Source organism: Trachurus japonicus, chromosome 14 (assembly GCF_045865225.1).
Source record: "Trachurus japonicus isolate A0001 chromosome 14, Traja_1.0".
Classification (NCBI taxonomy): Eukaryota; Metazoa; Chordata; class Actinopteri; order Carangiformes; family Carangidae; genus Trachurus; species Trachurus japonicus.
This window is the reverse complement of record NC_140920.1, coordinates 12,589,629-13,166,344: the sequence shown is the minus strand read 5'-3', so window position 1 is coordinate 13,166,344 and position 576,716 is coordinate 12,589,629. Positions and strand designations below refer to the sequence as shown.

At 40.9% G+C, this 576,716-nt stretch overlaps 14 protein-coding genes, 1 long non-coding RNA gene and 2 pseudogenes across 66 annotated transcripts; 7 read left to right on the top strand and 10 right to left on the bottom strand.

The window, feature by feature from the left end:
- Window positions 1–411: 411 nt before the first annotated feature.
- Window positions 412–1,614, top strand: LOC146974372 (N-acetyllactosaminide beta-1,3-N-acetylglucosaminyltransferase 3 pseudogene; annotated as a pseudogene).
- Window positions 1,615–7,514: 5,900 nt separating this feature from the next.
- On the bottom strand, window positions 7,515–24,389 carry msna (moesin a). The gene is made up of 13 exons (XM_085797632.1): window positions 24,101–24,389; window positions 15,778–15,861; window positions 14,905–15,000; window positions 14,519–14,793; window positions 14,342–14,425; window positions 13,790–13,936; window positions 13,604–13,700; window positions 13,345–13,508; window positions 12,887–13,017; window positions 12,613–12,773; window positions 12,383–12,475; window positions 10,772–11,002; window positions 7,515–10,155 (listed from the first exon to the last, which is right to left on the bottom strand). The coding sequence occupies exons 1-13, from the start codon at window positions 24,110–24,112 to the stop codon at window positions 9,991–9,993; spliced, it is 1,740 nt and encodes a 579-aa protein (XP_085653758.1). The 5' UTR covers window positions 24,113–24,389; the 3' UTR covers window positions 7,515–9,990.
- Window positions 24,390–28,197: 3,808 nt separating this feature from the next.
- On the bottom strand, window positions 28,198–42,418 carry zc3h12b (zinc finger CCCH-type containing 12B). Of its 3 annotated transcripts, none has more exons than XM_085797629.1 (6): window positions 42,196–42,418; window positions 37,405–38,199; window positions 37,121–37,260; window positions 36,638–36,872; window positions 36,329–36,435; window positions 28,198–36,208 (listed from the first exon to the last, which is right to left on the bottom strand). In XM_085797629.1, exons 2-6 carry the CDS (start codon window positions 38,034–38,036, stop codon window positions 34,788–34,790), a joined length of 2,535 nt encoding a protein of 844 aa, XP_085653755.1. In that variant the 5' UTR covers window positions 38,037–38,199; window positions 42,196–42,418; the 3' UTR covers window positions 28,198–34,787. The 3 variants fall into 3 exon arrangements, with proteins under 3 accessions (XP_085653755.1, XP_085653757.1, XP_085653756.1); XM_085797631.1 differs by having other exon boundaries at window positions 42,139–42,196; XM_085797630.1 differs by lacking the exon at window positions 42,196–42,418 and adding an exon at window positions 41,667–41,866.
- A 466-nt stretch (window positions 42,419–42,884) lies between these two features.
- amer1 (APC membrane recruitment protein 1) lies at window positions 42,885–48,899 on the bottom strand. The gene is given in 3 exon segments (XM_085797628.1): window positions 42,885–44,530; window positions 44,532–47,660; window positions 48,433–48,899. Coding segments are annotated over 2 exon segments (3,114 nt in total). The 5' UTR covers window positions 47,559–47,660; window positions 48,433–48,899; the 3' UTR covers window positions 42,885–44,443.
- A 774-nt stretch (window positions 48,900–49,673) lies between these two features.
- On the bottom strand, window positions 49,674–59,220 carry gab3 (GRB2 associated binding protein 3). 2 transcript variants are annotated; one of them, XM_085797607.1, is made up of 10 exons: window positions 58,971–59,219; window positions 56,405–56,705; window positions 53,399–53,555; window positions 52,844–53,301; window positions 52,647–52,696; window positions 52,157–52,403; window positions 51,858–51,948; window positions 51,361–51,433; window positions 50,596–50,715; window positions 49,674–50,208 (listed from the first exon to the last, which is right to left on the bottom strand). In XM_085797607.1, exons 1-10 carry the CDS (start codon window positions 59,145–59,147, stop codon window positions 50,092–50,094), a joined length of 1,791 nt encoding a protein of 596 aa, XP_085653733.1. In that variant the 5' UTR covers window positions 59,148–59,219; the 3' UTR covers window positions 49,674–50,091. The 2 variants fall into 2 exon arrangements, with proteins under 2 accessions (XP_085653733.1, XP_085653732.1); XM_085797606.1 differs by having other exon boundaries at window positions 49,826–50,211; window positions 58,971–59,220.
- A 1,976-nt stretch (window positions 59,221–61,196) lies between these two features.
- On the top strand, window positions 61,197–71,847 carry aifm1 (apoptosis inducing factor mitochondrion associated 1). 9 transcript variants are annotated; one of them, XM_085797598.1, is made up of 24 exons: window positions 61,197–61,442; window positions 63,262–63,389; window positions 63,652–63,754; window positions 64,289–64,372; window positions 65,664–65,735; window positions 65,858–65,929; window positions 66,023–66,088; window positions 66,194–66,262; window positions 66,366–66,425; window positions 66,530–66,589; window positions 66,697–66,780; window positions 67,172–67,293; window positions 67,385–67,515; window positions 67,952–68,042; window positions 68,197–68,281; window positions 68,357–68,433; window positions 68,578–68,686; window positions 68,802–68,909; window positions 69,058–69,146; window positions 69,237–69,377; window positions 70,061–70,203; window positions 71,157–71,281; window positions 71,382–71,572; window positions 71,666–71,847. In XM_085797598.1, exons 1-24 carry the CDS (start codon window positions 61,355–61,357, stop codon window positions 71,735–71,737), a joined length of 2,370 nt encoding a protein of 789 aa, XP_085653724.1. In that variant the 5' UTR covers window positions 61,197–61,354; the 3' UTR covers window positions 71,738–71,847. The 9 variants fall into 9 exon arrangements, with proteins under 9 accessions (XP_085653724.1, XP_085653723.1, XP_085653725.1 ...); XM_085797597.1 differs by having other exon boundaries at window positions 66,530–66,592; XM_085797599.1 differs by lacking the exon at window positions 66,530–66,589 and having other exon boundaries at window positions 66,706–66,780.
- A 2,626-nt stretch (window positions 71,848–74,473) lies between these two features.
- On the top strand, window positions 74,474–81,071 carry LOC146974366 (glycine receptor subunit alpha-4-like). Its single transcript, XM_085798942.1, has 9 exons — window positions 74,474–74,582; window positions 75,368–75,435; window positions 76,410–76,633; window positions 77,780–77,862; window positions 77,967–78,104; window positions 78,215–78,429; window positions 79,177–79,335; window positions 79,939–80,034; window positions 80,603–81,071. The coding sequence occupies exons 1-9, from the start codon at window positions 74,474–74,476 to the stop codon at window positions 80,870–80,872; spliced, it is 1,362 nt and encodes a 453-aa protein (XP_085655068.1). The 3' UTR covers window positions 80,873–81,071.
- Window positions 81,072–84,153: 3,082 nt separating this feature from the next.
- On the top strand, window positions 84,154–94,862 carry nufip2 (nuclear FMR1 interacting protein 2). Of its 2 annotated transcripts, XM_085797596.1 has the most exons (5): window positions 84,154–84,271; window positions 84,311–84,410; window positions 86,461–88,146; window positions 89,004–89,036; window positions 90,191–94,862. In XM_085797596.1, the coding sequence occupies exons 1-5, from the start codon at window positions 84,221–84,223 to the stop codon at window positions 90,241–90,243; spliced, it is 1,923 nt and encodes a 640-aa protein (XP_085653722.1). In that variant the 5' UTR covers window positions 84,154–84,220; the 3' UTR covers window positions 90,244–94,862. The 2 variants fall into 2 exon arrangements, with proteins under 2 accessions (XP_085653722.1, XP_085653721.1); XM_085797595.1 differs by having other exon boundaries at window positions 84,154–84,410.
- A 12,681-nt stretch (window positions 94,863–107,543) lies between these two features.
- On the bottom strand, window positions 107,544–333,557 carry LOC146974363 (RNA-binding protein Musashi homolog 2). 18 transcript variants are annotated; one of them, XM_085797610.1, is made up of 15 exons: window positions 333,460–333,557; window positions 333,095–333,135; window positions 332,712–332,793; window positions 332,065–332,149; window positions 322,414–322,455; window positions 260,567–260,659; window positions 203,823–203,871; window positions 167,669–167,751; window positions 157,329–157,443; window positions 150,762–150,836; window positions 130,173–130,292; window positions 119,623–119,802; window positions 115,490–115,644; window positions 111,855–111,925; window positions 107,544–110,743 (listed from the first exon to the last, which is right to left on the bottom strand). In XM_085797610.1, the coding sequence occupies exons 1-14, from the start codon at window positions 333,519–333,521 to the stop codon at window positions 111,884–111,886; spliced, it is 1,224 nt and encodes a 407-aa protein (XP_085653736.1). In that variant the 5' UTR covers window positions 333,522–333,557; the 3' UTR covers window positions 107,544–110,743; window positions 111,855–111,883. The 18 variants fall into 18 exon arrangements, with proteins under 18 accessions (XP_085653736.1, XP_085653740.1, XP_085653747.1 ...); XM_085797614.1 differs by having other exon boundaries at window positions 130,230–130,292; XM_085797611.1 differs by having other exon boundaries at window positions 109,355–110,740.
- On the bottom strand, window positions 299,636–309,710 carry LOC146974364 (uncharacterized). The gene is made up of 2 exons (XR_015037601.1): window positions 309,264–309,710; window positions 299,636–309,229 (listed from the first exon to the last, which is right to left on the bottom strand). It is a non-coding gene; the product is annotated as an uncharacterized LOC146974364 (long non-coding RNA).
- A 6,058-nt stretch (window positions 333,558–339,615) lies between the features above and the next one.
- LOC146974362 (oligodendrocyte-myelin glycoprotein-like) lies at window positions 339,616–345,350 on the bottom strand. Its single transcript, XM_085797593.1, has 2 exons — window positions 345,025–345,350; window positions 339,616–344,211 (listed from the first exon to the last, which is right to left on the bottom strand). The coding sequence occupies exons 1-2, from the start codon at window positions 345,030–345,032 to the stop codon at window positions 342,834–342,836; spliced, it is 1,386 nt and encodes a 461-aa protein (XP_085653719.1). The 5' UTR covers window positions 345,033–345,350; the 3' UTR covers window positions 339,616–342,833.
- Window positions 345,351–346,596: 1,246 nt separating this feature from the next.
- On the bottom strand, window positions 346,597–348,574 carry LOC146974361 (uncharacterized). Its single transcript, XM_085796809.1, has 2 exons — window positions 348,447–348,574; window positions 346,597–347,675 (listed from the first exon to the last, which is right to left on the bottom strand). The coding sequence occupies exon 2, from the start codon at window positions 347,665–347,667 to the stop codon at window positions 346,783–346,785; it is 885 nt and encodes a 294-aa protein (XP_085652935.1). The 5' UTR covers window positions 347,668–347,675; window positions 348,447–348,574; the 3' UTR covers window positions 346,597–346,782.
- Window positions 348,575–352,609: 4,035 nt separating this feature from the next.
- On the bottom strand, window positions 352,610–377,214 carry ksr1a (kinase suppressor of ras 1a). Of its 2 annotated transcripts, XM_085797591.1 has the most exons (21): window positions 376,640–377,214; window positions 367,879–368,019; window positions 364,157–364,304; window positions 362,958–363,447; window positions 361,152–361,333; window positions 360,746–360,815; window positions 360,529–360,612; window positions 360,239–360,300; window positions 360,029–360,138; window positions 359,511–359,679; window positions 359,167–359,208; window positions 358,804–358,852; window positions 358,635–358,698; window positions 357,407–357,700; window positions 357,119–357,315; window positions 356,903–356,999; window positions 356,385–356,518; window positions 355,852–355,983; window positions 355,616–355,751; window positions 355,258–355,391; window positions 352,610–353,903 (listed from the first exon to the last, which is right to left on the bottom strand). In XM_085797591.1, exons 1-21 carry the CDS (start codon window positions 376,868–376,870, stop codon window positions 353,897–353,899), a joined length of 2,973 nt encoding a protein of 990 aa, XP_085653717.1. In that variant the 5' UTR covers window positions 376,871–377,214; the 3' UTR covers window positions 352,610–353,896. The 2 variants fall into 2 exon arrangements, with proteins under 2 accessions (XP_085653717.1, XP_085653718.1); XM_085797592.1 differs by lacking the exon at window positions 359,167–359,208 and having other exon boundaries at window positions 353,678–353,903.
- A 7,510-nt stretch (window positions 377,215–384,724) lies between these two features.
- On the bottom strand, window positions 384,725–398,401 carry LOC146974359 (vascular endothelial zinc finger 1-like). Of its 2 annotated transcripts, none has more exons than XM_085797589.1 (5): window positions 398,253–398,401; window positions 390,698–391,449; window positions 387,584–387,653; window positions 387,293–387,459; window positions 384,725–387,155 (listed from the first exon to the last, which is right to left on the bottom strand). In XM_085797589.1, exons 1-5 carry the CDS (start codon window positions 398,283–398,285, stop codon window positions 386,792–386,794), a joined length of 1,386 nt encoding a protein of 461 aa, XP_085653715.1. In that variant the 5' UTR covers window positions 398,286–398,401; the 3' UTR covers window positions 384,725–386,791. The 2 variants fall into 2 exon arrangements, with proteins under 2 accessions (XP_085653715.1, XP_085653716.1); XM_085797590.1 differs by having other exon boundaries at window positions 384,725–387,129; window positions 387,297–387,459; window positions 398,253–398,400.
- Window positions 398,402–400,406: 2,005 nt separating this feature from the next.
- LOC146974358 (gap junction delta-2 protein pseudogene) lies at window positions 400,407–402,420 on the top strand (annotated as a pseudogene). Its single transcript, XR_015037546.1, has 2 exons — window positions 400,407–400,759; window positions 401,321–402,420. The product of XR_015037546.1 is annotated as a gap junction delta-2 protein pseudogene (transcript).
- A 1,335-nt stretch (window positions 402,421–403,755) lies between these two features.
- Window positions 403,756–465,046, top strand: LOC146974357 (unconventional myosin-XVIIIa-like). 19 transcript variants are annotated; one of them, XM_085797570.1, is made up of 49 exons: window positions 413,802–413,924; window positions 414,534–414,790; window positions 414,940–414,975; window positions 415,815–416,599; window positions 418,757–418,846; window positions 419,043–419,114; window positions 419,906–419,932; window positions 420,942–421,001; window positions 421,686–421,773; window positions 422,151–422,257; window positions 422,346–422,522; window positions 422,661–422,871; window positions 422,984–423,126; window positions 423,311–423,411; window positions 423,587–423,650; window positions 424,038–424,182; window positions 427,166–427,336; window positions 428,206–428,296; window positions 428,691–428,883; window positions 430,663–430,749; window positions 432,991–433,129; window positions 434,076–434,235; window positions 434,350–434,536; window positions 435,866–436,091; window positions 436,250–436,359; window positions 437,572–437,637; window positions 439,163–439,291; window positions 443,028–443,171; window positions 443,373–443,462; window positions 443,632–443,751; window positions 443,856–443,976; window positions 445,205–445,332; window positions 445,481–445,635; window positions 446,499–446,622; window positions 446,761–446,961; window positions 447,177–447,287; window positions 447,882–447,986; window positions 448,145–448,291; window positions 448,503–448,616; window positions 449,523–449,639; window positions 450,230–450,313; window positions 452,400–452,537; window positions 453,256–453,441; window positions 453,537–453,676; window positions 454,330–454,374; window positions 458,941–459,063; window positions 459,598–461,052; window positions 461,464–461,484; window positions 462,891–463,126. In XM_085797570.1, exons 2-47 carry the CDS (start codon window positions 414,751–414,753, stop codon window positions 461,036–461,038), a joined length of 7,539 nt encoding a protein of 2,512 aa, XP_085653696.1. In that variant the 5' UTR covers window positions 413,802–413,924; window positions 414,534–414,750; the 3' UTR covers window positions 461,039–461,052; window positions 461,464–461,484; window positions 462,891–463,126. The 19 variants fall into 19 exon arrangements, with proteins under 19 accessions (XP_085653713.1, XP_085653714.1, XP_085653705.1 ...); XM_085797571.1 differs by lacking the exon at window positions 461,464–461,484 and having other exon boundaries at window positions 414,940–414,962; window positions 415,805–416,599; window positions 462,891–465,046; XM_085797572.1 differs by lacking the exon at window positions 461,464–461,484 and having other exon boundaries at window positions 445,208–445,332; window positions 462,891–465,046.
- A 25,019-nt stretch (window positions 465,047–490,065) lies between these two features.
- On the top strand, window positions 490,066–575,277 carry LOC146974356 (seizure protein 6 homolog). Of its 2 annotated transcripts, XM_085797568.1 has the most exons (18): window positions 490,066–490,496; window positions 539,020–539,793; window positions 540,248–540,369; window positions 550,326–550,518; window positions 558,600–558,785; window positions 559,495–559,663; window positions 560,221–560,387; window positions 560,466–560,660; window positions 561,490–561,628; window positions 568,699–568,895; window positions 570,073–570,267; window positions 571,093–571,284; window positions 571,748–571,942; window positions 572,097–572,138; window positions 572,236–572,344; window positions 572,426–572,522; window positions 573,253–573,322; window positions 574,069–575,277. In XM_085797568.1, exons 1-17 carry the CDS (start codon window positions 490,412–490,414, stop codon window positions 573,277–573,279), a joined length of 3,084 nt encoding a protein of 1,027 aa, XP_085653694.1. In that variant the 5' UTR covers window positions 490,066–490,411; the 3' UTR covers window positions 573,280–573,322; window positions 574,069–575,277. The 2 variants fall into 2 exon arrangements, with proteins under 2 accessions (XP_085653694.1, XP_085653693.1); XM_085797567.1 differs by lacking the exons at window positions 573,253–573,322; window positions 574,069–575,277 and having other exon boundaries at window positions 490,397–490,496; window positions 572,426–572,724.
- Window positions 575,278–576,716: the final 1,439 nt, after the last annotated feature.

Below are 576,716 nucleotides of genomic sequence, written 5' to 3'. Positions count from 1 at the left end.
AGTATTGCTAAATAGTCTAATCACCTTCAGTACTGCAGTGCCAAACTAAACTTTATTTGAATGTCTTACATGTCAGTTTTAGACATCAAGGTGCTCACTGTCACAGTAATGTTAAGTTTTGACATGTTCTATATATTTTATAGCAGTTCATGTCGGCCAGCTGTTGACATAATTCACTCAAAAACTAAGCTTTGAACCTCACAATGGTACTGCAGAGTCCAAAGTTGCGTGCATCTTCAATAATTATTCAAACAATCTAATCATTTTCGGTTCAAACATGTAAAACAACCTGTGATTGGCTACATCTAGAAGTAGATAGCACCAGCAGATCAAAACTGACATGAGATAAACCTTGGAAATGTTGAGATGGACTGATAAAACTCTTTGTGTGTCACTGTGTTAAGGGGGACAATGATAGGTGTGGGATTGTTCTTGCTGGTGGTCACCACTATCATGGTCTTTTACCTCTGGGAAGATCCTCCTCCTTCGACTCCTCGTTTTACTAAAATCATCGACGTCCCAGCCACAACGACAAAGGATGCCAGTTACAAAAATACCCTTCCGCCCTCCAACTGGCCAAAATGTCAGCAAAACATGTCTGCTGCTAACATCAAAGATTTCACCTCACTTCCTGGTCATGTTCAAGATTTTCTCTACTATCGTCATTGTCGACAGTTTCCGATACTATTGAACGCTCCTGACAAATGTGGTGGAGCTGAGAGATCCTCTGAGGTCTTCCTCTTACTGGTTATTAAGAGCTCCCCTGCCAACTATGACCGCAGAGAGGCGCTGCGCAAAACCTGGGCTGAAGAGAGGTTACACAATGGCGTGCAGATCCGAAGACTCTTCATCTCTGGAACAATGGATACTGGCTTTGAGAAAGAGAGGCTGAACAAGCTCCTTGAATTTGAGCAACACGATTCATAACGATATTCTCCAGTGGGACTTCAGAGACACATTCTACAACCTCACCTTGAAGCAGATCCTCTTCCTAGAGTGGATGGAAACAAACTGTCCCCATGTTCGTTTCCTGCTAAACGGTGATGATGACATCTTTGCCCACACAGACAACATGGTTCACTACCTCCAAAGCCTTAAAGACAATAATGGGAGCAAGCACCTCTTTACTGGTGATCTGATTGTGAATGCTGCACCCTTTAGAGACCCACAGAGCAAATATTACATTCCTGTTCAGGTGCAGGAGTCAAACAGCTATCCTTCCTACTGTGGTGGTGGAGGCTTCCTCCTGTCTGGCTACACGGCCTCGGTCATATACAACATGTCCAAGTCAATCGCCATTCATCCCATTGATGATGTTTACATGGGCATGTGCCTGGCTAAAGCCGGTCTCAGTCCTGAAAGTCATGCTGGTGTGAAGACAGCAGGGTTGAATATCCCCCCAAAAGTTGATCAATACAGCCCGTGTTTTTATAGAGAAGTTCTAATCGTTCACAGATTCCTGCCAGCTAACATGTTTCTCATGTGGAACAGAATAAACGACCCTACAGTGAAATGTGGTGGTGAAAGGAGTTGATGCTGAGTCATCACAAAGCTATGTCAGAGAGATGGTCAATAAGATTAATTGTTTAGTCTATGAACGTCAAAGAGGTGATATCGAGATACAGAGATACATGACAGAAGAAAATTATATTATTTGAGAAATGGAGAAATTGGATAAATGACTGAAACAAATCAATTTAAGACAGTTGCTGATCCTTTTTATGATTATTGACTTTGGGATTAATTGACTGACTGTACATTATTGCTGAAGGGGAACAAAACATTAGCCTAAGCCTGGTATGTACGCTGATCATAAGATGTTGTTTAAAGTGGTTACATGGATACTATTCAAATGATGGCCAAATCATTATAACTTAGTGTTTTCATCGTGTTTCCTGGTTTGTCTGTTATTTAAGCCAGGAACATATGTTTTTATTACATCTCCTTTTCATTTTCATTAGATTATGATTTAGATTCTGCCTCATTAACAACTTCTGAAGAAACAAAATACATATAGACATTTGAAAACACAAACACAAACCAAAAGTGCTTTGAAAATTAGTTCAATCAGACAACTCTGGAATGAGAAAAAATCATTTATTGAGCGTAAGCATAGCAAGCTGAAGCACAGCATGGATAGCATATTCTTGAGCATGGCTGCAGCAGGTTTGGCATCAGGCCCTGTCTCATATTCGTTCCCTGAATGATCTGCTTTGCCAGACATTACCCTCATAGAGCCCACAGGTGGATGCTGGGGAGGAGGTGGGTTTGCAAAACCTCATGGGTAGCAAAGCAGCAGCAGCAGTAGCGAAGGCAGAGCAGCAGCAGAGTAGCAGCAGAAGCATAGCCAGGGATGAGCAGGTAAATTGGGGATTTAAATAACCCGCGCTATTTGGGCGAGGAGAGCATGTGACTGATCAGCTGGTCAGGATGGGCGCGGCTTGAGTCGTCTGCCTGAACTCGCTTTGCAGGCTTCGCATCATACATTAATAAGGATACATCATTCACATCCCTTGATAGAGAGTTGGGTGTGCACATATTTGATGCAGATGGAAACATCAGCAGCAGTGTAAAAAAATCATCATCATTAATAATAGTTAATAATAGGCATGAACATAGTGATGGATAGTAGCAGTAGATGCAAGTGATGCCCACTGACATCATGCAGTTTTTAACTTCTAGGTTAAAAACCCTCACGACAATGAAGCCTCACTCTGTGTCAGTGAGTTAGTGAGAGTGTAACTGTACTATTAATTGGTATTCAAATGTCAAACAGGCTCAAACACATATAGGGAATGCAGCCTGTCCCGACAGGAACAGGAAGTGCAAGACAGACTGATATGTGTCGTCAGTCAGATAATAAGGCTCTGGATGCAGCTCTGCTACAGGCTTCAGAATGTAAATAAAGGTACTTTATTTGTCACATATACAGCTAGTACAGTGAAATTCTTTAAATATAACACTTGAGATCGGCTTGTAAAAACTGTACTTTGCAAAATTGGGTTTTCGTGCAATCACATGTTAATTTTGTCAGAGACACATGAGGGTCACCGCCTCCTCCTGCACACTCATCAAGTCTGATTATCATGTGTTAAATTGAGACACGTGGTGCCACGTTGGTAGAGGACTTTTTTTTTTAATTAAGGCTGACAGTAGAATTTACCCAAAAAAATACTGAATGAATACAAAATCTAAACAGACAAAAGACAGTATTCTTGACAGGTAATTATCACTTTAGGATTACAAAATATATATATATATATATATATATATATATATATATATATATATATTAACAGCACACGTATTTGCTTGAACACAAAAGAAAGATTGTCAACACGTTCATTTTTTTTATTGCTGCTCATTTGCATCTCTCAGTTTGCGACTGTATGTGACACTCAGTCATTCATAAAGTATTGTAACCTCTGTATGCACATCATGTGATAGAAATCTCAAAATAATGACATGTCAAGTTTGTATGCATGAGATTTTTGTTGAAAGCCTTGAAACAAAGATGCCAAGAAAAAACAGCAGTGGATTTAAGTCAATAAAACAACTGTATTAGCATGAAAACTTCTACATGAAAACTTTGTCGATTCACAAATAAATATATAGATTTTTGTGGAATAAACTTGCCTGATCATCGTAAGTAAATTAAATCGTGAGAGTTATTTGATCAGGATAAATTAAATCTTGTAGAGATAATACAGACAAAACTTTTTGTCTATCTTCACCATTTTTAGCTGTGAACTCTGTTCCTCATTCATATCTTCATTACAATTACATTTTAAGCCTCTTGCCTTGGAGCTTTCAGTTTCCTTAGCGCGCACATGATCCTGTGGAGTTGGCCGGTCAGTCTGTGGAGTAACCCAGGGTGACCTTGAGTTGTAGACAAGTGACACCTCACTTGGGGTATTTGACAAACTGACACTCACTGAAACAGAGTGTCCAACTCAGCTTGTCAAATACACTAAGTGGGGGGCCTGATCTCCATGCACCATCTGCAGAATGAAAAAGAAAAAAACAACACACATTGAAATAAAAAAGATCTTGTGAGTCATGTAAGAAATCAGAAGCCGATGTGTTACCTGTTGGAGTTGAAGCCCACGGCCGGAGTCGGAGCGCAGAGCTGCTCTTCGTTCCTCTGACAGGAGTTCACAATGATGACACTGTGCACAAGACAATTCGTTTGACCACTGAGCGTCAACGCTGAAAAGAGGAAGCCAAAACAAGGAAGATAACTGCAAAGCTAGCTCTCAGGAAATATGTGGAAATAAAGTGTCAACATGTCACGGTTGTGAAATGCTGCTGAAGGCTTTCGTGGCTCATAGTATTTGAGATAATGGTTTTGCTGAGACATATTTGTCAGTTTTGTCGGTCTTTGGTGGCAAAACTTGTGCTCATGTGCTTATGGAAATCTATACTGGGTCGCAGTAGTTCTTGGGTGCATTGCAATGAAAATGGAAGGAAGTAATAATGTGAGATGTGGTTTTTTACCCTTCAAGGTTAAGGTTGCATGTATGAGTAGTCTTAATGCTGTAGCATGAGATTTTGGTGGCTGTTTGTATGTGATTATGATCTGGATTCACTATCTGCATCAATGATGGTGTCAGCAGCATTTCTCTCTAATTTTAGAACATGCTTCCTTCTGCTCTCTTTCTGTCACTTTTTCCTGCTCCAAGGACAGGCCTCAGTGTTTAGTCTGCACTGCTGATTGGTAGTCCATCTGTCAGTTTACCACCCCACCCGAAAGCAAAGAACTACCACCTTTTCTTCTCTCCGCAAAAGCCTCTCGTCAGACGTGGAGCGTCGCTTTACTTTGACACCAATGTCCTGTCAGCCTACGTAAGCAGCCCACCCAGTGCTCAGCCCCCTGGGGTGGTTTCATAATGTCTCTACTTCTCATGGAAGATGCTGTTTAAGTTATTATCATCACATTTCATTGCCGTGTCATTTCATATTAAACCAAAACTCAGAATGCACTCTGCACCATACTGTGTAACTTCCTCATGTCACTTTGGACCGATGCACCATGAATGACTCACTTGACTTCCCCCTACAGCTTCAACTGTACTCCACTTAAATGCACAAAGGGGGGACTGGACATTGAATGTAGCCTGTATCTGTTCAGTGTGGGCTGTTGGTGGTCTTATCTGTGTCAGTGTAAGCCAAATTCAAAATGTTCTGCCAATCAGTGTGTTCTTTGCAGCAGGAGACATCAAGGCCGAGGGGCCACAGGAAAGAAACAAGAGCGGCCGTGATGAGCCCAGACAGCTAAGGCCAGGCCAGATGGGGGGTAAAGGCTTAAACTGAGCTTGATACTAAATAACAACTCCCACCAACGCTGTGAGTGCAGTATATGAAGCCACTACAATGCATCATCAGCCTCTTCCTCATAACATTAATATATAACACTGTACCCAACACATACAGGATCATGCATATGGCTCTGTGCTGAGGTCTAAAATGTGCAACATCCTGTCTTGCATGCAGTAGATGTGCAAATGTACAAAGAATGAGCCGTTTGCCTCAGTAAAGTACCTAAAGACTATACTGCAAGAGGATGCATTAGTCTCGCAGATGATTTGTCTGATACTTTTATATTAATTGTCAGTGAATGTAAAGCCAAACAGTGTTGTGTCATAATGCACCACATATTAACCCTCTACCTCACATAACTGATGTAGCAGCTCAGAAAGCCTCCTTTAAATTTGTTATGGGAGGGAACGATGCTGTATGTATGTATGTTGCTGAGAGCTAGATGAGAAGACAGATAACACTCTAGTATCTGTGTGATAAATATGAGGTGACAGCCGGCAGTGGGTTATCTTTGCTTAGAAGACAAGGTCAAAAGTTTGTGTGTCAAAGTAACAAAATTCACTTACCAGTGTCTCTTAAGCTGCCAATGTAACATACTGACTTATAGTGAGTGTCAGAGGTACTGGTAGGCGAATAATTTCAGCTTGATTTATATTGAGCAGAGCACACAGAAATGAAAGTGCATGCATTAAACTATTGAATTGTTTCTTTAACATGCTGATTATTTTTTATTGGAGATTGAAAACTGCAAACAAAATGTCTGCAGCAGTCTCACCCCAGAACCAGTGTACAGTACTGCTAGTTAAGAAATCACACCATTAGACAAATTCTTAAGTTGATTTTAGCTACGACAAGATATTTGATCATTTGAGAATAAGGTAGCTGATAACTTCAAGGCATGGGAAACTGTTTACTGAGGCATTCGGTGTGAAATGCTGAAGTTTCTGCTGTGACTTTTTGTTCATATGCTAAGTGTTATGGCAGCTTATCTTTAAGTAACAGCTCTGAGTGTGACTCATTTCAACACCATTTTCAGGCCACCAATACCACACACATAGGGGAAGTTTGAGATGAAAAAACATGACATCCCTTTGGTGTTGGGAAAGAGATGGTTGATTTTCATCAAGTAGTTAAACAAGAATTAACAGAATTTCCTATTGCAGAAACAGCTAAAGTCTTACACCTGAACTTAGCTACTTGGTGAAATATACCACAAGGAGAAGAGGGAAGTGGCGTTCACATGCTGCGGGGAATTATTTTCAGTTTTTTTTTTCTTTCATTTAACATAATAATGATATAATGTTATGATAAATTGAGTTGGTTAACTTTGAGCTGGAAGCAGTATGTGGTTGTGGAAATGTGCTCTCATTTGGCTAGAGGAGGCACATGCTGTCAGCACTCTGCACCCACAGTCATGGGTTTACAGATCAGAGAGGAGATGTAGGAGTATCTGTTTGTCAGTCACTGAGTCTATATATATATATATATATGTAGAGAAGCTGATTTATTAAGAACATATACAGTATATATATATATATGTGTGTGTGTGTGTGTGTGTGAATACTATATATATACCTGAAAGTGGGATATCAAAAATGTAACACAATGGTGCATTTTTGTCTCTTTTCCAAAGTCAACCCTGCAAATCATTTTAAGATGTTTGCAGAACAATAATTAGCAGAGAATGTTTCTTTCCAATTTTGCTTGTATTGTTTTTCAGAGGATCCCTACAGCTGTATTTTCAAGATTGTGATGGGTTGGTTGTTTTTCAGTTTGCTGCAGTGAACTAGAAAATAAATCAATAAACTGAATACTGCATTTCTTCAAATCTGTAAACATGCTGTGTGCAGATATGTTCACTGATTATTGAATACCTTTTCTATTTCTGACAAGTCATTCACTAAATTGTTGTCAAGGATCTGACTCAATTTCAGTTTTTCATGTCACCCTGGTTGGAGACTGAGTGTAAACTGCCACCATGTGGCTCATTGTAAAACTGCACCTAGAGGCTTGTTATGGAGCACGAGGCTAAAGGCAGATGTGATGGGTGTGATCACTGCAATACAGAAACAGTAACGTAAAGATATAAATACATTGCATGTGTGTCATTATATATCTAAATAAATATGGATTATGATGATAATATAATAATAAGAGACATAGGAGTAAAGTCAGCAGTCAAATGCAGGAGAAGAGGAGTTTAATCTGATTTTTATTCATTTGTGAAAGGAAGACTTCAAGCAGCAAGATCTGATGAATAACCCGGGCAAGGCACTGTCTGTCAATTACAATATTAATTATGCGTCAGTCCTTTTTGATTCAAGACAAGATATTGAGTAGCATCTTTTAATACATTTCTTTTTCACACATGATGACTTGAGTTCAAATTACACTTGATTCATAAAGGAAGGCTGTCGATACATGGTGCTTCAGGTAGAACATTCAGTGCAGCATAATAAAAGTTACTGTCAAAGGCATGGAAAGGTATCCAAAAAAGCAACAACTGCATTTGTATGATTCATGGCAGAAACAAGAACTGCACGCAACAATGGGCAAAAACACTGAATATCAAAACGCATCTTGGTACAAGAGACAAATGTTCATTCAAAAACAGATGTAAAAATAAAATAAGAAGAAATATTTATCACTAAAATACATTTGCTTTGAACTTGCAAAATAGTGTAAATAAATCTTTCAAATGCTAGTTTCTAAAAAAAAGTCTATGAACAAGCAAAACCCTCTGCATGTCTGAATGCAAAAATGTAATGGCACAATGAAGTATGTTACATTCATTTTTATGCAAAATGATTTGGCCTGGTTCAGTTTCCTTTCACGGCATATTGCCTTGTTTTTGTAATACACCATTAACAGGAATTCCTGGAGCTTGTAGCTTTTCATTAGTCCTATCGCAGGCTTTTGAGTGGTGCTTGTTCTCTCGGCTCACAACAACCACAGTGAGCTGTTCACTTAGTTTACAACGAAATACTATTTTCAAAATGCACTTCATTTCGAACAAAAACTGTTCTTTGACACATACAAATACAAAAATATCCTCGGAGGTGTCCTTTCTTTGCACCTCGCATCGTATCTGAAAAATCCCAATTACAAAATACACACATGTGATTAAATACATACAGTATATCAATAATCAATAATGCATGCATTGGAAATAGTGCCTTTCGAGGCCACTATGTATGCTGTGACTCTTTTTTTTTTTTTTCAAAAGCAAACTTTCCAGTGCATGTTTAATGAAATTATTTTGTGCATCAAATTCTAGGATTTGTGAAGTTCTCTTCACTTCATGGTCACATGGTTTAGATTAAAAATCAAACGTCACTGGTGAATTTATTGACATTTGTTGTCCCACAAAAGCCAATTTGACATTAAATAGCCTAACAATGACATTTCTTAAACTGTACTGGTTATACGGATGCAATGTGTTTTGATTATCAAACGTCTTCACTGATGAGCAGAGTTGAGAATTAAATCAAAAGGCATAAATCTAGGAAGTACAGTAAGATCAACTTCAAATGTTTTTTACACTGAATGCTGGATTGAACTGATGATGAAGCAGATTTACACTCAATTTTAAGAGAAGTCACCGGTGATAGTTCCCACATGTGTGGATTGTGTAAATATAGAAAAAGCATTTTATTCATTTGATTTTACAGGTTAAACTTCAGTCTCAGTTCTTCAGTGTGAAGCCTGACAACTAAATCACATGATCTGCAGAGAGAGTTTGATTGTGGATGATTCAATTTAAAACATTCTACACAACAACAAACACATGAGATATAAAGTTTAGGACTCCGAGTCTTTTTTTATGCTATTTTCAGTTACTTGTGTGTTCAGAGTTTCCCGTGCAGATTTGTAAAATAAATGAGAAATTCACTTGCTTGAGCTTTAGCAGTAAAAAATTACACTGAAGCCTTGTAGTTACAAAATGACATGAACATGTTCGGAAATGTAAAAACAGAACAAAATTGATCTTTAATGTCACATTGTGAGTGGGGTGTAAATACTGCAATACTAGTAACAGCTGGCAGATTCGGAAAACAGTCAATAGTAAATAAAATGCAAATTATAAAATAATACTGCTCAATGAATGCTCCACCCAGACAGGGTCATATCATATACTTACTTGCTTGTACAGATTACAGCGCATTTGGTCTAAAAACTAAGGGCAATGTGTCATGGGAGAAATTTTATTGTCTGAAAATGTAGGTTGCTGTGATGAACCGTTGCATGTGTACAGCAGAAATATATTTAAGCAGAAATTTGGATTTGGTCTCTGAGTCTTTTAATTTGAAAGCATGATATAAAAATGTGACAGAAATATATAAAGGAAATTCAAAATGCTAACTCAATGTGTCATGAAATGAGGCGCGAGCCCATTACTAAAATGCTACATAAACCCCTTGTCAGGAATGTACTAATAAAATACAGTATGTCCCTTTTCAACCAGTGACTTGCCTAAATTCAAAGTTAGGAACAAAAACAAATGGAATTTTTCCAGATCCATATTTGTACATTGTGCTGTGCTCGTGCAGCCATGTCATGTTGTGGATCTGATTTATTTGCGTACAGAGAAAAACAGCTTGAGTGAGGCAGGACTGCAGTCCAGGCAGAAAGGCCCAGCTGTTTGGGCTTTTGCATGGGTGAATGCCTACATCACATGCATTCAAACTCATCAATGCGCTGTTTGGTGTTTCCTGACCGGATCTGTCTGAGGGTCTTGTACTTGTCTCGTCCAGCTTTCATGTTCTCTGCATGGATCATGTCATTCACCGTTTTCTTGGTCTCGTCCCGAGCGTTGGCCAGCTCTGAGCTCAAAGCCTGGAAATGCATTGATCACAGTATTAATACACCACAAACACTATCTTATTGAAAAGATATGAGTACGGTACATATAAAACTCATTCCTATCTCTAAATGTGCAAAAAACATTTTTAATCATTTACACTAACCACATTTTACTTGTCAGATTTTAAAATGCCTTTATTTCCATTAGTGTCCTCTCACCTTTCAACATCAAAAGTGAAATTTGAGATCAGAGAGATGAGGGCTTTTACCTGTTGCACCAAATCTTTTAGTGCATTCCCATTATTTATTTTTATTTTTATTTTTTAAGTATATTTTTGGCTGTTTTGCCTTTATTCGATAGCACAGTGAGAGATAGACAGGAAAGGGGGAGGCAGAGAGAGGGGGAATGACATGCAGGAAAGGTCTGCCCGACACGGGACTCGAACCGGGGACGGCTGCGTTGAGGACTCATTTGACAACCTAGTGTGCAATTTATTTATTTGTTTTATTAAGATCTTTGCAGAACTTTGTAGAATTTCAATAGGACACACGGATACCGGTACTTGAAATGAAATAAAATGACAAATAGCCCTTTGGTTTTATCAATCCAAAAGTCTAATGACAGATGAACTGATTGTTGTAAACTTACAAGTAGATGCTTCTGCAGGCGTTCATTCTTCTCGGCCTCGGTCATGCGCTCCTCTTCGCTGCGGTCCTTGTACGTGGCGGCGGATGTGAACTCTGCGCTGGCCTCGGCGCTGCTCTCGTCATTCTCGTCGTGCTCGTTCTCTGCGTTGAGCGGCTCCTGAACGTGAGCGGACATCACTTTGTTTTTAAGCTCTTCTTTGGTCTTCTCCAGGTCGTCCTGCACCATGGTAGCCTGAGGGAACGCAGAGTAAAGAGGCGATTATGAATTATGTTTGTTATATACTGTAACAACTGCAACCACATAGATAAAATAAGTAGACAGAGATTCAGTGACTCCCCTCAACACAAAAGAAAAGAGCTAAATTCTTCAAGCCAATAACAAAGTTGGGCTAAATCCAGAAATTACATTTGAATTTACTGTTGTGTGTAATATTCTGACTTTATATATATATATATCCTGCTGTAAGAAGATGTAGCATGTGTACAGTGCTTAATGCACATAATGACATTGCTAGTATGCTTCTAATACTTGATATTATATGTTGATCTTTAACACGTTCACTGTTGTTATTTTAGCATGTTCGCGGCGTGAATCAATCAGCTGCAGATGAATTAACTAATCGTTTCAGCTCTGGAGACTGCACAGTTTCAGAGTTTAAACAATCAATCAAATACACTAACAATCTATCTCAGCCAACAGCAATTTGTATTAAAAAAGAGAACAGGAATTTAAAAAGGGAAATAGAGAAATAACGCTGTAAATAGTGTCACATTTACACCTGTTCTGCCTTGTTTGCCTGTTTTATTTTCTTCAGTTCTTCTTTAGCTAATTCGTGTAATTTATTTACTTTTTTGATACTTTCAACTATCAAAATAAATACAGGAAACAAAGTATAAATCAGAGCGTTTGTGCTAGACTTTGCTGGAAAATTAGAGGCAATTATGAGTAAGACTGGAATGTCGACCGAGTGCCAAAATGGAAACCACCACTTAGCCCTGCATTCTTTTATGGGCCAGAATGTTATAATGGGGTAAAAGAGTTAAACAGGATTTCCCTCACACAAAGAAAGCCGTCACCACCGCAAACAGTGTGAGTCACACTGACCAGAGAGCATGAAGGGGCTGGGCAGGCACTCACGCTTTTTACCAAAAAAGACATGAGGCGAGCTGGGAGCTTTCACCCCACCCCCCAAAAAACACACAACAACAGGACCCCAGGAATGTGTGTCCTCACTCTGTCACAAAGGAGTGGGCTACGTGATCAGCAGAATAGCACACAGATGCCATTTCATTTGTACCTATGTTGGATAAATTCACAACAATTTCATTATAATGAGTTGGGTTTTCATAAATCGTTACTAAATACATGTATTTTATATATACATATATATATATATATATAAAAAATATTATTTCATCATGTCTTTCTTAATATTGAGCTTTTTGGGTCCACACTATGGATACAAGTCATTTTTCAGATGTAAAAATCCTTTCAAAACAACATACTTGTGAATCCTTGATAAATAACATAGAGAAAGAAAGAAACTTGTCACTGCAATCAATGGAAAATGACTATTGGTTATTATAAAGACAGTAGTAACTCAGACCACACCTTCTGTTGCCACTGTTCTGCCTCATCTTCCTTCTTCTTCTTGGCATCCTCCAGGAGGGAAATCTTGGAGGTCAAATCAGCCAGCTCTGTGGCCTGAAAGAGCAACATTTTCTGTTAACTAGTTTTCTTGATATTGATATTTGGATGATCAGCGAACAAAGGTTGACAAATTGTTTCTTTTTAGGTTCAAACCCATCCCATGGTGAAAGAAATATTTTGTGAAAACTGACCAGGTGCTCCTGGTTCTTCATCTGGTTCTCCGACTGCTGCAGCAGCGTCGTCTTGGCTTCTTCAGCAGTTCTCAGATCAGACTCCAGGCGCTCAGCCTCCTCCTGCGCTCGCTTCCTCTCCAGCTCCAACTCCAGAGCCTTCTGTGTTTGCTCCTCCAGCTCTGTGCACACACACATTCACACACATACACAATACAGGTAAGTATATGTTGAAAAAAACAAACAAAAAAAACACTGCCAGGAAACTTTCCTTGAATACCGACAAGTCACCCACCTTGCTGGGCTTTTTTTGTCTGCTCCTCGATCTGCTTTAATCTCTCCATTAACTCCTCCTTTTCCTTTTCAATCTTTTCCTTTTCCTTTTCTGCAACTTCTCTTTTCCTCTTTTCGTTTTCCAGCAGAGCTCTAATGAAAACAGAGACAAAACACACAATACACAGTGTATTAGGTGGTGATACAAACAGGAGGATCTGTAAAAGTAGAAGTGGAAACAGATAATCACAATGACAATCATTTCACACAATGGGTATTAAAAAATACACTTGTTTACACATCTCATAACCATAATACCGTTAATGTATCACAGGGCTTCAGGGTTAAAATGGACGTTTCTGTAGCATGACATATTTTAAAAGCAGGTCAGTCTGCTGCTTTATAAACCAACAGACTGCGGTTTAAACATTAGTGTAAAAGGTTATTTCCTGAATTTTCTTAAATGATCGTGACTCTTACCTCTCCATCTTCTTGTGATTCTTCTCCTCCCGGGCCTGAGCCTTCATCTGCTGCACTTCGATGGTGTCAGGTTTGCGGCGGCGCATATACAGCTCATGGTTGCCCATGCACAGAGCCAGGATGCGCTTGTTGATGCGCAGTCTCGGAGCGTAGAATACAAAGTCCTAAAGCAACAGCAACATTAAAGGTTTTTAATCAGACTTTGTAAACACAGACCAGTTCATCGTGACACGTTGCCTGTTACTAAGTGTTTACGTACCGGTGCTTTTTTGTCAATAGGTTTGATGACAAACTTCTTGTCATTGAAGGAAATGTTTCTTATTTCACTCCAAGGGAATCCAATTTTGGGTGTCATCCTGTTAGCAAATGGAAAAACACTCTGGGTCAGCTGCATTATATTTGCATAGGGATTAGTAATATTACTGCACGTATGGTCATTTCTCACTTGTCATTCTGTTCGTATATGTTGAGGCCCAATGCATCCACTCCCAAAAACAGCTCTGTTCCTTTCTTGTTCTTGATGTTGAAGTAGTTGACTCCATACATCTCAAGGTCTTGAGCGATCTTCAGATACTCCATCATGGATTCCTCTCTGTGGACGAATACAGAATGATGACATGATGATGTGCTGTGTTTAACTAGCGCTCGTTCACCCTGGCCACTGCACAGATCGTATCAGACAACACAGAGCTCCAGGAGGCAGAGATGTGTGAGATGCACAGCAACCAGGCTGAAAATAAGCTTCGACAAGAACGGTGAAGTGGAAAGTTCAGGGTCTGAGGTCGTAGTGTTTACTGAAATCTCCGATGACTGAAACACTAAAGACAGACTGAATCAGCTGCAATATTCCCCTTAACACACTTCTGTCAGGATTTTGGGGGAAATACAGTAGTGTGAATGATTGCTGTTATTGAAAGAGAAAGGGAACAAAGATGGTTCTCTCCTTTGTTTGTTTGTGTGTGTGAGTTCAGACATAGACAAGTGAACATGTGGTCACCTCATCATGCCCTTGTGCTCTTCGTGCCACACTTGAATCCTCTCCTCCCACTGGTCCTTGTTGAGTTTGTGCTGGTCCAGAACTCTGTGAGAAAGAGGCATCTGAGTGTCAGAGGTCATTCAGCTATCAGACGCCTATCTGAGTGAGATAGGGAAGAAGAAAACGTGTGTGTGTTACCTCTGAGGGAGCAGCTGTTCACTGGACAGATAACCCGGCGTGTGGACTTCCTTGTTGTAGTCACCATACTTGGCCTGGACTGCGTAGGAGGCCAGGAGGACTGCCGTCTCTGGAGGGCAGTAAATATCGTCATTTAAGATTCCCTCCTTCACCTGCAGGAAGAACAGCCGCTGCGTGGCGTCCTGGATTAACTCCTCCGACACATCCTCGGGGTAGAATTTGGCACGGAACTTGAACAGCAGCGGGCTTTCCTTCCTCACGTCCTGGGCTGTCACCTAAAATAAAACGTTACATGGGTGAGGGCCAGAGCTTCCACAGACAACGAGTCCAGTCTAGACAAAGGGGGGAAGAAGAGAGTTGTCAAAGCTAAATATCGAAGAGCTCACCTTCTTATTGAGCTTGAGCCATGTGGAGAAACCCTTTGTGTCCTGGTACTGGAGCCCAAAGTACCAAACCTCCCGCAGCCCGATGGTCTTAACCACCTTAAAACAGAGAAGAAGAACCGTTATCAATGGAACGACACACTCCACTCTTCACAAACATAATAAAAATAATAAATAACAAATAATTATTTATATATGTGACTGAATATCCATTGAGTATTTGAATTTTACTTTTTTTCTTTCCAAAATATCAAACATTTCATGGTTGTGGCTTTTTAGATCTAAAATGTGATGCTTTTTCCTGCGTTACATCACAGTAAATTGAATATTTCTGGGTTTTGGTTATCAAAAACAAAATAAACAAACAAGACATCTCTTTAAATGTTCCACTTTAGGCTCACAGATATATTTTTCCACTATTTTCTGATGTTTGATATTCCAAAACGATCAATAGTTTACCTAAAACAATTGATTATAATTGCAGCTTTCGTTGACACTTGCACACATCTAACACAGACACTACAAATACATTATTATTATATTATAATGTAATATATTATATTATTTTAAGACCTGAAGAAAATTAGTTTGTTAGAAATAATAACCTCTAAACAAATGTAATTTCATCTTAATGAAAAATGAATTGTCTGATACATACACAAAAAAATCAATTTCATATCCACAGCTATTCCAGTTAATATGGTAATTTTACTATAGTAAGAAATACACACAACTTTTGTTCCATGCAAAAAGTGGGGGGTTTAAATACACAGCATAACAAAAACAAACTATTATACTATACTATTATAATGATGATGATGATATCTGCTTCTGTATAACAGTGGTTAGAAGTGAGTAAGTACAAGCTCCTCATACCTGGTCAAAGAGCTGCTTCCCTGTTGTATTGGGCTGAATGGCGAACTCCAGTTCAGCATCCATTGTGGTGACTCTTACGCTAATCTGAGGAAGAGAGGAAATTGGAAGAATGAGCCATTTTTAGATGCAGACATCATTTTGGGCACAGGAAGTTAAAACATCTCACATGACGTCATTATATCACTGAGCTAAATTCAGCTTAATTCCTTCATCATTACTGTACCCTCGGCGTCATTATCAGGAAATCACTGACTCCCGTGTGTCAAAGAAATTGATCCGTGCTGACGTCTTCGATTTGTTTTATCATTTCAGCAATCACTCCTTTTTTCAAAATTGTTTGACTATTAATCATTTGATGCTTGAACTGAAAAGAAGGATTTTAATTTAAAAGCCGCCATAGATAGATAGATAGATAGATAGATAGATAGATAGATAGATAGATAGATAGATAGATGGAGGCAGGTTTAAATAATCTGAATAACCCTCACTACACACATGCAAGGCCAACAGCCCAATCACATCAAATTAATCATCATGTGATGAGAAATGATATGATGATCAACACTTGTGTCTCTTGTCTCTGTAATGTGTTCAACAAATGTACCAATCTGCCTGTAGTTGTCTGTATCTGCCTTAGTATAGAGTTTATCTGCAGGAAGTAACCACATCCTCTGGTGGTTGGGCCTTGTGAGGCACCGCTGCTAAACACCGAGCCCTCATGAGAGTCGTCTACATCCTGCCATGTATCAAGCAACCTGTCAGCTTTCTGCTAAGCTATCTGCTGTGGCAGGGTTGAACAAGAACCGACTGTGAATAACTCATTTTGTTAAAGCTGGTTATTAAGCTGGTGCTGCACTTCTTATTTGAAACATTCGGGGATTGTGCAATCATGTGTCAAAAACTGAATAGATTTATTTAACCTCAGGAATTCCCTGAATAAGTAGAATAACTTTATTTCTGTATGACTATGGAAACTTTCCATGTCTCCTAGAGATGACGGGAACAGCAGTGTGCATGTCTATGGGGAAATAACTGCACAGTCTGAGGCCCACGCCTGCCCTGAACAACAATGGTATGCATTATTTTCCAGTTGCAGGGCTGATTAGAGTTGCGTTCTTTCCCATTCATGTCAGCAGGACCCCATTTACTGCTCAGGACACTTGCCACTCTGTCACTTCCTGTCATCACCAGCAGTGAGTTGGAGTGTAACCTTCAATCTGGGCCTACACACACACAGCAGCAGCAGCACAGATGTTCAGAGTTGTCTAGACGTACGACTCTTTAAATGTGCAGCTCTGAACTTCGATGAACGTTTCTTTTTCCATTCATGCAGATAAGAGCAGAGTTCACGGCCGCCCCTTGCTTTAAGGTCTAAGCACTTTCATTTCCTGAGTGCGAATGGTTAATCTTGCATGAAAAAGGAACTACGCTTATAAATTTTCTGCCTGGTTAGGGTGTGTCTCTCATGGCCAGAACTCAAAAACACTTAACACACTATTATTAGCACATGCTCAAAAAACCCTCTCAGGCCCACGTGTCATGTTTCCATGACTTACTGCTAACTGCTTTTTCTCACACCAAAACTATATAAGGCAAATAATTCCCCCAGTTTTTGGCAGCAAAATCTGACAGAATTAACTAATATGTGACAGGGATTTAATAACTAGCTTTACGACAAACTTGTCAAAATTGACTTCTTGAGCATTTTGTTTTTGGTCATAAACCAAAACAACAATTTGATTTTAACCTGAAGATGGAACCAGATGAAAGTGAAAGAGGAAATTAAAGCATTAACTGATTTGCAGAAAGTTGACGTGTTTGTCATTGGCTTGTCACAATACCAGAATTTCAGTAAGTAGTTGGTACCAATATGGGTGAATTTCCACGGTTCTCGATACTTGTTCGACACCATGATAAAAAAAAAATCAAAAACCAAACCCATGTACTTCTAAATTCACTGCTTTATTTACAAAATTTCAAATAATTACTTTCACTGTGCTTCAACAACTTCTCAAGTTGCACAGAAGTTAAAGTGCAGGCAGCAACATGAAGTTAAGATGTTTAAATGGTAAATATGGCTCAACACAAACAGAAAGCCATGCTGTCATCCTTCAAGTATTAAACAAGACAACTATTGCTCTCAATAATTCGCATTACTTTTTGCAAGTTCATAATTACTTGGCTTCCATCTGCTTCATATGCAAAGTATCTCCACACACGACTATCACTACCTGACTTTGTGTTGCCTTGTAGAAGACTTTTTTTTTGTAGCTGGCTTCCTCAGCGCAGACTCACGTGCACACCGCCCTGTCAGATCTGACTGTATTTTGTTTTTTGCGTGTTGGCATCGACTTGGTACCAAAGTATCGGTTCTCATGACAAGTTGACAATCCTAGTTTAGATTTCGACTGAAATGTTAACCTAAAAGTGAACCCCAGGAAACACCTCAGGTTACCTTGTCAGAAAAAGGAACCGAAACTGCTGAAACTCAGCAACAGACTGGGGCGGAAACACTGATGTAAGGATTGTTAAGCTTTTTTTAATTTTTTTTTTTTATAGCTTTGTCCAGTGAATTGAACTTTGATTCAACATCACACATGTGGGTACATACATAATCTTTACATTCAGGAACTACATTACTGTGTGTTACACAAACCATTTGGCACGCCCATAAATACTCAGAGAGCTCCTGGTATTGAGTCACCGCCCTCACACTGCCACACCAGTGTGTTATCTCTGTGTGTTGTTCAGCTGTTCAATCCCCTCATACCAGCGCCGAGGCAACATGTAAGATACCAACAAGTTGTTCTGGGATGGTCCCCAACGCTGGTTCATTTTACATTCCCAGGCCTGGTCCAGTGTAACGGTGCATTGTGTGTCTGTGTGTGTGTGTGGTGGACTGAACACAGCAGCATATCTCTCTCTCACACTCTCACACACACTCTCTCTCTCACACACACACACACACACACACTCTTATATACACTTATATCTTAAAACAATAAAGAGATTCAGACTGACAATACACATGACAGCTGATAAACCTGACTCAGACTTCTGAATCATGCCATCCATAACAGTTACACAAGGTCAGCAAATAAGGTCAACAAGTCCTGACAATGGATCCGCCCTGGTAACCACGGCAACCACGCCGAAAAGCTACCCACTACCTGATTCACAGCTGAACTGAAAAGACAAAAAACTGTGTGGAGTCAGTGGACACCACAGCACAGCACAGCACAGCAGCAAGCAAAGCACAAAAGATAAACAGTCGTTTAGAGACGGAAACTAGGAGTCTGATTAAATTAGCTCGTGTTGAACAGCTACAATGTGCAGAGGACGGCCGCTCTCCTCTGTCGATGCCAACAGCGTGTAGTTAACACACCGCTGAATATTAAGTGTGAAAATGTGGGGAAATGTGATAGTGATGACCCATCCTGTGTGAAGCACCGCATAACAGCCTCGTTATGAAATCGCTCAAAGCTAATCATCATACAGGGGAAATCATGTGAAAAAACCTGTGAGCAAGACGACAAGCATTTTCAAAACCAATACACAAGTATTACCATTATCTACTTCAGAGTAGCTACCGCAAAAACCGGTTTACTTCCTATGTAAAAGTGAAGGGAACGTAGGATTTGGAGGGAATGTATGCAGACAGGAAGAGGAAGGATGACAAGAGGATAAGGTTTCCCTCTATGTGGGGGGGGGGGGGGGCAGTTCATGCAAAGGAGAGGGGTCTTCAAGAGCCGTTTCCCACGACCACTGTTTCCTAAATTGTTGTTTTTGAGAAAACAACCATGATCATCGTCATACATCCCATAATCTACATTGCGTTGACTTGCGTTATCTCGAATTTAGTGCATCTGACTATTTTATCTACAAGATGCTGCTACTTCTTGCCAAGTGGACTATAAATTAGCTACCTCAGTTTTTATTCTAATGACATATTGTCTTGAATTTTGTGTTAGATTATCACAGGTTGTTTTGAGGAGAGTGGGCTTATTTAACAATACCTGTGTTCCCAATTTGTGTTTGATTATAAAACTTTTTATGACCAAACATAAATTTTACAGCTTTATTTGATTCTGATACCTTCTCAGTCTGTTTTGTGTAGTAATGATTTGTCCTCCTTGAGCCTGCCATAATAATACTTAACCATAATACTCCAGATCCAGAGCAGGACACAACATTTACCACACAAACACAAGCTCTAGACAGTGATGTAGTATCATACCGGGCCGGCTACCGCTTTAATGCTCTAGTGCTCTGCTTATTTAATTGTTTTATTGTGTACACACAATTTGAACTTTGCTGGCTTGAGAGTTACTGTATACTAGACAGTTTATTTTACTGAGAGTCAGATGAATGATCATCTATTCATCTGTCATGTCATTGTAACATCTAATGATTGTGATGTTTTAGCATCTACAGCCATAGGTTAGGTTATGTGCTGTACAAATGATTAGATTATTCAAACTTTAAGTGTTTTGATTCTAGCAGCAACTGCATAAATCATCAAGAAATCAGAATATGCCTTGAGAAATAGATAAGGAATCAATAATACTTACATTCAGAAGTTAGATTTTTTTTTTCACAACCTCCAAACAGAAAACATTCAACTAGCTGCGTGCGTACCCCTGAAGTTTTTGACTGTAGTTTGTCCACCTCCTGTACACACTGTTAATCTGCTCTGCTATGTACTCTAGACCCCTCTAATCCCCTGCTGGCATACCGCTGGCTCTTTCCATTTCCCATTTCTCCATAGACACACTTGTTAAAGCTCTGGGTCGTCCTGACAAGAAAACAGCACCTGTCATAACTTCTACACAGTGGGACAAAATGGGTGAGTTGTGTTCCAGTTTTGTGCGATGATAATAACAATACTTCCCTCTGTGTCTTGTGTACTTGTGGATAGAAAAGTGTTAAGTGTTAAGATGATTAATTTATTCACGGTTTGTGAATAATGAAATAACAGGTTTAAAAACAGGCAGGTCGTCGCCTGTACTAAAGTAGGAAAATAACACAACAACAAACTATTACTTTAAAATCCATTTAGTAATATACAACAGTGAGCTGTTACAGGGTCAGAGTTTAACAATAAGGCTGAATCAGGATATTATGTTTGTGTTTGTTTAGTGCTTTGGAAAAATTATCTCATTGGAATGTAATTTCATGTAAACTGCTTCCTTTACAAAGCAGACAATAATCCACAGCTACAGATCACAGCAAGACCTAAACAATATACATGTGAGACTGCTTTAGTTTCACTATAGGATGGATAATAACACTTTGAGGGCTGATAAATACAAACCTACAGCAAGTCTTGAACTGGTTGCACTGCTGTAGTGCAATCTAAAGTGGAGCATGGCATCTGAAGACCACGCAAGGGGAAGCAGGGAGGAGACCAGCTAGACCATGATGTGAAAGTCCTTATAAGGCTGCAGGCGAGGAAATTACCAGAAAGGAACTGATGTAAGTGCAGAAACCTTGAGTCACAACATGACTTCCTTGGGAAACTGAAGCACTGCCAAGAGGAGTCCAGCAAAGGCAGAGTTTCTCAATAATTACAGCTTCTATGAAACATTGAGGATTTCATATTTAACTAAAACACTGATTAAACAAACTGTCTGAAAAACCAGGACACACCAAATGGAAAAACTATTTTTAAGCCATCAGTCTTTTATATGCTATGAGTCAGCTTCTTGTGGCTGTGATTAGTGATTGGGAACAACTTTCTCTGCCTGCGCACTGAGTTTTGGACTATTTGCTGAATCAGTGTGTTAGCTTCCTTCTTTCATGCTCCTTGTCTGTTGCATATTCACTTGGCGCAGCAGCTAGGTTTACTAAAGGAAACAGATCACAGAGTGTGGCAATAACAGAGCTGTATCTAAACCACTTCATCGTTCATCAGGCGCAGTGATCTCAGGAAGAGATAACTTGTTGCAATGCAACACCTGTATTTCACCATCTGCACGGAGGAAATGAAACATCTTCTTTGTTGCTCCCCATTTTATATGTTTTTATATTGGTAGCAAATCATCACACGTTGCTAATTGATTCCCATAAGCATTAATGTCTAACATATCTCATAATCCTATTCTGTGATTTTTCATGCCCCTGTTTATTTGAATACATCTCCTATTCTTTTACTACCATCTATCGGTTTCACTATACTTTTCAAACTCTGTTTCATATCCTCTACAGCAGCGACGCTCTGAACCTCAACTAGTGAACTGTGCTTGTGAGCTCTAGCCAAACAGCTTCTTTTGAGGTCTCTGAGGTTGCTAGCTGTCTACTGCACTATATGGGCTGCTACTTGGGTGTTGCTGAGCATCACCGCTGCACTCTTGAGAGATTTGGCACAAAGACAGGATACTAAGCGAGGGACTACAATGGAAGGCCAAAGATGACCAGAAAATATAAATAAAGTGAGTGTATAACAGCTTTGCAGTGGTGCAAAACATCCGAGAGCCCATTTAACTGCAGATAGTTCACCTCCGTATCTTCTTCTCCTCCTGCTACTACAAACAGGATATTAACCTCTTATGATCAATAATGTATCACTGCTCAAATGTTGATTGACTATAAAAGTTTTATTAACTCCATTGCAGTCCTTTTTTTTCCTTACTAAACACATCCCTTCCTTAAAAGGTCCCTGAAATTGTCTGAAATGCTGCTATGAGTGAAGGAATTCCTCTAGGAAAGTCTGGGCTAGTAAAGGCTATAAATGCCAGGATGCCATAACTTTTTTTCTTCTGGTTGACAGCCGGGAAAAATATTGAGGAAGTACTAGCAGAAACAATACTGCAGGAAAGGACCAGGTACAACCCTCAGTACCATTTTTTCTTTGTGCCATTTGGAAGTGCAGGAGTTCACAGGATACTTACGTATATGACATGCACATGTGCACTAATTTGAAGTATTTTCCATTACATTTTGACATTTAATTAGTGAAAGCTCTAAAAAGTAAGACCTAGTATCACACTGGTTAAAGCTACAGGGTGCTCAGTATATAATGATTATACTTTGGGGTGAAGTATGGGCCTAAAAAAGCTACTCTGGGAAGAAATCAGATCTAATCTAATACCGCTCCTTTAAAAGATACATATTTAATCAATACATTGTTTCTTAGCTTTTTCTGTATAGATAACATTCATCTCATGGGTCATAAGTTTGTAGAATAATGTTTCTTTTATTGTCAGTGTGCATGTGGGTATCACAGCTCAGACCGTGGCAAACTGTAGATAAGGAGGTTGACCACACAGATTCCACAATATCGGTCCTCTTATTATAACAAAAACCTGCTATTATGCTGAGTCAAGGCCCAACTCGTGCTAAGCAGGGACAAACATGGGTTAGTGAGATCACTTTCACTCCTGTTTGCCACCAATGAAAGCACAAGTTGCACCGCTGGCTGGGGTTTGGCGAATCACAATATTGCTGGAATAAAAGACAAAGAGTGAAGTCTGTGTGTGCCGAGCTTTCCTCTTGTCTTTGTTCAGGCTCCTACCACCACCACCACCACCACCCACATTAATCTACTGAGCCCTGTGTGTGTGTGTGTGTGTGTGTGTGTGTGTGTGTGTGTGTGTGTGTGTGTGTGTGTGTGCTTCAATTGATAACACAGCTCAGAGCAAAAGAATCTCATCCCTCTTTTCTTATCAGTGGGAACATGCCATCAAATCTGAGTGCCTCCTTACATGCTACCCCCCTAACTTTAAATTTGCCTCCATTTGCTCCAGATTTGTGCTCACAGCTGGCCCCAGTGACAGTCCACAGCTACCTCCTCGTTAGCCCGGGGAGAGAGAGACAGAGGAAGAGAGGGAGAGAAGGAGGGAGGGAGGGAGAAGGAGGGAGGCCCGGCCCTAGGAGGACTAGCTCGCCCGCTACAACAGGCCACACAGCGGCTTCAGCTGGAAAACAGCCCCCTTGCCTTAAAAATGTGACTGCGGGCTCTTCCGTTGTGGACAAAAGCTGAGCATAATGCAGCAGGCCTGGGGCCCTGAATGAACAGCTCTGATTAAAAGGCGCTAATTTCAATGAGCACACAGGCGGGAGCGCGCACGCGCACACAACTAACGGAAAGTACCCCAGTAATCCTCGTGTGAGTTTGAAAGGATGTAACAGATTTTAAACATAGGCCCTATCCACTAATTTGTAGCAGGGGTGTGATATACGTTGCTTTTAATGTTAGTATTTAACACCAGACACATATTCAGCCCCAGGAAGAAAAGAAAAAAACCCACAAAACCAAACACAGTGTAGACACAAAGATAGACACAGTTCACGCATGATAACGGTAACGGAGGTCCAGTCTTACCGTTTTCGGCATCTTTCCTCTCTTTTACGTCCGGTTCAGGTTCAATTTGTAGAAAGTTATTAAATCTGACGAGCAGTTAGCGAGACCGACAAAAAACTTTTTCCCATCAGAACAACGGCGCCAAACAAACGCCCTCCGCTCGCGAGGGGACAAACGTCACTTTTAGCTTGAGCACGATGAGCTTCCTTCAACCGCACGCTGGTCAAAATATATTTTTCTTTGTTTCGCCTTAAAGTGAAATGGACTGGAGCTTGATTTCCTGCTAACGGTACCCTGACTGCAAAACCACACCCAGGCCAGATGACAGGACAGCAGCCAGCCAGACTGAAAGGGAGGCTTCAGAGCAGCAGACTCCGCCCGCAGCGCCGCATCACCACCACCATCATCATCATCATCATGGCTGCAGCTCAGTCAGAGCTACACGTAGGAGAGCAGCTAGACACAAAGTTGAGCTGAGCTGCAGCCTCTCTCAAAAATAAAAACCCCTCATTATACCTCAGAAACACAACCAGGAGAGCTTTTAAAGCCGAGTAGGGGCAGAAATGTGGATGAATCCAACAGATACACGTCAAACCTATAGGGCCTTTACATTTTCATTTACACTTCATTTCACAACTCAAACACTAGAGGTCCAGGCTCTGATAGGAACTAACAAAAATGAGTAGCCTAACAATGAAATATAAAATTGTATTTAACCTACCATACAGCTTGACTAAAATATATTTATTTCATTAGCTTAAACTGAACTTAATTTCAATTTATTTCAGTTTAATATTCAGTCAATGGGCCTACACTGTAGACTCATATTTCATTTTGAAATATGTTATCTCTCAGACTGCCATGTTTGTGCACATCTCTGACACTGGATTTGAGACCCAGTATCCTTCAGTAGGGGAGAGTGGGGCAATGTGAGACACCGGGTAATGTGAGACACCCCCTATATCTAGAAAACGGAACACATTTTTGGTCATCTGACCATTATGTTTTCAAGCCCCTTCCATTTCCCCATGGTCATGAAGAAGAGGACCTCATGATGCTGTGGAAAGCATGTTTTTTTCACAAAAATGTTATTTTTGCATGTAAAAGTAAATTTTCTTGGTGTCAACTTAATCGACTGTTGTGCCAAAGCAAATTGATTCAGGTAGAAAAACTTATATGATACATGATGATGAACTACCAACACATACAACCATGTGATGATGCTGGCTGAAAATTAGCCTGAATTTCTAAGAGAGGTTGTTTTTTCTAAAATGGGGGTGTTGGGGTAAAGTGAGACAAATGCTGCGGGGTAAAGTGAGACCATGGATGCATTATAATAAATCCATGAGTGAGACATGTGAGCACACCACACACAAAGATTTACACTAGAATCTCGCCGCCCAAGCCAGAAATCTTGCGTGATCAATGATCTGTAGCCACACTGCTTTGTTATGCTAGGTGCTCTCAGTCAGCTCGCTTATTCATTGGTTAATTAACTCAATTTGAGTCACATTCCACTTTGTCGGCTCCCTCCACACACAAGAGGACTTTTGATCAAAATGGTCACATTGTCGGGGCCTACAATCTGACCCCCAGACTATCTAACTGGTTCTATCTGTCATTTGAATGTTAATTAAAACATTTTGTGTTGTATTTGATTTTGGTCTTGAGTCACTTTGTGTTGAGAAAACAAAAGTGCTTAATTGACCAATCCCCATGATTCTGTTACTAGTCCGTCATTAGTTTTGGGAAGTGTGGTTGTCAAGCTAGCTGTCAGGATTCTAACTGTGTTGCATGTGTTGTTATGGTAGTTTCAGAGTGGAAAAAGTAAGTGGATCAGTTTACCCCATTGATTTTTCTGGTTTGTCTCAGTTTACCCCTGAGCTGGGGTAAAGTGAGACACAAGACCACTTTTTTTTAAAACAATCATATTTTCACTGCCCTTCGTCCTAAATACATTCTGATCACTTCCATTGCTAGGCAACGTCCTGAATTAATGGGAAATGTGTAAATTTTACTGATAAATCATTTTAGCTCGCTTAGAGGGGAGCAAATGTAAAAAGTGTCTCACTTTACCCCACTCTCCCCTACTGTATCATGACAACAAAAGGTCTTGCATGTTGCCTGTGAGGTTAAATTGTGGTGCCTGGAGATCTGCAGAAATCCGTCTACTTATTGTAAAGCATAAATGTGGTGAAGACACTAGTGATAACTGAAGTTTTAGATGAGCACTGCAACATTCATCTCAGAGCGTTTTGCATCTGGATTTTAACTTTGGATAGTGAGCGGCTACAGCTCAGTGGTCTTGTGAATGAGTCAAAGTGAAAGCCTCTGCGCACTAAGGTGGTTTCATGTCAGGGTGAAACGTGTAAAGCACAGACAAACTGAAACAGCAGTTTGGCGTAGAAACTAACCAACAAGTTGTGCTGCTAACTAGTAGCCTATTCAGTTTTTATAACCAAAGGTGAAGCAGAAGTGATAACCTTCTTCTTCTTTTTCATTATTATTATTATGTTGTGATAAATTCCTGTTCCTACACAGGTTACCATTGTTATAATGGTAGTGGTTGCAAAAAATAAAATAAATCAGACATTGCACCAGAAAATTCCAGCTGGGCCATGTGGTGACCAGGGTGGCGTAGTATGGTGTGAGACTGAAGTTGTTTTCATGGTTATCCAACCATTGTGTGATGGCTCGTGCCCTGTGGAGGGATAAATATTGTCCTGGAAAGTCGGCTTCCATCAGGACAGAAATACCACTCAGAATATCTTTGTGCTTTCTAAAATATTATGCTGCTCTGTCAGAGGTTCAGTGGGCCGAAAGTGTGTCAAATAACATCTCCCTCGCCTTAACAGAGAGTTTGTAGGTACTGCTAAATCAGGAGCGAAAGGGCCTTCAGGTCTTTTAACTTGTCTTTTTGCACCAGATGGAGTACGATGATTCAGTGAACCATACGTTTCCCCCAGTGCTTAGTAAACCAAAATGTTTCTTCGTCTTTGTAGGTGCAGTAAATGCTCAACGCTGTTTAAGTCCTTAAACATCTGTCTCAGGCTCCTCTGGATTAAACTTCATGCTTGCTTACACCAGAGAATCTGTGGTCAACACTGTCAAGCTGAGTTGCCTGCCTTCTCTTCCCCCACAGCTATTTATTTGGATATTCAAATTCCCTTTTAAGTACTGTGCTGTAAAATTGAGTAAAAAAGAAAAAGATCTATATTCTGGTTCAAGCATGATGGGACTTCCTGGTAAAAAATAAGGGAAGAACAAAAATAAAGACTACATTTTGGAGACCTTGGGCACCAGCTGATGCTTTAATACTCCCAGAGTGAGCACAGCACAGAGATGTCACTGTGTTGTATGTTGACCCTGCACTCCCAGGGCAGGATGACCCACCACAGCCTCAACCTCAACCAATGAGCTTCTTACGACTGCTGCATCATCTTGAGTCAAAAACTAGTTATCCACTTATCACATGTTTTTGCCTGAGAGTTACGTGATATCTCTGTGATGTTTAAAACAGAGTAAGAGGTCATCTTCTTTTCACTGTTACCCCAGGGCACTCTCATTAAATAGAACATATTAATACTTTTAGGACTTAGACTTCAGAGCCGAATTTTCTCTCTTTTTTTTCTCCAGGCTGGATATAGTTGAATGCTCTGTTCATTTCACCTTTATTCTTTGCAGACCTGATAGAAATGGGAAAATATATCTTCAAAGTTTTACATGTCTCCATATATTTTATTATTAGTCATAGAGGGGACATTTTTCTTTTAGCAATTGTAGGTTTAGTGTCTGCTCATTTCATGCAAGTCTGAACACATGTGCTGAGCTATTGCACCATTTAACCAGCAGATAGTGCACATGTGGTGTGTAATCTGCTGCACAACTACAGCAGCTGAACCAAGGAAGACAAGTTTAAGATATTAGATGGCAACTATTAACTTTTTTTATGAGTTATATATATATATATATATATATATTTTTTTTACTTTTCTTCACTTCAGACAAAAACTTGACATGACAAGACACAAACTTTTGTGTTTCTGCAATCTTGTCTTATTTTATTTATTTCATTATTTTATTCACAAAAAAAGAAGGAAAAAAGGATAAAAACACAGTTTGAAGAGAATTTTGCTTTATTTACGGAGAGAAACACATTTTGTCATTAAGACTTACATTTTGTTTGAGTCCACAGACCCAAATAGTCTATTTTTGTATATTTTGGTCTATAAAAGCAACGCTTTCCATTCAGTGTGGTTTACAATACTGCAGATCATCACAACACAAAAAACTTGCTTTAAATTTCCCTTTTTACATTGCAGACACAATGGTCTACTCAAACAGGAGACCTACACTACTTCAGAAAGGTGAGCACTGCATTGTTCAATAGAAAACAACCAAGTATGTGATTTAAAATGTTTGTGGTTTAACCTGAGTTTTACACTGTATATATGTACAGTCAGTGTTAAAATTCATGTGCCTCTTGTCGTAGCATTTTGTGCATCAAAAAATTCAAATTTTAAATTCTACCTTAGCGCAAACTGCAAGACGCCAAGAGGCTCACAATTATCTGACCATAACCGTTTGTGTATGTGTGTCTGAACCAAGTATCCTAACAGGTACGCAATGTGTGCACATCGAAAATCACTTTGGTCTTGATCTTAGCCATTAACAACCAATCCTGACCTCAAGTTACTATCATACTCACAACATCAGTCTTAACATCTTGAAAATAGCACTAGTCTAATGCAAACTGGCCTCAGATACCAAAATTTTTTTTCATTACAATTGGTGAATATTTCAATAATAAAAGAAATCACAATTCAACACACCTCGGCTTTGTCATCATACAGGGTTAGTCATTAAATCAACAGCCAAACACTTCAATAAATCCCAGTTTTTAAAAGGATCTTAATCTTCAAAGAGCCTTTAACACCGAACACAAATCTGAAGAGAAGCCGACACTGAATTTACCATTCAGCATCAGGGCGCTACTGATAATCATCTGCGTCTTGTTGATCAGTTGAAGGGCGTGGGGTGACATCATCTGGCACCCAAACCTCAGCCAGTTACAGATTATAGTTTCTGTATAATTATTTTGACCGTTTGTCACACTAAACACAGATTTGCGTTTGGTGTTAAGTTCCTCTTTGTTTACAGTGCATGGAAAATAAATCCTTTATCTTCTCAAATATAGAATTCATTGCATGACAACCCATGTGTTGAAATATAAGAAATTACATTTGACAAAGCCACCCAAGAATAACTTTGGCATATTTTATTAGGCAAAATGTATTCAAAAATATTGAAATTCCCATTAAAATAGCATAAAGCAGACATGTCAGCTTAGAGGAAATAGATGCACTTAACGAAGGTGCACAGTTTACGACACAGAAATCATCTAATTATTTGAACAACTGAAGTAACTGTTACATTTACAGATCGCTTTCTATATATATATATATTTACACACACACGTGTGACTGTACAAAGAGGACATGATGCTTACTGCTGTACACAGGGAATCTGTGCACTTCTAGGTAGCAGGTAAATGTCCCTGTAAATTAACTACTGTACCCAGTAAGAATTAGTACATACCAATGGGCTACTCCCAGTGACACACAGTGTCACAAACATTATGGCATTGATTGTTTTCCCCTTTATTTAAATAAAACTATTTTCATATTATACATTTCATATTTTGTTACATTCAAGGTATAGATACAATTTGTATCAACAAGCAAAAGTCAATTCTAGACATTTGTGGCTTATTTGTTTGCGGCACTTAGAAAAGGGAGGGTGGGGACAATGAACCACCATCTGGCCTTTAGTGTGTAACCGTTTGGCAAAGCAGTAAAATACTGGATTGGTGAGTCGAGAGCCTTTTGCTTTGATAGCAAGGGTTTTCTTTTTCCTCAGATGCAATCTATGGCCCAGTGAAAACAGAGTGTCTTTTTAGAGGTAGTTTTAGCAACAACTGAAAAATCTGAAATGAGCATGTTCCTACATTTCTGTTTCTTTTTTCTTGATGTAGGTAAAATGTCCACATGGATTTTTTTTTAAAACAGCCTTTGAGGATAGAGCATCTACCATCAGTGCTCTTTCAGCATCACGGGCACACAGTTAATGGCCAAAGGGCTTTGAATGTGAGTTTTCTCTAAAACTTGTTAAGCCCACATTGTCCATGAGTGCATTTTATCTCATAACAGAGAAGTGCATGCAACATGGCACTGTGCCATAATTAGTGACACATAAGGTTGTGAGCAAAATGAGTATTTAAAATAAAAATGTGTGCACATCTTTTTGGGACAATATGGCGAGATCAATCCAAGCTTAATATGATTTGACATTTTCTTTTGTTTGGCACAGGTGCTTGTGAACATCACCTAATTCAAGTGTTTTGATTTGATTTTTTTTTATATGACCTATTACTGTTACTAATTAAACAGACTAAATAATTGTACTCTGAATTCATCAGGGCAATCGGCTATTCCTGTGTTGGGATCACTAAAGAACCATATCATGGTCTCTAAATAAGCAACTAAGCTGACATTTTGACTTTCATCAGTGACACCATACGTTATTCTTTGTGCACTGAGAATTTGTTTTTGAATCTATGAAAATTCACCAATCTCAAGGTGAAAGGATGGCGCGCAAACTTTTAGCCAAATGCCAGAAACAACCTTGACAGCAGCCTTGCAATCTGATTGTTTCACATGAAGAAACATTTAGGCAGTTTGTTTCACCTTCTCATGAACAGACAGTCGGCCTCAAATGGCCTTGTCTTTTTCATGAAAAAACAAAGTCAGCAAAGCCCAAAACTCATTTGGGCAAAACACATTCAAATATTTTTTTTTTCTTTATGTCTGTTCATATACCACGGTTGTACCTAAACATTATAAAGAAATATATATTTTTGAAGCACCACCAATGAGACAGTCAGGCTCACATAATTAGCCCTGTTAAAGAGTAATACCACTCAGTTTAAAAATTCTCATACCTTTTTTCTTCAAAATCATGAACATTTTCCTACATCAAAAGGATAAATTTACAGGTATGCGATGCCATTTAAACACGACCTGAAGCTGTCTGGGAGCCAAACCTACTGGAATTTTTATTAATTAAGTTAGTAAAACATCAAAACACTAAACTGCCCCCACTGTATTAGTTTGTCATGTGACTCACATTGGAGTATTTACTTACAAATCTGACACTGAACATTAGGGGTGTGGGGACTATACAGTAAATTTGTAATACGCAGTAATTTAATCCAGTAGCAGGCCTCGGGTTACTGTGCTGAAATTAAGTGGCATTTCCCTTTAAATACACTCAAATCATGATCTAGCTAGGTTGTCTTTACATGTTACAACTTCTCTGCAGTTGAAGGCTAAATGTTTCATGCACCACTTTGTCCTGAGGGTAAGGCTAGAGAAAATACAATAGATCTTGAAAATCAAGGGAATTAATCCTCTTGGGAGTGTGGATGTGTTTAGCTAAAATTATGTTGACGTGCCCCACTCATTAAGATTTATTGTGAATGAGTGGTAGGTTTAATCTGGTGAGCTAGTGGCCATACCAAACTTGACCAGCATCCAACATTATCATATCCAAGTCCACATTATTTATTTATTTATAAATTTTAGGGTCTATCATAATCACTGGTTCAGCAACTACAAGGCAACAATCATACTATAAAATGTGAGCAAATCAAATAGTCTTTGAGAAGTTTCTTTTTTTAAAGCCATAATCATCATTGGCTGCATGGGAACTGAGCACCCTTAAGGGCGCCTACATTACTTCATTTGACTGAAGCTGTATCACGTAAAGCCACCCTATTAGCCCTGCTTTCTAGATCTCAAGGTGCATAACGTGAATATACACAACATAGTACAAAGTTTTGCAATACCATCTCCACGTTTAAACTATACATGACAGACTTTTTAACTTTAAGGTACTACATGTTACATGTAGGATTTCCACAAAATATATCACTACTTGATCAGAGTAAAGTCTTGCCTGCAACCACTGGGTTTTGGCAGGAAAAGACCAAAAATGTGAAAACTGAAAGCATCCTGAGAGCAATGTGCTGCAAGGCACAGCCAAACCCTTCCATGATCCTTGGAGACTGGTTGCATGTATGCATACTGTACTTCTGTATCTGAGCAAAATAGCTCCCTGATCCAAACCCCCTACGCCACCCAAATAACAAAATGTATTTTCCAACATGCTTTCTAGCATTCACTTCATTTTTGAATACAATTATTGAGATGTCATACTCTACAAGATATCACAAAATGAGTCCAATAGTTAACTCACCTCAATCCTAACTGATATTTTTTTCTTCATTTTATCTGACAAATGTAACATCAGGTAAATATTCAGTCTGTTGCGAAATTCCTTGTGCAAACATCTAAACTTTGATGTTAAATGCTGTTTTCTTCTATAATTTGAAATTTCTTTAACTTGTCCCTAATCTAAGTCATATCACAGCCCAGTGGAATGATTTTGCAAAGTTTCACTACATTTACATGCACTTAAGAAACCAGGGAACTGTCAGACATAAGGTTAAGGCATGAAACTAGGCAACTTCTTCAGATGCACCGCAAATTGGATGTTTAAAATCCTTTTCAAAAGTTTTTTTTAAAATCACAAAGCAGTTATGCCTTATCCCTCCTTCACACATTGAACCAAGTTTGCAATATCTTATGTGCATCTAATATGTTAAAGGACAAATGTGTAGGATTCAGTGGCATCTAGTGGTGAAGTTGCAGAATGCAAATAAATACCCTCCACCTTTTCTTTTTTTCTTAAGTGTGATGGAGAACCTAGGGTGGCCTTCAAATGACAAAAAAGCCAGTGTTTGATTGGCCTGTTCTGGGCTACTGCAGAAATGTGGCAGTGAAACAATGCAGGCTCTGTGAAATAGTAATAATACCTAACTTTATTTACTGAAAGGCGTGTTTAGTGATTGGACATGGGCACATTGACTTTGGGACTGATGAATAAATATTTCCAAACTTTAGATTTCATCATAGATGGCCATAAGCAATGGCTACAGTATATAAATTGTGATATGTCATGTATCTAACGTCTTACTCTGATAAATGGCACTGGGTTTCTCATGTATGTGTCAGAAATCAGGTCAGTGACAAAAGCTGGAGAAGATCAGATTACTTAATTGCATGTAAAAGTAGACTTTTAACCAATGAAGACACACCGCTCCACTGACAACTTTAAGGAGTCAATTATAGCTACTGTTTGACAAAGATACTTTGAATATTGTCACATTGAAATCAGCGCAACAAGTTGGACAAAGATATAAATAGGAAAATTCTGGATACAGCATCTAATAAAATCTGAAGGGTAACTATACACCATAGGAAATGATCCAAACACAGATGTTAGTTAATGCTATAATCTAATCAGATCTGTGAACCAAGTTTATACTATATTTCAATCAATCCTGTGCACCAAAATGTAAAGTTATGTAGAATACTGACACTATATAATTCTATCTTTTTTTGGCATTATTTAGCAGCTTATAAATGACTTTGAAATAATGGCTTTTGTGTGATTATATATACATAAATATGTGCACATGCATACAAGTCAAATCTCTTTTTTGGCTTGCTTTGTGCACTGTCAAAATCTACCAAAATAGTAGCTTTGTTAAGTGAGGCTGAGAAAATATATCTCTTTAGATACTGAGATAGTGCTTTTACATTTGAAAGTATAGGAGGCTTCAATGACTAAGACTTTCATTGAAACTAATCAGACAATGACTAAAGCGTGAGGTCATTCAGATATAAGGCCATTAAATGTCATAGTTCATGCTGTGAGGTATGTACCTACCTCCCTCTTAATTATCTTCAAAATAAATGCACAAAATAAAGACACAAGAATTATTTACAGCAGAGGCAGACCCAAGCTCGGTTATTTATAGCTCCACTGCACCAGAAACACTTTAGATTCCTTTCATAACACATTCACAGGCCCTGAACAAGATCTTCAAAAAAAGTACATGGTGTACAAATGTTGACATACTTTTATGTCAGATTCAATAAGGCAAATGTGGGAGATGTTGCTGAGTTATTACTTTCTATTTCATCTGTGCTGCAATGTAGCTAACTTGTTTACTCATCCACTTAGTTCACTGACTCAGAAAAGGACAAAGGTCAGTATTACACTAGCAAGCTACTATTTTATTTCATTATTTTTTATTTATTCAATAATGAACACATCTAAATGATTTACTATAACATGTAATCAAATAAAGATAAATTGATATTAGGGACATTTAACAGTCCTGTCTAATGTTGAACAACTCTGTATATTGATTATGGACATGGTGCAAAGCTGCTATGTAGCTCCTGCTCAGGTTGTATGAATGTGTTATGATGAACCATACTTCTAGTAAGGTATTACCTTATTTCTACTTCAGCACACTTTATATAAAAATGTAGGATTCATTAAGTGAAACATCTCACAATTCAACTACTAGACAAACTTCCTCTATGCTGATTATGTCTGTCTTCTTAGCGCTGTAAATTGTGATCTCCCATGTAACTTCCGATCATTTAAAAAAATGAATAACTCCTGAGGGCAGATGTTGCACATGCAGCAACATTGAACAAGTGCCTACCTTTGCAATCTGAATCCTTTCTCTTCCTTACCACGTCACTTCATTTGTTTCCTCACGGTTAACTGCTCAGTGGCATGACCTCAGTTTTGTAACAATAACAGCGGCAAGTTGTTGTGGATCTGTCAAATGAGGGTTCTTCTCCATTACCGAGTGGACTACGTAAGCGGGAAAGATGTTACAAAGGTTCCGATATGTTTGATACTGGTGGTCTGGGATGACATACCGCTCTTGGTGTTCAGCTGCAGACGGGGTCTCCCATGGTGAGTTCCAGATTTGTTCCATTTTTTCTGGCATACTGCGGACCATCACCCGCTCGCAACACGGCATCAGGCTGTTGCTCAGTGGATATGAATGATATCCATAGGACTCATTACCGCAAGGGAGAGGGTCCCAGCTCGCATGCTGCTCTCGGCACAGTGGAGGTCGCCTCTGCCTCATCGGGTTGCTATCGTATAACCTTGAATCAGATATGCTGTCCATACGAGTCATACCAAGGGACCGTGTGGGCTGTGAGGACAAAGGTGGTAGGACGTTCTGAGTTAAGGGATAGTCTCCGGGGCAGCTGGACCTGGCTCCCACTGCAGCATGCTGGATATGTGGCGCTAGGTGAGACTGCTTCCGGGGGCCCTGCTTGGGCTCCTCTGGTCCGTAACTCTGTACCCTAGACAACGCTTCGTGACGAAACCCATGGGAGAAAGTTTGCATTCTACCTTGTGCAGGAGACTGCTGCTGCCCCTTCATGCTCTCCTCTAAACTACTGTCCACAGAGCTTGGGTACAGGTCCCCGTAAGAGGAGAATGAGTCACTGTTTGAATGGCTGAGGCAGGATTCAGGGCAGTGGCTGGGATTTCTCTGATACACACCATGCTCGTGCTCCATGCTACAGAAACTATCGACATTATGCATGCTGCTCATGCTCATGTTTGAAAAATCACTGTGCAGTGAATAATATCCATGGTCGCTAACTGAGTCATACTTTGGGAACTGTTCACTGTATGTAACAGAGGCGCCATGACTATTGGTAACTAAAATAGGTGGGTACTGTACACTGGACATGTGCTCCAGAGAGCTGTGCGAGAACTGCAAAGAACCTGGCACTGGGCTGCTGGCTGATCGTGTGTTCAAGGCTCCAGCTGCGTGGCTCTTGACAGGCTGCATGGTGGGCACGCTGAGAGCAGACACGAGGGAAGGCACTGAATTTGTCTCAGACTTCCGAATGACCGACAGTGCCTCTGGAGGTTCGCAGGCCACCGAACGAATGCTGGGGTCAGATTGACGTTTGGGCGCCACGCGTTTGGCCTCAGAGTTGCTGTCTCCCTTTGCAGTTGCTGGACCAGTACCGCATTTAGCTAAAGCCCCCTCACTCATCGTCTTCACCGCAGACAGTTTGGCAAAGGCTCGTAGTTCATCAGCAACTGACCGCTGTGGCTGGTTCACACGCTCTGGGTGATAGTACTTGCACTTATGTCCGTATGTGCACTTTTTCCCTTGTTTAAAAAAAAAAAAAAAGCATAGATCAAGTCAAGAAAACGAAACACTTCAAATGTACTGGCCAAAATGCAACGTGGATTCAGACACTGCTTTGAAAAGACATCTGGGAAACTCACCATAGGGGCAGGGTTGTTTTTTGTGCTCTGGAACAACAGGGCGCTTGCGGAGGAAATTTTCTAGGCTTGGACCATGTCTTCCTAATGGATCATCTGGTGGCATAAACCTATCAAAAACATGCCATTATTAACTGTCACCTCAGCACAGAACGTTCCAATAAGCAAAACTCATACACCAATGACTAAATAAGGTTGTCACAGATAGTCACTAGAGGTTTAAATTATTAAATATTTGTATTACTAATGAATTTTTATATGACAACATTTTGTATTGTATTGTAGTAAACAAGATATATCATGATCTCTTACTTGTCATTGACAAATGAGTACATCAGAAGACGCTCTTCTATGAACTTCTTCCACTCGGGCTTCTCATTTTGTAAGTCCCTGTAGTTGTCGTTTGACACAATAATTCCTTCAGAATCATAAGCCAGCTTCACTATGAAGCGATCATCATAGCACACCACCCTCCTGCCTTGAACTCTCCGAGATGGGGTGAAAACCAAGATCTTCTCCTTTTCCAGCTTCCGTAATATTTCTTGATCTGAAAGACACATTTCAAGTCGATCAATATCTTATTAAGAAACACTGAAAACCTTCTGTATGTCATAATATATATTGGATGGCAATGCACGCAGCCATATCTTGCTAACCTTACAAGTTCACGTTTCAGTCACAATGAAAAAATGCTAAGATAAGACTCTCTAACAGGAAGGGTGGCTGCCTACAGACCTGTCCTGCGGTAAATAGTCATACAGATATTATCACCTACAACTGAAATACTTTTACTACCTGTGATGAGGGCGTCAGGCCTCGACTGTTCCTTCCTCCAGGCTGGGACAAACACAGTGATGTCTTTGTGTCCTTTTTCCCGGAACCACTCAACAGCAAGTTGGATACCACGACAAGAGAATACCTCTTTGTTTCCATGGCTTCAAAACAAAACAATTTGGTAAAATGTCTTACATCGTGCACACAAAATTGCCATCAATAATTGGAAAATGCTTCAGAAGATAATGCAATCAAGCATAAACCAATTTTTTTTAAAAAGAGGTGAATGATTGGCCATGTCTTACCTCATTGCCACATTTGAGCCATCGATGACGATGGGCCTGAGGTTATCGAAGGTATCCACAGATTCTTCTTCCACCGACACTTCTGGACTAGCGATCTCTTTCACACAGGGGGACCGTGAAATTAATGTGGCCGTGCTGCTGCAAGGCTGAATTTCAGGCTCTACTTTGTTTCCAAGCCTCACTAACTCAGCGAGAACATCGTTAATTAAAGCAGCTGCCCCTAACTTATTGAGCACAGTCTCCACCTGCTCTCCTGAATAGCCCAACTTCAAAGCAAATTCCATCTTGGTCTGGTACTCCCTTTCACTGGCGGGCTTGATCCCTGGTCCCGAGCTGGTCTCATCTTCGCGGAAATCTTGCACAGTGCTACTCTGGGAAAAACTGGGCCGATCGAGGCACGGAGAGCGACAGAGCTGTCGATGGGGTTTCGTGACGGCCAACGGCTCCCGCTTCTTACAGCTGCTGTTGTTCACCTGGACCCTCTGGTGCTGCTGCTCTTCCGACTCGCTCTCTGAGCTGCTCCCATCCTCAGACTCGTCAGTGGCGTGCTGGGCCTCGCTTGAGTCAATGTTCTCCTCCCTGCAAGGGCGTTTTTCCATTTTGAGCTTCTCCACCATGGACCATGCTGTCATCACGTTTGTCTCGACACCTCGGATTTCCACCCCATGCTTCCTCACCTCCACTGCCACCAGGGAATCATACTCAATGTTGGACTTCAGCACTACAGGCGGTTTGTGTAGGGCCAAAGTAGCACACTCTCGCCTATGTGAGCAGGCTAAATCAAACTATGTAAACCTGAAAGAAGCACAAAAATGACAAGGTAAGTTAGTAATATGCATGTTAACCTTCAACCACTAAATCATTTTGCAGAAAAAAAAAACTGCCCCACTTGTGGTAGACCAATACATTCTCACCTATGGGAAACACTTCTCTTGAGCTAACCCTAACCCAATTATTCAGACAAATGGAACATGTTAGTCACTCCCACATATAAACAAGTACCGTAACCAAAAAGAGAAACCACAGAGATGCAGGAATTGATGTGATGTGTTAGTGTGGACGCCCTCTTTGTCTAACTGTGTTTTGGTATTTGTGGTTCACACATATAAGTAATTAGGCCTACAGTATTATTCTGTTTAGTATGCATTTCTGCAATGTCTGCCAAGACTGCAGGCTATACTTTTTGTATGACTGTCACTCCTTATCTGAGTCACACCAGCCAAACAAATTTCCAACTAGTGATGTAATAGAACGTGTAAGCTGTAACTAATTGCAACCCCGATCAGAGCGTCGACAACCGTGTAGTTGTAAACTTGTTTCCGCTGGTTGCTGTTGGTGTGCACTAAGAAAGCTACTGATGAAACAGGTAATTGAAATGTGAATCTTTGCTCGAGTTAGGCGGAAATAGCACCACCAATTCTCAGTAATATCAAACGAATGACAGTGTCCTCCACCACGACTTAAATGCAGTCTCAGATATTTGCATGCCACTTAAACTGAATTTGCTGTTTTGTGTTGCCAATATTCACTGGTGTTTTTGTTTACAATAAAACAATTAAAACAAAACATCTCTGTCTTTGATCTTCCATGTAGGTGCTACAATTGCAAAAGCCAAAGTCTTCATTGACCTTCCTGTCTCTCAAGCTTATTTTTTAGAAAATAAAAACTGGTCTCTCTGTATAAAACATGTTTATGCCCTTTACTGTAGAACAAGCTCTATTAGCACAAACAGCTTACCGGCTCAGAAAACAAGATTCACACCAGCCAGACACATGGGGTAAATGCACGAGTTAACACAACCTGAGACAGAGTGTGGGCTGAACAGTTTATCCCTGTGCCTGCAGCCCTCTGACAATCTGAATTCAACAAAATTACTTAGGGAACAAAGCAGTTTTATGGTAAAGCAGAGTGGGACTTCAAAAGGGTGGGTGTCGGGGGCTGCAGCACAAACCATGTAACAATATCAGCAGCTTTGAATGTACGTTTTTTTTTTACCCAGGGATATTGAAAATCAAAATAATGTTAATAATTAGTGCATCCGTGAACAGAAACACTAGACTACTTTCCCCCTGTCTTGCAGAGGGTAGAATACAGCCAGCTTCGAGCTTCAAGAGGCGCAGCCCATGATGTGCGTTGCCTAGCAACACAGCCTTGTCATCAGCTAACTCCTTTTTACCAGTCACGACTAACACAAACACAGCACATCATCTCTCTTCAGGCAGCCGGTAAATGCAGAACACTTACAGCTACCCTAAAACACTCCACTGTAACTCTTGAGGCAGCATATTTTGCAATAAAAGATTACATTACTTAGACAGATATCAGTGCTGACCATTGAAAAAAAAGAAAACTCGCTGTATAAAACAATTGTGGACCTTCTTTCAGTGTCGGTTCATGTAATAAGATAGCATGGGACATCCTTAAGGCTGAGGGTCAATCTAAGGCTAAAAAATGTCAGAGGCTGTGTCAGCTTACAGCATGTACTGCTGCACTACTGATCATATCTAGTATGAAAGGGTAGACAACAAACTGAGGCTTAAACATAAAAAAGGAGGACAATTGTGCAACTTCTTGAATTAGTAACAGTCACAGAATAAAAGCTGACAGAGCCCACCGCCATCTAAGACATTTTATCAGTACGTCAATGTATGGTTATGGGAACAGAGCTCTTCCACTCCTTTCCCTTCCACCTCCAGATTCACAGGCTTAGACTCAGCAAGGCCTCCAGACCATCTCTGCACATGCACAGGCTCGTGCATTTCTGTTTCATAGCAACAAGTGAAGCGGGTCCCTGAAGCCATCTTTTACATTGGTGGTGACCCTACACAACAGTATAAAGCAGAGATAAAATGCACTATGGTAAGTTATTGTTGTATTTCTTGCTTTAGTAGTAAGATATCAAGAAATCACTGCTGATAAAATTAGAGATACTATAGGCTGACCACTATTGTATGAAAATGATGCCACGGTTACATAGAAGGCCATGTAGTTGTTCCTGTGGTATCAGCACTAGAAGCACTGCTACCTTTCACAGAAGAAAAGTCATAAATAATTAAATGGATGGGTCAACACTGACATACACTTCCACATCTCCACTACACTTACCCACCACTAAAAAGATCCATCACTTCCAAACTATCCAACTGAGATACCCCTGAACAGTGGCTCAACCACCACTTGGTAAAGACGTCAAGATTATTTGGATGTAGAAATAACTCACCAATTCCAATAACCAGAGGAAATACAGAGTAAGTATATGATTTGTCCCAGGATGTCAAAATAACACTTTACCAAGAAGGACAGATGTGTCAAAGTTAACACAAACTCCTTAAGCCGACGTTTTGCATGCGATTAGTCCATCGTCAGATTTACAACAGGAATCCCTTATTACTTCCTACAGAAACATATTGAAAAAGTCAAGCTGGAAGGATAGTAACATTTGTGAGTCTTTAGTGTCACTTTTACAAATGTACCCATCTGAGTTCTAGCCTGTTATGATGTTTGCTATTCAGATGTGTGGGGTACATGTACAAGCCAGCCTCTCCAAAAAAGAAAAAAGAAAAAAAATCAGTATCACCTCCTCACTGCTTAAACAGAAAATAAAGTTAAATGTAACTTCTATATATAGATCTACCTATTCTTTAAATTTATATAAACATATTTAACAAATGCACAGGCCACATATACCACAACATACAAACAACAACTTGGTCTGGACTTCTCGTTATGGTCATTTTAAATCAAAAACATCCCACCAAGCTATACTGACCAACTTTACTCTACAGACGTAAGCATCTACTTCACCAGATTCAAGTTTCTCCTCTCATTTGGACATTTTTTCAACTTTACCTGACTTATCCAATTATCTATGTGTTTAAACAAAGTGAAAACTCTTTCAAGATAAGAACTGAGGAATGATCTCTCAGGCAGGGTGATATATTATCAGCAGCCAAAACGTGAGAGAGAAAAAAGTGAAAACCGAACTGATCTCCTATTGAGTCAGGTTTTCCTTTTACTTAACAGGAAACTGCATGAACGTGAAACCAAATCCAAACACTGAACTTAACGCAACGACAATGAGCATACAACAGGAAACCTTAAAACTGTTGCATTAACGTACTATGTTGCATTCATCAGCTACCCAGTTGACACGTCAATAGAAAAAAACCTGAGGTGCTTAATATCATTAGCATCATGAGTTGAGAGGTATGGAATGGAGAAAGGTTAAAACAGTGTGACAGTACAAGAAATCTCATACTTACAATTCTCCACATCGAATAACGTTGTAACATCACTACTAAAGCACGACGTCACCTTTAAAGTTCAATTTGTGTTAGTGTTAACTGGTTTTGATACCCCGTAGGCCCCGAGCTACGGTTAGCACCACGCTAACAAGCTAATCTAACGTTCTATGCCAGTTGGAGAGTCACAACAGTTTAGCGACGAACCAGACAAACTAGTCGACTTGTTATTAGTTGGTCAACGGCTGGAGAACGTTAACAGCATTCCAAGCAAGAGGGTAACGTTAGCAACGCTAGGTAAGCTGACATACAGGGATAGCCAACTCAGTCAGATTGCTAACGTTGGTTAGCTTTAGCTGCCTGTGCGTGCGTGTGCTAACAATTTTTTTTCTTTTTTTGCCGGAATACAACAGTAACTTGAGATAAAAGTTGACGATGATTTAACATTACAGACGGAGGTGAAACCAACAGCGGAGCAACATGACTGTCTTACATAATCTGCACGTAAACCACTGTCGTCGTTCACTTCAAACGGTGCTGCTCATCTCACCTTGTTGCTGTCATCCTCCTCGCCTGTAACACTTATGTTTTGCTGCCATTGGCGCTGTCGCAGTTTGGTCGGGGTTGCCAGATAGCGTGAGGGAAATAAGTAACCGAAGCTGCAAAAAAAGAAACCGAGGTCACAACACCCTTACAAAATACATTTTAGCCCCAAACTGCCTACTTTATCAGACATCGTGCTAACGCAGGGCTATAATGGAGCCGACTCTTTGTGGCTTGTAGAACTAGTTTGAGAAGAACTGTGATTAACCTGTGTGAATGCTGCCCTCTGAAATTGAGGGACATCTAACCAGAGCACTGAGCCTGAAACCTGTTATTGATTCCTACTAGGGATACTGTAATAGTAATAACCTTTAATTTATTTAAGCCCATAGTAATTGAAACTACTTAAACATCTAGCTACAAACATGACATTTAAAAAAAAAAATGTTTTTAATTAAATTATGTCTCATGTTCATGCATACATGCCATCATTGGGAGCTTTGTGTCAACTCCCAAAAGTCAAACACACAGTGAGTTTTGATTGTATGCTATAATTTTTGTGTAAGCAATACAACTAATTACTACCCTGTCTTGATTTCCCCTGCCATTGGCCCCACTGATGCTGGGGAAAAAAACTATATTACCCACTGATACTGGAATAGGAACAAATTAACAGAAAATGAAAACACAAGGAGATTATGTCTTGTCATGTTTATTATAGTGTAAGGCAGTGTTCTACTGACAAAACTGTAACAGACTTTCAAGAGGAATCTCGTAGTGTAACATGGGTGTGATGTGACTTTCAGACAATAAAAAAAAATCCAAAAATAAAAAAGAGAACTTGAAACAGATATTGCCAATTTGCAATAGCCATTCTACATACAATGTAACAGTGTACAAATAGCTGATAATATAAATACATGTTTTGACATTTTGTTCAATATTACGCCATAAAAAACTACATCATCTGACAGGTTGACCTCTGACCAATCAAATATTAAATTCACAACAAAATGAGAGAGGGTGAAAATACCGGTTTATTCTTCTGTTTTGTTTTTTTTAACACATAATTTTCACCCCTAAAACAAAATCAAACCGATTTTTTTATTCCATAACATTTCAGTAACACAACAATGGAGCGCATCATTTCTGTAAGAATTTTGCACTTCACAGGTTGGTTGAACTGTTGGAAAAAAGGGACCAAAGAAAAACAACAGCAACAGTAAGGCCACATTGGCTTGTCTGAAAATACAATAATTATTAGGTTTCATCATCTTTTTTCTCTGTTGTTTGTTTTCCATTTTATATATATTTGATTCTGGCAGTTTCTTAAATGTCTTATGTAAAGCACTTTCATACACAGTGTAACCGTGTGTGAAACGTGGCAAAGTCTTGCAAAGCTGCCTATAATGTGTAAACAGAATGGCAGTCCATCTGTACATTTCCTGTTAAAGGTTTTGAGATTAAGCCAAATACAGTAACAGCTTCATTCATTTCAAATATAATCCACGTAGCTATAAAGAGACATGTTCTCTATACTGAACGGATCTGTTTTGCTCTGAGATACTCGTCATCTTTTTGTCTCCTAAACCCAATCTGCTCTGAAGTGAGGTAAATCAAGAATACAGCTAGAAACACTCAATTTGAGCATCATGACAGGCCAACATAAACCTTACTGGAGCAAACACAGGCTGTGAAAAGGCAGTAAACACAAACATAAGCTGGCACTTAAAAAGCATAAGCATACATGTGTTTAGAGGCAACTGGCAAAGTAAGCATGACTTGACTAGCACTGTTTGACTGTGCCATGGAAACCAGGCTAATGATAATCTAGGTGTGGCATTACTATTGAGACCTGGATACTGAGGCTACATGAGTTAACACATTCTAGTAATATTCAACAGCTTAATGAGATGAATCTGTGAGTTATTCAGTTGCAAATGAAACAAATATTTCCCTAAATATCTTCAGTGAATTGACATGTGAGAAACAAGCAACTGTTACTGTGCAAATGCAGGGAATCCCTTTTGACTTACACAGCACTGTAGATGACGAACGATGGCACAAGCTCTGCACTTCAGAATCGTTTTGAATTTCAATCTGTATCCTGTCTGTCACAGTGTACAACCGTTTCTCAAAGGAACCAGTTGTGCAAGTAAAAATAAGCAAAGGGTACTCCTTTGGATTTACCATAAAAAGCACTCATTGGCAAATACACGTGTGACCTTAAAGCCAACTCTGTGATTAAGAGCCTTTCAATTAAAGGAGGTCTCGGGGTGTTTGTTGCAGGCTACAGGGCACGCTACATCCCTGGGCACTCTTGTTTCACTGAGGACGGACATTTTCATCCTTTGACACGCCTGTGTTTAAAGGACTCCCAGTATGAGACATTCCTTCCCTATTGGACACTGGTCTGCTTTTACCACACTGGTTGTACGGCTGCAAATTAGTAGCAGCTTCACAAAAAACGTCATCGTCTATATCATCCTCCGCCGTTCCAGGACAAACAAAGGTGCTATGAGGCAAACGAGAATCTGACTGTAAAGGAGGGTGACACTGTCTGTTGTAGAGCTCTGCATTCGGAGACATTAAATCACAGGACGCTCTGTCTGACACATTAGAGCAAAGACGTTGCGATTTACTTTCGGAAAAATCACTGCCAGATGAAGCAGAAAATATTTTGTGTTTTACTTGGGCTTGACTAACACTCTGTACTTTTTCAGTGATTTCCCCATCTGCCAGTGGAAGGCTTAAAGCCATTTCTGACCTTGTTTGCCATGATAAGGCCATAATGCCGCTACTGTCTTTAACGTCCGATGCAGACACGAGTACATTCTTTTTGTAATATGGTGAAGAGTCTCTTTCAGTGTCCTTCTCAGCTTGAGCACAAGAAGCGATAGCAGCCCTCTCCTCTCTGTATGTGTCAGGCATCTTCAACTCAAGGCCCTCTGTGTCTAGAGACCTACTTCTCCTGTCTAGGGACAACGGATTAGGCGTGGACTGGCTGACTCTTGTAAGGCCAAGGTGCCGTGGGAGACTAGCGATTGCCCATGTGTTACTGATCAGGTTCTGCTCGTACAGGTCTAACATTTGATAGTCAAATTCAGCGAATGCGTCTTTCTGTAGGTAGCTTTCTTCAAATTCCTGATAGGGTGATGAAATGTCCTCCTCCAGTTCCATGTGAATCTGCTCGTCATATTCACCCTCATTATGCATATCCACTACATCAAATGTGACTATCGTGGGTAAGGCCTCCATATTCGGAGTGAAGGCAGAATTTGTCTCCAAACCATCCACGGTGTTGTGCAATTTACTCAGCATCTGCGAGTGTTTGGTGTAGTCCACAAGTGCTTGCGAGAAACACACAGTTTGCCCATCATCTAAATCAGTGTTGGAATCTGGAGACTGAGAATTGATATTTCGATATGGTAGAGCCACTGGCTTGTTTTCCTCAATATGTTGCTCTTTGGGTTCACAAAATGTTTCAAAATCTGGGTCAGATGTGCTTCCAAAAGATATGCTGCTATGCCTTTTCTCACAGTCAGCATTAATGGATTTTGTTCTTTTTTCTGTGGAAGCAAGCATATTTCCCTTTTCATCAAATACATCCGCTTCTATATTATTCTTGTTGCCTGATGCTTGTGGTTTAGCATTCAAATTACAGTTTTTAGTTATGCTTATTTCTTGCCGAACAAACACATTTTCTGCTAACTCTGGAGATTTACCGTTCTCTCGAAAATCGTGAACTTTATACACTTCACCACTGATTTGCAATCGATTCATTTCTGGAACAAAGGCTGAATCTGACACATCAACTGGCTGACTAAGATACTCACACTGGTTTGAACCAGGCAGTTTGGATTTATTTTCATAATGTGGACTGATGAGACTCTCATCTGGTGCAAAAAGTTCGTAGAGGGCGTCGCCGCTGTAACTGTCCCTGGGCAATCTGTCTGTCCTTATTCTGTCATTTTTTTCTTGACCTTCATCTGGCCCTGGGGTGGTTGAATCATAGTAGCCCTCGTCGCTATTGGGAACTGATTCTTGATGCTCGCTCTGAGGGGTTAACACATCTGCAATTGAAGATGTGTCCATGCCACTGGCTTGCTGGACACTGTTGCTGTTCAGTAAGTCCATGTTGTGAGAGCTTGTCAGCTCAGTGGTCATGTCCGTGTGGTCTTGGTTGCAAGCGCAGCACATTTCTTCTGAAGCATTATTTTCCCAAAATTCTTGAAGACACTCTTCATCCAAATTATCAGGCGAGGCCATTTCTTCACCGCCGCCCTGATACGTCAGATAACAAGAGGCTCTCTTTCCTCCATTTCGGCTCCTTTCCCCAGAAACCGTGCTCTCTGTGATGCTGTCATCTTCTTGATCTGCAATAATGTCCCCACAGCCGGTGAGTGAATCAAAGCTCTTTAAGGATGCAACATCTCCAAAAATCATGTTCAGCTGATCCGATGAGCCGGCAGGTGTTTCAGACTTCAATATGGGCTCAGACATCATCTGAAGTTTGAGGCAAGGCTCGCTGTGCCCTCGAGGAGGCTCCTCCTCACCATCGCTGGAAACTACAGCCAGCAAATTCAACTCCTCCATTTGATCATCGCCTATCTGATCATCAAGCTCAGACTTTGGGCTTTCTTGCTCCGCACTCTCCACCGACACCACTGCATCACCATCACTACATTCAGGACCAATGGAAATATCACATATGACATCTGCAAAATCAGGCACATCAGGTTCAGATCCCAGGCACACGGTGACATACTGCTTGGTGTTGTCCTGGACAACAGGCACCTCCTTCCTGCAGTGAGGGGTTGACATTGCAATCATCTCGGTCTTATCCGATCCTACATTTCTATGATTCCTGTGATTCTTAAAACTGTGAAAAAGACCCCTCAAACCCTTTTTCTGCCGGCCGAGCGACAGCGATTTCTGTTCAGCAGCTGGGTGACTACATTCATTGCGGCAGCTACCGCGGAGCTCTCCAGAAGAGTCCCTCTGGCTGTGGTATTCAGAGTCTCCAGCTGAGGTGTACCGGCCCCTCAGACTGTCATCATGACTAACCTTACTCAGCCCATCGTGTGTTCTGCTCTTGGTGATTCCTTTCTTAGAAGACCACTTGCTCGGATTTTTATTCCTTCCACTAAAAAAATTTGGTAAAATGCAGATACTCTTACGAACTCCAAAAAACGTCAGGGCAGTCCTCCTAAATTTTCCAGATTTTGGAGGTTTCACCGTGGCGCTCGGTGTGTCCGGCTGAGTCTCTTCCGTGATGTCATCAGGGCCACATCGGGAAATTTGTTCAGAGACTGTAGTTAAATCCCTGGTGGCACCGTCTCGTAGCTCGTCTACCTTACGAGAAGCCATGGCTACCACTTTTACAAAAGCAGGCCAGCAGAAGGCATAGTCGCTGAATTTCCCAAAAAAAGCAGCTGGTAGGATGATGGCAGTGAAGTTGTCCTCCGTCCACTGTGAGCCCTGTATTGAGACAGTGGGGACCAAAATCAGTGAATAATTAAAATGAGCCAAAGTACTCTGTTTTACTTTACTTACTTTACTACTGCATTTATGTCATTTATTTTAACACAAAAACATATTCAGTGTCTTAGTGTCTTTTATGTCATGAATGTTTGTATTATGTGTGTTTAGATGTACAAGGACTGAGTGCATTAATGAGTTAAAAGCCATATGCTGGTACAAAAAAAACTGCACACCTGTGATATCAGCTTAAACTCTTTTGCTTTCTTTTACACAACATTTCCTTTACACAGCCTGAGCAAGTGCAATAAAATAAACTTCTTTTTTTCCATTTTATGTTTTCTTTTGTTTTAAGTTTTCTCTTTGCATACACACACCCCATCCTCATTATTTGTTTCTAATGCAGTTTTTTCAAATGCACTATTGTTTAAACACCAATAGAAACAATAGCACAGTGGCGTAGCCTTTGTCTTAACTTGAGTGCATGCAAGTAAGACAAAAACTAGACTAAGATATGACTATCTCAAGTGTAAAGCTGACTTTTATTTTGACAGAGAGATGTGACTGTGCTACATCCGTGTTGCTCTTGAATCAAATTGCCTCATTGAAGAAGACGGCTAACGTAACATTTAAGTCCACTTAAACAGCCTTCACAGACTCAGTGTGAGATGTGTTCAGTCTTGTATGTCTGACTGAGACTAAAAAGCCACATTAGCACAAGGCACCGACGCCTGCTTAGCTAACTGACTCACACAAAGTAAACAAACTCACCAAATCCCGGTCAAAATCCTGCAGCACGGAGCCGCTGTTTGTTCCTCCACCTGACGACCAAATCACCTCTTAGTGCATAGTTTCTGACTTTAACTTTTGGGTTCATGCACAGCGGCTTGTCGTCGACTCGGGCCCCGGAGCAGCTCAGCCCAGACACGGTTTCATTTGTTAGCTATAGCTGCTGTGCTGCTGCTGCTGCTGCTGCTGCTGCTGGCGGCTAACAGCGTTAAATCCCCTCTTCTCTCACCAGTCTGTTGTCGTGCAGCCCGTGTCCGTGGCGTGGTGTGTGAGTCTGGCTGTTGTTGCCAGCTGCACGGGGACCGGAGCAGTGTGTCTAGTTTAGTCACACATGCCGATTGCACTTGAGATGTTCACAAAAAAACAAAAACAAAAGCCCAGCGTTTAAATGCTGGAGGCTGACTTCTTCATGTCCACACTTCTCAGGTAATCTCCCTCTGAGAGTCTCGTCTCGGCGCACACTAGTGACGCAACATGTGTGTAACGTGTCTTAACGTAATAATAATTTGGGGCATATATTTTATTTTTATTCACAGATTCCAATTTGCAAAACACAACAGAGAAATCTGAGGTTATTCTGTACGTGATGATTTTTATATATCTATAGCTATCTATATAAGATGTACACGGATATAACCAAAATAGGCCTAATTGATGTGAGGACAGTGCTTTTTGTTTTGTTTTTTGTTTCAGGTGTAATGTCTTTCTATTTTGATTTTGGTTTCACAAGACGCCACTGGAATTTCTTTTTTCAATGTGTCATACTTGGGATTATTTTCTCCAAAATGTATGAAATTATACCTTAAAATGCATGTGTTTTCAACACAGTAAGACACTTATGTGTAAATGTGGTTCTGTACTCTCACAAACAGGACTAATAATTTGACTATTATTCAAAATACATAAATGACTGAAGAGCTAGTGGCAAGAATGTGTAAGTAGCCTATGTTTAGTGAGTATTAAAGTCCTTCACTTATACTGTCAATAATTTACTGGTCTTAATGCCTTGAATGTTAAATCGATTATTGTTTCAGTAAAAAAACACTCACAGCAAACATGATTGCAGGTTTGAACTGTGGAAAAAGGAAATAAATTGTAATTTAAAGCCTTTTATGAAATTTAAACCTGCAGATCTGAGAGTGTTTTAGGAGAACAGGAGAAAGCTCAAGACGGGTCATTTTGGTTTCTGATACATAATGAGAGAGAGAAAGGCTTAAAAAAAACATTTTATCATTAAAATATTTTCTGTCTTTACAGTCACAATTATTATACATACATTTACAGCAAGATTTGTTTTTTTACAATGAGGCAATGTGATAGCATTTTAAAATTTGGTCAAACCTTATGCTACAGTAACATTATTCGGAACAGTAGATGATCAGGCAGTATTTACAGTACAGATCTACTGAGAATTAACTTAATTTTTTACAGTGCAATTGTGTGTTTCCTTTATACAAACAATAGTCTGACTGCTTATTATTTGATCTTGTACATTTTAATGTCAATGCTGTTTTTCAAAGTGCTTTTAAAATGTTTTTGGTCCCCTTCAATAATGTCCTCTTTGCTGGTGTTATTGCTAATCTTATTGAAACCAAGTGTTCACGCCTTTTTTTCTCCATGATGTATTTTCCATTTATGTCTTTGACTGGCGCACATCTTTCCACTCCATTTTGGTGTTTTGTAGTGCCTGAGTCTTCTTCTCGTCCACCTGTACGTAATCCACTTTATGGTCATCCGACAGATAGGGCTTCTGCTGGACACACAGGAGGGGGAGATGAAAGGAGATCTTGATTTACAAAATCATAGGTCATGTATTTCTCATTGTAAGTGGAATTGTGCAAAACATTAAATTATTCAGTGTCATGATAGTAGCATTCTTGCACAAACTCCTCCAACAAAATTTTATATGTGGTGCAAGGAGTGTGCATTTTATAGAAGACACGTTTTTAGTTTAGTCAATTACCCTTGGAGTAAGCATTGATTTGGTAATCTCTCCATTGAGTGATTTATTTGTTTCCAATCATGTCTGCAACAACTGATGCTGGCAGTATTTTGGTGGTGTGAGTTAACTTGTCCTCCATTTGTACAATACTGCAAAACACAGTTCAATGTTGTCTTTTATCTGATTGGAACATACCTTCTGCACAGGAGAGGGAGATGCAGAATTGAAATCCAGGGACAAATAGTCAAGGTTTAATTTTATTGGCCAGTGCTGAACAGCTCCATCAGAGGTGTGGTAGAACTGTTGCCTTGAGTCCTGACAGAGAAAGAAAGCAGATCAGTACATAAATACCTCGTATGAATATGAGCTGAAACAAAGTTTTCAGATTGAGTTTGAGAACCTCAACAACTTCAACTCGAACAAATGCTACAGATAAATCCTTCACAGCCTGGAAGGTCTTCAGTGTGATTTTAGATACATGAAGTCACTTTCCACACCCACAGTCTTCATGATGCTCTGAGCAATTATTTCCTTTCCAATTCGAAAAATGACACATTTTGTTCTCGTTTTGTGTTAATAACATAGTTTTGATAATAAACTTGTTACATATACAAATGCCCAAACACTGCAGTATAATCAGACTTGGATCCACATTCCGGTGGATACTGTGCTCGTTATAGTAAAAGTAAATGATTCCTCTACGCAGTGAGAGTACATTATCATCGTAGCTGCTGGGCGTAGGAGAAGGAAGATGAATTTCAGTTTCTCTTCACGTCATGATATTCTGATCTGGTGGTATTGCACAATATGTTTTTGATGCGTTGAGTGAACCACAGGAAAATTTCTCAGAAAAATGCCTCTTTCACTGTCCAATAGAGAGAAGGAGGTGACAACATTCTTCATCATATACGTCATGTTAGTGTGAGAATGTGTTTGCAGGAGTGTGAATAGACATTTTACCATTGTATCTTCATCTCTCAGAATGTTTCCATTATCAGCATTTCTCTCGAGAAGTACACAGTTCATAGAAAAGCTGCAATTACACAAAAAAACAGCAAGAATTAAAGACGGAAAAGCAAACAGTTGACGTTTTACAGAAAGTAAGAAACAGGATATTGTCACCGACATGATATAGTATAGTTATTTATCACCAATGATAGTTTACTTGTCATAATGCAAAGATGAAATCCTGACAGGACCTTGCTATTATTCCCAACTGAACATTTCTACAGGTAGGTATTTTAATGAAGGAACGATATGTGGACAACATCTAATTATCATGTTATTTATGTTTTCTGATGCTGTCAGTGTTTATTGATGTTAAAAGCTGTAAAAAGGTCTGCATTTTAATTGTGATCAGATAAACAACGCTATTGTCCAAACAAAAAAAAGCAATTGGGCGTTAACTGCAATTTTAACATGTTTGTTAAGATAGTATCTATGTTGAGGAATCTCACCATGATTCAGTCATTGCTCTGCTCCAAGGAAGGTGAGTGGGACACTCTGTGATCGTAGAAAGGCCTCGCAAGTCCAGAGGTGGAGGTCGAGCTGTGAACGAAGAAAGGTCACAGCTATCAGATTGGTTATAGTTCTCGAGTATGCCACAGAAGTGTCAGTTACCAAAATCATCATGAGGAAAAAATGTCTGTATGAATCATCGACTGCTGTTTCTCATAAAAACGGAAAAGATTAAATAAAAGCTCAGTTCACCACTAATTTTTTAACATGAGCTACTGAGGCATGTTATGACCCTCACCTCTCCTCAAGCGAGGCTTTAGGTGCCGGTGAATTGGAGGTGGCGCAATATCTCCAGACGGACACATTAGCGGGCTGCGGGATGTGGGCGAGTCAACGCTCCAGTTCGGGTTGAGGAAACTGAATGTCCTGGGGCTCATGGGGATGTAGCCATCACTTTCAATAGTGGCAACAGAGGGAGAGGGGGAAGCCATGGGGACATACGACTCATCCTGGTAGCTTTGGACTTGTGTGGTATTTAAAGACTGCTGAAAGACAAAGGGTTATGAGATCAGACAAGTGGACAGTGTTGTTGTCTTGTTACAGTTGGAGTAAAATTAAATTACAAATGGCATTATCCCTTTTTGCGTGCGTAAGATGTACATTTTTTAGGTCCTACAGTAGCTTTTCATATTTTGGGAAATGCACTTGCAAAGACTTAGATACCATTATGTGTCTTTTGTTGATCTTTTATATTTTTGGGGTATTATTGCTGTTGATTACTTTCTTACCAGATTTAGACTCTGCCTTCTGTTCCTCATCAACCTGCTCTCAGCATCTCCTGAAGAAAGGCATGTATATATTAGTGAAAAATGACACGAAAGCTCACTTTCTCAACCATTAACATCAGATATGAAAGACTAATCCATGTGCAGCCCTATCACGATAGCACCAGGATTATTTTCAATTCTGCACTGTTAGGATTTACCCATTCTGAAATGGTCCAGGCCCGACAAAGACGTCCTCCGGGGAAATAGTGCATGGTGGTTTGAGAAGTGCCGGACACTCACAGCCCTTGGCTTGCGAGCTGCTTCATCACTTAGCTGCTCTGACAGGTGATTGGGCTTGGGTGGCAGCGGCGGAGGCGTTTGTATGTCACTCGTTGCCTCAAACGACGGCGAAGGATAAGGTTTGTCAAACTGGAAGACACTGGCGGCAGAGTGACGTAGTGGAGAGGAAGAGGACGACGGTAAGGCCATGGAGGTGCACGGGGCGCTAAAGGGAGAGTTAGTCAGCCTTCCATGGGGGAAAAGCGATGGGCTGGGGCTGGCGTGAGAGTTGGACGGAGAGGAATTGGTGTAAGGAGGCGAGGGGACGATGTCCTTGGCGGCTTCGTCTGAGGACTTCTGCTCCAGAGAGATGTCAGAGTTTGAAAAACTGCCATGTCTACAGATACGGAAGAAATGAAAACATAGCATTTGTCAGACGTGAACTTTTGCCGTCATTTCATCTTGTGTCAAGGGGTTTCACAGATTGTACATACCTACTAATGCTCGCAGTCCCCGTCTCACACTGCGACAGGAAGAGGTAGTCCAGAGGATAACTGGAATCTGGTTGGCTTGATACAGATGCTCGGTCAGAGCTGTCAGGCGACATCTGAAGAGAGGTGGGGGTGTGAGGAAAGCCTTCTTCTGAGCTTTCTGTAGAGAGGGGCAGAGAGCAGATCGTTTCTGAGAACAAGATAAGAAAACTGCCATTGTGTTGACACCAAAGACAGTCATGCACGCACACATCAAACACCAAGTCTGTGCTGTAAATGGAGCAGGTGAATTAGAAAAGAGGAATGGTATTTTTTTTGCAGCAGGCACGTTGAAAGTAGACACATGAGCCCCTGTTCCCTCTTTTGTTTATATAGTCTCCAATCCTTCTCATACGTTGGCCCTCGTTCAGAAATTTGTTTCATTCCATTTCACCCAAGGTCACCGAGTCAAGGCTATCCCCTCAGAACCAGGAGGGGTGGGGGGGGTGGGATATAAAAGATTTTGCATGTTCTCATGAAACATTTGCTCTCCTTCATGGATGTTTGTGTTCTCTGGTGGCTGCAGAACAACTTTTATATTCCTTTGCAAAAATTATGAGCTGGCGTCTCCCAGAGTTCTTTCCAGATCCAGGTGGACTCCGCCGCTGCTGTCCTACTTTCTCTGACAACTATTAATTTAAGGAAACATAACTTTAGACAATCTAGCTTTGTAGCCGACGACTTGTGTGGGTGTTTCTTCCTAGTGTGTAAAGTGATTTATGGTAACATGCAGGGCAGCAGCATATCAGCAACTTTCTGCCGTTGCTCTATCTCCTTCACACAGATGATAATGTTCTAACAGAAAGTCTCTGCACTAAATATCACTGTGATTATGCATTTTGGATGACGGCGAAGTAAAGGTCATAACAGCATCTTCCTAAGAATAGAGTCTAATGTGATCAGTTAGTAAATATAGTGATACAAGTGATATCGGGGGGGGGGGGGGTCTATCTAATAAAGCCCCGGAGCACGTTCTCAGGAAAAAAAAAATCTAATTATTTATCTGTTCGTTTTAGGGTGACCTCAGCTCTCTGTTGATCTGCTGTTATCTCCTCAAGTACAGCTGCAACGTTAAGCTGCATGACAGGCAAGCGACAACTACAACACTTTAACTGTAGGAAACATCTCGAAGCGTTTTCTTTACTCATATCGGAGGTCACCTTTCAATTACCAGTCATTAAACTGTGTATTGCGCTCGATGGGAGCAGTTTTATTAGAGTTTTATTCATGTACATTCCAGAGGAGTTGTATGGAAAACTGTAGTTAAAATATTAACGTATTTCCAATGTTAAAATACATGTTGTTGTTGTTGTTGTTGTTGTTGTTGCTGTAAAAAGAGCAGTAGATATGATTTGTATCAGATGTTATTAACCACCATGTGAAGATGTCTGATAGGGCTCAGTTACAGAGAAATGTATCTGTCTGTTTGACTGACAAAACAGCAACCTGTCTATGTTTTATTTTCATTTTTCAGATGATGTGAGGGGGAATCTTCTACTTAGTATCATTCAGACTGAATATAATTTACTTCTTTAAGTCTTGACAGCCACCCCCTCCCTCTCTGGTGTTTTTTAATTTAAAAAAAGAAAACATTGTGAAAAGAAAATGCATAAGAACATGGCAATTCCCAGAGATAAAGGGAGTTTGTGTGTATCAGACAATTTGCACAAGCTTGTAATTGTAAGTAATAAGTTCACTTCTCTGTCTGTCACTGTGGCTGTTTCCCTTTCCTCCAACAAAACTCAATGAGAATTTTATAAAATTTCCATGTGATATTGTCAAAGGAGTTGAAAAACTCTTTTGATAATATCCCCTTTAAGTGAGTCCTCTGACAAGTCAGGTAACAGCATCAAATATTTACTATTTCCCAAATGATGGAGCAGTAAAATAAATGAGGTAAAAGACAATAGATTTTCTATAATAGACACTGTTGAGATTGATACAATTTTCAGAGCCACCGCCTCAACGTTGTATTAACTTCTGACCCCTTTTTATTTAAGATCTCAGGCCCGTCACAATGGAAACACAATTCTGGGAAATCACTCAGACCGATGAGTGGGAAAAAGTTAAGAAAGAGTCACTATTATCTAAGTCAATGAGACTGAGAACTAATAAAGTGAAAATAGCTTTGGTTTTTTTGGTTGGGAAAGGGATGATTATATCAAATTGGAAAGTGTGAAAACCAAACTGATTTGCAATGGAAAACTCAATTGAGGATTTATTTTGCGTTCAACTCCTTCGGGCCAGTTTAAACCTGATTCTTTAGGTCAAAGGGTGAAGTCATTTCATTTGTGAAAATGTAATGTGCTCCTAAACCTGCTGTTATTATTTCTTTATTTTCCTCAATACACAGCAATTGTGAAGGTATTAAATACACAGCGGCAAAAGCTAAATATTTATGTTTAGTTCAATTATACATTGTATATTTTCACCATATGATCACGTTGTGATATACATTACTTTAAAATGGTCTCTTTTTTATGTTCTATAAACATCCATCTCCTTTGTCCCTGTCTGTTTTTGCTTTTTTATTATAGATAATATAGATTATGGTGATTGACACACCTATGGACACAACAAATATACACTGATCCTCGGTCAAAGCAGGATGTTGAGAGATCCCAGTTGCTCCTACTTTAAAAAATTAAAAAAGTTAGAAATCTGACTTGTCCTCTGACTCAATGTTGAACGTGATGAGAAAGAAGCGTCCTTGTGTTTGAAACCTGTCTGGTCTGTGATAGTCTTCACCAAAACCACACAGCACAAAAGGAACAATTTGTTTTGACCTAAATTTAAAGTTCTGACTTTCACTCCGCAGCTTCCTGTGTGGGGACAGGTGACATCAATTTCTTTTGTACCAGAGGAGTAGATGTGCAGAAAACACTGTGATTTTCAACGGGATACATGTAGGTACAGGTGGGTAGATCCAGGAGTGTGTAAAAGTGCAACTTCAACCCTCTGTGTATTTACCTGCATCTTCCAGGCTGCTAAAATGACAGATCTGACTGATGCTGCTGATCCAGCTGTTCATCTCCTCCTCTGTTTTGGCCACCAGGTAAAAGATGCGAGACGAGGTCTTCACCACAAAGAGGTGTTTCCCATGGAAGTCCCGCTTTATCCTGAGTTGCCCGTTGAGCATTTCCACCTCGCACTCTCTCAGGTCAATGGTGCGGATTGGCTTTTTGGAGTTCTTGCTTTGATAGTACTCCAGCACATCAGGATTACCACTCATGCGTCCCCTGCGAAGCACAAACCAGCGTTTCCTCCATGCCTGGGGGAGACAGGAGCAAACGGTTTATCAGGGAGGACCTCTTAACTTATACTCAATAACATTATTCCCTTTAAACACAGCGCTTCATGATTCAAGCAGCGATGCCTCCCCTGATGACTACAATTAGTCATGACCAGTCATGGGAATTAGATCACAGCTCACAACAGCTAACCTAGCATCTTTAAACTCCGTTTTTTTGCTTTTGATATGGTCAGTAAGCGGAACTTCAACTCTAATTTCCCAGAAGTACAGAGAAGAGGAAGTTCACTGTATTTAACTGAAAATGTCTAACACGAACGAAAGAGGTATTTATACAACATGGTCACTGCTTTATTCTGACAACTTACTGAAAACTAAATACTGAAACTGTAAACCGGTATCTATAGCTCCACAGATCTGGCTCAACCCAGCCCTGATAGGGTCAAATTTAGTCAAATTAAAAATAGTAATTGAAGAAAAACTAAAACTCATAGCAGATGTGTGATGTACACCCGTGAGTATCATTTTCACACATGGTTTTGTGGCTTTTGCAAACAATATATGGGTGGAGGATCTTCTGATTTGTGTGGAGTGAAACTTAACGTATTACATGGGAGGGTGATCTGCTCCTGCACAAGTCAGTTGGTAATTTATGTGTTCATACCAGGAAATGGTTAGACACACCACACTTACAGCCAAAAACACGACCAAGTTTAAGAGGAAACCGTAACTAGACAGATGGCAATTTGAAGTGACGTTTCGAATAAGGCAAACTGTGCTCTCTGAGAAAGATGCCAGTGTGTATGAACAGGTGCCTTTAATACAAATATTTAGTTAACATTGATAAATAACTGTCTGGTGTTTTTCATGTTGTGCTGTTTAAAATGATGCCAATATCAATCCTGGCTGACTTTAAACTTATAGAATCAGCTATGTTGAATACAGTATAACAACAGAGGGTGATGATAAAGACATATTCCCACAAAGGTAGGAATGAAATAAATAAACAGCTAAGAAACGAATAGTAAATTTATTTTTTTTAAACAGTCAGAATAAAATTACAAACTAAAATATGTGTACTATCTCCCAGCAACTTTGCTCTATCTATATTGAGATATTTCTAGAGAAAAATACAAGCACTTGTGAGTCAAGGCCAACTTCACCACCCACTGTAGTGGACTGGACTCTGGAGTTTAAAGCGTTAAACACACATTTGCCACGACAGTGAGTGGAAATGCAATGCTGGCACAAAATAAGACAACAGATGTTGATCCACGTCGGACGGGACTGTGGTTTCAAGTGTGTTGAAGAGACACTTTTGTCTCTGAGAGAGGTGCCAAAGGAAAAGTAAAGAGCTGGAGCCAAAGTCAGCAAACCCAATCAAACATCTATTTTGCATATAGCCTTAATTACTGCGAGGAGATGTTTGGTGTTCTTTTGACAACACATGACATGGTAAATGTTACCACAATTATTGAAATTTGCATAATGGCATGCGCCTGGACCTGATATTTGAATAATCAGGCAGATAACGCTCCTGCTCTAACAACAGTATGAAAAACATGTATCAGCTCCATGCTCTGTCATCAACAAGATTTGCATGACGGGCTAAAATAAGTTTCTATTTCCCTGCCCCTGAAAAACCCCCAAACCCCATCATCATCAACGCTGACACCTCTCCCCACCCTCTTCCCTGCACTGGTGTTGATAAATGACCCTCCTCCACCTCTATTCGCACAGGGGAAGTGCAAACAGCCATCACAGAGCTGGACTATTTCTGCTTGTCGCTTAAGTCTGAAGTGTCTGACTGCTGCTGACACTGCTTTCCATGTTTCACAATACACACGGTCATCACACAAACACATACACACAGAGCAGAGCGAGTGGCCAACATTATCACATGACCCCAACAACCACAAAACAGTGCAGGCTCTATACCGTCCATGTAAGCAATTATGTATATGTACATGCTGTGAGTCTGTATGAAGTACATCTGCAGCTTGTGACATTTTGTTTTTATCATAACACTGCACACACAGTGTTGTGTTAACCATGAAGTGGCTCCACCAACCAAAAACACAACAGTGAGGTGTTATTATTAAAACGAGGAAGATGATATAAAGGAGCTCAGCTTGACAGAAGCAGATAAGCATTCGGTATGTTTCCAAATCCTCATTCCACATCGCAACACACAGATACACACACACACACATACAAGGCACAACAGCACAACCTGGCATTCCAACAGAGGACATAAACAAGTGTCCAGTGTGTACTCCTACTCACAAATCTCTTCAGTTTCTTCTCCGGGGGGGATTTAATGAGCCAGCCGGTGCAGACCACATCCCCAGCACTCATCTTGACTGCAGAGCGTGTTGTCCTCACGGTGGCTGCCGCTGCTGCCGCTCCTGCTGCTGCTGCTGCTGCTTCTGCTGCTGTGAAACTGAGAGCACTGTGAAGCATATCCTGTGTTCTGGTATTCAGCCCAGCCACTCCAAAGGAGGAAGTCAAGAAACTGATCACACTGACAAAGAGAGACAGAGAAGGGGAGAGAGAGAGAGAGAGAGAAAGAGAGAATTATGTGTTTATTTTCTCTAGTGCTCGGGGCAAGTGGATGGAGCTGTTGGGCTGTAGGGAAGAAAAACAAATAGTGAGGTTTGACAGGTTTCAGGGCTAAGTTTGTATTGACCTACTGTACAACACGGAGACGCTGAGTCACATGTCGTTTAAAGATCTTATCTCCAGATTCACGTTTAATATGGTAAATGTGTTATTGATTTCACGTTGCTGTAGTAATGTTGTTTGTTTGTTGATGTGGTTTGTGAACTCTGCAAGAAACAAGAAGTGGTTTTAACTGGGAGAAACAGATCAAAATGTGAACCTTGAGGTGGTTTCTCTCGCAGTTTCTGGCTCAGTGACTCAGGGTGCGTCTATGAAGGATTGTAAACCCTTTTCCTCTGGGTGTGGGATCAATGTGAGGAGCTCATAATGAATCATGCTAATTTCATTGGCTCATGTTTTATGATGTTGTGCACTTTGTTTGTACAGTATGTATCTTGTTGAGTTGTGGGTATTCATATGCAGGCATGTCTAGGGATAGGGATGCTTAATGGTAGATGGTATAGGCCCATAATATACATTGAAAATTAGTAATATTAGAAGAAGAAAAAACACAATAGTACTTAGTAACAGTAGTTTTGTTTATTGTAATATTATTAGCAGTAAGAGGGAGGGTAGTTGCATAAAGATTAGGCAAGTCCTCATTTCTTCATAAATGTTCTGACATCATATCAGTCACTTGATCAAATACACTGTAAACATGTGACATACGTGGTGACTATAGACAACAAAACCACACAATGGCTTGTGTTCTATCAAACTATCTTTCACTCAACGAGAGAAGTTCACTTTTCACTTCTCTTCACAATACAAGGAAAGGCATCCCACTTATAAGTCACATCTCATCATCGCCATTTTAAATGTCTTCACTGAAGGGAAGTTCATACATCCTCATAGTCAGAATGAAAACTCTTTCCTATCATGGGTTCCTATCATCAGAAGTTTTCAAAAGGTAAAAACAGACCATCAGCATTTTACAGTTGAATAAATACTGTAAAGAGTCAATGTCACCTTCTCTGTTCAGGTTTCAGATCACCCAGCAGAGGGCGACATAATGACCTAGATTATCACATTATCACTGGGTAAATTTCATATTCATACATTATGACTCAGTGAAAACCCGATGAAGATTTGAATGCATGACTTACATTACACCCACATGGCCCACATTTACTTGGTATTACAGTGCATAACATTTAAATGTTTTCATTTGGTTAAAACACAAATCCATGGACATAAACACATGCATGATGCTAAAAAAACCCCTCCTATTTATCTACTTTACCTCGTGTATTACCAGAAAATATACTGTTATTCACCCAAATTATATTTCCACGTGTTTTTGTGTCAATAATACAATCACACTGAGTCATACCATGTATGTGTTATTCTCCTCTGTTACCTCCTCCTGAGGCCGCAGTCTCTGATTAAAACTCCCTGGAAAACTTCTGCTGTCCAGACTGCAATACATCACGCAGGCTGTGGGGGCAGCAGAGCCCCGAGGCCACAGTTAAACCGTAGAAAAGTCGAGAAAAAGAAACCGGTCTACGACAGTCACCAAAGAGCCTAGAAAACAGAGAGAAACAAGTTATTCCACTCGGTGTTACGCCATTTGAAACGGATTTGTGTGTCATTTTTTGTAAATAAATTAACATGAATTGACTCTGCTGGTGATTTGGGGAAAGTGAAATAACTGAATTCACAACGGCAACAAAATAACAACAAAAAACACCGTCCAACCGTTTAGAACTACACGGAAGTCACGTACATACGCAGCCGCCGCCATCTTTCCTCTGTCGTCGTTACTCTACTTAACGTTTACTAACGGCGACCAATCCTACGTCTCAACAGAGACGTTAAAATTACCCATGACTCCCTTCAAACGTATGACCTGTCTCTGGCCTTGGCGTGTAGGTAGCGCGGTGCTGCTAGTTGTCACTGAGTGAGCGCGGTTTGTAGGACTTGGTCAACGTTACCAAGCTGCTAGTAGTCCCAAACCAGCAAGCAGTCCGCCACTGAACTGGGAACCGTCACCGCGGAGCTGAGCCACGATGCTGAAATGTAGAACAGTTTGGAAAAAGCTTGCACCTCTAGCTAGAGACTCGTCAACTCTGTGCCGGCAGAATGTGAAAAGAGCAGGTCAGTAACTAGTTAGTAACTTGTGGGTCTCCTCTCCTTGCTAGCTGGCCTCAAGTCAAGCACACGCTGAGTGGTATTAAATAATAAGACAGACAGACAGACAGGTTTATGGCCGCCTGCTTGGTTTGGGTGACCAAGTAGATAATTGACACATAGTAGCATACAAGGGCATGTCAATAATTATCTAATTTCAACCACATATTGATCTTTAAATACAATGATAGTGGATGATACATCTTTGAGTTTTTAAACCAGTTCTGGTTTGTGTGTCAAGTATATAATCTGTGTCCTGTGTGGTTTAGCCATGCTGATTTGGTTGGGGTCATGCATGAGGTTGTTTGGGTTGTATAAGCCCCTTGAGACCCTGATAGGATAAACTCAACAGGCACATGTCTGTGGCTTGCTGGAGTGTATAATTATGAAGGCAGGTAATAAACGGGGCATATTAGTTACGAGAAAGGGTTGATTCAAGTCAATGATTCTCATGCAAACTTGGCACCAAGTTTGAGTGAGCCCATTTTTATTTTTGGTGTGAAGTTCAGAGCTTATGCTGAAACATTGAGACTTCATATTTCACTTTATATCATCTTAATGTGATTTATATAATTAATCTTATTATTTAACAATATTTAAAAACCCTATCTGTATGACACATTTCCTAACAATATTACAACAACATTACAGAAGAAGTGAAACAACAACATCATGAGGTCAAATAAACTGACTGGAGGAATTAATGTAAATGATAACTTTCACAGAGGGAAAAGTTTTAAGAAGGGGTTTAAAAGAAGCTAAATAACTGGCTTGTCATGCTAGGATTTCAATAGGTGGAGGTTTCATAGAAAGCTCCGTCACCCTCTTGTCACAAGCTGCGACCTGGTAGTAAATAGAAAGCATCCCAAAGCAGATCTCAGTGGTTAAAAGGGCACATACCAGGTAAAATAAATCACATTGGTATTTAGGAGAAGGACATTCATGTTGTTTAAGTTGAGAAGTCAATTCTGAACTAATCTACCAGGAGTGAGCCTTTTGTAATGTATGTAATGTAAAGGGGCAAGTACAGAGGTGATCAGAGGTGACCATGCCTTTTGTCCTGGTAATTAAGCCAAGCAGCAGCAGCAGCAGCAGCAGCAGCAGCAGCAGTTTGAACCAGCAGGAGATGTTTAAGAGATTCCTGTGCGAGTAAACATCCATCACAGTAGTCTAGGTGGGAAGAGATAAAATGTTTTCACAACATCCATGGGCACATTTTACAGGTGTATCATACAGCCAGCGGCATTCAACATTTGGCAATTGCTTGTCTGCATGTATCACATTGTCACCCAGACTAGCTACTCCTTTGCTTTCATTAACCACAAATGAAGCACCTTTTCACACCCTTGTATAAAACATAGGAAAGAAGGCTGAACAGTAGTGCCATGCTTGTTGCATCTTGCGTCATCATTGCAATTTGTCCAGACACGTAGCAAAGACAGATGCTATTGACAGAAGCAGTGAATATATACTTAATTTAAGTAGTCAGACAGTGAAAACCTGATAATCCTGATCAACGTAACAAAACCAACACCTCTTCAGTCACGGTTAATGCAGCTGTTTGTCATTTTACCATCCTCCACCATTCAAAAAGTTATATTTTAATCATCAGACATGACAGATTTCATCTATAAATCCAAGTGCACTGCATTAGTCAGTGTCATTATTAGTGTGTATGAGATGTGGCTTGGAGATATATCATGATTTTGATAGATCTCATTATTTTTTGTGGGACAGTAGTTGATACAGTTTTGTCCAATTAATTTGTTGTCTTTATTGTTTTCAGGTTTGAACAATGCCAGTGCAGTACGTGTGCCAGCAGCCCACATGTCCAGTGGGGCTGCTGGGGGAGGAGGGGAAAATAAGGTGTACTTCCTCCTAGTAGGAGCAGCCTGCCTTGGAGGGGGGATATATGTGAGTGTTTATATGTGAGAATATATGATATGCTTAATCAAAAATGATTGTGGTTTATTTATGTGACATTTCAGACAAAGATTAGGTCCATAGAGGTTTATTTGAATGTGAGCATTTTTGCTGTTTGTTCCCACTCTGCCTGTTCAGATGTTGACTGGCAGTTGAACCTGGATCTTATTGGCAGATTTAGGCTATTTCCTACAGTAGTAGTACAATAGTTAAACTAGTTGAGTAAATAAAATACTTTTTTTTTTTTTTACAGACCTACCGAACTGTAACTGGTGACCAGCAAAGATACCTGGATCGTATGACACGTAAATCAGATGCACAAATATCAGCCGCACCCTCCCAGTCAGAGCCTCCTGGTGAGTAATTTCACAAACAGGTTCAAAGATAATCTAATCAAAGCTGCAGCATTTTAATGTGATATTTCTTTTATGTATATACAATTAAGAATTTTACATTTTTAGTTATTTTTGCTTTGTTTCGGCTGCAGAAGACACCGAGACAGCAGGTGAATTACTTTTCTATCATACCTGAGCATAAACTGTGCCTTAGCTATAAACATCTGATATGATATGATATGTATATTGTATATTATATGAAAATCTTTTAAAGGAAAGCTTTGTGGTGTTAAACTGTAGTTAGGGTTAAGGTTATTTGCTTCAGAATTAGCTGACTCTGCAGCGTGCACCATAGCTTCCTCTTTATTACCATGTAAACAGCAAGACAAACTGTATTTAAATCTGTGTTCAGATGACCTTTATGACCAATTGGCTTCTTAGTTTTAACTCTGGTGTATAAATTAATTGTTTGATTGTCAAATGATATGCTATATATCAGTCCAAGTTGATCACTTCATAGCTGCTGTTTGATGAATCTGTTCATTCCTCTCTCAGCCGTCCCTGAGCCAAAGCCTGAAGCAGCACCTTCACCAGAAACTGAAGCAGCGGCCCCCAGTGAAACAACTGAACCATCCCCAGGTAGTCTGCATTCTGCTCTATACACCTGAATGCATGCATAAAGAGTGCCTCTTGTATAAGTCTGTTTAAAACTAAAGTAAGAGAATAACAAGTTGTACTTTGCATGTATTTAAATGTACTTTTGATGAAGGCTCATGTTAGAATTAGCGACACCAACTGGTAAAGTCGGATTGGTGCAACATAAGTGGGCTAAACACACCTGTCTTTTCACTCTTCTTTATACCCTGCTCATAATTGTCACTTCTGTGATGTGTTAAAAATACACTTTTATGATGGTGACAGGATTTATACATGGGGCCCTGTGTTTATGTCTTAACCTGTGTGAGTCGTGTCTATGTCCATGAACCATAACTTCTTGTTGCATGTTTTCATTTCCTTGTGTGTCTCTCATGTATTTAGTGATGCATGTGTCATTCTTACTTTGTTTTGTTTGATTCATTTATGTCCTCACATTGTATATTAACCCTTGTTACAGTTTCATTTTACGAACACTCACATACTCACATTTTCCATTCTGATGTGTATTTCTGTTTTTTGTGAGACACAGTGTTGGGAGTATTTTCTACAAATATGTTTGGCTCCTTCTGAACTTTGCTATCATATTTGTGATTTCATTGGAAACCTCTCCTGCCTGGCATTTTCCCCGTGAATGTGTCATACTTTGTGAACCTTTTTTTCCCTGGGACTTTCCTCAAAATATTATTTTTAATGTCAACTGTAATGTGGTAATATTGGTCATTATTGGAAGCTTCCCTTTTAAAGTGGATATATTTCTTCCTCCGGTCTATTTTGTGCTGCGCTTCGGATGCAGATCGTCTTCACACTAGTTTCTAATCCAAACAGGAAGTCTTAAAACAGAATTACAAAAGTCCCTGGTACTTGTGAAAAACATTGTGGTAACATGACGCCTGATGAGACATTTGACCTCGTTAATATTTCTGTCAAATATAACTCTGGTTATGGTTGTCACAGATAATAATAGAGAATAAATAAATAGGTTCTTACCAAAAAACTTCCTAAACCTGCAGAATATTTGCATCTGGATGACTTCAGCACACACAAGGCTAACAAGCTTTTAACACAAAAACCACTGATATGCTGTGGTATTTGTACATTTCTATAGAATTGAACCACAAACTGGGCAGCTTCCAATTGATACTGTAATAGTTTGCATGCTCTGCGGACTTTTCCTAAGGTTAAAGCTGGAGAAATGCATGGATACCAAAAGTCTTCCCCTTCAATGATCTCTAAAGAGTTTAGTCTAAACCCGTACTATGAATTGCCTCAACAGCAGATGAGCCGGTGGCAGAAGCATCTCCAGAGGAAGCAGCAAAGCCACCTGCTGCCCCTGTAGTTGAGGAGGGTAAGATTTGAATAGCTAAGATATTAGTCCCTGCAGTAGTACAGGCAATTTTTACAGATTTAACATATAAGGTGTAGTGACCATTAGAGGCAATTATGTAACTTTTGCAACTATACTACCAGAACCAGCACCTGCAGCTGAGTTGCCCCCGGTTGAGCTTACAGAACCGCCTCCAGCACCTGTTGAGGAGAGTGGTAAGCAGTTAGTTAGAGAAGTTAATACATTTTTTCCCACATGCGATGGTTAATTTTGTCTTAACTGGATAAATGATGCGGTTATTCGAACAGAACCTGTAGCAGCTGCAGCAGAGCCAGAGCCAGCCGAGCCTCAGCCTGACGTTGTGGCAGAGAGTGGTAAGCACTCAGTCAGAGCTGCTCATGGAGCCAGTAAAGCACTTTTGCCACATTGTGAGGGTTCATTTTGTCTTAACTGGATAAATGATGCAATTATTCGAACAGAACCTGTAGCAGCAGAAACCCCTGCAGCAGAGCCAGCCGAGCCTCAGCCTGACATTGTGGCAGAGAGTGGTAAGCACTCAGTCAGAGCTGTGCATGGAGCACATTAACACGTTTGCCACATCAGAGGGTTTACTTTATCTTAACTGGTTAAATGATGCGGTTATTCGAACAGAACCTGTAGCAGCTGCAGCAGAGCCAGCCGAGCCTCAGCCCGACGTTGTGGCAGAGAGTGGTAAGCACTCAGTCAGAGCTCTGCATGGAGCCAATGAAGCAGTTTTGCCACATCAGAAGGTTAATTTTATCTAAACTGGTTATATGATGCGGTTATTCGAACAGAACCTGCAGAAACCCCTGCAGCAGAGCCAGCCGAGCCTCAGCCCGACGTTGTGGCAGAGAGTGGTAAGCACTCAGTCAGAGCTGTGCATGGAGCCAGTGAAGCACTTTTGCCACATCTGAGGGTTTACTTTGTCTTAACTCCTTAAATGATGCGGTTGTACTAACAGAACCTACAGCAGCAGCAGCAGTAGCAGCAGAAACGCCTGCAGCAGAGCCGGCCGAGCCTCAGCCTGACGTTGTGGCAGAGAGTGGTAAGACCATTGTCCAGCTACGGTTGGAGCGGGGAGGCGGGAAAAACATGACACCGATACTTTCTCCCATTTCCATAATGTTAATGTTACTTTCACACAAGCTTTTCTTCCATTTATTGTATAACAGTTTTTTCTTATTACAGCGTTTCTTCCTTCCTGCTTATGTCTTTTTCACACTGTTTTGGGTTCTTGTAATGATAAAGGTTAATTCTACTCACATAAACCTTTATTTTCTTTTATTTACCAGGTCCAATTATTCCTTTCAGGTGTATTTTTTTTTATAGGTCATGGGTATTGATCAACATGAAAGATCATATTCTGACCTGTGTCTCTCTCCTGTTTTGGCTTATTGCTTTTCTCTCGCCCGCTCTCTTTCGCATGCAAACTGCAGTAGCGGACTCCACACCTGCCTCTCTCAAGGTCCCCTCACACGCCCCCTACCTCCTTATCGGCGGAGGCACGGCCTCTTTCGCTGCTGCCCGGTCTATTCGAGCCAGAGATCCTGGTGCCAAGGTGAGTCAGGCCTTTTGTTTTCACTTCATTATCCACTGACTCGCACCTGGGAATTCTCAGTTAAACTTTTTTTTCACATGTTTGCTACCAGGTATTAATTATTACTGATGAGCCAGACCTTCCCTACATGAGACCCCCGCTGTCCAAGGAGCTGTGGTTCTCCGATGACCCCAGTGTGACAGAAACACTACGATTTAAACAGTGGAATGGAAAGGAAAGAAGGTGTGTTAAAAAGTTTCTTCTCTGACCCATTATGTGTCAACACCCGTCTCTGTTTCTTTCCTATGATAAATGGTCATTCCACTCAAGTTCTTTAATTACAATTAAAGATTCCTTTGGTGGTGTTTTTTTTGTTTGTTTCTGTTTATGTAAACATCGCTGTTCACCTCAGCATGTAGACACTCTGATACTGCTGGCTTCTTCTTTTCTTCACACTGGTCACAACAAACACTGTAGACACAAAACAAAACTTGCACCACATCCTGTGTTGTAAATTTTTTTTCCCCACCTTAATGTCATAATACCAACTAAAACGGGCAACCTTGGTTGGTTTATGCATGAGTCTCTACCCAGTTAGTTGCAAAAAATCAACACGTTATATATAAACATGTTTTTAATGAGAAAGTGTATTAAATTGAATATCTTATTTATTTTCCAGCATCTACTTCCAACCACTTTCCTTCTACATTCAGCCAGATGAATTTAATAGTGCACAAAATGGGGGAGTGGCTGTTCTCACTGGTAAAAAGGTTGGTTTGCATTTGTTTATTTGGAATTTTAATAATTTTCTACAATTCATATTTGAGTTAATAGAAAAAACTACCATAACCGTTACAATTGTAGTCTTGGATCCTTAAAAATGGGATTTTGAACACGGTTTGAATGTGATTTAATCCGTTTTAGGTGGTTCACATGGATGTGAGGGGAAACAAAGTCAAACTGGACGATGATACTGAGATTTCATACGACAAGTGCTTAATCGCTACGGGTAAGCTTCTGTCTTTGCATTTGTCTGTGCGTGTGGCTTAGACCTGGTGGAAACTAACTGAACTTTGGTCTTTAGGCGGCGTGCCAAGAAATCTACAGGCCGTTGAAAGAGCAGGAGAGGAGGTGATGAAGAGGACAACATTGTTCCGCAAGGTCAGTGTTTAGCCACAAGGGGGCACTAGTATGTGTTAGTGATGGTACGAGGCAAAATACTGTAGAAACATGTCATATTTTGAGGTGATGGAAGTACTTACTTTGCATAAGTTAATTTGATGTAAATGTTGTTCCCCTCCACAGATCGATGACTTCAAATCACTGGACAAGGTCTCCAGAAACATCTCGTCCATCACAATCATTGGCGGTGGCTTCTTGGGCAGCGAGCTGGCCTGTGCCCTCGGCAGGAGATGTAAGGCTCTGAGACTAGATGACACAACATTAGAGAATAGAGGGTAATGCTGATGTTTAACAGAAGTGAGTTATTGCTCTGTGGTTTGATCTTCTGTGCTCTTTTCTTTTCCCAGCAACGGAATCTGGTCTGGAGGTGATACAGATGTACCCTGAGAAGGGCAACATGGGCAAAGTGCTGCCAGAGTATCTGAGCAACTGGACGACAGAAAAAGTCAAGAAAGGTTAACGTTCATTTTACTTGATGGCTTGTCTTAACCTCATTTCATACAACTAGCTGTAAGGTCAAAGGAAAGAGACAGCTGTTATTTATTTATCTTTTTTTTTTGTTCTCTTTATTAATACATGAGTGTTCCTGCTTTGGTTTTCTAGAGGGTGTGAAAATAATCTCAGAAGCTCTGGTGAAGTCTGTGACCTACAAAGAAGATAAACTAGAAATCAAGCTGAAGGATGGCAGACTGGTGGGTCATTTTATTCTGTCCATATGCAGCATAATTCAAGAAATGAAGAGACTTATTAGTTAATAATTATTTTGTGTGTTGCTCTCGTAGGTGAAAACGGATCACATTGTTGCAGCTGTTGGCTTGGAGCCCAACGTTGACCTTGCCAAGTCGGCAGGTCTGGAGGTGGACTCTGACTTTGGTGGCTTTCGGGTCAATGCAGAGCTGCAAGCCAGGTCCAATATTTGGGTGGTAAGTTAAGTGGTAAGGTAGGAGCTCACTCCTGCCACAACAGGCAACAACATCATGAAGAGCTGCGTAGGAGAGATAACGATGCATTATTCATCTCAAAATCTGTTAGTCCACACACATTGTCCTTCCACCAGTATTGTAACAGTTATGACCTCTGCAATGGTTCATGTGTTCTGTCCATCTATGTAAAAATAGAAAAATGCTTGAGCTCATAATGTGTAGCATGAGTTAATAATAGATTAGTTATCGGTCAGACATATTTACTGTATATCAGCATGGAAACATTGACCACCTACTTTTGGAGGAAATCGGTCTAAAGTGATAAATGAGTGACAGAGTTTAAATAAATGATTGAAAGATAAAAGCTACTGTAGTAGATTTGTAAGGTTTGATATTATTTACTTAGTAGATCGAGGTAAGCTGCATACACACTTTTCATGAGCTGCTGTGCTCTTTTTTTATTTTTGCCAAACCTTTTCAGTCTTTTCTTTGATTATACCGCCCTCTACAGGCTAACTCAAGTCATAGTCCAGACAAAACAGAGACGCGTCCTCCATGTCCATCTCTGTCTTTAAATGTAGCTTTTTGTCTTCAAATTAAGATTTATCAATACCTTTTAATGTGGGATAAATAATTACTAATTTGTAATCCATGCACTATGCTCTCAAATCTCCTCATTCCAGGCTGGAGATGCTGCTTGTTTCTACGACATCAGACTGGGCCGCAGACGAGTGGAGCACCACGATCACGCTGTTGTGAGTGGTAGACTAGCTGGAGAGAACATGACAGGAGCCAGCAAACCCTACTGGCATCAGTCTATGTTCTGGTGGGTATTAGACCACTTCCTGTTTCCTGAGTTGCAAATTTTTTAAAACCGTAACCAATGAAACCAGCTTGAAGTTGAAATGATGTTTTTAGAGAGCGAGGACCAGTCTGAATTGCTGATTGCACTTGTCCGCATTCATAGGTTATATTTATATAAGTGGGCACTGGGGCAGCATGTACAATGACTCAGATTTAATCCTTTTAGAAGTCAGATGAACATGCTTGATTGCTTTGAAGTCTTAAATACCATTATGTCCTGAAATATTTAAAACGCCTTTAAAGGACATTAAGGGAGGAGTTGGCCGCAGAGGAGCTGCATTACTCAGGCAGACTTTTTTCAAACCCGTCATAAAAATACCAACAAAAAATTGTTCAGTGAGTAATTTCCCCCTTCTTCACAGTTGACCGCTGTGTTTTGTTTTTAGGAGCTTGTGAAATGTAACACTGCTTGACTGTGGTAAATGTAGACAAGAAAAAATGAAAACAAAGCACAGGGCCGTGAGACAAACTATCATGACTTAAGATGGAGTCAGATTGACATTCCTGTCACTGACGTGTAATGTGTCATCAGGCTTCTGTGGCGCCTCCTCTGATAAGTGAATGGGACACACAGCACTTATGATTATTTAGCAGCACTGGCCAGTTAGCGCATTTAAATATCTTCAAGTTGGTTTGTTTTTATGTATTTCTTCCAGACAAATGAAGTTCACAGCTAAATGTGCGCTCTCGGCTCTGTTGCATGTGTCTACTCTAGAAAAGCAGAGATATGTGAGGCAGACACATACAGTGTTTGAGAAAGTAAAGTATAAAAGCTAGAAATTGCTGTGCTTCACATTGGAGGATGCATGTTAGAAAAATCTTTCAGCAGAAATATGCAGAGTGTTTTGTGTTTGCTCGGACAATGTACCTATTATTCCTTCAACATGTTTTCCATTTCCATGTGGTTTCTCACAGGAGTGACCTGGGTCCGGATGTAGGCTACGAAGCCATCGGGATTGTCGACAGCAGCCTGCCCACAGTGGGAGTGTTTGCCAAAGCCACTGCCAAGGACACGCCTAAAGCTGCCACAGAGAAGTCAGGTAGGAACGTTTATTGTCTTGTGGAAAAAATCTTAATTCTGACAAACAGACTCTTGAGACAGAGGATCTGATTGTGCGTTTTTCATCGAACGTGCCGCAGGAACTGGGATCCGCTCGGAGAGTGAAACAGAGGACACAGCTGTCAGCCCAGTGGCCTCTTCAACACCTGCCCCTGCTTTGGCGCCGCAAAAAGACAACTACGGCAAAGGAGTCATCTTCTACCTGCGAGACAAGGTCGTAGTGGGCATTATCCTGTGGAACGTTTTCAACAGGATGCCCATCGCAAGAAAGGTACGCACCATCCCTTTTTTAAGGAAACTTTGTTGTATCGTAGTGTAGATTAACTATGTGGTTAATGTGAATTGTCCATTGTTTTATTTGTAGATAATCAAGGATGGAGAGGAACATGCAGATCTGAATGAAGTGGCAAAGCTGTTCAACATTCATGAGGATTAAGACGGTGGAGGCTGGCACTCATTACTGGAGGGAATTATGCTTCATGGGAAGACTGAACTTTGGCAGTCATTGCCACACTCTTTAAAACACAAGTGATCACGCATACAAAACTGGACGTTCAGTGTAAATTATGTCATGTGGCTGAAATATTTTCATATTTGAAATTTGTATCTTCTGCACCGTTTGTTTGTTTATTTAATTTTTTGTTATTTTCTTTTTTTTATCCAGGAGAAATCACTGTCTCATCTTCCTGCTATATGCCCAAACCTGTGTGATTGTATGTCTGCTTTCCCCATCAGGCTGAACATGTTAAATATGGATAATCATTTCCCTCTGTGTGATCAGAGCAGCTTGTCGTGAGAGAAGCTGCAATAAAAGCTATTTTTAAATTGGAGTGATCCTTTTATTTTCAATTTTCTTGATATTAACACTGACAGAAATGTTGACCTGCATTAATCGGAGCTGTGACTGACGGTTGTTAAATTGGTTGATGGTTGAGCTCATCTGTCATGAGACATTTAAATCGGTGTGTGTGTGTGTACTGCTTGGCAGATTGACTGTGGATGAACTGTGATTGGACCTTGTTGAAGTGTAGTCTCAGCCAAAAACACTTATTAGTGTTATTATATAGAAAGACTTTTAATAAGGGAACTTGATGATACATTTTACAGTGTGTGGAATTATGATCTACACAAGTAGATCCAATGTCCTCCGACAAAAACATTGAAATGAAGCTTGGCCTACTTATCTTCTCCGGAGGTAAAAATGCTCAAGCATGCAGAAACAGTGTTTTTTTTCCTCATAACTGTGGGCTTCTTGTTATTAGGATTCATGTTTCATATTTTCACATATTTCTTATCCTACTTGACACTGTGGGCTTCAGAGCGAAGTGTGGAATGGCCTTTCAAGTGTGAGGCAAACACGTGCAGCCATAACGTCCCATCGCTTTTTTTGACATTAATTTTACATGAGTAAATGGCTGAACCGCCTCCCCCTCTGTATGGGAGAATAAACATGAGCTTCCACATTTATATCTGAATTTGACTGGCGATTTGAAGATGAAATAATTAGACCAGAAACTTGGGGCAGCTCTGCTTAAGATAAATATCCCCTGGATATGTACTTCCGCTTAAAGAGATGTGTTATACTTGAATTAATTGGAACTTGATGCCTTCATCCATTTACTCTTTTGAATGCAAATACAATCTTGTTAACTGCGTAACCCCTGTCTATGACTCCTCATGGTCTTTTAATTAACAACATTGATTTTATTAATTGACCTAAATGATTTCTGTAGTTGATCTAAATTAAATTTTAGCTCAAAGATCTGTACATGTATTTACACTAAAGGATGTTATATACTGATAATGCTGGGGTTTTCTTTTTCCACACTCTGCAAATATCGTTACAATATGAAAAACACCTCAGACACTGAACATGGAAGATGTCTGGGTCACTTAAATTATGGTTGTCAACTGAGAGACAAGTTTTAATTTGCTGTAGCAGAGTTCTAGAAATATTTTATATGGTCATTTAGAGTTTTATATAAAAACTCAGCAATATTTAAACAACATCAAATAAACGGTTCCTCGTAGTTTCATTATTTTTCATCTCTGATTTGACTTCTAGATGTTTCTGCTAATCTGATGCTGTCATGATGATGATGATGAGCAATGTGATGCCACTCTGCTACGAAAATGGCCCTGTCTCTTTAAATGTTCTTGCAGTAGTTTCTTCGGCATGCATATGGCCATGAAAAAGAGATAAAGCTTGAAGTCATCCACACAAACACAGGCAGAAGAAGAAAAAAAAAACCCACCCTTGGAGTTTGAATTATACAGCAGCCGCTTCCTGTATTTTACACCTGCAGAAGGAGGAGGCAGCTCAGCTGAGCCCAGACCACAGAGTCTGACTGAAGAGCAAACAACAAGTTCCCTGCATTCGAGTTTTTTCTTTTCCTATTTTTCCCTACTTCACTCAAACCATTTGTTTTGTTATTGGCAGCTAAGGATGTTATTGCACATCTTGTGTATGGCATGGGCTTCATCTTTCATTTTTCTACAAGGCAGGTAAGACACTATTTAAGGTTTAAGTATGCCTACTTGACCTATAATGTTAATTGTATTTTAATTCTGCTGGTTGATTGGTTAATATTTTTATATTTTTTATAAACTGTATATTATTTTTGCAGTGTTTTTACTGTGTTTAATATGATGTGACAGTGACGGCAGACAGTAAAGAAGTACGGATAATAAGGCAGGAGAGGAGCCGTGTGCTTCTTTGACCCAGAGGCATATTAACACTGCAGTTATCATCAAGTGAGAAGAATCGTGCATGAAATATTTTACAATCAATAATTAAGAGACAACGGGTCTATTAATTGAAAATGTTCATTAATGTAAGATGCAGTATTACAGTACATTACAAATTACATTAAAAATAAGAAATTTCACTGCTGAATTTGACTAAACTAGGTCTTTTAAAGATATTTGAAATAGTTTGATCCGATCTGAGCACTGTTCAAGGAACGACACTTGATTAATTGCAATAAATTAATATAATATAACATCAAAATCTGTGATTCTTCCAGCTGAAGTGTTTGATATTGAACATCTGTAAATTAATTTTAAGGGTATTATGTATTAATAGCCAAAGTCAAGGAAAAGAAAGAGGGAAATATCAGTAGGTCCAGAGTTAGTTGTCCTGTCACTCGGCAGGTCTGTGCTCTGTAAGGAGATGAAGTTGCCCAGCAGAGCGGCCAAGCCCCCCTCTCCATCTGACTTTCTGGATAAACTGATGGGACGTACATCTGGTTATGATGCCCGTATCAGGCCGAACTTCAAAGGTAATGCAGTGTGGCGGGCAGGGACCTCCTCTGTCAGTACAGGTGTGAGAAAGTACGCTGCTCAATTTGCAGAACAATCTGGGCAGTGAGGCAGCACAAATCACTCACAGATGGGTCAGAAGTGAGAGATACTGCAGGCTACGACTCCTTTTTTTTTTCTCTTTTGGTCATGTGTTGTCACTCTGCGCTGACCCACAGCCTTGGGTTGTGATATTTTTACACACATTTCTCCTCCTTCTGATCTCTCCCTTGTCATAAACGTGCAGTTGCCGCTTTACATTACACCACAGGCTTCTTTCAGGCGGTCTTGATCACTCATGAGTGAGGCCAGCAGATTCTCTCTGACATACTTCCTCCTCAGCCTCTGGGGTCGCATTTCATATATATTTCATACTTGCTCCACATCCTCGTCAGTGCATGCTGGGTAAATCCCGACCGATTATCTATAAATACACTAATGTAACTAAAGGACAATCAATAAATTATTGCCTCTTAGGAAATGAGTCGCTGAAATATTTAAAGTTTCAGTGGTCGACAGATGGACCAAACTAATGGGAGCATAGTGGAAATGACAACACAATTTCATGCTGGTTATGTTGGATAAGTCTATTTATCAGGACAGAGCGTGGCACATTATAAAAGGAACAAGCTGATGTTATTTTGCGGGAACACTGTGCGCTTTACCAGTCTTAATACTTCATGTGGTCTCTTCAGAAAACCTCTCTGGTGTTGTCTTAGAAACTAGTGTAACTGTGGTGTGTGTGATGACAATCTGCCTCTGTCAGGTCCCCCTGTCAACGTCACCTGCAACATCTTCATCAACAGCTTTGGCTCCATCACTGAAACAACTATGGTGAGAAATGGATCTATACAATGGTCCCACTTTATTTGGTCTGAAATTCATGCATTGTTTTTTCACTCAAGTATTGTACTTGAATAAGAACTGGATGTATTTTAAGACAAGCCTATTACTTTACACTTGAAACTGGTTAACAAAAAAAACAAAACAAAACAAAAAAGTCTAATTTTAACTACTGCGATTCGTATTTTTGAATTAAAATGTCCAAATCTGAGGCCAAAATTTTAAGGCTATGTTACAACATCAGTCATCACAATGCAGAATATTGAAACACTGCCAATACTAGGATTTCAGTCACTGTAGTTTGGACTACAGAGCTGGATAATGCTCATTTATCAGACACATCAAACTCTTTGATGTTCATTCATTTGAAGAATTTCTAGCTCTTTGCTCTCTTTCTTTGGATAGGCCTAGTTTCACGCTCCCTAAAGATAGTACTGTACTACTAGCATTAGATTATGACTAATTAGTGACTGTAAACATCATCTTGTTAATTCCTTACATAACATTTGCTATGATTTGATTTTCTTGTATCTCTGCGTCTTTCAAATCAGGGGCTATTATTTATTTATGAGGACTATTGAGAGTGTTTGGGGATTGGCTTACATTTTTTTATTTATTCAAGTTAGGAGTTGGAGACTCCTCTAGGGAGAGCCATCAAAATTTAATTGATGAAATTGTAAGTGAGGTTTGCTGTCATTTAGTTATGAGTATCCCAGTCTGTTAGTCAGCATTATGCTGCGTCTTTCCCCCCTACAGTTATTTGGCATTGGCACAGCGCACCTCACCTGCTGAGAGATGCTGCAGGTTTATTTGTTTTTTAGATGGCATATGCAAAATAGCCAAATGTTACTGAATTAGACTGCTTCTACAATGGCATGAATTACCATTTCCTGCTGTATATGTATACTGTATGTTGTTTTAATCATTTATACCTATATTAATTATGACTTAACTCACTACTGTAGGACTACCGCCTCAATGTTTTTCTGAGACAACAGTGGAATGACCCTCGGCTGGCCTATAAGGAGTATCCAGACGACTCTCTGGACCTGGACCCTTCAATGTTGGACTCCATTTGGAAACCCGACCTGTTCTTCGCAAATGAAAAGGGAGCAAACTTCCACGAGGTTACGACGGACAACAAACTGCTTAGGATATTTCAGAACGGGAACGTCCTCTACAGCATCAGGTGATCCTGACTTTAGATGGTCAATCAGGCCGATTGATGCAACAGGATGTGTCTCTGGCAGACATTAACAATCCAAGCCCACGGTTTGTTAAGATGCTAAATGAATATTAACTTCTGCCTCTGCGAGTTGCAGTCTAAACCTCTATGTGGTGCAATGACATGTTTGCTTCACTTCAGTTCAGCTCAATTGTAATTGTACTGTCCAGCCCACACTGTAACTGCAGGCTAAAGCGGGATTAGGTCAGCAACGTGGCAGTAAAGCAGTGGTGAACTGTAGCATGATGGTACAGAGTTATAATTAGAAAACACTGTACAAAAAGAAGACGGTGGCCATGTTTAAAGCTCTATAAGTGATTCTGTTACCAACACCAACCAAGAACCAAGAACCAACGTCAGCCAATCAACATTCAGTTAGAATCTGTTGTACAGCTGACCACCATCTCTCTGGATGAGACTGGAGCACCAGCACCAGTCACTTTCCCCCTCACTGCAATATTACTCATCTTCACTCTGTCCTTACTGTAATAAAGGGAGCCCAGTGCTAAAATAGGGAGTGAAGGACATTATGACTCAACACAAAGCTGTGTCAGCTACAGAAACAGATAATTCAGAAATGTATTATCAGTAAGGTCCTGGCCAACATCCCTTGTTAAGAGATGTTCTTTTTTAAAATATATATCTTTATCTCTATATACTGTGTACTGTGAGGAGGTGGGTGGTGTTAGTGATGGAGAGGTGGAGGGGCGGTCATTCTACTTTTTCTTTTTTCCACTGATGGTGGTGTGGTGCTCTCAGCCCATTTTACGTCAGGCCTTTTCAAAAGGGGATGACAGTTGTCTGTCAGCACCTGCCGGTCCTTTGTGGTTTGTGTGGGGTCCAGCCGAATAGAAAGATGAAGAGGAGGACATTTGTCAGAAAGGTTAGAGCTGCTTGAGGTGTCCCTTAATGTAGGGTGAGTGTGCAAAAAGGGTTTGAGTGACTTCTGAGCAGGAAATAGCTGGTGCTGTGGGATTTAAGACGCGTTGGTAAGCTGGGTATCAGCTCTTTTTTTTTTTGTCCAGGCATGGATTAGAGTGTGAGGGTATCACCTTTTCATTGTGCACACCTTTCTGCTACCATTAAGGAGCTGCTGCCTCTGTTTTCCAGGCTGACGCTCACGCTTTCCTGCCCCATGGATCTGAAAAACTTCCCCATGGACAGCCAGACGTGTATCATGCAGCTTGAAAGCTGTAAGTTCGATTTGCATGGCAGAGATGATGTTGCACACAGATCCTGCCATAAACTAACTAATTACATATCATATATCTCCTCTCTGTCTCTGTCTCTGTTCTAGTCGGCTACACCATGAATGATCTTATTTTTGAATGGCTGGACGTGGGGGCGGTGCAGGTAGCCGATGATCTGACGCTGCCTCAGTTTGTGCTGAAAGATGAACAAGGCCTCGGCTACTGCACCAAACACTACAACACAGGTACATATGACGTAGATATGACCACATGCAGCCCAATCTGCCCGATAGGTGCTGTCCATCAACTTCTAATAAGACTGTCAGTTTGCACCTGTATTTCCTCCTGTCGTTAGGTAAATTCACCTGCATCGAGGTCAAATTCTACTTGGAGCGTCAGATGGGCTACTATCTGATCCAGATGTACATACCGAGCCTGCTCACCGTCATCCTGTCCTGGGTGTCCTTCTGGATCAACATGGACGCCGCTCCGGCCAGAGTGGGACTGGGCATCACCACAGTGCTCACCATGACGACGCAGAGCTCCGGCTCCAGGGCCTCCCTGCCAAAGGTCAGATATTTTGGTTTGTGAGTGGAAAATACAAGATAATTATTGTTTCTCATGGACCTTCAGGAAAAAGATTACCACTAGATTGACTGTGTGCTTTTAATTGTTCAAATTTTAATGTAATTACTGCAAAACATCCTTATGTCATTTTCATCTGTTTATTAATGTTGTGAACAAGATATGGTAATAATCTTAAGAAAGCTAAAGTAAAGCTGCAGAAATTAACCTCAAAGCGGAGGCTCAGGAGTCTAATAACATGTACAAGACCTAAATCTGGATCTAAGTCCTGCTCTTCAGTATAGTCTTGTGATATTGACTTGAGTATCTTAAATTCAAGCTACTTTATACTCACTTTCACACTGCTCAGAGGCAAATATTGATATTAATTACTTCTCAGATACAATTTTACTTGAGGTAAAAGGTACAATTTTACCAGATAAATAAATTATGAACACCGTAATAGTTTAAACTACACAGTAGAACAGTTACAATACACTCCAACTTGACCTATTAAAATACTTTTGTACTATTACTTGACTGACCTTTACCCACTGTATAATTGAAAGTTATAATGTACCTATAACACATTTATTTACTGTACATAACAGTTACACTACACTGTTTAATAATAATGAAGATACAGTGTAATTAATTAATTTCATCATCTTTCTTTAATGTTGCTGCCTCACACGACACGAACACTAATGTAACACGGAGCGATTCCGTCATTTCATTTTCATGGTTTTACAGGTTTCTTATGTGAAAGCAATAGACATCTGGATGGCAGTTTGTCTTCTTTTCGTGTTTGCTGCACTACTGGAGTATGCAGCCGTTAATTTTGTTTCACGCCAGCACAAGGAGTTCTTCAGACTGAGGAGAAAGCTCAAAGAGCAACAGCGGCAGAGAACTGTGAGTGCAACCCACCCACTCAGCCCCTCAGGCGGCTGTCACCTGCTATTCTCTGTGCCCAGCTATGCACGAACTGCACAACTCAGCTGCATGTTGCGCCCCGGCCGGGAGATGCAGACAGCATTGACCTGTAATTAATTTAAACCATTACCTTACCCTACTGTTGGCTGAATATTCTCAATGTCTTGCTCCCTCACTTTGCATTACATATGAAGAAAAAATAAGAGAGACAACGGGCTGAAGCACCTTTAAAAGTAAAATATTTCTCAAGTGTAGCAGCATGACAGCAGCTGCAGGACTGATTTATCTCTTTTAAAATTTATACCACATCACACAAACCATCTGTTTGAATCCTTTGTATTTATTCGCTTGTCTGGATCATGCAATGCCACTGAAATGCGCCCTGACGACACCTTCAAGCTGCCTCATTTCACATTAATGTCAGACTTGTATTCACTTTGTAAGTAACAGACGATGTTTACTTGTTAATGTTCAAGATTTGAAACATATATGCAGCACAGTGTTGTATCATGGTTGAGTTGCATGCCGGATGCCTTGATGATTAAATTCATTGTTTCATTTAATGCTTGTTGTCCCCATCAGCAGGGAAGTGGTGACAGTAAGGTGAAGGGAAACAACACATCAGGCAACAGTGCAGCTCATGGGAGTGTGGCCCAGCAGTGCAGTGCCTGTGCCAGGGTATGTAGCTACAGTCACCTGGTTTAACTTTAAAGGAGACATATTATGCCGCTTTTCCACAAATTAAAATAGTTCCCAGATGTCTTAAAGACATGTCTATGACATACTTTGGTCAAAATACCCCAAAGATCAAACATCACAGCTCTTTTCGTCCACTCAAAATATAGCCGTTCTGAGCAGCTGGTTTCAGTGCCTGTCCCTTTAAATGCAAATGAACCGCTGCTCGCCCCGCCCCACCACGCCCCTTCTACCGGTACAGGTAGGAGTGTTATTATGCAAATTCAAAAAAACTAATGACATCATTGTCAGACAACCTAGGGAACAGCTCATAAAACCACATTGATTTCAACCTAGTGAGCCTGCCAATTTTTTTGTCAATTCTCACATTTTGGGGGCGGGAAGGCAAGACAAACACCCAAATAGGCTATATGTTAAAGAGCCTTCAAAAAGTTATATTTAATAGGTCCCCTTTAACACAAGTTGAGAGAAACCAGACATCTGTTAAGGTTCATGATTCTCAATGAGAGCTGATAGTTATATTGTGTTGTGTTGTGTGTTTTTCTTCCAGGAGGAAGAGCTGGCACAGCAAGGTTTACTCTTCCAGAGTTTCGGACTTCTGTCAGCAGGAACTGCACCGGAAATGGATGCAACACCGGTCTTCGCTGATTTACCTCCAGGTTTAGGTTTCTATGATATACGGAGGCGCTTTGTGGATCGGGCTAAAAGGATTGACACCATCTCCAGAGCCGTTTTCCCCATGAGTTTCCTCATGTTTAATGTTCTGTACTGGCTCACCTATAAAGTTCTACGACATGAAGATCTTCTAGCCGCATTGTGACAACACAATAACTAAGGACCATAAAGACACTGGATACCTTTAATTCTGCTCTTTTCACTAAAACATTTACAGGCTGAGAGGCCTCAGCTAAGCCCTGAGAGATGCGTTGTGACTGCATGTCCAGTGTCATTGGGAAACTCAGTGACATGGAAGATTTCTTCAGTTTCTTTAAATGTTTAATTCTTCCAAAGAAATGCACTTTTTTCGGCACTGATGATTTATACAGTATATATTATTACATGTCAGTGTAGAGTTGGCATCTTAACGATATCACCTCACACTTTTTGGAGACATTTCTGTGTGGTGTGAACACATGTGTTAAGACTGCTTTGTTTTTGTTTTTATTGTGCACTATGCTCACTGTCCTGAGCCATAGGTTTCATTATCATAAACATCAATTGCATTTATAATAAGCAGGGACTACATTTGAATTAATTTCATCGTGTTTCTCACAAAAATATAAATATTTTTGTTTCATTGTAAGCTACAGGCTTATAGGACTGAATACTATTTTTCATGGCATGATCATTTTTATCTAAGTACATGTTTAACTACACAACAGGAAGTATATCTGTAACAACCTACAGGCAAATCTGTTGTTTTAATGTGTTTCAAATTTAAATCAAAGCACTTAATGCCTGAAGAAGTACATACACTGTCCAGAGATGTTTAGATATCACTGTATGCTGACATATTGGCATGGCCAATTCACACAGCCAAGGTCTAATAACAAGTTAAGTAAATTAATTAAATCGAGCCATTATCAGATGATCTGAAGAGTTGTGGTGCTGTATTATAATTTATTTCTCTTCACATTACAATCAGTAGAAATCTTCAAATCAAATGTAGCCTATCATTTCAGCAATGAGGGGTTTGAATTCAGGTTATCTGAGATTGGTTGGTTTTGTGTAGGGAATAGTTAATTGACGTGCATAAGAATAGTTATCAAAACACTTTGTTTCACAAATTCTTCACAGCACAGCATTGTGAGCATTTAATTGATGTTTTACAAAGCCTAACTATGTGTTGGGCAACTATATGTTTTCTATGTGTATTTTATTATAAGAAACAGACAATCTCTGAATCTCCTTGGTCTTTTGGTCAATATGGTGTAAAGAAATGTTTTTATTTGAAATACTGACTGCAATCTAGTGTATCTGTTCAATTTTATCCCTTATACAGTATATGATATGTGATTAAATTGAAACCAAAGGATTCCTCTGATGTGCTTACTACTGTACTCTGAGGCCAGAAGCATCCAATCAGCACTGAACTATAGCGTTCACTACATTTCCTTCTAATACTTTTCTCAGTCAAGGTTATTCTCAACCCTTACTCTATTTTCTGATGGTTAATGTATAAAATGTTGCTACAACAACTCTTGAGTCGTGTCTCTTGAGTTGGTCTCCTGACTGAAGCTCAGTACAGTACATTACATAGGATTTTAACATATTGCTGGATTAGCAACATCTGTATGCACATGGCTGAAGGCCAGGTCCATCTCAAGGGATCTTATCATTTTAAAAATAAATCTTGTCATAAAATGAGCCTGTCATATGAATATTTCATTTAAATGGTAGCTGTCACATGCATATATACATAGGTAGAACAAGGCTGCATACATGCAAGTCTGAGATGAGCCCTCCATATTGCAGTAAAGGGATTTTTATGTTGTGTGCTTGATTTCTCCTTAGAATTGTTAAAATTTGGTGAATTATTATAAATGAGTAAGGAAATAGTCCCATGTAATAAATGTACGGTATCTTAAGAAATATATATATTTTTTTTATCTTTATCTTAAACAGTTGCTCTTGTAGCTACATTAAGCCTGTCTTCCATAATCACACAACTGGAGATGACAAACAAGAATCAATCCAAGAATTTAATACAGTTTTCTTAAATCTACACAACAGAGCCACAACTGATCTGCTCTACAGTAAAAGTCTGTATCTCTCGCCACAAGAGGGAGCAGTTGGTTCTTTTATGTCCCATGTGGGCAACGTTGCAGTTTATCATACCTCCCCACACAGTCCAGATTTTATACAGGACTGTATGAGAGTTTCCTTTGCATCCAGTCTGATATGCCAGTTTTTGTGGTTAATACACATACAATGATTAAATAACATTTTAATTTGGTATTCATATTTATGGTGTGTAATACTTTCCCTAAAAATTATTATTGATTACTTGCACAAGATTTAAATGTCAAATATGCAATATAATAACTGCTCTTGCTTATTCATTCATTCTGAGTGAGGCTTTGATTTGCTATGTGCTCAGCAAATGTCACCCAACACTGTTTGTCACCCAAAGTGAGTTGATGCTCAAATCCAACCCAGCATCTAATAGCAAGCAACCTGTTTACCATTTGTTTGACCTGACAAACACAAGCAATTAGGCAGGGATCAAAATGTTATATAACGGGGTGATGTATCAAAGGACAGAAAATGACTCTGCCTGCTCGTCACTGAGGATAAGTGCTAAAATCTTGACACATTAGATACATTCACTGTCTATTTATGTTTTGTGATGGTGGAATACTTTCCAAGTGACACTCTCCATGTTGTTTGGATGCAGGAGGAGATGGATCAGGAACCGGAGGAACTTCTTGATATTGATTAAGAAATGTGCACAGCAAATATTATCTATTGTACAATACAGGAATATAACTATATAAGTATGCAAAATCATCATGCATATTGTGTTATGCATACTACTTTTTAATTGCACATCCTAACTGCTGACTTTTTTTTTTACCAACCTTAGCACCAACGAAAAAAATCTTTTTTTGTTCGAGATATTGCAATATACTTGGGAATGTATGACATTTTGCATTAAGTTGGTTTTCCGTTTTGGGAGTGTGGGGCTGGTCTCCCCCCTGGACCACTCAAACAAAGTGTCCACCGGCTGGAGACGTGGCAGAGCCTCCGGTCATATGATTTTTACTTCGCACATGAACCCCACCCCGTTACTGCCTGCCCAACCCCTGGATATAAGATTTCTTATTCATACAGCGTGTCCCGTTATTCCGGCTATAATGCCCGTTTAAAAAAAAAAGCAAAACAAACACTCATCTGCTCCTAAGTGTTTTTTGTTTTTTTGTTTTTTTTAAAGTCCTGCCTGCACAACAACATCCATTCCCTGCATGTCTCGGGTGTAAAAGACTGGACCTGGATTTAGTGGCGGTGACCACCCAAAACAGTGCCATTTTTAGACGTTTACTGCTGACGTTTACAGAGGCTTCAAATAGCTTCCGTTTTACACTGGTAGTGATTGGGCTGCTGCTCTCTACTTACCCACTGAGCTAACACAGTGGCTGAGCAAGTCCGACCGACACTCTACACTTCAATGGAGGAACAGCCCAAAGATCGGGCACAAGACAGACAATATCACCACCACCACCACCAACAACAACAGCAACACCACCACCACCACCACGGAGAGGACAGAAACTCTATCCAACATACAACTTGTCTAAAAAAAAATGATCAGAGCCACTTCCAGCGCCAGCATCAGGAAACGCAGACGAAGAAAACAGGTTGGGCCATCCGGGGGAAAAAGTTAGCTAACCGCTCTGCTAGCCTTACTCAGCTAATGTCAACGAGCAGCACACCAGCTAGCTTCTTTTTTCTTTTCTTTTTTTGCTAACTAATATGAGCACAATGGTGATTTCTATAGGGGAGTGGGGGGCATAGCCTGTTAATTCATTACTATGCGTTGTCTTGTTGGCCGTGATAGATTTAGAAGAAACGTTACAACTGGTTTATAATCATGATAAAGCTTAGTGGTCACTGTCGGACGAAGAGAAACCAACCGTCAAGTTAGCTCGGTTAGCTCGTCGGCTAGCTGACGTTGCGTGACAGTTGTCGCTGCTGCTCCTGCTGCTGCTGCTGCTGCTGCTGCTAGTGGAGGTGGTTTGACATATCGGGGATTGACCTTGTCTGCCGGTTTCACCACCACCCTTTTTTCTTTCTTTTTTTTTTTGCAAACGTAACTACATCGTTTGAAAAAAAAAATCCCGCTGGGGCTCCGTGTGTGTGTGTGTGTGTTGTTGTAAAACGTATTACCTGTTTTTAATGCACATGGTGCACATTGGTCTCCAGCAGCAGCAGCAGCAGCAGTCAAAGCTTTCTCTTGGTCATTATTACAGCATTGCCTGCCTGCCTGTGTCCAGTTTAGGAAATCGAGCCGGCTCCACTGGAATGTTCCGAGCTGCCATTTCCTGTCGGCCATGTTAGAATATCACTTCTAGCTAATGCTATTATCTGCTACTGGCTTGTAAGGGTTTGTTTTTTTAAATGTCAAACCATGGTGCTTTGGTGTGCTGCTGGCGTGTCATGGTTGTAGCATGTCGTCCTCGCTGGGTTCGTGTCGGCTATCTCGTGTCATAACTTAGTACTGGCACTAGTAGGGCGTGATAATGCAGAGCGAGCCGAGCCGGGCCAGGCCGAGCCGCTGGGTAGTTGACATTAGCTTACCGTTAGCTATCTCTATCTCTGACAGCAGGCCTGTTGCATGTTGACCAGTAAACGTGAAGCCACGCAGCGCCTTAATTTTGACCACTTTGCACAGGCATGGTTTTTTTTCCTGCTGCTCAACACACGTTATATCGTTTTTGCTCGCAAGCGTTACAACATATTTGTGCTGCTAACAAGCGAGAAACTACCTCTGCTCTGTGTATTAAAACGAGGCTGCATGCAGAGGCTTGTGTGTGTGTGAGCTGTGGCCCACAGACATGAGGGGCAGCAACACTAAATGGGAAAATCCCACGTTGACACAGCAGTTCCCATGACTGTGTGCAATGCACAGATCTATTTATGGTTCACTGTCAGTCAAAATGTATTTATAAATGCGGCTCTGAGGTCTCTTTTTTCACACCTGGCAACAACTGGTCTTTGATGTCATATCAGGTATTCTCAAGAAAGCTAATCAACTAACCGCCCTCTTTACAGTTGGCAGTTATTATAATAAAATACAGCACATCTCCATGACTTGCTCTTCCTAACTCATACCTTCATAACTTTGAGTTACATCGGTACATTTTATGGCAACATTTTATGCATTAGCTGACAATGGAGTATTTTATTCTCTTGTCTGACAGTGAAAATATCCTTGTCTCTCTCTCACATGTGATTGTTTCTGAACCACACTGATAACTTTAAAGTCCTCAGGGGAAAAAAACCTAACTGTGACCAATGATTGAAATTATATCAATCTTAGACTGCATGTTTCTGGTTTGCGTAATGACTAGTTATTGTAAAAAGTGAAAAACATGTGAATAATTAACACTTACTTGATTACTTTTTTGATATGACTTGCACATGTGCTAGGCATCAAACATTCCTCAGGTCTTGTGACTCCTAGGTCCTTTACGGCTCATTATTGCATTATAACTATTTAATCAGACGGTGGGTGCAGTACAGTACAAAGTAATTTAATAAAAATCCTTCCATACATTTTAGTTAAGTGGGAAAATTATAGTGGGGAAATTATAGCTTTTTTTGGTGAATTCAAGCAGTTTTAAGTTTAAAAGAAAGGTTGAAATGTTCTGTCATGTAAGTATACACTAATTTTGTTTCCCATTGCAGGCAATAAAAAAGTAAGCATCAGTGACGAGGAGGGGGAGAAGAATACACATCTGTCTGATACTGTTGGTATGTCGCATCCCCCCAACAGCAATGGTAACCGACACACAAGCAACACAAATGTGAAGCAGAAGTCAACACAAAAGCTGTACCCAACTGTTCCAAAAGTGAGCAGCAAAGGATTGGACCATAAGAAGAATATGGACCTTAAGAATGACAAGGAAAAGGCCCTGGATTTGAATCATCATGAGGGCCAACCTATGGATAAGAAAGACTCTGTGTTGCTTCAAAATGGCGTTGTAAACTGTGGCTTAATTACAAATGGCTATTCTAGCAAGGACAATGATGGAAGCGGTTCTGAAGGTGGATATACTACTCCGAAGAAACGCAAAGCCAGATGTAACAATGCCAAGAACGCTGATAATGTGATGAGAGACAAGGAGAAAGACATGCAGCAGGGTAACACTACACAGGAGCCTGGGGCTTTTAATCTTGAGGCAACTGAAAAGGGGGTGACTTCCAGACTCGATGGCTTTAGAGCCACCCATAAAGTAGAAGCTCAGTCAGCAGCTAGACGGGCTGTTGCGTCAGAGGCTACAATGGGTGAATCTCAGAGGAAAAGCTCTGATGGCAAAACAGTTGGCACCTTTGGTAAAAAGACTGAGGAAAGGCACAAAGCCAAGCTTTCCTCACCTTCAAAAGAGGACTCCTGGACTTTATTCAAGCCCCCTCCAGTATTTCCTGTGGACAATAGCAGTGCTAAAATTGTTCCCAAGATCAGTTATGCAAGTAAAGTAAAAGAGAACCTCAACAAAGTAGCTCAAGGTGGAGGAGAGGCACTGCCTCCTCCTGTTAGACTGTCACAGGTCCCTATGTCTGCTATGAAAACTATCACCTCAGCTAGCTTTACTAATGGTCCTGTTTCTGGAAATGGAAACGGCTGCCCATCAGTGGGTACCTTCTTTGCTCCTGCTGCTAGTAATATTCCACCAGCCCCATCTATCCCAAGTGGCGAGAATGTAGCATCTCCTTTGGAAAGTAACTGTAGCTCTACAACCAGTCCTGTAGATGGAGAAGCATATGAGCTTAGGAAGTGTACTCTCTTAATTTACCCTTTAAATATGCAACCTGTGCTCCCTAGTGCTCGTCACCTTGACCCACCGGCTGCTCAGACAAATCAGAAAGCCTTGGGAGACATCTTCCAGAATCAGTGGGGGCTTTCCTTCATCAATGAGCCCAACTTGGGGCCGGACGGAGGAAGTGGGCAGGTGCCTGCAGAGGACAAAACTACTGTGGTCACACCTCAAAGCAAGTGTCAGGATGCTGCGGCCAAGGCTGCCCAGCCCTGCTTTGATGTTAGCCCGTCATTCTTAGAGCCTGGCACTTTGGCTCAAGACCCTGAGAAAAGGACTTGTGCCCCTTGTAATGTGTCTAATGCTTGTTCTCCTGCTTGTGTGATGAGTGAGGAGGAGAACAAGCTGCAGCCATGTGGCCAGGAAAAGACAAAAGTTGAGGCCAAGGCTGCAGGTTCTGCTTCGCCGGCCCCCAGTAAAGACAACGGTGCTAAGCCTGCACAGGGCCAGCTAACCACTTTGCTGTTTGGCTCATCTAAAGACTCGAAAGACATTGGCAGAAGGTGTAGCTGGGGGTCCTTTGACATTAAAGCTGCTGTCACTTATCACACTAAAGGTAACTTTAACTTTGTTTATCTAATTAATTTGTCTTACTATTAAAAGTTGTAATCCTTGTGTTTCATTCATACTGTCACATTTGTTGGTGGTAATGGGAAGGAACATGTAGTCAGAAATGCAACAGATGAACAACCTTTTAGTGACGAGGTTAGTCAATCATTACAGCTGCAGTCTGTCAGTCATGCTGAGCAAAGCACAAGTTGGTTTGTCACATGCCAGCAGGACTGTGACAGGAGTTGGTTACCTTTGAGGGTGTGAAGTCTGTTACTCAAACAGTTCATTGTGACAGTCTCCTTTTATTGTTGTGGTTTTTTTGGTCATTATTCAGTATTTAGTAATTTTTCTCAAGCAGTCACAGTTCATCAACATAACACAGGAACAGCCAATTGCTCCCACCCCCAACCTGAACATGACCCATGAACAGTCATGCATTAGTGTTAACCTTGATGATAAATATATTACACTTTTTGTGAGTGCTCCACAATAACAGCCACCCAGTATTTCAGCAGCTGACTGCTTTTAATGTGAAACATTAGGAATGCATTAGCACAAGCTATTAGTATTTACAGCTCTGATTTGACAGTTGGACAGTAAAAAGGATTTCACCATTAATGTAAATACATTAAATATTGCAGAAAAATGTAGCAGTATCAAAAAGGTTTATTTTTACATGGAAATCTTATGGACTATAACTTTAACCCCCTATGGCTCAGTTGATTTACAGAAAAGAGTACATTCAGAAATTACGTGAAAATACAGTGTTTCCCATTTGGGATGGATCAGTATCGGGAAATGATTGTTTGTGACCAATTAATGCAGATGTTGAAATAACGTGCCTTTTGTTTTTCTTCACAGAAATGGAATACATTTTCAACTTACAAAAACAAGGTAATAAAACTTGTTTTTACTTTTCTTTTCATCCATCTTTTTAGAAATGTCAACAGCTAATTTTTGTCAACAAAAACTTAATCCAGATGTGGCCTATCATTATTTAAAATTGAACACTTTTTCTAGCATTAAGGTGGAGGTCACTAAAAACCGCTATGTTATGCTTAGTCATAAAGGTTGTATGCAGGTCGACAGCCTGGTAACCCCGTGCCTATTGCAGAATCATACTGTTTTATGTGGTTACAATTGAATTAGCATCTGTGTTTACTGTATAAATGATTGACTTAAGTTCATTAACATTGGTAACCCGTTTAAAGACAACCTGAACATCTTGTTATACACTATTAGGTACATGGACAAATTGTGTTAATGACTTTGACATGCCTCTGGAGCAGTGTGGGAAAGTGAGCCTCACCTCAGAGAACATAAAAACAGCTGTGGACAAATTTAGGTGATAAATGGGGAACGCTGGCAGATATACCAGGTCACTCCACAGAGTGTCATGCATCACTGATGTCTCTGTAACGTACAGGCAGAAAATGACAACAGCCTTGATCTGAGATTAGCAAAGACTATAGTGAAGAATATGGCCCTGCTTCTATGTGGTTGATGTGAGCGTGTACTGTAGAAGAAACATAGATTGTACTTCAATTTTTTTGCTTGCCCCAGACTCTGTCTCCTTAAAATTGATCCATTTTGTCACAGTTGAGCTGGATGTTGACAGCTTTTGTTTTTCAAGTTTTATTTTTTCTGTCCCTGCTCCTCCCCTGAAGTTCTCTAGCGCTCCTTTAAAACAGCTGCTCTCGACAACAGACAGCTGTATAAGGTTCAGTAAATCCCGGAAAGGACACATTATTTTTATTATTAGGCAGAAAATTGAAGCGACCCAGTCTGTGACACTGACATGCTGCTGAGTGTGACACGCTGCTGGTGAATGGTCCTCAAAACTATCAACACGAACACGAGTTGGATGATATTTTACATTTGGTTTGCTGAAGCCAGTGTTTTGTTTTTGTGTTGAACAGTACGTTTCTGGGATAACAAGAGAAAGCAAAAAAGTTTTCCTAAATACTAGAAAAAATGTGATGAAATGGATAAATTCACTCATTGTCACTAACCAAACCTTTTGCTTCCTGTCTTTTCTTCTCCTCTAGATCCAAAAAGAGTAGTGGTTTATGATGAAACCAAGGATGGACCTGATCAGTGAGGTAGATGGTCTACAGTACTTACCTTCTTCTCTTCTGGGTGCTGCAGTTATCTACCTTGGAAATCATAAATCCTGTTGGATAGATAAAGTGACAACTGTGAAAACATTGATAGTTTAGCATGACAGATTTTCCTTGGAGTCTCAAGTGGAATAACAGACTTCTTTGGGGGCATCAGACAAACACACAAACACACACACCCACACACACACTCTGGAGGGACGTTAAAGGAGCTGATCGGTGCCTCTCCAACATGATGAATGGACACTTTAAGCTGTTTGTCTCATGGCTCTTTGAGGATGATGTTCGGGAGTTCAACAAAGGAAGGTGTCAAGGACTGCGCCTCCCTAAGCCTTTATCCTGTTGAACTGCGGCAGCCGTCAGTCTGACTATGGGATGCCTCAGTCATCGTCGTTCTTCACGCATTCAAATGAGTTCATTGTAGATACGTTAGACGTTATACATACACATCTGTGTGCAAGCTTGAATTCATCGTGAGCGAAAAGGAGAACACACTTTGCAAAAGAATGCCTTGAAGTCGTGGAATAAAGATCTTTGGAGTCCTGTTAAACTGCAAGTTAAGTGGAAGCTCATAGGTGAGGCCCCATCCAGGAAGGGAGAACCTTGTCTTAAAATCCTTTATGGGAAATCACAGCCCAGAAATGAAATGCTTGCTTTTTCTTTTGATACTGTTTCGTCTGACCTAACATGAGTGTTATCTGCACTGCAGTGTGACCCCAGAGCACAGGTACAGAAGTGCCCAATTTGAGGGAAAGTGTTGCCCCCTTCATCATTTCATTGTCTATTGCAGGTTTTTGCTAAAGATTTCAAAATCAGGTCTCCGTTGCAAACAAAACCTTTTCATCTTTGAGCTTTTCATACATTTCATGTAGATCGTTTTCAGGTCAGTGCACACCGTTCTTGAATTCAGATTCATATACCTACTGATATATGAAGTCGGACTTTAGGGATAAACTGAGTGACAAACTGTAAAGTAAGAGACATTTCTTCCAGTAAGGTCTTCTGTGTTTTGTGCTGTTTGTTCAGCAGCAAGACTCAGGACGTCCATACAGATTATTTTGCCTGCATTTCTGTCTTGTTCTACTCCTCTTGTCAAAGGAACATGTGTTGCATTTTATGACTTAAGATTCTTTTCTTCTTTTTCTTTTTTTTCCCTCAGCGTTGTGTCCTTACTTTTCAATCTTATGGCATTGTATTTCTTGCATGTTTACTGGTGGAAATGAATGAGTCAGAGGTCACTGTTCATCGCCACACAAAGATTACAGTAACACAACAACCATTGCAATACTAATCTAGGTCCCCCGCCCCCCCCTGACTAGCCACTCTGTCAAACTATGTTGAAATGTGAAGATGAGTACTATTATGTTTTACTGTGGATAACCTTTTGCAAACCAGTGTGCAATAACACCATGTGATCCATACAAAGTGTGAAATGGGTTATATGGCACTACAAATCATCACCCAGATTCTGGTGTGGCCTGCAGTTTGTTTGTTTGTTTGTTTGTTCAAAATGTTTAAGGTGCATTTTCAGTTTGTTGCACGAGTGAATTTTTTTTCTTTCTTTCTTTTTTTTTTTTTACAAAAGAGCTCATGTTGAAAAATCTAATTAAGTCCACGGAGCCCAAATTTGCTAACTGCTAACTGGCCAGCTGTGACATCACGTTCATCACCATCTCCAAATCAGGATTAGTTTATTCAACGTAACAAAGGAACTGTCCAGGTTTCTTTGCTCTAGAAGATATGATTTGGTTAATGTGTGGATTAATAGCACTTTATGTAAACTAATTGCTTTTATCTTTTAATTACTAGAGAGATCTATATGTACTGACAAGAAATACTCCTTGAAAGAATGGCTTTGGGCTGTTACTTTTCAGAAAAAAAAAAGTTGATAAATACAGAATTATTAAATGTAACTCAGGTAGTGTTGATAAAGCCATGACTATGTTAAATATTGTTTTTGCCAAATGGCCCCTGTCATGTAATGTTCTTCAAAATTGGAAATGTTGAATTGGAGTCCTCTTATTATATAGAGTCTCATATGATGTTATGACAAAACACCAAATAATTACTTTTTTTGAGGAAAAAACGCTCATGCAAGGTGCTGTCATTGATCATCATGGGCTCTAAAAAAAAAAGTTTATTTCCCCTTCCCCAAAAAAAAAAAAGCAAAAAAACAAACATACAAAAAACACATTGCTCCATGCGCTGTTTTAAATGTATACTAGACTGTAATCTTGCAATCTTTGGTGGTTCATTTTCGTCCTCATGTGTTCATAGTGAAGCACCTCTCGATTTTATTATTGCTGAACATCAGTGGTGTTTTTATGGGGTAGCCACAATCTGGGAATAAGCTTTCAAGTACACTTCTTTCCACTGTGTCCTGATTAGGCTGCGCTCGCTGCAGCTCGTACCTGTGTGCAGAGAGAGAGGGAGTCGTCGTAACTGCGGCCGTGTGTTTTTTCTACAAGTTGACATTTAACTTCCACATCTAATCACCCTCAGCTCTCTGGTATTTAAATGCTTTGTTTTTTTGGTTCCACTGTATAACGCATGATGGATGAGTGTATTATCAGATGTTGCCCTCTGAATAAGGACAAATGTGTCAGATCTGGTTGATGAGGACGCAAGGGTATTTGAGGAGATAGTTCCCATTAGCATTTGGACTTTTATGTTTTTTCCTGTGCTTGGTGGAAATTGACATTTAATCTGGCATAAAGTTGCACAAAAGACGCAATTTAATTTCTTCTGATTACCTATAATCCATATACAAAGTGAATATAATCAGGTTTACCATACAGTTGATGCCAAATTGTTCAGGCTAAAAGCATTATCAGTGGACTGTGATGCATCTGTAGGCTTCTAAATGTAAAACAGGGTGATCAAAATGAGTCGTATGTGATGTTACTGTAGTCTTATGATGAATACCTTTTTGATTTTTAAAATAATTTTGTTGTTTTTCAAGAGGATGGTCCTGATACAGGGACATCAGAGAATCCCCCGTCCTCCCACCCCAAGGCTCCTCCTTTACAAGCACTTAAAACAGCAAAAAGGCTATATGAATATGCATTTGTAAAGATAGAACTATTAGCATTGTAGCCTGCAAACCAAAAAACAGGTTTTTGAAGCTGAGTAGATGTTTTAATCAGCGACAGGGGGAGGGGGCTGAGTGACTGACTGTTGGTGTGTGGACAAAGAAAAGCCTGGTCATGTGGAGTTTATACTCTTCACCCCCTCAGGATGTGCAATCACCTCAAGGATGCTGAAGCAGGCTTCCATGTTGAGTGGCAAGTTTGGCCTCTTTTTCTTTTTTTCTTTTTCTTTTTTGTGGGTGTGTGCATAGTGAGTTCTTCCTATTATATGCAAGTTCCTCATATATTTTGACCCCCCTGCCCCCTGCCCTCTGCCCCCAGCCCCAATCCTCCCCTCTCCTGTTGTTTCATGTTCAGGTGCCTGTGTGGAAAAGAAAAAAAAAAGAAAAGAAAAAAAAAAAAACTTTTACAGCAATTTTGATTGTTTAAAATCTGCTTCCAGCATATATCCGTGCCATTTTTTTTTCTTTTTGTAACATTTGCAATGCTGTTTAAGTTTGTCTCACAGCTAATCCTAATTTCTTCTTCTAAGTGACATGGCTGAAAGCGATGAGCGTTTTGTGTAATTTTTTTTTTTGTAGGTTTTGAAATTTTCATGGCTTGTGTTCAGAACTATGTGACCTAAAGCCAAAATCAGTTTGAATGGGACGGATGACAGCCGCTCGCTGGCCTATACTCATGCCAGTCCATTGTCAAGTTCATGTCTGAAGTAGCACATAATTAATTTGAATTGATTTAACAAATTAATGTTTTAACATATGTTTTAAAAAAAACGTTTTATTTTTGAGTTATAACCTAATTTATCCATAGATGCACAAGTAGGATGAGTCTAAAAGGAATAAATGATACAGAAAATCATGATGTCTCATTTTTGATGAGTTGTAGATGTTTAGTTATTGATTAAGGCTGATGTAGACCTATTTTTCCCCAATAGCACCAGTGTTAATATATTTGAAGTTACTCTTTTCCAGCAGATTTTATACAAATTACTTTAATGCATTTCTTCGGATAGTTGTGATGGAGTGATGAGCATTGAAATACTACACTGCATCCCAGAGTTCCTCTTAATATATTTTTTATTTGTCGTGGTGTTGTTGATCATGTTGTGAGGGGGGAGAGTGAGGTATTAACGTGCAGTTCAACAACTCTGAATCTGCTTTTCGCCAAAGGTACACTACTCAGATATTCAGCTACTGAATGGCAAACGCACAGACGGGCGGGGGTGGGGCGGGGGTGGGGGGACGTTGTTGATGATGTCATAACCAGCTTCCTGACATCGCGCTGGGTTCGGAAGAGTCTTTAGTGAAGAGAAGTCACTACTGTAGCAGCTGAATGTCACCTAGAGCGTGGTGTTATACGGTGTAAGAGAGGAGAAATCTAAAAAGATAAAAACAAATACCGAAAGTGCTGCTTCTTCATCCAGTAATCAGTCGTCTGTAATGGGAAATGCTGGACTTGGTGTTTGTGCTCGACTTAAAAAAAAAAAAAAAAAAAACTAACTAAAAAACAAACTGTCCCTCCTTTAAACTGTCATTGCCTCTTGTGGAAAACGTTTTAATTTAGGGGGCTTTTTATTTGTTGTTGTGTTCAATGACACCCGAGAGGTACAGTGTTCGTAATTCTACACACGGGGAGAAAACTTGGGCAACATGTCTTTAGAGAGAGGAGATAATGTGCCGAGTCATCTTTTTGTTTTGTTTCTGTCATCTCAAATGGCTGTTGTGAGTTTTATTTTATTTTATTTTTTAAAGTCTGCTCCTCCTTTAATCACTTTTACACCTCTTTACCCCCCCTAAAATAAGAGGCAATAGCATTTGTTTTCTCAGATGTCTTACAGGTTGACTTTTTAAGTGAGCAGTCTGATTATTTAATTTTTTTTGTTTTGAATTTAACAGAAGTGTCACATTACAATGTTCTTTTTTTTAAGCATGATAATAACCCTCAAATTCCAAACAATGTAATAGAGTCAATAAAAAAAAGAAGAAAACTCCAGTGTTCACAATTTTAGTTTCCATTAAAATGTCAAATTTTCATGAAGAACTTGTGTGTGTGTGTTTTTATTGTGTGTGTTACATCGAAAACTAACTTGGTTTGTTTACTATGACATAACATCTTGTTCTCTAGTAGGAATAAATCAGAGAACTTTAAAATAACATTTTCATTTTTACCTGGTGTTAAATGAGAATGTGACACTTTATTAATTGAAACTGAAAATATTCATACTACACAATAGTTGCATTATAACCCAGTATATTCCCTATAAAGCACTCTTAAATAGACTGTTATATTGCTGTACACCCGAGCCTGTGTGGACTTTTGGTGCTTTATTTAGCCGGAAAGACTCAGATCATATACTTGGACCATGATTTTTCCTTCACCACTGTGTTTAAGTTAGTTTAGTCTATAATTCAGAGTGAACCTCTTATTTACTGAAGCACACAAAAAATGCCCACCAGTGATGTAAAAATATCTCAACCATTTTTTCCCCAATGCAAATCAATTTGTTTCAAATACTTTATAAAGTTGAGTTTTATTTTGAAGTGTTGAGGGGGGCTGCAATGTCTCTTACTTCAAATGAAATAAGCACAAACCAGCTGAAACACAGAACATGTGGGGGGCTTTCGAGGCTCCTGGATTTCACCCCGTTTCTAATGATCCATAATAAATATAAAACTGTGAAATATGAAGGATGAAAAAATGAGCTTGTTACATATTGATTTCTCTGATGTCTTCATGTTTCTTTGGCTGGAAGATCAGTCTCTCTGGGGAAAATATGAGTAGGCCTACTCAGACTGGTGCAGGGATTCCGTTGCTTTGTTGATTCATGATAATCTAGAGTAAAATATCTGCTGTAAAATCTCAGTGACAGTAAAATGAAATCAAATTTTCCTCTATTTACTATTAGCCTATTAGTAGAAAAAAAGAAAAGAAAAAAAAATGAGATTCAGTTTTTCCAGACTGGCCTGACCTCTCGTCTCCTCTTTGTTTTTGATGGCGTACGTTGAGGATAGGAGAATGCTGCTGCTGCTGCTGCTCAGTGAGTGATGAGTTCACAGTCACTCTGCATTAGTAGAAACCATGTGGTCATGATGAGCTCAGTTTTTAACCAAAGGCCTTGAAGAGCTGCTGCATCATCAGAGAGCAGACTGTTGTCCAAAGACGCCCCCTTGTGGATGAAGCATCAGCTCACATGAGCTGAGAGTTGGTTGTTAAATCACAGCACAGCTCTGCTCCACTGCTGCAGGTGAAACGTTACAAGCCCCATAGTTCACTGTCATTTCTCCTGTTGCTTTGGAAAAGAGTAGAAATCATTTAATCTTCACCTTTAGCTTTGGCCTGCAATAAATACTTATTTGTAAATTATATCCAAATGAATCTTAAAATGATTTGCTTAGTATTTATCTTATTAGTATATTTTATTAAGGATTGTCTTGTGTTAATATTCACTAAACAATTCAAATATAATCACTGGTCATCTAAAATAACCCCACATATATATTTATATTTACACATATATTTTTGAAATATTTTCTGTGACCAGAATAAATCCTATATTGATTCTGTGATGACACTGGCTGCCATTGACACTGCAGGTGGCGTATTTACCACACATGCAGACACACGTACACACACACACACACACACACTTTTCCACTCCGTGGAATTGAACCAGTGTTTACTGCCACCCCCTCAATTTTACCTTGATTACTGTGTACTTCATGGAGGCCACATGGAGCTCGATGGTTAGTGCACTGGTGAGAGATTGTCCACTGTGATGGAAGGTCACTAAAAGGTTTGATCTTTGTATCAACAATTCATCTCTGCTGAGGTGTTTCTGAACGAGACGCCGAACTCCTTCTCACTTCGACGCTGCCGCAAAAAGGATGAGCGCTCGTTGACCCTTCTGCCAAAGACAAGACATGGTGACAAGCAAAGAAAACAAAGGAGGGGAAACGTGCTGCAGGATTAAAATGGAGAAAAGCTTAACAGTCATTAAAATACAGGCGTGTTTCAGTTCTTGACTATAAACCTAACCCTAGGTTATTAACCTGGGGTTAGTTACCCGAGGATTAGGGTTGGGGGTTAGGGTGCTTAACAATGCAGGGCATAGTTTATATTTATTTAACATAAATGATGAAAAGGTGCAAGTAATAGTTCAAGTGAGGTAAAATCTCAGTCTACTTTCGATATGAATTAAATATTTGAAGGGCAGTTTCTCTGTGTAACAGTGCATCTGGTATCAGGCCTGGTACGCGTGCTGGGCTGCTCTCCAGTCCCTGCTCTTCTCCCTCTGTTGCTTTTGGTCTGGTTTCATAAGTTCCAGTGGCACAAACGTGATATATGACATTTCTCAGTTGTGCGGGTCAAGAACAGTTTTATGGAGCAGTTTTTCTATTGAAAGCTCTCACACATTTTGATGAGTCCTTACATGATGTTCGGTCTTGACAGAAACCCAGAGCAGTGTATCATCTGAGTGCATCTCCTGCTTTCTGGGATGAATACATCAGCTCTGACCAGACAGGCCCTGACATTTAGTGATCTGTGATGATCACCATAAACCTTAAATCATCAAATGTCAGACTGAAGCACTTGCCAGAGTTTGCAACTGATCTGATGGACCGGGGGGGCTGAATAAAGTAAAGTTCATGGCTCATATATCAGCATTAATAGCGCTCTCTTTATACATTTATATTTTAGAAACATACGTTATTCCCATGACTTTATTTTGTATGCTTGAGAGTTACATCATTTAAATGACTTGGATCACACCACCAACCATTAGGGCGACCAAATCCTCTGTGGGAGAACTACACAGATAAATGAATTTTATTTTTGAACAAAGGGTAACAGTTTCCCAGAGGTGAGCTTCATGTGCAACACAGACTTGTCCCTCAGGCTGACATGTGTACTGGTTTCAAAGGTTGACGCCAACTAGGACACCACCTAGAGTATAAACACTGCCATGACCTCTCCAGGCCACTCATTTGGTGAATAGCTACCTGGAGGTTAAATGACTTATACTGCATATGTAATAAAAATAATAATAATAAAAACCTAGCCTACTGCTTAATGCTATTCTTCACTGGTGGTAATGTCTGTTTTCTGGTCAACAAATGGGTGGATTTCCAGGGAATTTGGTGCTGATATACAAATCACTTAAAGGACAAACCCTAAAAACTGATGATTGATTTAATTTGGTTCACCTGTTCATGTCTCATTCAGGACAAACTGTAATAATGACAAAAATTATACCCCCAAAGATGTTGTACTCACATGTAACAGTAGAAAAGGTAAAAAATAATCATCAGAATTGCAGCAATATTGTGCCAAATTATTTCCTTTATTCTCTTCCTGTCGAGACAGGGTGCCTACATTGCCCATAGTGCAAATGTGACTTCTGAGTGGTGTGTAGTAAATTACAGTCATCACAGGCCTCTTATCCGAAACAGAATTTCTCCATTTTCAGACATAGTGTTCAACGCAGCGCACACTGACCTCGGTATGGTGAGTGCAGATGGTGGACTTGAATTTTAACTTTTCATCCAAGGCCATCGTATGTTAAAATCTTTTTTTATTTTTATTTTTTAATATTTTGATTAATGTCCAACACCAACAACAACATCAACATAGGCCTACTGATCTTCACACAGTTTTGAACATGACACAGTTTGCCTGTGAAGGAGCTTGAGAAGACTCCTATTGTAAGATGTAAAGCAGGAGGTTGATACATTCACATCCTTATTAGGACTGTGTTGAAATCCTTTGATAATACACTGGCTGCCATCATCCATCACAGATGCTGCCAATATATTAAAGCTCAGTTGTCTCCGCATCATACACACTATGTCTGCTCATCAGTTACCCTGGCCTCTGCATGTAATCCCACAAGACATGTGCATTTCCTGTTTACTCACCAATAAGTGAGTTATAAAAGACTAGAAATCCATATGCACAGACACAGGTCTGTCCTCCGCTCTGCACCGCACCGATCCAGATTTAAATTATTGAAATCAGACATGAGAAAATCCAGCTGCAACATCATACAGAACAGGCAGATGATAGGACAGCGGGCCCAGCGGTGCATCCGCACGATCTGAACGACAGGGCGCCGCTGCTGCCTCAAGACTGTGGCCGGCGACTTCCTTTTGGTCATCAGTAATATTCTCTCAGCAAACTGATGCATATTGTTTGCTGCTAGGTGGAATTAAGCTTTGTGTGTGCTGGTGGGCTGTTATGGAGGGAGGGAAGGAGGGGGAGAGTGTGTGTGTGTGTGTGTGTGGTTGGGGGGGTTGGTGGGCATTTTGTGTGATATGGGCCATTGACTGCTTTTTCCATAGCTCAGGAACAATAATGAGATTTTTTTTTTCCAGAATATCAGTGCCGCCATTCAGTGCACTGATTGTGTTTATGAAATTGTGCATACATCTCTCAATGCTGGAGCAGGGGATGGGAAAGCTATTTTCAAAACATTAGCAAATTGTTTTCTGTTATTGTGCAGAGATTGATAAGAGTATGTGTTTTCTAAACACACACACACACACACACACACACACAAACAAACACACACACAAACACAAAAAAATAAAAAGCATGCTGTTGTGGTTTGGAGTTGCCGACTGCTCTTACAATCCATAAAATGGGGGAAAAAACCTACTTAAAAAACTATAAACCGTATTACCTTTCCTTTCATACTGCTATTAAGATGTAACCACAGTAAATCTAATTGTGTCCTTGCACAGGTTTAGCTGTACGTCTACCACAACAATAGCTTTTGTGGATAGTACAATGTAATTTACTATTACGCAGTTTATGTGCTCTGTGATTATTAGTATCATTTATTACTTCATTTACGCATACACGTCATGCATTTGATGTATTACTGCATTACCGAGCTGCTTATCAAATCTTTCTGGTGAGATGTAGAAATGACCTTGAGCGTGACCTTGCCTGGGAAATCTGCGGTGTATCTATCATGAGCAGATATTGAGACAAATTACCTGAGATTTCACACAAATCACCTTTTATCTGACAGAGGCCTCTGTGTGGCAGCGTTAACCAATGGAAAAGCTTTCTTTTCCGCCTCCTGACGCCACATCACACCTGAATTACAGCGAGACGTGATGTGGCTCTTTGTCTGGAGAGAACCTGCAGCCAATTCGTCGTGCTTTTATTTTGAAATTGACCACAAATCCTACAAATGCTGGATAAAAGCTGCTGAACTCATCTTCTCAAATAGAATTTCTTTTAATTTGTGTGTTTTTCTTTTTTTTGTACAGCTAATTAATGTCGCTCAAGTGGAGGTCTGAACCATGAAGACAAGAAAATTAATGTATTGTGATGGAAAATAATCAGCATGAAGATGTTGTGTATCAGCTTTGTATTACATTAAATGTTCTGCTGTAAAATATTATGAAAAATGTCAGAATGTGTTCCACTAAAACAATATTAGATTTACCAGGCCTCTGGACCTGTCAGTAGTAAACAGTCTTTCCACCTACACATGAACTAAATCATCTCTCGTTAATTTAATTGCTGTCATAATAGTTTTGGGATGCCTCTGCACAGGAAGGTCTGGAGATGTACTGAAACCTCACCGGGCTCATGTGTTTTTCCAAAGCAGACATTACAGGCTGTAAAGTGAGCTTTAAAGAACCAGGAATTTACAGCACCCGGCCCAGTAATCATTAATCTATCGGTAATGATGCTATCAACACCAATACTTCCCCCCTTTGGCATTTGCTTTGTGTTTCTGCTCTGTCCTCCAGTGATAATTGACACTCATACCTGCGTCTACAGTCTGTTGCTCGCTAGTTTGCTCTGAGGCAGCTATCGATTGTGGAGCATCAGATCCATGAAGACAGGGAACAGACAGCTGCATCCGCCGTGATCCAGGGCAAAACTGATGGCCTTTGTAAACATGCAATGCCTCATCTGGTGGATGATATGAGAGAGAAAAGAGGCGACGCAATATGAGAAATTTCACACAGCTCACGGCCTTGGCTGCTTCTCATGCTGGAGACCTCATGCAATTCACAAATAATAGAGATTATTATCAGTTTCATTTAAGGAAGATGTTTCTCTCTTTTTTTCTTCTTTTACACAAAAAATACAAAGTACTGCCTTTTTTTTAATTGTTTGATTGAATAATGTAAAAATGTGTAGATACTGCTCACACAAATCTAAACTTTACAGCTCATTAACTTAATCTATGATGCATCAAAAGGCTGTTTCTGATTCTAATGTCATCCAGACACGACCCCAGCCGAAGGTTACGTGAACTCAAGAATACTTTCTAAAAAAAAAAAAAAAAAGAATCTAATGAAGATTAGGATACAATAAAAGTCATTCTTGAAAGAAACTCAATAGCCTGACGCCACAGCACACTCCTGTTTGTTTCTTATCTCCACCTTCTCAAAAACAATCCAGGGACCAATTTCACATAGGAAGCTGTCTGCGTTCTTGGCTGCAGACTATTTGCCATTCCCAGAAGGTCATTTGGTTAATGCACATTTGAGTTTTCATGGACTCTTAACTAGTTTTTAATCAGCAATTATTAGTGAATTGGAAGGCTGTGCAGGCGCATGACTCTGTGCTGGCGGGAGAGTGCCCATCAATGTCACGTCAATTTCCATGCCAAGGGCTACATTAGGCCTGGAGTCTGGGAGGAAACAGCCACCTGAGTGCCTCATCTCCCCATCCACCGCAGTGTTCCCATCAACTATTGACTCTATTACACAGCTCTGTCAAAAAAATTTTCCGCTTCAAAAGAAGGGCAACCATTACATGGCTGTGCAGGGAGATAATTTAGTGATGCACATAAAATTAAGGGCATATCCATTGAACATTGCTCATTATTGCACTTGAATTCCTACAATGTCAGGCTTGTGTGAGGATCCTGGAAGCTTCCCAACCTTTCATTCCATTCCCATTTTCAAGGTATAAACACAGCTTGATTATTTAGGCTTATGAACTATATAAATAGCTGTCATTTTCATCTATATCTAACCTACCTGTAATTGGCAATTAAACATGCCAGCATCTCAGACTAGCTCTTAATTACCGTTAATAAATGCAGAGGGGCCCTGAGGTGTCCTCGCAGCCTGATGATAGAGGATGTGAGTTTCCTGCAGCACCACATCGCAGCATGAATATGCATGGCGAGCCAGGTATTCTTCAGCTCTCTCCTCGGCTTTCTCAGGCTGACGCACACGGAGGTGGCAGGAGTCCGCCTCTTGAACTACACACTTCTTCATTACACCTCCACAGCGGCCGCAAACCAGTCGTTGCCATGCTGCATCCTCGCAGTGGCATTTCCACACACTGGGACTTGTTTGTGTTTGCCAGGAGCTGTCACATTCAGCCTGTTAGCACCGGCCCATGGGAAATTTACACAGAGCCACTGGTATGAGGTGAAGCCGTCAAATGAGCCCGTGACATGTTGCTCTACGCACACATATCCTGTAAAGTTTAAGTGCATGTGTGTGTCAAAGTATGTGTGTGCACGTGTTGCCAGTCAAAAGTTAGCTGGGTTGGGATTGGCTCTGGATTTGAGATTTACAGGTCAAATGTCAAGATATTATAGAAGCAAAAATTCCTGTGAGCCTGCAGGAAATATAGACAAATGTAAGAAATCAACAGGTTTAAGTGAAGTGTTGGATATTAGTTATGGAACTGAAGCAGCTCTGATGGTTATATATGAAGATAATTTACAGGTGACACATTTTCTAGCCTGGCTCCATATTATTTCTCACACTATTTCAACTTTAAAACAAACTTTCATTCCACAGATTAATAACAGCTTCCTTTTCTCTGCTGTGATCTGACATTTAACTCCCATAATGACTGCTGATTGTCTCATGGTGTTCCACCAAAGACCTGAATCCTCGTATTTAAGGGCCAGTGAGTGCCGAGCTCTCTGATCATAATGGCACTTTTAATTAGCACTTAATTAAAGGCAGGTGGACTGGAAAGGTCAGCCAGTTAGGCCTGGAAGTTAAAAACACAGACACCGGCAGGATCAGCTGTTTGATGAATTTGTCTGCTAATTACAGTGACCAGGATCTGGACAAACCCCGGTCAGTTCTGCTGGAAACCACTCAGAATATCACAGACGTGTTTCAATCCTTTTGTTATTTGTATGTTTTTATATTCAAAGCCATCTCACAATCACTTTACACAGAGTAACTGAATAGTTTATATTTTCCAATTGTTGTGTCATTTCAAAAAAAATTTAACTTAACAAAGAATACACAATAAAACCATTTAAGTGACAGTACAAACACATTAGCTGTATTTATATCACGGCCTGTATGTGTGTGTGTGTTTGTGTGTTAAGTATGCACATACCTTATCACTGGAGCTCATTACACAAACATGGAATAGGCAAAAAAAAAACAAAAAAAAAACTCCACTGTGATGTGATCTAAACTTGTAGTGTCTCAGTTGTGAAAAACAGAGCTGGGAATAGTATCGATCTCAGTCTGCGTTATAGATCACCTTGTCTGAATGAGTGATGAAGCTGCTGGACTGTTAGTCTCACCTGACAAGCACCCGCATTAGAAACCCTGATCCCTGAATGTCAGTGTAACAGTAACATTATGTTTAACAGTCATAATCTATCACAGTTAACATGCACAAAAACACTTTGACTCATTACATATGTATAAGATTACACTTAAGTTGGTCAGGGCAAGGAACAGTCCAGGTAGAAAGCGGCAGTCGTAAACTGAAAATAGTAGCTTTTAGGCCAACAATCAGATCTTTGTTTTTTGGCACCTGAAATCAAATCCTCCATCTCCATCCATCAGGTAAAAGCAGAAATAATCACACTGTGACAAACACATCAAAGCCAGACCTTAATATTTTCTGATTGTGTCTCTCTACTTTTGTAATCCTGCCATGCAGCAGCCTGTTTGCTCATCTACTCATCACATCCTCAGCCGTTTACTCACTGAGCCTCAGCTAATATTGATGCTCTCCATGTGAAACTGCTGATGGAAAATAAAGCACTGGTGGGATACCGTGGCTTTTTTTTTTTTTTTTTTTTTGCCTGAAAGCGCTGCATCTTTCTCAGGCGCTGAGAGAGACCACTGAGGGGCAGCAGAATTACACGCCAGCGCTTGTTTGTTCACTGCATTCCCCGAATGCATCTTAGTAGTCAGACTCTATTAATCCTGCTGACTTAAGAGTGACCTCGAAGGATCCCGGGGCCGACATGCTGAGTGTGTGGTCGAGTGAAAATGTGCGATGAAAAAAAGAGTCTTGTTTGTACTAAACAGAAAATCCACACAACGGCCCTGCTCTGCACAGCCGAGTGTCCGGTTATGGGATGTCAGCAGAGATGCTATAAACAGTATGGGGAGTGAATGTCTCTTTGATGTGATGGTTCACTAAATAATCACACGTGTGATCTTGACATGTAGAGATAAATATATTAGAAAAAAGGAAAAATAAAAATACAGTGAAACACTGAAAACAAGTAATATAACAATTCAGTTTATTTTATTTATTTTCCAGACAGACACATCAATTTCTGGACCACAGTAGAGGATGGAAACCTTTCACAGACATTTTTTTGTCAATATTATTATTTGAAAATACAAATATAAAATTAGACTTTCCACATTTGATATGTGAGAGACCCCCATCCATTATTATTATTATCATTATTATTTTTTTTTTTAGTATATTTTACAACAGGGCTTAAGCAAGCCATATGATAACCTGAAAGATGCTTTCAGATGTCAGTCAAGTCTGTCTGTCTCTCGCCATAAAAAGTCGGTTAACATAAAAAAAAGGGGCAAGTGTTAGGAATGGGCAGACAGCAGTGAAGAGAGCTCTGTGCTCAGCCTGCAGAAACATGGAGGCACAGCAGAGCCTCACACTGCCGTCCATGCAGTCTGAAGAGCTTCCAGGCTCCCCTCTAGGCCATGCAGTCTGCTCCAAACTCGACAACACGCCAGGGGTGAACTCTCGTGTTGGTGAGCAAGCTAATCATGACGATTTGACTATAATGAACCTGGGTGTAGCTGTGTGAGGGATATTCTGTATACAGCTGAGGTCTCCAGTCTAATATTGTTCAAATGAGCAAAAAGAAAATTGCAAATATATATTCATCTATACACACATATATATATTGCAATTGTATGTATATATTACGTTAATGAGCATGGATGAGATGGCAATGGTTTGGACTGAGGGGAAAATTCACCCTAAAACGCAACAGTACAGTTGAACTTGTGCTATTTCTGTCACCTGGAAGAGCTCAGTCTACATTTGCGAACATGAACATGATCTTTGTCTGAACTAGAAACAAGAGAGGCGACGCTAGAAATGGTGGAGTTAGTGGGAGTCACTTTGCGGACTGGGAGACTAACTTTGTGGTCACTGTGACAGTATCCAGTATCTCTCGGAGATAAGGGCACATTGTCTGGTTCAAAAACCATTAGCACCACTATGAATAAGCCTCTTTCGGGTATAAATACTCAGTAACATTCAATGAGCCTTCAAAGTCAGTCTAATTCATTAGAAATGGAGCAGAGCCTGAAAACAGGCCTTTTCTGATGTCCCAGCTTTTGGGAGACAGTTGTTCATATTCAAAATGATAGACAGATGTGGATCCAAGACGACAGAAATCTCAGAAGTATGTGTGTGTAAGTATGTGGGTGTGTGTGTGTGTAAGTGTGTGTGTGCGTGGTTTCAGGGTGGGATTCTCCCACAGCGGATGGGATCAATTGTTTGGCCATTGCCTAGCACTTGCCTCAAGATTCAAGTTTAAATGGATACGGTAGTACACTACAAATGTCAACACCTTCCAGGTTGACTTTTTTTCTTTTTTGATTATTTTTTTTTCTTAAACCAAGACCCCTCCCCTCTCCCCAAATGGATACACTAGTCTACTAAGATGTGTAACATTCATCAGCTGTAAACTGCTGTCAGTTTGAGATAAAATGAAATTACAGCAACAGAGCCATGCTACCTTAAAGTCCAAGCTACAGGATCACAAAACAAGAGAATGGTCAATTCTTTCTACTGTTTTTTAGGGAAACTGAGCCAGTTTAAGCTACATTTTGTTTCCCAGGCCAAAGGGATTCATTAAAGGTCCAATTCCACCCACCAGGGACTGCAAGAGTGACAACAATATATTTGATACTTGTTGCACAGTTGTTTGTATTTCAGATGAAATGCCAATATAACTGGTCCTGGTGAGTGTCTATACTGGTCGAGATGGTTCCAGTTTATTTTCTATTACAAATTTCAGATATAAAAACTAAGGGACAATGCTGCAAATGAACAGGAGGAACACATTTTTTTGATCCTGTCAGATCAAAGGTTTACTAGTTAGTACATTTAAATGACTGATTACTATTGTATTTGTTGTTTTTATACTATTTTGATATAATTATTATAGATGTTTTACACCATTATCATTATTATTATTATTATTATATACTGTAATGTGCAATTAATGACAACAGAAACATTCACGTTTGAAACATGGTATCTTAAATAAATTACTTTTATCTTTTCTTTGTTTTTCTATGGTTTGGGGCATATACTGTAAAAAGATCAATATCATTTAGCTTGTGGAACATGAGGACTTTTATCATTTTAAGATGGTTCATCTTTAATAACACAGTGTCTTGTATACTTGCTGGATTCATTGGAATAATTTGTCTATTAATGTTGAAGCTAATGAAGCTGCCATTCCTGTTCTTAGTGTATGTCATTTGTCTGTATTAGATGAGAAGAGTTAATAGACACTACACTGTTATTTATTAATGTAATGTGTGTAGTATTCAATTGAAAATTTCATGCGGTGAATTAAATAACTGATATAAAACTTAAATTATGTTTAATTGAAACTGTACTCAAAAAATAACTCAACCTGCGGATGTGGAGTGTGCACACAGCTTGAGCTCCAACAAACTGAATTGGCTTTATAATTGGTTTGTTTTTGCTTGAAACACAGCGGCTTGTGTAAATCTATCAGGTCTAATTCTGAACAGAAACTTTTATATTCAAGTTTATAACTGATATTCTTCTGCTTAGTAATAAATCACAGCTTCAGGGTGCTGGTCCTGTCAGGACATGGATTTAACCACCTATTGATCAGCTTTGATAAACACCCCGTCCTTTAACACCGGCACCTTTTGAGGTTCTCTGTTTAACAGAGTCTTTTGCAGTAGGTCTTTTTCTTTTTTTAACAGTAATGCCTCTATAAAGTCAATATGTGTGAACAACATCGATAACGGATTCTAACGAAAAACTAGCTCCCAGAATCTGAGATCAAAGTAATTAGAATAGTTAATAAAGGTTTTGAGAGAAATAAGAGATCAAAAACAGTATTATCTAAAAAATAACTGTGCCAGAGGCAACTGGGATATTTCCAAAGTGTACAAACATTAAAAGATATAACAGGTCATTTAAACAGCACTATGACTGGTATCATGACTATTGTGGTAATCATTGGTATGTTTCTTAAAAAAATATGAAATATTTTTTTTTCTTTTTACATAAAATGTTTTTCCATGATTATAGCTTGTGTCCCTCTTAAAAAATAATCAAAAATAAAAGTTTTGCATATCTAGCGTTAGCATTTAAGGTAGTATGGCACACCCCTTTTAAAACATTCAAGGGTGGGGATCCAAATAATGCCTTGTGTACAATTCCATCTTACAGCAACTGTTTCTCTATTGTTCATCCATGAGAGCTTTGGTTAGCTGAAACCATGTGAGAGTGGCAAAACCAAAACCAAAAAGAAAACATACAGGGAATAAATTACAATGAACCTCTATCAAAATAACTGTCTGCAAATATCAGAATAACATGATCATTTAGAGAAAGGTCTATCTCAACTGGTCCTAAATCCACTATTCACTACAAGTATTATATTAATGAGTCCTATATAACATCTACTTTGTAATTACAGGAGATAGAAAAAGAGCGCGAGAGGGAGAGGGATAAATATGAGAGAAAGGAGAGGTAGAGCAAGGGAGAACAACAAAGAGCACTACACTGGTATCAAAGACAGCACTCTGTTTACAAGTTAACTGTGATTTCTTTACACACTAATGAAATACATGAATGATCAACAAAAGATAGTAGGATCTCTGAGGATGGGGAATGGAAAGAGAGAAAGCAATGGATGCACAGTACATTTTAATAGTATATTACAATTATTAATATATAAACCACAAAGTATCAATAAAACTCTGATTAAACTTGAAATCAGCAAAGAAGCATCTTTCATTTTTTTTTTTTTTTTTATAGTTTTGTATTTCTTATTTTCTTTTACATTTGAACATTACAAGGGTTTTTTTTTTCTCGTTACTCTTTATATTATTACTTGATCAACACCTCCATTATCATTTACTTTAGAAGTATCCAGCATATTTCTTTACCTGGTTGTTTTGAAATAAAAGAAATGAGACAGGAAGTGGGTAAAATGAAAACAACAAATACATCTGCAGCAGGTAAAGTTTTTCAGAATACACACCATTCATTCCATCAATGACGTTAAAAACTGGACTGCACTCCGGAGCATATTATTACTAAACGTTTGTCATGAGTAAAATCATTAACCACACACACTGTGTAAAACCTGGTGCAGCGACAGATAGTGAATAATTCAGTGTCATCTTTTGACCCTGTATAAATATCTTTCGATGAGGCATGGGTCTAATATATAAAGAAATCCAAGTGTACACTGCAACACATCACTTACTATTTCCCAAGCTGTTAACTCACCACAAAACTCTGAAGTGTTTGTCGCGTCAAGAGCACATTAACCCAAAAATCCTTCATACTATCCCAAAGCACAGGGCCGTTTTTAAAAAGCCAACATATACATGTGCAAATAGGAAAATGGCCTGTACTTTACTACTCACAGTGCAATGATTACTCGGTTTATTACCTTTCAGTGTTTTCGTTTGTTTTGCCACTATAGAATAAATTAAACCTGCCAATGATTCCACAATAGAACTCACAAAGGCTGAGGTATGGTATCAAAATGTTTACTTTCCTAATTCATTCAAAAAGAACTGATTCAGAGAACAAGCATTACATAAAGGCTCGAGCACCGAGCCCAGATATTGTGTTCCAAAAAATGAATCAGGAACAAGCAGGATGAAACAAACAATAACATACATCTAACAAGTTCCTCTCAAGAGTATAAAAGTGTCAGGATGCACAGAGAACTGGAAAATGCCTGGTTCAAGTTCTAATCATCACATCTAAGTACAGTGTGCTTTGGATTAAATCGTCTTTTTTTTTTCTTCTTCTGCTTCTCTCTCTCTTTGAATTGATACTGATATCTTAACAGTTAGACAAAAGATACCAATCAGGCTCTTTTTCTTTTTATTTCTTAAAACTGTGTTGACTTAACTCACCGTTTGTAAATTTGCTGGTATGACACTTGTAAAATTATTCAGCTTCAGTATTTACAGAGCAAGTGTGTTCTGTTTGTCTCTGGGGTCGTTATACCGTCTTCCAGCAGAAAAAGTAGAATAATAACTGTTTACAGCTTTTTCTTCTATTCACACGCTATAACATGTTCTTTTGACACACCATCACAAAAATATGCTATTCTCTCACTGAGTTGGTTATATGCAGTGACTGGAATAATATGTACAGCTACATTTCTTTTTCTCAAGTTTGAATTCACAATGTAGTTATATGAAATTTGTTATAGCATATATATATATTTCTAAACAACAAAAACAACACTTATAAAAAAGGACCATAAAAATATTGGAGTCCTCTTTGTATTGCCCAAAAATAGGTAATTATGGTTAACAATGAGACATCACGAGAAATAAAACAGCTACTAAGATTTATTACTTAGATACCTTCTTTAAATTTTTCCTTAAAATTGATTTTTTTTTCTCCGAGTCTTTCTCTGAGCTTCTTTTTTTGCGGAAAGACCGAATGGAACATCCCATCGTTTTTCCTTTACACTAACCCATACAAAGATGAAGACATGACTTGCAGATATTCTTGGCTATGACCCCCGCACTTCAAACAAAATCCATTTACACAAATATACTAGAAGAAGATAAAATAAAATGACATAAAATTAAGGTCAAACTAAAAAGACTCTCTAAAAACTAATCAAAAACAAAAGCTAACAGAGGAAGGAGATAGGTGAATGAGATCGACGTGAAACATCATACCAAACCAGGTTGTAAAGTTATAGGAGGTTTGGATTATAGTACAGCAGTTGTTATTTTTCTGAGATGACTAACGTTTTCTTTTCTTCTTCATATGGTTCCGACTTTCGTTCTTTTTGCCTGGGTGACACTGTAGTGCTTGAAGTTGGATTAGCATCACCTGCACACAAAGCCAATTAGAAACTTCGTCCTGTCTTTCCTGGGCCACCAGATATACTCTGCTGGATAATAAAAAAAAGGAACAGCAACAGCGTTAGAAACAGTTCAGTTAGTGAGTTTCATGAAAACTGTGCTCTGTCAGATTTGCTGTGACATTTAATGATAGAAATCTGTGGTCATTCGTATGAATATTTTGGATGCCTACTGAGATGCATGAAACAAGTGTGAAGGAGATGTTCATAAACCGCAGCAGGTCAAAACTTACTGTGGCTGCAGGCACAACACACATCCTCATAACTTTATCATATAAACAATCCTGTATGTTCACATTTTAAAAAGTCTGTACTTCTCGGTTACACCACATATTCATTTAGGAATCCTGTTCATAGATGTGCTGCAACGCTAGTTTGAAAAAGAGCTGTGAGGCTAAACTGGTTTAATTTCTGGAAATAAGCTATTATACAATAATCAAACACGTGTGCACAGGTGAATTCAACACACATCACACATCGTCTCTACAAAAAGAGCTGGAAGCAGATAAAAAGCTCAAGACATCCTGAAAAGCCTCCACAGATGACAGTGCTTCTACCACACACGAGGGATAATGTTAGTGGTGAAGATGTACTGCAGAGACAACAGAAACATCACTGAGCCAAATATAGATATAACAATAATGGTTGTGAGACATTTGGAGTTTCTATGTTTTTCTACATAATTTTGATTTTATTTTTGAGTGTGATCATAGTTTTGACCTTGGGCATTAGAGCTGAGGTCAAAAACATGATCTGGTCTGCAAAATACTATGTGACATATCGTTTTTAGACCAATTTAAAATGGAAAAATCTCCACATGTTAATAAGAAACAAGAAAAATTAACTGCAGAACTGGTAGGATGTGTGCGTGTGTGACGAACGTATCCTTTGGCAAGTCACAAAAACAAACTTACCAAGGGTAAAATTCTTGTAATGAACGATAATCTTCTCGCCTTTGTGTGTGTGTGTTTTTTTTTTTGGGGTCGTTAAGACATCAAACAAACCCTCCGTCACACTCGCACTTTACTACCAGCTCCTTAATGTTGAGGGAGGTGAATACACAATGAATAATGTGATGAACATAGGAAAGGGAGGGAGAGACAGAGACTGAGAGAAAAGCACAGTAAATAAAATGCAATACCTCTGATGAGATGGCAACCGGCCACCTGTTCAATGGTATCCATTTGTAAAAGCTGTTGCAATCAACGGGCCCTAAAAGTGTACAGTTAGTGCTTGTGTCAGTATGCATTTCAAGGAGAGAAAAGTGAGTATCATATCAACTTTATTCCAGCTAGCATGAATATGAACGTTTTGATTCAGTTGGATCACGTTGAGCAACAGAGGTGGAGACTATTTGCATTTATTTATATATTCTTGTAATGGAGAACCAGAGCCTGCAGCGATATACACAGACCTTAATTTTCTGTGACTCTCGGGTTACAAAATCCTCAGCGGAAAGTGTTTAAAATAAAAAGAAGTGAAGGAGATAATAATAACAATAATATGATAATAAAAAAAACGCAATCCCCATTCATGCTAACATACACACCTGATTTAATCTGAAAGCATGCAGAGGATAGGATCATAAACACCTCTCACAGAGATCAGTGTGGTTTTTGTTATCGTTATTACTGTGAGCTTTGCTGCAGAAATCCTTGGATTCAAAAAACATCAGAAAAAGAAGCAGCACTTTCAACAGTGATTATCTGTCTTTATCACCTCAATCAACTAATTGCTCTCTAATTGTCTGGTATAAAAAGACAGTTAAGTTCATTACTGTTTCTTCACAGTGGCTGTTTTGATATTGGCTAAAGGGATTAATAAAATCACTGGAGCGTAAGACTGAGGGACAGATCAGTGAATCAGTGAAGTCATCCATGAGGTTGTGGCGTATGATGAGCTTACATGTATTCAGTTCAACAGCATCCTCGGTAAAGAAATGAATTATTAAGCACATTTTAGTTCTGAATCATTTCCTATTTTAATGTTCTGAATTGAGAGATCATCTCGCCGAGAGCAGGAAGTCAGAGGGCTGCAGCATCACCTCTCCGCTTTGCTGCACTCTGTTTGATTCACTGGGTAAATCTGAAGTGGGATTTTAGTACACAGTGGTTTCTCAGGCACATTTCCATTCTGTAAGTGAAGCACAGTCTCTGTACTTACAGATCCTATGTGTAGGCTACGTTTGCCCTGCTGCTGAATGTAGCAGCACCGGACAGGACTAGGGCTAGCTGGTTAGCATGCTAACTCCAGGAGAAGAAAGGAAGTGACAGACACAGAAGCAGCACTTGATGAATGAAAATTGAGGTTTTCTTCTACACCTGTAACTAAAAAGCTGTTAATGCTAATGTTGGCTTTGCATTTATAGCAAGACCTTACATAGGCTATTGCACCTTTAATTATCTGGTTAAAAAACATGATGTTCCTCTGCTATCTGTTTCATTAATTAAATCTGTTTAACACTTCAAGGTAAACATAACAAAAGGTCACAATCTTCTTATGTAATTTGCTGTATTGAAAGGCTTGTTGTTACATTCCCTAACTCAGCACTAAACCTTATAAACTGGTGCAACAAATGGAAAATAATGGAAACAAATCGCCTCATTTCCATCTGTAAACTATCTGCTGGTAAATCTGCTTTGAAAATGAGCCAGACTGGTCTTTCATAACAAATATTTTGCTTCGTACACTGAGACCAACAGATTATGGCAGATAGCCAGTGGACCTAAAACAATTAATAAGAGAGGCTTTGCTTAGGAAGCAAAAAGCCAATAAAAATTTATTTTTTTCTGTTAAGCTCTGTGTTTGTTTGGATATCATAAATCAATTACACACTCTTACTAAAATTAAAGTGAGCTGTTTTGCCTTTCCATGAGCTTTTTGCTCCCAGTGACAACATCCCATATCAAGAATGCATGACAATATTGACTTAATATTTGCTTAACTGTTATTTTTCCCATAAATTCAGTGCACTGCAAAAATAAAAACATTAAATCTCTTGTATCATTTCCTCTCAGAAAACTGCAAAAATGTTATGGCAACACCCACAATGACACAACGTTATAATTTTTTCACAAAAGCACAATAAACAGTAAAATACCATGCCCAGTCAAAATAATAAACATAGCTTAGGTTTCACAAAATACCACATATAACTGTAAGAATAATTTTTCTTGTATTCCTGATTATTTTAGCAGGAAACTCAAGTTAATGATGTGGACTGTAAAGTTTGGGGAGTCTTCACCCTGTTGTCTTGCAGTGCTCATTCGCAGCACTAATGGGCTTGTCGTTATTCCACCTCAGTTAAACCATGCATTAATTAGCTTCTTTCAGAAAGCAGGTGTTATTTTCATAACCTATACTGTGTCACTCAGTTCAGTCATGTAAGACATTTACAAACATGCTTCAACAAGCCTCGCAGTGAATCCAGGAGCTTTAGCCCTGCTGCTGCTTTCTAGGAGCCATAAAATTCAGATGGTAAAGTTTAGATTAATTATCATGTGAGGTCCAGGGTGGACGAACAGACAAGCAATATAGTTTGATTGTGTCTTCCTTTGGGGGAGTTTGAGCCTCGTCCCTTCATTACACACAAGCTCCTAAACAAATTTCAGTCTTTAGGTCACTTGCTAAATCAGCCAGATTGGATTTGGTCAGATTGAGATGTTTATATCTGAAAGTCTGAGCTCTCCAGCAGAAAGTCTTGGCGGCTACTGCAACTGAGCAATACTTGAACATTTCATGCTTCTTAATTAATGCTGTTGTGCTAATGCTAATGCTATCGGCATAAAGAAGGGGCCACCTGACTTCTTCACCTGCTGCAATGCTGGAAAAGCATTCTGGGCCATCTGAGCAGCCATGTTTGATTATCCTATTGGTTTAAAAATGAATTGAATTTATTTTCTCCTCAGGACAACTTGTGGCAGATAAGACATTTTACTGGCTTTAAGATGATCTCTCAATAAAAAGCACAATACTACCTTTGGATTGAGGCCGTCAGAGTATTTTTTTTGTGTGTGTGTGTGTGTCTTCTTTGTGTGTTTCATACAGTGCGAGCAGGAAGAGGGATTCTTAGCAGACTGCTGCCTCACCACAAAAAGCAACACTGTCAGACTGAGAACACCTCTGTCCTGCTGTCACCTCCACTAGCCCTGATAGCCTTACACTTATGAGTTGACATGGCAACCGGCAGCTAACTGATCAGCAGGAGGAAAAGTGCAACAGCACCTGGCTGAGCAACTAAACAAGGACAGTGGGAGAGACGAGAGCTGCTCGTATAAGCATTGTCCTAGTGACGGATCAAACTCAAGCTCTGGGACAGCTGGGTTTCTAAAAATAAAGGAAATTCGTTCTGGGAAGGTGACACAACGTCTGAGGTGAGGTGATATGTGCAACATCTGAGGGGAATGGATATTTGCATGTGACACAGATAACTTTCAGAGCTAAGCCTGGGTTTAACCAGTGCTAATGGGACCTCTGAACTCACAGACAGTGAGAGAAATTAACCAAATTTAGACCTGGCTAAATGGTTGCTTTGGACTTTGGATACTTGCTAAGCAGCAGGTGGTGGTTATTTTGACAAATTCAGCGGCAGAGTGTAATGACCTGTAATTAGTAAGCTCAACTCTTTGTAATAAAAACTGGTGTTGGATTGTTTTACACAACGTCACAATGCATTGGCTTAGTGTCTAATTTTAGTGGTGGTATTCTGACACAGAGGAGGCAACTGAGCTCAAAAGCGCGGTCAGACATGACAGGAAGTTTGCATTGAGTACTCACTGTGATGCTGGGGCCAAACCCAGAGCCAGGCTGAGGGCTAGCAGCACTGATGTAGTTGCCCACAGCTGAATCCTGGCTGCTAGGTCCATACAGGTCAGCCACAGGCCCTGGACTGTTAGCACCGGGAAAACCTCCGGGCCTTGACGGGTTGGTGCCTGCATACAAACACAGCAAGGGAGCGGAGCTGCTGAGAAACACCCAACAATGATCGGCATTATCCTTACTCGCTATGACTCAAATGGACACATTTAAATCAAAAGAACACATTACTGGATTCATGTTTCTGTCTCAAAGGACTTTGTTGTTGTTGTTTTTTTTTATTACAGGTTAAAGCACGTATTCAATTTCATCTGCAAATTGACTGACAAAATAGTGCAGGATTTAGGTTTAACATGACTTTAAACAAAACAAAAATTAAGGGTGAATCCAGTATGATATTCTAAATATAATCTACATGCTGAGTGTATTATGCACAGGAGTAACATTCACTTTGTATAATCATGCACAACACAAAACAAGCACATTGCTAGAAATACTGTCACCATGCTAAGAAACTAGTAAGGTTGCAGCGTAAATGTTGTCATGCATAATGTGAAGGAGTATTTGTAAAACAACATTGGCTGTTGAATAAGAAGAGTAACACAGGATTATTAAGGATTTTGGATTTTCCCTTTAGCATTTTGAACCCAGACATTTGAAATACTTTATGCTACTTTTATGCTTTCCTATATGAGCTGATTCGGAGACACCAGCCGGATCTTACTGAGATCGCCTCGATACTTTTATCTTTTCAGTCTGCCAAAGTGACACTGGCATAAAGCAAAAGAGGTGAGCAAGACAAGAGGAGGCATAAGGGAGAAATATAAAAGCTTGACCCGGGGTCATCTGCAGGCCCAAACTCAGGGGAGTGGGGGTGGGGGGATAAAAAAGAAATACTGCACATGACTTACCACCTTTGCCCTGTGAGTAAGAGAAAACTCTGCCTAATAAAATGTCTTTTGAAAATCCAGATGCCAACTAAAGGCCAATAACACAGGAAAAAAACACTCGGGGAAAAAGAAAAATGCAATGATCTCTTAACAGCAATCTCCTCCGCTGTCAGCTCCACATAACCTTCCATTTCACCCTTATTCACAGACAGACTGTGAGAAAAAAAACTGTACAGCTGCATTAAAAAGAAAAATGTTTCGACTGCAGAAAATACTCGATCTTGCATGTATGAGCTCATGAACCCTACGATGCCTGAGAGGAAGCCTTTGTTGGACATGTGAAGACAATACAGTAGAATTGCAGCACATCCACACGAGCACTAAACGCATTATCGTTGTCACCGTGTTTAACATATCACTGCTCCATTTATCAACACTACACTGGACGGGGGGGAAGGTCTATGAGAAGCACCTGAAAAACATACTTTAAAATATCCATGTGTAGCACTCCAGCAAACAGAAGCCATCTCACTAAACACACATCAAGTGGAGTTGACACTGCTGTTTAACTGTAAGGACTTTAAACACTGAGCAGCTACTGCTCTTATCTTGCCTGCACAGCCCCCAGTAGGCCGGCTTATTATATAATTAAGGATCTTTTCAGTTGAAATGGCACTCCTCATTTCCTATGACTGGTGATTTTTATTAGAGTGTGGCTCGCTCCCTGTTCCTGTGAAACTGATGTTTTCTCCCTCATTTAAATCTTGGGGCTGCACTGGTCCTTCATTTAGCTTTGGGACCAAAACAATCCCAAATGCAAGTTAAGGGTCCACTGGAACACAGGCTAATGTGTTAGTATTCATTTTTAGACATTATTTAATTATTAATTCATACAGAATTTCTGTCTTTCACATGTTTAAGCTTTTTTAGTACTTGTGGTGCAAAGGAACTCAAGAGAAAATTTAAACTGCTAAAACAGACTTATATTTGTGAGAGAAAACAAAGAAAACCTGAATTAATAAATATCTTATGTCTCATTCTTTACACAATATTGTGTTCTACTACACTGCCCTGTGTCTTGCTTCACTTTAATGTGGTGCACTGTGTGCAGGAGAAGCATTAATCCATGAGATTTGCCATCACACTGCATAAGGACACTGTCCTGTTCTCCCTTTAGGGAACCATCATCTGTGGACTGAGCTTGTGTTTGTGCAGGCTCAGTTTGTGCTCACCACAGCATTTAAACAATAATGAAGTGATAAATGAAATATGGATAATCTATGACCTCCAGTTCAACATCATCATAAGACCGCTAATGTAGCCTACACCAAAATCAATTATATGTCCTCAAAATCATTCATATTTGCTTTTATCTACTTAAAGCAAAAACAAAAAAACAACATCCAAATAAGTGGTATCATTGTCTCCGAATTTGATCTCATTAGGGTCAAGGATGGCTACAAATATAAAGTCTGTTCCACAAACAACAAGCATGTAAATTGTGTTACGATGCAATCAAGCTGTGTTGACTTTGGATTTGAACGTGTCCTCTCAGGCGAGACAAACCTGCGCTCTATCAAACAAACAAAACTTAAAAGAAAAAAGCAGCCGTGCAGCGACAGAGTCCAACAGTGTGACTTACTACTGTAGCTACCGATAAAAAAAGAAAAACAGGATAAGAAAATAAAACCACCAGGGTGATTTGACTTGCGACAGAGAATCCTTTCTACTCTTATGTCAGATATAAACTCTATAAATCACCTTGAGATTCACAGACAAAGACCTTGGTGTGTGTGTGTGTGTGTGTGTGTATTCGCATTCATGGTGATGTAAATAAACAAAAAATAAAAACCTTAACAGATCCACGGGAAGAAAAGAGTGCAGTGAAATACTTTATGTTTGCAGTGTGACCACACTCACACAAATGGTCCCACAAACGTAGAAAAGAAACAGGCCTGCTTCAAAGCTCCAGACAATCTGTGTATTTGTATAGTTGATGTATTTAAACAGTCTGCCTTTGTGTGTTTTGCTGTTTGCTGAGCTAAAGTTCACAGAGTGTGTCTGTAGGAAATGCCAACATTTCTCCTGTGCGGCTGGCCAACACTTCGAACCATTAGGGGGGAGAGTTGGACCCGCACTTATCCTCTTACTTTATTTGTCCAAATTTTAGTTTCATTTTTTTTTTCCTTCAGCTTTTATTGTGAAGTGGAGATGGATAAACAAGACTAGAGGCTTAGACCCACATATTCACCTCAAACTCTCTGCTAAACTCAAGCTTTACTTAAAACTTTATAATTAACACTGGTGGAATGTCATGTCAGTCCAAATGTGGTCATGTAATATTCAAAATAATAAAGAAAAAGTATAAATTCTGTAGGATGTCACAAAAGGTTGATAATTGTGTGGCTCTCACATAAGTAGCCTGAATTTAGAACATCATATATGCACTACATGCAGTCACCGAAATGTCAGTGTAAAGTATATTTTATTTGTCAGTGGAATCTCATCCTTGGCTTTTGAAAGCTATGATTACATAAGGTAGATAAGAGAACATTAGAAAAAAAAGCACAGGAGAAGAAAATGTGCTTGTGTTGTAGAGTAATGGCTGTATTAGGCAAAAAAAAAGAAAAAAAGTTGTCTGTTAAGTGTTCAACATCGTGGAGCATTTCTACTGATTTCACACACTAGTAACGCAAGCAATCATTCTTACACTTCAAATGCTTAAAGGGCTCGACTATAAAAAGACTCTCACACTTACTCGCTGCTTTGCTGTTCAAAATCCACGTGAACCTGAGCTCTGATGGAGAGGCCAGTGTACTCTCCAGTATCATCAGTAGTTATTTTGTTCACATGCAAATGAAGGATTACATTCTGTAGTGTGTGTGTGTGTGTGTGTGTGTGTGTGTTGGCCCCCTATGTGCAAGCAGGGGCTGGAACAAAACTTCACAAAGAAACAGAAAATCTACGTTAGAAATTGAAAAAAAATGAGGAAAAACATGCAATGCTATTTTGTCAGCAAGACGTTTTTATCTTTTTTTTTTTTTTTTTTCAAAGGGGGGGATTTTTTTTCCTTAACAAAAGCAAGAGAAAATGTTAAAAAGAAAAAAAAAAGAAAAAAAGAAAAAAAATATTCTGCATGGAAAAATGTCATGAGTCAAACTGAAAAGTCCAAAACGTGGATGAGATAGATGCGCATATACAAACCTGGGTTCTTAAACTGATCCGGGCTGTGTAGGTGCTGGAGGGGGGAGTTGCAGGCGGAGGTGGCATGCTCACTGTGCAGCATCTGAGCCGCTTGGGGCCCCAGGGAGCCATAGTCAGCAAAGGAGCAGGGCCCCCCCCTCTGGTCACTGGGCGCAGAGTAAAACCCATAATCGGGGAGGCCTGGGAGATACAGTATAGGGTGGGGAGGGGGAGGGGAGGGGACTCCATCATTGTGGAAATCAACTTTTTGTCACTGTCAAAGTCAATGTCCAGATTGTTGAGCACAGCTTGGTGGTAAGTTACACCGTTTTTTTTTTTTTTTTTTAGGTTACACCCTTGGCGTTTTGTCTGCTTTAAGTGGCCCTCCCTGCCCTCCCTCCCCAGCAGCTCCTGCCATGTGGCCAGGCCCCCCTGGCATATGGTCTGTGTTTGATATGTTCATCTGTATGTTATATACACTAGCTCTGCAGTTATGGATACATATGATCTCTCCCTGAAAGCACACAATTAAATCCTCTTCAGTACACCTTTTTTTTTCTCTTGACTTGATTCAAATGGACCAAAACATCAATAGACAGTGAAATTTACATAAACATAAAAGAAAGCCACAGCTTCGATACTTTGCAGGACTGACCTGTGTGCCCCATGTTTTCTTGCCATCACTAAGGAGTGAGATAAAACTAAAGCATCATTAAAACACAGGTCAATACATTTCTCATTTCAAACGGACAATTCTCTGTCAAAATACCTGAAGGAAGCTTTTGTCATTTAAATCAAAAGAAACACAAAGCGGCACCAATCGATAATTAATTTAAAGCCTTTTTGACCAATAGCGATAGATAATAAGGTTTTTATGTGAATGAGATACAGAAACATTCATGTTTATTGATGATCGGCAGTCTGAAATCCAAGCACGTCTCAGATTGGCCTCCTCCAACGGTCCTCTCTTTGACACAGATGGTGGATTATCAACAGTTTAGAAAATGTCATTTAGCAATAAGTCGTGCTGACATTTATTGCTTGTCCTCTTAATCTGAGACAAGCTGCTCATATAAAGAGTGCAATTAAAAGAAACTGCTCCTTCTCACACCTCTTTGATAACAGAGTTAATCTACTCAGGAGGGACTGAGATTGGTGACACCGGCTTTTCCATGCTGGGTTTCCCCTGCTGTGTGTTTGTAATTTTTTTTTTCTTTATTTGGGTCCTGGAGCGAATAGCCATTCAAAGCCACTTCACCTCTACCCATTCAGAGTGAGACAGTCCACTTCTGCCAAATGGAATGTAAGCACCAGCCATGTTTCTCCTCGCCAATGCTTTTTAGCACTCTGATCTCACCACTTGTGGGCTGTCTGCCCACTCATCAAATTATAGGCTCCAAATATGGCAGGCTTCCCACGTACGTCACATAATGCCTGACACATTGAACAAAGCTCAAGAAGCAATCATTCCATTTACTTCACTTAGACAAATGTCACTGAAAATTGATTGGCCTTGCTAATGAGGAAAACTGGATCAATGGAATAATTATAATGGGGGGAAAAAACATTTGACAATAGCACAAACCGTGTTATTGGGAATTCATAAGGAAGCTATTCTAAATCTGTCACAAATATAGAACGGTGTAAAACTGGAACCATTTCAGAATATTTTGACGGTGCCTCACCGGTGAATTGCACTTCAACATATTTCAGCTTCGTACAACATAAAACTAACACAAAAACAACAGGAAATGAACCAGGTTGTCATCAGTATAATTTGAGTGAAAGTGCTGCAGCATTATTGAAGCGGTTAGACGACATGCATCAGGCATGCTGCAGTCTGAATTACATTATTACTGATATTATTACCATTATTAACACTAAATGTTGAGTATTATATGTATTCAATATAAATATTGGTAGCAGCAGATGATTTAAGTGGATGCAGCTTCAAAATAAGGGACAGGGGAGATTTCTTCTTTTGTGATCATGTATGTGTGAGCAACTGAACCATATTAAGCTGTGTTTATTTTTTTTATTGCACATTAAAAGGACCTTTCTTCTCAGCTCGAACCTACAGCTTTTATTCTCACACTTCAGGTTATCTGACCGGCCACAATGCCCAGCTAAACAGGAACATGGAACCGCTCTGATTGGTTTAATGTATTGCCAATTCTAATAAAGTTTGAACAAAGAAGACGACCACTCCCCAGCAATGTTTACCAAACGAGACAAAGGCAGCTTAACTTTGCAATTCTATTATGAAGGGAAAGAGAGAAGCCAAAGAAAAAAAAAAGAAAAGAAAAGAAAAAGGACCTGCAGATGGTTGGAAGATGCAGACAATATGGACTGTCTGCTCTGTGGCGGAGATCAGTTTCATATCACAGCTGACTACAGTCTCAGCCACGACATGTAAAATACCAGCCCATTAATATTAAAACAAACTCACTGGAGTTTGTTTTGACAGAAGCAATATGGGGAATCGGACTGTGGAACTGCTCAGACTGCAAGACAGCCGACCAAAATTTCTGACAACCAATCTCACAGAAGCACGATTCAAAAATTAGTCAGCAGCAACCAATTTGTGGTTGAAATCGGGCTGAATCCATACGGTGCCTGCCCGGATTTATGAAAAAGTTCAAGTCTCATGAAGTGACATTCAAAACAACAACCGCAAACAAAGTACCGACCTTACTCAGTTTTCCCCTTCAAATCTACATCAACTACCGAGCGGTCCCTGTCGATTCTATGTAACGTTTGGCCGAGTGATGAAACCCGAGACATTTCCAGACACCGCATGCCGCTGCATTGTCTGCAGGTGTGGCGGGCTCAGGTGAGAAAGCGCCTTTGTTTACCAGAGAGAGGCAGCTGGACGAGAGCACGACTCAGACGCTCGTGCACAAACTGCAGGCACATATTCTCAAAGCCATATATTTTCATCAGTGGCTATCTGATCTGTTATGCAGGATGAGACTGGACAGAGTGTGCCCACAGCTGCATTAGTATCACCGATCATATCACTGTGCCTCAGACCGTCCCACTATTAATATTCACACAATCTATCCAGAACAATGGGCCTTTCTTGGACTCCTTTTTTTTCCACTGGCCACTAATTGGATGTAATTACTCATCTACAAAACAAATGAGCGTGGTGAGGTTGCCTTGGAGACTAGATCAGGGGACCCAGCAGTGCGGATCGTTCGCAGGGCTTCATTTATACTGATAATTATCTCCCCTACCCCCATCCTCTTTCCCTTCTGCCCTCAGTGACCAAAGCTGGCTGTGAGGCGATGGGAGAGGGGAGTGTCTTGCAATCATCTGTTACTGACATCATCGGGGTGGCTCTCTTTAAGTGGATAAATGCTCTGCTCTCGTTCTCACTTTGCCAGGTGACTGCCTTTAAGGAGGAATCACAAACCTTGAAAGCACTGCTGCTCTTCTTCTCACCAGTCAGAAAATAAAACTAATCACGCTGATGATAAAAAGTAGCGTCATGCTCCCTGAGCCTGCTGTGACTTTGGGATGTTGAAAAATATTGTCATAAGTTTGCCAGCAGTCTGCACCAAGTTTGTCGTTACCCTTATTTATACAGTATTCGCGCGCACACACACAAAACACCTGACCTCTCTGGCACAAAAAAAAAAAAAAATGCTTTTACACTCAAACTGATTGACACGTCTTGTAATACAAAAACAAAACCTTCACTGCTGGTCACAATTTACAGACCACCCACAGTTTTTGTTGAAATCCAAGCAGTGCAGGTCCAGGGGAATAACCTTAATGCTATAAAGCTAGGTAAACTGCCTAAATACATATAAAAAAAGAAGTTAGGTCACCAAAAACTGAAAAAAAAAACATGTAAATGTCATAGAAAAGAAATTGGATAACCTACAGTTCCCCTGCAGCAATGGCAGCAGGCAAAGCCCTGAGATAGCTACAATGTAAACAGCTGCTACAGGTTTATGACTTTCAAACTGTCTTGTCGGTACAAACTGTGTTACTGCACCCTCTGATGTATTATTGGGACAAAACTGCACAACAGGAAGCAGTTCAGTATCCTTCTATCTGAATGGTGAGAAAGCAACAAAGGAAGTCAGACTAGGGGGGGGACAAAGGTTCACCCTACTGCAAAATAATGGCCAGAAACATTAAAAGAAAAGAAGCAGACGGTGGCTTCACACTATGAGGAGCAGCACAGTCTCCACACTTAAACCCAATGGAGCTGCTTTGGGATGAACTGGAGAGAAAAGCAACTTCTGCAACAGTGTTGGGAAAAAAAACTATGTTTGATTTCCACTGCAGAAAGAATGAAAAAGAGTGTGTTCAGCTGCTGAATGAGTCACAACTTTAGATTAAATTCTGTTGTTTATTTGTTTTTAATTCAACATACACTGATGTACTAGAAAGAATTCACTGTCCTGAAACCTCTGGCCAGTGGTGTAATAGTTGTATTGCTGCTAAAATCAGTAATGTCTGAAAATGTGTTGTTTAAAAAGGCCTGTGATAATCAACATGTTGGTTTTTAATCTGTACGGAAACTATTTGAATATACATGAATACACCGTGTCTTTCTACAGCCAACAAACAGGGATTCTTGGGAATTGGGGAATATAAAAATCTATTAGCAGAAGTTATTTTCATTTCTACAAGTAGCGATTTTTCATGCAGTCACTCCTCCATTCCCTCGTGGTGCCAGCGAGATTCCTTGGTGGCCATCAAACCACATCACTCTACAGAAGATGTCAATAAACCTGACATGCTGCTTCTCAAATTAGCTTTGAATTTTAGAGCTACCATAATTAGCTTTTCCATTTTCACCAATGTCATTTAAAAATAGCGTGAAAGAAACTAACAGCTCTTTTGCTGTCTAGCCTTGCTTTCACTTTCCATTTGAAATAATCTTTTCTGAATGAATGGCTGAGTAATTAACAGCACTAGACACCCTTTTCAGAGAGCACAGACATTTCATAAATAATACATATTTAATGTCTTGTCATTTTGTGTTCAGAGAAGCTTGGCTAATGAATTTTAACAGATGATTTCTTCTTGCATTTACTCACCCATACTCAGGCCTCTGTTTTATTTCATTTTTTTTACTTTTCATTTTATGCCTGCTTTTCCCTTTTCTTGCTGTTCTTTCCAGTAATGGACAAACTTAACAGAACTACTGATTTATATTTACCTTCAGCCTTGGTTGGGAAATTATTGTGGAAAGTTAGAGAGAAAGAGAGAATTTCAACACTGGCTCGTCGTGGGTAAAGCAATATTCAACAGTGAAGTGAATGGGTTCACACTAATTTGCCGCAGGGAAGCCCACACAGACCACACTAAATGATTTTAATGCAGATTTTAACCTGTGTGGGATCTGGTCAAGTTGGGACTGAGAAAGGGCACTCAGTTATCGACAGTCGGCACAGATTATCCTATCGTGAGGAGGCTCTGAGCTGACAGCCGTGGCCTTTTGGCTCAACACATTTTTTCAGACATGTCTGGTCAGGCTTATGTGGTATAAAGAAATCTAAGACTTACTATGACTGAAAACTGAGAGTGACACTGGCTACCTCTAATGGTCATTTAGATACACAGGGAAGAGGAATTACTATTTTTAATGCAGTGCTACTAAAATATCATTATGTTAATAATAATCCTCTTACATCCTACAAATGTTATTTTGAATCACAAGACTTTAACATGTCTTTTTAGGATTTAGGTTTATAGGAAGTGATGCAATCTATTATGCAATCTGTTTGTAATTACGAATAAATAAAAAAGGAATAATGTCTCCTGATTTCACCGAATTTCCAGAAGTGAAGACAGAATACCTTACTCCCCTTAAGCCTCGAGTAAGTTTTCTTTGGAGAGTGTGTTATGTATGCAGCCCCTGGAGGGCAGAGTGGTGATGTCCCTGAAGGCCTGTGGCTGTAACCTCAGAGCATCTGCTACCCACAGCTGTGAGAGCCGCCGCTTCGTGGTGGAGGCACAAAGGGACACTTTGCCCTCCCCAATGTGTCACATCTTTCCCTGGGCCTTAGACAAAAACCCAGGGAGGACGGGCTTGGCATGCCCGCTCATGTTATTTTGCACCAAATACATGTAGAGCACTTCTGGCCTCGGAGCTGAGCGCTGCAGATTAGCATCTGGGACAAATGGACCTGAGCTCATGAGGAGCCAGATTGATAAATCCAGTGCACACAGCCAGCCCTGGTCTCCTCCCAGGCACTGCAGAAGATCACAGAGCTTGTTGGGAGGATATTGATAATGATCTTAATCTGGAAATGTCAAATGAGTTTCCATCTTTTCATTGGTGAAAAAAAAAAAAAAAAAACGAGTGGGAGAAAAAGTGAGATGAGTAAAAGAGAGAACAAAACAAAGAACAACAACTAACTGTAGGGGTTGATGGGGTTTAAGAATATGAAGACCATCTTGAGTCCCAATAAACAACTCTGCAGTCCACACAGGAGTCCGGTTTCTACACAACACTGACCACAGCCAACTCTATTTCAGTTCAACACCTGAGTCAATTCAAGTATACTGTACATAGCAAGTACCCAGACCGCTAAAAGCAGCTGAATGGGGATTTGTGCACTCTCCAGGTAAAGCCGAGATCTGAGACTGACATTTGAGCTTCCCAGAAAGCTCAGAGGACTCAGGAAAACACTCAACCAGGGTAGACAGGGGCCTGTGAAGTTCCCTGGACTGTCAGAACCATCTGCATCACTTGCATTTTTCACTGTTTTTATCTGACAACGCTAGAGCACAGGAGATTTCAGATAAGTCTACTTTAAAACGGAGAAAACTGGATGATAACCAGCATTCTTTAAAAGGCCTTCTCTTTCTGTTTCCTTACCTAGACATCCATTATTTGTCATATAGAAAAATGCAGTTTGTGTATCAATAAACAAGCTGTTGGTATAAATGTTATGCATCCAGTTCACCAATAAACTACCTCAGTTAAAGTGACGACTGTGGGTTATTTGTGCACATTTATCTGTCACATCAACAGCAGAAGGGGAGCACAGTTAAACTGCTGTGGTACAATAGCACAGTGCAGAGTTGTACTTGTAGTAAAATGCAGCCCAGGTGCTGTGCACATTTGTCATCTTCAAATTAGCAATTTCCTCCTTGCTGACCCGACTGTGTATGTTCAGCCCTTTCAACTGATATTATGTGCCTGCCCTTTGCATCCTCCTGTGGCACTCGCCACGTTCAAAACTCTTGATTTCAACCTACAAAGCCGAGTATGAGTCGACACCACTTTACCTCCAGGCAAAGGTAAACTCTGTCCACTAGTCAGATCTCTCTGATCTGCTTCTTGCCTGGAGCCACAGTCTCTCAAACGTCCTCACAAACATGCATCAAGATTAGCTCTTCTTCTAGCACTGTAGAGGTGCAACAAGCTCCCTGCTTGACACCATGGAAGTGAAATACCACCTCACCGTACTTTTTATATAAGACCCACCTCTATAATATAATCTGATCCGACGTCGCCTTTGTTTCAGCTTTTACTTCATAAAACCCTGGCTGAGTAATTACCACTAACGCTTTGTTCTTCCTGTGATAATGATGCAATTTCTGCCTAAAGATAGGAATCTTATTCACTACGCTCCATTTGTTGGTATGATGAGCTCTACAGAAATAAGCCATAATCTTCTCTAGTAGCTAAAGGTAAACATTAACATATACACGCAGAATATACAGTGTCTTAGCAAACTCTGAAAGATGGTCCAGAGACTCCAACTTTTCACTATGATACAGAACTGCCGCTGCATCTGTGGCGGGGCTGTAGTTTGCCCAAAGTGCCAGGCCACAGTGAGAAGTCTAAAATACACCTTGTCATCAGCAGTGGTCTGTCATAGAGAGGGAAGTCAGCATGCTGTCATTTTGTCTGTTGAGCACTGGGAGTAGGGTGAAAGTGCCCTCTGTCAGGGCTGGAAAATGTCTTCCACATTCTCACGACACTCACTGTGTGCATCGCTGGCGATCTGCAAACAAGCGTCCCAGCTCACACAAAGGCAAAAAAAAAAGGTTTCTTATAGAGAGAGACCTTATGAATGTGGCTCAAGTGCCCAATTTGAATTTTATTTTGAGTATTCATAATGATGTTTTGTTTTTGTTTATTCTAAATTGACTTCAGTGGTTTCTGAGGTGGCTCCTTGCTTCCCTATTTCCGTCCTACAGGGTCAAAGTAGACATAGTATACAGTCTGTGGTGCTCTATGGGAACTGTAGGTGGAGTCAAAGCACAAAGAATCCACACTTACATCATACATGGAGCTTTTTCTTTTTTAACAACAAAAGCCCTCATCTGCACTAAGATTTGAGAATTTAGTACGAAAAATGAAACCACTAGACTCGCTGTCCCCGCTTTGATTTTGGGCTGCGGTTGCTGCAAATTAAACTGAGATGGGCCGGAGATGCAGCAGCATCCCCAGATGATACACAGGGAGAGGGAAGGTCACGACTAAACAGTCAATGTCCTCTGTTCTATCTGTGTCTGCACAGAGACAGGAGAGACCGCTGGACGGATTAATCCACACAGCATCTTATAAGAATCACCTCAAACGCTAAATAAATCATCAATTGATTTGTCAGCCATTTTGACTCCTTTTGTCCAAAAGCCACATAAGAAGGGCTGCACTTGTTGTATCACCCACAGGCATCTGTGCAGCTTTTCTCTAGAGAACGGAGCAGTTCATAAACGGTAACAATAAAACAGAATACAGCTGATTGAGGTAACAAGCTACAGATATTTTACGACTTCAGTCAATTCTCATTTTTCACCCAGACTTTGTTGCTGTTGTTGTGATAATGTTCTTGCTCAGCAGACAGATTTGCCCCATACTGAGGACGCATAGCTATTTCTCTGAGTGATATTTCCCTTAAAGCTGCTTCATGGCTGTTTAAGCACTCGAAAACAGGCCCATGATGTCACTGTTTACCACTCTAACCCTCCATCTCCCTCCCCTCCTCCCTTCGCCCCCCCCCCCCCCCTGTTCATAATCATTCACTTGTCTCCATTCCTTTTGCAGCTGTCAGAATTAAACTGTACATAATAGTTGCCATCATGTCTCCTGCTCCCTGGCTGCTGCTAACCACAAATCAACATTCCTGCTTCTTAGTGATGTTCATTGCAATTGTTCGGGAAATTGTTTGTTTTGAAAATGCAAAATCAAACAGACCGGTGTGAAAGAAAAGAGCATCTGACTGGCTTCCAGTGTTCCCTCTGTCGATTTGAATTAAGTTCGAATGAGGACAGGTGGGTTAATTTGTTTGTCTGTATGTGTGTGCATATGCAGGTGGTCTGCATACAAGCCACACAATGTCTCTGTGCTCCTGTGCATCTTTGGGTATCGCAGCACGTGGGCAAGTCTTTGCATTTTCTGTCTTTGAGTGGCTGCACAGACCAGACAACATCTGAATCACAATTAAAACAGATTTTCTCCAACAAGCGTCTAATAGTATGTCTGATTAGGAAAGACACACTTCCCTAAAGCCCGGAGGCTGTGTGTTCAGTCAGGGGAACTATTATTGACATATATTGAATGATCTACAGTTGTAAGCGAGGAAAAAGCAGGATGTCTAAATGAAGCCCACAAGAAAATCAATGCTGTGTTTAAGTCAGACAGAAACTTGTATCCTGTTTAAGGTTAAACTCTCTGGACAGATATTTTCCTGCATTTTAATAAAGTGTGGATTATACTTTATTGGAGTGTGTGCATTTTACGCTAATCTCTACAGACACAGATGTACTGACTTATCTTTCATTTGAAATATTATGACTACTGGTGCTGCAAATGATTAGGTATATCTTTCTACTTCATATTATTGTAAACTATTGCCGGAAAATATAAGATATCAAATCAGATGACAAAAGGAAAATGAGTTATTATATGGCAAAATAAAATATAAAATTTGGAAGAGAAATAGAGAGTAGATAATAATCATCCTCTATTTTTGAGCTCTTTTTGCCAAATTATTTGATGCAAGGACATTTTGAGTAAAAACTCATTCAACTGCTGTAACGTACTCGAGGATTCCTGCAGTACATAGCTATTTTAAGGTCAACAACACTTAAAAGCTTCAAGTACCGATGCTCTAGACCACAGATAATTTGATTAAAGTTTTGTTCAATGAATCATCCGTGAGAGAAGTCTATCTATCAGTGGCCTAATGTTGCTTTGATGCTATGAGCCCTTGTCAAGTACGCTTTCAAAAGACCATGGTCCATTGTAAGAGAAGCACTGGCATAAGAGTGGTCGTGTTGTGGCTGAGAAACATCCTGTTTGTTTGATCCAGAGGGGCTGAGATGAGTTCATGAGTGGGCCATATGTTTGGAGCCCAAAGAGCAGATTGTACCTTTAAGCAACTTCTCTTCAAATCGGTATAAGTACCATGTATACTGTATATGTTAAAGGGTCTCTCTTGTATGTGTGTGTATGTTGCTGTAAATCTAACCCTATAGTGTTGCTGGGTGTGTGCGTGGGGGTTTGGGGGACTATGTCTATGGGGGGAAGCAGAGCAGGAGAAGTTGGAGAGAGCAGCAGCCACACAGAACATGGACAGAGCGTTTACCTGGCCCTGTGCTCTGTGGGTACGCCAAGTAGCCGCCTCTTCCACGGGCCCCCCTACCTGAGCCACGCGCTGCTGCTACCGCCGCCGCCGCCACCGGTCCGTATGCTGTCGCTGGGAAGCCTGCAGGCACATACACACACACATACACACACGTACATCACTTCCTGCACATGGATGAGTACGTCCCAGAGCTACAGGAGAATGTTGATACCTGCTCTGAGCTACGGGATAAAACTATAGCTGTCAGAGACGGGGGCTCATGTCGGAGCAACATCTATCAGCAGACTCTTACAGAACCCACTGTGATATTCAAAACCCTGCAGATCCACTGATCCACACAGAAACGGAAAAGGGAGCCATGAGCAACTCACTGAACAGCAGATAGAAAAAGATGTTTAAAATAACTAAAGTGCAGCTTGGAGGTAATGTATCTCCAGAGATGTTAAATAAAGGTTAAATTAAATATAAATAAATGGTCATGTATGGAGTAAATGATTAACTACGCACACATGCATCATTTTAAATCTGCTTTGCATATGTGTTAAAACTACTACTTAATACTGGATCATACATTCTGGTATGAGAAACTCCTACAGTCCTTGACCCTAAGACAAATACATATGTGTGAATATTTATCCTCTGAAAGCCTTAATAATGATCCACCTTCCCTTTTCATTGATTACTACAGCCAATGATGGATTGTTTACAAAGATACATATGTAGATTTTGCAATTACTGTCATGAGACCAATATAAAAACGATGGTAAACAACAGCAACAAGACCATACATTCATGGTTTGAAAACTTATAAATGTGAGAATATTTAGTAGGACGTATACTACAAATTAATACCCCCCACCCACCTTTTTTCTCGTAGTAGATTTCTGTTGCGTGGAGAAGGAGCAAATTTGCATTTGTAAACTGACTTTGGGTGTGTTTGCAATTCACCAAGTCCCTGATTATATTAGTGTAAGAATTTGGCTCTGGGGGGTGTTTATGTCACATGCTTTGGATGAAAGATTATAGCCACTTCTGAGCAGCATAGACATGGGCATAATAGCACTACCTCTGGGGACCATCCCTGCATTTGTTCGGGAGTGCTCCCAATTACAGCGAGCTTCTATGGAATCAGAAACAGCCACTGTAATGCAAGAGGCAGAGTATTCCACTGGTTTTTTTTTTTGTTCGCTATTCAGCTGGAAGATATACAGTAGAAAAAAAACATCTTCCACAATCAGATGGAGACATCTGTTGGATGATTTGTCACTCAGAAGAGATTTCAATCTGTTAGTTTATATGAAGGCTGAACAAGTCTTGTTCCTTTCTTCTTATGTAAACATTTATAGTTTTCCCAGCGCTGATGAGATTTAAAGCTTCACATTTTAAAAGTATATCCACTTACACGTGTAGAAACCTCTCCACACTACCAGTTTAAGATTCACTAATAAAATAAAGACCTTAATAACATGCAAATATAAATCTACTTCTTTAGGGTCTGATTATTTCAACAAATATCAGCCTAATAATCAGTCAGTAATTAAGCCAATGCAGTATCTGTGAATTGTAATTACACTGCTGGCCTTAATGAACACACTAGTTAGAGGTGGCTGACAGAGGCTAGTCCATGCCCAGGGCCTGGGCTCTTCTCTCAGCACAGGAATGGCATGTCATTAGTGCTGGTGATGAGATTCCTCACTCTGGGCTCAACACCGTCTTTGCCTAATCAGCCTCCTAAAATTATCTCTACAGGAAATGCTTTCCTCACTAGCAAAAATGATCTCAAAATGCCCTCAACTGGAGTTTTTCTTGATTTATTCCTCTTCTTCTTTTTTTTTATCTGAATGTGTGTGCATGTGTGTGTTTCCTTTATGTTTGGAACATATTCTGAGAGACTGTGGTTTAGACATTACAAAATGGCACAGGACACCTTAGAGGATTATTTTTTGAATGCTGTGGAGGTGAGAGGAGCACCAGCGGGTGACCTATTTTCCGAGCCAGCCTTGTACTGCTATTCCACGAAGAGGGGCTCACACAAAAGACTGATTGGGGGGGGTGGAGTGTGTGTGTGTGCGCGGGGGGTTTGGGGGGGGGGGGCTTGGGTCAGATGAGCTGCAGCCACAGAGAAAAACACATAGCTTTTCATCAGCCGGCTGAGAAGGAGGTAATTCACAACTCTGTCGACACAATATGACCATGAATGTGCGTGTTGGGTGTGAGGTGCCATCACGCTGTGACGGGCAGGCAGGTGAAGAAGAGAAAGAAATACCACTTTTCCCCCAACTATCTAACAGCTCAGGAGAGAATAAGGGACTAAGGCGGCATGGTGACGGGGGAAAAAGAATGCAAAAAAAAAAAAAAAAAAACGACAACAAGAAGCCAACTGAAATCAGCCGCATTTATGCCACTGCGGCCACGGTGGACCAGGATCTGATTCCAGCAGCTCAAATGATATTCCCCGCCTCTTTTCACAAAAACACAAATCAACTCTGATACTATGCTAATGATGGCCATGCACCCCTGCATTTCCACTTAGAGTGTCCCCATGGTTGCTGAGCCGAACACTGTTTCATGCGGCATCTCTCCACCTCTTTTTCCCTCTCTCCTCTCTCCTTTCCTAAGTGCTGAATCTATCTTCCCCTCGCTGCCATTGTCATGACACCCCCAATAGACCCACTGGCTTGGAAGTTAGTTGCGGGCAAAGTTGTGGTGAGAGATTAACTTTGCAGGATTAGGTGGGTTAATTAATAGATGGCTGCTGCTCATTGTTTTGTGCTCACGCTGTAAGAAGCCACCCAAGAGAAGCGCTGCAGCATTAAATCAATTTCATGGCCCTTTTATTACTGAGGAGATAAAGCCAATATTTAGCTTTCAATTCTTCACAATTATTGGGCCCCTGCTTTGCCACTTGAGTGGCTGTGCTTGGCTGGGGACAAGGACACATCTGTTTATGAGCTGTGGAGGCCTGGGGGCCTTGGTGTCCGGACTCCGGGGAACTGTCCTCAGCTTTCTCTCCTCAAGCCGCACAACACAAAAATTCTGTCGTCTTTAGGAGTGCACACGGAGAGGAAGGAAGATTAAAACCAAAGAATGATGCAGCAAGTCACAAATTTTGACGGGCATTTCTTCCTCTCTCCGAGCAAAAAAAACACTTCACACAAAAACATCATAAAAAATGTTGGAATCATAAGAGGATTTCTACAGGAGTTTTCTCTATGTAGTAACTCTTCATACAGTACAGCCTACAAATAGCTTCAGATGACTTTATATTCTATTTCCTCACAGCTTGCTCTTGGACTGTATTTTTTTTGTTGCTAAAAATCCACTCCAGCTATTTACACTTACTGCCCACCATTCAGAAAGTGATATCTATCCTAAAATAAACTTTAAGCTGGAGTAACCTGCCAAACAGAGTGCCGTGTCCAACTCGCAGTGTTGTGAGTTGTGAGCACAGTGTGCATCCAGAGCACATGAGGTTTGCTTCTGATGACAGTGCATGGCACACGCTGGCACTTTATGCCATTAAAGTGGAGTTTTTCTTGGGTGGACACCAGTTCTTTTCTAAGAACAGACCTGTATTTTCTGGGTCTCTGTGAGCTTGATTGTACTTTAGTCGGAGGAAAGACTTAATGTGCCATTTCGATGTCAAGGGTTCCTGGGATCTGTGCGTGCCAACGACTGGGCCTGACGCGATTTGTCAAAATATCAATGACCGCTGATGTACTCCTGATACCAGCCTGCTTTACTCATCACTTCATGTTTTGTAGCCCCAGTTCAAGCACACATGATCTGCCAACTTGCACTATATCCTGTTATTTTGTTATATCATGATCTTGTCTTCACACTATGTCTAATTTTTCTCCTAATGCATTATTTCTGATACATTCCTGCAGATCTATTTTGGCGTACTGCCTTTCTACACCACAGACTCACTTTCTGATCCTATTACTCAGAAAACCTCACAATGAAAAGTTGTTGCATTATGCATCAATAAGGTCCTATTTATGTCCTACCAGTCTGACAACAGCTTGACTGATGTTAATGTAATCTGTACTGTTCTTTGGCCCAAAACTGCCAGCAGCAGCTCCCCCGTCACTGACAAAGGAGCTCCATCAGTCACAGAGCACTCCACTTATTTCTGCTATAAGAAGACTGTCAACTATCTAATGCACAGGAGGAGCCCAGGGACAGCTGATACTTCTATGGAGGCCACATGGATCAAATATGCCCACATTTTAATATCACTATGAAATTGAAAACTAATAGAGCCTGGGACTACATTAATACTTAATTATCTGTAGTCAACTGGTGTAAAGTTAGCGATGATTTATCATGCATACAAAGCTTGGACAATGTAGATAATGTAAATAATGTGCAGCATCGACATTTCTGGTTTAGCATCATCTTCATCCTGCAGCTACAGTGGATTTTTGGGGGGCAGACGGAGGGAGTGAGACAGATGAACAATAAAGAGCGGAGATGAGTGAGACAGATGAACAGAAAATGACATTAGCCACATGAGTAGAAGAGTAAGACAAAGAGAAGGAAGGACACAGCGGATGAGAAATCGAGGGAGGAAATAAGGCCAGGACACGGGCGTCCAATTCATTCTCACCAAATTCTGTAAGGTGTTTGGGACAAGAAAAATGTGTCAGGAAACAGAGCGTCTATTACACTCAGGTAAAACATAATAGCCACACCTACAATGAAGTGTTATTTTTCTACACCACTAAATCAGTGAAAGTATTATGAGGTGTTACTATCAAAAAATCTCTTCTGTGTCAACAAGGGATGAGGTGGAAAAAAATAATGTCATGTTAGATAAATAAGAAAATCTACTCCCCTAAAACTGTTGCATTAACTTGTGAATTTCACCATTAAGTGAAAGTGAAAATTAACAGGAAAATGGTAATTAAAAACAAGTCAAAGTATTTATTTTTGAGAAATGGTCTCTCTCAGAGCGTTGAATTATTGATCAGTTCTATTTTAATTTCATACAGTAACAGGCCTGGAGGAAGTGCACTGGTTTAAATCGCGCAGATGCATCAAATCCGGTAATGTACATGTACATGTTAGGTCTTACATGTCATGCAAAGTATCTAATATAGTTGTCACAGTGAAAATATGTGAAAATACTCAAGACTTGGATTTTGTTACTTGCTGACTTTGCTGCTAAAATCTGACCAAAATCTGTCACACACCATGATAACTTAATTTGAGTTAATTTCTATTTAACCTGGTTTCCATTAAAACTGGGGTAATTTTAGCAATAAGGAGATAATTGCACACCAAACGGAAATAAAATAAAAATCAGTTTGCTTTAAAAAAATAAAATAATAATTCTTCTTCCATTTTGAATTTGCATTATAAGAGTGTTTAAGAATTATTCATATAGATTTCACTACATACAGTTTTGCAAACTAGAATAGCAAACATATCAAAGCACTGATGCTCATCACCTTCAAGCTGCTCTCTCTGTGAGCTTTGAACCAGGTGGCCCCGTTCATCACATGTGGTGATTATATATAAATATTTATATATTTTAAAAAAAAAGGTTGTAACAGGGTAAATTTAATGTATACTGTATGTGTAAATGTGACAGGACAGAACAAATCACAGAGGATGTGCTTGTTTTTTCCGGTCACTGACAGAGAGAAGGACAAGCCAGCGGAAATAAGTCAGTTGATAAGTCATAGCCGAGGCAGCGAAGCTCACTGCCTCCTTCTAACAGGAGGTGGGAGGCACTCTGTCAGAGACGGAAAAGTGACTCCACTTCACATTTTGCCTCATCAATAACCCTTTATAAGATATCCAGAAACGTATAGAGACAAATAAACAAAAGAAAATATATATATCAAAGTTACAAAAGACACAGCCACCTAGCAAGACATCTTTTCATCTCCAGACTGACAAGTGTCCCATTGTTGTCATCCTTCAGCACGACTTTGTTGTTGTTGAAAGCATCTCTGGGTCGTCGTTATCAAAGGCATAAATCACCGAGCTTGAGAGCGCCAGGTGGCTTTCATATGAACTGCTGCACACATGCTCATGTCTCACCTCTCCTCTGATCAGCGGAGACCTACAGTACACACAGAGACTTCCCCTCACATAAAATACACAGACTGCTGTCTGGGAATGAGCCAGAGAGAAAGAGTATTTACATGCACACCAATAATTCAATTATAACCAGACTAATGCAATACGCATATTATTGCAACTCCCGTGTAAACACCTTAACCGGGTTATCTTACTCACATTAAGGTCCTAATCAGAGTAAGCATAACTTGATTAACTGAGCTGGGTTGCTTGTCAATCACTCAAATTAATCTCACCATGTGTAGATCTGGGTTCTCTCACTGTTTGGATTCTGTACACGCATTGCAAAGGTCACACAGAGGGACCGGATGCCAACACGTACGTTTGAAACCGTGGTTTAAATGAAAACCAAACAGGTAAATGACACACAATCCTACAACAATTCAAACATTTACACAAAGACGTTGTGCAAATCCATCCACACCAACGCTTCATTCCTTTGCTCTATCGGTCTTCATTGTGCTTTTGTACATCATCTTAACTATCGCACACTACATTTAAACTTGGGATACCGGCAAAGTGTTATTGCTTCACTTAACTACCCTATTAAAAAGGGGAAAGCCACTGATTTCAGGGGTATAAGAACAGTATTAATAATTTAACTTGGCATACTGTTATTCTGCTACTGCTATATGTCACTACACAAGCCTACTACATAATAAAGGACGATTTATCTTGTGATAATCTGACCATAGGTGCATACATGGTGAATGCTATTAGTTGTGCCTCACACAGGCTACAGCATTAGCACTTCACACACCATGACCCTCAAACCTCTGTACAGTATGATTAGACCAGTTCATTTTCTGTTGCTCAGAGGTTTCTGTATATAATGAAACCATCATCCTCTGCCATCGAGGTTTTGTGGCTTCTGATTGAGGAGAGAAAAAGTCAATTACGGAGGTGGAGTGAGCCCAGAGCTCAGAAAAGCCCGGATTTATGGTAGTAATTGCACCTGTATCTTATACTGTCCCTTTGAACAACATGATGAGGAAGGAGAAGGAGAAGGAGATTCAGCGTCGTCCAAAAGTCCGAGGCCACTTATTTCAACTGGGAAAACCTTCAGAGGGAAAAATCTACCGGAGGTTCAAGGTCCCTTTACAAGACATAATCATGGATGAAAATTAGCTTGACACATCATGTCACAACATCTTATCCACTCTAACCATTACACCTTGAAGAGGTTGGATAGATACGCATGTATAAATTACACCGCATACTGTACACTTCCATGTGCCTACAACAGGGAGCAGTGTTCTGCAAAGCCACCAAACTGCAGATTGTAAACATACGATCTGACTCTTGTGGAGAAATCCACAAGAAGGTCAGAGGTGAGTTAAGATTGAGCTACCAGGCAGCCACGGCGGAGCTGGTACGGACTGAGTGATTTGCTCAAGGATGCTTCAGAGGGGGGGATTTTTGCTGCCGAGGGGGCTCGACCCAGAGCCCTTCAGCTGAAGAGCTCCAGTCTCCATACTTGCTACATAATCTGTGAAATGTGGCGTAACGAATTGCAGATTGCCTTACCAGTTTCTATTTTAGATGAATGTATACTCCACAACTTCAATCCTGAATAAATCAATCATAAATTACAATTCATAAAAAAATATCTCACAGGTTTTTTATTACAAGGTTACAATACCCTCAACTTTGAAAGAACTCCAGCCTCTGAAAAGTGCGAACCTTGAACTGGCATCACAGAGATATTTGCTGTGTGTAAGTGACTGTGATGTTGTGATGTGGTGTGTTGAGCTCAGGAAAAGCTCAGTGTCTTTTTACTTCAGTTCTCAGTGACAAGAGCGCCAGTTCTTTGTAGCTCAAGTGCATGGCAGCATAGCATCAAAGAGGACAAACTCGACTCTTTATTGAAGTGTAGCCACACTTTTAACCTCTTCTTTGTACTCCTTCCCATGCACTTCAGTAAAAAGGAAACTACTCCCATGCCACAGTGCTGATCATATTCGGCTCCCACACACAAGCCTCAATACACCTCTCAGTCACTCACAGTCAGACAGTAGTTAAAGATAGTGAAACAGAAACAATGAGGCACAGGAATGAAAAGAAAATCTAGCAGATTAAATAGGAAACAAAACATTTTTAATAAATCTGGTAGTGTGTGAAACAGTAGCACTCGGTCTGTGGATGTGGTAGGGGCTCGGTTCACAACCTTAATACCGAGGCAGTCTATGATGGTGACTTAAATAGAGACACAGACAGGGAGGACACAGATGTCTGACCTTGCAGTGGTGCTTATGTAATGGTCTGCTTCAGTGCATTTAACTGCAGTGCTCCTTTCCAACCTGGGATCAGTAAAGGCAACATGTCTCTGCAGTCCAATCTCCTCTGACATCAGTCCTGACAGAGAGTATGAAAAGGTCCTGCGAGCTCTGAGTGAATCAGTTGTTATGGCCCTGCCTGTGTGGTCCCCATGGAGCCAATCATACTAATTAAAGTAGACTACTTAAGCCTCCTCTCATTAGTGTCCAAGTAAACAGCCTTAATTTTTTATGCATTTTAATGCCCATCTCCAGTTCTGAGGGTGGCAAGTGCAGCGGACAGATGAATGACGAATGGGGGTAATTTCAGGGTTCCTCAAATAAAAGTCAGTGCATTAGGCGTCATTTCACCATTCGTGTTAAATTGGATGTGTTTTGTGTATTCGCACCCATCAGTGTGGGAGTCGGAGTTGCCTTTGCAGATGATTAATTTACAGTAGAAATAAAATAAGATCTATTCATGTTTGTAATGATAATGATTACAAGAAGCAGCAGCTTTGTAGACACCGTTTCCTGACTGTGTTTTTAAAGCCAAGCACTTACAGCCAGCTCCATGCACTGCAGTTACACAATCTAGCACTGCTCTAGATACCAGGGGCAAGTAGGGTAAAATGTGGCATGACCCAAAAATAGCACTGCAACACTGGCTTCCACTTGATTAGTGGGGCTGTAAACAATGTTTCCACATAGAGCGGAGGTATGCACAAGGCTGTGTGCTGCGATTATGAATGTATGCATCCGTGTTTATATATATGTTTCCATGCGTCCCTGCACCGGGAAAAGAGGGGATGAGAGCAACTAGAGAGCTATTAGCACAGTCAGCAGGAGGGAGGGATGGAGGGATAAAGAGAAAGGAGGGGGGAGCTGGGTAAAGACGTAGCAACTACCCGACTATCTGAGCCTGGAGCTCTCGAACAGTGGGTGGCATCAAAACAACAGGCAGTAGACACAAGAGCATGGTCTCGCAGACACACATATTGAACTCCTCTGCCTGCGTCTGTGTCTGTGCTCCTGTTCTGTGCTGCTGCTGGTCTCCAGCAGTGTCCAAAGGTGGCAGACATGTACGAGGCAGGGCAGCTCAAGTTTCATTTCTCGACCAGCGGCTCAACCGTCGAGACATAATGAGCTTTAGCGTTGCCACTCTGCCTCTTACAGCAGCTCATCTTCCCCGCCACAGGAACCCAGACTGTGGGTCTCCATGGTCTCAGTGTTTGCCTGCTTCAGGCAAGACACTAAAGGTGAATGGGGTAAAAAAAAAAAAAAAAAAATCCACTAATAGAAATTAGCATACAGCTCCCCCCACTTCACTACTTACATCAAGATAATTATTTTTTTGTATTATAAGTTTTCAAAGATTTTACAAGCAAATATGCTAATTAGACATTTGCCAATGAAATGCATTCATTATCATTTTCATTTCTGGATACACTAGATAAGAATCAAACTCAGTTTCATTTTGTTGACATAAGAGTCAAAGGTTCTTACTAATGGATATCTTTTGTTTTATCACTCAGTACAGTAAATGCTATCAACTGAATCCATTTCACCATGTTTTTAGGCAAAGGATGTTACATAATAGACAGGCTATGAATGATATATGTACAAACCCCTCAGTAAAATGCTTCAGTATATAGACAGGAATAAATCTGGGCGGTTTGGTGTATGTAAGCGCTACTGAAATGGAGATGTCTGGCTCACAGTGTGAGAAAAAACTCATTCTGAGAAAAAAACAGCCTTTAAAGGTAGAATTGTAAAATTCCATACATTTTTATAGGGAACCGGGGTTTTTAGACAAGTGTCTGTAAAGTGGAAAAGACCATGTCTGGATGGGATGGCACTGCAGGAGAGAGAGCTTTACCATGAGACGGCACAATGTCAGTGCTGCATGTTGTGTTAGACTGTTAACATTTGGTGAATTTGGTTGGAAATCTACAGATGCAAATACAAAGTAAAAGAAACACCTAAATGTGCATTCTGTCCACTTGTCTGAGAGAAGAAGACATGTTATGGAAGAAAAATAGCCCAGAACCTCAAAACTAAGCAGCAGTTTATGCTTTTGCTTGCTGTGCCTCACCTTCAGTGCAGTGTGTGTCTGCTGTCCTGGGGTGAGTTAAGACCGGGGCAAATGAGGTGAACCTTCTCTTCCACTTTCAGGGAATAGCCAGCCTTTCAGCACTGCCTGTGTCAGAATGGGTTTGTAGAAACAGGTGCACACGCATCCACTGAGGTACATGCTCATGTGCATGTGACCTGACCTGTGTTCTTGTGAGCATGTGGACAAATCTGTAAACACTGCATCCACAACAGACCACAAAACAGCAATAAAGAAAAGCACTTTCTGTAAAGTGCTGCAGAGTTCTACCACACCTGTTGAATCTATCAGGTTCTTCCACAAACACACAAAGTGCACTGGCGCCTTATATCGTGCGCCACTGCTTTGCCATAAAGCACGTGTACATGGAGCCAATTTGAGGGTGCTTAATAGAGAACAAAACTGATCTGGGAACAGTCTAGCCCGATGACTGCACATGCAGAAGTAGACAGGGCGTGACATACTGTGGTGTCCGCTGACGTCAGAGCAGCGCACGCACTGCTGTCACCGGGAACGAAGTCATGGCCTGGGGAGGTCAGAGAGATGTGTGATGGTGCGTGCAAGTCTGTGTGATAGTGTGCGTGTGATAATGTGAGTCTGTGTGTGTGCAGTCAGCATTGCTGTGGAGACAGTGAGTCAGAGAGGCAGACAGGAAGCCGGAGAGAGGCCCCTGGTATAGTCTCCCCACCTCTTTTGCCTTCATAGGCAGCCTTGAAGAGTCTTTGATTTTGTCAGTTTTATGCCCGTGTGTGTGTGCGAGTGTCTGAGTGTGTGAGAGAAAGATGTGCTGTGCATGGTCATTCAAGTGTATGAAATCACAACGCTCCTCGTCAGGCCCTATTTTAAGGCCTGCGACTCATGGAGTGCCCTGGCCTCCGCAGACTCATTGGGCAAATGATCAGCCTTGGCAATTAAAGCCAATCTGTGAGTCAGTGTGGCATCAGGAGGGCCATCTGCTTCCAGCCCTGTAGCACTCATTCTGGCCTGTGGGACCACTTGCTGGGGTCACAGCTCACCCAGCTTATAGAGAGATGGTCACAGGATCTAAGGGACAATCTGCTGTGCAACTCCAGTTCAATAGAAACCTGTTCTACCCACAGCACTGCTGTGTACGTCTCACGGGTGCAGTAAAAACACAAACAGTGGGATCGTCTCGTGGAGGACAATGTTGCATGAACCGACGGCACAGGTAAGTTGCTCATCAGCCTCAGGCCAGTGGTTTTTTTCCCACCTGCTCCAGTCCTGCAGCCAAGAAGTGTACTGACACGGGAAATATTAAAGATCTGAATACTTGATAATGACTGTGCATGGTGTCCCGAAATACATTATCCTCCACACAGGAGGTAATGAACTATATCCAGCAAGAAGAGAGTTTCATTGGACAGAAAGTTTGAAAAGGCGTCTTCCACACTTTTAATTAGCGCTTGATTCAACGTTGATACAATGGATCTACATGAAGCTACAGTCTGCAGTCAATTATGTTGACATGAATGGAGCAGAGCTCTAATAGTTTGACGTAAATACAGCTTTAGTTTGTCTTTGATTTCAACGCTGTGATGAACTGTCACAGTCAAAGTCTTCTATGCCTGAGGGCTTTTACTATGACAAGGAGCGACTGGAGGCCACGAGTTACATTAACACCATGTTATAACAGTCATGCTCATTCATTCTTGTGATCGCTTTTACTTTTTATCTGAGATTTTATGCTCTTGTTGCTTATCAGAAGCTTTGTTTGCAATTGTTTAACTTGACTAAAAACCAAGAGAAAAAGAAAAGCAATCAAGACATTGCTCGGCTCGAGTACCCTGGACGTGATTTTCTCTATCAAAACATCAACATATCCTCTTGCATAACATTGCAAAATAAATTCTATTTTACAGAGAAATGTGACTTTGGATGAGAATTAAACACAAACCACAGGGACTACACGTCAGCCCACTGTCAACCAGGACCTGACCTGTTGTATAGTACACTGGATGCGACAGCGCAGCCACCAGAGCTTCTTTGTCCTGAGCCACCAACCCTGCAGAATCCATCTGTGTTTGAAGCTCTCTATAGTCCATGTCAACACATTTCCATCTCCCAACAGCAGACAGTTGCTAAACCCTGGAAGGCTAAACGATGGTTCAGGTCAATGCCCTGGTGTGACCTCTGGTGCATTTATCATATGCTTGGTTGGCTCTGGCCCAGTTTCTTGGGGCATGCAGCCCCCAGGAGCAGCGACTATCATACCAGTTGCACAGGTCAGCAGCTCTCTTTCTCTGCATGCCACCTGCTGAGAGGACAGCACACTTCACCTACAGTAAAAAGGGAAGGGGGTGGGGCGGCGGGGGTGTCAAAAGGTCAGCAGCCTCATTTCCACCGTTACTCACAGTTGTATAGAGCGACAGTGGTGTTTCTTTAGCCGACACAAACCGTGTTTCTGACTTTACTTTTTCAGGAACCGGCAGATCCAGACTTGTTGCTTTGCCATGTAACTGTGTTCCTTGTACAGTATATGCCTTTAAATTGTACATAAGTATACATTATGCATTTCAGCCAGATGTGCTAGCCCTTAAGTGAGCAGATGCATCAGATGCATGCTCTGGCAGAAATTGTTTTTTATATAGACAGAGAAATGAGAATGTGCAGCTCATGCATTCCCGTGACAATGGAAGTTACTGTAGTTACAGCGAAGTGAAAACACAAACAGGCCAGAAACTTAATATTGAATAAAACACACTTTATGGCCACAAAAACAACATTTTTACTATTCACAAATTGAAGTAATTGTGTATTCATACAGTATATATTCTTTTTTTTGCCAGTTAAGCTGGGCATAACATTTGGATTGAATATACTAAAGTAAACTGATGTGTGGTTTTGCCTCCTATTGAGAAAGCCTCATTTTCACAATTTGTAAAATTGTGCTTATGATCTTTCTTTTCTGGGTATGATAACTTCTGGCATTTTTATGCAATTTGATGATTAAGGGAGGGCATTCATTCATTTATGGCTAATTGTGGGAGTGGAAATAAGGCCTGTGCATATGCACCCATTTTCTTAATGAGTTGGATTTATAAAGCGGAACGGTGTCTTGGCACTGCTTTATAATGGAAGTATACACATGTATATTTGTGGTTTTAGTTTTAGTCATGAATCTACACAGAGTATCATGCATCTGGCCTCAGGAGTTAAATAACTTGAATCAAAAACAACGTCACAAGGACAGAAACGTGAGGGGATATGGCAGCCAAACTCCTCATCCTCTGCAGATAAGAGAAAAGAGAAATCTCCTCATGCCCGTTTAAGGCTTTGGAAATGTCACTTTGTTGTCACTTAGGTATGATGGAGTGTGCTGTTGTGTCTCGGGCATGCTTGGTTGGTGGAGTTGGAGATACAGAGGGACGGAGGCTACCATAGTGCCATCCCACACGTCATATCTTCCGGGGAAACGGATCTGACACAGATGAAGTGTGTGACAAGGAGAGGATTTGGCAACAAGACAAGACAAACAGTTGGAAAAACCAATCAAAACACCACGCAGACACACATACACAAACACCGGCTCTTTCTCACAGTGCGTTGTGAGAAAGCGACACAAGAAGCGAGATTTTCTTAGACACAGCCTGGATAGTTTATCTCTTTAGTGTTAAGATAACTGGTAACCTAAAATTACCCAGCCCTCTGTCCTCATTGCATCCTTGCTGCACTTACCGCTGCCCTCTCCCCTCCTTAATCATCCTTTTCCTCTGTTCTTTTACTACTTAAGAGTCTGACTCACTGGACCTGAACTGCTGTTTGTCTGTCATGACATCTGGAGTAGCTTGGATGACTGAGTGTTATGTCTTTCTCTCACTCAGTCTGTGTCTCTCCCCTGATGGGACCCCACTAACATCTTCATCCCTGGTTTTTCAGTGTAGCATAATGACCTCCTAGTAGCAGCCCTAATGGAGCCATAATGGTCATTTATGCCAGGGGAGGCTCTGAGGGCACGGCTGTGGAGGCTGCAAGTCGCACAAGAATACGGGAGAGTGGAGAGAAGCTCTCTACAGTCCCTTCATACACAGCTCCTGAATCTCAGTCTCTTTCTATGAATACAGCGTTTTCTGTGTGTGTTGTGTGTGTGCGCTCGACTGTGCATTCATGTGCGCGTAATGAAAGGAACTGATACAAGGCTGGTTAACAATGGAAAGTACAATATGAATGTATGAGGGGTGTATCCCTGCTTTTGATGTTCACTTCTGCAGCTTATTCACATGCATTATGCACACATGCATACACCATTTTCTTTTTTTAATTACATTTTTCTCATACGGACAAGCTTCTTATTCATGCATACATCATGCACACAATAGAATATACTACCATTCTTAAACCTATTCATATTTCGCCCCCCACATTTTCTGCCACCATTAGCAGAAACTATGCTGTACATAAACTACAGCGCATAAACTTGCACTTATTGCTAAAAACTATTTCCTTCCTCGCCATTTGCATTTTAATATCCACAGTAAACAAAGGAATCTTTCACTGTATACAGTCTTAGCCGGAGGTTATCTAAGACAAGTGAGACAATAGTTCAGTGCACACATAGGATACTTCTTTGAATGTGGCTTTCAGTGCCTTAATCACGTTAGGTCCTCCAGACGAGACACCTCACTCTTTGAATGTAGCACATCTTGGGATGTTCCCCTGGGCGCTACAAGTTGAATAATACAATAGCGCATTTATCAGCTAGCTAATGCTAATTAGACTGCTGCATAAAAACGAGAATAATGTACAGTAATGTTCCTTGCTCCACGTTAGCTCCTGGTCCTCACAGCTTCCTCAGCTAGCCAAACTCACGGCTGCATATTTGGGTTAAAGTAAGAAGAAAACACCAGACTCTCTAATCCATTAGGTGTCTACTTATAAAAGTGTAGAGAAAAACATGTTTTTATCCCGTGGGTTTGATCTCCTTGTGTAATGATGTACTCTGTAACCTCTACTCAGATGGAATGAAAAGAAAAACAGACACGGTACAAAATGTATGGAGGAGTGAGAAGGATGCACAGCTTCTCTCTTGGTGGCTAATATTGTGGTTAATTAAATAAATGCACCAGATGCAGCACAGCGAATGTGAGTCAGCATAGAACAGGACAGATAAACCCTTCACTCCTACTACCGCATGAGAATCTTAATTTCCACCAAACTGAAAATGTCTCTCTCCTATTGAAGCTATCTGGAAATCTGTGCTGTCTGCTAACTGCTTTTAACTGAGGTACCGAGGGAATGGTGTGCTCTTTAATGTCTGATAGAGTCAAAGCGAGGTCCTTCTGTAGCTCATTTTAATTCAAAGATCATTTCAATTTTAGTTTGCTCTTTGTAGCCTGATAAATGTTAGCTCTGAAGTCTGATCGTTTAAGACCGGCTCTGTAATGCTGCATTTTCATACTTTGATTCTTGCCTCATCTGCCGTATAGAGAACACTATTATTTCCTTCATCCGTGGGCCGAGTGATAAAGTAGGCATGCATGATTATGTATGTGATTGAAGAATGAAACTTTGTCAGTTTAAATCATATAAACAACCAGTCCCTATTGAGGCGCACTTAGATTCGACACCTGGGAGTTCATAGACAGTTGGCTGTGGATTCAATACTTGAGGATAAACTGAGGCTACATGACTGACATGACAACTACCTACCTTAGCTGAGCCTAAGTGATACTGATACCTACACTCGCAGATATGCACCACCCTGACATCACTCTAAAGCCAAGTGACAGTGTTACAGAGGATACTTGCCAATGTTATGTTCTCACTATAACAGTGTATTTATTATTGCATCCAGCTGAAAGCAGTAAAAGTGGAGAAGCTGTCAAGGTTGAAACTGCGGACAAACTGCCAATAAACATTTTTTTTCTCAAGTGGTGAATGGCTAAATTCTCTAATTACAACTTTATTTTAAGTGTATGCTGTGACAGCACACGTTTAAGAAATTTAGACCCAAATAAAACCAAAATTATCCTCATGACTAAATACCAGAAGATGTACGTTTGAAAGTGTTTCTGTGTGTCATGGTTACACAGTTGTTATTCATAATTTGGAATCGTTTTCTATCTCGGCAGTGCAGGTGTTACCTACAATGAGCCAGCCTGGGGGCGAAAGCTGTGTGAGAGAGAGGAAGAAGAGAAGCAGAGTGGACTTCCGCAGGAAAGTGCAAGTCATTTGTTGAGACCATGAAGGAGAATAAATGATAACCCTCATGTCTGAAGTATTTTTGGTTTAGTTACTGTCTGAGTCTACTTGTTGCAATAAAATAAAAAAAAATAAAAACTGAAACCAAGTGAGCTCGTGCATGGTTGTTAGCACAAGGACTGGAGCGGATATGGATGAGCAGGTTGTACACTGATGATGATAAGTGGGGAAACGGCGGGGTGCTTAGGACTGCATCCTACCTTATTTCTCCAACCAAGGTCTTATCTGGTAAAAACTTAACTATTTAATACTGAGACCCATATTTTATCAAGTTAACCTCAAGTAGGAGGATATTACAGTCAGATCAATTAGCACCTCTTTCAGAAATAGGGGTTATTAGAGCTACGGGCATTTATTTTTTTGTGGTAGTCGTCCTGGAGCATGTCCTTGGTGTTTGCAAAGGTAAAAAGCGTATTCTCAGCTTGAAGGGGGGTTAGTTCAGGGGCTGAAAAATAAACATGGAAATGCAGCTACAACTCCAGATTCAAAGTGTCAGAAATATTAGCATTATTTCCCTTTGAAGTCACGTGATGACAGCAGCACAATGTCACCAGTCTGAGGGGGGCTGGTGTTATTTGAAGGTAAAGGCAGCAACAACCACCACAGCACGCGTCTGGGGCTCTTCATCTTAAACAGCTGGGATGTTTACAGTACCTCCACACAGACACGACAACATGAAAACATATCGCATGTCACATTTGCATGCGTATGTTACCGTCCTCACGACTTTCACTCGACACTGACAATACCACTGCCTGTCATCAAAGTCATGTATGTGCATTAGCAGTCTGAGAAAATGTTCTGAGGTTGTTGTTTTTTTTTTGTTGCCGTGGGATCAGACAGGAAAGACTGCCACATGTCAGGGTGTATCAGCGTGTTACAAGCTGACAAACAAGCTGAGGAAAATATGTTATTTAAAAGAAGTAAATAATCAAGTAGTTGTAGGTATTATCACTAAGAAAAGCCCTGATTAATAGAAACAAAAACCTCCTCACAATTTGAAATTCTGAGGTAATGGTAAAAAAGGCGTCGTTTAGCTCAATGGGTTGAGCAGGCGCTATGAACCCGGTCCGATTCCCCCCGGCAGCCCTTTGCTGCATGTTGATCCCTCCTCTCTGCCTCCCCATTTCCTGTCCTTCTCTCCGACTGTCCTTGTCAATACAGGTGTAAAAGCTGCAAAAAATACTTAGAAAGAAACAACAACAAAAAAACGCTGTCCTCTTGATTGTCACCACATATGCAGGACGCAGCATCGTCTCTGAAATTCAATTAAACTGGAGTTTAAGCATAATGCAGAAACCACGCTGCAGTGAGGTAAACAGCGTGTGATTACAGCATATTAAACACAGCTCGGGATTTCAAAACAGCAAAACTCAGAGCGGGCGTCTTTATCAAGCACATCCCTGCCACAATCCTCTTTCTGTTCAGTATCAATGCGTTCTGAAAGCCTTAAAATGACTATTTAACACATGTGCAAAGATGAATTATATGCACTGGTGATAAACCAGATTTCTGTCTTTAACATGCAGCAGAAACTTTGTAGATTTAATCATTTCATAGCTGAAATAGTGGAAATAAATCAGGGAATGAAGCCAGCGACTGTGTCACTGCTCTCTGCAGTCAGTCATCATGGGTTAGCTCCCACCACTGACATAAGCAATACAACAGACTGTATGTTCGCATATATACATCTATCTGTGCCAGAGAAACATATGTTGACAGTGTTATGTGTAGTTTTATGTGACTCAGCCATTTCTGAGCAGTTGTTCTCCTCACTGCCGCAATGATTTAACAGCAACTACTAGTTCTAATAGACAATCTGAGTTTCCTCTTTGGGGCTTAGCTGTGATGATGCTCAGTTGGACGGACAAGTTTGTGACAAATAGAGGATGATTTGATTTACATCAGTACGTGAAGGTCTCTAAGTGCATTAAATTTTAACGATACCCCGTCTCTGATGGAATAATTCTGTAAGCAACTCTCGGCATTACAAATACCGACACAGAAAAATACTGCATGTGTGATCAATATCAAACACATGTTGAAATTAATTGGGAGTGCCACAAGGACCAGAGTGCTAAATTGTCAGATTCTGTTTAACAGCTGTTGAGCTGGTGTCAGCTTTGAGTCAAAGTGGCTGCACTTTTTTATTTTTTTAAACTCAGGTTCTGTGTATTTCACATCTCTCCTCAATTCTGTTTTCTACTTGAACTCTGTTTCAGCTGCGGGGATGTCAGCTCTGGTTTCTCTTTTTCTGTGTATGTCTTATTGAGTTTTTGTACTTAATTCAGTGTTTCATCACTGATCAATGCTTTATCACTGTTTTATCTTGACAATTGAGCAATTGCCTAACCACTTTTTTTCTGTTAACAGTGGACCCCTGAGGTTTACTGGGAATAAAAAAAAAAAAAGCCTTGAAATGCTGCCCACAATTTACACCTCTTGGATCCAGCCGGCCTGGTCCCAGCTCCATTTATTTATAGGAGTGTTTCAGCGAGGTTGTGTACAGTGGGAAAAAAAAGCCTTTGATCTGAAATTGAAGATGCCTTCCTCATCTTGGTAAGGAAGGACACTAGTCAATATTTGGCCTGAGGTTATTTAATTTGGACAGGGAGTTTGATTCATACATTAAAAATTCCAATTACCCTGTCAAGAGTTGAGCGAGCCCAGAGGAGACTGTTTTAATCATACAGCTTTATCAAACTCTTTAAATTGAGTTTAACATGGACAGGATCATACATTCTGCCTCGGGGAAGGTGATATCCCTTAATTTGTTGTAAATAGTAAACATTTTGAAAATCCATGTTTAACTAGAGTTACTTATACAGACAAAATACTGATAACTTCTTTTCCTCTTATCTCTTCGCTCTGTCTTTTTTTTTTTGTAGAACCAAGTTTACAAAATGTTTTCTGACACTTTGACAGAACATGAGGAATCGATGAATACTCAATCTGGTTAATTCTGAATGTCATCTCAGATGTATTCTGCACACAAAAACAAGGCTTTACATTCCCTTTCTTCTGATTCTTATTTGTATCCATCAGTAAAACAAAAACAAAAATTCCCCCAAATTTGTATGCTTTTGATGTTCACCCACATCGATGAGGTGCTATTCCCCTTTCTTCTGTCAAATAATGTTGTAGTCAAGTATAAATCTAGCATATGTCTGATCTGCAGGTGGTCACAGCTGGACCCCCTGTCTTACCATTCCTGAATCTATTTCACAAAGATATTACAGAGATCTGAGCGGCTGTCAGATATTTCCCATTCCGTCTTATCAGTGGAAGGAATGATGTCTGGCATGGCAAACAAAGTATGTGTAAAGTCCCTAAATAAAGCATGAAATTGACGGGATGCCTGTCTAAGTGAGGCCCCGTCGAAGCCACAGGCCCTCTCTCGCAGCAGACAGGTGCAGCTGCTCACCTCCAGACTGCACGCCTCCCATTTGGACTCCCATTAACGTGGCTGGCACTCTGAGTCAACACTTTTAATGCAGAAAATGACTTCATTCATTTTCCATTATAAGAACTACCATTTTAAAAATCTGCCTACACAAAGCGCTGCTTATTTTTCCGCTTCTCCACAGATGAATTTGCATACATTGGGCCACGGAAGACGGAAGAACTTTCCACATTTTAGACATGTGGTCATGGTCGTGTTCAAGTATGGGATAAAAAGGAGTAAGCAATTTACTTCCCTACGCGTCAGCTTTCAAAAGCTGGTTTAGAAATCCACACACGTAACATACTTATAACCCTGAAGATTACTTGATGACTGACGTGTATATTGATGAGCGTCTCTCTGAGTGTGTGTTGGCGGCTCGGGCATGTGTGTCTGATTGTGCTGCTTGAGGGTGCATAACAGAAATCAGCTGCAACACTGATATTTTAAGAAAGCCTTTAACTCACCAGGGAACTGGTAGCTGTAGCTTGGTGCGAATCCAGTGTATCCGCGGCCATATGTTGCCACAATATTAGGGTAACCTTTGATAGAGAAGAAAGAGATTAAAAAGAGATGAGAACGACACATTATGTATAAATAATACATACAAAAATGTGATATCAATATTGCACAAACACAACACAGGCAAACATTGAAATATATATATATATTTATATATATATATATATATATATATATATATATACAATATGTACATACTTGGAGTAGAAACATTGAAACACTAAAGCTAGAATGCTAAAACCCCTTTTTCCTCTAAAATGAATGGGTTCTTTCAAACGTGGGTAAACCTGCTAATAAAAGCGATTGACCCCTTTCAACTTCCAGTTTGTCTTTCTGTTTGGACCGACACACTTACAGAGACACACATGAGCTGGAGAGAGAGAGAGAGAGAGAGAGAGAGAGAGAGTGACCTGCTAGCTGCTGTGCAAACTGGTGAAACCGATCTCTCACATCTCATCCCATGCGTTGGTGCTCCTGTGAAAGTGTTGGGGCTCAGCTTGAGAAGCTTTGAATGGTGATTGTGTGTTTCTGAAAACTTATCCCTGCTCACTTTTTCATCCCCGTGTGCAGTGTAGCCGCAGCGTTTCTGGTTTAACGGCACCGCTGGACAGGTGACAGGCCTGTCTACCATGCCTGTGCTCTGAAAGATGTTACAGCAGGAAAAGGGTGTAAATTTGCGGGTTCGCTCGGGCATTGTGTTTACATCAATGCCGATCACAGCCAGAACCGATAAATATCCCCCCTCTACTGCAGAGTCATTTGACACGGGTGTAACTGCCAACTTAACCCTCCACTGCCCACAAAAGCCTGATGTTAGCGAGTCTAAGAGGGGTTTTTTGACCAGCGGAGAAAAGGTTTGTAATGTGGTTACATTTTGTCACGTAAAACCTAATGGTATTTAAAAGATAAAATGTCTGTAATCCAACGAAACATGAATACAGACCTTAAAATAGTTAACTAGTAACTATCACGCCCTAGATTAATACTTGCATATAAAAAGTATTGGTTGTTTTTTATGTGTAGCCTCAGCACGACATGTTTGAAAACCTACAATAAGCAAGAAGAGATGTATTTTTATGCTTCAAGTCTAATAAAAAGGTGGCATGTATTTACAGCTCATAATGTTGATGGTAGATTGTCAACTGAAAATCATTTGCGGTGTGTGCAGTTTGACAACAAACAATTACACTCAATTACAGGAGCCTCTAATCTTGATCATGCTGCTCTTGCTGCTTGTTTTAAGGGTGCTGCTGTATTGTGATATATCAGCCAATTAATTTAGTGAGTAAAATGTTCTTATAACCTACGAGAGTCAAGGCCACAACTATAAAAATTGCGCCAGAATGATAAAATAATTTCCTCTCAAGACAGGCAGACGTGGTGATTTAGTATTGTGAGTCTTGCACGGCTGCCAATATTGCACACAAACTCCATTTGAAACAAGCAATTTAAGCCACATGGATCAATAAGCTGTGTCATTATATTTAAACACATTTAAAGGATGTCAACATGAGCCTAAGAGCACTTAATTGACAGGGGTTTTACCAGTTCCATCTCCATGTATGGCTAAGCATCAAGATCTGGTAAATACTTGGAAACCAAAGCATTAGGCTCCTGAACAAATAGTAGGCTGCTGCTCGCAGTTCTTTACTGTCTAATTCATTCCCATTTTTTATGCAACCATAAGCTCTCAGGCATTTTTATAGCCCTGTGTAATAGCACTTTATAGCAGGTGCCTTGAAATGACGTTGGCGTCTGTTTATGTTCTGTGTGTCTTCGGCATAGCAGAAAGGTTCATGTGTTAATATGAATACATGCAGTTTGTTAAGAAGAAGCCACGGGCAAAGAAGTGAGAGCTGCTCCACATTTGCACCTCCAGCATTGCACTCACTCCCAGCTAGCTGTTTTTTTTCTCACTGGCTTAACAAGGTTTGACCAGTAATTAACGTGTTATCTATGGTAGTTATCTGAAGAGTAACCAGGGCAACCACTGCTTTGTGGGAACCATAGGCCTGTGCTAAATGTGTTTAAATAATCAGGCTGCACAAAGAGGAACCACCTCAGTCTGAGTGAGGACGGCAACATCAAGAGAGTTTTAAACACCTTGTTTCTACTAATCTCAGTTATTACTATTCCACTAATGTTTTATTTTGAATCATTTCATTATCATTCAAATTAATTTAGTCCATTTTTTTTTAAAATGTAAATGAATTTATTGTGTTTTTCAAAACCCCCATTTCATTATCTTTTTTTCTTTATATCTGCATGTGCACATGTTTTAGATTTCCAATAGCAGTTTTGTTGTTTGCGTTATGTAATTATTTGTCTCTTAAAAAGCCCAAATCGGTAATATTTTATAATTTTAGATTATTAAAATGAGTGGTATATTAGCATGAAGCTTTTAATGATTTTATAAATTAGATTTTTTTTGTGTGTTTTCCATAAATGAAAATATAGTATTGTTTTGCTGTTGTGTTTACACACTATCAGAGGTTTGGCCTTTAAAGTTGTGTGTATATGTATGTATACACAGACACAAACACACACACACACATATAAAATGAGTGTGTTTTTAAGGTGCTATATTCAGTACATAACCTTTAAAATCAGTTATATGAATATTTTAATGAGCCACCACACATTTCCTCATCCGAATCTGTGACATCTGTGATAAAACAGAAAACTGTGATCAGTTGGTAAAGCTTGCTTTTTTACATTTTATATTTCAAACTTGTACAAATAAGGCAAAACCACAGCCACAAAATTGTAAAACTTGCCATGGAGTGAAAATGTAATCACACTTTGTCATCTGTAAACCAAAATCAAAGTAAAAGGTTACTGCCTTGTTTAGAAAGTCTACAGTCCCCGGGAGGATGGAGAGTTGCAATGAGGCCCAGAGAGGGCCCAGTGTCATTAGAAAAATTTAAGAGTAGCAGATGTATTGTTCATCTGCTGTCATGATTCTTATTACGACCACAGACCCACCAGTTAATTAGCTGGACAGTTTTCAGACAGAAGCAGCTGTGGGCAACATATTGAGGAACGGGATGTGTGGGAGCAGGCAGATAGGAAGTGGGATACAGACAAAACAAGAAATTTGAGTAGAACGGGTGGGTGAGCGAGTGAGGCTCGGTGTAAGTCGGTGAGAATTTGAGCACCATCAGAAGGTAATATAAACATAATTAACCCTCTAATTATGGTATATGTCTCAGTCTTTATCTGTTTTCCTCAAGCTATTATCACCTTCAACCATAAGTCTGGACTAAATTACCTAATAAGAGGAAGTCCTTTAGGCCAGGAATGAATCACAGGAGCCTTGATAACTCTTTCTTCCTGGTGTGTCGAGCTACACTTCAGAAACTGACCTTGGAAACCTCTTTCAGGCTCCTGTGTCCTCGCTTCTCGTTAGCTACATACCAGCCTGATAAATTACCCCCTGAATGTCTACATTGTAAATTTGGGGCTACAAATTCCTACAGACACTGTGGACTAATAGTTTACAGCAGATGAGACATTTTATACAGAGCAACTAGAAAAATTAACAGTACGATATATATTACTGCATTGCCTTGCAGTTTTGGAGCAATTACACAGAAAGATATTTATACATTTTGTCCAGAGGTGCTATATGTGCACATGTGCGCTTGTGTCTACAGAATGAAGGTGTCAAAACATATTTTGCATGCGAGCATATTTGTGAGGGTGAGAATGTGCACGAGTGTATGTAGGCTATGTGCATGTGCGTGTGTGTGTGTGTGAGCATGTGTGTAGATGCTCTGTTCTGTATGCCTCAGAGCCTGTGCCAGCTGGAATCAGAAAGGTTGACCTTGGTCATAAATATCTAATCAGTGTTTGCTGTCCATGAAAAAGTTCAATTTATTCCTGACCCAATGGGAAAATGCCTCTCCCAGACCCTCTCCACTCTCGCAGACAAAAAGAAATGCAACTAAGATAGGCGGCGAGGGGTCTGGTCTGGATGAAGTAGGACAGAGGCTATACCAGAGAGAGAAAAAAAAAGAAATCCTCATTAGGTGCTGATGAGAAGTCATCACCAGGAAGCTACAGATGGATAGCTTTCACAAAAGCCCTCTCTGTTTGTTCGGTCTGAAAAGAACTGTGATATGATACAATGAAAAGCTATCACGCACCGAAAAATATTGGATATTATGTGTTTGAGACTGTCTTACTTTCAACCTGAATAAATACCAAAACCGAAATAGTTGGCTTAGACACAGCAGCTCCTTATACTGCCTTATTTCAACATCTTCTGAAATGGCAAAAAAACGTTTTCCTGCTCTGATGTACTGCATTACAATTGGTTATACATGGCGACTATAAATGAGGAATTTGCAGCCAGATATGTACAGCAAGTCTGTGAGGACAGAGCCATCGAGAGGAATATAAAAGTGTTGGGAAAGTGGATTAAGGTGAGTTAAGCTACTGTTTCGTGAAATCTTAGCACATCTACAAATATTTCGAAACAGGAGCGAAGGAGAAAGTAGCAGAAAGGAGAGAGAGAGAGAGAACCTGCTGTTGTTCGGAGCATTTCACTAAATAAAGCCTGCCATTGTGTCTGGCCTGGTGGTGGCCTCTTAGTGCTCTTATTTGCCTTATTAATATGCATGCTAATGTATCTATTTTATGGCTCAACAGTTCTGATTCACTTTAAAATCAATTATCCATCTGGTACACCCATACCTCGCCCCGGCTCAAATGTGTATTAATTTCAGCAAACATACATCGGGCACAACACAATAAAGATAAATGCCTCGATTAGAGGCAGTAAACAAAGGAGCTAGGGATGGCTTTAATGAGATTTGGCACAAAAGGAGCTTACACTTTCTTAAATAATGAGCCTAGGGTCCCTTTTTCCAAATGCAAATTATAGAAAGGAATGTTTCGCCGTCCTTGTTCCAATTTCATTTAGATAAGAGTGTCTCCAAACAAGTTGGCTGTTAATATTCTCACATGAGCACATCACTGCCTTCCTGGCTGCCATCTCCCAATGGAGGGGAAGAGTGCTCTCCTCTTTGCAGACACATTAGACTGTAATAAGTTCTGAAAAGTTCACTGTGCTTGTTAAATACTTCTCTACAGATGAGATGGAACCGGGAACGACTTAGATAGAGCCGACACAAGCACTTGGCCAGTCTTATCAACACTTTTACCACAAACAACTGCATAATCAGTATCATGGAAAGGTCAAGCCTGCAATAACCCTGACAGTTTATAAAACTGTATATAGAGAGATGAACAGATACATATACGCACAGACAGATATATACATAAACAGCCGCTACTGATGGATCATTTGTTGTCTGCTTGTTTCAGAATAGCTCGACATCACAATAATTGTTTTAAATCCAATGGATCTAAACTTGTTTATTTTTTTCCAAGCGAAATAACACCACTTGATACTGACTTTCAAAGCTGCTTTAAACATTACGTTAGCCCATACAGATAAAAATGCATGACTGTGGCTCTGCCCGCACCTGCTACATGGGGGAGGGGGAGGGGCCACTTGCACGGCAAAACGAGTCTCTTACAATCAGCTGCATGTCTCTTTTGCTTTTGAAGGAAAATATAAATCTTTCATGTGGGGGCAAATACATTTGGTTGGGGTCACACATATAAATTATATGCATAGCAAATGCAGATGATAGATAGATAGATAGATAGATAGATAGATAGATAGATAGATAGATAGATAGATAGATAGATAGATAGATAGATAGATAGATAGATAGATAGATAGATAGATAGATAGATAGATAGATAGATAGATAGATAGATAGATAGATAGATAGATAGATAGATAGATAGATAGATAGATAGATAGATAGATAGATAGAACGATAGAACAGAGGGCAGGTAGGGAGAGTGCAATATTGTTAAATAAAAAGGGCCATGGGCATGGGGCTGGATGGTAATGAAGGGGGGTGGGCCAGCAGCTGAGGTCCCTGTAGATGAGATCTCTCCCTGACATGTGTGTCCCCTTCATTACCCATTAAGGGGGGCACAGTGATGAATCCTTAATATGACATTACACCAATTTTCCTCTTCATTTAGTCTGCTAATGTGCTGGTCTGCTCCTATATGCCCAGGGGCTGCCTGTACCAGACTCAACCAGAAATAGACCACAGTGGCCACTGGTGGCACACCTTGAAGCAGCCTAATTAGGGGCAGCGCCCACCTAATGGGGTTATCTAGACGAGAGTTTGCATAAGTTGATTTTTTTAGCAGGTAGAAACTGATGACGGAATGGTGTGCGTGTCTGGCATACCCCTAAAAAAAAGCTGACAATTAATGTTTTCATTTGCCAGCTGGTAGAAAAATATGACTCGTTTAAAACAGAATTTAATCCCTGCTTTTTGTTTTATAGCCAAATTGTTGCTCAAGTGACGTTTTCACCATCATTCCAGATTTATGTATGACATAAAGGTGTCAAAAATTTGCTCATTTGTTTGTGTGTGTGCATGAGTGTGTGAATGTATCTTGTGTGTATGACTCACTCAGCATGCCCATCCCCAGCATGAAGGCATCCATGGTGTAGGGCAGACCCCTGGCTCGCCCCCGTGTACCTGGTGGGAACATCACCTCCTTGGGCTGGGCCTTCTTACATTCTACCTATGTAGACAGACAAACACACACATATGCACATGTACACACACACACACACACACACACACACACACACACACACACACACACACAAACAAACACACACAGAGACAAACCATTAGACTGTGTAGGTACACAACCAGACAGTTCTGACAGGCCTGTCTCAGCTCTTTAAGGTGGTTTTCTATTTGAGTTGCACAGCTAGATGTTTTCCATAGAGAAAAACAAGACTGAGTCTATCTGAGCACCTCGCATTTTAGAGGAAAGTCTCTAAGGAAAACTTACAATCATGCTCCTCCTGCATTAAAGCAAAGGTTATTACTCCAGTGAGCATGTGTCCAAAGCCTCGGGGAAATACAAGCTAAATACTTTCCAAGAGTTTGTGAGACATCAAGGTAGGAGAAGCTCTGTTCTCCAACGCCATTATCAAAGTCCTGCTGTGTGGCAGTATGTCCAGTCTCTTTGTGAAAAGCAGTTTTATTGTTCAATCTAAACACAGAATAATCTCAAAGGCAATAATCTCTCCTGACAGAATGTCTATTTGTTCAGTCTTGTTTCTTTCATTTAACTTAAGTCGTGCCAGAGCAGAGTGTTTAAAATCTGGCACAGGCAGAAAATGTGTTTCATAACTGAATATGGCTCTTTTCTTTTTCTCTTTTTATGTGTATTGTGCATTTGTGTACGTCTGCCCGTCCTAAGTCCCATTCCACCTGCAGCATTCATCTCTCTCCTGCATTTCTTTCTCTCACTCCACTTTTCACACATGCAGGTTTGTTCATTTCCCATCTTGCAAGACTGACATCTCCTCCTCCTACATAACACATATCAAATGAGGGATGTGACAGGGGCAGATGAGGAGAAGGAGGAAGATGAGAGTCCTATTTACAACATATCTATCCTATCTCGATGAATTATAGAGAAGCACAAGCGGCTGACAAGGGTGGCATGGTCTTGCGTCTGTTGGTTGTTCTTTGCTAGGCTGAGTCTGTTCACCATGCTGCACAATCTATTTGCTCCACTGCCTGCTTGGCATCAGCCTGTCCATCTGTTTGTCTGTTTGCCTCCTGGCTCTCGCCTGCTTCTCCCTACTGCCTCCACTTAAGCAGGGTTTTCTCGGCTGCTGCGATTCACATGTCATCCTGGCCTGCTGCACAAGACAGGCTACTGCTCCAGTGCTGTGTACACCTCAACCAAGGTACAACCCTGCATCCATACAAAAAGGCTCGCAACTCTGACAGGCCAGAGGTGCGTATTACTATTCACGCACAACTCAAAACACACACAAATACATAAACAGTGGCAGACACAATGTGCTACTGCGAGTTGCCAAACTGGAATAAAACTTCACATCTGCAAGAAGTCGTTGTGCTAAATGAATAGTGTAACAAGCCCCGTGTATCCAGCAGAGAGGTGGAAATGTAAAAAGGGAACACTAATGAAAAAGGTTTCTATCACAGAGGGAAAGTTGCTGCGTTGCAGAGCTGTGATTTGTTGCTGTTAGCAGCCCTTTCATTTGAAGCAGACCAACTAAAGTACACAGTTCCCTCAGCCACTTTGTAGCTGTCACAGCTACTCTGCCCTCCTCGCTCGCCTAGCATGGTTTGACATTGTACTGAAGAGACCACAGGCACTCGCGGCATTATTGTCAGAGAATGACCCCCGGCATGGAGTCAGGAACCAGGTGGGACAAATGGGTCTGTTAGAAATCTCAGCACACTGCTGGGATCTTTGCGTTCACATAGCTGGGTGACAAATACCGCCGAGCTCTGCCCACACCACAGACATGACGACGTCTGATCAGCGTCCTCCAGCAGCCCCTGCCACATCCAGCGAGTTGAATGCTCAGGTAGCCTGCTGGGAGACAGAGCCAGGTGTGAGTCATGCCTACATGCTCTCAGATGTGGGTCTTTGATATTCAGAGAGAAGGCTCTTTGTCATGGATTTAAAACCAGCCAGGAGCCAGGATCTGTGGTGGTGTGAGTGTGTGGGTGTTCACCTGCTTCAAACAACGCAGGACTGTTTGAGGGAGGGAGGCAGGAGCTTTCAAGAGTGAACTCAGTCAAAAAACAAGAAAAAGAGAGGAGAACAGAGAGGACTGCAAGACAATTCGAAGTCAGACAATGACGCGCTGCAAAGATTTTGCAGTTGCGAGTGCGGAGATTCAAAATTTCCCCATGTGGAGGGATTTCACCAACTCCACCTACTGCTGTGTGAACTGTGAGGAACAGTATATTTACAGGCTCTCGTTCAACTCCAGCTTTCTTCCTGAATTACTGCTTGTGCAACTGGTCTCGGCCTCTTGTTGCTACAAAGGCGACACAATATTGTGTTATGAAAAGTATCCTGATCCAGAATTCAGAGGTCAAGAATGGAGGGGATCGAGCACCATTGTACCTCGCTGAGAAAAGGCACACCCTATTAACCTTCTCTGCCTTCACTGCTTTGTGCAGGAATAGCAACCACTAGATCTGAGAGCCTCAAACACACACACACACACACACACATATACAGATCGCAAGACAGGTGTCTGTTGAAGTGAACCCCTGCCACACAGCATTGACAAGGTATGGTTACCTCATCCTGCGTGCTTTGAACATACACCGAGATGTTTTCCCCTCTGCTGCACGGATATACTTCAGTTGATAGCTTATCATTGAAAACTGTGTCACTCTGTAACCCAAGATAAAGTCAGGGTGGGCGGGAAACAGAGACAGCCTATATACGGTGTTAAATAAATCTTTTTAGTAACTTATTTGAAATACTGTTTGTGATTGCTACAAGGGCTAAATTGCCAGGCGGGAGATTTATTACAACAACTGGGGGCTCTTTGCTTGTGTTAGTCTGAGCGATCAGGGCAATCACTCAGACTCCAGCGTGCAACGTACAGCTGTTTTATAAAAAAGTGGGCCTTGGATCGCATCCAAGCAACCTGCAGCCCAGTTTGTCAGGAGTAAACAGTAATCCAAACCAACATCAGGAAATGACCCCAAAACGCTGTGTGCTATAAGGAGACAGATGTTGACATAAAGTAGCAAGTGCTTAGAAGGTCCAGGGCGATAAGATGAAAAAAAGAAAAAAGAGAAAAGATGTGATGTTAATAGGACACAAGCCAATTCTGTCCACATTGCATTAATGGTTTAATATGTTGTTCTGCTCATGAAATCATGATTGTCTTGTTTTCTTTTTTTAACAAGCGACTAAACCTGATGCAGATGCACACAAACACATGACAACATGCACTTGTAGGAGCTCGAAAGCGCTACTTAATCAGTGTAGCCAAACAGCTCACTGATGGAGAATAAACAAACAACTGCCTCCCTCATGTACGAGCCCTATGATACGGAGCGGTGAGACGCACCAGTTATGACCTTTCCAATATGTCTCCCATACATATTAACCTTGTAGGTATAACAGGAAGATGTGGGCGGGATGGACTGGCAATGACTGTCCTTCAGGGACGAGTGTTGTGGGTGAAGTGCGTGTGTGCGCGCCTGCAAATGTGTGTGTGTGTCGCGTGGGAGGTGTACGTCTACTATTAGCTTCACTAGTGAATGGATTCTATCCGTAGACTGACAGACTGAAGAAAAGAAACAGTGTGATTCATTTACTCCAGCTCCCACTCCCAGCTGAATAGTCAAAACACATAGACCGAAAAGTTAGGAAATGTCACGGCTCTGAATGCACAGTGTCAGGCATGGTGGGGTGGGATTATTCACTTAGGAAAAAAGGCTTCTTACCGCCATTTAACAAAGGGTTTATTAAAAGATCAGTAAAAACAAGTTAAACCAATATCTCGGAGTACTGAATAAAACCGATTCTACTATTTTCTAAACTCTATTTAAAGAAAACCTAGCTGGTAGAAAGGATGGATGGAAAAGTGGATTTTGAAACATTTTCCATTCACAGTTTGATGCTGTTAAATTTCATCCCTATTGAGATCTATTATAATGTCTGTGAATCCAAAACGTTCCTCTTCCCCAGTATTGGTCCACATGCCTATAAATGTTGCAGGCCTCTAAAGGATCAGTGTTTGATACAAACAACATAACCTTGGTTTGGAGGATGGTTCTGAGACCTCTGTGAACCATTGAAAACAAAAGCTGTATGTCATGTGTTTTATAAAGTGGGTAGTTACAGCAGACTTCCCATTCAATAAGAAGTTTTGGATAAAGCAAAACGATGCCTTCAATGGCCAGCAATCTTGCAGGCGTCATTATGTCTGATGACATCTCAGCATGGTTATATAAAAGCTAAGGAATATGAGGTCATTTTAAGGACCTGGTGTTCCCTGTGGTGCAAACACTGTTTCCTCACCCTGTGTCTACGTTACGAGATGATATTGTCACCATACCACCACACTGAGGGATACATTCAGAAGTGAGGCCATGATCATCAGGTTGACATCAAATGGCTTCCATCACTTCCTCAATCAGCAGATCTGAACATCATTAAGCTTTTATGGGACATCCTGTGGTGCAGAGTGTGGAGTGGATTTCCACCTCCTTCATCCCTCAAAGCTTTCCTTCTTCAATGAAGGGTAAACATCCAATTACTTACAGTCCAGAACTTGTAAGGCAGCACTCCACAAGGGACTGAAACTCTGCTGAAGGGTGGTCCTACACCCTTATTAGGCACTTGGTGTTCAAACAGTCTTAAAGATCTCCAGTCTTTTAGAAAATATTTTCCGAGATTTTTTCAAGAACCCACAGATTGAAGCTGCTCTCTGTAGAAATACCCTTTAAATAGTAACTACACCCTTAAATTCAGCTGGAGCTCTCCCTCGCAGCATGTCCAAAAACTACAACAGAGGAGGAACAACTGTAGGAGGTGCGGCCTCGTGGCTATGTGGTGTGTGACGTGGAGGGCCAGGGAACTGACTGCCGCTCAGTGCAGCATGGACAGAGATGTAAACTAACCAGCCATGAGAAGCTTCTGTCGGTCAATGCACACAAAAGACCTCCCAGTCTTTCCTTTTATGTCACCATTAGGGATGGGCCACAGGTTTTGCTCAGATTCAAGCACACACAGACTACCTAAGTTTGAACAGAAAGATCTGTCTGCATCAACATCATATGCCAACAACAACAGCTACATGGGCAGAAATAAGTTAATTTAGGGTCAAGTTTCTCTGTAATGTTTAGTGGCAGTGCAACTGACTGGTTTAGCAGGTTGAACATAGGACAGCAGAGCCAGCACAGGTGGCACTAACTGACTCAGCAGGTGGGTCCAATTAAAGGTAATTACGCTTAGTTAGCTGATCACAGATTACCTGCAGCTTATCACCATATAGCTAGCGCAGCAGCCTATAGCTACCACCATCATAAACCTTTACCATGGCTACATGTACGCGTTTTAGATAGGCAGGCACAGCTGCGGGGCTTTCTCAGACGTCGATGTTGTGATGATGACTGAGAAGAAATCTACTTTCAAAAGGCATGTCTCCTAGAAATGTCCGAGCTGCAGTCAAGTGATCTGATCAAGCTACAGTACGGTCGTAAGCAGGCTACAGAGCTATATTTTCAACTCCATTTCCTGTAATTTTAAATATTTAAATTCACAAAGTGAGTTTGACAGTTCTCTCCAAAAGAAATTAGACAATGGAACAAGAAAAACTTATTAAAATGATCATTATTAATATCATTTAATATTATCCCTTCAGAGAGAGAGATGAATTAACTGTTAAAAAGGAAATCAAAAACTACTAAATTATGTTCTGTGCCCCTTTTTAGAGTTCGAAGTTACACTCCATTAAAGAATAAAGTTAACAAAAAACGTCAAGGAAAATTGCATTTTCGTCCTGCTCCTTCATTAAGGGCATTACTAAAAACAAAACAAAACATGCCATACAAAATAAGGTTGCATGATACTGTTTAGGTTTTTATTTTCCTTTTTACCTATACAATGTGCAGAGTGCTGTAGATGAGTGTCCCAATATTAAAGGCTAATGTATAAACGCCTTCCTGTACTTGTCTCTTCCCTCAGTGACTGGAAGAGTCAGAGCCGATTCTCCTCGGCGCAGTAATTGGTTGGTCATGTCAAGAAGACACAGTGAGAAATTGACGACTAACAGAAAATTCCTCCCTCCTGTTGTGATCATTTGCTGCTGTTGAATATTAAAAATGACACATTAAAGAACGTTACCTTGAAGCACCAATGTGAGTCCATTTTAATGGCACATTGTTCACTCATCAGAGCCAATGCTTGATAGGTATTATTATGAATTAGCTGTGCAGGCAGAACAGTGGGATGAGGAGTGATGGGCAGTATCCTGCCTTAGAAGACGGAGCTCACCACTTTTCCTTCACTGGATTAAGCTACTGGCTTGCTAGTGTATGGAATAGATCTTATATGTACATATGAGGAAACCAGAGGGTGTGATAAACTGTTGGTAGTATTTGAAAACCATCAAACCATCTTCTGTTTATTGATTTTTACTCCACAGTATTTACTGGTTTTAATACAAGGTGCTGTGGTGAGAGGATGTTTCTGCAATCATGTGGAGTCCTGGAGAGGATAATCCATACTTTTATCACAGCCTGCGTTTGCTAAAGCAGGGCGGCCGAGAGAGGTGAAAGCTGACGTGGAAGCCAGTGCTGCTGCTGGTGGGGCAGGTTGAGAGCTTCTTGCTGAGCAGCACCCTGTTTTTAATTATATATGAGGCAGAACTCACAGTGACAGAGAGGAAGTGCTCCTGAGAGTGAGGCCTCGGTGGCACATGAACACAGGGTGACTGACCAAGTCACTAAAAGGTCCCGTCACTCACATCTGAGTGGGCACTGACCCACTACACTGCCACAGCCCTTGAGAGGACGGGCAAGGAGAAGGTGGGGTGCCCTGTACATCCACAGCCCTCCCATGTGGGGTGGAATTTCTGTCTGCATCAATTATTCAAGAACCATCTTAGATAACACTCACGGGGAGGATGGATGAGGTCTATTTCTGTATGGTACTTCATAAGGATGAAGACAGGAGGCATTTTTTATTTTGTGTGCTGGTGCTTCAGACACTGGATAACCAGTACGCTCGTCTGTGCGGAGGAGAGTAAAGGTAAAACCTGAAGTGTCTTTGAAAAATGCTCTTAACACACTCTTCATTCTTTTCTCTTTGCCGACATACTCAGATGTCAGCACTTTGTGGGAAGATCTGAGACACACTTATATCCTGCATCTTAGGAAGTTTGATAAACAGTGGGTGTTGCCAACAGGGACCTGTACAAAGGTGACAAAAGCCTCACAAAACTGGCCTTTGCTCTGTGTTTTCACACTGCGCTGCCCCCCAAATGATCCTCCTCATCTCTTTGGTTAAGGTTTCTGAGGCTCCCAGACGGGCCGCATAGTTTCCATATGTGTCATTTTCTTTTATGAGTATCTACAGCATTCCTGCAGTGGTGGTTGATGCATTCTGTGGCCACATCCTGTGAAGAACAACATGTCACAATGCACAAGAGTGCAGCACATCACAGCGGTGTGTGGTCACAAGTCTGAGAGATTTGACACTTCCAGCACACACAGGTCTCCTCTCATTTTAAACTTCATATAACCCTGCAGTAGTGAAGGTTTACTGAATGCTGATCATAATAACTGACTGTTTGATGATGTACAGTATCAGAGAGGATTAAAAACTAAAATCTAACATTTCTTCACTTTCTCTCCCACTGTTTCTACAGTTTTCCTCTCCCTAATGACAATAACTCCAGTTGCAGTCACGCAGTTATGGTGATTATGGTGTTGTTCATTTACAGCCAAAAAGACTTGCTTTTTACTTCTGGTAATATTTAGGCTTCAAATATCTAAATCGCATTCATTTTGTGAAGATAATCATGCTTTGCAAAATGTGAAAGTATCATAACATTTTGTTTACTGTGGAAATGAATCCTAAAACCTAAGAATTAGTATTAAATTTAGCACTTTTGGTTTCCTCATGGCAGTCTTTGAGATTTGTGAGTGGCTTTTAAGGTCGGTGGTTAAACAAGACATTTTCATGTTTCATTCTACGACATAAAATGCATCACTAAACACACCAGTCATGATTTCTTTAAGTGCGTATGTCTTTTAAAAACAGCCTTCAGAAGTCCTAATACGACTACAGAGGTTTTGGGGGATGTTAAACAACATCATCACATGAAATTTGATTTACTCACCAGTCAGCTTTAACAGTTCTCCTTGTGTTATTGCTTGGTTTTCTTTGCAAACTGTCACTATTTCTGCAAGAAGAAGGTCTTTTATAGGAGAGGTAAGCACGACATCTAATTAAAGGCTGAATGTTTTGTAGTGGTGATATTGAAGTCATGTGATCATGGTGTTGTTCATTTACAGCCGATAGATAAGCTTTGTACTCGTGGTGATATTTAGATTTCAAAATTTATAATAGCTGTATTCAAGTCTAAGTATCATAAAATCGTATTTGTCAAAGAGTTTCTTTTTGCAGTAACCCAAGAGCAAATGTAAAAATCCCTCTGACTTTCTGTTGAGGGAACCAGGGTGATGCTTATATCGGTGTTATCAACAAAAAATCGTCACCCGTACACGAAGAGGTGCAGTGCAAGTGTCTAATTCTAAATAATTCACAACCTGAATGTTTAATCTTTGTGTTATTGCTTCACCGTCCAGAATAGCTACTCTCAATTCATTTATGCTTCATAATGAGGTCTGTAAATCTGTAAAAATTAAATTTGGGTTTTTATTTTGAGCAAAAATTTTGAGAGAGATAACATCATTTTCATTTTTAATTCACCGTTTAAACATTTGTCATTTTTATTCTTGGTAAAACGTCTTTTAAAAGATGTGCTGTGAAAACAACGGCTATATTTGTTTGGGGGAAAAAAAATCAGTATTAATAATTTAATAATGATTACGACAATATTAAACTATCAAGCAAATTTGCATTCATAATTAGCACCACTGTTTACAATCCAATTATTATCTAATTAGAAGTTCGTACAAACCGGCTGTGAGTTGAACTTAAATGAAGACCATTTTTCTAAATGGTAAAAACTGGGGAGGCGTACTTGATAACAGATTTGCTGGTGAACGAACGTGTTATTAACTATTTTTCTAACAAAAATTGTGCAGGAATACGTTTGGTATCTGTTTGAAAGCATTGACAGCAATTGTTTTGCTATGTGTGTGTAAAAAAAAAAAAGATGCTCTGGCCTGTGCATCCAGGCTTGAGGTTGATGTGTGATTTTTTTTGTGTTCACACAGTACTATGCCTACATGTCAAAGGATCTGAGACATTTGATTGTGACAGAATATCCTCCACACGCATACACTTATTTCTGTCACACTCTGGAGTTTTTCGGTTGCAGTCCTGAGCACCAACTGTGATGCAGCGCAGAGACACGGGGGGATGTATACTGGGGTCATATGTGACCTGGGCTGGTCCCTGGTGAACATGGTTCTACTACACTGGTCCTGTCAGTCAGACGGCCAGTCGGTCAGTCAGTTTCGGGGAAAAACCGGGGGAGAGCGGAGACACGCAGCGAGAGAAGGAGCCCCACCGCAAGGCAGCAAGACAAGTATTCCCTCCAGTCAATCACAATCCACAGAAGCGCTCGAATGATGCAGGATCTTTCAACAGGCCTGCAGGGTGGAACCAGGTGAGAGAGGACCTAATGTCACACTCCATACACTAAGGTCGGTTCCTGTCAATTATCATAGGTGACATGGTGACTTAGAAAGCTGATACTGAACTCTGCAGCGCTCGGAGATGACCATATTACTGGTGTAAGTAAAACAAGCATCACTGGGACTCTGTGGAGGGTGTTAATCCCTGACTAATGAACTCTGCCTCTGCCAGTAGCTTCCCTGTTGCATCCCTGGACATCTCCACCTGTGTTTGTGTGTGTTCTTGTGTGTGGGGGGGTGGGGGGTGTGTGTGCGTGCACAAGTGTGTGTGTGTATGTGTGTGTGTGTGTGTTAGGGGATTCAGAAAGAGAGGGACAGGCTCCAGTCTCCCGTCCCTCAGCCTGACAGGCAGAACTCAGCCACACAATTTCACGGTTTGTGGGCAGTACACACCACTGCCTTCCCATCCCTGAGACCCAGAGACCCACAGAGTGTGTGTGTGTGTATGTGTATGTGTGTGTTAGCCTGTGCATATGAACATGAACACACACACACACATGCACACACACAAACCAGCTCCCCTATTAATACTAGGGGAAAGAAGAAATCAAATATTAATCCTTCAACGCCCACCTGGAATTGAAAAAAAAAATGAGTGGACTTACCATTTTGTTATTGATTTCATGAAAATGAATTTCACAGACTTTCTCTACGATGTCTTCACTCTCAAAAGTTATGAAACCAAATCCTATGCAGGGAGAAACAGAGAAGGGGGGGGGGCAAAGGAGGGAGAGAATGAGGTACAAGTTAGTGGAGAACCTTAACAAAACTTTAGTAACTAAAAAGAAAATGCACCAGATGGAATATCATCATGAGCCAGATCCAGAAACTCAAACTACATCTGTGGGGATTGGCTTGGGCATGGAAAAGAACAAGTGAACAAGACAGACATTGTCCTCTTTAAATCAAGAATATGATGAAATCTGCCACATTATTAAGGGCACTCGAGGACCTCTTCTACAAAGAGAAGATGGAAAACAGCACAAAGCTCATTTAATGAGATTCAGGGAGCTAGGGCCCAGCATCTGAATTTCATTAAATGCATTTTGTGTTCTTTTTATTGAAATCTCACTGTATAACAAGCCCTCGTTTTTATGTTAATGCAGGCCTTAGAATGAACGTGTCGTTGACAGTGGGATTTTCATGCCATATTTATAGGATAAAAGCTTAACCCCTCTTTTAATACAAAGACAGAGAAACAAGATGGTTTCAGACTTCTGAACACAAGTGGATTGCAATGCTCTCCTCTGTGTTTTGATGGTGATGCACAAAGCAATCTAGCTTCTGTATGGCTGCGGTTGAAAGGAAAACTGATATTCTATTACTTTTGCAAAAGGGGAAACTGCACAAAAGAGAAACAGTTAGTGAATAAAGCAGCAAGTGGGACTGAAAGGAGATGAGTTTCTTTTCAAAATGGCAAACACCCGTTGATGAAATAAATTCACATCAGACCCGAGCTTAAACAGCGGTCACTCGGAGCAACAAGCCATATGACCGACACACACTCCGCGGAGAGCAACCGTCAATTTGTTTCCACGGAGCGTGAGACGATACAGTACCAACAGTCACCTGCTAAATGCGGAAAGGTACTGATGTTGTCGAATATTGTCCCATTTCTACAAGTTAAGACGAGGGAGGGGAAAAAAGCATTCATTCAGCCATCAGCTTCCAGTCATCACCCACTTCACAGGACGAATCTCAAGGTCAAAGAAGCTTTTTAGAGCCTCGCCATCCTGCACATGTGCACATATTCACACACCAACACGTTCTGTGCAGCAGCTTATGGGAGAAATTTCTCAGCTCTCAGAGATTTTTCTGTCGTAATTTATCCCTTTAATATATCTGGTTGGATCGGGCAACTGCTATGTGACAAATCAATGGACAGGGCTGCTTCATGTTAGTGTTAGATTAGATTTTGTAATCAATCTGATCAAATATCTTTCTTATTTTTCATGTAAGGCATATAACTTCCAGGATAAGCCGATTCCCATCTGTTTGAATACAAACTGTGTATCATATTGATCAAATGATACTGATAAAACATTATAAAATCACACGTGTCATGTACACCTTACCATATATCTCATCCATATCATTTACCACAAATGTTATGGTGAATATTATATTATCTCCACATTCACATCCATGCAGAAGAAGCTAAATGAAGTGTACAGTATTATACATTAGTCTCTTAAGCGGCTTATTTTATTAATTCATCAGATCATCCAGAAAAATACAGATTTCTTTGTCAGTAGCAGTTTGTGCTGCTTACCAGGCAGCCTGTCACAAACAGTGACATTTATACTTCTGTTATACTGTCTTTATCTCTCACTCGCATTTTTCTTCTCTGCTCCTCCTCCAGCTCCTCCACCATAAATAACAAAACACTCGCTCTCCTCAAGCCGCTGCTGCTACTGACACAAGCCAGAACATATCAAAAACCGTCTTGTCAAGGGAAGGGTTGGAAACCTAACGTGCGAGCTAATTAAACACGGGCACACATCTAATCTAATGAGATCTTATGAGACAGAATATCAATTTCCATTGAGACGTCTCAACGCTGAGTCGTGGTGCGAGCACGTCGCACATGTGTGAGGGCTGGGCGGGGAGATGAGGGACCGGCGGTGACGACATGCAGCAACGGGAGGCGGGGGGAGGATGCACCGTCTTCTCCTGCTCACCCTACCTTCATGCCAGCGCAAGGAACACTTTTGACAACCAACAAATCAACCGCCAAGAGTAATTTGTCACAGTGGAGTGTGGGTAGAGGGAGTGGAATCTGGGGGGAATGAGGGCGTAAAAGGAAAGAGAAAAAGGTGGAGATGAAAGGAGAGGGGGGTGGAGAGAAAGACAGAAAAAGTGACAAGGAAAGAGGTTAACACACATGGCCCCTGTCGCCACACTCCTTCCTGCTGCCACAGGCAGCTCCTCCATCAACTGACAGGACATTTTCCAGTGCGCCATTATATCCACCGGGGTCAGGGCCAAGCCACACCACCGCATATACCACCAGCAGGGCCCTTCCACCCATGACTGGATCTGTTTAAATGAACAAAAAGACATTTTGCGGTAGTGTAAACTGCTGCTGGAATGTGTCTGGTACACAAACACAAAACCCTCACAACAACCAGTCCTATTTTTCTGTCTCCTTGGCTCAGCTCACTCCTCCTTGGTCAGTCCCCTGTGGGCTGACTGAACCTCTGGCCCTGCCACTGCAGTCCTTTCCACTACTATCCTATTTTACAGACCTTACAGACAATTACAGGCCACAAAATAGCACCAACAGAAGCATTTCTGTCTCCCAGCCTCCTTTTGCAGGATGTCAGCGAAGCGAGATTATCCTCATGTATCCTGGCCCTTCTCCTCCAACCATCCACACATGGCAAGAGGATGACCTCCACAAGACTATTAAATACTGACAGCACTGACAGACACAAGGAGAGAGGTGTCAACATGCTCACACTGAAGAAGCTTCCCACAGCTTGAACAATACCTCGTAAATGGAAACACACGGATGTCTGATATGAAGGCTGATAATAGGTGTTGTGTGGCCAGTGGTTGAGGCCTCGTGGCTGCACTTGCTCACACTTATTAGCCAGAGCCGGGCTTGGCCTCATCTCATCGCTCCACAGAATCGGCAGGGAGCCCAGTTTCACGGCCTTTTACCAGCTTCATCATACTCGCTCTTTATTTCACACTCATTCCAGCTTCTCTGCTTCTGTTGCTCCAGAGGAAAAAAAGCTGATTCTGCCAGCCACAGATAATCATAATCCTTTATTAATAAACTTGCAAAAAAAAAAAAAAAATCTAAACATTCTAAAATTTGTCTTATGTCCTTATGATGTATTTATTGTAGATTTATGAGGCACTTCAAAATATACCTATTAAGATTTGTTATTTCATAGCAGGTGGAGGTAGTATAGTACACCTGGTGCTGCCTTCACAGGTCAATGTTAAGTATTTTTTCTATAAAAAAAAGAAAGAAAAGATTTTTGTTGTTCACACCAATTGGATAAAACCACACACACACATACACACGGACATACAGATTCAAATCCCCCAAAATTCAACAAATAATCATAAAGAAAGATATCTTAGCATTTGGCTCAATTATGCCAGCATATGCAAAGATGAGGGAGTTTCAGTCGGTGGATGAATTGTTATTTGAATTGCTCCAGCCTCTTAGACATACAGAAGCATAACCGTGTATTTCTAATGCTTCGACAATAACAACTGCATTGCTCCTAATTAAAACTGCATCTAATGAGAGGCGCCTGCTGCTCTACCAGCTCTGTCAATACAGGATAAGGAAGTGGGGCGACCTGGAGAAAGTGTCACTTGTGTCCTCTGGTACACAGTGTGAAGGTAATGGAGCCCCCCTGCTTTGCACTGCACAGACAGATGCACACATGTACAGACATATAATACACATATACACACACATACTGTAAACACACACGCACAGACAAGCACTTATATTTATATGGGTTTGCGACGCGTCCTAGGCTGCAACTTATCCGCCTTTACAACTGCTCCTCCTATACTTCCCTTTGCTGAATTGGTTATCCTGCCCTAATTATGCATGATCAAACCTTCATCTGTCCAGTCAGGAATAAGTCTACAGAAAGTTCCTGCTCTGCATGTCTGTCTGTGTGCCCCCAGCTTCCAGGCACCAGCTTCTTATAATGCAGAGAAGCAGACAGAGGCAGTCCGAACACCCACGGCACAGTTAGAGGCCTTTGATCAGTATTTCCGTCAGCTATTACTAGAGATCCAGAGCCCTGGGCGTTAATCCCCTGTTGAATAAAGTTAACACCGGGAACTTTCAAACAGCACGGGGCACATACAGCACAGAGAAAAGACAATTGAGGGAGAGCCAAATTGAGGAAATAGCGAATAAGAAAAGGCTCAGATGGAAGAATCAGTGTTAATGTTACGAAGGTTGACTGTTGAAATCAAGAAAAGGTTTGAAAATATCTGATGTTTGATATGAAGTGTTTGTGGATGGTTGATAATGAAAGGCTCAATCAATCACTTATAGGCCCCGGCTGCCAGGGGAGCTCCCATGATGTCATGGGAGGCCATCATTATAACAGGCAGCATGATGGTGCTTTAATACAACATGATATACTCTCCTCCATTTCTCTCCTCTATCCCATTTTGTCCAAGGTTTCTTCCTCACAGGGGGACCGGCTGGGTTTCTCTCTATCGTAAGATCTTGACCTTACTTTGTAAAGTGAGAGCACAGCACATATGTTCTGATTTGGCCCCGCTTCATAAATAAAATTAAACCGAGGGCACAAGTAGGCTTGTTTTCTACATGTGCTCAACAACACTCACATCTCATGACTAAAAAGTACATATAGTGTGCACCAATGCATATTTGATCAACCTTTCCTCAGTGCAAATGCAGCCTCCCTCTGGTAACCAGATCTGACACTGAATTATCTAGAAGCAAAAACAAATACAGATTTGGTTTATTAGTGGTTAATATAGAGACAAACACAGAGAGAGAGGCAGAGAGACAGACTAGGTCCCTTAGCCATGCCCAGATTCCCTAATCACAAATCAAGACAGCAGTTGATAAAAGTCCAAAATAAATAAATGTGACTGCTGTGATGCATGTGAGTCCGAGGGGAAAAGTGAAGATGGACGACGTAAAATGAATCCCTGAAGTGTAAAGTACAGTGAGCCGTGAGCATTAAAGATAACAGACAGAAGAGTTTACTGTAGCTGCAAGTTTAAGTTCTTTCTTGAGGTATCTGTCCTTCTTGCAATGTATTGTGCTGCGAGATCCAGTTTTGAGATTTGGAGTTGCTTCCAATTGTTTTAATCAAAAAGATCATAGAATATCTCATTATTATGAGAAATGGCTTCTTCCAGGAAATGAAACCGTTTCACCCTGCTTTTTCCGACATATTTTGTTTTTGTTCCTTTTCAAATATTCTACTAAGAATCACAAACATAAAACAGATTACACCCAGAATTCGCAGAACCCAAATAAGACTCAATGATGTCAAATTACAGCCCACACTTTTTTATCAATCTGGAACATACCATTTTTGTGGAGGTGACAAGTCCAATATGAATATAACATTAAGTAATTGAAGTAGAGCCAGACTAGACTCAAGTGTTGTTTGATCAAAAACAATTCAAGAGAAATAAACAAATATGTTTTTTGTGGCTTATTAAAAATAATTAAGACGCAGCATGACACAAATTTCCATTTGAATAGTGCAGCACAGAATGCATTAAGGCCATATTCAATAATGCTGTTTATGTGTTGTGTATTCTATTTTATTTACCAGGTAGTAGCTTAAGTGTCTGACTCATCTACTGAGCTCAAAGCTTAATGTTAATCGAATGGGCCACCAGCCTTATAGTGCTGTGCTCTCACCACTGTGATGCCGTTGCAGCAGCCAGAGTGCTCATGATGATGAGGCCGTTGATGTAACAAGGACAATTACTAATGGGAAGTACAAAGGTTTAGTCTGTTGAACCGAACATATTTGATCTGGGCTCTGAGGCTCTGTTTGCAAAATGATAATGAAAGAAAACACGTGACAAATACAAGAAAACACATGATGTAGGTATGTATATATGGTAGCCAACCTTCTGCAACATGTCAACATGAAGGTGAACATTACGTATGAGCGGTATGAGCAAGTGCCAGGTGGTTGAAGAGATGGTTTAGAATTGGTCCACAGGTACCACATATGGTGTTTTGTTTGTTGAGCAGCAGCTCTAGGGCTTTTAGATGCTGGAACTTATTGGTTTAGACGGCTTCGAAAGGACATCTCATTATTGATCACTGAGAAATGTCTCACAGGATTTTTTTCATAACACAATGAAATCAAGTATTAGGCCAGAGAACAATTAGACAGAAACAGTGATTGTAAATTGATGTAATTTGATTTCAGTGTGATTGTTGTTTTCTGCATGTTTGGCCTTTTATCATTTCATGATGCCACAGTGAGTTTGTACTTCTCACGTCAGAATCACTTGACAATCTTTTCTTAAATTCGAATCAACCAATATTACTTCCAAATTATAATTATTAACTATTACCAAAGATTTCTGAAAGCTGAAGATAGAAAATGGGAGCTATACAGTAACTGGAAAATACAGCTTTTCCTTTAAATTAAAAACATACCAAGGACAACATAGTGCTCCATTTGAAGTATATACGGTGTGATATATGGGTCAATATTTTCTACTATCCCAACCAATAGAGACCCGCGAATGGATGGATGTGCTGTATATGTTTATTAAATGTTTACAGTACAACGTGCCTGCTTCCTCTGCATTTTCTGCAGAGCCACTGTGCTCAGCATGCATGCTGAGGGAACTAGTTTGTCTGTGCCTCTATGTAGGTCAGCTTTCAGAGTTGGCCATCAATTTCTACTGTCCTACTTAAAGAGACACCCCGTCTCCATACACAAACACACAAACAGGAAAACACACAATTACGGCATTTGTATATGAAGACTGTAACTCGGACTCATAACCTGGACTCGCGCAGTCATTGATTGCATTCATGCTCTAATCAAAGACATTTATTTGAGCCATAACTCCGAAACACGTTGCCCGACAAAGCTGGGCTGTCAGCTCATGTCTTGCCGAGTGTGGTCAGCGGTAACAGGCATCTCAATAAAAACACAGCGCCCGTACTTGTGAAATGAATGCTGCTCTCTCCACCTCTTTGCTGCACTTTCAAACACTCTAACTCAAGAAAGACCCTCATTACTGCTAAACAATGTACCCCTAAGTGTGAATTTCTCTCCTCCTATATGATCATAAAGGCTCCTCTAGCAACAACTGAATGGAAGCAATTATCTGCAGAGAAGGTGACTAACTACCCCTTTGCTCACTAGCACCCAGCAGTAAGCCATAGAGCTAAAAAAGAACACTTGATGATTAAGACAAAGAAACCTAGGCAATATTTGAGAATATTCTAAAATTCACAAAGACTCACTGAGACACATTTCCTCTGTGAGGAAACGGATAGCACAGTGAATGTGAAGAAGAAGTGACTGTGACTGTGAGGAGAGGAAGCCGTTCATGTTCACAAGAGCCTTTCTGTGTCAAGAGATTCAGGTTAAATCTGAGAAAGATCCTCTTTCCATTTGAGAAGCAGCTCAGGAATTCACCTGGAGAGACTGGGTGACCTCCTGAAAAGATGTCAGGATCTTTATGGAGCAGAATGAGAAATATACTGTGCCTTTATAAATATATCTTTTATAAATTCATATTATAATTACTGGAAAAGTATCAGTGCAACAAAGCGCAATAGATAGATGGTGCCACCGAACTAAAGCAGCATGTCGGCTGTGTGGAGCTTTTATAAAGTGTGTGAGACTGTCATAACTCACACCAGCCATAATGCATGCTAAAAATGATGGGTATCAGTCGTGGATCAGCCGATCTCACTCATGGATGATCTGTATCGTTGGCAGAAAAACATGATTGCTGCATCTCTATCTAACGAGCGTTGCACTCCGTGGATTTCTGGCACTTGTAACTACAATCACATTGATTCGGTGGCACTGTGTCATAATATGCACAGAGCACTGCAGAAGAAGAAAAGAGTCATAGCTTTCCTCAAGGAATTTCCTCCAGAGAGTGTCTGTTTATTTGGTTGGAGCTATACACTTGTTAAATAACAAATAAAAAAAGAGACACAAGTCAGACAAATTACACCTGGCAACCTAGACAATATGGGGCAATTTAAAACTGAGCTTCAACACTGACAATTGCTAAGTTCTAGGTCTTGAGCACATGGGCCGTGTGGACATCATGGAGCTCACCTGCTGTTTTGTTTCACATGGAGGATGTGCAGCGACGTAAAAGTGCAAAAGGGCGTTAGGGTGATGTGGAATGTAGATTGAAGAGCGAATGTGCTATACTCTCAGTCGCATCACTGATCTCATCACTGTGACACAGCTGTGCCAGTCACAGGGAAGCGTGGCAACAATAGCTCAACAAATGGAAAGATGCCTCTTCTGGAAAACACACGGACGGTGCCGAGCTGCAGACAAGACGTGGTGTTGCTTTTTACTCAATTTGTGCAATAACATTAAAATAATGATTTAAAAAAAAGTTGATGATGATTTATGTCATTACATCAGTCCCACTCTTCTTTGATTTTACATCTATTGTATCTCATCTTGCATTTGCAGCATTGTGTATTCCAATAATAAAACATGAATCACTGCTTTTGGTTATAAGTGACAATTATGTGCTGGATTAATCAGACGCTGTAAATCATTGAGTCTTGCAGAAAAACAACAGAATACTGAGATAGCACAGCCTGGCGTGTGGAGGTGTGCGGTTATTCCTTTAGCAGCCTGGTGTCATTTGCACGTGATTTAATCAAAGTAAACACGGTGGACAGCTGTGCTTAATGGCACAGTACTCTGGCACAGCACTTCTCAAATCAGACGCTGCAGATTTATCAGCATATCTGTCCTGCTGCCTTCAGACAATTGCTGCCGCAGCCATTTAATGAACTCACTGACTGCGAAGGTTTTCATATAACATCAGCTATGGATAACAGACAGTCTAAGAGTCACTCCTCTGCACTTATTGATAAATGCATGGGGACTTACACAGACGCTTCAGCTTTAACCTAGAAACGTTTCTTTTTTAATACGGATTTTGACACATCTTCTGGTGTTTGATTAATAGTTTATTTACATTTAGAATTAAACTTCCACACGTTTGCTCTGTACCGGCCACGTTTCAATTTAAAACTGTAAAAGGTGAAGCTAACACTGGTTGTTGCATGGAATGAAATTAAAGCCAAATAATTTAATGCAATTGATCATTCAAAAAAGAAAAAAACAAAAGGTCAGCTGTACGTAATGCACCTGAAAATGAGGCAAACAAGACAACTAAGTAATAATGAGGTCAAGTATACAGCCACTAGCTAGTATCAAAGTTTGGGGTGAGGTTCCAGTCTAAAATCCACATATCTGGGGTTACAAATGTATTTCAAGCCAGTTTGTTATGCACAACCATGTGAGAGCAGCAGCATCACTGGTTTATTTTAATGATTAATCACAATAGGCTATATTCTGATTCATGCTCCACTTGATCCTACTCTCCTTGCACTTTGCATTAGAGAGCCAAATGAATTGATATCTGTGTGGTTTTCACACCTATAAAAACCCACTGACGTATTCCATGTAACCAGACACATCAAGTAATAGTAGTAGTACCTGCGCTTCACGTTGTGAGCGGTGAGAGGGGCTCTAGAAACACATATTGGTAAAGCAGGGCTCAATGCTCGCACTTTACTGGGACAAATACAGTAACTATTTTTGTAGGCTGTGGCAATTAGGTCATGAAAATACTTGGGCAGTTTCCCAATAAGCTCAGTCCATTTGAGAAAGAGAAACTGCTCTCTTTGTGTTCTTAGTTCTCTTTCTCTCACCATGCGTAATATCCTTGAAACCTTCTCTTTGCAGTAAAAGTGTATGATGGCACAAAAATAACTTTTTTCAATCTGATACCCGGTAACACAGGCCATTGATATCAGTGAATGATTCAACAATCATTTGAAATAATTTATAGAATTTATACCTGTTAACTGTGAGACCTGGGTTTGATTCCCAACTATGAAGGTGTCACTGCATTTCTTTTTTCAAAGTTATTTTTTGGGGGCATTTCTGACATTTTTTTAAAAAGCGATACTGCCAGTGAGAGAAAGAGAAGCTGAGAGATATGGGGAGGCATGATCTGAAAATCAGCATTAGCTGGAGTCCAACCTGTATTGAACTTCAATGGTGTGTGCTGGACCAGGTGAGCCACTGAGGTGCTCCGCTTTTGTGTCAGGATAGCAGGGGCGCATTGAAGGTGTGCTGCATGTTGGTTGAGTGCGCACAACACCAGCAGTGGCAAATAGCACTGTAAGTGCAGGTCTGTGTGTTCACGACAACAGAACATTGTTTGCACGGACAGTTCTACTATAAAAAGGGAAAGAATCGAAACCATCATAATAATCTAATATGCCCGACACTACTACAGTATCTGCATGGATGAATGGACATTACAGCAAATCCACTGTTTTAATGGAACTACAATATCCCAAACAGACCAAGTTGGCAGGAACCAATCAACAATCAGCAGTGGTCAAAAAAAAGCAGCGAAACGGGTGCTTGTAGTAACAAAGAAAAAACTTTTTAGACTTGATGTAATTTCAACCTGGATAGTCACAGGCCATGAGGTCTCAGTTAGCAGGCACCACGTGGTTCCTTGAAGGCATCTTGCCTACAGTAGATGCTGGAAGGGCTCTATGCTCAGACATTATTAAAAAAAATAAATAAATAAAAAAAAAGTTAATGTGAGCCACAAACATAATCGATGAAGAGACCTCTATCCATGATAAGGTGATGGAAAAATTAATGTTCTCTCTTCTGGCGTAATCCAATTCTGCTGGCTAATATCCATAGCACAAATGCACATCCCCCCCCCACACACATACCGTACACACACAAATACACACTCACACACACACGTAGTGAAACAGAGGCAATAACCAAGAGAGGTCAAAACAGACATAACCACCGAGCTCCTCTGCTTGAGCCAGAGTTATCCCTCCATCTCTTCATGGTGCCACTGTATCTTGCCTGAAGACGTATTGTATTTGTGTGCAATACTATAGAGGCTCATCTCATATGCTGACACACACACTCACACACACACACAGCGTAAGCAGCTACAGATGCAGAGGCCAAAGACAAATACAAGCAAGGTTGGGTAAACACTGCTGTGGGTGAGACGAGCCAGGCAGCGAAGACAAGTGTTTCGAATATATGACTTATAAAATTGTGCAAAACTAAACCTGAACATAATTGCTCACACTGATAGAAATTCTTTAGCACAAATGGAGTATGGGTGTAATGAGATCCAAAGGTCTGAACCACAAGGGGATTCTTCATTCAAGAATGTCAGACTCTTTTGTACCGAGCAATAGGCTGAGCTTAATAGATGTCTCAATTTCTATCACATATAGTAACAACCGATGCAGGGAGGAGGCGGGGGGCGGGGGTGGGGGCTAGGAGTCCTTCCAAAAGGCTTTGAGTCACCGTGATGAATTTCTTTTGAGGGTTTTGAAGCAACGTGGGCCTGGGAATGAATGAAACAGATATGCACCTTTTGTGTTTGCTGACCTATTGATATAGATATCAATTTCATTCACGTTAATTAGCATTTCTCATTCCTGATGAAAGTGGGGAATCAGGAAGGGGAATAATGTGCGGCAGGTGAATGCAGAGAGATGGAGAGGATGATCACTTGGAAGTTTGTACATGGGGGACAGCATTTGGTGTGAACAGAATAGAAAGGCAGGATGCTGTTGATGCCAACACCTCCCACCAGAGCCTCTACAAGGGGAATTCACTCACTCAGGGACTCAAAAGCATTTAATCAAAATAATCTTCTGCAAACAACAAGGCTTTACAGGACTGAATTACGTGCAAGGAGGGTGCAAAGTAAAATTGATTTAAGTGAATTAGGCCTCTCACTGCCAGTATGGCCAGATTGTTATTAATATTTAAGCATGGGGGTATATTTAAAGGCATGACACAGTAGCAGTTCATCTGAAATGAAGAACACTGATGATGCCACTTTGCAGAGCCCCATTACCATTTAGCAGAGATTGCTTTCATTGAGTGAGCCAAATGCTTAGAGGCAGAATTGCCACTTGTGTTTACTTTACAGATGCTGTTATGGTGTTACGGTGAGGAAGAGTACTGTTCCCACAGAAAGCCTTTCTCCACATGTGCACGTTCACAAACACACACACACACACACACACACGGGTTCTCCAACCATGACATCATGGTCTCATCAAGCGATGCACAATGATGTCATTCTGATACTATTGACCCTTGCAATCAAGACAGGCTTCGCTGATTCACCAACACCCCTCTTTCATCAAATGTCTCTCTCTCTTTCTCACACACACACGCACACACCAGCACAATTTAAGAGCTGCTGGGTGCTCAAAGTCTCGCAGCATAGTTCAATTGCAGACAGAATCTGTTCACAACATCCAGGCTTCGCTTAATTGCTTACTTGCACTATAATTGGGTATATAATCAAAGGATAAACCGAACACAGTGCAGCGTCTTCGTAAATTCAGAATATCCTTTCATCAATGCCTTTGGGCAGTGATTAGTATAGATGAGAAAGCTCCACGGACAGCCGTAACTGCTGCTTATTTTATGTCTTTGTTGAAGTTATTCATCTCGTTTATTTGTGTTTGTCTTTAATGTTCGCTCCTGCAAAGGGACACCTGAAGAAGGATAAAGAGAGGTCAGAATCTCATACTAGCACTAACAGATGCCAACTAAAGGGCCGACCAGAAGACACTGTGGCACGTCTACTGTCCCACAAGACTCTTTGAGGTGTTCTACGGAAAAAAGTTAAGTGCTCAGGCCTTAAAAGAGGTTTACCACCCAGACTACAGCTGCTTCATTCTTCTACCAGATTCGGATTTAATCCTTAAAAAAACAATCAATCAATGAAACAAACTGGATTTCATCACTGTAAAAACATTTTTATTCCATATGAAGTGTTTTCAAACCAAATAACTGATGAGACAACATGTGGTCAGTGATCGTCAGAAGTCCCATGAGCCTTCAGTCAGCCACCCTCATGTTAAGTCACACTCTTGCTGCACTTACAGAACTGAAAAGACTTTGCATCTCTGTTTAGTTTCTCTTCCTCTCTCTGAATTTTAACTTTTAACTCAGCCCTATTTTGCAGAGGGGGAGCTCATTTCAATCTCAAAGCTGACATCTGTGGAGGCAATGCAAGCTCTAAATGAGTGGATTTAATCCTGTGCAACAACGCAGGAGCACAGGAAGTATTCACGCGAGAAGCTGAAAGAGAGCGAGCAAGCTGCAAAAAAAAAGATGGAGAAGAGGAAGAGTGAAAAGGTGACAAAAAAACGAGGAGATAGGATTTTTTGCAACCTCCGCTCATATCTTTCTATCTGCAGCAGCTGCACTGTTCGCTCATCCAGGAGAGGAGAGGACCTAAGAAGGAAGGGACCGACGAGCAGCTTTAACAGATATTTATTCATGCAGTGAAGCAGATGAGGTATTGGAAGGGGCTTCAAAGCAGAGGATGGCTCCACGTCCTGCATGGCCTTCTCCTCTGGCTAGGCTTTCTGTATTTGGCCTTTGAGTAAGGGGCTGATCAATCCCCCAGCATGTTGCCAGGCTCTAGACCCCCCATTACCAAGAGGCTGCTCTTTGAACAAATCCTGCCAGGGGTCACTCTCCCTACGCTTCATCATCTTAAAGGTCAGACACAACAAATGGCATGGAAGACAGTTCTGTCCCTGGCACTAAGCCCATAGCTGACCGCTAAAAGCGTCTGCAGGCAGGACAGCTTGCAAACTGGCCTGCCACTGTCAGAGCTGACTGGACGACTGGTCATTTCCACCCAAAAGTTGCATACATTTCAAACAAATTTACAAAATTTGGAAAAAGAAAATGCAAATTGGAGCATGACTCCATCAAAAAGTGTTATGCAAATATTCCCAAGAGAGCGTAAAAAGATTACCATAATACTCAAATAAAAGCTGATATTTAAATAATGTCGGCGTTTCAGATGACAGCCCGGGGTGCAGTCTGTACAAACAAATAAAGGCCAGAGGAATAAAGCACAAAAAGTCAGAAAATACTGGTATTTTTTAAAGTACTGAACAGAAATAATGGTCAGATTCATTGATCGAGTGATAAAATGTTGTATCTTGATGTTGGAAAAACTATAATTAACAAAGGTAATACTTCCTTGCTTCAGAGTAAGAGCCTTCTAGCGGAGGTACAGTAAAGGACTGTGGTCCTCCAAATGCCCGATTAAAATGGGGAAACAGTTGAATACAGCAATAATCTAACACAGCAAAGAGAGGATCAGACAACGGGGTGGCCTCTTTGAAAAATTTTGTGAAACGCACACTTATCAAGCAGCGGAAATTACAAATAAAAGCCTGTCTCCTCTAATAATAGCCTATCCTCTCTGCAGTTGAGCTAAATCAGCCACCATTTGAACATTTATGATACATAATTAAAGGAGGACCAGTCACTGCATTGGCTTTTTATTGTTGCTTCCCACCTAAAATGAAATGTTGTATAAATTAATTAGTTTCTCTGTACACACATACACACGCACACACACGTGCACACACACACGCGCACAAACACACACACACACGCACACACACACACTTTTAGCTAGTTGCCTTTTTGAAAGGAAATTTGTGTAATTTAAATGAGAAGCGGCAGATGCAAATTTCATAATGTCATTAACTATGCAAAAACAAAACAAAAACAAAAGCAACACACGACAGTTCAATCAGCCTTTTACAAGATTTTCTTTGTTGATACTCAAAGTTTTTAAAACATATTCCTTATATTTGTATTTCTAATTGCAGAACAAATTTAAAACCAAGAAGGAGAAAGGATTAAAATGTTATAAATGTAATGAAGGAGAGTGAATGCCAGCCAGGACAGACACAAAGACAGAGTAGCATGAGCAGTGATCGAATAACTGGACATTACTGACGTTACATTACATTTACCTCCGCGCAGCCACACACATCATGCACTAATAAAATAAAGGCAGCCATTTCTAAGGCAACACACAAAGAAGGCGAGCGAGGCAGCAGAGAAACAGGAAAAAATTACGAGACTCTTCATCTGGACTTGCACCTGCACCTTTTCAGTGAAGGCTGTTTGCTTAAAATGACAGCTTTTCAATTTGATGAAATGAGTGTGCACACCTGATATCTGCCACTTAACACAGAGATCAGGTGCGCACATGTAGATACTTCAGCCATGAAGTTGCTCCCTTGAAAAACAAGATGCACCAAATGGGACCTCAGTGTGGTAAAAAAAAAAAAAAAAGATAGAAAACCTGAGCCATACTCCACAGTTGATCCTTTGGGGAATAAACTGATAGTCACATCACATCAACAACATACACTACTACTATTACCCTGCACAATATACTATTGTTGTCAATACAGGTAATACAACATTATTAGAAGATACCGTATTCTAATCAATGAATAAACTCAAAATGTCACTGCAGTATATGTTGACCTGTACTGAATTAGGAGGGGTCACCAAACTACATTTAGTTAACTAAATAAAAAAAAAGTGTTAAATGTTTCAAACAGTCGAGGTGATGTCACTCAATCGCAGTGAGTATATGTCCACATTGATCAGCGGCTCAATTAAGCAAATTAGCTGAATACGGTCCTGCACGTGCACTCTCACAGGTGTTTTCAGTTCTTCTGGCTGATTAGACCTCAGATAAGAAGATACTGAAGATATGTGGAGCCGTGCTGTGAATTAAGTGAGGTCACAAACTACTTCTGCTAATTAGAAACCTAAATGTGTATGTCGCAGCAACAGGTGCAATAAAACCAGCAGGGTGGTTCAATAGCAGTCAATCACGGTCTGGTCTCGAGGTCTAATCAAGCAAAAATGCCTGAAAACCAAATGCACAGGTGGATGGTGAGTGGTTTTTTTTTTTCTCGCAGCGCACGTTTCGACTTGTCGTAGTACTGTAGGAAGGGGCACAGGTGCTGCTAATAACATTAACGATACCTTCAACTAGTGTCTCTGTGAACACACACAGCTCTGGATGGGGAACAGCTAAGTGGAATGCAGCCACTATTAATCAGTGTTATTAATTACACCTGTGCATTTTCTGCCATGACTAGTCAAAACGACTGCTGTGGAAAAAAATAATAAAAGGTTCGACCGGTGCATCGACAATAAGTGAGTGGCCAAACAAACAAGCAGGTGGACAGAGCTGATAGTGAAGGAGAAGTAGTTTAGAAAAGAAAAGGCCTTTGGAGGATTTACTGAAATACCCATGTACGCTGTAGCTTTATACCAAACAAAGACTGAAGACATACAAGCACCTGGTTTCCCCCTGTACGTTGCTGTGCTGCAATGCCATTAAGTTGCAATTACACATGGTGACACCTGGGCCAGGTGAGGAGGTGGGGGTTGGGGAAGGGGGCAGAGAAAAAGAGGGAGATAAAAGTAGCTTTAACTTGCTTTTGTTACATTTTTGTTAGCTTTTGATATAGAAAAACTTCACAGTCAAACTGGCCACTGGGTATAACAGGACAAATCCCTGTTGGGTTCAGTGTGTGTGTGTGTGTGTGTGATCGAGGACAACCCTCCATCACTTTTTCACTCCAAATGAGAAAATGAAATATTTACAGACCCAATAATGCCATTGAAATACATTTTTAAGTGCGAATCTAATGTCTATGAGAATCTAATCATCATGAAAACGTGTGTCATGTAACACGGACACTAATAATAAATGAATTTGGTCAAAGTTGTAATTCTGATAATTCAGGTGTATTGATTAATTCATAATGTCTAATGCATCGATTCACATTGCAAGAAGAGATTGAAACCATTTCATGTAGGTTATACAGAGGCCACATGCAATCATGCATAAGGAGATCCCTGAATACCTTAGCCACTGACAGAAGAAAAAAAGAAGATGCACAATTGATGAGAATATTGCCACTTCATGCGCTATATGATATCATAAGAATACATGCTTTGTGCAGTGTAAAATACCATAAAATCCTCTGTTTTTTCAGCTGCCAAGGATGAAAATCTATTGGCAGTGTGCTGCATGAGCTTTGACAAGTTTGGCCATCTAGAAGAGATGTGTGGTGATTATCTGGATGGGGCTACTCTGTCTGTCTCGCTGCCCCAATAAAGCCATGATGCCAGAATATTCGCCTTTGGCTCCCAGGTCTGAAATTGCCACTAAAACTGACTTCTGTAACTGCTGCTGCACAGTTGTGACATTAGACAACTTCTAGCGCGCTGACCATAAATTATTTAAACCATCCTCTAAAAAAGGAACCAGTCTCGGTTTTCCGTATTTTCAAACACGCAGGAAACTACAATCGTCTCGGTGTGGACGGCGGCGGCATGTGTTTGTGTTTCTTGGTGTCTGTGGGAGTGTGTGCCTGTGAAATGGGCATGCATACAAGCGAACGAGACATCTCGAGATATGTAATATGACATAATGTCTCCCCTGCTCGAACCCCCAGCTGCTCGCCCACATGCCACAGATCCTGCACCATGTCTAAACAGATGCTCTATCAATAATGCTTGCTCCAGTGCCACACACCTCCCTGGTGGCCAAATTGGGAAGAGGAGAGTGGATGAGAGCGCGGGAGTGGGAGAGAGAGAGGGAATGAGTGAATGAGTCAGTGTTTGGAGGGAGGACAAGAGGGAAGGAGAATGGGCAAGAAACCAGAAAGTAGAGTGACTACTGGGAGATGGATTGGCCACGCCAGGAGAAGCCAAAGGACCAGTGAACCTGGGGATGAAGTGTTCTCCTTGTCCCATCTGCTCCCAAGAAGGGCAGGAGAAAGAAAATTCTGCACCATTTGAGTGCGTAGACTTATTGTGACCCATTGTGAAAAGACAAATAGATAAAAAGAAAAAAAAAACATAAGCAAAGTGTGAAAGAAAAAAAAGAAGTGAGACCGTAAGTGCCACTAATTCCCATATTGTGCCCATTCCTGTGTCTCTGCCTCCAGAACTTCACAAGTTAGAGCTGTGGATTCAGATTCAGTACTTTAATACACATTCAGCCTATATACACTTAGACACACAGAACAGCAAAGACAATGTGGTGTAAGCTAAAACTGGAGACAACATGTGGTGGTCAGCAGTCTTGTGCAGCTGCTCAGTTTTCACCAAGAAAAACAAGCATTTTTTTTGTTGTTGCTTTGATATTTTCTTTGATAATATCACATGGCCTGTTTTTATATTGAGGATAAATGGAGACTGATGAAAGCCCTTTGAAAGAGTGCAATAAACCTTTTTTTTTATCAATAAACTAATTAAACTTTCACTGTTCATGTTAAATAAAATTGTATGGGAAAACAAGAAAGCAATGGAAATAATTGTTTGGATTTAGATAGGTCTGCCCAACCGATAAAGATGATGTAATGGTACACATTTGGAGAATAACAACAAGAGAGAGAGCAAAGTCTGTTTAGGGACATGGGAACTTTTGGGGCTTTTGACGACAGGGTCCTGAATGAATAATGCAGGTATGAAAAATTGCAACATTATTTTGAAAAACATTTTAACATACCCATCAGCCATCTCCATTTCTGTGTGTATTTGCACACCATCTCCAAAACTGTCCCACATTAGGTCTGTGTATTAGTTCTTGCATGAGCAACAAAACACATCAATGCTCCTTCTGCACCACCCCTGTTGTCATCATCCATCATAATCTAGCCCTGCCTTCCACTAGCTGTCAAAACTGCTCTGGACAATTCACTTAGACAGCATCAGCTGAACTGTAATATTTTACCAGCCACCATAATGAGGACTGGCCTCCAGACTCATGGTAACAAACACATGGCTCCCTGCTCACGCCCTGGTTGTTGTATCCATGACTTTGCCACAGTCATTCCAATTTTCCTCTTGCTGGAGGCGATACTACTATCCTAGTATGGTCAGCCTTTGCCAGCTGGGAACCCAACCTGTCAGCACATGCAATATTGTTCTTTGTCTGAGATCTAACATTATCTCCACTGTTACTGTGAGCTTTCCCAAGGAAAGAATAATCCTTTCGTGGTTATCTCTGGTAGCTTTCATCAGATAGGTTATAACATGGAGCCCAAGATGCCAAAGTTACAACCAAGCAGCTGAAAAATGAAGCCGGTAGGGAAGCACCAAAAACTGCAACTCTTCAAATGGCCACTTGAGGCTGGCTCCAAAAGGTCCAGAGACTCCATAGACGGACTTTACAAGAGAAATAAACATGTTTACTGCCTGCTACAAAACCTGTTTTGATCTCTATGGCTAGTTTTATCCTTCATGATGACTGTGCTGTGGATTTCTATATCATATAACTCACTTGTTTAAATTGTAAGGCTTAAAGTTCTGCATAATTGAGACAGAGTTTGAGTGACAGGCGTATTGAGTGTATGCTTGCCACAAGCCTTTACCTGCCTCTCGCTGCCCATTTCTCTATATGCATCAGGTACTGGCAGAATGGCTCACTCTGAGCTTCAGCTCTGTTTCTTAGAAACCTACTGATGACGCCATAAAAGCTGTGTCCATGTTTACTTATAGCTGATGGTAACAACCACAATAATGCAACAATGTTGCTTTTAGGCTGCAACTATAATGTTAGAAGATATAAAACCGGGAAACGCAACAAGACCTCACTATCAATCTTTCCTCACTCAAGTCATGCCTAGCCCAAATATATCTAAACCTGGAATAACATTAGACTTTATAACTGCTGTATCTGCTTGGGTAGATAAGTCCTCCCATAACCGTGTATGTGGGAGTGCTGATGTGTGTGTGTGTGTGTGTGTTTGTCAGAAAATCTGTGTCGTCGGTAAGTGCCACCATCAACAACATTATCTTGGAGGACAAAGGAGGGCACAGAGACACACTGAGCCACACACGTCAAGACAGTAACAGAAAATAGATGGAGTGGCAACACACTATTTTAATTATCCTCATGTCTAACCTGCCCTCCAATTACAAATAGGGATGTATAATAATCCATCTATTGATGCATGAAAGACAGGACAATAACAGAGCTGAACATGAGCGGGATGAGAAGTGGTTTGAAAAATGAGCTCAGAACGGCTAAAAACTGAGGTTAAGCTGACTAAAATAAATACAATATCTCTGTTCCGATTCAATGAGACACACAATCATCTCATAACAGTTTACTAGCATTTTTGATACGGACTATGATATAGTTGAGAGACAGTGTTTATCACCATCAGAGACTTGAAGATAGAATACATGATTACATTTATGATAGCGCAGTTAAACAATAAAGACACTGCAGTGTGTGCTGTATTCCGCCGAGAGAGAGGCATAATGAATATACTCTGGCTAATTTATGCCGGCTAATTTGTTTAAATTTGGTAAATCTTTTCAGGATTGATTTCTTCTCTGCAAATACAAACTCAGCTCAACATTAAGTAAACAGGAGCGAGGAGCTTTGCTTTTAGATTTCGCTACTTTAAATTCAATGTTCTGCGACAGTTCCTCTCTCCGCTCATTCCAGCCAGACTTTATGTGTGAGAATTAACAGGCTGTGCTGCAGACACCTGCCATTTGTCTTCCTCCAGCTCATGAGAACGCTAATTTAACCCGAGCAGCAGATGATTTTGTGCTTTACTAGAAGTGGCTCTATGAAAGATGTCCATATGAAGAAGAAAATATGGGAAAAATGCCACATGCTAGAAACATAGCGTGATGAAGAAGACAGAAAACTGAATAGCTGGTTTGGGAGTTTGGGGTACAGTAATCTCTGCTGGGTGTGCACAAACAAATAAACACACATCTGAGTTTTGGACCACAACACAACACTTTGTTCAGGCGCCTTGGGTATTTTTCTGTTCACATGTCATGTTGCTTACTGTATCTGTGCCAATCCTATTCTCTGTACATACAACATCATGGCCCTGACAACAGCTTACACAAAGCAAAAGTGCAGCATGAAAGCTTCCACTTAGTGCAGGAAACTGGGAGATGGAGAGCTAGCAGCATGTAATATCCACTGGTCAGCTTGGCCCCAGAGGCACTGAGGACAACTCATGTACTTCCATCCTTACACTCTTTTCTTCTCGGCTGTTAGTGGTATGTCTGCAGGTGCACCAGCTACATGTCCATATGTCCACTTAAATTATCAATAAAATCTCACTGACAGCCTCTCTGTGTGGAGACAGCTATGGATGACCCTGGGACTCTGAATATATTCTGTTCTGTTGGTCCGACGCCTGTTATACTGAGCTCACAAATGGGATCGGTATCTGCACTGATACTGACCTTATTAAGCGTATCGGGTTGCTGGCAATGACGTGACTGCCTCACATTCAATAAAGTTTCTCTGTCAATGTCATCGTAAAATTTAGGGTTTCCAATATCAGGTGCATTCGCTCAGTCATGATGACAGGTTGACAATTCAGTTTTTAGTATCACAACAATCCCCGGCCTCATGTTAATAACAGTGAAGTCGACTGAATTTAATGTAGGAGACTGAGATGTGTGGCGTTGGACCTGTAACCCTATACTCACCTGCCTTCCCTCTTTAATTCTACATTAAAAATGGTATGTATCCAGACAGCTTGACTGCAGGTATGATCCACCATAAACACTGAGTGAATATTTCTAATAATCGTCTCTGAACTGTTCTCATCCCTGCGTTGATATGCTAGGTCACACACCCACCCTTATGTGAATACAAAGAAACACAGTGAGAGGTAAATGTTTGGGACAGAAGAAGACAGCGTAGGACTTAGTGGTCATTCTCCATCCCTGCAGGCAGTAAAGCAGGCTGCATGGCAGCCCCGTCTCCCAAGACAAGTTAATAAGATGGAGCAGTCCCCGGGGGCAACAGCCGGCGAGCATTATCACTTTGAAGGCAGCCAGAAAAACTGAGACATACTAGGAGAGAACTCAGAAAAAGAAGCCATTAATTACCCCCTCTCACTAGCCACTGCTGCAGAAAAAGTTAATTTGACAATTTGGAAGACAGGGATTGTTTCGAAATAAGGGATTTTCCCTCTCACTTGGTTCAACGAATCTTCTGCAATTATTTTTTTTTTGTGCTACTCTATTCATACATACTTCTCGATTTGCATTTTTCCTCACTCTGCTTCCCGTCTCTCCTTCTCACACATGTATGACGAAGCAATGTTCTCGACTGTGAAACCACAAGGAGGTGTGGGGCAACACAGCACATATCTGCACAACTGCCCAAAGACCACTTCTACAGACATGTGGCGTGATGAATAAATCATGCGGCATAAAACCAAGGGGAAAAGAAGTTCCTCTCCTGAGGGCCCGCATTCACTTAGTGCAGCTCGACTCAAAACACAAGTATCTCCCTACCATCTAAATGAGCCACACATGGCTGTGCTAAAGCAAATAAGAGCAAAACTGTCACCTCACTGAAGAAACATTGATCATTACACAATTTGTTCCCTTTTATTACAGCCATTGTAATTAAAAATAATTGAGTAGTGGGTGGGCAGGTGGTCCTGTCAACAATTTTTTTCACCAATTAGCACTACAATAATATTGCCCTGGATATTGCAGAGGATATTATTAGCATTTTGATGGAACACAAGTGCCTGCATGCCTGCACGCCAGAGAACTGTTCTCAAGTGGAATCTTTTCGCTGAGATCCACCAGGGAAGAGTCACTTCTGGTTTGACAAAAACAGGCTGAGACACTGAAAGATGAGGCATTATATTATGGTGGTGCCTATTATCTTCTGTGGGACCATGTTTAAAATCCCCCCAAAAAGTCCTCTGTCACCGCTTGCAGAGCAAAATTAGACTGTTTTCCAATGACCACTTATGCTAAATTCTGAATCCACATCAAGTGAATCTGTGATCAAATGTTTTTTTTTCTCATTTGGTCCCAACTCACCACATTTTAACATTTACCAAACATCAAAACCAGAAACAGCATCATAATGAAGTTGTGAACCAAAAACAAAACCAAAACGAGGAAGGAAAAAAAAAAAAGTCAACCGAACATAAATAAATTTGGTCAACACAGATCTGACAAATGTATTTTAACATCAAGGCTAAGACCTGTGTGTTCTCATCTAGCCAAGCTCGTCTGTTGTCAGAGGCCTAACAAATTGGTTCTCCAACCACTTGGGAGCAAGAGTGCAGCATGTGATGGTTTACCCTGCACAGAAGAATCAGAATCAAATTTGAAGCATTGAATTTCTGTGATACATCTTACCAATTTTCTCCAAAGCATCCAAGCTAGATCTGAGCGTCTGTCTGTGACAAGGATTATCTTACAAATACCAGAGGGGAGAGATAACTGACAATTGTTCTGAGTCTGAATGACTTTTTTTCTCCCTGTGTTTGCTGGTTATGTAAAGTAGATGAGGACGCAAATTAGCGGTGGTTACCAGTGATATCAAATCCTGAACTAGTTTTCAAGTGTTAGCGATACAGTGATTTTCTTTTTCATACAGACTGTTACATCACTTCACAGTCTCACTCCGACACCGAAAAACTACTTTATCCTATTTAGACTAAAACATAAATACTACCACAGCAATGTTTATCCTATACAGACACGGATTACCTGAAGGAGATTTAAAAAATACAAAAAATAGGTGGTTATAGGCAAATGGATCAGTTGACAATACTCTCCAGTGATTATCATGCAAATTTACAGCCAAAAGTCTGATTGAACCGTAAAGATACTGTACATGGCTTGCAGACATAATGCAGTATTGACAGATATTTGGACAGACAATTACTGCATTCTCCTGATTTGTCTCATTTTGTGTTCATATTAATACTATGATTTGGCAAAAATTCCTCACCTATCATCCATGCCAATATGGCATTTCAGGATTGCGATGAAATAACTGAGCGTGTGTGAGCGAGGGATAGGGAGAGAAATGGAGCAGCGGAGTGTCAGAGACAAAGACAGAGAGACAGACATAGAGAGGGAGACTGAGACAGAGAGATCAGAGAGCTGGGGACAGAAGAACAGCGAACGATAAATGAATTCCCGAGAGAAAAGGAGGGACAGGGAGAAATTACAGAACAAAAGGAGAAGACAGAAATGACATTTCTTAAGGGACTGCTGTGTGGCATTTGTAGAGGGAAAAATGAAATGTGAGGACCAGAGAGAGATGGAAGGCGGGAGAGGGCATGGGGAGAATGGAATGAGTAAGAGCAAGAAACAAAAGAGAAAGTGTGTGAAAGGTAAGACTAATTTATGAGAAATGAGGCAGGAGTCGGTGAGGCTGGCTGCTGCTGTCTGATGGATTGGGTGGGGGTGGGACAGGGTGTTGCAGGTTGGTGGACGGAGGAGAACCTGTGATATGGATCCTTTGAGGCGACATTTCACAAAAAAAAAAAAGAGAGAGAGAGAGAGAGATAGAAGAAGTGAACTCTCCAGAAATAGAGGATGAATATAAAACAAAAAACATGACTTCTCTTTGTAGGAGAATCTCCCTAGCAGGTAGGTAGAGCAGGCAGAGGTAAAGGTGAGAAAGAGACTGGGTAGGAAACAAAGGAAGGAAAGCACAAGGGAACGAGCCAAAGGGAAAAAAAAATGTGTGAAGTGACAGAGGCGAGAAAGAGTAAGCGAGGAAAAGATGACGGAGATAAAGTGAGATGAGAGAAAGCTGCCTTTGATGCAACTGCTCCTCAAGTGTGGCAGTTGGAAAGAGGGGTGCACGTGCCGGTGTGTCTGTGCATAAATGTACGTGTGTGTGTGTGTGTAGATGCACATGCATACACTTGTGCGACACCCAAAGTGTATGCAAGTATCTGTTATAATAAAGTTCACATAAGCGTGAAAGGTGGGATTGATGATAAGGCAGCTGCTCATTTGTAGTGCGTAAGGAGTTGGTTCCCACATGCTCCAGATACACAAACACACACACACACACAGACACAATCGCTCGCACGCAGGCAGACGGAAAAGCTGCCTCTGAAGGTATCGAGAAACACTTGGGGCCTACGAAATATTCAAGGCTCTCCTCTAGACAGAATCCCCTCCCAAAGCTTGCTGACAGAGGAGCAACGTGAACCTCCTCTTTCAAACGGGGCACTGTCTTTATTCGCCCTAGTCTTACAGCATGCTCGTACTGTATCAAAGCCAGAACACGCGGCGCCGTGTGAAGTGCCATCAATGTACACGGCGACGCACACCTTCTCCTCCTCCTCACACAACGCTCGCCTTCTCTTCATGCCTCTCTGTCGCACACGCTCGCACGCACAACTTTTGAGAGAACAGAGAGGGGAGCGGAGAGAGAGAGAGAGAGAGAGGGGGGCTGGCGGCGGCGATGAAAGGCGGTGATGAAGGTGCGGCAGTAAAATACACTGTAGATGTCATCTATCTACTGATGGAGAGAACACATCACACGGAAACACGGCCTTTTAAGTTCACTCGCTTTGAGCCCAATATAGACGTGGGCCAAAAGCACACATTTTGCGCAAACACGTGGTTCACGCATACACAAACTGACACATATAAACAAACACATAGTAAAACCCCATCTCTCTTCAATTATATCGCCAATTCCATGGAGTTTCAACCCAAAGGAAGGCAACTGGACACAAGGCGTATTAATCATATCATCACCCCACAGCCATTCCTTTGTAACCTCATGAACTATCGATGTGCTGCCATGTCAAGGGTCCCTTACAGCTTTGCTATGGAAAGCTGCATCAGCCTTAACAGCAACAACAAAAAAGGCCTAATGATGTCAGATGTCGTCCCTGACCCTTGTAATTTCACAAACTTAGATTTATTGCAGATCATTATTCATTGTGCCTGTGTGCATCCGCTGAGATGTGGCGTTGCTTGTTTGTGTACAAAAAAAATCTGTGTGTGTGGTGTCTGGTCAAAGTCGTATAAAGAGGTTGGCTGGCTGAGGGTTTGTTATCTGTGGGACTCTACAATGGGGCACGGCACATAATACAGAGCATGAACCCCCTAGGCAGCCACCCATTTTATATGGCGTTGTACAACACACACTTACACACACACGCGCACACACACCGCCTTGTATAAATAAACACACACAGCACACCTACACAGAGGCGCACAGTTAAACACACAAAGACCGACTTGGAACCTGTCAAGTGCGAACAAACTGATGACAAGACGGCGACAGATGGATTCACTGAGGAGAGACGAGCTACGCATTCAACTCAATTAGCAACGTGCTGCTGCATGACGCCGATGGGATATGGAATCTTACCATGACTGGCAACCTGTCAATCGAGCAACAGAGCCGCAAAACAAGCATCATGCACGACGCAATGAATTAAATTTAATAAACCAATAAATAAATTAATTTATGAATAAATGGTATAAACCCATGGAACGGCAGCTCTGCATCAAAAAACAGGGCATAATGTGACCAGGGAGCCTAAATATCCCCAGGCGTGCACACACAAAGAAGGAAACTGGCAGCGGGGAAAGAAGAGGAGGAGGAGGAGGAGGAGGAGGAGGCAATGGAGGAGAGACAGAGAGGAGAGAAGAGAAAGAACAATGGCTGCTTCCCTCTTCCCCTCTTGCTCACACACGGTACCTGTGTGAACATTCGCAGACCCTGTTCATACATTATCCTGCCATGGTACCTAATGAGCCAGGCATCTCCACCCTGACACTTACGCTTGGCTAGGCAACCCTTATTACAGTGTGGAAGTGCACACACACACACACAGACACACACACACGCATGCACATACACACACGTGCACATACACACACAATACCCTGAACTGACCACCGCAAGTCAACGTAGAGGATGTGTGAGTGGGGAGCAGAGCAGCATCTCTTTCGCTGGTTGAGATGTAAAGCAGCTCGCCATATTCAAATGCATCTTTATTGTCTGTCAGAAGAAATCCTCGCGTAATGGTTTACGTGTGTTTGTGTGTCAGTTTCACACACGTCAAGTTCTTAGTCGCTACAAATACATGAGGCAGCGTGAAGGCTGCTGGCGAATATAAGGACAGACACCATGTGCCCCCTCTGACTCGTGGGTTATTACCGATGCTTCATTGTTCATGACGGCAGACAAAATTGCTCTTTTTGCTGCTTTTTTACAACTGCGTACTTAAAGAAGAAGAAAAAAAACTAAACAAAACACAAAAGCAAGTCTATCTTGTCTGGCAACATCCCAGTCAGTGCCAGGATGTACCCTGCAGTGCTCTGATTGTTTTGGCTGCTTCAACATTAAACGCCCCTCTATTTCAAAACAGCCTCCTACAACTGTTTAAGTGGTAAACCAGCAGGATCGTGGGAGGCCAATCAGCTGCAAGGAAGACCAACATGGTAAAAGTTGGTCGAATAAACATCAAACGTCACAACAGCTTCCCAGTATGGAGTGCAGGCGGGAGAACGGCTTTGAAATAGAGGGGTGAATGGCATGTTGGTTAAACAAATGGGATACTCAGTTTGACCCTCAAAGTTCAAAGAATAAGAACAAAAAGAAAATGTAAGAGAGAAAAGAGAGATTGTTCTTTTTTTTTTTTTTACTTTAATCTAAGATTAGATGCCTGGACTGGAGGTGATGTAATCTAATTCAGCTTGCAATCTTTCTGTGAGAAGTGATTGCTGTGGCTCAGCAGCTGATTGTGATTTTCAGCAGTGGGGGCTGGTGTATTCTGACCATCATTACACTTAAGAGGGACAGAAAAAAACACCAACTTCAAAGCAGTTGCACTGAGCACTTGATAGCCAGTCTTCTGTTGTCCTCTTTTATTGGAACTTGATAGTCTAAACTGAAATTATGCTGAAGCTCTTTTTTCTGAAAAAAAAGAGAGAAAAGAAGTATGAAGAGTGGGATGGTATTGTATTAAAATACCAAGATGTATCACTCAACGGAAAAAGCCACAACTCTGTTTTCATAAAAAAGGAGCAGGAAACATAATTGCATTTCAGTGAAACTACAGTAACGGGTTTTAAATATGATCTTTGCGATTTGAGATGATGAATAATAATGTGTCAGATTCTTGTATATTAGCAGTAGAAACAGGTGGCAAACATTGTAGAAGCTCTGTGAATATATATCCAGAAAGTGTCAGCTAACTCTCACTATTCACTTTTACACATCTGAAAAACTGATGTAATTCATCTTTTCAAAATAATTTGGGACAACGGCGGGGAGTGCAGATGCTCCTGCAGTACATCTGTGGGCGTGATGGCTATCACAAACACACCCATGAGATCAGCATGTTTAAAAATGTTACATAGACAAGAGGCAACATATTTTACTAACTCTGCACAGCAGACACTTAGCTAATTCCCTCATGTGCTGTGCTCAGCTGTAAGACGCCTGGGTAGGCACCAATCAGGCTGTAAATACAGGGGACAATGCAGAGGAAAGCTACCACTTCCCTTGTCTGTCTCTGTTACAGTCTCATGCACATGAGATGCAGTTATAATATTCCTGCAGTAATATGAACATCTTTCCGTGCCTTTTTTTTAATGTCTTGACTTTGACATTTTGTAATAGCCACACATTATCCAGATTAAGGTGAGCTTGTAGAATTCAATTTCAAAAAAACGCAAACAAACTTGTGTGTCTTCTATGTAGGGTCGGAGCGTGTGCATATTTGCCCGAGTGGATGCAAACTCAGTATTCCAGGTCACAGTCGCTGCATCTCGCAGGAGGTTTAACCTTGGTAAATCCACTATTAGGTGTTCAGAGAATGATGATGTGAGCAGTAGATCCTCCCCGATGGTTTCACTTTCTATGAGCATCCAGCAGGTCACAAATAGAGGAGCTACGGGGGTATTACAAGGTCAAAGGTTGGCTAACTCTCAATATGATGACAATTCCAAGCTGGCATTTTCATTTCCTGAAGAGACTGATTCCCCCGTGGCAGCTGAGGCCAAAGATGTTTGCTTATTTTTTGTTCAAATAAGTTTGCTTTTAAGACGGAGAATTCATACTGCAAACACACAGTGTGTGGACTCTGCTGCGCACATGAGAAACTCTTTGCATTCACTGCATACAGGAAAATTCCAATAAATAAGGCTTTCCTATGCGTACAAATGCATAAAACCAGACCGGGCCTATCTTACACAAATGTGCTTTTCTGCTCTTTTTTTTTTTGTCCCTTTAATTTTGTCCTTCAAATGTCTTCAGAGGTGCGGCCGTGCAGCCGACCAGCGGGAGTAGCTGATGTTTTTAATGGCACATGGTTTGTCTCCTGGTGGCGAGATAAACATGGGGAAGAGATTAAAACCCCAGGCTTTCTTCCACAATCTCCAGCCTTCATCCTCCTTCCCCTTGCAGTGGTCATGCAGGGCCAGCACAGCAGACGCTAATTCAAAACCAAACCCATCCGGCTTATGGTGCATACTAGAGCCTGAAAACATACGAGTACGGAAACATTGATAGGGGGGGTCAGATGACAGACAGGTGACAAGAAGAGGAGGCTTCTGTACCGTTTAATCACCAACCTGTCAAGTGCGTCTCACCGGGCTTGTTGCAGTGGGGGTGGTGTGCGCCTACTGTAATGCTGACGGTGTTGGGTCACCGATGTCAAGACACGGACAACAACAAACACCCTGAAGAGGAGGAAGCAGGGGTCGAAGGCCAGGCTTCTCCGCTTCAACGTTATGCCTCCCTAGTGAGGCTCAGCTTGGCCACAGAGCCAGCTCACCTCGGAGCTGATGAGCTGGAGCAGTTATTAAATGTGGCTAAACACATCATTTCCTTTGTCGCTGTGATTAGGCCAAGGCGAGGGGCCCTCAGGTGGAGGTAGACCCGGAGTGTATGATTAGCTCTGCCATTTAAATGACATTCACACTAATCGCTAATATCAGGTCTGTCACGGTGAGAGAATACAATGAGGAATCTGTCAGCTCATGTTGGAAGGGCTGGAGCAGCGCGGGGAAAAACGCGCAGGAATATCTGATTCCACTTGATGCGAAATGCTGTGTCAATCAGTTAAGTCAGGCACAGCGGCTGATTGTTTTACTCTGCATCGGTTGCTGCCATACAGTAGTCGCAGAGCGCCGAGGAGCTGCGATCTGTAAACACTACAACTCCCGTGGAACCAACAGGGATTCGGTTGTTTAAAAAGGGATTTGTGTGGAGGATATTAACCACCAAGAAGACTTGGCTCTTGAAAAAAACAACAACAACAAACCCCCCGCCCCCAAACCAAAAAAAAACAAGCGCTGGTAAAATGACGCGGTATTTAAGTTCTCTTCAAACAGATTTTATTTTCCTGTAAAACAGCACCAGACATTTGCTCGAAAAACTATTTGGATGAGAATTTAAAGAACTGGTTAACTTTTCTTCTCCGGCTGGAAATTCTAGTCTGAAGTCAAGCCATCTTTAAAACTCAAATGACCCTGCTCTCTCTCTCTTGCCTGAACAAAAGAAGGCATTATCAAACCTCACTCTCAGCAGTGCTAGATCCATTTGGTAAACAGCCTGTGTCCTACAGTAGTAATCAGAGGGTATTTTTGAGGGATTTGCAGGCTGGCCAGGAGGCATCCGCTGGAGTGATCTCTAATTGCTAGAAGCGGAGGCCTAGACTGCCTGGCGCTCTTTTGAAGCCATCGGCAGCAGCTTCCAGCCAGAGAAGCCAGCAGGGGGAGGCTTCCTACTGAGCCACTCTCCTTTTTCTTTATTTCCCTCTCTTTCTCTCCCTCACCATGCCTTCATTCTACTTTTCCTGCTTTTCTCGGGGCCCGGTACACCTTCTTTCCATCCCCTTGTTTTCCTTCCCATTTCTTCTCTAACTGTACTAGTTCCCTTCCCCCCCCTCCCCCGCTCCCTTTTTCCCCCTCCTCTCCTACTCAGTCAATGAGCCAGCAATCACTTTGCAGACAGACATCCTCTGCTCAGTCGGCCATGTTCAATCCCCAGCACCGGTGGCTGATGAGGCATTGTGGTGACGTCAAACACCAGGGCTTTTCAGGGAGCAAGTTAACCTGTGGAGGCGCAGCACTGCTTCCCAGGTTACAGGACTCATACTGGCAGTCTTTGTATAAAATAATGAATGTAATATGCCAAAGAGATGAAAGATAATGAGGCCAATTATTTTTTTCTTCTCACCCAATGAAGTGGGAGAGGCGAATTTATGTCAAATAGTTGGTGTATAATGGCACCTAATACCACTCAGGCCTTTGTTACTGTATAAGCTTTTGTATCATGGGGCAAAGACTGTTGTTCTCTAAAGCATAGTTTTTGAAATTGTGACAAACACACAAACACGCCACAGCGACTAAATAATCATATGATATTGTTAGACAGTTGGGCAGTGTTGCATTTTTGTAGGCTTGGGCATACGCTGGCAAAAAAGAAAAAAGAAGGGGGAAAAAAAAACCTGCATCCGCGCACACACACAGCCGCACAGAGACACAACCAGTTTTTTGGTTGTTTGGAAGGCAGCTCGCTCAGTGTGACATTGACTCCTCAGTGCCAATTCCACACTGGGAGCTGCACTTGCTAGCTTTGCTGCCAATCCAGGTAAAGAGATTACAGACACACACAATGCAGCCTTCTGTTCGTCTGCCAAGAAGAAAACCAGCCCTTTAAGCCCATAGAAAAAAAGGCCTATACACAAATTCACACAGCATTGGCCCCGACCTTGCACAAAAACCAAGAATCCCCTTCTTCTCCAGGAACATGGTTTCTAATATGTGCCTCGCTCAGTGGCTCTCTTGCACAAAAGCAGCCTTGTGACTGAAACAATTCAGCCCCCATTTCTTTATCCTGGTCCCTAACACTGTTGCACATTACTATTACTTGCATCATTCAAATAAAGAAGGAATTTGGCTTACAATCAGTCACACACAGTCTTTAAAGCTACACTAATGGGCGCTGTCTGGTTACAAACTATTATAAAACAATATGAAAGAAAGTTACACTGGGATTTCATCATCTTTCTTAATGGCGTAATTAAAAAGGTGAGAGAGGACCTGTGTATCTCCCAAAAATGGAGACAGGTGCCACCTTCAATATTGTTACTCCAATTAATTTACTAAAAACTTGTCGGAAAATAAGAGCTTGATGGAAACTGCAGGACAAACACTGGTTTTTTTTGTTTTTTTTAGGAAGTAAAGCTTTTTGCAGAGCATGAATCAAACAATCACTGTGGCGTGCAGTTTTGACCCAATTAATCAGCTAGTCATAATTGTAAAAGTGTAATTTAGCACTGCGATTGCAATGCACTAATTTGCATTGTATATACTTATCTTTTTTGGATTCATGTGGATTAGTCATGATGCTGAGAAGCTGCTTGTGAATAATCAAATCAGAGGAAGTGTACAGCTATACTACGTATCCCCCCCTTGAGAAAGGTCCTGTGCGGATTATATGCGTGGAATTATGCTACAGAGATGTTGTTGATGAAGAGAGTGGTGATGTGGAGAGAGAGGGAGGGAGGGGTGATTATGGCTGTGGAAAAAGTAGCATTTATTAAAGGAAGCATATCAGTAGCAAGACAAAGAATTCACCCATCAGCCCCGTGTACTTTTTACCCACCAACGAGACCCTGATGCTTCGGCGGGTGACGATGCATGCCACTCTTGTGCCACTCGTCAGTCTCCTTCCCTCCCTCTAAGAAATGCCATTTCCTCACCTCAGCATCACTCTCCCTGGCACTACCAATTGCGTTTGACAGTAAAATCACATTTTAGATCATAGATCATATGACAGCCTGTAGGACAGGAGTAGGCAGGGGATGACAGAATGATTTTGACTCAGGGCTATTCCAAAAGCTTTTATTTCCCAACAGTATATATCGCGCTGTCATCCGACGCTGGCACGGGAAGTCATGTTGAGGGTGTTGGGAACGACAACTGGTGGTGACTGCTGCATCCGTGGTTCTGTCCCATAACAAAGCCCCGTGTTTTGGAGCACACACATGCACACACACTGTAATCCGGACCCCCTGCACAGCTGAACGAAGCGTCCAGAATCCGAGAAGAAGAAACGGGTGATTACAAATGTACACATACCTGATTCCCTCTTTTCTGTCACAAAATGACTGTCAGGTGAAGAAAAGAACAGTGACGGGAGGCAGAGTGGTGGGGGACACTGCAGTAGAACGTGGAACAATAGGCGCCCTCTGGCATCAACCTCTGGACAGCCCAAGCTGCTCACCAAAGACACTGAACTCACCCACAATGAACTGCTGCAGTGGGAAGGGAGGCTTTAGAGAGTTCAATTTCCAACACAATTGGCCGTATTCTACTCCTTTAAATGCCAAGGAGATGGTGTGCAGCGTGTGCCTTTGTGAGGGGCTTTGCTTACAGCGAGTGTCCTCTAGCAGGAGAGACAGAGAGAAAGACGAGAGAAACGCAGGGATGGCGAAGACAGGCAGGGTGGGGAGAATGGCGTGGGACAGAAATAGTGCAACTGTGTAAAAGAAAAGGAAGAAAGAATAAGACTGAGTGACTGGGAGAGATAGAGTAAGGAAGGAAAAAAAAAAAGAAAAAGTAGGGAGAAAACGAGAAGGGTAGAGAATGTCTCCTCTGGCTGTCGTTTCGCCAGCCTCCCAGGGACCGTCTGAAGGACAATGCTGCTACTAGTGGAGTGTGACGTTTGTCCTCTATCCAATTCACCACAGGCCCAAAGAAAACACACTTACAATCAAGTGTTGATCATGCATCTCATACACAATAAAGAAACAAAATACAATGCATTATAGTAATACACAATACAGCCTCTATGTAAAAAAAGCTTAATGGGAAAAATAAAAAGGCGCTGAGATAACATTCAAATGAGGTGATATGAAGTCATAGTGTGAGCCACAGCAAGATCACCTTTAACTGCTGTGATCTGATAGCCCACTCCTTCTTTTCTGAAGGAGATTTGACTTTGTACACATTACACTGTTATTGCGTTGTCTCGTATCTATGTTGTGTTTAATTTGCTTATAGCAGAGGTATTATTTTTCTAACCTCACAAATGCTCAAGTAAATTTAATTGTGCTTCCTGACTGCAGGGGCACTTGCTTCCTACAGTATCTCTGTTTTTGCCAAGCAGCGACTGAGGCCTCGGTTCTTTTAGGGTTTTGAGTCAGACGGGATTCAGAATTAAGTTGTAAGCCAGATGTCACACCTGTACAGTACAGTTACGTCTGGGGTGCGGGTATAAGAGCATTCGCAGGAAAACAGAAAAGGTGGCATTAATTAGAAAAATACAGTCAGCAGCAGTGACGTGCAAAGAATTAGAGTCACAAAATGAACTGTTATTCTAGCGACATCCAGTTAGAGGGAGGAGGCACGGTGGTTTGAGAGGAAATGCAGGTGTAATGTCTGAATTGTTCAATAAAGAATGTGTTATTTCTATTGCAGTGCTGCAGAAAAAAATGGGAATTATTTTTTCATGAATCAATCTGTAAGATAAAAATGAACACAGGTGGGGAATTGATTTGGACTGCAGGCTGCCAGATGCCCATCACCAGATCGGTAGGGAGTGGTAAAGTGGGGGCCAGGCACTGGTTTCGCTGATAATATATTCAGTGTCCTTTCGTTTGTGGTCACAGGGCAGCTGAGCCATTAATATTACACAATCACACCAATGGCTCTGATGAATTATTCAGATTTTCTTATGGGTCCGTAATATACTATCCAATTCATCTGGAAGTCCTGTTGTGTTTTTTTTAGGGATGAAAGCAGCACATATCCACTGTTTCAAATTCCCATTGGGACCAAATCTGAAGATGCTAGTTAGAAGGAGCGGAAACTGCAGAAAGGACCGCTGCACCTGCCTCCTGCCTCCTGCCTCAGTGTCACACTCAATATAAATACGTCCGCTGTCATCAGAAAAATTGCCACAGAGGCTGTTTCTCCATCATTGTCTTCATTTGAAGGGCATTTTGCTGCCCAAAGGCAAACGCCTAACACACTCCCTGAGCGTGGCGCCCATCCCCTTTCCACAGAGGGCTGGCAGTGCAGCAGACAGGAGAGAGAGACAAGCGAGAACTAAGAGAGAGAGAGAGAGAGAGACAGACAGAGAGAGAGAGAGAGAAAGCCTCCGTCTCAAAGTAGACCTCACACTGGGTTCTGTCACTACAGATCAAAATCCCCTCAAAGCCATAGATCACTTCCACTATAGTTCACATGTTCCACACTTAGAAACTGTTTACCAGACTCAAAGAGTTCTCTGCACAGCATACACACATGCAGAGTACACACACAGATACAGCAGAAAAAGGAAGAGGCAGAGAGAGTTTGCACAAAAAAAGAAAAGATACAGCTTTCAATCCAAGCCAACTGCACTTAAACATTTATGCACATTGAGAGGATGAGTTGATCGGTGCAAAAAAAAAAGAAGAAATGTTTACATCTATATGGCAAAACAGTGCTCCGCTCTGCTCGGCTCTGCGAGATGGTGCGATGCCAGCTCTGCCTACAAGTGAGCCGAGTGGTATGACAAACAGAGAAGTGTCTGCTCCTTTTTCTTGTGGAAATACCTGTCAGTGCCTGTCGACTGCTCACGCACACAACGATACATGGACAGGGACACAGCCAGGGACAGTCTGTCTCCTAAAAAGTTCCTTTAACGCACCTATGTGAGGATTCACAGCCAATAATAGCCATCGCGCGGGGCTTGGCGGTAAGTGACAGGCCCGTACATGCTTACCGGTGGGTAAAGTCGGGCCTGTAAAAGCAGAGCGCGCGTTAGCCTTAGATACACAACACCACCGCATTGTGGTGCAGGGAGGAAACCTGTCTTTGGAAAGTCCTCTGCTTGAGAGAGAAACGTCCCCTCATCTAAGATAAGGAGCCGATGAGAGAGAGAGATAAAGTCAGTGCTTCTACTGGGTCTTATCTGATGCTGTTATCTGACTGCACAGCACCCACCATCTCACAATCTTTACACCCTTTAAGCACCTCTCTGAAACACTCACACCAGCATCATCACAGGCGCACACAGACAGACAGACCCACACACAAACACACACACACACACACACACACACACACACGGATACACACAAACACCATCTAATGCTCAAACATTCTAAACACCGTACCAGCTTATTGATTACTTTGACACGCTCCCATTGTTGAACAGATGGTACACCTAATATCATGTGAAATGGAACTGTTCTGTGTTATCTCATGGGGAAAGGACATAAAATGACTATTTTCTCACCTTTCAGAAAGACAGAGCAAAAAAAAATAAAAAAATGGAGAGAAAGGGGAACAGAAGCTGTGCACTTACCTCTATGTCTGTTAGTAGTCTTATCAAACATAAGCATGGCATCATCAACCTGGAAGACACAAGAGAAGTTCTGACGTGAGCTTAATCTTTTCAGCAAGTACTTCATGTCACCCCCCCTCTTCTCCTCCTTGAATCACATCTCTTCTCTTCTCTTCTCTGTAATTACTCTTAGAATATATATTCTCGCTGATTTTCTTTTCCAAGCACCTCTCTCCTACATAATCACTCTGCGGTCACAGGATTATTGTCAAGTTACCATTTTCATACCTGACTGTAGTTGTAATGGTGAAGGACTCTAAGCATTGGCAGTGGTTTTTGCTCATTGTCTGGATTGGATGTGGCAAAGGTGTGGATGTAAAAATTAATAATAATAATGACAGGCAGTGCTGGGTGAAAAAAATAAAAAAAATCGAGGAATGTGTGGACAGTATGTTTATTTTGATGAACTCTGATGTCCGGTCTCGGGGAGAGTGACGGATAGACACATACCACTAAGTGAGCATGAGAAAGAAAAAGGGATCCTTCCTCATCTCCCAGCCGCAGAGGCAGCAGCTTTCCCCATAGTATCATCCCTCATCATGTCCAATAAAGCCACACACAGACCGACAACATTTTTCCTCACACATCCCTTAAAAAAAACAAAAAACACACACACACACACACAAAAAAAACAGATCTCTAGATGCACTCTGCTTTCTATAACTCTGAAGAAATGTTTAAAAAACAGAGCAAGGCACGCTCATTTAGCCTGTGATTCTGTCTTGGGAGAGAAATAAAAAGGACAGAGGAGTAGAGAGCATCAGCAGACAGAAACAAAGAGGGAACACTCTGCACCATTTGCTCCCTGGTTATGGTCTCTAGGTAAGTGCAACTGTGTACCAAGAAGGCTTGATACTGTGCAGGGGTTGGTGGGGAGAGGGGGGATGTGCATGCATGCATTCGTCTGTGTTTTTCATGGGAGGGTGACAAAGCTTCGGGAGGAGATAGCAAGAGACAAGAATAGGGGGTCTCACTCAAGCCGAACTGTCTGATTGGATAAAGAGAAGTGCCTGGCAGCCAGGCAGACTAGTTCTGGCACACTGTTCATGCCACCCTCTTGCCACACATTTGGCACACAAGACACTGGCACAGCTTGTAGGACCCGGTTACTCATTGCACGGCTCACAGGCCACATGCTGCACTCAGGCACTTCATGAGCACCGCCCCAAAATATTTCCAAAGTGCCAAAAATATCTGGCAACATCCGTATGGATTTGGAGTAACCTATATAGAAAGGACACCGAGATCGAACCCATTGGAGGCACAGACTGTTATGTAAATACAGTATGTTTCACACCTCGCAAGAGCGCACACAACGCGGCGCCCGACATGGACGTGGGGGTGGGGGGAGCGAGAGAGTCGGAGCCCTACAGGTGGATCCTGGTGTGGAGGTTAAACACTCAACCTTATTGCATATACACAGAGTCACGTGTGAGTGAGCCGTGCAAATACTGTTGTCTGAGTTAGCTGCAAGGAACTGTTCCATCGACTGTCTTCAATAAACAATGGAAGCAAAGCATCCTCTCGCTAATGTCCAGACTAGAGGGTAAAGGAAAGCAGGCAGCCTGTGTGAAGTTGCAACAGTAACAATTTGAGGGCGCAACTGAAATTAATTGTGAAATGTGAAGATATACTCACTAGCCCTGCTGCTTGCACTTTTGCAAAAGCACTAACAAAGTTGTTAATTTTCCACCAAACTGTTTCCCTCTTGACACACCAGACGAACACACACACAAACACACACACACACACAAAAGTAATGAAGTTTGCTGCATCTCTGAAAAATGTCCTATCTGATGACAGTACTGTATGGTGGGAAAACATATAAAGTGCTGTACAAATAAACAGCTGCCAAGCAATATCACCCGCAGCAACAGTTTTATAAAGACACATTTATAATGTCAGGTAACCTCACCTCTCCCTCACGCCAGGCCATCTAATGAAAATCACATTAAAGTGACAGGAAGTAGGATAAATGGAATGTGTAGCGCAGGCGGTTGTGATTTCATCGCCTGGGTACGAAGAACAAAGAGAAACTTTTTTCGGGGTTGTTTTTTTTTTCGTGCAGTACAGTAACTCCACTGTCACATTCAGTACCGAGCCAGATAATTACACTGTCCTGGAGTTAAATGTGGGAAAACTTTGAATGCGGCTCGTAACAGTTCATAATGTCTCCACGGCTGACAGTGCGAAAGCGTCACTGCGGAAGAGAAGATGGAATGGCATGTTTACCGACTATGGTAAACGTTTAATTTGACAAGTGTGGCTGACAGCTCGTGATCACTTAGACAGGAGACAGAAATATATAACATCCGACCTCTATCATCTAATATAAGTAATACTGAAACAGCCAGAAGAGTCTCCATGCAGCATGCATCAGCAGAAGTGGAGACAAGACAGCCAACTGGGAATATTTTGTTTGCTTCAAGACTCGAGCAACTGTTATGACAACTCATATTGATTAGTAATGCAGTATTGTAAAAATGATACTGTACCCAGGAGCACCTGCAGGAATAGACCGTTTATGACCTCGCTGCGAGTATGAAAACATGTGTCTTTTGTGAGGTAGCTAACAATGATCACCTGTTTGTTGTTGCCGCCGCTATCAAAGTAAACAAATGACCTGACGTCCACATAAAAGCTGACTGGTTTGCATTATGGAAACAGCCCCGCAGTATCATTACCCATCAGCCGCCACGAGTGCTTCATGCAACGTGACATTCAAATATCTGCACTGGGTTATTGATAGCATTGCTACTGTAAAGCCATTTACAGCCTGACAGCAGAAAGACTGCTTCTTTGTAAAAAATGAAGTGAGGTCTATTAATGGAGGTGCATTATATAAATGTGTGAACCGTGTTGTTGTGACATTATTAGTGGAGGACCATCCTGTCAGCGAGACCCATACAACAAAGAACACAGATTCTCGGTAAAGCACTGATGGGCACTTTAACAAAGAATGTGCACATCATGTGAGGGTCACACTCCAGCAGGTCATACAATACAGTCTCCCCTCCTCTCTGTCACTCCCAGTCTCTGTCACTCCCAGTCTCTCTCTCTCTCTCTCTCTCTCTCTCTCTCTCTCTCTCTCTCTCTCTCTCCGCCACTTGCAGAGTCTATAGAACCATCTCCCGTGCTTCAGGGCTTTTCAATGTAGTTATTCAAGCAGAACACAACTGTGTGCCTCCATCTGATAGAAGGTTAAGGACCTCTTCACTGCTCACAAAAAAGCCCACCACACAGAGGTGAAGCCAGGCTCACCTCAGGGAAGAAATCTTTCTCTGTCCTCCTCCTCCTCCTTCTTTTTCACTCTTCCTTTTCTCCTGGCTTGGTGAAAAGAAAGGTTCAAAGGATAATGGCTGTCTTATCACTATGTAAAAGGGGAATGGGAACTCCAGCGAAGTGCCTGGCCTTTTGTGACAATGAAGAAAAGAGCAAAAGTCTATTTCACTGTGGTATATGCACTGGAACAGTCCATGACCACTTAAAAAGAGAAGGCTGGTAGAAGACAGTCAGGGGGCAGGAGGCCGGGCAGCTCTTTAACTAAACCTGCAGCAAACACATCTGAACCAAATAACCTGCTCCGAAAAAAAGAGGCTGACAGAAGTGCATTATGTGGGTGAATTGTTGGCTTTCGAGAAATTTTACTTTCATTCACGATTCAGAGTGAAGTGATATGACCCTTTTTTTTGTTTTAATCCCTCTATGGAAATCGCAATTTGATCTATCTGTAGCAGGTATTAGGTATAAAACTGTCAATTCATTGAATAAATGTGTGAGACTATTTGAATTGTTCCACAGGATGGAAAAAAGACATTCAAAATTACAAAAAAAATGATTAGTGTTGGACATAAAACATAACAAATGATTTTATTATTTTGAGCATTTAATAAAGCAGCACTGACCCCACATAATGGTGTCAACCCCAGTAGCAGTAGTAGCATTGACAGTGGTAGTGGTGGAATAGTTAAAACTTTAGAGTGAATGCTGTGGAAGAGTGGGAGTGTGTATGTGAAAGAACAAATAATTTGAGTTGAATAATTAAGTTTAAGAATCTTGAGTCTTTATTGTTTTTTGGGATCCAGGTGTTTCTCTTACTGTGTGTCTGTCATGAGATGTTAGCTCTGTTTCATGCCTGGCTAAATAATGTGGGAAAAAAAGTGCAGCTGTAGCGTCCAAAAGACATATGAACACATCAGTCTTTTACAGGTACAGTAGGTGCTGTAGTGTTTCTACAGGATTAAGATGATTAAAATTATACTTATCTTGCATGGTTGTCGCTATTTTAATTTGATTCATAGAGTGCTGTAGACGATGATCTACAGAGTGCTGTAGACGATGATCTACGGAGTGCATCCCCCAAGTGAATGAGTATAAATGAAAACTCTGTGTCCACAGCTGTGCTCATCTATAAGATGGTATAACCAAGGCTTTTAGCCCATCTTACAGGCCACTTTTATGCTGTAACTTCAATTATTTTCTGTAGAAGGTAAAGAATGACAGTCCTTCAGTCTGTGGTTCCAGTCCTGATTGTCCTCTTGTGCTGCCATGGCTGCTTGTACAATGCACTGTCTATAAGCTTCCTGCTGCACTGTGATTACTAACAGTGAGATAACATCAGTTATTGAACTGCATTTCAAGAAAATGTTGAATTCTTTTAAAAATAACAGACATTTTTTGATTGAAAGCAATTAAGGGGATTTATAATGGATCAACTGACATAACTGTGAGTGACTCACTGAGAACATGTAAGGATATTTGTCGTGGAACATATGACGACATTTGAGAGTAACAGTCCTGAGGGGGATATGTCACATGATTCCAGATAAACCCTGTAACACTTCATAAACACAGTCCCATGTGTGTGTGCTGCAGGCCAAATGGTACCTCATTTAGAAGTGAGAATTTGATGAAACCCATCAAAACACTTGGGGTTTACAGGTAGTGCACATTCAAGTGGAAAAAAAAATTGCTTATGATCAGTCTATGCAGGAGGTGAAGCTTTATATCACTCTGGTCTAACACACTGGGAAAAAAATGACTTCTGTTCCTGTCATATACCATGAGTCTAAACTCCACATCAGGTGCACACTCCTCTTCATATTAATCCATATGTTTGAGCAACCACCGATAATACATGATAATTCAAAAAAAAAGGGGGGACTTAGAAAAAGGACTGCTCAATGATGAATTATGTATCAAAGGACAAAGGCATCAATAAAGGCTAATGTGCTCTGTTTTTGGACAGGAAAACAGCAGAGGTGCCAGGTGACAGGGAGAGATTTAAGAGCTCTGGAAATGAATTATGACAGCGATTTAGATAGGTGTCAAATGCACATTTACATTCAGCCCATGGCTGAAGGCTAGCAGAGGAGCTTTCCTGCAATTTGGGCGTGACACTGATATAGATCATATCTGATGCCAAAGAAATGGAGACGTGAGCCACAGATAGTGACCTGGCCGGGACTGGCTGTGGCCAACCTTTGGTTGAGGCTTTGGATCCTGGTTTTGAGGCGTTTGTGTTTGGTGTACAAAGATTTCCTTCTCACCTTCCTCCATTACCCTTGCTCCTTACTTCCCTTTTACCTTAGAAGACGTGTGTGTGTGTGTGTGTGTGTGTGTGTTTATTTATCCTTAAAAGAACAGATTATTTTTGAAAAGCTTGACTTCCTAGTATAGATAGCTCAAGAATAAAAAAAACAAACACATGTTTTTAATCCCAAATGCATTGGTGTGGTATTAATTATTGTTAACATACTGTGAAACTAAGGTGACAACATCACAATGAACAGTTTCTTCATCTAGATACTGAAAAAACTGCAGCATACAGTACCTACAACATTAACTTCCATCATCGAGCCCAGAAGAGGATCACACTTGGTTAAACTAAAAATCAAGGAGCAGAATCACTCATGCCGATTAACATCTCATTAATTTCACTGTCCAGTCAATAGACTCATTAGACTTCCTCCTTCAAAATGTGTCTTCAATATGATATATAAAGGCAATAACCAGACAGATGTAAATCGTCTGGGACCGAGCCAGCAGCTGGTGCTTGGGGAAGCCTGCCAAGTGTGTCAATGGACGACGTATAGAAAACATGCAGTAGGAGGACCTCCTGTAATTTTACCCTATTTTTCAAAAAGGCAGATTACTTGTGAGATCCCACATCATTTAGAAGAGCTCTTTGCCTGTAAATAATAATAATAAAGAACCACCTCAATATTGGCAGTTGCAAAAGATGAATATTATTGTCTGTAGGCACAGCCCAAACCTCAAGAGTCACAATAAATACAGGTCCTATGAACCACTTCAATCCCAATGCACTACAAAAAAACAATCACATCTCGAGTCGAGAGACCACTGTTTAACTGGAGGATCCAGTTTTAAGCCTCCTTGTTGGCAAGCAACAGTTTTCTTTAAGTGTCTCGGAGCAAGAGACTGAATCCCTGTCTCTCCTGGGGCAGCAGTCTGGAGCTGAACCTGCACCACAGCCTCACTGTAGAGGGGGGCAAAGAGGGTAAAAAAAAAAAAATACATATATATATATATATATATATATATATATATTAAAAAAATACAAATAAATACATAAAATCCCTACAGGCCTCAATGAAAGTATCACATTATTATTATCATTACTATTATGACAGATAAGGGTCACAGTCAAGGAGAAAACTCAGCTGGCACTGCCCCTTCATCAACACTCCCTTCGCAGTGTAGAGCATCTAATATTCTATTACAATGATGGCAATTAACAGAGAAATGATAGCGACCCAGTGACAATGGACAAATTTGTGACAACCCTTTCAATTGTTCTTTTGTAGAGGAAATCTATATCATTGTCTGGGAACGTTGAGCTGCAATGTGCTGCATCCACGCTTGAGCGCTTTTACAAGTGGTGCTTTAACGAGGAGCAGAGGGCAAAATTTTAGCTCCCTATAAGCTCTTGCAATTACACAAGGTGGCGGAAAGGGACACTGTTCTTAGGCGTGAGCGTAGATGGACGAGTTGTTTCCTCAGCACCACGGCAGAAGGCCCAGCCAGCTACGTTTAATCTGGAACACAACCTCTTTCTTTCCCAAAAGGAATATTCCTTATTATAATGGATGAGTGGCAACCCTCAGCAGAACTGATGCACGGCTGTAGTGCAAATTTAACACACACACACACACACACACACACACACACACACACACACACACACACACGCACACACACAGATAGACGCATCTGAGAAAAACAGCAAAGTGATGTAGGGTGAAGAGGCGTTTGTCTGCTGTCTCCTCTGTCAACTTCATTTCTTCTTATTTTCCTTACAGTAAACGTGTCTGACTTATGGTTTCTTCAAGCACAACTCCATTCTTTATCTCATCTATAACTATTATTCTCTACTAATGACGATTTGCATACAGATTTGAAAAGCAATGTGACATTTTCTATGCTATTTTTGACAGGATGATTCAAACAGAGTGGCAAGAACAATGGGAACGCAGCTCTGCCATATGTAAAATTTCAATTAATAATAGACAATCCCATATTTGAGGAAGAATCTTATCATACTGTACAGTATATGATCATGAATGAAGCCCACTGTACGGTAACAAAGGATCTGAGCTGAGAGGGTTCATGTACACAGTTCATCTATTTTTCATACCTAATTATCAAAAACTGATAGCGACAGAAAAATGTGTTTTTCAAGTATTTTCCAGCAGTCATCTGACAGAAATTATTGTGTATGTAATTATTAATGATATACACCATGGGCTGAATGTCAACACTTATTCCAGTAACTTTCCTTCATGTTGACATTAACAAAATGGCTTGAGAGGAACACTTGAGGAAGACAATTCCTCATATCTGTCAGGATTACATATTTATGAGGTCCCCAGCTCAGCATCCAAGGAGGTCGCTATGGTGATACAAACTGATGTATATTCTAACAATGAACTTTGTGTGTCAAAGAATGCCTCAGAGCATTGTTGAAATGGTTAGTACTGATCCCACCACAGAGCTCCGTGCAGCTCTCAGATCAGCAAATACACAATTAAAAAGGCAGTCATGCTGAGGCCACTCTAATCAATGTACTGTTACAAAGAAATGTAATGAAAGGATGATGGAGTGATGCCTTCAGGAGGCTGCAGCATTGTTAGGGCAGAGCGTAACACTGTTGTGGCAAAACAATATTTTATTAGCTCATCTCTAGTGCTGGCCAAGTCAGCCTCAAAAACAAACAAACAAAAAAAAAAGCTGTAAAAAATGAATAACATTTTCTTGTAAACAAACCATATTTCTCATAAATACGATTTTATGTCTGCTGCACTCTTAAGTAATGCCAATTATGCTTTATACAAATGTAATACTGTCACTGTCTGAGTCTTGTTTACCTTAATATTTTCTTACTTCTCAGTAAGATGACAATTAAGGTAGATTCTGTCTGGTTCCGTCTCTCAAATCAACCATTGTTATTAGACAGCATATTGTATAATTTGAGAAAAAGCTTGAACCTTTCATATAGCATAAAATCCAGCTCCAGGCAGCCTCGCGACTAGGCTCAGAAGTGATATATTGCTCATTTAAAACTGCCACTTTGACCCTTTTATGTAAAACAGAGAATCATCTGTAAGCTTCTTCCTTCCTATACGAATAGGACTCCAGTATGTTGTGATGTCAGGGCTTGTGTTTGGCCTCACCGAGAAATGTCCACACAGTTGAGCTCAGTATGCTTGGGGAAGTAGGCCTTGGTCTCGTCCATCAATCCGCCTGTCTTCCTTTGCCAAGCTGCAGGGAACTACCCATTATGGAGTCATTTTATTAATAGGGCCCCTTTCCTCTCCGCCACACTCTTGCAGAGTGCCTCCTCATTCTGTCAGAATGGAGTATGCCTGCAAGCTACCTCCATGAAACTGCTGCACCAGGGCCCTCCCTCATTCTCCCATGTGAAAGCACAGGCTGGGAAATATTGTGCTTTCAAGCTAAAATAGTATTTGGAGAGGTGAGCAATCCCTAAGCCCTAGAGCAAACAGTTTAACATTGAGGACTTATTTAAAATGATGTCCTTCCTCCTGGAAAGCCAATCAGATTTCTCTTTTAGTAGACACACACACAGACACACATGCACACAGGCATGCACACACACACAGAGACAAATACACATAAAACACATTCTACACAACTGCCCCTTCTTCCTTCCTTGTTAATGTAAATATAGCTGCAAGCAGAGATGACTGGAGGCCAGAGAGAGGTCAGAGGACACGATGAACTGTTTGGGGAGACTGTGTGAAAACACGACACAGAGGGTGTGAGGCAGGGCCGGGAAGAGGTTTGTTTAAATGGGCATATGGGTTGGACATGTGAGGAGGCTGCAGAGGACTAAAAGGATTACACAGGAATAGTCCACGTGGGGTTAGACATATGTAATCTATTAGACACTTTGGCCTTTTAATATAGAATGAGTTCATTAACGTCTAATAATTCCTATATATTGTGTTGTGCTAATTCAGTACTAAAATATTCCCACAGTCAATAACTAATTTCAGCTGAGTGACACATTAAGGTGTTGCCATCATCTTCAGGAAACGCCTTACATGTCCCAATCACTCTGAAGCATAAAGCAGCCCCATTAGATTCTTTTATAAACTGTTTCTACACAGAATCAATTCTTAGTTTAATTATTCCTGCCCGTTCGCCTGCTCGCTCGCTCTGAGTATAGGCCGACTCAGTATTTATAAGCTTTCCAAATTTTAACTCTAGTCAAAATCAACATGCAGAAAATAAGCGTTGTGGGTGAGTCAGTGATATGCCTCAGTGATTCACTGAAAAACTGTCTAAGAAAGTTTTCCGCTCTCTCACAGACTCACATCCACACACCTATCCATCTTTTAGTCTTCATTTAATTGTCTGCATAGCGCGAGGTGAAAGGAATACTAATAACAATGTAACACAAGAGTGACAATGCTAAATCCACTATGTATTATTATTAATTCCTAATATGTGCAATTATATATTGCTTTGGAAATATGGATGTCACACTGTTGTTATAGGGTTTTAAATGCATTATATTAAATAACATACTTTGATGATATGGTTTTTGGAACTGATAGCTCCATCACGTCCCGTCATTTTGAGGAGACACCTGCTAATAATGCTGCGTGTACCGGGGCACCGGGGAAACTCATGCGGCTTCAGCAAACATGGAGCATTTCAGTCGCACAATCGGAGGAACGAGCAAACATGTTCAGATTCAATCAGCTTATTAATGGAACGAGAAGCCTCCGCACTGCATAGTAAAATATACACACGCATGCCGTTGTGAAATACTGGCTTAACTGAGCTTTCTCCATTTCAGAGTCAAGAAGCAACTAAGTAGAAATTAACCTAGTCTGAAAGAGCTGTGTGGAGCCATTCTCGGAGAAAAAAAAAAGTCTTTGCTCTTTTCCACATGTGAATCTAAGCGATGGCCTTGATTCAGCGAGGTCAGTATCAGCTCCTTTGTTGGTGAGGAGAATACTCAGGAATGCAAAGGGCTCCTTACTTGCACCTTTTGCGGCTGCCTGAGCTTTAACTAAATGACACAGCTAGTAATGCCTTTGAATAACCATCCAGAAAATAAAATTTAATAACAGACTTTCTGTATTCATGAATCAGTGGAAGTGCTCAATGACAGTGCGCTCTAATGTTCACAGGTTCGATGAACATAAATCTCTCTCAGGAGACAAGGTGTGTATTATGTACTTTGATATCAATAGGTGAACAAGGGGGATAAAATGAGCTGCTAGCTTGAGCTGAATAACATTCATTTCACTCACAATGGCCACCATCCCTAATACCTGCAGTGTTTTACTTAGATTAGGCTTAAGCTTTTTTAAAAGGCCATTTCAGTAATTTGACATTTCTCCCCAGAATGGGAGAGAATGAGCACCGATAAAAACTTTTTTTTTCTCCCCCTTTTCATGCAAAACACTTTCATCTGTCATTTCGTGATAGCCCGTCTCTCTTTGTCAGCATAAATACGGGAGCCCCTATTTGAATATGGTTACACATCCCTCTATTTATTAAAGCTTGGATTAACATGACAGGAAGTTTTGTCTGGGGGCTCTTTAAGATGGCTCAGAGAGGCAATCTGGTGACAGTAATAGGATCCAGCTAATATACTTGACTGATGCTCCTTTCCCAGTGTTATAAAGCAGAACAATGGGAGTGAGGTACTGGGAGTGAATACATTGTGTTTTGTAATAGTGTGTGTGTGTGTGTGTGAGAGAGAGAGAGTGAGTGAGTGAGTGCATGTGTGTGTGTGTGTGCGTGTGTGTGTGTCTGGGGGGACGAGGGTACGCTAATCAGCCAGAATACCATCACTTAGCAAATATAAGGGCTGGAGAAATAAAAATACTAAAGGTCACAGAGCAATTCCATCAGGACAACTATGCTACAATTAACTGAATAGACAAAGGCTCTGACATTACTGAGAGCTATAATCATGTTTTATTCCAGTCTCTGTGAGTTTGTAGAGATTTGTTAAAGGTTGGCTTTAAAAAAAATAAACACTAATTCTTTTCATTACTGCTCTTCTTTCACCAGTAAAGATCCTTCTCGGGGTGTTATCCCGTAGCTCTGATTGCAGGTATTAAGGGAATACTGATCTACTCAAACAGAGGCTCTCTTTTTGTTCAGGACATTTTTATATTGTCATATTTTGTATTTATATTTTTATAAACAAAACTTATAAACTACTTTTTTTCCCCAATTTTCATACAAAAAATATGTATCGGGAAATGAAATGAAAGCTGCAATAATTAATTGATTAACTGATGACTTACTGTAGGTGACAGGAAATGTATTGAGTCTCAGTTTTAAAGCCAAATGTTAACCATTTTGGTCACAGTATCTTAAATGTGTTTTTCTTTGTCTGAACATTAGAGTTATTTCAAAAGCTCTATGATTTGTACTAAAATAATAATCAAAAAAAATCTGATGTGAGTGAGAGCTGCAGGATCATTAATGACAATGATGATAATGATAATTATTCCATTTTGTAATGTTTCATAGAGCAAGCTATTTAATCAATGATCAAAAAAGATAAATTGATTATGAAAATAACTTCTTTTTCACATTTTATGCTACAAGGATAAATACATATCTTACAATCACGGCTTGTTTTGAGTTAAAATTTGAATTGATCCATATTTTTTGTTTTCCTGCAGTTAAATCTATCGCTGTCAATATCAGCATGTTGTGAGACACTTGCTCGTGGATGTTTCCATATGTCAGATAGTTGCTCTGGATGGACAGTGAATGTGTGTATGTGTGTGTGTGCGTGTGTGTAACCTGGGTTAGCAGATCAAACACACATCTGTTTGAGAGATAGAGAGGAATCTGTGTTTCTCCCCCAAACCTCTCCATACTAATTAACGATCCACTGATAGTGGCCAAATGCCAACTGTCATTAGCACCCAAAACAACACAAGCACACAGATGTAGATGCGCACACACTCAAACACAGATGCTATGCGGTCACCCACACCGGACCACCAGCAGCCATCTGTGGATTAGATACATAAACACAATGTTCTCTATTTCCACTCACCGCTCCCCAAGAACCCAGAGCAGAGGGAAAAAAAGCGGAGGTAAAAATTAACTGGTGTGAAGTAATGTGAGAAAAAAAGATTAATCATAACATACCGTCAACTAAATGGCAATCTGATCGCCACTGTATACGATCTGATAGCGAGCTTTGCCTGTTAAACAGACAGTTTGCACTTATATGCTTTGAGACATGAATGACAACCTCAATTCTCGAGTAGCTGTGGACCTTTGACTTCTTCACTGATAGTGCCATTTGCGTGCTCTCAAGCAGTATGCGGCGGTAAAAGCATCTGACAGCTATCTTTGATTTTATTTAGCAGGGATTTCAGCTATGCTTGTATCTAAAAGAGTATGCCACCCACTCCTTTCTGTCTCTTCCCGCGGTTTCCCTCTGCCTGTATCTGTCACTCTTTTCCTGGTGACAGGGTCAGATAGAAGGAGCAAAGTGGTGAGAGGTGTGACACTGTGAGCAGATGAGGGTCTCCCTGTATGAAGGCCCCCAGCATGACACCCATCACAGCTACACAGACAGACACCAGTTGGTCCGGATAATGCCACCCACGATGACTCCGGCGGGGAGGCCAGAAGCCAGTGGACCGCTGGGAAAAGATTGATATTTGAGTCCCACTATTGGCAATCAAACGGAGCTGTCGCTAACATCCATTAAGATGCCGGAACAAAATATCCAAGGATCATATAGAGAACATACCAGACTGGCAAGCAAAGCACATCTGCTTTGTGTGATATTTTTCTGTATGTTAAAGTGTGTTTAATAGCTACCTGTCCTTATAAATGACAACAGCTAAGGGGAAAACATCAAGCTAAAATTCTTCCTTGAAAACCAGAGTGCCTCATCTCTTTTCCTCTCTCTCTCTCTCCCTCTTCCTGTGCAGTCTGCCTGCCGCCATCTCACGACAGCATCTCTCCATCTCTCACAGCCCTCTGATCTCTGTGTCAACAGGCGACACCAGCAGCTCACACTAACTCAGCATGCATCAGCCCATCTGCAAGGCATAGCGTCTGCAAATGCATTTAGCATAGACTTTGGCTACGATTAATGGCACAGTTAGCGAATACTGTAAGTGCTGATGTCTTAACAGCTGACAAGGTACCACTTGAAGGGTGCCTTCCCCCTCGGCAATAAAGGCAGCACGTGAACGCCCCCTTCTCCGCAGACGTTCTCCGTGAGGCTGGGAATTTATGAGCAGCAGGTAAGGAGATCAAAGCCGTCGCTCTGCAAACACAAAGATTTATTCAACTCATCAAGAATTGTCGCAATGTTTTCGCAGCGGCCTCCTATCTCGGTGTGTGGCTGAACTGATGGGGGTTTATTAGTTGTCAGTGGGCCAGGTGGGAGGCGGCGCGGTTGTCCAGCTCAGGTCCAAACTCATACAGAGGTTGTGATGACAGGATCCGAAGCACTCTGTGGTAACTCAGTGGAATTCAAATGCCAATCCCCCTGCCCAGCACCGTCTCCCCTCTCCCTCTCTCCCTCTCTCCCTCCCCCTCTCTCTCTCTCCCGCTCTCGTTTGTCACATTTCCCTCTCTCTTCCCTCCCCTCTCCCCCAGTGTTTGTCAGGGTTGGTGATTAGCTGTCACCCTCTGCAGAAGCAGATAACACCCCACACAGCCTGTTTCCCCTCTGGGAGCATGCACACACGTAAAACAGAGAAGCGCACAAACAAATACACAAGTGTGTGCACATGCATGCAAACTAAAGACACTTAAAAATTCTGTCGAATGCAATGAAAAAGGTAGAGTTTATCGTGTTTTTGCATGCATTTACAAAGACTTCAGTCATATTCATCTGTACCAGCGCTGGAGCAACTTTGGGCATCATTTAGATTTTATCGAATCTGAATCTGACAAATATTATACATTAATTAATATTACACATAATTCCACTTCTTATCTATTTCTGGTTCCAATTCCTTCATTTTCGGCAGATAATCAACAGTTATTTGTCATGACTTGTGATGCAATTGTCATGGCTGTCTCTCTAGTGAAAAGGCAAAATAGAAACATTATCTGTCTTGCCATGCACAAGTTGAATGTCGTCTGTTTCAGGCTTGTTTTTACTCTAGTTTTAAACTGTATTAGTTGATTTTGATGCAAAATAACCAGCTACTGTAATAGTTTCAGTTTTTTTTTCTTTTTTTCTCAGCACTGTTCACTGTATTTGTTTGGAAGGTGCAGCCTCTAATGTGTTATTTCCACATCCTCATGGCTGTTTGGCACAAATCACAGTTTCACAAACTGCGTGTGAAACTGTACATGATTTTCTTTTTTTCTTTTTCTTTTTGGACCGTCCAGTGTCAGCCCTTTTTGACCGCTCTGTTAAGCTTTTGCGCTTCCCCACAATATCGTAACCACTACAGTACACACTCATATCAACAGGTCCAAACGTCCCTTATTAAGTCACTGTTACCTATTGAAGGGGGTGCTTCAATTTTTACTATAATTCCATTCATAAGTAAGACAATAACAGACTCTATGACTATTTCAGTGGTGGTTTTCAAACACCAGATCAGTGTTTTCTGACAAATGTCCACTTTCTTTAACTGAACCAGTTCCAATTGAGAATTTTTTGATACCCCACCCTACTGTAGTTTATAGTTTTACACGTCTACTGTATGTCAGTTATGCTGTGTCCAAAAAATTCTACAAAAAAAAACAAACAAAAAAAAAACGTTGTGTCAGGGAGTAAAGCTTCAAAGACAAAGTAAAACATGCCCCTCAGTGTATCCCCCTTTCATGATTGTATGCTATTTTCATTACACTCTGATCTACTTGTGTCAGAGTGTACTTTGACTAAAAGCTAAAAGCCAAGTGGCTCATTAGCAGCTCTCATGAATCCATCCAGCTAGCGGGCGATCTCTCGGTGATTTCAGACTACTTTCACAACTTCAACTCTAGACAGGTTTATCTGGATCTTCTCTACTCTTCTCTACTTATGTTATAAGTCAGTTCAGGCTTGCAGCATAAACGTCCTCTGGTGTACACCATTACCTGAAAATGCCCCATCGCTGCTCGCGTCTAATGACGAAACAACCTAGCCAGGTAATGAGGAGCTTTTCAGAGCATAAAAGGGCAACGAGCTGCATATTTGATATTAACAAGAAAGTGAAGTAAATAAAAAAATAAAAAAAACTGAAGAAAGAAGCCCGTCTTTGAATGCTTGGAGAGCATTTTTATGAACACAGCACAACCTGCCTCCTCATTCATCTCATTCCCACACATATACACACCCAAGTCATTCCAATTTTTGGAGGAATCACCAAAAGAGACGGCATAACCAGGACACACAAGAGGTGCCAAAAAAAGAGTGCTGAGTGTGACGGAGTCTTATGCATGTAGTTTACAAACGGATAGAGCTCAAATGACTAAGAGTTGCTATTTTTGAACCAAATGTGCAGACCCAGACAGTCCTCCTCCAGGTGACTTGTGCCCTTTCCATCTTGGCGACAGGTGCTGCATTAGTTGGACAGGGGGTGTGCAGCGCTGTTGTGAGTATTAAAGGCCTGTGAATCTGGCTATTTCCCATGGTACAGTAATTGTAACAAATGTGTACAGTGACATTTAAAGACGTGCTACTACAAATGGTTGTTAAACTTCCTGCCAGCTGCTAAAGTACATGTACTCATAACAATAGTTAAGGATTTACTACACCTAAAGCCAACAAGTTTGCACAACCTGTTATCCAACAACATCTAAAGCGCAGTGATGTTTGGAGCATGCTGAGGCATATGGCCATCTTCAAACTGATTTAAGCTCTGTGTGAAAAGTCCCCGATGCCCCCCCTGCTCGGGGGAGTGAGCACAGGGCTCGTCTGGTGGAAAAGTATAACCTGGCTCAACCTTCACAAAGTGTCACACCACAACATGTTGTGTTGGCCGGTCTAGTATGTGCAGATGCATTCCTGGTAGACTCCATACACAGCAGCATGAACACCGTATTTCTACTGTATATCTGGTGATTGTTGTGACAGAACATTTTTGTAAACCTATGTGAAGTGTCCGGGCATCTGATAAACCCAAACTGTGCAGGGTTTCCTCTAAACACTGCCAAGGATGATAATTAAAAGAGCTCCATGTCTAATGATGCATTTATTTAATGTAATCTAGTTACTGAATTTACAGAGTTGTCAGTTTTGTAAAAGAGCAGAAAAATGTCTACAAAGAACGAGGCCACTTTCTATGAACTAAAACTGAGATCATCTTCATGTTATGTTACGTTGCACTCTTTCTCTTTAAGGATAACATGAGTGAAAGAATAATATATTATATGGCTGTTAAATCTATACTGTCATAACAAACTAGACTAAGCAACTGAACGAAAGAATCTGTCTGTCGATGTCCAGCTGCTCTTAAATCATAGCGCAGCACCTACAACACAGCAAGAGGCTCCTGGTTTACACTCAGCTGGTTGTCTGTGTGTGTGTTTGTACGGGTCACCAGCATCGATTATATATGTGAAGCTGTGGCTGCATACATAAAATTTAATATTAATCTAACACTGCAAATATTGAAACAAATAAACCATGGTAAAACGTTTGCAAAGGCACGAGCGATCGTGATCGCTCAGATGATCGTCAATCACCAATATTGTTGTCTATCAGCACAGCCATAATATGAACATCTGCCAAAGTACTTTAAGCCACCTCGGTGGTAGTTCAGTAGAGATCTCCAGGACCATATTTTACCATGATGAGACACACACACACACACACACATACACATACAGACTCACAAGGTGAAAACAACCACAGCCACACTGTCACGGCTGGTGACTATCTCCTGTATTCTGGTTATGTTAATGCTCTGGAGCTTCAAGCTGATGCAAGCACAACTAGCAGCCAGATCCATTCAAATCCCTCCCTATGACACCTCTAGTGAACCCAGCAGTGTGCTTTTCATTATTTAATAGAAAACACCAGGACCCTGATTTAACACCAAAGCACATAGTATAATTCAACATTAGTCGTATAATATTTTGTTTGATCAAGAGGTTGGGCAGATAGTGCCTCTGCCCAGTTCACAGTAGAGCTCTCCATTACCATCCAACAAACAATACAGCAGGTTTAACTTTAAATTAATATAACAGGATAGGATCACCTTGCCTTCTTCTCCTCGTATCATCTCTGCTGCCACAATACAAAGAAGGATTGAAATGTAGCAGATAAATATACAGCCTGGCTTTATCTGCTGCCCCTAAGCAGCTTTACTCAAAGGAAAGCTCAAACAATGTTGGCTAATCATAGTATTTCAAGAGTCAATGTGTCATCTTGAAATTGTCAAGAACAAGAGGTGATTTCCTAGGAGATGACAACCCTGTTATGGATGCACAATACAAAAAGTAGGGTACGGGGGAGCAAAGGGGAGAAGCAGCCACGAAACACAGAGAGGACAGGAGAGAGAGAGACAGAAAGAGAGAGAGAGAGAGCATGGAGCACAGAGAGCACAATGAAGACAGCAAGACAAATACAGACAAAGAAAGACATATGAGATCGTGCCCCTGCCTCTGTGTACATATGGCGAAACGTGCTGGAGCAGAGAAAGACCAACACATTGAGATAAGCCCCTTTGCTCAGGCTTCCTTTTAAGGGTGATTTGGCAGCTCGGCCTCATGTCTGTTGGCAGGCGGCGACGTATGCCCCCAATCATCTGCTGATCGCTGAATTACCGCATGCCTTTTTCTTTTCTTTTTTCTTTTTTCTCTTTCCATTTAACTCCATTGGACGATTTGCCGAGGTACTTGGAACACACGCGACAGGAACAAACAACTTTACATTCATCACTGGCATAAAGCTGGCTGGCTTCGCAGAGCAGGTATTCAGCTTTATTGGCACAGCTAATCAAACTCAACTGAAACGAGCTCGACAATACGCTTCTTTTCTCATCATACAGTAGTTGTATTATGCATCGTTTTCATAGCGCACATAGCTGTGATCAGCTTGGGCTCATCCACAAATACTGTATGCCCTGAAGAGACTCGTGGGTTTGTTGCATCCCCTGGCCGTGCGGTCGGGGCGCTGCTTCCTCTCGGCATATGCGGGAGGTGATGCATTTCCCATATTAGGTAACTACGTCAATGAAATTACTTTACAGTCAGCAGGCTATATTTATAGTAGATGCATTGTATGGCAGAAGCAGCTCCGCAGGAGTGTTTCCAACAGTCTGCCAGAACAAAACAACATGTATTTTTTGGTGCCAGCTCATTTCAATTTTTAGATACACCACATAAGAGGCAGCAGAAATTAATTTTTATTATATATGTTGTATATAAATGCCTCTGAGCATGAAAGTGGCTTTATGCTTCCTGGCCATTATATACTGACAATAACTTCTGGTCTCATGCCAACTAAGGCCACCTACTATCAACGCATGTAACTAAGGAATACAGACTCCAGGGATAGGAATGAAGTGTGACTGTGACCAGACAGGAAAATAATCTACGTAATCCAGATCGAAGCCCTAAAGGCTTTTATAGATCGACGGCATAGATTTTCTCTCTGTCCCCATTTCTACCTGGCTTAGGTTTAATTCAACTCAATTAAATCAACCCATGAGCCCAGGAGTTCGCAGAGAAAGCAATCATTCATCTTTGTGGCGAGCCACTTCATCTGGGAAAAAAAAAAAAAAAAAGTCCCCTACTCTGCTCCATAGACACCATTAGGCCACTCAATATGGTTACAGCCATTCCAGCTCTGTTATAATTACTCCAGTTGACATCTAACAAACAGCTCTTTATGGATGTGCTGTCCTCACTATTACTTAAACAAATCTGGTCATTTGGTTGTAGCTGGCTGTTGTCAGCATGAATTAGGTGGTTATGTGGCTTTTCCATTTGGGAAATAAAAGTTATCTTCCAACATGTTATGTGTGGATGGGGGAAAAAAAAAAAAAAAACAGTTATCCCTGATACAGAAAACAGAGCCTGAGGTAAATCTGTTATCTACACTACACACCACAGCTTTAATGTAAGACAATCAACACAACAATCAACAGCACCATAACAGCTATAAGGGATTGTCCTTGAGTGACTGCCACAGAAATCTCTCCCTCATCATGACTACATATCAGGCAGCTACACACACACACACACACGCACACACACACACACACACACACACACACACACACACACACACACACACACACACACACGATACATATTTCATGAGCTATGGTAAACACACTTCTCTCACCAATGCCAATCTAGCATTGAATAATACATTCATAGTGGATCGGCTAATGAATTGAGAGCTTGCCCGAGTGAAAAGAAGAAAGCAAATAACCAATACTCAAAGTAGAAATAGAATTAATGAGCGGTTGTGAATGCACAAATACATGGTTTGTGGATGCTGCTCAAAAAGCTGGGCCATTTCTGTCCTCCACCTAACCTTTGTCTCTGGTCAAAGTTGTACATTAATGAATGCAGGAGAGGTTTCATGGTCTCCTCTATGGTGGTGGATTTCACAGATGTGTAAATGACGCTACGTGAGACGCTGTGAGTGAAGCTTTGATCTGCTATTCCACAAGCCAGGTTCTACAACAAAAGGCGAGGAAATCCTGAGCTCAGACAAGCCTTGTGTAATCTAGTAGAACCTCTCTCTATGTCTGATCCTCCTCCGCTCTGCTGGCTGTCTCGGCAATCAATCTAGCTGCCCACACTTAGATGTGCCCCATTGGCAAGAACATGGACCACAACTGGAACCTCCTCTTCCTGAACACACGGTTGTATGCAAAAGGTTTTGGGCACCTGTGGGCAAATTACATATTTTGTTGATTTTTTTGAAGTGAAAAGAGGTAATTACAACCCCTGCGCCAACCAGACATTAAAATTGAGCCTTCCTTCAAATGTTAATGCACTGTTACTTTTTTTGAAAATTAAAAAAATATAAAAAACGGGGAAATTAAACAGCAATTTGGGCGTGTGCAAAAGTCTGTTCACCCCATCTGAAATACTCACAGGATCTAAAAAAAGGAGGCTGATTGATGCCTACAGTACAAGTCCAGAAAGAGGAAACGGGTGGGGGGTGAGGGCTTATAAAACATAGCCAAGTGACTGTGGAAGTTAGGACAACAATGAACGTCTCCTGGTTGGAAAGGGAAAGCAAAAGGCTACCCAAACTTTTACACGTACCACAATTATTTCCATGCTCTAGATAGAAATAAAAGGTAACAGTGCATTAACATTTGAAGAACAGCTCGTTTTAAAGGCTATTTGCTACAGGGGTTGTATTTACTTCTTTTCCCTCTCTGAGATAACTGAGTGAAGTGAAAATGTCTGGAAACCCACACATTCAAACAACCTCAAATATATATATAACTCCATTGTCATACTGGGTAGTATAAAAACACATTTTCACTCTCTGGACACCTGTGCTTTGTGGTGCAGCTTGAGGGAAAATGAGCGAAGCAGAAAAAAAAGACAAATAGTGACAAAGGTGAAATAGAGCGTCTGTACTCGCAAAATAAAAATATAACAAACCCATTGATTCCGAAACTCTATTAAATAGGCCATTATGCAAATAAAGTGTCAGAACAACAGGAAAGAACGATCAATAGGGCAAACTCTGTGTTTATGGTGTTATTCAATTATTCCTCTGACTGAACCTGATGTACCTATAGGCTGTTCCATCCAACCAAATACACCAGGATGAAATTAAATGGATCCCATGGAAGAACTCCTTTTCGCAAGGTACAAACAAAGTTCAAGTACCAAAGGCACATCCTCCAGTCAACCCCTGAGTCAGACTCCCACTTTATTTTAAGTTTTGACTCAGTGCTTGGCACGTGTTTTAAACATGGGACCGCTGATGCCTGATCCCTGGGAAGTTGTCTACAACTTACACTGACAGATGTTTCACTTTCATGGTTTCAACTTGTAGTAGAAGTTCCTTCATTTTTTATATTTCTGCCTTTGTTTGATGAAATACAGTAGAGGCAGACAAGGACTATGTAGAGAATGATGAAAAGGATGACGTACAACAAAGGCCCAGATTCAGAGAGTGACATTGTAGTTAAGTGGTGCACATCTGAGATAACCAGGCCACTGTGCTGCCCTAATAAAGTCTGTTCTCTAACTAATATGCATGCAACCAATGTAGCTTTGGACCCACTGTCCTAACACAAAACACTTTCCTGAAGAGAAGTATGCTATACACTAGAAAAATGACATCTGACATCATACTCAGCTTTGTGGGCTTAGCCCGTCCTCCTAATATTTTTAAAGTTGGAAAGTTTACCCACTTAAAAGCTCCACTGCCTTTCTCTATCTGCCACACACTGTGTGCTTTCACAGAGGCATGAAAGGGACCCAGAGTTTCTGCTGCAAATGCATCTCACCTCACCTAACCACTCTGCCAGATCTTCCACACCACAGTGAGTGAGAGGGCCAAGAGAAGTATTTTGGGAAATGAACAATTTCACAGGTCTACACCTACCCTCATCAAGACTCTGTAACCCCACGGAGAGGTGCATACAGTAGAGGTGAGAGGTGGAGGCTGCATGTCCATCAGCGGCACAAACACCTTCATTAAGGTGGGAGGAAATGACACCCTACAGGTGTACACTATGTTTCCCTTGGAGAAGCCGGGGCAGCCGAGACAAAGGAAAAGAGCTCTGGTCAGTGAGCAGACCGACGGTGTCGCAAGTCTCTGTAGGTGTCTGACAAAATTAATTAGGAGAGTGAAAGGAAAATGTCTGTCAGATCACAGATCACGCTGTGAAAAATACCTCCCCCTGCTGTGATCTATTGATTGCCATTAAATGTTCCAGCTGTCACTCTATAAATATTAATATTTTAAATCCAGCAACTATATGGTGAATCTACATTTTTTTTCCAACCTAAATACCAGTTTACTTAAAGGGCATCATCACTAAGCACATAACTCAAACACATTTACAGTAAGAAAAACACAGTGCTTCATGTCGTGGACACACTTGTTCTCTTTCCATGTCTCTGCTGAAGCTCCTTCATTTTGACTCACGTTGTAGCTACCAGCGTCTGTGAGGGCTATTTCTATCACTCCAGTTCGAGAGGACACACACTCATCCCAATAGGCTTGAGGGAGAACATGAGAGAGGGGGCTGGGGTGGAGGGGGGAGTGGTGGGACTTCAGAAATCATTCACTGGTCACTAAGCATATAGTAGTATTTAGACAGCTTTAGCATAATGCCACAGCTTAATGCGTGTTGGCTAATTTGCCAACAGGCTTGATGCGAACAATCTCTCTGCATGTTCTGGTTGGGCGCATGGCCTGATGGGATGGCACACCATTAGCCCAGTCAGACTGCAGGGCCCCGCTGTTAACATTACAATGTGTATTGGAGCATAACAAAGTGAAGGAGGGCTTCATCTTGCCATATTTGTGTGCTTTCCCAGCACGTTGTGGTCAATGTGATAACACACAGATACAAGGCAATCAATATTTGAAGAAAAAAAAAAAAAAAGCCTTGCAATTAGAACTATGGTGTATTAGTATTTTCATAAAACCCTTATTATATATTCACATTCTCTATCAGGGTTGGTAATCACTTGTCTCAAACAGTTTAATTACAGCTTGACAATGACTACTTAACGTGATTAGATGTTATACCTTATTGTTGCGTGTGGCATATTACATCAATTATATTAAGAGTTATTATTTTCATGAGGGTGCAGTGCTTGCATGTGATACAGGATGCAGTGAGAGCTGAGTGACAGGGACTTCTTAAAGACTTAATTTTACAAATAAAGTAATCAATATAAGCTACTGCACATCACGTCTCACCACACAGTGAGCTGTAGGGTCTTTTGCATAATTGCAATAAAAAAGTGTATTGGCCTGACTGATTGAATTCAGTCTTGGTAATTGCAGCATAAACAATGTAGTTGACTGTCACAGCTACTGTGCCACTATGCTGTCAGCAATCCAGATATTTTTCTAGTGTCTACTAGCATATCATGCAGATCCACAGCCTGCCGTGTAATGAGTATAATTACATGGTGCGCATGTGTTACCTGTGGGGTAACACATACACACATACGCTCTCACACACATGTGGAACACAACACATATTTTTCCATCCCTATGACCTGTCACTCAAAATTATCCCCAATGGAAAAGACACCCGGCTTCTCTCTGCCTCCCTGTCTCCTCCATCCAGTCGAATATTCTTCTCTCTTCCTCCTCCAAAAATGAAAATAGAAAATAGAGAGGTGGGGGGAACAGATGCCAACATTAAACCTGCATCATTTCTAATAGCAAACTAAATCCCTGCTGATGCTGCCGTCCATCAATATGACCACCCATATTCTCAGCCCAACCCCCACCCTTTGATCGACATTGACTCCACAGCTGCCCGCCAAACACCTCCCTCCATTCGCAATCTTTCTTTCTCGCCCCAGTTACTCTTCCTCTCTACACAGGAGAAGCTCCGCACGCTTCCAGGCAAAGTCGGCGTCTATCTCCTCTCTCCCTCGTCCTATCCATATCCAGTACACCGCTCCCGTTCCTCGCTGTTGTGTCTCGTACACATCTAAGGCATATCCGAGTTGTAAATAGAGTGGAGCTTAAATGACAACAGCCGTGCTTTTGTAGGGATTTGGGGAGGAAAAAAGGAGCTGATTTGTGTGAAAGACTGCTGGCGAAGATAAAATGTTAGGCTTTGGATCTAAATTCCACATGAATGCCTTTCCCTTTAGTGTGCATTATGATGGCAATGGACCATATCATAGTATTTGTTTTGCTTTAGAGCTGTCCCCTGTGATTTATGTTCCCCGAGTGCAAATATTTCATGTCACTATACAAGCAATGTTTCTGTCATGGAGAATGCAGGGGGTATTTCGGAGACTGAATATTAGAGATTTGTGTACATGTGCGCCTGTGTGTGCATGTGTGGGTTGATGGTGAGGCACTTGTGGCAGTGCCAGTGTGTGACCGCAGGCCCCCCTGGCTAGGGAGCAGCGCCTGGAAAGGTTACCCAGCAGAGTGGCTTTTGTATGGTAATGTGACCTCCAGCTCCCTAAGGAGTCCCAACACCTGCCCAGCACCCCCTGCCATCTTCACATCCCCAACATGTTAACTGTTTTCACTGATAGGAACATAACTGCTGCTCTGTTGCTGCTTTGTAATGTTATTTATTAGACAATTATCAAGATAAACATGTTTAGCAGGAATAAAATAGTTTTTATTCCAAAAAAAAGTGTCGTGCAAATCTTTTTCTTGCTTGCAATACATGAATCTAGATGTGCATCTAAAAGTATAACAAGGGATTAGTTGAATACTTGCCACAGTTTATGTTCACAGATGCATTCATTATCATTTGGATGTATTAATTTACTGTACAAGAGCTACATCATTAATATTAACAGAGTAGTTACCAGGAATTTGAGGCTTTGTGGTGGAAAACCGTGCAGTAATGCGCTCGCAGACAGGCCGACACCCCCTCAAACCTACACACAACTGGCTGAGCATAGAGAGAGGGGCTCTAAAGCAATTATAACAAATTAAATGAATGCCCCCAAGTTAAATAGTGTTAATAGTGTTCAGGGAGACAAATTTGAGATGCAACTCACAGTGTGATGGCAAGATCCACTTGGATTCCTGAGTAGCAAACAGTAGCGTTAATTATATTCAAAGCCTTTTAACGGAGAATCAATTCATAGCGTGCTGTGACAGGTTGTTCACTTTGGAAACGGACTGAAAAAGCCATGTGCATCAGACTCATTTTTAGGTGACACTGAAGTTTGCTCGTCTAACGTTATAGCGAATAAACCTGGAGACAAATAAGTAATACCTGGGAACTGTTTTGTGTGCCAGATATAATGGAAAACAATGAAATAACTGGCAACTACAGTGACACCTTAAGAGAGCTGCTCCGTGATTCAAGATGACATTGATGAAAATGAAGAATAACATAAGCTGTCAGGCATGAGATGATAAAAAGACACCACTCTGAACATGAAACCCTGCGCACAGGTTCTGTGTCTATATATCTTTAAATGCATTCACTGAAAACTTTTGCCATATTTTGCTTCGCTGCCCACCACAGTGTTTTAAATACAAATCAGACATGCATTCAGAACACTGACTGTACCGCTCCGCACACTCGAGACACCCACTGTGGTTCATGTCCTCTCTCTAAGACCAGCAGATCCTAACAAAAGTCCACTCTATCCCTCCATCCAAGGTCTCGGAGCCTCTACCCACAGGCTGCTGCATACACTTGCCTAAGTTGCCCAACCACCAACCTCTATGCCTGGGGCGGCCCACCTACTGAACTCATTTCTCCATCTTACTCCTGCTGAGCAGCATCGCTAACCCACCCCTGTCATTCTACTCACACTAGACCTACTGTATGCATTATCTTTGCACTGGCTGTGGTGCTTCCCCCTTTAAATGCATATTGTGCTTTTGTCATTAAATATGACTTGAATCCACATCTATAAGTGCCGTGTAAAAGCCCATTGCCCTGCTACACTTTTGTCTATTTATTTATCCATTAAAGAAGTTAATTATGAATGAATGTCACCCTGAATAATGCATGTGCACCCCTGTGCGGCGAATAAATAGCTCGTACACCTTTGCTTCCTCCCCTTCAGTGTTCTGTCAACCCTTTTAGTAGCACCATGCACTACTGTAGGTTATTGGTCTTTCTCCCTCTCTGGAGGGTTCCTTGCACACTTAGTCCTTATTAAAATCCCTATGGCATATAAACACACACACAATGACACATGCACGCACGCACACATACATAGACGCGTGCTCAGGCCAAGGACCGTCTGCTGGTACAAACCATTTATTAAAGCTCCTGTGAAGGTCCTGGCAGTCAGCCAGAGGGAGACATGACTTTGGATCCCATTCATGTCCACATCAGCAGAGTAAAATGTTTCTAGGTGTTGATCCATGACAGCCATTATTGCTGCAATCCAGTTTTATCACTGTCAAATTCCACAAAAGGGAAAATAAGCCCTTTTTCTGCACTTTAACAGATTGTCAATACAGTTCAACCAATCCAAACAGCTGCTGAGGGGAGTTTATTTGCTTGTGAAGACATGTTTTGAATAGGGAGGAGAGAAACTCTCCCACTGTCATCTTATCTATATGGGGACAAAACCTCCCTCCCTGAAATTGTCCCTGAAATCCAGAATACTTGATTTTTTTTTTTTTTTTAAGGAGGCAAAGTTTTATCATTATCATTTATGTATCTAATGATGAGAGTTAAGTCATGGCTAAAACGGAAGAACTTGCTTTAGCTCAAATCTTAAGTGGATAAAGTGTTGATTTAATAGACAAAGGCAGAGAAAGAGAAAGCCAAGACAAAGTGAGAAGACAGAATATGATTTACTGATGATTTAATGTTGAAAGGAAATTCAATTTAGCACGAAATAAGTCTGTGCAATTATTAGTATTAACACTTTATCCAATATTTATTGCTATTCATCTTACAATGGCACTGTGTTGTGCCACACTATAGCATCATTTCCAAACAAATACAGTGACCTTGTTGCTATTTATTCACACTCATATCTCATGTCATATACGCAACTAAGCTATATATATACACATATTTAGATAATCTTCTCATAGGGCTAATATTTATTAACTTTTAAGTCAGTCAGTTATTTAGTTGAATTATTCATTTGAATTTAATTGAAATTGTGAACACAATCGTAGAGACAGGTTTATCTGATGTAAAGCTTGAGAATCAGAGCAGATTGTAATAGACATAATGATCTGTATGTTACATAATTTTATATCCCTAATGTATCTATGGAACTACACCATACCACTCAGTGAAAGCATGTCATGATAATATGGCATGATAACGCCTCGACAAAACGTAAGCACTGTATGGGATATAGTAATGACAGAGTAAGGGAACATTAACGCCATGGGCAAAGTTTCTTTTAATCACCATACTTTCAAAAAGATGAAAAAAATAAATAAATACTAAATGCCAGCTCAGCACATCACAACCAAACACAAAAATAACCTCAATGGGAAGTCAGCTGCCCCAAAGAGTTAAACAGCACTTAGAACCGGTCCAATCAAACTAACTACTCCAGTTCATTCAGCTCCCTGCACTCTGAAAAAAGCTGCAACCTTGCTCATTGCCCACATGCCATGCAGAAAAAGTGCAAAGTGGTCTAAAGTCTGCTGTGTCATCACCATACATTATTACCACGGGTGACATCAGGTAATACCACAATTTATTCTTCATTCACTGACAGGCATATATCGTATTTAATTCAAAATTGCAGAGAGGGAGCGATTGTGCAGCCCAGGGGTGCAGTAATCATTAAGGGGCATGAAACTATACAATCCTAATTTACAACTTCTTCTTCACCTCCATTCTGTGTAGTGGGAATGATCTACAACAAGGTGGTCTGTTTCAGCGGTCAGAGGAGGTCTAATGCATTTGGTAGAGGCTGATAACAGTGCTTCACTTTCACACCGAGCACTCAGAGGGAATTACAGGGCTGCAGAGAGGAGAATGTTTGAGTGCTTTAGTTAAAACCAGGGGTAAATGCTATCTCGTGCTTACATACTCCCTGATCCATGCACACTGAGGCGGCCTGATCGTTTCGGGAGCTCGGTCCATTTACATTTTCACTTGACACGGTCACTCATACTGTATGTTCTGCTTTACAGAAATCGATTGCGCAGCCAAAGGCCTCTCCCTTTCTACAGAGTACTGGTAACCAGCCAAGCCTTACCTGGATTGAGAGATATGAGGATGAAAGGATCGGGTGCACAGAGACCATAGCCGTGGGGGAGAGATTTTTAGTGCAGGGTTGAAGGTGTTCACGTAATGCTTTACAGAGGATGGGCTTGGACCCTCTCCGGGGAGGAGCGAGGCAGCAAATGTGTGAGTATCAATTAGCTTTTTGGTAACTGCTGCCTGTTATCTGAGAGCCCGTATGAGCCCTCAGTGACTAATCTATCAGTCCAACACGAGGGGTCTGCCACACAGCTCTTACTCGCTTGCTCTCTATTGCCCCAGCTGACACGTGTCCGATTTCTCCTCATTACGAGCACTGTCCTTTTAACATGCCTACCCAGCAAGTCCAACACCAGACGACATTTTGACCAGTCACCCTGTCACTGTCTCGCCCGGTAACCACTTCTACGCGAGGAGCGGAGAAACCCAGCCAGCAGCTTCCCTCCGTCAGTGTGGCACAGCCTCGGCCAATGCTGTTCATCACCCTCACAGTGAAGGCTAAATATGAACACACATATGAATATATGAATAACTGAACAAGTGGTTATTGTTATTCACCTGCACGCGCTCTGCCGAGCCTGCAAAGTCTTTTGTTTGGAGCCTGTAGTTCTGCTGAGCATGGGCTTTCTGACAGAACGTCTGAAGTGGGGCAGAGGGGAGTGGGAGCACAGGTGTTACTGAGTGGATCTTTTACCGAGGAAGAATGACCTGTGTCTGCAAATGCCCCCTCTGTCCATCTTCGGAGCCGCCTGACTATGCCCCTGTGCCCTCTTTCTTCAGTGGCTACCATGCTGGCATAAAGACCTGCCATTTGGGCAGATGGCGGACAGCAGGGGTCCCCCCCCACACACACACACGCGCGCGTACACACACACTTCCTATGTCAGTGAAGTGCTGCCCCCCTGAGTGTGTCTAAGATGCAGCTTTGGCCCGTATGCCCAACTGGAAAAAATGAGTAGAGCAGAGAGATGGGCATCTGTACGGCCCAAAAACAACGCAGCTCGACAGGCACAAAAAAAACCTCTTACTTTGTTGCAGCCTTCTTACTGTGGCCTTGTTATTTTATCTCTAAACTAATATCATCTCCATCAACAGTAACAGCTGATCAAAGGAACCAGGCAGCTGGTTCATCCTCAGACCATGAAAGTCTCCATTTTGCCCTATTAGCCACATCCCTCTTCACAAGCCAACCCCTCTCCACCTCCTCCTCCTTCCAGATTTGCCCATGCTGTTGCCACCGCTGCTTAACCTTGGCCTACAACACCTGTCTGTTTGGGAGGGTAGATTCATGGATTAGTGAATCTACATATGGCAACAGGTGGACTCACATTCCCATTAAATTCTTAGCACATGGTTGGGAAAGAAACTCACTGCATGAGAGTCTGATTATCTTAGCTTTGCTGCTGACTCAGCATTAAAAATACGATCATATTCAAGCAGGTTTGTACTCTTATGTCTTCTCTCCGTTATCAGTAAGGTTATGCAGCAAAAACATCTAGATGTCTATGACTCTATGAGACTGGGACTCAACATTTTGGCAAATTGGCCTATTGCCATAATCTCCAATAGTCTTCGAGGTAGGTTCATTACCTTTAATTGTTGGTGCAAGCTGTTTTTAGATAGGCAGGGCAGAGACACAAGCTGCTCAACTAACGCAATGGAGGCACACCGTACTTTCGCCTTTCCCTCATAAAACTCATCAAATACACAATCCAACAACTCCAAAACGCTCTCGTGGACAAGTTGTGACCTGCACATTCCCCATGCTATGAAATAATAATGTGACATTACCAGACAGAGTTGTTTTCGAGGCAAATGCGTAGCCGGAACTACATTCCAGACATGGCTGCTGGGTGATTTCAAAAGCACAAGTAGTTCAGAGTATTTGCTCCATGTGTCGTAATGTTACATAATTATACGTTATTATTTCATAGCGTGGTGAATGTGGAGGTCGTATCTTGTCCACAAGAGCGTTTTGGAGTTGTTGGATTGTGTATTTGAGGAGTTTGATGAGGGAAAGGCAAAAATACCGTGTGCCTCCGTTGTGTTAGCTGAGCAGCTCGTGTCTCTTCCCCGCCGATCTAAAAATAGCTTGCACTGACAATTATAGGTAATGAACCTACCCCTAAAACTATAGGAATTATGGCAATAGGCCAATTTGCCAAAATGTTGAACTATCCCTTTAACAGAAAGTCAAAATAATTCAATCGTCTTATTTTTAGAAATGTATTGATTTAAGCGTAACACAGAACCCGATGTTCACATGCTTTAGACTACATGCCATCATCGTTTTCTTTCTATAAACATTGGGCTCAGACAGTGGTGTCTACTGAGTATGTGATGAAAGCTAGGAAAAGTGGCTTTGTGCCTACTGCTACACATCAGGCTCTTCAAGTTCATAATGTCATACTGACACCAGGAGACAGGCAGTGCCAGGGGTGATGCCCAGGAGTGAAGGGAAGGTCAGCGAAGCTTCACAACCGAACTGGTGCTGATGCCACAGCATGTATGGCTCAAGTGCTTGGCAGTGCATCTTAACAACAAAATGTGACATTTTTAGAAGCTGTCAAATTGCAGTCTAAAAAGCGGTCTTGACTGGGGACTGAGCCAGAGCACTGCTGCAGGGCTTTCAATCTGCCCGTAATGGGAAAGATGGAAGAAGATAAGATTCCAATTCAGCCATTTCTGCACGGCCCAATGTGATCACATTGCAATCCGACAGGGCATTTGGGGAGTTGAGAGAATTCTTAAAAAGACAGAATATCTTCAAGTATGGCTTGATACTCACACAAATCCCATCACTGCTCCTAATTGTTCGGCTCCCTGAAAGTAAGTGATATAATCTGGTAGCATTACCAACTCTGCCCTGCGTCATAAATGATACAGCCTGGATGGCAATGGGTCTGCATGAGGAAACGCTACAGAGATGTATAGACACCAAGAGAACTAATTATATGTCGGTGAGTTGTGTTGTGATTGTGGGATGTTTTTGGTTCCTTATGCTGCTTTAATGCACCAGGATCCATATGCATTTATTCCCATTATTCAGACCTCCTTGTTATCATCCTGCGACCACACCAGTCCAATATCGATGATGTACTGTATTCACATCAATGTTGTTTCTAGAAATGGGCACTCCTGTGAAGAAACAAATGAAACTCGATGAACTCTATGTGACCAAGCAACAAACTGTGGCTCAATTTTAAACAAACAATTATTTATCCAGTGAGACCACTGAACATTGTAATGCTAATCCTATGAACACAAGCAAAGCTCTGAAGGAGCTCCAGGGTTTAGGGCGCAGCCTGTGTAGCTGTAGCCTCTGCTGTGACACTGCACACACATGGTATGGAAATTCTACTCTTTCTCCGAGGTGCATATAAATAAACATGTACGTCGACGGTGGTTGGGTAAGGTAGTTCATGTGCACTTAAGAGGAAAAGGCAAAAAGATGAATTTCTGGTTACCCTGTGCAGATGTAGAAACAAAAGCTTGGCGTGACTTGAAGCACCACTGCTGAACACAAAGAACGCAAAGATATGAGAGCAATTTCAGATTTTTAATTAGCCACTCAAAGAATAAGTAATTATGTATATTTGTTGTCTTTGTACTCTTATTAACAAAAAAAACTTTCATTGGCACTCTGCCAAACCACACCAACAGGGTATCATACTTCCCAACTCCCCACACACAAATACATGCTGTTGAAACCCTCATAAACTATTTTTAATTAATCTTCAGGTTTCTTTTTTCTCGCCCTGGTTTGTCTTTTTTTAAAACGGACACCTACAATGGGCCTCAAATACAAAGAAAGAAAAAGAGAAGGAAGAAAAAGATTTTTTTGTTTCTTTCAGCCAATCTAAATTCTCACATTTTTCTAACAAAAAGCTCACGAGCTGCTGAAACAATACCTTCTTATCTGCAGGAATTGGGTGAAATTTCCGCTCTGTCTCTCTTTTTATTAGACCATATTTAACCTGTCGCAATTCAGAAAGCAGCCTGGAAAGCTGCTTTGTGCTGCGGGGACATTCTGCTCCCAATCATTGGTAGTTTGGGATAAATTTCTTTACCTTTATCCGTCAAGTCCAATTTAGAAACAGCAACAAACAAACCATTGTTTCATCACTCACTGTGGCATACCTGTGGTGCTGCTGGATAGCATTAGCTCATGATATCCTGTGGTTTTCTGTTGCTTAAACAAAGTAAGACGGACGTTTATGAGTCAGTCATCCAGTCACCTGGCAAGTACAATACACATCTGATAGCACTGCCTAAACATTCAGCCAGGGGAGGGGAGGGGAGGGAAGAGGAAGAGGGAGAGGGAGAGGAAAGGAGAGGAGAGAGGATAAATAGCTATATGTCGTAGAAGCCTTTTGTTGACAGTCGGCATCAAAGGATTAGTGTCCATGTCCTCTTAGCCTCTGTCAAGTTCTCATCAAACCTTCTTGAAAATCAAAGAAACCTTCCATACACTTGCCGTGACATCAACTCACTCTCTTTGTCTCTCTTTCAATAGCACAGGCGCACATACACATTTCATCTTAAAAAAACCAAAAAAAAAACCTGTCTTTGGGGGGCTCTCCAAAGACATACCACTGAACAAACTGCACTGCACTCTCTTCTCTAACAGACTTTATTCTGTGTTGATGCTGTTGGGAACAGTAGCGAGGTAGCATGCTGGAAAAGAAAAAGCAGCATGACAGGAAGATGATTGTAAGAAATGATCCCAGTGATCCCATTACTGAGCTATTTAGCTTTTTTAATTTGAGGTCCTTGCATAAACCAGGACCAAGATGTCCAAGCTGACTGGGAGTAGATTATTATTTTCCTTTTTTTTTTTCTTTTTTTTTTATCTCTAATGACTGCTCCACAAGTAATGACGAGGAGGCAGAGTTTGAAATGTGAGCTCAAAGAAGGAAATGCATGTTCCTCTAATCTCTTTCAGATAGGACTGGAAAAAGCCTGCTCAATGTTGCATTTGGCTGCTTTGTGTTTTGAGTGAAGGATCAGACTAGAACTTCTGATGGCAGAAATATGCTGCCTTTTGAAGTGAAGAGTGTTTTGGAGAAAAAAAAGAAAAAGAAAAGAGAGATCAACAAGCTTAATTTTTATCTGCAAACAGATTTGTGTCTGAAAGGTTACATACCCTTATTTTGGTAAACTACTACTCCTTTTCTAACTTTTTTTTAAAAACCAGGGGGAGACTAGTGCACCCACTGGAAATACTGGGATCTTCAAACAGTGGCAAGGCTGTGTTTGATATTTTAGCGACCAGAGGTTTAAACTTCTGTGGTCAAACTGGAAACTGTTTCGGATTAAGATGAATATTGCATCAGTGGTTAACGGCACCAGCAACTCATAAAAGTCTTTGTTTACAAGTCAGAGGTATTTATTCAAATACCTTGAGAGGATTACAGAAATTGATTTTTTCTTTGCTAAGTAACTTTCCCCCTGTCCTGCTGCTATCAAATTTAATCACAACAATTACAGCCTTGACTCTGCCCTAGCACATTATACTGTATATTGTTTGTTGCAGCCACGGGCCTTTTCTCTGTTTCAATTAAAACTGCAGCAGCAGCAGGGCCTTCACACACACGGAAAAAATAAAATTGTTTATAAAAAATGAGCTGCCTCAGGTGCAATCTTTGGGAAAGAAACACTGAAAAGAACAAGATGCAAGAAACGGTTGCACCTTTGGCATCTTTGTGCGGTGGATATTGAGAGAGGAGAAGCAAGAGAGAGAAAGAACTTTTAAATGCCCTCTCGGAGCTGTGTGTGTTCGATACATCCACCATGTCCATGTCCGTGCACGGGTGGCCCTGATTTGATTGTTTAAACTTGTTACCAAGTTGTAGCCCACTGTGGAGAACAAACAATTACACAGCAAATAAGTGTGTGCTGCAAGTAACCTGGTGCTGGCTGCTGGAGAAATAACTAACCAAGCCAAAGGCAGTCTTCATATGTGCAGAGGAATTTGAAAGTGTACATGAAATAACAGATGCAGCACCTTAAAATGATCATAAACATTACTTGTACAACATACTTGACCTTGATCCTGTTAAGTACTTCGGTTTTTACCTGTTAAATCTTCTTTCCATCCTCCTGCATGCACCTATGGCTCATATTTATATATCTATACCAGGACAACGAGTCTTTAAGTGTGACTTCTGTATACCTATGGGGCATTTTAATGTGATAAATCAAAAAGAACAAATCTAATTTTAATGAAATATTCAGCCATGCTTCAAACTGCTCAAATGCCATACAGTGTGATACTGAGGAGAAAAAGAGCAACGGTGCATTCTGAGCTTAAACTCAGCAAAGTCCAGCGTTTGCTGCGCTTCATGCCTCAGCAAAGACATTTAACGCACAGGAACTATAAGCAGGACCTTTAACTTAAAGCCGTCACAAGCTTCATAGACCGTCTTCGGCGACGTCGCTTCGGCACGCTAAAGATGCCCATGTGCAGCCTGACCTTTGATGCATCCCCGTCGCATTTTGTGTGTCTGTGCGCGTTTGTGAGAGCAGCTCTAACAACCGTGGATGAAATCTGATATTTTCATCCAGGAGATGGGATGACTCGGACACTAGAAAGCATAAGTCAGGTATTCTGGGAGAGCTGTTACTGAGGTCATCAAATGTGATACACTAGCTTAAGGCAACTGCACCCACTCTTTAAAGTGAGGATGGAGAGGAGACAACATACAGTGGCTGTCTTCCAGTCTGGCAATATCTGACAGTCTTACTTTCGCAGTCTGCTTTTTTCCTCTTACGCCCTCGTACACAAGCATATAAATATACAATGGAAACTGCTACGAAACCCACACAGACGCAAACATCAGTGCACGCACTCACTCTGTCAGTCTGTTTCAGAAGTGAAATTATTCCATCTCTCAGGGGTCCTGTTAAGCTCTTACAAAGCCTCAGTGCGTACAGCAGGTAGATTGATTGTGACTTATTAACTGTGAGTGAGCCTAACAGAGTGCATTAAAACAAAAGGAAATGTGATATCCCCAACCATCAAGTGCTTGTTAGAGCTTTAATCAAAGCCCTTCCAAATCTGCATACAGAGTCCTGGTCATGAATTCCAAATGGCGTCTTTAAAAACAAGAGGAGACCACACCACAGAGCCTTGTTACACAAGAGGACCCAGAAGATATTTTACAAAGATCTGGCTCACCAGCGGTAGAATAAGAAATTGTTCTCGATAATTATGGCTCTGGCTTTCATTGTCATTGCCATCTAAATCATATTTCTCGAAGGACCATGGCACACGAAGAATCACTCAATTTCTTAACTCTCCTCCTAAATGAGCCTAACGATTATCATTATCACAAACAAAAATACCTATAACTAATTCATACTCGAGTGGCACAAAACAGCACCTGACCTCATTTGATCTTGGATACGTGCTGCTTTTCACCATTTGCTGTTAAATAGCGAGCTGCCAGCCACTGATGAGCGGCAGTATTGATGGCGCTACTTCTATTTCACCCGTGTGAATATGAGTGAGAAGTGTAAAATGCTGCCATGGTATCATAATCTGCTCTGTACAGGCACAAAGGTTTCACATGTTGGCCCTGGTGAGAAGCAGAAGAGCACAAAGTTTGAAGTGACAGTGAACAGGATGGGTCGTTTCTGAGCTGAGCTGCAGATTTAATTCAGAAAAATCTTTTTGATCACAAATTTTAACATCCAGAATGTATTAAGTACTTAGTTTTGGTATCAAATCAAGCCATCTCTATTTATGGCTTTATTAAACCGACAGGTGTTTGTTCAAGGGCACAACAACCAAATGCTCCATGTGGTGCTAACTGCATTTTCTCTAAAGAGATAAATTATTTTTTATTTCCTTGATTGCGAATGGGCTGCATTATCATTCTAAACACACGGTGAACGGTTTCCACGGGGACTATATATTTTCTAGGTGGTAGACCAGTGAAGACTGTTCACAGCGAGGTCTGTGGATTACCTGCGAGCAGCTGGGACATTCTTTCAGGTATGAGATGTTGCTGTTGAATTTTTTAAATGTAATTTTTCAGTGCTGTGAGCATCACAAAAACAATTCCATTTACCCCTATTGTACTGAGGGGGGGAATCAGACATCTTAGAGACAGATATTTCAAAACATGGGCGTATATAGAAGCAAAACTATCCGCATGGCTAGACATCACAGAGGGTGAAAATGATTTTTGTAACCTGGGTGCACAGACCCTTTACTTCCATCCAATTTTGTTGTATTATATTTATGTTATATCAAGATTTGTATAGTGAAATTACAGCAAGTGTAATATCTTGGTATCTAATGTACAGTGTGCCAGTTTCGGTCAATGTGAAATGTTCTAGCTGAATAGATAAATAGAGATAATCCTGATTATGCAAACAATTGTGATGATTCTGAGGCGAAATTTGACTTAAAGCATGTTAAAGAGTAGATGGAAGAGGCTGATAATTTCAACACAAGAAAGGGGGAAAAAATAACAGAAACAAGCACAGCTACTCACAACAAAGTTAATCAGGCTTGCCCGAAAACAACTGAAGCTTCAGTGGATGTCTAATTGGATTAAACCAAAACAGAGGATGTGTTTTGTGTGCTGTTGTTGTGATGGCTTGACCTCTAATGGCAGTCCCTTTTTTAATTTCTTCAGATCCCCAATCAGACTAAGACTAATGAGTAGTGGCACATCTGACACGCGGTGGCAGACAGTTTTCTCGAGAGCGACTTCTAAGTTATAACTGAGGGAGGAGAATTGGTCAAGGTCACTCGGAGAGGGCGAAGCAGCTCCAGCAGCGTAAAACTCACACAAATCACAGACTGTCTGGCGTGCCGCTCTCTCCTCCAGGGGACATTTAACCCACTCCTGCGATGACCTTTGCAGGCAAGAAGTGCCGTCAGTCACTTCAGAGGTTTATGTGGCGACGTACCTGCCAGGACAGTTGATGACACATTTCAAACAGAACGTGCGAGCACCTTGGTGCTGTTGAGGAGAGTTATAAGTAGAGAGAGGGGAGGACGGCTTACAGCTCCCTGAGGCTGATGCTAATCTCATCCCTACCGCTACAGAGGCCATCGCTACTGTAACCTCCTGTACTTTTCGAGACCTACTATACAGCAATCAACTGCCACACTCCATTTCACATAATAACTATTAGAGCAGTTCAACTAAAACATAAATGTACTGTACTCGTTTCAAAGCAGCTATTTGGACATCCCCTCTTGTCGGGAGCAGGTGGTGGTGATTGCCGCTTGACAGGACAGTTGGCCATTATTGTGTTTACAAGAAAGGAGATAATAATACACACTCTGAGAAGCATTACTTCAGGGTACATTGGAGACTGATCGTGATGATGAGATGGGCCGAGGTTAGCTATTCTGGTTAACAGTGAGTTAACACAGGTGTTTGGTACCACATCTGGACACAGCTCTTAGACGGAAAGAAGTTTGATGCTGAACCTGCAACGTTTCCTCCAGATAAATAACTGTCTGCACACTCTTAATACTTTTTTTTTTAACAGAGTAACATCTTATATATATTTTTTTCCCTTTGGAGGGGGCTCTTGCCTTTAATTGATAGGACAGTTGAGAGAGACAGGAAATGGGGAGGCAGAGAGAGAGGGGGAATGACCCACTCAACTCAACCCACTGCACCACACAATTCCCCACTAATGCTTGGAGGCGACATCGAGCCGCTATCAGAAGGTGATGAGACAGGGCAGGGTTAGCATGCTATGTTCAGTTGAAGAAAAGTGTTGAGTCAGCTATTGGTGAGTAACGGAAAGAAGTTTGATGCAGAACCAAGGGGGCAGTTGTCGGTCTGAGAAGTGAAGCTCACTTCCGCGTTCAAAAAACTGCAATCCCCTCGAATTCCTCTGGGGGCTGGTGTCAGAAGGGAGCATTCCCCATAGACCCCCATGTTAAAATCGCCAACTTTACATCCTCAGTAAACATGTTAAAAGCCTGGTGTCAGAACGTTTTTTCGTCTCAATCGATAGTTTCTATCCCCGCACACTCTCTGAGGGGGGTGAATTTTTTTTTAACTCTACCGTTTTACTGTTATTAGGTTAAAATTCTGGCCAATTAGGGCGCGGAAACGTTGAGTGACAGGTCCAAGCAGCTCCGTGGACAGCTGCTTCGAGGCCAGTGGGCGGGTTCTCGGCCGGCCAATCCAACATGGCGCTGTTCAGGTCGCCATATTTGAGTCACAAAAACGACTCCCCAAAACCAATGGGTGACGTCACGGACGCTACGTCCATTCTTTTTACAGTCTATGTGTAGAACCTGCAAAGTTTCCTCCAGACCAGTGAGTAAACAGTCATTGATGCTAATGCTGGCTATGCAGCACTGGAAAAAAAAAACGTACAGACAGCTCCTTTAAAGCTGAGCTGCACCAGCTGGATCATGAGCTTGTTTCTATTCAAGGTTTCTATCTGTTAAAAGGGAGTTGCTCTCTGCCACTGTCACCAGCTGCCTGCTCATATGAGTGCTGGGTCTCTGGTAAATAAATTACAAAGAGTGTGGTCTAGACCTGCTCCATATGAAGTGTGCACTGAGTTAACTTCTGTTATGATCCGCTGCTACAGTATATAAGTAAAACTGAATTAAATTGAAAACACTGAATCCTTGTAAACAAACGCTAAGGAAATATGCTGCTTCTGAGGAGTGAGGAAGACCCCCTCCTGACCCAATCAGGGACAAGCGTCTTGTTTTGTCTGAATGCCAGTCATGGTGCAGCATCAGGGCAATCACTGAATATCTTTGAAATGGTTGTGGTAAAAAAAAACAAAAAACACAACGTCTCTGTGCTGCATGAAATTAACTGAGCAAATGGACGGAGAACAATCCATAGTCCTGGGAACATGGCGTCATAACTAGTGAGGCCATGATTACTCTCTTCAAACTACTGCGTCTCTTATTTCACTATTTTTACAAACACATTACTGCCAAATTGACTGAGCTGGTTCGACCTCAGTAGAAATGCCTCTATATTTACTGTGAGTATGGCTGAGTGTTTCAGGATCAATTAAGTGTGTGTGTGTGTGTTTGTGTGTGTGTGTTTGTATCCTTCTCTCTTATGTGTGTGTCTGTGTATGTGTGTGTTTGTAGGTCAGCGTTTTCAGCAATGCCTATAATCTGAGAGGCTGTGAGCCATCAATGACTAATGTGTCAGTCTGTCACAGTCAAGGACCTACCATATGGCGCCAGTGCCCCCCTATTTAAACTAATGGGTGGGCTGGGAGAAACAGCACAGCTAACTAACCACACTTACTTAGCTGAAGTGTCCGTCGTAGGGACACAAATGCTGTGCACTTCAATCACTGGCCGTATTAGCAATTAATAATTCATTAACCAGGAGAGATTATGAGATGTACGAAATGTGTGTTTTTCCTTGATTCAAATTGTAAACTGACGTGAGATTTTTTGCGATACGACTGGAGTAAATGTGGTATATGACTCATCAGCTGTATGAGCATGATACATTTATAATATATTCCTGATTGATCAGAATTAATAACTCAATACTAGTGCATACTATGTCATATGTGGCTTGCGGTGCCAATTAGAGCAGTATCTGTGGAGGGTGGCCCTGAGGTAAAGAGGAGCTGTGGCCACCTCTCTCCCAGGAAGCCCTCCAATTACCACCCAGCAGTGCAGTGTCTGGTTGACTCATGAGGACACATGATGCACACGAGGAGGCTCTCAGATTTGAGGCTCTCTATCTGTCTCTCTGGCATCGCTTTGTGTCTCTCCCCCTCCTCTCTCTGCCTTTCTGACTTTTAATTTAATATTTTTCCATCACCTGTTTTTATCTCCCTTCCTCAATTTGTTTCTTCTAAATTGAAAGTAATTTCAAAGATATCGACTGAGAAACATTGAGGTAAAGGAGTTTTTTTTTTTTTTACTGTATTGCCTTTCACCTCAGCATCTTCTTTATATGACTCAGAGGAGGCTGATGTGACCTAACCTTGCCACCACATGGTGACTACTGTGCCAACCCTACTTGCATTCCTGCTGATGACACGCCGGCCATGACAGTCCATCAGCATCTCTCCCTGGTAGGAGGCACTCCAGTGCTCTTTTGTTTTCCCCACTTAAAAATCCCCAAAGTCACTTTCAAAGTATGTATTTAATAATCAGCTGGCAAAGAAATGTGTCACAGGTCATGCTGGCTAATGTAATGCAACTATCAGTGGCTGATTAGGTCATAATTGCCTCAAAACACATTGGCATTATATCATTATCGTTGTCTATGGAGCACATGCTAGGAGAGAAAACAGCCTATTGTCACTCAATTATAGCACAGATGAAATAGAAATGTAATTGAGTCTGAAACTATTTTTGCTAAACTGTACTACTGTTCTGTGTTATATCTTAGGACCAAGATATAGAGTAATTATGTTGTTTGTTTATGAACGTATTTGAAAAGTCACACATGCATTGATGCTGAATGTATATGTAAAATGTTCACAGACTTTTTTTCTTTTTTTGTGTAAGAAAATATCCAGTATTGCAACAAAATATCACTTTGTAGTGACAGTATTATGTAACACTTTTACCATTATGTTCAAGCACTCGCAGCCTGCAATTTCTGTTTGGCAGGAAAATAATAATAAAACTAAACAGTAAATGGGGATGAATGTCAAATCCATGACCACCACAAAAACAAATTCAAAATGAATTTCTATGTATTACATTGCTCCACTGCAACAGGTATACATTTTAGGTTGGTTACTTCTTTTGTTTTTACGTTAAAATGTCAAATAGAGAAGACAATAGAATAGTCTAGTATTGTAATTGACTTTAAAGATTTGCTGTTATATAATTTCCCTTAAGATGGACATGTCAAAATAGGATGATCCCGGCATTGCAGCGACACATTAGGGCATGAGTTATACTGTTTCAATAAATTACATCACTGTTTGGTTGTTTTGCTGCTGTGTTTTGTGGTGACACACTATTCAGCACACTAGATCCAGTAGGCGGACTAATAAATGTATAACAGACAATGCAGAGAGAAGTGCAGTAAAGGCTCACATGTTGCATTCAGGGAACAATAAACAAAATGGAAAAGACAGTTCTTAACAAATCCCCAGATGTTTTTTGTTTGGAACCGAGCCCTGCCACTGAGTCTGTCATTAGAATTTACATCAACATTTTTTCCTTTTTACCACAGTGAATTACCGCGCCCCATCTGCCTGACCTACGGTGTCTAAAAGGCGAGCAGCGACGGCAGGAGCCACGTCCAACCCACTCACCGGGGCTTCCCTCGGCCAACGGAACCTACGACTCACGAAGCTGTTCCACTGACAGAGCCTTGGCCCCGCTCAAACCTCGCAGAAGCGAGCGTGGCAGCCATGCACAATGGAGAACAGATGTGGTATATGGATAGAGTAATATAGTCTTAGGCTGCCTCTGCTGCACCTGATGATATGGAGCCAATAGAGGCATTTGTCAAATGCGATCAGGTGTGATGGAGGGAAGAGATAGAGTGGGGGTAGATGAAGGGGGAGGGAGTGGGAAAGAGAAGGGGGGGGGGGGGGACTGAACAGCTTGAGCCCTGCCAAACTCTCTTTGGAGCATCAGCTGTGCAGGGACAAAGACTAAAACATGAGCCCACCCCTACATGAGGACAGCTCTTTTCTGAAAGGAGAGTATCGCTTACAACAAATCCTAATCACGGAGGAAAGAATCTCAAAATCACTTCGCTCTGCATTTCCAGGAGAAAGGTAAAACCGGGGACCGTTCACTGTGCCCACTGTGAAACGTTTGGCTCACAAAAAAAAGGTGCAACTGAAATGCACAAATTTTCTAAAATGCCATAAGGTCAGATTTTAATCAAAGGTAAGAACCACTCAGTTCTTCATTTCTGTGTGAACTATGGAGCTATCTCCTTTCCGCTGCTCTTTTCTAAGCCTATGAAAAGGTCCACAAGGTCAGAATAAAGGCCAGTCCAGTCCCCTGAGTGGGGCACTTGAATGGAAAGTCTGAATCTGATTTACAGTTTGGCCACATGTGCAAGCTGCCAATGACTGGGCAGTCAGCCAGCCAGAGTGGGAGAGTAGAGGAGTGAGTCAGTGAGGCTGCAGGTGGCGATGAATGCCGTGCCTATCTCAGTATTCTGAGTACAAAAATTGCGTGTTTTTTTTTTGTTGTTTTTATGTGCTCTCACAATTACACAGAACATTAATACATGCCACATGTCAGTGTGAGGAAATTCATTGTTAAGAAATCAGATTTATGTTCATCTAACAACCCTCAATGAAAGCTTTTTTGTTTGGTTTGGGCAAAATCAGCCTCATCTCAGTGGAATTTTCTATGTCCGTGACATGTGTTTCATTTCTAAAACTCCATTCATAATGACGAGTTTATCTCCTTTACGTAAATGGAAGATTGCATCTCTTTTGCTTGTGTTTTTTCCTCATACCAGATGGCAATGTGGTAATTTAGTTAAATGATTCCTAATTAAAAGAGGAACACCACTGGTGGAGAATTTGTAACATGCCTTTTTTTTTCTTTACCAAAGTAAAACATTAAACCGATACACAAAAATAATTCTGATGTATGTGGCATTTGGCCCATTCAAAGCTGCGGAACCATTTAAATACCATTCACTTTGTAAAAAAAAAGTGTATTTATGTGTTTGTATTCTTCTTTAAGGGCAAATTGCCCAAAAGAAGAAAGAACATTAGCAAAGATTGAAGCAAACGGTGTGGATGGTCATAAGCCACATGTCGGAACAGACATGAATTTACGTAAACTGGCTTCATGAATTCAAGGTTAAACTACTGGTGCTGAAATCTAAATTTGATGTTTGATAGAGCCTCAAATGCTAAAAAAAAATGTGTTTGTGATTACCTGGTCAGGATCTGCTGCACAAAGTCAATATAGTGTCAGCCTATCATAGACATAGACATACATACTGGTGGTAAAATAAAGGGAAACTGAGTGTCGTAATAAGTGGCTGGGAATCCATGTGCCACCAGAACAGCTTCAATGGGCCTCAGCATTGATTCTAGTCTTGATCCTCGTCTGAACTATGGATCACTATGGCAACACTGTTTACTAGTAATCAAGGAGGTCAAATGGAATCAATATGCCAACATTAAGTGACAGCTGTATCAGAACTCAGTGTCATGTGTCCCTACATCCGTTTCTTGGTTCACCCCATTTACATCAGTGAACACAGGCTAAATAGCACAAACACCTCTGAATAATGTAATACAGCTGCACACACTACATCCTCCAAAATAATCATACGGTTGAATCAACAACCCTCTAAAACAATTTTAATAGAAATTGAACATTATAACCATCATGGAGGCGGACTTGCTGTAGTACTGTTGTATTGGACAGCATCCGTTTTAGCTAAATGAACTAGATATCTCATCTGGTTCACCTGGCAGCCTAAAAATCCTCTTTAATTGAATAGTTTTATTATATATTATTATTACCACCATATAAGATGTTTTATCCCTCCTCTTCACCCTTTTAAAGATGGAACTCAGTAATACATTTAATCAGAGACATTTTAACTGACTTACATTGTTCTTTATCTGAGAACATTTTTACACTGTAATTTTACTTCTACTTTAGTAAAATGTCTAATCTCTTTGCTCCTTCTAGCAGCTCTCACCTGTTCAGTTGTTTACATTGAGTTCAGATTAGCCAGTCTCTCTCTCTCACACACACTCTCAGATAGGCAACTGTATTAGAAAGTAGTGCATTTTTAAAATGTCATTATTATTTTTACACAAATTATAATACAAGATGATATATTGTCATCTGATAATTAAAATCTGTCAAATATAATATCAAGTATCAATATCACCTCAACCTCCAGTTCTGGGCTCTGCTGTATCGAGTAACACCTGTACACAGACACACTGTGTTAATCTACAGACAGACATTTGTCACAAGACTCTGCAAAACTGGTCACAAAGTGGGAGCATGTAAATACCACCGTAGCCTGTGTGGGTGCAGGTAATGTGGTCATCTCCAGTGTAGCGTGTTCGGGCATGTCTGCTCAAACATGGGCATTTTAGGTGAGTGCAAACACTCACTGGCATCACCACAACCTAGACTGGCACGCAGCTGGGGCTTGGTTGGCTGGATGGAGGCTGGGGCACATCAGGGCAAGCAGGGCACACTGCCACATCTGGACTATAACATGGGGGCCAGCTATTCATCTTGAAAAAATAAAAACAAATTGCTGCACGCTTTAAATGAAAAAATAAAAACCTATGGCAGTAGAGATATTGGATAAAAGCACTACATACCTACAGGAACAAATAGTGACTGCAAAATTACAACATTGCATTCACATTGTGATCATGGCCGTAGCAGGTGGCTAATTTTTCTTCCTGGAATAAATAATGAAAATAGTCGAAATGTCTTTGTTTGGTGTGTGTTCAGAGCTTCCGCACTTCCATGCGCCTATTAAGATGTATCATGGTTTTCTGAATGTCACTTCTATTTACACACCGTTTCCACATTAAACAAGGTTTGAGCCAAGGTACACACGGCACCAACAGATGGTCAAAATGACAATGAGTCTGTTTTGTCTAGAAGCGGTTTTACACCCAAATCAAATGCATGCACACACAAATAGTCCTAAAAAAAAAAAAATCTCTGTGCCAACTTAAAGGACCTCGTCTAATGATTCTGCTCACAACAGAGCTTCATATTTATGTTTTTCTTTCTTTTTCTTTTATGATTAAATTGATTATACTCATTATAGCATATGGTCACAAAGCAAAAATATTGAGGGCAGGTTTAATAAAAAGAATAAAAGAAAAACAGCTGTAAAGACAGAGCAAACAAGCAGCTCACATTTCTTATAGGCTCAGTTTTTCTCATTGAAAGAAACTTCTGTTGCATTCGACACTGTGAGTTGGCAGCTGAAAAACTCACTGGCAGATGATTTAATACAATCAACCCATCACTTGAGCATGATACTGCCTGTCCGTTTTGTGTAAACCTCATATCACATTCAAATAAAATTCTAATCAAATCAAACTCAAAGCTGTTTCTGATGTAAACAATTCCCTTTTTACTCTCCCAACAACACAGTACCACAACTAACACACACACAAACACACACACACTAAGGTTTTTACGGATGTTCTTCCAAGTTAAACAAATCGTCTCCAATTCTCTTTTGTGCTACTACGAGATGAAAAAACAAAAAAAGACAACCATGGACATCTTGCAGAAAATGTTAAGCGACACTAATTTGGTCACGCCAATTCAATGAATTCAATGAAATACAATTTATGCTGGGACAGTTGGTCCAACTGTCAGTGAGAGGGGGACATTAACATATCCCTGTCTGTAATACAACACAGCACAACAGATGCCTTGACCTGAACCACTAGAGGGAGAAATAAGCTGATTTACCGCAAAAACCAGAGTCAGGGATGTGATAGGTATGGAGAGGTCAGTTTTATTATCAGATCTGACATGTATATTCACTCTTATACTGACACACATCTTTTCAGCCTACGTCATTTTATTTTAGTGGGTAATTCATCTTTAAAATGGATGACTGCTCCTTGGTGGCTTTAACAATGTGTGTTCAGCTGGAGAGGCTGATGCTGGGCTGGCAGTGGGCTTATCAAAAACAAGTTGAGGCAACCCTCCAGGAGGCAAGATGGAGAGAAGGATAAAATCCATGCTTCTGCTCAACTAACCATCAAACCTAATTACATGTGGATAGGACTTATGGGCCACATGTTGGGTTCAAAGTTTCCTGATCAGGAAGTGGCTTGGGAGGGAGCTTTGGTGCACGTATATGTGTGTATGTGTGTGTGTGAGTGTGAGAGACAGATAGAGGGGAAAAAGAGAGAGAGCCTGGTCAATGTGTCCGTGACCGAAAGATTAGGCTGAGAGACAAGACTTGGTGCCAGATCTTGGCTCTGTGCCATTAGTTCAATCAAGCAGACTTATTTAGCTTTTAGACAATTCGACCAGAACCCTGAGATACCACTTCAGAAAATAAGCTAAAGATTATTCATGGCATGGCAGCTAAGATAGGGATCTGTTGTCACTCTCCAGCATCCTCTGCACGTCCACCAGCTCACTGCATTATTCCTTTCTAAAGGAGAGAGTGCACTGTTTAGAAAAGGCACACAGGCACAAACACAAGACGCTATAGAAATCATAGTATCTCTAACGTAGAGGTCAGCAGAGCAGAGGAGAACACAATGACGGCCAGAGCAAAAATGAGCTTCACAACTCAACCTTCAACTGCTGTTTAAAACTTATCGGCCGATATAGGGTGAAACAGAAATATCAAAGATCCTTTATAGAGAGGATTTCCTATTGTATTCAATATAGCTCTTATCAGGGACTTAAGGTTTAACATGGCTTAGTATTGCTTAAAAAAACAGCATTATCATTATTATGATCACTATCACCATTATTCCACGGTGATTTCATTTCTTATAACTACATATGTATTTGTCACCAGTGTAGACGCACAAAAGCGTTTAAAATGTTCTTATTGTGGAAGGAAGATGGACTGATTATTTCACCTCAAATGTAGATGACAAGTAACATAAATCTTGTCATTACATTGTCAAACTTTTTTTTTTCCCCTGCACTAGGGCGGTCCATGAAAGCAACCCAGGAAGTTGCTGAGTCAGGAAGAAACCCAGCTTTTGTTAATATCAGAGAGTAACTGTGCTTCTTTTTTTTCCCTCCAACCATCACAAAAGGCCTTCAGAAATAAACTGCCAGGGAGAGATAGCGCTTCTCCAATTTACTCATTCAAATTTGGCTGTTTATGGTTTGAACAGTTAATGATCCAGAATGACCACATTTCGGCTTCATCTTTTTCAGATTTTGAAAATGGTCCTGAGACTGATATATTACTTTAACAAATGTATTGCTTGATATAAATGACCACCTGCAAGTTTGAAAAAAAAAAAAAAAAAAACGGCATGAAATTATTTCCTAAACAGATCATTATACAATTGGAAAATGCCTCCAACCACAATAGGACTTTGAGTTAGAAATCTTAATTGCATTGCGAGATGTTCGAGCCGCCGTCTGTCTCTGCTTGTTTCCAGCGCCTGAAAATCAAATGAGTACTTTTATTAGCTCTATTAACTAAACACACATTCAAATAGGTGGATAAGTGGACTCATTTTAAACTCTAACCAATAATGTGAGACACACAATCAGTGGTCAATTTACATCTGTAAATGTTCTTCTCAACAGAGTGCGTGTATGTGTGTGTCCCTCAATGAGAGCTACAAGAGATGATGATGACTATGAAACATGTCAACAACTACAGTGTTCATGGTCACCAGAGGTTGAATCCTCTCATAACTTTTGTTGTCTATTGACTGATAATCCAAAACCACAATGTCATTGTTTTCAGTCTGGTTTAACAAAAGGCTTATAAAAATGTTACAACAAAAAATACCAATATTAACCAATGTGCCTTTGGTGTAACAGCCTGGATCTGAATCCTGGTTCCTGTACTTAATACACCTCTAACACTGGCCAGTGACTGTTGCCATTAATAAATGTGACGTTTCATTCATTCAAAAATAACACTGCCTCTCAGCACAATCCAGCCAGAGATGACGTTACCAACAACAACATACTCACTGCACATAACTATACAGGCTCACAGAGCTGTGCTGTGGTAGACGGCTCATTGGTTCAGAAACAGTTCAAAAACAAATTCTGACAAAATGGTTAAACTTTTTATGAAAAAAACCCCCAAAAAACTAGACTAAAAGGTGATAAAAATAAAGAATGAACGCACTCAACATATTTGAAAAAGAGCTGTATAAGACATAAGACGCTACAACAGCATGGAAATAAAGCTGGAACCTCTGTCTTCACTTATTTTTGCTGAAACTACTTTTTTTTGTTGCAATTACCCCATTTTGTTTGGCCTACTTCTGCTCCAACTAAATATTACTGGATGTAATGAGTCTGTCACTACCAATGTTGGACTTTGCAGCTGTATCAAAATGAAACCTAACAAGCAATTTCTAACAAGTGTATTTAAGATGGTGGATGACTTTAGGCCTTAAATATCTGGATAATCTAACATTTTAAACAGACCTGGGGATACCTAGACACACACGCAGACGTGCAGGAGTAAGCAGTAAGTGTTCCAGATAAGTGAAACCTTTGAGACTTCATTAGCCCTTCACATCAAACTGCAGAACATTGTGTACATTTCCATGAAAGAACATTTACCCGGTGATTTCAAGAAGTCTATGCGAATGTGTGGGAGGCACTCATGGCATGAGCTGTAGCTGCCTGTGGACCTGGTCACACTGCAGTAGGTGGCTGAAGAAGCACAGGCAGTGGGTTACATCAAGTCATTTTTTCAACACCTATACTGTAGTCACATTGTTCTATATGCATAAAAAGAAAAGACACACTGTCAGTATTGTGGGATAACAGCCAATCATAACAAACACTCACAGCATAGTGTGCGTTCTGCGGTTTCTTTTAATGTGACTGCTTTTGGTGTCTCATTTCACAAAAGTCAGGTATATCAAGAGGATATTATTAAATCTGATTGCTGCTGCACGGGAGGCCACAGAAGAAACTTATTCTGACACTGACATACCTCTATTTTTTTGCTTATACAGACTGTAAATTGGCAGTTAGGAGAAAAACTCATGTGTCTATTTATTTATTTATTTTTGACAGCTTTTTCTAGATAAGTGTATGGATTTTTTTTTTTTTTCCATTTTGAAAGATCCACTGCTGGAGACGGCAAAGACTGCCAAAATGCCCCATCTACCAGCACATTACACCGTTTTTCTTGTCGGTTCACTGTAAACCTCTAATATGTGACTAAAGCATCAGAGTTGCAGCTAAAACTCAAGCATTTCTATTGTGGCCACCTTGCTGTTTAGGCATTTGGGATAAATCCACACAGAGAGCCGTGCAAATACCTTGAGCAAATGTCTCAAGATCTTTCAAGGCTCCGCGTGCATTCGCTATGAGAGCCGTGCATCGTCATCATTCGAGTCGCACCGTGTCAACTGCCTGTTCTGCCAGGTGTTTGCTGAATCATGTTTCACTATCACTGGTTTCCTGGAGCTCGACATTCGTGGGATGAGGACCGCTGACAACCCACTGTTAAGGAAAATGTCTGATGAGCATGAAAGGGGTTATTTAGGTTGAAAAGCAGTTTTGCATCCACTTTAAAAGCCTATCAGATGAGAGCTGAAATTTGACACGGTCATCTTGTTTCTCATTTGGCTGTGGCATGCAAAGACACAAGGTCTGTCACTCAGAGGCCGCCACTGGATTCTGTGGCCCTCAACTCAAATATGCTCATCTCTGCTGGTCTTTAAACATGCACTCAAAATCAAAACTGGAAACTCACTGCCTGAATCCATCTATCCAATTGAGACAAGATAACTAATAACAGACAAATTATTGTATTGCTCTTGTCCATATGCTGAGTCTAATGGCATTAACAAAAACGAATTGGAGTGAGGAGTTATCAAAAAGTCCAATCAGTAAAACCAGGATAGAGCTACTTTGACTTAACCACTTAAATGTTCTGAGTTTGCTTTTCAAAAGAAACATCTGCTGATGTGAAGCAGGCCTCTCAACAAAAAAATAAATAAAAGAGAGAGAGATCTCAGACTGCTTAGGATCCCAAATTGTTGATGTGCATAAAGCTGGAAAGAGTTTATTTATTTTCATGTTCTCACAGAATTTCAGAACTTGCAACGTAATTGGAGCCAATTTCAAGTCAAAATCCCACAGACCCATTTAACACGTGGTTTTCCACCGGCACTAAACATGACAAACGTCATTTTCTCAAAGTATTCCCTTGGATCTCTCGTTGCATTAATGCTCTAGCAGGCTGCCGCCCCTTCAAACCCTTTTCTCCATGCCAATCCCCAGAACACATGCAGCATATATATCAATACATATTCCCCGTGCATCTGGGAAATAAAATATTCTTTGACTCTTGGAAGTGCTCTCCCACATACGATTCCCTACAGATCTGGCTGCAGTTTGTGAGGCTGAAGTGGAGACACTGAGGTGGAGGCGTCCACCTCCACACCAGTCTGATGGTGAGACTGCTGCAAATTACTCATGACACTTCCTCTGATGACATTTTTCAACTGCCTCCCCGCTGAATGGCATCTTCGCTCCTCCCTCCCCGACCATCCACCAACACCCCGACTCAACACACACATTAATTCCCCCCTTTATTCATGTCACAATAGCGCGGCAGAGATTGCCGCCTCCTGCCTTCACCTGATTGACCCCTTTGAGCAGGTGCTGGATCTGATCCAATCACAGTCAATCTTCTTTAAACATTTCATTCTTTAAGCAGAACAGGGGCTCAAAATTCCATCATTCAATGACCTGATCAGTTGCCGATAACACAATCAAGCCAATCCCGGCTTATCCCTGGGGAGCCATTTCAGGAGGACAGCTGGGAGATGAGACTACAGACCTACAGAAAGGTGTCAATCTCCGCTGATCCACGGATCTCTTTGTGAGCCGACTATACTGAGTAGCACCCAGTTGTTGGAGGAGGCCGTTTCGTAGGTATTTTTTAAGGATCAGCAACAGTCAGGGATCAATTGGATTTTTTTGTTAAAGGTCTAATCCTTTAAGTAAAAATTCAGTAACCTGCTGTAAATACAAACATTCACTCTGGCACAAAGACACACACACAGACAAAAAAAGAAAAATGATGTGAATACCATAGCTCAATTCTTCAGCGGCCATTTAAAAGGTACTCTATTGGATATGTTGCTGGGCCACTGGGCAAATAAAGGTCAAGGGGGATATGAAATAGTTTGTCTAACTGGCCCTTTCCCCCGTGTGTCCCTGCAGCACCACAGCCGTATCCACATTCATAGCCAATTCATTTATATTGCTCTGCCCTTCTCGCTGCTGGTCTCAGTCACTAACTACAAGTGACTGCAATGAGATTGAAGCCTCTGGCTAAATCTCCACTGTGAGGCACATGCTCCATCAGTGCTGCTCTGATCACTCCTTATAATCACTGGAACCAGACTATATCCTCAACTGATTGGCTAAGTCACAGCAGAGAGGAAACAATCACAGAATGTCAGCAGATGATGGACACCCAGACGTTGGAGTAGTAGTGGTCACTGTGAGCTACCATGTAAATGGCATGCAAATGTGCACCTGCACTAGCGGAAGGAGTGGAATGAAGGACTGCAGCCTTTTGATTAGGTTCTTTTCGCTCATATGAAGTTTATTTTTTTCCCCTCCGCTGTAATCATCCATGTTTTCCATTTCAGCCAATGAGCACATCACAAAGGCCTATTTGACTTTTGATTTTCTCAAACCTCCTATCACTTTTAATACAAGTCCAGAGTGCATTTGATGTCCAACTTCGCAGATCCCAGTTAGAGCTGTGTGTGTATGTGTTGTAAAAGCTTAATTGCGCTGTCACCCGAGGTGAAATTTCTATTCTGCAATCAAACAGATAACACAAGGACAATGATATGAATGTCACATCAGCGATAGTTGGTGATTTGTCCTCTCTGCAGTGATTCAGTTGCGCTTTTTAAAGAGATACTAAAAGCAGCTCTAAATAATACTAAAAGTTTCTAATGAGACAATGCAGCTTCATTACGTTAGAATAAAGAAATATACTACATCACATCACATCACAGATACCTGATGACAGAGTTTATTCTGCTCTCATTTTACAACAGTATATGCTACTTAATTTGCTAATCAGTCTCACCAGGGTTGCTTTATTTAATTGAAATACCTGTAAAGCTCCGGTGCCGTTAAAGGCCTAAGTACTCCAGCAAGTGTGCAAAATTAATTCACACAGTCTTTTAAGATGGTCACACACTGTTATTTTTATGCCATTTATAAAATCTAAGGGCATGCAAAATGTCAGCTGTGGTATTCGATTATCAAAGCCCCAGAACAAATTTCCTGCAATGACAAAGGAATCTTTTTCTGATGCTTTTTATAATTTCTTTTCTTCCCCTCATCTGCTTCCTCTCAGTCAAAGTATGAGAGAAGTATGCAGACGTTTCCCTGGCCAGAGGTGAAACGCTGCAGAAGCAGCACACAGCTCCTGGAGGCTCAGACAAGACGCTCTCACTCATCTTTTCAGTGTCCTCCAACAGGTGTCATCACTCACTCAGTCACATCCTACAACTGCTTTTTTTTTTTTGCACTGTAGGACCATTGTCACATCTTAGGATTCAGTAGTGACCTTTGTGAGTCTACCTTTATCCCTCCTGAGCCCCGTGGCAGTGAACTGGTTAAGCTCCACCTCCTCCTTCCATTCAGCTCCACCTACAGGATCTGGCTCTAGACCAGTGGAGCATGAGAACCAGGACAGCCTGGACATAAAGGGACGATTGTGGCGACCCAGCGACATGGAAGCAAGTAGCTGTGATGAAAACTAAAAGTCAGCGTCAAGCTTGCACATGCAGCACCACCCAGCCAGTGGACATGAGTGCAGAAATGGAGTCAGTGAGCAGGAGATGGTTCAGCTTAGCCAAATAAGGGCACTATGAGGTGCACTCAAAGCTGATTACAATAAACCAATGAGGAAGCATTAACCACCCCAGCTAATGATGCCTTTAATTGTGGGGGGAGAGCTCTCCTCATGCCTGGGCAGGGCTCTGCTGGTTCGTCACATCCAGCTTTAGAAAAGGTGTTATCACACATACTCCATCTTTAATCAAGTCCTGGCCTCAGTGGGACAGTTTGGGGTGGTAGGGTCTTTTGTTAACAGGTGTTTGATTTATTGGGAAATAAGAGGGTATTCTAGTCTAACATATAAGAAAGAAAGTGGAAAAAAATGGTGAAAAGCTGAAAAGTGGACCACTGAAATCTCTGCAATGAACTATTTTGCAGGTTTGTAGATCCAGTAAACACATCTGCTTCTTTGACCTTTACCCAAGCACGCAGTATATAAACATCACTGCAGCTATTAGTCAGTTCATTTATTAGTAAATTGTTTTGACTTATCTAATAATCATTGTTTTCATTTTTAAGAATAAATCATACCAAAAATAGAAATCAATATTTGCATTTTCTAGACTCTCAAATACACAGACTTGATGTGTCCTTCACAGATGATAGTAAATGTTTAGTGGTAAATGTTTGGACTGTTGGTCAAACAGTATGAGACATTTGACATCACTGTCACATGTTTAAAATTATAACAAGCATTTTCCAACATTTTATAAACAAAATGATGAATTGATTGAATAATAATCAGCAGATTAATCAATGGTGATTAGAAGCTGATTTTATGCATAATAATATAAACATTTTCTCAGTGCAGTCACCTCTGCTCTCAAGGCTGATATTTGGGAGTGTTTCTGCTTGTTGTGCAAACCACAAAGGCAAAGGCAAGGAGGTAAATGCATTAACATGCTTATAAATGACTGCGCATATTGCAAACCTAACGTCATTATCAGATAAAAATAGCAACACCATGTAAAACGAGTGGGGGCTGCATATGAGGAAAAAAAAAAAAATGGGATCTCTATAGTCCAACATTGTCTTTTCTTACAATTTGTAAGTCTGCACAATAGCACATAATAGCACAAACAGTGCACTGATTAATTTGACTTTATTGCAAGACAGAAATAGCAGCAGCCTCCAGTGAAGAGTCCTTGAATATAAAGGGAGGCCAGGCAGTGCTGATAAGATTGTCTCATCTGGCTTGCAGGGCTTAGGTGCAGTGTGCTGCCTGAGAGAGGAAGAAAAAAAAAAAAAAAAGGGAAGGCGGGATGTGGCTACTATTAGGCAGGTAATGGGATCCATCTGAGGTGCATTTGAATCAGTCAAACACAACCACACTTCAGTTCCATTCAAATGACTGTCACAATCACTTCAAATGCACACCTTAAGCGTGTACTGTAGGCGACAAAAAAAAAAAAAAAAAAAAAAGTGGCTCAGACTGTGGAGCAGCTCCTCTGAAGTTGTGCCAAGCTCGGGCATGTGCTCTGTCCTAATGGTGATGGCTGGGAGAGTGGCAGTGAGACTGATGTGCATGAGAGCTGTCAGCCTCTCCCCATAACAAATGCCACCTCTCTTCCCCTGACAGAATGGAGGCAGAGGGGGAGGGGCTGAGGCGGGAGAACGGGGAGGTGTGGAGGTTACAGACAGAACCTGTGACCCAATTGTGGCCACACCAGCTGTTTCCCCTCCACTGCCTCCCAACCATCGCCATCTCTGCAGACCACATCCTGCTAATTGGCCTATGCTGCCTCATACGCACACGTGCACACACACACGCATACATACACACATACACACAGAGAGAAGAACAGAAGAACATTTACAGGTGCCTTAAGCTGTAGTTGTGTGATGATTGATAAGTGCTTCAAAACACTACACACCACTTCCCTGAAATACACACCACTAGCTGCCCTGCCACTGTGCTGGCTAATGTCCCCCTTGACATGCACATAGGCAGACAGACGGAGAGAAATAAAGAAAGACAGACTGATGACTGACACACATACTGCCACCAAGATTCTATGGAGGGGAAACTGAATTAATTGGTTTTCCCTTCTGTGGATAAGTCCTCTGAGTGGTGTGTATGTGGCGATAATGGTAGGTTGCCCTGACAGGCAGGTTATTTAATAAATCCTGGAATGTGTAAGGCAGAAAGGAAGGACACACATGAAACAGAGAGAATGATACCTTCCTTTTTTTCCTTCTTTGCTCTGTATCTTGTCTTGCTGTAGGCCACAGTATCTGCTCTTATTCCTACTCTGATTTCTGATTTCGCTGAAGACACTCAAACCTGCTCACTCACTCTCTCTGACACACACATACACGCACATACACCCCTAATCATGCACCCACATAAATACACTTAATCGCTGACACACTCACGCATGGCGAGAGCAGTACGGCAGACACATCCAAGCATGCACAAGTAGGCTATAAAAGCACACACAGAAACATGCACAAGATCTTGCTCAATCAGTCTGATTTGTTTGTTTCCTCCTAAGCATTTGAGGATTCCTCAAGGAGGAAAAAAACTTTGTATAATCAAGTCAATTATGTCATTCAATCAAGTCGAAAATCATTTCGAGCCCTTTCTCAGATCAACTGATTGCAAAGTCGTGCTAAATATTTGCTTGCTGCGTTCTATTGTGCAAATAAGGCGTCTTCATTTGGTGTGGCAGGCCAGGCCATGGTGGGGTCTTCAAAGCCACTTCCACAGAGAAAGAGCAAAACAAAGTCCTTCACCTTGTAGGCTTGTCAAGAAAATATCACTGGATATTATAAGGGAGAGCTGGTTGCATATCGTCTCTGACCAAAAAAACCCCAAACAGTTTCTATTAATTTATAACAGCTCTTTTGTCTCCTTCAGGACATGGAACATTATGTGCCGATGAAAAATCCATCCTCAGTGAAATTGTTTAAACTCAAGGTCAAGTGCTGATGTTACAGGAACTGTATCAGCTGAAGGTGACCTTGACTGATGTGGAATATGACATGAGGGAAATGGATCTCGGCTCAGTATGGGGAAATTATCTGTGAAATGCTGCCACTGTATCAAAGCCTGTTTGTGGTGTGCACATGCCTGAGACTCTGTGTGTTTGTGTGTGTGTGTGTGTGTGTGTGTGTGTGTGTGTGTGTGTGTGTGTGTGTGTGTGTGTGTGTGTGTCTCTGTGTGTCTGTGTGAATGTGTGTGGTATGCATGTCATTGTACAGCGGGGGTGTGCATGTATGCCTCACTCATCTGGGTGTGCTGGTCATGACAACAGCAGGCAGAAACTGCTGCAGCAGACAGGAACAAACAGCTGAATATGAATGAGATGGGCGTGTTTTTCTTTCAGAACGCATTAGAATAATGTTGTCACAACATCAGAACCCCAACTTTGATTTCGACACCAACTTAGGTTTGATTTTAATGTCACACCACCACCGATAAGAGAAATCATTACTTGGTTTTCAGTCCTTTTTTTTTTTCTTCCTTTTTTTTTTGCAGATTTGTTCATGGCAGCCGGTTGTCATTGCTTGTTTGCTCTGTAAGCAAAATGCATGTTGTTGACTATGCATGGTGGGCTGTGTGAAGCCATTGCTTGTCGCAATTGAAATTTATTTGTCTTGCTGTCAGGAGAGGAGCCAAGCTGGAGCTGCTGGCTTCTTTTAAGGCTGGGGTTTTGTGAGGGCTACAGCTGGAGTGCTGGCCATGTGGGCTAGACCGCAGTGAAACTGCTGGAGTGACAGGGGGTGCTGTACACTGACTGTACACTCAGACTTTAATTAATCAAATGATCATCTTCTGTGTTCACCTTAATGATTATATGAATTCATTTATTGAAATTATCTAAGAGCACAGCATCCTATGGGATCAAAGAGCACAGAAATTCTGGTTGTTGCGACAACACTATGCAGGCGAGTAACAACAATAATAGAGACAGACTTACCTTCCCAAACTGTTCAAAATACTGCTTCACATCTTCCACTACTGTATTGGCTGACAAGCCACCCACAAATATTTTCTTTGTTCTTGTGACCATCTGGGAAGAAAAGGGCGAGAGGAGAGGATTAGTGACTAGGCTTCAAATGCATTGCACAACACCTTTAATGAGGCTTCAAACACAGAGTGAGCAGCACCTGTGTGCACCTGTGGCGAGGAAGAGGAAAAAGGAGTGAATATGAATTGTCACTAAACCGTAATAAAGAGATTCGCTCCGTAAAGTTTCAAAAACACATCAGTCTTACAGTATTAGAGTAAAAAGCAAGGTCACAAATGCTGGAGGAAAAAAAAATACTTGTGTGCGTTTATTCTGAGATTTTAAATCAAAGCGGGCTGTCGCTGCATTAAAGACTGCCATTTCATCTGTGAAAGTTTTTCGGTTATCTTTAAGAAACTTCAACAAAAAAAAAAAAAACAACAAAAATAATTTATGGACTTTGAAAGGACAATTAATGAGAGCTGTAAGATGGAATCAGAGTGCATTAAAGCCTCATTTAGTTTCAAACAGCAATAATATTAAGGATTATTACCCACAGCATCAAAAAGGGCACGAACATCTGCTGCTGAGAGTACATGCTAAATTTAGAAGGACAATTTCTCAGGGAACTACAGTAACAATCCAACACCACTGAGTGTCAGATCTGTGCGGGACTATTTCTTTTCCACGTACAAGGCTGCAGCGATTACAAACTAACCAGTGAACCTATTGAATGGTTTATTCGCACAGACACTTAACACACTACACGTAACATGTAAATCCAACTTTATATAACCATGACATTTAATCTGCGACACATTACAAGGTCTGACTCATTTATAGATATAAACAGGCAGGGAAAACATGTGAAGGAACACAGAGCAATACTGAGGCTCCATGTCTCACTGACATCTGTGTGTTACTGTGTGACCTCGTCTGACTCCACATTGAGAAGCTGCTCCAACACTGTGGAGAGAGGGACGCTGACCTCAGCCTGTTTCAGCTGACCTGTCCTTATCTACATACAAAGACGACGGGACTGCAAATGACTTAGCGTGTTTGATATAGACTGAATGTTTCTGTCTTGTTTAGTTATTGTTAAGAAATAAGGGTCAAGATATAGGAGACTGAATGACAAAAGCTCTTAACTAGTACAATGACAGTATCAACAAATGGTCCAACAGATGATGTGGTTGACTTGTTTCCCTTGCACTTCGTGGCAGATAGAGAAGAGTAAGGCAGGTTACAGAAAAACAATTTCCCTGTATGTAATCTTTATCCGTCTCCTATAAAGTACCGAAGCCACGCCACAGCTTGACAATTCACTGATATGATGTGGAATATAATGATTTTAGATGCACTGCTCTGCAAACAACAACAAAAAAGAAAGAGGGGCAAAAGAAAGAGGAGGCTGAGAAAGTCACAGCTCTGATCTCCCTTGGCTCGCCAGAATTTAACAAAAAGAAATGATGGGAGCAGGAGGAACACACTCTGGAGATGCAGAGCAAACAATCAAGAAGGTTCAAAGAGTCTACCTTGATCAAAATGCTGACCGTAACACTTTCGATCTATGAAAGAAGCTTAACACTAAGGAAAAAACAGCAACATTCAGCTAGAGCTGAAGTAACCATCTGTCAAGTGCTTTCCAGGTGCACGCAGTCTCACAGGCACATAGCCCGCACATATGTACACAGCCTCCCACACATGGGCCCTCTCTTATTACAGTTTTTTTGGCTATACTGTGATTTTCATGTTTTTTCTTTCTTTTATTATGTCGTCTTACAACCAAATTCAATTAAGCCAATATTTGTTAAAATATGAAAAGAGAGTAGAGATACATTTATCCAAATGTGCTTCTATGAATAAAACAAAAACTGTAATACATTTCAGGGGTCCACATTCATCCTCCTTTATAGCTCCAATTTAAAACTGAAAAAGAGGATGGAGCTGTGTGCACAGCATGGACTCCAGGGCTGGAGCTGCTGGTAGCTACAGGAGGAAAATGTAAGAGTTTAGCCCAGAGACCACGCACTCAACCAGTCCAAATATAATCATGGATGTTTTATTACACTCACAAGAGCAACGCATTTTATGCAGCGCATCATCAGGTTCATGATGGAATATACAAACACAGTTTGCGTGGTAATTACCAATGGCATACAGGTAAGCATAATGGGTTTGACCATCTCAGACAACCAATATAGGTACAAGAGTCATTACAGATAATGTGCAGCCATACCACAGAGCCATACACACTAGAGATAATTGAAAGGTGTTTAATATACATTTCAGTTTTGAGCCTTACAAATATAATTTGACACGCTATGTGGCTCTTAGGGCTCATCCAAATACTTAAAGTGAACCTATTATGCCTCACCTCCAGCTCTATATTTTTATTCTTTTCCACTACAGTAGCTTTGCATGATTCACAGTTTAAAAAAAAAAAAAAAAAAAAGGAAAGGAAAGAAAAACTACTCATTTATCTCTAACTGCTAGTTATGCAACCCCACGTGCCTCTGACTGAAATGGGCAATATTAGCCTTGGGCCTCCTTAAGAGGCGGCCTTTCTGATTGGTCCGATGTCTGTCACCACCTCCTCCTCTCATCAGTATGGAGGTTCTGATTTGTAATTATCCTACAGGGCATTACAGCTGTAAATCAATGACCAGATACCCATCACAATGCTAACATGCCAGCATGTACTTGTAGCACTGGTAAATTTGCTATATCATGCTAATAACCAGTGTTGGGCATGTTACTTTAAAAAAGTAAATACTTATAGTAACTAATTACTTTCCCCAAGAAGTAACTGAGTTAGTAACTGAATTACTATAAATGTAACTTATTGCCAGGAAAAGTAACTAATGGGTTAGTTTTTTTTATAAAAGGCTCAAATATGTCAAATTACTTGGACTTGTCCCCCCTAACCCTCTAACCATAGCCCTAACCTCCTGTTTATCTGGAACTAACCAACTCACTCAGTATTCTTCCGCACAAGTAGGCTCCACGACACGCTGTACAGATAGTTAGCAGGTTAGTTCCAGATTTCCGACTAGTTGATACTGTAGACTTAAATGTGAATATAACTTACACTTGAACAGGTGTATTATTTTGTGATGGGACTTCTTGAGTCAAGTAACGGCAACGGCGCATTTTATTGTCTGTAATGGTAACGGCATAATGGGAGAAACAGTAACTTTGTTTAGGCCTACTCGTTACTGAAAAAATGAGCAATGTTAGTAACAACGTTATTTTATAACGCTGCTACTCCTCTCACTGCTAATAACGATAAGCATGTTAGGATGGTAATATATACACAATAAAATCCTGACCAAGTAATATTATGTTACATGCTAATTGTTGTCCAAATGCAAACTCCAGGAGCTGAGATGCAGCGTTACCATGGTAAATAATGATTGCCTCAAAGCACCTCAGACTGAGCCAAGTCTGACAACAAACTGACTGTGAGGTGAGTGTATGGAGAACAAACTCTGGTTTTTCCTCAGGCGTCACCCTGTTTGTTTCTGCCCAGTTGTTGGAGGAGTCGGGGGGTGGAGGGGGGTATAACAATAGCAAAGTTGTGTCATCCATCCAGCAGTTTAATTTCCTGCTGTGTAATGAGCATCACAGGTTGACAGGGAAGCCTATGGCAAAAGTGTTTTTAATTTTACTGTGCATTGTTTGACTACTTGTGAACATGCAAAATATCAACTGGCGGGTTTCAGGTTATACACTGGCCAAGGCCCAGCAGCTGAACCATCCTCCAATAAACCCCCTTCCTCCTCCTCCCCCTCCCCCTCCCCCTCCTCCTCCTCCTCCCAACATCATGCCTCAGGCCTCAGAGGTTATCAGGCTTGGATGCTGCCGCCGGCAACCCCAAGCCAGACAGCTGCTGATAAACTGGCTGTGCAAGTATTTATCAACATCACTCACTTTTATCATTGCCAATCTAGGTAAAAAAAACAAACAAAAAAAAACCAAGTCAATGTTCATCTCTGCTTGCCTCTCTACATCAGCTGTTTGCCCCACTTCCCTTCTGGGCCACCCATTCCCCGGTCATTGTACGGCCTTGTTCCATCAGGCTGCAACCAGTCAAGTTTTCACCAAAGTCTTTATTCTTTGACATGTCAACCCCAAAGCTGATGGGATTGCTTGAGTCCTGCTACAACACAATTACTTTCTCTATTTCTCTCTCCATGGTGACAACCAACATTATAAGCCTTATAGCTTTATATTGTGTCCCTTATGGCTGTACCATTTGGTGGTGCCATTGTTTAAGATACTAGAAAGCCTATAAATGATTGTAACATCTTTTCAAGTGTTTTTATGCATTTTAAATAACACATTGTTTATCAGTTATTTAAAGACTACTTAAAGAAGTGCCATTATTTTTTACATGTAAATCACCAGCAAGTGCAATAACAGCAAAATAACTGGATGAAATGACTACGAAATTGCATTTGATTTGACATGGCTCATTTTACATTATAATAAATGCATTTTTAAAGCAAATCACAAACTACACAATAACAACCACTGGGGAACAGAAAATTCACTACACTGCAACATTAGTTCTGATCATCTGCATGTGGCTGTATTATTTTAAAAGTGTTTTTCAACATGTCAGTTCAAGCTGACAGATTTAAAAATGGACCACTCTTCAACCCAGTTTTTCCTTTAACCCAATTTTTCAAACATTCAGTTATTTTTGCACATCCCAAAGAGACAGTAAGGAGAGTTATGAGTGTGCATGAGCGGGTGCATGTGTGCTTGCACATGAATGTGTTTCTAATTTCTTGAGTGCATGAGGCCGTGAGTGTGAGACGCTGCAACAATTACTGCCCTAGTGCATTACCATGGTAATAAAAGGCATGCCATAGACACATAAAGACAGGGAGGGGGAAAAAATGTAGAAAGCTTCTGGTGCACTCTTCTTTACACCTGTTAGCAGTTTTTAACAGCGACAGACAGAACAAAATGACAAACGCTATTCCTCTAAGAATAGCATGACCTTTAATACGAGGGCATCAGGAAAAATCTCCTGACTCACAATGGCTGTCACTTTGGCTCTAAACCATTTTAATTTTTCCAAAAGTTAGGAAGACACAAGTTTAATTTCGTGACTTGTACATTCTGTGACTCATAAAAGCCGTAACAACATCTGCACCATCTTGATTGTAATAAAAACACAACTCAAACTGACAGCAACCATCTTTTTCATAACTTCAACTCTGCATTAAAATTGTAATTGTCAATGCATCACGTTCTTTTTTGCCAGCTAATTGAACATTCAGGCCAAAAATAGCTATTCCCCCGGCTCCGAAATCACTGCCAAACACTGTTAGTGGTCTCCGTTGTAGAGTTGGTGCTGGTATTTTAATGCTGTTGTCAGTCCACATAAAAACACCCGATTCAGGTCACATGAACACTATCCAGAGAGTGCTTAAAACTGGCTGCTTTGTCCATACACCTCAACAACAGTGTCCTCTTCCTACCCCGCAGCACACACACCAAAACACTCCTGGTTGTTGAGTAGCCAGGAAGTGGTTGTAGAGGCTAGCACATAAACATCATACAAATCACATCACATAAACATTTAGAACGCATAAATAAATCATCTCCATTTGTTGGACAAGAGTAAGTTTGGTCTATTCTTACACTGGCTGTGCTTTGTGGTGTGGTGGGAGCTTGTCTTTCTGTGTGCATGAGCGGGACACCACAGTGCACGTCGCAGCCTCATTAAGATGTTTAACTGGACGTATGTAAAGTTTAAGGTCTAAAGTTTGTGCTGAACGTTCAGATTTCTCTTTCTTGCGGTAATCTGCCTAATCATTTTAGTACAGTGAGGAGGGGGAGGTGGTGGGGAGGGAGGGAGGCTCCAAGACACAGGCCAGTCAGCCAGGCTAGTGAAAAGTGCTGATAAAAGCCAAATTACTTGAACTTGTCAATAACATGAATCACCCAGGTTCAAGTGATGCTTATCTTTTGTCAGCCATAAACATGAATCTTAAACGTTTTAGAGGTGACTTTTTGGGCAAACTTAGACAATTACACAGTTGCATGGGAACAATATCTATGCAAAACACACAGCTGCAGTTTGGCTCCTTTGACACATCCCTATGACACACAAAACAACAGAACAAACTTCTTTTTGGGCTACATGAGGCTAATAATTACATATAACCCCTGCATTAATTGTGTTACTTAAGACCAAACATTTTAACTGTAATTTGCATGCGTGTGTGTATTTTTCCTTACTAACTAGAGCAATGCACCTCATTGCAAGCCCCTCACAATACCGTGCTTCAGCTTTAAGTATGTGCTACAAACGTTGGGGCTGCTGTGAGCGGCGAGGAAGCTGAAGAAGCTGAGCCTGTAGCGGTACTGCAGCGCACAATATTATTGTTATTTGTGGAAATTTTAGGACTTTTACCTGTTGTAGAAAACTCTTTGAAATTAAATTCAAAGAGCCTCTACGTTTCACCTACAAAAAAGCTATTAGTGTTTTAACCATGCATACAGAACTGAGACCGCAAAGACAAGCCGTGAATGTCATTAACTCCCCAAGTAGGAGCATTTATTTCCTCACATGAATATGGTGTGAAACAATATGAAGCAAGTAGGAGAGAACCAGGCAGAGTGGAAGAAGAAATGTGTCACGTATTTATGCAAATGTTTGAGATTTTACACAGACACTCTCTGGTGCTGATGCTCTAACTATGTTTTCTTTTAAATTCCATTCAGAGTAAGCGTGGCTGTGATAGATAATGACAAAGACATCTAGTAGTTTTACTAGGAAAACTGTAAGCCCACACTATTTATAGTGGGAGGGGGTGAAGATGAAAATGTGTACTCTGGAATTACAGATCAGTGTCTTCACTTTCCCCCATCCTATTTTTCTAATATGAAATTTTTTATATCATTCAAGGAGAGACTCTCACCCTGCAAAGTTGGCTAAGATTTAACGAAACAAATCTGGCTGAACTGGCCATTATTCAGTCCAAAAATACCCAAACATCCCAGCTGAAAACATAAACTTGAGAATTGCAGCAGTTTCTCTAATTGACCAGGATATTTACTATCACTACAGACTGTCTACTGCAAATGAAAACAGCTGCTCTCAAAAAAATTGTGCTGCTGAACTTGAATTATTGGTTGAAAAGAAGGCAATTTTTGAGCTGAAAGCATTTGTGATTTCACAAAAAGGTGGTTTTATGTGAGGAAATATCACCGAACCAAAAAGTATCCGTTCTGAAAAATGGGAGATTTCTGGTTAAACTTTTAAACTCCTAAAAACTTTAATAAGTAGCTATTTCCGGCTGCAGTCATACCACACTGGACTGGTGTTGATGTGAGCCATTAAAAGTCAGGAGAAACACATTCAATTAGGAAGCCACAGGGAGAAACAGAGGTAAAGTCATTTGAAAAATAATAGCAGCCAGTTGCATTGCCGTTCTGTCTCTGCTGTGGAAGTGAAAGGAGAGCTCCTGTAAAGTAACTTCATAATGCATCTTTTAATTTGGATCTGGCTCTCTGGCCATCTCTCTCGCTCACTCAACTAGTCCCCTTATGTCCGCCACAGAGGATCTGCTTTTCAGACATTCAATTTAAGATGCAATCTCCTCTGTGATGGTCAGTGAATTAATTATTTCCCCCCCTTCCATATTTTGAATCTTTCTTATTAATACTTAATGCTGAGAATTCGACAAACACTAGTTAGGCCTTAAATGGAAAGTCTCACCTGAGAGCTTAGCTCCAGTGAATCCTGGCCTGAACACTGCTGATGAGATGGACTAGATGGATGGACCCAAATCTCAGAAAATGACCGCTTTCAGCAGAATAACATATACATTGTGGAAACTATACCACACGTGGTAAACTTTAATACTTGTTGAAACTCCTGTCAAAGCTTTCCAGCCTGTTGATGCCATCATGTTCAGGATTAACTGGCTGCTCCTTATTGCAAATGAGTTTATAGGGGCTCCTTCAGGCACCACCCATCATCCCCCCACTTACACACACACACACACTACATTCACGCCATTCTCTGAGCCAGTTCTCCGGCAGGTCGCTGAGATCACACATCCAGCTATGATTACAAGGTGTAAGCCTTTATCATGGCCCTCACCTCTCACACATACAGGCTCACAAACAGCTGTAAACACAGAGCCCCAGACAGGGAGGAAGCAGACAGGGGATTTCGATGTCATTTCTCATACCTAAAAATAATGGGACAGGTAGAAAAAAGCCATCACACTTTGTTGTATAAGCCACAATTGTTATCGTTCTAGCAAGGGGATATAATTACTGGCATTCAGATCCTGTCTGTGGCTTCGTTCATAAGCAACCAGAAAGCACCAGAGAGCATCTGTCAATGCAATGTAGTATGATCAAAGGCCTAGACGTCGAGCAGGCGCTGTGTGTGCGCACACTCACGTTTGTGCACAAAGAAACACACAACAATACTCACACAAACACACACACACACACACACACATACACATACACAGGGAAAGCACGGCCAGTCCAGGTAAACACTGCCTTTGCTCATTTGCATCACTAGAGCTGACTCACAAAGAGAAAACACAGCCAATAAACAACAAACAACACTACAATCACTTTTACTTTGGGGGGCGTGCTGCACAGGATGGAAAACAGAAGCGGAGCACAGGCTAGTAAAGCAGGATTAGATCATCAGTGAGAGAAAGACAGAGAGCTGAGCGATTAACAGCAGTGGTGTCTTCGTCCAGCTACAAGTTGAGGATGAGGGGGCCCTGCCTGGTCCGGTTCCACTCCCCTACACGCCCTTTCAAAAAGTGGTCCAATCTCAGCTCTAGTGTGCATAAATAGATCTGTAATTGCTTATTACAATACAATTAGGGCAAAGGAGATGAGAGAGGGAAAGATGCTTAGTGCAAATGTGTAGTGACAGGCCCAAGCACCCAGACCCAGGATTACAGTAGCCATTTGCACACAGACAGAAAATGAGAGCGATAAGAGAGAGACAAAGAAGGAGAGAGAGAGAGAGAGAGAGAGAGAGAGAGAGAGAGAGAGAGAGAGAGAGAGAGAGAGAGAGAGAGAGAGAGAGAGAGAGAGAGAGAGAGAGAGAGAGAGAGAGACACAGGAAGAAGGAGCTGGGGGTGGGGAAGGCCTGTCAAGCACAGGGCAGAAGCTAATGACAACCCTGGCTTCAACTTGCACAGACGTCTTTGAAGCCCGGCTCTGATCAGAGCTGTGATTGCCACCGCTGCAGGGCCACCACTCCTATATTAACCTACACTAACAGCTATTCGGTGAAAGTCACGGGCCTTTTCAAAACCCTGACCGCTGCTACAACTGGCCATCTGTGGAGCGGCCCTGCGAGACATTCAACATGTGAGTAAGGGACGTACATGTAAGGGACACTGTTTGCATATGGCCTTGCCATAGCAGTGACAGTCAGGCTGAACATGGGGCCAGTTAGAACTGATTAGCTCCACTTCCCTCCTCAACCCACTACAGTTATGAAGATTGATAGAAGCAGCTTAGAGCTGATTATAGGGCCCTGGAGATGCATGGGCCCATACCCAAACAGCACATTCACACTGCATTCACAATGAGCACAGCATGCGATCACTAGGCACAGGCCAGGCATTAAGCAAACGTTACAGCAATAAGAGGCAAATAAGAGAAATGGACAATGCTAGAAGTGCTCTTAAGAGCTTTTCTGGAATATGAATATTATGCTAATTAGATGCTTGCTTGTGGCCAAATCTGGGACATTTGAGCAAGCATGTTATGAACATTTAACAAATTTCCTAGACAATATATTGAGAACATGACTGGGTGCCTAAAACTCACTCCGGGGTTATGAGGCACAGCATGTGGAGGCCTATTTATCATGCAGAACACAGAAATTAATCTTGTTTTGACATGAACCACTCATGCAAAACAAAAAATAGTGAAAATCCATATAATGGTCTTTAATAACAAAAATATCTAGGTCCTGCTCGTGTCCAACAAAAGCAGAACATTTGAAGGGTGCTGCTGCTGGGAGAAGGACAGAAAATTGACCGTGTTCGAGTTTGAATGTCACGTGCAGGTGGCGCAGTGTACACTCCCGCTGCTGCCTTCATGCTGTTTCTCTTATCAACCGTGCAAACACATGGAGCAACGTCACCAAAGACAGAAAAAGAAAGCTACAGTAGCAAGTCAACATAGATGTAAACAGTGTTGGATATGAGAGGCTTTCCAAAGGGTGTATGAGGAGGGAAACACATACAGTCATTCTGCCAGAAGTATAGACACAATGTGTGTGTATGAGAAAAACTGAGTAACATAGAAGAAAAACTCAACTGTTTGTAAATCTCTATATTCACTTTAATTTCTTATTTTTCAAATGTGTTATCATATTGATCAAACACAGGGAATAGATGAGGATCTATGATGTCATTTTTTTTTTTTTTTTTTTTACACCATTGTGCCTCCTGGTCTACTTTGGGTCTCTGCTGCCCCCTCCCTGTCTCTGAACTGACTCTGAACTTAAGTTCAATTTATTTAATTTGTATAGCCCAGTGCCACATACCGTGTATCAGTAGTCTTTGTCAGTGGTCTATATAGGTATAGCTTTCAAATAACAAGGTCAGTGTCAGTGCTTTTGTATATGCTTTAATAAAAGTGAAGCTGGAACAAGGGTTCGTTTTGAGGTGAAGCAAATGTAAAGAAGATTAGTATTGTCCGCTGCATAAGGGAAGCACAGTTAGCTCAACACAGAACATTTCAGTGTTTCAGTGAAGGTCTCTGTCAAATTACAATTAAAGAATTTAGCATTGAATTTGGGCTGGCCTTTTAAACAAGACTTGGTTGAAACCGTGTGTATCACTGGACCCTGTCGTATGGCTGTTTGCCTTCTTTCTAACGTCAGCTGGTTTCTGCCCCCAGTTTGCCTCTCTCCTGCTCTCTGTGCTCGCATAAACAGTGTTTTAAGAAAAACCCAATAAAGCTGTTCTCATTTACTTCAGACAAAGAAGTCATCAGAGAGTTGTGTCTGTAGAGGTAAAGTCTGACCTCATGGTTGGGGGTGGGGGGGGGGGCAACACTGGTGACCTCTACAGAAAGTGGCAAAAATTTGTTAGGGAAACCAATAGGGAAACTCCAAATCTATAATGGTGTAACCTTATCAGCATCCAGCTGACCAATGGAATATCTTGATCACTCAGTCAGTCAGCAACAGATCCAAGGCCCTTCTGTTGTATTTTAGATGAGAGAAGAAAAAAAAAATCTGGAGTGTCAGCCAATGTTGACATTGGAACCAAATGTGAAAAGCTACAGTGCATTCAGAGAGTAATCAGGAGAATACTATATGAAGCCACTGTGTCCTCCTGGGATCTGCGGCTCAACACAGTCCTGTCTCTGAGCTCTGAAGGTGCTTCCTTCCTCCTCGCGGCTCTGATCTGCATTGTCAGCTGTGAGACCTTATAAAGAGGTGTGTGTCTTTCCAAATCATGTCCAGTGACTTGACTTTACCAGCGGTACAGGCTTCAGGATGCAGGATGCAAAGATTCATTTTTCATAAATTTGCAACAACAAAAACAAGCAATTGAGTGGCATTTTTGCAAAACTGAACTGTTATTATTTACCTGCTTCTAATGCTGAACAACCAAGAGCAGCAGAAAACACTACAAGTCTAAAATAGTTAGGGAGAAACATTTTCTGTACAGTGAATAGTCTGTCCTGCCTCTGCTGTTTGAGTAGCAGCTCTTTTGGGTGACCCTTGACACCGATACCAAATGTTAATTTCTGTAACAAGGCCCCCGTCTTAGTGGTGACAGTAAGCACTAGAGGGGAAAACAAATGGGATTTTAACTTCCAATTACAATAATGGCTTTTTGTGACAGGCCCTCCAACTACACACCTTACCCCCACCCCTGCCCGCCTTTCTCATACACACACAAACACACACACACTGTGGGAAAACAATGCAGCTAATCACCTTGGAACCTTCATCTCTCTCTGTAAATGTGGTCATGTGACTGACGTGATAACAAAAGGAGGAGGAGATAAGCAGGAGGAGGTAAGGCCGCATGCACGGTTGGCGGTTTATTCAGTGCACCCAGTTATATCAGTTAGGTTGAGGCTGAATGACACAACCTCTGCATAACGGGGCAAAGGTCAACAGCACCATAAAATGCACCATCCAAAATGATCAAACAGTTGAACTACAGTACCACCTCTCTAAAATAGTTTCAACAGAGAATGGGCATTAAAACCTTTGTGGCGGTGGGATTTGTTGCAGCACGGTCGTATTCGTTTTAGCGCCGTGTACTACAAGCAGCAATATCCCTGTTGTTCTCAGATAAAACTCTAGTTTCTCCTGTAACACACTCCTGTAGCTGTGGGTAGCGTTCATCCTCTCTGTGGTCTCACTTCCTTTTCCTTCTTTAACCCTCTCACTCTCATTAAGGCAGATTGTTTCACATGAAATATATTGCCAAAAACTTCAGATAACTTGTTTTTTAAATCAAGATTATTTGTTGAACTACACCTTAGGTCCATGTCTAAATCTCTCTCGATGCCTAGACCATCTCTGATAAACAAATATATAAATGAATAAATACAGTATTTGACATGTTGGAATTAGGGATATTTTTTATCCATAAGTACTTGTGCAATGACTTGAGTCCTTCCTTTCCTTGAAATCTTACTGCTCTATATTAGACGTGTGTGTTTTCCATCTGCAGTCAATAATAATAATAATTTGTAGGACCTTGTGTGCAGTTTTAAGCCATGTTCTAGCCCTACCTCTAACGTACAACTTGGGAGGTCATGCAACAGTGGAAGAGTATCACTGGGTACGCAGAGCAAATCCTCAGAGAGACGAGAGCAGAAACAGTGACATGTGGAGGATGTATTAGGAAAGTAAAACACACAACTCGACAAAAATCTTGCTAACTTTTCTCTCAACTATCAGTGGATTCCCTCAGGGGCTCCCTGCTTTCAGCAGCTCCACTCTGTACGCTCATCCCAAAAAAAAAAAAACACCCGGTTGCCATGGGAGCAATAAACCCAACCCTCAACTCTCTAAATAATCAAAATAAATCAGTCAGTCTTGAACACAGGATTATTTCTGGGGCCATTTAATTAATGTTATAGATGAAAGGATTACTCCATTAATCTTGTAGTTGACTGACAGAAAATTAATCTGGAACTTTTTTGATAATTGTTTAATCATTTGAGTCACTTTCCATGTTAAAGTCCAACATCTGCTGGTAGCAGCATCTTAAGTGTGAGTATTTTCTGCACATCTCTGTTTAATAGCCTCGTACACTGAATACATTTGGTCGGACAAACTAAGTGATGTTATTATGTCACCTTGAGCTCTGGGAAACCGTGAAGGACATTTCTCACAACTGTCAATCATTTCAGAGCTAAAATGATTGATCGCTTAAATAACTGGCAGATTATCTAATGATGATGACAATAATCATTACTTTCAGCACTAATTAATTATTGTAACCACATAAATGGTTTAAAGATACTTTTACTCACATTGGCGCTGGCAGCTTTGTTGTCTAAATATAAATGCAGCCACATATGACTAACTGAATGCAACCTTGTTAATCATTTATAAGTAAAACAAACTCCAGGCAACTGCCAAGATGATGGAAACACAATTCATTGTACTACAAAGTTAATTATGTGGATCATTGTGTTCCAAAAATAAACTATAAGTGTGCATCATTATGCACGGCACCAAGGTCATCAGGCATTCAGTAACTTCAGAAACATGAATTCAACTTGCCGCCAGCGGCATCATGGGTGTTATACATTTATGACTTCAACTGTTCACCTCCAGGACAAGAATGTCGGCTTTTCCCAAAGGAGGAAGCCAGTCAGGACTCTCCCTCCTATTAAAAAAGCCAGTGCACCATGGTGTGGTCTGCTCTTTGTGTCATACGCAATGCAGTGAGCTGCTGAGGCTGAGGTGACTTCATTCTGTCACGTTTTATGGGAGCTCGCTGTTAGCTTATCCTTATTTCACACATCTACTGGCCATTACAGCCATTTGTTTATATTAACCATTGGGGGGGAGGGGGGGGGGGGGTGAAAAGCATGCATTGTGTATCTTTAACAATCTGATCAATTCTCTTCCTTTTATTATTTATTTTCCAATTTAAATGGTTAAATTATCTACAAGACCGAGAACATATGCATTTAAAGAACATAAACACATTGGTAGACATACAGCATACTGTTGATATGTCAGAAAATAGAGCCAATCATAATTCTGTGAACCTCTGTTTGGGTGTTTGACTCAACTTTATTAACCTCGTAAAATAAGAGCTCATCTGTTTTAACTTAAAAAATAAAAATTGCTTCGTTGACAGTCTGGTCATCTGGCAGCTTTCTTAACCTGACTGCACCATTTCCTTGACTGTATTCCACAGTGGTGCTACGTCAATGCATTGTGTTTTCAGTCACCCCCGACAATGGTTGTGGTCCACTTAATTGATGTAATTAATGTTCATCATGGTGAGTGTTTGCTGAATGACTTCTAAACCAAGAGCCTGTCGGCTCCTCTCAGGAAGGGAATTGGGCGAGCATGAACCACTCGAGTTTTTTGTCATGCTTCACAGGAACCTAGAAATGAGTAGAATAATTCCCAGCTCTTAAGCATACTCAGAAGAGCTCAGCAGCAGGGCTCCACTAAGTTATTCTCCATAGTGTGGAGAGCTCCCAGGCAAGCCTGACCATCCAGCGTCCAGCTACGTGGACACACATCCACTCAGCCCACAATACACAGTCATTTAGTGGCAGGTGATGCATGGTAGAGCAAGCACAATGATCCTGACTAGATGTCATGTAAAAGGGGGACTGTTTACACTCTGTTGCACTGTGGCTGTCTGTGTGTGGCAATGCTGCAATGTCTTCTTGTACTGTCCTTGATGCGCCTAGGTGTCTGTCTGGAGGTGACTCGAGTAAAGCAGAGCAGGAGGAGATGTAGAGACGCTGCGAGGAGGAGAGAAGGGAGTAAAAATCTGACTTTGTGCGATAGGATATATTTTGTTCTCTCGTCTCTGGAATTATAGAAAGTGCTTGTGGCTAGGGGGAGGCCTCAGCTGCGGTGAAAATAGGCCCCAACTGCCTCTCTCCCTACGCCACATCTCCAAATCTTCCATCTCTGCCCCTGAGCAGTGGCAGAAACAAACACAAACCTCCTGCTCTCCACTCTTTGTCTGCATTTCATTTCCTCTGAGGAAGAGGACTCTTTTAAAATATTCAGCCACTTTGAAGTGGCATGTCACACTGACCAGGCTATTTTCTTTGATGAGCTCTAGTCCTAATCCTTCAATGATACATCTTCTCCCAACTCCATCACTCAAGTGAGGTACCCTACAGAATAGTTATTGGTTGAAGAATCTGTGCACAAAAAAAAAAGAAATGGTAGGTTTCCAAGTAGCTCTTACACATCAGGCGTTTAAGGGGAGCTGCGTGACACTATGGTCAAATGGATTTCTGCACGCAGTCCACACACACCCTTAACATGCTGCTGGGCAACAATCTCAGCCCCCCAGCCTTGGCTCAGCCCACCTGCACCACCTACAGTGTAATTCACTCTCCAGCCAGAGCTGGGTAGTGGGCCTGACCCCCACGGCTCTGGCCGTCAGTTACTGCTGACCTCCAGCAAGGTGCCAATGAAACAAGTCCATTGAGTGGTGAGCAGAACAAACTGCCTCACCTGACTCCTGCTGACAGCTCAGCATTTTAAAGGAGTGGTAACGGACCAACACAGGTTCCTAGCCGCACAGTCAGGCCATCTTTGCCTCTGGCCTGAGCAATGCACTGCAGCAACACTTTGCACTAAGAGAAGGAAGGGGCGAGGGGGGTTAATTTACTGTAGATACCTGAAAGATATAAACCAGCCAAAATACTGATTAACCCACAAATTCTGACCCAATTCCTTTTGAGATAACACTTTATATATAAGTGATATTTCAGCAAACTATATTAATGCAAAATAATTTAACTGGAACCCTCAGGTGGTCATGAATACTCAACTTGGAGCTGCAAATTATGCATAATCTTAATTCTAATGCATTACCATTGTTTGATTAAGCCATCTTCCAGCAAGAAAATGTAATAGGGCGCATGCATGTTTTGCTGAAGACAAGCAAACTCAACAGTCCAATGATCCTTCAGCCTTTCTATTTGTTCTGACTGGTATATTAGCTTACTGTCTCCTCGAACATCCAGCGGACACGCAGCAGCACTCACATCCCTTTGGCCTCTTTTTTCTCTATCCATCTGATGAGTTTAAGTCCAATACTGGTTCTCTCCAGCTGGCTAAACGTTTGATTTTTCTTACCAACCGCTCTCCTTTTTTTAGTGCTATGCCCTTTTCACACCAGGCAGGCATGTACCATTGTTTTGGTGTTGTCAGTCTGGAAAACCAAGTCAATGAGCTATGAAACAAGCGAAAAGCTGCATACAGCTGCTGGGATCATCTGTATTAACAGCTCTTTCACATAATACTGCAAAACAGAGCTTTAAATAGACAAAGGTGACAATTGACTGTGATAAATCATTCAAGATAAATATATCACCCAGTTCCCAAAAAATGCTGAGAGAACTGGTTGATTTATTCGTTTGGAAACATACCACCTTCCTGTGTGTGTGAATTACAAATGTTTGCGTCGACATTTGCGATAAAACGAAGCAAAGATTACAGGCTGCAGTGTTCAACATAGTTCAAAGTAATTATACTTAAAAAAAAAAATAAAAAAAATCACACTTGTGGAGGTGAAAACGGCATCTACTTTTATTGAGTCACTTCTTAAGTGTGGTTTTTAATTTTTGAAAGTAAGCACGCTAAAAGAACATGAAAACAAATATTAACAAAGTGTACATTTTAGTTCTCGCAAGAACAAGACATTTCCTCTCCTTTGAGTCTCAGTCATTAAAACAACAGCAGCCTCGGTGCGTTTTTTTTTTTCTACAGAGCTGAGATCCAAAAATATTTAAATATATGAGAATAAAGCCCCAATTTTACAGGGTCATAAAAGCTTATTAGAGCGTTAGCACAGCGTCCCTCTGATCTTTCATTCTTCCTCCGTTTACTTCTGAAATTCAGTGAGAAAAATTAGCCTTTTTGTCCTGCAAATGTTTTGACCTTTATAAAATGGAGCCTGTTCAACTTCAATTCTTCCAAATATTCAACCATTCTATTTTTTTTCCTGCACGCACCAATTCTTTGTCACCTCTCTCTCTCTCTCTCTCTCTCTCTGTCCGTGTCTGTGCTCCCTCTGCTGTGCAGTGCGACGTCATTTACATAAACGCATGTGACTGAACAACACACAGCGCGCTGAAGGACCCCAGCAGACTAATCACAGTCCAGCCTGTATCTGACAGCTCACCCTCTGTCAGGTGAAGCTCTTGCCTGTAGACTAGTGTCTGTATCCACAAAACAGCAACACCGACGTCAACAATTCAGAGTGTGAGAAATAGGAGGTGCGGGGAGAGTGTGTCAGATTAGAGTCCATTGCATGAGTCTCACGCTCACTGCGGGAGATTTGGCCTAGGGCCATGTTCCAGATTTGGGGGAGTTCCAGGTGTTACTCAGCACAGTTATCCAGCTTATCAATCCTGCTTCATGACTCAGGCCTCTCTACTCTTGCTTCCCTCACAGCCAGAAAAACAAATTTAAATACACGGTTAAAAGACACCCGAGCTCACGAGCTAAAAATGGAAACTGGCTAGTAAACTGTAATATATTAGCTTCCCAGCAGGTAGCGGGGATGGACAACACTATTCACCCACCGCTGTGGGTTTTTTTTTTTTTTTTTACCCTTTCAAATGAGTTCATGTCTCTTCCACAACTTCAAACTGGCTCATTTAGAGCATTTCATTTCCAAAGGGGTATATTTAATGAATTTAATTTCCTTGTGCATAAGAAATGTGATAATTCATTACAGATTATTACATTACTGTCAGGTAATGGTGGCAGGAGATGTATGCTACTGTGAACTCATTCATTTAGAAATTGTTTTTCCTGGTATAATTAAGACATATAATGTACCTACATTGTCCAAGGCACCTGCACTGGCTACATCATTGTCTGACCTGGTCCTCCATCAAGCAGGCTGAGGGGAGAACACTTTAATTACACTGTCTCTCAGAAATCTTTAAAACATGCATACTGTGACTTGGAGAGTAAACAGGCTTTTCTGATCTGAAGAGACGTAAAGGGGGCTTCATGCTAATGGTTAGGCTGGGCCAAAATTAAGCCTAACTAACAGGCAGTCGACCCGTGGTTACAGTACTTGTCAGTCACTTTGCTTTGCGCCAAAGCAGTCAATTCTGCCCTGAGCATGCATGTGGAAATTTGAAGAGCTTATCGTGTCAAAAGCATGTCTCAGAGCCACAACACAGTGCTCAAACCCCTATCTTCACATGTGCCTGAGCTTGAGCCTCTGTCATTTCCACTCACAGTGCTGAGTCATGACTTTGCTAGGTTGTAATTACAGAAGAGTTTAAAGCTTTACAAATTTGAAGTAGCATATGTGAAATATCTGGTAAGCTTCCAACATAACCGCCACTATCATGCTGGGAGAGGGAACCAATGCAAATTAGCAAATCGAAGGAAAGTGACACTTTGCTGTTGGCTGTGGGAAGTCATCAGTAAAATGTTGCAGCGGTGCACAGTGCAGTCAAGAAAAGTACGAAAGGGCTCTCACTCTGCTTCTCTGTGTGCATGTGTGCAAGGGCACATGTGTGCACTTCCCTCTCTGTGTGTGTATGTGTGTGTGTATGTGTGTCTCAGCCCAGGGAACTAAAGAGCAGAACAAACCAGAAGTTGCCTGACAGCACAAGACCCTACCCAATGTGAACTTTGGGGACACGGGGACAGCTGGTGGAGAGGAAAGAAAAAAAAGAAAACGCAAACGGAAAGCAGAAAAAAGAGGCTGTGACTGCAATGCATTACTCCTTCCTCCATTACTGATTCTGGAAAGAGCTTGTGTTAAAAAACCTCTACTGTATCACACACACAAGACTTTATGACATGTATTCATGTCTGTATGTACGTGCTTTTGGTATTTGTGTCAAGCTGAGAGTGGACAGACAAAATAAAGGCTAAAAAAGATGTGTGAGAGACAACACACTTAAAAGACCTGCTAAAGAACAAGCATTGACATAAATAATGTGCTACAGGCTCTGCTGAGAATGAAAATGTTACCTTCTTTGAAAATATAATATGTTGGTACATTTTTACATATAACACATATTACAGCATGCAGCACAGTTAGGCTGCGGGCACATTGCGCTCTGTCTCTATCCTATAATACATGCACTCTAAGTGCACAGGGTAGGCAGCTATATACAGTTATATACGTTACATTCTGCATTAATAGATGCAATCCCGGCCCCGTATTCCTCCGGGCTCTCTTTTGTTAATGATATTATGAAGCACACAAGGGCAGTGACATTTACTTGATATTCTGTTTCCATCTTAGCTCATATAAATACTAAAAATATATAGCGGAGAGAAATGATTGTCAGTGGCTTTCTGTTGTAGATAAAGAGAAAGAAATTGCTTTCTTAATTACGAAATTAAGAGAGCAGTTTCATCATTATCTGTGTCACTTTTGTATTTAAACCACTTGATACCATTTGTATAGAAAAGCTGTTTCCTTTTAGACAATACGATTTTGTATTTGGAGCATCCTTAGGTTTCCCTTTGTGTTGGCCCTGGGCTGAAAAATGCACCCTGTTTTTGTGAGTGTTTAAAGTGTCCTTGTAAATCATGAAGCTACAGTGCAAAGTCTAAAGGAAACCGTTTTTCTCCTCAGGAGATGGACTACAAGTAATGAATGTACAATCCTCCTACCGCTTGCTAACAAAAATGAAATTTTGTCTCTTGTCTTGTTACCTTACACATCCAGAGCAACACAGCTCCATGCTGACAGCTCCTGCCAGTTGTGAGCACATCTGGGTTGTACACATAAGGTAAACATCTTTTACGCAGTAGTAGCCAGCGGACATACAGAAAAGAAAACACACACACACACACACACAATAATAGGTTTGATGTGTCTGTCCCCATGTGCTAAGCTATCAAACAGAGCAATGTGTTTCTGCTGTAGGCCTGGCCGCAGGGTCCTGGGGACAGATATAGAAAGATACAGATCTATAACCTGCAGTATCAGGACCTAATTGATGCAGGTCTAGCATGCAGGGGAGATCGACATGACAGGCTTCAGCCACATGTGACAAGCTTTATCGGTTTGTCTGGGTCTGGCTAGGAGGAGTTACACAGAGAGTCATGTCAACACACGTGCAACACATGAAGCTCATTTATACTCTCTTTTGTCATTTCCTGGCTTAACAGTGTATGAAATTGTCGAGGACTTTCAGCTGTTCGTGGAGCCAGACGAAGGCGGAGCTTATGGAAAACAACAGTACAGATTGTGGCAGCAAAATCCCGCTTCTGAATAGCAATGCTTCTGCGGTGTGAATTTGAACTGTCTGCTTGGAATACCCCTACAGATCAGTGATGAAATGTGCTAAAATTTGCGAGAAACATCTGAAACACAGATGTCTAACGGATGTTCCCTATAACACTTCCTCCTCCTCTGACATACTGAGCTGTCCCTCTCCTAATGCTCAATCAGGCTGCCCAATCCGCAAGCGTTTCCAACCACTTTTTTTTTTTTTTTTTTTTCCAAGCAATCAATTTACCTTGGAGAGAGATAAAAGCTTAAAGAGTCACATAAGAGGCGAGCTGGAGCAAATGGTGATATGAACTGAAAAAAAAAAAAAAGACGGGAAAGAGGCAGTTGGGGAATAGCTGGATAATGTAGGTATAAACACACAAGTCTGTGCCTAGGAAGGCTCGACTGAAGCTCATTCTCATCTAAGCTGAGTTTCCCCCCACTGCAGGAGGGACTTCCAACACCTTCAGCTGCAATATAAATGTTAATAGAGTTCAGGGAAAGAAAACGAGGCGTAAACAAACAAATGTGGTATTCCATGCTTTGGGGCAGCGGGAGGGCCCTGCCATTGAGCAGTATGTCTGCGCGTGTTTGGATGTGCACGCATGTGTGTGTTTGCGTACGCATGTGCTACGGGAGTGAAGAGAGAAGAGGGAATAAAGATGGGGCTTCTCACATACTCAGTATGAGCTACGCTGTAGTGGACCTCCAGCAGTGGAGCCCCCCCCCCCCCTCCTCAACCAAACCCCTCCTAAAAACTCCAGTGAGACTCAGTCAGATCATTTTCTACATCCTAAAAAAAAAGAGAGAGAGAGAAACACAGCTTTGAGGGTGAGAGCCGCTCCAAATGGAAATCCACTGTCACTGCTGCCACCAGGAACTACACACACTGAGCATTCACTACCAAAACAAAAGTAGGTCTCATTCTAAATTGAGTGCTTTCTAAAATATCAAAGTATATCAAAGTATTTGTCTGTTTCATACGAGGCTCTCTCTCTCTCTGCACTGCTAACTTTCTGAGGTTCACCAGGCATTGTACAGTACACAAAAGCAGTGAAAAGGAGAGATGAAGGGTAGGTGGGTGGTAAACACTCGCATCCTCATTCTAAGCACACAGGCAGCCACAACTCTCCGTCCAGACTTGTTCAAAGGGTTGGCAACCTTCAGACCAATTAGACATCACAGGGTAGCCTGCACAGCACCCAGCTTTCATATAAACGGCTCTCCATGAATTTTTAATCAGCTATAATTTAAGGATTTAAATAAAGATCAAATTCTTCCGGCTGCACTGCGAAAGAGGTGTCTGGCAGTGTATGTCTGTGTGTGAGAGAGTGTGTGCGAGTATGAATGTGTGTGTCTGCATTTTTATGCAATCAAACGGAAGTGAGTTTGCATGAATGTGTTCATCTGTTCCAGTCTCTGTCGTTCTCCCATCCTTAATGTCTCCTCTTCTTTCTCTCTCTCTCTCTCTCCCCCACTCCCTCCACTCCACTCCACCCCAGTCCCACCTGCTAGTGTTATGAGCAGAAGCCCGGCAGGTTGTCTAACCCACAGCAGAAAATTTCCTGACTGACTGGTTGACTGGTTGGCTGGCTGAGTGGCAGCATGTGAAGAGCAGGAGACAGATCTGCAGGGAATCACTGACAGATGTAATTAATGAGGTCATACTTGGAGTTGGCAGTCCCCTTCATATCCAATTCCTGAAGATCACAACTGAACACACCTGCAGGTCCAACAGCAAAAAAAAAAGGAAAAAAAAAAGAAAAGAAAAAAAGATGATACCCCTTTTTACCAGACAAAAAGAAAAGATAGATATACACTGAACCAGTATTTTTTTAGGACACAGTGCTGCTTCTCGACCTCAGATAAGACCTTACATAACACAAACATTATCTAAACTGTAGTGTCACAGAGTAAAATGTATGAGCAGCTAAACTTAGATTAGATGTTATATGAACAACAACAAAGAAATATACTGTATATATAGAGAGATTTTTTTAAAGGAGGGGGGGGGGTGTTTAAATGTGTGTTTTCTTTTTACATTACATTATAATGTTTTTTAAAAAATCAGCAGTTGTAAGTAAGCTAATTGTTAGCTACTCCTCCTGAGACACCTATAAACAGACTTTTTTACCTTATAACTGGAAATGCCAAAAGCTGGTCCTCTGCATCCCATTTTTCTTAATTTTCGACTATTATATTTTTTTCCCTTTCATACTCTGAATCTGTAACGCTCAGGGGTGCTCAAGGGGCAGGCCAGGTAATTGGACAGCCTGGAGCTGTGATCTTTCTTGTGGTAATGTAATATGTTGCCCATAATTTTTTATTAAGAGGAGGCTGTATTTTTTTTCTATGTCTAATTTCCTGTTTTTGCTTTTGGAAGAATGTCTATTCATAACATGAAATAACTTTGTTGTGTGTAACGTGTCAAGAAATATCCCATGAGTTAATGAAGACAGATCCAGGAAAAATAGGAATCCGTCAAGTGCAGGTGCTACTGTCTACCATGGTGCCACAGTGGTACACATAGACAACACTAGCCACAAAGTTAATTATGCTGAATGTCAATGAGTATTCCTTCATTTCCACCTAGACCATGTTATAGCATCCCCTGGCCTGGTTTCTAACTTCATGGTGGAGAGTATTTATTACCTGTAAACAAGCTGGAAAACAGGCCTTGTCACATTTCACTGGGGCTCTCTCACTCATCACTAATATGTGAAAATATGTATTCAGGTCAAAGATTTCAGGCCTTCCCTTGAGACCCTGTCAGTCCTCAGTCTTCCTCAGTGCAAACATGCAAACAAACACATGTACTAAAGGGCACACGTCGCCTGGCAAATACTGTATACTCAGAGGAGTGCACGGAAATACACGAGCACGCAGGACATGACGCACAGGAACGGTCACGGTTTGCATGAGCATGCGTGCGCATTGACACGCACACTTAGATTTTCCCCTCTTTCAGCACACGAGGCTGACCAACCAACACAGCGTCAATGGAACACTTACTAACCCTGAAAACAAAGGAGAGCCTTGGCAATGCTCTTGTTATCCATCACCTCTTCAGTCTTGCATAAATAACTGTTAATAAATAGCATCATCTTGTCAGAGAGCTTTCAGCTGCATGCCCCCCTCCCCTCCCCTCCCCACCTCCCCCCAACCCCATCCCCTCTTCCCTCCCTCTTTTGCAGCTCCAACCAGTTTTCTCTTCGCTCTGCACTTTTATCCTTAGTTGTTTTACATTTTTGCCTCGCTAAGCATTATGGGATATGAAAGAATTTCAGGGGGGAAAAAAACAGGGTTCTAGTGGCTTTTCAAGGATGCAAGATTCAATTTCCCAGGTCGGTTTAGGCACAATCTACACCCTACTACGACAAGCTGCAGACAATTCCAAACCATTCTGACTGACCGCGTTTGCCCTATAGGGAGGCATTACAGACCTGATTAGAGTGGTTTATTTTAGGAAGGCGACAGCCTCATCTACAAGGCACAGTCAATCACTGGAGGATTCGAAATGCATGAAAACAACGTAAAGCCTTTTTCATGTCTCACTGCAAGTGAATTTTTCCCATGTATTTTTGGCTGATCTCTTAAGTTATTGCCTATAGAAAATCTTCATTATATTTCATTTAATTTCATAAATATTTTACATGGGTTTTACAATTCTGTGCATGTGTGTGTCTGCATGGCTGCATAATAAGTGAGGTTGAATCTGATGATGAGGTGGTCAGAGCAGGACAGTTCACATGTAATTGGACTTTGCTTAAATATTTCTGAGAGCTGTTTAATGTGATGGCATGGGAATAGGAGAAAAAGTGAAGTCATCATCGAAATCACAGCAGTGACTCTTAAATTAACTACCTTAACCTTGTTACATTCTCTGCTCCTCATTTCTGTCTGAATTTATTATTCTGCTTCAGTTAATGTGAATGTGTTCCGAAGTGTTAATGTATCAAAAGGCCTCAGGTGTTGAAGCTTGTTTGGGCCCTTTCTGTGTGTGGCAGAGTGCAGCGTTACAAACAAACTGGAAGCACTACATAAAGCTCTTTAGTGGAGTAATTAAGAAATAGCATTTGAATACAATTACTAATAGTTGCTAAAGGTACTGGAATTATCCTCTAAAGGCACTAAGGATGAGAGCAAGGCAGGCTGACCCATTTCAATATCTCTCACTTTGCCTCTGCTCCTTACATTTCCCTCCTTTTTTTTTGTCTTTTTGATGATGACACACTCACCGGGACAGCAACACATTTCAGGTGTTATCATTGTTTTAACAAAGCTTTGGCCTGCCATTCATGTCTCCTGCTTTTTTTTATTTTCCTTTTTCACACTCCACCTCAAAGAGCAGTGACATGTTTTATCTGACCATCTCACACAGAGCCTGGACAGCCTATCTCTTTTATCTGACCACCTCTATCTACCTCTCTTTCTCTCTGTCTTTTTTTCCCCCTTCTGCAACCAAACACAGACAAAACCCCAGCGGTGGGGTGGTGGGGTGGTGGGCAGAGGGGTGTGTATGCATCAATGGTTGTTTATGTTACAGTTATTCTTTTAGTAAAAAAAGAAAATGAGTCAAAAAGTCAAAGGCCAAGGTGCCCTTCAAGAAAAGGGTTGCCTTCAGATGTCATGGCAACAGCCTTTGGAGGAGGAAAAAAAAAATCAATCAGCACTTAGAGTAAATGAAATAGAATTAGATCAGAAAAGATTATACAAATGTGTTTAAATACCGACATGTGGCTGAAAAGGTGGAAACAACCTCGAGCAGGCTACACCTGCGTGAGCACTCAGCTCTCACCCCCTTCAAGTTTTCCCCTTTTCTCCTTCTACCCTTATATAGAGCCATTTCTTTCACTGTGAAAGACACCGGTTAAGCCCTCTTGACTATACCCAAGTTATTTATAGAGAGAGAGGTTCCACAACAGATAGCCGTTGTCCAAAGTAGGAAGCGGAAGGATGATAACCGGTCATTTAAACCCAAAGTGGCAGCACAACTTAGACTAGAATAAAACAGACTGACTTCTTGCCCCCTTGTTCATAACACCCTTTAACGTTGCAGAGTAGACAATGGGACTATATTAACAGCTCAACAATGGGTTTTCTAAAGCAAGATGAGCCCCACAGGGTGTAGTGGAGTTAAAGGCTGTTAAGGATTCTGTCCATTGGTCTGTGATGAATGATGTGGTACCGGGCGTACTTTCGCAATGATAGCTTATAGCTCCATTAGCCTGTAACTACCAAGAAAGGGTCAAAGAAAACGGTGAACTCCCTGGCTACATACGGAGCACGGGCTTACTGCAGTGGCCAGAAAGATTCATTAATCTAAGATGATGAGTCTTGGTAGGTATAATTAGGCCTCCTGACACCAAGAGCCTCACTAGAGTTGTGATTAAACCCTTTATGGCAAAAAAGAAACTTCCCTACTGTGCTGCCAGTGGCTAGCTTTGAAACAAATAGAGCAATGAATCTGTGATATCATTGTTTACAAGCATGTGTCTGTATTTTCCTTTGGTGCTGCACTGGGTCTGTGGGAGTTAATCATTCATAGGTGGCGGGTGGCTTTAAGACACAAATGCAGCTCTTGCTGGCACCAGAGCTACCAGCATCACCCACACTTTCTATATATAACTCTTTTTCCATGGCTAGGCCATTTGTGGAGCAGAGTTCACAAGGGCACTTGCCTGAGGAGATCTCTACTCTAATATTGTTCGCTAGACCTAAGAAAACATTACAGTCAACACCCTCTTTCATAAAAATAATACTGTCATCACCACTTTATACACTTCAGTGCCTAAATGACCACAGTGAGAGGAATTTGTCATAGGAACAAACAGTAAGCTCACCAATGGCTGTTTGCTAATCTAAAGCAACATGTTGTGGATTATCAGCAAGAGTCTGAGGGGAAGTTAAATCTACCAAGAAACCATGGACAGCAAATAAATTATCAAAGTGATATTTGACCACCAGGAGGCAAAATTACCCCAACAGAGGCCTAATGCATAACAGACATCCGAGTTCATGAGGCTAAGATCAAACAACTGCCCACTTAAACAGCTGTAGCAGAGAAAAATCATTCTGCCATTTTCACTAACTATTCTAGGCACTGTGTAAGTACAAGGGACGGCCCATTCTTTTTGAATTGAAATACCAGACTAGAGTCAGTGTGTTTAAGTGTGCATGTTCAGAGGCTATATGAAGGGGATGGGCTTTCTATACTGCTCTGCTGGACAAGCAGGAGGGCAATTGCTTATAATTATACCTTAAGTCCCACCGGCTGGCCCACAGTGTGATGCCCTTCATGTCAAAAGTTCACAAAAATAATGAACAAATAGCCTTTAGGGTATAATTTTAATTCACGTTCATAAGCAGGGCTGGCCAATATGCCAAAAAATAAATGTTGTGATTCTAGTAGGAATGGTTATTACTGCATTTTCCTTTCACTGGAAGAAATTAAATAGAAAAATTATGATATATTATGATTTTTGCTGGAGTCTGTACCAAACATGCATGCTCCCTTACATCTGGAGTATATGGAGCACCACAGTGTTTCATTCATGTATACTGTAAAATAATGTGTCTTCAAAACGGCAGTGGACTTGGCCATATTGTGATTCCAATATTCCCATTAATTGTTAAGTCTTTAAAAATGAACCACATTTACTGGTGTGAATCCTCTTTAGTGGGGATGGCTGATTAAATTGAAAGCATCAGTAAATACAGAACCTTGCTGATGACACTTATGTGAGAGCTGCTCTTACAGCCCTCTTAATAACCACTGCCAGCCGTGCCCTGGGTATAGCACAACAAGCCACAGCCGAGTGCACCAATCGGGGACCCATTCCTTAAAGAACAATTAACACGACCATTTAAAAAAATCATCCAGCCCACACACTCAATTAACACAACCCACTTTTGCACTTTCCCCTCCATTGTGTCCTAGAATAGCCCAGCTGAATTGGCACGATTAAGCTGTGTTGGTGATGACTGCATCACGGTGGGCCCTTGTGCTATTCCCCCAGCACCCACTCTGTTTGTCTGTAGCTTTAAAGAATACTTAACAGCTTTGGGGATCAACTATCAAATATGTGTCTTTCAGGGGTCTGAACGAGATGTAATTACTCTCTGCATCTTTTTTTTCTTCTTCCAGGACAAGACAGGCTAAATACATCTGTTTTACAAATGAAGTTGAACAGAACAGAAAGACTAGAGCTGGAAGATGAGAGAGCAGCTCTTGTGCAAATATGTATTTGAAACAGAGGAAGAAAGAACAGACTGGTTTTGTGGTGGCTTCCTCTGCCCTTGATGCCTGGTGACTGAAAAAGCTTTGAGTCAATATTTATGGTCATCAAAAAATCATCTAAAACGTCTGTGCTGACTAAGAAAATGTCGGCTGCCCTCGATATTGTTAAACATTGTGTCAGAATTGAGTGTACAGTGAGTCTACAACAGAAATGCCTCCCCAGTACTCTGTAAAATGCAAACACCACGTCCTAAAAATAACTCTTATCTTGCAGCTGTCATTATCATTGGGAACACTTCAGAAAACAGCAGCCCCAGTTGTGTGTAAATAAACAGCGAGAAGCAGAGGAAGAGGAAAAAGATAACATACAGCAAAAAATTCTATCAAGAGGCAGGGTGGGATGACTCATGAAAATAAGTGACTTTGAGTTTATGTGGGGAAGGACAATAAGGAGCTTTGAAGCTCTGAGATTACAGAGAGGTAGCTAATGGAGCAGACTAGGGAGGCTGGGTGTTACGGCAGCAATGTAGCATACACTGTGCAGCAGCTCTGGTACTCACTCTTCTGGAAATACATGTAGGGCATGGCTTCATCAACCCCCTGGAGGGATGCAGCCATTACATTAACACAGCTCACCTAGCGGGCAGAGGGACAGGCCAGTGTCTTTGTAGCAGTGCGAGTTCATCCAGGTCCCAGGCCAATACGCTCCAATCATTGGCCATTTGTCATCACGAAATGAACGGATACACTCCTCCTACCATTACATCATCAGACAAAATGAAGCCACTCTAATTGTCCTAACTTAAAATTAAAAAAAAAAAAAAAAACGTGTGGGATGCAATTAAGCACACTTCAAAAGGACATATACTTGAATTTCAAAGTGCTCATTAACCATTTACTTATATGGATACGGATGCTCAAAAGAACAGCGGAGATCACCGCATGATCTGATTATTAGTTGAGGGTTTGTAGTAGATGTATCTCATCTGCATCAAGCTGCTAATCCTCAGGAGGAAAGCGTCTGATTTACACGTACAGACCACTGTGAATGAGATTCTCTAAAAACCCTGGAGAGCGCCAACAGCTGCACAACTGCTTAAAGTCTCCTTGTGGCTTACGCGATCAAGCATATACATTAAATGAAAATAATTCAGGCCAATTCTGGTAAAGATATATACATATGGGTCATTCATATTCATTTGAGCATGGTTTTTGCAAACATCTGATACCACTTGTGCTGTATGTCGTGTCGTTCGGCTTTGGTTTTAACCCCATGAGCCTGTACAGGACAAAGTTGGATCGTTACATATTGGGTGCTAGAACAGGAAGTATGGTTGCACATTGTAATCCTAGTTCTGTGACAATAGGAGAAGCCTTCAGATGTGACTCCCTGCTGTTGCACTAGTTGTATAATGAATGAATGGCTTAAGCGCATAGATGCAAATTTTTTTACGAAACACAACAATGAGTGGATAAGCCTCCATAAAGCCTATGGAGCCATGTTGTCAGAGCATGCATGTGATCACAGAACCATGGTTACATACTGTCCCTTAGTCCCTTTGATGCTTTTTATAGTCGTGCCCAATTGGCTATTTTCTCCTACTGCTGATACATCGTGAGTGGCATTTCGCCCTGTGTCTGCATTGTATACAAATGACCACTGGCCAGTTAGAATAATTACTATACAAACTACTTAAGGAACCACAAGTATGTAAACTTCTTTTCAATGTCAAGAAATGGCAATCATTCATAAGTAATCTGTAACACAACCCACCGACCTCTAATTAGGGCACTTCAAGTCCTGTTTTAGCTACGCAATAGGAATTTCAAAGTTCACTGCAGTCAGGAACCTTTCGAAATTATCATGCGGGAGGATTGTATGTTTGCTGTAGCCTGCAAGAAGTCAACATCAATCTTATTTATATCCCACCAGCCATCAACTACAAAAACAATGTCCATACATGATTGCAATCTTTTCTGTTCGTTGGGTTTTTTTAAAATGGCAATCAGTAGTGAAGTGTTGCACCTTAAAATGACCCCTGCGATTCTGATTCTTTTGTGGGCATAGCACCCAATAAACAAGTTATGCTTTTCCTAATTCTCTGTCAAATATATAATCTTTAAAATGTTGGTGTCCTTCTTAAACATGGCTGAAATTTCATACAATGAGGTAAACATAATTATGTCAAGATGAATCCCTGTGAGACAAAAACTCAGGCATCTGTCTGCTATGAACACTAGGGGTCCTATCTTACACACAGCACAACTTAAGTTGCTACTTTCAGACCAACACAGTTATCATTTTCCATTCTGGCACCAATGTTTAGGGCATATATATAGATAGACATGGTTATATTCAGATTTTGACTCGTAGCTTAATCCACTGTTGTGCCATACAACAAGCAGTTAATGGACACGATGTTTACAGAGTACAGATGCCTCCCTGTAATCTTTGTTGCTGCAGATTTTCGTACCGTCTACTTTCATATTTCGGATCAGATTTTAAACTTGTACAGTTGCATATGACAAGCAGCCTTTTTCAAAATCATATATGTCGTTTAGCTTTAGTTACTTTAGTTTTGCATTTTGCAGAACCTCCACAACGGTAAGAGGATGAAGCAGTGCTCACAAACAAGGCGTCCGGATGTTCAGCTAATCAGGAGAAAGTGGGCTTTTAAGGCAGCATCTTAAGGAGGCCCCAGCTAATGTTGCCTGTTCAGTCAGAGGCTCAACTGAGGGGCTGCATAACCGGCAGTTTGAGATAAAGAAGGACTTTTTAAAACCATGAATCATGCAAAGCTTCTCTAGTGGAGTCCTAGAATAAAAATATAGTGCTGGAAGTCAGTATAATAGGTCCCTTTTGAGTATGGCCAATGACTCAGATAACAGTTAACATTCACACGCAGGTCCACATGCAATCACATCCGAACACATATTTAGATGAAAAAGAGGAGTCACATGTGAGATTTCGAGTGGATTCTCAAATTTAACTGTACTGAACCCCAGTGTGAGGACTGCACCAGTCAGGGTGAGCAATGAGTGCTCATGAGAAGGGCAGAAAGGGAACTCTAGATCATGGGTTCAAATAACAAACTCACACTGCAGGTGGTGTTCAGCTGCAGTGCACCCCTAGGCTCTCTACAGCATGCATGAGGGCATCTGTCATGTAAATGAATCAACTAATGAAACGGAAAGAGACTCTCGTACAGAAAAGACCAGATTGAGACGGCAGGTTGAGACCTGCTCTGTGAGAAGAGATGAGTTTAAACATCGGACGTGGGTGGAAATATCAAACAACATATCTCCATACAGACTAACAATTTTCAAGCGTTAGGTCACAAAATTATTATTGCTTAGCTGATGTTGTCTGTGTCAATAAAAATAAGTCTGAAGCAGCGAAGCAAGAAACCGAGCCATGGAGTCTGTTCTTTTTGTGGTATTACCGGGTATCATATCAACATCTGACATCACTTGGATGCTGAGATTTTACTCCATTGAACAGGAAAACAGGGGTATCTTGGGAGCTCAATAAATCAAACTTGAAAAATATAGTGCTGTGATGGCTTTTAAGCGACGGAGAGGCCGAGTCAAAGTAATGAGTTCTCCACTGATGGCACTGAAATAACGTGGTTATTTTGACACTTTAGAAACCGAATTTCACAAACAAAAAAAGGAGTGTGCTGGTGCTATAGTCAAAGAAATCTGGGCAAACTGTTAACATTTATCGTGGCTAATAAGAAGAGAGGCAACTACAACTTCTATGCAAGTACAAGACAATTTTATTATCCCTTCAGGGAAATTCTGCCCCACCATGTGTGATAAAAAAAAAACAGGACACTGCAGATAATATAATGAAAAAGCAATTTACATTCACCCTCACTCGTAGTCAAATGTCACCCAAACACTCATCACTGAATGCCCTCAGCACATATTTTGACATGCATGCAGACGAGATATGCACATACTCCTCTGTGTTGGATCCAGTAGGATACAAATTGTCACAAAGTCTTCATATATAACTATAATGAGATTGCATGAAGTAACAACACAACGAAACTAAAAACCTCCAACAGGGCAGGTGACTGTATTCATTATAACTGACCTGATAATTGATAATGACCTGTACAAGGGCCAAGTCAAGCCAGGGGTAGAAGTGTTGGACCCTGGAGATTCTCACTACAGTGCCAATTTTTATGTGAGATTTAAATGATAGGAATCAGATTGAAAATCGGTACAATGGCTCTTTAAGTACTGTTGGGTCATTCACTTCCTCATTCTACTTCCAAATTATGGTGTTAAACAGGGTTGGGACAAAAAAAATCAATATGGTGTTATATTACAAGATTACAATATTTCCTCTTCCCTAATGACATTGATGCCCTTGCACCAAGTATCAATATTTTTATTAAACTAAGAGTAGCTGTAAATGGGTTTTCTAACATAGAGCCTGCTTCTGTTTTGGCTTAGAGCGTCACCACCTCATGATTCCCTCTTGTGGTGCTTGCTCATCAGATTGATGATGGACGGGTGAAATGAAGTGTCCGGCTTGGACTAGAAACTGGGAAAATTACAAATAATAGGATAAAACTAGAAAATTTCCTCTCGGGAAATTTTGAATGGGCCGCGGGGCTACTGCCGATTTTGCCATCTCTGTCAACATGGGAATCAAACCCACGATCTTAAGGTCAAGACAGAGCTGATCAGACAGACACATGATCATCTTTCTATAAGCACTGATATGGAGGAGCTGTAACCACATTAGGTTAACTGTGTGTGTGTGTGTGTGTGTGTGTGTGTGTGTGTGTGTGTGTGTGTGTGTGACACCAACAAGGTTTAACTTTAAAACCAGATGAAATCATGGTTTAAGTTTAAATTCTGTTGCACGTTAACTGTGTTTTAATCACATGAAGGTGTGTGTGTGTGTGTGTGTGTGTGTGTGTGTGTGACTGTAATCACATGAAGCTGGCTCTAGAGTCTGTGTGTGTGTGTGTGACTGACTTGACACATAGTTAGTAGCTGCATCCTGTGTCAGTCTGATTTAGCTGTGTCTGTGTTTATAAACATTTAAACGAGCGCCAGGTGGATTGTTTATGAAGTTAACGAGCTCTGGCCTGAGGATCAAAGAGGTTACCACGGCGATAGGGGCCCCCGCAGGCTGAGACAGACAGAAACGTGGAGAAAAACAGCCATTTTCTGCCTCTAAACCGGTCTCACAATTAGGCCTAGCATGAGAAAACGGTAACTCCTATCAGAACAAAACACAGATCAACGTTGCTCTAAGGACTTACTGAAAATTTCGGTACGATTTGGTGTTTCTACAGTAAATATTTTGGCGACGCTGGCAGTTTTAAAACATCAGGCCGTTCTGCTCCTCTCAGAAAATATTTGTATTGGACTCAATGAGGAGCAGGGACAGACGTGGCCGCACTCAGAGGCTGATTCTGTAAGTTCTGTAAGTCTCTCTGATATTTTGAGCACATGACATGAGAGATAACAAGTTTGTCTTACAAATTCTGAAAAAATTATGTCTGTAGAGTGTAAATTGTGGCCGTGGTGGCAATTTATCCAGAAAAAATACAGAATGTTTCTTCACTCTCTCCCACTCTAACCGATGATGTCACGCACTCTGACACGAACATTCTGTCCAATACACACCCATTATAAACTCATAATTTCTCCAAAAATGATCATGGTCATTGATCAGGGATTGATCAAAAACTATATGACCTATCAAAACATGGAGTAATACGACAATACACAAGACTTGTGTCTACTGTTTAAAGTTTAAATGGAGTCTCTAGGTGAAAGTATGCCTGAGCAGTAGACGTTTGTTAAACTCCAATGATTGGTCTTTTTTTTCCGCCCGTCCCATTGACTTACATGCAAAAATTTTGCGCAGTAAATCGCGACTTACGTCGCGAAATATTCGTACACTGTTGAGAAAAGTAATAGCACAGCGATCCCGATCAAGCCGCACGTTTTCATATATAATATGTCCTGCAACTCTTCGAGTTGCAGGACTAGATGCGAACCGAAAGTCGGCCGGAAGTGGAAAAATAATAATAACTAGAAAATGCATTTCCTGAAGGAAATACGGGTGAATGCTGGAAGCTGGAAGCTGAATGAGCTGAATAAATTGTTGAAACTATGCTGAATTAAGTTAAGAAACTGCTGAAGAAATCTTGAAGAGATTAAACAATATATGAAGAGTATGAAATGGTTTGAAATTACTTGAATTGTTGAAGATCAGTATGAAGAAATTGAAAGTCTGAAGTCTACTCAGATTTACTTAAAACTGACAGTTTGAAAACATTTTTGAACCATTACTAATGTAGACTAAACAATATCTGAATAGTAAAAGTAGAAGATGAAAGATGGAGGATTTATGAAATGGGTGGTAATTACTTGAATTAATGAAGAATAGTATGAATGAATTGAAAAGCTTGAGTCTACTCAAAGAAGTTTAAAACTGGTGGCTTGAAAACATTATTGAACCATTACTAATATATGAAAGAATATCTGAGGAATAAAAGTAAAATAACATAGAAGTTGTTACAATCCTTTAAAGGGAAGGATAAGTTAGAATAACTACATCATATCTGAAGGCTAAAAGTCGAGCATGTAAGAGTAGAAGGGTTGAAATCTGAAATACGTGAGAAAAGATTAAAAAGTAAAACTTATAAGAAGGACGTTGAATTTGTAAGAAATGTTTGGAAAATTGCTTGAACTTTTGAAGATTGGTGTGAAAAAAATTACATTTCAGTCTACTCAAATGAATAAATATATTAACAGCTTGAAAGCATTTGTTGAACAAATATAAATAAAGATGAAGCAATACCTGAAGAGTATAACTTGTAAGCAAGAGTCTGAATGATATGGAATGGATGCATTTGTTGTTATTTAAAACAGTTAGAATTTTTTTTGAACCATTACTAATATAGATGAAACAATATCTGAAGTGTAAAAGTAGAATAATATAGAAGTAGTTACAATCCGTTAAGGGCAGAATAACTAAAAATAACTACAACATATCTGAAGGGTAAAAGTTAAACATGTTAATAAAAAGTTTGAGGAAAATGTAGAAATCCTGCATCTTTATAGTTTAACAGTTGAATGGTTGAAATCTGAAATAGGTGAGAAAAAAATTAAAAAGAAGAACTTATAAGAAGGATGTTGGAAAATTGCTTGAATTTTTGAAGATTGGTGTGGAAAAAATAGGTCTACTCAAATGAATAACTATATTAAGAGCTTGAAAGTATTTGTTGAACAAATATGTATAAAAATGAAGCAATACCTGAAGTGTATAACTTGTAAGCAAGAGACTGAATGATAGGGAATGGATCCCAGAATTGTTTAAGTGTAAAAAATTGTTTAAGTGTAAATTAATAGTGTGAAAATATAAATTTATAAATGAAAAATATGAAACTCCTTACATGGTTGAGAAATGGCCTGAATTGTTGGAATTAATGAGGAAAAAGTCCAAGTCCTTCAAAGTAAAATGTAAGGATTGAAGGTGGAAAAGTCTAAAGTCAGGACATGAAGAAGCTCCAAATCCTGAAATATCCATTATGAGAACTGGGGTATATATAGAAATGGGGTAGAAACAAGGAAACAAGGAATGAAGTAAAAAGAAAGAGAAAGGGAGTAGAAAGAAAGAAAGAAAGAGACTGAATGATGTGGAATGGATGCAAATGCCAGAATTGTTTAAGACACGTGTAAAAAAAGAGTGTGAAGATATACATTCATAAATGAAAAATGTGAAAGTCCTTAAATGGTTGAGAAATAGTCTGAATTGTTGGAATTAATGAGAAAAAGTTCAAGTCCTTCAAAGTAAAGGGTTAAAGAGGAAAGTCAGGACATGAAGAAACTCCAAATCCTGAAATCTCCATTACAAGAATAAACTGAAATGTATGTAAGAGAAATACATTAGAGATGTTTAAAAATTCCCCTCAAAGATATAAACTCATTTAGAGGGTGATTATGAGCTGTAAGCCAGTGTGTCTCTGTGTTTGTGTGTCTCTCTGTCTGTGTGTGTGTGTGTGTGTCTCTCTCTCTGTGTCTGCACCACACAGAGCAGAGCAGTGAGATTTGAGCTCTGTGCAGCTCCGAACAACAGCCTCTGAAAAGAGAACCGTACCTCTTACCAGAATGTGGTCATGACTATCGGGGCAATAAGACCTTCCTGAGCGAGCCAATGTGCATTAAATGTTTGTAGGGCAAAAACTTTTCTCACCGTCGCAAGAAATATAAGGAGGTCATTTCTGCTTTTCTCAGAAAATCTGCTCCTACTTTACAATGTGAGTCAATGAGAGGAAGAGAGGGAACTGGCTGCACTTAGAGGCTCCCAGTTTAAATTCTGTTAGCCTCTCTGCGTTTTCGAGCACACTGTGAGACACAGCACAAGTTTGTCTACCAAAGTGGGGGAAAATTATGTGTCTAGAGTGTAATTTGTGGCCGTGGTGACAGGTTAGAGAGCAAAGTGTCAGAGGATTTTTAGACTCTCTGTCACTCTAGCTGATGTCATCATCACTCTAGCTCTGAAAATTCCGTGCCATTGACTTGCATGTTAAATTTGAATTTTGTCAAAAAATGATCATGAACAGTTGAAGTGTACTGATCAATAATGGTAGAAGATATGAAAAAGTTGAATATACCGTGAATACTTGAAAGTTTTGTGAACATTTTAAAAGTTGAATGAGGTCTGTAGGTGAAAGTATGTTGAAGCAGTTGAAGTTCAAAGAAGGAGAGGATTTGAACAGTTTGAAGACCGATTCAATGTATTCCTATGGGGAAAAATTTTTCAATAAAGTTTGAATATTTTGAAAAGTATGAATGATATGAAAAAGTTGAATACATCCAATGATCTCCTGAAGAAGCCGCACGTTTTGATATATGAATTGTTTGAATATTATGAAGTATGAAGAAGTAGTTAAGGGCCAAAAAAGGGAAGATAGAATAATAATAATAAAGATTTGAATAACAATAGTGTGAATGCTTTCAGCATTCACCCTAATAAGAAGAAGAAAAAATCCACACAATAACAGTAGTGCCCGGGCTTCGCCCGGGCACTGGTCCCTGCAGCTATTTCATAGCTGTTGGGACCAGTGCCCGGTGCGATTGCCCGCGGCCCTAATAAAATAAAAAACAGTAACCAGAACATTAATCTGAATTACTCTAAAATTCATATCTCTGCATCTCTTTGAGTGTCAGTATTGGACTAGGCTTGCCTTGGCCAGTCCAATATATTAACCATATAGGTATGCACAGGCAACAACTAAATAAAGACGCTAAGTCTAACAGTCTTAAACCTGCAAGCTAAACTTTAAGCCAGGATTTTAGGCCTTGTTGTGCCATACTGATTAGATTTCAAGATCAGACTTAGGATTTGCTGGCTCAGCAGATGTGAGGGTCAGTGCCAAAAGCTGGCATTTCTTAGCGCGCAGTCTTTTGCCTCACAATTAAGTTGCAGACCAGCCAAGTCTGGAAATCTAATTTTTTGACCATTATCTATAGCTCATCTCTGGTGTGTATACAATGGAGAAAAGGGGAAATCTGTTAACGTCTGTCATACGCTATGAAAGGCTTCTCATTTTCAAAGTCTATTAAATCTAATAAACCAATAAATAAATAATAAATAAATAAAATAGCAATTTCCTGGAGTAACAGAATGTGGCTATATATTAAAAGAAAACTGATACAATCTTGACAGCCAAATTTCCTCTCCAGTAAGTCAACTGCATTCAAATTGAGGCAACTCCATGCAAAAACAAGTTGCAAAATTATTAAAGACTTTCAATCCTAGGTCGCCCCGTTTCCTTGAGATGGCTGGCTCAACGCTTCATCTTGCCAGTGTAGTCTGTCTAGTGAGATGTCGCTCAATTTGTGGTTTTTATGTGTATGAGAGATCAATATGGAGAGAAAACCAATCATGCAAGTTTGACTTCAAACTGTCATCAAACACATTTGGTTTCAACCTCAAATACATTTATCCTCCATAACCACAGTCCCCAACAATGTTTGACGTACATTACGAGTGGGCTTTATTACTATTGACAATCAACACAATAAAAAAAGAAGCAAGCATTAGCTTCATTACCTCAGACTTTGCATGAGATGGATCATCTAGATTTTGGCATTCCACTTCTCAGTGATTACTGCAATAACCATTTGAGCATACTTTCTGGAAATCAAATGCAATGCACCAACTATATGTATACTAGACACGGAGTTCTGGGTCGCCCTAACACACTGTATGCTCATGTAACTTAGCGGAAACACTCCAAGTGAGCTAATAATTTTGCTCCTGTTTATATTCAAACAATGTGAAGAGCTGCAGCCAGACAGACTGGCTCAGTAAACAAAGACAACAGCACATTTTCTCATTACCAGGATGCGTGAGGGAGGCCAAGGCATAGAAATTAGCGAGGCAAAACTGCAAGAAAAGCAAACCCACCCAGGTCATCTGCGGTGTTTGGCACCCACCGATTTTTAATTTCAATATTACCGTACAAACACCAAGAGAGGAGTGGATTATACGATAAACACACTCTTCATCCACCCCACGAGTCACAGATAGCGTTGTATGTGTAAGTGACAGGCCAGCTTACCTTTGAAAACAATTCTTTACTCTATTCTAGGTACAGTATTATTACTGGCAGAAAAATAAATCCGGAGCCTATTGTTTGCCCATTGTTAGAGGCAGGACTATACGGCGTGAGGGGCAAGGCCTCGGAAAAGAAAAACGGCAATCCCCATAGTCACACCTGCTTATCCTCACATCCCCCCCCAAGGGAAAACCACAAGCCCTTCCCTACATATTGTCAATACACTATTCAAAACCACAGTTTCAATATCTCTTTCTGTGTGGATGTGCACACGCTCCTCACACTTGTTTCTTTTCTCTAGGTTGCATTGTGTCAGCTGCAATAACCTCCCAGAGCACGGCAGCTTACGTCAGACGTTTCCAACAGTTTACACTCGACTCGACACACCGGGGCTGGCTTTCAAGTTGAACCTGTTGCGGTGTATTGCAGACATAGGTCCTGTCGTGTCGGCCCTCTGATCAACCCATCTACCATTTCACGGTGGTGCCATCTGTTTTCACTCAAAACTGTGGCTAACATGCTGCCAAGGATCCCAGCACAGCAGTGTTGTATATACACCGAGGCTACACCTGCCTGAGGATAACCGCAAAGCACAGCAGAAGGAGTATGGGGATAATATGCATTCTTTTAAGACAACTCCACCTCCCCAACCCCCCCACTATCTCAATATTGCCTCATAGATGCAGCAGTAAATAAGCCTGGCTCACTTTCCTCCATGGTGGGTAGATTTTCTTTTTTTGTAATATGACCAAACTGAGTGAAAAGATAATACAGCAACTTTCAAACAATAATTGCTTTAACTGTTGAACAATGCCGAGCAGCAGCCTCTGGTAGTGGCTGGTTTCATTTTTCACCCCAACTCGTCTGTGCGATTGTATGAATATCAAAGAAATAAATCTTGCTTCAGTGAATTTGCTTGGCATTACAAAAATAACTAAGAACAGTCTTTCACCCTGCTGAGAGACGAGAGAAACCCTAATGGCGAGTTAAAAGTAGCACATGATGAAACCTTGTTGTGCAGTTATGTACTTGTTATGAACAACATGGACAATTTTCATAATCCCCGTTTCCATTTTGTCAATGTGCCATTAACAGTTTCCCTTTGAACACATGTCAAGGAGTTTGAGAGGAGCCAGTAAAAAGTCATATCAGATCTTCTTAGATAAGCCAAGCTGACATTTATCCCCATCACACATCACACTATAAACTACAGCTGAGTGAAAGTGCGGTGTGCAGAGCACAGTGCTATTACACAGGCAGACACCCACCGCATCATTTATCCTGCCCATAAATCAGCCCTCTGCTCTACTGCACTACCTGCTTCTCTTGTCCCAGCAGATCTCACTGGCGTATCATTATATCTCATATACATCCACTAAAATAACCTCTACTGAGCCTAAGAGCCTCAGATGTGTGAAAAGGAGAGCCCGTACCTTCTCTCCATCTGTCTGCTCGGATGATGCTTTGCATTAGGGCGTCAATTAGGCCTGTGATCTACGCTTGTTGTTTTACTGCCTACTATTTTGTCTTTGTCGTATGGTTGGGATGAGTAATGTTTGGGGTTGTATAACACACAATCTCTTCATGGCAAGTCTAATCTTGGGTCTGTGATATATCACTGCAGGTGAACGTGTCTGCAAAATGAGGACATACTGTAATAATGAGGATAATTGAAGGGCTGAGCTGACACTGGGTCCTGCATCAAGCTCCAGATTGTCTTTGCTGCTTACCTTATGTGGCACTCATCCCTGAATTTGAATTACATGCTCCCACAACCCACTTAAGTCACCACTCCTCACATATATATTTAAAGCCGGACACCCTCCTCCTCTGATCCCAACCTGACTGCAATAAGTAGATTTCATCTGAAGCCCTGGAACACACATCGGGGGCAAGCCCACACAGTAAGTGTGCAGAATGTGGCATTAATGAACATCTTGGCAGTTTAAGTAGCTACACATCTCAAAGTATAATCACAAAAAAATATATCAAGATCATTTTATCTCTATAAAATATATCAAGACATGCTGTGGTTTCTATGCAACCTGTCATACAGTTTACACTCCCAAAGTATATTTGTACATTTCAGCTGAACATCTGGTGTTTGACAGGTATTTCTGAGCTTTGTGACATTTTCCTTTGCTGCCTTGTAATGTTGCAGACGTGAACAACAGAGAGGAAGAGCAACAATTTACTGCGACAAATGTAAAAGATAAGTTGAGTTTCGAGGTTTTTATGGCAGAGGAGCTGGAAAGCAAGAAAAACAAGACATCATTAAATTGGACAAAGACGAGTGAGTGCTTTATCTGCTGAATGGAGATGATAGTAAAGAACAGAAGCCTCAAGGGTTAACATCTGTAGGGATTAGAGATGCTGCTCATCAGGCAGGCAGGGTGGGGGCTGAGCAAAGCCTGGGTCCCCTATCAGCAGGGGCTGAATCAAGGCTCTGTGGAGAAAGGCAGCAAAGCAGTGCAGCACCACTCAGGCCTGCCTAGAGCAGACACACTGTGTACCCCTTCACTTAGCCAGCACTCAACTTCTGATTCAAGTGACAGTGTCACAGAGGGAGAGAGAGAGGAGAGAGAGAGGAGAGAGTAGAAAGTGTGATGAAGCAGTGGAGAAGGTAAGAGGCTGTCAGCACCAGAGTGAAAGAGACAGAAAACAGACATTTTTAGTCGAGGTGAGAGAAAAAAAAACAAGGACCAATTTATTTTCCAACTTGTGAAAGCTAAAATGAAGAAATAAAGGGCTGACGCCTACAAATATGAGGGAAAGTTTAAGAAAAACTTCACAGATTTGACTTAAATTCTGCATAAGACTAACACTTTCATTTGACTCGACTCCCGTCCGCTCCACGTATTCACTTCTCTCCCCTTGATTGCCCATGCCTCCCCCATTATTTCTTCACTCTCCCTCGCCCGCCGTCTCTTCCTGTCTCCACTTTGAAGAGCAGCCGTGTGTTTGTTTGGCTCTTGCATCACACCTGTTTGTTTAAGCTGCAAATGACGCTAGAGACAAAGCGTGCCTGTCTCTGCAGACTGCCCAGATATAGCCTGTGGTTGCCAACAACACAGGACTCCCTCTACCTCTCGCCCTTTTTCTTCATTCTCACTCGCCCTTCTCTCCGCCGGTCCCTCTCTTGCTGTCTAACAAGGGGAAACACACAACACTGAGCCTCGGTAATAATTCCTACAAGTACAGCCGAGCTACTAAATACTCCCACAGCACCACGGTTAAGTTCCATGGATAATATGAGGGTGAAAACACTAAATGCAGATGCACTCTGCCTCGTTTCACTCCGACTTATCACCCCAATAATACCAGCAGCCTATCACGAGCAGTAACAGACCAGTAGCAAATCAAGGCAATCACCTCTAAGCAGTGTATTATCATCTATAAATAAAGTATAGGCTAAAAGCCAAGGAAATCTGGATCACAGTGTATAGCAATAATCCACTGTGAAAAATCTTTACCTAGAGCCATTTACAATCACCTGCTTTCCAGTCTCTTAGTCAGCACCTTTAGATCCATACTACATACAATACGATAACCAACTGAGATGTGGAATTTATTTACCACTGCATTATCAAAGAAAATGCCGAGCACTTCTGATTTTACACTTAGAATAGGTTACGGATCAAAGCCCTGCTATCAGCAGTCAACATTATTCTCTCAAATAGGCCTGAGAGGAATCACTCCATAACCTCTGCTGTGCATGTAATTTCTTTTTTTTTTCTCCCCCTTTCCAGACGCATCATACATAAGCAAAAATTCAGAGTCAGGCAAACACATCACGCACTCATAACCAAAGCCGCAGCACATGGACACGCAGAGGGCAAAGGCTGTTTTTTTTTATTTGCCCTGCGGAACAACTGTGTGGGCAAAATGAAAGGTCAGAGGTTAAGGACATGACTGAACTGTACAAGGTTAATTCTGCTGCTTGTTTTGGCACCTAAAAAGGGGGCGGAACAGGCCGTTCATTTGTTAGAAAGCAGCAGCGGTGCCAGACAGGTATTTGCTAAGACACAGAAGTCCTGCATAACTCTGTATGACCCGACACATTTAGAGTCATTGTCGTAAATATTAAAGTAGGCTTCACTGCAGTTATCTCGCCCTGTTTTCATTAGGTTTTAAAAGCCGGTGCTTTGTGAGACGATTTGTTTACAGCTGGCTCAGGTTTGAAGAAATGGAAAGTAATTATTTGTAGAAAACCACCAAATTAAATATCTTTCCTTCTCTCTTTTTTGTTTGATTTCTTTCTTATTCTCCTCCTTTCACTTTTTTAAAACCTGTTTCTTTTTCTGTGCTTCTGTACGTGCCCCTCAGCTTTGTGTCTACCTGACAAGAGTGGAATTGAAGTCAGATGTGCAGCCCTGGGGGGGCTCTCTTTCTTCATCGCTTGGGTGAAATTTTCTCCAAATATTTTGTCATTTGCAGCCACTGATGGACAAAAATCACAGCGGAAACAAAAGCAGGTCTCTCTAGTTCTGATGTCGGTCCTCGAGTGACCTACGCTTTGTAGCGTTTTCACTTAATAATTAAAGCAGTTCAGTTTCGTTCAAATTCAGATTTGTTTTCAGCGAGGAGTTGGAAATGTGTGTGTGTGCCCATTATTTAAGGGTGCGGTATTTGCTCAGCTCACTTTAATATTCAGCTACAACATTTGCTCTTATAGTTGTAGCCAGCCCAAGTGTAAATAAATCATTTACAGCTTAAACATTTTTAACATGCAACTGCTCCCATGCTGCTTGACATTTAGTGACTCGGCAGGTCGATAGATGTAAACAGCACGTTAGGAGATCTATGTCACCTCTGGAAAAGGCACCAGCAACCAGAGTTTAATACCACACACATACAAATAGTGCATGGAAGCCATTCTTGTTGTATTGGACATTTGAGTTTTAGTAACTAGTTCCGAGGTTAAAAAGTATTCTGACAGTATATCTCAATGCACACGAATCTCTTCTCCACCATCCTTGTCGCCATTTCCACATTTGCCTTCATAAATCAGTCAAGAACTAGTCCCGGCTGCCTTCTCACTCTGCTCACGCACAGCTCTCCCATGACTTCCAGATGTGAGTCACTCCTTTCAGAAATCAACCTCCATTATCAAAGCTTGCTTTAAGTTGAGAGAAAAAAACAAACAAACCAAAAAAAGGAAAGAAATAACCTTCTGCGTTTTCTTTTCCCCCCCAACGACTCGACCTTATGAACATTACTAAATCTGGTTAATGTAAATATGACACTGATAGATTCAACCCCCTCCCCCAAAACGCTACGTGCCTTCAAGCAGGAAAAGCCACTCCAGGGAGAGTGTTGTACGTGGTTTCAATTGCTCTAACCTTGTTATCACTTCAGGCACAGGATGAAAAGACAGGTAGACGGGCAGCAGCTCTGAGCGCCACCTGCCATCCACCAGACCAGACGCCCTGACTCCCTCCCCACCTCTCTCGTCCTTCCTCTCCTCCTCATGTCACGAGTGCTCCCCCCCCTCCCCACCCCTGCCCACCTTGGAGCCCGAGGGAGAGGATACCTGCGACCAAAGGCCGGTAACATGGCAACCGAGTCAAAAGGCCTTCATGCCTGTTGCACGGCAGGGTGCTGGCATTTACTTCCCCGCCATCCGCCCCCTGTTTCATCCTCAAGGCCCCTCGCCCCACCCAGGAGTCTAAAAGAAATCCACTGTCCTTGCTTTCTCAGCTGCCTCCTCTTCCCGAGTTGGGAAAACAATATTCCACAAAAGAGAAAAAAGGGGACTTCCTGTCCTTTTTTGTGTCGCAGGCCAAAGGTGCTGTTTATTGCTGCGTGATTCCTGCCTCTCCACACACACACACACACACACACACTCGCCTTTGATGGAGAAAAAGTAAAACTGTGGAACTGAATAAGCTGTTGCCTACATTCCTCTTATTTCTCACATATGGGGTCGCAAAACTATACATGAGGGCACGTTTTAGATTTAGGTCATTGGAAATTTTCGTTTTCTCAAGGCTGTATTTTCACCAAGCACCCCGAGCAGAATCCACTGTGTCACAGCCAGTCTGCGTACAGCTGCTTGTTGCTTCACAGTATGTGGGCAAGATTTCCTCCAAGGTTTTAAATGGGTCACATTCTGACTAAAGATGTTAGAGGTTACGCTTACACAATTGGATAATCCTGACTGCTTTGTTCAATATTGTGATTATGATTTTATCTTATTTCCAGGAAACTAAATTGGTGCATCATGTTTTTGCACCTGACTCTACTGTGCTACATATCCATGCACACATTCTCCGAGCACTTTCACAGTGGAAAACTCCACGGGATGAATAAATAATACCCCAAAACAATAAGGCAAAAAAAACGAGTGCTGGTGTACATAATGCTGAATGCAATAATGTCATTCACAACTTTCTCGGTTTCCCTGCGGCGTAATCTGTCAATATTTTTGAGATTTTATCTGTACGTAGTTCAATTCATCAACCTATCTGAGTTCCGATTAACTGGGACTGTGGACTATGCAAGTGTGTCACTGAAGACATTTTCTGAATAATGAAGTAAATGAGCTAAGTGTTGTGAATTATAATTATATTGCTGTATGAAGCTGCATTTGACACAAAGACGACTGCTGCTACATAATGGTGCGCACCCTTGCAATTACTCAGCTAAATCACCCCCTCCCCTTCCTACATAACAAATCCCAATTTAACCCAGAGATTAAGACTAAATTACCTCAAAATGAAAGATAATCACAATGATTCACTGTAAGGAAGCGAAACAACTTACAATAAGACCGGGAAAAAGTCAGCACCAGGAGTTTTACACGGAGATGCCTGCAGCTTTTTTTCTGCATTGTGCGAGTTTGAAGGGGACAGCATTAACAGCATGTCAAAATCTGCATGGTTATTAAGTGAGGAGAAGACTGTGATATATCCATGTCTGTCTGTGGTTCATTACAGCTACAACAGGACGGCAAGAATGCAAATCAAAGACAACAGCAATCTTGATGCCATTAAAGAGAAACTTGGGCTTGTTGCACTAAAATCATGCATCTCTTCTAAATTTACATATTCAATGTAATCAGTGGTGGTGGTGACGCATCAGAGTCTTAGTCTGAGCACTGGTGCAGTTGTACAGAACTGTGATATAAAGTATTCCAGTGTGCACTTATTTTCACTTGGTGATGAATTTAACTTCATACCCCAGACCTAATGTCGGTTCTCCCAGTGCACCACGTGACACGGTGTCTTCAGAGAAGGAGAGGTGTCGTGTTTATAATCTTGCTTAAGGAGGTGCTAACCTCGCCATCCTGTGGAGTTCTCCCTGACAGAGAGAGAAGGACCTGCCTGGAGTGAAGGAGCCAGTGGCAAGCTCATCGATCAGAGACTGGGAAATGTCAGACTGCAAGTCCAAGGTAGAGTTTTTAACGCAAGCCTCACATCTGCTGGAGCCGCACCTCACACGGGCAATTAAAACAGTTAGAGAGCAAGTCTAGCCAGGGACTGTTGGTTACTAAACCGTGCCAACCATCATGATGCTACCAGAAATAACTTAATCTATCACTTTGAAAGAAACCGAACTTGATGTTCAGCCAGGGAGCCTCTTGGTAACGCAGCGCAGACTGGATTCAGATGTTAGCACAACTAGAAATCGACTCTCATAAAACTTAACACAAATTTAACAAGTTGCCACATTATTTGCAACAACCTCAAAAATTTACTTCAAATGCTGTTCTTTTTTATGACACTGACTTTCTTTATCTTGTGATCTCAAGGGCTGTGACATAGACCTGGAACTATTAGTTGATTGATCAGTTAGCTAAGGAGAGGTTTAATTAGTAGTATTAGATTAATTAGTGCGTGTTTTGATGAACAATAAATCATGCTTCAAACTTCAAATACTTTTGAGATTTCAAGATTATTTTACCATCTTAGTTTGTTTCTCTTGTTATGGAATAGTGTCAGTACAACGCCTTTTATTGACTATTGATTCAAGGAGCTGCCTCCGAGTGTCCAAGCTGAAATTCCAACATCAGGGAGCGTTTCTGATGATGCAGCCGAGTGGGAACTCAGAAAATCTGATTTCCCAGTTACAATGGAATGCATCAAACCAATAAACCATTGCAAAAAAATAAATAAATCAGCAGTAGGTTTTACCTATGTAAACAGCTTCTTTTTTTTCTTTTTTTTTACCATCAAACAGCTCAACAAGTACAGTAGAAAGTTTTGCAAAATTCAACAACTTGATAAAATGAATCCATAAAAGATTGCTGATAATAAATATAGCTACATTGTAATCAGTAAAGCTATTTAATGTAATCTGCTCTTTTTTTTTAAATGGCCTTTCCTTCTTAGGGACTGACACTGTTTACTTAAAGGCACCTGAAATGTCCCAGAATTCAGCAGATAATTACATTGTGCACAAAAATGGCAAACTAATTCCTCTCCCCCATCTCTGAAAAATGTACAGACCAAGTAATGGAGGGCCACTACAGGATACTGCACGCGGAGGAAATATTCCACCCTTCAGATTCAACATAAACAAGAGGCAAAGATGTGCTATAGAGGACAGGATGAAAGAGAAGTATTTCTGGCAACAGGCAGATAAGCAAGTTATAAAAGCGGCGAGGAAGAGCGAGAAAAGACAGAGGAAAATGAGAATGAGAGAGAAACAGACAGTGGGGGTAGTCTTCTGTCCAAGCTGTTACCTTGCTTCTTAAGACACTACAGTGGGAAATGTGTGTATTGTTCAGTAACTTGATCCATTCAGTATATTGTATTGTACACGGTGCAGGAACTGCATTCTAATTACTTAGGGTTTTTGCCGCACACTAATACAACTACAGGGAGGCTCCTGCATATTCCTCTGATAAATGTCCATCATTCTGTGCAAGCGTCACACTTTTCCCAGCATTCACCAGCGGAAATAAGTACATTAAAAAGTATAAATTGCAGATGAGAGCAAAAACATGAGTTTAAGAAATTCAGGAGATTGCCACATAACAGAGGGACAGTGTTTTCTGTTTAATTAATCTAAAAGCTCGCCATGAGTAGTTAAGCTGCACTGTTTAATACTTTCATCCCTATTAAATATGCAATATAAGAGCTGTTTAAAGATCTGACAGCTTATGGTCTCATATTTGGATTTCCATTCAAATGCACTTCTGGTTACAAGACAAACATCTACGGCAAAAGAAATAACAATAACTTGCTACAAGGATGTGCTGAACTCCATGTTTAACATGAATTAGAGAAGATGCAGGCCGGGCTTAATAAACACAAATATGAGAAGTTGGGCCAAATCCTCTGTTGTTGCACAGCACCTCCTCTTGCGTCCTGTCACTTCTCCTGCTCATCCCCTCGACTAAAGAAAAAAGGCTGCAGCTGCTGCTCAGTTCGGTTACACACTGTAGAACATCTGCAGAGCTCACAATGTTCTTTTAAAAGAACAATAAATAAACGTGTCTTACAGTGTGCGCGATGCCGCGTCTGTGCTCGAGTGCTTTATTGCCTCTATTTTGCTCGTGCGGCTAACAAGTCTCTCTACTACAGTGGAGGAGCTCGCGAGGTGCAGCTGAAGCTACTCCAGGGTGGACGCACATATTTTCTGTCTTCAGCGGGCGTCTGCCATATTGTAATCAAACAATGTTAGCTCTAACAAAGAATTTGAGAAATAAGGGGAGCGTAATGGAAGGCCGAACTCAATTACAGCACATTTGCAACTGTAATTTAAATGGCAAAGATATTCTATTAGAACCTCAGCAAGCCCTAATTTTATGAAGCACAACCCCACTGAGCTCAGCTGACTGATGTAATTTAAATATGCTGTCAGTTTAAATGTGGCCTTATGAGACGAGAATGTGGCCACTGACATTTGACTGGAGGACAGAGGGAGAGAGAGAAAGGAAGTTATGGTGGCAACAAAAGAGACAAAAGAGAGAGAGAGAGAAAGAGAGAGGGGGGATTTCTGTGAGGACCTCGCATTTTTCAAAGAGATAAATAAAAGATGATAAACATGGATTAGAGAGGCCATTTTGTCTGTGGTCCTCTCTCTTTCTAGTCCTGGTGACTTTGAGAAATATGTCTCTAAATTTAGCATACGATTTATCAAGCCCAGGCAATCCGGGGGAAAGAGGGACTTGGGAATAGAGAGAGCAAAAGAAAGAGACAAGGTTGAAAGGTATCTAAAAGACAGGTGCAGCAGACAAAAAGATTGAGGGTGGTGGAGGGGAGGGGTAGTGGTGATGTGGGGGGGGGGGGGGGGGGGGGGGGCATTGTCTGTGAGATCCTGTCCATCACTTGCCACTTTTCGAATGAAAATACATCTCCACTAATATCCCCTCCTCCACACACACACACACACACACACACACACACACACACACACGGGGAGACTGAGCAAGACGCGCAAGGAGAAAGAGATGTGAATTTCAATTAAGCAGGTAAGGAAATTAAACTAGTGTTACAGTTATAAAGTCAACCAAGCAGATAAAGACTCCAATACTGCAAAGAAGGTGGATAGATGAGACAGATGAAGAGAAAGACAAACCCATTCGCTCACACACGTGCAGACAAACACAAATACGAGGAAGTCTCATATATGAGAAAAAGAATGGAGGTCAAAAGAGGTCAGGGGGAAACGCTTTCTCTACTGTCTGTCTACTAACAGCTCCTGCCTCATTATGTTGTGCTGCAATATATAATCACCAATAATGTTAATGAACTCTTTGCCACTGTTTACTTTTAATGCATTCATAGTGATTTTTTACTGTCTGCTTTATGCAAATAAAAGCGCTTCAAATCGCAGTATTCTTACAAACCAACTTTTATTCTTGTAATGACTGAGCCCCAGTATTAGCTCTGCTGCTTGTCTCAGGACAAGACACCATGTTTGTGTGATTTAAAAAAAACAAAAAAAACATGGGCCAACACTATTTGGTTTACTGACTAGCTGCTGTCACTCAAATGTTAACAACAGGTCAGCTTTAGCAGCGGAGAATTGCATCAAACATAAAGTGTTTTTACTATTCTAGGTAGTCACCCCAGACTGCTCCTCATTGCTACTCCTCTATTTGCAGTGAATAGAGTCTTGTCATTTAACTCTGTTTTACTAGTGGAGGTAAACGCCTCTTCTCTTCTCTTCTCTACTCTTCTCTTCTCTTCTCTTCTCTTCTCTTCTCTTCTCTTCTCTTCTCTTCTCTTCTCTTCTCTTCTCTTCTCTTCTCTTCTCTTCTCTTCTCTTTCCTCTCCTCTCCTGGTGTCAAATTATCTCACTTAAATTGTGCCTGTTTGAACTGAAGATTTACATGGGATGCAAATTCTCCAAGGAGTAGAGCACTCCACATTAGCCCTGTAAACACCTGACTGCCAAGTCTCTGTGGCGTTCACCCACTGAATGCTCTGCTACACTGAGTCGGTGTAAATGACTCAATGTCGTGAGAATACCTGTGGACTTTAATGTTTCCAGAGTGACATTTTCTGGGTGGCGATAACTACACGTGATAGTTGTTGACGGGCATGTTCATACAAATTCAATATTCATTCAAGTGGATGAAGTCCAAATGAATACTAAACATGTGCTCAATTGAGATTCATTTGAGGTTGGTGTTTATTCATTTACCAATACACACATCTGCTCAGTATTACATGGGAGATTAACTAGTTCCATACGAAGGATTTATCTGAGTGGAGAGTCATCATGCACCTGTATTCCCTAATGACGTATGTAAGGGCTTCCCCTCTTAGTCAATTAGACAGCTAAGTGGTTGTTACAGCCTCATTCCACCAAGGTATTTTTATTTACTTTATTTTATGTTATATTTCTCTACGGTGTTTAAGTCCTTTACTCAAAAAAAATCTCTCCGGGGTCAAGAGCAAATAAAAAGATATTCATTTCACAGATTGTTTAATTGCATTTAATCAATCAAACAATTAATGTGACAGAGCGTTATCAATTCACTTGAGCCGCACCATATTTCATACAGTGAATGTATGGTTTACAATGTTGTAAATGCCCATACTCATTTGACAAAAGTTAATGAAGAAAGAAGGTGAAAATAATTTGGAGCAATATAAATGCAAAGCGAACAGAAGGTCAAAGTTGGTCTAATTAAAAGCGCTATAAAATTGTCTCGTGCTATAAAATTGCTGCATGTAGCTATCAATTAGAAATCACAAAATGGTCTTAGGTGATAGCAGCAAGGAAATGAATCTGTCAACACTTTTCATTATTGTACGATAACACAGGAGAAAATTAAGTCACAAAATAACTGTTACAAGCTGGACTTGACCTCCTTTATGCAGTACCTCTGTTTGATTATTTCACCTTCTCCACCACTTTCCAGTGGCAACAGAGGGAAATGAGGGTTTTTCTCCCTTTTTTTTCTTCGAGAGGTTGTTTTTGCATTTTCCGACCGAGTGTCACAAGGGGTCTTCTTTTAATGAATCCAGGCGAAAGCACAGGCTGTGATGCAAATTCATGCCAGTACCACATGTAGAGCGTCTAAGGTGCAGGGACACGTTTTTTGGTAATTTTTGCGACCAAAGACCGTGGCCCAGCGGGGGCATACCTGTGGTGCAGTCGCAAAAAAAGGGGCTGGATTTGAAGGAATACATTACCAGTAGATATGGTTAGAGGCCGGTCACAATCACAGTCAATTAAATTAGGTCTTCTCATTCCCTTTAAAAGCACTGACCTCCCTACCATGTGGCAAAGACAGTTTGACCATAATTGAAACAGCAAAGTGGCTCAACTAGAAAACCTTGTGGGGAAAAAAAGGAAAACTGTTGTGAGTGGCAAATACTGTAAATGTGCTGCCAAGATGCATTATATCCCATTTTAAGTCGAATTAATTGTAAATATTGAAATCTCACAATCGACACAATAAATCAAATCTGTGAAAAGCCAAGCTTGACACTGATAATAACACTGAATATTTTCTAAGAATAGATAATGTGCAGCAATTACTTCAGATGTGTGTTTCCTTCAATTAAAATAAATAGAGAGCCTTTAGGTCCTACCTGAAACAGCAGTTAACATTTCCTTTTATTAAAAAAACAGCACTCACAATTAGTGGAGGGAGTGTGGTCAAATTGAAAAAGAAAAAAACACTGCATGACAAGGTCACCGGCTGAAAAACACCGACAACTGTGTCAACAGTTGATGTAATTGTGGAGGTTATGGATTATGATGTTATTGTTTGGTATTCAGAGGGGATAATTAGCACTGCCATACATTCAGTGCAAACAGCCAGGAGGTTACTTCTATTGTTAGGAAAATGTATAAAGACATGTTGTCTGTCTATAATAACCACTGTCATTACATTAATTGAACAACCAATACACTAACTTTTTTTTTCTTTAACCATGGTGGCACTAAGTAGCTCGATGCTGTTTAATTTTTAACATAAAAAAAACTGCCACAAAAATGACAAAAAAAAAGCTTTTGCTACAAGGTTGAAGCCAAAGCACTCAAATATAAATAGTTGTATTTGTGACTTCTAAGCAGGGAGCCAGGAATATACTGTGCAAGGTGCATTTAGAAACAACATCACTCAGGAGACAGTTTCATTAAGCATGAAAAGCATTAATTTGGACTATAAAATCTGACTGTAAAAAAATGAATATTTGAAAATTGTTCATCCATATGCAATAACATCTCAAAATGCATCAAATAATCATACATAAAATTAGCGTTTTCATTATTCGGCCCTTCTCTCATTCTTTTCCCATTTGGCGAGCGATCATCACTCACATTCACTGCATACTCACATCTCACACGTTTCTACATGCGTGCACTTTATTTATTCATGTTACATATCACTCATTTAGCAGCTAACTAAACTAAACTAAGTATTTTCCCCTCTGATGCCAGACTGTGTTTACACCTGAATTATTTTCCGAGTTAAATTAAATGCAAAATCTAATCTCTAGGACAGGCACATAAACAGACAAATACAAATTATGGAGAGCCCACATGAAAACACAACACAAATTTATCCAGATGATAAAATATGATGTGGCTGACATTGCCTCCTATGAAAAATTATTGGCATAAGCCAACATGTCAGCAGTATAATCATGAATGATGTGCGGAAGAGAAAGGTCACAGCTGAGGACCGCGGCATTATGTAGAGGAACAGCTAAGCTCTTTAGCGCCCTGACTTAGATGCAGTAATTCAGTATTGAAGACTTGGTGTCTTACACATACATGCTATATTATTTTAGTCACACAATGTGACAAAGTGCAACAGATGCAGCATGTCTCTATAACTGTATACACATGTACAAAATAACACCACATTTCTACTCTAGAGCAGGTGTTAACAAAAAAAAAAGAAAAAGCTACCAGTTTTGTTCACTCTCCATTTAGGTCGAGGAATTTCATATTATCATGGAAGTGAATGACAGACCACCTACCAGAGAACGAGCAGGTGAGGGTCCCCACAATAAATGTGGAGCAGCATGCCTGGCTGACTGTACTGCTGCACATCCTTCCTGTCATGCTTTGTTATAGCTCGACCCTCAGATTCTATCTGGCTCTTTCCTACTACCAACAATACCATGCAGATTTTCTGCCACGGTGGCCGTTGGGATCTATTAAGCAGTGGCCAGGCGAAGTACGAGCAACAACAGCGGCCATTCAGTGGCTCCCGCATCAGGTGGAAATCGCAGAAGTATAGCATGACAATCAGAAAGAGCTGAATGGTGGGCGTACGAGTCTTATCACGAGCAATTTCATCTCCTGCCTCAGAACTTTGCATCTGTTGCATAGTTTTATGTTAATACTCTTGAAACCGTTATATCCTGTTGACCGCTTTATCTTTCATCAAGGCTCGTCTGCTCAAGTGACACAAATAGCCGATAATTAAGGCATATTGCAATTAAACAACAAAGAATCAATGTTCTGAATGCTTTCAGCTAATTACACAATATTTATACATCAGAGTGACAACAGACACACCACACTCACCTTCTAGTGAAGATATTTTGAGGTTAAACACAAAACACACACACATATCACGTAGCTGCTGAGGATGACAAGTAAAATAACAGTGCAAGTTCTGAAATATGTAATTACAGCATAGAATATATTTCTGTTTGCTGCTTGTTATTTCTTGCCTATCCAGTCATGTTTGGTTATTATTAGAGTGTTGCTGTATTGACTGTGGCAGAACTGTGACAAAACCAAACATTAGGTTGATTTTAAGAATAGTAAACCATGAACCTCGATATTTAGTGGGGCTAAAAGTGACACCACCACGACCACGTAAAAGGAAGTAGTGGTATGATCCAAGCAGGGGCCCAATGTATTTTTCCAATTAATTAGAGGATATAACATTGCAGCTTCTTCAAAGCCAGAGTGTGGATGCAGTGACATGTTGCAAACAAGCAGTCCAACCAAAAAGAAGGCAACAAAAGCCACCGGCCATCACTATTAATCACACCACCAACAATGGCACGACTAATAACCTGACAGGCTTGTCTTGCTGAAAGAATATCATTCTTAATCTGAGAGGCTGGTGCCCCTGGAAAAAAAAAAGAAAGGAAAAGAAAGAAAGAAAACAAATAAATAAATAAACCAGGGCAGGACATGAAAACTACAGAGCATGAACTGTCACACAAGTGAGAAAGAGCAATCTGGCCTGTGAGATTCCAATATCTTACTCTACAATGACAACTGGATCCAATCATGGCAGAACACTTCAGTGAGCCGGGCAGGCAATCCTCCAATCAGACCGACACGTCCAACACAAAATGACTTCAGCTTTACTTCCACAATTACAAATAAACTGAGAGGCACTGTATGTATCGTATGTTTAAAACCTCGACGCTGGAGTTGGCTGAGCAAAATAATCCTAATAAACAAGAGGGCGATCTACAAAATACAACGCATTTCACCAAAGTCATTCAAATGAACCAGGTGAACATATTATTTTGCGCTGGTTTGGCATATCTGTCTAAAAGTGTTAAGTATTAACATAATCATGCAGCTGTAAAGTTGCATTTTACACACAAAAGACACAAACTGGATTTTCTAAACATGTGGTATAATACTTCAAATCAGAGATGCGTGTACAGTATTTATACAGTAGCTCTGTTTGCAATAAGTACACACACCCTGACACACCTGCACCTCTCACTTTTTGTTGGACAAATCCCAGACAGGATGTTTGAAGGCAGAAACACGAGTCGGGTGGGTGAAGGTGCTGAGAAGTAATGAGAATTCAACACTGGACAGCAAGGTGATGTGTCTGACAACACAATGGAACTCATCACCCTGATTAAGCTGGCCGTCCCTTTTTAATTATTTCCAGTATTTCATTCAAATGCAATCTCAAAAAGGTCACTGTTAAAAAATTAGAAACGCATTCCTCATCTGCCTCTCGAGCTGCCACAGGCACTCCCTCAAGTGATGACTTTCAGAGTTAAGTGCCTCTCTGCTTCATTCAAAATCTTAGTTTTTCACATTGGAATGGGTGGAGTCTGTGTTCATATAATGTAAAACCAGAACAAGGCTGTCACGTAATCAAAGGTCAGACTCACTGTTGGTTTGTGCTGACCCAAGCCACTTACTTTGTCAGCGACAGAACTAAACATTTTTTAAATGTTACCAGTTTTTTTTATTTTAAACAGTAACTATGGTAACACAGACAAAATATATTGAAACATAGGCTACAATGTACTTTTACATATTTGAGGAAAAACAGAAACATATTCATTTGTGTGTGTATATATGCACATACGTATATATATACTGTTTTTTTATTTTTATTTTACAGTTTTTGGCTTCCTGTTTTTCCACCAGTGGAGCTGCAGCTGCTGCTATAACATACCATATTTCATTTTTGATCCTTTCTATAAGGTTCATGAGTAAAGCCAAACAAGGCTGATATAACACAGCCCAGTGATGCATTTGCTCTGATGTACCAAGCACACATTAAACGTGTGTGTGCTTGTGTTGCTGTTGTTTCCCGCCCCCCCTCTTCCCTGTGTGTGTACACGCGTGTGCGTACACAGAGCAGCTTTGATAAGAGGTCTTGAGAGGTATAGTGGAGGTCCATGCCCTCCTCTCCTCTGCTCTCTTCTCCTCTCTATCCTGGCTAGCAGGCTCTCCTCATTACTGTCAGTCAGCATCAGGTTTAGCAGTGCCAGGCTCCTGCACAGCCCTCTGTCCTCTCTGCCCTGCCAGCGCTAGCCTGCCTGACTGCTGCCATTGGTAAGCATTGAAAACCCCTCAATCCCCTAGAAAACCTAATTACTCTCCACCGGCAACCAAGGAGACCGGAGCAGAAAAGAGGGAGGTCAGGGAAAGAAGGAATCACACACACTGTACAGTGTATGTAAACTCCATTTATAAACATTATGGCAATTATTCAAACAAAAGAAACGTGTGTTCATGTTATTTGCAGTGGGGGGAAAAAAGAAAAGAAAAAAGAAATACCCTTGCATCTCATTTACATTTACAGATCATTTATCTTTCCATTGGAGACTAACTATTGAAGGAAAGCTTTCAAAAAAGAGAGAAAGTGTGAAAAAAAATAACATGCAAGAATCAAACTGAGCATCGCTTTGACTAGCCGTTAACTGGGTCACTCAGTTGGTGATTGTGTCTGACCACCAAACAAACAGTCATTCATATGTCTGTGCTCTGGCCCCATTTTCATCTGGAGCAGTTCCACTGAGGCCACTGAAAGCAAAGGAGCTGACGGGTCAGGGATTTAAACCCATCTCCAGCTTCAGCACAGCAGCCATTACCACAGGGGGAAAACAACTCCTTGCGACATCCTCCTTTCTAAAGAAGGCTTTACTTATGTTGGCTGCACATCTGTTTTTTTTTTCCCCAGAGGTGAGAGGACAGTGACAGCGAAGAATTCCCATCAACTTGCTTGTCACTTTTCCGTCATCCTGGTCCAAGTTTTCTTTGCTCACTATCAGGCCGGCTTGGTCTCAGTGAAATGTCAGTGTGTTAAGTGTCAGTTGTAAAAACCTATTTCAAAACTGCGTTTATTTTGAGAAATACAGTAAATATCTTTTTTGGACATCATGGTCACTCACCGGGATAAGTCCTGTGCCATATGCCCCGAAATGTGACATTGGGTTTTAGATAATAGCTTTTACAAAGTTCATCTCATTCCTCCTCTTTCCCCACTCCGTGTTTCTATCTGCCTGGCGGAAATTCCTTTAAATAAGGAAACATATAATAAGAAATAATCTTCTTTCACATTATAAATAAATACTTGGAAGGACTCAGGGTTGCAAACGGTGAAGCTGAACAAACGATATTGATATGACATTCTGCTCTACATTAAGGACTTTTGTCCTTGAATATTCTTTCAGACTCGTGCAGCTGTGCAGATCTGAGTTGGAATGGAGGGAAGCTGGTGCTTTTAATAAATTCACAGGGACATTCAAAGGGGCTGGCAGCTACGGAGGTTTCATTTTCCCAGCAGTGAGCTGTGTCATTTAAAATAAGGATCATTTTGAGAAGGGGAATATCATAATGCTAAATCTAGATCAAATAACTGAGCAAGGTGTAAGACTGGATTTACAAGGCCTTGTAATCCTGAAAGACTAAAAAGAAGCAGAGGAAAGAGCACAGAGAGAGAAAGGGAGGACGTGGGAGAACATGTACAAGTTTGTTTTGAATTTGTATATTAAACTACACAACTGTGCCTCTTTAATACGGTTTGTGAGTGAGTGCAATATCATGTCATACACAACAAAGGCGCAGGGGATGAGAATGTGTATTTTTTCATGCGGCTTTATTATTAGACTTCATTAAAACTTAAGACTTGAAATCTCAAGAACCACAATACACCTGAGAGTCTTTTCTGCAGGTAAGAACATTAAGTACACACACAGGGGCCCTGAGAGACACGTGTGGGATGCAGACAAGTGGAGGAGGTGGGGGAACCGGTCAATTTGCCATTCACATAAAGTGTGTGTGTGAGTGTGTGCGTGTGAGTGAGTGAAAAAAGAATGTAAAAGGAGAAAAACGTGACGTGGAGAGACAAAGCGTTAGACAAAAAAGAGGCCAAAAGGAAGAGAGTGCACAACACTAACAGTAGGCCACGAACAGGGAAGCCACACAGTCACAGCTGTCACAGGCTGGAGTAAAATTTGGGACAACGCTTTGATGGTATTTTTGACTGATAGCCCAGAATTACCTCAGCCAGTGTACTATCTCAGTTAGCCGTGCTCCTCGCTGACATTGATGCAAGCGGTTTAATACTAGAGAGAAGTTGCAGGAAAGAAAACTGTCATTACAAACAAAAAACTGTCATCACAAATGAATAGATGTGCGCAACACACATCTATTGGTGCACAAATCCACTCTTCTTTCTGGAGCCAGAATCCTGCCAGAATCACAGTGACAACCTGTTTCGGGATGGTTTACGAGGCAAATCCCTTTATGAGGTGCAAGGAAATGCCCATTGCTCTGTAAATGGCAACCATTCGCATGGCTCTGTAAATGCTCCTTCTTTTCATTTCCATAACAAGCTATCAGAACTCATCTCCCACTGAAGTGGCCACAGTCCCGCTGGCAATTAAAATCATGCTGGGACATGCCATGGTTGTGTGTGACTCCACTGTGGGAAACAAAAGCAGCGGCAGCAGCGGTAATGACGCCAACAGTTGAGTGGTAAATCTCGAGCAATGTCGGCAGAAACCGGTGCTTTGATTCCTCAAGGAAACTGAGAGAAGGCCTCGTTTACATTTTTCACTATGAGCCTTACTGAGAAATATCAAACAAGGAAGACGGCAAGGAGCAGCATCATCTCATCTTCATCTTCTTTACCACTTCCTATACAGTACGCAGCCACAACACTAAAAAGACATGTAGGTTTTCTCAGTACAGTAATACAAGAAATTTAGATGAGGAAAAGGAGGGTTTGGATAAATGTGATGTACATTAAAATAGTTTTCAGTCAGTATATGAACCTGTGTTGAATGTCATGTATCAAAAATACATAAAAACAAAGAACTATAGAAAATATGCTACAGCAACAGTCTCTTAAAAGCTCTTTAGACACTTGGGCTTCCCACAGGGTTTTATCAAAAGAAATGATTATGAAATTTAGTATCAGGCTTGTGAAGCTAAACTTGAAATGAGCTGTAGTGAACCATCAGGCCATGGCCTCATATTTAAAGAGCGGGGTGGTTGTTTGAAGCTGCATCGAAACACACGCTCATAGTAAGATGAGAACGCATCAGGTTCTGTCTGATTCAGCTCAAAAGGTGATTGACTGATCGATCACAACTTGTGTTGGCTTTGCAGTTATTAATGTGAGCTGCACATTGCAATGTCAGGAAAAAACACGTTTTTTTACACTTAAAGGCAGATTCCTCCCAAATTCCTTCGGGTAACACTGCCGATGTCTTGTTAAGACATAATATCAAATGGTGTTAATAATATCTGTAGTCATATCCATATTTTAGAAATAACCTCCAATAATATCAATATTCTGCATCTATCACAAGGAATGGCACCAAATAAGAGCATGTTTGTCACCAAGACAGGGAACTGAGAACTGATGTTTGTTGTGAAACTAAACGTTGAGACACCAGCACATTTAAAATCCTGGCATTTTAAAGCTACTTTTAGATGCCTATCTAATAAAGCCATGGCTAACCCCAGCCCAGCTGAATAGGCTCGAAGAAGGCAAGGCATAAATGAATGTGCATAAAGCACTTTGCATCACATCATCATTGTTTAATCCTTTTCATTCTCATCTGTCAATCATCCACAGATGCAACCTAATCCCTGAATATTTGCAGCCTAGTCTGCATTGATACCTCCAACACGACTTGTAAGCACAGCTTCTTTTTCTAATACAAAATGTTTTTTTATGTCCTAAGATAAGCTTTATCTGTTTGTTATGTGTGTGCCAGTTTGCATCTCTGTGGCATGTTTGTGTTTTTGTTTTTTTTAAACAACAGATCCTATAGTTACCTGACATTCTTTCCAAATTTCTAGTATAGAGTCACGGACAAAGAAAACACATTATCTAAATTAAACATTATCAAGATTTTCAAAGGCAGTAGGTAAAGCTGATGCTATCAGCAGCCAGTGACTGAAAAGTCATTCAAGAACATATCCATGTGTCATTATGACAGGAACCTGCAATCCAGGCACAACGCTGGCCTTCCTAAACACAAATGTTTCACACTAAAAATCCTTCAGCATTGTTGGAACCTATACAAATCTTCTTAGCAAGTCGACTTTGTCATAGATGTCACATCAGATTTAAATTATATGTTCTCCAGGCTGTCTACTTTAGTACAGCCTAATGATTAGTTGTTGCCAAACTCCGGTCTGTCTGTCTCTGACCGCCTCTTTACAGTGGAACTGCCTGTGGTTTTGGGGCAGTGTCAGTTATTGCTGCTGATACAAGTTGTTTTTCCTGTGATCCTGTCATCCCGGTGCAAACACCTTCAGTTGTTTACAGTGAAATGTCCTCTGTGTTCACCTTCACTTCCTGTCTGTTTTCAGCATTGCTCTACGTGCTGTACATACTGTATAGTTTTACCATACTGCAGCATTCAGCAGTGGTAGGTCATTGGCAGGGTTACTTGTGAGGTCATTGTTAGCCGTGAGAAAATAAACGCTGATTGGTCTCGTCACGATTTGCTCCCCGAAGCCCGTGCTACTGAGGCACCTGCCAAGCCGAGATTCTTTAAACAAGAACGAAGCCTATTCAACAGCTGCATAAGCAGCCAGGCAGACAGTGAAGGGGGAAAGAGGGACAAAAGAAAGCAAATGCAAGACAGAAAGGACTTTCTAAATGGGAACCTCAGAGTGGGACCTCTTTTAAAGGTCTTAAATCAATTGAACATAAAGTACAAACCCATGCAATGTTAATCTATCTGGCTTAATCCCATTGCTTTAAGATCCTTTATAATCCACATTCAATACAACCATTTTTCTTCTCTAACAAGCATGCCCTATAGCCATTTTATAAATCATTCGTACAAGGCTTTTGCAGTGCCACAAATTCTGTTATGGTGTCATTATTCCACTGAGTTATGAATCACGCAAGGTAGAATGATAAATATGTTTTAGACCTGTTGAACAGCTCAAAATATTGTATTTCTCTCTCTGAGTCACTCCTGAAATAAGAGTATAACGCTGTTAAAAAAAAAAAATTAACAATAACCATGACAGCAAGAAGAGTTCCTGGTTCACTTAAGAAACTGGAAGCATCATCAAACAACTTTTATGAGCAAGCCTCAGAAGAGAAGAAGTTAAAGTGATATACTCGCCATGTAAGAAAACACTGGTAGTTTCTCAACCATATGCCGATATCCTTAAGTCATGTGCTGTGGCTTTGAAAGCCTGCACTGCCAATTCCTCATTTGAAACCTGAACAACTCTTTAACAATGGCTCTCTCTGATCTGGTGGGAAGGAGAAAATCTATTATCGATTTCCACCTGGTGTAGGTGGAAAAAGCCCTGATCGCAACGCTGAATAGTGCTACACTGTACTGTGCAATAGTCTGCACATTAAATGCTGGGGGATGGTGTGAGAGGGCATGTCAACAAAGCCCTTGACTACACCACAGCACCATCTGCGCACGCTGAATATTTAATTGTCATTAGAACTGCTCAAGACCAGTAATCAAGAAAGGAAAAGATAATATGCATCATGAGGAGGTCATGCGACAGTTCCTGTGTGATTGGAGTTTGGCTCATTTTTTAAATCATCTATTGTTTTGGCGCTAATTGGGACAATCTCCGCATGCACGCGCTACAATTCGAGATATTTCGAAAATCACTTATGTCATTCAGTCCCATTCAACTGCAAATGCTACAGAAAACAACTCAACAGACTTATAATTCAGCCAGCAAATGTAATTCATCACTGTCAAGTGAGAAAAGAAGTCAGCAATCATTTCTTGCCAGTTCAGTCAAGCTAATATAGGGCTAATCACATACAAAAAGAAACCTTGCCATTTCACATTAATGTGCACCCTCAAAAATGCTGCAATAGGGTGTGAATTCTCCCGACACCAAACTTAACCAAAGTCTAACCAAAGGCCACCACTTCACCACTCGCTGTGTATTCTGCAGCATTTGACAGACAATAAAGCTTGATTTGATTTAATAGCAGACTGAAAGTGGGATCCACTGCTACAATGGAGATATACTGTGGCAATAAGACGGTTCATTTCAAGCTATTTGCCATTAAAAACAACTGTGATGAGGGATGAAGTACAAATGTAAGCATAGCAAAAACTGAAAAAATGAAGTAGATATGAAAAACTGAGGTAATACAAAAAAAACTGTAACTTCAATCATGCTGAAAATTCCCTTTAAGTGTAATATGTCCAACTTTAATTGCTTTGGCGAGGCAGCATAGACAAGGTGAGAAAGTTGGAGCCAGACGAGGTATTTCTCTACAATAACAAACAGACAACCGCTGCCTATTTGTATCTGCTGTGTGAGCACACAAAATTAGGTAAGCTAGTGACATGAGACATAATCATTTTCTTTGAGCAGGGTTAGTGACCAATTTATTCTTACCTTAGGCTGGGCGCGACGGGGAAAGGCAACCTTAGGATCAATCTGAGAATGAGAAGAGAATAGCAAAAATGTTGTTAAAGGAGAAACTGTGATATTTCAAGGGTGAAAAGCAATGAACAGGTGTTGAAAATATTTCTAAAACCTAGAAAAGAAAAAGGGGAGCCCCGAGAGTATTGTGAGCTGTTTTATTGAGCTGAGCACAAGAGACCATTCACATGGTTACATTTTAAATCCATTGTGGTCAAGAACAAAATAGTATTTCCATGATAGAAACGCATATTTGTAATTTCATGTATTAAAATGTGATACTTTTAGCTCGCCCTGATGATAATTTATCTGAGCCATTAAGATTTACAAAAGCTGCATAATCAGCCTGTGGCGATTCACACAGTCTGCCTTTGAATTTTAGAAGCTGCATTCAAGAGCTGTCGAAAATTATTGCAATTGCATATTAAGTGCACATGAATGACCCAACAAAGTGGCAATAAGTAGAGAAGAAAAAAAAGAACTGTTTGTTACACCGTGGTCTGCAACATCAGATGTGAGCTTTGAGATTTGAAATATTTTTTCAACCTTTGTCCCACAATCTGATCAGGGTTATGTTATTTTTAGAAGTTATTTATAAAGAGAGACGGGGTCATGATTACAGGTAGTGTCACGTCCCAACAATTCAGACCAAACAAAGAGCAAACAGCACTGAAATGTTCGAGTTAATACTTTTTCTAATATTAAATCAATTCACAATGACTAGTTCATTTGTAAAATACCATTAAATGCACTATGCAATAACAGACCCTCATTAGTCACTACATTAATCCCTGCTCTAAAACAGCCAATCACTCATATTTACTGCTGGCCAATTAGCTGGCTGCTTATTAATTATGATGGTGCAGATATTTGGCCCAATAACTGGTTTGACTTCAAGTTAAGTGAGTCAGGATTGTCGGCGCGAAGACCTTTAGGTTAAAAACAAAACAGCATTCATTTCAATAATTTAAATCGCAATGGCACCACAAAATTTGTTATAATGATGATTTGAAGGAAGTCGGCCAATATCACTGACCTCATTACTTACTGTAGCAAATTATCTACAATTGATGGAGCTCAATGACACATTCTAGGCACTGCATTCATTGTATCGGGCAATGCAGTGTTAGAAACCACATATCAATTACTAGTAATTACTGCCTGTGTCTCCAGACCAAAATATTGATACTACCAAATTATGTGCCGATGCTATACTGATATATATTAAGAAAGAACCAGTGCTGTTACAAAAATACTTGTTGTGCTGGAGCTGGCCTGGCCGTCGCTCTGCTGGTCATGGTTGCGGCAGAGAATCACTTTTATTTTAGGCATGAATCCCTGATTGAATATGACAGGGAGAAAATGAGAGTCTGAGGCCGGTGATGCCTCCAGATATTGCCAAATAACCAAGAGGATGCGTCAGATCAGCCTGTTTCTCCATCTTGTGCTTGTTATTTCATTAGCTTCATTTTCCTCGTTAATTTCACTTGGATGAAGGTATGCGGTGGGGGTGTCTCATCAACCTTGCACTTAGAATGAAGAGGAACTATCACAAACAGCAATGTCATCCCCAAATTGTCCTTGCCTGGATACCTATGCATTCCAAAAAGAGAGCTTCCAAAAAAAGAAACGGATCAAATTCCTCTTTTGGCAGAGTATTACTCATTTGTATTTAACAAAGAATCCTTTTCATGTGGTTCCATATTTATTTGCAGCGTGTTATACTGAAATATGTACAATCAGTATACCATTACTATTGGTTAAAGTTGCTCCTTGAGCACAGATGGATTTATTTAAGAAAATATATACATCTCTGTCTGCTGAGGAAAACAACAGAGAGAAAATGAATCAAGGAACAGGAGAAGAAAAGACACCATCTGCACAGATCAATTAAACCATTGAGCCTGACTACATTTTAATGTGTTTGAAGGGAAACCATGATGTGCAATGTCATTGTCATCTTTTCTGTCAGTCTCAGTTATTACTGTTATCGTTCTAAATCAGGTCAAAATGAGAAATGAATTCAATAACACCTGGGTATGGCAACCCTGCTTGTAATGAATTTCATTTAAAGATTTGTTTTAGCACTTAGCCCCAGGCATAACCAATTCAAACTCAATTATTTTGTGCACCCTATTTGAGCAAACACAACACGTTATGCTTTGAATACCAAAATCCTATACTTGGTAATGTATCTTACTTTTTAAGCCAATACAAAACATATCAAATCACACTTCATTACACTGCTTAAACTAATAGATTTTTTCCGTCCTGCTGAGGGGTTTCTGCTCACTGTGAAGACCCATGTTTGCACAAGAGTGCACTTTAACACAGCAACAATGGAGCTCATATAGTTTTCTGTCGGTCTGGTTTTTATAATATTAGAATTACTGCATGGGGAGAATTGCAGCCACAGAACTGTATTAAAATGAGGCTGATACCGAAGATTGTTTAAATCACACTCGGAGCAATGCAAGCAAATTAGGCAATGAGGACTTACTAACCAATCCTTCTGAGAAATGCTGTAGCTGTACCTTTTTAGGTCACAACTTATGATGAATGACTCCTTTGAGAAATTTAATTTATGAGGAGGGGAGATGTTGCAATTGTTTTTTTTCCTCTCACTTTACATATTCATGTGATTTCTATGTTGAAAGTGCCCTAATACTTAAGGCCATAAGTTAAAATAGGCATTACGCTTTGCACTGTGTAGCACTGAACCACGCATCATGTCGTCTCGGCTTCACCTGATACTTCCTTTCTGAAACCTTTTTGTTATGTAACACATACACCATCGGCTTTAGGATCACTCAATCAGACGTGGGCATTGCTCTTGTTTAAGTAATTCCACATACAGTACTTGCACATCTTATTTCACTCAAGTCTATATTCATCCATCAATGCCTTCAAAAATTTTAACACTATTTAAAAAACCATTAAGAAAAGTACTTTTGTTAATGGGCTTGAGGGGGAAAAGCACTCTCCTGTTCTTGCTGTGTGCTATTGCTTTCCCAGCAGCTGAACGCAACAAGTTTAGGCGTATTCTCTATGGCTTGTTGAAATGAATTCTGGGAACAAATCACAGGCTGATGTCGAAGTAGAGCAGGCAATTTTAGGGAACATGTGTACCAAGAAGCATATTAGAGCGCTTCAGCACAAAATAATTCCCATAACGTATTAAGTGTCATAAACTGACGACACATAACCGTAGTGTAAAATGTGAGACCTCCCATCCAGCTGTAGCCGTATCACTATCATCTAGTAGCAGTAAAAGTACTTTATTAATCTGCCTCTAGGAAATTTTTATCATGGAAGCATCACCAGCAGTGCACACAAACTAAACAGCGCATAGATATTTGGAAACCTGACTTGGAGCTGAATGAACAATCTGCTCTGAATTTGAATGTGCTCCACCTTTGAACATTAGGTTTTACTGGTTGCGAGATTAGCTGCTCAGAGCAGAGCTATTAAGCAGGTAAACACCCAGAATTTACCTTTTGTTTATTGTTTTCATACTGTGGAAAATGTGAAGGTCATAGTGATCTCAACAAGCATTCAGGGTTGATTTGACCATTGAACAACAACATAGAAAATCTACTAAATCTATGACGACGATGTCCTTTACTATGAGAAGGGTTTTTACAGCATGCAAATCAGATTTTCACGCACATCTGCATGTTCAAAGACAACAAAGGTTGCCAGACATGGACATAATAACATATAGTGATTGTCAGAATGACTGGAATTAATGGTAAAGCTGGTTAATGGTAGTCCTGTAATCAACTAGCTGATTCACAGAAAATCCATTTGCTACCATCTTGACAGTCAATTGTTTTGTTATATGTTGAATATGACCTTGTCCAATATCAACAACGTCCTGCCTTAACATTACAGAATATCAGATAATTTGGGGTTTGAACAACTGGTCAAACAAGATATTTGATGGCATCACCTTGGCTATAGGAAATTGATATAGCATTGTACTGTTTTTTTGTATTATATAGGTCAAAGCTAAATGGCAATACAATTGACACTTGCAACAAAATTTTAAATCAACATGTTTTTTTGTGAGAAAATCTTATTCTAACAGGTCGGATTAGGTTACAACACCATCATCTTTTATCTACAGCCATCTGTAGGATGTATGAGCTCCTGTCTCCCATTGATTCAATTAATGCAGCCAGTGCCTGTTATGTACATTTGTCTGGCACATCTCTGATGTGATGTCATCATCACAGGCCTCTGCAATTACTTTTGCAAAATGGCCATCTCAGGTGAATCTTTGGTGAATCTAACCACGTTCACGAGGAGCACGAGAGAACGAGGGTGACATGTTAAAGAAGTGTCTCTCACATTTGTTATACGTTTGATGATGCAACATGATCTCACACAGAACAAAAGTGTATTTCCTCAAGACATCACACAACATGATATGTCAGCGTAATAAATGAGAGCCGACCAAGAGGAATCCCTGCAACCCCTACCCCCCCAATCTTTTATCTTCCACAGCCTTTTACTACAGGGTCTCAGAGGGCTGCTTTTGCATGCGACTGTGAGAGATCAGGGCAGGGGGAACAGCATATATCTTAAGTTCACATCTTACAAAAGGATTTCATATATTAATGCGGCTCCTGGGTAAACTCTCTTCCTCTCTCTTAAGACATATCTACGTGGGCCTGATGATGTGGTGTTTAAGCTAAAAGGAAAAGCCTTATCAAAGCCCGCAGCTTCCCCCAATTTAAGTGTGTGAGCAGGTCCACAGGTGCGCGCGTGCGATACCAACGGAATAGACAAGAAATTACAACATAAATGTTTCATATCTGTGCTGTCAATCTCCACTGATTTTTGCCTTGGAATAACACCAGGAAAAAGGCAAATTTGTCCATCCGTTTTTTCCCCCTCTCTCTTAAAAATAAGCAACATCATTATGAGTATGATCCAGATTCACTGATATCTACACTGTATGTACTGACAAGAGACAGATACAGCATGAACTAATAACGCCTTCAGCTATAATTAACTGCGGAAAACGGAGCACCTGCTATACTTAAACAAGAGCGAGTCAGAGTTTAGCTCAATAATTTGACTTCACCACCAAAATCCTGCCTGATGAACAGGCTTTAGATTTGTCCAGAACAGCTGTTTGTCCAAGCCTTTTCTCCTCCTTTCCTCTTGGGTTGTTTCCTGTCTCACCTACAACATCAAAACAGCGAGCACAGGCTGACCTGGGAGTCATTCAATAAAGGCTGGAATTACGCCAGCACCACATAGAATATGTTTATCTTACAAGAAACATAGATGTCTCCGGGTCTTACAGGTTGCAGTGAATTAAGACTGAGGCCACAGAAACTGCAATGAATGGTGTGATTCATGACATGAACAAATTTATATTTTTGCGTTTAGTTGTCATAACCTTTGGTAGGCCCAACAAGCCTATTTTATCAAGTCTTATTTCAAAAAATTGGGTTCTAACTGCTTCACATTAAAAAATGAAAACAACAACCTGGATTCAATCGACCTGCCTTGTAAAGCCCTGAACTGTTACTTCTTAAATGCAAAATCATGTAATATGATCTCTCCTGTTCATACCGGCCTGCCTTGAAAACATCTTCAGGAACAGATGCCATGAGTTGCATATTTCTAAACTGAACAAAGCATCATGAAAAATGGTAAATATGTTCTGAATTACCAGCATGTGTGTTTTGAAGCCCCAGGCTGTTCTTCCCCATATGTCTCATTCACATTCATCCTAGTCTAAGTGTTTTCATAACCGGACCGAGAGCACAGCACATGATGAAAAAAAAAAAAAATGCAAAGCCAAACTGCTGATCCACACTGAAATCCATTCGAGGCATCAGTACAAGTAATAAACTAATATTTCCTAATAATAGGAGCTATAGTGTGCCTGATTAAACTCACACGTTTGACTATAACTGTGAAATAAAAATGAGCTCAACTTTGAAAAAACAAGGGCAAAAATGTAAATGAAGTATGATTTTCACTTTCCCTGTACGAACACTCATAATACCGCATGAGTCAACTTGTTCACAGTCACAGCACCTCCAGCCACTCGCTCCGTTCAAGGTTAGGAGGGACAAAAACACTGGTAAGGATTCATTCAAGCACTGCAAAAAAAAGTAGGAGGCTAATATCAAACCAACATCTGCAAGCGCATCAAGAACCATCCACATCTTGCTGGACCAGTTCATCCTTTTCATTATTGCTGAGCAACTTCATAAAGAGATATGATAGATCCCAATGCAATGCAATCTTGATAGTGTGAATGTTAAAGATATACAACAGCTCATCAGATACAGCCCAGTGACTAATGGTTAGGAAGGCAACAAAGACAGCTGCCTTGGGTTTGTAATCTTCTACTGCATACTGACAAATAAACAACAACACATTAGCAGATAGAAAATATCCATTTCTGCATGCATTTGAGTCAACAGGATCTTTGGTCTGTCAGAAATGTCCTGCAAAAAAAAAAAAAATACTCCACATGGTTTCACTGTGTTGTTAATTCAGCCATAGCCATGACTTATCTCTATTATTACAGGTCTATCAGTATTAATCCATGTTTAGGGGTATACACGCCCTTGGAAACAAAGCAAATAAATTGCACAGAAAAAAATTGTTTCATTAACACCAGACAGGAATGGAAGTCTAATTGGGCTTCATATCTTTTTAAATATAGACTGTATAGAAGTCAACATCCAAAATGATTCTGTTAATAGTCATTAAAAACAATTTATTCAGGGTAGCCTGGTGGCCTAAGGGTTTAAGACACTGACCATGTAATCACAACATCCCCTGATCAAGTCTGGCCTCTCTCTCTCTCTCTCCTAATTTCCTGTCAGCTCTCTACAGTGAGCAGTCTTCAATAGGGGGAGGAAAAAAGGCCATGAACATTTTTGAATAAAACTCCACCGCCAAAACACTTGATTTTCTTTTTTTAGGGGAAAAGAAACACCTGAGAGGTCATGTTAAAAATAATTTTTAACGTAAAGGAAATGTTTCACGACAAGCTTTGCGTGACTTCGCCTTTTTCCCTTAGCGAAGCATGTGCAACAAGTTTAGAGAACTTTGCTATGGCTGAGCACTGACGTCACTGTTCAGAGACAAAGATGAATGCATGTCAGACACTGAAATGTCAGTGCTCAGGTCATGGGGTGTGGTACTGTAGTGTCAAACCTCAAGAATATGACATAAGTCGGCCAAATGAGACCACCAGCCTATAGTAAGTGTGATACTGTCATGTTATTGTTAATGTGCCTATCTATTGCTATGCTTGTATCTTTTTATATGAATATAAAACAGAATTAGCTCACAATTGCAAAATGGTAATTTCACATTACTGACTTTGCATGCCATTTATTATGCTACAGAGGGGTGAGATAAACCTTTATTTCCAACATTCACTATAATGCCTATGTGAAAATAAATAGGCCAACAATGCTCTACACTTGATTATGACATTACATCTAAGCTGCAAGCAAAAACTATTATGCAATCAATAAATCAGCCACATCATGGAGGTAGCAGTGTTTTAAGACTGTGGTATGAGCAGGGGGGGTCAGTAAGTTAAAATCCAATGAATATCTAAATAGAATAGTTAAAAATGCACAAGGAATTTAACTATTTCCTGCTGCCTTCGGGCAAGGCATTGCTCCATTTATCTGGAATAAGCACAAAACTGGGCTTTGTAGGCCAACGCCCAGGTGTTCAGAATATTTTTTATGTGCAAACCTTCTCTCATGCACACCCCCCCCTCCCTCCGACCTTTGCTGTAAATATATATGCTGTCAAGCTGTCACAAAATTGTTCATTCAAAATGTCAAGCTTGAAGTTATCAAACTGCTCCAGATTCTGCATCAAAGTACGTTTGCATTGTTATCCCTTCAAGCAGCCCCTTAACCTGCCTCTACATATGCCCCTCTACAGATGTTCTGCGAGGTCTGCAATGCCATTAGTCTTACTTATTGGTCACTTCAATGCCAAGAACCATGTCTTCTCTCCATATTCACTCATTCAAAACTGAAGCACCATTGTATGTTTTTATCACCCCCATTACCATAATACAGCTGAAAGGGCCTGTCATTATACTTAAAATGCACACACATAGAAAGACTCAAGAACAAAGTTTGAGTGTAATGAAGAATAGCAAAGTCTGGTATGGATTTCATGGGTGAGGGAGATGAGGCCAGCTATCCTGCAACCCGAAAGTCTCAATATATTTTTGATTTAGCGCTGTCAATAATTTTGTAAAGGTGTGTGTGTCTTTTTTATAATGGTAAATAATTCATTTTTAGACCAGTAGAAATACTAAACCCATAAGCCCTTTTGGAGAAGTAAAGCTTCCATCACTGAGCTGCTCTGAAAACTGGCCAGAGAGCTCAGAGCCCCCTAATATAAAAAATAAAATTAAAAAAAGAGCAGTGACATTACTACAGACTTTATAGTTGAAAGAACCGGAAGGAATTAAAGTTAGGTCCACTGCATGACAAACAGCAAGTTGTTTCAGCTCTGTGCTAATCACACTGCAACCCAAGAATATGAATAAATGAACAACAAATGTTAAATTTACATTACTGGTCATATCCTGTAGGGATCTGGGGAGCATCCACATTATATGCTGCTACTTTAGAAAAATAACCCTCCATCTAGGATTGTCCCCAGTAGTGGTAGCACACACAGCAAGTTTCCTCAACATGCACTGTTATTCCATTTCCAAAATTATGCTGCCGTTTCTGGATAGTGACACTTACTGAGTGGAAATCGCAGACAAATATTGAGCTGAACCCTATCTAATCCATCACCACAGATATCTCTCAAAAACGACTGGCATGCTTAATTATTTATGTACTGATAATTTCAAGAGCCAAGTAAAATCCGAGTTTTTCAAAAATGAGAGTTTGGGAGTATGAGTGAGAAGCAATTGTCATTTTTAGGCAAGTAAATTCACATGGTCCTTTCAAACTTAATACACATTCACAATGTGAAATATATTGACATATTCCCAATGGATTGCTTTTTATGGTCAAATTATTCCACATATCAGTAATCAGTTATTTAGATTCATGTATTTTTGCTGTTTCAAATAAAAGCTGATTAATGGTCTTCAGTTTAGTGCACTCACAAATATGAGCTCTGTTTTATGACATAAGGGAAATGTTGTTTATTTTTATGGGAAGTGTTTTAAACCTTGTTTTCACACTTAAAGTATCAGTGCAGTAGGCGTGATCCAATATAATATCTGCTGGGTCAAACAGTAGCGAGGCAGCAATTCTGGACAGGACGCCCTTCAGTGGAACATGAGATATGTGCTCACTGCACATGTGGCTACAGAGAAGAAGGGGGCGTGTCAGCCCCATTCATCCACAGAAGTGAAAGTGAACACATAATATTCACCCTGGAGTTGTGTTTTATTGCTAGGCTTAGTGTTGATGGGACTATCATACATTTAGCCCTTATACGTGACCTTGATCCACACAGGCTGTCAACCTAAGAGGTGTTTTCCCACAAGGCCTTAGGCAGTCACACAGTCAGGACTGAAGGTCTTTGCAGTGCCAGCGCAAAACAAGAAATAAACATTTATGTAAGTGTAGATAAAAATCAACTCACCGTCTTTGAGTCTAATTCATGGTGTTGTTGAGCTAAGACTTTATCTACACTGGCAGCATCTGTAAACGTAACAAACCCAAATCCTCTGCAAAACAAAAGACACAAAGATGAAAACAACAATGTTAAAATGCATATACAGACAAAAGCCAAACATTACTATGCATTTTGCTTCCTGCAAATAGATACTTGAATACCGAAAAACATTTCCACTTGGCACAATAAGCTGCACAACAATAGGCATAATATTCATATGACCTTATTATTGTTAGAATATTTCTTGGTAATGTGATTATAATCCACATTATGGACGTCCTGTAGCAGATCTGAACCTCAAACTGAGGACACTGCTGATCATTATTTGGTATGTTACAATATGAGACGACACTACACCAACATTGTGGTGCAGTCACAAAGTCAATGTCAAATTGCATTCGGCCGCAGCTTTACAGCAGTGAGCATTTAAGCTTATCTGGCTTGCTGTGAAACCACACGCAGGCGCGCGCACACAGGGACACACACACACGACCACATGCGCGCGCGGACACAGAAACACACATACTCGCTGGATTAATACTAAACAGGGACAAAGTAAGCGATATCGCTGCATGCACTGGAGAGGAGAAGTAGAAAAAAGCTCGTGTATTTACCTTGAGCGTTTTGTCGTGGGGTCTCTCATCACCATACATTCTCTTATTTCTCCGAATTTACTAAAATAGTCTCTAAGGCTGTCTGTGGATAGAGGGAAAATATGTCGGGTCATTTGACAGAAACATATGGGCATGCATGTTGTCATTGTATTTCAAAAAAAACACCCCGCGATGCGCATAGGGGTCGAATAGAGGACTTCAGATGGACGGAGATCAAAAATAACATCGTGCGCACACACTAGTGAGATATCCCATACAGTACACTACTGCACGGTCCACATTCGCACATACACCGCCAGCAGCTCCGCCGACCGAGCACTCAGTCACAGCGACAAAACAACAAGAAATACTGGATACGGTGTAAAAGAGAATAACAGTCTCACCTGGTGAGGTTTGCCAGCTGAGGCCACCGATAAACATTTTACTGTAAGGGGAAAACACAACAGAAGTGAGTCCAGATGTCAGTTCGGCCATTTTGACGACTAACTACTTCTAAAAGCGACCTTAAAGGATAAAGGAAGACTATGAAAACACATTCGCGCTTTGTAATTGTAGACTATCTACATAAAAGGGGGAGGCTACTCTTGATACAAAGCTGAGGTCTTTAAAACTGCATCTGGAAACAGACCCGTGCACGGTTTAAGTGCGTACTGGGGGACGAATCCAGCACGGCAGTCGAAGTCCTCTCCAAGATGTTGTAACATGAAAAAAAATCGTACCTAAGGATTAAATTTAGAAAGATTCTTACCCCGGGTCATGTTGTGAATCATTTAGGCTTCCGGATGTGGCTTGACTCCCGTCTCCTTCCATATCTATTCCAAACTATAGGCTGGGACTACAGTAACAGTGACAGACACACACAGATACGGCAGGAGATATGCAAAGCCCCGCTATGAGAATATTACTGAGCCGGGAATGAAAGCGTCACACGTGGGATCAGCTCAGCCCCCTTCTCCCTCCTCCCTCTCTCAGCATGCTCTACCTTGGCCCACAGGGGGCGGAGCCTGGCTCTGTCACCTAACCAATCCAATTGACGTCAATTCAGGCAATCTGCAAACCAATCCTCCGATTTGTCATTTAATTAAGCAATAAGCCACTAGAGGTGAAAGTGGCTTATTGCTCTTCTAAATCAGTGGACACATACCGCCATAGAAATAAATAAATAAGTAAACACTGTCCAATAAATGTTATTCTTAATTAGTCATGTTTACGTGTTATCATTCAAATGAAATCCTTTTGAAAGCGCCGACGAGATATTTCCTAATTACAATTGTTTGTTATTCTTCCGCCATGCAATATAGTCCCTTAGAAAGCAGCAGAAGAAAAGTGGGGCAATCCCTTTTTGCATGTTAATATTTAAATTATCTTGTTTGTTATGGCCCACAAGTGCCTGGTGAGCATGCTCAAATTAAGGATAAAGATAGTTTAGATGTTTTTATTACTTTATATATATTATACGTATATGTATATATATATTACACACATATATTTACCTGCATGTTCAAATTAACTCATACATATCAAACAAATAACTTTGTGAAATATGTATGAGTCACCCAAAAGAAACTGAATATACAGTGAAGAACTACAAATACAATCAGTTCCTTTAAAAACTAACTTTAGCCATCTGTATTTTGATATCATAGACAACAACAACATTGCAAGGTGCAAGGTGAAAGTTAGTGTATGTACATTTGTTATGTTTTGGATTATGTTTTGGGTGCATATTTAATGCACTTCCAGCTTTAAATGTTCATACAAACAGGCCGTACTACCAACAATGTGTGTCCTATTAATTAATCATGCTGTACATAATGAATTAAAAGATGACAAATTTCAAAAACAGACCAGAACACACGGAGGATCAGATTTTAAAATGCACCAAGAGGCAGCGTGGGTTGATTATTGTAGAGAGTCTCCTGAGTCATAAAACTGTGTTCAAGCAGGTTGAGAGGCTGCAGAAGGGCCCTGAGAATCTCTGTAGTTGACCCTGAGGTCAGACCTTTAACTGCTGTATTCATTATGAAGGTAAACAAAGAATTTTCCTGTGGGGATCAATAAGATACGGTATCCATGCATACAGTGAAGTAATTATGGATCTCTTCATGTAGATGACCTATAATAAGCTGCCAGCCCTGCTCTCTGCACAATGTAGCTACAGTATCTGAAGATAAGGTGGCTCTGCCCTCTCGTGACCCTGGAGAAGAAGAAGCAGGGTAAGATATTAAGAATAATGCACAACATTCGCAGAGGAAATTAAAAGAAATCGTACGCATACATTACATGTTACTTGGTATTTAAAACATTTTGTTGTATCCATGCCAGATAGCTGTTCACAGATGTCAGAATATATGAAAACAGTTTTCATACATCTTAGCCGGAGAATGCAAGACACCCCAAACTCTGTATGAAACGTGACTGGTAATCCTATTTCATTATTCACACTCACAAGTTTTTTGAATAGGCCTGTCTGTGCTGACTGTTCATGGTGCTACCAATGGGAATTCCTTATCTGGCCAGGTATTGTGTTTTTGAAACAATGACTTAGATAAAACCCCAAACAGCAACACTTTTGACAGTTAACAGCTAAAAGTCTGTCATTAGTTAGGAGGCACTCCACGTTGCAATCGTCTGTATCCCTGAAACAAGAGTATAGAAGCAATTGGTGGCAATTCTTTGTGGCACAGAAGTGTCAAAGAAAATGGAAATATGACACCTTGTGTGAAAGACTATTACTTATTCCACCTTCATTGTGCTATTGTTCTGTCCCATGCCATTTGGTGATACATTTGCAATTACATTACTGTTGCATTTTCTGTGAGTTGTCAAATGTGTGGCAGCATCCTACAGCATATGCCTAAAATCACATCCACTTATCATAAAGTGATGTGGAATCTGGGCTCTGAGGAACAACAGGCTTTAAAGATGATCACAAGGCAACTTCTGTGGAAAAAAAAACAAAAAAAACACCGAAGGCATAAAAAGTACAGTAGGTGTGATGACTCATAATTTCTGATCATGGGCTGTGAACCCAATTTGAACTCAGAACAACTTGAAACCAAAGTAGACACTCCCTTTTCTATTGAAAATCTTTGGAACTGCTGTTACCTGGTATATCATATTTCAGCAAAAAAAAAAAAAAAAAGCTCTCGCAAGTTATGGAGTAAGACCAGTGCAGAGTCTGGATCTCAACATCTCTTTTGTACACACTGATTGAAGGAGAAACATGTATAGATTTTTAAATTGAGCGGTTCTCTCCTTTAATCCAAGCAGCCACCACCGCCTGATGAAAGTGCCTAAAATGTTTATCCCCCTTTAAACAACTTTACACACTTTGACAGCGATGCTTTCAGAGCAGTTGAGCATTTAGTTCTGAGTGGCGAGGAAGCAGAAGGGTTATATTTTACTGCAAAGTATATATGAACAAAATTCCCTGTTGCTCACACAGTAATTTCATCATGGCTCGGTAGCATGTATAAAGATGACAGCTGCTAGACATCTTGATAAATGTGTGGAAGAAGAATTTCAACAAATGGACACATCTTCTACCCCACGTGCTTTAAGCTCATCTTTGTCACATCATAACTTGCTTTTTTGCGCTAGATTTAAGGCAAATGCAAAGATTTCTGGAGTGTCAGAGTTGTGTAAACCACAGCTTGTATTCAGTGCTGAAAGATGATAACTTCCTCTCAATAGAGAGGAAACTCAGCATGCAAAAAAAAAGCTTGTAACTAACTGAGCCTTTGCATGAAAACTGGAGGATTTGGGGATTGAGAGTGAAGTAAAATTGATAGTGTGTGAAAGAGCTGAGGGGAAAAAGAAAGTGAGAGAAGCAACAGATTTGCTGACAGTGTTATGAGATGCCGTTTTGAGAAGAGGCGTCCTGTTTCCTGTTGCAGTAATCATTTTACACCCTCAGAATCTTCACTTGACCTTGGAGAAATTGTTCTTGGATCACGTATAACCCCCGTCTCTGCACAGATGTGCTGTGATCTCTGCATGAATTGCAACACTCTGTTTCATCTCCACACGTTTGGCAGCATACATACACGTCACAATAAATAACTCCTGATACTGATACTTTAAAATGAAACTGGAGGTCTATGGGGATTTTACATTTTTAAACATAATTAGCATTGCAAGTATTGCAGAGGCTCGACACATGTTTTAAGCATACTCTTGCGTGTGATGTTAAAGAATCCAATATACAGTATATTAAGCATTAAGCCAGTACTAAAATAGAGCTCAGAGTGAAAACCCCCCATCACTGAATTTGAACATGAATTTGGTGTAGATATTATTCAAACACTCTTGAGATGTTGTTATTTTTAATCCGTCAGATTTTGTGAATGATTTCATATTGATCACTGGGGACTGACTTGAGCGGGGCATTTCTCAGGGGGGGCCATTACAGTGAAATTCAGCCTCTTGAAGAAGAACGCCGTGCAGAGGGCTGCAGATGTGAACAAATTGTCTCCCTCTAGTGTCCTCTCCTTTCTGCTTCGTCTTTGCTAAGCAAAACCACCTCAGCCAGACTGCAGGGAGAGGGCCAGATTCAAACATGCATAATTGACAGTCCTATTTCAGGAATTAGCCACCCACCAAACTGCAGTCTACCTGCTCTTTCATCTTGCCAGGAAAAACTAAGCATCTTATAAAGGTCCATTTTAGTCATATACGATGATACGATGATTGTAAACTGAGGAATTGAATCTAACTCGGTTAGACTCTCATCATTGATTTGAATGTTTCCCCACGGGTGTCTGTGTAAAAAAAAAACCTTGTTGACTGATCATGATATGTGAGTATTACTGGTAATGCGTACCTTTGTTACCACACAGAGAAACTGTTTGAAGTCAGATCAGTAGGAAGGCTGTTCTGGTGATGAGTGATTTCTCTCCCCCATTATGCCTCCTGTAACTACACGGATGAGTTAATTAAGCTGTGCCAGAGGCTACGCACTAGCATTCCAGGTAGATGGGCCACTGTGATATTCAGACATCTACATTATTAAAAATGAAGCTGCAATATTGACTTCTAAAATATCTAAACCGCACGAGGCTCCTCAAAGCTTTGCAAATTATGCTTTCAAATTTCCCAAAATACAGTATTCCCATGTGCCAAACGCCCCACAGCACCTCGAGGTACCACAGTGTAGCCTGTAGTACCCCAAAGGATCACAGATCATTCCTCAGAGTATTACAAAATACCCATGGTGCCTCGGGGTATGCAAAGCAAATTCAAAAAATACTGCATGAACACAAGATGCAACACAGGTTTTCCTCTGAATTAAATGCTACATCAGTGCAATCCAAGTCATTTTATCTGCATTTTTTGACCTCAGTGACCCACAATGGCATGTGAGGTCCCTTTTAGACCAATCAGGCACCAACTCAAATGGATGATGACGACATCATTTACCTGCTCCAGTGGGCTGGGAGATAAGCTCATGCCCCCGCTGCTCCTCGGAATTTTCCTGGCTGCTGTTTGTGCGGCTCCAGAGAGAGCCGGGTGTTACAGATGACGACTGGTGGCATTAAAGCGCCGCGAGGAGCCATCCTATCACCTGTTCAGTCACCACTGGGGAGAAAGATGTGCATGTTGGCCTTTTCCAGTGCTTTTCTTGTCAAGACAGAGGAAATAGTGCACTCCTTTCTGTAAAGGAAACTGAACATTAAGTCAAGTAGGCTATATTTTGGATTGGCTTGAACATTTTTTTTTCAAATCTTTTTATATTTTACCTGTCAAAGTACATTGAAGCCCATTTAGCTGAAATACTTCACAGAGCACCTGTGCACCATGTTCTCAGAGTGTGCTTCAGATTACAGTGCACGCTCAAGATTTCCTCATCATAACAGGTGTTAAAACACACGCATGCATGCACGCAGCTGTGAGTGTTGTTGCTATTGGGAAAAGCTGACACACAGTGAGCCAGCCTATGGACTACTTGCCTGAAGAACTCATAACCACTTACTTTCTCTGAGTCTGTTTATATGAGTGCATACACCATCATCCAGAGGCTAGGAATGGTAAGCAGGCCTCTCTGGACAAGCTGGTTAAATAGTGCTGTATGGCTTCTGGCTCATTCTTTGTTTTCTACAAGCCTTTCCTCTCTCCTTTTTTCCCATTTTCTTTATTTTTTTCCCTCCCTAACTGGCTGCCATCATATATTTTCTCAGTTGCCAACCACATCCTATTCTGCAACCACTGACCTTAACACTGACCTTGCCTTGTCTGTGCCATTGAGACGAGAACAAGAGATACCGTATCCTCGGCTTCCCCCCACCAAGCTGCAGGGTTGAATTTTGCCTGTCTCATCAGTCTTCCGGCTGCTGGAGTATATGCCTTGTTATTTCTTCCAGATTCCTACACATTTCACTTTTCAGTTGATCACTGCCCGGACTGGAAAACATTGCTCTTGGCTCAAAGAGATGGCGAGCCTCGGCATATAGACCCAGGCTGTCAATACAGATTAGGTTTATCAGATAAACTTTATCTGCAGCATTTGAGTGTCCTTTGGTTGGGAACCAGCCTAATTCTGGGTTACAATTGATATTGTGACGCAGGCTCAGAGGAGGTCGAAATTGGCAGCTGCTGTTTTAGCCACAAGCAGGCTGCAGTGGCCTTTAGAAAGCATGTCACTGCGTGTATCACCATGTGTGTTAGCTTTGATGCTGAAAAACAATGGGCATTACATTAGGTTTAGATTAAGCCTGCAGGTTGTTGGTTATCTACAGTAATACCTTGTCATGTAATTGTCCTCTGGAGAAGATTTCTCCTTTTTTGTTTGAATTTGGCATTCAGGGAAAAGACAACAGACCAAAGTGGGTGCTCACAGTGTTGAGATGTATTTATTTATTTGATTTTTTATTTAAGTTATCTTTTCATCCTGTCAGTAGTTGGGTTACTGCCACTTAAGTCAAGTATTTTGCTTCATAAGCTTGAATGGAGGCAACACATAGCTTATTATATGTCATAGCTTTTTGTACATTCTGAAAAATAATGAGATGTTTATTTTCAAGACGTCCTTGAACATTGTCTTTGTCAAGGACATGCTGTGTCCTGCTGAAGAACTCAATCTCTATGCATTGTACTGGGATAAACATTCCTTTACACCACAAGAGGGCACTAAGAGCACATGCAATCAGAACAGGAAATGTCATTTGTGCTTATGTGACCTAGTCCACATCTGTATTCATGGCCATGGTTCAAAGTCTAAAATCACCCCCAGGTTTAGTAGTTATAATGTTCCCCTGACCCCTCTCTCTCTCTCTCTCTCTTTACAGAGAGACTGTCCGACTTCCACAGGCTGCAGTCAGAAGACCAGCTGAAACATTGCACTGTTTTTCTGGGATGCCTTTTGTTCTCTGTACAGTCTCAGAAAAAGTTCAATTGCAAACTAACAACAAGAATCTGTTAGCCTGGCAGTGAGCCAGCTTTGTAAATGGTACTCTTCAAAAAAAAAGACAGAAAATGGTCTTTTTCAGCAAAAAAGATATGAGGCAAAAAAAGAAAAGCAGAAACTTTTTACATTTACTCACACAAAGATTGTAATATAATTCATGTTCTGAAAGCCTTTATGTTGCCATTGTCTGTAGATGGTGATAGATTAAGATGATGGAGAATTAAGTGTATGAGAACACAAGAGGGCAGTGGGGTTGCTGGCTACAAAGAAGTAGACTGAGGGTGAGTCTTATTGAGTGCAGCTGAAAGAAGGAGGGCAGCTCACTCAAAACAAGCCCAGGTGGAGAGATGAAGAGGGGAGGCATGGCAGCAGTAAATGATGCCGGCTGTCTGCACCTTGTCAGTTATCAGCAGAAGCCAGAAGAGAAATCTGACATTACTTTGTGTTGTCCACAGAGAAAATAATTGGCTTGCAGGGCCAGCTCACCAACACATACAGTAGTTGGAAGAGATGTTTTAAAGTTCTACAGCTGAGGGGGACACACAAAGATTTTCTTTTCTTTTTTTAAGAACAATGAAAAGATCTCAATAGATATAATAAGAATTCAGAACAAGACTCTCGGTTGCACTGAATTCATCCACATTTTCTTCTCCCATGCCTCATAAATTAGACTTGCAGTAGATAAAAACTACCTCTGCTTCTGGATGATGCTGCACACTGGCAAAAAAAGTTACCCAGAAAAGAACCCTTTAAAGTAACTAGGCCTATTTAAGAAGTAAAAATCAATGAAACAAAAATACAAGTTGGAAGTCTAAACTGAGAACTAAATGAAGAAATGAAAACCATGTTAATGTTTTTTGAGAGGTGAGATGTTTATATATAACCAGCAGCACCAACCACACTAACAGTTTCAACCGCTGTTTCAAAGATAAAAATACATGAATGCCAGTGTGCAAGTAAAATGATCGGCAAGCCTCTCTGACTTTTATGATGTTGTTTTATTAAATAAATCTACAGAATGATTTCTTACTCATTGCACTGTACTATCTATCCAGTTGTATAGCGTTTTATCTTCTGTATCAGTGGCAATATTTATAAAATGGATTATATTTTTTATCATCCACTGTGTGGGTGGGGACAATGACTCCATATTGTGTTTCTAAGGCTGTACCTGGCTGAATCACAGGGTCACCTGTTCACAGGCTCTAACTCTCCTGAGTGTCAGGAGGGAGCAGAAGTTCCTCTGTCACAGATGTTCCCACATGTGATATATTCTCACTTCTCTTCCAGACATCAATAAAGGATATAGAGAGCATGCACTTACTGTTTCACAAGGTATTTCTGCACAGATCATTATTTGCAATAAAAAAACAAAACAAAACAAAAAGCCTCTTTGATATGATATTCCAGTGAGATTACTCAATGACCAGCAGATAAGACTGTGTTTGCGCTCTGGGCACTTTCCAGGTGTGATTAACTGTTACACAAGGTCTGACTGGAATAAATGTTTTTGTGCTTTTGGAGAACATTACCTTGATAAATACATATAAAACAAGTGCTAATTAAATCAGAATAAGTCACTGTTTGGTAATCTTGCTTGAAGAATGAAGCAACTCAGCACATTTTATTCAACATCATTAAAAAAGGAAATGGACTCTGTATTTTCAGCTTCCTGTGATGCATCTCTCACTATTTTGGCACCAAATGTGAATGCAATGCAAATCTGTTGGCTGGAACATCGTTCCTATATCTCTGCTTAGTGCAATCAAGATTTGAATATCTTAACATTTCCCATAAATAAAGTGAAAATGTCTACGCTTCAATGGGCTGCAGCGAATGTAGCAGTAGGTTTGCATTCCTTGAATGTTCAATCACCATGCAGATAATTTTCACGGGCGTCACTGAATCATGAAGGACACTTAAGTCTGAGATGTGATCAAAATGCAGAAGCAGCTACTCGGCACTCAGAGTTTGTTAAAGACAGAGACAGAGCATTGTCCATGCGTTTTTCCTGTGCTCCACCGAGGCTGTGTTGTTTCCTGTTGCGAATATGTCATGACTATAGTCTCTTATGCCACAATGTCCCCAGCTCCTCTGGTGAGTGATATGCTTTGTTAAATGAAACAAGCAGGCGGTCATCAAGGACGTCTACGAAAATGGGCAGAAGCATCATGAGGAGTAAAATTGAGCTTGGAGTGTCATTAAGAAATATGGCCAAGAAAACATCTGTCAAATTCAGCCAACAGCTGTAAAAACATGGACAAAAATGAAAAGACACACAGCTGTTTATGCACGGGCTATGATATGTACCAGAGCACTCCTCATTCCAAATAAATAGACAGACCGTAGTTGCAGACTACATTCAGTTATATAATAAACCGGTTACCTGAATGTATAGTGCCATCATGTGCTTAGCTATATTCATTACAATGTAATTCTTGAAATCAGTAACACTGGATTGTGGGGGATAAGCGGTATTATAAAAAGTAAAAGCATTGTTTTTTCTTTTCAAGAATAATTATAAAAGAAGCAACATACCACAGCACAGCAGGAATTGTGACACTTAATGTTAAAGCCTATATAATCTCTTCTGTTAATGGCCTGTTTTGTGCTAGAGAATGTAATGGTAATGTACAAACAGTAGTAAAACAGTCACCAGTGTAGTGTGTGTGCTGTAAACTGACACTGAGCTGTTATTGTGTTTTCCCATGTCTGCCTCAGAGGACGTGTTGAAGAAGGAAGGAAGACAGAAGGAGAGACAGTGAGGAGCAGGTAGCAGGGCCCAGGCTGCTGTCGCTGCTGATGACGGACTGATTCTGCCTCCTCACACTTCTTGTGCGAAGCGTGGTTGTTTTCTTCGTCTGGATGGAGGGGCTTTCTGTTGTGTAGAACCGGTCTGTGGCCAGCGTTATAATGTGAGTTTCAGTGATGACACTGTCTAAAAAAGAGGATGTGTCTGCGGTGTAGGGTGAGTCACTAGGTGAGTCTTTTTTCGAGGCAGAAAGGAGGTGGGTATCATTATGGAGCATGTGATCTGTGGCACCCGGGCTTCCATTTGCAGAAAGGTGATTAATAGTTAGGTGCGTGCCTGTGCTTTTGGGTGGCATGGTGGAGAGGCCGATGGGCGTGGCGGCCGTGGGGTGGTGCTGTGTGTTTGGGGTACTTAGCAGAGCAGAGTACCACCATCCAGTGACACTGGCACCAGGCGGCAAGGAGCTCACGTCCTGGGCGCTTGCAGCCAGTGGGGGTAAGTTGTAGGAGGCAAAGTGCCACCCTCCAATTCTGCCAGGCCTTGCCCCTCCACAGACCGACTGGGTGTGGCAGGGGCAGCCCAGCACCCGGGCAGGGGTGTGCTGAGACCAGGAGAGCAGGTAGGTGATGTCGTCATAAAGGTGACAAGCCCATGGGTTGTCGCCCAGAGTGATGACTCTGAGCGATGTTATCTTGTCCAGCACTCCAAAGGGCAGCGTGGAAAAGCGGTTAGCATGCAGGTAGAGGTGGCTTAACCTGGGAAGTCGGTCCAGAGAGCCCGGCAACACCCTCAAAAGCAAGTTATGAGACAGGTCAATAGCCTCCAGGTGCATTGGCATGTTGGTGGGCAAAGTCCAAAAGTGATTATGGCTTAGATTCAGGGTGCACAAGTTTATCAGCGTATTGTTGATGAAGATGGCTCTCTCCAGCTTGTTGTTGGACAGGTCGAGCACTCGTAGATTCCACTGGTAGACCGTGTCGTTCTTGTCCAGCAGCTGGAAGCGGTTGGAGGCGGCGTAGAGCTGCCAGAGGGAGCGAGGCATGCCGGCGGGCAGGTGGCTCAGCCGGTTGTGTGACAAATCAAGGACGCGGAGATGGGTGTAAGTGGTGAGAAGACCGTCCAGGTTGTGAATTCGGTTGTGGGATAAGTTGAGGGAACGCATGTTGTGCTGCAAGCCGTCGGGCAACTGCCTGAGACCTCTCCAGGAGCAGTCCACCTCCCTGTGGCTGCGGCTGCAGGAGCACATGGGGGGACACACGGCTAGGACGTGCGACCCTAGCAACAACACAAGCAGTAGTCCCAGAAGGGCCTCATTAGGGGAAAGCTTCAGGAGCACATGTCTGCTAAAAAAGAAAGACAAAGGGAGGGAGACAAGAATATTAGTGTGTTTGTCTTCCAGGGCATCCTGTGCAGGAGGCACACTGTGAAAGCAAAAGTGAAACCTGCGGTGTGCCTCAACAGTCAACACAGACAGGACATCAACATTTCCTTGAAGGAGAGGCACAGTAACCGCAGAAGGCTGTGAATAAAACTGGTTTCATTTTTTGTTATAGCTCCACCCTTGGCAAGAATCTTTTCTCTCCCTCTCTCCGTCTCCCTCTCTCTCTATTTTTCTCATCTCTTGTGTATATGCATGCTGCACACACACACACACACACACACACACAAGGGGGCTATCCAAAGTTTCCTGCACATCACTGCATTGCTCACGTGCCAGATTCTGCAGACATGCTTTAAGGGTTGCTGTAGCAGCATCCTTTCTATATCCACTATTAGTGGTGGGCTGCAGTACGCCCTTGTCTGTGACTGATAAACATTTGACCTGATCTGGTCGGGGATGATATTCTTGTCTATTTAAACATATCAGTCATCAAAGGACGGGAAATCCCTGTGGTCATTTTCCTTGGCATCAGTTTTGCTTGTTCAGTCATCAGTGGTTGTCAGTGCAGTCAGTCCCATGCTCTCAGAGGACGGGAACTAGCTCAATAGATGGGTTTTTATTATTGACTCCACAGAGAACTCATGCATCAGCTGCTCTGCACAAAACACAGCCAGGAGTGCTACACTGCTGAAACTGCAGTATACTGTATATCAGCCAGGGTGCGGCAGAATGAAAAAGAAAGAAAGAAAGACTTTAAAATGTGTCCATAACTTACCTCCTCATCTTATCATTCCAGTCACTTTTCTCTGCTGCTTTTTGCTGTCCAGCCCTTCTCCTCTCCTGCTCTCAAGCTCAGGACCAGCTGCTGCTCTGCTGAAAGTGATTTTTTTTTTCTTTCTATGCCTGAATGCCCCCCGAAAGAATTTGACCCTTGCTCACTTGTCCACTGCAGGTTTTTCTTTTTTTTTTCTTTTTTGAGGTTGCCCTCACAGTTGGTCCTTTTGTCCTCCTTGAAGAACAGAGAGTTGAAATTGTCTCTTATATGGATCCGGGTTAGCGCGATCAGGCACTGCAGACTCTGGATTTACTCTGTGCTGTAGAAGTGAGGGACGGGAGGGGTTGGGTATTGGGGTGTGTGTGTGTGAGAGAGAGAGATAGTGTGTGCGTGCATTGAATAGAGGGAGGGGGGGTTAGGTAGAGGGTAAAGAGAAATAGAGCGCATAACGGAGGCTGCTTCAGAGGAAAGCCCTCACTCCCATTTAAATCTGGCACCTTTCAAGAATTAATTCTGTGTTTCAAGTGACAGCCATTATTGCGGATTGTAGATTAATTTGCTGATTTCACTCCTGCTTGTATTCAAAACAAATCAAACTGTCACCTAAATCAATATGATTCCTCTGTAAAATATCCCTTTACAAAGCACTGCGGTGATTCCTTGTTATTTTCAAGTTAAGAGGCTGCCACTAAAAACCTTAAGATTTATTGCAGAGGACTCTCCTCCACTGCAGCTTCCTACCTGTCATCAGCAATACAGGCAACTCTCCACTGTACTGCATTGCTGTACTTACAGCACACTATATTACTTTGGGTTTTAAAGGCTGGGAAACTCTGACACAGATAACATGCAGTAAATTCAACAAAATAATGTAGTACCACTGTGGATTCCTGATTTGTGCAACCAGCGCAGCAGCTAAGAGTCCTTGTCCTTGTATTCATTTTGTCCTTGTCTTTACTTACTTGTCATGGAAGCAAAGTGGCTCTTTTGTTATACATTTGTTACTTCCTCAGCCACCTCTCTCTGCACTTTTCTTCTCTCGCCTGGGGAGAGTTTAGATGGGGGCCTAGCTCAGCAGAGGCTACGCTGCGACAAGGGGAAACTATTTGAACATTTTAATGAAAGCTGCACGTCCATCATGACGTCACAAGTAGGTAGGTGAAACAAATATCTGCACAAGACGGCGGAAACAACCCCATATTGGTTTTTTGAAAAGCTTCTTGTGCAGCTTTGTCAGTTCTGGCTGAGGTAAAAAGGGAGCATTCTTCATGAGTTGAGCAGCACTGCCCGGAAGAGGCACATTTGCTGCTTGCTAATCAAGTAGACCCCTCTCTCTATCACACACACAGACACACAAACATAAACAGACATGAACAAACTCAATATCAGTTAAAGGCAAAGAAGCCTAAAAATATACTTTCAAAAAAGAGGGGGGAATGGATTATACGGCAATAAATCAAAGACAATGGGCAATCTCTGTGATACATGCTATACATCAAGATCCTAAAAAGCCGAGGACACAAATGTACCCGCACAAAAATGTATTGAAATATCAATATATTTTAATACTCAAAAACACACAAATAACATGGTAATGCAGAATAAACCAATTGTTTACAACCAGGAATGCTCATTTATCAACACAAATGGCCTGTCAAGTAAAAGCTGCTAAAAAAAAAAGATGCTTCATTTCCAGTAAAATGAGGGTAATAGCAAAAGTGAAGGCAACTTAAGAAATTCTTTGGCACACCCATACACTTAACTCTTCTGTGCATCCTTTGGTTCCTCTGTGCTCTCAGAGGAGGAGGCAGCCCCCTCTGTGGTGGACTTGGTATCAGACGGTTCCTCTTGCGGCTTTGAGGAGGGTGAACTTTCAGCAGCAGCTGCAGGCGTCTCCTTCTTATCCTCACCCGCTGGCGCTGAAGCTTTCTCACCGCTGGCAGTGTCTCCCACCCCCTTCTTGTTTTCTTCTCCCTTTTGTCCCTCCTCATTTACCTTCTCTCCTTCTTCCTTGGTGGCACCGCCAGCCGTGCCACCCTGTGTTTGACCTAAGTCAGACATCAGCACGGTGGTCTCATTGGCTTGCACCCCTGAGTTGGTTTTGCTTTTCTTGCCAGTCCCCGTCCAGTATTGAGAGACGCTAATCAGGTCGTCATTGCTGCTCAACATCTTGATGTGTCTCTTCAACTGGCACACCTTCCATAACAACATGATAGTAGAAATCAACAGAATAACACAGGCTATGATCAGTCCACCAGCCACCATGTACAATGTGAGACATTTTTTGAAAAACAGCCCAGATGTGCTTGTGACAAGAGTAGGAGCAGTAGTAGTAGTAGTAGTAGTAGTAGGAAGAGGAGTAGTCGGATTGCTGGTTACAATCCCTGTTGAGTTCTTCAGGCCAGGCGACGATGAAGCGCTACGACTATTGGAGAATGGGAAGACTGTCTCAGTGGTCATTACACTGCTGGTTTCGAATGCGTTGCTGGTAACACCGATGAAATGAGTGGACCCCTGATCGGTCATGGTCGTAATATCTTCATCATCTTCATCATCATTGGTAGTATATTGTCCAGAAGTAATTACTGCACGGCCTTTACCCAGGATTTCTAGGCAGCACAACAGGAATAGCAGTCTGATCATGTTGGTACCTGAGAAGACACAACAGTTCAAAAAGTTGGTTTCATTTGAAAAGTACTCAGACCTACATTCTGCTGACATGTTTGCAATTTGATAGCGTCCTGTCTTTAAAAAAAAAATGGGAGTAAGTGTTACTGACAGACCTGCACAAAATGTAATTTGGACAAAAATAACACTGAGTGAAAGGTGCTTTCAGTGTGAAGCATTACCTACACTGAACTCAGGCAATTACATCTTTGCAACAGTGGATGCTGCCGGATTGTGTAGGTCGGAAACGGTCAGCAGCACTGCAGTCGTTCGAAAAAACACTGGTTATTTAACATTGATGTGAGTTTTAATCTACTGGCAGAGAAACTGCTATTGCTGATGAGGTGTTCAATCAGAGCCTTATCGTGTCTCACTTTCTGTTGTTGAAAAGAGGAACTCTTTAATTTATCATATGTAGAAGATTTCAGGTTCACTGCACTTTTTTGAAGATATGCACATAAATGCATTAATTATTTTTTATTTATTTATTTGATTAATTCTACGTTCCTGAAACTTAGATTTATCTCAAAGAATTATTAAACCCTGAACAGTGAACAGTGCCTTTAAAAAGACTAGTTTTAAAACAGTGGGTGAAAATATTTGAATACAAAAATTCAAAATTATTTCTTATAATAAGAATTTAAGACAGAGCCATAAAACAAAAAACAAACAGCCAAAAACTATAGATACAGATTCAAACAATTTATCAGCATTTACAGGTTTCCAAAATAAAAAACAAAGTTGTAATCACTTACACTCTTTGTGGTCTTGATGCAGATACAAGAAGAGGGTTGTTGTTGTTGTTGTTTTTAATGAATTAATGTGTTTGAGCTGTGTGGAAGTGTTGAATGCCGTGTGAAGGAGCTGTGAGAGAATGACAGTAGTCCAGATCAATGGCATGCTCATGTGGCTGTCTCATTCTTACTTCTCCATTTCCTATAAGGAAGTGTGTTCGTGTGTGTTGGTCACAACAACATCTGTAGGGTGTATCTATAAAAAAAGTTGTAGGTACATGCTCACTGAGAAGCTAACGGATCATGAACTATTTTATTTGATGTTGTTGCATAACATGCGTTGAAACTTGCATAGCATACATACAGTATATCTTTTTTCAGTCTCATCTGTCTATTTCTGTCCAAGCCTCAATACCCGCAGTACGTGTAGACTGTGACACATTTTTTCGCTTAGTATCACATAGGTTAAAATAAATGTGAAATGCAGTCTGTGCAGCTCAAATCCCAAAATATATAACACGCCTTGCTCAGCATCATGCCTTCACATTTACATTATAAACAAAATAAAATTGTGTAGTAAAAGTAATGCTTTTTTTAAAATTTGCCTTGATAGCAAGGTTACAATTTACAGTTCCCCTTTTACTTTCCTGTCTGATTTACTGTTATTTCCACAGTGACTCTGCACCTGCATGTGTGAATTGCACCCTTACATTGCTGAATTTGGCAAATGACCTAAATCCGTGCGGCTTGCGAGACAAGCAAGCGCAGCATTCACTCATCAACAGATTCCATGCTCCACAGGCAACTTACAAGAGGTATACTGAAACAAAAACCTCAGGATGTGTATGTGTGTGTTTTCCTCTGATGCAACACCACTCTCTCAGGGTGAAAGTGTTCACACTTGTCAGATTTTTCCAAAAAAAGATTGGACGGTGTCTTGTTTTGTTGCAGGTTTCGGTAGTGTTGCAACTGTGACTGTCTGAATGTAAAAAATCGATATAGTATACTACGCCACCTAAATTCCTATTTACACCATGCCACCATTCAAAGTCAGCTATCTTTCATCACGCGTTTGGCACATTGGCCACAGATGCTCTTTTAAATGCACTGAGTACACTGTGTTTTATATATACAGGTAAGGGGTTGTGTCTTACAGCATGTACAAGCTGAAGACGTAGACAGGGAACACGTCATCAAGTTAAAAATGTTTTAGAGGAAGTGAGAACAGAGCAATCACAGATGACTTAATCTATAAAAAACCCTTCCCTGAAGTAATGGAAAGTCCCAGTCAGCAGCAATTATAATAATCTTCATCTCTGTATTTGTCCTCACAGTAAACGTGTTTACTTGTGTGTGTGAGTCTATAAGTAACTTGGTGGAAGTGATGGTGGACAACCTCAGAAATGCCACAGAATGATGTCACATTGGCTCAACCTGCTGCTGCAGAGAATTTGAGGAAGAAATACTGCAATACTATCACTTTAGGTCAACCATTGCTTTTCTGTTTCCTTCTTGTAAACAGAGATTCTCATTGTTTGCAATAAAACACAAACAAGATAAATGCACAAAAATGAAAGATTACACCACCTCTCAAACTTCTTAGAGGCTACATTTCCATTTGGATAATCTCTGCTCACCGTGACGCCATGTTTCTTCATAAGCGTTCACACTAAATGAGAGAGGCTCATTGTCCACCAGGCTGCTGTCCCACCGAGCTACAACCATCTGAATGTGGCAGGCATGAACCTCACATTAGCTGTAAACCAAGAGGCTAAATTTAGAACAGAGCAGACCTTAACAGTGCCGCAGAAATAGATTGCAAACATAGCTCTATACTATACTATATCATTAAGACTACTAAGCATAACCTGCTTTCACCTTGTCCTTACAGATTCTCATCAAAAATACTGACAATGAATAACCTTGAAGCCTGAATGCTAGCTATACTTTCTTCTTATTCACACCTATAATACATAGGGAACATACAACAATAACCTCAACTCACATTCCATCCCTGAAATTATTACCCACATGACACTAACTGTGCCCCACAATCCCAGAGACATCGATTGATAGCTGACAGTAGTGGTAGACTCAGCAGATGTCAAAATGGCCTCCTGAAAGCTCTCTCTCTCTCTCTGGCTATCAGCTTTCACAACACAAATAAGGTCAGTATGTGCTGAATTTGAAGTCTGCTTCATTTCCATTACCTTCCAACATTAAACCTGTTTGACATGTGGTTCTGCACACATGAGTTTTTGTTCAGGACAGTTCCATTATCAGGTCCAAGATTTGGTGATGGCACATCACAAAAAAACAAAACAAAACAAAACAAAACAACCAATTGTCATACAGTATGTTTTGATTGACATTCAGGGAAGAAAGGCCATTCTGTGCCCCAGTGAAGGAAACAGTTTCCCTTCACCAAAATGCTGGGCATGTGATCCAGTACCAGTTGGAGTCAAAGAGCTTTTTAGTTGCAGTGGAGGATACAAGGTCCTTTCTTTTCTGCTGAATTGATAGTAGTATTCACAATCAATCCATCATTCTTATTAGTCAAAGCCACGCTTGATGCGACCTCACTGTTAACAGGTTTCAAGGTCTGAATGTGAACAGTATTTCTAGTATTTCTCATTTTACTGACAGCCCCCAAGGCCTCATATGATATACTCTTGATAGATTCATCACTGAAAAGCTGCCTAAGCAGAAAGGTGAAAAAGGCAAAAGGCAAAAGGCAAACACTTTTTCTGAAGCTTATAAAGCATTTATACCGGCAGTCCAAACTTTACAGCTATAGATTATAACCCCCAAGCCAGATTTGGGCAGCTAGCTGGAAGTGGAGTTACTTTAAAATGCTGTTTGGACCCAGATAACATGCTGTAATGCAGCTAAGTCCTTGGAAATGCACATTTGGTTTCCCTCACAATTCACTCTAGAGCAGCTTCAGACATTTGTAGAGATAGTGAATAATTTTCACATAAGATTATTAAATTGCTTTGGGTAGGAGAAGGAATACCAGAATTGCATACTATGTAAATTAAAAAACACACTAGGCTACAAAAAGATCTGACCAAACATAATGTAAACTGTGCACAAAGGTTGTATATAAACCAGTGGTGCCTCTCTGTTGGGTCTTTATGCCACCTAGAGGCAAAGTGGAGTTGTGATCATCATGCAGCTGCCACAAGCTTTTTACATGACCCTCTACTCAAATGAACATGAGGGTTCATTATTGATCTAAGAAAGGGTAAACTCTCTTTTTTTTCTATCTGCAGGGATTAAACCCATTCAGTGTGCTCCTCAGTCGATTGAAAGCTTACACACTCATGAGTGGTGGATTTCTATTGTCCTGGGACAACAACCAGCCTCCTTTCAGTGATTTTTCACACCACTTCCCTGATGAGCCTGCAGCAATGCCCCATTGATTGGTTGGTAAAATGTGGAATTATTGTTGTAAACATAAATATATGCTTTGGTTTCCACATATTCATATTCATGTGCCTCAAATCTTTAACTGTAATCACCACCTTAGAGTCAGAGCTCATTTCTTAGATAAAGCCAAATCAACTCAACAAAACAAATCAAACAGATTGAATTTATGACATCATATGCATTTCTGTAAAATTTAAATTCCACTTTTTTTTTTGGCACGCACACATTTCTCCTGCAGGAAAATAACTGCATCAATTCTGGTTTTACATGACAAGCCTCATTTTATTGTCTTCCATGGATGAAAACAGAAACTGCGTGTACAGAATGGTAGTCACATGCAATACAAAAATATGAATTTTTACAGTAACATAAAAAAACATGTATTGGCCCATTCTAAAAATTGTACAGCATTTATAGTATTTTATACATGAAAAAAATATAAATATATATACACATCTGTAATAGCCATAGCAGTACCTATTCAAAAATGTCGTGATGTAGTTTACATATAAAATGTTTATACAAATATTAGAAGAATCATGTTAATTTGCTATACATTAAATAATGTATGTACATTACATACCATTGGATTTTGCAACACAACATTTACTGCAATCTTTCACGAAAACCAACCCTACGTGTTCCAACACATTACGCTCACTCAGTCACACACCCACACCCACACACGCCCACACACACACACACACACACAACACATAAATACAAGCACACCAACTGAAGCCAGCAATCACAAACAGTATGCACAAGCGCGCACAAGAGGTAATGTTTTAGGAAGATATAGGACACTTTTGCGCCAGGTTCCTGATTTTCTTTTTTTTTCCTTTTCTTTTTGCGCAGAGAATGAAAATCACTCACCTTCTCGAAAGAAGGACCTTTCTTAGGAACTCATATTCTTATAAAGTGCACTTTACACTTCAATGGATGGACGCTATTATTAAAAAAGTATTTAATCATAAATAGTCAGCATTTATTCTATTCCCGTGTGGATTGTGAATGATGTAGGGAATATTTCACCTGTTTCTTTTCCTTTCAGCTGTGGTTTTAGCAAACACAAGTCTTCATCAGTGCCCTGTTTTTTCAAATGCATCCAATAAACAGTGAATTGAACAGGTTATACTCCAAAAAAGACAACATACAAGTGAGCATATCACACTGTCTGAGCCTCTGAGATCCTCAGAAGTATTAAAGAAAACACTGCAAATATGACTATTCAAAAAATCAAAACTAAACAACAACGTAAAAAGAGTTCATGATTATTTTTTTTCTCCTGTTGACAAAGTGCATATTGTGTCTAGACATGGGCAGGTGAACATCTCAGCACATGCCATCACACAACCATTAAAAAAAAAGAAAAAAAAAGAAGAAGAGAAAAAAAAAAAAAAGAACCGAGGGAGAGGAGCTGAGAGGCAGTCGGTCTGAGAACATCACTCAAGCAGCCTGTCAAACGCATGTCAAACCCCCAGGGAAAACATAGATAAATGAAGTGGTCCATTTGGTAGTAGGGTTCATTTTACGTCCAGCAGTGTGTGTTCGTGTGTGTGTGTGTTTCAGAGAGAGAAAGAGCCATGTGGTCAGGCCCCCCCAAACCTCCCCCCGGCGAGAACAACCACATCACAGCAGCACAGAGAAGGTGAGCAGGGCCGAGGACAGGGCAGCCATCAGCAGGCACAGACCACAGCACACCAGTCAGTCTCAGCACAGACACCACAAGCCAGTTATTCACAAGCCTCCGCGTCCCCAACGACATCACAGAACAAAACCAAGAAGGAAGGCAAAGAGATATTAGACGAAAGGGAGGTGGGGGGGGGGGGGTAACCTCCGCCACACCTCAGTCCACCGATCCTCTCTTCCCAACAAGAAAACAGTTAGACATGGAAGATCAGACTGTGGATTAGTGGAAGCAGTGTCTGTTTCAGGCAGAGGCAATGCTTTGATCAATCCTGTTAGAGTTAAGGATTCAGGAGCATGCAAGGCAGACCCAGGCTTTGTTTTGCATTGCTTATGTTTCAGAGTGACTGCTACAACCTAGATTAGAAAACAGAATCAGAAAAGAGAGGAAAGAGCAAAAGGAAAAACACAAACGTTAGACGGTTAGTGTAAGTGGAACGAGCTCACAGTGAAGAAAGCATCATTTGAAAAGCAGCAAGATATTACACACATGTAAGATTAGTCCAAAAAAAGACTTTCCCTTCATAAAAACAGGGCCAGACTTTGTAAGTTCAATTAACAACAAAGTCGCAGCAGCACAACCCCTTTAAGTCATTTGTGTTGTTTTCTTCTGAAGAAAACATCCCATCACTCAGTTAAACAAAACCAGCATTTAACCAATTTACAGGATCATCAGTGAAGCCTGCGATTACTGGTTTTACATTCAAAGCAAACTGTAAACAACAAGCAGAAAACAAGTGGGAAGCATCAAGTCAAAGTGAAGCTGTAATGAAGTCATGTAAATGAATGTGCGGCTGCGGAAAGTGGGAAAAGGGACGAAAGGACGAAATCCGGTCTGGTGTAGGAAGAAATAGGAGGATGAAAAACTAGTGAAGATGGAAACAAAAAGGATAAAAAGGTGAAAAAGCTTAAAGTTCATTTTCCTGAATGTTTAGGTCCAAAACGTCTAATGACCACAGCTTTTGTATTTTTATTTGGTCCTTTCACATGTTGGAGACTTAATCTTAATTTAGATTGAATTAGTTTGTGGTGACCTCAGTTTCACACATGCACGAGGACAAAAATAAATATGAATATGATTAAGTTTCTTAGTTGTGTGCATCTGTCATATAACTTTTTTGATCTATGTGACATCTCTGTGCAAGGAAGTGAAAACTGCCAAAACTATCCAATCACATTGTGCGACAATCTGGCGTTAATACTAAATATACTAGGCGGTGTCATTCGGACTTTTTGTTTTCCCTTTCACAAATGCATCGTATTTCAGTGAAACAGAGTTGTTTGATGAGGAATAAATTAATTCACATCTACATATAGAAACCACAAAGTTCACATTTCATGTAAGAGCCAGTGACAGTAGCTGGGAGGATCTACAGTGTGCCATGGAGCAGTGACACAGTGCATTTGGTCATGTGTGATGCTGAGCAGAAATGTTGAAACCTATTTATCAAAACCTGTTTATCGCATCATATGTTCATCTTATAAAATATAACAAATATGAATCTCTTTTATAAATAAGACTATGTAACTCTGAGGCTGAGAAGATTCTGCTTCAGCCTCATACTGTTTGCGTCAATGACGGATCATCACTGACAGGCCACTGTACCACAAGGAATCAAAGGATGCACAAAAAGGACTAAGGGATCTTTTGTTTCTTTCTTTCATTCTTTCTCCAGTGTCTTCAAACGGTCCTTCATTTCTGGATACCTACTCTGCAGACTTCCAGAAGTGTCCGGGGTGGGACAGCCTGCGGTTGAGTTTGGGCAGCTTCTCCAGCATGTCAGCCAGCTGGGTGAAGGTTGGCCGCTCTCTCAGGTCGTACGCCCAGCAGGCAGAGAGGATCTCCTGAGGTGACAAACCACTGTGGGTCAATGCACTTGACAAAGCAGCAGGTCACATACACACTCTCCCACACTGTGCACTATGAAAGATGATCGATCTTAAAAAAAGTTTCACAACACATTGATATCTCTGAGCGTGGTTGATTATTTGCCACTCTCATATACACGCTGAATAAAAGATGAATATTTGTGAATTGCTGACACACTTGTGCGTCTTTTTTAACTCACAGTGACCTCCTTGCCCAAGCTGATCTCCGCCAGGACCTTCTTTATGCCCTCTCCGCTGCCCACCTGCCAGATGGTAGCTTCCACATGCTGGTTGGTGATCGGCCAGTCCCTAGCCTGAAGCTCATACCAAATGGTGCTGGGAGAGGGGGAGGAAAGCAGAGGTATGATTATTCTGTGAAGTGGTACATCTCCTGAGCTCAAACTTCAGTAAACTACAGCGAGTGTGCAGAGCTTACCCGAAGGCGTACACATCTGCTGCCGTGGAGAAAGGGAGGCGGTCCTCATTGTTACCTGGGCTCATCTTTCGCACTATCTCCGGTGCGAGATAGCAAATCCAACCATGTGGAAGTTTTAGTTTATTCTCACGCCTAAGGGAATAAAGTACACATTTTTCAGTAACAAATCAAATGGAGTGGAAAATCTGAGTGGAAAGACGCATTAACCTGAGTGGAAAATGCATTAACTAGATGCACTCCTAGAACACTACTGTGTTCAAAGCAGCTATTCATGCAGCTCCACACAAAGGACGAAACCAAATTAGCAAGCAAGCGTGTTGAACATGTGTTCGGGAACAAGAGTGTGTTGGAAATGATTCAGGTTTTATAATCAGGAGACTTCTCTAAAGGGACACGCCTGCAGCACCGGAGTCACTGTGGACCTCGGCACATTATTATAAATCACTGGACCTCCCTGGGTAATATCAGTGTGGTGTGAACAGCACTTTGGCTGAGGTTGTGTTTTTAAGGCCTCTTGAGTGCCGTTTTCTCACCTCCCCTCCTGAACAACTCCAGAGATCCCGAATAGCCCGAAGTCTGTGATCACGACTTTATTGGTATCATGAAAAACGTTCTTCGACTTCAGATCTTTGTGAACGATGCCTTTAGCGTGCAGGTAGCCCATTCCCTGTGTCGGAGGACAAATGGTGACACTTAAATTAAAAGAGCAGTCAACACAGGCTCTGGTGTTCATTTAAACACAAATGTGCATGTTTAAGCTGTTCAAAGTGCATGTGGGGAATTGCATTAGCTCGACTGACTCAAAAAAGAAATGCTCTTGTTACATTAATTACACACAATTAGAAAAATGATAACATATCCTCCATAATGGAAAAACATTTTTGTTTTTGCTATAATACAGATCTCCTGTTTTTTTTATAATGAAAATATTCTACAGAGCCAGTTCCTGGACATGAAATCTGATGCTTCTAAAGGCTCAAATCACCGCCTGGATCACACATAATCCAAAACATTAAAGTGAGCTTCGAAAAGATATATGAGAATCATTTACCTTTACGATCTCCTGAGCGATTTGTCTTGTCTTATTAATGTCCAAAGTGTTTTTAGTGTCTCTAACAACTGAATACAGTGTCCTCCCTTTGCAGAAACTGTGTGGACACAGAGGATAGAATAAAGATCAGATAAAGTAGATTAAAAACAACATCATCATCATCATGTATTTGGGTTTAAATCATCTTAGGGGTGTGTTTGAGGTTTCTGATCTCACCTGGTGATGATGGCTAAGTGGGGTGGAGCCATGCAGGCGCCCATGAAGAGGACCACGTTCTCATGCCTGGTCTGCCTGTAGTTCATCACCTCCTTTTTAAAGAGCTTCAGGTGGTCCTGATTGTTCCCGTCGATCTCGAGGAGTCGGATGGCCACCTCGCCGTGCCACCGACCCTTGTGCACTTTGCCCCAGCGGCCCTGCGTGACCGAAAGAGCTGCTTCAACAAAAGCGTCTTTTCTGAATGCGATACTGTACGTGCACCGATAATATCAGTTTCAGATGTCTCACCTTCCCTATGAGCTCTCCGAGGTCCAGCTGCTCAAAAGGGATGTCCCACTCCTGCAGGTAGACGCTGGTCTGACTGGGCTTGCGGGAGATGGGGCCCTTCCACTGGTTCCCCCGAGAGCTGGGCAGATCGTCCAGCTCATCGCCCTCCATTTCCCCGTCCGAGCCCATGTTCATCCTCATCTCTTCCCCGTCGTCCTCGTCCTCTCCTTCGTCCTCATTCTCATCCTCCTCTTCCTCGTTGTCCTCCTCTGCTTCTGGGTCTTCGTCCTCAACCTCAATTTCCTCCTCCCCTTCCTACAAGAGTGTGTGTTTGTTATGCTACTACATAGAAAACGATGAGTCTATTCGGAATAAAAATGTATTTTTTCTATTCTTACCAATCAAAGAAAAACACTTCATGTTCATCTCCATATGTTATTTGTCAGGTAGTTTATAGTGTTTTAAATCCTCATTATAGCGCATCTGCAGTGTCTGGGCGTGTATTTAAACGTCGACAGAGGGTGAGCTGGTTGAAAAATGTCCCGGTGTTCTTTAATAGATTCTGTGCAATGTGAGCCAGCATTGACTTGTAATTATTGTTTCCCCCTTTGTCTCCAGCTCCGTGTTGCTGTCTCAGTGGTAAAAGTTGTAAAAATGTTCATGTCAGCAAGTCTCTCCTGGTGAAATGAGCAACATCACAACCTCAGCACAATCACAGGCAAACAGGTCAGCCTGGTTCCAATAAACAAACGTCAGAGGAGAAATGACTTTCCAGTCATACGGAAGTCGTTTACAAGAAACTCGTCATCGGGGTATTTTTAATGACATGAATAATTTGCTATAATCACACTGCGGCGCTCACCAAAATGACTTGCTGTACCTGAGTAAATATAGTAGCTCTGACGCCCTTTTAACTGCTCAATATAGAAATGAGTTTGACCTGAGCTGCTCTGCTTTGACAGCTGATATTCATAACTTGTTTTGCTGCCACAACAAACAGCCATTCAAATCGTCTAATGTGATGACAGTTTGGGTCAACGTCACCAGTTTTAGCTTTGTCTGAGGTTACAGGACTAATTTGCATTCCCGTGGCAACAGCCCAGAGCTTTACAGGCCTGTTAACAGGCATTGTTGCTCTACGATGACAGCTGACTCTTTGTGTCCTTCAACTTTACTTATTTCAGAAGTGTGACGACCTCATTACACTGACAGCAAAACCTGAACGAAGAGTAGATTCATTCCACATTACCTCTTCATCTTCATCTTCTACCAGGTCAGGATGTATGTCATCTGCTGACTGCTCGATCTCATTGCTGCGGTACAGAAAACATATATCAGAGAGGTAAAATACATGAAAGACTAAAGTATTGAAACTAAATGAACTTTGTGAATGTTATTTTTGCGTGTAAATGTCTTACACAGTGTCTTGTAGGACATCAGAGTGCAAATGAGCAGGACTGGAGACATCTGCAGAGAAACAGAAGGTGCATCAAGAAGGAGAAGAAGGAGGATTTTTCTTTCCCGGCCCCACCACATTAACATGACTGCCCGTGCAACTCCCTACTACCGCCAGCAGGTGGCGTCAAAAGGCTGCTAAAGTAAGTGTCATCATGCAATCCCAGTGCTGGCACACAGTAAACGGTAAAGCTACAGCAACTGCTACGACCCCTAAAAGCAAACATGCAGAGGACAGAGAGAGCTGCAGGGGGATCTACGGTTTGGAAGAGTGGGATGATGGGACACGAGCAATGCAGCATGACATTTCAGGACTGTCGACTCACCAGGGAAGATAAACTGCTGTCTATGCTGAAAGTAACAGGCAGCTTTTGCAAAAAAGAGAGGGGAAAGACCATCAAGCATGGCACGGAGAGAGAGGCTCTTGGTAAGAAAAGCCTTGAGTTAACAGATGTTATAAAATAAAGTGCAGTTGTTTTCCAGTGTTAATATGGAGAGAGAGGAGGAGAGATTGTGTGTCTTTGTGTGAGGTTCATATAATTACACATTATTAAGCTGGAACAGTGTTTTAGGAGCAACAATCTGTACACTGAGGAGAAATCAACTACATGCACATATGTGTCTGTGTTTTTTTCCCCCCCCGACATGTCCCTCTGTATCCGAAGCTTACCGGGGAAGTTGAAGCGACTGTCCCGATGACCTTTGGGCGAGGGGTTGGGTGGTGGCGTGGCGCTCGGGGGGTTGCTCTGCTGAAATGGCGCTGGGGAGGAAGGTGTGGATGAGGTGGTGGAGGACGGATTGCTGCTGGAGTCCAGCTGGTTCAGCACTGGAGGATGGTCCTGGTGGAGCAGGGATGGATGAACACGACATTTGTTATCAGACCTCACAGATGATGATGATGGTCGTATTATGTTTCAGATTCTACATTTAATTTTCTATTTCAGTTGCAGAGTTGGATAGCAGAAAATAACATTTGTTGTCATGGGGGAGCATCATAGATTTAATAATGTTTGGTTGTTTTTAGAGCAGATATTGAAAACACTGACAAGCCAGTGCCAGTGTAGATGAGTTCAGAGTGAAAAACAGGTTGTATCTGCAGGATAGGAATCCAGCACAGTTTAAACTGACTACATGTAGTGACGCTCTGTGCTGTAATGCAGAACTCCTGCGCCTTTTTTTTTTTTATACCTTTTTTGTAATGGCCTTTGGTAGTGTGCCAAACTGCGGTGCTTCTGGCGGCCGGTCCACAGGGTTGTTTATATCGGATGGAACAGACTCGGTCCTCCGAATTTTGGCAACTAGGAGATAAATGGGAAATGTCACAACATACGCACACAGATGTAGCCAAAATAAACCCTGTCCAGCGACTGCAGATTGAGGATTAAAGATCAATCTTACTTGGTAGAAAGGAGATTCTGCAGGATGGAGCTTCCTTTGTGCACTTGTTGTGGCACTTTAACCTGCACAGAACGATGCAGCACATGAGACCCACTAGTGATCAGCACTTACAAACACATCTCTAAAGCCCATATAAAGATCTAGTCAAGGTTCCCTAACTTGCAAACTCACATATGGCAGAAGATTAATCCCTAACAGAGCTTTCTTACACTACTATTATAAAGTCTCAAGTAATAACAAAATAACTTGATGTTGATTTAAAACTATTTAACAGATGGTGCTCAACTCACCGACAGTGTTTGCACTTAACCCCAAACATCATGTTCTTCTGACACACCTGACATGTCTGGGACAGCCAGGACTTTGTTGAAAACCTAAACAAAGAGGAGTACATTACTGGAGAGTTATTATCATTATCATTATTATAGTTATTTCAATTTAGCTGTTTTCCTTTTTTATGACATAAGCTTTGGAAAGAGAAGAATTAATAGCAGAGGAATGATGTACCTGTGTGTGACTGCTAGACCTATGTCCCTCCTCACTGCTTGTGGGGAGCTGCGATGCACTGCTACGTTATCTAGTCGGGGAGAAAGAGATAGAAGGAAGGAGAGAAACATTAAGAGGGGGATTGGCTTATGTCTCGAAAGACTACCTACTAAAGTGACACCAGTGGTTAATCACATACAAAATGGAGCATTCAAAATTAAGATTTTGTCATTGGCACAGGGTCAAACCACATTTGGAAGGTGAGCAATGCTAATTTCTCCAGAACCCATTAGGTAACCAAACTATGCTGATTTAATCCCAGAAGTCCTAGTCATTATACACAGATCCAAGTGCAGGAAAAAAAAAATCTCATTGTAGACTCATCAAATCAGCAAAAAATCTAAATTCACAGATGTAAATGACTCACTCTTAATGGTGCTGTGCTCTTCCAGTAGGGTGGGCGTCCCAGGCAGGGTGTAAGGTGCTGTGGTGGTAGCTGGGGTGACTCCGGGTGTACGCGCAGATATGTTGGGGTAGCGAGAAGGCAAGTCCTCACATCCGTTCCCGTTGACTTGCATATTTAGGAACAACTTATTCTTTCTAACACATCTGAAGAGAGGGGGAAGAAAAAAGGAAAACTGAGTACCTGTAGGTGCTACCTCTGACAGTTGCACAGACTAGATTTGATACCTCTGCAGGTGCACAGCACTGCTTACACACTGTAGTGTACGATACAGATTATGTAAGGGATAGAGAGAGACACACACACACACACACGTTGAGTTACTTAAATAGCCCTGGCATGGGATGGAGCCAGGGTGACATCCTTAACACCTAGACTGAACTCACAAGGACTGAAGCGGCAGACAGTGCCAGTTCTTTGCTTGATATCCACACATGCACAAACACACGTGAGTGATCACAATGTTCTGTTCAATCAGCTATCAGACCTGTGACCTGGATAAACTAGCAGGATTATCTGGGTGTGCGTTAGAAGCACTGAATCTATGTCAGGCATATTTACTTTGCCTTTATCAGTTTTGTTTTGTTTTTCCCCCCAGTAAAGCTTTCCATAAACAGACAGGATATTATGGATAAACATGTGGCTTGTTTGTGCGTGCGCATCCAATCACAATAGAGATACAGAGAGATGAGGGGGGGAAAAATGAGGGAAAGAGAGAGATTGTGTTTGTGTTGCCACCTCTGAGCATTAGTCCTAGGAAATACTTCCTGTTTTGACATGACTCATAATCTCTTGGAATCTATGTGAGGATTAGCTCCACTCATATACAGTGAGAGCAAAGGAGCAACAGGCAGGATGGGAAAGGATGTGGGAGAGGAAGAGGGAAAGAGAGAGAGAGAGAGAGAGAGAGAGAGAGAGAGAGAGAGAGAGAGAGAGAGAGAGAGAGAGAATGAATGTGAAGCTAAGTGACTGTTGGACTGAAGTCAGAATGAGACACTGGGCAGATGCTTTCAGAAGAAAACCGCACCAGGAGCAGTTTATTATAACTCAGTAGGTTATGGGAAGAATTAGGCTTCATAACAATAACAACAATAACCCATTTACTGTTATTCTACCATGATCATTCTCATTTAAAATGGGACACAGCACCCTCTACTGCTATTTGCAGATATTTCAGCAACATTTGCTCCCTCCATTTCCCATTGTGTGACATTTGTATACATCCAATGTCTAATTTTACACTGTTCAGGATGTATCATTATTAATCTATGTGTTACAGCGGAAATATTTTGTGAATTCTTGTATCTTGTATGTGCACCGTAATTTATCTGGTGTTCAAATAATCAGTTATGTCATCAATTAACAGCAGCAGGACTGTTTCACCATTATACATAACACTGCATGTATGAATCATATATTCTGTCAGAGTAATTGAAGAGGTTTTAGTATCAACGTCGTTAGCATCTGGATTCCTCACGCTGGTCATCAGTAAAAGAACAAGGTTCTCACAGAACAGGCAGCAAATTGGACTGTAATAATTCCTGCTTTGAACTGGAAAGACAAACCGCACAAGCAGCAGAGCAAAGTTTCCCACACTCCCCGATGCCTGTAAACCTGTGCTAACAAAGCCAACACTGGCAATCTGTTATAATAACAATGTGATCTGAAGGATTCCCATCCAGCTCTGCTCTGACCTACTTATGAAAAGCTGTGGACAAAGTGAATGTTGTAACAGTGTGTTAGTCCAGACAGTTTGATCTGAGCACCTACTTGTTGGTGGGAGGCTCTTCGATGCGGTTGCCCAGCTGGGACTCGTGGCTCTTGCTGCGCGTCAGGGTGATGTTGGGAAGCAGATGCAGCACCTTGCGGGAAGGAGGCGGAGGGGTGCAGGGGGGCTTCAGTCTGTGACGCCTCTTTGACGGCGGGGTTATGGGCGGGGTGGACGTGTGCCCGTGAAGCCGGTTCGCCCGAGCGAAGGACATGGGGAACGGGTCCGTGAGGGGGCTTTCGCCGTAGACGTGCGACGCCAGCGCCTCGGGCGTGGGCGCCGCCGAAACCGAGCCCGAGCGGGGGTGAGGGAAGGTGGCGCAGGGCGTCGACGGGGTGGACTGGATGGCCGACGGGCGGGCGAGAGGTGAGGGGCTGTGAGGCCGGAGCGGCGTTCCCAGGCCGCTCAGCTGGTCTGCAGTCAGTAGAGACCCGCTGTCCCTCCTGGTGGGCTCGGACTGCCAGGCGCTGCTGTCGTCCCTCAGCTCGCCTCCTGGACGGAAAAACATCGATTCACATAAGTATCGCCATATTTTTTTGACGATTTTAAAATTTATTTTTTATATTTTTTTAGAAATCTTTTTATTTTTTTATTTTTTATATTGTGCAATGTGCATTTGTTTGCCTTTTTTACATACAGAGAGTCCAGGTTTTGAAAAGGGTTTAAGTTCACTTTATAATGGAGTATGTTAATTTATACTGTAGGCTCGTACAGTATTTGTGTGCAGATAAATGTTAAAATGTAGCAGTTTACCTCAGTCTATATCTCATTTTGTCAGAAAGGTTTCAGAAGCCAGTTTTTTCTATACTCTTTTATTTTTTGCCTCTTTTATGCAGTTCAGGCTTTTGAAAAGAGAGTAAACATATATATTGCTGCTGAATAAATCTTAAAACCTGACTAACATGTGATGTGTATTTTTGGGGGGAAATATGGTTCCTGGAATAGTCTGTAGACAATCATAATCATTCAACTGTTTCACTGGTGTTAAAAATGCAGACTAAAAATCGAGAAAATCGGCAATATTGTAGAATTGCAATTTAAATCAAATCGGCATCCAAAAAAATCGTAGAAGAATGGAATCGGGAGAAAAGTATTATCGTCCCAGCTCTAACGGACAGTATACTAAGTTAGGACGCTCCGACTAGAACACAGTGTGATGCATTTGATCAAGGAGCTTCCCATGGAGCAAACACACACATACCTGATTCAGTGGCGCTTTTCAGACAGGAGAGGGCAGCACTGAGCCTGGCATATTCCTCTGAACTGGACCCTAGTCTTCGCATTGTGTCCCTCACCTGAGCACCTGTCATCTGCACTAAGGCATCCAGGGACAACTTGGCTTCCACCGACTGTAGGGGAGCAACACAGAGAGAGAGAGAGATGACGAGCACTCAATAAGCTGATGAACACAAGAAATACACAATGATATTTTTTATATAACATTAATATCTCAGCATTAAAGGGAGAGCATTCTTGCTACTAAATAGGTCATGTGTGAAAGTGGAGTTCACTCTTATTTCTTATTTCACAAGATAAAAGTACAAAAATGACCTTCTTCCTACTTCCCAACCAAAAGCTAAAGAGTGGAATTTAAACATATTCATATTGACATGTCTGATATACAGTATATGCAGTAGCTGCCTGAACTCATGCTTACAAGTAGTACAACTGTACCTTTACATTGCTTTTTCACTATTTTTAAAAAAAAATTTTTATTAAATGTGAGACTGGTGGTCAAGCAGAGACCTTTATTGAGGCTAAATACTCCATATTAGCATAGTTACACTTACTACCACCTCTAAAGTGTGTGACTTCTCTCTGTCTCCTCTCCTTTTCTGCTCCCTATGAGATTCTTTTTCTTAAAGCTGATCAGCAGCAGGGGATTTTCTATCTATCTATCTATCTATCTATCTATCTATCTATCTATCTATCTATCTATCTATCTATCTATCTATCTATCTATCTATCTATCTATCTATCTATCTATGTATGGATGAAGGCCTAGCAGCCTGTGGTATATGCTGTTTATTTCATGTTCACTTGCTAGGACAGGACAGGAGGCCAAATAACAGCACAAACAACAAAGACGGAAACAGGTGATAGTCCAGTGATTATACTGTGATTTTAGGATGTTTTTTTGTTTTTTTTTGACATGGGAAGTACGCAATTGCTTATCAGTCAGGTTAAATCCTTGCTCTGAGAGGGCAAACACTGATCAGAAAAACTAGGGCAAGCTCCCACAATCATGTGTACACTGTAAGCAAAAAGGAAGCGCGCACACACTCTCTCTCTCTCTCTCACACACACATACACACACAGCTACATAAACTCAAGGGTGAGTGATGTGATATTCAGAAGTGGCTGTGGGCTCTCTGCTCCCCTCCCACCTCCTCGCTCATAATAACATTACAATATTAGCACCGTGAACGACATAGCTAGCATGCATGATTGCTATACAGCACAGGGGTCTTCTTGATACTGGATTACTATGGATGGGCACAGAGCAATTAATAAAACATTGTAGTTGAATCTGTATGGGCTTTAGATAATATATTCCTAATGGTGTATTTCAAAAATAATTGTAACTGTAACAAATCTTATAATGTGAGAGTTTTTGTTTGGAGAAGTTTCTGGTCTCACCTTGGCCAGGCTCAGAGTGCTTTGGCAACAGCGTCTGGTGACCGACCCAGTGTTAATCAAGATAAGGCTACTCATTACAGCCACAGACAAACTTAATTAGTCCACACAAAGACACACATGCTCGTTTAGGAAGTTTGCCAACATGGTAGCCACATGTTTGTGGAACGTTACGCAACACCTCGCTGTCAGTCTCAGTGCATGAGCAGAGAGGGTGTCTTCCAGATTAAGGACAAATAATACACTCGTTGTAATGTTTTCTCTTTTTTTTTTTTTTTTTTTTGGACCATCCCTTACATAATCCAGCCTTCGTAGTATAGAGTGAAGTCATCTCAATCTAATAATGTTTGATCTAAATGGGTCATCTACATGCCATGATGGCTCTACATCTTTTGGGAAATCCACCAGATCTACTTTCACTACGCTATCAAAACCTCTTCTTTTCTAGCACACAGCTGAATTCTTGGAAGGGAAAAAGGTGGTGAGGTTTAGTCTGAAAAGCAAACACGCACTAAGAGGATATGAAGTCAAAGATACGTCTGAACAGAAGACGGGTAATCAGATATGGAACAATGCCGTCAAACTGAATTAAAAAAAAGCATGCACAGGATTCAGACATATTAAAGAAAAACAAGTGCGGAAACATTTAAAATAAGCAGATTGGTGTTAGGTCTCAAAATAAAGACAAACAGGACAAGATCAATACAAACATACAGTAGCTGAGGGGGGATTACAACTGTTTATAGCAGCACAGGAAGGGAAGTGGAGGGAGTGAAAATCACAAATCATGCAGGTGAATGACAGGTGCACCAAAGTTGTGACACCGGGAAATGAGTGGATTTAATGAATTTTTGACTGCTGTGTAAAAGCAGCTGGTGGAGGGAAAAGACAGAGACCTTAAAGTGCAAACACTTCTGCAGAGGTGCACGCATATTTACTGCAATGCAATGATAACTAAGAAATGAAAAAAAACAACAGCTGTTATCTCCTGAGTCAGAACAAGATAAATAAAATATTAAAAAATGACTGTGCAAAGCAAAGGCAACAGTGTCATGGTGATCTAAAATGACCTGACTGGCTCCACTGCCGTGAGAAATGTTTGATTTTTAATTTACAATCCAAAACAACTGTATTGATATAACGGAACTTTCCCTTCATGAAGTCTTTCCATTAGGACGCCCACTGCTCCAGAGAGAGGCCAGAGTCAAGTATGACTGAGCACAATACTCAGTCTCTCAACACAAAGGTTAACACAGCTGCCACCATACTTTTGGTGTCCTACATTACACTATTTTTCATAGAATGACTCTAAATGGAGCCAAAGATGAGGCTTATCGTGTTCCTTAACCTGTCACATATAGACAATGGATTGCATTTATTACTTTGCGGGTCTGCTTAACATTGCTGCACTTGTCCGCATTACATCTGCAGCGCAGTGGAGTATCAATCGTGAATCACTCCATGTAAACAAACGTTTCGCTTTTACAACATCGACTCCCAAAGCAATGATCCTCTGGAGTGTTAATGTTTAGACAAGTCCAAGTTCACCATAGAAATTTAAGGGAAACCATAAATTCACAATGACTTTTAAAGTGGCACAGTCAGTAGCTATGACTATGATTTTTATTGAAATAGTTTGTTCTTGTTTGGAGAACAGATTACTAGCAACTCAGCATTGAATTTGACTGAATTCAAAGGTTAAGAAGGGAGTAAAATTAAAACCAAAAGAGATTCCACACCAGCAAAGGCAAATATAATCTTTAAGCCTTTTTAAAAAATATATATAAATACAGACTTTCACAAAGGAGCACTCCAGCCTCACTAACATGGCATACAGATATAAATGGCAGCAGGCTGGGAACTAGATTTTAAGGAAACCAAGAGGAGTTTGTTTGTGGGAGGTGAAGCGAGTATATCCTGTCTAAGTAGTGGTGAGCAGTCTCGTTACTTTCCATATAAGTCTCGTGAAATATGTTTTTTGGATGTTGACATGAAAATACAAGGAGAAAAAAAAAATCTGAGCTGAAGTTCAGATTTGTTGCCACTCTGCAGCTGCATCATCATCATCATCATCATCATCATAAAAATGACTCAGATTCTTTTTTAGAAAGGCATTTTGCTGGTCTCTGGTCAAGCATTCCTCATGCATATGTGAGCCAGAGACTGAGTTCACATGCTGAATACAGATAAATGAGACACAAACACAGTCGCCCCGGCTTATGGAGAAGCGGAGGCGAGAAGACGCGCCGGCCGGGCGTTCACACACACAAAACAACATTGACCCACCTCGATGAGCTCCGGCCGCAGGTTGATGGTGCGTAGCCAATCTCGTAGGTGTGGGTAGCTGTCCAGGGCCTCGGGCCTCTCGGTCTCTGGCACTTTCTGCTTGCACTGCAGCTGTTTACAGATGTATTTCATCAGCTTCACCTGCAGGGAGCAACAGAGAACACAGCGCTGTGATGGGAGGGGCAGGTTAGAGGGGGAGACTCGCAGCATGCTAGGAGCTACAGCTAAGGAGCAGGCCTTCACTGAGGAGGATCTGTCACACCTCTGTGTAGCCAGTGGAGCTGTACTTTTTTTTTTATTAGTTATTCCAAGTGAGATGATACAAGAAACACCCAGCATATGAATTTCTGAATCCCATTATTACTGCAGGGTCTTTATAATATAAGATAAATAAATCTCTGGTGACTTATCGTGCCAACAAAAGTGACATTCAATCGTGCATTATCATCGCCTCATCTTATTCAAACAAACTAGATCTTGTCCATCAGCAGCTGCCTTTTCAATACAGTAAGAGGGGTAACCTGATGCAAGTGGCTGTTTTTCCATTCTGAACTCAATGCACCTGCAGTAATGACTCCAGTGTTTGTTTAACCCAATTTCCCAGTGCCCCCAGTGCACAAGACAGTTAATTAGATACAAACAGCTATTATTATACAGTGGAACAATGAGCTGGTCATCTAATGAGAGCATCTGCGGCGCTGGCACAAGGAACAAGGAAGCCAGCTCCGTTGACCTCAAAGTTCTCGGTGATGGAAGCAACTAAGTCACCGCAGATGATGGTGCGAGACTTTTCCACCGACGCTTTCCAAGCCCGTGTCAAGTGCAGTGGTCCTGTGAGTAAGTATGACAATGCAAACCGTGGTGTTGGTTTGCAGTGGCTCGCGCCGCGCGGCTCAGCGTGGCCGTATAGAGTGTCTCCTTATCTCACCGTCTATCTGTGAAGAGTCCATTACAGCCGGCAGCACCTTCAGATGAGCTGTGCAACACCAGCTACCTCTCTCGACCCGGCGCGCACCTCTCGAGTGCCTGAACAACAATGAGGAGCGTGTGTCTTTCTCTGCTCATTCACATCCACTCTCCTGAGCTCACAGAGGCTCATTCAGCCACGCTCGACTCCGAAAGAGTTGTGGCCTTGGGATGTAAAAAAAGGGCTGCTTCACGGCGGCCGACAAAAGCATCTGCACTGTAAGGCCATGGCAATGAAAGTGAGAGAAAGAGGATGGGAAGGAGGTAAATGCTCTCTCTGTGTCTGACGGCTGTTATTCTGCTCTGCTATTACTCGTCAGTTGCAGCTACTGCATGAAAACTAATGAAAGAGAACGTAAAAGAACGTACAGGCAATGTATGCATTGTAAAAGCTGCAAGTAAAACATGTCAGACATTTAACTGAGTGTGTTTATCTGACACACTGCTATCTGTAGAGTCTGAACCTCCTTTTAGTTGCATGCATTTGACCTTTGGAGGGAAGCCTTTAAGAGCAGCCCCTAACTATGGGTGGAAGGGAGAGATACAGTTTGCCCCCCCCCCCCTGACATTTTCATTTATTCAGCTTGCAAACACAATATATCATTTAGCAGCACACATGCAAACATAGGCTACTGGTGGCATGTAGCCTACACCACGTAGCTTGGAAAATGTGAAACTGTGGTATAGCTTTCATATCCATTGCACTTCAAAGCTCACAGAGCATTCAGTGTTTCCATCACCTGCCTGAATTCAGTGCGATTCAGCGAGATGTGGAGCAGCGTGGCACCACAGCACAGGGCCTGTGCTCTTTGTGGCTAATGAGCTAGCCTCCTGCTTTACCTCCCTATACACTAGTGCAGTCCTGTGACGTCAGGTTACCTAGCAACCCCTCTTCTGAGTCGTCAGCAACATTTCAGTGGGATTTTCCCATACATGTGAAACACGGAGCTCAGACACAATACACCTCACACACACACACACACAAATGTCATCGTGTATCTGTCGCAGCTTCAAAAAAACATGAGTGGTGTTTACTCATCACATGCACTAAGTGTTCGCTTTAACTTATTATCATCCTAAATAAGTGAGGTGGACAGGATTACACAAGCCCCCAGATCCCTCACTGATATCAGTAATGTGCATATTTGCGCCGGGAGCGCAGTCGGGTGCGTCGGCAAAACCGTGAGATAATGACAGGCTCCCCCCTTGCATATTATTTTTGGTGCAGAGTGGAGAAAGCAGTGTTTGACGTGTGGCCTGGAGGTGGAAGGAGGAGGAGGGGGGGAGGAGAGATGGCGTCAGAGCCCACCTGTCAGCGGAGCTAAACAACACCATGGCAACGGCCTAATGCCGCGAGGAGATGAGTGACAGCCGGTGTGTCAGCCACCAGAGAGGGGAGAGGAGTCCCAGCAGTGGCCTGCCTGACACAGCAGACCTCACCGCTCCAATTGTTTTCTCAAGGCTCATGCTGACACAACCACTTTGGTGCACCTGAAAAGGACGGCACGGGCCGATCTGAGATCTGAGCATATTCCAGAAAATGATATTTGCACAGGGAGGTCATTCAATTTGTCTGAACGAGGGGGATAGAATCAAACATAATGTATGGATTCACCATCAAACCACAGAGCAAAGCCTTAGTAATCTTTAAAGCAGTGAGACAAATGCAATCTGGGGAAAAACACATCTGTACACAATATTCTCAATATCAGCCACAAAGTCAAACAATAGCAGGTATCTTTGAGTATTTTTGGCTGCAGCCCGCAGGCTCCTCTTGTCTTTACATGCGGCAGCTGGAGCCAGTGTCACAGTCAGTCAACATGTGACAGCGACAACCGAACCACTGGAGCTGCCAGATAATGCAAATGAAACACAAATTTCAAATATTGCTTTCAAGGGCGCATTTTCATAAAAGGTATCATGCAAGCAGAGCAGACCATGGTGAGCAGACTGATGTTTTGTGGCCGGTGCACAATTTAATCTTAACGCATAAAAAAAAAAAAAGTGACAATGTCAAAAGACAAAAAACACAATGGAAGCGGGCAGGCCTGCTAATGCAGAGGTCAGGTCACATGGACTTTTCAAAAAGGCCGGTGGGGTGGATATACATGGTTGACAGTCCCAGACAATGGCCTGCTGCCCCTCCTCCATCATTGTTATCACCAGCGCGAGCTGACCCCTACACTGGGCTGGAGGGAGGGGGTGGGGGGTTGGGGGGAGTGGTGGGGTGTTAAGGTTCGTGTCTGTTCAAGCCTTGACAGCCAACACAAAGACAGTCAGGTCCTTGGCCTTGTTTAGGCTTACAGTTGGACATGTGACATTTTAAATAGAAAATTGTGCATCGTGGGCAGATGCAACATTACAAAAAAAAGTCTGTTTAAAATTAATAGTATATATTTTATTTCCCAAAAGGACATACCAGCACATTAAATATTCCTATACAGCTACAATATAGCATAATTGTACCCATTTCAATCAGAAACCCTGTGCTAACTTTCTTATGATTTGGAGTGAGCCCCCCTCCCTCTTTTTTTTTTTTTTTTACACCACAAAAGAAGTACAGCAGACCTCAAAATTACAGGATGTAATGCAACTCATCCTGAGTCAGTTTAAGAATAGATCAAGGCCTGCCTACACTGTTCAACCATCCTGATTTCAACATCATGCAGCCCATTCTTACTGACTGCACCACTCGTAAGAGGGGGGAGGAAACAGAGACAGGGTCAGCATTGCTACAGTCACTAAAGTTGTGTTTCCTCTGTACCCTCATGTGAACGACATTCTCCATTGTCTTCTGCTAGGCCTCCGAAAGACACACACACATACGTAGACAAACACACACACACACACAGAGCAGTTGTCATGTCATAAGAAGCAGCCCAGCGGATTGGCTTTGATTCTCCCCTCCCCTTTCCTCCCTGCTCTCCCCTCTTGCACAGGCTCCTTGCGCGTCATTTGATTTTCTTATTTAACAACCAACCCTGAAAACGCGTAGGAAGAAAGATGTCTAAATATAGATGCAGCCACAACAGCTCGCACCGAGAGCGCACAGCAAACTCTCTCCAACACCGAGGAGACAAAACAGAGTGACACTCTGCTGTTTGCCGATCATTACACAGAGCAATGATTTAAAAAAAAGAGAGGACGGCAAATTGCTTTTATGTAAACACTAACAGCAATGAATAAATATCTAGAAACATTTGACACCCAACACTGTTTATTGGGTGTTTTTAAGTTAATGTGTGTGGAGCGTATAAACCGATTTGGATCTGGTTTTAAAATAGACAAGCTGCTGAGGTTTTTTAAGTGGATATGATGAGGCGAGGAAAAAAAAAATTCTGGGAAACATAAAGAGCTACCGTAAAAGTAACAGAGGCAGCATGAGAGGCAGCAGAGACCAGGCTGAGTGGGATTAACATGTGAAAAGTGAAGTACCAGTTAGCACTCCATTTGAGAGGCCAGTATCATTATCCTCTCACTGGCAAGGCTGAAAAAACACACAGTTCAAGTGGAATAATAAAGCTCTCTCAATGAAAGTATAAAGTGAGTTCAAGCCTCTCTTGATTGCCCTCCAGTGCAATATGGGAGCGATACCCGTTTTACTCTGCCACGGTGACAACTGCGCTGACCTCACACCGCTTGCTCAGGTTTGTCAGGTGAATTAAAGTGGCTTAAATCTTCAGCCGTAACGACATGTATCTATCATGTCGGGATGATTTACGTGGGATTATCTAGACGCTGACAGTGGCAGAGCTTCAACACTTCTAGGTCTATTTCCCACTCCTCACATCAGGGTTCAAAGGTTAAGCATGACAAGAGGGAGGTTTTGGGGATGTCATGGCTGGAATTTTGAGTTAAAATGGTACCAGGATCTGTAGAGGGAGACAAAATCTGTGATGAACCCCCCTCCCCTCCCCAATTTGCTGACTTAAGAGATGTGAGGCATGTGAAATCTAACGGAGGGTTGAAGCAAGAAGTGAAAGTGCACACTTATGGCAACAAGAGGTTTCAAAACAGTGTGCCAGTAAAGACATAGGAAGTAAGTCTGCTGATCACAACAGCACCCAACACCCTGCCAGCTCCACTTGTTAGAGGACGAGTAGACCAGGCTCCATGAATATTTGACTCTATATATTAATGTTATGAAGATCTGGATCAGTAATCATCAGCATCAGAAAGAGATCCCACAACAGCAAACCAAAGTGGAAAAACTGGTTTAAAAAAAAGAAAAAAAAAGAGGTGCTTTGATGGATTAGTTGACTATAAGTTAAGTCCTTGACAAATAAACTGGTGTTATTCATTATTAATAAATGTTTACTGTTCTCCAGTGAGATATTCTCTTTTGTCTGGTGACCTCACAGGGAGCTCAAAGGTCAAGGACGGACAAATGGAGGCTGGCAGACTCCACCACATTTACAAAACCTCAGTTTAAAAATGTCACACCAGCTTTAAAAAGGGAGATAATGTGCACGTTGATAGGAAGCAACTGTACTTGTCACTTAACCTTAAAAGTGAATAAAAATTTGTGCCTCATTTTCAAGATTGTCCTTTCCATTGTTTTGATCTGGGTTTAAGCAATTGTGACTGCTCCTGTTGCTTGAATGACAGGAAATTATTTTCAAAGGAATAATCTACTTGGTTTGATCATTACGCATTTCCAATTGAATGAGGAGTAGGTGCTCATACTTGCTGCACTCGCCCCTGTAGCTGTGGCATTAACAAGACAAAGCAAACGATAAAGGATCACGAGACAGTAAAACATGAGAGACGTCAAAATGAATAAAAAAAAAAAATTAAAGGGAACAGCTGCAGCTACATGGTTAGACGTTGTGCAGCAAGATCTGTTTACACTCGCTCAACTGAGTGGAGATACCGCAAGAATAACAAACAGTGATATAATCAGCACATCACAAGAAAAAGAAAAGCAGTTGACACTGATAAAGACCTGACGGGGCAAATGAAAAAAATTGTGCCAAATTTTTCTTCAAATGAATCAACAACACTGTATTATCAGTTAGGGGGAAGTTTTGACAAACTGTGACCTAAGAATCTGGCAACAGTTCAATCACAGGCTGTTAAAACAAGATTCAATGAAATATGAATAACAACACAATCAATCTCATCTTGCTGCACAGCGTTCAACAGGGAAAGAGACTGAAATTTGCAAAAACTGGGCCCAGTGTTTGCACCACTGCTGACTTTTGGGGGATAACCCCCTGACAGCAGCCTCAGAGCCACAGGAAAGAGACCTCAGGGCCGTTTTCATAGCCTTCAAGAAACAAGTGCGACCAAGCAGGGCCTGTCCATTGTCATGTAGAACAATGCTGCTGCAAAAATTCATCTACGAGACGGCGCACCTCAGGAAGTACTCTGCCAGATCACGTCCTGTTCCACACAGTGACGGGGTACGCATGACAACAAATAAAGAAGAGTTACAGCGTGTAGAGGAGGGGCATGCCATGAACTTCACTTCACATTTATTTGTAAAAAACTAGTCAAGCCTATACTGTGATCAGAAGAGACATGCTTTAGCCTGTTATGGCTGGAATTTGATATAAACCGTCATTTTTGATTTAAGGAAAAGAAAACCAACAAAAAACAAAAAGGTGAGACAAAATGCTAACTTCAGCAAATGAGCTCCATTGTCACTCACTGTGCAATAGCAGTGGGGTGGGGGTTGAGGGGGGGTCGAGTGTGTAGGGGTGGGCTCAAATGGACATCCACAAACAGGCAAACTTGATCTGGTCTGGTTTCTATTTCAGTTAATACTTGGAATTTTTCATATAATACCAGGCTTCTTTACTTGAGCCTGTGAAAATGTGCTCCCACACTGTAGCCTGCCAACTCGCACCTGATGCCTGCCAGCGAGCAAAGAGAGCTAACAAATTATTTTCTAGACATTCATACAATTCAACTGGATAAAAAACTGCATCAAAAAAACAAACAAACTCAAATAACAAAAACAAAACAGGACTGCTTTGTCATCCCCACCTTGTTCTGAAGTACATCTTCTCCTGCCAGACTTTGATACAACCATAAAAAATGCAAATGCATGTTTTGAGCAGGTGAAATTGTCTCGCTGACGCAAACAGTCTGCGAGTAACAAGATTGCAAATGCGCTGTAACTTTGCAACAACACAATGTTGCTTGAGAGGACTTACTTTGTTCATCAGCCATGATTCTTGACCATTTTGAAGGTCACTTAAAAAAAAAAAGCCCATCTCAGCCAGGTTTGTGTGCCTGAAACTAAATGCTAGGAGCTTTCTGGAACATTAGTTTTTAGGGGCAACAGCACAATTGTTCGTGGGGTGTTCGGTTATACAGAAATAAAACAGACATGGATAATTGATAGCCTCTAGCCAATCAGGAGTGAATATTCCTTTTACCCACGGTATAACGCTTAAATAAACCATGAGCAAGAAAACCCATTTACCATTGTCTCTACTCTGTCAGTATGTCTGGAGCCTGTTCCAAAGTCACAGTAATCTTACCTGCTACAAGTTCACATTTGTAGCCATTAAACTTGGAATATTCCACTGCTTTTCACAACCCCCATGTCACACCAAAAATGTACTGTATCAGGCCTTGAATACCACCTCCAATCCAACCACACACACACATTAGCCCTCCACCGCAGAAGAGAGGCCTGTCCCCTCATTGCATTGTTACTATCAACACGAAACTGTACTTTCCATGACAGGATTCCTTCAGTCATCTTGCAGCTGAGAATATTACAAAAACAGTATGTGACTGTAAACATCCCATGGGTGGAAACTTGCAGGCCGGAGCTACACTGACCCTTGTGAAATGGGATTATATCTTCAATTCACATTGCAGGAATGATAAGATTCAAACAAAGCATTGATAGGGGTATTTCTACTCTGCATCAGAATTTTTTTGTAGGAATATTTTTTAATATGCATGGAAGCTGAAAGGCTAGGAACATAAAGTATCATGTGTGCATCCTCTGCTGATGCCTGCATGCTTCCCCATCGTGCTGCTTGCTGCCTACTATAGTATGATACGCTGAGGCCCCTCTAAAGCCATGGCTCTTCTTGCGCAAAGCAATGTCAAGTCATCCCAACACGACTGAGCTGAATCTGCATCCAGATGCAGGAAAAAGCAGCGCGTAGCTACACCGACCCTGCCTGCTCGCGGCTTGGGGGGTGGGAGGAGGTGGGTAACAGATAAACACATGGAACACGTCGTACATTTCGGTTTTTTTTGTTGTTTTTCTTTCTTTCCTTTTTTTTTTTTTTTGCAAATGGCCTATAGACGGTTCACACACGAAATCCCGTGCAGTGGGGGTAGAAGGAGAGAGGGGGTGAGAGAAAAGCATCACAGTCACATAAATAATAGCAGCATGAAGATTATTGAATGTGTGCCATTAGGCCAGGGCTGGATTCAGCTGCACAGCGCGGTGCCGTGAACTATCCGAGAGGCTCCTGACAAATAGGCTATTTCCACCTAGAGAAAGAAAGAGGTCGCACAAATAACCCGATCGGGGCATCACTGATATCTCGATCATTTAGGGATATTCTAAAGGAATAATGAAGCCCACCATACAAAGCAAACCATTCTGTGCAAAGACCTTATAGTAGCCTACATAGGATACATTGCAAGCGACAAAATGTGCTCAGCTCACTGACACTCAGTGATAGAGCGCCTCGCTTGCAGCCAATATTCAGCCTATATGAGGCGGACGTAGCGTTAGGGCTTCATGACTCCGCAATTTGACTAGACTGCTCTGTATGGCAGGACCGGGGCTCTGGGCACTATCTGAAAAGCTCATTACCTCTAAAGTGCGGATTTCTTGCTGTGTGAGGTCGTTGGACGCGGCGCATTTGGTCCGTAGCCCCTGTAAACTGGAGATGGAGATATCAATCATATTCTGGATGAGTTCGCATTGATGTAGTGCGGCCATCGCTGCGCCACCGCCGCCGCCACCACCACCACCACCACTATCCCTCTCCGGCTGATCATCACTCTCGACCATCTTCCCACCTTTCCCAGACACACTATCCATTCCTCAGCATTGGGCACGGCTGGAAGGGGCTGGAGTCAAAACTGTTAAGCTCAAATCAAACATATGCAGCCGTCCAGCGACGCAGCGACCTATTGTGGAAGTTAGCTGACACCAAATGTCCCCAGCTCCCAATCTGGAAAAGTCAGGATGAGAACTAAATTGTTTTTTTTTGTTTTGTTTTGTTTTGTTTAAAATCCTCTGACAAAACACGGTGGTCGACGGCAGCCCGGGTGGCGAAGCGCGCTCCAGTCCGGTAACACTCTTGTATTTTCAGTCCGTTCAGGCTACCGACCGACGAGTGGATACTCCGCCGACAGCTCTGGCAGAGGCTTTCACCGTCTGTCAGCTGTTGGGAACATCATGGGGCGCGGTGCAATCTGGGAAATGAAGTCATATAGATTACAAAAACTACACTCGACGCTACATCTCCTCGACCTCCTCCCCCACTCGCTGATTGGCGTGCTCACACACGTACAGGAACTTGCTTTTTGAATAATACAGCAATTTTATAATAACAACAGCATTAGATAATAAGCGGTTAACATTTTTTTTTCTTTTTACAAGAAAAACAAACAAAACAAGGACTGTATAGGCTACATCAAGGACAGGTGTAGTTCATTTAAAAACATTAAAAATGGCCGCATTCCATTTAGCTATAGTGCCCCTACAACGTCGACCCTTCACAATAAAGTGCAGGTCTAAATAATAAAATAACCACAGCAGAATCAATTCCATTTAGCTGCCTGGACTTCAGGGTCCTGCAGGGTGTTGTACATGCGGACTCACTTTCACACTGTCATGGTTTAATGGGACAGTTGAATATAATGGAGCCATCATTAATGTCATCAGTAGCCTAGCTATAGCACCTTTGCTTCTCCTGCCATGACTGGATAAAATGGCTCACTGGTGTGGTTTACTGGGAAGCTCAAATGGAACACAGCCATCATTATATAGGCGTATTAGCTCTCAGCTCTCCCAGCTGTAACAAGTCAAAATGACTGTCCTGAAAATAAAAAGGGGCCTATTTCGTGCCACCAAAGCAGAATGCTTTGAAGTAATACGATAGGATGTGCATTACAGGGGGTGCAGTGAGGAATTCTGGGCCCCAGAATCCTCTTTTTTTTTTCTCTCTCCCCCCACCGCACTGGAGCATCACAATTGTAAAGCAGGACTGGCAATAGCAGAGCAGCTTTGGGCCCCAAGAATAATCATCACCTTTCACCTTACTTGCAACACCACTGCAGTGCACAGTGCTGCTCAGTGCTGAGCAAAAGAGATGCACCATAAGGCCTACAGGGATTATATAAGGATTTTAGCAATATGATTAGTAGGCCATGGGAAGTCAGCACTGAGTGAGCCACATAATAATTTGGACTGTAATATTTCCATGTGGTATCATTTAATATTGGTCTAATAAATGGTTATTTTCTGTTTTCTCTTTTAGATTTTCTCTTTTCAAAGGCTCAGTCATTAAGTAGTGCAGAAGGGTGTTCCTACACATTTACTTACTATAAATAAAATGATTGCATTAAAAAAATCGTAATCTTTCTTTCGTCTTATTTCCAAACTAAAGGCAACAAGAACTGGTGAAAAAATGAGGAAATAACGGTTTGTTTGCAAATGTAGATTGTCTGTCCTCATATATCATATATCTGGGGGTTGGTGGAGTGCAGGTTTCCACAACCATTAAGCAACAGTACACATGGCTCATTGCAGCAATGAGGGTGTGATGTTCCTTCCTTTAATATACCCTGATTATACAATGGTATGTGAGTCACTTTTCATGGAGCCTTGTGTTCTTCCTCTCCATCTGTCTATCTGTGTCTTCTCTGCTGATTACAGCGGGACCTACAGTACAATGTCTTACACTGGGCAGACATTCACCAGTCCAAATTAGATGGCGTGCTTGGTGTAAAAAAATTTTGGTGCACCACTGAGCAAACCTCCAGTCAGTCAACTAGCAGGACAACTTCCTCACACTAGACTAGACAATTAAGTGTGACACTGATGTAACATAGAAATGTAGCTCCCTGTAACACTGCAACAATCCAATCACACATAAGCAAAGCCAAATATCATCCATCAACTACTTGTTGTTCTAATACTGTGAATTCAGTGCTGCTGTATTAACAGCACAGATTTGATGGTGACATGCCAGGTGGACAGCATGCCAGTTTCTGTCCATCTTTGCTTTCAAAAACCAAGTTACAAGCAGCAACAGTGAGATCAGAGTGAAAGAAGGCTTTAAAGCAATATTTTATATTGATGCCACTGAGGAGAATTACATGATGATTGCTGCAATATCATTCTTCAATCACATACAGTGCACTTAATGTAATTTTGTTCAGTGTGATGGCAGCTAATGCAGACATATGCATATAACTGTTAGAGTAACAAGTAAAACATTTTCTATTGCATAAATCTAACACAGTGAGACTATCTTTATGATTACTTTGCAACAGTTCACTTGACAGGTCACAAAACGGGTGCAATATGAGGACAAATAAGGACCACTATCCTTTCAAGGGATACAATAAAACGGCATTTCTTCAATGTTTCTATGTGCAGCCTCATGTGAGACCTGCAGCATCTCTGATGAAAAACATTTCAGTACCTCACCGGTTGTTTTCTCCTCCTTTCTATGTTGTCTCTTTTAGTTGCAGTTCTCCACAAGACTTCATTTTCCTTTTAAATGATGACCTGAGGATTATGGACCACATGTTAGTAATAAATAATGTGTATTATGGAGGTAATGACAAGAAAACATAAATAAGCATAAAAGAATGACCTGAGTAATGTTCAGATAGGCACTTGTCAGCTTGTTCACAGGACTCAGAGCTGAGGATAGCATGATCCTTTCCCTGCCTGACGGTCACTTAAGCCGTTAAACTGTCGTACTATTGGCCAGCCAAGACACCACACCTACCACAGAGCTCACAGCTTCAGATTAAATTAGACAATCTGATCCCACTGTCTTTGCTGGCCAGGATTTCCAGCAGCAAACCTTCCATGTCTGGGGGAGAGGCTGAACCCCAACAGGATCATATGAATGTGAATGCAATGTGCCATACCCTGACATTTATATTTTATTATACAGTGCAGTTTCCATATTCCCACACATGTAAATTAATATAAGAAAAACAAAAAATTGTCAAAGATTTCACAGGAAAATATAGACAAATCAGTTAAGATAATGTTTTGTCAGTAAAGCTACAATGGAAACCTCAACTACAATGTCTTTGATCACATTATATTTCAATAGATACTTCTAACGTAATTAAATGTTGCTCTGACAAAGGGTTAAGGTGGTCACTGTCACTGTGTATATTATGAAATTCATTTACCAGCATATGTAACCTTTATCAATGCCTTGTGTCTCCTGAAGGTATCCAAACAATTGTATTCATGTGTTCTTAGTATAAAAAACACATATTAAGAAAGTAATATTTCTATGTTTTTATAATTGTGAGATTTACAGTAAGTACCGCATAGTGTTAAACCAGAGAAACATAAAACACAATTTAAAATCATTCGTAGAGAAACTTTATTACCAACTAAACATGTGACATATGTGACCTCTTTAAGATTATTAATGAATAGTGTATAGTCCTAAAATTGTTGTTGTTTGTAATTGTTAAAGCCATCACTTACATAAGTCCTGCATGGTTTTTCTCCAACTGAGGGTTGTTCCCATTGTGTTACTGCTGCTAGGAGCATAGGTGCAAACACATGGCAGGCAGGAACAGTGGTGGAACTTTAACAGATAAAATTAAATCAAGCTTACAGACAGATGGGTGTCACATGCATTCATCCAGGCTGGGAGGCACAAACAACAGGTTACTACACACATGCAGATAGGCACATGGGAAGACACACATAAACAGGCAATCTGACTGGGAACTGGTGGCAACAGCTGGATTGAGTATGTGTGTGTGTATGTGGATGGGGAAGCCCAGGTGATAGGGAGTGGGCGACAGGTGAGCAGGTGATTGTGACAGTCAGGTTACTGGGATGAAAATGTGACATCTGGTGGTGGAGAGGGGTAGGAGACCAAGACCAGTAAGAGATAGTAAAAGAAGACGTTAGGTCAAATAAGACAAAGCCTAGAGACAAATCAATAATAAAACCTTGTTTATGATTATTGGCCTTTTGATGCCTACTGAAGAACCATAACTTGTGCAGGTGAAAAACTTGCAGATGTGTCCGTTTGTGGTCACAATTTAGACAGAAATGAGGCCATTAATAGAACACTATCATGGTATCACCCTGCTGATATATGTTTTGTTTCTTGTCTTCACAGCTTTGATTACTTCAAGTCTTTGTCTGTTTGATCAAAGCATGCTTCTGCTCACATCCTCAGTTAATTAATTCATTGCCCAACAGACTCCTTAGTTTATGTCAACACAAACAGAAACTCACTCCACAAGTTTTCAAAAACCAAGACACCATTGAGAGCTGCATGGCTCTTATTTGCTGTTATATTGAAATGTCTTTATTGTAGATTTATGTATGTTGCCTGTTTGATATTATTACATTAATGTGAAAACAGGAAGTAAGACAGAGCAGACCTCCTGTGAACTCCAGCTGAACTCCCCACCCCACAGAGTAGTACAGGGCACTCGTCCAACCTTTACTATTTTTACTGAATACATACAGCTGGGAAAGAGAGATGAACGCAGCATAGGAGGGACACAGAGGAGAAAGTAGTGGTGGACTTTAGCTCTTTACTAGCAGGAGTCAAGTGCTGCAGCCCTGAGCTTTTGACCACATGGGGACATACTTTATTTTAAAGTGACCAAAAACTAATGACTGCGGCCTTTTAAGTCAGTGGTACTTGTCCACCCCAATGCTTTCTAGTGTGATTGTGGTGTAGCTAAAAGTATAATGAAAGTAAAAGGTAAATTATTCTAATTCCTCAATTCAGCCGATCAACTCTTTAAAATGCCTGCAACTGGATACTATTCTCTAAACAGTTCAAACAGGATAAATTGAGTAAGATTCAAATTCACCAAGTGAGTTAGCTGGCTGCTATCATACAAAATGTATAGCTACTGTAGGAAAATGTAGATTAATTTGCTGACATTGGGGACCAGTTGGCTTATCCCTTACAGGAGGATCACAATGGTAGATAAAACTTAAATAGACTCCAATGGCAGAGAGCAGTTAAATATGCATAGACACTGCCATCTGCTGGGCAAGTGTGTATTGCAAAAACAGACAGATTAAGGCCCACCACAACTCAAGAGTCTCTGAAACTCTTTATAAAGGTTGATTTGAGTTGGAAAATCATCTAAAACCGTCGAATCAGTCAATCTAATCTAATCAATCTAAATTAGATACATAAAATTCAACAAAATATGTTTTTCTGATAACACCTGCTCCAACTGTGCTTTACTGTTTGAATGCAACATAGTAAACATGCAGACACGTTATGAGCCTCAGTGGGTCGACATAACAGTGGTCAAGATGCGTGATCTAAGAGACTCTGAATGCGCTATGATTGTTTGTGCCAGATGTGGCAGGCCCACCATCTCTGCCCTCAGGGGGATTTTCATGTGCAAGCTTGTTCCCAATTGACAAAGAATAGTTTGATTAGAGGAAGTTCAGTGGCTGAAAACAAATTGTCAGTGGGTGAGATCAGAAGAAGAATGAGTGAACTTATTCAAGCAAACAGCCGACATGAGCACAGCGCAAGAGCTGGTTTGAGTGTGTGGCCTTGGAGGCTGTTAGTTTTTTAGGCCTGAATTATTATCTCAGCCAGGCCTCACAGACAAACATCTATAAATTGAGTCTGACTTCACTAGGTCTTTCCCTCTTTAGGAACTGGACTGTTTGTCTTTCTAGATGTAAAAAAATTAAAGGATGTGCTGTGTTTTCAGCCCTATTTCTCACTCACAATAGTCAATGCTGGAAAGATACTCAAATAAAAGTAGATTAATATGTTATGTACATCATCCATTTTGCAGAGAAATGTGCCATGTGATATATTTGTTACTAATACTGCATGAATCAATGAGTAAGTAGGTTAAACTTTACGTCGTCCCATTTTCTTTGGATCAGGCACCCTCTTAAACGTCACAAGATAAATCTGAAGGAGAAAAGAGGAAAAAAGTTTTTGTTATTTTACAAAAAATGTTATCTAATCTTTTTTCCCCCCAAAGACTTCACAGAAGATGATGGTTGAGAACCACTCAACCATTTGGGTGAAGGGCCATGCACATGGCCGAGCCCCAAGGCCACGCTGTCTCTGGCTCCATTTCTTCTTCTTCTTCTTCTCCTCCCGATCATAGCAAAACACAACACTTTGTGATAATGTCACTGTACTAAATGGCCAGTCTGTTCTGTTCTTTTTTAAAACAAAAAAAACAAAAACAATCTTGAAACAATTCGAAAAAATCTTTAACTGAAATGTTCTGCTATTGATTACAGCAAATACTTTTCTTCAAATTCTTTTAATTATAAGAAAACAGAAAAGGTCAAGCCAATCGATGTGGTTTTCCACATTTCAATCACTGTTCAATGACCTTGACCTGAGTGAGTCTATTCCAGCTGCCCTTCAAGTCGATTTCAGGGGAAAAGGCAGAAGTGCTTCTTTCTTTTAGCTTGTGAGGATTTCTAAAATATTTACTCTAGAAACACCAAAAACACATCAACATGTTCAGGAAGGCCTCTGGACGCTCACGGTCTGTTTCATGTTCTGATAGGAGCTACCGTTTTGTCACAAGAAACCCAAATGTGAGACTATTGCAAAGGCAGAAAATCACCCCCTTTCTCTGTGTTTTGCCTGCCTCTGTCTATCATTGGGGTAACCGCCTTAAATTGCCGTGGCAACCTCTGAGCTTCAGGCCTGAGCCACAGCTGAGACCAATTCATTAATTAGTGACTGACTCCTCTAATATCTCTGCAGTAAATCAACTTCTGACCCCTTTTCCCCACACATTTATAAGAAGTCTCTGTGTTACACAACTAGGCAAGCACACTGACATACATGAAATAACAGTTAGGGTTATATCCTAAGTTGTAAGCCTGCGTTTGAGAGGTACATTTCAACTGATTCTCACTCAGTAAAGACTAAGCAGGTAAAATCACAAAGGCAACATTTTGTGGCTAGGCTGTCACACAGGTGTTTTAAATGAGATTATAAGGGACTTCTAGTATGTTTGTGGTGTTTATCATTTTCTTTACTGTCAAAGTTCAACACATACACACACTCACACTCACACAAATGCACACAGACAGTTCCTTCATGTCGGTGTTCAGGGACATTATGTGTCTGTCCAATGAGCTCTGTCTGTGTTTACTCAATTCTGAGAAAATTTTAAAACCCTGAACTGGTTTAAAAACACATTGTCGCTGCAATTCAATTGCTGAATTTGGAAAAAATCAATTATGTCAATGCTTAAATCCAGTAATCACATAAGAAAATACTATAAATTCTCAGCCTGGATTACAACATTAAAATATTAAAAACAAGTTTGTGTAAAAGGCTTGTCTTCATATTGCTGTAAAATGAATGGAAACCAGTTGCATGGCAGGCAACTGAAACTAAAAGCCAGCTGTGTGTTGTTGAAAAACATTTGCCAATATGCAAAGTTAGCACAATATGCAAAAATTACACAAAATCTTATATAGATGAATATACAAGCTATAAATTTAAAATGGTACAGTTTCCGTAAGTCAGCTACTTATGTTTTGATATTATAAAGAGCTAGTTTGATTTTAAGAAAATATAAAAATTAGGCCTTAAACATTGTTCAGATTCAAATACCGGTAGTTAATAAGTAAAGCAATACACTCCTAAGTATTTGTAATGGTGATACCCTAATCATTACTAAACAGTACTTAATACATAAACACATTTGATAGTTTTCTTTTATTTAGACAACCCAAATAAAAGGCACATAACATTGCGCATGTTTATGTAATAATTTGACAAACATACATTTAAAAAAAATGTAGGAATGTTTGACCTTTCTGCTAATCAGAAAGCCTAGCCTCTCATATATACAAAATTACCATTGTTAATGTTCTAATACAAAAGATTTATAAAAAAGGTTATCTTATCTTTCACATCTATTGTAACTACCATATTCTTGGAACTAAAATAGTTTTGTACAAAGATATACATTCAACTGCTTTCACAAGGGTCCTGGAATTTCCAATCATTTTTTTTCCTTAAAAATAAGAGATGTTCAATTCCACAAGAAATGTTCAGTTCATCACATTATTATTGTATCAAATTTGGCAAACAGGCTATCATAGTGTATCTACGTAAATGCATAAGAACAAAAAAAAAAAAACTACACTAATATTTTGTTTAAAACAAAAACTTGGGAAAAATGACAAACATGCATATTGCATTTTTCAGTATAAACTGAACCAACTCAAAGAGCTGCAACTCTGTTGAAATAACATGGCATTCATTAAAAAATAGTTGATGTTCAACAGCTAGTGTTTGGGGGTCATGCAACATCAATCTTGTCCCATTATTTTAATGGACACAAACTTGCATTTTTAATCAAACTCATCCAGATCTCAGCCACATAACTCGCAGTCCGAGACTGAACTAGACTTTAAAAGTAAAAAGGTACAGCATGTACTCCATTGTACAGGAAATGATAATTTAAATGGACGGCAATGCTTAAAATCAATCATTCTTGGACATATTGTCCCTCATGGAGCCTGGTCAAGTCTTTAAACACCACAATGCCGAATGATTTAAAAGAAACCAAGTTCATGAGTAATGGGCTTTTGTGTGCGTTACCTGAGTGAATGGTCCTTTGTATCATCTTGGGGCAATCACAGATAAATGATTAAAAAAAAATCTTACAGAGGAGTCAGACAAAACAAATTAATCACCATTATGATGACAGTAACAGCCTGAAAAAGCTTCACTACAAGGCCAGGCCTCTCCATTTTCAGCCACTAGATGGCCCTCAAGTGTAGGCTGACTAACCAAAACACTTAAGACTTCAATTTGATCTTTGATAATACTGCTGCTCACCTGTATGTAGGATATGCTTTCAGTGCAAGACTGATTCTATTCTGACTTCACGGAAAAAACAAAAACAAAAAAAAATAACAATACAAACAATAAAAAAACCTTTGTGTTTCCATTCAAATAGAAAACAAAGTACAAATATTTCATAACCAAGAGGACAGTTTTCGAGATATCCACTTGAATGACAGAAGCAAAAATTAAACTGCTGACGTGAAAATACATTACTATGCCAACTGTACAAGTTAGTCACTGTACCTCAAGAGCATACCTACTATCTGAGAAAAAAGAAAAAGCTATGCACTGTGAAAAAATATTCTTCCATGCAAGTGGAAGCTGCTGTCCCTTTTACTAAACTCATTTCCTATAACATTAAATAGTGATTAGCAGGCTATAGTTAAAAAAAAAACAACATACAAAGAAACACCCAGAAGCTTTGGGAGAGAACTTGTAAAACATCAAAAACAGCAATTTATAGTTATTGCTTCAGTCCATGTCTCATCTCCCTTTTACAAAAGCACAGGTGTGTTTTCCTACAGAGACCTCAAGGGTGTTTGAGGCATCCTCTCCTCTCATTTGTCTTGATACAAATCACAGTTTCATCATTCTAACTGACTACACTAAGTCTTACAGTTTGTCCTGATTTCAAGATAAATCCTACTTGATTTCTACTTAAGTGTCCTGCATCTCATGCCACTCACTTAACATTAGTTGGGACGAGGCTGTGACTTGGGGAGCTCCTACCGGCCCACACAGCTCATGTAAATATTCACTTCAAGGTCTGCCGAAGTAAACAGTGTTCATGGGGTGAGATAGAGCTGGGCTCGAGGTGCAAATTATGAGGACAGGAGTCTCTTGTTTCACTTCATTTTCCCTTTCTTTCTGGCCAGTTCAATGCTCTCCCTTCTCTTGCTCTCTTTTTTTTACCAGGGTGGAGAAGAAGGCAAGACTTGGGACAGAAAAGGCATGCTATCGACTGGCCTCATGGCGATGTTGAGTGGACCGGCTATATTCATAGGCATGGGGGTCGTTATTGCGACGGGGTGGGCGATGTTCATGGACGCCGTGGCGGGGATGTTCACAGAGGCGATGTTGACGGGCCCGGTGATGGTGACCGGGTGCTGGAGGCTGATTGGAGATGTGATGTTGACTGTGTTGGTGCTAATGTTCATTTGTGCAGCGATGGTGACAGGGTTGTTGTTGTTGGAGTTTCCCCGGTTCATCGCCGTGGTGATGGGGGCAGAGACGGTCACAGGTGTAGCTGAGGCAGAATTGCAAACTTCATTACTCTCCGTGTCAAACACAAGATATAATACTGAACTGTAACTTTACGGTAACTAAACCGCTATTCACTAGTAGTAAAAAGATAGCTATAAAAGATAGCATCTTGTAATGGGGATGTGTGCATTGCTGACAAGTGTGACGCACCTTTGTTACAGTTGTTAAAGTTGGTCTGTCCGTGAGTCTTCAAGTGGCTGGTGATGTAGGCTGCACTGAGCATCTTCCCACAGATGCTACAGGTCACCTTGCCTTCATGCCTGATCATGTGTGAACGGAGTCTGTCTTTGGTGGCGAAAGCAGAGGTACAGGCCTGCAGCGGCACAGCAGACGGGGGTCAACGGTCAGCGTAGAAAAACAACAGCGATAATAATAATAATAACAACAACAATAATGATGATGGTAATAATGTGGAAGCTGAAGCTAATGACTCTTACCGTTACTTGACATTTAAACGGTCTTTCTGAAGAGTGCACATGCTTCACATGGCAGCTCAAGTGGTCCGGCCTGGATTAAAAGGAGGAAAAAAGAAAGGTAAGAAAATACATTCACACGTTTAACCATTGAACAGTGATGCAGTGGGCTCTATGTGTTGTTGATGAGTCACATAACATAACAGAGCATTCATTTTACAGTGCTTTCCCTTCTGGAGAAACTCACTAGGAAAGGCTCATTTACCGACAATGAGCACCACATGTCAGTGCACAGGCAGGCACACATGAAAAGTTGTGTTGTAGACCCTCTCTGTGATTTTCAAGTGCTCTTTTGCTTTGATAATTAGGAGACGAGCACTGAAAACAAAAATCCCTAAAATTTCAGTCAATGGCCGTTAATTCTCCATGATCAATGGTGCGTGCATTAGTTTGACCTAGTTTCAAAAAACGCACCACACTGAAATGATTTTTTTTCCCCCCACATTGTCCACTTGTTTTCTATTAGTAAACTGACAGCTTGGCGTTATACTGCTTAACTAACCCTGAAACTAACCATAGCAGTTTGACTAAAATCCCTAAGTGAAACTGGACAGCATCTTTCTTTCAGCATTAGGGGGAGATTACATTGGCTATAATGTTCATTTAACTTCAGTAACTCCCATGGGTCAGTCCAATTATTGCGCTGCTGGAATCCTAAAACAAGCATATACAAAACATTTTGTAGTGTATTTTAGTGGTTGAGGTTAAATCAACAACAAACAAACATGGCTGACAACACATTCCAGTGTTTATCTGCTGTATAATTCCCACTGCATATCAGAAATCGCAGGAAAAAAACCAACTATTTGCCTTTTGACCTTTACAGTGAAACTCCAGCATTCACAAATTCTTCTTGGCACTGATCGTCCTCTGTCAGCTTGTTAACTCTACTGAAGCTGTGAGCTGAATCATGTTAGAAGTGCCATAATGGAATGAGTAAGAGCTACAACACTGGCAGCTGCTCCCAAACCGGAAAGTTTCATGCTGCTGGATTTTTTTTTCCTTTTTTTCGAAATACAAATGAGAAGAGTCAAGTGGAATCTTCTCAGTGGTGCCATGAACCGGAATCGAGGCTTTTTTTTGTCCCCCTGACGAGGAGAGCAGACTCCAGACAGTGCCTGCCTACAGATCTGGCTGAGTGGCAGTGACTCAGTGCCCTGTTATTCAGTCCCCATTCTCACTTTCCAGTATGCTGATGAATCCCTGCCCCACGTCACTGTGTTGGAGGCATGCCTGAAACTGCCATACACAGCACAGTGCTAGTGTTACAGCTTGGCCGGGGTGCGCTGCTGATGTTTTCGTCAAAGTTGCACTGCAACACAGACAGGGCTCTTCTGCCATTATCGTTATTCTCTGCTCACGTGATGCTGATTTACATAAACAACAAGATCGTTTGGCTCCGTTTTTAAAAAATTAAGGAAGCGCTTCTTGTGTTGATACATTTAAATATGAAGCCGCTATGAAGCCTTTTTAAACAAAACATTTATTCATTAGATAGTAAATGTGTTGACCTGAACATTACCGCATGGTTCACTGCATTCCCAGGGGAAAGAGTCTGTGACATGCTGGCGGGAACCACAAAGTGACAAGTGACGCCTCCCCCTCCCTCCATACTTTACTGGTGCTCCTCCATGTGCGACTGTTTAAACATGTGGTTGAAATGGTGTGGGGGGTCAGCACAAGTCCAACTCTAAACTGCTTGGCATGACTATAAACATTAAAGCAGAGCTACTGGGAAGCTACACAGGGAGTACGCAGGCCCATACAGTCAGTGCTCTATATGTGAAGTCACGGTATGGCCGAATAACCCAAACACTCCTGGCTTAATCATTCACATACAAGTTATGGCTTGATGCTGGCAATAGGGTCCAGTGTGCAGCCAACTTTTGGAGCAGTTGTAAATATCACTGCCACAAAAAACAAAATGAACAACTGCAAACATGAAGAGTGATAATTCTAGAGTACACAAAGTCACGGTTGTGTCTAACAAGTGTTTTTTAATATGAAACACAGCAAAAGCTAATTTGCAGGTGCCAAGCAAATAGACCAAAATGCTATGTTTGTTAGAATTTGTTTATCATCATGCTGTTTTTTAAATTCCATGCAGACAAGTAAAGACTTCTTTCTTTGACCCTGGAATGCAACCATCAGAGGGTGAAATTACTTTCTGTCTCCACTCCCATAAGAATAAATTAGATCTCAGAAGCATACTTCCTGTTTACAGTAGCTTGGTAACTTGTTGATTGAAAGCATATGAGTAAACTGGAGCAGTTGTAAAAGAAAACAAACAAACAAAAAAACTATTTTTACATGTGCTCCCATTTTTCTCACCAATGTAATATTTGCTATTGTCGCTATGCGTTGTCCTTATTGCTGCTGCTCTCCTTGCTGACCACACACCTCCTCAGATACACACACATTAAATCTACCAGCGACCTCCTCGTGCAGCTGAACACAACAGACAGAGGTTCACAGACCTAGACAACCTCAATTAAAAAAGTACATCCCAAACACACCAGCGGCTAGTGCAGCGGTGAGGACGGGACACTCGGCTGGACCTGAGGCCCACACAGTTTACGTTCTTGCCCTGTCTCGGGGAGAAAGTTCACTGACTGGATATGTCTGGTCGAAGAGGGAACAGTGCAACTTATTCCGCCACCTTAAGAGCTATATGAGGAATGTACAAAGACATTTGAAACGAGTAATGTAATCTCCCCATGAAATCTGTTGCCAGCACTTAACAGCCATCCATTCCTCGGGGTTGGCTACTCTGAATCCCTATGACAAGTCGGTCTGGTAGGTAACATAATGAAAAAGGCTGAAAATTCATTTCACAAATCGTTCCCATATTGCCGAAGCTCTTAGAGAGCTATTGAATAATTAATCTGTGGCACATTATGATGTAAAAGTTGTCATGATTATCAAACATTGTGTTCAGACTTGTTCCTATTCCAAGCATGTTCTTGTCAGCTGTGCAACTGCACACAGACAGACTGGGAGCAATTACTGTTTCCATTGAAGAAATGCCTATTTCACATATTGTCCACACATATTTAACCCTGCAAATGTGATCCTTACCTGGAAAAGCCTTTCCCACAGACAGAACAAACGTAGGGCTTGTGGACTCCTCCGTCATGAGAGCGAACGTGGTAGGTCATTCGGTCCTTCCTTTTAAAGCGTTGCTGGCAGATGGGGCACTCGAAAGGCTTCTCGTCTGAATGGGACAGCTTGTGGCGGTTCAGGTGGTAGACGTCGCGGAACGCCTTGCCGCACATCTCGCACCCGTGGTTTTTCTTGACGGGTTTGGCGGGTTTCTTGATGACGTTTTGCTGCGGCACATTGCCCATCGCAGACGATGTCATGATGCTCGCGCCTGAGGAAACGGAGGTGGTCGCCGTGGAGAGGATGCCTGCTACCGTGGAGATGTAGGAAGGGTTGCCGTTGTTCTCCCGCGGCATGGTGGAGATCATGGGTACCATGGTGGGGGCTGTTTGGGCTGTCTTCTTTGGCCGCGACACCATCTTGATACCGGTGTGGCTGGACTCATGGCGCCGCAGGTGGTAGCTGTCGCGGAAGGCCTTGTTGCAGTAGCCGCAGACGAAGGGCGTCTTGCCTTTGTGTTCCTTCTTAATCACAGGCACTGGTGGCCGGCCGCCTCCTCCGCTCGCCACATTATCTTTCAGGAGATCGGCGGCGCTGGAAGGCGGCTTCTGGTCTAGTTGGATGGGCAGGATAGGCTTCTGGTCGACTTGTTCTGCTCCTGCGTTAAGAAGCGGCAGCAGGCTGTTCTGGGCCACCTGGTGCTGGTGGTGGAGGGCTTCATTGGCCTGCTGATGACACAAACACACACACAAAACTGATAAAGTTTTGGTTTCTCACAATGATTTCCAGTCATTTTCACAAGCTACAACAGCCACATTAACACTTTGAATATAGTTATGAAACAATAGTAAATAACATTGTTTCAAGACTTTTAAAACTCTGCGTGATAACTGAAAATACAACAATGAAACAAGTGTTGACGATAGCTGTACCAGGGGTCGGCTTTGACAAGTCCATGACTACAACATGCATCAGATAGTGAACATGTTACAAAATACAAAATGCGTACTAGATCAGTCATTTGCGGCTGACACAGCATGTCCGTGGTGCTCAAGAATCCACGTTTACTCAATGAAAAATGATACCGTCATGATGATGCAGACACATCATGTGACTGTAAAGCAAGCATACCGAATTAGAGGCATAGCAGGGTCTGGTTTACCTGCCAAGAAGAGCGGGGCTGTGAGCTCAGCAGAGCTCAGTAAAGGGATATAATGTTGAAGCAACGTACTGTGAGTGAAGCACACACACACACAGACAGAAAAAACAATCACAGTGGCACAACTGCTTACTGGCCTTTTGGCCGCCTGCAAATCACTGCCCACTGCTGCCTCAACAGAGATGACATGAAATGGCTGGGTGCAATTAGCAGCAGCAGCAGCAGCGACAACAACCAGTTGTTAAGTTGGGTTTCACTCATTTAAGTAATCGCACCTCCAAACTGAGGAGGGCAGACACAATTTGCTTTGCTTCCCTGAGCTGTGACCTAAAACTAGGTGCATTTTTCCAGGAGGCACCACGAAAATAATCAGGCAGCTCCTGCTAAAAAAAATGATTCAGTGCGTTTTGTTTGGGCATGTTTTGCACTTGGGGAAGAAGGTTTATGATAGCCAACAGAGAAGCGCTCAATGAAGTTTGTTCCTAAAGCAGAGTTGCGGGGGAAACAAAGGAAAAAGAAAAGAACACAGTACAATGTTTCACAGAGATAAAATACTCCTGACAGCCATGCACCAAATGCTGATACGAAGTGGACACACAATATACAATCCATCGATCCATAACATTCTCTGCTCTGTTGCTACCTCTCCAGCAAAAATAATTATGGCTTTTATTGTAAGGCAGCTGCAAGCTATTTATACCATGAGGGGTTTGTCAGCTTAGGTTGGTTATGTTGTAACCAGGTAAAAAAACTAAATTTACATTTTAACAAGTGCAAAGCTACGGTCAGTCTTAAATGAAGCTCCCTTCATGGCTCGTCGTAGATACCTGTTGACAAGAACTATTCTGCTTACATCTACAGAAATAAACAAGGGGCAAACAACACCAGGGATGGATGGTATATCGCTGGTTTCTGTTTATCTCAGATTCCTCTGTTTAACTTTCAAGGGGGTAACTCTGCTGCCAGCAGTCTGCTGCAGACAGCGGTGTTTTCATGATACCTGAACACAAAAACTGTATCATGATTAACACTGATTCTTTCAGTAAATGGACGCATTCACAACAGTGTTGTCAACCACCAGCAAGAAAGGGCAAGGTGAAATACTTGACCTTTCCCTTTGAGGTTCAATCATCCATCGAAGAAGGCCAGCCAAGAAAGGACTTGTGAAGGAGGAGGCAGGGGACGGAAAAGAAAAATGAACCACACAATGTCCTCCTTATGTCATCTAGCCCATTGTGAAAGACACAAATCTGAGCAGTGATGCACTTGGGCCTCAGCAGGGGATCTTTGTATGCTCATCTTCATTGATTTGGCTCATCTATTCATGAGACAGGGACATTGTTTATCCACACACTACTCAGCTAAACTAGCCGTCATTCCCTCATACGCAATCGGACCTGGGAACTCGTGGAAAATGCCACCAAGCCCACCCATCCATTTGTCCGAGCACCTGCTCACACTTGCCACCTTCAAGGATTAGTCATCATCATGCCCATGCTTACCCGTCCACTGGCACAACAAGGGTGGGGTTTGGAGGGCGGGGGGTGGTGGAGGGGGGAGCTTTATGTTTGGGTGGGGGGGGGATACCAGCCGGGAACCCTCTTTGTGAAGCTTGTGAACAGCAGACATAGTCACTGCAGACGGCCTGGCCTCTATACAGAGGTGCAGGGCCTGTAAGCTGCTGTGCTTTCATGCAGCTCTGACCATTTTGACACAAATGTGCTCTGACAACTGGGACTGCTCCCTCATAAATAACATCAAAATGGAGGGAGTGTCCTGATGGCTCCACGGGCCACTGTAGGCTTCAACTGAGCTCATGGTTTGAGTCAGATTATGCACTGTCTTTCTTCAATCTTTTGTGTCACACTCTACAGCTGCTTGCCAAAATCGCAATTTACACAAAACAAACAAGCTATAACTGATAAAATAAAAGGTGGAAGAAAGGAGGGAGGGAGGGGGTATACTGCAGAAAAAAACTTCACAGTAAACATAATTTAGTGTTTCTGGTACATGCCAAATCTTCTCTTTTCACAAAGTCTATTACTTTTTATAGCCTGTTTTTCATGTGTTTACATACTGATGTCTTTGGCTGCTTCTCACTTAGCCAAGTTGACATAAATTCTTACTAATATCACTTCTGCAATGTTTGTAATTCTACTGGATTTTTTTCCCCCAGTCTGTAAAGTTATATTAATAATGCTGCGATTCAGTGCACTGCTTGTTGATGCTGTAGGTTGCAATTAAAGGTTAAAATTAAAGAGAGAGCAAAATGTTTCAGCAAGATGTTCTGATACGTTAATTCACCTGGAGTTGAACGGCATCATATAAGAGGATAAGAGTGCCGTGCTATGAACAGATACAATGTCTGACATAACACTCACAAGTTAACCTTTAGAGTGGCCCAACAATTTAAAGTGTGCCAGATGACGTAAGATACATTTGTGGTTTGCATATAAATGGTACAGACTACCTGGATATTTCTTGACATTCCGACTATGATGAAATTACTCATCTTAATGGGACTTGAGAATGACATATCCTCTTACATTACAGTGGCAGAAGCAGGACAAAATGAAAGAAAAGTACCTTTCTTCTGTACAGGAATTATGTTAAACCCAAAAGCCCAAGGCCAAAACTTGATCCCCAAACTTGAAAAGATAGGCCAAACAAATGGCTTTTTAACAGTTACCTAAAAAGTTTGCCCTTTGTCAGCATAACCACTGCAGTTACACAACACACACAGTGATGACAATATCCTGTGAGTGGTTTTTGTGACAGTGATGTAAAACACTGACCTCTAACCTTGAAGTCACCCATAATTGGAATTTGGTGTTATGAAGTAATATTCACTGACATTCAACTGGTATGGGCTTTTATTCTGAAAGGTAAAAAACGTCTTTCACACTGCACATTCAGCACGTTATTGCAGATAAAACACAGGTGAAATTGATAACAATAAAAACGACTACGTTCCATTTAGGTAATCTAGGTCTAGCATCATGGTATTGTACATGTTCACTGGAGCAAGTTTTTGAATTACTGATAGTAACGTTTGTTTCGCCTGATCTTTTCATGCCATTACAAGTCAGTCAATGACTCTGCTTCAAAAAATAAGCTGCACAATGTATGAAACCAGTTTAATATTCAAGACAGGCACTGTTCACAGCCTCAATTTAAAAGACCTTGTCTGTTAAATCTACAACATGGGGGGGAGGTACGCATTACTGACTGGCAAAAGTTTGATCCAAGAAAAGGGGTTTTCTCTGGAACTTCGACATAAAATTAAACTGAAGCAAAAGCTCTGTGAATGAATATAGTTTACTTTAACAGTAAATCAAATTACTTTCTGTAATTTTAAATAGGTCAACTGTCACAATGGACATTTCATTGTAATGTGTGTTGGTAGATAAAAAAAACAGAGCTAAAACTGTCTGTGTGGATATTGTTGTTTCACATTGTTGCTAGACATGAGTGTGGGCAATTATTTGCTGCTATTTTAGCCACAGCAACCTGCATCAACGAGTGTGAAAACTTCCTGATATCAAACCATTACTGCACAGATTGTGTACATTTTAAATCTTTTTTTTAATTTTTTTTTATTCTTTTGGCCATATGTAACATGGCTTCCAAGTGCAAAGGTGCACCACAAACAGCTTTCTTTACACCACGATCATATGTGTTGAATAGCCAATGTTGTTAGTTTACAATGAGTTTGTCTTGAATATTCATCATCTTACTATATTTACATGTTGAATAGGATTTTATTTAGACATTTGAGAACCTCTTGGGTAAATTAGTCAAATGCCTCTGGAATAAGTGGATAACGTTTTTGTAATAGAAGGAAAAATCTGTTTTGAAACAAAGCTAATACAGTTTCATGCACACTCTATTGCTGTGTATCACTGCTCATTCTGAGCCCCACTGATCTAAAAAACATGATTCTCAAGGGAACTTAACTGTAACCTGATACCGAATTTTAATGCACATTTACAAAGAACAGGAGGAGATACAGCTGCCCTATGGTAATATTCAAGCTAATTCACACAACAATGTGAATCACTCAAAACACTCCGCAAATCATTTGAATAAGAATATGTTAATCCTCATCTTGTAATTTAGAACTTTTTGTTTAAATGTATTTTGGCAAAAAGGTAACAAAGTGGAGAGCAGGGAAATCTAAACTGCTGCAAAGTTATTGATAGTAGCAGACTGAAAAACAAATCACTCCCCAAATGATAAGTGCAAACAGATTTACATGACATTGACATAGTAACAGTGTGAGATACATAATACATGCAGAGCCTCTGGCTAGATGCCAGATACTGAACAACAAGCCACAAAGTCCATCTGTTTTTTTCATCACGAAGACCTAGCGCTTGAAGCAGAGTTAGCAATCAGACTTTGACATCAGGGCAGAAATGTTACAAATGCCCCCCAAAAACATGATGCACCCCTAAAGCATTTGATATGCAGCCTAACTTTCTCGCTGCATACCAAGGTGCATTATTCATATTCTTCATACTCCAACTCTTGCTCAACACGAAGCAGTAAGATAACACTGGGCCTTTAATATTAAGTTTTATCCGCACTAATAAAAATGATCTTAAATGAAAAACATTTTAGTTCTCCAGCATGAAACTTTCAAGCCATCTAATTTTCAGCCTCCCCTCCACCTATTTCACCACTATTCTCTCTAAAACTACTTTTACACATTGACATTAACATATTTTTTTGATCAATGATTAGAACAGAACATGTTAAGAGATACAAAGTGGACACAAGTCTACCTATTCTTCAAGTCTACTATTTGTCCTGTAAAAGCTCAAGAACAAGTGCTACAACTCTGCACTTGCATCTGTTCAAACAGATAAAGTAAAGTTATATAAAGATGCATTAAATAATAAATTATGCAGCCATCAACTCCGTCGTAAACAGAGGATGTAGATTTGATAGTTTAAAGAAAAAACGAACAAAAAGAAAGCATTTGTTAAGAATACCTAAGTGCTGCAAAGTTCATTGAGCAAGTCCCCCTCCCATAAGATGTGTTTAAATCCCTCCGCTAAAACATACTGGACATAACTTCATTGATAATATGCAGAAGAATCCTCTTTACGAAAAAAACAAAACAAAAACACACTCACATGGGACTCGAGTGGCTATGTGATACAGGGGCTTCATTGAGATAAAGCAATCAAATACGCGGTAAAAACCATTTCATTTGAAATAACACCTCTCCATAAAATATTTGGGTCTTGTATTTTTCACAAGGATTAACTCTTTTATACAAAGTAAGACCATGGGAATAAAATATTTCATTCATGTCATTGAACAATAGCCTTCCATCTTTGCACACACAGAGAAAGAAAAAAAAACCGTGGCAGATATCACTCTCCACAGCAGCAGCAGCAGCAGCAGCAGCACCCGCTTTCTGGCTGGAAAGGGCTTTTTATAAATTGCGCAATGTCGTTGCTAATTTCAAATCTGCTTCTTTCGTCGCTAGTGTTAGCTGCTGCTGCTGATGATATGTGCATAGTTCAAATTCCTTTCGACCGCGGTCACCAGAATAAATAGCTCGTTAATAAAACAGAGCCGTGCTGTACTCTTGCTTGTTATCAAGTCGTGTAGCGTTAGTTTTTATGCGAGCTCATTACGCAAAGCCTCGCCCAAAAATAAAAGCTAAATTAGCTAGCCAGTTTGATGAAGGCAGTCCTAAACATCGTTAGCTAACTTGGCTAGTTACTGTCGAACCGGCTGAGGCGAGCGGAAAGTTCACCGCGGACTTGCGGATCGTTGTTTGTAAATCTCAGCGGCTCATTGCCTAAGTGTGCACTTATTGAGCATTTAATACAATGAACCACTTTACACCAATGTTATATGCGGGTTTTAAAACACGTTGGAGTGAAAAATCTTGGCCGGCGTTACATCTCATTAACACAGCGTCCGATCAAAGCCTTCAGTCAAAGGGGGGGAAAAACAGGTCTGTCTCGATTGTAACGGTGCAGTGGCGTCTCCAGCTTTAACGTTACTTCCAATGATCTCGCATGTTTTTGCTGGCTTCGACTTGGCCAACAAACTTAAAATATTGCAACCGCTGTCGAGATATCTTATATCTTTGCTCTAAATATCCGTGCGATAACACAAACAAGCCACGTTTTTCCAAACACTCGTTCAGAAGAATTGATTTTTTGTTCTAGCGTCATTCCCAAGCCTCACAGCTGGAAGCCTGGATTCATATACCATTGTTTTGCTTGGTTACTTGATCTTGGCATTCCTCGTTTAAAAACTGGTTTTAGCGCGAACATGACCGGTGGTTACGTTTTTAAAGGTTGTTTAACGAGCTACCCCAGTTTCCCTCCCAAAGAGTCAACTTACTTGAAAAAGAAACGTACTCCAGCTCGGCTCCATTTCCACACTTACTAATTCTGTAGGAAACCTGGTAGAAGCCTACAACAAAGCAACCAAACATGGCAGCTGAAACAACTTCCGGTAACCTCAAGGGCTGAACCACTTTCCATACTATTTAGGGGGGAGGGTTAAATTTAGTTTGCTAAAGAGAAAAGGTGCAACCGCAAATGCAGCCCATGGAACAAAGACAAGTAAATAGCAACTGTTAAGTTCCCTTTTTGTTTAAAATATATTTAAAATCCATTTTCTGAATCGTTGCTTTCCTTCCACAGAGCTGGTTTAGTGTAGTTTGATTTCTGAACACCCCCTTGAATGGTTTTTCGCTGATTCTGCGAGGGGCATTTGTTATAGTCGCCCACTGTCGCATGTGGAGGGGCTATGATTGTGTTTCAGTTACACTCCGTTTCTTTTTAACAAGGAAACGACGGAATTGAAAAGGGACTCATTCGGCATTACAAACATTTCATCTTTTTATTTATTTATGTTTTACAACGAGACGTGTTTTATCTCAAACGGAGCAAGAAATAATCCGCGTGCTCTGCACTTTATTTTCATTCATGGGTTGGGAATGAATGAAAACGTCAGAGCCCATACATTGAACAGCGAATAGGCTTCAGCAGACCAGAATAACACACATTCAAGCTAATCCAGTGCGATGAATACACCACTTAACATTATATAAACTAAAATCCTCTGCCCGTACAGGCCTATTTCCTGCAGATTTTCATATGTGTGCATTTAGCCCAGTAAATCTCCTGAGGTGATGAATGAGCCTCACCCCCTTGTTTGTCAGATGACAAAAGTATCCAATGGACGAATGGGTTACTTCTGATGTTGTTTGCTATATTTATTAAATCATTGCAACACTGCATTTTTGAAATATTTAGATGATTTTAACAGGTGGGATAGAAAAACACATTTCTGCTCAGCTTTAAAGTACCTAGGAAACAGGAAATGATACTTTTTCCCTGTGTCTCATCAATATACAACACATCCTCTCAGCATTCTTTCTACTCGTGGGTTTATTCATGATTCATCTCAGGACCAAATGCAGTTTTAACTCTAAGGCTATGTATTTCGTCATCAAATTGTGTAACTAATGATTATCTAACACATAGGGGTGTCAAACCTGGAAGAATGCAACTGACATGAACACTGGAAAATGCAAACAGCTGCCTCGTGATATCCTGCTGTTTGACATCTGTCCCAGAGGTGATTCATACTTAAGCCTGCAGTCATTTGTTTAAAAAAATAAGTAAGATTTGAAAAATATCAATAAAATAACCTCTGTCTCTGTAGGAGCAGGATAATACGAGTTTCCAAATAGGCTACAAACAGACAATATTAGGAATACAAGACGCTGGTCTGTGGTCAAATGACAACTTTAACCTTGTAGACAGCCGAGAAAACAGTACAAGCCTCTGGAGTTACAAGAACAGTAAGTAATGCCAGATGACCTTCATAAGCACCATGGGTGAGCTAGAAGCTCAGATAACCAAGACACATACTATTTCTTGTCATTGCAACATTTTTCATTCAAACTCCGAGAGAAATGTAGGTAGGTCTATAAAAGGTATCAATCCCTCGATGCCTTTCCTGTTAACAGTTAGTTTCCAGGCAACAACATCTTGATGTTTAAAGCTAATCACCAACCAAAGCAACAGGGCTCATATTGCTTAGCAGCACCAGACACTGGACGAAGTAGCATATCAAACAATACTTTTTTCCCCCATTATTCATCATCACCACTGTCTGGGTAGGCTATATAAACAGATCATTGTTATTCCACTAACAATACTGAATCATTTGACACCACAGCATCAAAATATATCACTGTGCCACAATTCTCACAATTCAATTAGCCTAATATCTTCAGCCATCACATGTAACATGCTCCCTTTTTCTTTATTAGTTAATTCCTTATTTTCTGTTTCATTTTTAAGGAAAAATGGACTCAGAAAAAAGGATGGGGGCAAAAAAGTAAATATTAAAATGTAATTTTTGAGAGAGGAGAGTTGATTTACAGGGCTGTGGAGATTCTTCACATTACATTGTGAGGATCAGTTAAGTGACACCATGTAAACCAATGTATTAAAATCTTCTGTGAAACCGAGACTTGTGTTTCAGCTCTAAAATTAAACTGGACACAGATCCATGCATGAGTATTGTTGCACACTCTTTCCAGTAGCTTCTTTGAACTCTCTGCTTGTTTGTGAATGGCTGTTCAGTGAAGGTGCCCCCATTGTACATTTCAATCTTTGTCCCACTGTACATTGAAGCCTTTATTCACATACAGTGCAATGAATGTTTCAGTTAGAGTTAGGGAATATGTGTGGTCAGCCCATTCGGCCCTCATCCAGCTCAAAAGATACAATAACATCCAGCAACGGGCTCCACTTGAAAATACAGTTATGCAGATTGCTTCCTCTGATATTTTTCCAGTTTTGGATAAGGACAACTCAGATTCTCCAAAGGTAAGCTCAGCCAGAACATGGAAATTGATTATGTTTTTGGCTTCTTTACGTTTTTCTCTGAGTGATTTCAAAATAAATATAAAACATTGGCTTGGGGGTTAGATTATAGTTAGAATCAGAATTAATAATATTTACTAGCCTATTGCAAATATGTTTCATTGAATGTAACCTCTGTTCCATTATACCTTTTATAGAATAGTACATACAACACACAATTTGATATTATAAGTGCAGTTGATCATTTAAATAAATTAAATTACCCTAAAATGTGTACCAGATCTGACATACGAACAAGAGGCAATGACACACTAAGAAAACTATTTTATTCTGTTCACTTACAAAGGCATAGGTCAGTATTCAAATCTAGATCTTATCTGAAAGTTACACATGTGCAAATATGCACCTGCTTTCTGGGTGAGACTTCTGGGTCATAGGGCATTTTTCTTCTTAGGAGGGCAGGGCTCATTTAGGCAACCTCATTTCATTAAAAGAAAGTTATTGATACAATTTATTTTATACCTGGTCACTGTAAACAATGTTTCTGTTGTTGTGTTTCCTCAGAAATGGGAGACTGGTCCATTCTTGGCCGCTTCCTAACAGAGGTTCAAAACCATTCCACGGTGATTGGTAAGATATGGCTGACAATGCTGCTCATCTTCCGTATCTTGCTTGTGGCCCTGGTGGGGGATGCTGTCTACAGCGATGAGCAGTCCAAGTTTACCTGCAACACCCTACAGCCTGGATGCAACAATGTGTGCTATGACACCTTCGCCCCTGTCTCACATTTGCGCTTCTGGGTCTTTCAGATTGTTCTCGTATCCACACCTTCTATTTTCTACATCGTCTATGTCTTGCAAAAAATTACCAAGAATGAAAAGGTAGAGGTCAAGAAGATTGAAGTGATACCCCGGTCCTCACCTGCACTTGAAAGGGACACACATATAGAGGGGGAAAAGGAGTTGAGCAGTTCTTATAGTACGACTTATAACAATGAGAACTGGAGCTCACAGGAAGGTGAGTGTGAGGAGAAGAGCCAGCTGGAAGAGGAAATGAGAGAGGTGGAAAAGGATCCAACCGAGCTCTCCAGCCAAGTGCTACTTATCTACATCATACATGTTATGCTGCGCTCCATTATGGAGTTAATCTTCCTCATTGGACAGTATTACCTCTTTGGATTTGAAGTCCCACACCTTTTCCGTTGTGAAACCTACCCATGTCCAAACCGAACAGACTGTTTTGTGTCCCGAGCAACAGAGAAGACCATCTTCCTCAACTTCATGTTCAGTGTCAGTCTAGGTTGCTTCATCTTGAACATTGTGGAGCTGCATTATCTGGGCTGGATTTATATTTTCAGAGTCCTGTTGTCTGCGTGTTGCACATGCTGTATCTCTAACAGAGACCGTTTGCAGGTGGAATTATATTCTGACAACAACCCACTGTTGCTTGAGCTCAAACATTCTTTACGCGGGAGGGTTGTCCTGCAGACCACGTCAACCTGTGAAAAGAGTGGCAGTGTCCCAAGCCAGGCCCCAGCCATCTCTTTTGAGACAGACTCTACACTGGAGTGCACATCGAAGCGAAATCCAGAAGAAAAGGAACGCACCAAAACCCGGCTGCACAATATGGCAAGATTTGGAAGAAGCAAAAAGTCATGGCTTTAAAACTAAACTTTTTTTTTGTTGTTCAATTTTGACTGCACTTGTGTTACTCAAAACTGACTTGAACTGAAATCTTTTCAAGAATTTAAAACTTTGAATTAGCTATGGTTCTGTAAACAGTCATACAATTTCAGGGAGAAACCATCAGATATTCTGAGTATTTGTTTCTTGCCCCAGAAGATTTCAAATGAGTAAGTGTGCATGCCTAGCATTAATAGGGAGGGATTTTTGAGTGATTTGGATATGATTTGTTCAACATTCTTGGTTTATCAGATGGAAGCACCAATGTACAAATGTAGTGCAGCATTTTATGAAAGTAAAATATAGAAAGTAACTAAATATAGAGTCAAACCAATGTACAGAGTTTGTGGTGATTCATTCATACTCATTTACTCACTCCTACACTTACACCACCATTACTGAACAAACATATAAACAGGCAAAAGATGAATTTAGATAGCTTCATACTTAATTTGACTGTTCAGAATCATTGTTGACTATGATTTGGTTGAGAAGTTGATGTCTGATTCTCGTTGTTTTGTCCTTTATTTTGCCACAAAAAGCTAAACTCAAAGTCACCATAGATTCACATTTGTGCAGCATCTGTGCCATAAAATAGCCTAATGAAAGGTTTGATTGTTTTTTTTTTTTCATACATTCTTGTTCTCCTGCGTGACAGTTACATCCTAAAATTTTTAGCTTTAAAGATGCCTGTTTGCATATTGGGAAAACAGGCCTGCAGTGCAAAAGTAAAAACGTAGAAGGCACAAACTAGGGGCAAATATCACACAAATAAAAAGAATGAAAATGCCTAACACTAGACCTGTCTAATATCTAAAAAGCAAAACTAGGCTGGCTGGGAGTCATTTACCTGTAACTGTGCTGTAAAACAACAAAGTAAAAACACCAGGAGGGGTCACTGCTGTCCAGTTTACACTGGTGCAGCATTCAATTACTGTTGGAATTACCATAATTGTTTAGGCTTTTTAAACATCGTCGACTAAATAGCTGGTAAATTGTATTTGTCTACAACAAGTGACATTTATTAAATAAGTATTGCATTTTACTGTTTGGTATCAGTTAGATATCTTAGGAATTAATTTGGCTTCAACAGTTTAAAGTCTGGTTAAAGGCTCTATAGTAGAAATATAACATATGCCTTGAAACAATTTCACGTTTTATTTTTCTTTCTAAGGACTACGTATCAAGTTATCTCTTTTATTCCAATAAAAAAACAACAACGAGGAGAAAAAACCCCGAGCTCATCCGCATGCCTATAGATCATTATTTGGTCCATGATAGGCTTATCGGAAGTCCGAGCTTACAGTAAGCATTTGAATGCACCACAAGTACATTTCCTCGCACCTACTGTCAATTCTAAGGAGGAAAATGCTGACAACTTCTAGTATGACAACAACGCTGTCACTTGCAGGCTGGCACAGGTAGGTCACTGTCCTATTATTCCACTGTATTTAGTCGCTGTTGTTTTTCATGAATGACATTTCTTCATTCTCTACTGAAACTGTTCTCCGAGGCCACCGGTGCCCGAGAATGAGGGCAAAGCAGCTTAAAGGGAGAGTATTACGGCCAAGCTGTGGACTAGTCGCGGCGACAACCTAGCTGTGCCATGTGTAAAGTCATTTCAGTTATGCTAACAAACAAATATGATTTCTCGTTTCCTGTTTAAAAAAAGTTACCTTAGTAGACACAAAGTAAATGACTGTCAATGGCCTTTGGCTATTTCATTGCCCCTCTGACCTCAGGACATGTGATTAAGAGTGGATTAAGTGCGAATTTACTGTTCATGGGTTCACAAAAACAAAGAAGGGTTGCTGCTTATGCATGTGCAGGGCATTCAGATTCAGACGGAGAAGCTTGTCCACAAATGTTGAGATGCTGTGCATCACTTTAACGCTGGTGCTGAGCATTTGACAGCAAGACAGGCGAGGTTAAAGCTCCTTCAATATGCAGGGCAACTTCAAATGTTCCGGGGGAAAAGACTTGTCTGTATATAGGACTTACTGAGGACACATTCATGTCTGTTCTTGTCATGCAGCAATAGCTAGATGTCAGCTCCAAGCTGACTCACAGTTGACAAAGTATAGGTTATACTGGTTTCAATTGATTGTTTGTTGATACAGGAAAGGTATAGCTTAAAATGAAAATAAATCACGACATGGGGTTTTCCAATACATTATTTGATAAAACAACTTAATGTTCTCCAACCATAAGATAGGATTCATGTTTTGTTCATGTACTTTTCAACAATAATGCCTAACCCTAACCCTTCCCTGTCTTGTGGGGTTGGGTACAATACATGATCAGAGCTTGATATTTAAAAAATAACATAAACATATCTGCAATAAAAACAACAATTCCACTTTAATCTCATATTTAATTGTATTACGTTTTCTTTCATCATTCCTCAATTATTTAGAATTAAGCAGATTCAGCTCAGGTCTGTGATCAGCTGTTTTGGGGCTCAATGCAAGAAATATTCTAGCTACTGAACGAGTCAACATTAATGAATATTGACCAAAACTACCTGAAATGTGAACCGGGAAGCATTGATTACTGATTGTAACACACTGAAATAACAGCTAGAACAAACTTACCCTTGCACGTGATCTTTACTTGTTCCAAATATTGATTTGATGGAGAAAGAGTTGAGGTGGGACTCTCCTGTAAATATTGTCAGCCACAGCTTTTATAAAGCCCTATAGTACTGTGAAGCTAAATGGAGGGCAATCACACGCCGACCACCATTGTTCTGTAAAATAGACTTAACAGTGTAAAAAGTATTCTACAGGACAATAATGTGATTGTAGTTGTTGCCTCAGACATCATATGGCTGATAAAAACAAAGCATATATTGAATGCTTTCTGCCCTCCAAAACAACACAGTGTGGCCAATATGATATTATTTCAACTATGTGAAGTAATAACAGTTCAAGTTTATGAATTATTAATTCAGGTACAAACTGTTAAATTATGTGTACAAATGAATAATTCAAGGACATTGATTCTCAAATCATTATCTGCACAGATTAATTCAAAAATCAGGATTTGTATAAATGAAAACTGAACTAATGAGGAGAATCTCAGTGAAGAATTGGAGGGGGGTCATGTTTGATGAATTGCTCCATGAGACAGTGGTGATATTAAGGCTGCAGGAGACCCTGCTGCATGAATATCATACACCTGAAAGAACAATGAGATGGAGAAGCAGGTGGAGAAGGCCTGTCAAACCACAGGAAGATATCCACTAAGCCTGCAATATGAGGAGAACCACTCAACTCAAAACCATTGAACATCTGTATTTGAATATGCTCTACAAAAGTCAGTATCAATATCCCTCTGACTCCAAAAACCTCAACCTCAAAACCTCAAACTTCAAACACAAACCGCTTGTGTCTGGAGGAAGAGATCAAGAAGGAGTAGGTGGATATAGAGAATCAGTAGATTGAGTAAGTGATGCTGAGCTGAACCAGCACCTGAGGAACACATGTGAGCTGTGGATGCATCAATTAGCCTTAGCTGCCTGCCATGCTGATGAAGAAGAACAGTGGAAGAAGTTTGTGAGGCGATATTTGTAAAAGACACTTACATTTATCTGAAGATTGCTCAAAAACAGACAGAGATTTCTCAACCAACAGACTCACTCGAACTCAGTCCGACTGTAGCAATAAAGCCGGAGTTAGGAATTCAGGAGATTTTAAAGTTAACAGCAAAACAGGTAGACTAAACTCTCTCCTCAGTGCCCCTCCACTGCTGCTAGATGTTTCCCGGATGCTCTCACCTAAATGTCACTATTTGTCTCTTCTCTGCAGTCCCAATCAATCCTATTCAAAACTTCACACCACTTAGAAATGACAGGAGGAGAGCCCGCCCCCTCTCCTTCCCTTGGTAATCCTAGCGCTATCTGTTAGCATATGCCAAATTCACCATCTCTCATTCCCACTGGCCTGTTTCTGGCTGTCTTTCCTCTGTTGTTGATTGTTTTCACTTACAGAGCAATGACTTTGTTGGAAGACAACAGAATTGAATAACTGTATGTGAGAAAAAAAGTTTTGGAGTAGAATCAACTACTCCACCAATTAAATTTGATTTTTGTATTATCCTCTCAGCAAATATTTTGTTAATTTTCCATTCTTTCTTGTCTTCTTTTCAGATGATATCACTGGTCCTCCTGTTCATACTCAGTGGTGCTTTTATGAAATGAAACTGTCCAATTCAAATTGGTAAAAGTTCAACCATGTTTCATCTGATTAAGAAAGATAAGGAAAAAGAGAAGGACTTGGGAAAGAAGGAAAAGAAAGACAAGAAGGAAAAGAAAGAACGTATGTCCCAGGCAGAGTTAAAGAGTCTGGAAGAGATGAGCATCCGTAGAGGCTTTTTCAACCTCAATCGAGGGAGCTCTAAGAGGGAGTCTAAGAGCAAATTGGAGATCTCTGGTCCTATCCCTATAAAGGTGGCCACCAACGCGGAGCTCAACCTAACTGAGCGCATTCCCACCCCACAGCAGGATGTGGAGCAAATAAGTACAAGTACATCTGGTGAAGATTGGAAGGGAAATGAACTGGCACATAATCGGAGCTCTGTAAAGGAGAGAGCGGCTAAGTTTGGGGAACTGGCCAAGTTGAATCCTGCAGTGGTTCAGAGGCAGGCGTCTTTTACCCAGAGGAGCAAAGAGGACGGTGCTTTTGATGCTGCAAATCTTTCTGGACAGAACTGGAGTAGGTCTTCCTTGAGGTCCCTCACCAATTCAGAAGGGACCGATATTGTTCACATTCCTGAGTTGGTGGAGAAGACGTACCCTGGTGCAGACCTTCAGCTACCTGCGCTCGTTGCTCCACCGATACCTGATCCAAGGGAACTCGAGCTACAGCGGCGTAACACTGGGGACTTTGGCTTCTCCTTGCGTAGGAGCACCATGCTGGACAGGCACGCCGATGGAGGGGTGAGGCGACATGTGGTACACTTTGCTGAACCAGGTGCTGGGACCAAGGACAGGGCTCTGGGCCTGGTGCCAGGAGACAGGCTGGTGGAAATAAATGGGATCAATGTGGAAAACAAGAGCAGGGATGAAATCGTGGAGATGATCCGTCAGTCTGGAGATTCGGTTCGACTAAAGGTGCAGCCGATTTTGGAGCTGAGTGAGTTGAACCGCAGCTGGCTGAGGACTGCCCAAGGCCCGCACAAAGATATCTTTGATGTAAGTATTACTGTTGAATCATACTGTGCCCATTTATTGAACAGGTATTGTACCAAGTTGAAGACATGAAGACATGAAGTCCACACACCTACTGATTCTACTTCTTCAATCCCATCACATATGTTTTTCATCCATGAGTGCCTATAACTCAAAATGCTGCTTTGTGATTGGCTATGATTTTTGAGTCTCATGAGACAGATGTTTCTAGATTTAAAGATTTTACAACTTTTATCACCCAAAATGGTAGTATATGCTAACATTTTGGCATATTTTGGTACCATATTGGTAATTTCTTTCGTTTAATGTGTGGTTTTCACTCGCATATCATGGATTAAAAATGCCTAAATAATTAGTGGAACTGTATTGACACTGGTAAAGTGCTTTTGTGTGTTTGTATGTATGGGGGAGTGCATGTGTGTGTTTTGAAAGAGAGAATGGGTTCTGGAGTATATATAATCCCCCCTCTCTCCCCCCAGTCCTTTGACACTAAACAATGGGATGCTGAAGGAAACAACGGTCCCAACGCCACCACAGCCCATGGCCATATGGCCGTGCTCATTCAGTTCTTTTCGCTTGGATAATCATGGGCAACAAGTAGAGGAGCATCAAGTTAAACTCTTTATTAGCCAGCAAAGCAAACAACTTTATTTTTAAGTGTTTTATTTTGTGGTTGGAGAGTTTAGAGTGAGGGTGAAATAAAAAGGGAAGTGCTGTTATTTGAAGCATATCAGTAATGTTTTCACAGCGCCTTATGTGAATGTCGGCAGTGAACATGAAGGTTTCATTCTGCAACTATAAAATTGGAACATAATAGAAAAAATCCCCAGTTTCTTATTTACACTTTTAGAGAGACTTTAAAAAATGATCTCAAACTTGTGTCACAAGTGTTCGATATCGTTGAACCATGGAAATTAAGAAAATACAGATTTATTCAGAAAATAATAGACTAAGTGTGATATGTAGTTTTTTTTGGTAATGAAGGAGATTGTATCCACTTTTTCAGAGCGCTTTAGGGTTGAGACTATAGGGTCAGTTTTAGCTCATGAAAGTTCAGCCATGTTGTGGCACCACAATTGGTTTGTTGTTGTTGTAGTACATTAATAAGATGCACTGTACAAGGCTGATGTTGAGAAACCTGAGGCCCGACTTCAGTGACAGCAGAGAGACTGGTACTGGTGTGTCAGTATCATATTGCGAGCCTCACTTGTTTTGACAACCGTCTGTCTGTTGTGAGACAATATGGTTCTCAGAAACTCACTCGTCCACTTTTGATGAGACTGACCACTTATGGACAAGTGACAATTAAGCAGTCATGCCTCTTTTTACATGCAGTGTGGGAACAAGCCACCCGGAATCAAAACATTAAGTTGAAGGAACAGAAATGCTGTATTTTAGTAGTGTGATGTTCAAATATTGTGTGTTATATTGTCTCTATTTGCATCCAATGCATATACCTATTTAACTATGATTTTGCATTACCCTGAACCGTGGGAATTAAGGTGTCCACAGCCAGAGACTCAGTTCATTAGCTCCCCTGGAGGAGACGCTTGTCTCGGTGTCTTACTCTGTCCTACATTCAACCAACCTTGATGATCATCGTAAGAGGGGCCATTTGAAAAAGCAGAAAATGTGCATGTGAGGCTGACCTAGAACCAACAGCACTATTTATAGGTGGTTATAATAAGATCTGGATTTTAGATCTGGAGCTCTGCAACACGGTTAGATACCATATGATGCAAGAACATGTTGGATGAACTTATTTAAAGGAAAAGTTTAATGTTTGTTCAAAATAATAAACTTGTTTAGTTACTGAGAGTTATATGAGAAAGTTGATGCTGTTCTCATGCCTGTTAAATGTGAAGCTGTAATCCAGGAGTTTATTTTACCATACCAAAAAGACTGATGGTGAGAGATGTTCCTGTCCTGATATCAGCATTGTAATGTCACAGATCTACAACAGAATATTGTGCTGGTATTAGCACAGATCCAATACCACATACTTTACTGATAAACGCCATAATTTCTCAATTCTTCTTCACTGCAGCAGCAAATAAGTGCGACTAATGACAACAGTGTGCAAGGCTTTAATTTCCAAGAACTGGTAGATATGTTAAGACTTACATAGGGATTTCATATGTATACAGCAGTATAGAGCAACCAGCAATGATCGAACTGCAGTCACAGTACAGTAATAAGGAGCCTATTACAAAACAAAAACTGGTGAGGATCAGTTACACGCCATTTTCCATCTGTCTGTTGGGTTTTTCTTTTATGGTTTCTGATTACAGTAATGTCAGATGGTTTGCTCTAGGCCGTTAAGTGGGCCCCTCCCCTTCACTCACACGGCTGTTTGGCTGTAATAAAAAAAAGGAATCCAATGTATAGGGTTGTGTTTTCAAAAGAAAAGCATTTAAATGTGCCATTACATTAATTGTGGTGATTATGATTATGATAATTACATGTCACATATGAGAAGTATGCACAGTTGAATACATGGAGCTTTTGCTCACTGGATGCAGCCAATTTCCACATTACACAAGAGCAGATCTGTGCTCTCAGGGGCCCCTTGGTTGGTTGGTTTTGTTACTTTTTACTGAAAATCTCAGGAAATAACATATAGAACTTGACCAGATATAATCATGCTGTTGAGATCTAGGACTTTGTTCAGTTTGGTGCAGATCCATAATTTATGTCTGACAGATGTGGAGGATTATTTTGGCCTTGACTGAGTTACGAGCACAGCCAAGTGCCATAAAGGCTTTAGAGATTTTGGTTTACTTCCTGCTCTTCATCATACTCACTTTGTCTTATAGCACTCAATACATGACTGATCTGAGGCACTGGAAGCTGGTAAATTCTCACTTTAAATAGGGGGGATGATTCAGGGACTTAAAGAAAGCAACAAACAAAACCAGTCTGGGTGGGAACTTGCGAAGGATTGCTTAATCCTGTAAGTCTCAACAAGGCGCACAAGCAGTGCTCATACTGTACCATACATCCTCACAGTTTTATATAGAAGAATCCTCTCTGTACGTGAGCAGCTGTTCCCTGAGTAATTCTCACTTAATTGTTGTTTTCCAGATATTCAGATGGGAGGGAGAGTGCTTGAGTTTTTCAAATTTCCAGTTGGTTGAGGTTAATCAATAGGTTGAAGGCAGTATGGAGCTAAGTAAGAATGCTGTTTTGCAGGGTACTCTCGACATGCCAGACACCAAAAAGGTGCTGATGATCATGTCCCCTAAACTGGATAACAACATCTGAGAACTCTTACCTGGCCGTTTGAACCTTTTGAGTTTCATATGAGAAATTTACCTCTGCCTTTGTTTACTGAACGTTGCCATTGTGTAGTTTATCATTAGTCAGTCGAGCTTTCAGCACCGCTTTTTCATTTCGAGTGGTTGAATGCTGGTGTGGCCTGTGGCATCATCTACTGTAATATCACATCACTGCATCACTTATCTCTCATCCCATACATTTCCTGTCTCTCCGCAGACCAGACACAGTTTTATTATTAGGAAATTAGCAAATGTTGTAATCCGCCTCCCCAAACCCCCCAAGCTGCCCATTTAAATGACATCATCCTCATTTCCAGTGTGGGGTTGCCACAGTAGCAGAGAGCATTAGCACAGGCGTGGATTAGAAAGAGGTGGGGCTTTGAAGGATAAAGCTGTTATGATAGAGGCAACACTTGAGATTTGTCCTTCCTGCCATTTCTTGATGTAAATTTTAATAATTTAACTCTTTATTTGACACAAGCGCATGGGCTTCACCTCTTATGTAATTTTGTCAGCTGAAGTGAGGAACTGTGAGTGTTTTGACACAGGCACTCATACTTGACATTCTTGGGTGTGTCACTCATAGCACGTCTGCCAGTGACACATAGAAACTCGTCAGATACACCCTAAAAGTGTCAGTCATGACGAAGGAATATTTTTTATTGTGCATCACTGTGAGTTTCACAAGACCAGTACTGTACTGTGACTAGTATCACGTACAGTACAAACATATAAACATTATGTTAATGGCTTTGTTATCTATACATCCAGCATCATCCCAGATATCTGTGCAGGTTTCAGTTGAAAATGGTCTTTGGCTGTTACGTGAGACCTTTTTTTAAATTTTTGCTTCCATCAAATCACAGGAACTACAGGTGAGCACACACCTGAGTGTGAATCTGCTGCTCCTCAATCATGTCCACTTGGCCTAGTTTCAGAGAGAAGTTCTGATTCTCAGGCCTATTTACTATAACTGAATTAAATCTGGGTCACATCCTGGAATTTCCAGAGGATGGCAGAGTGTGATCCCATGATTCATTCCTGCTCTCAAAGCATGGATGCTGTTCAAATGTCTGATTTCTGGCTTCTTTTCATGACAGTATGTAAAGACCGAAATCCTAATCTGAAAAAGTGAGCTTGTCGTGATGAACGCAATGATTTTGCTGCATGATTGAACAAATAAAACAAGTTCCTGACACTTTGAGATGATTGGCTGTCACAGGTCTTTATATTTTCTTTAGTTTTCAATTGGTATTTGTCTGTTGTCTTGGTTAGAGAGTTGTACAAAGAAATAGCAGGAGATGTGGAGAATCTATGAGAAAAGTCTCTGCGCCTCATAATATATATACTATTTCACATGCACATTTTAGAATATATTCTAAAATGTGCACGTGAAAATATATACAACAGTAACTTGTGTATTGAACCCCTGTTTATGTTACACAACAATTCACAACATGATACAAAAAGATTTGATATTATAGAGGATTTAACTGGGTCAATCAGATGTGTTTATGTGTGTGTATAGAGTCCTTAATCTTTGGTGTGCAATATAACCATGTGTAGACAAACAGGCAACATGATGCTGTGTCCCAGTAACTGACTCTGGGGATTAGCAGACTGTGATAGATAGACCAGCTAGGCTGTGTGTTTGGCTGCCTCTTGCTGAGGGCTCATATGTGAACTTGTGGGCTTATTGTGAGAAAATAATCACAAATACAAGATGGTGGTCTTTGTTTTTGTTTTCTTTTTTTTGGTTTGAGAATTTAATTTTGCACATTTCAATTAAAATGTCACAGTGCGTTTGATTCTGATGCTAGTGGATAAAACTGTTGGCGACATTCAGTTGTTATTACTGTCTCCCTTGAGCTGGTTGTTTGATAGATGAAACTCTTAATGAGGGAGAAGAAGATTGGATTAGCTCATCCCTTCCCTGCCAAGCCTGTTGCAACATTTCCGTGTTTGCCTTGTGCGACTACACTCCTGGGACTGTTGCGCTGAAAGCCTACCTCCAGGCAAATCACCCTACATGTGCTTTTACCAAACAGGTTTTACAGCCATGCAGATCTGACACCGGCTTCTTCCATTTTCAGCTATGTAAAGAAACGTTTTCTCAGAACTGAGAAAGAAGTATCATTTTAAGTTTCTGTGTAATTCTAAAATATTTTTCATTTACACTTCACATGAATGAAATGCATGTTATTTGTCTTATTTGACTTGCTTCCACTGCTTGGTCCTACAGACTTTTAAGTATTTAATATAAAACAATACAACATCTTGAATTGGGTCAGTAGTGTGCCCAACTAGAGGCTTGTGTGAAATAATGAGCTGAAATACTTTGTTTAATAGCTCCCTCTTGTGGTGCAAAATCGCCACAACAGACCAGCACTTCTACAAATATACTGAGGTGTGTCTTCTGATCAATGCCGATCCTACTGATACTGAAGTATTTTGATTGTCATGTGTAACTGCTAGGCACGCAGAGAAAAGCAGCCTTGTTACAGGCTCATTTCTAACATCAGTCATTGTCACCCAAAAAGTATTTGACTTGTTTTACACTGAGCGTTATTGTTTTATCGTCTCTCATTCCCTTAATAACTTGATAGATTTTGAATTCCCCTTGAATGGGAAGAGTATGTCAAACTTTATGTTTACCTGATGGAAGAGGAGGGGGCTGCATCTCTTCAATTCCCTGTCAACAAGATAAGAGAGTGAAAAGTGGCAGTGGTAATTGATGTGGTTATGCAAATCCTATTTATAGCCCCTGTGTGTATCAGCAGCTGTCCCTCTTCTTTCTGCCTGCCCAGCCCCTCTCACATTACCCTCCTCCACTTCTCAGACCACAGCTTTACCATGCTGTGCTGACTGTGACCCCGCCCCTCAAGTTGCTATCCCACTCACTCAGGACTAGTGAGTGTGTGCTCCTTGCAGACCCAAGCCCGACCCTGCCTTGGCCCTGACTGCGCTGCTCCAGTGACAGAGTGAAGATTGGAAGGTTAACCGGGCCTAGAGAGAAGGTAATGGGCTCGGGCCTCTGTTGGACTGTGTGTGTGGTGGGCAGGGGTGATCTGCTCACGGTGTACATGCTCTGCTTAGCAGTTCCATTTGGGCACTGATGGCGCCTCAGAGTGGCCTCCTTTGCTGCTGAAACTATTTATAGGAGTCAGTCTGACTGATGAAACCAGGGCCGGGGGTGGTGAAACATGTTGCTGCGCAATTTACTTTGTTTAGTGCGTAAAGACACATTTTTACCTTTAAACTGCTAATAATATAATTATGTGTATGTGTATTTGTTTGATTCTTTTCATTATTGATCGGTTATGTTGGTGGGTTTTGCTCTCTGATGTCATGTTTTAAGATTGAGCCTGTACAAATGAAAATACTGACCAGCATTGCTCGTAATTATTTTGAATGTTGATTGAAATGAAGGGCAGTTCTTCATGAAAACTTATAATGAGGGCTTGAGACCGACATGTCACCATGGTTTTGAATGAAGATTTTAAGTCCTGTTTGTTATGTAGGTCTTGTCAGAGCTTTGTGTTCATGTTTCCCTCTTGTCTTCTGCTGTGTGAGGAAGAAAACAAACTCATCTCTTTCATTATGTTGTCCATGTGTTCTGTTCTCAGTGCTGCATGGTTCCACTGCCCTGTTGGTGTGTGACCTGTTGTGTGCAGAAAACAAGTTCACAGTGTCCCACCGCTCACCCCTAAATTCCCGTTCTCCATTGCTCCGCACAGTACATCCTCCTCTTCTTCCTGGCTGTTTGTTGTTTTTTTCTTTCATCATTCCATATATTTATCATCCGCGCCGCCTGGCTTGTTCCATGACTTCTGGCCTACCACCATGGCATACAAATCACGCTTTTCATTCTGGGAGCAAAAGGGAAGTCTTGCTTTTGTTTTTTTGTTTTTTGGCCTCAGTTTATATCTGCATCTTGTTGCTTGTTAATATATAGTCCTTTATGTTGAGAGTGACAAGCTTTAGTCTGAATGTGGTTTGATTTTTTTTTTGTGTTGCTTTTTCTTGTATAGGTTAAAGTTGAGAACAAGCCAGATGTAAGTGCTGCATGTGTTTGGACAGTCTTCATATGATACAAACCATGTTGTGTGCTGAAATATCTTAACTAACTAACTCATGAACACAACCTTCTGAAGGCTAAAGTTAATTTACTTTAGAGTGGCCCCGGGGAGTTAGCATGTGAATATTGGAATAGGTGATGACAAGTACTGACAGGCTTTGAGATATAATATAAGCATAATACATGTTGTACCAGCAGCAATTTAGATTCTTTACTTTAGGTGTTTTCTTTGTAAACCAACAAAAATGATTACATTCAGCGTTTCTCATCAGATTGCATTGTGTTTAGCCTTGGGATCTCACAAATCTATCATGTGCATTTCCATAAAAGATATTCACATTGCAATTTTTAAGAAAGATTTTAGGTCGAGCACCATGTATATACGTACTCATAGTCCTCCTCTTTCATGTCTGTCACTACTAACTGATGATGAAACCACTAGCAAAGATATGCCACCTTGTGTGTCCTTGTGTGATACAAACAAAACAGAGACCCATCTCTGAAAGCATCATTAAGTTGCAATACATAACACTCAATACAAAGTTTGGGTATATGTTTCCTTTTTCCCTAACTCAGCTAATTAGGCTCAGTCCATCTCTGATCCATTCTAATGCAGTTTGCCACTAATATCAAGTGTTAAAATTCAAAGGTTGATCTGATATGCTTGAGTGATGGTTTTGAGATGCACATATAGAAATACATAAGCCATTTTTGAATTATCTTCGATGCAGAGTTTTTGTGCCCGATCTTTGACAGTTCATCTGCCTCAGCTATGGGAATAATCTGCACCCTTGTCTACCCTGCTCTGTTTGTATCCAGTCTGATGTAGATAGTCAGCCTCAGACAGTCACTACACCTGGGCTAGACACAGGAAGTGGTCCACAGTCAACTGCGTCAACAGCTGAAACGTCCAATAGTAACGCTACCATGGGGTTAGGAGGACCAGACCCTCCAGGCGAGGAGCAGAGTTCCAGTGGTAAAAAGGTGGTGAGGGTTGTTAGAAGAGTTGTCAGACGAGTGGTTCCTGCTGCTGCTGCTGCTGGGACGGAGGAGCAGAGCCAGCCTGCTGCTGCCGAGGTGGCTAAAGCTGTGCCCAGACCCGCTAAGGCGGAGAAGGATGATATCTCCATGGGCCTGGCCAGTCTGATGGGCAGAAGTCGAACCAAGGAGCACAGGCCTCGCACCCGCACCCAGGACCGCAAAGACGAAGAGGTGAAGCAGGAGGAGGAGACAGAAAAAGTGACAGAAGAGGAGGAGGAAAAAGCTACAGTGGAAAAAACAGAGGAGGCTGCGTCCACACCTGCTCCCACTACCTCGGCACCAACCCCCGTGCTGCCGAAATCTAACCCCCTCACCCCTCCAGCTGGATTCATCCCTCCACCAAAGCCCGACCCTTTGGCCCCCCCTGCTGGTTTCGTTCCTGTCTCCAGACAGAATCTTTTGAGTCCTCCACCTGGTTTCATTCCTGCTCCAAAAAAAACCAGTCCAGTGCCTCCAAAACAGAACCCCCTTGCAAGACCTCCAGGATTCATCCCCGCCCCAAAGACCGACCCCCTAGCTCCTCCTGCAGGGTTCATCCCCAAGCCTCGTACATTTGGTGTCAAGAAGCCGGAGGTATTGTGTGAAAGAAGAATTGCACGTTCACTACTTAACCTCAGGGTGGAGCATGCTGTGTGATAATAACAGAGACATTATTGTACATATCCATGAATCTCATTTTGTTTACCCTGACGGGCATCTTCAGCTAGAGTGTATTTGCTTCTAGACATAATGTGTTGCAAATTATGATGTCATCATAATTAGGCTACAGCTAATCTTTGTAATGGATAAAATAACCAAAACTCTGCAGGACAAGTTGCTGTTTATCCCTGACAAAAACTAGTCTTGATATAATGAAGCCAGCCTGAATAAGTGAAGCAAAGCAGGGCACATGCACCAGCTCATGATCAGACTTCATCAGTGGGTATAAGGGGCATGCTCATGGACCACACTCTGCTAGTCCGGTCAGTTGGAGTTGTCTATGAGCACTGAGCTGGGACTCATTACTGTCACTTTCTGCAGACAAAGCTTTGAAGCTGTACCCTGTCTGCTGTAGTGTGGACCACTGAGGCGGGGGCTTCAATGATCTTTTGGGATGCTTTTTAGAGAAAGGAAGGAATAAGGATAAGAATTCACATTCAATTTCTTACAGATTACACATATCTGTAATTGTTATAAGTTAAATATCCTTTTCTTAATAACAGTTAATCAGAAAACCATAATCCCACTTTGTCAGGTGTAGCTTAATACATACATAATTAAATTCAGCCTGAGCTTAATGTGTAGTATTGAATATTATTATTAATATTTCGATTTGTACCTCAGGCAAGATTATATTTTGTCCTGAAAATGTTGTCAACAGATGTCCATGAGATCTGGCAAACAGTTGGGTATTTGGAAATAGAGCAGAGGATTTAATTTTAGAGATATGTGCATGTTTGCTGCTTCGGGGAGAGATTCGGGTTTCAGTTATTGAAAGCAGGATCAAGATGTCAGCTGACACCAAAAGGCCAAAACCACTTTAAGTGGACCCCACAGTACATTTGTGTTTGACTAAGCATTCTTGGAGGTCTGTGCTGCCTGGATATTTTACTGATAAGATATCGCAGGACCTTCATATCAACTGAAACAAAAAGCATGTTTCTGTTGTTGACATAATAGTAGGATAGAGCACGCACATCCAAAGTATTACAGGTGCAGGACTAACAAACAAACAGACTTTAAGAAAACGGGTGAAGTCTGCACACTGTTGTAGCTCCTCAAATGTTTATTGTAGGCTATAAGATCAACGTTTCGATCACATAGATCTTTGTCATCTTCGTCTGTTCTTGACATGACACACCTCAGCCATAGCCAATAAAAACAAATGACTACCTAATCACTAGGAATATTGAGTCACATCCAGTTCCAACTTTTAGCATATAACTTTACAGAGCAAAACAGAGTGTAAAATAACCATTGCAAAGAGTGTACTTAGACTTAACATGACCAAAAAAAAGAGAAATTAATAATGTGCAGATTTTTTAAAGATGTAATTTTATCCTGATTTAAACTTTTTATCTTTACTTTTTATTTATGAAATACACTGTCGAGCTTCAATGCAAATCAGATCAAGCTATGTATTACTGATCCAAGTGCTGAAGCTGCAGACAATTACAAACCAATGATGTTGAAATTTTGATAGTTCAGTATCAAGTGCGGATGACTCCACGTGAAACCAAGATTCGGATTTGCTTCGCCACAGGAAGCACATGTTTTATTCGCCCCTTCGCTCGCATGGACTGGAAGTTAACTGGAATATTCCCCACTGTTATTTGCATGCATGTGACCACAGCCTATACTGCCAGACAAGGCGTAGAAGCACCGACAGTGTTTTTGTAATTAAGACTTAGACTTTTATTGATCCCAAAGGAAATTCAAGAATCCAGACATATAATGTAAGAAGGGCACAGAAAAGCAATATAACACAGAAAAGTAAGCAAAAATATACACTATTTACATACATGATAAAGAAAAAAGGAAAAAATGTACCAAATTATAAAGAATTCCTCTAGGGATGGACAGAAGCTATGTAGCACAGCGTTACATTTTTGGGAACAAACGCCCCTTGTAGTTGGTCGTACTTTTGGATGTGTTGAAACATTAATATCATGCTCATCGCCATCTTCCCATGTTCACTCCATCTCTGTGTGCATGTTTGTCTGTGTGAATATTTACATACACTGTGTAAAGGTAAAGGAGACATCTTGTCCCCCTGTGGCTTCCAATGGCAAACCGTCCCCTGTTGCACAGCCCCAGGCCCCGTCCACACAGAAAGAACAGGTGTGTCTTTATCTTGCTGCACAGCTTCACCTAACAGTGTGTTCAGTGTGTGAGGTTTTTTTTTTTTATGGAATGCTTCTACCTGCACATTCACTTTTTTAGTTTGTCTCAAGTGGACAATCATAGACAGTTACCTGTGGATCATTGATTTTACTTTCTGGCTACCCGTTGTGCAACTACTACTATTTGGCTATAGGTTCCACAGCTGATCCCCTCTGAGGAAGATCACAAACGTGTGAAGAGGATCTTCACCATCAATGGCAACGATGTAACATTTTTTTTTTTTTTTTTTTTACCTCAGTTTGTTTGGTTTGCACCTGTCATGCTTTACCAGCCCCTGTGACCAGCCTGTGTCAAGTGCTTGAATCCCCAGATAGAGGAAATTATCCAAGTCCCTTTCAGGTTGTCCCATGCTTTCCCCACTGCCGATAGGTTTCCTCTTACAGAGACGCCCCCCAGGAGAGTCGGCTACTTTGTGTGAAACATGACTCTTTGAGAGATAATGTCTCTGACTCACAAGTTAAGGAGATTAATTCAGTCACTTCTGGAAAAAGGCGTAATTGGAAATATAAGATGGACTTGCTGAAATGATGAGAAAAGTATTCGTGGATAATTTGGTAACTTGGTAAACCTTTATGTTGGACTCATGAACATACAGTGTGTGCATGATTGAAATTATACACTATATGAGATAATTTCTTTATTTCAGAAAAGATAACAGCATGAATTCTTTGACTCTTATGGCTGACCTGTACACTTCTGATGATGGATTTATACACCTTTACTTCTCTTGTTTCCTTCCTCCCATTAATTCTATAGTATTTATTGCTTTATTTCTACAAGATTAAGAAGAGCATCTAATGTAGGAATTTGGGGATTATTTTTTCAATGCTGGATTGCAGTCTGGTTACTTGTTGCTATTCTTTTTTCTTTTTTTTAAACTTTATCTTGCCTTCACCTCCTGTTGTCTCAAATTATGTCCCATGTCTCTTCTTTTGCTTCTCCGTGGGTCATTGGATCCTGACTTGCCGCTGTCCTCTTTGCTGTTTGCATGGCTAGCGTGCCAGAGGCCACAAATCCTCTCAGGTACAGGCTGCTCAACCGTGAGTTCGCTGTACTCTCTCGCCTGTGGAGAGCTGGAATCCATGCTTGCTCTCCTCTATTGACCCCTCTCTGCCCTACTTTGTCCGTGCCTGCCTGCCTGCCTGTCTTTTGTCCCCATGCTGCTCTCTGTGGTTCAGTTCTGGGTTCATGTTGAGGCCCTGGAATGTACTAAAGTGACATTAATCAGTGGTTAAAGGGAATTTGGAGGCTTCTCGAGAAGGATTTAGAGGCTCTTAGCAAAAGGAATGTTTAATTCTATCAATGTTGCTTTCAGTTTACAATTAACACAATGTGCAGCTGTGTAATTGTCTTGCCACATTTGCACTCCACATGCACATGTAATATGCAGCTATAAACAATTTATCAAATCTCTTGAACTTAAAAAACCTTTTCAAATGTGTGTCTATGTCTTAATTAATCCCTGAATTAACATGCTGTGACCCAGTATCTTTACATTTTATATTACATTACATCTCTGTGTTAATGCGATACAATTCCTATAGCTGAATTTACAATTACATCACATCACACTATTTCACACTTGACTGCATGGGGCCTGGCTTTTATACCTTTACTGTGTGCTACTGATCTTGTTAACTGTGACTGTTAATGTGGCAGAACATGAATTTTGTGCCCACAGACCAACACACTGTACTTTAATGCACCTTGTAATCCCTGTTCATTAATGCATTAATGCGCTAATTCTTTTATGGTGAATCTCTTGAACGGCTCATTTATTCTGCTGCCACTGCTTGACTTACTATGGCGCTGTATGACTTCTGCTGGTCTCGCTGCAGTGTTTTGTGTTTTTATTTTTTACTTTTAATAATAATTTGTGACTCGATTTGAAATCTTTCCACTGCACCCCTGATTTGCATTGTCTGGATTGTGCTCTTTGAAATCGCAAATTGAATGCAATGTTTAGCTGAATCCAGTCACTTAAAAAAAAATGCTGACGTCTCAGCTGACTTCTACTTCTTCCCTTCTTCAGTCCAAACCCGTTGAAGACCCTGTGGCCCTCCTTCAGGCAGCACACTCAGCTGCGGCTCAGGTCTGGCCATGGCTACAACTCACTGTAGCTGTGTTTGCATCCCCATCGTGTGTCAGAGTGATGTGTGTTTTGTGGTTTTCCTGTCTGATAAACTATAGTGAACGATGATGAGTGGGAGGATTGGCCAGTATTTAGTGAGGCAATCCCACCACCAAGAAAGTCCCTGTGGCTCTACCTGTTGAAGCAGATAAGAGAGGTTCCCTCCTCAGGGTCAGCTCTCAGTAGTTAACTTCCTGTCCCTACAACTCAAACACAAGGAGACAATTCAGTTTTGACGCTGTTGTGAAATCTTAAATTTGATGTTTTTAAAATAGTTTGTCATATGTCTTATGAACTTACGTATTTTTGCGTATGTGTTGTGTTGATGTTTTTGTGTATGTGATGATGAAGCCCTCCCCCCATCACCCATGATTGTGCGACATCTTTGAACACACTCACATGAGTTTGATCAATGCTTGGTCTAATTCTTGGGCATGAAATATGAAAATGAATCATCCGCAAAAAATCATACATGTCTTTCATCTGTTTTGTGTGACCTGCATGTTTAGTGTTTGTGAATATCTCATTTGTGGTATTCCATTTATGACATTTTCCATTTTGATAACTCTGTCAACTGTCATGAATGTATACAATTCAACGTTCATATAATTTCATCTCATACTGATTGTGAACCTGTTCTTACAGGGGAAGACAGAGGAGCAGATAACAGCAGAGAAAGCCTGGTATAACACAGAAAAAGTATGGCTTGTCCACAAGGATGGATTTTCCCTGGGTTAGTAAACACTTTTCTTCTTTTGTAGGCAGTGTGTGTTGAAAATATTCTAAAGTGAATTCTGAATTCAGTTTCTTGCCAGAGCTGGTATGTCTGATTGCAAAACTTTGGACCTGTGTGTTTGAAGCATAGAGAAAGCTTTTGAAATTTTAATGTTAAAAGAGGGCACCTGAATAGTCTACACACCATTTTACCTCAGGCTGCGTGTAATTAGATTAACTGTGTTTTCAACATTGGCTGCTTGTTTCATTTTAGACATTATTAAAATGGATACAGCTGCCACACATTATCAGACATGTAAGATAAGATGAAGCTTTTGCACTCAGGGTGAGATCGTATGTCATGATAAATTAACTCCACGCTTTGTGGCGATGCAGCAACTCTTTTGAAGACAGAGGCAGGCAGCCTGCCAGAGGGGAAGGTGAAAATCCGCCTGGAGAGTGATGGATCTTTATTGGAGGTGGACGAAGATGATGTAGAGAAGGTATTTAATCATCAGATCAACTCTGAACCTCATCAATTATCAATGACGCCGGTGGAGTTTGTGAGAGACCTCTGACTTTGAACTCCAGGCAAACCCGCCGATGTTTGACCGAATGGAGGACCTGGCCTCTCTGCAGTATTTGAACGAGTCGAGTGTGATGCACTCCCTTCGGCAGCGCTACAGCGGCAACCTGGTGCACACCCACGCTGGGCCGAACATGGTGGTCATTAACCCCATTAGCGCCCCCTCGATGTACTCCGAGAAGGTAGGCTGCAGCCTGTGCATATGATGACTCATCTCTTGCAGAATAATTAAAATGAGCAAACTAACAAAGTGTAATTGATATGTATGACCAGTCCTCTATGAATTTGTCCCCCTCTTCACTCGTTTGTCCTCTTCCCAGGTGATGCAAATGTTCAAGGGCTGCAGAAGGGAGGACACTGCCCCTCACATTTACAGCATGGCCCAAGCCGCTTATAGAAACCTCCTGACCACTCGCCAGGATCAGTCCGTTGTCTTGCTAGGGAAGAGTGGGAGTGGCAAGACCACCAACTGTCAACACATCATCCAGTATCTTATTACCATTGCTGGCAGCACCAACAAAACCTTTTCTAGTAGGTTTGAAAGGACCAAAACGCTACATGACAATAATAAAAATTCAGTATGAGTGTGTGTTGTTGTTTGTCCCTTAAATGACCGTACGGTCTGTGTCTTTGTGGTCTGTAGCAGAGAAATGGCAGGCGGTCTACACTGTTTTGGAGGCATTTGGAAATGCCTCTACCTGTATGAATGGGAATGCCAGTCGTTTCTCCCATATTGTTTCGTTGGACTTTGATCAGGCGGGCCAGGTGACCTCAGCCTCCATCCAGGTACAAACACACACATTCAGCTTTTTAACTCACTGGCACTTCATTACTAACTTTCCAAATACTACGATCTCACAACACAATGTCATAAACTTGTATAGACCTCCAAGCTTTGTTTTGCTTACACTGATTATAATGACTGTGATTTCCTGTCTTTCAAACATCCTGTTCTGTTGTGGCTTTGCAGACCATGCTTCTGGAGAAGGTGAGGGTGACAAGAAGACCAGAGGGAGAGTCCACTTTCAATGTCTTCTACTATCTGATGGCTGGAGTAGACAGCTCTCTCAGGTCAGTTATGCCCATTAAGTGTGCAATACACAGCTCTGCACTGGATTGATACAGTATTTAGTAATATGTTGCAATGATTCAGAAAACATGACTCATATCTTCCCTGATGGTGTAGGAAAAAAACAGACATGAGAGATGTTGATGTCTTGTTTTTGTGCTGTTCTCATTTCACCAGAACGGAGCTGCATCTCAACCACTTAGCTGAAAACAATGCGTTTGGAATCATGCCTCAGACAAAGGTAAAGACTTGCTTGTTAAGGGGAGGCTGGATTGGCCTTCTTCCACAAGCAGGAATGGAAACAAAAATATTACTTTTACCTGTTATAAAGATGAGTGTTAAACATCACAGGGATATCACTTTGATCAACATGTCTTGATCAGCTGATTAAGGAACTCTTGGCTTTTTAACATCTGCCAGAGGCATGGAATCGAAACAACATTAATTAGCCTTGTCACGGTTTACTCATAACAAACAAACAGTATAAATGAGAATAGTTGAAATTTGCTAATCTATCACAGGCCAGTCTACCTCCTAAAATGGTGCTTATATTACTTTAAGACATTGCATGACTGATAGTGTAATAAAGAATTTTAGTTTATCATTATATTTTTGCTATATCTGTCAGGCTGAGGATAAACAGCGGGCCTCCCAGCAGTTTTCCAAGCTACAAGCTGCGATGAAGGTTCTGGGGATTAGTGGTGATGAGCAAAGAGCCTTCTGGCTTGTCCTCGGGGCCATTTACCATCTCGGAGCTGCAGGAGCTACTAAGGGTGAGATTTCTGAACCCACCACTTGGTTTACCTTTTTATATCTTCGTCGCTCCTTGATGTGCTTAATGGTATTCATAATAGAACACACAGCAGTCGCAAAGATGCGAAGGATCATCCTTGACGCACACACACACACCCACAGACTCTACAGTACATGATGAAATCACTTATATTAGCCCGGAATGACCCCTGTTAGCAGAAATCTCTTTAATAACTCTTAATGTAATGTCTCAAATGTAAAGCCTGCATTATGTCACTGTAGGTAACATCCCCCGTGTGATGCAAGGCAGCTGTAATTCAGATAACTGAATTATGCATTTGCACTTTAAAAGAGTCAGTGAGCAGGTTGTTGGACTGCTCCATCACACTGATCTACAGCTCAGATTCATTCTGGGATAACTGATTGGAGATTCATTGTCACAGTTTTATCCTACAGGATCTGGGCTGTCGTCTCATATTTCGTGTTAAATTCTATATGATTCCTATGTGAATGATCATTTTGAATAAACAACCAAAAGAAAGTGAACTGAAGCTTTGTTAGGGAACAGTTTTGTAGCACAATGACATAAAAAAACACCCATCAATCTTATTCCGACATTAAGGTCTGACTTAAGTTTTATCTTAGATGATAAGAATGCATCCGACAAATACAAGTAACAGCAGCTTTCTCAAATACAAGGATTTGTTCTTGTCTTTTGAAGCTGTGTGTATGATGAAACCTAACATAAAACAGTCTGATTGTTTTTTCTTTTGTAGCTCTAAAGTCATAGATATGCCTCTCACAGAGCATTTGACTTTCATTTTAAAATTAGATATCTGCCATTTAAAGAGTCTGGAGCCATGAAAAAGAGTTTTATCAAGGCTGAGGTTAATATTGGTCATATTTTATTTCTGAATATGAAGCACCCTTCAGTTTTTCAAGGACAGAATTATTTATGGTTTTCAAATAAATGCCTGTCCAAACAGAGACAGAGATAGAGAGCAAAGTTGTTGTTTATTCACATATAATATGACATCTTAGAGAAGTAGAAGTTTTGGATTCTCTATATATTATTCATTGGAACTTCTCGCCAGTGCAGTTTGGCAAATTTAGCAAAGTCAAACTGAGGTTACATCAAAAAATATAGAAACAATATTGTGCCACTGCTGTGCAAATAATTTACCCTGATGTCTCCCTGTCTCTGTTTTGGAAACTCTTAACAAATACAGCATATTAGAATAACTTATAAGATGAAATACAGTGTAGGACTGCAGTGGCAGGAACTCTGTATTTGGTGTTGTTGATATGTCTGTTCATTTTTCACTCTCTGACTGCACTGTAATTGCCAGTCACTTATGCAGAATTGCTTGCCAAAGTATCTTCAGTGATTCCCTCCAGCTGGCTGCCAATCTTTTTGATGGCAGTGTAACACCATCCAGGAGCAGTTCTGAAAATTCCCAGCAATGAATATTGTCCTGCGTAGCATCTGCTGTTGGGAATACAGACCCTAAACAACTTTGTTCTGATCGGCAAATTAGTGAGTGACTTATGGACTTGGATTCCTATTCTCCCATTAAACACAAAGTGGTTCTTATGAAGACACAATACAGAATGGAATAGAAGTTATGACCGTAAATTGATTACCATTAGATTTTGCCTCCCAGCTGTGAAGACACTCCACACCTTCGAAGAATGCCTGTGGTGCCAGGACTTTTTTTGTGATACATTTTCCATTGTTTTTTTGTTGCAGGCAGATACATACCTACCACAAAAAACACAACAAAGACAAATAATACAAAACTAAAAAATAGAAACAAATATAAACTCAAAAAGCACTGTGGCAACCCTTTGCTCCACACACACCATAGTTTCCCATTTAGAGTACCATAATATGTGCAGGTGTAAAGGATCCAAAATTTAACAGAAGGTAGAAATGGTGATTACCGCATTTCTTAATTTTTTATCTGCCATCATTTTATACACTGCAGTTGCACCATACACTCTTGACACTTACAGGACTTTGTTTATATTTTGGCTTTCACATACAGTATAAAACGTATATAATAGATGATCTCTGGCAGCTCTGTGGTGAAACACAAGAGGGCAGCAATGATCTCTAATCCACCAGAACTAATTACAAGGACCACCGGAAACAGGCTCTTCTCTGTGTACTGTACTGTCAACACTTATGACTGATTAGTGCAGTTAGAAAAAGGCTTACTGCATTGAGATTTTTAAGAGCAAATATTGTACATGTGTATTTTTTTGTCTGGGATAGTCATAAACTTCCTTAATGTTTTATTCGGTAATATTTAATTATATTGCCAAACCCAATTTCATTTTTTGATGTTTTACCAGAATTAAAAATAGCTGTGGTGGCGAATATCTATCAAAGCTAATATTTAAATGTCTTTGCTTGTCTTCCCAACCATCCTGCTTATCATCATGAAGAGTGTGCAGGGCTTCTGCAGTGCTGATGAAACAGATAGAGCCCACTACTCTGTGTGAGAAATCCCCCAGGTTCTGTTTTATGTCTTAGAAGATACCACTTCATGGTGGATTAAAACAGAAGTTTGCGCTCATATCTGCATGTTTCCATCACTCCGCCAACAGATTAAAGAGAAACTTGTCTTTTCTGACAGAGGTCTTTATGTAAATAAATTAATTGTGTCCCCACTAATGATAAGTTTTGCTTTCATTCTCAAGATGATAAAAGGGGGCAATTATTACTTCAACTTCACAGACAGTTTTTCAACACTAAACAATAGAAACTTTTACTTATAGAGGCTTTTTCCCTCCCCATGATGTATAGAAGTCTCCAAGCCGCCAGCATTTTCAGCATGCTTTTAGTGCATGTTCTCACCAGCTGTGTCAGTGTCAGCTTGACCAGAACATAATCCTACCCTGTCACAGAGAGAATTGTCACAAAGCTCCCAGGCTATAGCCATGCGCCTGTGGTAGTTGGCAGAAGGGCTAATGGACGTTTTCATGCATGTGTCTCAGCTGGCAGGAAACAATTTGCACGTCATGAGTGGGCCCAGAAGGCAGCCTACCTGCTGGGCTGCACCCTGGAGGAGCTCTCCTCCTCCATCTTCAAGCACCAGGCCAAGGGCACCCTGCCCAGAGCTAGTACCATCCGCCAGGCTTCTGACGAAAATGGCACAGCAGATGCAGGTACTCCACAGACCGCATTTACCAACAGACTCTTTCTTCTTCATTTCTCACAGCACCCCCTACAACTCCCACCCCCTTTCTATTTCTCTTTGTCACTTTCACTCTGTTTCCACACACACACACATACACACATTTCCCTCCTCTCATCACCTGAGGGAAATTGCATGCTCTGGAAAAAGTAAAGCTTATCTTAGTAATGAATACCACAGCTTTACAATGGCTATTGACAGATAAGTGCACACACTATGTAGAGACAAGCAATTTTGGATCCACTCTTCATTCATTGTCCTTGAAATCATAATTGCCTCACATTGATTTTTCACATGTGCAGGTCTTCAGACTTCCATCAGAACTGCAACATACTTTGAAGGGCAGGAGGATACAGTTAAAACTGTTACGCAGCAGGGATGAGCAGAGTTGACCTCTGTTTCACCTTCCCTTCGTCTCCCCTCACACATGAGCATACAGTCATAGATGTCTCTGTGCATGCATGCACATACTCCCAAGCACCCTAAATTCCCTATTTTACAATGACAGTGGACCGAATTAACAGAACTTAACAGGTGGCCATCGCCTCCAGGCACAGAGGGGCTTATTCGTTGTTTGATCTGACCAATCCAGAAACACCTGAGTCCTTACATGACACTGCTTTACAGTGATAATTTCCAACTCATTTTGAATACATAATGCCTTTGGTCATAATATGTTCAAATGTAGCACATTTCTTTTAGAAGCAAATTTAGTGAATGTTGTTTTAGTCTAGATAAAAAATATAATTTCCTCTTCTGCTTCACCTGGCCTTCGTGTTTTCTATTGATGTAGATTGCTGTGAGCTGACTGTTTCTGTCTCTGCCTCCTTCTCATACCAGGATCCAAGGCGACCGCCATGGAGTGTTTGGAGGCTATAGCATCTGGGCTTTACTCTGAACTCTTCACTATCCTCATTTCTTTAATAAACCGGTCAGTATTAGTGATGGAGTGGTTTACTGTCAAACTGAGGATGTCATGGTTTAGGCTGAATCTTTATATAGTGGATACATAATGTTTTTTTTTCCTTCAGTTCATAACTTTACAAATCTCGACATTGTGAATAAAATGAATTTTGAGGGGTTTAAATTGCTCAAACTATGTTGTTTGGAATGGGTTTAATAAAGAGTGTATTCGTAATGGAGGAATTTACACGTTTAGGACAGAATTTGGAATATTTATGGTCAAGGTTACAATCAGGCATGTGGTGGAGAGAGCTAAGGTTAAAGCTAGTTATATGCAGTGAATGTAATCAATACAACATCATCTCAAAGTGCTGATATTTGTGTGTATGTGTGTCTTTGCGTGTGTGTCCTGTGTGCTTCAGGGCCTTGAAATCCAGCCAGCACTCCCTGTGCTCTCTGCTCATCGTGGACACACCAGGATTTCAGAACCCCAGGCTGACGAAGCGCGAGTGTGGTGCAACCTTTGAGGACCTCTGCCACAACTACACTCAAGAACGTCTGCAAACACTCTTCTACCATCGTACCTTTGTTCAGGAGCTGGAGAGATACAAAGAAGTAAGTATACACTGTGTGTGCATACACATGGCCTCATTCTCATTGTCTTTTCTCCTCCTGTGTCTTTGTCTCTCTCCTTTTGTCTGCTGCTTATTCACTGATACTTCTACTCCAATAGTGCATGTTCACACATCAGATACACCATCCCTCCCACCTGTCACAAGCTGTGACAAGCTAAAGTAGCTCATGTGATAGACTTTCTCATTAGTGATGCCAGTCTTCACCTCCTCTGCAGAGATCAAAGTAGAGCCACTCGTAACTGCCGTTGGGAGACACGCCCACCAGCACAGGAGTGGTGTTGCTTTATGATGAAGGAGCAGTGTTGGACTGCAATAATTGGCCACAGTCATCCCTGATAATTTAAGATATATATATATATTTTTTTTAACGTAAAAATATATTGTCGGTCACTGCTGTCCCAACTGTCTCAACTCTCATTCCTCTTCTTACTCAAAACTCAGCTGATAACACTCTAAAGTTAAGCAGAGATTCTGGTTATATTACTTTGAATACTGTGAAGCAGGATCCTGGGATTTCCCTCCCACATTCCCACCCACATCTTCTGCCTGGGAGAAAGGGATTTTTAAGCAAAATGGAAGTATTGCATAAACCTATGTAGCGTAATTCTCTTTTCAGTGCATCTTGAAAACAGAAGAAGCTGTGAAACTGTCATTGAAAACTAGGTCAAATTCATTTGAAACAGCCGACAGTAACAACATAGCACTGACGGGCAGGTTCAACTGTGACACACACAACAGGCATATGCCTTATATTGTCAAATGAAATACCGTTGCATGCTGCTGCTGCGTGGATTGCTCTTGTTTTTCACTGACTCTCCGCAGCAGAGAACAAAAACCACTTAGGCTACTTTTCATACACGGTCAGCTAGAACACTGGCATCTGTCATGGCCACACTATTAGCACAGCCAACATTTTCCCACATTTCTAGTGCGGCATGCACTTTGTCACTCTGAGCTGCCGTGCGCCTGTTTTGCTCTGGTGAAGGTAATTTAGTATATTTATTTCCACTCTATTCCACAAATGTTATCATCCGCACCAGTAATGAAATCTGTTAGCTTTTTGATTTAACTATAGGAGAAACTATTTTAGTAAATGCCAAGTGTTCTTGTTATTATAATAGATCTGTTGCTTTTTTTTTTTTCTTTTTTTTTTGCATTTTACATGTTTTCAATGTCCACAGTGGAAGTAACACTTGCATGGACATGAAATAAATCTGGAGCTGCAACCAGGGAATGTTTGGCAAATGACTGACAAGGTTACTACACTGATTATCGATCAGACATGGCTATACCTGGGCCTCTCTGTTGAAATCAACGTTCATGTTTATTTTACATCTAAGAGGGCTCAAGACAATGTTGGATCAGAGTTATAAGTGAGAGACCAGACTGGAACTACTACTTCAGGAAAAGGGATAATAGACTCCTCTCTCAGAGAAACATGGTCACTCACAGTAACAGTCCCATTTATATACACTCCGTTTTAAAGAACTAATTTTTATTCCTTTATATCTTCACACCACCCTTTGCTCAGCTTCATATCAGATCCCTCTTGAAAATATTTAACTACATACATAGAAAGACATTCTCCTAGCCAACTATGCTGGAATGTGCAATGTCAGCTTCTGAATGACTGTGTTTCCAAAAGATAATGTAAGGATTTTTTTTCAGTATGTTCTATTTTTAGTCTCAGAAAAAAATAACTCTATTTACATCTAACATTACAAAAAAACAACGCTTCTCTGTGACTGTCTTCCTGCAGGAAAACATAGAGCTTGCCTTAGACGACTCTGAGCCCAGCACATCTCTCTCTGTGGCAGTTGTAGACCAAGCCTCAAGCCAAGCACTGGTGAGTACAATGCTTTATTGTGTCTCTTTTAACATTTCTCTTTATTCTCACTTGCATAGTCACTTACTTCCATGTACAGTATAAATCTGGTATTTGTATAATGACTGCTCCTCAGAACAGCCAAAGGGACTTGCATGCCTTTCATGATCTATTTTCACACAGTACTCTCTGGGCACCCTGTTTATATTTAACAATGAATATCAGTTTTAGGCATCAGATGCTTTTTTTCACCCCTTTCTGTGAGTTTTGAAATATTGAATGGTGTCGTTTGGCAGAGGCTAGAAAGAGGGTAGCAGCAGGAAAAGAAAGGTTAGTCAATTGACTTCAAGAAAGAAAATCAATGTTTGGCCTTTTGCAGTCTGTGATCTGCACCATGGAAACAGAAATGGCAGAGTTTAGAGAGCCACAGATCACTTTGGTATAATTCCAGGGTGTTTGATTTGAGTGCTTTACTTTTTAAAATGGTCCTCATTCTAATGGGATTGTCATCAGAAGCAGTGAACTGTAGTGCATCACACTAAAAACCAAAGGGAAAAAATAAAACACTGATTCCTTAAAGTCATTTCTAAAGTCAGTTCTAAAGATCTGCTGCTGGGAATTAAAAAAAAAAAATCATCAAAGATTTCTTTTCCACTGTCAAGATGATATTTTTTTCCCTGTTGTAGCCCAGATGTCCGTTATCACAAACAGCCTTAATGCTCAATTCATTGCAAACCTCATAGTTGTCATATGTCTCTTCCAAACGGATACTCTGTGTTATATTTGCAGCCAGTGTAGTGTGCACTGTTGATAAGGATGTCTCTAGTGTAACATACAGATATCTGCTAAAACAGTTTTTGGTTTTGTGGGTTTGGGATTCCCATGGCGGATCCAACCACATTAACCATCTTACTCTACGTGTCTTTAGCCAATAAGTGCATGACTAAAACCTCTTACTTGGGTTTGTTATAGATTATCGGAGACTCTGGCCTTGGCAGTTGTACATAAGGGGAGTTTCGATTTGTACTGAGCTCAGACTTCAGACAGCCTTGACAAATTATATATTGTTTGGAAGTTTTGAGTCGAACAATGCGTACAAAGCAGAAAATGATCAGCATATCACTGCGACAGCTGTTGTTAAGGAATTGGCTCAGACTTATGGCTATGGCATACAGATACCACCACTACAGATTTTAAATTCCCCATCTCTTTTTCTATTCTTGTTCAGACTTCCTGGTTGTAAAATTTAAAGTTACCTCTCAAAGGAGAACAGACTGATGACTATGATGAAAGGGGTTGAAGAACAGTAACCCTTTTATTCTGGGTGAATTAGCTCTGGCTTGTATCTGGTAACAGGTTAAACATCTGCAGTGGGTGCTAATATCTCTGCCGAACTACCCAATGAGGTCTCATTTACATTTACATGACTGGTGTCCTGGAAGAAGGCAGCACAAACCTTTGCCATGCACTCATGATCCATGATCATCAGCGCTGGAGTGGGTTGTATTTTCTTTTCTGAGTTCACACTAATTAAAATACTAATTGTATTACTTTTTAATCCTTTCTCCCCCGCTACTCCTCATATTCATGAACTCCTTTTTATTTCCATTTAGATTATAAGGAAACGCTAAATTGATGATGCTATTATTGTAGCAACTGCTGAAGGGCACAGAGAGTACAAATGCTTTTGAAAGTTTAATTTCCAATGCTAATATTAATATTAGGCCTGTGACAATTGACTCATACTGGGGAAAACATTAAGCAAACTTCTTTTACTGACAATTAGGAAAGCGACTAATATTTACTGAAACTCTGACTATAGAGGCCAGCACCTGGGATTTGAAGGACCGATTCCTAAATCTTTCATAAGTAGCTTTATTTTTTTTTTCTTGTATCCCGGAGGTGGATAAACAGTAAAGACTGAAATATCCTATGATTCATCTGTGTGTTCTCATTAAATAAAGTAAGCTTAATGTCCTTGAAGAGAAGTGGATTGTTACTTGCTGTATCCTGTTTTGTACCCTCTAGGTTTTTATTGTGTATGAGGACTGTCAGTTATCATTTCGGAAGCTGGCTTTGCGGTAAAGAGAGTTGAGTAGGTACAATGGGAAGTAAACTAAAGCTGCAATCTGGTTAATTTCAGTGAAATAGTCATGTCTGCTTATGTAAAACAGCATTTTCTGAGCATGTGAGGATTGCACTAACACGACGTCTGACCTTAGTGCGCCTGTGTGTCTGTGTGCATTCCTGTTTATTTAACAGGTGCGGACAGTTCGAACAGATGAGGCACGAGGCCTGTTGTGGCTGATGGAGGAGGAGGCACTGCAGCCGGGGGGATCGGAGGAAACACTGTTGGGACGTCTGTTTAGCTACTATGGACCTGCTGAGGGCGAGAGTAAAGGCAAGGAGAGGACACACACACACACACACACACACACACACACACACACACACACACACACAGAGTCAAGCTTTAAGCTAATATGAAGCATGGTAAGTGTTCTGTCAATGGTCTTCAAGGAAACTGACAGAAAATTGTAATCATCTAAATAAAAAGAACTAATATGAACATTTAATCCAACTATAATGTGTGCTATATTGATATTAATGATGTTGACAGCTTTCATCCCTGTTGTTGTGCCATGAAATTTGCAATTTCGTCTGTGAAAGCAGAATCACTCGTAATTCCACTCTCTATGTTCTTTCACACAATTTAGCAACTGTTATTTTAGCTTCAGTTTCAACTAAATACAATTTATAAAAAATGTGCTATGCATATCTGTCTCATGTGTTGAGAGACTTATCATATCACTACTCCTCTTTTGTGTTACGGTTCATTATATTGAATAGACTTCATATTAGATTGATTGTGCACAATGCTCTATAGGACAGATCAACGAGTACTTCCCTGTTGGCATCCTTGACAACACTTGCCAAGGTGACAGTTTATGAAAAGATTTGATTTCATGAAAGAATAAGGGGCAAAGTGGTGTTTTAAAACAACAGCGAAAGCTTCTCATTCAGACTTTTTATATAGGCCAGATTGGAGGTTTTCTCTCCAGTTTATTGCCCATATCTCTTAGATAGTCTACTGGATCCCATTTGAGGCAGACTACTGCATTATTTATGAGAATATGGTACCGTGGATCTAAACATTGCACACAAAAATTGCATGGACAGACTAATAGAATCGATGAAGAACTAGGTTAGGAACAGACTGACTGTTCAGTATCAGACAGCTTTGTTAAGCCCTTCATGCAGACTGTCTTTTTTTTTTTTTTGCATCTCTCTGTATGTGTAAGCCAGGTAATCTCACAGTGCCACTTGTATTTATATATATACATCAGGTCACACTTTCCTCTTGAAGAGTGAAAAGGATAAGCACTTCCTGCTGGGACACAGTCATGGGACCGACTGGGTAGAGTACAATGTCTGCGGGTGGCTGAACTACGCCAAGCAGAATCCAGCCTCTACTAATGCAACAAGCCTCCTGCAGGACTCCCAGAAGTAAGCAGCACACACACACACAAGACGAGTCTTATCTGTGCTGACAATGACATGAAATATTACTTTAGTGGGGTTATTACAGAGCTTCATGCTGAGGTATTACATCTCTTGCAGGAAGATCATCAGCTCGCTGTTCATGACCCGAGCGGCTGGAGCCACGGTTTTGTCCGGCTCTATTGCAGGCCTTGAAGGTGTTTCCCAGCTGTCCTTGCGACGGGCCACCAGCATGAGGAAGACCTTCACCACAGGGGTGGCTGCTATCAAGAAGAAGTCCTTGTGCATCCAGATTAAACTTCAAGTGGTGAGAGGAGGAGATACCAGTCTATTTTTATGTTTACACTTTTGGCCACTTTTGAATTTTTACTTCCTTCAATTTGCCAGGAAGTTTAATTGACATAAAAAACGTATTTCATAACAGAGACCAGGTGAAGATAGTGGCCATGGAAAACACTGGCATGCAGCACAAATGCAACATATTACTACATAGACTGTGTGACATGTAAAATGAAGACATGCAAATATTATTGCCCCCATAGCAACATTGTTAATCTTCACATTATCTCAGCCAAGTCGATGTGATATATTAGTGCAGTGCTGCTATGTCCACTGAGAATCAACACTTCAGTTTTTAGTTGATTGTTTGCTAACAGTTTAGCTGTAGAGGTTTGATAGATGGAATAAATCAAGGCTCATAGCTGTAAATTTGTTTTAGCAGCAGTCACAGATAGCTTGACGCAGCTTTAAATAAAATGGATGGGATGAAGGCCAGTGTTTGGGCTGCAGCCTGAGATAAATCTGAAAATGATATTAGGCCCGGTGTTAGTGTGCTATGAGAACAGCTCTGCAGCTATTTAACTTCCACCACCATTGCTTGACTGGATATTAAATAATTCTGCAAAACCCCAGATTACGTTTTTTTTAATGGCGTGCCATGCAATTAGAAGAAAAAAACCTTGCTTTCTACATTATTACTGCATGGCATGTTGAGGGCAAATAAATGATGGTGAAATACGGAAAATCTAAAGTAGCAATATTCAGAAGAGAGGAAAGGATTGAAATAGACTTTCCCCCATTTTGATTATTGTTTCCTCCAAACACCAGAAACAGCAGTATGACAACTTTCACACTCATCACTCACATGTGAATAAGAATGACAAATGAAGAATGCAGTATGAATGTGATTGAAAAAGCTGAAACATGAAGACAACTCAGACAACAGACAGTGCATATTGATGGAAACACTCGCATACATGATCATGTAGAAATATTGTAAAAGAGGAGAACAATTATTATTTAATGAAACAAGACCATAAAATCCCATAGAAGAGACACTTAGAAAGCCAACAACTGCATATGGACCATTATATTTTAATCTTCCAGCATTGTCATAAAGTACAAGAAAAACAAGCTTTTATAGAAGAAATTGTAGATGTAACTTGTATGGATGTTGCTAAGATTTAATACACACTGTAATATGTATGCACATGTCTGAGCCACTATACTGTACAGAGCTTTTGTTTGTTCTAAGTATAGCAGGCCAAACGCTGTTTATATGTGGATACATCAGTGGAGGATATTACAGTTGGCCCATACCAGGTCGAGTCTCTTGACCCTTTTTCATCTTTCCCAGGATGCCCTCCTTGACATGGTGCGGAGGTCCAGGATTCACTTTGTTCACTGCATATTACCCAAAGCAGATGCCCTCAAGGCTCTTAGTGGATCCCTGTACAAAGGAGGCGAATGTGAGGGTCAAGGAGAGAGCGGAGATCTTGGCCTTATGCAGCTAGATGTAGCTTTGCTCCGCGCTCAGCTCCGTGGCTCCAAGCTGCTCGACTCTCTCCGGATCCACAGGCAAGGTGAGGGAGCTGCTTCAATTACATACCAAGGACAGATGTAGGAATGCAGACCTCCTTGTCCATATGTATTAGGACATGGGTTCCCTACATAAATACCCACGAGTCTGTATAAATATTTGCAGGTTATAATGTTGTTAATCCAACGCTGACCTTCACAGGTTACCCCGATCACATGGTGTTCTCTGAGTTTCGACGACGCTTCGATGTGCTGGCACCGCACCTCACCAAGAAGCACGGGAGGAATTACATTGTGAAGGACGAGAGGAGAGTAAGTCAATCAGCGAGAGAGGGAGTGAAATGTAAAGCTCTGCCAGTGGCCAGGCACAGCGAAGATTAATGTTGTGAGGAGGCAGCTTCATTACATCTGCCCCTGATTTGTCAGCAGCCAACTGACAGAGGAATAAACCTGCATTCATCAGAGCCATTGTAATGATCTAATCAACTTAACCTCATCAGTATCATGCCAGTGAAAGAAGCAGATCAGCACTGTGGCTTAGAAAATGCTTTACTGCATTCGGAGCTATAAAATAACATTCACAATAGATGTACTCATCGTGTTTTGTAATCTGGGCACTAGAAACTATCTGCCAAAGTTTTCCCAGTTGCTTTGATAACACCAGAGCTTCACCACTTTAGTGCTTATGTTTTAAAATCAAGAATAATGATTATGAAAAGCCTTTCAGATAAAGCCTGGTGTGAGCTTTAGTCTTACAGTAAAAGTCAACTATCAATTGGGGTGTGCTGTGCATTGGTCCTCAACAAAAGTTGTAGCACAGTGGAGGGGAAAAAAAGTTTGTTTCAAGAAAGAAAATGAGAGAAAGAGTGAAAGAATAGTGTTAAGGGGGAGAAAAGCTCTTTTCCCCTGTGTCGGTGTATTGGGGCTGAGTTTCTGTGGAAACGTCGGCAAACAAAAGCCCCTCAGTGCTCATGGCAAACCTTTCCTGCTGTAACCGAGAGGTGGTGTTTCAGGCTGAGGGCTCAAGTAGAGAGAAGAGGCTAAGACAATAATAAACCTAATATACCCCAGGCTGATAGATGGACAGAGAAAGGAGTGGCTCCATGCTGGCTGATGGTGTACCTCTGCATAGGCTGTACATGTCCAAAGCTGCAAAAGAGCCAAGACCACAAAAGGGATGACCAGGAATAAGCCGGTAGCAGGTGGATCGTGTGACATGAGTTGTATTCGGTTTGTTGTTGGAGTTGGGAGGTTTTGGAGACCCAAACTTTTCCTGTTCTTGCTTTCTTACTTTCCAAAGTCAGTCAGGGATGGATGTGAGAGAAGAGGATAAACTTCACTGTGCCATTAGTTCAGGGTGGCAACTTGGGACTACTGAACTGAACTGTGGGCTACTGAACTGTTGCGGTCTCAGTTGAAGCTCCCACTCGATCCAGCAATTGAAAAGACTAAGTGTGTGTGTGTGTGTGTGTGTGTGTGTGTGTGTGTGTGTGTGTGTTTGTGTACATGTGTACCTTTGCCCAGGCTGTGGAGGAGCTCCTGGAGTCCTTGGATTTGGAGAAGAGCAGCTACCACATGGGTCTGAGCAGGGTGAGTAATGTCACCACACCTCAAATCAATAAACAGCTTTAAAGACATTGTATAAACCTTTGTTTGAATTGCTGCCAATTTCTCTTCTCTTAAAGCCCTGAACACAAAGCTGCACTACACAGCTCTTTTTGTTCTTCTATATTTTTTAAAGGACACTTGCTGTCTGGGGGGAGTGTGTCTTTCATTACACTTGTTCCTCCTTGATGTTTGTTTGCCGTCCCTTTCTGCTGGAGAACTGCCAAGGCTTGCCCCCTCTTCCAGCCTTTTAGCCAATGTCTACCTGAGAGACATGTCTCTACCCTGCCCGACTATGTGACCGTAATTCCCTCTTTCTTTTCAGGTCATTAGAGCGAATTCTCACAACTGATGGCCCTCTTTGTTTTTCACCACATCCATTGTATATTAATCACAGTAAACACCGCCTGGCACACTGGGGTCTAATCCTATCAGCCGGAGAAGTGGCCATCGGCCAAGAGAGAAATCAAAGGAAACAATAATGTACAAAACAGTGGAAGTTATGCTCTCAGATACGCGCTGTGTAAAACACATGACACAAGAATGGTTTGGAGGCAGCTTCACATGGTGCCACACTTTGGAATGTGAAATGGGCTCAGACGTAGACAAGCACATTTGGCCATTCACAAAGCATTCCACTGGCGTCTTAGCAACCTGTCCCGCTTGCATGCCAATTACACCAACCCCCAAATAAGCTCCCAGCAATGGATTCAGAGCTCTTAGATAAAATCTGCCATCAGTGACTGACACATAAAAAAATGGTATGGATACACATTTTAGAAAGTACCATGTATATCTGATGACGATGATGATGATGAAAGACAAATAGCCTCTGCTCAAGCCCCACCAAGCAATTTGAAAAGCAATATTCACTGATGCCAGTGAATGCATCACTCCTCCTACTGGGTTGCATGATTTCCCTTCTGAAGCTGTTTGATCATTTCCAGCTCGTGAGTTTGTTAACAGGTCACATATGGATTTGGTCATTCATAAAGCAATGGTACTTGTGCAGAGAGGCCCTGGGTGGAGACAGTTTTTCTGTCATCATCCATCCATTTTAATAGCTGACTGCCGTCATATCTAGAATGCATTCACAGCACTTAATCCCTCTGAGGTATAGAGAGGCTGTGACGTGATCTGCTTTCTGTAGGCTGTTTACCTGTGTTTTACCTTTGGCCCAGATTAGAAATAGACAAGGCTGATTGTCCGAGATAATAACTTAATCACAGCTTTCTCACTTAGATAAGACTCACTTGTCCAAGGATTACACTGTTTCTTATTGATTTACTGCTTCAGTGCACTTATTTACTTTTTAACTCCAGTTTTTATTTTGCTGCTGTACTCCACATTAAAGCAGGACCTCTAAATCTAATTTCCCCATGGCTGAAACAAGCATTACAGTGTACATGATCTCTCAATAATTTTTATCCTTTCCAAATAATTAAATTTGATCTACTGTGTGTCTGTTTGTGTGTGTTGTCTCTGTGTATGTGATTGTGTTTTGCTCCAGTTGTTCTTCAGAGCTGGCACTTTGGCTAAGCTGGAGGAGCAGAGGGATGAGCAGACCAAGCGTAACTTAACCATGTTCCAAGGCGCCTGTAGAGGCTACCTGGCACGGCAAGCCATCAAGAAGAGGAAGGTAGGCAAGATGTGACAGTGACATGAAAGGCTTTTTTCAAGCTGAAGATACCAACAGTATATTATTTATCCAGATTCATTTAGAGTGTATTTATATGTCACCAATATTAGACAAAACTACGCTATATTTATCCAAACTTAATAAGACCATATTTATATCTCACAAATATTACACAAAATCATCACTGAATGATAAAAACAAATGCGTTGATTTAAAAAAAAATATTACAAATTTTTACCACTTTCTTTCTTAATAAAGTAGTGGAAGAATGTGAGCTCCAGAGACCTTGTTGCCTAGGAGTCCACCAGGAGTTGAGAGTTCCTTGTACAGTGCTAATTTTAGTGCCTGTTTGCTCTGCTCTTGGGGTAGATCTAACCAGTCCAGCACTGCTGTAAATCTTGAGCTAATTACAAATGTGCTCTCTAAATCTATCGCCCCTTCCCCCTGCCATCCTGTAATGTAATCCATCCAACTGGCTTTTCTCAAGGGAATATTTGATAATGACACGTCCATTTCTGTTGCATTTTATCAAACTGCTCCCCTTTAAACGCAGCTGTATTAAAACATGCTGCTCCGCCCATCTTCCATTTTTCACCCAGTACTGTATGTGATGGGTCCATCTCTCTGGACCTCATACAGTACATGTCCTCTGGTGATGTATGGAGCCCTGCAGTTTTTCTTCTGCTCTGTGATTACTGTTTACTGTAAGTGCCACTTCAGCTGCATTGTAATGAACCAACAGTCTAGTTCTAATCCACAGTGACATGCTATCAGATAAATTGTTCACCTGCATAATGCCAGTAAATCTATTAAATTGTCATTGTTGCTATAAGTATAACCTTTTATAGTATATTGCTGGACTTCCAGGTATCTGACTGTAGAGCACTGTGCACAACATGTACGTATATGTGTGAAGTAATAAGGTCGTTATTCATACGATGTAGCAGGCTAAGAGACGAATGCTTGAATCAACACAGAGGAACCATTTAAAATTGCTAGGCAACTGTGCAATTACAAATTCCATTAGCAAAGATAAAAAAAAAAATCCTCTCCCCTCATATGCCACTATCCTCTGCAAATGTGTCTATAACGAAGATGATAAGACTGTATTTTATATTATCTTGTTATTTTATTGTGCTCAAACCCAATTTAGGTTGGTAGAGTAAGGTGTGACATGCAGTTAGGAGAACTCCCACAAATTTAGAATAAGTCATTGGTAGTTACAGTTAGTGTATAGGAATATTTAAAGGAGCTATTTGTAAATTTTTCTATTGCTACATGACTAATGTCAGCTGTTTTCTTGTGACAAATTCAGCATCAAACTTCCTTTCTTACTCGCTAAGAGCAATCTCAGCTTTTGTTTTGCTCATTTACCGAAGTTAGCATGCCAGTTAGCAAGCCTGGCTGGCCCATCTCAATGCAATAGTGAGTCGCAGTAGTGTCTTGTCTCCCTTTAAGAAGCAGCATTGCTCGTGGGGTGTATTAATACCTGTTGTCAAGCGACCATCATCACCACTCCCTCCCAGCAAGAAGCCATGTTTGGCGATCGAGAAAACTTCCATATAGCCCCTTTAAAGTGTGAACATGTCAATGCAAATTACTGTCATAACACTTGTCATGCAGCTCCTCTCAGAATCTGTCAGTTTAATTCCATTCAGTTCAATTGCTTTCTATTCACTGAACTTTTCTCACATCCAGTGGGAACATTTTTAAAATGACAGGCAGCAAAGAATACATGCACTCATGTAGTATGTATATAAAACACATAGCTACAATGCTCAAGCTTAAATTTCAAGGACCACTTCTTGAACTTAACGTTTTGGGAGCATGAGAAAAAAGTGAATGAATGAGAGCAATTTTAGATAATTTAAAGGAAGAGTCAAATGCTCTTCCACTTTTGTCACATTCTGCTCATGCAACACAGTTTGCCAGATTTATTACTATTCAGGTGGTTCACGTATGGTATACATGTCTCCTGCTACGATTACCTGAAGGGCATTTTCTCTGCACTGAATCTCATTCTGTTTATATTATTACTGATTCAACTAGTCGGCGGCGGAGTTGTAGAACAGGGTTGCGGTGGATTATTGAGTAATTTCCATTTCCCCTTCTTTCCACTGACAAGATTTACAGAGAGTGTGTTGAGACAGCGAGTCACACAAGTTCCCTTGATTGATATTTCCTGGCATGTTAACCTTGTGAGGCTGTGCCGAGCCCATGTGACATTAAATGACAAAAGCACATTTTTTCTTTTGTTTTTTTCCCCTCCCCTTTCAACTGTCTCCTCAAGGGGACAGCCTGACATTTTAAAAGTCTGTTATTTTGCCTCAGCAGGCACTTGCTGCACTGGGAGTCTTGTCCTTCAGGTCTCCTACAAATATTTTATCTTCCTTCTTTTAGTTGTTTGCATTGGAACCGGCAGAAGCTAACTTTAGTCTTGAAGCCTTACCCTTCATTGCAACACTTCAAACTAATGTTAACGTTTACCTTTTCATCTGAAACATGCAATCGCATAGTAAACATGAATACTTACACTTAAGAAAATATTTCTTTGTATACTATATGCCTCTCTCTATTTTATGGCTAACAGCTAACAATAATATTTCTGTTAGCTGGCCAGAAATATTTGTATTTCAGCACTGAAAAATCATTTGATAATATATTGACATGAGCCAGACGTGTCAAACCATTATATTCTTGGTGGTTTGGCTGCTGTCCTTTTGCAAGGGATGAGGCCATGTTGAAGCAATCCTCAGAAACAAAGGTGTGGGATCAAAGTGATATCAGATGGTGTGCTACAGTCATATATTGCAACTCTGAGGTGTCTTAGGTGTCAGCGGACATATAAACCTACACATACGCTAAAAATTGAATGTGTAGAATAATGAGAATGATAATTCAATTCATGTTTTTGTCTTAGTCTTGGCTCACAATCCTAATTCCCATCATGTTGTCTCACAGTTGTCACACCCTCTTAATGTGATATGAATACCAAAATGTTTATCCACGGTGCTCATGTAGTGTAATCTTTTTTTCTTTTCTTTTTTTGTTTCTTATTCATTTCAGACTAAATATGACAAGTGAGACCTGTTTAAATCTTCTGTCACAGACTTGCTGCATTTCAGTCCATGTTAAGGCTTTCACTGTGTGACAAATCCTAATTGGTCATAGAGAGTACCTTCAGGGCGAAATGTACCTGATGCTGAGAATTGTGTTGCTCTAATTGGGTTTGCCCATAATCTGCTGCTTCTAGAGAGCCTCATGCATAAGCAGCATGGAAATCGTGTAATACTTGGAATTAGCTGCCAACATGTTTGATTTAATTAATCAAAAATTTGCTTCCAGCCTTGGAACGCACTCTGCAGAAAGTCTCCAGAGGAGGCTGGCAGGTCCTGGGATAGTTGCTTGCACATATACAGGCAATATGACACAAGATTGAGGAATGAAATGTTTTTCAAGTGTTGTTCATCAGGGATGGAGGATGATACTGCCTTCCTGTGTCTCTTCATTCAAACTCTTGTTTCCATATCCTGCGTTTAAAACCACTTACTGAACCTATTGCTACTGTAGTTATTGCTGACTGTGTTCATCATGAATCACTTAATCATATTAGGAAATTGAGCTCCACTAATCAATACTTTATTGACGCATTAGCTCAATCTGCATAGCTCTATGTGCACATTGCAACAAACACCTACATTCACTTATGCGTTTGTTTTTGGTGACATGTGTTTAGATTCAGGATCTGGCAATCCGCTGCATCCAGAAAAACATCCAGAAGAACCGTGGAGTGAAGGACTGGCCATGGTGGAAGCTGTTCACCACAGTGCAACCCCTCATCAAAGTCCAGCTAACTGAGGATCAGATGCGAGGCAAAGATGTAAGCCGACCTCCCTGTCTGATACACCCCAATTTATAGATTCATCTCAGCTTGACAGCCTGTAATCCACTTTGAAAATGCACCACCTGCCTTGACGGCGATGCATCTCCTGTTATAAACTTTTGACATTTCTTTTAGTGACTAATATTCAAATTAAACTGACATAACATGAAACTTATTTACCTGTGTTCTCTCTTTCAGGAGGAGATACAGCTGCAGAAATCAAAACTCGAGAGGGTGGAGAAAGAACGAAACGAGCTGAGACTGAACACCGATCGATTGGAGAGCAGGGTGGGTCCCTTCGCCGTTGCAATGCATGCTGGGAGGATGGTGTTGTGGTGGAGTAACACTCCTTAAATTTCTTTCGCTCTAATATTTGATCTCTCACTTGTACTAGAACTGTGGCCAGTACTTTGCAGTTTTACTTTACACTCTGTGTTGTTTCTGTGTTTGTGTCCAGATCGCAGAGTTGTTGGCAGAGCTTGCTGATGAGAGAAGCACTAGTGAGTCAGCATCCCAGTTATTGGAGAATGAGACTTCAGAGAGACTCCACCTGGAGAAGGACATGAAGGATTTACAAGTACATATAAAAACAACACACGATAACAACGTAATACTTTAAAACTTCCACTTTTAATATGATTGTCTCTGTTTTTGTTTGGTGGGTGAATCTGTGCCTTCTAGGCTAAATTTGACGCCATGAAGAAACAACTAGACGCACAGGAGATGGAAGTGATGGAAGCTCGACTCATGAAAACATCAGAACTCAATGGGGAGATGGACGACGACGACGACGATGATGCAGGTGAGTTTCATTCATGACGCCTGCAGCTGCCAGAGAATCTCCTCCATCCATGTATTCATAGTCGTTTCACTTTTAAGAATGAAACAAAAGAAGATGTTGAGCATGTGACTTTTCTCGGCCATCAGTGTTTCCAAGCATTTCCTTTGATTTCCCTAATTAATCTTGCCTTATGACACTTGCAGCAGCTTGCTCAGTCATCCTCCATGGGTATGCCATCTCAGGGCAGAAGCAAAATTTACTGAACCGCTCATACCAGCATTATGTGCACAGTTTGAAAAAAACCTCTCTTATACTAATTGTAGCTGCGGGAATGATTGTCTTTGTGGGACTGTTTCAGCAGACGACATGGCAGTACGACTTGGTCCCATCTTGCATAATGCTATTTAGTACATTTTCCAAGTTTCGGATTTACCGCTAGGAGATTAAGATGTTCGCTCTCGGGCATACAACTAATGCCTGTTGCTGATTGGTCTCCCCCTGCTGGGAAAGAGGGCTCCCGCAGTGAGCATATTGTCCACAAGGTCTTTTCCCTTTTTTTCCCCTCCGTGTTCCCACCCCCCTTCAACCCACCTCAGCAGACAAGCCATTACAGAGCATATCAGAATTCTTAGATGAATGAGAAAATAATCGTTGGGATCAGAGCCGGTGGCCCTGCAAGTTGTCATTATGCTATATATATGCTAATGAGAAGCACTGATGGAGGAGCCGCTGTTGGTATGTGAAGGAGAAATGGACAGCCTCTAAAATGATAAGGCTTGGAAATGAACCTGAATGAATGAACCTAAACCTGAATGTCTGCCTGGCCGCTGTTATAGTTCTGATAGCCTCTGACAGCTCCAGAATTAGGGTCGGCTAAGAACTGTGGAAAGTGCCACTTAGACATGTCCTCCTCTAACTACTATTGTGGTGTGCTCTGAATTCTTACCTCAGGTTTAAGCAAGATTAGAGTTGAAAAGTAAAGGCTGTTTTGTAGTTTCTCTGTTGAATTCTTCGACCTTCTAAGGTCAGGATTTGATGAAAGAAGTTTTATTTCCTGAAAGATTATATTATTTTGGTCCTTGAACGTGATAACCATTACAGCTAGTACAGTGCACTTCATAATCCTCAGCATCAATCATTTCTGAGCTTTTGAGCCTCTTCCCGAGTACATCCTGCTAGGCCTGCATTAAAGGCAGGAGACACCCAAATGTCACACAGACGTTTTCTGAATTGTATGTCTTTCCCCCAGGAGGCGAGTGGCGGATAAAATACAACCGAGCCATTCGTGAAATGGACTTCACCAAAAAGAAGCTCCAGCAGGAGTTTGATGACAAGCTGGAGACGGAGCAGCAGAGCAAAAGACAACTTGAGAGAAGGGCAAGAAACTTTTTTTTTTTTTTTTTTCCAAAAATCACCTCACCACACACTTGTAGACTGTTAGATAGATGCAACAATGACATGTATTAAACAGTCATAAAAACATAGTTTGTGTGTGTGTGTGTGTGTGTGTGTGTGTACGCTGCAGCTGGCTGATTTGCAGACAGATAATGAGGATATGCAGCGCATTGTGCAGCAGCTGAAGAAGAAGTCCCAGAAACTGACAGCAGAGATGCAGGACACCAAGCTTCACCTGGAAGGACTGCAGAGCCGCAACCATGATCTGGAGAAGAAACAGAGGAAGTCAGTTTCAGTGAACCCTAACGCCTGTCTTTCTTTCTTTCCTTTCTTCTGTCTATCTGTGTGTATATCTGTGTCTTTCTGCCCTTCTCTTTTTTTTCACACACTCACATTACAGGGAACATATTGCTCTTTTCTCCTCGGATTGCCCAGCACGGGCTCTGTGGCCCACTCGGCAGAACAGTAAAGTTTTTCTTTAATTTGAATAGTGACTGAGATGTTCTGTAATCTGTGGAATTGCATTAGCTGAGAAAATGACTCAGACTTTAAGCACTTGAGAAGCTATCGCTGTGGCAGAATGTGATCTCTCCCCTGTGGCTAATTGAAGATGCTCTGTGGGTGAAATTATTTTCAGCTGTGCTTCAGAGAGAAAAACAGGGAATTACAATGAGCTGACAGCATGAAACACTTAGCTTTTAAGTTCACTAACCATAAGTGCCTCTGCCCCAGACAATTGAAGAAAACATTTTGCACATTATTACAACCCAATTGGAAATTGATGTCTAATGGAAGAGGATAACAGTTGAAGCTAAAAAAGTGGTAATGCCGAGCTGATGCTTGGCTCTGTGTCGTGGATAATCTCATGGGCCAAACATCTCTAAAGTGAAGTTAGATGTGTAGTTTGGAGGCTTACAAAACTATTACCATTTATGATTACAAATAACTTAATGCTCAAGTTGTATTGCTACCATGATACAACACAGTTAAAAACCAGTGGATTCCTGGCGGTATGTTTAATTGGATAATAAAAACACACACACACACAAAATTACAATACAGTAAATAAAAGAATTGTTCAAAAATGTTGAACCAACATTTTTGCTGAGCTGTGTATCAATGTGTGTATGTGTGCATGTGTGTTCCAGATTTGACCTGGAGCAGAACCAGTCTCAGGCTGAGGTACAGAGAGAAAAGGGCCAAAAAGACAAACTGGCTCGAGAGAAAGACATGATGACTGGTGAGATGTTTAACCTCCGCCAGCAGCTGCAGGTAAGCTACTTTACAGAACAAACTCCAGACGCTCCGTCGTCCTCTCCCAGGGACTGCACGTCTGGTCTCTTTGCTCAGTATGTGACATAACTGGGCTGGTCCAGATGTGCGCTATACTGTGTCCTCCTATGATTGCAGGAAAAGGACAGTGAATTATGCACCACAAATATGAAAGTGCAGCAGCTGGAGGCAGAGCTGCAGGATCTGTCCTCCCAGGAGTCTAAGGATGAAGCCTCTCTGGCCAAAGTCAAGAAGCAGCTTCGAGACCTTGAGGCCAAGGTGAAAGACCAGGAGGAGGAGCTTGATGAACAGGCCGGAAGCATCCAGATGCTGGAGCAGGTACAGGGGTGGCACAGATTAAAGATTCCATACCATTGTAACTGTAACTGGCCTAATATCCTTCAAAAAAAGAAGAAAAAAATGTTTTAAGAAGTGATTTTATAAGAATCTTTCTCATCTTAGATAAATATTAAAGATGTAACTTTATGAGCAAACCAAAATTTCACAATATTTTAGTGAATTGTTATATGCATACGTCCTTGTAATGTACTCAGGCAAAGCTGCGGCTTGAGATGGAGATGGAGAGACAGCGGCAGACCCACTCTAAAGAGATTGAGGGTAAGGATGAAGAGGTGGAGGAGATCAGGCGTTCCTGCAGTAAGAAGGTGGGTGCTGCTTATCCTTACTCATTCATTTGTGCAAATCTTCTTTTATGCATAGCCTTTAGTTATCAGGCTCGGTCAAGGCAGCCCTGAGAAACACACAGTGAAGTTCATTGTATTCTGAGATTTCTTGCATAGCCCATCTTGTGATGTTTTAGAATTGGCTTTTTTTTTTTGTGTGTGTGTGTCCCATGCTGCATGCAAATATGCTGTATTCATCAGAAGAAGAAAGCAATGCATACATGATGGTTCATAGACTGCAGAGGCTACATGCCACTTATTATCATGGATGAGAAACAGCCATCACACAATTCATTAAAATTCTTACATACATGCAAAGTAAATACAGGTTAGAATGTTAGTGTGTTTGCAGTTATAGATGTTAAATGCATAAAAAAATAGAATTTGATAAAGTAAAAGGTTTTCTTATCAAAGTGATGTTCGGCTGGCAGATCTGCTCAGGGGGGCCATCCCTTTGTCTTTGATGTGTGAGAGCAGCCATGTCTAACAGGATGGTTGATGGTGTGTTATGTCTGACTTTGTTTATCACTGATCATCTGTTTGTGCATCCTGACACCCCGCGCATGTGTCCTGCAGCTGAAACAGATGGAGGTGCAGCTGGAGGAGGAGTATGAAGACAAGCAGAAAGTGTTGCGTGAGAGAAGAGAGCTCGAGTCCAAACTGCTCAACGCCCAGGACCAGGTACTTCCACCACTCTGCCTCTGGTCTCTGTCTGTGCAAGTGAAGTGTGTGCGCTTGAGCAGTGGCGCCACTTCTTTTGATTGGGAAGAAACTGCTTTTTGTTTTTTTTCTGCTGTGGGTTTTGAAGGATGATAGAAAGGTTGTTTTGTCGTTCACAGGTGTGCCACAGGGATGTGGAGACAGAGAAGAAGCTGAAGAGAGACTTGAAGAGAACTAAAGTCCTTCTGGCTGATGCACAGATTATGCTGGACCACCTGAAGAGCAATGCCCCCAGCAAGAGAGAGATCGCCCAGCTCAAAAATCAAGTAGGCCCACTCAACAATTTAAAGCATATGACAGTTTGAATCTGAGATACTCAACAACAAACACAGTTTTTGACCTTTGGTCTCAGAGCATAAATAAAACACAAGCACCTTCTGTTCCCTGCCTTTCCAGAATAGATCTTTGATATTGTCCTACTAATGTTCGCCCCTCACCTCATACCTGCGTCCTTTTCTTGCCTCCTGTTTCTCACAGCTGGAGGAGTCAGAGTTCACCTGCGCGGGAGCAGTGAAGGCTCGAAAGAGCATGGAGCTTGAAATAGAGGACTTGCATATCCAAATGGAGGACGTTGTCAAGGCTAAGATGTCGGTGAGTTTTTGATGTGTCAAGCTGTGTTTTCCAATCATTCCCTTGAGCGGACTTGAATACCACTTATCTCTGCACAGAGTGCTTTTATTGCTTGTGTATAATACCAAACATTAACAAATAATGACATATACCTAATATACATTTTCGTTTCACAATCACGATAAGAAAGAAATTGTTTGTGTAAATTTTCCGTGCCCTTTTTATGATGAGCAAATTAAACCAAAAGCAACAAACAATACAGTATTTAATTCATGGAGAGCTTGTGCCGATCAAATTTTCACTCTTGGAAATGCAGGAGGGCTCTCACATTAATATGCGTACATCATCAAGCCATGGTGGGATATTAAAATAATAAATGCCCTTTGGCATATGTCTGATTTTAACATTTTGCTCTAATGGATAAATAAGCTTTGTCGAATGTTTTTTTTCTCTCCATCTGCTCATTAATTGCTGTCTCATGAGAGTACCGCCTGCATTTCAGACTTGTAGACTGAGGATGTTTGTGTCTCTGGGGATGACGCACAGAGTGCTGTGTGCCTGTGCTTTGCTTGTTAATTGCTGCATTTATGGCAAGGGAAGGTCTTGTAAATGTCTCAGATTAGAGAATGCATATTGAAGGCCTGAGTCTCCCCCCTGAACACAGAGGATGAACTCTAAATAGGACATCACCAGTATGCTGCACTGGCTGCACTTTTCCCAGCCTAAATGAGCCAATTGATTATCTTCAATTGGTCTCATCCTCCAGCCAGAACCCTGTCCAGATTGTGTTTCATTGCCATTAGATGAGATTCCAGAACTGCCATGGCCCGGCCAGCTAATGACCATTTATCATATTCAGTAGCTCATGAATAAATCCTGTCATTCTAACCTAAAGTGTGTGTGCTTCCTTCTCTCTTTGTCTTGCAGGCAGAGGAGCAGATCAGCCGTCTGCAGAGAGAGAAGAATGACCTGCAGTCTCGTATGGAGGAGGATCAGGAGGACATGAATGAGCTGATGAAAAAACACAAGGCTGCAGTCGCCCAGGTAACTTATCCTGCCCAGCGAGCCATTCAAAAGCCTTGGAAATTTATTATAAGTCCCTCTCTTATTGGCGCTAAGGCTTTCCCCTTTAGGTAGGAAACTGGCCGGCGGCCATGTGAAGTAAATGGATGACATTGTCCACAAAGTCAGTTTAATTCATTTGCTTATTCACATTTATTTATCCTTGTTTAGTTTGAAACGTGATGGGATACCACCTCTAGCATCAACATGAACAGTCTGCGCTTTTCTACATGTGCGGCTTTGTGGTTTGGAGGACATACTCCCCTCTGAACACAGTGTGTGCACTGGAGTCACAGAGCTGCAATCTGTTCTACAGTAGATCACATGACAAATGATCTGGCACACACGTGTCATGTCCATTAGTCATTTCCATAAAAGATGTGTTTTGTTTTTTTTTACTGCTTTTTTTTGTGATCAAAAACTGATATTTGAAACATGCACGGACAATCATGCTTCCTCTCTCTCTCTCTCTTTGTCTCTCTCTCTCTCACACACACACATACACACACACGCACCTTTATTCTCTGTCTATTGACTTTGTATGTCTGTCTGTATGTGTGTGTTTGTTCTAGTCTGCCAGGGACTTGAGCCAGATCACTGACCTGCAGGCCCAGCTGGAAGAGGCCACAAAGGAGAAGCAGGAGATCCAAGAAAAGGTACAAGGAAGTATTCAAAAGCACTCTGGCTGTCTGTCAGGAAGCTGCCCGCTGCCTCAACACTTCTCTCTGATTAGACCTCAGCTTTTCACACAGTTTCTCTGATTATTGTGACAAAAAAAAAAAAAACCCAGTTTGTTTCAGTGGTGCCTTTCGTCTCCCAATTGCAAAGCAATTTGCATTTAAATAGTAGGAATCAGCAAAGATTAAGAGTCAAGAAGAAGAATTGTTCTTTTGTCTCTGACTCCTCATATTTAAAGGCAGGGTCATGTTCATAAACTCAATAGCTCTTTTCCATGTCGAAGGAATTAGATCAAATTAAGGCACTCTTTCAGGCCCCTTTAACGATTACCTCTCCGTTAAATGCGGCAGCTTCTGTCTTAGCCATTTATCTTTTTTCTTTTTTTTTCTTTGTCATTCGGCAGTCAGTGTGTCATTTTATTTTAAACTATCAGGTAAATGAGAAGGTGGCAAATGGAAATCGGAATGAAAACTGTCAAATGACAAGGTTTGTTTGCTCATCTGATGATGACAATTAACACACAAGTGAACATAATGGCAGAACACTGTTACTATACACTGGCTTTTTTCTCCTGCATAATTCATAAGAGTATTTCAATCAACAGGGAAAAAACCCCAAAGGTGCCATTTTACTCTCACACATGAAGAAAGGTCCTTATAACCGGTGCTCACAGTGGAGTCACGTTTGAAATCTCAAACTCTGTAACACGATTATGTTGGAATTTCTAACTCTAAAACCGATCATCGCCCTGTCACCTGTAGCCCTTTGTGCAAATTTACAAATGAGGCTAAGATGGGAAATTTTTTAATGTCGGCATGTTAGCTTACTGATATTAGCATCTGATTGAGCCTACCATTAACCGTTATTATTGACATTAGAATGTGATTTAGCCGATATCTGAGCTCATTGGTTTAGTTATATTGTGCTCCAGTTGCCGGCTTAATGGTTTAGGCTCAGCATAAATATGAATTAATGTTGTAAAAAGGTTAATGTACCCGATTGAAGCCTATATTGATAAAAGTGCTTTTATAATGATAGTGTTTTTCTACTTGAGCACTATTTACTCATCTAACGTTTCATTAATGTGTCTCCATTTTCTTAGCTGATGCATTTTGGTGCTAAATGAATTTGGCTTTGGTGTGAATATGTTGATCTTTAGTGCGTGTTTGCATGCACATTATCCTCACTCTGGCTCAGAGTCAGTGGATTTTAGGAGGTGTTTTCCTATAAGTGCTGACAAGCAGTAGACTCAACAAATAAAACCATCTGTCTTGAACAGAATGTATTTCGAATATAATTTCACATGAGTTCTTGCCACTTCCTAACAGCAGATTCTGCTTCTATTATATTAAACTATCCACATGCCAAACCTTTGGTCCACTCAAGGCCCAGCTGTCGGAATATTTTTGGTTACTCTAGAGACACACACAACAAGCTGTAAGGCATTGTTAAAACCGGCCAGAGAAGGTAGTGATAGCTATCTAAAGCATCGACCTTGAAGTAGTTATCTCATCACCAGTAGGGAGGGAAAGCTGGCTTCTTTAGTAATATCAAAGGAGAACTCCAAATCCTCCTTGTCTTAGATGCAAACTCCCTCATTAGGTGCCACGCTGCTTTGTGGGCCGGTGTTGTTGTGACGTATCTTTCTTCCTTTTATCAGTCATGAGAAAACGATTTAGATGGAACAACCGTGCTTTGCATGAAACTTAGCCCTTTTCCCAAAGCCTGTGAAATTACTGTGACTCTGTGTTATTGAGCCTGAACCACAAGCTCTTCTTTCGACCGTTTGTGGTAGATTGGGGGCTTATCTGGAGCTCATTATTCAGACTGGATGCACAATATTTGCATGGATTAAATTTACTCAAAAAGGGTGAAAAAGTGAACATTAATTTAGCTTTAATGCGTACACATAACATCAGCGCGACGTATTTCACAGCCCTCGCCTAAATAGGGGGAGGAAAAGCAGAGGTCAAGACACGGGCAAGCAAAAAGTGCTGTTGCTCCTCGGGGGGTGGATGATGATGGTTTATGTGCATGTATGTTTATATCCTTCTTTCTCCCCAGCTTCATTCGCTGCAGAGCCAGCTTGAGTTCCAAGAACAGTCCATGGTGGAGAAGTCTCTCGTGAGCCGTCAGGAGGCTAAGATCCGTGAACTGGAGACCAAGCTGGAGTACGAGAGGACACAGATCAAACGCCTGGAGGTGAGATAATCCTCAGCTTTATTTTCACAGGTTTGGATGGAAACATCAAAAAAATAAAAGTAAATAACGGCTGACATTTTTACTTGTATCTTGAAAATCATATGTAGTGGTTACACCACTTTTATTTTGGAAATGCATCGAGATTGTGAACTGACCATGGTGAGGTACAAACTAACATTTTAGGGTTTATGCAGAACAGTGAAGCGAGTTCAGAGTTGAGTTTTTTTTTTTTACTTTATTGTGAAATACAAGACAAACAACACAGTGGACAAACATCAATGTATACACAAAGTGTGTATGTGTGTAATATGGATGGTGGTCATAATAGTGATAGCAGTAATAAAGAAAGAAATTAATGAATGAACATGAACAGTTGTGATAGCATTAGCAATAATAACATTACTCACAATTGTGATAATAACAGTAATAATTATGAAAATGAGAAAGAAAAATAAGAACAAAGGGTGAAAGAAGGATGTGGGGGCGGAGGATGGGTGCGTACTGTAAATTAAATTTTGAAGAGAAAATAAAAAATAAAAAATAAAAAATAAATAAAATGAATGAATGAAGCTGTAACAATGGAAATATAAAGAAAGAAAGAAAGAAAGAGAGAAAGAAAGAAAAGGAAAAAAAAAATAAACAGAGAGAGAGAGAGAGTTTTTCTAAAGATGATCTTTGTGAGCCCGAGTTCACCCAGTTCACCCCGACTCCTTCCCAGAGCCTGGTGGGCCGTCTAAAGGAGAACCTGGAAAAGATGACAGAGGAGAGAAACCAGCGCATCACTGCAGAAAACAGGGAGAAAGACCAGAATAAGCGAATCCAGAGGCAGATAAGAGACATGAAGGAGGAAATGGCAGAGCTGTCCAAGAAGGAGGGTGAGGCGAGCCGGAAGAAGCACGAGCTGGTAAGGCCCTGGGTGCTGCTGGGAGACTTGAAAGCTGGAGTTTACACTAGAGAAGATAACCCCCACTTCTTCTGTGCTGTGATCCATTTCACCAGGAAATGGACATTGAGAGCTTAGAGGCGGCAAATCAGAGCTTACAAGTGGACCTTAAGCTGGCCTTCAAGAGGATAGGAGACCTGCAAGCTGCTATCGAGGACGAGATGGAGAGCGATGACAACGACGACTTAATCAACAGGTATAGAATGGCTTTAATATTCTGTAATGCATGCTCTGTCTGTACATCAGGGGGTACTGTACTCTATCGAGATTTTACTTTACAAGTGTCAAGAAAGTTACAGAATGAGATCTGCCTGTTTTTTCCTCAGTGGCCTGTCAATCACAACTTCTATCTTTTCATTCTCTATCTCCCACATCTTCCTACATCAGTTTCTCTCCACTCTCTTTTGTACTCTGTGAGTCATACTACACTCTGTCTGTTCCCCAAATACTTCTCACATGGTTTAATTCAGCTCCCTGCGTCTGATCCTTTGTCTCTGTGCTGGTTTTCCCTGTTTGGTTATTTCTTCTCTCTTGGCAGTGGGGTTGAGGGTTATACTAGCTCTGAGCCCACTCGGGTAAACACCGACTGCAATAATACAGACCTCTAAAAGGAAGACATTACACACACCTTACCTGCTCTGTTTGAGTAGAAGGCCAGCAACAGCAAAAATGAGTTGATTTACTAAGGTTCTGCCATGCAATGGATATTTATTTTATGTGTGTGTGGAAGTCTAAAACTATTTATTTCCTGTTATCTCATTTTGCCTTTTTTTCAAACTGTTGTTTGTGTATCTCACCTTCTCTCCTTTTCCCTGTTCCCATTTCTGTTGTCTTCCACACTTCTGGCAGTTTGCAAGACATGGTGACAAAATATCAGAAAAGAAAGAACAAAACGTGAGAATGGAAAAAGCATCCTTTGTTTTTTGTCATAATGGTTGTTTTCAAGTTTTTTTTTCTCCTCACCCATTTCAAACACTAGAGAGAATAATGCAGTATTCCTTATCCTTTCAGTTTGTGTTGTTCACAATAGCACAGTGAGGAGAAGTAATTTTAAGGAGAATGGAAATCTGCGCCTGTGGTATACATCTCTGATAAAAGCTATGCTTAATGGATGGGCCCAGTGTTTCGTTCTGTTTCATTTTATTGTGTGCCAAGTGTCTGCACAGAGTTCCCATTGCTGGGCTTGTTATTTAGAAAAATCTGATGGCACAGAGGAGAGTTTGCACAACGTTGGAATAAACGTAAACCAGAGTAGTAAATAGAATACAACCCTGAATGAGGAGCATTCTCACTACTTTGGAAAATATGATTCAGATGAAAAATAGCAAAGGGTTACAGACCTGTGGTAATACTGCATCATTCTCTCTATGAATATTTTTGTGTCAAACACCATCCTCTGCTACGTTTGCAGCATCATCATCATCCCCATTATACAGTGTCATGCATTGGTTTGGATCTGAGGTTAAAGCTGTTTTGCGTTGAGTGTTTTTTTTATATATTTTTTTTAACATATTCTCTGTTCTACTTTGGCTGCTCCACATCACACTGAGTTGGTTTGGCGAAGGCAGCACAGACCTCCTCAGCCTATAATACATCCATTTGAAATCATAAATAATAATGCAGCATGCATGCGTGAGTTGTTTAAAATAATAAATGGTACCATCATATTGTAGTTTTTTTTTGTTGTTGTTGATAAAAGGCTAACATTCATCTCTGATTCTGATTTAATTCCAAAATTGAGATAAAATAAAATCCAACTTGGACTAAGGAATATTGGAGGCTTTGCAAAAGTACAATATAACATTTTTTTTTAATAACAAAGCTTCTTAATATTTTTGCAACACAGGATTACACTACAGGACTACAATATATCTATATTAATTGTTTATCTGAAATGCTGTTTAAGAAACGACATTCATTTGACCGACAGTTGTGTCTGTGCTTTGTGTACATTTTAAATGATGGCATGAAGAGATGAGCTACATTGTGCCCTTGCCAAAGTCTTCGCATGGTGGGAGTAATTTACATGTACTCTGGAAGGCCTTAAGCACAACTGTGTGAAGCGATGCCTGTGACTGTGTAATGGCTGCTGCACACTGTGACTGTACATCCATGGCTGCACAGTCAGCAAGTGGTGCGCGACAACGATGGCACAGCATGCTGCCGAAATGATTTCACCCAAAGCTCAGCTGTTGATTTCCATGCATGCTAATGCTCCACTAATCCAATCTCATTTCATAGTGTTGTGAAACGTTTAACTTTTAAAATCCAAATGTTGTCTTGTTTGTGAAGACGTGCAGTCTTCGAGTGGGAATGTTAAGTAAGTTCCTTTGACTGACTCTTTTAGTTTGTATACAGGGAAAGGAATTTGTATGGCATGTTAGATAATTTAAACTTTCATCAGAGCGTATTAAGGGGATTTTTTTCTCTCTTCAGTTTATAGCACATACTGTAAACCCATCCATTATCTCCCACTTTAACCTCTGATTGCTTCTTCAAAAGACACGGTTATCACGCCCTTTATCACTTTGTGCTCCGTTATCCTTTTGTCATCAGGAAACCTGTATGTATCACTGCTCTGCTTTTCTGTTTGTGCATCTCCAGGAAAAGAACAATGATTCGCCATGTTTACTTAATTGCATTTTTTCCCTCCTTTGACATCATTGCATTAGCAGCTTGGATGAGCAATAATAGAGGGGGTGATTTTTTCCTTCTAATTATGAAGTGGATTTTCCAGATGATTTACATTACTATTCAGTATTTTTGTACTCTGCTTCAAAACAGGAGGTTACAATAGCAGGATTATTATTATTATTCCAGGAAAAAGACACTAGCTGGAAAATGGGTGTTTTTCAAGCAGGGCTTCCCTCCCCAACTCTAATTAATTACTGTAAAGTATGTAACCGCCTCCCTCTGCATAGACTGACCATGGGGGCAACATATTTCTTAGAACAAGGTGCTAACTGAATTGCATCAAGTGCGTCAAGCGCGCACTCTTTTATTAGCAAACTGAGACCCTATGCAGCTTTTTTTGTCACTATGTAATTAGCTCGCGTTGAATGGATACTGAAAAAATATGTTTTTGTCACCACACGCACTAAACTGATAGAAGCGAGCCATACTAGACTTGATGCTGAGTGTAAGTATTTGTGACAAAGATTTACAACCGGTGCAGGCCGATTGTCAAAAGCGATTAATGTTCACTTCTAAATTCTTGGGGCTTGTTTGTATCTATGGGCCTCAGGACTGTTTAGCTAGTAGTGTGAGGCCAAGGACAAATTGTTTGTGACACCATTTGTGCAGCACTCAATTGCGAGCCACCTTTTATTTCGCACGTGTGTGTTAAAGAGAAGGGGTAGTGGGAGATAATTTTGCTGTGGGCTGGCTTCAGTGTTTTGTTGTCTAATATATCATGTCAAAAAGTCAGAGCGTCACCGAGCTGACAAATGGGCAGCATGTGTAATCAACTTGCAGCAAGTATTAATGAACCTGTTATCTTGTTGTTTTTTTCCTGTGGTGAGCTTTTATCAGTCATGTTTACCATGCAATACAGAAGAGAGGGGGTGGAAAATAAGGCAATGAAGTATAATAGAGGTTTTGTGTAGGGAATTATATATTCAGTACATTTAGTCTGATTGGGATTATCATCACCTTCCCTTAAGAGAGGTCAATGGTGAGAATGTCAAATATGTAAAGGCCCTTAGAAAGCTTAAAAGCCTGGATATGATGTACTGCAGTCCACATATCTATGAATCTGTCTGTGCTCACACCCTCACAATCCTCATATGCCGCCACCACCACCACCACCAGCGCCACCTTTATTGTGTAAAATCACTTTTAGGCAGACAATCAAAAAAGAAAAGAAAAGAAAAGAAAAGCAGGAGAGGACACTGTGTTCTCTGAGGAAACATGACTGAATGTGTGACACTGGGAATAGTAAACTGCTCACCGGGAGACTCACATAGTAGATGGATATGTGGAATGTGGACAAATGATAGAGCGCAGCAGTCTGGCTGTCATCTCACACCTCCTTGTGTTTGCTTGTTCTAAGCATTTTCCAGCATGTTTCCAGGTTTAGATAGATAAGCTTGTCCATGAGGCAAGATCTGTTACCTGCACCGCGTCTCATTTTTAATGATAGGCAGCTCTCCGTAGACACCAGATGAAACATATCTACAATTCAGCGATACACTCGGTAAATATTTTAAACTGATGAAGCGTGGCTCTGAAAGTTACTGAAAGTATAAGGCTGTGAATAATAGCAAAGATGAAACTCTTAAGTCTGCTATAAATCTAGAGGAATTGGATTTTTCTGTTCATCCTCAACACCCCTGTCATCAGTAATATTAATATACAGAGCGTTGTCATGCTCCGAAACTAAAAACTGTATCACGGAAAAATGTAATTTTCCCAGACAGGGGTTACCATGGCAACACACATCAAATGTATTTTATAGCTCCAGAACATATGTGGCCCTGTGTATTTTTTTTTTAGTAAAGGACTGTCCATGTGCAAATTGATTTTTACATGTGTTACACTCAAGCTGATCACGCATAACGCTCTGTCCAAACGCCTTTTTGACCATGATGGTGGCACTTCACCCTCCTCTTTTCCCGTCACATTAAACTCCTCGGACAGCACCGGTGCATAATTCAGAAAAAGCAGCATAGATTTTAAACCAAATGTACGAGGAGGGGTGGCGGTGACCTTATGCAGGATGCAGGATCTACCGTGCTTTTTCATCACCATCTGCAGGTCCCTGTGTACTGATTGTTGTGTCAAGCATGGGGCCACAGGGCTGTCTCATGGCTCTACTCCAATAACAATCACCAGGAGCAGGTGACATGCCACACAGATGCTAGCAGCCCAGAACCAGCCAAACAAGTTAATTAAGCCTCCAAGAGCTTCATCTACTGTACCTTCTGCATAGATAATGCGTTTGCTTCACTCATCTTCATCTGTTGAAAAACATTTTCGAATATGTGGGAAATTATTGTATCACATTATCATTCTTGCCTGTAGCCTTCCTGGATTGCTGTGCATCACACTGACCCTTGTTATTATAGGAGAATGAATACGATTACTAACAAGAAGTTTCGATTGTGAAATTACTAACAAAAACTTCTGAGTCGTGAAAACTAATTATTATTTTTGCCTGTGTGCAATCACTGTGATGTTACACTGCATAACGTATTCTCATATCAAGTCATTTGGTGTCATCTCTTGTTGGATAATCTGCTTGAATTGTTGCACAAGGCCGATTAGGGCGGTGCATTTGAGAAGCTGAGGAAAGTTTTTCCTAAAATTACTATTTGTATTAAAACAAGAGGAATTATCTCCATGGTTTCAAAGATCTTTGCTTTTCAAGATGTACAAAATGACTTGTTTTGCTGAATATTTTCACTGCATCGTGTGTCGAGTCACAGCTGCCTCTCACAGACTGATCTTATTTCCTCACAGTGGGGATGAGACAGAAACAGATTCCGAGGTGGAGGACCGCGTGGACGGCGTTAAGTCCTGGCTCTCGAAGAACAAAGGCTCCACCAAGACCCAGTCAGATGAGGGGAGCCTGAAGGGCACCAGGTTAGTGGTCATGTTCCTTCTGCATTATGACAGATTACCATGTGTTTCCCAGTGGTAACGTGGGGATAAAACTACCCACAATCCCAGGCTGAAAAAGGGCCAGGATTACCTAGGGCAGTTTGTAACAGAAAGATGAGTATTTCATGTGATTAGGTGTCATCCCTCTCTCCCAGTAATCTGTCTAATGACAGGAGGCGGGATGGGGAAATGGCTGCTGTCAAATATATTGAAGTGGCCTCTGGCCAGTTGGCACGCCTGCTAAATGATGCCTCTGCCACAGTTAGATAGATCTTCCCACTGCTTGATTGCCTCACTTCCTACAGTGTATACTGTACATAACAGCAGTAGCCAGGGGCATTGTATATGCTCCCATACTCTTGACTGGCTCCAAGGACAAAGTAGATACATTTCCAAATATCAGCTGTGAGTGTTGCACAGAATTAAAGTGTCGTATGAGTTAGTTTCACAGATTTGTTTTCTTTTTGTCTTCTGTTGGTTTTACTCTGGTGTCAACTTTATTACGTAACCCCTCAGACACGCAGCAAATGCAGATGCCAAGGAGGTGAAGGAAGGTAAGGAGAAGACGATTGACGTCAGCAAAGATGGGAAAGAAGTAGAGCAGAGCAGATCGGTGTCTGTCATGAGCTCCCTGAGCTACAGGAAGCGTTCCAACCTGAAAGACTCCATAGGTGGGACGGGCGACGAGAGCTCCCTGTTTAGCACGCTCAAAGAGCAGCCGGACATGCCGGACCACACCTCGATCCGCAAAGCCAAGTCCAAGTCTGGCGATCTCCAGGAGGACTGGAAGAAGAGCCAGGCGCAGGAGGATTTAGACGACAAAGGCTCTGTCATCTCCATGGCCTACTCCGAGGCCACCAGCAGAGCCAGGAAAGGCCTGGAGTCCCGCTGGACCTCCCGGAGCAGCCCTGAATTCGATAAGGAGTCTATGGTGTCATCGGTGGCTCCCAGCAGGATGTCTACCAGGAGGGGCATGCTGGATATGGATGATGATAATAAGTCAACTATCAGTAGTGTGAGCCGCTCCAGCCCCCGGTCTCTGCACCGCAGCAGCTCTTGGAAAGACGACAGACGCAGTAACTCGCGTTTGTCCCTTGCCCGCAGCTGTGGCCTCAGTGAATTTGGCCTGCATATGGATGATGACGACGACGACGATGATGGTGGCCGGAGTGTTGCTTTCAGCGAAGGGGGAACTTCATCTTTTAGTCCCCGCTCCCTGAGTCGTAGCTTTTCCAACCCGGCTCAACCGCGCTCCTCAGACAACAACGTAGGGGATACATCTGAAATCAAAACGGTGGCACACCGCAATTACTTAGATCCCGACTTGGAGGCGGCGATCAATGAGGTGCTGAGCTTCAAGCCCATTAAGTTCAAGCGCAGCAAACTGGACGAGTCTAGTGGTGATGAAGAGGATGACACGAAGGCAGCGGGGAGCAAAGACAGCAGGAAGAAGGGAGACGACGAGGGGCTCGGCTGCAGCACGTCCAGCCTGAGGCGCTCGGCGTCCGGCTCGGCTCTGGACTACAGCAGCCGGCCGTCCAGCATCCTGAGCACCAGCAGCTCCCGCAGTCGCAAAGATAAGAAGAGTAAAGCCTCCTCTTCCTCCTCCTCCTCCTCTTCCTCCTCCTCCTCCTCCTCCTCCTCAGATGACCGTCACAGCAGAAAGAGTTCGAGGAAGAAAAAGGCCAAGAAGTCCAAAAAGAGGTCCAGCAAGAAACCGAGCGAGTCTGAGGATTCCTCTTCCTCCTCCTCGTCCTCGTCCTCGTCCTCCTCCTCCCACTCCACCGTCTCCTACCGCAGCTCCAGCAGCGTTAAGAGGGCGCCCAAACGCCCGTCTGATGATGACGAGAAAGAGCGTGCCAGTCGTGGGTCATCTGGCAAGAAGGAATCCAAGCAGAAGCAAAAGAAGATGGATAGCACAGTGATGAAGTACCTCTACAGGGCTGACAGTGACTGATACCGACAGAAGAGGTGATGCTTGGTGTGATAACAAAAAAAAAAAAACCTGGAGCCTGGCATAACTCAAACTCACTCAGGATCTTTCACTTACTTCACTAACTTAGTTTGCTGTGTTTGTTCTGACACTGTATATAACCCCTAATGCTGACTTCTGCGAGATAAGCCGTAACTGCATTATTCAAAAGAAAGAGCACGACACTCATCTACTTGTTTCATTCTTGCTCCCATTTGTCTTCATTTAAAAAGACCAGCATGGTGAAGTTTGCATGACTGACACACTCTAGTCACTTCTGTGTTGTTTCTAAATTCTTTGATAAACAGCAGCTGATACAGTGCTTGCATAGGAGCTACACGGTAATCCGTTATTGTAATTGCCTGTCATCAGAAAAAGCGACGTTATGTTTCTGTTTCTTCTTTGTAAAGATGGATTACATCTCTCCAAATGTGAGTGTTCCCTCCTAATGGTGTGTTTGATGTCGTTATAAGAACATAGAGAGAGGTGTCTGGCTGAGGCTGTCCATCCACAACAAACAGATGTTGGCAATGAGTCAAAAACTAAATTACACCATTTTTTTTGCCTCAACGTGTCAACTGAGAAGAGTTTAAAGAGGTGTGGCGTGACACTTTTCCATCGCAATTAAAATGCCAAAATTAGCTCTCGGCTTCAAAAGCTGTCTATTTTCAAAGTTGTTTTATTCACAGTTTGAGCATCTCTTGTTCCTGTGTGATTGTAAAAAAAAAAATGCCAGTAGCTTGTTGGTTGTCCTTGAATATGATTTTGCCTCTCCACTTGAACAGTGGCTCTTGGGTTAATTAGAGTAATGTGAAGGTTGGGTTAGTGGGCTAAACGTGTTAATAGCTTATATATGCTCCTGCCAACAAAATGATTGCTGTCATGATAATAATAAACACTGGTTTTAGTCTGTGTAAGACAACTGTAAAACTTCCATACTTACACATACTTGTAAACATTTTAGTTATAGCACCAGCCACGGTTTTGCCAGAGGAAGCACAGACAACTATAGGAGTTTTCACAGTGGACACACAAAAAAAATGATGGACCCGGCTGGGATGCACTTTGTTTGCCTGTGTTTATATAAATTGCACATTTTTCTTACTTACTGTACAGTTGATTGTATGAGTTCATCTCATACTGACAGACAGGTGTCAGTTTTGTCTGGACAAACTTTCTTTTCTATCTTGTGACAGCAAATCAGAGCTGTCACAGCCTTCCAAAAAAGAAGAGACGCAGCCGTTTGTGTGACAAGGCTAGAACGCAGAGTGCTTCAGCCTCCTTCGAATATCTAATACTTCACAATACACAGGTGTCAGGTTGTAGATTGCTGTGTGCCACATGCAGACAGTTCCTATTGCTATACATGGGTGCTAAAGGACAGGGGTTTTTTTGTTTGTTTTTTTAGCTTGCTGACTTCAGGGTATGTCATAAAGAGCAGTGCTGATGGCAGCAAAGGCTGCAGCTTTAACTACAGAGCACAGTATTCTTCACAGCCACACTATAGGTTATTGACCTTATCAGTGCTGAGTTAATCTCTTGCACTATCTGACCTGACATTTACTTTATTAACCGCGTACACTTACGAATATATGGATTTATCCTGGAAACACTGTTTCATCTGGCATCATGGACTAATAATATTTGTGATTTCCTTATGTACAAATTAAAAAATGAATCACGACACACACATGCAGTATGTTGTGCATGTTTTAGGGGATATGTTATTTGCTGCCTGGGGCAGAATGTAATTCTACTGCCTGAACTGCTTGTGCCCATGCCATACACAACAACTTAGTATCTAATGGTTTGTCTGTATGTGTTTTGACCCTCACAGCCCTCCTGTGTACCGGAGACACCTGAGTGCTGGCAGATCTGATGAAGACAAGGAGGTGGACAGTGACTCCAGCAGGCAGCCGCCGATGCCGAGCGACAGCGAAGGCTTATTGGCAGAGAGCACATCGTAACCCGACGGCAGACAACCTTGTGCTTCCAGTGACATCAAACACACAAAAGAGACACAATCCTTTCCCCCCAGTTTTCACCACCACTTCCCAGCCACGAAGAACAGAGAGGAGTCACACAATGAACACTGTTTTTGAATCGCTTAGCCCGGCCATTTCCATCTTAACTTCACTTATCGTAGAGCAGCCATTCACACCGTGGAGTGATTTTGCTCCCATGGCTTAAGTGTGCTTTTTCTTTTTCTTTCTTATTTAAACAGAACATACTGAATAAGTCGGTCTATACTGAACAGTAAAGTTGCGCAGTATCAGAGGACCCTAATAGCTGCTGCTGCTTTATTTATAAGAGCTGCTTTTCAGGCAAATTGAAGCACTCCTCTGCATTCTCCCCTGACTACTCCGATAGCTCTGCCAAGAGGATTTAGATAAGCCCGCTCAGGCTGGACTTCTCCAAGAAGGTCTGACCAACTATTAAGACTGTTCTTATCTCTTCCCCATTAATGTGGACTAGCGTGGTGGGAGGAATTAACCCATTTTCAATTAATTATCCCACTGTAAGTTAAAACGTGATTTTGTTCCAAGCTCAGATATCCATCATTTGAGCAAAAGTGATGCGAGGTCATGATTGGTGACATGAGAGATAATTCATTTTTATCATGATAATGTTTTAAGATGACAGACCCCCTCCCCCTTTGAAATGCTGAGAAATTATTTAAAGCTAAATCTGATTTAAGAGTGTGTATATATAGTATGGATAGATATCTAATGTTCTATGTGGAATCAAAGCCTATTCGTGAACATGATGTTTGAGTGAAATACGATTTTCTAAAGTTAGTAAGAAAAGTATAAGTTTTATGTCATATCCTTATTTTATTCTTATCTGTAACTGGAATGCATGATGGGATGTGCTTTGGCTCTTCTGAGGCTCAGTCATGCTTTTGTCCACTTTCATATTTCTGAAAGTTCAAAGGGAATGCATTTCTTTGCCATTATGAAGAGGCTTTCTGTAGAGCTTTTTAAACCTTGGATATGCAGAGATGCAGAGATGTATGGTGTCTTTTTTTAATGCACAAACACTGGATTTTTTTTTTTAGTGTATAATGGGAAATTAAGGGTCCTTCAAACATCATATCGTAATATTCTCAGATTGGCTATAGAGTATACTAAAGTCAGTTTTTATGATCGAGCTGCAGATTTTGTTACAGGTGTCCAGGTCCAGTACAGACTGTCTTGAATTGAAGAAAATGCTGTCCATACTGGTTCAATCTGTGAAATAATTACATCATTTCCAGGGCATCATGCTCGTTCTATTTCAAGGTGCCAAAATTTGAAAATAAAGAAACTGGAAACTTAACTTTATGCAGAATGAGTTTTTTTATATATTCACCCTGCTGGGGAATTACAAACAGGAAGCTTCTGGTTTATTATTTACTTAACCACCCGTGTACTCTCTATTACCTCATCAAAAACTGCCAAAAAGAAAACAGCTTAAATTAAAGTCACTCTGCTATTGTAATGGAAAACCTTTATTTAATTTCAGACAGCCAGGTGTTCAGCATGTTGCTGTCCAGACACATGAATGAAATACGTGGTTATTTTCTATATTTAGCCTTACAGAATGGTAATTATGTCTAGGTTGATTTGAATAAGGAAGCATATACAGTATATGTGCATGTGGTGCGCTCCAAAAGTCTGACTTGCTATTTGCATATCTTCTCAGAAGAGGCTAATCTGCATTTCATGTCTTATTTTCTCTCTTTTTTTTCTTTGCTTCAGACATGAATATTAATGTGGGACACACAAAACTTTGATGTCAGTGATTCAGAATATAGTTGTTTAATGAAGAAAAATATATTGTAAGTCTCATTGCCTCTAAATTCGAGTTGCTGCATTAGACAAAAGTTTGTACACTTCATCATATCTTTTAAAAGGCTTGTCTATTTTCATTATTGAAAGATCATCATTTGTAACATGAGTGATTTTGGAGGGGTTTTTTTTAGTGAATAAATTCCACTGTTTGTTTACAGAATTGATGTTGGCTTGCTGTAATTGCACAGAGGTGTGATGATTTGGATGCAGTTTTGTTTCATATTCAGAAAACTGCCAGAGAAATTGGGGGTTAGAAGAGAGGCAAGACAGTTTTAGCAAAAACAAGTCATTGATGTTTTTGATTAATTTTAGCTCATCTAGCCCAGAGTAGCTTCTCGTCATTCCCATCCACTTCTCCCAGGAGATTACAGAGGAAACAAACAATTCATAGAAATCATTAATTCTGAGGAGTTGGAAAGGCTGACTGAACATTGCTCACACTACCTTGCAATACTTGGTTGTTAATATAAACTGCTGCTCAGCTACACGGTTCAGAACCAAGCTCGGGGCAAATTCAGGAAGATCAAAAAACCCAGAGCAAGCGCAGTCTTCCTCCCCACATCAATCTCTATTCTACATAGGTGCAGCTTACCTTGATTCAAAGGGATTGATGGTTTTAGATTACCACCTTGGTTGACACTCACTCTCAGTTTGTTTTGCTTTTAAGAATCCCCTATTTATCCAACCAATCTGTAATCCTCAAACCTACACACACCCTGTTTTGGTATACTTTTCTCTGCCAGGGAGCTTTTGCTGTAATTTCACTTCACTTGCGTGCACCCTCTGGGTGGCTGTATGTTTCTGCTTAAAGGCTTTCCATTGAGTGACAGATTAAATTCTGCTCCCGATTTTACTTATTTTGGCTCTAACACTGTTTCACAAGCCACTGGAGCAGGAAGTCATTAGCTCGACAAAGCCAAGCAAGTCTGTGTTTACGATGCCACCCTCCCTGTTATTTAGACGGAATGGTTTGGCCACAGATATTTTGCTGCACTGAAAGTATAATGCTGTGCTTCTGTGGACAGGGCTGCTCTACACAATAATGTGGAATGCCCACAAGCTTAACAATGCAGCCCATTTGCTTATTGCTTAGAATACTGAGCATGTCACTTTCTCATTTCCCTTTCTATTTCATCAGAATGAAACTGTGTATTTTTCCTCAACATATTCATGGAAAGCGCATGTCTCCTCCAAGATTATTCGGTGCCAGTAAGGACAAAGATGCACCTTTTTGAAATTTCAAAGCAGATGGAGAGTAGCCAAACTGAGTCAGAACTGACTCTTACATAAAACCTGTGTGCCAGTTTTTTTTTTTTTTTTTCTATAAGCAGCTCTTTTCGCCAAGCAGCTCCACATTCTGACCTTGGTTGGAGGCCACCCGCCAGGCAGTAAAATATGTGGGGGTACTGTTAGAGGGGAGAATGTGTTTATCAGGCATCATCCTCAGCTATTAGCACTCCTGGTTTTCTGCTGGATGCCTGCTGTCAATAAAGCACTGATTGGAGGCACTGGGACACTGCCTGCAGAGACCAGGTGAGGAGGCAACATTCATTTGCAATTCTAAGATGAAAAGACGCAGCAGAGTGAGCTGCTTGGGTGCCTCATTGTTTGCACATATCATTTCCACTCTAATGAACACTGCACAGTAGTGGGCCCTTGTAACAAGGCTCAAAGGTAGGCTCAAACATTGTTTACATTTTGCATAGGTCTTTTCAGGGCCTGGGGAACATTAAAAAGCATTTTTCTTTTTCCTGTCTGGGACCTACCGTTAAAGAGAATCAGTTTTGGTACCCGCAGCAAACGACACATCTTTGATTTTTTTTTTTTTTTTCATGCCACTCCTCATACCTAAGCACAGAGTAAAGCTTGAAAACAAATTTCTAAAAAATCCTTGGAGTGGAAAAAGGAACTGTAGTGTCTATCACCAATTTCAATGTTGGATTTGTCTCTCTATCTTCCCTCCACAGTATGCAGGTGGCCAAAGCCTCCTGCTGTGCTCAGAGCTGTTCAGTGCTGAGTGTCCCTGCCAAAGGAGAGTTTCTGCCCCTGTTGCTGGTGTGTGTGTGTGTGTGTGTGTGTGTGTGTGTGTGTGGGAGGGTGAGGGTGAGGGGGAAAATGAAGACTTAAGGAAGCACTCTACAGCAATCCACGACATCTAAGGGATTTGCAAGGGGTGTAAATGGCCCTTCCTCGTGGCCTCTCTCAGTGGGTAAGTGTTGGAAAGATCATTTACCTGTTTCAGAAACACCCAGAGCACTCACTTCCTCACCGTGATGTGATTTCATCTATGATGGCTTTGGCTTCCCCTTGCTATTATGTTTTTAGGTTTAAAACCCTTGTTTCAAGATCACAGCTTCTATGATCAGCTCTAACATCATATCATGTAACCTTAACTTAAAATATATCTTACACAAAGTCACAATATGCTTTGGTCTTATTCTCTCAAGGTAGAACACACTGAAAAATCTCCAAAACCAGGATTTCATATTGAATGATGGGTCTGGTGGTATGTTTGTCCTCCTCAACGATATACTGTATACACACTGTATGCTTTGTACATATGATTGATGATAAGTTGTAACTGCTCTGCATGTGCTGACATTTATGGATTGTAGTCGAGATGACACTCAGATTTGGGAATGACACTCCTGCACCTGTAAGAATTTCTGAACCCCCCCTCTGTGTTTTTTAGCCGCTCAGTGGTGGAGAACAGTCGGGGGGAGAGGAAATGTTTGCGCGCGTGTGTGTGTTGGATTTCTGCTGCAAAACCTAAAAGGCTTTATTTTCAAGGCCAAATGGCCCATGACAGAGCAGTGCTATTGCAACAGTATTTTGCATCTCTTGGATGTCTCTTCTCATTAGCTCCTCACTATTGTGGAAGTGCAAACTTTATTGTCCATATCAATTAGTGCCCAAACAGATGGGGAGGGTTGACATAGGTGGGGGGTGCTGAGAGGAGGCTTGTGTTGTGTAGGAGGCTACAGCTGTAGTTGTGCTTCCTTCTTACACTGATCCATGTAGTGATAAGTTACTAAAGCCCTCTTATCTATGTATTTTTCTCTGCAGCTACACTCATGCATTAAGACCCATTCCTAATGACCCTTGAATCTCCAGATCCCACTTCCAACCAGGAGGCCATGTTGCTTCCTGTGAGCTGCTGCCAAGCTGTCCAGTTCCACTTCACAGTCTTCAGATTTCTACATGAGCTTGTCTCTGTCCCAAAGATACATCGAGTGGCTGTTACTAATTATTTCAGACGTTCTCTCTGGCTCACACATTCACATCACATTCAATGAAGAAATACATTTTTGATTGAACCCTTGAAAGTAATTCATGCTTTAGGATGCTGCAGGTCTTTAATATAATAAAGTAAATGGGTAAAGTTTGAAAATAAAGTATGAAAACATACATCGTAGTGACTTTACCAGACACTTCAGCCCTGTAACTCCACGAGTCATTGCACTGAGAGATAAAAATCTTCTCGACTTGGTGCCAGCACAGCTTGGTGATCTTTACCACCAAACTCATATATACAGCACAAGGCCTAAAAACTGATTAATAGCAGGAATTAACTATGCATCTAATTGCAGAATTTCATAAGCATAACTCACTCAGCAGATGGAACTCATTGGTGTGTTTGGAGTCACTTTATATAAACCCCTGGGTACTGCACTGCATCAGTGCCTGGAGGAACATATTCCCCTCCAAACTGGGGCTTATTTAAACTAATACAAAAGCCTAGTGGCATTTTTGGCTCTGAACCTGTGTCATTGAGTCTTGGCATGTGCAGCATAAAAATGCTCTGCTGGAATCTATAGTACCAGATTTGGATGGCTGCCGTAGGCCATATTCATATCACTGCTGTCATGTGGTGGAGACATCTTTACCCACACAGTATAACCTTTCTGTATAATATAACAACTTTGTTTGGCTGAGGTGTTTCTAAGTTGGAGAAAAGGTCAGTAAAAGCCCCATAGATTGAGATGTGTTTTGTCAAAATAAAGCAGGTCTAGGTACTGTATCAATACTGTAAAAGTATCAAAGCTTCAGTTTGTGAAGACGCTGCCAGGATTTCTCTAACTTTGTGATGTCACATCAATGCAGTCGCCACCCTATCCATGTCCACCTGCCCAGCTTCTCTTCTGATTGGCTCACCAACTTGTTAACAGAACTCCAGAATACTGGAAAAGAGTAAAATATGGGACCTTTAAATATTTTGTACTTACAAAGTTCTATGGAAAAAGAATAAATAAAAAATGTTTTGGATATTTTTATTTAGTGAAGAGAGAAGTCTCAGAATCATTATATAAAGGCGATGATATCAAAGAAATGATCTATTTTCAGAAATGAACCCCATCAAAGAGTGGAAAAGTGAAAAGCTGGATGTTTTTCTGGATCAAACATGCAGTAGTGCAGCTATGTCTTTGTTTTTAAATGCACCCAACAACAAATAGCTTTATATCTGTATATCTGGATGTCTGATGTGAAGTTTTACGTTTTCATTTTATAGTGATTGGCGGAAAGATATTTTTCCCCCTCACATCTGATCCCTGAATCTAATACATCATTTCTTCTTCCATTTCAACTTAACCCTGCTGGAATTGGGGGAAAGCAATTTAAAGCCATAGCCAATTGGAAGACCTTAAACTGTTATTCATGACGGAGAACCAATCAACATCCAACAGTGAGGTATTGAATAGAGATGATCAGGTGCTGAATAGAAATTTGAAAATGCACAAAGTGGTAAAGTGGTGCCTCAAACATATCCAGAGATTGACAGTCGGACACTGAGCGAGTCAGACAGGATACTAATGTCTCTCCTGTCGCTCGGTCTTTCCTTTTAGCAGGGTCCACCTCACTGCTCATGTGGGACTGAGTGACTGACAAGCCACTGACATTTACAATCTCTCGCCCCCAACCTGTGGGCAAAGCAAGCCAGTATCAAAATGTGCTGTGCCCTGGATGGTTTGAGTCATCATTAGTGGATTTTTATATGGTATGCACACACATCATTATTTTTTGCTGCTTCTTCATTGTTCTCTGGTGATAGTGTATCTGTATCTGCTCTCGCTGTTTGGTTGCATTCACTCGTAATTAATTATTTCTTAGCAAGATCATCATAGAATGCTATTTATGGCCAGATAAAATAAAAAAGGAATTGGCTGGATATTTCTCCATCTACCTCTCACCCTGAAGGTAATCATTCTTTCTTGCCACAAGTCATTACAACAGAGTGACCCTACAATAACTTAATGATTTGGAATACAATCTATGGAGGAAATAATATCCAAATGGTGGTGATATGAATTCATAAAGATAATAAATATTCTAAAAAAGAAAGAAAAAATGATTTAACCTGAGTACTGATAGATGCAGGCTCTATTTTGGAAACGCACTGTACTGTATATAGCAATTTCCATGTGACTTATATCACAAAGTCTAGCAATGTTGCTAGGAGACTTTATGTCCAGGCAAATGTTAGACTAATAGGCACTGAATTATTCAGTATCAGTAATGGAGGTGATGCTGTTAAGAAATGTTATATCAGCATGGAGGGCCTATTTTCTTCCAGAGACCTTTGCGAGTATAAAAATGGGCTGCATCACTGGAAGTTCAGGTGAATCCATTTATGTATAATTTCCTCACCTTCATCTCTGGCAGTGCTCATTGAAGGGCATGCAGTCAGAAGTGCTTCAGTGTTTTCTCTGCTCTTTTCTCTTTCCCAGGCTGCCACCCAAGCTACTGTATGGTACGTGCTGCACACAGTCTTATTCTGGTGGTGAAAATTAATCTATACTGCCTGTCCACCTGCAACAGGCCTCATATAATACAAGGGCACATGCCTTTTTTATTCACTTCTTCCTGCGGGGGCCAAACATACAGAGACATCTAATTTAAAGCTGTCGTCTCTCGCTATCTGCTGTTTCCCCGGCTAAACAATACAGCATTTCAATGAGAAGGTAAGCGCTTGCTTCCTTTGTGTGCTTTACTTAGAGGAAGAGACTCTGGTTTCCCAAAGACATGAAAGATGTGAGTCCAAATCTTCAACATTAGAAATGATCAGATGATAAGAATTAATTACATTCCTCCTACAGTAGGTTGCACCATTAAAACCAGTTACCAGTTTTAATATTGAGGCACTGCCGTAGAGCTATAGGAGGAGATCTGAGGGGGATTAAAAGGAATGTCAGTCACCTTATAAGTAGAATGACCAAAAGTTCCCCTTTGTTAATCCACCACCCTCCACTCAGTCCTTTAGTAGCAGAAAAAATGCAGGGACACAACATTTTTGTCTAGTTTATCAGAGTCATGTATCCTTTATCTGATGGAGGTTGGTGCCTGTATAAACCTATGACCCTGACCATGGCTCTGAAACATCAGCAGCCTCACTGTGCTGTGTGTGGACGAATCCACGGTGCTGTCCTTGGTGCTGAAGCAGCAGATGGATTTCTAATTGTGTCTTCTCCTCTTCGTCCCACCCCTCTGTCACTCTTGTATCCTTTATACATACTATAAATACTCACTGGGTTCTATATTGTAGCATCTGCTCTATAGTGTCACAGCCCTCATGATCAAAATAACAAGAGGACCACAGAGACACACGGCAGCCTGTCTTCTCCAATAACATTCACTTAATATTTCCACGATCCTTCAGCAGCGTTTGTGTTCCACTGTTCCCCAAGACATTTTGTGAAGTCTTGGCTTCAGAAAAACCAGAACTTGGCGAGGAAGCTCCAGGCAAGAGCACAGGAAAACAAACAGAAAAGCACGAGTTAGGGCCAAAATGAAGTCTGTTATGAGTGGCTAAGAAGACAGTTGTAGTAGTGGGAGAAGGACAGTAACTGGATAAAATCTGATTCTACAATTAAAAATGTTAACCCAGCCCCCCTGCACTGTCTCCCTGTCCAGAAGTATCAAATCATTTACTGTTTGTTTTACAGTATTGCTTATGAAGCAGGACTTTTGTTGTTTCTATAACTTGGAGTTGGAAGAAAATAGCTCATAGCCTTTCTCATGAAAATAAGCGACTGTTGACATGATGAAAAATACAGCGTAAGTGCTTCTTTGAGGTTGAGAAAAGTGCTTATTATGTTTAGGCAGCGCCAGCATGTACTGATAAGTAAGTGGTGGAGGTGAAAGTACAGTGTATTTGCCGGAAAAGGCGGAGCCGTATCGCGGGCCTACATCACTGTGACACGCTCCAAACACAGCTGAAACACTTGATTGCCCCTTTCCATTTTCTCGACCCACCATCATTACATCAGTGACAAACATATATCTGACATATCCACGACTGAAATGCACCATTTATCTACTCTTATCTACACATAGTCACATATCCCTCTACAACTGCTGTGTAATCAGAGATATCTCTAAAAATAGATAACCACATTTAGAATAGGAACTTACCGGTATATAAACTATAATTAGATATGTGTAGAGGAGTGTAAGGCCTGGCATCAAATTCTAAGTAATTAACATGATCATTCAGACTATTTCAAACATTTCTTATGAAGTATTAACACAAGAAACTTCACATCCTCTTTGAAGTATATGCTCTGTTGTCCCAGGCGATGATGTGGGTCATATATAACAAATCGAGGTGGCAATCCCAGTTCACATCTGTTTTCAGTTGCTTTTAATAGCTTTTTAACTTTCACACTCAATAAATCAGCACCACATTATGCAGGATTTCACATCGTGTGGCATCTATTGGAGTTTTGTGGGAACTATTCAGACAGACAAATGCAGTAAGACTTGAGAGAAACAGCAACACAAATATTGTTGCCACAAGTGGAAGCTAGAAATCAGTGCTGAGATATCATAAGAAATTAAAAAAATGATTGACTGATGTCAGTATGTAGGAGGATGTCTTCTGAATTTCTAGCATCATGTTTTTTGGGGGGGATTTTTTTGGAACATCAGAAATAGCTGTCACTCACGGGTTCATTTCCATTCATCCAAAAATACTCCAGTTACCGCAGAACTAGGCTACACTTCTGTAACCACTGGCAGATTCTACCTGATGGCTCCATAAAAAGACGGTTTGCTGTGCTGGGCTCAGTCTGCATACGGCACCGATGGATCATTGCTACAGTCACTATTTAGACACAGTTGTCTCTTAACCAAACAACACCAATATCTTTCCACGTGTGTCACAGAGAAAATGAATACTGACTTTTTAGTGTGTCAACTTGATGGAAAAGTTTCAAGGGCAGGTTACACCATCCTGACTTTGTCTGGCCGTGCTAATAAATTAACGTCAACTAGAGTTATTCCAGTTAAATGTGTCTGATGCAAGTTTATCTGCTGACATGTCTGACCTGTACACCAAGTGTCTTGCTTGTTAGAGGTATAAAGTTTATATATAGGAGACTCTGTCACCAGGTAGTCCCAAGGGATGGTGGCTGCTGCAAATCTCAAAGTGGCTGCCTCAAAATCGAGCGGTCTAGGTGATGGATGGCCTCGGGCATGATGTATAACTGCTGTTCTCTTCCCACAGGCCTGTATGGGTTGTGTTTGGTCAAGTGACCTCCGCTTCCTGTGAATCGCTGCTCGTCCCTGGAGTCCCGATTTGTTGTCTGGGTGTAAATATGATCCATGGTACTCCATGGCAGATGCTGAATGATGGGCCTCATTGTCCGTGGGATGGAAATCAGATTCTCCAAGCTTTGGTCCTGCAGCCTTTGCACCGAGTCACACTCATCAGTACAGCAAGGATTCTCTCCCTTCATACTGCTGTGCAGTGTTATGTGGAATAAAGAGATGTAAGAGATAATCATTTTCAAAGGACACTACAACAGAACATAAGCATTGAACCAGACCTACAGAGAGTTTCATATCTTTTCTCTGTGTTTGTGTCCAAAACTAAGATTCCTTCACCATGTGTCACTATGAATTCACATATTAATCTCTAACTGCTAGACAGTTATATGCTATGTATGAACAGGGAGTGACATAGCGGTTCAGGTCTGTTAGAAAACAAATTCACCTATGCAGCATGCCCTTTCAGTGCCCAATCAGCCAGCGGTCATAACAATATATGTAATTTCTCAGTATGACATCAATTAATGTTACGATTCTTACTCTTGCTGCTGTGCACTACAGTGCCTACCACACCACTAAGTAATGGGTCACTGAACTTCCATAACAGAGAGAACTGCCAGGCGCTGACACAATACATTTTCCCCTGCTATAGCTACTCTGGTAAATACGCACACTGAGAAATTAGATTTGGCAGGTCATTCAACTCTCCCCCTGGGGATCAGCAACTTTGTGCCTGCAATATTATTTATTTATTTATTTTTTTGTTGTTGTTGGAGTTTATTTTGGCTTAAAAAACAGTCCACCTCAAATGCTCCAAGTATTTCTCCGATTTGACCATTTCCTTTAACCTCTTCAAATCTTGCAAGGCAGTGGCAGGAACGAAAAACACGTGTAAAGCCTCCCCCGCTAATCAAAAAGAATGTAAGGTAACATTACAATTTCATCCTTGACTTGTGAACGTTTCCAAACCCCACTCTTATTGCTGCCAGTGAACAGAAAAAAAAAAAAAAAATTGAAATTGAAGTGCTACTACACCTAGGTGGAATTTCACATCACAAAACATTTTTAACCAGGTTTTTATCACATCATTCTGGCTGACAAATGAGAGCAAAAGAAGTAAGAAAACGGCACCAGAAGGTGTTAAACTTGAAGTTTGCTGCCTCTAATTAAATGATGGAGGAGCTGCTGCTTCTTTTGCTCCACTGCTCAAGTACATTTCAGTGGCATTAGCCTCACCTCCAACTTTGCCCAGAGCTGGTGGCACTGCTGGAGGATGCAGTCCTGCTCACAGCTCTCCCAGATTATTCATGTATGTCCACTGCAGCTCCCTTGGCAACAGCAAAGGGAAGGACCCAGTCATTCAACACATGCTGCTCTTACTGCCGAGGTGCTGCTCTCTGAGTAACACGCACAGCGGTACCTCATTCCATTTAAAGTTTGAAGGTATTACTGTGTCTTTTAATAATTTGAGTTCAGTCCATTCATCATTCATCAGTACTCTGACCCATTAATGCCACCACTGCAAGCTACAGACATCACAAAGGAAAGCTTTGTCATCTGACATTTTCTGTTTTCACAAATCCACCTCCACGCTTTGTTTACTCTGTGAAGCAATCAGCACTGCTGACATGACAGAGACAACTTGATTGTCTGCCTGATTAAATAAGCCTTTTCCTATTTTGTCTTTATTAGGCTCACTAGATACACACATTCTTATTGTTTTCTAATATGTTATAATTTTAGCTCTCATATTAAGCCGCCTGTTCCTGTTTTTTGTTGACATAATCCTTACAAGGTTTGACATTTTAGTTGCCCTGGGCAACCAAAATCTGATAAATCACAGTGGCTCTGACAGGGGAAAAACTCCCAAACCTGAAGATGTTAGAGGGACACATTGGTCTACACAGTGATGTCATTACCAGATGATTACCTCGTTGTGGTGATTTTCATCTGCATTAATGGCACCATTACTGCTCGGTTGCTTAAAGGGCAAAACCGCCAATTTTACACCTGAAGGTCAGGCTACCTGTCACCGGGAGGACTACTCAACCTGTGAAAACAGTTGTATAATGTCTTCCGTGGCTCTTGGGACCTTTTCCAAAAAAAGAACCAGTAGTTCTGATGGTGTCATCAGGGCTGCGGCTGTGTTGCACTCTGGTGTGGTTTGAAAGAAGCTGCCACTGCAGCTGCTGAGTGCACTGTGTGAACTGTAGGGTCCAGGATTTTTCAAGCTGAATACAGGGCTGGTTTATGATGCTTTGAACTTGAAATGCTGCATATTTGACTTTAAATGCATCAAATTAAAGCATGAATGACTTTTAATGGCATCAGTACTTCCCTGTCCAGTACTTCCAGTTCATGACCAAACACCTGCAACATCCTCAGTTACTATTAAGTGAATATTAGCATGCTCACATGTAAAGCAATACATGAACCTCAGAGTCTCTTCTCAGAAATGTTTTACTTGATTGCTACAGCTTGTGGAAAACTAGTATTTCATATTGATCATTAGTGAATAACATGCAGAAATACAGTGCAAAGTCTGCACTGTAAAACGTTAAAACAAGTTTTTGTTTTACTACAGTATAAACAATGCTCACTTTGCAATCCTGTTGATCTGTAATGACTCTGCCTAGTGTCTAAATGTCTCTATTTATACAAAACAATTATTTGAGTTGAGAATGATCATGTTTAGGTTGCATTGAGACAGTTAGGAGCTTTCCATCCTCTATTTTCCCTGGAGTCCAAAACATTGTCAATGAGGAGGCTCATGTTGGATAAAATCCAGTGTAGTGATATGATTGTACAAATATGCACCTGCTTATTTGATCCTGCTACTCAGCGTGTGAGCAGAGGGATCAAATAAGCAATGACCACATTAACCAAATTTAAATTGAGTGAATGTGATTAGAATTTAATTTCATAAAGCAGGGTCATTTCATACATACAAAAAAAAAATACAATGTGGTTTCAAGCTAAGCTGGGAGCATACAAGAAGACTGCTTGCTTTGTTCATGATAGGAAAGGTCCGTCTCTCTCACACACACACAGGACACACACACACCTACCCGAACACAAAGCCAGGGTGATTTGTGTATAAAGTGGAAGGCATCCTGCTGTTCCTCCAAAATTACATTCTGGCAGGTGTAAAAATGTGCTCTGCGAGAACACTCCACGCAGGTTGATTGTACACCTGCTTGGCTATTTTACAGGAGCCATTCATGCTAGCAAAGGCGCTGGGCTTCCTCTGAGGATCTCTCCCTGGTCTCAAACCATCGAGCTCTGAGCCTGCCAGCATGATAGAAAGCTCATCATGTTAATTCAAAAGCTAACTGAATCAGCCGTAGAATTGTATTTCTACCACACAGGTGAGCTTCATTAACTTTTTTTTTTTTTTTTCCTCAGCTCGGTTGCACTGGCAGGATTCTCACTAACTTTCATTTTGCTCCCCCTAAAATGCAGCAAATAATTAAATTTGCTGGGTAAAATATTGACTTTCCAGAGTCACATAAATATGTTGGTAACATCTATGAGAACACAAATGGCTGCTCCTGCTATACCAGTACCATCGATTTATGTGTTGCTGAGCTGGCCGCAGAAATGTCTATACTAAAATGTGGACACAGAAATTCCCTGGACTGACTAGGAACACCATCCTACATGCTTCAGCTCTCTACAAACACCATTCTGCTGGCGCCAAGCCACCTGCATCCGCCCCAGTAGCAAATGATGGTGATACCTAAAAAGATGAACATGCCTCTGGAGGAAACTGGTGGTTAAGGTGCAGGCCTAAGCATTGTTTTTTTTCATGCACAGGCTATGTTGCTTCATGCAACGTCTTTTTTTTCACATGCATTATCATAAATTTACCAGAAGTTTCCAGCCCAAAAATGCAATATTGTAATGGTCGTCTGCACCAGGTCATAACATTGTTAAGCTCTTTCTCCTGCACAGTGTTATCAGATTCATGGTCATTTCCTTTGTATAAGATATGGTGTCTGCAGCTGTTTCAAATAAAAATCTATGGAAATTTACAGCTAAAGGCAGTTCTTTTTCCCCCCGTTAAGTTTATTTTCACACTCTGTGCCAGATATCTCCTCACCAGCACTACAACCCTCCATTTTTTATTCCTATCTATATTTTCAAGGCTTTTTACTGAGGGGTTTGTTCATATCTGATTCACAGGCTGATTTATACAACATGTTATTCCTAAAAACTTGCCGAAAATTATTTTTTTCAGTGGCTGTTGACAACATTGCATCTGATTTTTGGAGTGATAAAAAGATATTTGAAAGCTCTCAAAACCCTTTGACTCGAATATATATAATGTCAAGAAATTCAAACAAGACTTTTGAACCCGTATTTATTACGTGTTTGGGTTTATGTTCTGACATTTCATATGGATTATATGGAATATATGCATATTGAATTATCTAATGTCTCATTTGCATATTTAAACATAACATTTCTGAAGACTTATATGCAGTTAATAATACGCTTAGTGATGAGCCTCACCTTTTAATTTACCTTGAATGTAAATGAGTAGATGTCTCATGTCTCACTATTTATGTTTTCACCAAGTCAGTTGACAGATAAGATAAATACAGAAATAGAGAATAATAGAGAAACAATTTATATGTTAAATTATTTTATACTATGAATAACTGATAATAATATCAATAATTGATACATTTTCAAAATTTCTCTAAAAAAATGTACTTCAGTTTCAGACCAGCACTTTCTTCTGGTTTCATCAGCTACTCTTTACATGATATAGTATAGTTAAATACACTATACCTTAATAAAACATGCACAGTGGATTCTCTGATGATGAGACAGACTCTAGATGGTTGCAAGTAAAAATTCAAAAGTGATATTGACAAGTTTCAAATTCAGCTTCAAATTCAGTACCAGAATGTAAAAGGTTTATTTTGTGCCGCAGGGCCCCAAGTCTTAATTACCAGTCACACCCAAACGTCCGAGTCACACTGTTTATTTTTGGACCTGTTCAAACAGTGCTATCTGCTGAATATTAATGGTGCACTCCAGGTTCCACACAGGTTAATATGCGTCCTTTCTGATGAATAACTAAGGGCTAATGTTTAATGCATAAGACCTGCTGCTCCCTGCTTGGGGCTTTGTCGTTGTCTCGGGTGTCCATGTTGGAAAGTGTTGGGAGTCACCATCAGGAATGAATGTCTAAAATACTGTAATGTCTCAAGGGAAGTTTTCACCCCAATGTCACATTAACAAGAGTAATAGTCTTTACTTTGCCGCTTTGAATCACATCAGCAACTGTGATTGGCCATTTGGTGCTATAACTTAGCTGTTCCCATTGTTGCCCATCAGGTCTCTCTGTATGTGCTGCATAGCAGCATGCTCTAGGCATTTGATGTAAATACTCCCACCATTCTGGATGTACTCAGAGTACATTTCTCTACACTTTTAAAGGCACTGTAAACTAGCACATGCCTCTCCATCGACATAGCCTACTCTATGGAGGCCTCATCTCTAGACACTGGGAGAGATGGTGGCTGGAGAGGCAGAGTGAAATAATGGAGGGAATATATGAAAATGGCCAGAGGCGCTGCATTGTTAGCTAGCTGAGTGAAGCTGCTTTGCTGGAATAGTTAGCAGACCCCTGTGCAGCCAATCCATGTAAACAGAATATTTATTTCATCGTCGTGTTTGGCATGTAGGACTGCTCCAACTCAAGGAGGAAAAAAAAAAGCTGCACATGGATTTATTTCACCGTCTTTACTCGCAGAGTTGGGCTTCCGATCGCGTGTAAACCTTTCCCTGCTTATTGATCAGTCGGTGTATCGATTCAAGAGAGCATGTCAGCCAAAGACGCTGTTGTTAGTTTGTTGATGAAAACATTTTTTTTGCTACTCAGCTATTCAACACGGATGAGCAATTTGAAATGCGCTCTTTGTGGATGCTGGGAAAAAATTGCATTGTTTGTGTGTGTGTGTGTCTTTTGTGTTCGGTCCTATCTTGTGATGGCACATGTCTCGCCACATGTTGTGAGTGCTCCCACTGAGCTGTAATAACACACCTCAGTGCTGTCTGAAATATTCATAGCCAGGTAAGCCCATCACTCTGAGTCACTCACTTATTATCACCCCCTTCTGCGCTCGCCCCAGGTCACTTTATTCCACCTGCCTTTTGCTGAATCCCACTCACTTCTCAGCTTCTGGCTGCACCTTGCACAGCCACCCGGTGTTGGGCCTTAAGCTTAAAATGCCACTGTCCCACTCTTTATTGAATTTTCTTTCTATTGGTTTTCAGACAGTGTTGGAGGGATTCTTTGGGATTTGGAATACATGTTTAATCAGGACTTTTATTTATTTATTTATTATTCTGTATCAAAGTTTTTAATTTAAGTGGAAATCCACGACAGTCGTTGTTGTTGTGTTTAATGCCTTGCACACACCCTCGCATTCCCATTTTTGATAACATGTTTGGCATTCTCTCTGAAAAAGCTATTCAAGGTATATGCATTCTGCAAATGCCTTCACCATATTGCAGTTATTACTCCAACATCCCCACCCTGGATTTGAATTGCCTACCTACTCACACTTACAATATGAATTTGTTTGGCTGCACTGTAAACGGATACACAAGTTGGTACTTCAATTACATTTATGACAAGGTAGCTGCATGGTGAGCACTGAACTGCATTTTCAGTTGCATGTAAAAATCCAGCCTCGGGCAAGTCTATGTATTTATTGTAGATATACAGTATGTTCCAGCTACACATTTTTATGCTTCTTCTTGCAGTCTGCCACATTTATACATTTTAAACTATAGTAAATATATGTAAGTGTATAAAATGTGTGTGTGGATTGATGACCCTTGCTTAGATGTTGTTACACGTCTATTTGTGATTTGTGTCGGAGATAGAGAGCTTAAACAGAGCTGTGCCCATGCCCATTAGTAACAACTGAGAGCTTAGAGACAGTGTAAAGCATTTCATGTGATAATATGAAATAATCCAGATGACCTAAGATTGAGTGTTACATTTAAACTGCCCAGGTGACATAATAAATGCCGTTACAAAAGAGTCCATGCTGACTACGGTATGATGACCGGGGTCACTCACACCCAGTACAAGATTATCGTGAAACAATTACACTGAAACCCAGTCAAAGCCAGCTCTCCACGAGTTATTCAACAATACTGGTTCATTTGAGTCAGATGAAATTTAAAAGAAGGATTTTAAGAGCAGGGCATTTGCCCGTAAGCAGCTTTTCCTGGCCAAACAGCACTCATCACTGCTCCGCGGCTAAAGCCATTCAGAGAGTTCAAAGCCAACCTGCACCAGGTCACGGCTTCAGCTATGCAACATCAGTCGGATACACACATGACTCTGAATACAACACCAGACAGTTTTTTATTTATTTATACTGAGACATGTTTTTTTAAACACACCACTTACACCTGGTAGTTTTTATACAGCAATCATACAACTTTCTTCTCCTTCTCGGCCTTGGTGTGATGTGGTTTGCTCAAGGGCAAACAGACAATGCCTGTTGAAGGAGGTGTGAGGATTCCAGCCTTGACCAACATGTCCCCTATGATTATTACATGTGCGGTTTTATTATTTGTCAAGAATAATCGCATACCAATGATCTATGTACATGTCATAGAAATGAAACACAGACGTCTGAGAAAACCAACAAAGCCGAACTAAAAGTGAATCAATCACAGGAAAAATGATGCCTCTGAGTAACAACTGTGTGCTCATACATTGAATTGTGGCTTAAAGATCTTTTAAGTTAATATTGTTTATTCATCTGATGGTTTCTGCAGGATGAAAGCAGACAAAAATCGAAAGAAATCGTGTTTATTTTGTGCCTTTAAAGGTGAAGGGCGAGCACAATGAGATACACCAGATAAAATGAGTTTTGTCTTTGTATGGAGGCTATGAAATCTAATCACCTGCGATTACGTGTCACACTCATAGAAACTGTGAGAAGAGAAGTCAGTTAGATAGGAATGTTTGTCTCCATATTTCATGAGCCAAAACCTTCTGGCATTTCTGTGTTTGTCTCCGTTTTTAAATCTGTTCGCTGCAACTCAGTGAAGATTTTCTTTAATGGTGTTTACTCAGTCATGTTGTGAATCTTACCATCATGTCAGTGCCATAATTACGGTACAAGAAAGAAACCTAATGGTGTCATGGGAACAAATTGAGTCATAGATTATGTTTTGAATAAGGGAAGAGAAGAAAAAAAGAAGAACAAATACATCAATAAGTGTCCAGATCATGGTCCTATTGACTGTTATATTGCACCCAACACAAGGAGGCCATTAAGCATCCAAGTAACTCACACAGCAAAGCAACATTAAAGGAAACAGTGAGGCATGAAGCAAATGAATGCAGCAGAGGGTGTCGAGTACAAACCCCCGCACAGAATGAGATGTTTTCTGCTGGGATATCACTGAGTGAACTTCTCAGGAAGTTCAGATTGTGAAACAGGCCACACAGTGTTGCCGCTGATAAAACTGAAAATAAAACATGTACAGACGACGTCAAAGCTAAAAAAAAATTGTAAAGAAAACACGGCAACAGCCACCAGCTCTGAGCTGCTGCTTTGGAAGTCTTTCTGTTACTGTTTGATGACAGTTCACATAGAGGAGGACTGACAAAGGTGAGAGTTAAGCAATCCTGAATAGGTACAGTATACAGAAAAACCTTGTATGGAATAAAGCAGTGTGTGTGTGTGTGTGTGTGTGTGTGTGTGTGTGTGTGTGCAGAGGAAGCCAGTGAAGGCAAACAACTGAGACATAAAAACACTGAAAAACTCAACTCTGTGAACAGTTAAGTGTAAATTTGCAGTTGGTTGGGGTCTGTTGAGTCTTGTCGTTTAATACTTTGGCACAACTTTGATTCCTTCATTTATTTAGCCTGTTTTTATTCAAAGTGACCCCGGAGCTCTGTCGTTCTTTCTAACAGTAAGTCACATATTGATAAAAGCATGGCAGTGCAGCAGGAATAAAAACCTTCTCACAGCTATTGTGAAGAGATTGATTTTTTCTTTTTTGATGCAGTTGTTGCAATTATTACATGACAGATAACGATTAAGTAACTCCAATAAGGGCCTCTAATTTGGTGATGTGTCAAGGTGTCATATACCAATATAACTTAAAAAAATAAGATCTCTGTTTTAAAATATAAGGTTTTGGGTTAGGTTTAGGTAAACAATGCCACAACGGCAGCATATCTTTTAAATGGCTTGAAAAAAGTAACAGAGTGACATAACCGTCCCCCCTTGACATTTGGTATTTCAGAACCACTTCAAAGGGCTCCTCTATTACCTCTGTATAGCTGTCATCACACCCCTCGGCTGTGTGCACTACTATGCTTCGACAACAAGGTGTACTGAAGACTGAGTCATCTCAAAACGCTCAATATTTTATATATGTTATCTCTTTTACAGCAATTTCTGTTGATAGCTCTCTGTAATATTCCTAGAGTGTCCAATCTGTTGTTGTTTTTTACTTAACCAATTTGAAAACTATAATTATGGTTCTTGTGCCTTTGTCTTACAGGAGATTGTTTTTTTATGCACAAGCTGACCTACTGCACCTTAAAATATGTTTAAACAAAACACATGTTAAATATGTGCTAGGTATAAATGTGCAGCGTGGTGGCTACAACACTGTGCAGGAATATAATATGTGTATACATTGCCTCCCATTAAAGTAATTGCTAATACCCTTTGATGGGAACAACATAACTTCCCATCATCTCAGCTGTCAAGTTTGTAAGAGTTTGATCAGTGATTTCTGGCAGGAGCCGCCACTCACTCGGGGCAGGCAACGCTTTTGTAGCTGAAAGTGGAAAAGTGCCACTGAATTGAGGAAAGTGAGGTGAGCAGCCAGCAAAGATGAAAGCTGAAGCCAAAATGGCAAGACTTGGATTTCTGTGACTCAAGGCCTGCATGGTTTAACAGGATGTCGCTGAACCCAGACACACAGCGCAATCCTTACACACACAAACAAACTCCTCACAGCAGTTTGTGTGTGTGTGTAGACAAAGCATGTGAATGTGGAGGTGGGGGCAGATCTGTTGTCTTGTGCAGTCACCCGCCTTTATCTGCACTTAACTTCTCATTAGGGGCTCGTGTGACATAAGGCAACAACCTGTGACCAACTAGGTGCGGTATGTGGAAGATGCAAGTGGGGGTGGGGATAGGGGGATGGGGGGATGGGGGGTGGGGGATCAGGAGGATGGAGGTGGAGCCGTTTGTGTGACTTGTTGTCACTTGTCAGGTACCGTGGCCACTAGCCTTGAGATACTTGGCTGTTGTCTGAGAGTGCTTTATCATCTTGATAAATGCAGCCTTGAAGCACTGCACTATCAGCATGCTCAGAGGCATGAGACACACTCTGACTAATGAAAAGAGAAGGTCAAGGAGAGGGAGGGGTACGCAGTGAGATGAAGAGGAGAACTGCTGAACAGAAATGTGGATGTAAAAATATGGGACAACATGTCACACACTCCATGAAATGTTTGTGTTTGTGTGTAAGAGTGAAAATGATAATTTTCTTAGCTTCTTTTTTATGCCATAGTGTCTTGCACGGTGACGCGTCTTTATGTGTGCATTGTGTTGCTGTGCAAATGCATACTTTAGTCTCTTGTATATAGCCTATTCTAGCCTTCTATTATGCTACATCTTAACATTTTGCCTCTACAAGACACAGAGTACTGTTATCAGTGCAAAGTAGAGTTTCTCAAGGCAGCAATAATTTCTCCCTTCACCCTTTCAAAACATTCATTGCACCGTATCTGTGCCACTATGGTTCTAATTACACTTGACAAGAGGGGTTACATTAATTGTCTTGTACCTGTATTTCTGACGACATATTCCTTCTATCTTGAATATTATTACAGCAGGTGTTGAGAATTTCTGGCCCAGTGTTAATTTTGGAGTCATCAAAGTGACAGCACTGAGCTTGGGAATCCTTTCAGGCTCATTACCATAGTCTGCTGAATTTATTGGCAGGGCCCCCGCATGACTGGGCAGACACTGCTCCAGCCTAGCCGTCAGATAGAGGCAATGATCGGGGGGTTAACAGATGCTGCTCAGTCTTTGGGGTCACATCACTCTATTCCCACTGCTGCAGCTCACACTGAGGCAGAGTGAGCACAACAGCCATCCACACAGCTTACACACAGTTTGCTGTGGAAACAAGAAAATGGACAGCTGAGAGAAGCGTTTCCTCCCACAGACCGTCTCTCCCAACGCTCCCGTACCCAACTGCTACAAATCCACAAGGCAGTTTGTCAAATTCGTGAGTTGAGGTCAAAGGTCAGATGGAGCTTGCTATGCCCCACCCCTTCTGCTTTCCCCCCCGCAGAAAATGGATTTGCACAGAAAGCTTTGAAAAACTGTCTCCTGCACAGCAGACTTACTCTGAGGGAGGGAGCGCTCTTCCAATACATGGTAATGAGGAATTTGCAATTAACCGGGCTCTGCCAGGAGGAAGCGCAAAACAAAGAGGGAGGTGGTGTGGAGAGAAGGACGACAGTACAAAGCTGCAAACTATACTGAACTATTTATGCTTAGCATGGGCAAGTTCACAAGAAATCTGCTGGGTATTTATAGGGAAATTGGGTCACTGCACAAGCAACGACCAGGGTGAAGAGCGGGTAGGAATCAGAAAACAATACATTAAAGACGACAAACAAAAACAATGTCTTCATGGTGAGTTATTGTGTGTTAATTTACTCCCATTCATAATTTTATAAAGCATTGTTTTTCATATGTGACAGTGCTATGAATTTAAGGTAGTCTTGGTTTTGTTTGTTTCATAATATTAACATCGTCATAAATGCAGATTTTATTTCTCAGATATGCCCAGAGAAGCTGTAGAAACAGAACCTTATGGCTCTGAGTACAAAGAGTCTGGTTTGTTTTCCTCAATAAACATCATCCCGATTTTTTAAATAACAAGCAAGAGAAGCCTGTTAATCAACCAATCAACACTTTAGCACAGACAAAATAATATAAACCTTTTGCCCTCCTCTCCTCATCAGGAGTGTGGACAATGTTTCTGTTTTTACACACAGTGAGATGATGTTTGTGATTTTAAAAAAGTTGTCCCGGTGTATTTGCAGGTTTTGTACATTTTCTATGTGGACATTTTTGTGGGTTTTGCTTCTAATTTGTCAAGTTTGGGATTGAGAGACATAAAATCTTGTCATGACAATGTTATGAACTGACACGATGAAAATTCACGGTTTATTTGACCAAATAATACTGAAAAGAAAAACAAATGTCAGCATGCATGTGAAAACAATAATTTCACTATTGTGAAAAACGTGTAATCTGTTTCTCTGAGCGGCGTTCTTGCTGAAGAAAATTGCTTTAAAAAAAAATCCAACAACAACAAACAAACAAACAAATCTACGCTGCAGCAATCATGAAAAGAAACTCTCGCAGGAAATCAATGCTATTAGAGATCCCCGTCCCTGACAATCTTGAGCAGACAAAATACACAATAACACTAGCTGTTCCCTTCTCTGTGATTAAGTGTCTCTGAATGTTTACTATAGTTAAATAATTAAAACTCTTTGTTGCACCTGCGTGGTAATCACTAATATTTTTCTTGAAGTCCTAAAAAAAAAATACAGTTCAAAAGCCAACAAATAACACCCAAAAAAAAGTTGAGGTGCAAATTTGTTGTTACCAACCGTTCTGATTTGGGTTCATTTCAACAAACACTAACATTATCCCTCAGTTTCAAACCGTAAATCTCTCACATTTCCCTCCCCTCTAACAGCTGAAGGCTGACTGTCTGGCGCAGCCTCATGCAAGACAAATAGCAGTAAATAACAGTGAACAGTGAACACATTTCGGGACAGTACTCTAATTGCGATTGTTGGCTGAAAGGGGTCACGGTTCTGCGCCGTGGATGTAATGCACAATGATTAGCCCTGTGTGCATTTGTGAGTCCTGTAACTGTGATATAGTTGTTGCCTGTGACTGTAATATGGGCTGTAATTTGTAGGTTATAATGCTGCGTGGGTGGAGACTCATTGATAGCATTTGGCACACAGCCTTGCTTGGATGAAGCACTTAGCCAAGCCAGTCAATCTAAATATCACAGATAGCGCTCTGAGTCAGTAGGAGTATGTTTGTTAGCTGAACATGCCATGTAATAATCAGTCAGTCCTTAGCTATCTAATGAACAGTCATCATAAGATGTTTTTACATAATCCTGCCATCTAAGATTACCTTAATGCTTGTAAAGGCTTGCTGCTGATGTGTGCCTCATTACCTTGGGACATTGGTCATTTCATTTCAAGAGTCTGATTTTCATTAACTGCTCAGCACCCCCCCACCCCCACCCCTACCCCTCCTCACCCCCCGCTTACCCATTAGCAGAATGAAAGCTCGGCTGCAACCATCTGGCTGCCAACTAGACCTCAGGGCTGCTTTATGGCTCCACCGAGCTTCACTAAAGGGAAAGTTGCACTATTAGAGCCTTTTCTGAGTCAGGCCAGAGGGAGTACGGGAGTGATGCAAGGAGAGTGTCCCACGCTTCAGGATGTATGCCTGTGTGTGTGTGTGTGTGTGTGTGTGTCTATGTGAGGTGGGGTAGGGGGTGGGGGACAGAGAGATAAATTTAGAAGAAAAACAGAGACATTGGCGCAGTGATAGAGGAGACAGAGAGAGGCAAAGTGAGACAAAGTCAAATAGAACCTGAAAGGAAAGTCGGCATAAAAGAGAGAGACAGAGCGAATAAAGGAGGGAACAAAATGAGTCTGTGTGCGACGACACTGACACATGCAATATATTTCTGAAATAAAATCCCTGTTAATCCGAGGCAGTTGAGTCTTGAGGGCCAGGGGGGGGGGGGGTGACAGAAAAGTGAGTGATTCATCCATCAAGTGATGATAAGAAATCACACCTGGCTTATGGTCGGGTATGTGGAACTCAAAGAGCAGGTGTGCAACATTTCACTGCTCCCACTGTGACCATCTTATTTTTAGATTGAGTGGTCTTGTTTTGAAACGGTATCTGCTTACATGTACCTTCTTCAGTATCTTCAGTAAAGTCTGCCCCTGGTTCTCTTCCAGCATCCTCATTCCCCACTCACATCCCCGTCTAAAGTAAATTCTAGTCTTCTAATTACTTTTTTCTTTTTGATGCTGTCTTGCAAAACAGACTGCCTGTGAACACACATCAACCTGCTGTGTTTTCTGCCGGTTAGGGTATTGCAGAGACCCAACTCAGCAGCACAGAAATCCATCCTGGAGTGTGTTGCGTTGCTTACTTCTCATGTGGAAAACACTGAGTAGATGAACAGAATTATGGCCACATAGCAATTATTTTAGTGGCTATATTAAGCCTCTTTTGATACAGACTAATATGACCTAGATAACTTAAGGGGGTGTAATGATAAGCATGGTAGATACGATCTACTAATACTTTTTGATGATTTTGGTGTCATAAGGGGAGAGCGGATTTCTACAAACTTATCTGATTAGTTATTTCAGAGTAATCACTTTTGTCAGACTCAGACTAGATGATGAGATTATTAATGAATTAAAACCAGTCTGAAGAAGCTGCTTTGTTGGCTATAACTATTTCTGAATAACCCTAGTTGCAAGAACAATGATGTAAGGATGTGACTTTATTGAACTGTCAGGAGAAAATCACCTTTTCTTTTATTCTGACTCAATATGGAGGTCAAAGGTTACACAACGCGTACAGCTCGTACAAGTGCATTGTCTTGCTCATGCTTCAGGTTTTCTGAATTGACTAGTGATGTGCGATGAATGCCAAAGAAGCTGAGACCCCATCACCACCACTGACCCCCCTTCATATTCCCCTACACATCTATCAGTAATAACCTGAAGTGGGAAATGAACACATGAACTGCACTGATAGTCAACCATGCGACCTATACAGACGATTGTCAGCAATGCCTTAAAAAATCATATGCAACCCGTTCCTCTCAGCTGAATCCATACATTCTCATCAGACTGTGAAGCAAGCCAAGAAGAAGATCATCGCCGCCCCATGGTGCTCGTCACCTCTGCAGGTCACTACCCATGAAGACTAAATGCTTCACAAACAGGTTTTTTTTCTTTTGCCCCTATAGCTATCAGGAGTCTGAATCCCTCCCCTGTAGCCCCTCACACAATACTAGCACGCATACCAATGACCTCATGTATGTGATTGCGTGTCTGCTGTTCTTCATGTATGTATTATGCTGCAGAGTTTTACGTGCTGCACGGCCTTGGTTAGGCCGTTTCTTCTACCCACACAGGAGAGTGAACACAGGTCTTCCTGGAGAGTCATTGTTACAGTGTTATCATGGTATTGGCCCTTACTGCTATACTCCTCAGATGTTTTATGCTTTTACTTTTACTGCTTTACCCTCAGTAACCACTTGAGCAACCACTACTTTATTCATTAAAGTTCTCCTTCAAGCACTGGGCTGACATACATCACAAATAGATACAACCCTGAGACATAAAACTGAATTGCGAAAAAGGGTCAGAGGAGTTGATCTAAGAGACTAAGAGACTCATGTCATGATTATTTCCATCACCTGAGGAGTGTTACAACCCTGAGCTTGTCATTCTGTGTCTTAGCTTGACTGGGAAAGGGATTACAAAAAAAGAAAGAAAAAAAAAGTACAACTCAGCCACAGCTCTGACTCCTGTGGGCAAAAAGGTCAAAATGTTGTGTGTTGTGTGGTTTAATTAGTGCTGGTAATTAAAAGCAATTTAGGATTTAGTGGTGGTATGGACAAAGACATATTAGATAACACTCACTTTTAAAGTTCCCTGTGGACCCTGACCAGCAAACCTAGGATCAATATTGGATTTCCAGACAGGAGACCATTGCTCAATCCAACATTCTTTAATGCTGCTGTCATAAACATGAATAAACAGGGATTGTAAACCAAGCCCCTGGAAGCCTTGTATCACAGACCACTGCACTTTACCACATGAGATGAAAAGGTGTGGTGGTCCTCTTGGTCTCCACTAAACATCATCTCTTAAACTGGGCAGTGAAAACTATCACACCAATAACTTGCCCTGTCTAAATACAATAAGGTCAAAGTATACTGTATTAACCCAATCTGTAATGACAGTTTTTTTAGCGACTACTCCAAAATGGAATGAGTAACAAATACAGATATTTGAAATTAAAATCTGTCATTTCTTATATTTTATATGCAATAGTTTGACTATAAAAGACAATAAAAGTTTGATTCTACTGTAATTATTTTATTTAACGTAAACAGGTACAATTATATGTCCCAGCTACATGTCACTTTCTCTCATTGTGATGTTCTGTGTTTTAGTCCATGCTGATATTTCATGTTTTAAAATGATAGTGATTGTATGTTTTAAAAAAAATAAAATAAAAAGAACATAAACCCAGTCTCCCCTGTTTTCTGCACATTTGCACCTGGTTACTGTTGTGTCGATGGAAGTGATTGAAAAAAAAATGTGTAGAATTTAAAGGGCAGATACAGTAAAAAGATGAGTGAATGAAGGGCGTTAATGAGATGTAAAGGAGATGCAGGGCGCAGCCACGGGGTTTGAACAGGTTGAACTAACTTTGAGGAGGCTGTTCCCTGAGCTGACGCTAGGAGCTGTCCGCGGTGCTGAAGCCTCGGCTCCTTCTCTCCATGTGCCGACAGCTCACACAGCCACGAATCCGCTTACCGAGCGTCCAAATTAAACAGGGACCTCCGTCTTTCTCTTGATTATTCTCGACTGTTTTCTCCCCGCGAATTATAAAGGAAGTGCGACGGCAACCCGCAAGGCTCTGTTTGTATTTCGCAGACGTTCAAATTCTCGCTTTGCTTTGTGTTTCTCCCCTTCTCTCTCTCTTTTCTTCTTCTTTTTTTTTTTTTGAAAGCCCTGGAAGTATTCTTATATTTCAACACACGGACGTGTTGTATAGCTGCGCGAAGAGCAACCTCGACTTAAGTAGACATGTGTCGAAGACAAGACTGTCAATTAAAGACCCTCTTCACCCTTTTGGTTCTTGCTGCTTCCGTGGCCGCGTTGCATGGACAAGGTAAGAACTTGGTTCTTGCACGTACTTTGTGGGGATTGTTCCGTGTACTTCCCTCTGTCAAACTATACGACAGGGCGAGGGTAGAGCTGAGTGCTGGGCAATGGCACTAGGTTCCTGACTCTGACATCTGCCAGTGTACATGTAGCCTTATAAACAAAATAGAGTGCCTATATAATAAAAAAATAAGATTGAAAATTTAAAAATTTTACAATGTTCAAGGTACAGTATAAGATGAAAAAAGATTATGGTTGGTTAAAAAGTTGAATACTACAAAAAATGCTTCTGTTAATCACCTGCATACATTTTAAACTTGCTGCTTTCCCCTGTAACTTCAGATTTAACTCAAACGTTAAATTAGAAGCAAGCAGGATATACAGAGGCTTCATCGTGCCCAGAGAATAAAGCTAATTAAAAATGTGTTGGATAGTTAGTTGCATAACAGTTTACTGTCAACCACAACTTACGCAGCCTCTTAAGATTGCTCTAAGTGCATGTACACACAGACACACATACATTAGGATAAAGATGCGGCATTAAAATAACCCCTGGGGCAAAATAAAACTTAAGACATCCAAACAAACAAAAACAATTCTTTGCAAATACTCAATCTGATGTGGTTATTTTTTTTCCAGTTAATTCTTCATCTCTTTGTTGAAATCCGGCATAAACAGTCAGGAAGTGACTTCTTTGGGCACTGAGGTCTGTGTGACAGACGGTGCTCGGTAATAAGACTCTAATCCTCAGGAATTGCTGAAGATTATTGACCAAGCTGTTTGACACAGTTGAGTGCTTGTGTGGGAAGCAGCGACGGATCCATGCACACTGGCCTTGTCCTAATTATTTCTCTATTGTGCGTCTGCCCTCCCTTCATCATCATGAGTACTGTATGCTTCCTGTGTTTCAACTTGTCTACACAGTTTTACAGCCCCCCCCCCCCAAACTGTGGTAGTATATTACTTATTTGTCAAGGTAATGGACGTGGGTAGGAGTCCCCTTCAAGGTAGTGCATGCAGATACAGTTTGTCCAGTATGCATGACGTGAGTAATGACTTAGTAAATAAGGTGAATAAAATATCATGCAATGTGCAGTCACTGTACAGTCTGAGCTAGGGCTTGATAAATGTCTGAGTTACCTGAAGAGCGTAAAATGTAGCATAATGTGTAATAAAAACAAGAATTTGGACATTTTGTCAGTTTTTCGATGAAGAGGACAGAGAACACACGTTGTATCATCAGCTCGTTGTAATGCACAGTATTGGAATACATTCCTTCATAGCATAAGGTCATATAAATGCCAGAAGATTGACTTCCGTTCCACATCCTCTCTTGATGAAACGGCGCTCTGTTTCATGTTGAAAATGAGCACATTCATGAGGACCAAGTGATTACTAAACAATGCAATAACTGTGGAAATGAATTCACATTGCTTGGGCTGTTTCAGTCATTACATCCCAGCCTATCCCAAACCGTTGTGCCATTCTGGACCAGTGCCGGAAACAATACTTTACACTATCAACATAACATCTGCTGATTGAATATCTAGTGGAGGGAAAGGTGCTGCACTGCCTGAGTCCAGAGTTTCAGAAACATGTAAGCAAGGTGCAAATCCAATTATTTGTTGTAAAATCTGGCACCCCAGATGATATTTTATATTGTTTAAATGTTTAATTAACTTCTTTGAGTAAACACACACTCAGCAATGGGACGCTGTGAAGTAGTGCTTAGCAGTAGATGGTTCCATTTTATTTTTTGAGGGTTTTCACATATTCCATGAACACACCTGCACATTTCACTCATGGCTCAAACCCCCAGGGAAATGAAAAAGTGCACAGTGCACTATTTTGGAAGCAAACTAAAAAAATTTCCCATTAGTGACTTTTCTGCTGTTGCTTAGCCAGCAAACGTTCATCTCTTTGTAAACTCTCCAAGGTGAGCCATTTCAATTTTTAATTCTCATGGGTTTGAATTTTTTGCTGTCGTCAGAAGTTTTCAATGCGTATACATGCGCTGGGAGTGAGTGAAGTTTAGGTTTAGACGACGCCTTGATTTCTCATTTGTGGCGCAGCCCGTTGTTGAGGAACTTGCTTCAGTCTGTTACCTAGCAGGGAATACAAACAGCCATCTATCAACACTGTCACGGGCACAGGAACAGAGGCATTTCTTTTTTCCCCCTTGTGTGGTGAGCAAATTATTGTGTGAAGAAAAGAAAACGTCCCTTCCAGTTAGTCATTTCATTATAATTATAGCTTTATAGGGTCATAGAAAGTACAGGCAACTGTTTGTTCCTTAACTGCCGCTTTTTTTCTTGTTCTTCTTTTACCTATTCATGTCACATTGTTTCTTACTCTTGCTATGTGCTGTGCAAGATCAGGCCGCTTTTGTTGTTCAGGATTTCACACTTGAGAGTTAACAGTACATCAATAGTGGCTCATAAAACACTAATTTTTAATGGCTGATTATGTGTTTTTGTATGTGCAGTGCAACTTAATGATTCACGAGCTGTGAAGATTTTTTTTTAAACAATGCCCTGCACTGTGTGTCGTCGCTGGTGTAGAAACATTGCATTACTAAAACATTGCATTGCTTGAACCATTTTAATTCTCTTTCTTGTTGTGTGAATTCTTATGAGATTATATTGACTTCAAACTTTTCATGCTTTTTCAAAGTGACAACAATTTTGCAGCAAATGGATTTAAAGATGTTTTAGGTATTATAGAAATCAGTGTGTCGTGGCTTTAGAGTACAGCTCTTGTGTTATATTTTATACTGTATGGTCATCCAGGGTCAAGGTATAGGGAAAACATTGGCATCAAATAGACGGCAAACCATTAAAAAGACAAATGAAAACGGAAGCATGCAAGAATAATTACCTCCTGGTTAAGGTAAAAAAAATCTCAGGACTGTAGGGACTAAATCCATGGTTATGACAAATAATGTTGCTTTGCGAATGAATTTTGCAAGCCTTTGATCCCTTTATTTTTCACATTCATAAGAAAAGGTCATTTAGGGAGAGAGCGAAACGGAGGTTGATTAAAAGTCTGATCCAAACCTCTCGGTTCTTTGTGTACAACTTTTAACTACAAAAACAACAAGCGAAATAAAACTCCTAAATCTCTCCAATGCTTTTCCATTTACTTTGTCCTCCATCCTTTACTTATGTTTTCTGGGAATGTCGTAGTGACTCAAGTTTGCACTGTTTCCTTACATCAACATTCATTTGGCTTTCTAAAACATCTTAAAGGGGACATATTATGGAAATATCACTTTTTGAAGGCTCTTTAACCAAAATGTGAGATTTGACCAAAAAAAAATCTGTAATGTGCAGGCTCCCTAGGTTGAAATCCATGTGGTTTTACGAGCTGTTCCCTCGGTTGTTTAGCAATGATATAACTAGTTTTAGAAATTGCATAATACCACCCCTACCTGGTACCGGTAGAAGGGGTGGGGCGGGGCAAGCAGTGGTTCACTCACATTTAAAGGGACAGGCACTGAAACCGGCCGTTCTGAACAGGGGTGTTTTGAACGGATGAAAAAAGAGCTGTGATGTTTGATCCTTGGAGTATTTTGACCGAAGCATGTCACAGACATGTCTTTAAGACACCTGGAATTTTTTGAATATTTTAATTTGTGGAAAAGGGGCATAATTTGTCTCCTTTAAAGACAAAACTGGTTTGTGACTCCATGGAGATCACACTGTATATTAAAACTGTGTTTTTCTCTGATTGAATGGCAGCTTCTCTTATGGAACTCTTATGGAGTCTGTCTCCAATCATAAATGGGTAAATAAAAAACGTTAATTAATGATAAATGAAAAATAAACAAACAGCAGTGTCCACTTCATTGCAATTCAAACATATTTTTTGTGAACTGAAGTGTGTGTGGTGAGACCCATGCACAGCAACCAGCAGCAATGTTTTGAGGATGCTATTTCCAAATTGCAACAAGTCAGCGTTCACACTGTGTGAGGACGCCATGGGCCTTTAATCATCTCACTGCGAATCTCTGAGGGACAAAGTGACAGAAGTTTTTTTTTTCTTTTTTTTTATGAACATTAACTTGCATAGACAACCAGAAGGCAACAGCTTGAACTTGTCATGAGTAGTATCAGTCAAATTAAGACATGTAAAGCATGTTATGAGAAGAAGCTGTTACTTTTACAGTGAGCTGCCAAGTTAGATTCTATGTCAGAAACACTGGAGGAGATCATGAACAGACCGAACCACTTTAAAAAATCTGGTTACTGAATCCACATATACTGATAAAATAAAGTATTCATTCCCAACAAACCAGTTTATTAATAGAATTTTGTAAAAAGAAATATTCAAATGAGCACATCTATTTAAAAAAAAGAGATGTAATGGCTAATCATGCATTCATTTCAGTGTGGAGAGTTTTCTTTGGCCCTGGTGAGGCACTTGAGCTTTACAAAACTTAATGACATTCAGCCAAGCCTATTATCTTTATGCTTACACATTTATCTCCGCCTGTTAACAGCGATCTGTAGTGATGTGGGAGTTGGAGAAAGAGATGTTTTATGTATCTGAGAGCTTGTTAATTTAAGTTATGTTCTCCTCCTGGTTGGCAGAGCTTTCCTTAAAATGCCACTATTGGTTTTAGGAGCATGTTGGAAATGTTGTCATGTCTTTTTGTTGTTTCAGATCTGAAGACCTCTTGTCATGAATCATAACACATTGGTAGTTTGACAATACACAAGAAATTATTATTATTACTTTACTTGACCCTGAATTCTTTTTACAGAAGTCTGAAGTTTAATATCGGAAGAGGGGCATATTAAATCTTAAATTAACTGAAAAGAGTGGAGCAGCATTTCTATTGTTTTTTTCTTTTAGCTTTTGTCTGAACACCTGTTGGAAGAAGCTCATTTTATCTTTCAAACCAGTATTTTCTGTGTTCTCAAGCTCAAAGAAAATTCTCTGTATTTGTCTCACCCACATTAGAGGTCACAGTGTTAGTTTTCCAGTGTGAGCTGTGTCATTTGCTTTCGCACATATTCATGAAGTTTCCCATGGATCTTGGTGCGCTAGAAAAATCCGAAGTATTTCAATAATTCTAGGGGAGGTAACAGAAATCATTCACCACCTGTTTGTTGGATTGCCAGTGATTAACTTCATCAAGGGCTATTCAGCATCTGTGTGCTGTCATAATTAGTTTAACTTTCCCAGGGCCTGTCAATGGTAAATGAGAGTCATTATGCCAGAATGCCCCTCTTCAAGGCTTGGTGCCTGCCTGCCTCAGCCCCTCTCTGTGCCTGTCGTGGTCTCTTTCACTGCCTCCTAGGTGGAGCTCACAGCTTGGCTGAATGCGACTCATTTTCAACTCTTCATGTGCAAATGCCTCTCTCACTCTGAGAGAATGTTCTATGCATCCTAATTTGAGTCATTGCCTCATATATTTTCTTCATCAAAACGGTGGAGCTGTATTTGTCGGTGGAGAGAGAGAGAGAGAGAGAGAGAAAGAGAGAGAGGGAGAGAGAGAATATTTTTGCAAGGATCTTTTTGGATTTCATCGTTGTTTTGATTGGATTGGTTCTCCAACAGCTGGTTTTACCCTATTGAAAATAACCCATGGTGTTCTCACTAAACCAGGCTGTACTTTGACTAAATCTTGAAGAACACTGTACAGTTCATCTTAGTGTGATTGGACACACTTATCTTTTTCTGTATATTCTTATAGTATCTGCATCAGGATCATTAAAAAATGAGGCAATTGGATATGTTTTCTGTATTAAAAGTGACACATACTATTGGGTATGTAGAAGTTTGCACTCTTACATTTAAACATTCATACCCTGACCCTAACCCTAATTTGCTTCAGACCATTAAAATCATGCCAACACTTACAACATACTCACAATCAAACGATATACTACTGCGTTAATTACAGTGCTGGCTACTTGGCCATTAAGCAATTAAGCAATAGAGTCAGAAACAGAATACTCAGCATCAGCTCCTAATAATAACAGTTTTTAATTTCTACACATAGAAAATTACTGTTAGAACACAGATACTGAGAATGCACCATCCAATATACTATAATGATTATAGAGTTAATAGCCTAACATAATTTGCCTTGGTACATTTACTTCTGGAGCTTTTAGCCTACATTCATATCCCAGGTAAATTGGAGTCTGTTCTTGCCCCTGATGTATTAATAGAAAAAAAGTAGTGCATAGCACAGTAAAGCTGTCAAATAAAAAATAACAGAGATGAAACAGTTTTTTTTCCCACAGATACTGTAGTGTTTCCCATCCTGTTTGTTTAATCAGTTTGACAGTCATAGACCTGAGATGGGGTTTTCCGTTTAGATAATTAGGTGAGAAGTCTCTCCTACAACCTGTGTTTTGTCTCAACACAACAATCTCTTCAGAGATGTAAAGTAACAGGTTTACAGTGAAATTGTCAATGTACATCCAGAGCAGAGGAGAGGAAAAAATCTCTGAGCTGCTCCATCTATGAAATCTCCCTCTCAAAGCAGAGGAGCGTGGTACTGTAGGACCTCCAACAGGGAGGCCAATGGAATCCGAAAAAATGTGTCTGGCCAATTGGTGGTGGTGGTGGTTATGGGGAGGCATCCACATTTAATTTATTCCAAGTGAAGAGTACCCCCCACCCCTCCAAGCAAAACCCTAAATGAAGCGATGTCTACCACTTTGTCAAGGCAGTACGCCACTGGGTTACATTCCACCTGCTTTGCCTTTGGCCTTGCGCCTTATCGATCCTACCAGTCGTCCACGGGAAGCAAAAAAAAAAGAAAGAGAGACGGCATGGTTGCCTCCCCCAGGCCAAGCCTCCCTTCCACACCTTTCACGCTCTGCCTGGCCGTGTACACACCTCCCTAATCAGCACTGGCGTGTTTTGCGGCTGCACTGGGGATGGCTCTCTGAAACGATTAGGCCTGGGGACAGCTCCAGCTCTCTTCCCCTCTTCTCCACGCCAGATCCCATCTAGAAAGCATTTCATCTGTGGCAGTGGAAAGGCTTATGTAGGGGCTGGAGAGTGCTGTGTGGAAAGCAGCAGGTAATAGGCTGTGTAATGTGTTTGGGGGAGTAGTTTTAGTATTCACAGTTAGTGCTGACCTCTGGCAGGCTGAGCCACCCCCACAGTAATTTCCTCTGAAAAGATGTAATTGAATTCATCAGGATGAGTAAACATATTCTAAGTAGCAGAGAAAGATAACAATGTTGTGGATAGATCAAGGAAGGGGATAGTAGCTCCGCGAGTAATTGAAAATAGCCAAAGACAAACACAAGCGAAGAAAGCGTGTAAGATGCAGGGGGAAAGTTGCAGCGGGCCTGCTTTTCATTTACACGTATGTCACACACTGATTTCATTTCCATGTGACGCACAACTTTAAATACAAACACAACCTCTCGCAAATTCATTACAAAAGAGAAGAAGCAGAAGATCCTGCAGCAGAAATAACCGCCCTGTCTTTAAGCCGGCAGTGACAAAGAAACACAGCAGTATCACAGCCATACATTCATTCCCAAGCATTTTGTACAGCTGATGTCTTCAGTACAGACAATACAGACACACAGGGCTGAGACGTGACTGTGAGCCTCTTTCTCTGTAGTGAGATGTATTGAAGTGATGTCCCAGAGGACCTTGTGTATAATTTAGAGGTTCTAACATCGACCGCCATCTTCAAAATATCGAACATTTTCAGTCCAGGCAACTGCTGGGTGGCCAGGCAATTGTCTGTCAGTTATGAGGCAGTCCTCTCTCTGCCTGCGCTTCTCTCCTGGTGACGGAGCGCCGGCTCATTGTGGCCATTCTCATCTGTCAGAGCAGCGAGCAGCCTTTTAAAAAAGCGATGCTTGCCTCTAAGAATGGACTACTTAGCAGGGAACAGCTGGAGCTGTTGGACCACGTCATTGATTGCAGGACTACAGCTTTTAGTGGTGAAAGCCGGTCTGTGCATTTCTGACATTTCTTTCAGGTAGTGCGTGTGAAATGAATAGAAGTGATGTTTAGCGGTTTCCCATTGACAGTAGAAAAAGCTTTGTAAACCAGACAATACATTGAACAGGGACATAATGTAACCATGTTCACTTGTTTATGTTATGTTTATGTTCATTCCCCTTTTGTCATCTGAAATACCCAAATATGTTTTGGCTGGTATATGTTTTGGAATTTTGTGGATACATTTATGGTCCGAGCTGAAGAAAAGCTGCTCATTTTTGAGAGATTTTTCCTTGGTTTTGGTAAAATGTTTAGTTTTTGATTAAACTTGGTGAATATATAAATTACAATGAGTCCTGGAGGATTACCTCCAAAGATTATGGCAATCGACTGGCTCTCATACTGGTGCCATCACAAGGTTGAGGTCTTGAGCACTGATTTGCTACAAGTCCAATGCTATTGGATTAAATTTGCCACGGATGTTATAACTTCATTATCAAAACAAGAGTATTTATTCAACTTTGATTTATCAGCAAATACTGACTAAAGCAAAGTCACTCCCATCTCCATTATCAGCATACGGTTGGATGCCAACAGCCTAAATCAGTGGTTCCCAACCTTTTTTGGCTCGTGACCCCATTCTGACATCACAAATTTCTGGCGACCCCGCGATCACGGCCGTCAATCAAGATGCACCAGCTCATATTTTTATATGCTGCATTTTATTTGAACTCGATTTATATTCGAGAAAGTGAAAGTATAGAATACAGTTGTTTAAGATTGTGTGTGTTGTTTTTAATCATAATTTAAAAAAGTTAAAAAATATATTTTATTCAGTAAGTTTTTTTTTCAATTAGATTTCAGGTGACCCCATTTGAATTCCAGGTGACCCCACGTGGGGTCTCGACCCCAAGGTTGTAAAACACTGGCCTAGATCAAGATGCTGGACATTAGGATTATCATTGTGAGACTGCTTGTATGCCAGTGTTAGCATTTAGTTCAAAGCCTCATGTGTTGCTGCAGCCCCAGAGCCACTCACATTACTGGAGACTCCTCTCCATGTCCTCGTGTTTACCCTTTAAGGACACGGCTGAGAGTGAAGAGACCTGCTGCCATTATGATTCAGCCAACCTGCATTAATGATGGGTTTGAAGGATCCTTCATTCTTATCTATTCCCTTTTATAGCTTCTCAGAATTTGTCTTTGAAAAGCAACATATGGTGTTGTCTGGCCCTATATCTGTGTTTTCCGTATTAGGACTAATTCAGATAATGTTGCCTTAGTGGAGAGTTCAACTGAGATGCACCACAAACGTGTTATTGTTAAAATCTAATTGGAATTAGTATTGTGATACCATTTGAAAAGGCCTGGCAGACATAAAAACGTTAATCTCTTCCATTTAAGTGCTTATGATTCTGGCTTTTATCTGTCCGTCTAAATGTGAGGCCGCTATGTTTGCCTGGAAATAGATGTGTATTTGTGTGTGTCTGTGTCTGTGTGTGCATATTGTTATGCTGCTCCTTTTGGTTACCTTCTAGTTGTTTTGGGCTGATTTGCTGAGGCCTGTAGGACCCATGCATTCACCGAGTATGACACATTTAAATGAACTTAATAGTTCATTACTCAAGCATTACACGTCGCTGATATCTGTAATCACCCCGCTTTTTTCATTTAATTGAATAAAAGGTTTTACAACTGACTTGGAGTTCAAAAGATCAATGAAGGAGCTGACGCACAAAAACAGAAAAATACACTTCACACTGACCATTTTTGCTGTTATAGTAGTGATTTGCTTTAGAGTTTAAGCTGGATTTTTTTGAGTGAATGTGTCATTAATGTTGCATAGCCTTCATTTGACTTCTCACCCAGGAATCATTTTTTTAAACGTAGCTTGGCAGCTTTGAGGACATGCATGTGTTCAGTGACAGTCAGTGAAGCCCGGCTGTGTGTATTGTATATGATTATACCTGAATTATAGATGCAAACAGAGAAAAAATAAATTCTGACAGTAGTGGATGGTTTCCCTTTTCTTTCTAAAACCTAGACCGGGCCCTTTACACTTTAGTATGTCCCTGGTAAACTGAGGCACTGGGTGGGAACAACCCAACCACTTTGTAATGCAGTGTAGGCCTTACAACCCCCAGTGATTCCAGCAGAAATGTGAACATCCTTTCAAAAGAACAGTCAATAATCAGTGGTAAACCACACAGTCATTTCGAGGTAATTATGGCCATAATAATAATTAATAAAATCATTTATTCTTACATGATGAAACACATACAGTACAGTTCAAATTACCTGCTTGAAGAGACATGTGTCCCAGCAGGCACACTGTACTGTACTTCAGGGCAGTATCTACAAAGAGAAACAACCCAGGTCCCACTTGCTGTGAGTCAACACCACTAACCACTGTGGCATGCTGTGCTTTTTTAGAAATGCACCAATTTCAAAGGATGTGGGATTTCTACCTCCCCAACATTTCACCTCTATCCTTGCAACAGATAATACTTTAATAGCTAAATTTCCTCGCCTTGAGCAACTCTAAGTACCTATCCGTATTAGTGTGTATATTGCAATCATTACTGGTTTTAAAAAGGCAGTCTGAAGAGAAACAACTCTTCAGATTTATTATTCTATTCTTTTTTTTATTTTGAGTTGCATTGTAAACACATCTCTGGTTTTGATGAAGCCTGTTCTGCAGGAACACACAAACACACACACAAACAAACAAAAACACCCAGATGTTTATCAGCTGGCAGTCTGGGGAAAAGAAGAGAAGTATTGTGTGGAAGATCCACCTGGGGCCATTTCTTGAACAAGTGTCCATGCAGCTATACCAACCACTCACATGCCTCTTGAATTTTTCCTTTTCATTTCTGTAGTGTGTGTGTGTGTGTGTGTGTGTGTGTGTGTGTGTGTGTGTGTGTGTGAGATGTTCTGCTGCATCCAGTTTTTCATCATGGACAAAACAAAATAAATCTGAATTCAAAACATGCAAGGACAGCTGTTGGAGTAATGACTTGGTTTAGGCCTTCCATTATACAGTGTCTGTCTCTTATTGTCCCCACATGCTGGGTGATAGCGACTGGTTGTTTTCAAAGATGTTTTTCTCTTTTTTCCCCCATGCTGAATGCACAGACAGATTGAGGAACATGTATGTAGTATAGCTTGGGATTGGAGGGGGAGGGGGACATCTGCAACAAGACAGCATGAGCTTTATCTTGTGTTTTCATGGCAAAAAAAAAAGAAAAAAAAAGTGCCTCGGCCTAATTAAGGTAGCAACATAGAAACTATTTGACGAGGAGGGAGCAAAAGTGAGAGCACAGTTACAGAGGAAAGTGTTGGAGAATTGTTTCTGCTACAGTCCTTCGATTTATATCAGGAGGAACATTTGTCGATGCTTGTGTCTGAACCCCAGCGCAGCATACAGAATCCAGTGCCGCTCGAAACAATAACTATGAAAACCTTTTCAATCTGAAGCAGCTGAAGTGATCCCAACCAGACAAGTGTCGTGCCATTGGACGCCGAGGTGCGCACAATAAGGAGGACGGATGGTAAATAGCCTGTCAGTGTCGGTGACCGCTTCTGCTTGAAGGTGACATGATTGCATTTAGCTGAACTTATTATATGTCCCTGTCAGAAAAAGCTTCATCCGACCAGTAAACAAATCTAGACAAGGTTTTAGCAAAGCTGTGAAAAATCTCATCACAAAAGTGCAGCACTTGGCTCCAGTGCAATTACCTTCTGTAAATGAAGCTCAGTCTATCCTGCGAGTCGCGCACCCTCTGTGCTGGCGGTTTGCACATGCACTCTGTCAACAAAGCAGCATGGGCCTCTGTTTGGAAGGTGCGAGGCTGTTTACCTTTGTTGCTGTGTGGATTGATGAGGTGGCTGAGGCAGAGGCAGGGGCATGATGAGAATAGTTGGGAGTATTACTGTGGAAAGAGGTGTTTCCCCGTGGAGGTGGCTAACTGAGTTTGACAAAGCTGTTTCTGCTGAGAGGCTGCAGGGACACTCTCTGGCCCAGCTCCAGGAGCCCCGGCTCTGCGTGTGGATGCACATTTGAGCTAGTGATGAAAGGCAGTGCAGAGACAGGAGGGAGGAGACTGCTCCCAGTAACAATGTTTAAGTAGTGTAAGTCAGACTATGGTGTGTTTAATGTTTTAGTAGTGTAGTAGGGGGACAAGAATAATACAAAGCATGGCCTGCCTTCCAGACAGCTCTATCAGATCTACAGTATGTCTATAGCTGAGATAGCTTACAGTACATAGATTTTATTTTGTTTAAGTCAGAATTATAATTTAGACACACAGGTATTTAATCACAAAAACAATACAAATGCGTGAGAAAGAAAAATCACCTCCAATCTCAGCACAGAGAAGATCACGTTTAAGTGAACTGAACTGGCTCATGTTGATCTTGATACATTCCCCTTGAATCTGTCACTCTCTTATTAGATTGTTGATCAATTCTGATTGCCATCCCTATGGCTTTTATAGGGGACAAACCTCTATGTGTTTTTTACACAGCTCCAACTGCCAAGGAAATTGGATTAAACGCCTGCTGTGATTTTGGAGTCATTTTATTCTGCAGCCTTTCCTTTTATTGTCTGTACGCGCACTCTCTGTCTCAGTGTCCCTCGCCATTTGTGAGGCTGCGCTTTGCTGTTTTTAACCTTTTAAACTCAAACAAAGTTAACTATTAAATTTATTTTTTCCCCCACTTATTGCACTCAACTGTAAATGAAAGTGGGGATGAGAGAAAGGTTTCTAGCCAGCTGGATTTGTCACCCTATAAGCCAATGGGATTTGTGAGCTCACATTTCATTTCACAGCACAATCCAGTCTGTCCAAACTGATTATGAAGGCAAATATGAGGACACATCTGAAGGCACAAGTTCAAACAGATCCTAAAAGGTTTGTATGTTTCTTGTTTTTTTTTTTCTTTCCCTCCCATTCATTTGCCTTTGCATGCCACTGCTTGCAAAGGGGATGGATCGACAGGGATTAGACTGTTGCTGCAAAAACAAAAAGTTTGTAACAATGATTATAGAGAATCCAATCCAACAATGTACTGAAGGTAATGAACATTATGGTGTTTAATTAGCATTACAATAAGACATGGAATACAAATGTGTCCCATCATTGTTTTTGGTTGTAACACACCAATTTAGTCTTTTGTTGCCGCTTCAGTCAAATTCAAAGTTAATTCATTAAATTGCAGAATGAGGACATTTTTAAAAGAGCTGTCTTTTTTTAACTGATGTCTTACATGTCTTTGATGTGTAAACAGGAGAGAAACTTTTTTTCATATTCTTTCCTATATATATATATATATTTTAAAACAAACAGATAAGGCATTACTGAGAAGAAACTAAACTCCAACTGCAGCCATAAACTACTCTGCACATAAAGTGTAGTCGAAAAACAATTGAAATGTATCCAAGACAAACTTTACAGTCTGACTTACTCTTTTGCAACGATATATTATGACCAAAGCAATCCATCGCTTCTCGGTTATAGCTTGGTTTGGAGCCTTTAAACTAAAAATTATTGACCAGGACACACACTGGCAGTAGCTCAGAGGTGTCATATTCACCCTTTTCATTGACTCATGAATAGATCCTCAGAATAGAAGTGTTTTAATAGATCCCTGGGGGAAAAAAAATCTTGTTGTTTCCATGGTAATACGAGGGAGGATTGTTTGCTTGCAGAGATTAATTCCAGGAGCAAACTTTACTTAAAATAAGGTGAATTCAGACAATGGCGAAATTGGTATGGAAGCTTCAGTCCTTCAATTTCAACAACTCATCGCGGCAGAAAAATAGAGTGGAATAACAAAAATAATGATGGACCAGCACAAAAGGAAGTCTGTAATAATTGTTGAAATGGAGTGGCACAAGGAAATGCAACAGAGAGGGGTCAATGCACAAAGGCACATACATACACACACACAGTAACAGACACACACACACACATACACACACTAACAGACACATGTGCCATTAGGCAAATGGATCTGGAAAGGCACTTCACCATGTTTGCTCTTTGTCTCGGGCCGTCTGAGGATTTGGTGAGCTTGAAGACAAACCGCCCCTTGATCTGAAAGCTCAGAATCACGGAAAAGATAGATCAAAGCCTGTGCCTTCTCACCAAGAGGCTTCTGTTGGAGTCGGGGAGATTGAGCGAAGGAAGGGGAGATAAAGGAGGAGAAGAGAGGGCAAAGTTTGCGCATGTGTGCCCCTGTACTCAGTGTGTCTAATTAGGGAGCTTTTCTGGTAAATATGTAGGGTAGGAGATGGATTGGCTAAGAGGAGCCGCAGAAGCTACTAATCCTTCTGTCTGGGTTTCACATCCTCTATCTGTCACACAACCATCACGGCCCCCTCAGACACCTTGAGACAAAATAGGACCTGGTAAATGATGTAGGATTTGAAAAAGTGGCAGCTGCCTGCTTGGGATTTGTTCACTTGCGCGTGGTCGTTAAATTGAACGCACACAACATTAAAGTATGTTTTGAACATTTGAAGGCCTTCCTATAGCTGCAACAAATAAACATGTTGCAGTGTGTTCTCAGCACACGGGGCCCCAACTTTTCAGCCCTGTAAATATTATTGGCACAGATTAAGATTATAGTCAATAAAGCATTTAGATCCTTGCAGGTTCTTGGTTGTGTTCTGTGTTGAGTTAATGATTAAGCAGAAAGCTGTCCTTCTGGCCTTTATTTGAAACACTTCCTGTGAGAGGAGCTTCTTAAATTAATTATGTTTGCCTAATGAATAATTAAGCCAAGGGAAAGATAATTTGGTGTTACGCAGTGAGCCAGACCATTGTGCATGTAAAGGAACTGGTGCTCTGTGTGCCTGGATGATTTCACGTTGGGAGTGTGAAATGAGAATTAGCAAACAATTTGCCTCCTGTTCCATCCTTCACCATGACTAAAATATCACTGCTGATTATGTCTTGACAAGTGTCAATACTGTACGCCTATTTGTTAATTGAACCAGAGACATGTTGTTTATGAGGTGCCATTATTTTGGCTTTGAATTGCATGCTGTTATTGATTCATAATTTGAATGAATGCAGATAATTGTGTCAGGTTGTGCCTTGACAGAAGCCGTAGTGCAGCTTTAATGACAGCTGACAAACATTAATAGCTTGTTTTTTGTGGAGGTGAGACACGGAGGGATAGGCATTAAGCCACGAGAGAAGACATTTAATTATCTAAGTCTTGCGAGTTGTTCCAGTGGAATAATACATGGGAGCCACTGATGCAGGAATTTGAAAGGATATCACGCCAACCTAGCGTCGAGGTTTGTCACGTAGCCGTCCCTCAAGGCTCAGGTGTTGTTAGCCATCAAACGACTATTTTCATTTATTTACATGAACATACACAATCTTAATTGAAGGAAATTACTTTTTTTCTGCCTTAATCCACTTGAAGACGCCTCCATGGATGTTCCCTCCTCATCATTTTACTCTGTCATTTGGGAAAATGTCACACAGACGACTTCCAATTCTTGCAAAAGCAAAAAAACTGTCAAGCCTATCTAAAGCTATTCTAATGAAACGATGCATTGCCCTTTTTTAGATGACATATTGAACACATTTTGCTTGTTATTCTATCAACTGGATTCAAATGAGTTCAAGTGCCCTTGTTAATAATACACACTTGAAGATTAGATACATTGTAACAAGGCAAAACAGCTCTTGCGGTTTCAGTTTAGTTTCTAACAGTGATTTATATGAGTCACTCACTCACTCACACAGAAGGAAATGGAGAGACAGACAGACAGACGGACAGATCGACAGACTCACACACACAGACACCCTTTCTATCTTCTTGTCTCTTCCTCTCCCCCTCTTTGTCCCTCCCTGGTTATAAAGACTTGCCAAGAAATCATTGGCTTAACAGAGAAAGGGCAAATCCTCTTCAGCCAATTTAAATTCTCCTGAGCACATGGTGCAGACTATTCCAAACTAATTAATAGACATGTCATGAATAAAAACACTTTGATTATGAAAAGAGGTTGCCCTCTGCCTCCTTTTAGGCCTTACATTAGTATGAGGACACATGTGGTGAATAGCTGGAGTGTTAGTACCAGCAGCCTGAGACAGCCGCAGATGCCCTCTCTTGATTAAATTTTTCGTTCCATGTTTTATTCAGGGCTGACTGCATGGACCCAGTGCCACAGTCTGTGATTAGCCATACCTGCACCAACAGGAGAGCCAGGGCCGACAGGAACAGGAGGGCAAGGCCTACTCTAAGGGCAGGACACAAAGACATGTGACCCCGGAGCCCTCGCTCGCACAAGTGCACTCCATCACTCGCTACCTCCCAGCTCCCTCAGTCAAAGTGACAAACAGCGCAGATCTTCCCGTTCTATAGCAACACTAAACCTGCACTTGCTCGGTTTTATTTATGTGTCTACCTTGCGCTGCAAAGTCGTGGCAGCACATTCAGAGCAGGACTCCTGGTTATAGTACATTAGTTCTTCTTAGGCACCATGAAGGCAACATTGGCCCATCAGCATCAAACTACTTTAGCTGTTTACTTTCTATTTAACTCTCTGCTTTTCTTCCTATGCTGTGGCAATAGCTTTCAGCATCCAAAATATAATCCTGTTTAGAAAAAGTCTTTGGAACACATTGTATGTATGTATGTCTGCTTATTAACTAATACTTTGAATGGTTTATTTATCCAGTAAGTGACTACCAAGTCTGAATAATCTAAAAATTCATATAAGAAGAGAAAAGAAAATAATAAATTAATTATTCTATACGCCTTAAAGCGTATCAAACAGTATGAATCATGTCTATTTTTTTTAATATTATTAAATGAAATGGCATTTAGAGATCTTATATTTTTATAATGAATGCCATTCTCTGATAAAATGTTTTACAATAACTTATAGTAATTGTGTAACGTCAATATAATTATAGCACAGTGGAGGATGTTAGGTTGGGATAATAGTTTCCTTAGGGGACACACATCACACATGACTTTACACAGTAAAGAGTTGATAACATGCACGTTTGAGCTGTTAGCGTTACGCTCGAATGCTTTATTGATTGTGTGGTACCAGTGCAACAACGTGCATGCTCTCCGAGCTGTTAAAGATGGCTCCGCAGTGGCTTATGTTACTCTGCAAAGAGATTCTGACTGTCATTACGTGGTCCTCGGCCCAGCTGACTTGTCCCCAAAGGGGAGCCGGACCCCCTCCAGGAGCCATCTGTATCCTGGACAAGACTATCCATCATCCTCGCTGCAGCGCTCAATTTATGGTTCTTCTGCAGACAGCTTGAGGCAGCAGTGAACAGCTTTACATGTACGCGTCGGTAATGAGAGCCCTTGAAACCTGCCTAGTGGCTCTCAAAGCCAGACTCGAGGGCAGGAGGGAATCAATGAGTCTATCCCTGAGGATGAACCCACGCCCATCCTCCAGGATTGCTCCAATTGTGGGTCTTGTCTGTAAATGTCTCAACAGCACTAAATTTAATGAAGAAAAAGGGATCACTGTTAAAAGGACAACTACAGTGTCCTGTATACACACACACATAAATGAAAAATAAAAAATACAACTTCTAATGATAAAAGTCTTTTTCTTTCATCAAATTGTTATACGTATAAATCTGTCGCATACACCACAGAAAATTGGAAAAAATAAAAGAAGAAAAAAAGTTCTGTGTGGAGTTTCCTGCTTTAAGCAACCCTGAAACTATATGTATGTTTTGCCCTGTAGCCTTGGGTGTACCAAATGAAACAACAACAGTGGTCTAAACATCCATTAGTGCTCTTGAGTGTTTTGATCATAGTGTAGCTCTCCTCAGGGCACCCCAGCTTCATATTTGTGGCACTAATGGTTGATGTTGCTGCTGTTGTAGATTTCACAGGAAGTTTGTGTTTTATTCTACCAGGTATGTTGACTTATAGCTCACATTCATTTACATCCTTGGGGCAAAAGTTGTAGGGGAAGGGGAGGATTATATGCACTTCATGGAATTGTGTTCACTCACGCTTGAGGGCTGCCTGCTGCAACCACAGGAAAGTGTTTCTCATTAATTTCTACAACGCCAGACTTTCCAGGCAACCTCCAGTCACAAGTCTGCTTCTTTAACCTTAGGCAACCACTGCCCCATTGCTAGGAAACAAATAAATCGACGTCAGACATCCAACCATGCCTTTGAAGCGGCGCAGACACAAGAAACCTTTTCTCTGAGCTGCAGAGAACTCCATACCAGGGTTGAGGGTTGTTATCTTTTACAGCCGTCCCAGTTGTATTTGATGTAGCACTGAGAATGTGTTTATCCTAATGGCTGTCTGAGCCACTATATCCTGGTGAAAGCTTGTATCAGACCCACATTCGCATAGCCTGGATTCAAAGTCTGTCAGTGATGCATTCATCTGTCCAGCAGGTTGAGCAAGTAGAATCCATTTTGTGTCAGTTAATTCAATCAGCCTCAGCTGACTACTGTATGCTGACAGGGCTCTCAGGGGCCACGGGGGCTTTGGAGAGAGAAGATAGAAGAAGGATCTTCTTGGCAGGGGGGTGAAATGTCATAGCCCACTGCCCTGGCCAGATGAGGCCGTGTTACACACCAACTTGGCGGCTCAAGACAAGATAGTTGCAGCTTATCATATGTAAGCTCGGGGAACGAGGCCAGTGGGCATTCCCACGTTCCGTGTAGTCGTATTGAGTCCGCATCTCCACATTACAAATCTCATTCTTCATGCTGGTGTGCTCAGCTCTCACACAGTTTCTCAATAATCACATAGGCTGGGTTGGCAACACATCAAAATCCCTCTCCTACAGGTTCTCAATTCCACATGAGACTTGTGATGTTTCCTGAACCACATACAAAAAGTATAAGCAGTAAACAAGCTCAAGTGTAACGTATGCTGAAGGCATAGCCAGACAGGCATAATACCTAATTATCCTCCCATACCCGAGATCAGTCTATCCATATTGCACATCACTGCAGCCACTAGTGAGCTTCCTTCAAGGAAGCTTACACTGTTAGATATAAAATCAAGGAAGAATGACTCACAACAGGTATGAAAAACAAGTTTAAAGCGTGCAGGTGAATAGCATCAACTTATTTTCACATTTTTCATTTATCCTACCTGATAACTTTGGGATTAGGGGAGTGTGAGGCAAAGTAAACATAAAACTATTGTTCCAGCAGCTCCTTACATAAACATGAATTTCTGGTAATAAAATGAAATAGTAATCTAGTTTTAGGGTGAAAATAAAATAGTCAGAATTCATTCGACCTCCACTCACAGTCTATCTGTGTTTTTCCTGCTCTTAACTGAATAGAACATACTGGGTACATCATTCAGTTTTTGCTAAAAAAAAAAAACTTTTTGTGGAATGCAATTTAGTACATTTAAATTCAAACAATTTAGAAGACTTTGAGTGTGCAAAACATTGCCTTTGTGTGTATTAGTGAAAAGTTTCAGTTTTCCTACAGCTACAGCAGCGGTAGATACAGTCAGATGGTTAACTGTGAACGCTTTGAAACAAGCTCTATTGGATTTCCATCACTACGTTTAGTTCACAAGATTTGTGAGATGAAGCTTTTGTTTCTATTCTTAGCCAGACAAGCCTCCAGAGGGGCCCGCGCTTTTATTTTGATCACACAAGAATATATCCTGATTTTTTCCAGTAATGATCCCCGTCCTCCCCATCTGTGAGACTGGCAGCAAGACTCCCTGTAGACAAACAGCTAGTCTGGGAAATTAAAGGGAACAGCTCAACAATGTAGATAGATGGAAAGCTTTGACTTAAAGCATTAATCATACCTTGAGAGTTCTGCTTCAGCCCATCAGCTCGCCTTCAAAGGAAAATACGAGAAGTTATGTGCTCAGCTGTATGTTCTGCCCTCCCACGTAACTGCTAGACACAAATTCACAATACTCCTTTGCCGCTGCTTGTGAGACATTTTTGAAACTAAATGTCAATCCTAAGTCATCAGTGTCTTCATTTTCAAATACTCTTCTTTCAGGCTGTTCATTTTAATATCACTCCCCAGTTTTCTACATCAGCCAAAATGAATGCATTCAGAATGAATATCGTTTGCACCGAATTTCTAGATGATATTTGTTCTCACACTTAAACCTCAAGGGTGTACTGTATGTATGTGTTTGTTTGTCAGGGTATGCTTGTGTCTGAGAATGTGTGTGTGTGTGTGTTGTCGGTGGCATGTGTGCATGAGCACTTGAGCATGTGGCCGAAAGGACTGTCACTAATAACAGAAATTAAATTTCTGTAGATAAACATATGGAGATTGCAGGGTGTGAAATTGACTTCAGGCTGTGAAATTAAAGGCAATATTCACTGAGGTGATAGCTCTGGTTGTTCGGGGGCGGGGCATTGCTGCACTGTACGTGTGTGTATGCTGCAATTCAATTAGTGCCCCTGATCATCTTCTTTAGCAAGTCTGATGTGGTGTGACTTTGCGATCCACACGGCAAGACACCCACTCAATCTTGGAGAGATGTTTGATTTATTTGTTCATTAGGAACTCTCTCTGCAGTCTCAGACCTCTCATCAATCCCTGTTCACCTCAACAAGCACAATCAACTGGCGTTCCATTTCATAGCCAAAGGGAAATAAAAGAAAAAAAATTGCCATGCATCATACCCATTGATAAGGCCGTCCCCTGCCAAAATTTCCAGCTAACCCGTAGCGTGGTAATCTCATCCAAAGTGGATTAAATATTAAATAGTTTGGCGTGTGTGAGGAAGGAGAGCAGGCTAGTGAAATGCCAGGAGGATTAAGTGGGAGCGGATGTAGTGCAGTGGCAATAGCATGCTACCGTAGAGTTGCTGTTTCTCAATAATAGAATGTCAGGAAGGGGAAAGAGTGAAGGAAAGGAGAGGAAAGGAGGGGTGAGGGGACATCTTTTACTCAAAGCCTTTTGAAATCACAGCTAGTGTAGAATCATTATTATTACTTCCCACTCACGCTGGCTTGAAAATGGCATTAGTCTTTGCCGTTGAGGGAACATTCACATTCACACTTGTGATGCTGAAATTCTGCTGAAGGTCACTATTTTGGAGCAAATTCCTAAACACTTTAAGTGAAACGCATGTTGTTTTGAAATTAAATCTTTTTTTTTTTCCATTAAGCCTCTACAAGTGCATGCAAAAACACCCTCTTATTATTTATTTATTTTTTTTACTAACATATTAATCCATAACAATCTGTTAATGAGCAATACCATTTAGTGAAACAAACATTAAAACAACCTTGCCTTTAGGAGGAAGTGTTATTCATATCCATTTTCATGCTTTATTTTATAATGTTTTATCTCTCCCTGAGCGATCACTTTGTCAGCATCAGTAATGCCTATAAATCCTACTGTGGAGGAGATTAGTCTGCGAGAATTGCTGCTGCCTGCAGTAATTAAAATTCTGCTGGATGGCCAGGGCTTCTCCTGCCATCATCTCCTCCAAACATCACTCGCTGTCTGTCTCACTCACTCTCTTTGTCCTTTTGTCCCTCTCGATAGTTTTAATCAATTACAATACATTTCAAGCTGATAACAGTATTCTTCTTGCACTTAGGCGGATGATAAGAACAAAGGAACCTTTTCGAGAAATAAAAAAGCAGAGATTGGCAATGACGGCCATCTTCTCTGGATTTAAATCTTATCCCCGGGATCACGGTCGTGCCAGTGTACAGAATTATCTCAAAGTGAAAAATTATCAGATTTTTGTTGATATTTGCAGCTATTCAAAGCAATAAAAGTGGCAGAGAAATGACTGATTTGTTATAATGGTTGTGTAAGATATATGTAAATTCACAACATGACGGACAGAAATTCCAGTCCCATTCAAACTCTGTTTTTACTGTAATTATTCCACAGGCAAAATATTCTGCTATAATAATTCTGAGATATGATGTTGAGTTAGTTAAAAAAAAAAAAGAAGTAATGATCAGTTCATCTGTTAGCTGGTCAGTAATTTCTTAATCAAATCCTTCTCTGTTGAAAATTGCTCTTTTGACTGAGTCCTGTGGCCCTCTGCTCAACGGATCCTACAAACTGCGTCTGTCTCAGACTGCTGTCTCGCTCAGTAAACATGGATTTCATGACGCTATTGCTCATAGCTTGACAATTGCACTCAATCACAAACAGAATGAAATGCCATTGTGCATCCTGTTGCAGCATCAGCAGTATGCAAAGTCTGTGCAGATTCTGTTGCCAACGTCTGACAAACAGCTTAATAATTTAGACTATTCACAGCCAAACTTGTGACTCAATGCACTGGAGGAGTAGAGACACTTGCATAATCTAGGGAAGGCATCCATCAGTCTTTCATAATTATGATCATCTAATCTGGAAAGAAAAGGTTGCCTCTGATTAAGTCAGTAACTAGACTTTAAACATTCATACAGGACATTTACAGAGGAACTCTTGTCACACTTTGACTTTTATTGCCATACTTTCTACTCTCTCACACACAGAACAACACTATCTTTTGTGAAATGAAAATGATATTAACTGGGACTGTTGAATGAAAGTGCTTTCTCCGCTGCTCCATTAGTTTTCCCTAAACCTCTGGATGGAACATCTGCTCCCTGGTCATACATGTTTGTTTCACTCCTTTAATGTCAAGATATTTGCTCCATGTTTCATCCCTTTGACTGGTTTCCATCTTAAGAATATCAGCAGCCAAAGTAATAAACAGATATAAAAATGCTGTAAAGAAATCAGCTGCTTATCTAAATCTTTCAGAAGGCAATGTCACCCACCCAGTGAAGCCCAGTGGTCCGTACTATGAAAGATCTTTGATGACAGTAATCTGCCCTGTTTTGCAAGCTGTGCAACCGATCATGTTTTGGATGGTGCAAAGAGGTGCCATCGTCCCTGTCTGTTTTATTCATTTCAGCTCTATTTTTGTCACTTGTTGCCTCAAATGTCAGTTGTCCATCACCCTTTTGAACTGCCCTTTGTGTCTGAGTTATAGTGATGGTGCGATTGGTCGATGAGTCCATGTCTCATTTCTAAGTTCTCCACGGAGTTATGAGCAAAATTCCTGAGTTTTAATCAACAACCTTGCCCGCGCTCAGTCGGCATCTGATTTTGTTTATGGCTTCCGTGACCTTTTCTGGGCCATAAAACTCTGTCTACGCCAATCTCTGTGTCGTCGGAGGGTCATCGCTTCATCAGTTATCTGTCTACTATAACAGCAACATGACCTAAGCTCTCTCTGTCCTCAGCCATCAGACTGAGAGAGATAGATGGTTTTATCTGTAAATGTGGCCATTGCACTACACATGCTGACATAAATTCCAAGCTGATAAGAGCACTTTACAGGCCAGTTGGCAGGTCAGGGCTGCTCCTGAATTTCCCTGCACAGCATGGAAAAGAGTAGATCAGACTGCTTGGTCTGCTGCTAGTTTTCACAATAAAATGGTATTTGATAGTGAAGCCGAATGACAAACTTATTCAAAAGTTTTTTTAGAGGGGGGGGGTGTATACTGTATTTCAACAGTGATTTCGTAATTCAAATTGTAAATGTAAGGTAATGTTATTGGTGTTCTTTACTGCCAGTCGTATTTCCTTACAGTGAGCAGAGCTCATGTTAGCCTATTTAGCCAGTGGTGAACCGTGGCTCCAGTCTCTGGGCATTCAATAGGACGCAATAAACAATCAGACAAAGCAATAAAAGATAGCCAGAGCCTTATGTTGCACGGAAGTTCAGAATATAAAAGGTTTTTCATATGAAATGTAGCCTATCTGTCATAACATGTGCTTGAACAACAACTCTCAACAGAAATTCAAACAGGAAATATTTAATCACAAACCTGGACAAAGGTCAACTAAAAACCACAAATCAATCAATCACAAAGCTCACAATAAGACCAAACAACCAGCATCTTGTGCCCATGACGCAGCAAACAAAGACATTCTGCCTCCTCATGGCAGGTCTAGCAAAGACCTTCCACCAAATTAATTTATTACGTCGTAAGGTAATGTTGCCTGTGCTAAGTTATCGCGAGAATTCCCCGTGTGCCACTGACGGCGTTGACAGATGTAAACAAACCCGGGAAGAGTAGGAACATTCAGCTGGTACAGAAAATTCAACTTGCAGTCTGTCGGGATGTCCTGGAGGAGAGGACACTTGTTCGTAAGGGAGCAGATGTTGAATAGTCCGACGATGATGTTGTCGTGGTTGTTTGACGCTGACGTTAGCCGACCTGGCTAACAGGCTAACAGGCTGTGGTCAACTTTCCGCCCGGGGCTGTTTGAGGGATGAGGAGTTACTGAAGACCAGATGGACTGTACTGGTTGATGTGAAAGCTTCATCCAAGTGTCCATACAAAGCTGATAAATCCACGTTGTTGCCGGTGAAAGACAAGAGAATGATTCCAGCAGGCAGCCACAGCCGCCAGGTGAGGAGCAGAGCACAGCTCACAAGGTAGATGAAGTTAGTCCAAACACACAAACACACTGCTGGGCAACCTGAGCCAAAAGTTCGTAGTGAGGCGGAGACTGAGGAAGCAGGTGTCTGGGAGTGGACTGATGTTTCAGAGCTGCTTTATTTAAACAACTCAGATTATTGAAACCCGTGCTGGACTGGCTGGACCACGATCTCATAGCGGAAGTGAAATCCCAGCAGCAGCAGCAGGCTACTACAGATTGTTGGCGCGCGGGCTTGTTGTTTTTTGTTTGTTTGTTTTTTCCACAAGAAGGCATCAATTTTCATAAATAATATCTATAAGGAGTTATAAAGCAGAAAATAAATATGTGTTACATAGCCTATATGGGCCATTCTACAGAATTGGTGCAAACTGCTGTCCCCGAACAAAAAAACAAATTTAAAAAGCATTTAAGTATGCAAATTTTAAATGTTTACTAAGATCTTGCAATTATCTATTGAAACCCAAAATAATATTTATGCTGTATGCTTATAAAATGAACATTTATAGGGTACTTAACATTGGGAGATGGCTGTCCCCAACCCCAACTCCTAAATTTCAATTCATGAAAATGATACTGAAATGATATTTATAAATTTTTCTTTTGGTGTTTTTATAAAGATCTTTTGGATTTTTTTGAAAGTTAAGTGTAAAAAAGGACATTGATTTTATATATTTTTCATAAATCTTGAAAATGTATGTAAAAATTGTTGTCCCTCATTTTTTTGTCACTACCGAAACGTTGTAGGTTTTAGTCCATAGGCTGAGACTGATTTAAGCCACACCTCTAATTTTTTTATCAGGAGGTATTCCTTTGTCCCTCTCATGTTGTGGCTGCATGTTGAGTAGCTAGGTTAATCATTTTTGAAGAGAAGGTGTTTACAAGTCTGAAAATCAGTGTGTAACTTTAAGAGACGTCACTACCGAAACACCTATTTCCTGCACTTAAACAATTTTTTTTGTTTTATTGCAGAAAAAATAGTTTTTATGTGTGTGCAATAGTTCAGAAAAGTGCTAGCTAACCATGTGCTGATTATCATATTTAAGCTAGCTTAAAGTTATCTAAAATTGTCACTACCGAAACAGTCACTACCGACACATTTGTTTCGGTAGTGACGTTTTGGTAGTGACATAATTGTTTCTGTAGTGACAAAATGGAACACTTAATCCCTTAATTAGGCAATATACAGAAAAATGTTAACTTAGTTATGCAACAAATCAGCCTCTTCTCTGGAGAGCTCAATAGGGGGACTTAAAGACTGGCTGTAAACCTGGACCAAGGCTGAATTTGAGGCAAAAGACTTTTGTCCCACTATTGTGGACATCTGAGACCTGTATTAAATTGTTGATAAACAGCATGTCAAAAAATGTTAAAATGTCATTTTCAGATATTTAATGTAAGATGTGTGTCTGTATACAAAACATTTATGAGTTTTAGTTATTTTTATTAACATAAAATGATGCAGTCTTATTCACATGACAAACAAGTTGTGGTCACTACCGAAACAATATTGTCACTACCGAAACGGTGCAGTCACACCGTTTTGTCAAAAATACAATATATTGAATTATCAACTAAGATTGTGATGGTGTTTGTGTTGAGTGTATATTAAAACTAATGAATCCATAAGTTTGTAATCATTATAATCAACTTTATGCCCTTTACAAAGAAAATTTGGATTCAAAATCCAATGATTCTGATAAATCATGCTTAAACAATTTGTTAAAATGATATACTTCTTAATTTACCTGTGAATTTTGAAAAATAACATTTTAGAAAAATATATTTACAAGGTAGATGTAAAAAAAAATTAATAGATCGATAAAACCCTTCATTTTATGTGATATGTGATTGTGTTTCGGTAGTGACAAATTTTGGGAGAGGAAAAATATTCCAAAACTGTCTGAAAATACAAAATGAGAATTAACTGTACAACTACTAGAAATGTGTACCTTGGATATTATACAACTAACATACCTGAAAAGTTTTGCGGAAAAGCACATTTATTTCAAGATGTTTCCAACTCTGACTTTGCACCAATTTTGTAGAATGGCCCATATATATTTTTTTTTAGGTAAATACAAATCCAAGGCACTTTATCTTATTGAGAGCGTGCTGGTCATAGTCACTGATAGGATAGAGCTGTGGTTCTCAAAGTGGGGTGTGGGGACCCCCAGGCTTCCTTGAGAGGGTTCAAGGGGGTCCCCAACTTTTTCTCAAAATGTTACCACATTATTTCCTGAGAAATATTACCTTATTTTTTCTCCAAAAAAATTATTGAATTTTTCTCAAAAATTCATGCCATTGGCAGTAATTTGAACGTACATTGACTAAACAAAGTAACGTTATTCAGTCTCAGAACAGATATTTGTGTATTTCTGATGTTTGTTTAAAAATTGGTTGTCCAATGGGGGATCCCTGGTGACCTCTGGTAGTTCCATAGACTGTATGGGTAGCTCTTGCTAGCTTGCACTAATCCTGGTAAAACCCCTCGACCCCGATAACTTGAAGTAGGCTATTCCCCATGAAAAGTAATCTTGAAAATGGAGTTTCAATTAATCCAGCAACCATACAGTCTTCTTCACTAATTTCAGCTAATTCGACATTTTTTTCCTTCCGGTCTTTTTATTTGTCTCCTTGCTCTCTCACTCACTGACAACTTCCACTAAGTATTCGGGGCACTTGGAAGATGCCGTGAAATTATTCCGCCACAATTTAACAAAATGTAATTGACTCAGATACATGTCAGTATCAAACTCATGTCCACATTCACTTGAATTACAAAATCTTTCCTTATATTAAAGACAGTTAGGAACAAAGACGACGAGTCAGTTTCCTGTATCTAGGTGGGATTTGCGAATACCCCACTCCTTTAGGAGACTAGCAGCAGGTCTTGAGTCTATTGACTCCAATGTCAGATATGAACATGAGCACAGATTATGGTCGATTCTTTCACCCTACAGTTACCACAGTAAATATTGGAGTCATTTTTCACAAGCCACATATCTTCTGAACATTTTGACATGAAAATGGCAAATGACAGATGCATAAATCATGAGAAAATTTAATTTTTTTCATGACCTGTCTGTCTCTGTTTCAACAACATAAATAGCTCACTTTCCCTATAGTATAATACCTCCAACTAAAAGTTGGAGGTATAGGGCCTATACCTCCAACTTTTAGTCATCCACGCATACATTCACAACACAAGGTAGGGGTACAGACGACCACGCCCACTTAGGAGACAGGAAGTGTATACCAATTACCCTTAGCGCAGCTTGTAGTGAGCCATCTTGTCATAGTAGAGTATCTTTGTATCTAGGGTACCTTTGCAAATAGCTACTGAGGGCTCTGCCTCCCAGGAGGTGTTACTGATTCATGCAGGTAGGCCTACCGTCATAAGAAAAATTGTGATTAATCCATTTCCTGTTCCGTTATATTAACCATTGTTTGCCAAGACAAGTTTATAACAAATATCTATTAATTATTACAGTGAGCAAAAACAAACAACTGAATGGCTTGAAGGTCTGGAGCATTCCCCTCTGTAAATATCCTCCTCTAAAAATTCCACATACTGATCCTACTATATTTTACTCTATGGACAACATTCACCATAATCAATATGGTATTTGATGTGCCTTTCTGTGTTAGGTTGACATAGCCTTTTGTAGCAGTAGTCTTCCAGGTGAAAAAGCTTTCAGTTTGGGGGCAGCTCTGTCGTGTTCCTGTTCAGTGTGGTCAATAATCAATGCATTAATGCAGCAGAGGAAGTTTCCTGCAATTTCTACACAATATGTTTTACGTTAAATATCCCACCTGGAGCTTCTGCTCTCTGGATGAACCTTCTCACAAGCAGTTGACTATCACTCTGCCGCTGTGTGACACATCCCTCATCCCCAGACCTCAATGCAGGGAGTCAGCCATCAGCACTATTGATGCTAAGCTTGATGGATACAGGATGGCAGAGGGCATCGACCGAAGAAACTGCAGTTTAGTTGAGTGAGCTGCTGCTCGCCTAGATTAGAAAAGTTCTTCAAATCCTAAATCAAATAGACCAAGACCTACAAGATCCTAGTTAATTCCAATGGGGAAAAACAACTTTTAATAAGACACATTTCCATACGAGAAAATAGCTACATGACGGATGTATGAGTGCAGATATTTTCTTCCTCATTTGAAGAATTCAGAACAAACTTGGAAACCAAGTAGACTTTAAGTTTATTTAACCTTACCCTTGGATAAAAAATAGTTTTGCATTTCATTTACGTCCTCATTCTGCCAGACATTTGCTTGGCATGCTTCTTTTTTAATTTTCTTTTTGTAAACACCTGCCTCAAAACATTGCCTCAGGGGCAGATGGATGTGTGTCTGTGTTTTGAATTCAGAATATTAAAATAAGGGTGAGAAAGGTCCGATGTTCTCAGGCTCCAGGACAGCCATTCAGTTTTATTTATTTATTTTTTCCTCAGAAGCGATGAAACTGGGGTGATGTGTTGCTACAGAATGAAAAAAAGCCCTTTCAGACTCTGTTAAGATCAGAATTAGCATAACCTCCCTGTGAACAGCCGTACATAAAGGTTGGTGTCCCTTTAACCTTGCGGCTGGCACCGCTCGCAGCCCTGACACGCTGACGTGTCGGACCACTTGCTTATTCACCTCCCCACGGGACGGAGCAGACAGGTAGCCGGAGCTGCTGGAGCTGTGTGAGGGTGCTGGCTGACATTGGAGCGATGACAACTGATGCTGTAACAAGCCATAAACAGAGACTCTCCCTCATTTAAGTATTTAAGTCACAGGCTGCTGGTGCCACGATGACCTCGGGCCTTTTTGAAGACTGACTTTACGCTTGGCTGCAGAATTGCTGGTCAAAACTAATAAACACAGAGGACTCAATTTAGCAATCCTGAAATGAATTTTAAAATCCAATTGCATACTCTTTTCCTTATCTCCAGTACAAGTAAATAACTGAGGTCAGTGGGATGATTTAAAAACTGTTTATAATTATCTTTCCATTAAATTTTTTTCCTGTCAAACATAGGACATAATCAGGTGAGCACATGTGAAATCTCTTTCGCAGGAGGCTGAACCAATCAAACATTTAACAAAGAGAAAATGTGTATTACATAGTATCTGTTTCCAGTAATACTGGGTTGAAGGTTTTTTCCCCAGTGCTGGTAGATCTGCCAAGATTTAAAGGATTAGACTGGGGTTTTATTTTCCATGGTGCTACAAACCGCTTAACCTTGCACTACTGTGACGACCGTTTTCCACTCAGATTAACCAGCAAATTTACTTTGGAACAGTACATGTTTACTGTCCTACCACTGATACATTTGTACTTTAATTGTTTTCCCTCATATCTACTGGAAAATATCATATTTTGTTGAGCAAATCTTTTACATGTTTAGTTATCATGGATTTCAAGGCCTGCAAATTTACATATCACAAACACCCTCGCGTCGTGCAGTGCCTGTAATTTACTTTCATGATACAAGGTGTGTAGTGTGAGTGCACCATATGAAAATGAAATTCAGAAACAGGTTTCAGACAAATTGCCTTATACTAAAATGTATTTACAAACTATTGAGTGTTTTGGTCCTGAGCAAAAATCAGCTGTTTATTTGAAGCCGATCTCTGATGGCTAATGTCCTAATTTCAGCTTTAACTTTTGATTTAGACACTTGGCTAATGTTGATAATGTGCACAATACTGGTTCTCCAGCAGGGCTTATACACTGAGATTGTGGAGGACATCTGATTACTCAAATATCCGACTTAAACTATTTTTGCATTACAAACATCTTCTAAGCCCCATATGGAAAGTCGTGATTTCCTTTGCCCTTTAAAATCCTAAGATTTAAAAGGGCAAAATAAATCACAAAATTACAAGAGCGACATATGGCTGCAGTTGTGCAGCAGTCAGTGAACATGCGTGCACCGCAAAAGATCTCGATCCCTGAAGTGGAAGAAAACAATGAACAGATGATTGCAAAAAACAAAAAGCAAGCATATGTACTTTTCATATCCGTTAAATACTGTAAGTAGTAGACAATCACATATGGTACTTTACTACACTGGCACCGGCTTTGTTTACAACTCTTACATTGTCCTTTCTCAGATAAAGAGGTAAAACTGAAATAGAATACAGGAAATAAGTCTATAAGCCAATTAAAATCTGTATTCATGAATTGGAAAAAAATAAAATACTCATATTCACATGTACCTGATTGTCATATTGTAACCATTCCTAAATATACAGGTTATTGATTCTATATCAAATGTAGCACATTGTAGTTGTGCAACCGTAGACGGCCCCTCACTGGCATCTTATTTCATTTCTGGCAGTTAAATAGCTTTTGGAATACATTTTCTACAACAAAATATCATTAAGTACTCTCTCCCCCACTTCACTGACGCCTTTATCGAGACCTTTACCGCGTACTTCATGTATGTGGGCTGTGTGGTGCAGCTCAACAGTGATGAGGAATGACATTTGTGATAAATGCACTGACCATAAACTGTCAAATCATAGCAGAACCTGCCTCCTGGCCTCGCCGCGAGTTACACTCTGCAGCCTTCCGCTCCTGTCTCGTCCGTGTAGCGCCCCTTCAGCCCTGCACATGGCTGTCGTGTTGGACACACTTGGTCAGAGTTCACTTTGATAGGAGCAAAAGTGAGTCACATACTGGCCAACGGCATTAGCAGCCAGTGTTAGTCACCATTAAAACATCTCTTCACCTCCCTAACCTAGAAACCCTTCTGAACCACAAGTCCAAGGCCTCGTCAGATATATAGCACATGGAGAATGAACAGGAAGTGTTTCTTTATAAGACATACAACTGCAAAAGGAGAGGCAGAGTCAGAGAATAGAGAAAAGTAAACACACATAAAAGGACACTGCAGAAAAGTGGATGGCACTGGGTTACCTACATGAGCCAGCACACATTTTTATTTTCCTCATCTCTTATTCATTCGCCCAGTTTATCTCTCGCTGACAAGTTGTCAGTCTCTCCTAGTCTTTTGTCCTTTTAAAAAATACATTGAATTATTCACCCTGCTTCATGCATGATACTGCTACTGACAGTCTGCATCACTTTGAATTCAGATAAGAGAGAAGTTTTTAGGTCATGTTTGTGAAATCTGCCACTGGATAGTGATCAATGCTGATAAGGTTTTTTATTGTTATATATGGACATGAAGTCATATCAAGAATTTTTTAGTTCCTACGTTCTAAACTTTTATGTACAAACATCAAATGCAACACATCTGTGAGAAAAGTGAAGTTTGAAATGCATTTCATAGCCTTATCATATGACTGTCCTCCAGTCTGATCTAATGGAGCTTATAAACTCAGTGATGTTCTGCACATTTTCAGAGAATTACTAGATGCACCCTGAGTGGTATTTAACAGAGAGACACTGCAGTGTAATATTAAACAACAGAAAAACCAGAGGGGAACAGCGAAACAGGTCAAACATCAGGTCAGAGACGTCACCCCACTGACTTGCTGCTCCTGGTGGACACATTTACGATCTTGAGATGGAACCACGGCAAATCTGAACTTTGCCTGCTGGAAGGCATGAAAGGCTGCACATCTGACAAAAAAAAGAGAGAAATTACACAGCAATTTTCTTTGGCATATCAGATCCTTCTCTAATGCACTGCAGCGCATTTTTGTAACTGACAAGTTTGATTTTGCACCACAGTGAAAACACATCACGGGTGATCACGGTTCAGGATTTTGAAAAGAGGACTTGTGGGTGTGTGTGTGTGTGTGTTTATGCCGAAGACAAGTGATGCCCCCCACCCTACCATGCTAAAAAAAAAAAAATCAAGAGCTGTTCATCTCCTATCTTGCTGTGAAGCTATGGCATAAACAAACAGCTGCAGATGCGGGTATCAGCTTTGATGTGCGTCTCCCGCGCGTGCGATGACACAAGGGTTAGTGCTGGTGTGGGTGCTGTGACCACCTGCTGTCTTTAAAAAAGCTTGAGGCGCTGTGCTAGATTCTCAACAGGGTTCAAATAGGAGCACACAAAGAGACTTGAGAGAGGCAAATGAGGGAAGATTTCCCACATTGTTAGAGCACTGTCAGCTTTGAGCTGCCTCTCACTCCGCAGCTGATGCTCCAGGTTATTTTAGTTCAGTTTAAGTCCAGATGGCATCCAATTAATCATGGTGCCAAACATGCAAATAAAATACAGTTGATTTACACCTAAAGATATATACAACTTTCAGTGCAACTGTGATATTTTGTAACAGAGATGAAGTATAGCACTGAGGCTGCAAATTTAAAGTCGAATTGACCCTGTTGAAACTGCAGTAAAAATCCTGTAGGCAAACTTTCTGAAGAGGGTCCAATTTAGATAAACTGCTGAAACTGATTCTGTCGCATTTCTTATTCTAAAGTGGATGTAGACCAGCATTTGCTTGCTGTTGGTTATTTCTGGTGCAATAATGGGAAAATATATTGTTTCACTGATAGTTAAGAACATACAGAACACACCAGGGGAATATTTCATAAAGGCATATGAGTTGTTTGCATTTAGGGCAAATCTAATAACTGACTCCCATGAGAGTTTACTTTTGTATAATGTTTCTTAATATTTCATTTGTTTTCATTGCTTCCTTCATAGTTTCAAATTATGTGCCATGTAGTTTGCCTGCACTGGATTACAAATGTGTATGTTTCTGTAGTGCTCCTGATTTAACAGTAGGCCTACTACTTTGGGGTAATATAGCTGTGTCCCAAATCAGCGGCTGCATCTGTCAGAGACTGTCACATGGATAAATTGTCCCATTTTAAAGGGTCATGCAAATGCATTTGAGAAATGTGTGTTGTTTTTCCACAGTAACAAGGATCCACATCCATCTGTTTAATTATTGAGCTCAAACCCAGGTACCTCTTACCTTACCTCTGCTCCTGCCTTAATACTACGCCTACTACAACATATCTATGGCCGATAATAACCCACTACACAAGCGACTAATGGGCTCGTTTTTTACAGGACAATCTTGAAGTTCATTCCCTGAACCATGTCCAGCCTCACTTTATCTGAGTGTTGTTGCTTTCTCTCTGTTGCATTTCTGTCAGTGAGTGTCAGCCATTCAGTGAGTCTTTCTGTACTCTGTGGTCAGAAAACCTGTTATTTCAAACTGTATGACCTGTATCATTAACGCACTTGCTGCCAGAACCAGTAATAAAGCTCAGCTGAAATACTGCAGATCCCCTCCCTAAAAACAATTTTCTTTATCAGCTTGTTAAAAATAAGTTAAAACCAATTTGGTGATATTTTCTCTCTGGTATGGACCTCTAAACAGCAGTCAGGATTTACAAACACTCATATACATGTTTGTTTCTTATACATTAATATTCCAAGTTGTATTAGTTATAGTTAATCTTCTAAATCAGATTTCCAGGGGCTTGTAGGATTACGATGTATGTAATAAATGCCATGAGCCATGAGTCTAGTAAGATTTCTCAGCAATGTTTTTTTTGGGGGGGTATGTTTGTCCTAGTGATCCCTATAGGAGACAGGTGGAAATGCAGAAAGGTCACTTTGCTTTCTCCTGTTAAGAAGAGCAATTAAAACCTAAGAGCTAATATTTTACAGTAAATAGGTATTTTTCTTTCTTCTAAATGGGGACAGTTAAAGGCAGAAAGGAAAACGTAACAACACGGAGCGAGGATGACAAGATTATGCGTGAAGTATGATATCAAATTTGAAGAACAAGTGCTTGTCATTGTTATTGGATCATTGGTTACCTCCAACCTGGCAACACCGAAATGGTGTCTTGGGGGTTGGGCAAACTAAATGATCGCTCCAGTGTTTGTCTCTGTAATGTTTTTGATTGGTTTTAATTGCCAATTCATCAGTAACACTGTATTGTTGCTTGCTGGGATCTATAATTAATAGAACTGGATTAATGGTGCAAAATTTTTTATGCCACCCACACAACAGTTTGGCTGCTCAAAGGAGAGCGAGAGTGGAACCACCTCCTGGTGAACACTTCAAGATTTCTGGAGAGCTGAAACACACATGCCTTTAAAAATGTGTGAGAAAGATGAATGACTGGCCACTAAAATGTTTTCCCCAGTCCTTAAATTTAGTCTAAAACACTTTAATTGTCACACTTATTTTTTTTATGTAATTTTTTTTCTAACTTGGTGCTCTTCCACACAGATTTGCTCTTGCACCACATGTGTTTGTAGATCCTCTTAGGGTAGCCAGGCTTGAAATCCAATTTTGGTGAAGCTATAAAGCACTGGAGGGAAAAAAAATGAAATAAAAAGTTTATAAAGTGCAATGATTCTTTTCATTACCCAGGCGAAAACAACTTTGCAACTTTAGCGCAATGATAGGTGTTTTTCGAGCATGTACACAAAGTCAACAATGTTAATGTAAAGTCTGTTTCCAAGGAGTAACAGCTGCTCGCCAAGAGACTTGTTCATCATCTGGGTTTTGTTTTTACCATCTGCCAGTGCTTCAACTTTATTGGTTCTACTGATGTTCTCCAATTACGTGGTGGTGTGGTAATTTACAGCACTTCATAATAACCTGCTCCTGCACTGTGAGGCATGGCCCTCCTTGTCTGTAAGAAGTTGAAATAAGATCGGAGCAGTGGATTTGGATTCCTGCTCTATCAGTCACATTTATTAATGCAATAATCTTCAACAGGCTGTGATTTGCAGTTATTTAAAGCGAGACTGTTGAGAGGAAAAACACCTCCTACTGCACGATGGATGACTGCTTTCATGAAAAGGAAATAACCAGAGTATTACAAGTCAATATGATCAATAAAAGGTGTCTTTTTAGACCAAAGTTGACTGAACAAAAATGCTAAAAAATAACATGTTAAAGTATTACTAATCTTCCCTGCACAGAGTCATCTTATCTCTTCTTATGGTGCATCCCTATAACCTTTTTTCCCATGCTCTAAGCACAGAGGTTTAAGGGAACGGCTCTACACTTAAATTACCACAAGTGGCTGAATAGAGCTGTTGTGGTTAGAAGACCAACATCAATTTTAGCTGCAGAGTGGAGCAGGAGAGGATATTGTTTTTTGGAGAGGAGGCCCGTTGATCTTCCACTTTAGCTGCTATTTGTCTTGTGAGAGGCCAGTCAACTGATCTAGACTTCATTTGTGTCTGCTGTTGGAGCTCCGGATGTTTGCTGTGACATTAGTGGTAGCCAAGGAAAGCTAATGAGCAGATTTCAGACACATGCAGACACTCACGTACACACCAGTTGCCGGGGTTAAAAAAAGAAAGAAAAAAAAGAAAAAAAACTTGTGCCGTGATATTAAACTGTTGCTTTGTGACCATTCATCTTCGAGCAAAATAGGCTACAGGTTGTAACGTTGCAGCGATCTGATACTTGGATCAAAAATTCCACAGATTAAAATAAAGAGAAAAAAAAAGAGAGAAGCATGGTGGCTGTTTCAAAGCTTTTAAAGCTTCAGCAACAGCATGTATAGAGCGAGATCAATGGGTAAATATATACCATATTCTGCTGAGGCACAAACCCCAAAAAATGGTGGTTCAACACTCAATGTAAACATGGTCAACATTTTCTTTATAAAAACAGTCCAGGTTGTAGATACTGTATGTGGAAAAAAAATGCACCAAATTAACTAATTTATCTTTAGGCAAAGGCACATTGGTAACGCTCACCTGCTGTTAATGTATGCAATTCATGCATATGGAAATCACGTGCAGTCTTAAACAAGGCGCATCTCTGCTCTAAAGGGCTGTGTATCTATCAGACCTCTACAGGAAGCAGCATCATCCATCACTGTCAGTGTTAATATTGTTTCCTCTCACCTCCCAATAGGCAGCTTGTGTTTTGCTTTACAGCATTTATGTTTTCAGACTTGTGTACTCACAGGCCCTCACCTGGCTTTGCTCTCTGGCATCCCCCTGCCAAAACGCATAAAACTAATTTCAACATTACATGCAGCCAGCATATTAAAACGCCTCAGCTCCAAGACATCTCTCTCTCCCTCCTCTCACCACTCCCTCTAGGATTTAGCTTATTATTGTTCATATTTTTATGTTCTGAGTCGTGTCACAAGATTCCTTTGAAAAATGTTCCCTCTAAATTGCTGAGATGTGATGTAGATAGACAGTGGCAGGAGTTGTGTTGTAATCAATTACATTTTCAAACGCTTGAAAAGGATTTTCATTGTTAATACAGCGACATCAGTTCTTACTACTGTCTGAATGTAATACCTCACCACACTGGTAGGTAGAAAACTAATGAAAGTATAAAGGAAAAAAAATGTTTTCCACAGATATTCAACTGGCAATAACTGAAAAAAAGCTAGAATAGAAAGCTCTACCGTAAGAAATCAAGCTGTAGTTCTGATCAAAGGCAAAACAACAGACTCCAGCATCTTTTCTATGTTTAGGTGAATAAAGTCTCTCCACTTAGATACAATTTTCCAGTGTGTGTCTGTCATGTTTAGAGGGAAGAAAATAACATCTCCTTCAAAGAATGAAAGAATGATAACCTAATGGTGGGTCTTCTATCTGCGCCGCTGACTTCCCTTAGAAAGAGATTCAACCATCATGCATCAAAAACATACAACCATTTTAAAACACATTGTCTCTCTCTTATCCTTTTTGACTTCTATTTTCTTCTATAGCCTCTTTGACCAATTATGTTTTATATTTGCCGGCTCACTTTTTGTGAGGAGTGCAGAGAAAATACTCGTGCAGTTCACGTCAGCCTGACCCCGGCAGATGTTTCTGCCAAAAAAAAAAGTGAATTTTGTTTGAAAATCTGCGCTTTCGCCTCCTTCCAATCTATCCAGAGGGTTACGGTTCACACTTGAATATAATCTCTTCTGCGCTCCTCTACTCTCTTCAGTGCTATTAAACCAAAATTCTTTCCCTTTTACCCATTGAGATTCCTCACCATGTTTTTAAGCATGATTGATTGTAGGAAAACACAGAGGAAAAATATTATTTTGTGGAGGAAAAATCACATCTGATTCCCCTCCATATACACCACACCTCACCTATATGTCTGATTAAATCATTGATGAAGGTATAATATTTATGCCGTTATTACTCCCATGGCAGTATGAGGAAATGAGCATCACTGGCCTGGTAGGACCACAAATTTGAAATATCACCAAATGGTCAACCTAGAACAACACCATAAAGCGTTGACATGACTACTTTTTGTATGAGTCATGAGCCACAATTCAGTTTATTGTCAATTCTGAGAATGTGGGAAATACAGTGTTTGGTGTGTGTGTGTGCGCGCCTTTTTAGCTTTGTGTGTCCTTCATGTGTGTGAGTGCACCAGGCAGCATAGATCACAGGAGCGATGCTGTGTGTCAAAGTATAAAGGGGCTAGACAAATGGAGCAGCGGGTCAGGAGCAAACTAAAGGTAAACTGTACCGGGTCTTAAGTGTGGACTTAAACAGGGAAGAGACGGTGTGCGGTTTAGTGGGAATGCCAGGAGGCTTATTTCAAAGGACGGTGACTTTGTAGGAGAAGATTCCCACGTAGTGTAAGACTGAGGCAACAGATTTCTAGTTTGCATCAGTGTTGTGGGATGAGTGGATTTGAACAATGTGGACAATTGTGAAGAGTGGTGCACGCACTTAGTGAAGTGAGCTGAAAGATTTGAACTATGCAAAATCTGTTTGTGTTAATGATTTTTTCTTCCATTTTGCTGCAATAAAAGAAACTAAAATAGCAGTGAAAGCTGCAGAGTCACCAAACAGACCACCTCAGTGATTTTTAACCTCTTCTTCAAGGCGTCGACAGCAAAATACTGCCGTGCTGCACAAAAGGGCTTTATTTATTACCTGCACCCTTAATGTGATTGTCAGCAAGATTACACAAGAAGTACGGGGCCAATTTTTTTTACACTGAACATATAGGAATGGGACATGGGCCAAGGATGAACTCTATAAATTCTAGAGAAATCCAGATCATCTATTGTCTCAAAAAAAAAGGAGATTTTCTTGAGGCTGAGACGCCTCTGCGTTTGGCCTGTGACTGATTCAGTGGCACACCCATAGGTTCCTATGAGATACACAGTATTGATGAGTGTAAAGGTGTGTAAAGGCATGTCAGTTTATGACAAGTACATACTGTAGATGATGTTGAAAATCAGCCAGTGTTGTCCTTTAATAGTATTTTCCTTGAGTTGATGGAATTGTTACAGGAGCTGGAGAACCATTTTGAAAAGGGACAGAGAGCATGACATCAATCAAGAAGCTTATAAATTCACCTCTAATGTCTGTGCTGTCAGGAAGAGAGCCATGCACCCAGCACCCTTACATATAGTGAAACATCACTGTATTTACTGTAGGTTTATGTTATATAATTTACATTTCATAGAGCAAACAGTATCCCAAGACAAGATTAAATAATGATTAGTAATACAGATAGAGCCAGGAGGTGGTGTGTGAGTGAGAGAATAATTGTGGTTATTAAGTTTTTGTTGTTAATCCTACTATTTTGCAGACTACTGTGAAAACGCACTTTCTCGCAAATCTCTCACTACATGGTAATCTGCAACAGATTTCAAAGTTGTAGGTCTTATTTCACCCACAGCTCTTTAATTGACTCCACCACGGAGTAAATGAGAAGAAAATGAAAAGATAAATTACTCTAATGGAAGGAAATGAAGTGTGAAAAGAGACATTCCTCGCAGTATTTTTTCGAGGATGCAGCACGTCGGTAAATTGAAATACAACAAGGATCCGGCATCTATATAAGACAGATTTTGTCATGATTACAGAAATGATGTAATTTTAATACCAGGCATTTGTACAACAAGACATGTAGTACACTCATTCAACCCTTAGTTTTCTGGTTGGAAGAAAAATACAACATAAAAGATGTATGGAAGAAAAAATGGACCGCAATGACATAGAATACAAATTGATTCGACGAAACAGAAAGATAGGTTAAAAAACATTTTTTTTCAACCCTTCAAAGAGTTCAAATTTGTTTAAGGTTGACCCATTTACCCTCAGCAGCTTCCGTGCTTTGCAGGAGATTTCATGCAAATAGTGATGCTGGATGGCTCTGTTTTGTTATGCCCCAGCTTAAAGGTCAGGGCTTATGAATTTCCCAGCACCATTAAGTGACAGTTTGTTTAGAGCCTTTCTGAAGGACAATGCTCAATGAACTGGAACACAGACAGGCCGTAATAAATGAAAGGGAAAAGTTATGGTTCCGCTCAATGAAGTCAAAGGGCAGGTGGAGGATAAGAGTGTGTCTCATTTCAATAGCTGTGTTATCCTCATGACTCAAAAACCAGACAGACAGTAAGAATGGAAAATCTGATGCTTTGAAATTGGCATCTCTACTCAGTCATGGAAGCACTACTGCGGTTTAAGACCATAAATCACTGTTTGTAGGAAAGAAACTGTGACCTATTGTTTTTTGTTTGTTTTCTTCTTTTCCCCCCTTCCAGCCACTGTTCACTTAATTTAATTTTCTTCATTTCCTTCCTGCTACTTCTTTATTTATTTATTTCGTACACTCAGAGACCTGTCACACCCACAAACCAAATTAAATTATCAATTCATTAAGTTGACTAATGGAATCATTTATCAGCTTCACCCCATTATTTTCTAGTCTTTCCTCATTGCTTTATGCAAACAATTGTGGAATCTACACATACTGCGGGCACCGAATAAATGTCACTAAGAGGAAATGTTCACCTCAGGTGTTGCGGTGAATTCATGAACGCAAACCACCACTGAGGACCCCAGAAGGAGTCATGTAGAGTGATCTGAAAGCCTTGTATCTGAGCCCAGCGGAAGCAGCTTATTGATTTGCTTGTCTAGTGACTCTCAGTAATAATAAGGAAATAAAGCCCCTGGATATAAGGAGATTGATGTCAATCAGCCGCCTGCCTCAAGTGTAGCTTGTCCCATCTTATTAGTGCTCTATCCATGCACTGAGTGTTCACTGATGACTCAATTGATATGCAACTGAAGAGAGGAGGCTGTCTGTTGCCATCTTGAGGAGGATTCCCCTATGACTGCTCACTCTGCCATCTTAGTCAGTGTAGACGAAGACTGTCATGGATCCACGGAATATCAGAGTGAAGTATGAGCTTTAAACTCCACTCAAAATGTCACACATAATCTGGATGGCCGGACACCTTCTTATTATAATTGGGTCTGTAGAGATGAGCTCCTGGACTGCAAACATGCTTTGTAAGTTTAGTCTTATAGAATCTATAGCTGTGTCTCAATTCAGGATCCACATACTGCAAAGGACATGTTCTGCAATGGTTACCAAGGAGCATCCTTCAACGGCTGAATCAAAATTAAACTAGAGTTCTCCATATCCTACATTTTTCCTTTTGTAGTGATTTATCACAATGGTACAGGGAGTTTTAGGTTAGGTTGTGTCACAAAGTATCAAACAAGAGGAACCATGGTAGCCCAGGAAATGAAGGGCGCATTTCTCTGCTGCATTTGAAAGAGCCTGGTCGTACTGCTATAACGCAATCAGTCTTCGAAAAGACAGCTTATATTTGCCTTGCCAAGTGATTTCATTACAGAAAAACAATTGAGAGAGGCCCAGCTGAGACGTGGCAGAATAACTCGCTCATTCTCTTACTTCATCCTTCATGATTTATTAGGACCACACATTTTTCTAAAAATTCTTATGTAGCAGGCTACAACTTTTAGATAACAGTATCCCTTGCCAGAAGAAAGAAGAAAATGTTTCTTTTTACACTATCTTTGTGAACTTGATCTCAGGTCACCCAGATTGGTTTTACTAACACATCCACATTCGTTTTGATCATTTAATACTGCATCAATAAAAAAGAGAATCAGGACGTGAAGGGGCACAATAGTTTCCTTTAGACCCTACTGCACCGTGTCCTCTTAAGCCCCTGTACTTCCTCTGAAAACCTTGTACGCCCTAAATGTGTTCTACTTAGTGAGCTCACAGAAGAAACATTTCACCAATTACATTTCCCCAAGGACTATAAATGGCGTTTTATTGTATTTGTGCCACTGCTGAGAATAGGCTCACAGTAATATCATCGTGTAATGTTAATTACCACCTTTAATTTATGAGTTAACTCTAATTAACCGGCTCCAGTGTTGTCTGATCTAATGCACCTATACATATAACCTCTCAAATGTGCTGCATTGCATCTAACTTCAGCTCTACTGCTGCAAATCTGATGTAAGTCAGCTGCAGAGCAACAAGTTACATTAGATTTCACATTACATTAGCTCCTATGTCTTCTGCACTTGCACACAGCCTATAGCGGAAAAAATGTGTAGTTATATCGGTGCCGTAGATAGCACAGCACAACTGTCACAAATGTTAACATCTGTAGTCTCTGTGTGATTTCATCCATTGCCTGGGAATTGATGCAACATGCCTGTGTGTGAAGGGTTAAATATGATAGTATGACACCTATTATGTGAACCTGACAGGGCACATCAAGATCACTTTGTTGTAGCAGCACACCGGTTATGCCAACATATTACAGTACATCTTTACCTGATTGGAGTCCCTCAAGCACAATGAATATAAATTGGCTGTCAATAGTATGTGATTTTCTAACTATGGATGGAAACAGGTGAGAGCAGGGCCTGTCTGTGTTCCTCTATAGGAAATCCGGGCATGGCAACAGGGCCAGGGAACAAATGGAATATTTTCAGCTTGATGTCAAGGTTGGATAACAAATCAAATCTAAATGAGTAGGGGTTATGCCTATATGCCAAAACCAACCCTGACGTGAAAAGTGTGAAGAACATTCTTGATGAACATTTTTCTTTTTTATTTGCATCATCCATCAATAGACAGACTGTTATTTTGCAGTGTCATTGTCAACCGCAGGTTACATATTCCCAGTACATGAACAATGACAAGGAACAATGACAAGGTAATTGTCTGCCATGTCTGCTGGAGAGGAGGGGAGGGGGCAGGTGGTGGCCAATCAGAATCCACTACGGGTTGTTCATCATCATCCCTGGTGAAGACTCTAGGCAAGAAATTTCTCATGCTCTGTAAATGTACATTTTAAAATAATCTAATTTGCTTGATGCTCTGCAGTTACAATTTGTCTTATGTCTGCTATACACTCTCACAGGCTTGATGGGTTTTCAATACATCATTGAGCTTATGTTAGTAAGCTATAAACATGACATTTCTCAACCAAATGCTGAATTCAGTTGACAGGATTTTCAGCACCTGAGTCATAAAACCATTCACATCATTTACAGAACAGATTAGTGACTGTCGCATAAAGCACATTTTATTGTGTTTGTAACCAGTGACTGAACCTTGATGAGAATCATAAACAGAAACTGTGTAGCTTACTTTGTTATTTCCTGTTTGTTATTCCTCCACAAATGACATTTAGAATTCAGCTTCCTTTCCTCCTCTCACAAACTTCAACTGTAAACATTCAATTAAGGCTCAGCCATGAGAGCGGCATAGTAGCAGTACATGCTCTTCTGTAATCACCACAGTGAGGTCTCCAACCTGTACACATTGATCCTGTATTGATCTGTGTATGAGAAACTCTGGTTTCACCCAGTTCTCCATCCTCACTCTCCACTTTCACTCAATATTCTGACTGAAAGACAGTAGCTGGATGGTCCAGAGCTGACCACCACAGATTAAGACAAAGAGGGTGACACAGTATGAAAATGACAGGCAAAGGTTTGTCACCATTTGATTGCAGCAGCAGCCGCCAAACTCTTAGCAAAAAGCATCATTGTCCAGATTTAGCATATAGTACAGTAAGGGCCGGATTTACTAAGATCCCAAATAGCGGGCGCTATATTGTTTGCGCACGCTATAATATTGCGTGTTTGGTTAGTGCACGCAAAACAGGTGATCTACTAAGAGTAACCCGCTAAATGAAAACACGTGCAAACCGCAATATGTAAATGAGGGTTTTGCGCTTGGTAATCGTTTCCACCATGGAGAGTGTGGACAGAGAGCTGGACGGACGAAGGGACAGAATGACATTTGATCCGATGCATACAAAGACAGCATGTGTGTGTCCATCTCTCTCGCGCTCTGTTTAGATAAATAAACACAAATCGCTACAGGGCCCAACTCGTCATAGTGACGAACAGGCAGCAGCTGCAGCGACAATCACGCACCTATAATATGTGTGTGCCGCCCATGATCCAGTGGATTAATAGAGAGCTCAGGTGGGACACACGGATCTAAACGCTCTGACCACTGACCAGAGGGATCAAACACGGGTGAAGGCAGCGGTGACGTGTCTCAGTCCGGGACCGGGACTGAGAGACGGAGCTGAGCAGCCGGGTGAGAGGAGAGGAGAGGAGAGGAGAGGAGAGGAGCGCACTGCAGGACAGACGTGCCCCGTGCGTAACGGCGCGTAAATGACTTTTAACACGGCTGAAAAACTGTTACAGAATTACCCAGACGTGAGGAAATGCAGAGATGTAAGATCACGGGGCTCTGACAGGTATCAAATCAATAAACGCATACGTTTTCACAAAGTTGTATCAGTTAGTAGCTACATGGTTTTCAGACGTGGTGAATAAAGACGCAAAAACAGCCACCGCAATCTCTTCCTGGTTTGGTAAATCACATTGCACGCGCTAAATAAATCGATTTGCATCTACTCCTCCCAGTATTCTGCACGTTCTGGCTGAAACGCCCATATTTACATATTCATCAAGGCAAACACGCTAAATGGATCGCACGTGCTTTTCTGCCCGTGTGAGGGACGCAATCCTCGGTGCGTCCGGTTAGTAGATCAGGTTCCACGTGTGTTTGCGCATGCAATCACGTTTGCACACGTTTTAATACACGCAAACCTTTAGTAAATCCGGCCCTAAGTATCTGTACTGTAGATGTATTTCCACTTCCCAGTTATGAAGAGTGGGGCAGCTATATATGCTTAAATCATTTATGAAGACCTCCGATTACACTCTTTATTCTCTGATAGTGAAACATGTCAAATATGCTTAGCTTGCCTTGATAGTGCAGCTTTGGCTGCTCTTGTTGTGACAGAATAAGGCTACAAGAAAATATTTCTCCTCCATCTTAGAACATCAAAAAGGCCTTTGAATTGCTTCTGTCGCTAAGAAAGATAAATGTGGTGTTGTCGCGGCTGCTAGTAAAATGTAAAACCATGTGTCAATTATGTCAGCCTGGGAGAGGCTTTGTAACAAAATTGTTTACTCTTCCTCTTGAATAGCCTGATCAAACTTTTATTAGCACGCTCGCTGTTGTTAACACCACTCTGCATCAGCAAAACATTACAATGGTTTGTGATTGCTTTCAAAGTTTTATGAGCAAACTAGAGCTTCTCCTGTGGCACAGTCAATTTTCACATTTGTTCAGATACAATTTCTCACTTAAAACCTAAATATATGCTTCCTGCTATAGTTTTCCAATGTTTGAGTAGTTGCCCCCTGGCAAGCAGATTTAAGCATCTACTTCATATGCAAGAAAAGCAACTGCACTTGTAATCAATAGAGCCAAAATGAGCCAGTCAATTGTAGACTAGGCAAGCTTTATAATTTAATCATGGGGATTAAACTGGAGTAGGCCAAGAACCTCATCATGAACCACCGAACAGAAGATATATGTAGCAATTCAGACTTGGTGAGAAGGGTATGGGCATTTATAGGAAAATGTCAAACAAATTTGCCCTAAAAACAGTGATGACATGTTTCCTCCACAACATGCCACTGCATTTTATTTGACCTTTAACATATGCAGACATCATATTTTTTACCTCTGAGAAGCATTTTAAATGAATCTTACATCCATTTTGACCTACAGCTGAGGCACCGTCTCCCTCTTGGAATGCTGTAGCTAATGGAAACGTTCTCCTTGATGATATCTCACTCATTTCTCCACCTGTGTCAACAACATCCTTTCATGTATAAGCGTGAAAAGTGTGCTGGCAGCTTTTCTGCCTCATTAAGACAAACTGTCGCCCAGAATGCAAGCTAATTATGGTGTCAAAGCACATGCCATTGTTTCATGTAGACATAAACCCGTCAGCCACAACATTAAAACCACTGACAGGTGATGTGAATAACATTGATTACGCTGTTACAATGGCACCCATCAAGGGGGGTGAGCTATATTAGACGGCGTGTGAACAATCAGTTCTTGAATTTGATGTGCTGGAAGAAGGAAAAATAGCGTACATGGATCTTACTGTAGGGTCTGCAATGACTGGGTCAGACAATGCCTTTTTACATTTCTATGCAGATGACAAACAGATATATAGGCTACCTCCCACTAAGGCCCGATGATGACCTTGATTCTGGCTCCAAAATGGTTCAACATATCACATCACCCAAATTCTTGCTTCCCTCTGTTGGCTCTCTGTCTATTTTAGAATTGATTTTAAGATTTTACTAGTCCCTTTAAAAACATTTTTAGCAACAATTTAATTAGTATTTGGGTGTCAGAACTGGACCATGGATGGTGGCTTGTTCTGATGAATTAAATTAGATCAGGACAGCTGGGTGTTTCCTTTTACCTGGGGAGAAGATGGCACCAGAATGGCACACCCCCTTCTTGGGTACGATAGTGACCTCTTTTAACAGGATAGTGGACTGTGCCACACTTAGAAAATGTGTTGACATCATCCAGTTTTCCAGATCTCAAACTAAATGAGCAACTGTGGGTGTGATGGGAACAAAAAGAATGCTAATGTATTGGTACCTGATACCACAGGACACCTGCAGAGGTCTTGTAACGCTGTGGGCCCATAAGAGGATTATATGAACCCCCTCAATGTTTAATAGCTTTTATTTATGCCACACATCAAATCACATGGAGTTAGTTTTGTTTAATTTGAATATTCTTTGTTTGTGTTTAATATTTCTAGCTTTAAGCTGCAAATTACCGATGCAGTATCCAGCTGCACTGGGTAGAGATGAACAGAGGGGGAAACAATTAAATACTGAAAATTAGATGCAAAAAGAGACACATGGAGATTTCACCGATGCTGGCATGAAAGCAAGAGTTCACAGTCAGATGTTGTATTTTAGTCAGCTCATGTCCGCATTTGAAAATGGTGGTGATTGCCATAGATGTTTAATTATTCCGTCCAGCAATTCCCAGGAAAGCACACTGCATTTTCACCTCTATCTTAACAAAATAGATTCTGGCAATCATTGTACAGTTGAAAGAAGAAAAAAAAATAGCCCCTTCGACGCATTTACCACAATGTTTACTGATGTGGACTGTCCCTGTAACACACATACACACCTTAAAACAGTTAGTCAGCTCTAGACTTTCAAAAAATATGACAAAATCCCTTTACACATAAATAAATGAGGCAAAACTCCTTGCCGTCATCTGCGTCTGACTGGTCTTCTGACGAGCAGCCAGCTGGACATTAGATAATATCAGGATAATTGTGCCATAAAAACCACTAAGGACATGCAGAGAAGTTTATCTCTGCCGATGTTTACACTGTCTGGACCATTTAAGGATTTGCACTAATGGGAACCATCAATTCATCAGTTTTCCTCCAAACAACTGATGTGAGGGAAATGTGGCACATAATGGGGTGAATACGGTTGTCTTGGACTCACAGAGCAGTCATTTGGCTACAAAACACACTTTCACTGCATGAGGTGATAGGCCGACCGGCGGCCGTCTGTCCTTCTTGTGCTGTAAAAGATGTGATAATGATTAAAATGACATGACAGAGTTAAATCGAATATTATACGGGATTGTACTGTTTTATTTCTATTTGATGTGCCACATTCTATAGCCGAGGAAGCCTCCACAGCCATTTTTTTTATTGCTTGCCTGAAGCAAATATTCACTGCCTCATTTAAGGAGAAATAGACGACTCTTTGCTACACAGTGCTGGTGGTCGCAAAGACAGGTGTGGCAAACATGTGCAGCTTTAATCCTGTAATTATAATTATTGTGTGTCGCTTACTCAACACCAGTGGAATTATTGTATTATTATTATTATTTTTTTTTTAATTATGCTTTAAATCCAATTTTAAATGTTTGCATCTGCCTGAGGTGGCTGATTATTACATTACTAAACTCTAATTGTGTTTATATGGCTGTTTCATTACAAGTGAGCTCAGTCTGTCTTTTGAATGGATTAGCAGTGTCACTGTCAAAATGCCAAAGTCACAGCAGAGAGCATCTGTTGTTTTTGGCTATTACTGTCAAGTGTCATGTAAAAGTTCCATTTTTGAAACTCGTGTCAGCAAGTGCCTTCTAACTCGTAATAATAGGCTATAAACCATCATAATACATTTATAATAATCTAAAAGAATGAATGCTGCCTGTCCACTGCATCACAATTTTTGGTCTACTGCCATAGAAAAACATTTTTTTCATTTTAAATTGCTTACGTCATTTCACCAATGTATTTTAATCATCTAAATATGGATATGTGGGTGTTTTGCAATTTTTTTGTGTGTGGTGGTTTACTGACTATTCTCTGGCTCTGAGTGCTTATCCTGTGAAACTTTTAACAATGCCTGCACTGTGCTGGGTTTGAATGGTGTGTGTGTCCTGGTGAGTTTAAAAAATACAGGGAATAGGAAAACTAGCCTATAGAGGGAGGCGTTAGAAAAAAATTGCTTTTAAACCTTTTTATCCCGCAAGTAACTAGACTATTTCTCAGGGTTTCTGGGCTCTGAGATTTCACTGCCTGCAGGGGTGTGATTGTGGAATTCATCTGTGATAATAAAAGCGGCTTTTTGCAAGCTGCTCCTCACCACTGTCAGTAGTAATCTGCTGGGCCCTTAAAAGAATGAATGTCCTTTTTGGTAGTTCAGTGAAATGTACAATATAGCATGTCAAATACTGAAAGGAAACTTTTCCACTGAAGAGGCACATGAAAATAAACTACACATATTGTAGTAACCTTCATACTGTGTGTCAAGTCACCACACTGTTTTGCTATAATTAAACCTTATATAGTATAAAGGACTATATATACAGTATATGCCACCTTCCTTACCCTACAACATGCAGAAGCATACACATTATAATGGACTAAAATGGCAACAAATGCAAGTGAAAGAATTATACAGGCATTTCATTAGACATGATTTTACTGAATTCAAGGCTTGCAGAGTTGATGTACACTGCATGTTTTCATTGTAGTAGGTCATTGAGATGTAATCTTTTACTTAACACAACCACTATTCTTATTCCTTTTCCCTCAGGTCCAAAGGAAAGCAATGGCATCAGTAAGAGAACACTTGACCCAGAGAGTGACCACTTCACACATTCACCCACACAGGACACAGAAAGTGAAGTCCACTTGGTCACCACCGTCTCACCAGTGAACGTCCCCAACCACCAGCCTGTCCTCAAGGGCCTGCTGCTTCATGAGCACCTACTTACAAGGGACTTCCAGGGGGACCAGCACTTTTTCAGGAGGGATGGCTCCGTGGCTGCATATCCCACCATGCCGGGCTCTGTGTCTGCCTTGGATGGAGGGGATCCTGCCACTCAGCTGGTCCCCCATGAGGACGCCCCAGCCTTCTCAGACATTGCCACTACTGCCACCTTGGCTGCCACCTCTCCGCTGACCACATTTTCCCCCACAACACCGAGGCCACCCATGTCTCTTTCCCAAAAGAAATCCTCCAAAGAGAAGACCAGTGAGGCAGACAAGGTAGAGCCAACAACAGACTCCCTCACCACACAATTGACTCCAAATAATAGAGGTTCAGGAAGTGAAAACAACCCAGCAGCTCCCTTATCCTCACAGAGAAGTCGGTCTCAAAGTCAGAGTCCTTTTCCTGCAGGTGCTACCCTTGCACCCCTCTTAGTGAGGATGGAGAAAGGAGAAACTAGGGAAACACCAGTGAAATACAAAAACGACCCAGATCACCCACTCCCCAATCTAACTGAAGTGTCCCGAGTGGAAGGTGCCACCACAACGTCCACAACCGTCATAACAACCACCACCTTCACCATCACACAAACATCAGGTAGGTGTGCTTGTGTTTTCTGACTCTCAAAGACGCACACGTTTCAATGTTCAAGTGACTTTGAAATAAACACCAATGGCCATGAAATAACTTTTTCCCCCACTGTAAATTCCCCCCAAACATTTAACACATCCACTCCAGAGGACAAGACAATTAAGCATCGGGTCATCAGCACCACCGCTGTTCATTTCACATGCTGCACACAAGCCATTCATCTCTCCAGCAGGGGATAACAGAGTTGCTCATGTGTCAAAAACAATCAGATTTTGCCCTGATGTGTCCTGCCTGTCCTTTCCACTGCCCACAGAGGGCCCGGGGCCCAGATGAACGGTGTTAGAAAGGGAATCTGCAGAGATAGTTAGAGGGTTACAGGGCCACGGACACAGGTGCGCCGTCAGAAAGATCACTGGTCCGGGAAAAAGAGAATCACTTGTCTTCTTACTGTCTCCCACAGAGTCATGCAGTCTGAATTTCACTGACCCCGAGGGTAACATCGAAATCCTGCAGCAACTTGACTCCGGAGTGGAGTGCAACTACTTGGTTACTGTCTACCTGGGATATGGCATCGAGGTTCAGGTCAGTGTAAAGTCTTACTGTACAGTGATGTTGTTCTTTATTAGCAAATAAATTATAGTATACAACTTTTATATATAACATCGGACATAAGCATTCACATTTTCTCAGATAAATGCTGCATGGCATTTATTAGTTCAGGTGAATACAGAGCAAAATCACAACAATGAAAATAATGGGATTGAACGTTAATAGCAAAAACTGATATTCATAACATTTTTAATATGAGCTCTCAGAAGCTTTCTAAGATAGTTTTTTTTAAGTAAAACAATATCTCAAAAATAGCTTCATTTTGGAGCGTTATTACATATTCTGGCTCTGTCTTTGCCGTTACAGTGTTTGCTATTCTTGTGTGGGCTGATAGAGATAGACAGGCAGCAAATTGCTGGATTGAGAGGGTGGATGGGGGCACGAGTGACAGGGTCTGTCTCAGGTTGAATGTTTGCTTGGTAAGTCCTTTCACAAAAGGTTATAAAAATTAACTGTCAGTGCTTCTGTGTGTGCATCTGTATGTGTCTGTGTGTGTGTGTGTGTGTGTGTGTGTTCTTTGGCATTTGCAATTCCTCAAACGCCTCATTTAACACTGGAGACTTTAAAATGTGTGAGCTTTGTCTTGCTGCCTCTGGAGGGCTAAGATAAGTCTTGACAGAGTATATGTTTGAGAATGTGTTTTTTTTTCTTTGAAAGCTTCCTCTGGGTAACTTAAGTAAATCTTAAACCACTCATAAGCACAGGCACACTCACCTGCACACACACACACACACACACACATACAGTTTAGTATATTTAAGTGTCAGCTCTCAACTTCTGCATACACCAGTACATTCCTTTTGAGGCGTTAGCAACTGCAAGGCTATAAAGGGGGAAAAAAAGACATGGACATTTTATCCTCACACGTCTACCAGGGCTGATAAAGAAACAGGAGGAAGCCATGTGTTTCAGCACCACCATGTGAACAGATGGGGCCACTGTCTCTCACCCTCCTACTGCTAAACTGATAGTGATCTGATGGCAAACTATACTGACAACTGCTTGGCACAGCTGAAGAAAATGAGGAGCCATGGTCTATGTTCCTGGCGAAGACACAAACTGACTGAAGATGGAAAGATAAAACTGAAGTCAAGCATTTGTCATAACTTCTCATCAGCAGTGTGTGAAGCTCCTCTGCCTGGAGGCTACCCAGGTCTCAAGGTTTTAAAAGACTGAAGAACTTGAATGACGTAGACTTGTGCAGGAGCAGATTGCGCAGGAAGTGTTATGCAAGCAACACAATTTTTGTGTTTTTTTTAATACTCAGATGATATTTAATCTGCAACAGTTTTCAAGCACCCTCCCTCACCTGTGTTCAACTGTTGAAACGGGCAGGAAGAGATGGACTCACATAGCTGTTGTGTAATGGGATTTGTTTATTTGATAGGACTTATCCATTGCACAAGGCACACACACACACACACTATCTCTCTCACGCACACACATACACACATCTATGCAGGACAAACCTAGAATTAAAATCCGAGAGTTGCAGCCATGCCTCCTTTCTCAGATTCCCTTTGTTATCCTGTCTTTGGCATTTGTGAGTGACTGGAAACGTAAATGGAAGAAAAGGTGAAAAGCAACTAAACCAGGGCTATTATGGTTACCACCAGGACATGTACAGTCTCCAGTCTTTATAAACATATTAGTTTTGGTGTTATTGTTCATAGTAAATACTATAATACTACTAAATAGATTACAAAGAATTAATCGCTGTTTCATTAAGATGCTATGTTACAATGGGTAACAATGACAATATGCATTTGTTATAATTTGACATTTTTCTGTATGGCATGGAATGTTTTATGTTATCTATTAAGTTATTATTTTACATTTTTAATGGTAATTTTGTTAGAATTTACACTGTGACTCAGCTATAGGAACTGTATAATTCCAAATAATTCAATGAAATAGTTTATATAATGCTCTGCCCATTTATTGGGAGTCGTATACTGCTCATTGTGTTTTTAAATATGCAGTCTCGAAGTACTAATTCTCTAAATCATAATATCCAATAAGAAACGGGAGATGAAACGAGCTACTTGAGCAGCTAAATTGATTGCTTCCACTTTTCTGATGAGCTTATTTGTCGTCATCTCACAAAGATCTCTGGAGGCCTCACAGACAATTCCCTGCTATTTCTCTGGTGAGATTATATAGATAGTTTGTTGATTTTTGGCCATAGATTTTTCCCTGTGGTACTGCATCCGTTAGACACACAACAATATATGTCTTAGTATTCACCTGGGTTTTGATACCGTTTGCTGTGCAGAACATCACCACAAAGAAAATACTGCTCCCTTCAGAGCAAAGGAGCAGTAGGAGGGACAGCATGGTCGAAGTGCATGTTCTTGTTTTGGCAGCCAGCCTCCGTCATGGAAGAAGTCGTCATAGTAGCAGGCAGACCAGCAGTTTGCAAGGGCAAAGGGGGGAAATTAAGAGGAGATCTCTGAAGGGCAGATGCAGTGACACAGTGTATGATAAATATGTATGTTGCTGTGTTCCTATGGTTCAGTAAAAGAAATTAGAGGCAGATGGTGTCAGTCATTTACAGTACTTACAGACCTTTCAGCTTCTCACCAGCTATTCAGGAACGTCACAGGGATCGGTGAAGAATATAAGCAAGATCAGACCTTTTCTCTATTTAGTCGATACTGCATTCAGCAGCCTGGCAGTCTGCAGGAGAGGCAGGATGAAAAATGTATCAAGAGAATTTACTGCCCTCAGCCTGACTGTTCAACCCCTCTGCCACCGCTAACAGTGTATAATGCATTGCCCCATCTGGTGATTCTGGCCACATAATGATTTATTTGTAGAATAATTGCACAAATATTAGAAGGCTGATGTAACAACAACTTTCAGCACAGAGATAAATAGTAGCATCATAAATAGCTAAAGTATTTTTTTTTCTCTTAGAAAAATTGCACTTTAGTGTAATGTTTAATGTTTAAAATACGTGCAGGACGTTTGGACACGTAGAGTGCACACTGTTTGTTATGAGTTAAGATGTAAAGTATTGATTTTCATCTGACATTCTCAGCTATTATATTAAGGTTAGCAGTGATGAATAGCTTTTAAGTCAGAGTGGGTAGAGAAAGCCTTTTTTTTTTTACATGGTTCACTTCTCTCAGTTTTCATGTCCTTGAGATTGTAGCTATATAAAATATGAAAAGACTAGCATTCACTCAAATGGCTTTTGCTGTGATATATATTTTTTATGAATAAAGACAGACATTTTGTTCAAATTCACCCTGGTACAGATATTGTCATTTTATGGCCATGTCAAAAGAAGGGCTTTAACTCAATGTTGGATCATTAATTACATGCGTTAGTTCCATCTGAATTAATTAGCTTTGATATGATGTACCAGTTGTACTTGAATGTAAATTTTGAGGTGGTTTGGACATTTTTTAACGTTGCTCTTGAGTCACTTCTGCAGTAAAGTTTCAGCAGAGGACAGGTGGTGGTTTTCCACAACTGCTCTGTGGCATTGAAGTGCATGAATCTATTTTGGAGCTTTTTTCTTTTTTTTTTTTTAGTTGATCAAATAAATCCGGTGAGTTAGCTACCTATCAGCTCTTTCCAGGCCATCTGTCCCACTTTGATTTCTCCATCTCCTCCGCTCAATGATCTACCCGCCCAGGCCTCAAGGAGTTCTCCTCTGAGGCTCTGCACAGGTTTGTTGCAGCTCAGTTTCATGGAGGCAACATCCTGCACTCTTGCTAAAAGGAGAATGTGATTGTGCAGGGAGGACTGGAAGCTGTTGATACATTTCAGGGGTTAGCAGCCAGATGTGGCCAATTTCTCCCACCGACACAAAGGCTGATTGGGGAAGTGTTTCTATTTTCTGACAGGTTTATAGGAGCATTATTCAAGAAGATGGTGGGGGAGGATTTTGAGGTCAATATTGTATCTCTTTTTTCCCCCTCCATCCCTCTTCCAACTCTTCCACACTCTCATTTTTTGTGTTTTTTTTCCTATTTCCATCATGTTGTCATGTAATTTATTGTTTTTTCTATTTGTCAAACTCTTCTACCCTACTCTTTTAGTTTCTCAAAGCAAACCTATAGGACACAGGAACAAAGGAACATGATTACATCCTTCTTTACTAGATAGCACTTTTAAAATCCTGATTCATAACAGTTAGTTTTGGTCTCAATAACATGCAAATATCAGATTTTAACAAATGTAAATGATTTATTAAAAAAAACTGAAGTAGTTCTTTACAGTTCAAGGATTTTACGGTATGCTTTATGTTGAAGAACACAAAACAAAACTTTTGTTTCCCTAATTAAAGCTTATAAATAAATATCAAACAAAAGCTCTGGGTCTCAGGGGCTAAAATTAAAGCCTCCAAGTTTTTCACCCTCAAGTGAGTCAATATTGTTTCAGACGTTTCCAAACAAACCAAAATAAATCTTAACTGAATCAGCTACAGTAATGAGCAGCATGTACTAATGAGTTACACCTATAGGTGAGGACAGAGCATTAATTGCTGAGGTGGATCATTGGTGAAATGTCCCTTTAAGGATTGAGATGTTACGGAGTATGCCAAGTGTTTAAAGCTAACCCCGACTAGAGGGTTAACGATTGGTATTTGATGCCGTTGCCGCAACCATGCTCCTCTGACTCCAATCAATAGTCATGTTAATAAGCCGCACCAATACTTGACACGCAGCCTCCTCTCAGTGCTGCTTGAATTGCTGTATTGATCTTTGCACTCTCATTTTAATTTCAGTATTTCTTACAAAAGAAGCAAAGTGCTGATGGCATTGACCCCGGCCAAGTGTGCCTGATGAGGAAGGGAATTAAATTTGTTGTGTTGGTCTTCAGTCACTCTGATCACCAAGGGCAAGTCTGGATACTTCGGTCAGAAAACCAAGAGTTCCTCTTTTAGATGTAATTGTGCCTGTAATCCCCTCTCTTCCCTCCTCTTCACATCTGACATACTTAAAGTGGCATTTTGTAAAGGTAATGCACATATTTTGACCATTATATGGCTCGGGTTTCCAGCAGCACAAATGACACCGCACGTAGAAGATATGTCGCAGAGAAACTGAGCCTGACTGAGTAATGGGGGCCAAGACAGGCTTGCTGCCTTTAATCAACTTGAGATGAGGCAGAAGGAAGCCTTCATCATGTTGTGCCTTAGGGGAGTAAGGCAGGACATAAAGAAGGCCAGTTTGATCTTGATGAGCTTTTTAGGGTGTCAGGGCTTTGCTGAGATGAGTTTTCATGGGGGCTAGCCATCCTGAGAGGAATGCTTTCAGGTGACACTAATTGCTCCTCCACCCAGCTAGCTGTCATAAAGGGAGGATGCTGTCTGGCAGAAGGCTATGTTCTCTCCAACTCTTTCAGTGTCATGATGAGGATGAGAGAGTAAAGATGCATGCGGGAAAAAAATGCGAGGAGTAATCAGCAATGCATGAATTTAAATCTATGCAAAAAATGCACACTGCAGCAAATACACAGAGATGTCAAAGCCCAGGAGATGAGCTGAGAAAAAACGAGACTGATTTATCAGAAAGCAAGAGTCTCATCTCATGAAAGCGTTTCAAATGCAGAAGGTCTTGGCATCTGCTTCACTATGAGCTACTGGCAAGTTAAGAATGATAATGTTGAATGAGATGGTCAATGTATAGTGGCAGGATCTCAAGAACATAACATTAAACGTTTGCTATTGTTTTCAGCTATCCACTCCGTAGCACATTCTCATTAACATGCAGCTTTTGCTGATTGGTAACGATCCATTGTTTAAGACAGCAGGGCATGCAGGAAATGGCCTTGGCTGTTTTATATAGAGGTGAATGTTCAATTAAGATAACATTTTTCATATAATGAGCAGTGGAAGACCTCTGGTTTTGTATGAGTCTATCAGGAGATGCACAAAAACAGCGATTGGATGTGGCATACCAAGACTGCTCAGATGTGAGCCTTATGGGGCAATGACATGGGCACGTTACCAGTGTTCTCCACCATACAAACCAGTGTGTTTTTATTTTTTATCATTGTAAGGATGACACTGCAGCTGCTGAGTCCAATGGCTGTTGATTTACTTCTCCCAGCAGCAGGGTCATTTAATTTCCATCTATAGTGGGAGCATTTTGATTACATACTGCTCATTTCTGCATCAGCAATGGCTCCTGCGTCAGTGTAAATGTTCATTGCAGAGCCCCACCAGATGTTTTCAATGGTAAATTATCAGTAGAGGAGCAGCCTCTGTGTATAGTTAACTCGCACTGTGTACTTATGGATAAATTAATGAGTGAATAAAGATTACACGCCAACACAAAATTTAATAGATTGTTTATTTCAAATTACCAGGAGATTTTTTTTTTTTTACATTTTCCAAATAGCATTTTTCTTTGATTTTCTTTTTCTGAGAGCAACTTACTAATTGCTTGATGCAGACTATTTAGTTTATCTCCTATGTGGGACTAATTGTATGATACCAGCAGTGACTCTAGTAACAGATTATACCATGCCAGGCTGCGTTCTGTTTGGATGTGATAAGATGGATCCTCACCTCTGCTCATTGTTTGCTCTCATAGTTTAACACTGCAGCACACTGGAGACTCCCTGTTTTACAAAGGTCAAGGCAAGCGCAGCAAGATCAAGGTATTCAATACTGCAATTATTGTTGTCCTAAGAAACCTTTATTTTAGAGCTTTTCCTCCATCTTTTGTTATACCAAGTGCGGCTCTAGGACTGTCAATTGTACTGTGGGCTTGCAGGATGGTCTGTTCATTATAGTGGTTTGATTGAAAAGACAGTGGCTAGAGGAGAGCGATGACCCTCTCTCATCTCGGTTTGATTGGACTGGAACAGTCCTTTGGGAACAAAGGGAATGCTTGAAGTGACAGAGCACCTACACAGAGCAGATCGTATATCTCTTGCATTGTTTAGAGTTTTGTTCAGGAGTTGAAAAAACCCACTAAATAGACATTCTTCCCTCTCTCAACACAATTCTCCAAATGGAATAACACACACTGTATAGATGGCATCCTCTGATAATGTTGTGGTTGGTGCAGAAGTGTGCTTGGTCAGCCAAATCCCCAGTCCCACAAACGTGTCTGCTGAGGCAGAGATTCCAGCTCGGAGTTACAATAAGCCTGCTCTCATTACATTCCAAAAGAACATGCATGTGTGCATGCACTCATGCACACACACATACACGCACACACACACATGTACGTATGTGTGAGGATGTGTGCATATGTGGGAGAGTGAGAGAAAGAGACAGTGAGAAAGAAGTCCCTCTAGGCATTTTGGCTGCAGCCGTGGTGGAGATAAGGTAGTCTGATGTCTCCTGACATGGCCAATGATTCATAATTGAGGCAGGACAGCTGTTGCTGGCTGCACTGACAGGTCCCAGGGTGGATGACAGATGATAGGGCCCTCTGGGGCCAAGCTATCTATCAGTCCAAATGTTCACTGTCCACTATCTGCTCACCTGTCCTTCATAAGACTCCCTGGTCTATGTAAACCAGGTGGACACAGACCAACAATCTGCTTGACCCCACTGAATTGTTTCCCAAGTTGTTCCAATGTAACAGACAGCAAAGATTGGCACAAAACAATAAACATCTGTAGCTCTGTGTATTTAGGTGATTACTGAATGAAGATTGAGTAATTAAATACAATCATTAAATACTGCTTGTGCAGAAGTCATGTTTTTACATTCGGTATATAAAATCAAGGTGGTGCTTTGCTCTCTGATGTTTTTGAGGGGGATGGTTTGAATCACCAGTTTCCAATAATGATGGAAGCCATAAAATAAAAGCACACCACATCACCTAAAATCATAAGATCACATGAGAAGATAAATTGAAATAGAAAAAAATAAATACAAAAGACTTTTCTGGGCCTAAATAGTGAATTATGGATGCAATTTAAGGTTTAGTTTCCGTCGTATGAATTTGTCAGACAATCAAGTCATCCTATAGTTAGTGAAAATTGCAGTTCTACACTCCTTGAATAGATATTAGATTGAAGGAAAATTACTGTGCTGCACTGTGGGTGAATTGTTAAGTTAGAAGATGAGCAAGTCAGTGAAGTAACCTGATTTGCAAAACATCTAAGCCTCCCATATTAACTCAGAGACAAAAAGGCAGAGGTGGAAAAAAAAAGAACTGCGCCTAAGGCTTTGTCATTGCCATTGCCCTTGAGAGACTGAGGAGCAGCAATTCTAAAATAATGTGACATTCCTTTATTACTCAGTGTGACACTGCTGTTTGAGGTTTCTACCACAACTGAAACACCCAAGCTGCAATGATAATACACAACTTTAGTATATGCACTTTCAGTATATACACACAGCGCTGAAGTATTTGCGGTCTCAACTGTGCCATGTGCTCTGAGCCGGTCTGAAAACCCCTAAAGTGGTGTTGCGTTTAATTCTGGTTGTGATAAAAATCAAATCAATCAAAGTGTCCATTAGCCTCTTTGTGCCCAATCTCAGCATTCCCCTTCAACTGAGTGACAGTCAACGTGACCAAATTTATTTTGCCGCCACCGTTGTGTGCAATGTGCTCATCTGTTGTGCGTCCACTGTTTCAGCTTTTCCAGGCTGCTGCACTTACAATCCTTGTGCACATAATACCTAAGGGACATCAGCCTATGGGGGGGCAACCCCTTTTTCTGCCTCATGGCATACCAGAGACATGAGCCCACTACCTATGACAGCATCAGTTTTCAGAGCACATCATGAATTACAGTGCTGGCTGATAGTGATGAGGTTCAATGGGTTTCAATGGCACACTGCAGACAGGAGCTGTGTCCACTTTAGATCTGATTCATTATAGGCTTGGAGCTGTATTTTATATTTGTTTAACCACCTCCTCCGTATTAGTACAAGCTCATTTCAATGTACAAAACTTTAACACTCATTTAGCAAACATGTAATTTTGATAATCTTGTTTTCGTATGCGATTGCAAATGTCAATTGTTACTAAGTTATTTTTTATGGATTACACAGATTTTACAGAAAGCTTCTTTGTCATCCCACTGAGTAGAGGGGGGGGGGGGCATGAAATAATTAGTTGTCTTTTTTTAAATCAAAGGATTTGGACTCAATAAGAAGATTCAGTCTTGGATGAGATTTAATAAAAGTGAGGAATGCCATTTCAACACTGCCTTACAAAAAAACAAGTGAAGGTGAAAGCTTTATGGTAAAAATAAAAAAGAATAATAATCATGACCCGCTGTTGCATTAACATATCTCTTTTATGGTTCTGTGGGGATTGAATCTGATGTTGCTCCAAAATATGTCAGTACTACATTATCCAGACACTTTAACTACATGCAATCCTCCTGAGGTTCCTCCACCAGATTTAGCTGCAGATGCTGTTCAAACCTGTTGAAGATATATAGTGTTCGCAGTAGCTTACAGGCACAGGGTGAACACAGAAAGATGAATCAATCGTCCACCAAACCTTGAGTTAATAACCTAGAATGCATATGTACAATTACATTATATTAAAAACATGTCTACAATTCAGGAGCAAGTTAATACAGATGCGATTCAGCCAAACCAACTCCAAATCCCTGTGCGAATTACATGGAAAAGCAACTGATTAACACAGTGGCTAACCCATTTTTCCAGGGCAACATTATCAGGCTAAACCTTACGATTCCATCTGGTGTTTAATGAAACATCAAGTCAACAGCTGTGTGTAACTTTTATTTTTATTTTTAGGAGAGTTAAAGTCAATGAATTATTTCTTCTGTTTTAAATTGCACTATAATGCTGTACATTGACTGTTACCTCTTTGTGCAATGTGTTAGTCTTCGATTGAGTTACCCTTTATAAAGGGCAACTCAGCCAGTGAGCTGGTTTGCTAGCATGACATTACACATTACGCACAGGGGTGCAGCAATAAAGGGCCAGGTGTGTAATCATGTGGCGTGGTCTCTTTTCACTTCAGGTGCTAAATGTGAGTGTGCTGGAGGGAGAGCAGGTGACGGTGGAGGATACGGGTGGCCAGGAGCCCTTCATCCTCGCCAACGAGTCAGTCCTGATGAGAGGCCTCGTGCTGCGCAGCTGGAGCAACCAGATCTCCATCCGTTTTCGTAGCGACCAAAAGCACAACTCTGGATTCCTAACGCTGCACTACCAAGGTGAGCCAACTGTGCTGTGTCATGCCAACTGTGCTGTGTTATGCTAACTGTTGCTGCCATCACTGAATTTGAACAATGAGGGACATTCACTGAGAGACAACCTTGTATTGAAACGAATGCAAGATAATATGCTGCTGCTTCACTTCCCATCAAGTTGCAGCAAAAGAAAACATACCATAAAACTGTCTGTACCTAAATGTATCCGTGTGCTCGGTCCCAAAACACTCAGTAGTCAGTTTATTGAAAGTACAATATTGCACAATTGTGATCTTAAGCCTCCATATTGGTATGGGATTATTGTTTCCCACAATGTCCATTAAAACGCATCTATTTCGTTCCAGATGGAAGCGAGATTTATTGTGTACATGTAGGCTATGTCTCTGCTTTCTTTTACTCCACAATCCCAAAAAGACAATTGTGTGAAAGAGCATTTGTTACACTACCTGCACCTTGCACAGTGTGTGGCGTCTGTTGCCCCGCTGTGGTAGCAAGTAGGTTGAAAGATAGCAGGAAACAAAACTGCTCACTTTTGAAATGAATGTTCACAAGCTTGTTTTGTGAGCCCCGGATCCAGCTGACCTTTGCCGAGACTAAGGCTATGCAGGACAAAATATTAAATCTAATCAAATTGCAACTACAATAGTGTGTGGCGACAACAAACCCTGTCAGTAGACATAGTTACTGTTTGTTATTGTTGAATATGATGGCCCATAAATCCCCCCTCTCGCTTGTTTTGTGCGTGACATTGATCTTCCGTGTCCGCAACAATGTCTGTTTATCTTAGCAATCACACAAAGTGGCCACCAATTACATGCCCCATCGATTTGAGTTGATGGTGGAAGCTGGTGGACAAAACATTCATTCCACCGCATTACTATGGCACTTTCATCAGCTCGAAAATGAAAGCGACCGTCAGAACACTGCTGCTGACATGAGATAAATCAGCCTATTGCTGCTGGATGTGTGAACATCGGTGTGTGGTCGGGCTGAACGATGACAGCGGGGGGTCAGCGCAGATCATACAGGGTGATGCATAGATGGGGACAGATGGTGATAAAGAGTTGAAATACATCACCCTGTCAGGTGTTCTTTTATCCTTCACTTCTCCTCTGTCCATTTTAGTAAATATTATTCAGACTAATTTTATGGGACATGGTTTTCCAGATTTATTGATTTGTGTAGATGAACATCCTTGAACAATTACGTTAACTCTTTTGCGCTGCTAAAAGACCTACTCATCCATGACCTATTCACTATAACATAAACCCAGTGGTTGCGCTACACCATGCACATGATGCTGAGCATATAATGATGAACAATAAGACCAGCAAACAAGGTATTATTCATATAACATATTCAGTCAGGAGATCCATAAAGTTAAAGTCAATGATTGGTGATACTTGTAATTTGATGCAATTAGTAACCAGTTTTGATGATAGAACCATTAAAATATACAAATAATCAAGTTTATCTTGTTCCATATCCAATACCAAATATTTGCACCATTATAAAACTTCATGCTGTGCAGGTTTACCAATGAAAAAAACGGAAACTTGTATACAGTACCATAAATTATGTGGCCATGAAAAAAGATCAGTCCTTTCATGCATGCTAGTCTTGTCTGTGACTGTGGGCACCAGAGTGGGCAGAAATGACCCTGGGTTGTGCACTGTGAATGACATAGCTTCAGAATTTTATTTCACACAAAGAGGGTTCCATCAGGAACTCATCTCAATGCCGTCAGATTATTCACCATGTTGAGCACCGTGCTCCAATAGATATTCCTCTGCACTTTGTTATATAAATTGTTATAAACTCCTTTTAAAACGCTTTCACCTTGGTGACTTTCCATATTGTAGCTGTTGCCAGCGAGCATAAAACAGACCATTTGATCGAGGTTGGTTGAACTTATTTGGTTTGTAATTTGATGGGACAAACTAAGTTACACTAATGAGAAAAAGTGCAACGAGCAGGTTTCTCAAAGGCTGGACATATTGAAGACACAGAAGATATTTCAATTTGTGGTCCTCCCCTTGGTAAGCTGCGTATCACCTTGTCCTTCATAATAGGCTGTGAGAAATGTGATTGGACAAGCGTGGAGAAGGGGACAGAGCTGTGGAGAGATGGATCTCAGCTCAGGGTAATTAATATCTGCTGCAGCGTTGGCTCGGCCTGCGATGGCAGACTGATGGATGCCTCTATAATGTCAGCCCTGAGCCTGACACTTGGAACATGATTGTAAGTGTGTTTTAATGTAGAGAGCGGGATGTAGGAGCGTGGAGCTGGAGATGGGGCATCCTAGAGCCCTTGTAGATCCTTATCTTTTCCTTAGTGCACACACATATGCACATATCTTCATCTGGAACAGGGAGTATGTGTCCATTTAACTGTAATGTCCACTGACAGCCACTGCAGCTTCAATATGGCTTTAAAAATAAATCATGCATGCAGCTAACAACATAAAACCTAAATTAGTGCATCCTTGATGTAAACCATGCATGCACACAGTGTAATCCGATTTTATAAACACACACACATACACCATATTTACAAGTCATCATTGACATCAGTTAAAGAGCTGTTGTCATGGTCCATGTTATCATTGTTTTTGTTTTGTTTTGGGGTTTTTTTTTGGGGGGGGGGCAAGAATTGAACTGGATTATTGCATGTTCATCTAATCAATTTAAGTCAGATGAGCTAACAAATTTTAATTTTTGACTTGTTTTTCTGAAGGCATAACAATGGATTAATCACAGCATTGGCATGCAACTCGTTTTTGGAAAAACACAGAAAGGTCAAGGAAAGCTGCCATTTATTACAGAATAAAAATCATCTGTATGCATGAGTATTGTGGGAATTAATAATTTAATTTAGCACCACATGCAAATGTGGACAACCCAGAACTAATTAGAAGTTGCTTTATTTTAAATTGTACATAAATTATAAGGGGTCTAACCGCCTCATCTTCATCATATCTGACCTCTTTACATCCGTAGGTCAGCTTGAATTGTCATTTCAGGGTTTTGTGAATTAAATGAAGCATAATTTTATGACATTGCCAACAGCAATGGTGTCTTATAGAAATTAATGATTGGCTGTAAAACTAATAAGCTGGGCTGATAAGTGAGGTGGCCAGACTATGCCACTGGCAGCGATCCACCATTTGCCACAATTGCTCAGTAGCATTGATGAGATGCCACCTCCAGTCCTAAGTTATTTCTCTTTAATAGAGTTTATTGAGTAAATGACCATTAAAATTGAGTTTTTAACCCAACCACATAAATACCAATAAGACATATCATGACAGAACATTGGTCTGGCTTTCTACAAGTGGATCACTTTTCCTGAGACAACACTATTGATCCTCTTGTAAAAGGTAATGCTTTAGTGCACAGCCAGGACATACAGCACAGTGATAGTCACAATCTCCCACAAGTCACCTGCTGACTGCAGGACTGCCATCATATCAGTGCATGAGACAGCAGACTATATACAGTACAACTACTCTTCAGCAGAGGAATATTTGTCTATGTTCACTCATTTTATCTGCTAAATGCCGATGCAACACATGGTGGATAATGTTCTCCTCATTAAATATAATAGTAATCAGACCTACTTTTCATTATTTGTGTTGTGTTGCCTGCCACACCATTTCATTATCTCCTGCCCTCACCTTGCAGAGTTTGATCCCATTCCAGCTCTCTAGCAGAAGGGATTCAACACTTGAAATTTAACAGTGCAACAGTTTATTAGGTCTAAATTGAAATGCATTTTATTTGTTTGTCCAAACGTGGCAGATAACTTGCTATTGCTGCCTTCCTCACCTCATCTATTGTGCCCTAGTCAATAATATTTGTCCATTACTGGTTGAAGAGTGGCATCCACAATTGAAACTACACAGACAAATGAAAAATGCGCATACAGCAGAATGAGGCTCATTAATGGCAGCGATGTGGGAGTGTGTGTGTGCGTGTAAGTAAATGCAGAAGTTTGACCAAGTGCTCTTTCAGAAAATGTTGGAAAAAAAAAAAAAAAAAAAACGATTTCCAAAAGTTGATCTTTGGTGACTTTTTAGAGGGAGCTGAAAAACTGACTCATTTAATCCAAAATACAAATTTGTGGTTCCATAAACAGGGGCACTTACATTTCAGATATACAGGAAGCAATTTAAACAGAAACAATAACAAGCAGGAGATATCCATTGCTGGAGCACAGATAAGAAAGAGAGAGAGGGAGAGAGGAAAAAAACTAAAGACAGGATGTGTTCCTCTTGAATTCCTGTGAATGAGTTCTACTACATGACAAAAATAAAGAAAAAAAGATGCCTTGTGATTGCTGATTGGCTATGACAAGCTGCTTGTATAGTGTAGAAAGCATCTTTCTGATTTTAAAACCATGCCATTTAAATCTCCCAGGCTATAAACATAATATAACAGTGTAACACAAAGTAACAGTTACTACAGCTTTGATGTCAGCAGCCGTGTCTCATGTTTGGATTTGTGATGCCCCTTTTCACCTAATATGGTAGGGAGGTGATGTTATTTCACAGGTTGACAGTGACATCATGTATATTGTTTTAAGGCAAGGTAAATGGAAATGTGTCTCTATGTCACTTATTTGCCCAAGGTATATGGCCATAACAGTGGTGCTTTATGACCCCTCCAAGGAAATCAAGCTTTTAACCTGTATCCAGTGATGCATTGTTCCCTTTGCTATGTCATAAAACAACAAACATAGGCCTACTACAACATAAATAAAAGATGCTAACTACGCTAACTGTTCATGTCTGCTAGTTGCTCATTTCAGTGACCTCATCTGAGTGTCTGACTGAAGTTCAATTATGTGGCCAAGTGTCTCAAATGTTTCCTCCACCAAGCGTCTTATACACGCTGTTCTTTCTCCTATAAACCTAAGACAAGCAGTTATGGTGGGCGGGACATAAAGCCTGATCCAGAATGAAGAAGAAGCCGTATGTGCTTCTGGTCCCTACTTTTTACACTGTGAAAAAAATAAAAATAAAAACATCTTTAGCAAAAATAACAATTTCTGGAGAGTAAAGCTCTATGTAATTCAAGTGCACATTTTACATTTTAATTTTACAATTTTGCAACATTCTTCTCTCTGCAAAGGCTGAAACTTGATCTGAAAAGCCTTTTCTCTTGTCATCTTGGGAAACTGAGGTTGTACCTGAATGTCACCACAGTGACTATTTCTTCTCCTCTACAACAATAACTAAAGACATAAGCTCCACATCTGTTTCCCATGGCACCACAGTGCCATCAGCTAATCTTCCTGGCTGCCTGCACCGTGGATCTATTATTTGTAATGGCAAAACAATCAGACTTTATGGCCCAGCACCACATCCACTGGAATGGAGGCAGCGCGTAATTTAATACTTCAGGAATTGGCTCCACAATATTTGCCTCTGGCTCTCCCACTGCATGCTCAATAGGGATGTAAATGCTGCTATGATAATGGCAATAACTAGGTTCATTGGAGCTAGTGATAAACTATGAATTGAATGGATGACCCAGAAGCGCACCTCGTCCCTGTGGCTCACTGATTTACTGCAAAAGAAAGGCCTATTTCATTACTGTGGAAACCAGTGACTTGTATAAAAGGAAAACCTAAGTCAGTAGATTAGCACACAGTAGATGGGGGGCAGTTTCACAAGCCTTTATGGCCATTATCCATTTAGGCCTGTTTCCCCTTGAGTTCGAAGTCTAAGATTGATAGAATGACATTTTTGAATATCCAATTTAGCTTCAAGGTACTGCGAGAAACATCGGTTAAGTGTTGTTTTTCATCTACAAATTGCCAGCTGGACTGAAAGCAGTTCAAATCCAACCTGCCACAGAATGTCCCATCTTTTTTGTGCTGGTTAACCTCTACTTGCTCAACATCTGTGCATGCAAAGACCTCAGAACCAAAACATATGAAAGCATTCACATGTGCGGACCAAAGAGCTTGTTGATCAGGTGTCAGCTTTTGCTTTCCACATGTGGCTGCTGCTCCAGCTCTATAAAGATAGTGAGAGGCCAGGCTTTTAGCTCTATTCATTAAGGGACCTGTGTCACAGTCTATTCACTGGTGTTGGCTGGATGTTTACTCTATCAGGACAATTTAGATTGGGTCAGGGATGTTATAAACCTTATTGCATTGTGACTTCAATTTCCTCTGCAAATATTAACTTTAAATGCTGATAAGATGTTGTCATTCCTTTCCTCGTTGATTCATACAAATAGAGGCGCATCTAACAGTGATTTATTGTGCAGTTTAATGGAATAAGAATTAAACAATTATGGCTAAATGGTGTATTTTTGTACAGACTCGAGCCAAGCAGAGAGTAGCCCACATCTTAATTCTTTAAACAGCAACTTCAACAGGCCACATTTACATAAGTAGATTAAGGTGTTTACTCAACGTGGCCCATGCCCGATTGTTATCATAATTGCTTTTAAGACTGCAAATATGATTTTGATACAGACAGGTCTCCCAGCTGCCCTTTGCCATGTTGTTTTTTTTTTTTATCTTCCATTAATTCTTGTTTTGGCTTTACATGCACTCCATTATACGGTAACATGGAAATGCAACTTCCAAACCGGAGGGAAAGTTTCAGCATTTTAAAAAGGTTCCTGTAATATTGTTGCTGCACAATTACACTGACTGCTGTTGTAACGTAAACCACAGCGGTTCCAATTATGTTGCTTGTTATGTTGTTCGCACATTTCCAGAAGTTTAAAAGTTTTAGTCTGCTCATTAAAGTGCTAGCACTAATGAGGTAGAACAGTGTGGCTATTAGACAGGAAGAAAAGGTTGTTTAATAGTTTCCATTACAGACTTGGTTAGTTCACTCCATTATCCATGTGAGCTCTATCCCATCCTGCATCATTTGTTTAAAGCAGAGACAGGACAACAATGCAAAGCAAGTCCAGGAACATTGATCTTAAGCTGCTGGAATCTCAACTCTGTGACAGCCACTACAGAGGTAATTCCTCTTGCAGCTATCACACTACAAACCTGCTATGATGTTCAACTGTTCTGCAACATTTCCATTTATCAAAGTATTTGCAGAGTCTCTTTGCCGGACAGCACAGTGGTGTTAATTACTGTTGCGCTGCAAACATGTCTCTGTACATTTGCATATTGTATATACACTGGTAAACTGCAATTAATTAAGAGCTGCTGTGCTCATAAACAAAGTTGAAAGGTGGTTATGAAGCATTGTGCATGTGCATGTGTGTGTGATTTTGCTCTACTGCAGTCATGGGGTTCAAAAGTCTGGAGCCCACAAGTTTGAATGGTTGTTTGAGGGTTTAAGTGTTAATTTCAAGGTTTGGGTTAATGGTAGAATTATGGTTAAGAGTTTTTCTGACAGATGCAGATAGGTGTACATGGGTGTGTGTGTTTGTCTGTTCACCTGATTTATTTGCATAAATAATGGAAAAGGTCTTTGTATGTGAGTGGCTGTGTGGGATGCTCAGTTTGGACCATAGACAACATGGTCAACAATGCAACAAAACAGCAAGGTTTTATACACAATGCAGGACACAGAGGATTATGTTGTGGAGCCAGTTAACATTGTTGGCAGTTTACTTTGGCGAGAATTTCACTTTTGTCTGCAATGATGCATTTGGGCTTTGGGAAATTAGATATCTACAAACTTAGTTTGTCGTGAAAACCTCCCTGGAGCCATGGGGCAGTGAGAGAATATTTCAAATTGTGATTAAAAAAAATGAAGTTAGACAAAGCAGGTCTCTTGATGAAGTGGTTCATCATCAGGATCATCAGGGTAATTAACTGAGTTTGGATATAATTGCATTGCATTATAACATGAACGTGCTTTTAGTTTTTAAACTCTACCACACTCTCTCTGACTAATTGCCACTGGGTATCGCAGATTACTCAGTGGACAGACCACACTACCAAGCATCACATTTAATACATTTTACTGATGGTAACACAACCATATTAGCATTCAAGCAGATTTCAGATTTTGATTACTTTTTGGCTACGTACAGGATGCCAAAAACGAATATCAAACCATTTCCCCTCTCTCTCCCTCTCCATTTCCCGTCTAGCGTTCGTGCTGAGCTGTGCGTTCCCCAAAGAGCCCGCTGGTGGAGAAGTTTCGGTGACACACCTCCACGCCGGAGGAGAGGCTTTCTTCCGTTGTTTCACCGGCTATAAGTTGCAAGGCCCCAAAATGCTCACCTGTCGCAACGCAACTACACCTTACTGGAGCGGGAAGGAGCCCCAGTGTGTTGGTAAGACAGACTGGTTCCTGTTACCTCAATCACTATACCTTCTTGTCCTTGAGAATCCTCTAGTGTTAACACTGACTTGAGGGCAGAATTTCAAAATCTTATTTTTAATGAAATTTCTGAAACCCGTTTTTAAAAGTTTAAAAATGATGGGCCTTAAAAAACTCCTTTTCCCTTCAGCTTTCCTCTAGAATTCAGGTGATTTTGATTAACGAGAGCTCTGACTAGGTTGTCTCCTGCTGAGTTGATTACTTACACACTGAGGCCAAATGAGTGTGTTTGCATGTGATTAGCAGCGCAGGGAGCTATTCTTTGGAGATGGTGCAAAACAAGGCCATTGGACCTGCTGCCTTAATTAGAACTGGGCTGCATGACAATCCTTCTCCTGCTGGTAAAGGCTCATCTGCCAGTCCCAGCGTTTCCGTGCGCCTGCCTGCAGCTGCTCTGAACTGATAGTGTTACTGCTGCTGTTTTGCTGTTCTCTTTACAAGTCCATCACACACAGTCACACACTCTTACACCCAGGTTGAGCTGCCGAGTGCAGCCCCAGCCACAGTCCACTGGATATCGATGATATCTATTCTCAGACCGGGGCTTTTCTCCAAAACCCCAACTATATAACTATAGCATAGTTGGTGCCATGACTTTTCTCATCTAATTCCAACCCCCCAAACTCTTTGTCTTCTTCCTCTCACTCTTTCCTCTCATATAGCATCCTGTGGGGGAATGATAAAAAATGCTACCTATGGTCGCATTGTCTCTCCTGGTTTCCCTGGCAACTACAGCAACAATCTGACGTGCCACTGGGTCCTGGAGGTCCCTGAAGGCTATCGTCTTCACATTCACTTTGAGAAGGTGGCTCTGGCAGAGGACGATGACAGGTGGTGTATGCATAATGCTAAAATCACATTGCGAGTAAGATTGTGCAGCGAGAGCGTGCGTGTATGTGTGTGTCTTTGTGTGTGCACTTTTGTGAGTGTGTGTCTGTGTGTGTTCAGCTAATAGATGGCACCGGGGCTTTAAACTCATTTTCTGAATAACAGTATGCCTGTGGATAGAGCATTAAAATCCTCAAGGCTATAAATAACCAAAATCTTCAGGGAGTGACAGATGGATTTGAAAGGACCCTTTATCATTATAATCCCTTAACAGTGTTCTATCAAGCGAATGAATTGGAGGGACTACAGAAGGTAGTGAGAGGAAGAAACGAGTGAGAAACTGCAATTGCATTACATTTTTCTTCACTGATCGACATGGCGATCGTCACACATGGCCATTCACCTCATTACCAAGTGGTGAAGAATGTTATCACAAAGTTATTACAGCCAACATTGGAACAGTGAGCATCTCTCAGATGGCTTGTAACTTCGTTTATGCTTATTTTACCTTTCATGGCTCACTTATGTCTCTTTTAATGTGTGTGTCCTTTGTGTGTTAGACTGATGATTAAGAATGGCAACAACATCGACTCGCCCCCTGTGTACGACTCCTACGAGGTGGAGTATTTGCCCAACGAGGGCGTGCTCAGTACCGGACGTTACCTCTTCATAGAGTTCACCACAGATGGGACGGTGACTTCAACCGGCGCAGCCATCAGATACGAAGGCGAGTTGAGTTTGACAACATGCAACATTGATCCGATATTACGCTGCAGCGCATTAACGCAGTTCTTGCATCCCACAGCTTTTGCAAAAGGTATGTGCTATGAGCCTTTTGTGAAGTATGGCAACTTCAGCAGCAGTGACTCCACTTACGGTCTGGGCGCAGTGGTGGAATTCTCATGTGACCCCGGCTACACGCTGGAGCAAGGCTCCGTGGTGATTGAGTGTGTGGACGCACAAAACCCACAATGGAATGAGACCGAGCCGGCCTGTCGGGGTGAGTCAACAGATCTCATCTGCTGGAGTAATAGTGTGACATTAAAAAAAAAAAAAAAAATCTGCCTCATCTGGGGAAGAACTTAGAGCCAGATATGACTGCCCTAAGAACCGAAGGCTTTCATTGTCAGCTTGATGAGCACAGGGGTTAGTGAAGTCTTTTTATTCAAACATTAAACACCACTGGCAGTTAACTATATCTTCCTAAGCTGCTTTTCTCTGATCCACGATAAATTTCCTCTTGAAACTGTAACAATGATTTTACTTTGATATGTATTTGCAGGGCAGATTTTAGAAGTGTGTAAGATTAAAGGCATACAATGGTTGGCCTAAGATGAACACTGCCATGCTGCAAAGACTAGGCACCATACTAAACAGCCATCTACCCCTGAGCCCTTCCCCTCCTTTCATTCTCTCTCTCTCTCAGACGCTTCCCACCCGACACGCTGACCTCACTCCCGCTTTTTGTTGCCAGCGTAGTCATTCTGCCACACAGTGGAATTGAAAAGCTCTCCAGTAAAGTTAGATATGAGGAAATTTAATTTCTGCTCCTGTGGGTCATGGTCACCAAGCAGTTCAGTAGTAGTATGCAGTTTTCATGTCATGGACCTTGCACATTGCTTTTCAGCTGTTGTGTTTTATTAAGCATCAAGACTCTGCTGTTCCATCCCATGTACAGTAGTCACATTGAAGTTCATCTATCAGAGTATATTGCTATCTGCACATTACACATTGCTTGATATTATATTCCCTTTCTAATTTAATTTGTAATCCGTTACAGTGCATCTGTTTATTTCTCAGCATCAACCTGAGGCGTTTGTGTTTTGCAGCTGTGTGCAGCGGGGAGATCACAGACTCTGCTGGTGTGGTGTTGTCTCCTAATTGGCCTGAGGCTTATGACAAGGGGCAGGACTGCATCTGGGGCATCCATGTGGAAGAGGACAAGAGGATCATGCTTGACATCCAAGTGTAAGAGACAGCACTCAGGTGTTAAGACTAGAAACCACACACAGGTCAGAGGAGGTCAGATTGACCTCGGGATGTTAAACACTCCATCCCCAGACACAAACACACACACACACATACAGTTCCTCTCTCATCTTTTCTCTTTCAGTCACATTGACAATCTATGACATGCACAAAGGGAAGGGTTTCTGTGGTTGCAGTCGCTAATTAGATTTTTTTTTTTTTTTTTTGCCGCCCCCCATTCGCTACATTAAGAATTCTGTGTAGCTTCCAACTCACTCTCTGACCAGATTAGCCAGTAAGCCTCCCTGCTCCCACTTCCCTGGTGTGTGTCTCAGAGTTGGCTTTGAAATGAATATGGTCTGGCAGTGAACTACTGAGCCACTTATCCAGCCTTCCCAACTGTAATGCAACACACACGCACAAACACTCAATGCACACGCACAAATATTTAAGACTGACTGACTACTGTGAGCAATAACCCGAGCGATCCACCCACTGACCCAAACTCACACATGATTATGAACCACACACTTTACGGACTCACGAAAAGGACTGTCGTATTGCACATACAGTACCACACACCATACAGTACGCTGCTACTTACCACAACTACAATGTTACCTTCGCCTATCACTCATACTGTTCATGAATGGCATGAACACAACACATCCCTGGTTTGTAATCAAGTTATTGCTTTCAAGTGTAAACAAAACCATTTCCATGTTTCTGTCAAAAGCAAAACTATTTCAGTGTATGCATGAGAATCTCCGACTTTGTTTGCTCATCTGGATGTGGTTTTATTTGTTTGCCTTGTGTGAGTGATTGCCACGATATTTCAATGAGCATGTATCCTTCAGAGAGCACAAAAAATACAGCATAAGTGATTTGTGTTATTGCCTGAAGCACTTGCACACAAGAGGGCACAGAGAGGTTAAAATTAAACCAGCGGGAATACCGCCCGAGGATGTAGAAAAACAGTCACTGACGAAGCTCCAATAGAGGCTATTGTTAGCTGTTGGTCACGGTGGTCATTTATGCATGCAGGCATTTGCTCCCTCAAGTTTGGTTTTCATAATTCATTCGCTCTGCTGTATATATAAATATACACTAACACACACACACACATGGTTGACATATCCATTTACACTTTAACATACACACTTTGTAGTTTTACCATTAAAATCAAAGGTGGGAAATGAGAAAAATTATATAACTTGAATTAGCAATGAAACAATTCATTTGTTTGTTTTACAATGAGGGGATCTTTTTTCTTTTTTTGTGTGTGATGTTCTATTATCATATTGTCAACTTCTATACAAAGAATACTAATTAGTGAATAAATTTTCCTTCATTCTGGGGTTGCTGTATTTTAATTTTACTTTATCCAAAGAAAAAAAAAGTTAGTATTGAAAAAAAAAAGTTGATATTGATATGATTTTTTTAAATAAATTAAATGTAATAACATTTGAATTTTCATACCAAATCAGAACTTTTTTGCATTCTGCTGCAGTAATCAGACACAGGTGTTGCTGAATTTCATCTGAAGTACACGGATTAAGAGCTTAACATTTCCAGGGTTTCCCCTCACATCTCTAGCGTTTACTCAGTGGAGGGTTTGGGGAAAGACTGGGTGTTCCTGTTAAGTGTCCCAGTTTTCTATGGTCAAAAATGCACAAAATGCTAAGCTGTTTCTTTCACCGCAGTGAGCCATCACTCAAATGACCCAAAGATCAAAAAGGAAATAGCATCAGAGGATACCAATAATATCTAATGTCTAAGTACCACACAGGGGTTTATTTGGCCCTGCTTTTTTTCAGTTTGAGGTTAAGTCTCTGTGATTAATGACTGATGCTGAAAGTCAAGTCAACCAGTGCACCTAGGATAAAAAAAATAAAAAAATAGATCAGAGGGGATTTTTCCTTGCAGTGGTAAACAAGTTTGATTTGTGGTAAAGTGATTTACATTCAGAGATTTCTTTTTAAATTGCACCAACCTTAAGTTTGTTTTAATCTGAACCACATGAGGCCACTCACTGTAAATTAATGGCGCTGTGGCGAGCTCTAGTTTATCACAAGGTTGGTCATGCATGGCCTTCAGGGCTGTAGAAACCCACCGCCTGTCTGATCCCCACACACCCCACCATTACCCTCATGTCTGGTGCTCAGCTTGAGAAAAGCGCTCCTAAAGAGTCGGTCAACATGTAATTTGTGTGAAAGGGTGTTTATTTTTGTGTATGTGTTATGCATGTTTAAGTGGCAAAGGCCCTTGTGGATGAGAGCTGTCTCATTATAAGGGTGGGCACACACTTTTCCACATTAATGAGAATGTTTTCTATATTATCATTCATCACTGTGTCTGTGCTGGCAATTACAGAGGAGCGGTGTGCATAATGAGGACTGATTAATTAATTTAGGCCAAACAGGAGGGTTGGCTCTTTGCTAATTAGCATGGAGCAGGGCTCCAGCAAGAGCCCAAGACAAGAGTTACAGCTGATAGCCTCACCTGTGGAGCACAGCAAGGTAAATGGTTCACATGTGGATTTTAGCATTCGGGACAATACCCACAAATGTTTTACAATTCCATACAATTAGGAAGTCTGTTTTACAGTGGTACATGTCAGTTTACTGAGCAGGTTTGAAACCTTGTACTATTATACATATTGGGTTTATAGAGTCCTCTTGTGGCGACTTTGAGCATTGCAGCAGCAAGTTCACTTGTACTGGTACCAGAGCGAAGTAGTTATTTGTATTTTGTAGTAAACAAAAAACAATTTAAATGGTTAGAGAAGGTGAAAGGGCTTGAAATATTCACACAGTGATGTTGCCTCTGTCAGTTACAGGAGATTTTTTTCTAGCTTCTTCAGATTTGACTCGACTTGACAGGTCAGTGAAGGTGACCAAATGCCTGGAGTCTTGCATAAAGCTGCATCTGTCATCCCCTCAGGATTGGGGCCGGTGCCATTAGTATGCAGCGACGTTTTCAAGAAGTCCTCTTTCAAACAGTCACCTGAAACTGTGCAAACACCAAGTCAGCTTTGTCAGTGAAGAAGATATTTAGTCAAATATCACAACTCTTGACAACAGCAAATCAATGTTACTCTGAAGTGTGACGCCAGGAAAGAACATCAGGAGGCACAGTGTGAATATATCTTCAGAATATTAGTTATCAGTGTGCAGCACAGGACAGAGAGCGACTGTTTTTCTTACCAGAGGGGAAACCATTTAAAAAAGCCATGTGGGACGACATTTGGGTGAAGTGTTTGCCAGGTTACTAGACAGACGGCAGCTGAGCGGCCTGTAGTGACTAACCACAGACTGCTGCGCGGGTCTGGTCTAAAGGCGCTGTTCGCTTGGCATTCTTCCGCGTTGTCTGCAGGGTTTTGAATACGTTTCAAACAGTGGAGCAAACGGATGGGGTCAGAAGGAAAATATAAACCAAGGTTGACTACAGCATTCCCGATGAGTTCGAGTGACACAGGGGAGACTGTTTAGGAAGCCAGACAGGAGGAGAGGCTATAATGTGTCAAGTGGGAAAGCAAATTATTTTAACCATTAATCTGAATCAACAGTGTTGGCCGTGCATCCTGTCCACAATCTCACCAAAGTTCTTGACTGGGAGTGACTGATTATGCAAAAACCTTGAGTAGGTTTTTCTGCTGAGGAGAAAAGCATCTGTCTTCTAATATTAATTTGGATATCGGAGGGAAAAAGGCAGAGTTTAGTGTTGCTGATGTTGCAGTAGTTGGGAGGGAAGAAGCATATTTTGCATAACGATTCCTCCATGATGAAAACAGGCGGCACAGATTGTCTTGAGCTCCTTTGGCTTAAAGATAAAGGCCTCAAAGCAAATAGGTGAGAGTGTGTTTGTATATACAGTCGGCAAGAAATGATGAAAATCAGCAACGCCATTGAGTTTTCCATCCCGGCTTGTGTATAGCAATGTGAAGAAAAGAAGAATGGGTTATGGTGGAATGGTGAAAATAGAAACTAGATTCATGTGGAAATGTCAATGTGCTGCAAGAGAGACAAGAAATGCTTCAAAAACCTGTATAGTATAGAAAAGGAGAGATGCAGAGATTGGAGGCAATCATCCAGGAAGATTGGCAACTGACAGTACCATGTGTCCCACCCCCCCACCCCCTCCTTCCAGGATGGTCTGAATGCTGGGAGACCTTTGGCAGGACCTCGGGTGAAATACAGTGCAGTGATAAGAGGAGCTCGAGTAGATAATAGATACTCCTGCTTTATTGTGACAAGGCTGAATTTGATGAGACTGACCGATTCTGCAGAGGGCTGCAGACCAGCTACTGCTACTCCAGACTAATAAGAATCACCATTTTCTGTCACCCCATCGCTGGGTCAGGGTGCATCTTTCCATTATGTATGAAAAAAGCTGGAACTAGTGTGAAAACTTTGTACTGTGTTGCTTTCTGTCCTCTTCGTCTTTCCAAGAGGAACATGGTCTATGAATGGGTTGTTCTTGTGATGGTGTGGAAATGGCAACTGATGTTGTATTGTATTGTCAGGATAAACTGGAATTTAATTCTCATCCAAAACTTTACCACCATCTCATCACTTGCCGGCCTCAACTATTCTTGTGGGTTCAAGCATAAATATTTAGTCGATATAGTCAACTTAAACAGATTTGTATAAAGTGTGGGTAATTAAATGTGAAGTGGGTGCATTTCTTGTTTCTCCTCTTAGGTTATATTGAAATTCTGCTGTGAATAATAGACTGAGGGGAGGTAAACAAACATGGGTCATTTATTTCCTTTCATCATCATAAAACTCTGTCAATCACTGATGAAGCAGCCACATCGCAGACTCCTACTGCGAGAGTTTCAACAAAGCTCTAAAACACACTGCATATTCAGATCTGTTCAGCAGTCTAATCCCCAATGGTCAATATGAAAGAAACAAAAGAAGCCGCCTCTGCATCAGCGTTTCACATTTCTCCTTCTAAAGTCAAACAAAAAAAGAAAGAAAGAAGAAAAGCATGTAAGCCCTCTGTCCCATATTGTGTGTCAGACAGGTGCATCAAATCAGTCAGCGATCTGTGTGAACATAGAGACAGAGTGCTTAGAGAGCTTACTCATTATGCAAGGAAGCCTTCCAACATCTACTTGCTCATATTTTAGGAAGTGGCAAAAACAAAGTAGGAAGATCAGAGAGTGGAAAAAAAGGAAAAATGTCAAGAGAATAGAATTTAAACATGAGAGGATATAATGTTTTCTTTATTTGTGGGATCACAACCTTTCTACTCAGATACTCAGAGGACCATAGTGACTGTTTTCCTCATCTTTAAAACATTATGCAGATGAGATTTCATTTTTTCCTACTTGGAGACACTTTAATGATGATGCATCGTTGTGCTGAATTGTAGACTTAGCATTTATATTTATAGCGCCGGGCAAAAGTTTGGACACACTCTCCCATTCTTTTAAATGTGTTCAAACTTTTGATGTATGATCCAAAATATTCTTAGTTTGTGTTTTTTTTCCTGTTGAGAAATGTGTGTATTGTATTGTAATGTATTTTTTACACCACATCGGTGTAAATGGTATTATTAAAGTTATTTTGTTTGTGTGCGATATGTTTTATGGAGATGCTTTCTTCTCTTGGTTTTATGGATGATTTTCAAATTATCCATTGCAAGTGTATTGCCACTCAGTAGTGTAACTCTGTTTTAGTTTTTTTTTTGTTTTAGTTCTTGGTTAGGATATAGAGGTGTTGAAGGCTTTCTTGACAGTCTGACAGCTCTGAAGTCTCTTTCTAAGTTAGTGTTGATGCGCTATGACCTCATTGATTTGAATCACCTGCCACTCTGTGTGAGTCTCTCGGGAGCTGTGTGAGTCAAACTTTTCATTCACAGAAATGGAAAGAGAAAGATTGCATCAATGTTATAAGTGTGCATCTCTTGCTTCCCTTTGTCCTTGCAGTATGTCTAGGATGTAGGAGTGCAAATCCACACATGATACCATATTCATTTGGTTGCTCTTGAGTTTGACCTAATTAATTATGCAAATCTGCAAACAAATTTTGTCTTAAAAAAAAAGATTGCAAACCAGTAACAGATAACATGACAACATACTTTCACAGATTTTAAAGCAAATTACTGACAAAGAGAAGATGTTTTGTTCACAAATGACAACTTGCAGTTCAGAGAAAGTATTATTTACCATTCAAAAACAGTGTTTTCTTAATCAGTTGTTTAATCCCACAAATGAAAATAGTGGTGGAGAGCTAATGCGAGGGACAGGTGATTCATAGCCATAAAATGTGGCTCCCTGATGTGTGTGATGGCACTGTGCTAATTATCACTGTTAAGTTCTATTTGGCGCAGCTTGTGAATATTAACAATCACCCAGCCAATCTGCAGAGCTATTTTGATGCCTGCCTAAAGGCACATAAAGAGCAACTAGTTTCCCCTGCTTATTATATCAGCAGGGAAATACAACTTCTGCAGCTTATTACTTTTTACACCATTCACTGTCCCCGGTGTGCGAATAAATGTCAAGCTTTACTGACGCTCTATAAAGAGGGCAAGGACATATGAATCACCAAATGGAAAAGGTTAATGCATTCTTAAGTTAATCATTTTCAGCAGAGATTCTATCAGACTGTCTCAGCTGCCTTACATTATATTTTATGTAAATATTACAGTGTACTGTATGATTTTTTATTTTTTTTTGTAGGCCTAGTCACCTAAAGGATGTTATTATATTATGCTCATATTTGTGCATACACACTTAGGTACATATTCATGAGAGCGATGCGCTAGGCAGAGTCATACACCATGAATTATTTAGTGTTTACTTCACGTCAGATCTATCCAATATAAACAGAATTAATATTTTCCAACTGCTGCTGACATTGCCTTATGTCATCAGCTTCTGCTTTCATCAGCTAGAGAGTGTAGCAGTCACTTAACTGTTGACTCTGAGTAAGATACACAGCAAACTCAACACATAACCACAGACATGAGACAAGTGCTAGGGCTGTGCTCTATGTGACAGCCTTCATTCATATCATTAAGAGGAAATGTAACCACTTTTCATTTGTGTATCCCAGGCTCCACGTGGGTAAGAACGACCTGCTGACCTTCTATGATGGCGATGACCTCACAGCCAACATCCTGGGTCAATACAGCGGCACGCGGCCACGTTTCAAGCTCTACACGTCCATGGCTGATGTCACCATTCAGTTTCAGTCAGATCCTGCCACCAACATCTATGGATACAACAACGGCTTTGTGGTCCACTTCTTTGGTAAGATGGTGATTTTATCTATGTTTTTGTTTCCTTTGAAAGTTATATAATAACTGCTAGCACTTCATATTAAAACAAATTCTTTGTAGGCCACACTGCCGCCTCCATTCATGTATAATGGAGAACCGCAAATTACTTAACATTAGCATGTCTACGGCATTTGTCTCAAATTAAAACAGACATGTCAAGTTACATACACATAGAGAAGAAAAACTAGATCTGCTTCAAGCTGCAGCTCTTTAATAGATAGTAGGACTCACCGTCTTAGAAAAGCCAGAACAGTTCTGGCTCTGGTCTAATCTCTTTATCTGTGGTCGTTTTAACCGAAGAATGCGATTTCTGCAGTGGCAGAAAGGGCTGCTTTCACCTAAACACTTTATACTAGACTCTTTCATCCTGCTCTCTAAACATGGAAATTGCCAAAGGTTTCACAGGGAGGAACTCACATGCCAGCCCATAACCCAGCTACCAAAACAAGGAACAGATAAATATATTCACTCACTCCTCTGTACAATCTTTAACTATGATTGCATTAAAAACCTAATGCTGGTGATATGTGTGGAATATAAAACATCACTCATATCTGGAACTCAGCAGTTTACCATTTAGGGGGGGAAAAAAGTCAGTTTCTTTCATTGCGTCCTTGTGTATCTGTTTTGTGACTTGCGCCAGGTACCGACAGAAGGATTAGATAACACCAAACACAGAAACACAATAATAGGGATTACTTCAACATCAGCTGCTTTGCCCATTGCTTTGTGCTCCTGGCCATGTATACTGCATTAAGGGAAGCACAGATTGACTGGTGCCAAACCACATGCTGTGTTGCACCCAGCAAACATCACAAGCTTGTATTTACATTTTGCTTCCCAGCCACTGCTGTTTAGTGCACACAAAACAGACAATATAGCAGTAGTATTCATTCCCTGCAGAGGAAGTTGTTGCATATTAATGCAGGGATTTCCTGGAGCAACAAATCATGTGTCCCTTTACAATCTAGATCCTGTATTAAGAATGAAAATGTAATATTTATCATACAAGAAAATTTGACATTAAATTATTTCTGCACTCCCAGTACAAATGTTTTTTTTTTCACCACTTCTGGAATTAATTTTTTTTTATAATTGTGTTTTTCCTCTCCCACCAACACAAACAACTCCTTGTTGAATACCAACAGAGGTGCCGAGGAATGATACTTGCTCTGAGCTGCCAGAGATTGCCAATGGCTGGAAGAGCACGTCCCACCCAGACCTGATCCACGGCACCGTCGTCACCTACCAGTGCTACCCCGGATATGAGCTGGTAGGCTCCGAGATCCTCATGTGCCAGTGGGATCTCTCTTGGAGCGGCGATGTGCCGAGATGTGAGGAAGGTGAGAGGAAGCACTCAAAGCAATATGGACAGAGTTTAGATTACAAGATTATGTTTTCAAATTTCCAGAATAGCTGTTTAAACATTTTTAGCTCAGTGAATGCAGGCCTCAGCAAGGTCGAAGGTACCTCTGTGGGAGCTCTTGTTTTTTTGTAGATCAAATGAAGAGATGGAAATGAAATGCCTGACCAGTTACTTGAATAGAAAACTCTATTGTATAAACACCATTTAAAAAAGACGCCAGAATATTCAAAGCATAATGTTTTTTTGGAGGGAGATTTTTAATACTGGGAAATAATATAACCGATTTGCCACAGCAAACAGACTAAGATGGGACATATTTCACTCAAATGCCAGTTTGAACTTGTTTCAACCCCTTGTAAAGTGTAGTGTTTGTCGAATTGTGACTTTCTTTTTGCTAAAGCAGATTTCCTTTTACCTGTCCAATACTACTGGCATTCAGCCTGCAACATTTCTGACCTGCAGTGGCTGCACTCGAATATTTGTGAATTTGACATCAAAGTGTGTTTACAGGTCTTGGAAAAGAGCACTGCATAAGCAATATGCCACTTGAGTCGGTGTTGGTTTGGGCCACAAGTTTGAAAATGATGTGTGTGTGGTGTTAGAAAGAAGTGAAGTCCTCTGCTTGAGGTTATTGGCAGGTAGTGGCAAGTGTCCTGTGTGGCATTAAGGCAGGTGTTTGAGGTACCTGTTTGGAACGTATATGTTAAATTTAATCATTTATCTTATAAAAGTAATATAATAGCAATAGTGTAAACAATGACAGTCGTGACAAAAAATCATTTGTTTTTGTGATCCATGCCAGTTATGTCGTGTCGCGACCCTGGAAATGTGGAGCACAGTCGTAAAGTGATAACAGGCAGCCGCTTCGCTGTTGGATCCACGGTGCAGTTCACCTGCAACAAAGGCTACATCATGTCTGGCAGCGGCCTCCTCACCTGCTACAACCGAGACTCAGCCACGCCCAAGTGGAGCGAGAGGCTGCCCAAGTGTGTCCGTAAGTTGCACAGGCCACGCTCATGCACACACTCATGCTGTGTGTAAATAAAACAGATAAACAGTATTATTTATGTTTCTGTAAATATAATAAAAGCAACCCTACAGTGGGGCCAGCCCTAAAATTAAGAATGACACTGACTGACTGACTGACTGACTAACCATTTTTCCATCACTGGTCAGCCAAGGGCCTAGCACACAACTGAGCTGTTGTGGTTTCTCAGTTGCTCTTGATGTACAGAGAAGCAGCGCAGTGCTTCCAGTACACTGAGCCTCATCTCAGCAGGGAGAACAGGAAAAAAAGAGTTTATACTAACTGCTAAGAGCAATTCAGCATGTGAAACAGAGACATTTAACATGAACTCCTGCCTCTAATAAAAATCGGTAATATTCTGGTTTATATCAATGTGAAGCAGATGCGTAAGAATGATTTTGTGAAAATAAAGATGTTGTCTTTCGTACAGCTGAAAAGTACGAGCCATGCAGGAACCCTGGTGCTGCATCTACCAGTGTGCAGAGCTCTGAAAAGGCCTTTTACCAAGCAGGAGAGACTCTGACCTTCTCCTGCCACTCAGGCTATGAGCTGCAGGGCGGAGCCACCATCTACTGTGTCCCCGGACACCCATCTCAGTGGAATAGCACGCCACCTGCCTGCAGAGGTGCACATTTGACCAGACATTTGTGAATACAGAGTGATATAAGCTATTGGCTATTGACTTGGTTTCTGTTTGTGAAAGCATAGCAATTGTACTTTTTAATGTGTGATATAGCTGTGGTCCAAATACTTACTAAACTCCAATTGTGTCTTTGTAGCATCAACCTCGACCCAGTACGTGAATGAGCGCAGGCTAGATGGTGAGTAACGTTTTGAAACTTTGCTTTATCAATGTATTTCTTGATTGAGCATATTTCAACAGAAACAATTCTCATCTTTGTGTTTTTTTTCTCCTAGTTGTTAATAGGGATTACAGCATGGAGGGAACCAATATTGCACTTGCAGTTTTTATTCCAGCTGCAATCATCCTGGTAGTTGTCCTTGGGATTTACGTCTATGTTTCAAAGTAAGTTATAAAATCAGACGTGCTTTTTTTCATTTCCAATCGAATGATGATCATTTACAAGTTTCTCTTGTCTTTACTTAGGCTGCAAGGGAAGTCTATCAGAATGCCGACATCCTCGCCACCATATGACAACATGACAGAAGAGTCAGCTTTCGATAACCCGATATATGAGAGCGGAGTAAGTACAGATGTCATGAACATGCAAGACGTGGATTCACAGAACACCAGTGTGCTGTCCTGATCCTCTCCCATCTGGCCATCACCCTGTCGTCGTCTCATGTTTCACCAGCAGAGGGTGTCCTCCACCTCATTTCTCCTCACCATATCACTCACTGATGTTGCTCATGAGAATATAAAAAGTGAACACTTTTCTCCTCTGAGATCATTGGTTGTTTGCATCCTGGATGTCCATTCTTCATCCACTTGGAGGACTGACCGTGACATGTTAACCTCTCATTATATCATTCACATTGTGGTATGTTGTGTGTGTTATTCATGTCATACTGTATGTGTGTATCCCGTTCCATGCTGCATTCACACCAGGCAGGGAAAATGCACATTTTCTAGTTTAACCTGCTGCTGTTGTTTTCTTATAGAAACTGTATTTTTCATTAATAGATGTTGTTTATTTTCACACATCTATTGTAGTATTGTAAAGCAATTGTGTGATTTGGACAGGCTTCACTTTATCAGAGTGGGCCAATCACCCGTCATTTTAAAATACTACTGTAGCATACCGATTATTGTTTCCAATTGTCTGATAATAACTCACAACAACATGTACTGTAGATAGTGTTCTGTGTGACTTTTGACTCTAAGGATGTGTGTGTATGTATTATTCCTTTCATGTGTGCTGGTCTTACTTGTGACTGCAACGTCCTTAACCCATTCTTCCCCTGCTCCTCCAGCACTGGCAGACTCATTCTAGATACTAGTCAGTCTGTCCACTTTGTCCACGTTCTGCAGAACAACTATGAGGTGAGATCTCCTTCTGATTCTGAGAAAACATCCCACACACTGACCTGACCTTTTGGCCACATGTTTTTGACCACCTCTCCAGGCCTGCCACACATTCTGATCTGGATTATCATATCTATGAGATGTATGACCTACAGCAAGATAACTGACAGTAAAAACTGAAACTATTTATTCTGTTTTGAAGCCCCACCCCCTTTCATTAATAAATTAATAATAATACTAAATAATAATAATGACAATTGGAATAAAGTTACAGTAATTTACACACAGCATTTACAAATGATCACACAAAAGACAAATATAATCCCAGTGCAGAGCAACAGGGGGTTGACAATTATTTCTCAGAATTTTAGATATCACTATTTTTTGTCAATGAATAATTATGGCAATTACCAGCTGTCCACCCTAAACTAATGCAGCAGCATTTCCAACAATGTCTTTTCTCACGTAATTATTTCTGCTTTTGTCATGTTCATGCTGAATAGTTGCAGTTGTATATCTGATGATAAATCATCAGATAACTATGAGTAAATCTGTAATAAAGGTCTTTCCTTTTTGTTTGTACTTGTACAGAATGCTTTGTATTATACCACTTAAACAGAAAGTTTATATTTGCTGTGTAATTCTAAAGATACAGTATTGTACTGTGAAAGATGTAAAAAAAAAAAAAAAAAAATCTGCATTTAAAATGTTTCTTTACAACACTACAATCCTCTTTCACTAATTTGTTTGTCTGGTCTTTACAGGACAAATGAAAAGATTTAAGAGGTGTCCATTCAGAGACCTTAAAGCAAGATTTGCTCAAGCTTTGCCTTTATGGACCCTCTCTGCACTGCTCATCTTTTCCTCCAACTTCTGCTTTTCTTTTTGTCTCCAACATTTTGTTTTTTCTAAGTCTGCCCTTCACTGTTCTGTAAATATGTCCTTTCCACGTTCTTATCTGTGAATCTGTGGGTCACCATGGTGATATTTTTATAAAGTAAAATGCTGATGACCGTTGGTGATTATATGTTTCCTGGTACTTTTTGATGAACTAAGCAAGTAGCAGTTAGAGGTCAAAGGAGGTTGTGCTATGATTGTTGAGATCTGTTGGATTCAATTTTCCCATAACCCAAGATTCTTTGGATAATTTGCCATTATTACTTTATTTTCTGTGTGTGTGAGTGTGTATGCGTATGTGTGTATGAGTCTGCTATTTGTAAATAAACTGCCTGTCCAATATGAGTGCCTCACGACTGACTATAACCTGATAAATCACATGTGGAAATATTTGTAAATCTCTCATTCAACTATTATTTTGTATTTGACGTGCTCAGCACTCCAACTGTGCTCGGTCTTTTCCGTCATGATTTATCTCCAAGAAACAATACCAAATGATGCCAGATATTTTGCTACTAGCTGATGGGTGGTTCCCACTGCATATAGCCTCAGAGGATTCATATTCTTATATGGGAGCCATCAGCTATGCATAACGTTGTTCTTGTCACACTGTCAAGTCCACCTCAAAGAATAAGTACAGTAGCAACTAGTTCATATGTGTATGTTTCAAAATGTGGTTGCACCACAATATTCACAGACCCTGAGATAAAAAAAAAAAATCAAGTGAAATCCAATGATAACAAAAATAAAAAAGGTAACTTATGGATGCAGACTGTTGAGCCAAGCATCAGGTTGATTCCTGTGTTGCAAATCAACATGATGTGGAATTATTTTTTGCAATGTTGCAAAACTAATCCTGATGTTACAGATGGGCTTTTTATTCTGTGTCACATTGTTGTGGTGTATCTGCTTGTGTTCAGTTTGTAGATAGACCTCATATCCTTTGTGCATATCCTTCACACTCTTAACAAATCATTCTTTCAGCATCACAGCCGGTGCAACCACACCCAGGAAACCAAATCACCTTCAAATATCTGTAATCCTCTGATTAATAATAAAGTAAATTGTTGTTTAAAGTATTATTGTGCCTGATTGTTGTATATAAATATTTGATGTACATAATTCACACATGCGGATATTATCCACCTCACGTGATACTTTAATAGAACAGAATTATTAATATCAATCTTAAACTTTTCCTTTTCCAAATACAAATTGGGCTACTGCTAAAAAGACATATAAGAAATTCTTAATAACTCAACTCTTCAACTGCAGAAGCAGCAGTAATTAGATTGTGACTATACAAATTGAATCTGATACGCTATAACTAATTGACACAAAAGCAAACACTTTATTGTTCAGATCAAACTTAAAATGAATTTGTCATATAATTATTTACCTCTAGATGGCAGCATGACAACAAGTAGCCTTTCACTCTGAGGCCTACATCTTTTCAAGAGTATTTTTAGTTACATACTGGCAGGCCAGGCAGCAGGAACCTGCCTATTGCAAAGAACTAACAGTTCTGCAAAGTCTAAATCTCTGAGAATGGTTTAAAAGCACATGAAATGTAACTAACAACATTTCACCTTAAAACAAATAGAATCTTAAATTATTGGTTTTGGGGATCCATCCAGTGATTAAGGCCTTCTGGATTTACTGTGTATATTTTACCATATGATGTTATGCCAGGTATAATCCACTCCTACCTTATTACTGTGTACATAAACAGTATGCAATATGTACAAGTCACATTATGTTACCCTGGAGAGGATTAGCTGCCCTGTCAGATTATTCTGTAGCAGAGTCTCTGGCTTTTCGGTTTATTTTGCATTAAGCTAAATTACATACAATGTCTGTGCATTCGGCCATGCTTTTTTTCTTCTCTGCCTGCGTTTATATGGGAGCTGGTGTGTTTCAGTCGGTCTTTTGGGGGCAGTCACCCACGATTTCAGCTGAGCTTTCACTCTGATGCAGAGGAGAGCAGCTTGAGCCATTAAAATGTAAATTTCTTATGCAGTCTAGGAAGAGGGCAACAACTGAGGATCTCCTTCTATTTGAATGAGAAGAGCATTATAATAGAACAATGTTAGAAAATACAAGAAAGAACAAAAAGAAGAATTTATAGTATATAGAACGTTATTTGACTTAATCTCTTTTATTGTTTATAATTGCCTAGTTTCATTGTTGACCTTTTATTGACTGCTTGTAATCTAAAAGTGTTAAGTAGAAACAAATTTCATATGAAATGTGTGCAACAACTAATCTAAATACAGATATCCTGCTACCCCATAGTCTACCATGCTATTTGGAGCAGTTGATGATTACTGAAATCATCTGGTAACACCAAATAACTTCTTAAAATGTAACACAGGGATTTGATCACTATGATGACATTGGTTTTCTGCATGTTATTGTGGAAAATTACAATTGTGTTTGCAAAAATAAAGCACTAACTTATGTCAAATCACATTTACGGTGTTATTCTGCTTAACTGTTCAGTTCAAGTTATATG

Excerpts from the sequence above, each read along its gene's own strand:
- msna (XM_085797632.1), bottom strand. Across the intron at positions 14,426-14,518 it reads GAACAGCTGCTCCCTCAGAG|AGTTCTGGACCAGCACAAAC; the intron begins GTAACACACACA and ends TCTTTCTCACAG. Across the intron at positions 13,509-13,603 it reads CTATTGACAAAAAAGCACCG|GACTTTGTATTCTACGCTCC; the intron begins GTACGTAAACAC and ends CTGTTGCTTTAG.
- zc3h12b (XM_085797629.1), bottom strand. The coding sequence starts at position 38,036 with ATGACAGCATGGTCCATGGTGGAGAAGCTCAAAATGGAAAAACGCCCT. Across the intron at positions 36,873-37,120 it reads GCCTGACGCCCTCATCACAG|ATCAAGAAATATTACGGAAG; the intron begins GTAGTAAAAGTA and ends TGTGTCTTTCAG. Across the intron at positions 36,209-36,328 it reads AAAACAACCCTGCCCCTATG|GGAAAAAGTGCACATACGGA; the intron begins GTGAGTTTCCCA and ends TTTTTAAACAAG.
- gab3 (XM_085797606.1), bottom strand. The coding sequence starts at position 59,147 with ATGCTTCACAGTGCTCTCAGTTTCACAGCAGCAGAAGCAGCAGCAGCA. Across the intron at positions 56,706-58,970 it reads AGAAGAAACTGAAGAGATTT|GCATGGAGGAAACGCTGGTT; the intron begins GTGAGTAGGAGT and ends TGTCTCCCCCAG. Across the intron at positions 53,556-56,404 it reads TAGCAGCCTGGAAGATGCAG|AAAGCTCAGAAGAAGGCTTT; the intron begins GTAAATACACAG and ends CCCTCTCTACAG.
- aifm1 (XM_085797597.1), top strand. The coding sequence starts at position 61,355 with ATGCTGAAATGTAGAACAGTTTGGAAAAAGCTTGCACCTCTAGCTAGA. Across the intron at positions 64,373-65,663 it reads AACAACTGAACCATCCCCAG|CAGATGAGCCGGTGGCAGAA; the intron begins GTAGTCTGCATT and ends TTGCCTCAACAG. Across the intron at positions 66,263-66,365 it reads TGACATTGTGGCAGAGAGTG|AACCTGTAGCAGCTGCAGCA; the intron begins GTAAGCACTCAG and ends TTATTCGAACAG.
- LOC146974366 (XM_085798942.1), top strand. The coding sequence starts at position 74,474 with ATGAAGTTGCCCAGCAGAGCGGCCAAGCCCCCCTCTCCATCTGACTTT. Across the intron at positions 77,863-77,966 it reads TATCATGCAGCTTGAAAGCT|TCGGCTACACCATGAATGAT; the intron begins GTAAGTTCGATT and ends TCTCTGTTCTAG. Across the intron at positions 80,035-80,602 it reads AGTGCAGTGCCTGTGCCAGG|GAGGAAGAGCTGGCACAGCA; the intron begins GTATGTAGCTAC and ends TTTTTCTTCCAG.
- nufip2 (XM_085797595.1), top strand. The coding sequence starts at position 84,221 with ATGGAGGAACAGCCCAAAGATCGGGCACAAGACAGACAATATCACCAC. Across the intron at positions 84,411-86,460 it reads AACGCAGACGAAGAAAACAG|GCAATAAAAAAGTAAGCATC; the intron begins GTTGGGCCATCC and ends TTCCCATTGCAG. Across the intron at positions 88,147-89,003 it reads TGTCACTTATCACACTAAAG|AAATGGAATACATTTTCAAC; the intron begins GTAACTTTAACT and ends TTTTCTTCACAG.
- LOC146974363 (XM_085797609.1), bottom strand. The coding sequence starts at position 333,521 with ATGGAAGGAGACGGGAGTCAAGCCACATCCGGAAGCCTAAATGATTCA. Across the intron at positions 150,837-157,328 it reads GCTGGGGATGGGCATGCTGA|GTTACCCTAATATTGTGGCA; the intron begins GTGAGTCATACA and ends TCTCTATCAAAG. Across the intron at positions 110,744-115,489 it reads GGTTTGGCCCCAGCATCACA|CAGAGTATATCTGGTGGCCC; the intron begins GTGAGTACTCAA and ends TTTATTATCCAG.
- LOC146974361 (XM_085796809.1), bottom strand. The coding sequence starts at position 347,667 with ATGATCAGACTGCTATTCCTGTTGTGCTGCCTAGAAATCCTGGGTAAA.
- ksr1a (XM_085797591.1), bottom strand. The coding sequence starts at position 376,870 with ATGGATAGTGTGTCTGGGAAAGGTGGGAAGATGGTCGAGAGTGATGAT. Across the intron at positions 358,699-358,803 it reads GATGTCCTACAAGACACTGT|CAATGAGATCGAGCAGTCAG; the intron begins GTAAGACATTTA and ends TCTGTACCGCAG. Across the intron at positions 356,519-356,902 it reads TCGCTCAGGAGATCGTAAAG|GGAATGGGCTACCTGCACGC; the intron begins GTAAATGATTCT and ends CCTCCGACACAG.
- LOC146974359 (XM_085797589.1), bottom strand. The coding sequence starts at position 398,285 with ATGGAGCCGAGCTGGAGTACGTTTCTTTTTCAA. Across the intron at positions 387,654-390,697 it reads TGTGGGAAAGGCTTTTCCAG|GCCGGACCACTTGAGCTGCC; the intron begins GTAAGGATCACA and ends CTTTTAATCCAG. Across the intron at positions 387,156-387,292 it reads AACAACTGTAACAAAGGTGC|TAATGAAGTTTGCAATTCTG; the intron begins GTCACACTTGTC and ends TGACACGGAGAG.
- LOC146974357 (XM_085797569.1), top strand. The coding sequence starts at position 414,751 with ATGGCATACAAATCACGCTTTTCATTCTGGGAGCAAAAGG. Across the intron at positions 422,523-422,660 it reads CCTCGATGTACTCCGAGAAG|GTGATGCAAATGTTCAAGGG; the intron begins GTAGGCTGCAGC and ends TCCTCTTCCCAG. Across the intron at positions 436,092-436,249 it reads TCTCCGGATCCACAGGCAAG|GTTACCCCGATCACATGGTG; the intron begins GTGAGGGAGCTG and ends TGACCTTCACAG.
- LOC146974356 (XM_085797567.1), top strand. The coding sequence starts at position 490,412 with ATGTGTCGAAGACAAGACTGTCAATTAAAGACCCTCTTCACCCTTTTG. Across the intron at positions 490,497-539,019 it reads GGCCGCGTTGCATGGACAAG|GTCCAAAGGAAAGCAATGGC; the intron begins GTAAGAACTTGG and ends CTTTTCCCTCAG. Across the intron at positions 550,519-558,599 it reads CCTAACGCTGCACTACCAAG|CGTTCGTGCTGAGCTGTGCG; the intron begins GTGAGCCAACTG and ends TTTCCCGTCTAG.